General features: G+C 44.5%; 10 protein-coding genes across 28 annotated transcripts; 2 read left to right on the top strand and 8 right to left on the bottom strand.

The window, feature by feature from the left end:
- The first annotated feature begins 53,541 nt into the window (after positions 1-53,541).
- Positions 53,542-124,812, top strand: PAFAH1B1 (platelet activating factor acetylhydrolase 1b regulatory subunit 1). Of its 2 annotated transcripts, XM_058560098.1 has the most exons (12): positions 53,542-53,903; positions 54,457-54,738; positions 87,862-88,082; positions 108,037-108,121; positions 108,384-108,458; positions 109,322-109,528; positions 115,567-115,735; positions 117,327-117,429; positions 118,165-118,393; positions 119,791-119,892; positions 122,438-122,594; positions 123,491-124,812. In XM_058560098.1, the coding sequence occupies exons 3-12, from the start codon at positions 88,051-88,053 to the stop codon at positions 123,562-123,564; spliced, it is 1,233 nt and encodes a 410-aa protein (XP_058416081.1). In that variant the 5' UTR covers positions 53,542-53,903; positions 54,457-54,738; positions 87,862-88,050; the 3' UTR covers positions 123,565-124,812. The 2 variants fall into 2 exon arrangements, with proteins under 2 accessions (XP_058416081.1, XP_058416082.1); XM_058560099.1 differs by lacking the exon at positions 54,457-54,738.
- A 6,549-nt stretch (positions 124,813-131,361) lies between these two features.
- On the bottom strand, positions 131,362-151,643 carry CLUH (clustered mitochondria homolog). 9 transcript variants are annotated; one of them, XM_058560083.1, is made up of 25 exons: positions 151,607-151,643; positions 144,357-144,559; positions 143,383-143,554; positions 142,273-142,416; positions 141,950-142,089; positions 141,702-141,856; positions 141,499-141,624; positions 141,051-141,198; positions 140,739-140,831; positions 139,196-139,890; positions 138,221-138,444; positions 137,697-138,031; positions 137,148-137,300; positions 136,997-137,059; positions 136,651-136,895; positions 136,294-136,378; positions 135,979-136,132; positions 135,759-135,898; positions 134,841-134,921; positions 134,635-134,760; positions 134,431-134,552; positions 134,049-134,142; positions 133,820-133,954; positions 133,665-133,738; positions 131,362-132,893 (listed from the first exon to the last, which is right to left on the bottom strand). In XM_058560083.1, the coding sequence occupies exons 2-25, from the start codon at positions 144,543-144,545 to the stop codon at positions 132,707-132,709; spliced, it is 4,080 nt and encodes a 1,359-aa protein (XP_058416066.1). In that variant the 5' UTR covers positions 144,546-144,559; positions 151,607-151,643; the 3' UTR covers positions 131,362-132,706. The 9 variants fall into 9 exon arrangements, 8 of the variants coding, with proteins under 8 accessions (XP_058416066.1, XP_058416063.1, XP_058416064.1 ...); XM_058560080.1 differs by lacking the exon at positions 151,607-151,643 and adding an exon at positions 151,451-151,600; XM_058560081.1 differs by lacking the exon at positions 151,607-151,643 and adding an exon at positions 151,451-151,600 and having other exon boundaries at positions 141,950-142,074.
- Positions 151,644-160,756: 9,113 nt separating this feature from the next.
- Positions 160,757-178,068, bottom strand: CCDC92B (coiled-coil domain containing 92B). Of its 2 annotated transcripts, XM_058560101.1 has the most exons (4): positions 177,935-178,068; positions 168,290-168,442; positions 164,223-164,270; positions 160,757-161,401 (listed from the first exon to the last, which is right to left on the bottom strand). In XM_058560101.1, exons 2-4 carry the CDS (start codon positions 168,417-168,419, stop codon positions 160,788-160,790), a joined length of 792 nt encoding a protein of 263 aa, XP_058416084.1. In that variant the 5' UTR covers positions 168,420-168,442; positions 177,935-178,068; the 3' UTR covers positions 160,757-160,787. The 2 variants fall into 2 exon arrangements, with proteins under 2 accessions (XP_058416084.1, XP_058416083.1); XM_058560100.1 differs by lacking the exon at positions 177,935-178,068 and having other exon boundaries at positions 168,290-169,412.
- A 9,553-nt stretch (positions 178,069-187,621) lies between these two features.
- RAP1GAP2 (RAP1 GTPase activating protein 2) lies at positions 187,622-406,146 on the top strand. Of its 9 annotated transcripts, none has more exons than XR_009222681.1 (26): positions 187,622-187,673; positions 198,988-199,104; positions 226,125-226,160; positions 303,489-303,573; positions 345,553-345,588; positions 350,130-350,174; positions 350,928-350,960; positions 351,373-351,585; positions 352,930-353,033; positions 363,415-363,493; positions 364,270-364,323; positions 366,858-366,941; positions 372,077-372,177; positions 374,197-374,326; positions 376,564-376,719; positions 381,836-381,907; positions 382,436-382,522; positions 383,099-383,233; positions 391,714-391,851; positions 393,533-393,651; positions 395,887-396,000; positions 396,250-396,367; positions 396,859-396,980; positions 400,397-400,473; positions 400,849-400,887; positions 401,789-406,146. XR_009222681.1 is itself a non-coding variant. In XM_058560067.1 (26 exons), exons 1-25 carry the CDS (start codon positions 187,624-187,626, stop codon positions 400,855-400,857), a joined length of 2,319 nt encoding a protein of 772 aa, XP_058416050.1. In that variant the 5' UTR covers positions 187,622-187,623; the 3' UTR covers positions 400,858-400,887; positions 401,789-406,146. The 9 variants fall into 9 exon arrangements, 8 of the variants coding, with proteins under 8 accessions (XP_058416050.1, XP_058416051.1, XP_058416056.1 ...); XM_058560067.1 differs by having other exon boundaries at positions 396,854-396,980; XM_058560068.1 differs by lacking the exon at positions 350,130-350,174 and having other exon boundaries at positions 396,854-396,980.
- A 6,326-nt stretch (positions 406,147-412,472) lies between these two features.
- On the bottom strand, positions 412,473-427,893 carry LOC131416798 (olfactory receptor 1D2-like). Its single transcript, XM_058559465.1, has 2 exons — positions 426,911-427,893; positions 412,473-412,593 (listed from the first exon to the last, which is right to left on the bottom strand). Exons 1-2 carry the CDS (start codon positions 427,852-427,854, stop codon positions 412,473-412,475), a joined length of 1,065 nt encoding a protein of 354 aa, XP_058415448.1. The 5' UTR covers positions 427,855-427,893.
- Positions 427,894-454,897: 27,004 nt separating this feature from the next.
- On the bottom strand, positions 454,898-455,854 carry LOC131416650 (olfactory receptor 1D2). The gene has a single exon (XM_058559309.1). It carries the CDS (start codon positions 455,837-455,839, stop codon positions 454,898-454,900), a length of 942 nt encoding a protein of 313 aa, XP_058415292.1. The 5' UTR covers positions 455,840-455,854.
- A 26,573-nt stretch (positions 455,855-482,427) lies between these two features.
- LOC131416649 (olfactory receptor 1G1) lies at positions 482,428-483,482 on the bottom strand. Its single transcript, XM_058559308.1, has one exon. The coding sequence runs from the start codon at positions 483,367-483,369 to the stop codon at positions 482,428-482,430; it is 942 nt and encodes a 313-aa protein (XP_058415291.1). The 5' UTR covers positions 483,370-483,482.
- A 24,648-nt stretch (positions 483,483-508,130) lies between these two features.
- LOC131416648 (olfactory receptor 1A1-like) lies at positions 508,131-509,060 on the bottom strand. The gene is given in 1 exon segment (XM_058559307.1): positions 508,131-509,060. A coding segment is annotated over 1 exon segment (930 nt).
- Positions 509,061-521,213: 12,153 nt separating this feature from the next.
- Positions 521,214-522,991, bottom strand: LOC131416797 (olfactory receptor 1A1-like). The gene is made up of 2 exons (XM_058559464.1): positions 522,949-522,991; positions 521,214-522,148 (listed from the first exon to the last, which is right to left on the bottom strand). Exons 1-2 carry the CDS (start codon positions 522,989-522,991, stop codon positions 521,214-521,216), a joined length of 978 nt encoding a protein of 325 aa, XP_058415447.1.
- A 12,605-nt stretch (positions 522,992-535,596) lies between these two features.
- On the bottom strand, positions 535,597-536,526 carry LOC131416647 (olfactory receptor 1A1-like). The gene has a single exon (XM_058559306.1). It carries the CDS (start codon positions 536,524-536,526, stop codon positions 535,597-535,599), a length of 930 nt encoding a protein of 309 aa, XP_058415289.1.
- Positions 536,527-540,915: the final 4,389 nt, after the last annotated feature.

The raw sequence follows: 540,915 nt of genomic DNA, 5'->3' as shown, positions 1-540,915 counted from the left end.
ACACTTTGAGAATCTTTTTTGTTAGTGCCATCAAGTTGATTCTGACTCCTAGCGACCCTGTGTACAGCAGAGCAGAACCCTGCCCGGTCTTTTTGCACCATCCATCCTCTCATTTTTCAGGGCTATGTCAGACAATGGTCTGCTGCTATTCCTAGGAGTTTCACTGCCAATATTTTTGGAAGTGGGTGGCCAGGTCCTTCTTCCTAGTCTTTATTAATCTGTAAGCTCAGCTGAAACCTATCCATCATGGATGACCCTGCTGGTATTTGAAATACCAGCTTTTAACATCACAGCAATATGACAACCAACAGACAGGTGGTGTGGCTCCCTGACCGAGAGACGAACCAAGGCCATGGTGGTGAGAGCCCTGAATCTTTGTGTTTTTTTTTTTGGTGAGGAAGATCAGCCCTGAGCTAACATCTGATGCCAATCCTCCTCTTTTTTGCTGAAGAAGATTGGCCCTGGGCTAACATCCGTGCCCATCTTCCTCTACTTTATATGAGATGCCACCACAGCATAGCTTGACAAGCAGTGTGTGGGTGCACGCCTGGGATCGGAACATGTGAACCCTGGGCTGCCAAAGCGGAGTGTGCGCACTTAACCACTGTGCCACTGGGCCGGCCCCAGAGCCCCGAATCTTAACCGCCAGACCACCAGCGCTGGCTACTTTGAGAAACACCGGCATACATTTTAAACTGTATGCATTTCCTGTATTTCTCATGAACAGAGGCTCCCATTCATCATGGCCCATAATTTCTTGGCTCATTCTGTCCGTGACATCACCCAACATTTACTTACTAGGCAAGAAGAAGGAGACAACTGATGACTAACTCAGTCAGGACAGAGTTAAACAGGGCCTGGAAAATCCTTTTTATCTTCTTCCTTTTCTCTACCCTCTTCAAAGCTCTAAACCATGGATCAAGCCATGCTTAAAATAATACACACATGTACATATTTAAATATATAAATATATAAATTTCATTATAAACAAAATGTGCTCATGGAGGAGAATTAAGAAAAAGTAGAAAGAAGAAAAAAATTACCCACAGCTTTCTCGCCCAAAGACAACCACTTAATATTTTTGTATATTTCCTTCCCAAATTTTATTTCAACTATATTCTTTGAGGCTTTTCTTTTAAACAGTGTTGTAATCAAAAAGGATGTGCTGGGGCTGCCCCGGTGGCATAATGGTTATGTTCGCATGCACTGCTTTGGCGGCCCGGGGCTCACAGGTATGGATCCCGGGTACGGACCTATGCATTGCTTATCAGGCCATGCTGTGGCAGGCGTCCCATGTGTAAAGTGGAGGAAGATGGGCATGGACGTTAGCCCAGGGCCAATATTCCTCAGCAAAAAGAGGAAGATTGGCAACAGACATTAGCTCAGGGCGAATCTTCCTCACCAAAAAAAAAAAAAAAAAAAAGAATGTGCTTTTTTATATCTTGCTTTTTCACTTAACATTATATCATAAACATTTTTACATTACTGAATAGTATTTGCAAATATCAAATGATTGCATAACTCTGCAACTGTTTCCCTCTTGTTGGATGCTCTGGTTTTTTCCAATTTTTCACTACTGTAAAAGGAGGTTCAAATTTCACAGTTGCATGAACTCAGATGTGGAAAAATATAACTTCTTTTCTTTTTCTTTTTTTTTTGTGAGGAAGATCAGCCCTGAGCTAACATGAATGCCAATCCTCCTCTTTTTGCTGAGGAAGACTGGCCCTGAGCTAACATCCGTGCCCATCTTCCTCCACTTTATGTGGGACGCTGCCACAGCATGGCCTGACAAGCGGTGCGTCAGTGCGCCCCTGGGGATCTGAACCCGGGCCGCCAGCAGTAGAGCGCGCACACTTAACCGCTATGCCATGGCGCCGGCCCCCGTTTATTTTTCTATAACTGAACTGAATTTCTTAAGCCCCAGGCCTCTAGAAGCAAAAAACACAATCAAGTCACTTCTAGGTAAACTCAGTAATGATCAGACTCTGCTCTCCCCAGCATTTCACCTTTCTGCTGCTGAGGGAGTTATGCAAATGTCACCAAGGAGTAAATGGGAAGGGGACAACCTCTTCCTGATCTTCATCTGCTTTGTCTCATGGTGGCCTCCTGTTCCAACTAGAGCAAGTGAGCCATCCCTGTCTGGCTCAGACCAGGGCAGGAGAGAGTAGAAAGGTGGCAGTGGTGGTGGTGTGTGAGTGGGAGTTCGGAAAGGTCCTTCCTCTATGCTGACAATCTGCTAATGCATAGCCACATCCTCATCTGTCCATGTGGCATCCTCCTAACCCAGCCAGGAGATTCCTCCCCTCCCCCACTACAGGAGTAGAGTGTAGAAGCTGGGAGAATCTGTTTCTGATGCCAATCCTAAACATGCCAAGCTGTCATTTCTACTCCATAGTATCTGCACCATAATGGTGGGAGATTTGCCTATGAGGCTTTTTGCCTTCCTAGGCCTTGCCCAGGAATCAAGCCCTTTTCAATCCCCAATTAAAGGGGTTTTATTGAACTTTAGTTGGGGCCAGGTGCACAGTTCCCGCTGTTTTGCTTTCTCTTCAAACTCCCCACCTGTCTTCTCTCTCTAATAAGTCTTATCTCCTCTGGAGTGGAGGTGGGGAAAATTGTTTTTGACTATCTTTTTGACATGTGTCTTCCTTCATTGTTCAGTCTTACACTTGAATACATAGCTTGTGAGTTTAAAAGCTGAGATTTTGTTGACCTTCTTCTCTGGTTTTGTACTAGCAACTTCTCTAGGTGGTCTCAAGTCTCACAACCCACAAGGAGAGATGGTGGTCTTGGATTAAAATGGATTTTGAGAAAGGGGAAGAACACACGAGTTATCATCTCAAATTATTATCCTCCCTCATAAATAATACTGCAAAAATACTTGGGCACATGTTACCAGCGACTTTTGACAGACAGCGTGGGGCAGACAACTGTGTATGAGCCAAAGCCTGATGTCATTGAGGAAAGTAAGGGGAGGTTCTGGAGGCTGAGGGTAGAGAGAGTGGTATAAGCAGGTGGTCCACCCTTCAAACAACAGCAGCACCATCCAAGGAACTAGAAGTAATCACCTGTCCCTCCTCTCTCAGAGAACAAGGATGAGGAGAAGGCTCTGACACAATTAAGAGTGCCCTTTACAATCCACAGGAGCAAGGATGATTGTCCAAAGCAATTGGCGTACCCAGACTGTCCCCACCGCCCAAAAATCTATCACCTATCTATCTACCTTTCAGCATAAATCCATTATATGTATATAATTTAGGTATTTTCTTTAAACATTTACCCAGAAGTGCAATTACTGAGTCCAAGGATAAAACTTGTATAATTTTGATGTTAAAGAAGAGATTAAGACCAGCCATGGTCTTAATACAAAAAGTGCCAAAGCTGTTAACTCATGGGTGATCAAGCATCAGACACTGGTGGTAGAGACTAAATTGGTTAATCTCAATGCAGGAATACTTGTCAGTATATCAACATGTATAACACACTTTGACCCAGCACTTTCACTTTTGGGAATTTATCTGAAGGAAATAATTGGGCGGATGTGCAAGGATGTATGTGCCAAGAGGTTCAAACAAGCATGTTTATAATAGTTAAAATAGACATGATTTAAATATCTAGTAATACAGGATTATTAAAGAAAAAATAGTATATACATATAATCAAATATCATGCAGTCATTAAAAATGATGACGAGAATCAATATTGACTGAGAAGAAAAAATATTCATGATAGAGTGCTCAGTGAAAACAGCAGGTTAGAAAAAAGCATATATAGTATTATCCCTTTCAAAATTATATTTTGTACATACACATAAAATAAAAGACCAGAAGGAGACACACCAACGTATTAATAGTGGTTATCACTAGGTGGTGGGATTATGGCCAATTTCTCTTTTCTTTTTTTTTTTCCTAAGGAAGATTCGCCCTGAGCTAACATCCGTGCCAATCTTCCTCTATTTTGTATATGGGTCACCACCACAGCATGGCTGACAAGTGGTGTAGGTCCACGCCTGGGATCCAAACCCACGAACCTGGCCCACTGAGGTGGAGCACACTGAACTTAACCACTACGCCACAGGGCCGGCCCTGATTTCTTTTTTCTTAGTTATTTTTTTCCATATTTTTTTAATCTTATATGACATTACTTTAAAAATCAGGACAAAAACACTAAAAGTTAGCATATGTAATTAGGCTACTTGGAATGTTATTTTATACATTTTAATCTATTATTCACATAAAGATCAACCTGCATTGAAATACATTTCTTAGACTCCATGCCTCTTTTCACTTCACCCAGCTTGAGCCCTGCTCTTCCTTTTTGGGTACCTCTGGAACTCCCTAGTCTCATTCTTGTGCCCCTCATTGCCTCTGCTTCCTCCCACAGCCCTTATTCTATTCCCACCTAAGTGGATTCCTTAGTCCATGTTATTTTCAAAAGTGGGCCTTGCCCCTTGTGACACCTCTCTGAAGTGGCTCAGCCTGGAAAATCTCCAAGGACAGTTGCCCTTTTCTGACCTTCACTGCAGCCAGACTTGGAGGTCACAAGTCCCCTGCAGCGTGGGGTCTTGCAGGGACGAGGGTTCTAGCCAAAGTGGCACTTCTGAGGCACTTAATAGATCAACCAAAGTCCACTGCTAAGTAGTCACCTGGGCTGGGCTGTTAGTGGGCCCTGATAAGCTGCTGGGAAGGTCTGGTCTTCAGTCCTTGGACTCCAGCCATGGGAGGACTCAGCAGAACTCAAGGTTCTGCTTCTTTAGCCAGCTTTGGGCCTCGGACGTGCCAGCTTTGCCCTTAAACCTGGACATTGGGACTGAGGCGGGAACAAATAGCAGGGAAGACTCCCATGAATGCAGGAGGTCATCAGACCTCTCAGGTGCAGCCCATTCACCTGCTCAGGGCATTCACTTTCCCTTCTGATTTACTTCCTCAGGAAAACATTAGGGCTGACACCTTCCTGGTGACTGTGGATCATGGGCTCATATAGGACCTCGGAGCTGGAAATGCCATTGGACATCATCTGCTCCGAGCCTCTCCCTTTATAGCACAGAGAAGCTGAGCAACTTGCCCAATGACACTCAGTTTAGGATGCAGCAAGTACCAGAGTCCAGGTTTCCTGACTCCTAGCTCAGAGCTCTTGCTTTAATATAATACTGTTTGTCTTCTTCACAAATGGGTATTTCTAAAGCAAAGTGTCTTGTGCCTGTGTCATCTTATCCTCAAGTCAACACTGACTTAATATATGACTGTAAACCATCAAAACTAGAAGACAAATGGGTCTAACCTATTTATTTTATAAATGAGAAACTGAGGCTTAGAGAGATTACCCAGTGTCACTTGGCTAAGTTCGGAGCCAGACCTTTGGTCTCGTTCACAGATGTTTCCATTGCCAACTAGTGAGGTCCTCAGCAAAACAGGACTGAACACCATGGAAAGCAGGTTTGTGTCTTCAGGTACACACAGTCACCAGGAACTTTATTAAGCAGATAACTATTCTCTGCCTCTCTTTCCTCTTTCTTTTAGTTGAGTGTTCTTGTGTTCAATTCCTGGAAAGATGAGTGACCCAGCTTCTGTGGATGTTGGTGCTGAGAAATAGAGATCCCACCCTAGGAAGAATAGAGTAAGAGAAAGTGAGAGGAAGAGCTAGAATATGTGTGTGTGTGTGTGTGCGCGCGTGTGTGTGTGTGTGTGTGTGTGTGTTGGGGGGAAAGGTTAGGCTGAATGTAAAGGTATTATGGGGACCCTATTTTCCAAACAAAATATTAAGGCTGTGGCCTAATGCTTCATTTAATTAAAGGGCAGAATATTTGAAATCAGGATTGTCTTCTTTGTAGTAGAGTTTGAAATTCTGAAAGGTATCTGTGGATGAGTTGCTCATCTGCATCATCCATGCCAGACAATTGCCAAATCTTAGAGCAGAAAGTGACAATGAATCATTTTCTGTCCCGGCTTCTAGGTTGGTAAATGTCTCAGCAGTCCAAGATATATGGCTATCCCTTCTCTTCCTGATGTCTCCAGGAACATGATATCACATCCCTTCATATTCTCCAAGGGATTACACACTGAACAAGAGCAGAGATGGAGTACATTAGTTGCCTAGGGCTAGGACATGTGCCCTCCCCTGGGACTGGGGTCTAGTGTCAGCTTCTTCCAACCACATGGATTGCAAATGGGAGAGGTGGTTCTCCAAAGGAAAACCAGGGGACTATTATTAGAAGATGGGGACGTGGATAAGCAGGGAGGGCAAAAATAGCTCTGCCCATAATAGGGACCATGATGATTTCCTACAGGTGACATTCTAGAATCTCTGTGCTGGATATGGTTGATGGACCCTCAGCATTTACTCCAGTGGTCCTTTCTGTGCTACAGAGGCTGGAAAGATAAAGCTACACTTACCAGATTGCATGCAGCTAGGATTACGGGTGCAAATTAGGTCCTGCCACTTAGATGCATTTCTACGAGATCTGAAAAGTGGAAGTGAGGTGGAGGTCATGCCATATTCTTGTTGTTTTGGGCTATTCTCTTCCGGCAAGCAAAGCTATGACATGCCAATGTCCTGTCTCCAGGTCCAAGGATGTTGAGAGGAAATTGTGAAGGAAGCGGTGGCAGAATTCCACATTCCAGTGTCCAGGCTGGGGTGGTGGCAGCAGTCTCCTGGTCTTAGATTTCTGGTACCTGGATTGTAGCTGGAACAGTATGTCCTGGACCTCAACCTCCCGGAGGGTGATAGAGGAAATGGCTCCCCTGGGAGGGTTCTGGGAGTCATTCGTGAAAGCAAGCCTTGCTCCTCCCGCCCTTCCAGGAGTTTGGTCACCACCTAATCTTTGTGTTGAATCCATTCTGGTTTTAAACCCTGGAAGTGATTTCATTTCCTCACCTGATCCCTGACTAATACACCTGTGGCTTGATTCTGATATGACCTCTTCCCTCCTTGAGAATCACTGATGTAAAAGAGGAATGACATGGAAAGATGTTTAGGATACGCTAAGAAGTGAAAGGAAATTACAAAGTTGCACATGGTCTGATTCTTTGCTCCCCCTTCTCAACGTGCACTGGTCTATAACCCAGATGTCTGCCTTGGGAGATTGCCAATATTTTCCAGCCTTAGAGAGTCATGCTTTCCTGATTATTCAAATAGAAGGACTACAACATCTATTCCACATACTCTGGTGCTCGCCCGCAGAAAAGCTCCTAAGATTTTTCAAGGGGCTCATTTTTCCCCTGGACACTGCAAAATTCTCAGTCTTCACTCTGTTTTCACCACCGTTTTTGTTCCTTGCTGGACAATCTCATTGCTTCATTTCACCAAAAATACTGAACCATTAACCTCAAACTCTGTGTGCAGCAGACTTTGCTGAAAATTTGAGGTACAGAATCACAACACTGCAGTCTGGGTTACAGCTTAAAATTGAACATTAGATATCAGTGCCCTAGATAATCACCTGCCACTCTCCCTCCTTAAGGCATTTCTTGATGTCCATGTGGTTGCCACCTCCCAGGAGGTGCCCACTAGTCTACACTGTGCCTTTACACAAATTAGAGAAAGATGCCTGCTTCTTCTGAGCAGGGCTGATGCACTAGCCGCCCAAAAAGAACGTGTGGGCAGCTGGAGAGTTTATTCTCCATCTTAACTGGGCAGCTGCTACTCCGTTCTGGCCAATTGTAGTGTTGCAGGAATGCGAGCCAGGGTGGCCAGGCCTTGCAGAAGGGGGAAAAAAAAAGCCAGAAACCTAGATTTTTATTTCAAAATCCTCAACTTCATTTGTTAATAACTAACAGGCAAATCAAAGTAGTATTTATGAAGTACTTACTATATGTCGGGTACTTTCCTAAGCACTTTATAGTTATTAATTATTTGATCTTTATAACAACCTATACAGTAGTTACTATCATCTCTACTTTACAGATGAGGAAACTGAGGCACAGAAAATGAGTTGTCCAAAGTCATATGGATAGTAAGTGGCAGAGTAGGATTGGAACTCAGGTGTCTGGCTCTAGAGACTACTCTCTTAACCACTACGCTTTACTGCTATGAACTGAATGTGGCCCGTGCGTCACAAGTTTTTGATCTTTGTTAGAGACCAGGGCAATCCAATAGAACTTTCTGCCATGACGGAAATGTTCTGTTCGGAAATGTTCTGTTCTGTGCTGTCCAATATGGTAGGCACTAGCCACAGGTCACTATAGAGTACTTGAAATGTGGCTAGAGCAACTGAGGAACTGAATGTTTAATTATATTAAATTTATTTATTTATTTTTAATTTTATTTATTTACTTTTTCCCCCAAAGCCCCAGTAGATAGTTGTATGTCATAGCTGCACATCCTTCTAGTTGCTGGATGTGGGACGCGGCCTCAGCATGGCCGGAGAAGCGGTGCGTCGGTGCGCGCCCGGGATCCAAACCCGGGCCGCCAGCAGCGGAGCACGCGCACTTAACCGCTAAGCCACGGGGCCGGCCCATAATTATACTAAATTTAAACAGCCTCACGTGCCTAGTGCCTACCATATTGGACAACGTGTCTCTAGACTCTTCTTCTCTCTCAAACTGTCAGTTTTTTCAATGCCTTAGGTTTTTAAATTTAATTTTTTCAATGCGTTAATTCCTACCACTTCCTCCTGGCAGAGCATTTTATTGCTCTTTGTTTTTTCCAAAAACGTTTTCTCTCCTTGTGTTTTTAAACGTTCTACCGGGTTTAATATTTTGATATTCATGGCCTCATGGGGACCAACAAGCTATTTTCCTCCACAGAAGAATCATCGTTCAGATAGGAATCATGCTACTCTCCCACGGGCAGAAATATAAGAGTTGTGGGTTTTGTTTTCTAGATAGCATTTTTCCCTCTTTGATGTATATTGGTATGTGGAAAAAGATTGGAAAGATATGTACCAAAATGTTAATGGTTATGATTAGGTAGAAGAATTATATATGACCTTTCTTTTCTTTCTTGTGCCTTTTTGATTTTTCTACAATGAACAAGTAGGCCTTTTGAAGTCATAAAACATAGTTTTATGTTTTATAGTTATAAAACAATTGTCTTCCGAATTCCCAGGAGGTCAGCAAAGGAAAGCCCTGGGAAAGAGGCCTTGTAGAGGCCAGACAGCAACCTGTCCAGGTGGGGGGAGGGGCTGCAACAGGGAAAAATGGAATTGAGGGATTATCCGACAAGTTTGTGCGGAAAATTGGATTGAGAGGAATTTACAGAGTCCTTGGAGAGTGTGGGAAGACTCCAGAGAGTCAAACAAAGCTGAGCACATGAAAAAAAGGGGAAATTAACTCCAGGGAAAACAAAAGGGAGATGTACTTGACTCTGTCGTCATTGATATTTACATAGTCATAATAATGAAGGCACCAAGTGTGAGTTAACCAAAATTGTGTTAAAAGACATTGAGAAGGGAGGGTAAAAGTAAGAGTTAAATCCTTCAAGTCCATAGTAGGAAGCCCATGGGTAACACCTGAAAATGAAATTTTAAGAATTACCAGTATAAGCTTGTTATTAGAGATATGGGGGTAAATACCAGAAGAAACAGTTAAAAAGCAGTTAAAAGTGGTTGGATCTGAGGAGCTGGACTTGGGGTGGGAGTCGAGGAGCAGAGGGCTGCTGTTTTTCCTTTAAGCCTCTTTGTTCTCTTCAACTTTTTAGCTTTTAAAAAACTCTGTACCCATGTTATTTTATTAGAGATAAAATTTTTAATGGAATTTTAAAAAATCCCCTTCAATGACCAGAAGACAGGTGTGGCACTACCTTGGCTTTCTCTTCTCCCAGTGATGTCAAGTGGATCCCTGCTTCCTGGTCTCTTCCTGGTTGGGCCACATTTTTATCAGGCACAGTGATCAGGATGGGACACCTCGCCCATGCAGGCTGAATGACTAAGAGGGTGGGAAAGGACTCCCCAGCACATCCCTTTGGCTCTGACAGTCTCGTCTTCCTTGGACAGCCACATCGCAGAGATATTTTCCACAAGGAAATTGAATTGTGAGGCTGATGAAAAAGCAGGACAGTCACCCTCGGGAGGAACCCTAAGGCCAGAGGACAGTGCCAGGAGTGCAGAGGTGGGAGAGAGCCCAGGGTGTGGTTATGTTGATTCATTACCCTGGCCCAGCACGTCCCAATGGGGCCCCTACCAGCTGGAGCTGGAGGTCTGGAGGTGGGAGAGGTACAGGAGACAGACAGGACCTGATGCTCACTTGGTCTCCCTGCTAAAGAATTCAGGGACCAGGACAGATTCACAGCGTTCACCCTAGATGATCCAGGCCCTTCTCCCTACCCAACCTCAGAGGCAGACTGCCTAAGGAAGACAGGACAAGGGGCCTGGGCAAATCTCCTCTTCCTTTTTTTTTTTTTTTTTTTTTTTGTGAGTAGATCAGCCCTGTGCTAACATCTGCCAATCCTCTTTTTTTGCTGAGGAAGACTGGCCCTGGGCTAACATCCATGCCCATCTTCCTCCACTTTGTATGGGAGGCCGCCACAGCATGGCTTGCCAAGCAGTGCGTCGGTGCGCTCCCGGGATCTGAACCGGCAAACCCCAGGCCTCCGCAGCAGAGCTTGGGCACTTAACCACTTGCGCCACCAGGCCAGCCCCTCTCCTCTTCCTGCTTCTCCATTTTCTTGCCCTCTAGAAGCCCAGCCCTGGAGTCCCACTGGAAAACACTGATCTTTTTGTACGTGTGTGTGGTAAAATACACATAACAAAATTTACCATTTTAACCATTTTTAAGTGTACAGTTTTGTGGCATTAAGGACATTCACGTTGTTGTGCAACCATCACCACCATCCACCTCCAGAACTTTCATCTTGCAAAACTGAAACTCTGTGCCTATTAAACAATAACTCCTCATTCTCCCCTCCCCCTCAGCTCTTGGAAATCACCATTCTACTTTCTGTTTCTATGAATTTGACTACTCTAGGAATCTCATGTTAGTGGAATCATACAGTATTTGTCCTTCCGTGTCTGACTTATTTCACTTAGCATAATGTCTTCAAGGTTCATTCATGTTGTAGCATGTGTCAGAATTTCCTTCCTTTTTAAGAATATATAATCTCATTATACATATATACCATATTTTGTTTATCCATTCATCTTTTAATGGACACTTGGGTTAATTCCGCCTTTTGGCTATTGTGAATAATGCTGCTAAAAACACGAGTGTACAAATGTCTCTTCCAGTCCTGCTTTCACTTCTTTTGAGTATTTACCCAGAAGTGGAATTGCTGGATCTTATGGCAATTCTATGTTTAATGTTTTTTTTTGGTGAGGAAGATTAGCCCTGAGCTAACATCTGTTGCCAATCCTCCTCTTTTTGCTGAGGAAGATTGGCCCTGGGCTAACATCTGTGCCCATCTTCCCCTACTGTATACGTGGGATGCCTGCCATACCATGGCTTGATAAGCAATGCGTAGGTCTGCGCCTGGGATCTGAACCTGTGAACCCTGGGCCGCTGAAGTGGAGCACCCTGAGCTTAACCACTACGCCACCAGGCTGGCCCCTCTATGTTTAATTTTTTGAGGAATTGCCATATTGTTTTCCACAATGGGTGCATCGTTTTACATTCCCACCAGCAATGCACGAGGGTCCCAATTTCTCCACACCCTTGCCAACACTTGTTACTTCTGTTTTGTTTTGTTTTTTTTTAGCAATAACCATCCTAATGGCTGTGGGCACTGATGTTTTTTTTCCCTCTCCTCTCCTGGTCTTTCTCATTATGGCAGTGGTTTAGTTATAATGGAAGACTGTGGGTTGAATTAGGCTAAGTTGGCCTGAGGTGCTAAGGCTGCATTAGGGGACACTGAGCCAGCCTGGGACTGGTAGGCAGGACTAGGGGAGATGGATTTCACCACCTTTCAGCCTAGTCTTGAAACAGACTTGACTAATGGTTAATGGTACTGAAGTCAGAGCCAGAGCCTGGATCAAGTCCTCACTCTCCCCCTCCCAGCAATGTGACCTTGAACAAGGCATTAGCCTCTTTAAACCAAGCTTCCTCCTCTAAACAAATGGGATAACATTGAAACCTCCCTTCTAGGGCAGTTCTGAGGATTAAGTGACAATGTCTAGTACATAGTAGGCACTCAATAAATATTATCTTTTTTTATTAAGTCTTGCCAAGAAGGGTTATAGCTTTAGGCCCACCCAAATGGCACCAAGTCCCCTACTGTGGTCTGAATGTTTGTGTCTCCCCAAAATTCATATGTTGAATCCTAACCCCCAAGGTTAGGAGGTATTAGGTGTTAGGAGGTAGGGCCTTTGGGAGGTGATTAGGTCATGAGGGTGGAGCCCTCATGAAGGAGATTAGTGCTCTTATAAAAGAGATTCCAAAGCAATCCCTCGCCCTTTCCACCATGTGAGGTTACATTGCGAAGATGGCCATCTGTGAACCAGGAAACAGGCTCTCACCAGACACTGAATCTGCTGGCACCTTAATCTTGGCCTTCCTAACCTCCAAAACCATGAAAAATCAATTCCTATTGTTTAAGTCACCCAGTCTATGGTATTTTGTTATAGCAACCCAAGCTGACTATGACAGACTTCTTTCCATATTTGGTCCACAAATCTTCATGGAATGCCTACTATGCACCAAGCACCATGCTAGGCAATAGAGGATACAGTGATAACCAAAACAGACAAGGGCCAGCTCTCATGGAGCATATAATCCAGTGAGGGAGAAAGACTTTAGTTGAATAATCACGTTAAATGAACAGATGATTACAAAATAAAATAAGTGCTATTGTGGCAGAGATTCTAGTAGTCCCTCAACGCCCATTCTCCCCTTCTTTGTGAGTAATAGAACTTTCCATTTCCAGATGGTTACCTAGAATAAAGACTACATTTACCAGCCTTCTTGCAACTAGATGTGGTCATGTGGTAAACTCTGGCCAATGGGATGTAAGCAGAAGTGGTATGTACAACTTCCAGAAAATATCGTTAAAGGGAGGAAGCTTGCCCTTTCCCCCTCTTTCTTCTTCCTGCTTGTGGGGATGTGGACATGATAGCTGGAGCTCCCACTGCTGTCTTGAACCATGTGCTAAGCTTGGGAATGAAAGCCATGTGTAGCAGAACAACAAGATAGAAGAAGCCTGGGTCCTAGGTACCATGGAGCCCAGGACTTCTGAATGTGAGAGAGAAATGAGCTTTAGTTTTGTGTAAGCCACTGTTATTTGGAGTTTTTCTGTGATTTTTCAGCTATAACAGGAAGATATGTGGTTCTATAAGCATATATTACATGAAATCTGACCCATACTGGAGGGCTTCTCTGAGGAAGTGATGCTTGGATTAAGTTAGCCAAGAATAGAGTGGGATGGAAAAGGTTTTCAAACAAAGGGAAAATCTCATGCAAAGGCCCTGAAGTGGAAAGGAGCTTGGCATGTTGAAAAGAAGAGAAGGAAGGGCAGAGTGGCTGGGACAGAAAAAGCAAGGAGGGAAGTAGCACAAAATGAGGTTGGAAAGATGAGCACATAGGGCCTCACAAGCCTGTTAAGGCTTTTAGTCTTTATCACAAGGGTAACCGGGAGCCATTGAAGGGGTTTCAGTGAGGGGTTATGGGATTAGACTTGCTATCCCTGTGGCTATTCCCATCCACCTGGAGCAGAGTTACCATCCCCCAACCCCAGAATATCCTTGAGGCCGGGACTACATACTGTTTATCTGTGGATAAATTTGGTGTTTTTTTGTTTTTTACTATTTTTTTGTTGTGCTAAAATATATAGCATAAAATTTGCCATTTTAACTATTTTTAAGTGCGCGATTCGGTGGCTTTAATTATATTCACAATGTTGTGCAACCATTACCAATATTTCCAATTTTTTGTGTGGATGAACTTTGTACTTACTAATCATTTAACAACTGTGTGTTGGCTTGAACTGTGTCATTGCAGCACTCATTGTGTGTGAGTTCCTAGAAAGTGGGCTGTGGGCTGTGAGGAGGAGTTGACCAAGTCGGAGACAGCTGAGGCCAGCCTGAGGAATGTCACACCCGGGCCAGCAATCTGTCAGTTGTCACCAGACAGGTCACTTTGTGTGCTTTACTTAAGAGGAAAAATTTATCCTCTGAACTGCAACCAGCGTAGAGACCAGAGTTAACTGATGTTTGATCTCTTCCAAGATCTTAGAAAAACATTCTGGCCTAGTTGATCTACCAGAGAATGCCAGAGACTCAAAGAACTAATTTTGTCTTTGTTTCTCGACCTAGGACAAACAGTTCTCTGGATGTACACAGTGGTGTGCCCAGGACACATGAAGCCCCAGGATAGATATGGGGCATCTTCCTGGAGCATTCATTTGACTTGATGGGAAATAATTTGCATGCTTTTATTTTTAAACAAATATACATGTATTATGAGACAGAAAGTAACTTGATGAAGTTTAAGAGTAACATATGAAGCTTTGAAGAAATTGTACTTGCTGCTTTGGGCCTTACTCTCAGATTTCCAGGAATATTTGTCCCTTTCCCCTGCTGGTGATGGTATTTTGATATAACATAGTGATTATGACTCTCAAGCCAAACAGCCCAGAGTCACCTCTTGCTCTGACATTTCTTAGCTGTGTTATCTTGGGCAAATTATGTCTGCTGGCTGTCTCAGTTTCCTAATCTGTAAAACAAGAAAAATAACTACCTAATTCATAGAGTTAGTTATATAGCAAATGTTTATACAATGCTTAGATGTACCAGGTATTCACCAAGACTTATTGTTATTGGTAGTAGCAGTAGTATCAGATGGAAATGTTTCAGACCTTTGGCTCTCTTTTCAAAGTTTTTAAACTTGTAATACTAGCAGTATTATCTGCTGATTGTAAAATATTCAAACACCATGGAAGTAAATATGGGAAATCATAAAAGTTCCCGCTCCCCTTAAATTCCAGTGACTAACCCAGAGGTAAACACAAATGACTATTAAGTATGTATCCTTCCTTCCAAACATTTAAAAAAAAAGTCAACAATCACTTATTGACCACCAACCATGTACTTTGTACCATTGTTACATTTTCAAGCTCATTCTTCTGTTGTGCTTTAGGGTATTTTGGCTGTGGTGGTGATCGTAGGCTTCTTCTAGAAACTTGTGACGGGTGGCATCTCTGAGAATGAATGGAAAAGATTGTACTCCAGACCGAAGCTGTAAGCAGTAGCCACTCTGTCCACAACCTCCATCTGGGAAAAATCTCTTAGACAAAGGATCTTTTATGGAGAATGTAATCCGATGAGTCTTTGAGAGACTGGGGAGCCTCAGGAAAAATGGCCTTAACATATTTCTTTTGTTCTGCTTGACTTCCGGCTTCCATCTTGATTTCGTGATTCCATGCTTAATGTGTAAAAGGAGGATGGTTGAAGGTTGAAGGCTGATTGAAGTTGCTTCTTTGACTTCATTTCTCAGTGTTCCTCTCTTCCTCCCCCTCCCTCTCTACTCATTGAGAAGGCAAAGTAGAGAGGACCTCAAGACTCCCTTCAGCATCACTTCCTCCAGGCAGCCTTCTGATGTCCTTCACCCAGTGTGAATTATGTGGCCCTCCACCTACTTCCACAGTATCCTCTAAACTTTGTTGTGGCTCCCACTGCACTGTATTGTGATGTTAGTTTAGTTGTCTATGTTCTTCACTAAATCACATCTTCTTCAGGACAGAAAATGTGCCTGTTTTCTCATTATACCTAGGACCAAGCACATGGCACATGACATTTACTAAATAAAAATATATTGAATAGGTGGTAGGAGTTGTCATTTGTTTACAAAGATGGTTGTAATAATTTTTCCCATCCCTATATGTGAGTACATTTGCAGCATGACTTTGAACCTCCCATCAAAGGGAGGGGATTATTCCTTCACTCCTTGAATCTGGGTTTGGCCAATGGGACATTAGCAAATGTGACCCAAGCAGAGGGAGCCTTCGCAAAAGGGCTGACCACCTTTTGGCTGTGGCTGTCACCCTGAGACCAAGATAAGAACTAGCCTGAGCTAGCTCAATAGAGAGGCCATATGCAGGAGGACTAAAGACTCTCAGCCAGCAGCCTGCCTATGTCCAACTGGCCAATTGCCAGACATGTGAGTGAGGCCATCTTAGACCATCCAGCCACAGTTAAGACCCCAGATGAATGCAGACAGGTAAAAGACTCCAGGTAAGACCAGCAGAAGAACCACCCAGGTGACAGAAGCCCGAATTGCTGACCCATAGAATCAAGACCAAGCCAGTAAGGGTAGGGGTGTTTTACAATGCAGCAATAGATAACTGACGTGGATGCTACTTTATAAGTGACAGTTCCTTCATGCAGTTTCTCTTCCTTCCTTTCCTTTAGTGGCCATCTCTTGTGTGGTTTTTTTTTGAGGAAGATTGGCTCTGTACTAACATCTGTTGCCAATCTTCCTCTATTTTTCTTTTTTTCTCCCCAAAGTCCCAGTGCATAGTTGTGTATCATAGTTGTAGAGTTATAGCTCTTCTATGTGGGACACCACCTCAGCGTGGCTTGATGAGCAGTGAGGATGTCCGCACCCAGGATCCAAACCAGCGAACCCCCAGCCACCGAAGCGGAACGTGCCAACTTAACCACTACGCCACTGGCCAGACCTGGCCATCTCTTGTTTTTGCCTGTCTAGACTTTATTCACCGTCTTCTTGTAGTAGCAAATAGATATTTTCAGTAGGAAAAATTCTTAGAAATGAAAATTCTGAATCAAAGAGTAGTAGACAGTATGATTTTTTTTTTCCAGCTTAAAATTTTGATAGGCTTGATAGTGGTAATATTTTCACAGATGTATATAACTGTCAAAACTTATAAAATTTTATACTTTAAATATATACATCTTATCATATGTCAATTATACCTCAGTAAAACTGTTAAAAATTTGATAGGGAAAATAAATATAACCTTGGATTTTCTTTTTTTTTTTAATAATTTTATTTATTTATTCTTTTCCCCCAACTATCTTTTGCCCCATAGATAGTTGTATGTCATAGCTGCACATCCTTCTAGTTGCTGTATGTGGGATGCGGACTCAAAATGGCCGGAGAAGCGGTGCGTCGGTGCGCGCCCAGGATCCGAACCGGGTCGCCAGCAGCAGAACACGCGCACTTAACCACTAAGCCACAGGGCTGGCCCGACCTTGGATTTTCCTAATTCAGGGGCAGTGGTGTGCTGGAATTGACTTGTCCAGCTTGTGAGAGCTGGTGGTTAAATTTTGAGCTAGCCAGTTGTTAAAAGCAGTCATCATTGCGCCAGCCCTGTAGCTTAGTGGTTAAGTGCGTGCACTCCGCTGCTGGCGGCCCGGTTCGGATCCCGGGTGCGCACCAACGTACTGCTTCTCCGGCCATGCTGAGGCTGCGTCCCACATACAGCAGCTGGAAGGATGTGCAGCTATGACATACAACTATCTACTGGGGCTTTGGGGGAAAAAATAAATAAATAAATAAAATTATAAAAAAGCAGTCATCATTCCAGACTAGGGAAACTAAAGAAAAAATAAACAAGTGGGACTTTATCAGATTAAAGAGCTTTTATAAGACAAATGAAACCAGAATCAAGATGAACAAACAACCAACCAGCTGGGAGAGAATATTTGCAAAACACACATCTGACAAGGGGTTGATCTCCATAATATATAAAGAACTCACACAATTGAACAACAAAAAAACAAACAACCCGATCAAAAAATGGGCAGAGGAAATGAACAGACACTTCTCCAAGGAAGATATACAGATGGCCAATAGGCACATGAAAAGATGCTCAACATCACTATCATCAGGGAAATGCAAATCAAAACAACACTAAGATACCACCTCACGCCCGTTAGAATGGCTATAATCACCAAGACAAAAAACAACAAATGTTGGAGAGGATGTGGAGAAACAGGAACCCTCATACACAGCTGGTGGGAATGCAAATTGGTGCAGCCTCTATGGAAAACGGTATGGAGATTCCTCAAAGAATTAAAAATAGAGATGCCCTATGATCCAGCCATCCCACTACTGGGAATCTATCCAACGCACCTGAAATCAACAATCCAAAGAGGCTTATGCACCCCTATGTTCATTGCAGCATTATTCACCATAGCCAAGAAGTGGAAGCAACCTAAGTGTCCCTCGACTGACGATTGGATTAAGAAAATGTGGTATATATATACAATGGAATACTACTCAGCCATAAAAAAAGACAAAATCGTCCCATTTGCAACAACATGGATGGGCCTGGAGCGTATTATGTTAAGTGAAATAAGCCAGAAAGAGAAAGACAAACACTGTATGATCTCACTCATATGTGGAATATAAACCAACACATGGACAGAGAAAACTGGACTGTGGTTACCAGGGAAGTGGGGGTGGGGGGTGGGCACAAGGGGTGAAGGGAGTCATATATGGGGTGATGGACAAACAAAAATGTACAACCCAAAATTTCACAATGTTAGAAACCATTAAAACATCAATAAAAAAAAAAAAAAAAAGCAGTCATCATTGAAGAGTTATTTAGGGGGCCGGCCCAGTGGCGCAAGCGGTTAAGTGCACGCGCTTTGCTGTCCTGGGCGCACACCGACGCACCGCGTGTCAAGCCATGCTGTGACGGCGTCCCATATAAAGTGCAGGAAGATGGGCATGGATGTTAGCTCAGGGCCAGTCTTCCTCAGCAAAAAGAGGAGGATAGGCATTGGATGTTAGCTCAGGGCTGATAGTCCTCACAAGAAAAAAAAAGTAATTTATACACAATTATGATTAAATTAATTATTTATATTATTATTAATTATATTACTTAAAAAGTAATAAATACTCAAAATATTAAACATAGTACACAATCTGCAATTGGTTGAATCCACCAATGCAGAACCCACAGATACGGTGGGCCAACTAAGGGACTTGAGTGTCCACAGATGTTGGTATCCGCAGGGATCCTGGAACAAATCCCCTGCAGATACCGAGGGATGCCTGTGTATATAAAACTAATAATACATCATAATCAAATAGGAATGTAAAGATGATTTGACATCAGAAAACCTAGCAAGGTAATTCATTAACAAACATGAGATTATCGAAATAAATGCAGAAAATAATTTGATAAACTTCAATACCTATTTATCATGCGAATTCCTAGAAAACTTAGAACTTCCATAATTTTGATAATCTATCAAAAATCCATTATGTACAAACATAATATTTAGAGAAACGTTAGATAACATTCCCATTAAGTTCAGGAATAAGACAAGGACACCTACTAATGCCATTAGTGTTCAACATTTATGTCATGGCCAAGAGAAGAGGGCAAATTTAAAAGTTAGAAGTACAGGATTAGAAGGCGAGGTAGACAGAATAATAGCTCCCAAAGATGTCCACATACTAATTTCCAGAATTTGTGAATATGTTACCTTTCCTGGCAAAAGAAACTATGCAGACATGATTAATTCGAGGATTTTGAGATAGGAGATTATCCTGGATTATGTGGGTGGGCCAATGTAATTACAAGGGTACTTAGAAAGAGGGAAAAAGGAGAGTCAGAGTCATAGTGATGCCATGTGAGAAATACTCGACTAGCCATTGCTGATTTTGAAGATGGAAGGAGGTCACCAGCTAAAGAATGCGGGCAACCTCTAGAAGGGGGAAAAGGCAAGAAAATGGATTCTCCCCTAGAGCCTCCAAAAAAGAATGTAGGCCTGCTGGCCCTTTGATTTTAGCCCAGTGAGATTCATTTTGGATTCCTGACCAATTGTAATAAGATAATAAATTTGCATTGCTTTAAGCCACTAAATTTGTGGTAATTTGTTACAGCAGCAATAGTAATTTAATACAGAAGGGAAGAAACAAAATTATCATTATTTATAGATGACATAATTATCTATATATAAACCCCATCAGAATCAACAAATTCTTATAGATAAATAGAATTTAGCATGAGGTCAGATAGAAGATCAACATATGAAACTCAGTAAAAACAAACAGATGAATGGATAAACAAAATGTGATGTATACATACAATGGAATATTATTTAGCCTTAAAAAGGAGTGAAGTTCTGAGACATGCTACAACATGAATGAATCTTGAAAACATTGTGCAAAGTGAAATAAGCCACATAAAAAGACAAATATTGTGTGATTTCACGTATATGAAGTATCTAGAATAGGCAAATTCACAGAGACAGAAAGTAGAATGGTGGTTACCAGGAGCTAGGGGCAGAAGGGGGAATAGGGAGTTGTTTGGGATGATGAAATAGGTTCTAGAAAGGGATAGTGTTGATGGTTGTCCAACATTGTGAATGTACTTAATGCCACTGAATTGTACACTTAAAATGGTTAAAATGGTAAATTTCACGTTATGTGTATTTTACAATTTAAAAAATAGGGGGGCTGGCCCCATGGCATAGCGGTTAAGTGTGCGCGCTCCACTGCTGGCGGCCCGGGTTCAGGTCCCGGGCATGTACCGACGCACCGCTTGTCAGGCCATGCTGTGGTGGCGTCCCACATAAAGTGGAGGAAGATGAGCACAGATGTTGGCCCAGGGCCAGTCTTCCTCAGCAAAAAGAGGAGGATTGGCATGGATGTTAGCTCAGGGCTGATCGTCCTCACAAAAAAAAGAAAAAGGAAAAAACTTCAATAATGAATGTCTGGTTAATCATGTCAATTGAACCTAAATGTTTGTTTGGTCCCTTGTGTTACTCTATTAAAATCACAGTAAAGGACTAAAAATATGGTGAGCCCACAGGTCAAAGAACAGTAGCAGAGAAAACATATAAATGATGTCAACCACATTTTGGAAGATGGAAAGAGGATGGGTTAGTGAGAACTGATTTAGGTTTCAGCTGTCTCTTTTCTGCTAAGTCAGCCAGAGAAATAAGGCCGCAAGAAGGAAGAAGCAGCAGATTCACTTTGAAGAATGGCTGTAGAAAGCCTCAGAAGTCGGAAGCATTAACTACCTCTCAAGATGGGAGTGGAATTGAGCGCTAAACAGAGGAGCATTAGCTGACAGCTTGTGGAAGAAGTAGTTCCCCTTCCCAGCCTGCAAAAGCAGGTAACCTCTTCTCCTAGCAGAAGACGGCACGTTCACTACCTAGAAAGATTGAAGAGGCTCTGGACTAGGCCCATCAGGCATGGTTGAGAGCAGGGCTTAGGTACTTTACTCAAAAGAGGAAAATAGAGTGGAAGTCTGCATACTCAGCACCCAACCTCCTTCCCTCTCTTGGATTCAGGAACGCTGACTGCCAGGATTATTACTACTTCCCACCAACCTCCACTCTGGAATTTGAGGGTTTCTTTCCGGAGAAACTGACCGCATGAGAGAAAAGTTCTACGGATACTGATATGTGTGGGTCATTCAACCAAACGGCTGGGTCCCTCACCCACGGTGAGGCTACCAGATGACAAGCCTTACCCATGCAGAGGTTCTAATTACCTCTTCTCTGCCTCACTCTTAGAAATAAATGGATAGCTAAGGATCAGACATTTGATGGAGCTCAGGTGAAATAGAGACAATGCAGAAAAGATAACTAGAAAACACCAAAAAACAAAAACAAACCAACTATGATCAATATTCCCAGAGTGCTCAGAGAAGCATCACATTTATGAAATAAGAACAAGATACTTTTTAAAAGGAACATTCAGCAAGTAAGAAGTACCTCTTTGAAAAAGAGGAAAAAGGAACATTCAGCAACTAAAAAGTACCTCTTAAAATATGTAAACATAAAAAGTTGGAAGATAAGGCTAAGGAAATCTCCTAAGGTGTGGAATGAGAGAGAGAGAGGAGAAGGGAAAAAGGATTGTTTGTTTAGAGGGTCCAACTACTAAATAATAGTAGTTTCAGGAAATAAGAGAGAAATAATTGGGAGGAACGTATTAAAGCTCAAGATAATTTTCCAGAATTAAAGGATGAGTTTTCAAATGGAAAGGACCTACCAATTGCCCAGCATGATTGTTTTTTTTTTTTTAAAGATTTTATTTATTTATTTTTCCCCCCAAAGCCCCAGTAGATAGTTGTATGTCATAGCTGCACAACCCTCTAGTTGCTGTATGTGGGACACAGCCTCAACGTGGCCAGAGAAGTGGTGCGTCTGTGCACGCCCGGGATCCGAACCCGGGCCGCCAGCAGCGGAGCGCACGCACTTAACCGCTAAGCCACGGGGCTGGCCCAGCATGATTGTTGAGGAAAGACTCACACCAAACCAGTCCTCATGAAATTTCAGAACACTGGAGACAATAGGAATCTTATGAGAAATAAGACAGTTCACATATAGAGTCAGGAATCAGAACGACACTGGATTTCTCATCATAAATGTTGGCAGCTAGAAGATAATGGAGAAATGCCTTCAAAATTCTGAGGAAAAAATGATTTTCAACCCAAAAGTCTAGTCAAACCATAATTCAAATGTGAAGGGATAATAAATACATATTTGAACAAGCACAGTTTCAAAAATTTATTTCTCATGCAAGTAAATTTCTCAGTAAGCTCCACGAGGATGATCTCCACCACAAGGAGGATAACATGGGTCCATGAAATAGGGACTCCAACATAAATTAGAGATCAAGGGTGGACATGTGAGGAAGTCCAGGATAACAGTTCTTCAGCAGGTCTTAGGAGTAACTAATCTATATTGGAGCAGGAGGATGGAAAGCTTCAGAGGCAACGTTACCAAGATAGCTGTGTTTGACTACATTGAGAGCAGCTTTAGTTATTCTGCAGACTTTGAGCATGTGATAGGACATAGAAAACCAACCAACAAACCAACCAAGGTCATTTTTTTTTTAATAATTATTTATTTATTTATTTTTCCCCCAAAGCCCCAGTAGATAGCCATATGTCATAGTTGCACAACCTTCTAGTTGCTGTATGTGGGACGCGGCCTCAGCATGGCCGGAGAAGCGGTGCGACGGTGCGCGCCTGGGATCCGAACCCAGGCCGCCAGCAGCGGAGCACGCGCACTTAACCACTAAGCAACCAAAGTCATTTTTAATGCCATGGAAAACAGAAAGTTGTAACAAAAAGGACATATATTCATGGCATACTATAAGGCTCAGCTATGAACAGTATCACATTGTTATAAGTTAAGCACTGAGTATCGATTTTTAAAAATTGTAATAAAACTATATTGGGAGAATGAAGAAGGATGTGCATGTGAATGTGTATATGTATCTCTATGTCTGCTGTAAAATAGAGCAAAATCCTATTTCTGTAGTAAGGAGTCATTAGATAATATCTAAAATAAGAACATTTAAAAATGGCAATGTCTTGTTGTTTAGAGATATGGAGAGAAATACCAGATGAAAGAGCTAAGAGGGGGCAAGTGGTGGCTTCTGGGGAGTGGGGCTTGAGGTTGGGGAGGGATAGAGCAAGGGGCTGTTGAACTTTATTATAAACCTTATAGTTCTATTTTATTTTAAAATTTACGTGCTTATATTACTTTAAAAAGTCAATTCTCCCAAAATTTATCTATAAATTAAGTGCAATTCCAACCAAAATGCCATCAGGAATTTTTTGAGAAATTGGACAAACTTATTCTTGTTAGAACAACTAAATTAATTTTGGAAACAAAGAACAAGAGGGGACTAGCTCAATCAGATTTTATGATATAATATGAAGCCATAGTCATAAAACCAGAATAGTGATGCTACAGGAATAGATACATAAACCAGAGGAACAGAATAGAGAGCTCAGGAATAGATCCATACATCTACGGGAATTTGGTATAAGATGAAGATGACACCACAAGTCAATATGGAAAGGACGAATTATTTAGTAGATGATGTCAGGAAAACTGTCTCACTATTTGGAGAAAGATAAAGTATGATTCCTATCACCTACTGTACACTAATTTGAACTCCAGAGGAATTAAATATCTGTATGTGAGAGATAAGAGAACACAAAAAAGACAGAAACCCACTAGAAAAATGGGCAAAGTCTATCAACAGGTAGTTCACAGAAGGGGAAATACAAATGACTCATGGGAATAAGAAGAGACGTTCAAACTCACTGATACTCAATGAAATGCAAATTAAAACAATGAGATACCATTTTATACCTATAAGGGGCAAAAATTAGAGAGTTAGAAAATAGCAAGTGATGGTGAGCCTTAGAGAAATGAAAATCCTTTTGTGTTGTTATAGGAGTGCAAACTGGCACAGATGTTCTGGAAATAAATCTGGCACAATTGGGGGCATCAAGAATGCAAACACCCAAAACCCAGGAATCCCAAACTGGGGTATGTACTCCAGAGAGTTCTCAGATCCATAAGGGATCATATATAAGGATTTCACTGCAGCTTTGCTGTGGAAATGAGGAGTTGGGAGCATCCGAGGTGTCCATCACTAGTGGAATATTTGGGTGCATCCTGTGTAATGTTTCTCAGCAGTAGGACCTATGAGCTAGCTGTACATGCAGCAGCGTGAGTAGGTCATAATAAAAGAGTGTTGAATAAAGAAATGAAAGAAACAGAAAAAGATCCTTAGACCAATACTATCTACATAAATTTAAAACAAATGCACGAAACAGAAGTATGTATTTTACAAGAATACATACATATCCAAAGGCGCATTTCAAACATATAACAGTGTGTGTTCATGCAGGAGAGGAAGGAGAATGGAGACCAAGAATAAGAGACAGGTTAAAATAAACGAAGGGCCTTACACAGACCATGTGCACTATAATCTGAGGAATCTGATGAACTCAACTCTCAGCATGTAAGGCATCCCCACACCTCAATATTTTTTTTCAGCAAAAATCTCAATGGAATTTCTTGAGGATTTTGCAACATAATTCTAAAGTTTTTCTGGAAGAATAAATAATGAAGAAAAGATCAGAAAACTTTGAAAAAGAAGAGCATCTAGGGATGACTTGGCCTACCAGATAATAGAAGGTATAAATAATGCAGCAGTCACTGGAACAGTATGTTACTGGCACAGGAATTGACAGAAGAATCAATAGAACAGAAAAGAAAGGGCAAAAATAGACCCAAGAACGTAGCAAAAATTACTAGATGGTAGGAGTGGCATTTCAATGAGTGAGAGAAATGCTGGATTTTACAACAAATGATATTGGAAAAATTGACTAATGGTTTTTGGGAGAAGTTAGAAAATATATACAGCAATAATTAAGACCTCTGGAAGTAGATAAACTTGGAGTTTGAATGCCGGTATTCTTGCTGATTAGCTGTGTAATTGCAGGCAAGATACTTAACCTCCCTAAGCCTCATTTCTCCCCTATTTAAAAACAAGGTAATAAAAGTTACTACTTCATATGATTGTGAGGGTTAAAAGAGATAATGGGTGTTAAAAAATAAAAACATGGTGCCTATCACACAAAATGTGCCTCATAAATGTTAGCTAGTGTTATTTCTACCCTATACCACATGCGAAGTAATGTAGAAAACGAAACCATAAACATTCCAGAAAGAAAATAAATGCATATTATTATAATCTTGGGGAGCAGAAGGACTTTCTAAATATGACCCTAAGGGTAGAAAACATCAAGGAAAAGATAAAAGTTCTGACTACAAAAAAACACACAAAACTTCCTTATGCCAAATCCCACCACATACAAAGTTAAAATACAAATAGCAAACTGGGGAAAATATTTGCAATATATGTAATAGACAAACAGTTAACAGTCTCTTACAAATCAACAAGGAAAAGATGGATACAGCAATAGAAAAATGCACGAAGAACATTAACAAATAAACGAACAAGCAAAAAAGAGATTACAAATACATAAATAGAGGGGAAAATCTTCAGCCTCCCTAATAAAGATGCAAATTAAAATGGAATCCCATTTTTCATATATCAAATTAGCACAATAGGTTTTTATGATAATATTCCCTTTTACTAAGCATATTTTTAAATGCTTGTCCCATTCACCTCCTATTTTCAGGTAATCCACTCCCGTTGGCAGCCCTTGATCAGCAAGCCACCTGATGGGCAGGACCAGAAAATGTGAAAGACTGAAGCTGATTGGTCAACAGATGGACACCTTACTTGAAGGGAGCCAATGCACCGACAGGTCAGCTATTTGCGGTTTTTGTGGCCAAGTTGGGAAAGATGAGCTTGACCTAACATATTCCTCTCTCAGGAAATAATATGCCTTGTCCAATCCAAGGTGGCCAATTGAATGGAAACGCCAAGAAGAATCAAGGCTGGGGCAGGATGTTTGCAGGCCTGTGCAAACCAGAGTCAGGAAGAAATAAGACCCAGAGGAAGACAGTCGTGAGAGAACCAGAAGAAAACTGAGCAGTTGCACCTACAGCAGCAGATAAACCATCACAGAGAGATAGAGAGGGTTGCTGGTCCCAGAATGACTGGCTCCTGCCCTCCGTGAGGCTCCTGGTTTGTTTTTGTTTTTCTCCGATTTCTTTATCTTTATACTAAACCTTCATTTCACTTGCACTATTTCCAGCAGGTTTCTTTTTCTTAGAACCAAAAGAGCTCTGACTAGAACGCAACATTGGTGAGACAGAGGCAAAATGGTTGCTTTCATACATGTGGAGGCCTGTATCAGAACCTTAAAAAGCAGATCCAGTAATTGTACATCTTGTTCTTGATCCTCAGGATAAAATCATAGAACTGGATGGAACATAACACTTTACTGAGTGTTCACTATGTGTACTGAGTGCTTTACATATCAAATCATTTTATCCTCACAACAACCTGAGATTAAAAATTCCTATGCTTATTCTATAGATGAAGACAGTGAGGCACTGAGAAGCATGGCAGAGACAGCATTGCTCATCCAATATTCTACCTGCTCCCCCACATTTCCCAGCCTCTTGCCCTTGAGTGGGGCCAGAAGTGCTGGCAGAGTAAAGCCTGTGTGTGCTTCTCCAGCTCTTCTCTTCCCCTGCATGGTGCCCAGAAGGGCAGTGTCCACATGGGGTGATAGATAGAGCGGAAGAGCCTCTATCGACCTGGTACTTTGAGTGTCTCTTGGAGCAGAGCCCCGGCTTTCTCCACCGGCTTACATTCCATATTGGATATACACTGTAAATAAGACATAAATCTTTATTTGTTGTGCTACCAAGATTTCAGTGTTTGTTTTGTTGTTTTGTTTTAACAGCAACATGACCTGGCTACTCTAACATATCCAAGAGGGTCTGGGTAACTTACCCAAGGGGACACAGCCAGTACACTGCAGAGCCAGGATTTGAACCCAGGTCCACCTGTGTTCTTTTTAAAACACCGTGGTAAAATATACTTAACATAATATTTACCATTTAAACCATTGTTAAGTGTATAATTTAGTGCATTAAGTACATTCAGAATGTTGTGTGACCATCCCCACTTTCCATTTTCAGAATTTTTTCATCCTCTGTATCCATTAAACAATAACTCCCCATTCCTCTCTCCTTCCACCCCTGGTGACCACCATTCTACTTTCTGTCTCTATAAATTTGCCTATTCCAGGTACTTCATATGAGTGGAATCATACAATATTTGTCCTTCTGTGTGTGGCTTATTTCACTTAGCATAACGTTTTCAAGACTCAGACACTTTGTAGCATATGTCAGAATTTCATTCCGTTTTATGGTTGAATGATATTCCGTTATTTGTATATACCACATTTTGTTTAGCCATTCATCTGTTGATGGATATTTGGGCTGTTTCCACCTTTTGGCTATTGTGAATGATGCTGCTATGTCTGTTTGAATTCCTGCCTGCTTTCACTTCTTTTGGGTATATACCTAGGGGTGGAATTTCTGGATCATATACTAATTCTATGTTTAATTTTCTGGGGAATTGCCAAACTCTGTTTTTTTCTCCTTTCTTTTTCTAATAAAGTCATGTTTGTTATGGAATAATTTACATACGTTGAAATTCACTTTTTAGTGTACAGTTCTATGAGTTTTGTCCAACACATGCAGTCACATAACTACCATCACAATCAAGATATACAACAGTTCCATCACCCCAAAAAGTCCTCTTGTGCTCCTTTGTAGTCCATCCCAAACCATTACCCCTAGCCCCTGGCAACCATTGATCTGATTTCTGTCCCTATAGTTTCTACTTTTCCAGAACGTCATACAAATGGAATCGTTGGAGCCTGGCTTCTTTCACTCAGCACAATTTATTCGAGATTCATCCATGTCAGTGTATCAACAACTTGCTCATTTTTATTGCTGAATAGCATTTCATTGTATGGCTGTGCCACGTGTATTTATCAGTTCAGTTGATGGACATTTGGTTTGTTTTCAGTTTGGGGCGATTATGAATAATGCTGCTATAGGCATTTGCATACAGGTCTTTATGCAGACATGTTTTTATTTCTCTGAGTCAATACCTAGGAGTGGGATTTCTGGGTCATATGGTGTTTATTTTAAACTGCCTACCTGTTTTCCAAAGAAGCTGTACCATTTTTGTTTTTCCACCAGCATGCCTGAGAGTTTTAGTTGTTCTGTATCCTCTATAAAATTTGGTTTGCCAATTTGTTTATGTTCATTTTAGCCATTCTAAAAAGTGTGTGATATGGTATCTCAATATGGTTTTAAATTTTCATATCCCTAATGGCTAATGACGTTGAACTTTTTTCTATGTGCTTACTTGCCATCTTTTTTTTGTGTGTGTGTGAGGAAGATCGGCCCTGAGCTAACATCTGCCAATCCTCCTCTTTTTGCTGAGGAAGACTGGCCCTGGGCTAACATCCATGCCGATCTTCCTCCACTTTATATGGGATACCGCCACAGCATGGCTTGACAAGCGGTGTGTTGGTGCGCGCCCGGGATCTGAACCGGCGAACCCCAGGCCACCACAGCGGAACGCGGGCACTTAACTGCTTGCGCCACCAGGCTGGCCCCTGCCATCTTTTTCTCTTACCTGGTGAAGCATCTGTTCAAATCTTTTGCCCATTTTTGAATTGAGTTGTTTTCATATTATTGAGTGCGAGAGTTCTTTATATATTCTGGATACAAATCTTTTATCAGATGTATGTTTTGCAAATATTTTCTTCCAATCTGTGTCTTGCCTCTTCATTTTCTTAACAATGTCTCTTGAAGAGCAGAAGTTTTCATTTCAATAAGTCTAATTTATCAATTTTTTCTTTTATAGTTCATGCTTTTTGTGTCTTATCTATGAAAATTTTGCCTAACTTTTAGTCACAAATATTTTCTCCTATATTTTATTCTAGAAGGTTTATAGTTTTAGGTTTAAATTTAGTCTCTGATTCATTTCATTTTTGTTTATGGATCAAGGTTCTTTCTTTGCGTACTGATGTCCAACTGGCTCAGCACCATTTGTTGAAACCAACCTGTTTTTAACTTAACCGCCATATTATATTGTATATAATAGCTCTTTCTCTCATTTGTTCCAAAGTCTAGTGAGGCTTGGGGATATACAGGTGACACACTTGTACTATTCTTTATAGTTTACAAAGTATTTTTGATTATATAATGTCACTCGACCCACGATCAACCCTGTGAGGTAGGAATAAAAATATTGTTACTCCCACTTTACAGATGAACAGACCCAGAGAAGCTAAGTGCTTGGCCAAGATGACAAAGCGTTTGGTGAGAGCATCTGGACTCAAACTCAAGTCTTCTGCCAATCAGTGCTATTTTCAATACACAGTGATAAACATTTGGGCTGCCTTTTCCAAGATCCAAGTTATTCCCATAAATCTGCCCAGCAAAAGTCAATACTCACTAGTAAATTTTGAGCTTAGTAGTCCTTGAAAACTGGAAAGGCTAAGAGATTTGGTGCAGTGGGACCTGAGAAGAGGGTCATTTGGACTACCCATGAGAAGTGGGCACATGTCTCAACCCTGCTATGTGAACTGGCCAAGGTCATGCAAACTTCGTTCTATAAAAATGTAATCAGAAACCTGTCCTTTGGTGCTATGAAAGCACCTCTCTATCCTTTAAAAATTGCCCCTTCTTTCTTAAGCTAGCTCAAATGGGCTTCTGTTGCTTACAATCAAAGAGTCCTAACTAATATAATAGAGGTAAATTGAGTTATCATGGAGTAGAGAGAGGTGGCCTTGAACTGGCTTATGAGGATTCAGAAAGAGAGCTGACTTTTTAGGCAATGAGTGCTATGACCGGAGGACAGAATTTTCCCCTCTTTTATTCTTTATGAAATAAATCGCATGAAAAGTTAAGGCCAGCTGAGTGAACATAAGCTTGTACAATGAGAACGAGGGAAACTACTATTTATGTTAAAGTATCATTCGTTTCCCACTAGGAAGGAGCAAGGAGGAGAAGTAAGAAAAGAAACTGGAGTAGAAGGGAAGCCAGTGAAGGAATAAGGGAAAAAGCCCGACACAGTGTGTAAATATATTTTTATTTTTATATATTTACATTTAGAGACTCCTTTATCTTTGGATGAAGAATGCTGAACAACTGCCTGGGACTATTTTGTAAATTAGATACTCTCCATGAAATTAGCCTTCTGACACATTTCCAGCCATTTCTCTGAAGCAGCCCCTGTGAAACCCCAACTCTCTCCTTACAAGCAGAATTAAATGCTGTGGTCTTGTGTTCTCCTCCCTCCCCAGAGTCTCAGTTTCTTTGCCATGTTGCTGCCTTTGCCATTAGCTGTGATGAACAGGATGAATGATACACAGAGGCAGGTAGGACAACGGGGCTGATTCATGGCTTGGGAAAACAGGGAATTGTCACAGAGCAAACACAGGCCCTCCTTTTTGCTGGGGACACTGCAATGTTTAGCTGAAAGCATCTTGTTTGGATTCTTCCATCCAGTGGATAAGCTTCTACATGACAGGCACAATATGGGGTTCCCAGGGTCCCCAGGGGTGCTTAAAACAATCCTGAACTACTGCTGGCAGAGCTGTGCTCTTTGTAAACAAACAGAGAGAGGTTATTCAAACAGCTGTTAATTTCATTAAGAAGCCTCATTTTAAGGTCCCAGGATAGGCATTTCCTTTTATGTCAGGATTATCTCCGAGTTTTATATTTGCATCCACTCCTGGTAGCTTAGCTGGCATGTCAGGTGCTAAGCTTACATTTGGATTGGTGTTTTGGCTTGGGCTTCAAAAAGAATTGACCTTTAGGCAGACTAAATTTGACCAAAAATAAATTGGATTGGTAATTTAGAACTGTTTATATACATTTTTATTGGTATCATATTTTACATATTGTTTTGTAATCTTTTTTCACTGAGCACTATAATATGAAAATATTAATTTGTCAACAAATTTTAATCTACAATATCACTTTTAATGAGTGTGTTTCTGTGACTGTATGAATGAAGCATAATTTATTTAACTAGTCCCTTGTTGTTGGACATTTAGGTTGTTTTCAATTTTTCATAGCTATAAACCATGCTTCAGTAAAAATTATTGTAGATAAATTTTTGCACATTTCCTTATTTCCTAGAGAAAAATTCCTGGATTTTGATTGCTGGGTCAGAAGAGATATGGGCCGGCCCCCGTGGCATAGGGGTTAAGTGTGTGCGCTCTGCTGGTGGCGGCCTGGGGTTCGGATCCCAGGCGCGCACGGAGACACCGCTTGTCATGTCGTGCTGTGGCGGCGTCCCACATAAAGTGGAGGAAGATGGGCACGGATGTTAGCCCAGGGCCAGTCTTCCTCAGTGAAAAAAAAGAAGAGGATTGGCATGGGTGTTAGCTCAGGGCCGATCTTCCTCACCAAAAAAAAAAAAAAGAAGAAGAAATGCATATTATATATATATATTTTGTGTGTGTGTGAGGAAGATCAGCCCTGAGCTAACATCTGCCAATCCTCCTCTTTTTTTGCTGAGGAAGACTGGCCCTGCGCTAACATCCGTGCCCATCTTCCTCCACTTTATATAGGACGCCGCACAGCATGGCTTGACAAGTGGTGCGTCGGTGCACGCCTGGGATGGGAACCGGTGAACCCTGGGCCGCCGAATGGGAGTGCATGAACTTAACTGCTACACCACCGGGCCAGCCCCCCATATTTTTAATGTTTTTGACTCATGCTGAGAAATTGCCCTCCAGCCTACAATTTATACTTCCTCCAGATATGAAAGTGCTTTCTTTCACACACACTTTAATTAGTTAATTTTCTTGGTTTTTCCAGGTAAGTGATCATATAATCCACAAATAATGACTTTTATTTTTTTGTTTCACTTATGGATGGGCAAAAGTTGCAGAATTCATAATATTTTTATTGTTGGTGAGAATATGGATAAATGGATGTTCTCAAATCCTATGAGTGTAAGATGGTAAGTATTTTTGAAGAATAATTTGAGAGTATCAGTGAAAACTTTTAAATTGCATATCCTTAGACCTAGCAATTTCAATTCTGAAAGACTGTCCTTCTCAAGTGAACAAAGATAAACGTATAAAGGTATTCATTGAAGCACATTTTTTTAACAGCAAAAAAACTTAAAACAACTTAAAATTCATCAGTAGGGTATGGTTAAATAAATTATGGTACATTTATGCTACGAAATACTGTGCAGCCATTAAAGAGAATAAGATAGATCTCTAGTACCAACCTGGAAATCAGTACATGCTATTTTGTTAAGTTTAGAAAATATGTTGCAGGATAATAATATATTATGATCCCAATTTTATTTTTCAAAATCCAAGTATATACACTCAGGAATATATATGTCTAAATATACATGGAAAAGTGTCTGTTGAAAGTGATTACCTCTGAGTAATGGAATTGATAGACTAATGGGAAATGTTTACTTTTTACTGGACGTATGGTTCCATTGTTTTAATATGTTGATGAGCATTTAACTTTCAAAAAAAGGGAAAATTAATTTGTCTCCTTTTCCCCAATTTTTATACATTTTATTTATTTTTCTTATCTTATTACATTAGCTTAGAATTTTAAGAACAATTGTAACTAAGAGTAGTAATAGATGATATCCTTGTCTTGTTCCTGACTTTTATAGTAATGTCTTTAATATTTTGCAATTAATATTGGCTATTGGTTTCTGACATTCTTTATGATGGTGAGGAAGTACACGGCTATTCTTATTTAATTAGGAGATTTTTATCAGGTAAGTTTGTTGAATTTTATTAAAGGCTTTTTTGTTATCCATCAGGATGATCACATAGTTTTTCTCCTTAGGTCAATTTGTGTGATGAATTCTATTAATACATTTTCAAATGTCAAACAATCCTAATGTCCAAGAAATCATTCTTGGTCATAGTGTTATTATTTTAATGTACTTGCTAGATTTGATATGCTAATATTTTATTTGATATATATATATTTTTTTGATGTGAGGAGATCAGCCCTGTGCTAACATCTGCCAATCCTCCTCTTTTTTTTTTTTTTTTTGCTGAGGAAGACTGGCTCTGGGCTAACATCCGTGCCCATCTTCCTCCACTTTATATGGGACGCTGCCACAGCATGGCTTGCCAAGCAGTGCATCAGTGCGTGCCTGGGATCCAAACCGGCAAACCCCGGGCCGCCGCAGCGGAGTGTGTGCACTTAACTGCTTGCGCCACCGGGCCGGCCCCTTATTTGATATTTTTTATGTGGTAAAAAAACATAAAATTTCCATCTTAGCCATTTTTAAGTACAGTCATGCGTTGCTAAATGATGGACACATTCTGAGAAATGCATTGTTAGGCAATTTCATCATTGTGCGAACATCATAGAGTGTACTTCCACAAGCCAAGATGATATAGTCTACTACACATCTAGGCTACATGGTGTAGCCTATTGCTACTAGGCTACAAACCTGTACAGCATGTTACTGTACTGAATAGTGTAGGCAACTGTAACACAATGGTAAATGTTTGTGTATCTCAACATAGAAAATGTACAGTAAAAATATGATATAAAATATAAAAAATGGAACACCTGTATAGGGCACCATGAATGGAGCTTGCAGGACTGGAAGTTTCTCTGGGTGAGTCAGTTAGTGAGTGGTGAGTGAATGTGAAGGCCTAGGACACTGTACACTACTGTAGACTTTATAAACACTGTACACATAGGCTACACTAAATTTATTTTAAAAATATTTTTCAAGCTGGCCCTGTGGCATAGTTGGTTAAGTTTGTGCGCTCCACTTCGGCAGCCCGGGGTTCACAGGTTTGCGTCCCTGGCGTGGACCTGCACACCGCTCATCAAGTCATGCTGTGGTGGTGCCCATATACAAAATAGAGGAAGATGGGCACAGATGTTAGCTCAGGGCCAATCTTCCTTGTCAAAAAAAAAAAAAAACCCACAAAAACAACAAAAAAAAATTCCTTTCTTCAATAATAAATTAACCTTAGCTTACTGTGGCTTTTTTACCTTATAAACTTTTTAATATTTTTTAACTTTTTGACTCTTTTGTAATAACACTTAGCTTAAACAGAAACGCACTATATAGCTTATATCCTGATTCTATAAGCTTTTTTCTATTTAAAAATTTTTGTATTTTATCTTTTTTAACTTTTTTGTTAAAAACTAAGATGCAATCACACATTAGCCTAGGCCTGCACAGGGTCAGGATCATCATCACTGTCTTCCACCTCCACATCTTGTCCAACTGGAAGGTCTTCAGGGGCAATAACACACATGGAGCTGTCATCTCCTAGGATAACAATGCCTTCTGGAACACCGCCTAAGGACCTGCCTGAGGTTCTTCTTGAGGAAGTGCCACTGTTTTCAGAAATATGTCCATGGTGGTTTTTTCTTTTTTTCATCATATATTTGCTTGTAGGCAGGTAACGTTCCTCTCTATTAATGAAAACCTTTCCGTTTTGGGGGGGGGTGTCCATGTTTTCAAACTGTTTAAGGAGCTTGTTGAGGTCTGCAAAAGCTTCTGTTAAACCCTTCACTGAGAATTTTCTTGGAGGTTCTTCTTTTTCTTTTCATGCAGTTGCCTTTTCTCTGGCCTCTTATTCAGCTATGCATTCCTGTTCCAGTTCCAATAATTCCTCATTAGGAACCACCTAGAGCTCTTCAATATCATCCTCATCCACACCCAGGTTAATGTTGTTTGCCATCTCAACAACAGCCTTGTTGATTTTTGCAACCTCCTCATCCTTGGCAAATCCTTTGAAGTCATGGATGAACCTCTTGAATGTCTTCCTCCAGAAGCCATTCATATACTCCTTGGTGACATCACCCCAAGCCCAAGCAAGGTTCTTGATGCAGTCATGGGTGTTGTAATCCTTCCAGAATTGCATCAGTGTCTTCTTCAGTTGCAGCAATAGCCCGGGCAAAAGTCCTCCTCAGGTACTAGGTCTTAAAAGCTACTATAACTCCTGGATCCATTGGGTGGATTAAAGAGGTGGTATTTGGAGGGAGAAACACTGCTTTGATATTGGGATGAAGATCACCAGTAAAAGGAGGATGTTGAGCAGCATTACCAACAACAAGCAAAATCTTGAAAGGTATGTTATTCTCCAAACAGTACTTCTCATTTCATTGGCATAGTAATTCAGGAGGGCATCTTGGAAGAGGAGCTAGGTCATCTGTGGCTTCTTATTGCTTCTGTAGTATACTGGCAGTGTGTTATACTGGCAGTGTGTTCTGACTGATATGCTTGAACGCCTTGGGAGTCTCACTGTGCCAGTTCACACAGGTTTCAATTTGTAGCCTGCAACATTGCCCCCAAGCAAGACTGTTATCCTGTCCTTAAAACTCTTAAAACCTGGCATTGACTTTGCCTCCTTAGGATGAAAGAACTTTCAGGCATCCATTAACAAAATAGGAAGGTTTCATCCATAGTGAACATTTGCTCTAACAAGTAATTTTCCTCCACAATCAGCTTATCTAGAATTTCCAAAAATTCTTCAGCTGCCTTCACATCAGCACTCGCAGACTCACCACTCACTTTCATATTATGTAATGAATAACAATTTTGAATCATTTAAACCACCCAAAGCTAGCAAATTCAACATCATAGTCGGGTCCAGTCTTTTATTTCAACATCACAAACAAACTTTTTTTTTTTTTTTGTGAGGAAGATCAGCCCTGAGCTAACATCCATGCCAATCCTCCTCTTTTTGCTGAGGAAGACTGGCTCTGAGCTAACATCCATGCCAATCTTCCTCCACTTTATGTGGGATGTCGCCACAGCATGGTCTGACAAGCGGTGCGTCGGTGCGCGCCCAGGATCTGAACTCGGGCCACCAGCAGTGGAACACGTGCACTTAACCGCTACACCACAGGGCCGGCCCCACAAACAATTTTTTTGCTTTGGCCATGATCATCATGGGGCCGAGAGGGAGACATTTCTGTGTCTGATCTTCAACCCAGGTCATTAGAAATTTTCTGTAAGTCTGATATAGGCCCTTCTCAAATTTTTTTAGTCTCATTGCCTTCAAAGAATAGATCCTTCAACAGCTTCCATCACTTTGTTTTTTTTTTTTTGGCAGGTAAGGATTCGTCCTGAGCTAACATCTATTGCCAATCTTCCACTTTTTTTTTTCTCCCCAAAGCCCCCGTGCATGGTTGTATATCCTACTTATAAGTCCTTCTAGTTCTTCTATGTGAGCTGCTGCCACAGCATGGCAACTGACAGATGGGTGGTGTGGTTCCGTGACCAGGAAACAAATCCAGGCCACTGAAGAGGTGATAGCACCGAATTTTAACCACTAGACCATCAGGGCTGGCTCTCCATAACTTTGTTCTTGTTCTTCAAGATTGTAGCTATGGTGGAATGGGACACACCTGACTGGAGAGCATCACTGACATTCTACATTTGTATTCCTTAACCACTTTTAATTTCATTTCTAGGTCAATCACTTGATCTAGCCTCTTACTGGCAACATTAGCAGTGGATTTTCTATGTTTAGGGGCCATGATGACCAAAACAATATGAGATTAAATCAAGCACAAGAGAAAATGATGCAATCAAGAGATGCAGTAAACATGAGATGTAAGAGGTTGCTGCTAGCATAACATGGCATACTGTTTTACAGCAAACTTTTTCTTTTGCTGAGGATGATTTGCCCTGAGCTAACATCTTTTGCCAATCTTCCTCTTTTTTTGCTTGAGGAAGATTCACCATGAGCTAATATCTGTGCCAATCTTCCTCTATTTTACATGTGGGTTGCTGTCATAACATAGCTTGACGAGTGGTGTAGGTACCTGATCATCTCAACAGATGTGGAAAAAAAAACATTGACACATTTCAAAACTACTTATGATTTTAAAAAACCTTAGCAAATTAGAAATGGAAGGGAACTTCTTCAATCTGATACAGGTATCTAAAACAAACCTCAGCTGACATTGTGCTTAATGGTGAACCGTTTCTTCTAATAGTGGAAACAAAGCAAGGATGTCTGTTCTCACCTCTTCTAGTTGACATTGTACTGGAAGTCCTAGCCAGTATAATAAGGCAAGAAAATAAAGGCACAATGATTGGAAAGAAGAAACAAAACTGTTGTTATTTGCAGATGACATGATTGTGTATGTAGAAAACTCTATGGAATCTACCCAAAAAAGCCCTTCTAGAACTAATAAGTGAATTAGCAAGGTCACAAATTGCAAGGTCAATATACACAAATCAGTTGTATTTCTATATACTAGCAATAAGGAATTGCAAACCCAAATAAAAATTGCATTTATAATAGCATCAGAAAACATCATATGGAGGAATAAATCTAATGAAAAACATGTACTATCTTATAACTGAAAACTCCTGAGAGGAATTAAAGAAAATATAAATAAATAGAGAGATATACACCATTTTTTATAAATTGGAAGACTAAAATTAAGATGTTAATTCTTCCAAATGTTATATATACATTTGATGCAATCCCAATCAAAATCCCAGCTAAGATTTATTTTAAATATGAGTCTATTCTATATAATTCTATGCCAAAAAAAATTTGAAAAATCTTGATGAAGAAAGAAAAGTATTATTTATAAAAAAAAATGACTCAAGCAAAAGATGAAAACTTGAAACACCAATGATCACAGCAGAAATTAAGAACACTGTCAAAGAACTATTCAAAAAAGTTCTATGTACAGATAGCTTCATGAAAAAACACCTTCTAACCTTCAAGGAATTGATGATTCCTGTGCTGTATTTTAAATTTTTCAAGTACAAAAATGTACAAAATAGATTGTCTCTTTATTGTTGATTTGTAGAAGTTCTTAAGATATTATGGATATCCGTATATTAAGGTACAACCATGTAGTAGGATGTTTTTCAGCTGCAATGGGTGTGAGCTTAGGTGCTACGCATTGCACTTCTCCAAAAGTTTGGAAGAAGCCAATCTGAGAGAATGGATTGGACGCACAGAAATAAGCACTGACAAGAGGCTGAAAGAGTGAATCCTGGAAAAATTCATGTCTCTGGTTGCAGTCCTTCACTCCTGCCCTTTCTATGGTTGGTTATGTGAGCCAAGAAACTTCTCCTTTTGCCTCTACTATTTCAACTTGTATTTGTCCCTTGCAACCAGAAGAGTATTAGTACAACTATTATTAAGAATGATGCTGTACATCCCCAGCTGACATCTTGACTGCAGCCTTATGAGAGACCCCCAAGCCCGAACTGCCCAGCCAACCTGCTTTGAAATTCCTGATTCACAGAAACTATAAGATAATATATATTTATTTTTTTAAAAAACGATGTTGTAGAAATCTGTCTATTGACATAGAAAAATAATTATGATATGTTGTTGAATTGAAAAAGCAGGTTACGAAACAGTATATGTATACTGTATACGTGATATAATTGAATTTTTGTAAAAGTAAAATACATATGCAAATGTAATTATATAACTACAATAAAATGTTTGTGGGAAGATAGATACCTAGATGGAAAAAGTAGTTGTCCCTGCATGGGAAGATTTGTTTTCATGTTGTTTGTCTTTTTGTTTATTTGTCTGTTTCCTGACTATTTTCTAATGAATAAAAGAAAATCTTTCTTTAGAAAAGAATGATAATGTTCAGTATTGTAAAGGTGACTGAAGGCACTGACATTACCATTCTAACAAGTGACTTTACATGTGCATTAAGAGCCTTAAAAAAAATCTACTTACCTTTTGGTCTAGTAATTCCAATTTTTGGATTAGAATAAGATATTTTCTATCTTAAGGAAATAACTAGTGCAATGCAACAAAGATTTATGTCCAAGAATTTTCATCACATTCTACATAATAATGAAAAATTAGAAATAACCTCAGTGTACAATAAAAGAATAATTGTAATTCAAATCCAGAGCATTTTTGGCTACAAGGACTAAGGAGTATTGCTGGCATTAATGCCCAGGGACCAGGAATGTGACACATCCTTCATAAAAAAGGACTGTCCCGGGGCCAGCCCGGTGGCGCAAGCGGTTAAGTGCGCGCGCTCCGCTGCGGCGGCCCGGGGTTCGCTGGTTCGGATCCCGGGCGCGCACCGACGCACTGCTTGGTAAGCCATGCTGTGGCGGCGTCCCATATAAAGTGGAGGAAGATAGGCACCGATGTTAGCCCAGGGCCGTCTTCCTCAGCAAAAAAGGAGGAGGATTGGCGGATGTTAGCTCAGGGCTGATCTCCTCACAAAAAAAAAAAAAAAAAAAAAAAAAAAAAAGGGACTGTCCCAACTTCCATTTCTGAAAAAATGAAGTAGATGTACCTTTCCCTACTGTTCCTTCTAAGCACAACTAAAAACCCTGAACGTTACAAACAAACATAAGAAACACTTCAGCATTACCCTGATAACAAAGCCAGACAAAGATACTACAATAAATAGGAAACTATAGATCAATATCTCGTATGAATATTGATGTAAAAATCCTCAACAAGATGCTAGAAAATCAAATTCAGCAGCATATTAAAAAGATTATACACCATGACCAAGTGGGATTTATTCCTGGAAGGCAAGGATGGTTCAACATATAAAAATCAGTCAATGTATGAAAGAAATCAATAAGGACATAAAGAAATGGAAAGATATCCCACACACATGGATTGGAAAAATCAAGATGGTTAAAATGTGCATACTACCTAAAGCAATCTACAGATTCAAGGCAATCCCAACCAGAATCCCAATGACTTTCTTCACAGAATAGAACAAAGAATACTAAAATTCATATGGGGCAACAAAAGACCCCAAATAGCTAAAGAAATCCTGAGAAAAAAGAACAAAGCCGGAGGCATCACAATCCCTGGCTTTGAAATATACTACAAAGCTACAATAATTAAAATAGCATGGTACTGGTACAAAAACAGACATTCAGATCAATGGAACAGAGTTGAAAGCCCAGAAATAAACCACATATCTAGGGACAGGTAATCTTCGACAAAGGAGCTAAGAATATACAAGGGAGAAAGGAAAGTCTCTTCAATAAATGGTGCTGGGAAAACTGGATAGCCACATGGAAAAGAATGAAAGTAGACCATCTTCTTTCACCATACACAAAAATTAACTCAAAATGGATCAAAGACTTGAATATAAGACCTGAAACTATAAAACTCATGGAAGAAAATATAGACAGTACACTCTTTGATATCAGTCATAGAGGGATCTTTTTGAATTCCATGTCTACCTGGACAAGAGAAACAAAAGAAAAAATTAACAAGTGGGACTTCATCAGACTAAAGAGCTTCTGCAAGGCAAATGAAACCAAGATCAAAATGAAAAGACAACACAGCAGCTGGGAGAAAATATTTGCAAATCATATATCTGACAAGCAGTTAACCTCCATAATATATAAAGAAGTCACACAACTGAACAACAAAAAAACAAACAACCAGATCAAAAAATGGGCAGAGGATATGAACAGACATTTTTCCAAGGAAGATATACAGATGGCCAATAGGCACATGAAAAGATGTTCAACATCACTAATCAGGGAAATGCAAATCAAAACTACACTAAGCTATCACCTTACACCCACTAGAATGGCTATAATCACCATGTCAAAAAATAACAAATGTTGGAGAAGTTGTGGAGAAAAGGGAACCCTCATTCACTGCTGGTGGGAATGCAAACTGGTGCAGCCTCTATGGAAAGCAGTATGAAGATTCCTCAAAAAATTAAAAATAGAGGGGCCGGCCCCGTAGCGTAGCAGTTAAGTGCTCACACTCCACCGCTGGCAGCCTGGGTTCGGATCCCGGGCATGCACCGATGTACCACTTGTCAGGCCATGTTGTGGTGGCATCCCATATAAAGTGGAGGAAGATGGGCACGGATGTTAGCCCAGGGCCAGTCTTCCTCAGTAAAAAAAAAAAAGGAGGACTGGCATGGATGTTAGCTCAGGACTGATCTTCCTCACACACACACACAAAAAATTAAAAATAGAAATACCATATGATCCAGCTATCCCACTACTGGGTATTTATCCAAAGCACCTGAAATCAACAATCCAAAGAGGCTTATGCACCCGTATGTTCATTGCAGCATTATTCACTATAGCCAAGAAGTGGAAGCAACCCAAGTGTCCCTCGACTGATGATTGGATAAAGAAGATGTGGTATATAAATACAATGGAATACTACTCAGCCATAAAAAAAGACAAAATCATCCCCCATTTGCAACAACATGGATGGACCTGGAGGGCATTATGTTAAGCCAAATAAGCCAGACAAAGACAAACACTGTACGATTTCACTCATATGTGGAAGATAAACTAATACATGGACAGAGAGAACAGTTTGGTGGTTACGAGGGGGAAGGGAGTTGGGAGGTGGGCAGAAGGGGTGAAGGGGTGTATGTATATTGTGACTGACAAACAATAATGTACAACTAAAATTTCACAATGTTATAAACTATTATGACCTCAATTAAAAAAATCAGTCAATGTAATGCATCATTTTTTTTAGAGTGAAGGAAAAACGTACATGATCATCTCAATTGATGCAGAAAAAGCATGTGACAGGGGCCATCCCCATGGCATAGTGGTTAAGTTCGGCACATTCCACTTCGGCAGCCCAGGTCCAGGAGTTCCGATCCCAGGCGTGGACCTACACCATTCATCAGCCATGCTGAGGCAGCAACCCACATATAAAATAGAGGAAGACTGGTACAGATGTTAGCTCAGGGTGAATCTTCCTCACAAAAAAAACAAAAAACAAAACACAAACAAAAAAAAGCATTTGACAAAATTCAATATCTCTACATGATAAAAACACTCAATAAGCTATGAATGGAAGGAAATTTCCTGAACATGATAAAGGCCATAAATGAAAAACCTACAGCTAACATCATACCCAATGGTGAAAGACTGAAAGCTTTTCCCTCAGGAACAAGATAGGGATGCCTGCTTTCACCACTTCTATTTCAACATAGTATCTGAAGTCCTAGCCAGAGCAATTAGACAAGAAAAAGAAATAGAAGGCATCTAAAGTGGAAAGAAAGAAATAATAGTATCTCTGTTTGCAGATGACATGATCTTATACGTAGAAAATTCTAAAGTTTACACACACATACAAACCTGTTAGAGCCAATAAACTCCGCAAAGTTGCAGGATAGAAAATCAACACAAAAATCAGCTGCATTTCTATACGCTAAAAATGAACAATATGAAAAGGAAATAAAGAAAACAACTCCATTTGCAACAGCACCAAAAAGAATAAAGTACTTAGGAACAAATTTAACCAAAGAGTTGAAAGATTTGTATACTGAAAACTACAAAACATTGCTGAAAGAAATTAAAGAAGACCTAAATAAATAGCCATCCACATTTATGGATTGGAAGAGTCATTGTTAAGATGATAATACTACCCAAAGCAATCTACAGATTCAATACAATTCTTATTAAAATTTCAATGGCATTTTTTGCAGAGACAGAAAAACCTATCCTAAAATTCATGTGGAATCTTAAGTGACCCCAAGTAGCCAAAAAAAACACAAAGTTGGAGGACTTGCATTTCCTAATTTCAAAACTTACCACAAAGCTGCAGTAATCAAAACCTTGTGGTATTAGCATAAGGACAGATATATAGACCAATGAAATAGAAGAGAGAGCCCAGAAATAAACCCTTGCGTTTATGGTTAATTGATTTTCAGTGTGGATGCCAAGATCATTCAATGGGGAAAGGACAGTCTTTGCAACAAATGGTGCTGAGAATGCTGGATATTCACAAGCAAAACAATTAAGTTGGACCCTTACCTTACGCCATATAAAAAAATCAACTCAAAATAGATCAAAGACCATTTTAGACTGGGAGTTTTTGAATTATGAATTCAATATCCTTAATAGTTATAGGGCTATTTGAATTATCTACTTCATATTGGGTGAATTGGAGTAATTTGTGTTTTTTGAAGAACTGGTCCATTTCATCTAAGCTGTTAAATTTATGTGTGTAGAGTCTTTTCATAACATTCCCTTATTATCTTTTTGATGTCTTCAGGGTCTGTAGTTATATCCCTTTTTGCATTCCTGATATTGATAAATTTTGTCTTCTCTCTTTTTTATAATTTCAAAACTTCAAAAAATACATTTTCAGGATCAGATGGAAATCAAACATTTAAAAAAAAATTAACACTGGTTTTACATAATCTCTTCCAGGAAATAGAAGAGGAGGGAACACTTTCCAATTCATTTTACGAAGCTTGTATTATCCTGATACCAAAACCAGAAAAGACAGTTCAAAAAAGGAAAACGATAGACCAATATGCTTTATGAATACATACATAAAAATCCTTAACAAAATATTGTTGGATTGTCAAAATCCTTAACAAAATATTATTGGATTGTCCCACTGTCCATTGCAAATAGAATTCAGCAGTATTTAAAAATAATTGTATGTCATGACCAAGTGGGATTTATTCCAGGGACCCCTGGAACCAGCAAGGCTGGTTCAATATGTGAAAATCAGTCAATGTAACCTACCGTATTAACAGGTTAAAAAAGAAAAATGCATGATCATAACAATTGCTGCATAAAAATCATTTGAAAAAATTAAATACTCTTTTATGATAAAAACTCTCATAAAAATAGGAATAGTGGAGAACTTCCTCAACTTGATAAAGAACATCTGCAAAAAGCCTACAGCTAACATTGAAAGCTTGAATGCTTTCCTCCAAAAATTGGGAACAAGTCAAGGATGTCTGCTCTTATCACTCTTGTTCAGCATACTGATGGAAATACAATAGGCAAGAAAAAGAAATAAAAGCTTATAGATCATAAAGGAAAAAATAAAAATGTCCCTGTTTCTGATGACATGATTGTCTACATAGAATCTCCAAAGAAAACCTCCTGGAACTCATCAGTGACTTTAGCAAAGTTTCAGGATAAAAGATAAACATACAAAAACCAATTGCATTTCTATGTACTAGCAATGAACATGTGGTCACCAAAATTAAAAATATAATGCATCTATAATCACTCAAAAAACATGAAATACTTAGATGTAAATATAACAAAATGTATACAGAACTCATATACCAGAAACTACAAACTGCTGATGGAAAAAAGACCTAAAGAAAAGTAGAGACATATGATGTTCTTGAATTGGAAGACTCAATATAGTCAAGATGTCAATTTTCTCCAAACTGATATACAGGCAATTACTTAATGCAATTACTACTAAAATCCCAGCAAGTTGTTTTTGTAGATACAGACAAGATTTTTCTACAATTTATATGGAAAGGCAAAAGAACTAGAAGAACTAAAACAATCTTTAAAAAGTAGAGTAAAGTAGGAAGAATCGCTCTTGTCAATGTTAAGTTTTATCATATAGCTACAGTAATCAAGACTGTGTAGTATTGATATATTGGTGAAGAGATAGACACATAGATCAATGAGACAGAATAAAGAACTCAGAAATAGACTCACACAAATATGTTCAACTGATTTTTGACAAAGGTGTAAAAAAACAATTCAGTAGTGGAAAGAAAGATAGCCTTTTCAACAAACAGTGCTGGAGCAATTGGACATCCATAGTCAAAAAAAACAAAAAAAACGAAACCCTCAACGTAAGTCTCACACTTTACACAAAAATTAACTTGAAATGGATCACAGACTTAAACGTAAAACTACAGTAATTTCAGGAAAAAAATAGGAGAAAATCTTTGAGCTCTAAGGCTAGGCAGAGGTGGTAGGTTGATATCAAATGCACAATCTATAAAAGGGAAAATTGATAAATTGGACTTCATCAAAATTAAAAACTTTCACTCTGTGAAAAACTCTAAGAGCAGGAGAAGACAAGCTACAGACTATGAGATAATATTTGCAAACCACATATCCAACAAAGGACTAGTGTCTAGAATACACAAATACTTAAAACTCAACAGTAAAAAACAAACCAATTAGAAAGTGGGCAAAAGACATGAAGAATCATTTTACTGAAGAGGATATACAGATAAGCAAAGGAAACAATGTTCAGCATCATTAGCAATTAGGAAATTGCAAATTAAAACCACAATGAGATATCACTACAAACTTATAAAAATGGCTAAAATAAAAACTAGTGACACCACCAAATGCTGGCAAGGATTTGGAGAAACTGGATTGCTCCTACATTGCTAGCAGGAATGTAAAATAGTAGAGCCACTCTCGAAAACAGTCTGGCAGTTTTTTTATAAAACTAAGCATGCAACTACCATGTGACCCAGCAATTGCACTCCTGGGCATTTATCCCAGAGAAATGAAAATATGTTCACACAAAAACATGTTCACACAAAAACATGTACACAAATGTTTATAGCAACTTAATTTGTAATCACACCAAACCGGAAACAACCACAGCCCCTTTAACAGGTGAATGGTTAAACTGTTACATGCATACCATGGAGTAGTTCTCAGCGATAAAAAGGAATGAACTATTGAATACACATAACAACCTAGATCAATCTCCAGAGACTTATGCTGAATGAAAAAAAAGCCAATCTCAAAAGGACTGGCTACACACTATTTGATTCCATTTATATAACATTCTTAAATTGATAAAATACTAGAAATGAAGAACAGATTAGTGGTTGTGAAGGTTAAGAAGGGAGTGGGGTGGAAGGGAAGTAGATGTGGTTATAAACGGGCAACATGAGGGATCCTCCTGTTGATGGAAATGTTCTGTATCTTGATTGTATCAATGTTAATATCCTAGTTGTGATGTCATACAATAGTTTTGCAAGATGTTACCACTGGGGTAAGGTATAAGGGTATACGGGATCTCTCTACTATTTCTTACAATTGTATGTCAATCTACAATTATCTCAAAATAAAAAGTTTAATTAAAAATTAAAAAATAATAAAGGATTGTCCCATCCAAAATGCCAATAGTGGCCCTGTGAGAAGCACAAATAGAATGGGCTGTTTAGGGCCGGCCCGGTGGCTTAGTGGTTAAGTGCACGCGCTCCGCTGCTGGCGGCCCGGGGTTCGGATCCCGGGCGTGCACCGATGCACAGCTTCTCCGGCCATGCTGAGGCCGCGTCCCACATACAGCAACTAGAAGGATGTGCAGCTATGACATACAACTATCTGCTGGGGCTTTGGGGGAAAAAATAAATAAATAAAATCTTTAAAAAAAAAAAAAGAATGGGCTGTTTAGCAACCACTAAAAGATCGTGCTTTTGAAGACTACTTAATGACACGTGAAAATATTGATTTTTAACTTTCAGTTAAAAACTATTAAGATTCAAAACTACATTTAAACTAAGATCCTGATTTTATGAAAAATATTTACTTATATATAGGTGAAAAAAAGGAAAAGATACATATAATTTTTTCACTGTGTTTATATCTCAGTTATGAGATTACTTGTAACTTTTACTTCCTTTTTCATACTTTCTGTGTTTTCCAAATTTTTTGCTATGGCATAAGTCATAAATAAATGAAATAAACATATAACTAGTGAGAAGGAAGATGCAGTCTCAGAAATAAGCAGGCTACAGTATGGAGATTCCTCAAAAAACTAAAAATAGAAATACCCTATGAGCCAGCTATCCCACTATGGGGAATCTAGCTAAAGAACTTGAAATCAACAGTCCAAAGAAGCTTATGCACCCCTATGTTCACTGCAGCATTATTCACTATAGCCAAGAAGTGGAAGCAACCTAAGTGTCCCTCAACTGATGATTGGATCAAGAAAATGTGGTATATATATATACAATGGAATACTACTCAGCCATAAAAAAGACAAAATCGTCCCATTGCAACAACGTGGATGGACCTGGAGGGTATTATGTTAAGTGAAATAAGCCAGACAGAGAAAGACAAACACCGCATGATTTCACTCATATGTGGAATATAAACCAACACACAGACAGAGAGAACTGTATGGTGGTTACCAGGGGCAAGGGGGTTGGGGGGTGGGCACAAGGGGTGAAGGGACGCATTTATATGGTGACTGACAAACAATAATGTACAACCAAAATTTCACAATGTTATAAACTATTAAGACATCAATAAAAAAAAAAAGAAAGAAGCAGGCTGTGTTTTGTGGGCACACAGGCCTTCTGTCCTAAAGTATCTCCCATCTTACCTGTCAGAGTGCTCCCACTAACCTGTTTGCAGTCCTAGAAGATGCACAGGTGTTGAAAACAAACCACAGTTTTATAAGGAAGAAGTTCGGAACAAAATTTTACATACTTTTAAATATACATGTATCGGGGCTGGCCCGGTGGTGCAGGCGGTTAAGTGTGAGCTCTCTGCTGTGGCTCCCAGGCGCGCACTGACGCATTGCTTGTAGAGCCATGCTGTGGCAGCATCCCATATAAAGTAGAGAAAGATGGGCATGGATGTTAGCTCAGGGCCAATCTTCCTCAGCAAAAAGAGGAGGATTGGCATCAGATGTTAGCTCAGTGCTGATCTTCACACAAAAAATAAATATACATGTATCAAAAATGATTATAGGGAAAAGAATATTATTTTGTTTATCTAAGTACTGTACACTGGAGTCCAGGAGGAAATCATAAATTATGGATATGCAGCACCTTTACAAAAGGACAGTTAGTGTACTAACTTTTTAAATGAAGAAATGAATCTGGTGTGAGTTATGGATGATGTCCAAGATGCACGGTGAGATGATAGAAATTTCCTCCTGCTAGTGTAGTATTGCGGAGGGGGTGTCAGTTTGTGCCCACAAACCCTGCTTCAAACAGGGAAGTTCTGTTTTTGTTTGTTTTTATACATATGGGCATTCTGTACCCTATTTTGTTTGGAAAAATAAGCTTTGGAAAAAAAGAACATATGAAAACCGTAATTTAAGGTATGTCTTGATATAACTTAGCATTAGTGGTTTTTCCGGACCATCATTTGGAGACCTGGAATTCAGTCCTTCCTTTCTCTGTACAGTCAATAGGGGAAAGAGGGATGGTAGAAATAGAAACTGGGAGGGAAAAAGAGTACACTATCGAAGGGAGTTGGGAAAGTTCTGTTTGGAGGATGAAGGTTATTGGCTTATGGTCTTATACAAAAACAATATAAGCAACCCCATAGCAAACAGGCAGACTAACTATCAGGATATTCAAAACTTTCCAGTCCAAATTATCTTTCCAGTCTTACAGCCCATATATTTCTCCCTTCCTTCCTCTCCAACCCTCCATCTACTTTCCACCCCTCTCTCACATACACAAACTCTCCTTTTCAGCTACACTGGAACCATTTCTTGTTCCCAGAACTTGCCTTCCACATTTACAACTCCATCCTTTGTTCAAGCCATTCTTTCTACCTAGATTGCCAATCTCCCCGAAAGTACCTCTACAGGTACCTGTACTGTCCAGTATGGTAGCCACTGGCCGCAGGGGCTGTTAAGCACTTGAAATGTGGCTAGTGTTGATTGAGATATGCTATAAGTATAAAATATACCCTGGATTTCAGAGTGTACAAAAAAACATAAAATTAATTTCACCTCTTTATACTTTTTAAAATATAGCTACTACAAAATTTAAAACTACATTCATGGTTCATATTATATGTCTATTGGACAGTGCTCCCCTAAACCCAGGAAGTGTTGGCCCCTTTTTCTTTTTGTGTGAGGAAGATCAGCCCTGAGCTAACATCAGACTCCAATCCTCCTCTTTTTTCTGAGGAAGCTTGGCCCTAAGCTAACATCTGTGCCCAGCCTATCTTCCTCTACTTTCTATGGGACGCCGCTACAGCATGGCTCAACAAGCAGTGCGTCGGTGCGAGCCCAGGATCTGAACCGGGAAACCCCGGGCCGCTGCAGCAGCAAAGTGCGCACACTTAATGTCTTGCGCCACTGGGTCGGCCCCCACTTCTGGCCCGTTTTTATTGACCTTAAGGACACATTAGCTCAGCATTTGCGAATCCAAGTGTTCTGATGAGAATTATACCAATTTCAGTGAATTTTTAGGGAAAATGTATTTATCAGAACAAACTCTAATTTAATTATTTGATCAATTCTCTATTTAGCAGAGTTAAACCACTTCCAAGTTTTCTATTTTGATTTTAATTTTAATGAAATTATTTTCATTGGAATCAGTTCTTTCCTCTAATAATTTTACAAAGGGGATTTGACTTATTTATCAAGACTTGCTTGTTAGTCTCTCTTTTATGTTTTCTGTTACAGTGAATATCCTTTTGTGGTCATGATTTTGACCACATGCAATTATCGTGGGTCAAATTTTGCAGATAAAAAATTTGCTGTGTGCAGTTTTAGCCATTGCCACTTATATGCTATGCAAATCATTTCTACTAGTAATATTCATTTTAATTGGATAATCCCAATTGTTTACATTAATTTTTAAATTTATCCATGAGAAAATTCTGGGCAGATCTCAGATAATCCAGGATAGTTCTATTATCCAACATTGCTTAGCCGTATTGCTTGTCCATTTTCTCCATAACTTCTGATCACTCAATGCCTTTGGTGAGACAAAGATCAAAGAGCAGGGTCAAAATATCCTTAAGGTACTACTGTTCTTCTTTTAGGTGTAATAATGGTATTGCGATTATGTTTTTTAAAAGTTTTTTTTTTTTAGAGATACATACTAAACTATTAATGAGTGAAATAATGTTATATCTAGCATGTGCTTAAAAATAATATGAAGGGGGCAATGAGTGGGAGTACAGATGAAACAAGATTAGCCATGAGTTTATAATTGTCAAACCTGGTGATGGGTATATGAGAGTTCATTATATCATTCTGTCTACTTTTGTATATGTTTTTAAATTTCCATATTAAAAAGGTAAAATAATAGCATAATTATTTTTTTAAGTCCTTAAGATCAAAAGGCGGGTCAAAATATGCTTTTTTTTTTTTTTTTGGTCCTTATCTTTATCCATAGCTACAAGAATGAAATCCAAACTCCCTATTGTTCTCAGGGCCCTGCACCATCTGTTTCCTACCTGTCTCTCTGATCTTGTCTCCTGCTAGTTTCTTCTGCTGGGTGATTCAGGGAATAAAATGTGAATGGTGTCCCTGGACAACTGCAGTCGAGAGGCCTCCTTCCTCACCATCACTTCAGTCCATCTGCCTGGACCTTCTTTCATTTCCTGGAACACAGCAAGCATTTTTCTGCCTCAGGACCTTTGTACTTGTTGTTCCTTAATCTGGAACCCCTTGACTACTCAAGTCTCAGCTTAAATGTCACTCACTCTTCAGAAATGTCTTCTCTTACTACCCTCACTAACGTAGTCCTTCCTATTGTTCTCCATCTCAATACTGTTTATTGCTTTTGTAGCTCTGTCACCTTTTTTCTGTGTCTTCTATAAATTCCATGAATTCAGGGATTCTGTTTTGTTCATTGTGTATACTCAGTACCCAGCATAGGATCTGGTACATAGAAAGCACTTAATAAATATTTGTCGAATTAATTAAAATTCTAGTCATCTTTTAAGGTCTGCTTTAAATCAGACCTTCATAAAGACTTCTTTGAGTCCTCTAGGTGAGAATTAATCTTTTACTATACTAGGTGTACAAACGGGCATAAAGGAGAAGAAAGGTTTTTTACCCTTTGCCTGGTCTACTGTGGTGACATCTAGAATGAATTTGATACATCTTTTTGCATTGTTTCTTTATGTTAGCACTTTAAAAATTATTTTTCTACGTATTTTTAAAAAAGTTTCAGCTTATAAAGTACTGCTTCTAAATATTTCTTCTACGTCCAGGTTAAGAGTTTCACCTCTTTTAGTAGTCTTTAATTTGTTTCTATGGCCTCCCAATGTTCATGACACATGAGGATGTCATGATGCTGAGATGAAGAATGGTTTAGTTGGACTTGCCCTTGTTGACATGTCCATGCTTTGGGGAACCACAGGTAAACAAATTAATTAGCTAAAATCTTCTAGAGGGAGTCTCTTGCCACTTGGGTCGTGGTTCTCTTTCAAATGGGAATTTGATTCACATAACGTGTATGCCTGAAAGCTACCTTCTCACCATTTGCTAATTGCTTTCTATCAAATATGCACAGACAACAATGTATGTTCGCCTGTAAACAGAGGACAGTTTAATTCTCAAAATAATGTTTTAACATTTGTGCTCGCTGTAAACAGATTTTTGCTCTGGAGCTACTTTTAGAAGACATTTTGTCCTCTCCCAAATAGCAATATTTTTGGAATGTTTCTTCCAGTCAGCTTATTTGCAGAATTGTTTAAACTAACACTAATTTTATTGCAGCGATGGAAACAAATGTTTCCATTTTGAAAATGTCTCTGGGAAAATAAAGATTTGCGATTCAAATAAATGGGGAGATTGTTAGATTGTGGTAAGTAAAATGGATGATTATACTTAATTTTTTTTCAAGAAACACCTTCCAAAATACTCATTATTAAATGTTTCCTGGATGGATATAGTAGGTTCTGTATAAGTCCTTATGAATTATGATTGATAGCATAATGTCCTAATTCTCCATTCTCAACAGACAAGTGTTTATTAAGATGGATCTATTATCTTAGCAACTGAAAAGAAAGTGCACAGAACCATAACACATCACTCCATAACAAGTTAAGCACATAACACAGTTGTATTTCTGTTCAGAAAAATTATAATCCAAGGAGAAAGTTTTTATACATTCCTCCCAAGGGAGTTTATTGTTTTCTGAAGGATTGCTATAGAAATAAAACCCGATCTCAATTTAGTGCATAATTGCAAAATACAGATTTCAAAGTTTTCTAAATACTTGAGTCTATGAGCTCGAGTTTTATAGGGGTTAGTGCTACCTATTTGTATTAAATCAGTATTTAGCAATGTGACTTGATTTCTTTCTGGGCAATTTTGCTGGCTTTTAGAACCTTCATTTAACAAATAAAGAACCGATTTATTCAGCTGATTAAATATTAAGTAGTGCGATATCAGGCAATAATAAATATTTTAAAAAGTAAAAATGAACCAAAGGTGGATTCTTAGAACAAGAGATGTTAATTTATTTCATGTTTATTGACTGTTACTGGACATGGCACAGACCAAACTTCTGTGCCTCATCTGTTGTCCTTATCTAACTAGAGAATCCCAGAACTATATACCTGGAAAAGACCTTCCAGAGACCATTTGATTTTCTTTCCTGCCTTCCTGAAGGAGAAAACCCAAACCCTCCAGAAAATTCTCTCACGTTCCTCTTAAACACCTCCAGGAATAGAGACTTATAACCTTTCTTGATAAAAAGAAACTTATTTTGGTATCATGCAACAGTAATGGTTACATGAGTTAACCTATGATTCCCCACTAAAGTAATATACTTTACACATACAGCATTTCCTCTCGAATTCTCACAGAAGCCTTACAAGTTGGTTATTCATTAGGTCTATTCCATGGAGAAATTGAGGCCAGAGAGAGTAATTTAGTCAAGGTCATGCTGCTGATAAGTGGCTAATCCAGGATGCATACCCAAGTTATCTCTTTCATTAACCCAGCTGCTTCTCAAAGGCAGTGTATGTATTTACCTACATAAAGGGAAGTAATGAAATCAGTAAACACAAGCCTAAACCTATGTTTCAGGAAAAGAGTTTCCTTGGACAATACAAATTAATGAGATAATCACATTAGATTCCTGTTATTAAAAGAATATCCCATATTGAATGATGCAGAACCTCAAATCTGGCCTCTTTTAAATCAAATGTCTCTGTGTGGAATAAATTGACTACAAATCCCCAAGACTTCTTTGTCATCAGTATTTTAACTCATATTTTAGCAAACACACACACATGCCTTGTCGGGATAAAGTTCTAGGTCTTTCTTTGCGCATCAGTTTCGAGACTTCGAGTCTCAGACGTGTGTGTGACTAAGGAAAAGAATAGCTGAATCACATCTAAAAGCGAATCTTCCCAGTTAAAAATCTATAGGAAAAATGCAGACAATTTGGCACTCCATCGGCCTTTTAACCTCAACAGCTCTTCTCCCCAAGTCAACCCAACCCACTCATCTCCCCTTACCCACCCCCTCAACTGGGAAATAAACCCGAAGGCTGGAGGTAGGAGGGACGACGCCCTGACCCGGGCTCCGCTTTATTCTGAAGCCTATCAGGGCCCGGAATCCACGGGTGCCAACGGGTCCCTGCTGTTTGGCCGGGGGACGCGGGGAAAGTGCCGTTTTCGGGCAAGAGCAGGGAGAGGAGGTGAACAGAGCTGGAGTTCGTGAGGAGCCACAACAGTGAGAGGACGGTCTAGAAAAGGGAGTGGAGAGCCTTTTTCCAAGGTTACAGAGGCAAGCCGAGCGCGAGGAGAGCCTCGTGCGCAAACTCGCCCACCGGCCCCTCGGTACCGCCAAGCCGCACCAGCCACCCGCCCGCTAAGCGGAAGGCAGCGCGGCTCAGGGCCCGGCCCAGGCCGGCGCATGCGCCGCAACCCCTCCTCCGCTCCCGGCCCCCTCCCTTCCCTCTTCCCGGCGGGTTTGGGGCGGCGGCGGCGGCGCGGTGACGTCAGGGCGTTGGGGCAGCTCCTGTGACAGACGGAGCTGGAGCGGCGGGGCGGCGGCGGAGTCCGGCGGCCGAGATAGCGAGTGAGCGAGCGAAGGAGCAGCGACCCCGGGGTCCAGGGAGCGAGAAGGAGAAGGAGGGGAGCGCTCGGGCGCGAGCGAGAGAAACTGCGAGCGCCGGGCTTGGGCTCGAGCCCCGGAACGGCTGAGGAGCCCGCCCGCTCCCCTCCCCTCCCCCTCCCCGGGACCGGGCCCAGGCCCAGCGCGCCATCCTCCCCCTCCCTCCTTCCCTCCCTCCCTCCTTCCTCCCTTCCCTCTCCCTCTCCCCCTCCCCCGCCGGTGGATGGGAGTGAAGGACGGAAGAGGCCCTGCGGAGTCGGCGGTGCAGCGCTCCGGTAAGGCGGCTTGGGTCTGCGCCCTCCCCTCTGTCTCCTCCACCGCGCTCGGGCGGCTGCGGGCCGGGCCCGGCGGCCTGACGATGTGGCTGCGCCGGTCCCCTCCCTCCCATTCTCCCCCTCCCCCTGCCGCCGCCTCCTCCTTCTTCTTCTCTCCTCGCTCTCAAAATGGCGGCCGCGACGGCCGTTGAGTGAGAGACACGGGAGGAGGGGGGACAGGCCCGGGAGGTTGCTGCCCTCGCTCCACTGCTCCGCGGCCCGGGTTCGGGGGGTTCTAGGGCCGCCGCGACTCCGTCCGCGGCCCTCCCCGAGAAGAGATCGCCCTCCTCCCTCGGTGACTTAGCAAGAAAAGTATTCTTGGGTAGGAAGGGCGTGGAGAGCAGGTCGCTCTCTGATCTTGGGGAAAGGGTTCGGCCCTCGTCTCGCCGGCCGCGTAAGGCGAGCTCCGCAGTCCCCACGCCCTCCGCGGTTGGCGGCTCGGGGACCCGGCTCAGCCCCGCGCCGCCTCGGCACCCACAGGCCTTCGGGCGTTCCGTCCCCCACCTGTCCTTAGGATGAGGTTGACCTGAGGAGGATGGCCCACCCCTTCCCTGGCGCCCCTGTGCGGTGGTCCAGCCTCGATATCCGCTAAGGAGGAGCGGCCCGACCCACCGAACCATCTGCAGCATCCACCTACCAAATCAGGCGGGGTTTTCTTTTCTGCCACCGGCTCCTCAAACGGGAGTTGCCTTTTGACGTTGTAACAACTGAGCTTCGAGGCCCTCAGCCATTCCCCTTCATCTAATCTCATCTCCCGACTCCTTTAGGAAAGACAGTGCCTTCTGTAGCCTCCCAGGTGAGAAAATGCCTTTGAGGTGGTGGGCAAATTTTAACTCGACCTCTCGAAACAGAAGAGTAGAAAAGAGGAGGTTTTCAATGTCTGAGATGAGAGAGAGCAAGATGCCTTGGCGTTATTTGTTATTCTGCCTTTCTTCAGTGACTTAGCAAGAAACTCCTTGGAAGGAGGGCAGGAGATTTTCTGTTGGGGTTGGGATTTGGGTCCAATTTATATCAATCCTTTGGTTAAGAAATTGTGCTTTGAAAGAGAAGAACCAGATTTGTGGTCTCGTCCTCAATGGGCGATGTCATGCCAAGGTTCCCCCCTCCCCCTTTCCTTAAGAGGCCATTGAGAGAGAATAAAGATATTACTGTTGTTCTGATCGCTACTTTAACACACAATCCTTGGGATTCGTAACGTTTTAAATGCTAAACAAAAAATTTGTGCGATTTTTGGTAATTCTGTTTTTGTTGGGAGGTGGGTTGTTTTGTGTGAATTTCATTTTCAAGCTAGGGCGGAGGAGACAGTGCTTGGGCCTTTGATACCGGTAATGTCATCCCTCCCCTTTTGCCACAGTAGTATTTGCTTGCTTTTTTTTTTTTTTTTTTGCTGCAGCAAGGCTTGATGGCTGCGGGGTCCAGTCTCTTAATCAGGAAAATTTCCTGCTTGGATATGTCAGTAGTGATATAAAGACGAATATATAAAAAGCCTTTACTTAAATTCTGATTTCGTTCTAAGGCAGTAGCTAGCTTTTAATCTCTCATGGGTATCTTTCAGGACACAGTTTTGCAAAATAATTGGCAGTTGCAAATTGCAGTTTTTATTAAAGCAGAAGAGTAATCTGTATTTAGAGTGGTTTATTCTTTCATGTTCTATTATAAATGATCATTGTTTGAATTGGAAGGAGAGGATCTCCTAAAACAAATTTGAAGCTGTTATTTTTTTATAAATCAGGGAAAGGAACCCAATTTTTCACAAAATATTTCTGTATATATTGATTTTTATGGAGCTAGCCCTATTTTGGTACCTCCCCACCACCACCTTTTTTTTTTTAAATGGGCTAATATTTGTGGATGCTGTGAACAGCCATTCAGCTGAGGAGACTGGGTGGAGTAAGAGAGCAGAAGCTGTGAAATGCTAGATTGCCCTTTCATAACATTTTTCTCCTGCTTATGTTTTGTAAGGTTATTTGATGCTAATTAGTGCTACAACAAAGGCATTTCTCTGTAGTAAATCTTAAAATCTCATGTTTTTAGTTTTCACCTTTTTGCAAGATAGATATTGAATGGTTAGGATAAAAAGCAATGTCCCTTTCCTAAAGCAGACACTTATTGTCTCTGTAAATATACATACACATATATATACACAGCCTTGTTAATGTTTTTTATTGTTTTAGTCAAGTAAGTGTAAATTAATGAATGCCAGAAATATTTGGCAAGAAATAGTAGAAATATTGCAAAAATCTAATAATGCTACAGATGTTTTCTTTTACTTTAGTTTGCATTAAAACAGTAAGTCTGATTTTTTAATAATGAACATCAAAGATGAATAAAAAAGGATAAGATAAATTGTGTTAAAGGCTCTTTATATAGACCTTTTCTCTTGTGTTGTCCCTTGAAAGGGACCTTTTTGTAAGGTTCTACCATAAGAGAGGATAGGTCACTTTAATGTCTTGTAGCAGGCACTCATGTGAACAGACATCTTCAAAAGAATGTCAAAATCATGTGGTAAATGAGCCTTCTGACTTTGTCATGTATGATATAGTTTTACATTTTTATTTTAATGTGATTAGAAAGTAGAAGGGTTCACATGGTGAGGAACGAATAAGATTAGGAATGATCATTCACTATGTTATGTGTGTATCCCCGTCCCTAGTATCTGTAGCTATAAAAGTGCACTAAGGAGCTGTGATTTTTCAGTAGATTATTAGTTGATCAGGTGTTTGAAATAATTTGACTTAAGAGAGCTTTGGTTCCAAATGTGTGTCTGTATCTGTGTATGTTTTTGATACATGTGGCAGAATCTTTTGCTTAATTTGGAGATAGATTTTTAAAATTCTTCGTAATTCTATACTTATAAAACTTTTAATGAGATTGGGATGGATTTCATTTTTTAGTAGAATTACTTGGTATCTGTTTTTCCAGATAAAATAACTCTAGTAGGAAAGAGATTTGGAGATGTTTCTGGAAGGGAAAAAATCAATATCATAATTTTTGGTTTTCTAGCTGTCACATCCATGTTTCATTGTCTGTATTTTTCCAATGTAAATGCTTCCCTCTTATGTACTAAAAATAGATCATGTATATGATCATATATATCATATGTGTGTGTATATATACATACGTGTGTGTGTGTGTGTGTATATATATATATATTTTACTTTACCTTATGGCTCATGTTTTAAGTATCCAGGAAATAGTGGGACCTTACTTTGTCTTTACATATAGTTCATATTATTCACAACTTGTCATGTTAATAAACAAGCCATGGAAACTATGAAAGTTGTCAACATTAGGATGGAGATGTCTTAAAAAACAAACCCAAAGCAAAATCTTAGGGCAATCAGAGTGAATTTTCCAATTCTTCCCATTGAGTTCTAAAGCAGTGAGTCATGCACTCTTTTGCCAAAGGGACTTGAGGCTCATTTGGTTTTAAATCGAGCCAGCCATGTCTGCTGTGGTCCTAAAAGAGATTTTTTTTTTACTTGCCTCTAAGTCTCTGTTGTGAAAATATTTCATTGTGATAGATAACCTGTTTTCATGCATTTTGGAAAGAGAGAAACAGTTAAGTTTGAAATGGGAATTCTTTGCCACTGTTCTTACATCTTCTACAATACAACTGTAATTGTTTTTTTACTTTAAAAGTTGCTCTATTTAAAATAAAACTAGTAGTATATAATATGAGTTCTGAAAAGAAAAAGCAAATTTACTATTCTCCTGAAGATGCTTAGCTATACAGTGAATCCCAGTTGCTGAAGACCAAATGTTTTGAGAAATCTACTCATGAAGAAAGATGCTGTATTATATAAGCCTAATAGTTAAATTCAGTGAAGGCTTTTTGGATTGTTTTAGCTTCATTGCTGATTTAGTATGACACTTTTGCTACTTATTTAAATGGAACCTTAGTTTAACTTCTGCTTTGTATATAATTTTTTATCTTGCCATGGCGGTTATAGATTTTAATTGGTATTTGTGAAATGCTTTATACTCATTGGATGCAGGCACCATGGGTGCTTATTATTTTGATTTATTGTTTTCTCTTTAAAAGATGGTGGCTTTTGGTTGAAACTTAACTTACCTAGTTAGGATTGATCTGTGCGTTTGTCAAGGATACTTCTGGAAAAGTATCGTCTAAAGTTATTGTCATTTAACATTGTCATAGGGCCGGCCCCGTGGCTTAGCGGTTAAGGGCGCGCGCTCCGCTGCTGGGGGCCCGGGTTCGGATCCCGGGCGCTCACCGACGCACCGCTTCTCCGGCCATGCTGAGGCCACGTCCCACATACAGCAACTAGAAGGATGTGCAGCTATGACATACAACTATCTACTGGGGCTTTGGGGGAAAATAAATAAATAAATATAAAAAAACATTGTCATAAACGTTTCCCTAGAACTCTGTAAATATATTGAATGTGGTATTTTATTTGTCCTGTCAGCTACTTTTTGAGGTAGATTGGTATTATGGATGAGAGAACCAAAATTCAGAGAATTTCTTTTCTTAAGGTCACATATTAGGTTAGTAGCTAGAATGAGGTAATATTATAGACACTGAACCACCCATTTGGGTATTGCCTTGCATGATCAAACAAATATTCCGTTTTCTTTTGACAATAATGGACTCGTTTTATAACTTATTCTTATGTTAATTTCTTTTCTAAAATGGTAAAAATCAGTGGCATTTATTGCTTGCATCATTTAAATTAGCGTTTATTAACACATGGTCTTGTATTGTTAACTATTTTGCTTGCATAAGGCATTTGAGTAAGGACTCCCTGAAGTGCCTAATACTGCTTTACAGTACTATCAATAAGTAAATAAATACTTGTTGCATACATGCAAGTAGTATTCATAAGTAAATATTAACAAATTAATATTAAACATTAAACTAATATTTAAATACATATAAGTGGTATTAGTAAGTAAATAAATACTTGTCGCATTTGATTGAATGCAGGGTTATGTAAAAGGAAATGCGCTATCCTATAGTTCTTTGTAATAGCTAACTTCCAGTGATCTCTCAGGAATTAAGGTGAAGGAGAGAAAAGTGTTTATACTTCCTTTACAGAGATTTTATGTTGTCCCTGGGAACAGGGTCACTCTTCTGATATAGTTGTATCAGGGCCACAAAATTCTCACCTATGAGAAGTGAATTAACCCAACTGGACAAATTACGTTTGCATTTTGTAATTATCTGCTCTTTGCGTTTTGATTATCTGCTCTTTGAACTCTTACAGCTTGACAAGAATTATTGACACCTGAGGCTGTTAAATTTTTCTGAGGGACTGTCTTTTGACAACAGTGAAATTAAGAATCTGGGAAGTTTTTATGGAATTTAATTTTTGAAAGTATTGTACAGTTTTATGTTTATTAAGATTTTGCACATTGTTGATTAATCCACTTTTAATCTATGGCAAAGATAAAAAGATATGTTTTATGATACTAGTGTTTTGTATGCATAAGGCATATATTTTATATGTTCATCTTTCCATATTTGTTTTTATTTTATCAAAAATATGCTGACTGTAGGGGCTGGCCCCGTGGCTTAGCGGTTAAATGTGCGCGCTCCGCTGCTGGCGGCCCGGGTTTGGATCCCGGGCGCACACTGACGCACCGCTTCTCTGGCCATGCTGAGGCCGTGTCCCACATACAGCAGCTAGAAGGCTGTGCAGCTATGACGTACAACTATCTACTGGGGCTTTGGGGGAAAAAAATAAATAAAAATTTTAAAAAAATTGCTGACTGAAAGAAGAGAAGGTGAAGATAATGAGTCAATTGTGTTGATTAGTTTTTTTGATTAACATTTTTTAAGGGTGGGAAAAAGCTATACATTTAGTATATCAGAAAATTAACTAAAGCTATTGATTAAAACCATATATGAATATTTTAGATTCCAGTCTTAACTCCGTAATTTGCCAGCTATGTGCCTTGAGCAAGAGCTTCAATTTCCTTATCTATACATGGATAATGTTGATAGTATCTAACTCATAGGGTGGTTGCTAATATTGAATGATAAAAGGCCTCTAAATCCTTCAGTAAATGTCTTTTATTGTTAGGGACTTTTTTTTCCTAAAGAGACTTAACATACAGTTTAATCATATAAATAAGTAGTGATTAATATATTAATATAGTTCTTATAGTTTTTCTTAAGAATTAGCATTTCTTAAGAATTAGTATTGGGGATTCTTTCCCCTTTGCTATCTTATAATTTTTCTTAAGAATTAGCATTTCTTAAGAATTAGTATTGGGGATTCTTTCCCCTTTGCTATCTGTTATGTGTATCTGAAACCAGTGACGGCTTCAGAGTTTCTTAGTAGGCAAGAAGTGCTATGTAAATCAATGCCAAATGGAAAAATTCATTTTTTTTTATTGCAGTAACATTGGTTTATAACATTGTATAAATTTCAGATGTACATCATTATACTTCTCTATCTGCATAGATTACATCATGTTCACCACCCAAAGACTAATTACAGTCCATCACCACGCACGTGTCTAATCATCCCTTTCGCCTTCCCCCCTCCCTCCTCCCTTCCCCTCTGGTAACCACCAGTCCAATCTCTGTCTCTCTGTGTTTGTTTGTTGTTTTATCTTCTGCTTATGAGTGAGATCATAAGGTATTTGACCTTCTCCCTCTGACTTATTTCGCTTAGCATAATACCCTCAATATCCATCCATATTGTCACAAATGGCTGGATTTCATCGTTTCTTATGGCTGAGTAGTATTCCATTGTGTATGTACACCAGATCTTCATCCATTCGTCTCTCGATGGGCACTTAGGTTGCTTCCAAGTCTTGGCTATGGTGAATAAAAAATTCAGTTTTTTAATATAAAATTATATTGCTAATAAACATTTTATTTAAGCTGCTAATTTACATCTTTAACAAGCAGAAAATTTTTGTTTTTACTTTTAAATATTACTAAGTTAAATAACCCCACATTTTTCCTTTTTTTTAAATAAACTTTTTATTTTGGAATAATTTTAGATTTACCGACAAGTTGTAAAGATAGTGCAGAGTTCTTGTATATACCCTTCACCCAGTTTCCTCCATTGTTAACATCTTAACATTTCTGTGCTATGTTTGTCAATCTTGGTATTTATTATTAGCTAAACTCCAGACTTTATTTGGATTTCACTAGTTTTTCCATTAATGTCCTCTTTCTTTTCTAGGTTTAATCCAGGGTACCACATTGTATTTGGTTGTCCTGTCTCCCCAATCTCCTCTGGTTTGTGACAGTTTCTCAGTCTTTCCTTGTTTTTCATGACCTTGAAAGTCTTGAGTAGTATTGGTCAGGTATCCTGTAAAATGTGCCCCAAACTGAGTTTGTCTGGTGTGTTTTGCATGATGAGACTGGGATTATGGGTTTTTGGAAAAAATACCAGAGGTGAAGTGCACTTCTCATCACATCGTCTCAGGGGCTACCTGATACCCACAAAACATGACTGGTGATGTTAACCTTCATCACTTAGTTAATGTAGTGTTTGCCAGTTTTCTCTACTGTAAAGTTATTATTTTTCCTTTCTCCTACTTTATCATTTGGAAGTGAGTCAAATTCCATGTCCTGGAGTGGAGAGCATTCTTCTGTAAAGCAGGTTCATCTCCTTTCCCCCATTTATTAAAACAATTTACATCTTTATTTTAACCTTCAGAAAAGTTGTGTTTAGAATTTTAAATATTAATTTAATAACCCCAAAATTTTTCCAGTTTTTTTAACAATAGTTTGAAGAGTAAATATCAGAGAAAGGCCTTGAAGAAGCTACATTTAAGTGAATTATATATCCCTCTAGAAATTACTCTGAAAGTAAAGTTCAGTGTTGGGACTTTAGAGAGAGCTCCCCGTTTGGGGGCTTGTTTAGAGGGAGACTGCTGTGATCTGAGAAGCAAAACAATAGGGTATCTTATTCATTGGTTCTGTGCTAGTATTTAAATACACCTTCTTCCCATTCCCTCAAAAAAAATTTACTGCAGCAGAAAACAAAAATATTTTTGACTGATTCAACTCTTATTTTAAAAACGGAACCATGTTCAGATCCATGTTCTGAAAGATACTTGTTTTACATTAAGGAGAATTTATAATTTGAAAGCAAGATAATTCTTGAGAATTACAATTCTTGCAGTTTTTATATCTTATTCTTCCTTTATAACTCTTGTGTAGAGAATCTTATTGGGTTTCTACTTAAAATTCTCCAACACCATTACGTATTTTTGTTTCTCTTGTAAATTTCCATCAATTTTTCTGTCCAGCAAACATTTATTTAGATATATACCAAGCATTAGGGATATAAACGTGATTTTCAGCCCTTGCCCTCAAAGACCTTAAAGTTTATAAACGCATTTAATATGTAAAAGCATAATAGTGCTGTAATCAAAATATGTACTTAGTGGGATGAGGGCCCAGAGTTCTCAAGGAAGTCTTCACAAAGATGTTGGTTGAACATTTTTTAAGAAATCTTGTCACATTGTTTGGAGTTCCAGGCAGAGGAAGTAATTTGTGCTCAATCTCGTAAGTACAGCTTGGTTGGTGAGGTAAGTTCCATGTAGTTCAGTATAGCTGGAGTGATGAGTGCGTATAGAGGAGTGAGTACATTTCCCTGATCTGGCCTGTAAAGCAGGGTGGTACCTGGACCATCTTCATCAGATGTAGATTTTTACCTGTTAAAAATGTAAATTTCCAGGCTCCATCTTAGACTTCTGCAATAAAAATTCCATGGAGGGTACCTGGGATATCTGCATTTTCAATAAGCTCCCAAGTTGCTTGTTTTTGAGAACCACTGCTTTTGCCCTTGAGGTGCCAGTGGAGGATTTTAAGTTACAGGAAGTGACATCATTAGATTTCCTTTTCAGAAAGGCAACTGTCAGCATTGTGGAAGATGCAACTGTGGAGTGGATGGAGGCAGATAGACCTGTGAAGAGGCTACTTAAGTGGCAGTGCAGGTTGAAAGAATGGATTTGACAGAGATTCAGTATGTATAAAATTAGTAACCAGTTGGATATGGGAAATGGGGGAGATGAGGAGTGAGGAATTGAGGTGTTTTTTTTGTTGAGTTTGGGCTATCACATGGTTGTGGGTGTTATGAAGGAACAAGAGTTGAGGGAGGACCAAGGTCGGGGAAAGTTTTTTTGGCTATTATTGTTTGTATGTGTTTTAATGGGGTAATTATTAGGTGTATTGGAGACTTGAGTTCTAAAACATTTGGTGTGTTTGTGGTTGTTTTTTTTTTTTTTTCCCCTCTTTTCTCCCCGAAGTCCCAGTAGATAGTTGTATGTCGTAGTTGCACATCCTGCTAGTTGCTGTATGTGGCGCCTCAGCATGGCTGGACAAGCAGTGTGTCGGTGTGTGCCCCGGATCCGAACCCGGGCCGCCAGTAGCCGAGCGCGCGCACTCAACCGCTAAGCCGTGGGGCCCCAATGTGTTTGTGTTTTTATGTCTACCAGTTTAATTAGTAATAGAAAATTTTTGTTTATATATTGCTTACTAACCTTATGAGGCATTAAAAAATTCATTCTTTGTCATCAGCATGTATTCAGTGCACTCTGTTGTGGGAAGTGTGCTGAAGTACTAGAAGGTGCTCCAGATAGAGGACAGCAGGAGTAGGATCATAAAGGTCACAGAGTGGGGAGAGGGAAGGTATATATTACAAGATGCTCGGTGTTAATGGAGTGTGAGCAAAGCAGGGCTTGATTAGAAATGAGACTGGAAATGTGGGCAGGGAGCAGATACTGATCAAAGACCTTATAAAATGCGTTAACGCATGTGGATTTTAGGAAATAGGGAGGCAACATAGTGCAGTGATTCATCCCAACTGTGGAGCCCAGATGCCTGGGTTCAACTTCCAGCTCTGCTGCTTATATAGCTGTATTATATTTTGTATAATCTCATTATGTTGAGATTTGTGATTATAAAGGTATAGCCCCATGGTAAAACTAAAAATTTGTAGTGACTGCTGAATCATTAAAGACATTAAAATTTGTACATACATATATACACATATATATACACACACACATACAATATATAAAGGCTAGTTATTTAAATTCTCATAGGTAGTTGTGAGGAGTAAATGAACACTTGTAAAACATTTAAAGCAGTGACTAGCATATAGTAAGTGTCATATAAATATTTCTTAAATAAGTAAAAAATAGGGAGCCAGTGAAGGGTTGTTTTTAAGTAGAGAGGTGATGTAGTCAGATTGTATTTTAAGTAGATGATTCTGTGGGCTGTGTAGAGGATAGATGTTAACAGGCCAAGACTAGATTTAGGGAGCCCTGTTGAAATTATTCCAGGTGAGAGATGATGGTGTGAACTATGGTAGTAATGGTAAGGATAGACAGAAGGAGAATAATTCAACAAATATTGAAGAGGTAAACTTGGCAGATCAAGGTCATTGATTGGATATAGAAGAAGAAAGAAAAGAGTCAAGGTTGGCTCCACATAAAGTATTATTTCTAACATTTTAAAAGCGATATTCTTTTAAAGTACTTTGGATCTTATTTTATTTTTTTAATTTTATTTATTTATTTTTTTCCCCCAAAGCCCCAGTAGATAGTTGTATGTCATAGCTGCACATCCTTCTAGTTGCTGTATGTGGGACGCGGCCTCAGCATGGCCGGACAAGCGGTGCGTCGGTGCGCGCCTGGGATCCGAACCCGGGCCGCCAGCAGCGAAGCGCACACACTTAACCGCTAAGCCACAGGGCCGGCCCTAGTACTTTGGATCTTAGATGTCCTCCTCTATGCTGGTGATATTTGAGGCTTTACGGGTATATTATGATGCTTTCCAAAAAATGAGAACTAATGGCCTGAAATAGTTTTTAATTTCTCTCAATTTATAGGCCTTTGCTATTTTTCTCAGTAGGTGGAGATAAATTTCACTTTCAGGATATACTCTTATCAGAAAATGCTCATTTAACCAGAGGGCAAAGAGCCAGACAGCTTGAATAATGATTTTATGTTGTGTTTATGTTATATCTTTATGTTGAGATTTGTGATTATAAAGATATAGCACCATGGTAATACTGTAAAAATCTGAAGTGACTGCTGAATCATGAAAGACGTTAAAATTTGTTAATTCTATTATATCCAGTTTTTTTCATTGTTTATTCATATATGATAAATAAACTTTGATAGCCAGAGTATTTCATCACCTCTTCATTCTTTGGATAAATCCTGATTCTCTTCCTTGTTTCTAGATTTGTCAAATTTTAAGAATATTTTTTCTTGCCATTCAGTTTTATAAAAAGGGGGAAAAACTTGATTGAAATGAGAACTTTCTTGAATTTGAATCTTCTCTGGATTCTTAGTGAAATAATTAAATGGATAGAAAATTTAGTGTTCTTGTATAGTACTTTAAATCTGGGTCCTGGATTGTAATGGTGTACATTGTATATGATATCTGTCACTTAGGCTATTGCAAGGCCCATCAATCTCCCCACTAAAGACAGTTGAGATGGTATTTAAACTGAATCTTGAATGAATCATTGGAGTGGACATGGGAGAAGGTCATTTTAGGTAGAGGGAACAGCAACATACATAGGTACAAAAGCATGAAAAACTATTATGTATATGCTGGAAAGTAATTTGGCAGAGAGGATTGTAGGGTACATAGGGATGTGAAGCTGGAAAGGTACATATGAGCCAGATTGATAGAATCTGTAAATTATTCTGTATAGTTTGTAGGTAATTGGAAGTCAACAATTTCAAGCAAAGGTGAGCATTATGATCAGATGTGTATTTTAGATAGTTTGTGTGGATAGCGGTGAGAAATATAGATTGGAGTTTATAGGTCACTTAGGCTTTTCAGGAAAGAATGATTAATGCTTGAAATAAGATAGTGACAGTGAAGTTTGTTGACTGGAGAAAGGTTTAGGAGGTAGAATTGTGAATGAGTGTGTGATGGGGAGAGAGAAGTAGTATTAGAGGACATCTCAGATTTGTAGCTTGGGTAGAATTGAGAAACTGGGTATCATCAGCCATGGTAGAGAATAAGAGGAGGAATTATGTGGGGTATTACATAAAGCAGCCAGATTAATTTTCCTGAACCACAGTTCTCAAGTCACTTTCTTGCCAAAATCCCACCGCCAGCTTTTCACTATCTTTAGTGAGCTCTGTATATGAAAATGCAAAGGGTACATTGCTAGAAACATGGTATTTAGTAGATGTTAGTTTGATCCTAAATAGGCACTAAAGGACTTTTCTTATGTGTCCTGGCTCACCTTTTCATACTGTTATTGTCTGCCTTGTATCCTGTGATTCACCCTTTGTAAGGTACTTTCTGTTCCTTATGGTGTTTTCACTCTTTACTACTCCTTCCCTTCTTTTTTCCTCTCTGTATCCTCTGACCTGTTTATCCTTCATATCTATCTACCAGATTCTCTTTTTCCAGGCAACCTTCCCTGTTTTTTTTCACCTGAAAGAAATTTTCTTTTTCTCCGAATTCATAATCTTATGGTATCTATTACTTCTTCTTCTTCTTTTTTTTTTTTTTTATGAGGAACATCAGCCCTGAGCTAACATCCATGTCAATCCTCCTCTTTTTGCTGAGGAAGACTGGCCCTGACCTAACATCCATGCTGATCTTCCTCCACTTTATGTGGGACGCTGCCACAGCATGGCCTGAGAAGCGGTGCGTCGGTGCACACCCGGGATCCGAACCCGAGGCCGCCAGCAGCAGAGGCCGGCACTTAACCGCTACGCCACAGGGCCAACCCTCTATTACTTCTCTTCTTACAGCTTGTATAAAATTTTATCTGATGTTATCAAATGAGTTAATGCATTTAAAGAGCCTAGAACAGTACCTAGCACATAATAAGTACTCCATAAATGTTGGTTGTTGTTAGTATGATGACGATGATGATTAAGATGAATTGATGATAATAGTAATAGGGCAGTCTACCTTTACTTTCTGCCTTCTTGTCATGGCAAAACTGATCTGTTCTCTTCTTCTTGGACACTAGGAAAGCGGTGTCTCTTTTACTTTGTTTATGTATGTAAGAGTGCAAAAGGTACTGTGCCATGTCATCTTTGAAGTGAAATTCTTATCTTTGTATGTCTTTACTATTCTAGAACTCTGTTGAGGAAAGTAAAATGGTAGACAAGTCCTTAACACTGATTATTTCCGTAAGTTTCACCACAATTGTTTGAGGTAGGTGGTAGTATTAGCTCCTTTTATAAATGGACGGATAGGCTTAGGAAGTTTGAAAATTTGCCCAAGGTCACATAGTTTGTAAGTGGCCAAGTTGATATTTGAACCTCCAATATTTGATTCCAAAATTCTACACAGTAGGATCTCAAAAGTGTAGGATTTATTCCTTCATTGCTTTCATATCATTTATATATTCAACTTGCTGTCAGAGGGCCTGTCGTGGGACCTATACTCAGAAAAGTGCTTTTGGTTTTTTTTTTTTAATTTTATTTTACATATTTATGGTTAAATATGTTATTTATTTTTATTATGGAATATGTCAAACATGCAGGAAAAGTACCTGTAGTAATATAACAAAATATCCGCATAGCCGCATAACTACTACCAGAATCAACAGATTTTAACATTTTATCATATTTGCTTTAGAGTTTTTTTAAGAAATAAGGCATTATTACAGTTACAGTTGGTGTCCCTCTGGTACCTCTTTCCAGTCCCATTCCCCTCCTTTCCTCTTCTCAGTGGTAAAGTTCTTCCTAAAATTTGTGTATATCCTTTTGTTCTGTTTTTATTTTTACTATATATGTATGTATCCATAAACAATGTATGATAATGCTTAGAATTTACATGAATGTTATACTGTATATTATTCTATAACTTGGTTTTTCCACCTAACAAAATGCTTTCTAGATGTATTATTGCTATATGTAGGTCTAGTTTAGTGTTGTATAATTTGTTATATATGATTATACTATAGTTTCTTTTTATAAAGTGCTACAGAAATGGGCCTTCGGGTTGTTCCCAGATTTTCACTATTATAGACAATGCTGCAGTAAACATGAGGAAAGTGTCTGCAGATAAGATGATAAAATTTGTTTGTTTTTGCATTGCAGAATTCATCCTCAGGTTAATTAAATATTTATTGTTTAGTAATTTTTATGCTTTGAATTGAATAAAGAGAATAGATAATATTGTTGGCATCGATTTTAGACCGTAAATTCCTAAACTTGGTTCTTCTTTCTTCAGTCTCTTCAGCTATTCAAAAACCTGTATTTATTCATTACTGAGCCAGGGATTGCACACTGGCAGCCTGTAGGCCAAACTAAGTCTGTGAGTGCATTTCTCTTGGCCTTGCATAGTTAAAAATTCTTTTGGAGTCAGCGTTTAAAAATTAGCTATTTTGCATAAAGTCTCCATTTTTGGATTATCCTGAAAAATTAGCAGCTCTGGCCCCTGTGGGGCCCACATTTTCCCATGGCAGTGGTTGGCCCAAGCTGAGTCACAGCTGCCTTCCTTTAGATGGGCATAAGGTCTCCAGTGAAACAAGTTCTGACCACTCCCTGTTACTGTTTATTATTGCTCTTGGACTGTTGTTCACAGTGAAGAAATACTCCTATTGATGTTTCTATAAAAAATGGAAAAAAGTATAGCTAGACAGTTGGAATATTCAAGAAAAGTAGAACAAAGCATATTTCTCCAGAAGTAAAGAATATTGTAAAATGATTAATATGCGAACAAAATAAGTCTTTTTTTTTTGTGAGGAAGTTCAGCCCTGTGCTAATATCTGCCAATCCTCCTCTGTTTTTTGCTGAGGAAGACTGGCCCTGGGCTAACATCAGTGCCCATCTTCCTCCACTTTATATGGGACACCACCACAGCATGGCTTGCCAAGCGGTGCTTTGGTGTGCGCCCGGGATCTGAACCGGCGAAGCCCGGGCCCCGGCAACAGAGCACGCGCACTTAACTGCGCCACCGGCCACCCCCGAACAAAATAAGACTTGTATGGAAAGATTGCTCTTTGCCTGCTTCACGCGTTTGTGTTACCTGCACTATTCTCTGTAGACATGAGTTTGTGATTTCTGCATTTTTGTGTAAGTAGCTCTGAAGGTTGCTGCACAGTGTGGTTGAAGATCAAATAGATATGAAGACACAGTTTGTAAATCATGAAGTTTTGTGCAAATGCAAGATATTTACCTGTTCTTTTAGCTGCTGTGTACACCCTTGTTCCAGAAAGGTTTTAAGCAGAGGGTTTGAAACTGGTTTGATGTCAACCATCCTGTACCTTTCAGTGCTGTATTTATTAAGTATGTTATCCAGAGGCTACATATGGATGGTCCAGGATTCGGAATGCAAATGTGTTTTGTCTGCTCAGTGATTTTGGTTTTTTTTGTGAGGAAGATCAGCCCTGAGCTAACGTCCAATGTCAGTCCTCCTCTTTTTGCTGAGGAAGATCAGCCCATCTTCCTCCACTTTATGTGGGACGCCACCACAGCATGGCCTGACAAGTGGTACATGGGTGCGTGCCCGGGATCCGAGCCTGGGTCGCCAGCAGCGGAGCGTGCACACTTAACCGCTAGGGCACAAGGCCGGCCCCCCATACGTAGGATTTAAGTACTTTTTGTGAAGTCTAGTTTTACCCAAATGTAGTTTGTGGGAGTGCTTGTAGGTTAAGATTCTTCTTAGGAAATAATTTTGGATCTGCTGCATGCCTGTCTTTTTTCTTTTTTGAAGGTGGACAGAGCAGTGTTCTTCCAGAGTATCCAAAAATGGTAAAATCATTAAGGAATAGATTTAAAGAAAAAAGAGGCCAGTACACAACCCTGTTTTATGCTGCTGGAAATTAATTGCTTCAGCAGAAGACCATTGCTATGGATCAGGACTCACGGTGGTTTTCAGCATAGATTAAATGTAAGGAGGTATTGTTTTTATTTATGTCTGTAATAGATCTCTACCCTCAAGAAACATATTAATATGTGGCTCTGCCCCTTCTTTCTTCACACCTACTTGACTCCCCTTATTTAAAAACAAGTAGGGTTTTTTTCTTCAACCCTACTAGAACTACAGTTCTTTATCTTATTACCTTCACTGCTGAATGTCTTGAGTCAGGGTTGAAACCACTCTGTTTTCTTACTGATGACTACCCTTTGTATTTCTTAGTCTGCCATCTTTAGCCTCAACTTTTCAGCAGTACTGTATTTTGTAACTGCTTAAATTAGTTTTGCATTTGGATATTTTGTTGTCATGTTACGTTCAACATACTATTTTCCCTTCCTCCAAAACCCGTCTCAAAAAATCATCAGTCATTTCCATCTTCTTTAGTCTTTCAGTTTATAAAGCTGACTTGTTCAGTCCTCAGCTCATGTTATATTCTCTTTATCACTTTCTTGCGTTCCCCCCCATCCTCACCCTAACTAGATTGTACATTCCCTTAGGGGTGGATTACATTTTATTCATCTTTATTTATCGTAAAATCTCATAGCACAGAACCTAGCAGAGTAGATAATGAATGAATGAATGAATGAATGAATGAAAGGATATGTAGAGCTCACCTCTTCAACTATATCGTAAGTTTCTTAATGGACAAGGACTATCACTTAACATTGCTTTTATGTCACGTGTAGCTTTCTGTAGATGAGGCACATAGGTTAACTGTGTGCTGAGCTACATGGAACACAGGTATGTGTTGTTTGGTTTGAATACTGGATACCTGGTAGATCCTCAGTAAGTAAATTGAATAATTGACATTGAGAATATAGCTATTATTTCTCAGTTATTTGTTTCAGTGGAGACAAACATTGGTGTAGATAATAGTAAACTAGAAATCAGTTCAGTTGAGAGACACTGCAGGTTTTCTAGTTGGGTCATCATAACACCTGGGCAGTTATCCTTGAATGTAAACAGGAGATCTCTGCCTTTAGGACCAAGATCAAACCCTAGAGAAGGCCATCTTCAAGACCAAGAGCAAGTAGTGGACCATGTCAAAAAAAAAACATTTTCCGCTTTTGCATAATTGCAGTTTGACCATAAAGCTCTTTTTTTCAAATTGTTCCCATCGCTTCCATTCTAGTCCAGGCCTCTGTCATCTTCTGTTTCTAGCCTTCCCTTGCTTTAATATTTCCTGTACATTAGCTCCAAAACAACCACCGTGAAACAACAGTTTTAGAACATTGCTCCCTTGCTTAAGAATGGCAGTGATTTCTGCATTGTCATAATTCCTTTGGGCTATCTGCATTAGTATTCACCATACCTTGTGCTTAAAAAAAAAAACACACAGAACAGTATGTCTTCCATTATTGTTTGTATGCTTGGAAGTATTAGCGAGCTTTTTTCTTCTTGTTTTAAGGCAATGGATTTTTTTGTGACTTTGTTTTAACTTAAAAAAAAACCAGATTTACAGGACTGTTGTAGCTATGTTTGTGTAATTAACACTTGAAAATGTAGCATTTGTAAGCAGAAACCAGAATAATAATATGCAAGTAAAAAGGGCTTTATTTTTTAAAGTTTTAGTAAAGTTGAGACAGCCAATTGATTTTCTATGAGATTTTAAAATTAGTATACTTTCTCTGATACGTATTAATTAGTGTTCAGTCTTTAAAAAGAAAAACAAATACACTGAAACCAGCCTCAAGCAGGTCAACTTTGATATATCTTATTGTCCATATTTCAGAATTTGATTTTTTTGAATTTTAAAAAAGAATAATGAAAATAAAGTGATAAGTGCATCTTTAGTTCTGAGAACATAGTAAATTTTTATCTCAGTTTTTCTGTGATGCCTGTAGTAGTCATTTAGAAACACTTACTAGATACCTACTGTGTGTTAATTATCATGATATTTGGTAGACATGCAATGAGGAATATGTCAGGTTTGCAGCTTTGGAGGAGCCTTGTTGAGGAGACAACATCAAGGCAGATAATTACAGTGTAGTGTGAGAAGTGTTAAATATATGTATGTACAGAGAACTATGAAATCACAGAGGAGGGAGTTACTCTGTTTGCTTCATTTTTTTGTCAAAACCTTGTAAATAATTCCCTCAAGTTCGGCTATTTGTGCTAGCTGCTGAGACCTCTGCTCATGCTGTTTAGATACCATTGATAAGTATTAGGTTTGAACCTGTGTAGTTGCCATTATTGGCAATTTTATATGGTTTAACCGTAATAGTATTTCGGTATGGCAATTAAAGCAAAATAAAACATAGTTAATATCTTTTGCCAATACTGTTTGACGGTTGTTTATGGATATTTTATTAAAATAAAGCTTTGAATGTTGAATAAATGTGCCGTTTTTGGAAAACATTTTTAAAAGTTCAACTTGGTTTCTCTTTTTAAGAAGAAAATGTATATGAAAGAATTTTATTAACTATAAATTGCTATACAGTTATAAATTACTTCATAATTGCCTGTAACCGTGAAAATATAGTTTTTTAATTTGGAAAATCTTGTTTTCAAAGCTTGATTCCCTACAAACATTTGCTGAGTGCCAGATACTGTGCCTGGTACTAGAGAGGCAAAGAAATTCAGTTCAGTGTTTGCCCCTGAGGATTCTGTCTGGTGCTAGAGACAGCATGTATGTATATAGTTACAAAGAATGTGGGAGGCAGCACAGGGTAGAATCAGTGATTTTTCAAATTTATCTTAACAGTGGAAACTTTTCCCCAAAAAACTCATATGCAGAAACCCAGTATATTAACAGATAAAAACAGAAGCCTGCCCACTTGACCTCCTCTCTGTCCTCATTCCTGCTGTTTGAAACCATTGGTGTAGGAATAAAAAACAAACCTGGTTTGAATCCTGGCCCTGCCACTGTATAGCTGTTGGACCTTGGATATATGATCTAACCTTGGTGAACTTGTTTCCTCATCTGTTAAATGAGGATATTGGTTTCTTTGCTGGGTGTTGTAAGAATAAGAATTAAATGTGGTAGGAAAGAGGCCTACCATGTGAAGTCAGTCAGTAAATGGTAGCTATTATGATTATATGCGCGACACAGTGAGACTAGAGAAAAGGGTACCTACCTCTGCCAAGGGGAGTGGGCTAGCCAGGGAGGGCTTCACAGAGGCTGAATCCTGAAGGGGATTGGAAAATTGCAAAGACATATGGGTAAAGGGCATGTATGCCAAATAAAACATTTTAATAATGAAGACTTGGGCATGTGGAATGCTGCCTCATTATACCTTTCTGGAGATAAATGGCCTCATCTGCATTCCAGGTAGCTTTTTCTTACGTTCTTTGACTCACACTTCATTATTAGGCTGGGGCAGGCCAGAATGAGAGTCACTAACTTTCTTTGACTAATTAAATTCACTACTTAACTAAAGGAAAAAGTACTCTAAACATGAATTTGTAAGCCATGTTTTGGTTATAGTGTAATGACACATTTATAGACAACTCCGTCCTAAATGCAGTTGCATTAGTGTATTGAAAATAGGATCTTTATGTCCTCCTCTGAGGTCTTAGTAAGTAGTTACCTTAGTAGATAAGTTTTGTTTGTTTGTTTGTTTGTTTTGCCTGATGAATTCAAGTTAATGGGACTGCTGCTGTGGATAAATTGCAGGTGGATATATTTACTTTGGATTTTTGAGAAAGAGCTAGAAAATTAATTTCCAGGAAAAGCTGATAAATCGTAATTGGATACTTTTTCTACCTCAACAGTGAGGGAATCTTTCTTTTTTATAACAGTCAGATTTTAGGCAAGGTATTTCAATGTGATAGGCTAACACAATGGAGGGATAGTAAACAGTGCGTGTGTGTGTGTGTGTGTGTGTGTGTGTGTGTGTATAAAATATATATAGCACTTAGTATGTACCAGGCATTGTTGTAAGCACTTTACATGTATCAGCTCATTTATTCTGCCTGACAACTCTGTGAAATAGATACTACTAATCTGCCTGACAACTCTGGAATAGATACTAGTATTATTAAAAGTAGCCTGTATCAGACAACTTCATTTGTCTAGGTAAGGGGGTTTGCAAACTATGGCTGGCAAGCCATATCCTGCCTGCTGCTTGTGTTTTGTACAGCCTTTGAGCTAAGAATGATTTTTACAATTTTTTGTGGCTGAAAAAAGCAAAGGAAGAATAATATTTTTCTAAAAACTTTTGAAAAATTTATTTTTGTAAAATAATTTATAAATTTAATTTTATAAATTAATAATAATTTGTAAAAAATTACATAAAATTCAAATTTCAATGTCCATAAAGTTCTTTTGGAACAGAGACCTTTTCCTTTATATATTGTTTATTGTTACTTTTTTGCTACAGAAACTGTTAGGTTGGCAAAACTTAAAATATTTATAATCTGGCCCTTTATAGAAAGTTTGCTAACCCCTGGTCTAGATATAAAGGGGAGAAGATACAATCAAGATGAAAAGCAACAAAATTAATGTAGTTACAAAAGAATGTGTCTTTATTAGAACATACCAGAGAGACTAGATAGTTATATAATGAACAAGCCAGCTGTATTTTCTTCTTGAAGGATTTTTTTTTAAATGTTTAATAAAAGCTTACCTATAATGAAAAGTGCTGACTTATTTCAAAATGTTGGGTTGATGTCTTTTTTCTGTTAATATAAAATATCTCTTCAAGATATATCTGAGGGGCTTTGTAAATATTTTTTTGAATTTGAGTGACAGTTGTTGCAATTACCATTGAAATCTGAGTACCTTAACCTCCCAGTTTGATTTTTGCCCTTGGAGCCCAGATAACATTTTTCTGACACTGATGATTTCTCCTTCTTTGTAATTTTGCTTTTGACCCTTTAGGACTGGCTGTAGTTTGTATTGTTGAATGTATGGTTCTCTACTGAGGATGTGCATCAGAAGCATCTAGAGAAATTTTAAAAATTCACACGCCGCCTCAGAATCTCTGAGGATAAGGCCTAGCCATGACTATTTTCAGGAAGTTCCTCAGGTGGTTCTAATGTTCTCTCCTGGTTACTTCCTTCTTCAACTATTTTAGTAAATCCATTTTGAAAAAAAATACGTATGTGCACTTATTGTCCTGTTTCTCAGAGGTGTTTTTCAACCTAAAGAATCATTGCCTATATTTATGTAAACTCACAGAGGTCAGCAGCATCAGTTTGGTGAATTCATTTTCTCTTTTGATGTCAATTAATAGAATAATAGAATCCAAGTTGGAAGTTACATTAGAGAGCAAGTAGTATAATTTGGTATTCTTCATTTTTATCGGATATTTATTTGGCATCATAGAATCCCAGTGAATCTTGAAATAATGGATTAATAAGGTAGAACATAATTGATAGAAAACCTGACATTTTTAGGAGAAATAGTTTACATTTCAGAACCATTTTGTTTTGTCATTGTTCCTTTCAGACTGTGTGTCTATAAAATAACTACATAAATAGTAGATCTTTTCCTCTTCTCATTTAAGTATATTTTGACACCAGAGTAAATTTAAAAGAAAAAAGTGACCTACAATCTATAAAATCATATAAAACAAAAAATGTTTGTCTTTTTTGACATTCTCTTCCACTGTTTATAGTGTGTATAGGCATACACAGTTGTATCATACAGAATAGCTGGTTTGAGATAAAAAGCACTAGAAAGCCAAGTCAGAATTCAACTTCTTTGGAACCTTCAGGTGTTCCAAACGGCTTCATGCCATAAGTCAAAGAAGAGGTGGAAACTTTTTGTTTTTTTGCTGAGAAAGATTAGCCCTGAGCTAACATCTGTGCCAGTCTTCCTCTACTTTTTATATGTGGGTCGCCGTCACAGTGTGGCTGACAAGTGGCATATGTTTGTGCCGGGATCTGAACCCGCGAACCTGGGCCGCCGAAGTGGAGCGCACCCAACTTAACCACTATGCCACGGGGCCAGCCCCTGAAACTTTTTTTTTAATCAATGAAGAAGCAGTCTTTGAGCACCCATCAATAAGTGAACACTGCTGGGATGATGATTATATCTAGTATGTGTTTGATGGGTATGCCATGGGAATGAGGAGGCATCCTGATTAATGTTTGTAAAGGGAAAGCCAAGAAGTGATAAGGTAGACAGGGCAAGAAAGAGGCAACAAGGAGAGAAAAGGAAAGAGAGGAGAGATCAGCAGTAGTGAGATGGTGCTTATAAGTTGTAATGGCAATAAATATCAAAAATTCTTAGTGGAGAGACTGGTGAAGAAACAGGATAGGATGAGTTCTCAGTTACTTGCTTTGCACTTCAGTAGCCCTCGCTCAGGACATCTCCCTTGTTGTAGGTGGGAAGCAGTTTTTTTACGTTTGATTACCCTTGAAAACATTATTTGCCTGGAGGGTATCCAGGGAGTAGAGTTTAAGGAGTATGAGGAGTGAAGAATATTCATTCCAGTTGAGTTTAGTGACAGGCTAAGCCTGTAATAGTAAAGGCTGCTATGTTAGTATAACAGAACTCGGGGTATGGGGGTTATTAGGGTTCTCCAGAGGAAAAAAATCAATAGGGTTTATGTATATATTTAAAAAAAAAAAATGACCCTCAATCAATCTCTCTCTCTCTGTCTCTCTCTCTCCGGAGGGACGGAGGAAGAGATTTTAAGAAATTGGCTCACATGATTGTGAAAGTTGGCAAGTCCAAACTTTGCGGAGTAGGCTGGCTGCCTGGAGACCCAGGGAAGAGTTGATGTTGCAGCTCCAGTCCAAAGGCAGTCTGCTGGCAAAATTCCCTCTTCCTGGGGGAATATGTAAGTCTTTTCTCTTAAGGCCTTCAACTGATTGAATGAAGCCCACCCACATTATGGAGGGTAATCAGCTTTACTCAAAGTCTATTGATTTGAATGTTAATCTCATCTAAAAAATACCTTCATAGCAACATCTAAACTAGTGTTTGACCAAAATCTGGGTACTGAGGCCTAGCCAAGTTGACACATAAAGTTAACCATCACAGGGAGTATAATAGAAACTATCTCATAATATGATTCCAGTCTTCTGGTGAAAGGTACAAGGCTGAGGCAAAAATGACTCATCTTAAAAAATGGACATCTAAATGGATAAAGAAGACGTGGTATGTGTATACAATAGAATACTTAGCCATAAAAAAAAGACAAAATCATCCCATTTGCAACAACATGGATGGGCCTTGAGGGTATTATGTTAAGTGAAATAAGCCAGAGAAAGACAAACACCATATGATTTCACTCATATGTGGAAGATAAACAAAAACACATGGATAAAGGGAACAGATTAGTGGTTACCGGGGGAAAGGGGTTGGGGATCAGCATAAGGGGTAAAGGGGCACATATGTATGGTGACAGATAAAAACTAGACTATTGGTGGTGAGCACGATGCAGTCTATACAGAAACTGATATATAATATTGTACACCTGAAATTACACAATGTTGTAAACCACTATGACCTCAATTAAAAGAAAATTTAAAAAACTCTCCCCCCGCCCAAAAGTGGACAACTAGATATGACTTACATTGTGTTACTTAAATTTAAGTCTGTTTGATTTCAAAGCCCAAAAACTATTTCTACTTGATTTCTTCAGTTAATAGTCTAAAACTATAGAGCAGATACTCTATTTGCAACACTTGCCTTTAGTATTAGAGTTACTGGACTTGAGAGTGGTAGGAATAATTCTCAGTGAAAAAGTGATATCTTAATCTTTGGCCCAAGGCTAATTGAAAAATGCAAAATATTTTTATATGTAAATTTTGGATGAGTGACTTAAATCTTGTAAAATGAGATATGGTAGTTAGCTGTAACAGATAGGAAAGTGAGAAAATAGTGTGGCTGTTAGAAGAATTTTACTTTTTCAGTGAACTGTGCCTGAGCTCAGTCCATCCCTCAATGGTAAACCAACCTGGTCTTTTGTTTTTGTTATTGTCTGTCAACGGCAGATCCCAATGAATCATGGGCCTCCAAGCTGAAGCAGAATAAGAACAAGTAGACGTTAAAGCCTAGGTATTTGGTTAAAAACTTGCAGTGATCTAACATTTTCAAATTGTGAGGATGGGAAAAATCTAACTTTTCTCATATTTAATTATTCACACAGAACCCAAGATACTGCAGAACAGTTGATATTTTGGTTTATTTTGCCATCTTTATTTTTATTAGAAAACAATCTCAGAACTTGAGAAGCTTATCTCTGTAGATGGGAAAGTGAGGAAATCATAAAGAATGATTTAAGGAAATGAAGTCATTTTTGGGTACTTTGTTGTCATATGTAATCTCACAGATTTAAACTGTAGACTGGGGTATTTTTCAGAATATGCAGTGCATTGACTTCCTAGGTAAATTTACGTATTTTTTTCATTATTTGACTGCATTGCAGTATAGCATTAATGATGCAGTTTTAAACAGTTTTTTACCTAGAATAATAGTCCAAGTCAAATGTTGAGAACTTAGAGAAACCTATAACCTGGTATCATGTGTGCCGTGATAAGGAGCATCATCTGATGAAGTGATGAAGAATTTGCAGGCACACTCAAAATACCCACCATTATTTATTTAAATGATGAGAGCTGTTCCTTCTTTTACCCCCATATCATGAGGACTGCAACTCAAAACACGTGTGTATGTTCTGTGGCGTTAGTTATACAGAAATCAGAATGATTTGGGTGGTGCAAACAAATTAGGGATGGTGAGGGGAAGAGAAGACAGCAGAAGTGAAAAAACATTGCTTTTCCGAAGGGCAAGACGACCATGTTTTGGGAGATGATTGCTTCAGTTTTCGTTTCTTAAAATTTGCAAAACATCAGTCATGTTATACTACCCAGGAGATCTACACATTCTTCACTAAACTTTATGAAAAAAGTGTCAAAAATTAAGCCAATTTCAGGGACTTTTATAAGAAGGCATGTCCCAGGTTCATTGCTGGCGTTCATTGTTCTTTAGCTGGGATTTTGAAGATATATTTAAAGTTCAAAACTGATGGCAGTAGCTAACATATATGGTACTCCTTAGTATATAGAATTTGTTTACATTATTATCTTATTCAATCCTCACTAAACCCTATGAGGTAAATTTCACATTTAAGTCCATTTTATAGTTGAGAAAACTCAGGCTTAATGAGGAAACTGAGGTTTAAGCTATGAGAACAGAGCTTTTGAGTTATAGAACTGGAATCCTGAATTTTGCCCCCATCTCCTATTTTCATAAATATTACTTGATAAATTCCACCTGATTTTTAGTACATTAAAAAGAAAGTAATTTTCTGTTTTGATTAAATTTTATTCGTTATAGCTTGAAATTTTAGGTGAGGTTCACCAAGCATTTGCTGAGTTGATTGTCTAACTAAGCCTAAAGTATCATAGTGTTGTACCTTGCTTGCGTTCAGAATATTCTTGGAACTGTAACATTCACTTTAGAATGGAAATGTACAGATTTTTCATAAATATAAAAAATTTCTATCTAATTCTCTTTAACTTTTTTGTGACTTGACTATATTCTACCTCAGTATTCTCTTATATATTTCAGTTTGATTCTTTTTTGATTATCCAAAAAACAGATTATTAGGTAGGAACATTATAATGTGATGTAAATAAATTTTATGTCTCTTTTTTGTTGGATGCTGGTTATCTGTCCTCTTTAAGCCTTGGTCCGATTCTTTTAAAACATCTTGTATAGGCAGCATAACTAAGAAAGTAGCTTTTAGTTCTCTAACTCAAATTGAAATCTAAATTCATTAAATTATAGGCAAATATTTTTTCGTTCTTTTTTACCACCTTTTTAAAAAGATTAACTTTTTTCTTTAGTGGATTATTGTGTACAAAACCTATATAAAGATACCTGGATTGGGCCGGCCCCATTCACGCGTTCTGCTTCAGCAGCCTGGGGTTCGCCGGTTTGGATCCTGAGCGCGGACCTACTCACTGCTTATTAAGCCATGCTGAGGTGGTGTCCCACACAGAAGAACTAGAAGGACCTACAACTAGGATATACAAGTATGTAGTGGGGCTTTGGGGAGAAAAAAGAAAAAGAAGAAGATTGTCAACAGATGTTAGCTCAGGGCCAATCTTCCTCAAAAAAAAAAAAAGATAATTGGATAAAATGGTAAAACTAGTTGGAAACATCAAGAAGGGTTTATCTGTAATATGAATAGTCATACAGATTAATAAAATATCTTATGTCCCATTAGTGACTTTGAGAAAAATTCTGTTTTTTTGGAACTATTATTCTAAAAACCTGATGATTTGTAGAGTATCATGAAGTATACGATTTACTGGGAAAAAACAGATTTTACATAACTCTTAAAAACTAACTGGTCTCTTGGGGCCTGCCCCGTGGCGTAGTGGTTAAGTGCGTGCGCTCTGCTGCTGGTGGCCCGGGTTGGGATCCCGGGCACACACCGATGCACTGCTTGTCAGGCCATGCTGTGGCGGCGTCCCATATAAAGTAGAGGAAGATGGGCATGGATGTTAGCCCAGGGCCAGTCTTCCTCAGCAAAAAGAGGAGGGTTGGCATGGATGTTAGCTCAGAGCTCATCTTCCTTACACACACACACAAAAAAACAACTAACTGGTCTCAAAGGTTCTCAATAATTCTTGATTGACGATAGCTTCTGCCTTGCCTCATTGCTGTATCTGGAAAATATTATGTGGATTAGGCTTATGAGCTATATAATATGTGCTGTTCAACAAGGTGGATAATCTGCTGACCCTCTTTAAATCACTGTTGAGTGACAGTTTCATGAGAGCAGGAACTGTTGGTAATCAATTACTATATAAGTTTTTAGTGGCTCTCTTAAACTCTTTCTTCTACATCTAATAAATAAATCTGATGATTTCCACTTTTTATGTTAAACTCTGCTACTGTTAGCATATAATTAGTTTATGTTTTCCCTCACACATTCTTTGTTTTCTGTATTATTTACCCGTTTCATAAACTCCTAGTTGGCAAGGACCAGTGTAGGAAATAGATTATTAATGAAATAATATTTTATAAAGGTTGTTTTGATAAGTGTGAAACCTATGTTAACACACTGAAACTTAAAATGAGAAGAATTTATTTTATTTACTTATTTTTTTTCCCCCAAAGCCCCAGTAGATAGTTGTATGTCATAGCTGCACATCCTTCTAGTTGCTGTACGTGGGACCCGGCCTCAGCATGGCCAGAGAAGCGGTGCGTCGGTGCGCGCCCGGGATCCGAACCTGGGCCGCTAGTAGCGGAGCGTGCGCACTTAACTGCTAAGCCACGGGGCCGGCCCGAGAAGAATTTAAATTAATAATTTACTCATCGTTCTGATTTATAAGAGTATTTTTTAATGCTCTGTTATTTCCTTTTTGTTTTCTTTTTTACTTTTCCCTTTTCTCTTTCTATGGTGAGGTACTTACCCAAGTATTAGACATTGTTGTCTAGGAGAGCTGCATTGGTGTAGCAGATAAGTGTATATAATATTAGAATATAGAAAGCTTAAGAATTCTTTGTTCCAAAAAGCATACTGAAGCCTGTCTCTAGTGCTTAGACAAGAAAATCTGATCTCTAAGAACATCTAGATATTGACATGCAAATCAATAAATCAGACCCTTATATGAAATATGTTTGTAATATATACAAGTAGCTTAGGAGAGATTCTTGAAGTACTGCCAAAATACATTTCAAAAATAAGTCTTCTCATTCATTATGTTGACTTGGGAAGGATTTGTGAACCCCCTGAAAATGCATGTAATATTTTGTTTATCTTCATATGTGCTTCTTTGAGGGAAGAGATCTTGGCTTTCATTACATTCTCAAAGGAATCTAGTGACCCTCACAAAAGGTTAAGAACTCCTCTACCAGGTGGTATGAAAATATTGCCTGATTTATTTGTACTGTTGGTTATGAGTATAGATTGTTCATTGCAAAATACTCTATCTCTTTTCCTCCGTTTGAGAACCATTTATTTCTGTTGTCAGGGGATATTTTACAATTATATGTTTAAATATTAGGCTAAAAGCTAACTGGAAAGGTAACTCTGAGAAATACTGTACATTCTCTATATTATATTTTTAAGTATGATAGCTCAATCACATACTTGTGCTTTCTAATAGCAAAAAAATATATGTTAAAGGTAGGAAGACTTAAAAGTAAGAAATTGATAGAGGATGAAGTAATTTCAGTTAAAAGGAGCCTTAGATGTTATTACTTTCCAGAAAAGTTAGATGATTTACTTAGGGTTGTATAGTTGATGACAGACTTGAACCCACATCTTCTTTCTTAATCTGCATCTAGTGCTCATCATATCCATTGTCTCTCTTTACCATGTATCAATACTTAGCTAGTTGTAAGAAAGGCATTATTAACATATAGTTAATAATAATATAAAGTTAATAATAGTTAACAAATTGGGAAGTCTTTAATTATCCCACTCTCTGACTACAACCTTTCAAGTATTCTCCCAGGACATAAAGTCCTTTGCTTTCTGTTTTTTTTTTTTTTTTTTGTGAGGAAGATCAGCCCTGAGCTAACATCCATGCTAATCCTCCTCTTTTTGCTGAGGTTTAGACCGGTTCTGAGCTAACATCTATTGCCAATCCTCCTCCTTTTTTTTTTTTTCCCCCCAAAGCCCCAGTAGATAGTTGTGTATCAGTTGCACATTCTTCTGGTTACTGTATGTGGGACGCGGCCTCAACATGGCCAGAGAAGCGGTGCGTCGGTGCGCACCCGGGATCCGAACCCGGGCCGCCAGTAGCGAAGCGCGCGCACTTAACCGCTAAGCCACGGGGCTGGCCCAAGACCTCTGCTTTCTTGAGCCCTCTCCTCTCTATTTGCCTTTGCTGTTTTTGCTTTCTGCACAATGCATTTTAGGCTCTTTAATCCATTATTTCATCTCTCCTCATCATGCATTCATCACACATACCTTGCAAGCCCTCAGCCCCATCCTAGATCTCTAAATGTATGACTTTTCTGTGTCTGCAGCCACAGTGGACATACTTGCTGAAGAAAAATCACATCTTTGTAGATTGACACCACTAAAAATTCAGTCTCTGGGGCCGGCCCAGCAGCATAGTCGTTAAGTTTGTCTGCTCCGCTTCGGCGGCCCCAGGGTTAGCAGTTGGGATGACAGGCGTGGACCTACACACTGCTCATCAAGCCATGCTGTCGTGGTGTCCCACATACAAAATGGAGGAGGACTGGCACAGAAGGTAGCTCAGGGACAATCTTCCTCACACACACACACACACACAAAAATTCAGTCTCCAATCTAAAAAATGTCCTTTCTGTGTCCTTTCTTTGTTCTCACTCTTCATAGCAGCTATTTTAAACCTCTTAATGCTTTCTTCCTTACTCCCCCTACTCAGCAAATGACCTCACTTCCCATTTTCCCAAAATATAAAAACATATTTGCATCTTTTTCTCCTTTCTTTCTAACACAGTGGAAGGGGTGACCCATCTTTTTGTGTAAGACTTCTACATGTGGTTTTCATTCCTTTCTCTTCCTCCTCCCTTAGGTCTTTGTTCCATTGAGTAATTCCCTCTTCTGATTTTTAAAAAAGACTTTGCTGTGGAAAATATCAGACCCATAAACAAAATTAGAGAATAGTGTGATGACCCCTCATGTACCCATTACCCAGCTTCAACAGTTATCAACCCAAGGCTAATCTTGTTTCATATGTCTCTCCCCATCCACTCTTTCCACCCTACGTTTTTTTGTGTGTGTGTGTGAGGAAGATCAGTCCTGAGCTAACATCCGATGCCAATCTTCTTCTTTTTGCTGAGGAAGATTGGCCCTGGGCTAACATCCGGGCCTATCTTCCTCTACTTTATATGGGATGCTGCCACAGCATGGCTTGACAAGTGGTGCCTGGGTGCACACCTGGGATCCGAACCTGCGAACCCCAGGCCGCCGCAGCAGAGCGTGCGCACTTAACTGCTAAGCCACCAGGCCGGCCCTTCCACCCTAAGTTTTTTGAAGCAAATCCCAGAGATGATATTTTACTGGTAAGATTTTCATTGTATATTTCTAAAAGACTTTAAAAAATAACCACAGTAGTGTTATCACTCTTGAAAAATTCACAATTATTCTTTAATATCATCAGACATCCAGTCGTTCATATTTCCCCAAATGTTTATTCATTGGTTTATTTTACAAACAATTGTTTATTTTACAATTTTTTTGAATCTAGATCTAAATAACAAATATGGTCTGTAAATTGTCATCAATTGATTTGTTACTTGTCTCTCAATCTATAGGTTTCGCTTTCCAACTCTTTCTTTCTTTAGAATTTATTTGAAGAAATTGGGTCATTTATTTTATAGTGCTTTTCACAGTCTGGATTTTGCTAGTTATATCCCCATGGTGTCTTGAACATATTTCACTGCCCTCTATACTTCTTGCAAATTGATAATTGGAGCCAGAGACTTGAACAGATTTAGATTTGATTTTGTGGCAAGAATACTTTATAGGTGGTATAGTGTTATTCTCTCAAGAGATATGTCATGTCTGGTTGTTTCTTGTTTGTTTGCTTTTGGTTAATTAGGGGATGAAAATGGTGATATTAAAATTCTTTGTTGCTTTATTTCTCCTGTGTCTTTTCTTTCTCCACCATTAACGTTTAAACATCTCACTTCATTGAGAAAGACAACAATCAAGAAAACTGCTTTTCAACATTTCCATCCATTTTTAATATATTTATTTATGATATCATCTTTACTTCATCTCCTTGCACTCATCAGCCCATTTAAATATGGTTTCCACCATGTGAAACCATGTCCTTACCATTTTATCGAAACCATTCTCATCAAGGTTATCAGTGAGGTCTGTACTGAATGGAACAGACCCATTTCAGACCTTATTTTGCTTGATAGGTGGATAACTTTGGATACTGTAGATTGCCTCTTCTTGAAATACTCCCTTGGCCTCTGTGACATACTCTCTCCTGTTTTTACTTTTACGTCTTTAACTGCTTCCTCTCAGCCTTAATTGTAGACTTCTAAGTGTTGGTGTTGCTCTGCCTGGCTCTAGCCTAGGCTCTCTGCTCATCTTGCTCTACACACCCTCCATAGATCATCTGGTCCATTGTCATGGCTTCAATTATACCATCTCTAAGCTGATAAGGGCCAAACCTTTTTTTTTTTTTTTTGGTAGGTTTGTTCTCTTCAGAGCTGATTTGTTTGTACAGTTTCCTGCTAGAAATCTCACAGGCATCTTGGAATCAATGTATCTAAAATGGAGTGGATCATACTTACTGCCTTCCTGTTCCACTTGGTTCTAAGCCAGAAATCTCTGGAAGTTGTCCAGACTCCTTAACTGACCTTTCTCTCTCACCTTCTTGCTGCCTACATCTGTTCACCAACCCTGTAAAATTTGCCTGGTAAATAGCTTAAATCCATCCACTTCTCTTCATTTACTGCTGCTATGCTAGTGAGGATCCTCATCATCTATCACCTTCATTACTGCAAGCCTCCTATCTGATATCTTCCTTTCCAGTCTTTCTGCACTATAAAAGTGAGAGTGATTTTTCTAAAAAACTTATCTAATGGCTCTCCATTGCCCCTAGGATAAATTGTAAAGACCTGAGCTTATTTTGTGTTCTAGCCCCTGCTTACCTCCTCAGCTTCATCCTGAGTCATCTCATCCACTATGTGGTAATACTTGTCACACTTTTCATAGTGTTTTAATTTTCTCTTGCTTGGCTGACTCTTCCAGTAGACTGTAACTTCTTGAGTGTAAAGACCATGTCTTTTCCCTCATTAAACCTGGCGCCTATCACATAGTAAGTGTTTTGTATGTGTTTATTGAATGAATAATTTGTGTAGTACATCATTATACAGTCAATGATTTGTTTATGTCTTGGTTTTATCATTATTCTAGTACTATTGTAATTCTTGCACATTGGTTTGCTTTTTTTGGCTAGAGGCAGTCTCTCTATAATTAAATTGGACCTGATAATGTATATAATATAGTGGAGTTTTTTCCTGATTTAAACAGGGATTTTTGCCATGTCCCTTTTTCACTTTGATTTATATAGTTAATTCTCTGTCAGTGGATTACCATCGTCCCAGATAATAGAAACCTGTAGACAGTTCAGATAGTCACCACTGTCAGATAATCCTTACTTACCGTACTGTGACCTTTGTCAGAGTGTGAGTACCTACATGCTTTGGCTTGGTGACAAGTAAGACTTAGACAAGTGAGGCTTAAATAATTAGGAGTTGTTAAATACCAAAGAGGGATGGTTTTCTGGGTTCTCCATTGTGTTTGGTTCTAAATCCGCTGGTATTTATTACTGACATTAGTTATATTTCTCTGGATTTAGACGTAGTGGAATGATGGCTTTCAGCTATCATTTTGAGCTAGCTGGGCTCCAGGTCGGAAGAATTAAAGATGATAAAATAAATCCGTGATTATATTTACTGGAATTGCTCAATGGAAAAGGATCTCCATTGAAGTCTGCAGCTGCCATTGGTAACACCTGAGTGCTCACTTTTTGACTCAGAGCTCGTATTTAAAACCAGAGTGTACTCTCTCATTTTTCCTCCTTGACTGGCTTATTCACCACTGTATCCCCAGTGCCTGGAATAGTGCCTGGCATGGCATGAAAAGGGTACTCAAGAAATGGCCCTTGTTTCCTCTGTCCATGATCTATCTCTTGATAGGTGGTCCCCTGGACCCCTTAGTAGATGTTAATTTCATTTCATTTGGAGGATGATTTCCTATTTCTTTTGAAGTTTCCCTTCCAAGTGAATTTTGTATGTACCACTAGTCTGCGTTTTAAGCAAGACTATCTCAGATATATTTTTCTAAATACAGTGGAAATTCTATCTAGCTATTTTTGTACAATGTGATAAGACAAACTAAACTTAAAATTATTTTGTAAAATAGGAAATTTAAAGAATAATTCTTGGGCCGGCCCCGTGGCTTAGCGGTTAGGTGCGCACGCTCCACTGCTGGCGGCCAGGGTTCGGATCCCCGGCGCGCACTGACGCACCGCTTCTCCAGCCATGCTGAGGCTGCATCCCACATACAGCAACTAGAAGGTGCAACTATGACATACAACTATCTACTGGGGCTTTGGGGGGGGGGGGGAATTAAAGAATAATTCTTTAAGAAAATTCTGATTTTTTTTTTTTTTTTTTTTTTTTTTACTTTTACCTACATTTACTCTTATTGAGCTGGTCGCAATACTTTTTAGATATCGTATAGAAGTTGATTTTATAGTATTACAAGTATATGGGCCGGCCCCGTGGCTTAGCGGTTAAGTGCGTGCGCTCCACTGCTGGCGGCCCGGGTTCGTGTCCCGGGCACGCACCCACGCACCGCTTCTCTGGCCATGCTGAGGCTGCATCCCACATACAGCAACTAGAAGGATGTGTAGCTATGACATACAACTATCTACTGGGTCTTTGGCGGGGGAAATAAATAAATAAATAAAATTATATAGTATTACAAGTATAAAGGGCTCTGAAATATTAATATTATCCGAAAACTAGGTTAGAAAATTAGATTACTGTGTGATCACATAGAATTTAGGGTAGTCCTTTCAGTTTTTTATTTTTTTTTAAAACACATGCTTCTAAAGGATACAAAATAAATTGAAATAATATTGTTTCTTGATTAAATGTATTTATTAGGAGGGCATGAGATTGCTAAATGGTTTACATTGTAAGTAATATCAGCTATTCTAAGATTATTGGTCACTAATATTCAATCTTGAAGGGTACTTCAGTTATGGTTGACACCTTTTGGCTTGTGGACAGTTTATGAAAGACAGTTTAACGGTCTTACTTTTTCAGATTATACCTTTTTTTTGTAAATTAGAAAATTTTATTTTTTGTCTTTAAACAAGAAAATTATATAGTCTTCTGGAGAGGTTATATGTTAGTATTTAAAATTTAATAAAATTGGTTTCAATGTATCTGGCAGGTGACATGGTTGTGAGTGGGTAAATTTAAAAATAGTGCTGTTTGGGCTCAGTAAACTATTAAAGATAATTTAAAATATGTAAAATACTATATATTTTGGCATTGATTTTCACTAATATTCATATTAGCATCACAGTAAACCTCATCTTTGAAAGTCTAAACTGCATATAATAATTTAGAAATAATTTAAATTCTAAGTGAAAGAAATAATCTTTTTTCTCTCTCTTTCTCCTTAGGTGGAATGAACCTTACTTGTTGAATATCTCCTGGTTACTGGTTGGATTCACTTGTAAAAGAATCATTTTCCCCTGCCTGGAAGCCACTTAGTGACATATTTAATTATAAATCCAGGGATCGCAAAGCTTTTTGATTTCCCAGAGGAGGGGCATACCACTGTATCAAATAAGCTTGATATTACAGCCAAAATGGTGCTGTCCCAGAGACAACGAGATGAACTGTAAGTTTCTCTGTTTTGTGTTTTTAAAAAAACCTTCTCATAAAGGACAAACTAGTAAATTAAAATACAGCTTTGGGAGATGTATTCTAAGATTAAAACGATTGTTATGAGTGTTCAGATATTGGTTTGGGCAGTTTGTTCTGACTTTAGAACTGGGTCTTCGGGCGGGCCCGTGGCATAGCAGTTAAGTGTGCGCACTCTGCTGCTGGCAGCCCAGGTTCGGATCCCGGGTGCGCACCAACACCGCTTGTGAGGCCATGCTGTGGTGGCATCCCATATAAAGTAGAGGAAGATGGGCATGGATGTTAGCTCAGGCTCGTCTTCCTCAGCAAAAAGAGGAGGATTGGCGTGGATGTTAGCTCAGGGCTGATCTTCCTCACCAAAAAAAAAAAAACTGGGTCTTACCTTGACATAGCGTTATTTACCCTTGTGACTTTATCGTATGTAAGTTTAAAGCAGAACAAACAAGTAAGTTAGTTGGGATAAGTTTTATCCTAAGCTTGTCTTAAATATATTATAGTCAATAGGAAGATAGGTGCTTCAAAGCTCTTCTAAATTTTTTAGTCTGAAATCCATGTATTAGAAAAATGAAAACTTTTTTCTTGTTGTTACTGCTAATGCCTTTCCTTTGCCTTACCGTATTTTTTATCTTTTGCCATCCAATGGCTGTTATAGGATTTGAACTTCGTGAGATGGCTAACATATTAGTTAATGCAAATGCATTAATGAGAGAAGCATGAAATGATTTGACCACTGCTATTTTATAGTATCTTATAACATCCCATGTTTTATAGCATTCTATTTTTGTAGGTGAAGAATGTAGGGGAAAAAAATTAACTTCGTGTTCTAGATTTTTTTTTTGTAATTTCCTGTGGCTTTTTAAAAACTATTTATTTGGAAACAATTTTAAATTTATAGAAAAGTTGTAAGATTAGTACAAAGAATACTTATATACATTTTATTTAAATTCACCTATTGTTAACATTTTCTACCATTTGCACGCCGTAGCTGTGTGTGCGTGTGTGTGTGTACACGTGTACACAACACGGTATTTTTTTCCTAAACCATTTGAGAGTAAGTTGCATACATCAAGGACCTTTTCCCCCAGATACTTTAGTATGCAGTTCCTAAGAATAAGGATATTATTCTATAAAACGGCAGTACAGTGAGCAATTTCAGTAAATTTAACATTGACACAATACTTTTTTTTTTAATCTGCCTTCCATATTCCAATTTTGTCAGTCGAACCAATAATGTCCTTTATAGCATTTTTTTTTTTTCTCTTTGATATACCATGTAGTTTAAGATTAGGTATTATATTTAGTTGTCATGTCTTTTTAGTCTCATTTAATCTGGAACATTTCTTCAACCTTTCTTTGTCTTTTATGATATTAATATTTTTGAAGGATAGTCCTTTTTTTTTTTAGTAACAGAGTGTTCCTCATTTTGCATTTGTCCAGTGTTTCCTCATGATTAGATTCAAGTTATGCATTCTTCGCCAGAATACCATATAAGTAATTTTGTATTTTTCTCAGGATGTCATATCTAGAGACGTACAATATCCACCTGCCCCTCAATGATGATGTTCATTTTGATCTCTCAGTCAAGATGCCTGATTTCTCCACTGTATAGTTACTGTTATTTCCTTTTCAACAAATAAGTGAGGAGACACTTTGACCATGCAAACATTCCTTTTTTTTTTTTTTTTTTGAGGAAGATCAGCCCTGAGCTAACATCCGTGCTAATCCTCCTCTTTTTACTGAGGAAGATCGGCTCTGAGCTAACATCTATTGCCAATCCTCCTCCTCTTTTTTCCCCCAAAGCCCCAGTAGATAGTTGTATATCATAGTTGCACATCCTTCTAGTTGCTGTATGTGGAACGCAGCCTCAGCATGGCTGGAGAAGCGGTGCGTTGGTGCATGCCCGGGATCCGAACCCCGGCCGCCAGTAGCGGAGCACACGCACTTAACCGCTAAGCCACGGGGCTGGCCCATGGGAACATTCTTGTTTCCCATTAATATTTCTCCTCTAGATTCCCCCCCGCCCCCCAAAGCCCCAGTAGATAGTTGTACGTCATAGCTGCACATCCTTCTAGTTGCTGTATGTGGGAAGCGGCCTCAGCATGGCCAGAGAAGTGGTGCGTCGGTGCGCGCCCGGGATCCGAACCCAGGCCACCAGCAGCGGAGCGCGTGTGCACTTACCCGCTAAGCCACGGGGCCGGCCCTCTCCTCTAGATTTAATATCCATTGATGGTTCTTGCCTGAACCAACTTTACTACAGTGGTTGCAAAGTGATGATCTTCTAACACCACCACTCATTCTACATTTATTAGTCAGCATTTACCATTTTACTGTAATTAAGGGATCTTTTTTCCTCCTTTTTATTTACTTGTGTTTTCATCATTGATATGAACTCATGGGTTTTCATACTTTCAATGGTTTATCATTCATTGTTGTTACTGTTCAGTTGTTTGAATTATCGCAGATTGTCCCATAGGAGCCTCTTCAGTTAACTCTTAAATATCCCCCTATCATTATTGGTGAGCACTTCTTTACTTTCTAGCATAACAAGATATTCCAGGCTTATTATGTCCCTGTCCTTCCTTAACCCTGGAATCAGCCATTACTCCAAGAAGCCCTGGTTCCTCTTAGTGGGGAATGATATTAGAGACCATGATATGGGGACTAAGTGTACTCATTGCTACTCGAGTCCTTGCTCTTAGGCCCTTTAAGTAGACAGAACTAGGAAATACATGTATGCATAAACACATATACCGATACCCTCGTACACATACTTATAAGGTTTCTCAGCTCTTGGCACTATTGACAATTTGGGCCAAATAATTCTTTGCTGTGGGGGCTGTCCTGTACACTGCTGGTTATGTAGCAACATCTGTGGCCTCTACCCACTAGAGGGTACAACCAAAAATGTCTCCAGACATTGCCACTGTCCTCTTGAGGAAGCAAAATCTCCCCAAGTTGAGAACCACTGATATGTGCATATACATGTCCACACACTTATTTTAGAAATCGTTAAGCTACACGTATACTTCTAATTCCAGTCTATTCTAACAAGGTTCTGTCTTGTCTTCCCTGATAACATTTTTGTGTCTCCCTTCTTCTATTGTGAGAACTCTGACTCTCAACAATATCAACACATTAACTCATTTGCTCAATCCTATAATACTTCTAAAAGTTTCAAAACTGTTATACTCACAGCACTCCAAAAAAGAAACCTCCTGGAAAGAGTTCAGAATTTGTATGCAGTTCTCCCCTTGTCTACCATGCGCAAGACTGAGAGTATATAATCAAATCCTATGTTTGTAAGTTACTTGGATTAGTTTTGTTTTGTTTCTCACCCTCTTTGTGTGGTTATATTATTCATTTGAAATACAGTTGGGTTCATCTATTTCAGTTTTTCAGTTTTCTGTGTTTTGTTCCCCCTTCCTTGTTAATTTAATATTGTGAATATGTAGAACAGCTGTACAAAAATGTATATCCAGAAGTGTTATTCTCTTCTCAATCCTTTCTACTAAGTTATCCCCCCTTACCCCTTGTAAGAACCAACCTCATTGTTTTATTAAGATACAAGAGATATATGTATGTTTTCTTGTTTCTCCTTTCTTAAATAAAAGGTAGCATCCTATATGTGCTCTTTTGCACTTTGCTTTTTTTTACTTAACAATATCTCCTGATACTCACTACATATCAGTTCATAGAAATCCTCATTTTTTTTTAAAACAGCTGGGTAGTACTCCACTCTGTATATACCATAGTTTCTTCAACCATTCTCCCATATTTGAACATTTAGGTAGTTTCCACTATTTTGTAATTACAAATAACATTGTAATTAATACCTCTGTGTAGGCACTTTTGGTTTTTTTCTTTCTTTCTTTTTTTTTTTTTTTTTGTGAGGAAGATGAGCCCTGAGCTAACATCCATGCTAATCCTTCTCTTTTTTTTTTTGCTGAGGAAGACCGGCCCTGAGCCAACATCTATTGCCAATCCTCCTCCTTTTTGTTCCCCAAAGCCCCAGTAGATAGTTATATGTCATAGTTGCACATCCTTCTAGTTGCTGTGTGTGGGACGCGGCCTCAGCATGGCCGGAGAAGGGGTGCGTTGGTGCGCGCCCGGGATCCGAACCCCAGGCCACCAGTAGCGGAGTGCGCGCACCCAACTGCTAAGCCACGGGGCTGGCACAAGCACTTCTGTGTTATTGAAGGTATATCTGATTTTTAATCATTCTTGCTTCTAAGTCAGTTGAGATCTTTTTTATTCTAGATGCCCTGTGTGAACTCACTGCAAGTCCTGCTTATACCTCATAATCAGGATGAATATTTAAACATTATAGCTAAAAATAGAGTTTTTAATTTGGATAAAAATCATTTGAGGGCCGGCTGATTAGCAGGATTAGCATGGATGTTAGCTCAAGGCTGATCTTCCGCACACAAAAAAAATAAATCAGTTGAGAATGGAAGGACCTAATTTCAGGTGGCTAAATTTGTAGAGAATTTGAGATGAGAATTGACTTAAAAGTATTCATCAAGTAAAGAAAATTTGTCTTATATAAATTTGGGAAATAGATATAGTATCTTCCAGTTTTTCGTAAGGAAATAAAATGAAGGTTTTCACTTTTTCTCCTATTATTGAAAATACTATGAATATATATTTCTTCCTATGATAGGAAGAAACAAATGTTTATGTACCTCTTACGAGTACGATAAGCTTTGGCACCTCAGTTGGCCTGTGTAACATTTTAGCATTTCTAATTGGTTGGATAGCAGTTAGCCTGTAAAATTTCTTTGAGGTATTTTTGGGGTAGAAATAAAATGAGTTTTGACATACTTGAAATAGGTAATTTGAGCAATAGAGATAAATGTGTTTCAACTCAGCAAATGTGTATTGCATGCCTTCTATGTTCTTACTGCTGTGGGGCATACAAACATGAATAATAACAAAACATTTGTGTGGATATGACAGATATTTATTTATAGATGAATGGAGGATGGGAGAAATTAAAATCCAGTTTCATGACTATTAGAGGCAGAAACCAGTTGTCTAATTTTAAGTTCATTATTCATTAAACAAAATTATATTACTAGAATTAATATACCTCAAAATGTGTAAACATAACCCCCCCTCAGTTTCTCAGTCCGACTTTCCAGAGGTGACTACTGTCACCTATATAAATTATAATCTTTTCAGATATTTCCCATATATTTACAAAAATTACCTGCACATCTTTTTTTTTCTTAAGATTTATAAAATAGAATTGTACTTTACAACCTGTTTTTAATATTTTTTTTCACCCTTTCTCGTGAATTTGGAAATGCTTATCTGTTGTTAGTTCATCTAGTAGCTCCTTTTAACAGAATAAACTTAGACCTCTATTTCTTTATCAAATTTTACTCATTTATCTTTCCTTATGAAAGATAAAGTAAGTCTGTTATTTTTATGTTGTCCTGGTTGATAATATTTGCACTCTCTTGGTCATTCACCCCTAATTCTTTTGTGTCACAACTTTCCCCTTGTATTTTTTTAACAGCTGTGTGGAAGTGTAATTGATATACAGAGACCTGCACATATTTAATGTGTACAATTTGATCAGTACGATAGCATTCTTGTATTCTAATTTTGATTACTCTGTTAGTTGGGTGGATTTTTGTCATTATGTACCTTTTTCAAGATGGGCTCATAGGGGCCAGCCCCATGGTCTAGTGGTTAGGTTTGGCATGCTCCTCTTCAGCGGCCCAGGTTCAGCTCCCAGGCACGGACCTACACTACTTGTCGGTGGCCATGCTGTGGCGGCAACCGACATACAAAATAGAGGAAGATTGGCACAGATGTTAGCTCAGGGCCAGTCTTCCTCAGCAAAAAAAGAGGAGGGTTGGCATCAGATGTTAGCTCAGGGCTGGTCTTCCTCACCAAAAAAAAAAAATGAAATGAAATGAACATTCAATTCAAGAATAAGAAAAACAAAATAAGCCCAAAGGAAGCAAAGGGAGGGAAAAACCATAAGATAGACAAAACTGATTAATAAAGAGAAAAGACGCAAATGAACAATATAGTAATGAGAGAGACAACATAAAATGAACTCAGAAAGTGATTTTCAAAATTACGAGCATGTTCTCTCCTATTAATTTTGAAAAGCTAAATGAGTTGAGATATTTTCTAGGAAAATATATATGATAAAATTGGTTCAGGAGTAGAAAACTTGAATAGATCATTACAGTTACAGACTTCAAGTCCACATTGTTTTCAAGCCTAGACTCTAATTCTCTCAAGTCTTTAAGGACCAGTAACTTCCCAGATTATATTGTCTCTTCCAGAGCATAGAAAAAGGTAGAAAACTTAGAAACTCTTTTTATTTTATTTGTATTTATTTGTTTATTGCTGAGGAAGACCAGCTCTGAGCTAACATCTATTACCAAACCTCCTCCTTTTTTTTTCCCCCCCAAAGCCCCAGTAGATAGTTCTATGTCATAGCTGCACACCCTTCTAGTTGCTGTATGTGGGACGTGGCCTCAGCATGGCCGGAGAAGCGGTGTGTGGGTGCGCGCCCGGGATCCAAACCCCGGGCCGCCAGTAGCGGAGCGCGCGCACTTAACCGCTAAGCCATGGGGCCGGCCCTAGAAACTCTTTTTATGAGGCTAGAATAACCCTGATAGCAACACTAGAGAAGAGGAAAATAATAGAGAAAGAATATTACAAGCTAATTTTTTATATGGACTCAGATACAAAGATACGAAATAATAAATATAACAGTTGAATCCATTAGCATATGAAAAAAGTTATTCATAGCCAAGTATGATTTATCCCAAGAATGCAAAGATTTTTCAACATTAAGAAACCTATTGGCCTGGCCCCGTGGCTTAGCGGTTAAGTGCGTGTGCTCCGCTGCTGGTGGCCTGGGTTCGGATCCCCGGCGCGCACCGACGCACCGCTTCTCCCGCCATGCTGAGGCCCTGTCCCACATACAGCAACTAGAAGGATGTGCAGCTATGACATACAACTATCTACTGGGGCTTTGGGGGAAAAAAATAAATAAATAAAATCTTTAACAAAAAAGAAACTTATCAATGTAATTACTATGTTAATAAGTAGAGAAACCATATGATCAATTGAGAAGATACGAGATAGTATTTTTAATAATTGTTCCTGATTGTTAAAAGTTTTTTAGAAAATAAGGAATAGGATATTTTCTTAACTTGATTAAGGCTGTCTGCCAGAAATTTACAGTAAATGATAGAAATATCAGGTGCATTCCCATTAAAGTCAAGAGCGACTTCAGGGTTTCCGTGTTTCTGCTACCACTTAAACGTATTTTTGAGATTCTAGCCAATGCAGTAAGGCAACAGAAAGAATTAAATAGAACTATTGGAAAGGAAAAGACCAAACTTATGTGTAGGTGATAACATCTACATAGAAGATCTAACAGAATCAACAGTTAGAATTACTGGATTTAGTATGGTGGCCAGAAACAAGATAGCATACAAAAATAGATTGTTTTTGTTACTGGATAATGTAGTAGAAAAGATTTCTTTGCCTTGTTTCTGGTGAAAAAAATGAACAATGGGAAGATGTCAGAACTCCTAAATTATTAATAAAATTAAATACAATCCCACTCAAAATCCAAACAATTTTTCATGAATTTGACCAGCTTGATTCTAAAATTCATCTGGAAGAGAAAGATACAGAAAAATAGTTAAGAAAAATTTTTAAAAGATAAATGAGAGGGGTGGGCCGGCCCCGTGGCTTAGTGGTTAAGTAAGCGCGCTCCGCTGCTGGAGACCCGGGTTCGGATCCCGGGCTCGCACCGACGCGCTGCTTCTCTGGCCATGCTGAGGCCGCGTTCCACATACAGCAACTGGAAGGATGTGCAGCTATGACACACAACTATCTACTGGGGCTTTGGGGGGAAAAAAATAAATAAATAAAATCTTTAAAAAAAAAAAAAAAAGATAAATGAGAGGGGAACTAATTGTACCAGTTTCCAAATGTTACTATGAAAGTAGTAAGTAAAGTATTTGTGGAATAAGCAAATAGGTTAGGGGAAAAGATAAAGTTCAGAGACAGGCCCATTTGTCTATGGAAATGTAGCGTATGATAAAGGTGACATTTCACATCAATAGGGAAATGATGTACTGCTCAGCAAACAGCGTTAGTACAGCGGGTGTGCTAAAATAAAATAAACTTGAATCCACATGAAGTAAAAGCCCACACATACAAAATAATAATGTAGATGTGGTAGAAGAAAATATAGCTTTTTGGTAGGAAAGGACTTCCTAAAGATAGCAAATGTGGAAACCAAAAGAAAAAGTGGTAAATTTGACTATATCAAAATATAAAATTTCTGTATGAAGAAAGACCTCGAACAAAATTAAAATACAGGTGACCAGCTGGGGAAAATATTTGCAACATGTAACAAAGGAATGGCATCTAGAATGTATAAAGACGTCCTCAAAATTGATGAAAATTATCACAAACAACCAGTAGAAAAATGAGAAAAAGGTAATACTAAGGCCATTCACAAACAAAACAAAAAGTTGGCCAATAAACATTTGCAATAATGTTTAACATCTGTAAACAAAGCAAGATGCAGTTTGTTCTCCAAGTGATTGTCCGGAATGAAAAAATACTGATGATAGTCTTTGCTAGCAAGGGTGTGGGTAGCAAGGGTGTGGGGAAATTAGTTCTTTCAGATGCTGGTGGTGGGAGTATATACATTGTTATAATTTCTTTTTTTTTTTTTTAATTTTTATTTATTTTTTTCCCCCAAAGCCCCAGTAGATAGTTATATGTCATAGCTGCACATCCTTCTAGTTGCTGTATGTGGGACGCGGCCTCAGCATGGCCGAGAAGCAGTGCGTTGTTGCGTGCCCGGGATCCGAACGGGCCACCAGCAGCGGAGCGCGAGCACTTAACTGCTAAGCCACAGGGCCGGCCCTCTTTACCCTTTCTTAAATTGTCCGTCCCTCCATGTCTCTGAACCCCTAGCAATCACTGATCTTTTTACTGTCTCAGTAGCTTTGCCATTTCCAGAAAGTTGGAATCATATGGTATATAGCCTTTTCAGAATGACTTCATTCACTTAGCAATATGTATTTAGGGTTCCTCCCTGTCTTTTCATGACTATAATATGTTTTTAAGCTGTGTTTTACTTTAAAAAAACTAACTTCTGTGGTTAGTTGAGATGTTCAAGTTTCTCTTGTGCATATGTTTGAACGTTGTATATACTTAGCATTGATTAGATAGTGGTTCTGTCCTGGCCTTTAAAACAAAGTAAAGATCTGCACTACCCTACACATTTAAAATTTTACGTAAGAACACACGACAGCAGCACATGTTCATGGAGTTGAGTTATATGCCAGACAAGGCTCTGGTACATATGCACATTGTCATCATGTGAATAGTTGTAAAGGCAAGAGGAGGCACAATACCTTGCATTGTGGCAGTATCCTATTACAAACAGTTGTAGAGCTTGAAGTTTTGGACACTTCTTGTCTGGCTTTAGGATCTATAATAAAGAAGGAGAGCAGTGTTTAGATCTTGCTAGTGATTCAGCTTTCAAACAGGTTATTTCCCACTCCTTTTTAAATCTGGCTCAGTTTAATTGAAGAATATTTTGAGACTGTGAGTTGAGCTGTTGAAATCTGGTTACTGTTTGCACTACTTACCTATGTGAATTACAGTTTTCTTAATACTGGGCAACAATAGCAAAGTACATGAATGAATTAGATGCTGGGAGTGAAATGAGAGTGTAACTGTAATTCATATCTCAGTTTCAAATTTTTGTATTTATAAAAAACAGCTACATAATTTCATTGACTATAAAATTAAATATATATTTAAACGTAAACTTCTTAATATATTGCTTTTATCCAGCTTATTTTTTGAAGTTCTGCTGCTTTTTAAACTTTTAACATGTTGATAATCATGGAACCTATAAACATATTGCCTATATTATCACTTCCCATACAATGATTATTAATGTTTCTAATTATTGCCTTGAGGTAAAAGATTATAAAAGGTCTTCTGAGTCTTCAGTGGAAGAATAAAGTATTCTCAGTTTGTGTTATGTTTAATCTCTCTATTCTTTGAAAAATTTTTAATTGAAATATTTCATTCAGTAGAATACATCATATTCTGATTATTCCAGATAACAAATAATGACATTCTATACTGTAGGAATACTGATATTTTCTCCTGCTGTTAGTGTTAATTTGTCAAAACAAAAACACACACTTCATTTGTCAATTTGAACCAAAATTATGAAATTGCTGATTGTTTCAAAAAATATATTTCAAAATTTGTTGACAAGAATGAAATGTAGGCATCTCTAAAGGTACTCAAGATATGGTCATCAACGTTAAAATTGTTGACTTTCTGTAGAAGTCATACAAAGCCCTTTTATTGTGCCATATCACATTTCATTTCACTGAAAGATTTGAATCGTGTTCTAGAGGATTATAGTAGAGAGAAGAAAAAACATATTGTAGAAGAGAGGAAGGCAGTGCCACAAATACCAGTAAGGAAGTTGAGAAAGTTATATGCTGAGTAGCTCCTACTTTTTGTGTGAGATTGGAGGTCAAACAATTAGGTATTTGAGAGTGAGGAAAGGGGGCCAGGGACAAGTAAATGATTCATCAGGCAGCACTGGAGTGACAACCATATATTATGACTTGACCCTACCAATTCTAAAAATATAAATCCATTATTAGCAGTATTGTAGATTATTGACTATCCTGTTGTTCAATGTGGGGTAAAAACTCTGCTCTATCAACAAATGGAACCGGTATTTAGCCTGGTAATTCTGGGGATGCTTATTATTAATATGACCTAATTTTAAGGAATCGTCACTTTTATTCTTTAGGGCTTCACTTACTGTACGGTGATATTCCTTTATTTAGTTACTCTCCCATCCAGTCTGCCTGTATACTTCTCATAAATACGTCTTTTTAAAATACCACTTTTATTAAACTTTTTCTTGCTTGCATGTCCTTCATAATCTCTTTCATCCTGTCAGCCGTTTCTCTCATTATCATAATCCCTTTTCCAATATTTATATCTATTATTTAGATGGATTGCTTTTGGAACAATTTTAAATAATAGTGATTATAGGCATCCTTGTCTTGTTCTTGACTTTAATGCAAATATTTTGAGTGTTTTACCATTAATTATTACATTTATTGGTTGAAAGTTTGAGAAATTTCTTTTTAAAATATTAACAGATATCTTTTTTTAATGTTAATGAAGACCTTTTCATTGTTAAGGAATGTTTTATTTATTTATTTATTTAATTTATTTATTTTTGTGAGGAAGATCAGCCCTGAGCTAACATCCATGCCAATCTTTCTTTTTTTTTTCTGCTGAGGAAGACCGGCCCAGAGCTAACATCTATTGCCAATCCTCCCCCTTTTTTTCCTTTTTTCTCCCCAAAGCCCCAGTAGATAGTTGTATGTGGTAGTTGCACATCCTGCTAGTTGCTGTATGTGGGACGCCGCCTCAGCGTGGCCAGACAAGCAGTGAGTTGGTGTGTGCCCAGGATCTGAACCCCAGGCTACCAGTAGCAGAGGGTGTGCACTTAACCGCTAAGCCACGGGGGCTGGCCCCTAAGGAATGTTTTAAAGTCAAGAACGTTGAAGAATTTGATCAGATATACATTGAGATCTCCATCATGTACCATTCTCATTCCCAGTCTCTTTCTCGCCCTCAGTCCCCTGCCTCTAATGCCTACTTTTTCTTTTTGCTTTAAGGTCCAACTCACATTTTGCATTTATAAAAAGATTTTTCCATTCATTCTCATTTCTCTCTTATTTGAATTGGGTTTCACACACTTTGGTAACTTTGGTTTTGCTCCTCAGATAGATTTACAAGTTCCTGGAATGTAAGGGACCATAACCTAATCTTTTATATCCCCAGGTATGAAGCTGGGGATATACCAGATACTCATCCCTTCCCCCACCCCCGCTTTTTTCTCACCTTCCTTGTTTTATAGTGAAAATTTGCTTTATGTTTAAAAAATGTAAATGTTTCAAACTTTTCAGTACGTGACACTTATATTGGCTGTCCTTCTTATTGTCCAACTTGACTTTTCCTTATAGGTTTCTTCAGTATGCAAAATAATTTTTTTACAGGAATGTATTCTTTTTGTTTATTTTTTATTTTATTGCGGTCACATTGGTTTATAACATTGTATAAATTTCCAGTTGTACATCATTATACTTCTGTTTCTGCATAGATTATATCATGTTCACCACCCAAATACTAATTACAGGAATATATTCTGAATGAATCTCACAGTTAAATAAAATAAATGTCTTACAATTTCTGTGGACTTATATTAAAATTAGAGGAAAAGGGAGAAAATGTTTTAAAAGGTGTAAGTTGTACTGAGAAACTGAGGCAAAATCTCTCTCTCTCTCTCTCTGGAGACATCGCTGACCTCAGACTTATACTAGGCCATGCAACTTCTTTTTAAAAGTCAGTAGTACATGTGTGTATCATTAACTTGAAACAATATAATTGGGAGTTTAGCTTGGTTAGTGTAAAATCATATTATAATTATAATCTTCATTTACCTTAGTTTTCAGTAAAGTTATTTTTCTTAATAGGTTTAAAGGGTAAAGAAGAAAATATAAATAAGAAGGGGGAGAAAAAACTGAACTGTTCAGTGGTGCCCTCTGCCTTGTGGTTCCATTATTCAAATAATTTCGTCTGAGTATGAGAATGAACAGCAATAATGCATATTTTTGTGTTCATTATTTTGGTTTTGCTTTTTAAAAAAAATCCAATGTGGTATACTTATTTGTAGATATAGTTTTGTTGCTGCTGTCGTGTGGAGAGTGAGGAGTCGATGTTACCTCCCACCCAGATCTCTGCTGAAGAGAAATAGTAACTGGCGGGCTAGTATACCAGGCACATACTCTTTTATTTAATGGTGAAAATGAAGATCCACTTGCCCAAATTTCTTTCTCCTTTACTTCGTCACTGCCATGGATATGGTCTCATTGTAACCTCTTCCTGGGCTTGTACTTGTCCCAAGACTGGTAGTAGTTGAATCCTAGACTACTACCCTTTTGAAGTAGGTATTTTCAAGTGTGATGGTGAAGGATGATCATTGTAACCCTTTGTCAGGGCATGTGTGGTTGGAGAGGTGTAAGACTTATGGCCAGGAACTCTTTACATTTGTGCTGCCCTTTCCCCAAAGACTCTGTGGGCAATTGTAGCATATTTAAGAAGTCTTGTTACCTGTCTGAGACTTGGTTGATATCCTGTGGTGGCAGCAGCATGTGGAATTACCCTCTATAGTGTCTCTGCACTTGAAATGAACTTGGTTCACATCTTCCCTCGGGACTATGTAGTTCATCTTGGTGTTTGTCTAAGATGGTGCTGCCTGAGGTGTGGTGTAAGGGATGTCTTCTGGAGTAGGGCATTAAAGATGACAATGTGCTCTTGGTGATATGAACTTGCATACTTGATCCTGCCTGGTGTCCTCTGTTATCTTAATGGTGTGCCCTCGTAACCCTACGGATATCCTAGAATCATTGGACCACTGCAGCCTTTTTGAACAATGCACATTAACTCCATTGCTTTCCTAATTCCTGAATATGTGAGATCAGCCTTTTCAGTGTATCTCTTTTAATGGACCTGGTAAGAAAACATCTCACTTTGTCAGCTTTTGACTTAACCATGTTTTTCCTCATATAAACAGTGAAATTAAAATAAAATACTTATAGAATTCCCAGAACATTTTTACGCAACATTGAGTGCTAGAGTGCACAGTTTGAAAAATACTGTTGCCATCATTTTGGCTTCAGAAGACCCAAGTTTGATTCCCAGCTCCCCCACTTGCTAGCCAAAAAGTCACTTGAGCTCGATGAGGCTCAGTTTCTTTACCTGTGAAAAATAGCTTCCACCTCAGTCTCTAATGCATGCTCTGTAATTCTCTCTGCTCTGATTTAAATTTGTAAGAGATGCTGGGAACCCTGAAGTATTCTGCTTTTATTCTTGGTGGTATCCAATCTTTTTAGTTGTTATTGTTTAACTAGCAGTTCACAGCATTCAGAGTAACTTTAAAAAAATCTTATTTCCCTTTATAAGAGTGTGAGTGTATGTATGGCTTGATAGTACTGGAGTGTTATGATTGATATTACAGCTACAAAAATTATCCCAGGGGATAAAAGAACAATGATGAAAGTGTAGGAGGTCGGCGAAAATGCTAAAAATCTAATCCTGGCTTTTTAATAAACTTGGAATAGTTTAGAAAACAAACACAATCTCATTTATTATTGTAATAGTTTTAAAGGACAGCAACAGAATATTTCCAGTGTGGTGCTATTCCATATACAAGCCTAAGCCCTATCTAGCCAGTTCTTTATTCATGGATAAAAGTCCTTAATCAGATAAACAAACACATAGATAAGGAGAACAAATTGGTGGTTACCAGAAGGGAATAGAGTGAGGGGAGGGCGAAAGGGGTAAAGGGGCACATATATATGGTGACGGATAAAAACTACACTATTGGTGGTGAACACGATGCAGTCTATACAGAAGCTGAAATATAATAATGTATACTTCAGATTTACACAATGTTACAAGCCAGTATGACCTCAATGAAGCAATTTAAAAAAATAGTCCTTCATCTCAGTTCTTTCTTTTGGTTTTAACCACCTTTTCTAATTCTATATAAAGTTACTGGTGTTGGTCTACTCAGACTGACCTGTTACACTTCTGCATGAATTTTTCTTTGATTCTAGTGATTGGTTGCTTTTCTTCATCTTTTGAGGCTTAATAGATTACTTTAAATCATGTGTATGACATTTCTTTGAGAGATTATTATAAGCTTGTGCCTTGATGTCCACTTGTTTCAAAAGAGATAAGTTTTCCATCCTTGATAAAACTGATGAAAATCAACTCTAGGTCAACAACTGAAATTAGTAGCAAACCCTAGAAGCACGCTTTAGGCTGTTAGAACTAAGAGATTCTTCAGTCTTACTCTTACTTTAAGTGACAGTAGTATACCTTGCCTGAGTTAGAGGTTTCTCATTCACTGGATCAGATAGTTGGCTTAGATACTGAGTAGTGAGGCGATGGGGATGATGGTACCAGAATTACCTGGCCATGAGAACCCCACTTCTATTTCTTGACTCTGTCAACATTGTTTACCTGATGTGGCTAGAAGTGTGACTGACTAAATTATATCTGATAGGGAAATAGAATTGACTAGACTCTTCTGGGACTGGGTTGTAGACTTTGTACATCATCAGTATGTTATACAGCTATCCCTAATGGTATCAGACTCACTTAAATTTCAGTTCTAATTTATTCGCGGTATTTTTATACATGTATCTTGCTCTTTGGTGGTTCGGTATTATGATATTAATGCCATGTGATCTCTTTCTTTTTCAAAACTCTCACGTGTCATAGTGTTATTAACTAAATATTTTACCTTCATTAGATAGAAAGACAACCTATCCCTGATATTCTCAAAACTCACTGCTCCTCCCCAACTCCAATATTTTACAGTGCTCATTTGAAACTTTGTTGTGGAATGGAATACTGAGGCTGCTTTTAAGTTCCCAAACTGCACTTGCTAAAGTCAATAGGGACCTCTTTGTAGTCAGATTGCTTGGACACTTTTTAGACTTACTTTATTTGACCTCCCTCAGGTCTTTGTCACTGTTTTCCATTTCTATTTCTTTGAAGCTCTCTTCTCCATTGCTTTGCTGACATCTGTTATTTTCTTTTTTTTTTTTAAGATTTTATTTATTTATTTTTCCCCCCAAAGCCCCAGTAGATAGTTGTATGTCATAGCTGCACATTCTTCCAGTTGAGGCATGTGGGACACGGCCTCAGCATGGCCGGAGAAGCGGTACGTCGGTGCGCGCCTGGGATCCGAACCCGGGCCGCCAGCAGTGGAGCGCGCGCACTTAACTGCTAAGCCACGGGGCCAGCCCTCTGTTATTTTCTTACTAGGTTCCTTCATTCTCTGATAGCTTTTTAAATATTGCTATCTGTTACGGTTCCCTCATTTACATTCTAGTCTCCTTTTTACTTCCCATTATATCCCTTCTTCCTAAGTGTCTTTCAACACTTAATGTGATTTGAATCACTGTTATCTTTTTGCTAATTTTCCCAAATCTTTTTCTCACGTCAGATCTATCTCTAGCTTCTGACCTGTATCTCTAGCATCTGACCTGTATATCCAGTTACCTCCTATGTCATATATCTTTATTTAAATATCTTATAGCTACTTGAAGTGAAAAAGTTTAAAACTGAACGTATAATATTCCTACCTCTTTTTCTTCGTTCTCTTTGCCTTGTTTCCTGTCCAAGTAAATATTACTACCATCTACTAGAAACTTGTGAATCAACTATTTTCTCCCATCTCCCACATCTAGTCAGTTACCAAAACAAAAGCCTAGTGGTTAAAAATGTGAGTCAGACTTGGCTTCAAGGATTTGTGTGTAGGGCTTTTTTAAGAGCAGTATAAATCCATTTTTAAAACATTTTTGGAGAAATACAATATATGGAAATATATAAAAATGGAACAACTCTAGTTAAAGGAGGGGGGTGCAAAGCTCCACTTGCTGAGCCAGTTTTTTCCCCACCCACTCAGTAAATGTTGATTGGAATTATTATCTTAAATTATTTCACTACTTGGTAGTTTTGTGACCTTAGATAAATCAGCCTGCCAATATATGATGTAGGAGTAATACACCTTTCTACGTATTTAATAGGATAGTTTTAAGATCAGAAGAGACAGTGAAAGTTGTTTTTTAAATTGGATTTAACATTTTATAAAAAGTGTAAATGTAATGTACAGCTATTTTGAGGTGCTGCTTTATGCACATTTGGAATTACCTACATCTTTCTAATTATTTGCATTTGCTACACAGCATCTTTTTAAAATATAGGTGTTAGGTTAAGCCACACAGAATTTGGAAATATTGCAGAAGTTTAAAAAATTTAACGTCTAGACCATTTTCATAAAGTTATATAAGCAAAATTAAAGGGTGTCAACTTTTTTTTTTAAGTAGGTAAATGCTAATCGCATGTTTGACAAGTAAAGATGGTAAAGGGCTGACATTCATAGCTACTGGTAGGAGTGTACATTGATACAACTATGAGGAGCAGTTTGACAATAGCTATCAAAATGTACTAAAAATGTATATATCTTTTTTCTTAGTCTGTTCGGGCTGCTATAACAAAATACCATAAAGTGGTTGGCTTATAAACAATAGGTTTATTTCTTACAGTTCTAGAGGCTGAAAAGTCCAAGATAAAGGCACTGGCAGATTCAGTGTCTGATGAGGTCTTGCTTCTTGGTACATCTTTTATAAGAGTGTTAATCCCGTTTGTGAGAACTCTGCTCTCATGACCTAATCACCTTTGAAAGGCCCCACCTCCAAATACCATCACATTGGGGAATTAGGTTTCAACATAAGAATTTTGGGGGACACAAACAGTCTATAGCATCTTATGACTCCAATGTAAAGATGTGAAAAAGGTTTTATCCACGTGGATGTTTATTCGCAACATTGTTTTAAATGATGAAAAATTGGAAACAACAACCTGAAAATCTAGCAGTAGATGATTGCTTAAATAAAATTTGGTACATCTATATAATGAAATATTGTTAGAATATTAATAACTATGATGTCATAAATGAATACTGACAAGAAAAGATTTTCACACGTTGAATGAAACTAGCAGATTGTTACTTGACTAAAAGCCATATGTATGTGTACATGGTGATGTGAACGTATGGGCGAAGAACATGGTATGAGAAGACTGCTGAAAGGTTAGCAGTGGTAATCTCCAAGTGTTGGGATTTTTTTTTTTTAAATAAGGAAAAAGAAATAGTCATTTTGCATTTTTCTCCTTTTAATATTCTTACCTGGAAAAGTATCACCAATTATCTTTCCTTTACCAAAAAAAGTCTATTAAGATCATAATTGTTATAATTTATGCATATATTATATATACATATTATCTGTTATGTGAGCTTCAGAGTTGTAAGCTGTGTGCAGTGTGTTCAGACAAAGTTTCAGGCATTAGGGCTTGACCCTGAGGTAGAAGTGAGAAGTGAGCTAGGTTAGGAACATTAAATATTTACAAGTACTATACATGATTTTTGTTTACCCTTGACATTTTTTCCTTTATTTGCTTGCTGTTGGTTTTTTAGATTAAAAGAAGAAGAAAATAAAGCTAAGAAATAGATGTCTTTTAACTTGTTTGTTTCCCTTGTTATTTGGAATATTCTAACCAAAGAGAAATTTGTTTTTGTTGAAAGTTTGTAATACATGCTTTGACAACACAATATTTGATGGAATATTTTGAGAGAGTCTTTGCCTTCCTATTTTGTCTTGTTTCGGAAGGCCCAAGTAGAACTACTTGGTGGAAGTTAAAAAGAAGTAGATTTCACCTCCACGTAAAGAAGACACTTCTTAAGGAATCGAGTTATCCATTAGTAGAACAGGCCAGAAGGTACAGGCTGTGATATGAGCAGCACAAAGATAGTGTCTCACAATAATAGTAAGAATTTACCTTTCCTCAACCCCCATGTCCACAATTGTGGTGTGTTGACCCTGTCTCCCACTAGTTATTACATTTTAATGTTTGGTGTGCTAATCATTACCTGGAACATAAATGTTTGCTCTAATTCCCTATTATCTTTCTCCACTTTTTTTGTTTTGTTTTTAACATGCCATTGAATTAAAACTTAATCCCACTGATTGTGTAGTACCACTAGAGTGTTCTTATTTCCTAGAGCATTAGGTGGGCAGTGGTATTGACATTTATACAGAGATAATCATAGCAGCATTGTTTGTAGAAGTAAAAGCATGTCTCTATATTGGAATACAGGATATTAAAAAAGAGGCCGATTTACATCTGCTGATAAAGAATGATTGCTAAGATTAAGTGAGTTTATGGGACATTGTATGTAAGACATTCTATGTAGTATACTTAAGTTTATTTTAAAAATAAGTGTTGATTATCTCTAGAAGACTGTGCAGGGGTGTGTGTTTATAGGTAGATTATCTCTGAAAGAATACACAAACCCCTGGTAAACTGGTTGTTTCTGGGAAGGAATATTGGGGGTCAGTGGTGGAAAGGACACTTTATTGTGTACTTATTGATTTAAAATTTATTTAATCTTGTGTATATATTAACTTTTAAGTTATCTAAATTAATTTAAAATGTTTTAAAGGAAATCCCAAGCAAACAACTGTTTTTATCACGGTGGGACTTAAGGCTCAGAAAAAAAATTGAGAGACATTGGAATAGGTTGCCTTAGGAAGGAAGAGGGTGGTAGCTGATTTTCTCTTTGAAAGAATATAAGGAGAGAGTGAAAAGGCATCTGCTAATTCATCTTCTCTAACCTTTGAGTTCTTTCTAATTTCTAAATGAATGTCTCGTTCTATGATACGTATTAAGTTTACAGCTTGTGCCTTTTTTTCACCCACTCTCATGGTTTAAAATTATCTCTAATATTAAATACTTATTAATTATAGTTTTATCGGAACATTTCTCTTTGCAAAACTTTTCAAGTACTAGTCCTTGAGTATCTATTAGCATAACAGGTAGTAAGGGAAAGCTAAATGTAAACATGAACAAAATTGGTGATTGCTGTCACAAATTGATATCTGATTTTATAAGCCATATCTTGATCTATAGAGTGCCCACAGCTTGTAAGGTAAGCGACACATTAGAAACTTATAACTGAAAGCTCAAGGATAATATAATATTGTGGATGTACTATGGCAGGGCTAAATGTTTGAGAGGGTTTTTTTGGGAGAGGTTCCTTTTTTTGTGAAATACTTGTATGATTTGGAAGGGAATTCTCTTAAAAGAATGTCTTAAGATTTATGAGATTTTAAATAAAATATTATTTCTTAAAGATAGCAATGAGATTTTGTTAGGAATCATTTGAATTTGTTTTCTTTCAGAAATCGAGCTATAGCAGATTATCTTCGTTCAAATGGCTATGAAGAGGCATATTCAGTTTTTAAAAAGGAAGCTGAATTAGATATGGTATGTTTGACTTTTTACAGTTATTCATAGTATAGTTAATGAGTAGAATTACTCAAGTGTCGGTAGTTAACAGTCACCTTAGATATTCATAAATCTTAACATTTGTTATAGTGGTTTAGTTGACACTAAACTTGGTTTTCACCCCCTTTTTTTTGTAGAATCAGATTTTTAGTAACATTTGGGCTTAAAGATGAATGGTCTTTATGGCTTGAACTACCATAGGTTGAGCCATTTTTTAAAAGGTTCTCATTTTTTTCCCTAGAATGAAGAATTAGATAAGAAATATGCTGGTCTTTTGGAAAAAAAATGGACATCTGTTATTAGATTACAAAAGAAGGTAACTAAGTCTTTTCTTTGAAGTTAGTTGTATTTCGAGTGTTCTCAGATAAACTTTCTGAAAATATTAACATAAATTATTCTTTTGCATTAATAATTATATTTAATCTTGAAAAGGCAAATAAAAATACATTTCTATGCATTAGAAAAAACTTTGACCTAGACAGATCATTGCTGATACGTGCTAGCTCATGCAACCCAAGTACTGGCTGGGTTGAATCTGCACAACTCTGGCTTCAAGGAATTGATACTGAAAGAACTCATTTGTGCACTTAGATGAGAAGAACGCATGGAGCCGATATGATGCTGGGAAAACAGCACTAAAGTGTACTCTTAGATAAGTCGTTTTCACCTCTGGTCTTCTGTAAACTGAAGGCAATAAATAATATTCTGGTCCTAGAATTTATACTTTTAGTAGGCAAAGTTAGAATAAATAAATAACATTGTTATGAGTTAATCCATAAAGAGCTCTTAGAAAAGTGCCTAGCTCATAGATGCTCAATAAATGTTAGCTTTTATTATGAATATTATTATTAGCATGTATAAGGTAAACTGTGGTTTAGAAAGACTTTACTAAGAGTAGCAGACTTACAGGGACCAAGATAGGCGCACTGCTCTTGCTCTACTTAGTAGATATAAATTGAAATTTTTCTTTGCTTTAAGTAGTTAAAAGACACAATTGTACTGAATTTTTCTCAATTTTCAATTTTGTCATACCGTTAAAATTTTGGTGGTATATAATATAGATCATTTTCAATTAAATTTGACAAATGCATTGTAAATTACTGTGAATTGTTCAAAAATATCACATATGCTATTTTTATTGGAATCTATCTATACATAAAACCGTGTGTTCTTCTCAAGGTTATGGAATTAGAATCAAAGCTAAATGAAGCAAAAGAAGAATTTACGTCGGGTGGACCGCTTGGTCAGAAACGAGACCCAAAAGAATGGATTCCCCGTCCACCAGAAAAATATGCATTGAGTGGTCATAGGAGTCCAGTCACTCGAGTCATTTTCCATCCTGTCTTCAGTGTTATGGTCTCTGCTTCAGAGGATGCTACAATTAAGGTAGTTTTTCAAAATTGCAAGATATGTAATAGGATAATTGTTTAAAGCAGATTTAAAATTAATTGAGTGAAAGAAAGAAAAAGACCTTGAAAATGAGGGCCTAAGGAGAGGGCCTTTTTCATTCTTTGGAACTGTGTGATTGGTTCTAATCCTTTAAAGATGGAATTACAATAAAATTTCATTGTAGCTCCTGAGAGGCAAGCTGCCAAATAAATTCACTGATGAATTTGAGAAAATTGGATGTCACTGATTTAGTCTTGAGCAATAGGTCACCTGGTACTTGAATAATTTTTGTTATTGGAGAATGAAGATAAAAATGTGTGCCTTACTTTTAAGCAGAGGTGATAGATGAAAATATAGAATACGAAACTAGTAATTCAGGGGGTGAATGTATTCTGCAAAAGAATTCAATAGAGGATTTTTTAAATTAGACTCTCCTGGATGTATTTAATATTGGCTTTGATTCCAAACTAAACAGTGGTTTTCTCCAGGGGTGTGGGAATGTAGGAGCTTTCACTTTATAAGTTATACATTTCTCTTATTTTTGTATTTTTCATAATAAGTGTATACATTTCAATGTTTATCTTTTAATCAGAAAAAAGGTTGTTTTTATAATTCCCTTTGATCCAGACACAGTACAAGGTTGTATAAATCACCTGCAGAAAGATAAATAAAATATAGTTAAAAGGTTTAGGTAGGTTTCTCTATTCTAAGGCTTATTTCAAATTAACTTGTAGATTTTGAGTTTTATTTGTAGAGGTATAACTAAGAAAATGTGAATAGATTGTTAAGATAGTATATATTGCATAGCAGCAGTCCAGCATAAAATGCAGAAATACTTAAATGTGACTATATTTAACCTGTTCTTCAAAGTGAACATTGTTTTTTATGTTTTCCTTATGTGGTTTCTTTAGTTTCTAAATCAGTGGCTTCCTTCCATCCTATGGGCTGGTGATCCATGGGGCAGGCTGTAGAGTAATTGGAAGAGAGTCTTAAATTCATATGTGCATCACATATTGCTGTAGGCTGAGATAATAACATGCATAATACATTAGTATATTGCTATTTTTAAAATGTATTTAGACATGTATTTAAATTACTGATTTCATGGTATTCTTGAATACTAAAAAATTGCACCACTATCGTGAGACATAGGAGTAAAGGGTGGGCATTCTGGAATAGATTGAAAACCTGGAATTATTGATTTTGCAGCAGTAGTATTAAAGCATAAAAAAACTAAATGTGCCATCTTAAAATGTATCTATTGAGTCAACTTTGAAATATTACAAGTGGAAGTTTAAAAAATTTTATCTATAATCATACCACATACCTTAGCAACTAGTTACCGTTCTCCCTTCCATTTAGTCTTTATTTAATGTGCACACGTTTGTTTCATTAATGAAAAGCATTTGTATTTAGTTTTGTTTTCTTTTTGATTAAACTTATTTTAAAAATACCTTTCTTTGTTTCTAGTGAATCATCATTTTTAATGATTTTAAACTGATTGTTTTATTTATACATGGGGGCTTTATAGGGTAGTTAATGGTTAGGAGTACAGGCTCTGGGTTCAAGTCCTGACCCTGCCACTTAACAATTTATGTGAACATGGGCACGTTAACTTTTTGTGCTTTTCTTTCCTCATCTGTAAAATGAAATTAATACCTGTCTCATAGGGCTTTGGGGAGGACTAAATGAGTTAATACATGGAAACTATTTAAAACAGTGCTGGCCAGATACTAAAGGAACACTCAGTGTCAACACTATTGCGGCACCAGTAACAAACCTTCCTTTGGACTTTTTAAGTTATTTCCAGTCATCTGCTATCATAAGTGTTTTCTATCCATTTTTATACATAAATCCTTTTTTCTCATAAATACTTCCTTGGATATTTTATGGAATGAAAAAAACTATTTTTGCTCCTCTTCCATGGTTTTCTTTCTTCAGTTGTGGTAAAGCTAGGTGATTTCTAAATGATGATTGTGATAGAACTACTTTCGAAAAAACTCAAAGGAGAACACAAAGAATTTTTTGTAATTTTATGACTATCTTGGGCAAAGTGCTTGATATGTTTAAGGCTCAATTTTCTCATTTGTTGGGAAGGGGGATTAAAAATATCTATGTCAGGGGCCGGCCCAGTGGCATAGTGGTTGAGTTCACGTGCTCCACCTCAGCGGCCCGGGATTCACAGGTTTGGATCCCGGGCGTGGACCTACACACCACTCATCAAATTATGCTGTGGCAGTGACCCACATACAGCATGGAGGCAGATTGGCAACAGATGTTAGCTCGGCCAGTCTTCCTCACCAAAAAAAAAAAAAAAAATGTCTATGTTATAAGATTCTTTTGCTTAAAATAATGTATACCTAATTTATGTAACAACATAGTAAGGGCTTAATAAACTGTAGTTAATGTTATAGTTATCAATAACAAAATTAAAATTTTTATTATATTAAATAATTTCTCTTGTGTATCTGGTAAATAGAACAGGTTTGTTCCTTTTAGAGCCATTCGTTTACATCATCAACATTTGAACTATAGTAATTTAGGAAAAATCATAGAGGATAGGTATTTGGAATAGTTCATGACAGTTTTTAATTGCTTTAATTTAATTAAAATTGATTTAATTTAACCATTTAAATTTTTGAAATGTTATTTATGGTTGTCATTTAGAAATAATTCTTAAATATTAGAAAAATGAACAGCAAACAAAACTGAAAAATATGTTAAACTAAGAAGGCAGGTGAAGGATTGCTGACTTTAATATATAAAGAGTTCAAACAGATATGAAACACATCTTAATAGAAAAATGGACTGTAGGACATGAACAGACAGTTCATAGAAGAAAAAATGTCTAATCAACAATAACAGAAATTTTGGCCTCATTACTAATAGTAGAAGAAATGCAAATTAAAATCACAATTTATATCAAATCTGCCAAGGTATTTTACTTTTTAAATGAGAAGTCCCAGTGGTGATAAGAATTTGATGAAGCAGGCATTCTCATTACATTTGATAGAGTTTTGTTTTTTTTTTTGTGAGGAAGATCAGCCCTGAGCTGACATCTGTTGCCGTTCCTCCTCTTTTTGCTGAGGACGACTGGCCCTGGGCTAACATCCATGCCCATCTTCCTCTCCTTTATATGGGATGCCGCCACAGCATGACCTGACAAGCAGTGCATCAGTGTGCACCCGGGATCCGAACCGGCGAACTCTGGGCTGCTGCAGCAGAGCGCGCGCACTTAACTGCTTGTGCCACCGGGCTGGCCCACAAATTTTTTTTTTTTTTTTTTTTTTTGAGGAAGATCAGCCCTGTGCTAATATCTGCCAGTCCTCTTTTTTTGCTGAGGAAGACTGGCCCTGGGCTAATATCCATGCCCATCTTCCTCCGCTTTATATGGGATGCTGCCACAGCATGGCTTGCCAAGCGGTGCGTCGGTGCGTGCCCGGGATCCAAACCAGTGAACCCCGGGCCGCTGCAGCAGAGCGCGCGCACTTAACCCCTTACGCCACCGGGCCGGCCTTGATAGAGTCTTATGGGAGAAGAATTTAGCAGAATATATGAAAGGCTGAAAGTTTATACTTTTTGACCCAAAATTTTTTTCACTGTCACTGTGTGACCTAAGTATTGCAAAATGAAGACAGATATTTTTCAATATTCAAAGATTTTCACTATGATTTTTTCTATAATTACGAAAAATTTTAGCTGACAATAGGGATTCCTTTCTAAAGAATGTTTGCTAAGTTTTTAATGGCATGGAAAAATCCTTATGGTAAGAAGCAAAGGGAAAACGGGATGATGAAGTATACACAGTCACTATACTTAAAAAAAAAGCATAGAAAAAAATGGAAAAACCATGCCATTGGTAGGATAATGGGTATTTTTTATTGCCTCTATATCAGTACACTATAGATTTTTTTATCGTGAGCATTTATTGCTTTTATAATTGTACAAAAGGCAAATAAAATATCAAGAAAAAAATGAAATTCATATTCATTCTTGACATTTATAAACTAACACTAAAGTGCCCTGTTCGCTCACCATTTATAGAGAGAGACAATTCGTTTTCTAGGTATATTTATTTTAGAGAAAATACTTTAGTGTTTTTTAATGAATGCATGGGAAGAAAGTTAACTGAAACTGAAGTGAACTGCATGATGACACCTTATTTGTTTTCAGTATGTAAAATATTCATCTGAACTCTTGTTAAAATTAAACATTTAAATACCAAAATAAGACAAAAATATTACAAAAAGAAAACTGTAGACCAACATAATACCATTCATGAACACAGATGAAAAATCTTTAACAAATTATAAGCAAATTGAAGTCAGCAATTCATAAAAAGCATAATTAATACGTCACAACCAAATAGTGTTTATCCCAGAATGCAAGATTGGTTCCACATTTGAAAATCAATCAGTATATTATACCATATCAACAAAAAACCATAATAGTGGTTCAGAAAGAGCATTTGACAAAATTCTAACATCCCTCATGATAAAAACTCTAAACAAGCTAGGAAGGGAGCCTCCTTAACCTGATAAAGGTATTCAAAAAACCTGCAGTGGACATAATACTTAATGGTGGAAAACTGAATGCTTTCCCCCGGAGATAAGGAACTGAGGCCAGGATGTCTGGTGTCGACTACTTAGGTTCACCTTTGTACTGGAGTGCCTAGCCAGTGCAGTAAGAAAGAAGAAGAAATAAAAGGCATACAAATTGGAAAGGAAGAAATGAAACTTTCATTATTTGCAGACAACGTGATCTTCTATGTAGAAATCCCAAAGAATCTGCAAAAAAGCTACTAGAACTGTGACTGAATTTAACAAAATCACAGGATGCAAGGTCCATATACAAAGAGTAATTGTATTTCTATAAACTAGCAATGAATAATTGAAAATTGAAATTTTAAAATGCCACTTAAAGTAGCATCAGAAAACTGCAAAATACTTAAGGATAAATCTAACAAAATTAAACATATAGTAATCACTTTCATGTAGAAGTACTTGAACATTTAAATGGTAAAAATTTTACTTGTTTATATTGGGAAGGGTACATAAGTTTTCTATAAAAGAAATGTTTTTAGAAGATACTTTATTTTTTAGGTGTTTTTTTTAATGTAATTCTGATTACATATGTATAATTTTGTGTTCTTTTTTACATAGCATTATTGTATATGTTCCATAAATTCCTTATAGTTGCAGATTTTATATCTACTTAGCCACTCCCCTAATGTTGGATGCTTAGATTATTTCCAAGTTTTCAAGGTGCGTTTTCTAAATTTCTCTAAATTGGTTGAAATAGATAGTAGTTGCTGTATGTGGGACGCGGCCTCAGCATGGCCGGAAAAGTGGTGCGTCGGTGCGCGCCTGGGATCCAAACCCGGGCCGCCAGTAGCGGAGCATGCGCACCTAACTGCTAAGCTACGGGGCCGACCCTGTTTATTCTTGATAGCTCATTATTTCTATTATCTCAGAAAAATTATCTTTAAAAAATACGACTGTGACTTCATTTACATCAAAATGACATATGCTTTTGTTAATCTGTTATTTGTGTACAGTTACATCTTGTGAAGTCTTTCTTTGGCCTCTTAGATGTCTGAGCTCTGCTTGTCTAGTAGAATTAAGTACTACTTTATCGTTCCCCTAATATTCTACATGCAAATGCCTGTCATATCCCCCCGAAACTTTTTTTTTTCCACTTACGTTTACTTATTTACATGTCTGTTGGCTGCTGTCAGACTGGGGAGGGACTTTGTCTTGTGGCTTTATGTATCTAATCACTAGTATAATTAGGTATATGGCGAATGCTTAATAAATGTGGTACTAGAGATCTGTTTTAATAATTGCAATGTCAGTTTTCTCTATAGAGAGAAGATCGGTTTATACTTGAAGATGTGCTGTTTCCAAGAGAGTTACCCTTTGTTGGTTGCTCAGTTAATTAGGTCAATAAGGTGTCAGAGTGGCCTGCAAAGTGCAAATGTGAAACAAGAAAGGAGTGATGGGTTGATGTTAACCAATTTTCTGTTCACTTGTCAGGTGTGGGATTATGAGACTGGAGATTTTGAACGAACTCTTAAGGGGCATACAGACTCTGTACAGGATATTTCATTTGACCACACTGGCAAGCTTCTGGCGTCCTGTTCTGCAGATATGACCATTAAACTATGGGATTTTCAGGGCTTTGAATGCATCAGAACCATGCATGGTAAGGGGCAGAGGACAGTATTTTGTTATTGATTTCTAATATGGCGTTCCAGAGAGAAGAAGAATATTGTTTGCTAACAATGTGCAGGTTCCCTACATTCAGTTCTTAATTGTGTATATCGGTGGAGGAGCACGTGATGTAGGTAGTCCCATGATAAGCCACAGTAGTTGAGAGTTGTGTTAGGAGATTTTAAGTATCTCTTAGTGGTTTAAATAAAATATTTAATTTGTTTTCACAAATATTTTTTGATAAGAAAAACTGCTAGAACATATATATATCCTTGAGTAAAAGAGCAAATGAAGTTATTGGGTTTTTTCATTTTTTCTCAGTTGAGAAACTCAAGTCCAGAGAGAGTAGGTATGATAAAAGCTGGAACCCAGATTCCCTTGCTCACTTTTTAATGTTCCACGTATAGTGTAGTCTCATTGTTAAGTTGTTTTTCCAAGTCTTGTTGTGGAGACTATTCCCTGAGGCAATTTAGCTTTGTGGAAAGAGCATGGGTTTTGGAATCAGATATCTGGGTTCAGATTCCTACTTGTTTACTTATGGCATTAGGAAATTTTAAGCTCTTTCATCTGCAAGGTAGAGGTAATAATATCTAAGTTGAAGGGTTGTTGTGAGGATAAAATGAGATCGTATACTTAAATCATCTTGGTTTAGTACCTGGCACATAAAAGGTGCTCACTAAATAAGGATTTTTGTTGTTTCTTTAAACATGATGAAATTTGAATGTTTGCATCTTATATAAGGAACACATACTGTGTTAGTAATAAAATTTTTTTAAAATAGACTATCCAGAGATCTTAGCACGTGAGTAAGCTATGATTACATAGAGGGTATAATTTGAAGGGTGTGTTTTTTTCCCTCACATTAAATGCATTTGGGGAGCTTAAAGGAATTCTGTTGACTCCTTTTGTAAAATTCTATTGACTCCTTTTGTATTTATGTTTCTTTAAGTAGCCTGTATCTTGTAGCTCTAACTTAAAGAAGAAAAGAGTTCTTTCTAACAATTGTATATTCCTTAAAATAATATGATATTTATGAGGACTCTGGGGCTTTTTCCTCAAAGGATAGCTAACTAGGTAGGTGAATAATGTATATGGAATAATGCATTTTTTTACCCCCATGGACATCAAGAACAAAAAGAGATAATTTTCAACCACTATTTAAAATAAAGAACCAAATTCCCGTTTTTCTTGTCCATTCTGTTCAGCTTTGTAAATCTTATTTCCATCTTAGACGATCAACCATGGAAAATTTTGTGTTTTTCTAGTGTTCAAATGTAAATATTCAGCATGTTAATATATTCAGATACTGATAATACTAATGTCTTATGATTTTGAGACAATTGTCCAGGTTGAAATTTAATCGTAAATGAGTTGGCTACTTATTTCATTGTGGATTATTTTATTAAGTTACTAATTCCTTAACTTTTTTGTGTAAATCCAAGTTTATTATCAAATTTATATAAAGCCCAATATATTTAAAATTGTTCTGATATTTGAAATGCCATGGTGAAATCTCATGGTAAACTAGGGTTTAATTGTTCTTGGTGGTATATCACTTACTACGTTGCTGTGTTATGTTTTAGGCCATGACCACAACGTTTCTTCAGTAGCCATCATGCCCAATGGAGATCATATAGTGTCTGCCTCAAGGGATAAAACTATAAAAATGTGGGAAGTACAAACTGGGTAAGTAGATTTAGTTGAAAAGGGATCAGCAAAAGAGATATTAAACAAAAAAAAAACCAAAATTGTGTTCTGAATGTTCCAGTTATTTTGGCTTTAACCCAGAATGATCACCATGACCTTTGTATTACATACTTTAAATCTAAGTTTTGATCTCTGAATGTCTCCCAAAAAGGAACAGAGAAATTATAAAAGAAACTCTATGTCCTTGAGAGCCATTTCTATGCCATGGCTTATTTTCTCTGTGGTCTTCTTTTAGGTGATCTCTCTGTGGGTTGAAATAAAATGTAAATAACATTTGTGCAGGTATGCTTCTATTAGGCTTAATTTGGTTATGCTTAGAATTACACGATTGTTATAATAAAATCTTAACCTACTGGTTTTAACCAGATTAGTAGAGCATGCCTTTTTCCCAACATGGCTAGAAATATTTTGGTTAGGTTTATTGTATTTAGTTTTGAAAGATTTTATTTCTCTGTATGTTTTATCTTGTAGATTGTGTTGATTTGGTTAGCTCTTTAATGATACTTCCATTAGCTTATTTTAACTAATGTTGATTTTCCAGCCTGTCCCCATCTTTTATTAACCAGGAATGTATATTTATTTTGTTGACTTGCATATAGTTTCTCTAACTTGGTGCCATTCTCTTTATTCCAGTGCATAGCTAGTTTTGTATCGCTTCTGGGAAGTATCCCATTGATTGCCATTCACAATGTAAATTATTACTTATTTTGACAGCTACTGTGTGAAGACATTCACAGGACACAGAGAATGGGTACGCATGGTGCGGCCAAATCAGGATGGCACTCTGATAGCCAGTTGTTCCAATGACCAGACTGTGCGCGTATGGGTCGTAGCAACAAAAGAATGCAAGGCTGAGCTTCGAGAACATGAGCATGTGGTAGAATGCATTTCCTGGGCTCCAGAAAGCTCATATTCTTCCATCTCTGAAGCAACAGGATCTGAGGTACTATGTGATTTACGTGTCATTTCATGATTTTATTGCTGATATCTCAGAACCTTAGACAACTTTTCTGATTTTCAATTTCAGGGCCATTAATGCATTACAAATCTGTATCCCAGCATTCTGAATCTTTAAACTCTTTACTGTTTCCAACTTGCAGATGTATTTATATTTTTTAACCAGTGATTATTATTGCTGTCAGCTAATGGGTGATGTGGAAGGGGATTCTCCTGAAGAGTGAAAGTAGTCATTTAAATTTATCAGAAAAACCATTGTTATCAGTGCAAAAATGCAAAATAAAACTTACAGGAGATGTTAAAGTTATCTTTTAGAAGAATAGCCTTCTTTAATGAACATAATTATTTTATTTATAAATTTATGGTGAAATGCAGTTCAGTATTTAAATATTTGTTTTAAATGAAGAATATTTCTTATGAAGGCCTCTGATACCCTTGATCATTAGAAGCATTAGCTGAGTCTGGAGTTTTATTATGTTTCTTCATGATTCTTAATTTATGCTTTTCATGATTTTATTCTTTGAGTAATACCTTAAAAATAAATTATAGAATATTATTTCTGTCAATAAGTTATGTGAGGCAGAAATGACCACATTTCTTTTTCATAGAGACAGTCCTATCATGAGTTTTTTTGAATTACATTTTAATAAATGAAGGAGGAGAATCTTCCCCTCCCCCCTCTAAATTATTTCATTTAGAATAATTTTTCTAAATGAAATTCTATTTGTTATCTCTTATTTTGGCTGGCTCATTGCATTTTCAGTTATTTTTTTCCTGCCCTCTGGTTGTGGTTGCTTACTAATATGTCATAAATTTGATTCTGGCTGGGCTTTTGTAGAGGCTGAATTAAATAGTTTTTAATTTGATTGCAGAAGTCTTAAGCAGTAAATTTATCATCCATTGGTGTTGTAGAACCTGAATATTAACCTAAGTAGTGATTTTCTGTTTTTATATTTATTATCTGGGTCCTTCTGTGTAGCCTAGGTTTGTCAGAACACTTGTGTATTTCAATAGGGAAAAACAAGGTGAATAAGTCCTGGAGCTCTAATGTACTGCATGGTGGCTGTAGTTAACAATGCTGTATTGTATACTCGAAATTTGGTAAGAGGGTAGATCTTAAGTGTTCTCACCACCAAGAAAGTGGGGGGGTGGGTTAGTTATGTGAGGTGATGGATATGTTAATTAGCTTGATTGTGGTGACCCTTTTACAATGTATACATATCTCAAAACATCAAGTTCTATGCCTTATATATATATATAATTTTTGTCAAAAAAATGCATTTTTACAAAATTGGAAATAAAGATCATTGCTAGATAGAAGTCATTTGTAGTCCTTACCTAACTTCTTGCATGGGAAACTTAATTTTTATATGTTCTCTATAGACTAAGAAAAGTGGCAAGCCTGGGCCATTCTTACTGTCTGGATCCAGAGACAAAACTATTAAGATGTGGGACGTCAGTACTGGCATGTGCCTTATGACCCTTGTAAGTTTGCATAATCTCACTGCTTCTTTTACATCTTCACTGTGCTTATATACTATGTATATACAGAATATATTTTGGGGTTAAATACCTTGTGACATCTTATTAAATAATTTGAATTATTTTAGGCTTTAAAATAACTTCTTTATAAAGACACTTTTTCTTGAACTTTTGTAGTTCCATTGTTATAGTGATATGACAGTTATTCCTATAGAATATCATGTTATATAAAGGATCTACAAAGCCACAGTACTGGGAGGGAGATCCTAGCTTACTGTATCTTAAAAATTGTATAATATCTGCTGTGGAGAGGAAACAGTATTATTATAGACCCATTCATTTTTGAAGCTGTTTGCTTCTCTATTTCACTGTTTGATTTTAATATGAATGCTTTTAACTGTTACCTATTTGTTCACATGGTCCAGTTTATTTGGTTTATTTTACCGTTCTGAAATTAATGGTGCTATCTTTATGACTTGGAAATGCTTATTTCCTTTTTGGAGCACCTAGATTTCGGTGTGAGAATATATAAATGATAATTCGGGGTTATGGACATTCTTGTTTGCCTAAGGGAGTTTCAAGGGGGTCTTTGGACATTAATCCAGTACCAGTTTTTGTGATTTGGTATCCATGTTTGTTTTAGAGATTTTTTAGGTGCCCACCATACCTTTAAGTGATTATCTCTCTGTAGGATGTGATAGACAGATACATGTGAAAGTATCATCAAGAATTGATTAGAAAATTAAACTCTTCCTCTAGTATTAGTCTGAGCTGAGTTCAGATACACTCATCTTGCTGTTAGAAGAGATCATCTACATTTAAAATCAGAAAGGATGTGTTCTCCTTTTCTGTAACAACACAGGTCACCATTAATTTCCCTGGAGTTTTCTGGCTCCTGCTTTTCAGTTGAAGGAGAGTACTTTTTTCTGCTTTATTTTGATGTGGCCACAAGAAATGCAATTTGACTTTTGTTGAGGCTTCTACCTCTAATGATGGTGACTTTTGTAGGTCACTATAATAGAACAAAGTGTTTTAAATAAGGGCAAAGGCAAAGTAAACCAAGGCAAAGGATATGTCATCTTGGTTGTCTGTCTTTTTAAAATTAAAATAGCTCTCTCTTTTAGTTCTTTTAAAAAAGCAATATAGTTATTTATGTTGTAGAAAAATTTAGAAATTTTTCTAAATTTTCTACAGAAAAGCTAACAGAAAAAAATAAAAGTCACCCTTAGATCACTCTAGCATATCTAATACCTACCAAGTATATTTTTCTAAACTAGAGCCTGTCCAGTAGAACTTTCTTCAACAGTGTTCTGTATTATTATCCAGTATGGTAGTTACAAGCCACGTGCAGCTGTTGAGCTCTTGAAATGTGGCTAGTGAGACGGAAGAACTGAATTGTTGATTGTATTTAATTTTAGTTTATATTTAAATAGTCACATGTGACTAACGGCTACCCTGTAGGACTGTGCAGTTCTAAACAAATCTTTTTCTTAAATTACTATGTAGATGAATATGGTGTTTTGTTAATAAAAATGGTATCATACTGTACTTACTGCTTTGCAGCACACTTTTAATTTAGAAAGTATGTGACACTTGCTCATGTCGTTAGGTACTCTTCTTCACTGATTACATACAGTGCTTTGATGAATATCTTTGTTAACTAAATCTTTGGGCACATTCTTAATTATTTCTTAGGATAAATTGGAAGAAATGGAATTGCTGGGACAGGGGATATAGATAGATAGATGGAGATGAATAGATATGCAGTAAATACCTGTATATCTTTCACCTAGAGTTGCCTATTGTTAACATTTCCTTTCTGTGTGTGTGTATTTTGCTGAACAATTTGCGAGTTACTTATAGACATCATGGCTCTTTTTTTTTTTTTGTTTTTTGGAGGAAGATTGGCCTTGAGCTAACATCTCTTGCCAATCTTACTCCTTTTTTCTCCCCAAAGCCCCAGTAGGTAGTTGTATGTCATAGTTGTACATCCTTCTAGTTGCTCTATGTGGGTCGCCGCCTCAGCATGGCTTGATGAGCCGAGCATAGGTCCACGCCCAGGATCCAAACCAGCAAACCCTGGGCCGCCAAAGCGGAGCATGCAAACTTAACCGCTACGCCACCGGGCCAGCCTCTAGACATCATGACTCTTGTCCCCAAATATTTTAACATGTATCTGCTAAGAACAAGGGTATTCTGGATAACCACAATAAAATTTCACACTCAAGAAATTTAACATCAATACACTACAAACTCAGATTTTCTCCAGTTATCCCAATAGTGTCTTTTATAGCTTTATTTTAGCTTCTATCCAGGAGCCAGTCAAGCGTCACACATTGCATTTACTGATCATGTCTTATAGTTTCCAGTTTCCTTTAATCTAGAAGAATTCCCTAGACTTTTGTGTTTTCTCTTTTTGTCTTTTTTGGCATTGACATTTTTGGTGCATGTAGTGTCAGTGTGCTTTGAGTAATTACTTAACTATTTTCATAGATGCTATTTAGACAATTTATCCCTTTACTAAGTCATATACTTTTTTGTTTTTAAGGTGGGTCATGATAACTGGGTACGTGGAGTTCTGTTCCATTCTGGAGGGAAGTTTATTTTGAGTTGTGCTGATGACAAGACCCTACGCGTATGGGATTACAAGAACAAGCGATGCATGAAGACCCTCAATGCGCATGAACACTTTGTTACCTCCTTGGGTATGTATCATTTATGAGGTTTCTGAGCAATTAGATTTTGGAGTGCCAGACATAACAAAGTTTTATGTAACCACATGGACTTTTCCAGGTAAGAAATGATGACGTGGTTTCAGGACAGAATAGAGAAGACAGGTTAAAACTGTGGATTCCTACCATTGTTTTAAATTCTCCTTTCCTTAACTCTCTTTCTCCATCATCAGCCTTATAATAAAAAAAATTACTTTCTCCATTGCACAACATTGGTTTTGGAAACTAGAATTTTGAAGATGATGCTTACTGATCACTCTGATGGGTAATTTTGCTCCCCTACTAGTATGTAAGTTTCTCAAAGGAAATCTTACTCAACCTTTTTCCTCTGGCAGGTATATACTATTGTGTACTGGGAACTCAGGGAATTGTATTTAAGTTTAATGAACATCCTCAGTATCAACTGGACCTGAATCTAGAATTTAAGATAGTGAATACAGTAAAATATAATACACTGGGTATGATGGATCTAATGCTAAACATAAAGCCTCAGTAGAACAGGGCTAATGCCTACCTCATATTAAACGTGAATATAAAGCATTAGTACTGAGCCTGGCACATAGTAAGTGTTGAGTAAATGGATACATTGAGGCTGTCCTTGTTGTTAGATTTGAGTGTTTATTCAGCCTTAGTTGGGTAGTGAGGGTAAGTATTTTTATTGAGTTGTTAATATAGGAGTGCATCATTAAGTCTCAGCTTCCCTAATCCAGTTGGTAAGCTTGATTTTGTATCTTCTGGGGGTAGATGTGTGGGTGTGTATAGGGAAAAAATGGGTATTCCTGGCACTTTGACTTGCTTGTTTTGTGGCTTATTAAAAATTGTATCTGGCTCAATCTGATTTTAAAATAAGCCTTTTCTTTTTCTTTCAGATTTCCATAAGACGGCCCCATATGTGGTTACTGGCAGTGTAGATCAAACAGTAAAGGTGTGGGAGTGCCGTTGATTGAGTCTCATTTGGCCCCTCCTCCCTTTTTTCCTCTGGATGCACTCTGATGATACCATGGTTACCCCATTGAGCTCTGTTTAAATAAATATTGTCCTTTCATGTAAATTATTCTGGATGTAGATTGAGCTTATTAAATGTTACACACAAAGTATTCATGCATGGTGAATCCAAATTGTATACTGTAAATTTACATATGTTGTCTAGAAGTACCATAGGGTTTAAAAACCTGGGCTGGCATTGGTCACACCAGGCCTAAGAAGGCAGAAGTTGAATAAATTGAACTAGGGCACTAAACTGAATAGTTGACAGTGTCATTTTATGTTGGATTATTAATTCCTGTTTTTCTTTCTGCTATCTGTTGGTGCCTGACTTGATGGCCTCATTTGGGGAAAAGTGGTGGTTGTTAGGGCTTTTTCTGAAATGTGTATCTATGTAACATCACTTAAGTGTGCTTAATAAATCTTCTTTAAGGATGTTAGATAATAAGGCAACAATTCAAAATCTTCTGAACCATCTATGTAATTAATGGGGATTACACATTGGAATTTTTGTCATGACACATTTGCCAAATCAATAGGATACATTTGTTTTGGCAGTCTATCAAGCAAAGGCTAGTGGTATATTTATGTAAGAAAATGACTGTAAATCTCAAATAAGAAAAATCTCAGCAGCTAATAGCAAATCATTTATTTCATTTGGGTCTTAATGCTTTGTAAACAGGTTAAAAAACACTGTAATACTCTAAGCTTCTATTTTCCACACTAGACACACTTCTAGCTGTATTCTCCATACTCTTAGACTGTATAGTGATGTGACTTCCAAGTAGAATTTAAGCTTCCATTGAGTGTGTCATGGTACAAATCACTATTTGTTTTTTGATGTTTTTTAGGGATGTGCAATGTGCATTATTACATAATGACAGAGAAATATGGAAAAGGTTATGTTTGCCCATTTTTAAGGGAGTGGGAGAAATACAAGTTTGTTCAACATGAAATCCGATATCAATTTGAACTGTGTTTAACTTACAAGTTAAAAAAAAGACAGGGTTTAATGGAATGTGCATAACAATGTACTGTGTTTTCACCTTTTGTTTATATATAAATGTTTATAAGTATATGGGCCTATCTGTAAGTGGATAAGTCTGTATATGTATATCACACACATCCAACCTCTATGTCCTTGGGTCCTGGGTTTTGAAGAAGTGCTAAAACATACAAGTAGAATAAATCTTGCTGTGGAATACCATGCTTTAGGACAAACCCTTTTTGTTCCTAACGCTTCTGAAAACTAGGTCTGACTCTGGGAATTCTTCCCAGCTAAAGGAAATCACTTGCATTATGCGCCCGCCCCCCCCCCCCCCCCCACACACACACACTGCAGTTTGGCTGTTCAGCATTTTACACATCCCTGATATATTGTATATTGTGATCCAAAGTTTCTACTAGTAGGTTTAAGAGAATTTTTATCTGTGACTTTGGAAACAATATTCCATCGAAGATTATTAATAAATAATTCCATTGCTTAGCTAACATTTTTTTAAGGTCATGTGAAAAGTTAACAGAACAATGAAATAACAGTTTAACAAAGACACTTATTCTGAATTGCATTTTATTCATTTGTGTAATATGTGATTTTTTAAACGTCCATTTTAGTATTTAATGGAAATTTGGTTCCTGAAAAAGACAAAGGGTTAGAGTTAACGTCCTGTAGATACACACACAGAGAATAGGCTGTATATTTACTAGAAGCAGCTGTATGTCTAGCTTGTGTCTTTTTGTTTGTTTACTTGTTTATTTTTAATAATTCCTGAGAGGTCTCTGGAAGGGAAAGTGTTTTGAGAACTAATGGCTATTTTTTGAGGACAAAAATTACAATTTAAGCTAATTCCTTAAATACAGTAGAATAACTTTCAGGACAATATTGCCTCACAACCCTGCTCACATTGAGAAGTTTTTTTTTTGTTTCCCCTTAGCTGTTCTGACTGGATTTTTCTAAAAAAGCTATGGAAAATATCTTTGTTCTCATTTGCTGCTATTTCCTGTCCTGTTTTAAGAAATACAAATACATAGAAATGGTGCATCTTAACATTTGTTTGTACATGTATAAATGTCTTGTATTTTAATTCATTTTTAGCATGTAGCAACACCCGAATTGTTTAAGGGTAAGCCACAACATCTAGAAATCACTCATAGATATGAACAATAAAAGAAAAAATGGTACCAATTTAGGAGGAAACAAAGCTGCTGTCCGGTGGGTTTTTTTCCCTGCAGCATACAGTGACTTTGGTTGACAAAGGAGGAGAAACGATATTATTCTGTAAACAAAGTTATCCTTACTTGGGAGATTGCCACAGCCTGCTGCTTAGTTGAGTTACCAGACATCCTCCTTTTAAGAAGCAGCGAACGTTGAATCTCAGGGATGGTCCTCAACTGGATCCAAATGTAATGAGCCCTGTTTGAATATTGAAGGGGGTGGGGGAGAGTGATCCATCCATGATCCGGACTCAGATTTGCAGAGGTTTCCTGCACTGTTGTTTGACACTGCCCTGTCGATGCCCTTTCTTCCTGTTTCCTTCGCTTTCTCTGTCTGCTGTCTAACCCTGTGCCTTGCCTGGGATAAGTACAATGATGAGGTTACTGGTTTGGATTGTAAGTAGAGGAATTTATTAATTGGTTTAGAGGTTCACTGCTGCTTTGTCACTTTCTCAATCAAATTGGCCACTTATTTAAGAAATAAAAAGCTGGTAGAATTGCATCCTCAGATGACTTGACTTTTTGTGTGTGAAAACAGACATTCCAGTGCCACCCTGATGTAACGTGCCCAAGAAGTCCTAGCTGCACTCTTGAAAGTGCAAGCCATGGAAACTGTGGTTTAGACATCGCTTGGAGAATAGTTGCTTTTTGACATGGCATCTTGCACTTTAGGAGACTAAGACCGTCCTGTTTTGTCTATGTGTGGTGTGACCAATGGTGTGCCCAGAGCACTGCTCTAAAAATCACTAGTGTTAGCAAGTTGTCCGGGCTGTGGAGCGCTCGCTGTAGCCTTTGGAAGCTTTGGCTCTAGATCACCAAGCCCAGTCTCCTTACTGTCAGTGCCCTGCTCTCCTCTTGGCCTCTTTCTGTTTCTATGTGAACTTCCAGGTAATATCACTCATTAAATAGTTTTTTTTTAATAAATTTTTAATAAATTAAAAAAAACTATTTAAAAGTAAAGGATATTTGTTTTGTTGACAGTGGTGGCTTGATAATCCTTAAGCAACTGAAGTTAAAATTGTTGAATTTGGAGGAAAAGGCACTTAAAATGGTTACTCTTTCTGTCCAGCTGTATATAAGTCCAATGTGTTAATTAATCTAGATGATGCAAAGAAGAATCTCCTGGTAGAGGAGCGACAGACAAAATTGGTGAAAAAGGTTTTGGGTTTTTTTCAGTGGGGTGAGGGGAGGGCAAGCTGGATTTACAAGTCACGACTGGACTGAACTGGCCTTTTTATCTTTCCACTATATCATGTAAGTAGCTGCTTTCTTGTCCTGCCTATCCTTCAGGCATCCCTAAAGCTCACTCTGAAGATGATAGAAACAAACAAAATCTTCGAGTTAGAAGTTGATCTGACACTGACATGAAGGCAAGCGTTGATTTCATATGAACGTTGCAGAGGTGGTGATTGGAGAAGACAGTTCCCCAGATTGTAAGAGTTAACTGAAGATATTGACACAATTTTAAAAAATCAGTAAAGGAATGTATATAATATTGCTCTTGTGTTTTACAGTAAGATTTGTTGCTCTCAGACTGTGTAAAACAAAATTTATTCATGTTTTCTGCATATTAAAAAATCTTATTGTACCAATTGGTAAACTATTAAATGCCTATAAAACTAGATGTGATTTTTTTTTTTTTTTTTTTTTGGTCTCCTTGTGCACAGATTTAAAACCTTTCAAGTTGAGTCCTATTAGTGGGACTGTGTTCAGCACCAGTCATAGAGTAAAATGCAAATTGGTGACAGGGTGGCAGGGCCTTAATGGAAGGCTTTTCTTTGGGGCAGTGCCAGCACTGCCTTTGCTGTCTGCTTCCTTCAACCTATTTGGAGGAAGGAGCTAGGAGAAGCAGCCATAGGAGCTCTTGGTGGTAGTGGGCTTACAGAGAGCCCACTAGGTCATGCAGCTCCAGACTCCTCCAGCAGCCCTTTTGGACAGTGACTCTACAGCTGGGAATGACCAATTATAGACTCCCTGACAAAGACCCACCGCTCTTGTGGTCAGAGGCTAGAGATAAGGGTTCCTACCCACTTTGTTCTAATGAATGAGCCTCTTGATCTGCCCGGTGGTCTTAGGTTGAAGTGTACCAAAAGAGTCTTCACCCTTACCCCGGAAGTCGTAAGGCTTTTTCTCTGTGCTTTACACGTTGGCTATGTTAAAGGACGTATTGAATGATGTGGTGGCTCTTTTCTTACAGCCCAGTTGTTTTCCTGATCCTATTGGGAGTAGCCTCTCCCCCCAAATAAAGCTGAGCGAAGAGCACCAAAAGTAATTTGCTTGAAGTTACAATTCCCTGCGATTTGCAGCTTTTCCATTTCCTTGCAGGGCTCCTTTTTTCTTCCAGGCTGAGATCCAGGTGGTGAGTCTGACCACTTTCTAGGGGTAGAGTTCTAGCCTTAGTATTGCTGTCCTGAAATACAGTTAGCTGTTCAAAACCTGCCGAGTAACTCACTGTGGTGTCACACGCATCAAGCTTCCTTCCAAGGTTCACAATTGCGTCTGTCCCTGATGGAGATGCGGAGTAGGAGTAGGCAAGTGGAAGACTTGGTGGAGAAATGGTGCTGCATCCTGGATGTGGCAGCTCTGTTCCTGTTGCGTCTTGGGTGAAATTCGACTTGCATGTAGACTCACAATTCTCAACTGCTGACATGCCAGAATCCTCTAGGAAAGTGATTCCCAGTGTTCTCCGGGCCAGCAGCAGCAGCACCTGGGAACTCATTAGAAATGCAAGTTCTGGTGCCGGCCCGGTGGCGCAGCGGTTAAGTGAGCGCGCTCTGCTGTGGCGGCCCGGGGTTCACAGGTTCAGATCCCGGGTGCGCACCGATGCACCGTTTGTGGAGCCATGCTGTGGTGGCGTCGTCGCATATAAAGTGGAGGAAGATGGGCACGGATGTTAGCCCAGGGCCAGTCTTCCTCAGCAAAAAGAGGAGGATTGCCATTGGATGTTAGCTCAGGGCTGATCTTCCTCACAAAAAAAAAAAGCAAGTTCTTGGGCTCCAGCTCAGACCTACTGTATCTGAAACAGGGTGGGACCCAGCATGTCTAGTTTAGATTTGCCATCCAGATAACTAGTGGAGGCTCAAGTTGGAGACCCACTGATCTAAAGGATCCAACTAACTTCTCATCGAAGAAATTTGGACAAAAGTTACTGGTCCCTGGGCCCCACAGCTGGAGTTTAAACTCAGCTCTCTTTCCTCTTTCCCCCTCACTTTCACACATGGAGTTTGTTCCATAGTGAATATTTTGTGTGGTCATTCCTGCTTGGTTACCAGCCCTCTTTCAATAAAAGTGGAGGTGGAGGGACTAGGGGAGGGAGAATAACTGACTGACAGCCTGTTAGGTGCCAACACTTACTTACCTTTATTCTCAACACACAACTTTATTGTCACATACCCCCCCTGCTGGTGGATTTTAGTGTATTTTTATGGACAAGAAAACAGGCTCACTTGAGGTCACATGCCAACAGCATTAACCTAAATTAAAGGGTGAGCTGGGACTTGAACTCAAATGCATTTGCTCTTTACTTTTTCTGGTTCTGCCTGTATAAAGCATCCTATTAGCTATTTAAGCGTAAGGAAGACCTTCTGACATCTTTTAAACCATTTTTAAACTTTGTCATGCAGGAAAGGCCCTCATCCCATCCCTGAGCACTTATCACATTATACCCATTGCTAACTCCATTGTGGGATGGCCATTAAAAGGGGTGGAGGCCGGGAATGGATAAGCAAGAATTATGTTACCCACGCTTGAAACTCAGGAAGGCTCCTCAGTCATTCTATATGAAATGACTTTATTCTCAAGGTAATTGTGTCCTGGTCTGCATTTCAGTGTCTGGTTTATTATTGATGGCTTTGCCTGCTTAATAAGGGTATTTCACTTTCCATGTGAGGAGGGCCACCTGTCCTCTGTAGGTGTCCTGATTATGTATGCCTTATTTGATTTGGTAGTTTAGACTCTGGAAGTAGGTGTGAGGAAATACTTGGGCCACATCAGGATACCTTATTCCCAGCTTCAGGATATATAGGAATTCCTCAATGAAGTCTAACAGTTCTCTCAATACTTAACAACAACAGTTTGAGGGCAGGGTTGGAGACAGATGATTGATACAACCTTAAAAGTTTAATTTGGTTATAATAGTTCTTTAAAAAAGTAATAGGCATGGTGAAAGAAATTCAAATTTGGAAGAAGACTGGCAAGTAAAAGACCAGCGTGGGGAACATGAAGACAGAGGTGGGTGTGGCTTACACACCTTAGACTTAATTTCCATCTGGAAGAGTTGCCCATCCACACAGACCATGACCTAACACGTGCTGGTTCTCACACTGACCCTTCCTGTATACCACTATTCACACTTTTAAAAAAATTGAAATCTGTCAACTAAGAGAAGGGAAAGAGAAAGGGTGGCTGTCACATCCAGAGCCTCTCGTTTCCTTTATAAAACAACAGCCCCTTGTTATCTGGGTTGTCAAACCATATCTGACGACACTAATACACTTAAGAGATTAACCATGAAAACCCGGCCTCTCAGGTGACTAGTAGGTACAATTAGGTAATTAAACCTGATCCATTCTCAGCTTTACAAGATAATGTCCCCATTTCTAGAAGTGCTATGAAACATGTGACCAGTGTTCATAGGCTAAAGGCCATCGGAAGGCATGTTCAGAACACAAGCGTGAAGACTAAAGCAAACGTGTGGGGAGCATGCGTCAAGGCACCGTAAAGGCACCGATGGCAACTGAAACCCTCAAGGTCAGGGAAGTCTTTTTTCCAGTTGGTTCAGGAAAACTAACGGACATTAGGGTTGCAGGTTTTTTTTTGGAATGTCAAAGACACAAAGAACTCTCCACGTATTCAGAAAGGCATTCTAATGTAATGAGGCTGAGGGCCTGCCTGCTCAGGAAAGGGATGGCTGAGCAGCCACCAGTGGTAATGAGAACTCCCCTCTTCTTAGACACAGGCCCTCTGCGCACCGCCCCTCGCACTTCACAGGCCTTGCCCCTCAAGCCCACCTAGGTGGGCTCCCTTTCCTCCCTCTCTCTAGATCTCCAAGAGAGCCTCGCTAGCCCTGAAACCTATGCTAGGATGGCAGACTTCAGACCCCTCCATTCTCCTAGCACTCCTAGTCTTTGGGAGGTGCTGCCCAATCCTCCTGACTCAACCAAAGGGACAAAGGCAGACACCTGGAGTTAGGTGTTCAGTCCAGGGCCTGGGTCCCCACACTGTAGCACCCCTCAGTCCTACTGGCCTTCGCTCCAGGATGCACCACAGAGGAGGATTCTCAGCCTTTTCTCCTCCTGTGAACAACAAGAGGTGGCATTCACCTGCATGCCACTCCCACGGGCCTAGGGACTGGCCAACTGGTAAACCCAAGCTGGGTGCCTGCGACTCCACCCTCTTTCTTCCCACCTAAATGACATTATAAGCATAACCTTGAATTTGACCTAATCTATACACATTCATGTGCTTTAAACCCTCACTAGTACCATTTCTGGCACCTCACAATCAAATGTGACTGGTACAGAACACACAAGAGACTGGGACAGCAGGTTTCAAAAACTCACTTTATTCCAATGTGAAATGAAGACGTGATGGTTTAAAAACAAGAAAAAGTTCTTGATCAGCTGTGGGGATGCTTTGCTTGCTAGCTCACACCCACTCCCTTTGAAACAAGGTATTTGGACAGACCATACCCATAAGCAGCTCTCCGCAAAGCCCCCAGGCAGAGGCCCGTTCCTGGGAACAGCTCCCTCAAGCTCACAAGGGTGGCGATCTCCCCCTACCCGTTGGGGCTCCAACAGCAGGCACAGAGAAGCAGCACAGGCAGGCAGGAGAGGGAGTAGCTGGGGCCTGTGGGGGCCATCACCTTCCACGCAGCCCCCCCCCTGCCACTCCCAGAGCTACTCCCTATAGAAGGTGCTTGTGTAGCAAGGACCAGGTAGGGAGCTGGACTCCACAAACAGTGACAATCACTCCTGTATCTGGTAACATCCCCCCAGGATCCATGATTCAGCCCAGGTTCCCCTACCCCTCACTCCCCCCACCCCCACTGTGCGTTAGGCAGCTCAGGTTAAATGGGGAGAAGGATACATTCAGACTGTAGCCCCCAAGGTGAACCCCAACTGGGGTGCAGGGGGTGGGGAGGCAGCGCCTCCTGCTGAGGCCCAAGGGCAGACAGGTCGCGGCTGGGCACAGGGATGTCTGGGGAACCACCGTGGCCACGCACCCCTTTCCCCCACCCTCAGCACAGCCAGGCCAGGCCCATCCGGATCAGTAAAGCCGCTGCTGCAGCTCCCACCTTGCCACAAAGCTAAAGTGCACCCCAACCCTCCAGCCCTGCCATGGAGCTCTGGCTCCCCATCCCAGGACACAGGAAAGCTCCCCTCTTTTTGGCTTCAAACCTGGACTCTAAGCCAGGCTGGACCCAGGGGTAGTGGCAGCAAAAGCAGCAGCCATAATGTCAAACATACAAATGACCTGAGAAATCTCATCTGCACGTCACCCACTCAGAACTGACTCGGGGCTATGTACAAGTTAGGAAGGACGGGCCGAGACATTCACGGGCATGGACACACTCGCACGCACTGCTCGAGGATGGGGGGCCTGAGGGGACACCTGCCCCCCAGCTGGGAACTGATGCCCACACACTCCATTCACATGTCTTCAATTAGGCCTCTGCATTGTATATTCATTGAACCAGTGCAAAAACATCTTTCGGGGGACAGGCAGGCCAGGCCGGGGTCCCAGGAGGATGCTGGGGGTAGGGCTGGGGTCGGAAACGTGGAAGAGGGACTTGTTTCCTCTCCTGATCTGCAGGGCATGCCCCCCTTCTCCTGGAGTCTGGATCACTGGGTAACGGGGCAGCTGACTGTCCGTCTGTCTCTCCCTCTCTACCCCTGAAAGCTTGAGGAAGAAGGGTCCTTGGCAGCCTGGGGCTGGGAGGCCACGTCCTCTGGGGCCCCCGCTGGCTCAGGCTCGGTGGCCATGGGCTCCTCAGCTTTATCCCTGTTTTTGCTGGCCTCCTGGAGCTGGTGCCGCCGCGCCACCTCGGCTTTCAGATTCTCCAAGTCTTTTTGGCTGAGTAGAAGGATGGGGGTGTCAGAGTGGGACTGGTCCCCCGTTACCTGACTGGCTTTGCTTAAATTTGGGACAAGATCAGGCTCTGTGCTTTGTTCAGTGAGAGATGTGTGTGGAACAAGTGCTTCCCTCCCCAGGCAGAGAGGCCCAGAAGTGCTAAAAAGTAAGAACTCGTGCACTCAACACACCCTCCAGGTAAGGCCAGGCTCCCACTCAGCCTTTACGTCTAGTTCCCACCCGCTGCACCGCATGGTCTCTCCTACAGCAGGTCACACACAGGAAACGAGTAGGGCAGGGTGCCCTCCCAGCAGGTAGTGGCAAATGCCCTAACCCCTGGTTGCCCAAACCCACGTCCCACACTGGGGGGAGGGAGACAGGATCAGGGGCCCACGAAGGCAGCACTTTTTTAAGAGCCACACTGAAACTCTCAGGGCCTGGTTGTAAGGCACATCTCTACAGCGGAATAGCAGGAGGTCAGAGAAAGGAAGCCACTCTTTATGTACTGATGTGGAAAGGCTGCCAAGATACATTAACTGTAGGAAAAAAAATACCTGTGTGCATGGCTTGCTACCATTTTGTGCCAAAAAAAAAAAAGAGGGAAAAAAGATTACAGCTATATGTTTGCTCAATTACACATGGAGTATTTCCAAAATTCACAAGGAACTTTTCACCACTGGCTGTACTTTCCAATTTTGAGCCATGTCAACGTATTATATATTATAAAAAACAAAAAACTAAAGGCCAACTTCCAAGTGGGGGAGGGGGCCTCACCTGAGAGGAATGAAGAGGATGCCGTTGATGACATTGAGCTGTTCCAAGACACTGGCCATGCTGGGGGCTGTGAACTGAGGGTGGCAGGGAAGATGAGCCAACACGCGGGCGCGGGGAGGCTGGGGTGGCCCACCCAGCTCCACCTGGGGACGTACCTTGAGGGGCGGGATGTTGGCACTGGAGCCGTTGCGGTAGATCTCGTTCATGGTGCGCTGCAGGGCCACGGCCTGCTGGGTCAGGCACTTGAGGTACTCGGAGCTCTCCTTGGTCTTCTCGTGGTCCTCACCCAGCTATGGGGCGAGAGGCAGCACAGGCAGGAAGAGATCAGGGCTGCCTACAGCCCACAGGCCCAGCTCCACCCCCTCAGCCCCTGCCGCGGCCCACCTGGGTCTTGTAGATGGTGTAGCCTTCCTTCTCGTGCTGCAGGGCTGACCGGAACTCGGCTTTGCTCTCATAGACCCGGGCGACAAGGTGGTGGCTGCAAGGAGACACGGCATGGGGGGTGAAGGAGGATCATGAGTGGGCCAGGGAAGTGGGGGCCTGAAGGGGGGATGTGCACACTACTCTGGGTTCTGCTATGCAACCTACCCACAAACAAGTCCAGGACTCAGAGAAGAGATGAAAGTTGAGAGAAATTTTCTTAAGAGTCAGTGAGAGACAGAGCACTGGATCCCGTGCCCACCTCAATCCAAGTGCTTCCTGGCACCCTGTCCCTGTGGCCTTGGTATCTGGGTCTGGGGACCCCCCTAACCCAGCACAGCCTCACCTGAGGGCCACCTTGAGGGATTTGGGCCCGTGGTACTTGGTGCTGACGGCCAGCGCATTCTCCAGGAAGCGCAGCGACAGGTCACACTCCATCACTCCGTGCAGCACCAGCCCGATGTTGTTCTGGGGGCAGTCGGGAGGGCCCTAGTCAGCTCCCGCTCCCCTGGGGATGAGGCTAGTCCCGCTGCCGCTCCCCAGCACTCACATCCAGCAGTGCCATCTCCGGGTGGTCTTCCCCGAACACGAGCAGTGTGAGGTAGCGGGCGCGGTACAGCAAGTTCAGGGCCGTAGACAGCTGGCTGCTGGCAAAGCAGTACAGGGCCAGGTGCATCTGCGGGGGCAGCTGCGTCAGGCCAGGGCGGCCAGAGGCCCCGCCCACCTGCCCAGACCCCGCCCCCGATGGCTACTCACATATTCCTGGATGGTGTTGGGGTGCTCAATGCCCATCACTCGCTCGCTCATGAGCACTGCCTTCTGTTGGTTACTCAGGGCCTGGGAGGAAGGGGGGTCATCATCCCAGGGTGGGCACTGCCCCACACCGACTCTGCCTGGCCTGTGAGCAGCTCAGCCTCATCCCCTCTGGCTGCACCTCCTATTTTTACTTTGTACAAAGCCAGCAGAGAAGGGACCGAAATTCAGCTGTTGGGACCATGGAAGTCTATGCCCCACTCTGAGAGTGTTTTACTATTTAAAAAAACTTGTCTTAAGCCTTTTTTCCCCCTTAACAAAGTTGATGCAAATACATATACACAAATCTAAGATTGCACTAAAAATAAAGTATTTAAAAAAAAATAGGCTTCTGTAGACAAAAGACGACACAAGAAAACAAAAGAAAAGAGTTGCTGTGGGTGAAGGGTGAGTGGGGAGCCTACAGTGAGTCTGCCTCTGGAAGCCTCGGGGGCTGACAAGGCAGGTTCGCACCCCCAGGCCACATGATGGGTAAAGACAACAGCAGAGACACACCTAGCAGCTTCACATGGCACTTACGAGGTACCAGGTACCGTGAGTCTCAAAATTTACCCTTCCCAACGTCCCTGCCATCACTCCCACTTTGTCCACAGGCACGGCAGAGACAAGGGGAGGAAGCCCAGGCAGAAAAAGTGACTCGCCAGGTCCCCCTGATATCTGTCTGCCCCTCCCTGGGGGATCCAGAAGTGGGCAGCATCCTAGGCCCCTTAGACGCGGCTCCAGTTCCGCAGGCCTGGACTCCCACTTCCTTTTGCCGCCAGGGAGGGAACACAGCCCCAGGCCCCTCACTCGCCATCCCCCAATGCCAGGCCAGGCCCCAAGGCCTCTGCTGACACAGCCCAGAGGGTGCTCAAGGCTCACCTCGGCGTAGTCACCCATAATATAGTGGAGACGGGCCAGGAGGCGCAAGCAGGCGCAGATCTCCACATGCATGGCTCCATACACGTTGTTAAACAGGTTCAGGGCCTCATTGATGAGCTCGCAGCCCTCCTTCAGGAAGCCTGCAGGGCACCCCCAAGGGTACCAAGGTCAGGGCCGGGCCAGGGGACCCCCCTCCCCCCAGCTGCACCTGGCCACGCACCCTGCTGTACTTTGGCCTGCCCGCTCTGGAAGAAGTGGAAGGCGTCCGAGGCCTTCGGGTTGACGTGCTTGACCACAGGGAAGATGTTGAGCACATCTTCCTCGGTGAATGCGGGTTTGTGGCGGCTGTCGAAGCTGTACTCCTTCAGCAGGATCTAGAGGACACAGCCCAACATCCACAGGCAGCCTCAGCTCCAGGCTCAAATGGCCAGCACCTCCCAACCCACCACCCTGTGTCGAGAGAAAGCCACCTCCTGCCATGGCCCTGGGGCCCCGCAGGAACTGGGGAACAGGAGGGACGATGAACCGTGCCCACCTGGATTCCGGTTTTCAGGGAGATCTCCCGTAGCAGCGTTATCTTCTGCAGGCCGTATGTCTCCACAGCCTGGTCCACGGTCTCACTGGGGAGAAGCGGCAGGTGGGCCAAGCAGCCCACACTCTGCCCCTTTCCCAATGGCTGCCCAATCACCTGAGAACCAGGCCTGGGCACCCCTCCCAGCCACTCTCGCCCTCCAGCCAAGACTCGGACTTATAGTTCCCATCCCCACTTCCCAAAACGAGTCCCACACAGCTCCCTCCTTTCTCCTCTCCCCGTCCACTGCCCCATGCTGTCAGAGGACCTCGACGCTGGTGGGGGCCCAGCACCCCTGTGCCTGCCACGCTACCCACGCACCACTCGAGGCTGAAGTCGAAATAGTTCTTGGCCTCCTGGCAGATGTTTTTCCAAAGCTCCTGGGGGGTCATGACAGCCCAGGCCGTGTTATCTGCTGCCCCTGGGGGCCGGTTTCTCCTCCTCCTGTTCCTCTTCTTGGAGACCAGCTCGTCGGCGGGCAGGTGGGCCACGGGGTTGGGGTAAGAGCTCAGGAAGCAGTTTAGGAAGTGGCTGATGGCAGCCGAGAGGCCTGAGAGCTCAACTCCCTGCGAGGGAGGTTTGGATCAGTCATGAGGGCCCTCAGGCCTCAGCCCAGGGCTCGTCCCGATAGGCTGCATGACCCGGGCTGGGGAGGGAGCCACGGTACCTGTAAGTATGTCTTGAAGATGTGCTTGGCAGAGCGGGTGATGAGCTCTCCAATGCCAATTTTCTGCAAGGGTTTAAAGAGGGAAGTCGGTCGGGCCCCAGGCCTCCATCTCGGCCCCACTGTCATATGGCCCACCCTAAGCACCACTCACATAGATGTGGTCCAGCTGGTCTCGAGCCGGGCTCCGGAGCACCAGGTCCAGCACCTTGCCCAGGTAGCGCATGTTGATGCCACGCTGGCGCATCACCTCAGCCAGTGTGGCCCCGTCCATGGGCAGCACCGCATGGTCTGCACAGTCCTTCACCTGTGGGCTGCAACAGGTCAGGCTCCCCAGCCCACCTTGTGAGGGTGAAGAGGACAGGGCCCCCCAAACCTTTTCTCCCAGATGCCCCCGACCCCTCTGTCAGCCATCCTGTCACACAGGGGCTCAGGGGACCAGACCCCCAGCTGCCAGCCCACATGGAGGACACTGTAGAGCAGAGCCTGCGCCTGATGCCTCCCCTCGGCCTCTCTGGGTCAGCGGCCCCATTTGTACAACAGGGATGAGCACTCTGCCCCGCCTGCCTTGCAGGTCAGCAACTCTAAGGAAGTCACTCCTGTGAAGGTTCCACAAGCTTCCAAGGTCGGAGATGGATGAGACCCCAGGGCCTGTAACCGCACCCTCCATGCAGCCCCTCCACCCTTGTGGCACCCCCCTCACCAAGCCGGGGATCTGGCAGGAGAGCAGGAAGGCAGCGGCATCTTTCAGCAGCTGCTTCTGGTCCCGAACTTCCTCCTGGCAGGACTCGGGGAAGCGAACCCCTGCGGGAGGAAGAGCAGAGGCTTGAGCCAGGCAGAAGGGAAGCAGAGGAAGATGCCAGCGCTCAGGTGGATGGACAGGGCCCCAAGATGACCCCCACAGCACTGTGCCTGCCCTGTCCCACCGCTTGCCTGGCGAGAAGATGTCAGGGTTGAAGCGAACGTCGAAGGCCGTGCTGCTGATGGAGCCGACTGCCTTGCACGCGTTGCGGATCACCTCCCGGCTCCGAGGGTCTGCTGTGGAGACACGGCCTGGTGGGAGGCAGCCCACTCCACCATCGGTGGGGCCAGGCTGCCCCGAGCCTCCCCCATCTGCTCGAAGAAATGTCTGCCTGCCTCTCTCGGGGCTGGGTCATGAGCCACCCCTGGCAAACACAAACTGCCAGGACAGGCCTGGGGCTCCCCCGGCATCCACAGTAGCCCCACCTGTCCCGTCATCCGAGGCGATGGTCTCTGCCAGTTCCTTCACCTTGGCCAGGCCACTAGCACTGCTGCCCTCCTCCTCACTTCCCGCCTCCGGTCCCGGAGGGTCTTTAGGCTTGGACTCCGGGGAGGGGAGACTGCCGTTTTCCAGCGAGGTGGGACTCTCCAATTTGCTGGCTTTCTGCTGCATCAGCTGCAGGGCAGCCAGCTTCATGAAGAGGAGGTACCTAAAGTGCAGCAGATGGGGCAGAGCAGGGGATAGGAAAGGGGAATCTAGAAGCCCGGCTGGCCTGGCAGCTTCCTGCAGGCTGTGGGGAGCAGAGACAGGCCCAAGGCTTCTGGCCTGCTGGGGTTAAGGAAGGTTGGGGCTGGACACCCTGGGACATGTCCTGCCCAGTGTGTAAGAGTCAATGCATGCATGCAGGTGCCAGCCCAGCAACTCTAGCAGGTGGCAGCAGGGCACAGCACAATCCAAGATCTTCCCAGACAGGAAGAGGACAGCTGGGGGATGGGTGGGGGAGTGGCTCACCATGCAGGCCGGGGCTCTCAAGAGTGACAGGAACCCCACTGGCATTTTGAGAGGAAGCATTATTCGTGGTGTGGGACATCTGATGTGGCTGACTCCTAAGCACTAAATGGCTGCAGCAGGAACACCCCTGCCCCTCCTCCTGGCCCCTGGCACTGGGACATTCAAACTCACCCTAGCAGACTTCCACATGCTCCTTAGGGAACAGCATGGCTTTGGTTGAGAGCCACTGGTCTAGCTGCTCACTAGTTTTCGACCAAAACTAAAGCTCTGGATGTCTGTGTTGGGGACCCTGATGTCAGAGTGGGTGGGGCTGTGGCTAGGGCTATAATGACTGCAGCCAGAGCTAGCTCTTCTTCACTTTCCAAAGCCCCTCCCGTCAAGGATCAGGCCCCAGAACCACCTACCGGCTGGGTGCAGCCCAGCCCGGCCTCCCAGGCCTTGCTCCTTACCTGTGCTCCACGAAGGCATCCACCAGCTCCTGGCGCAGGCAGCAGAGCTTGTGCCGATGGGCACGGGGGAAGCCAGCGCGGGTGCACTCCTCAGGCAGCCCCTCACCAGGCACGGGCAGGAAGTTGAGGTCAGGGGGAAAGGTGCGCAACAGGTCGAGGATGTAGTGGCGCCCATCGTTGCCGATGATGCCCTTGCACTCCACGGAGGAGCAGAGCTCCACTTCCTCGTCGCGGTCGTTGAGCACCCGGTGCCGCAGGATCTTGAGGGGCCGGCTCGTGCGTTCCAGCAGCTCCAGGTATCGCGGGTGCGACACCACTGTCTTGCCAAAGTCAATGGAGCCATAGATGACGCTTTGCTCCTGGTCCCGCTCCAGGATGCCAGGGATGATGGACTGGGCCGTAACACGGTAGCCACGGTAATCCACCACCACCGTGCCCAGCGTGTAGAGCCCCTCCACGTCCACTGCGTTATACGTGCGCACGCCGTTCAGGTCGTTGGTGGGTGCCACGTAGGCTGCCACGTCCCCGCCAAAGTCCTTGTAGTGGTCACGGACATCAAAGCCCAGGCTGAAGAAGATGTTGTTCCAGATGAACATCTGCATCTTCGTCTCCTCACTGGGGTTGATGGCCATCACGTTGCCATCGATGACCGCCATGGCACCGCGCGTGGCTGCTGCAGTAAAGTCACTGTGCACCTGGCGGGGGGGGGGGGGGGGGGGGGCGGTTGCAAGGGTGAGAGGCTCCAACCACAAGAGCCTCAGCTTTTGTCCCCCTGGCCAAGCTCACCCAGATGGTGGGGGCAAGAGGGCCACTGTGGGGGCCGAGGGACTCGAGCCTCCATTTCCTGACAATTGGAAAAGGGCAAGAAACCCATTTTTTGAAAAAACTTAACACATATTCAGACAGCAGAGCTCAGTGACTAAGAGAGAGCAGAAGGACTGGAGCGGGTTTGGGATCTGCCGATCATGTGCCAGGTGAACTTGGACAGGTCACCTCTAGACCCGTTTTCTCATCTATAAAATGGTAACAATAAAAGCACCAACCTTTACAAGGTGTCTGGAAAACTACAAGAGATGATGCCTACAGAGCACCCGGCACAGCCCCCGGCAAAGTGAGTACCCAGAACACTTAGATCTTATTTTTACCATTATCATCTCCAGGCAGTAAGATTAGAGGAGATTTTAAATTTAACTTTTTTTTTTTGAAAGCACTATTTTTTCCTAATCTCTCTACCTCAGTAAAAGCACTAATAACATCACAGTAGGGCACATGACCCCAGGCGAGGGCCCCATGGCGGTCAGCGGAGGGTGAAAGGCTGGAATGGACCCTGTCACTCATCCCACATTGGAGGCAGGTCCTTCTTTGCCTATGGACTCGAAGTTCCAGAGAGGCCAGAACAAGGAGCTGGGGTGGTCCGCCAGGAGGCAGAAGGCAACAGAACACCCTGCAGGGTATCCCAGCTTTCCTCCTGTCCACAAGAAACCAGCTGGCAGGTGGCAGGTGGGCCAGGGGCTGCTAGTCAGGCAGGAGGGGCTACAGGCACCTTGAATATGGCTCTCTCTCGCAGCAGCCGCTCGGGCAGGTTCTTACGGGGCAGTTCCCTTGTTGTCTGCAGCTCCTCATTCCAGTCCCGGGTCTGCAAAGGGCCCAAGGAGGGAGACACCAGCTCAGTCTGTGCCCCACAACCTGCTCTGGTCAGTCCCTTCCTCCACCTCCCCATGGACAGTCCTACAGGCTCCCAAGTGAACAAGACAAGCAGATGGAGCCTCCAGGGAGGCACACAGAACCCGGCCTGGCACCCACCAAGGGTGGGGGAGGGAGGTGCCCAGGGAAGGCAGGGCTGGGCCGCAGGCACCTGTCCGGGAATGTGCTCCTCGTAGCCCAGCCTCGAGGTGTAGGCATCCTCCGCGCGCACGCAGTCCATGGCATGCTCTGCCTGGGGGGCCGTCCAGCTGTACACCTGGAACGGCGTGGCGATCCTCTCGAACGGGTGGCGCTGGACCCTGCGGCAGGCAGAGGAGGGGAGATGGGGCAGCCCACCAAGCTCAGAGCCCTGCCCTGGGCCCCCACCAGCTCCAGTGTCTCCTTGTCCTGAGACTCCATCCCTGGAGAATCCCACAGAAGCAGATGGGTGCCTCTCCTACTGATGCTGTCTCAGGGCCTGGCTGACAGCTCCCTAAAAGGAGCTGAGGGGCTGGGGGCTGAGCTTCTTAGGGCAGAAGTGCCGCAGTGCAGGCTGGCCTGTTCACCCCAGCCCCTTGTGGTACAGCAGACAAGGGGCAGGGACAGAGCAAAGGCACTACCTTTTCTTCTGCAGCACGGCAAAGTTTTTTTTGAAGGTCGGGCTGATCTGGTTGAGCAGCTCCACCAGGGAATGGCTGAGGAAGCGAGGGCTGGCAGGCTTGGGGTTGAAGTGATACGCTGTGGACCTACAGGGAGAGGGTGGTCACGGAGGGCACCCCAAGTGGCTGTGCACAGACCGGAACAGGCTCGCACAGGGACTCACTGGTTCAGGTAAAAGCCCCGTGTGGACGCTGTGATGCTGACTTGCCGGTCCTCGGCCGTGATCACAAACAGGTACATGAGGTCCCCATGCATCTTACGGTTCCCAGGGGGCGGGTTCCAGCCGCTCATGGTGAGCACTTTCAGGCACTGCAGGGGCTGCAGGAATGGCCAAGCATGAGTGGCCAGGCCTCCCCGTGTGGTGGCCCCCGCCCTACCAGAGACCTCTTGGCTCTGCTCTGGGAGTCCCACCTTCCAGTCACGGTTCTGGGGCTGCAGGGGACACAACGGCCGCTCCCGGCTCCCTGGAAGGATGTACTCGGGTGGCGTACAGTCGATGGGGTCCATCTCCAAGCCCTTCTTCCGCTTCCCGCTGTCTGAGGGACCCGAGCCTGGTGGTCAGCACAATGCCACCCAGGAACCAACCATCTCCCAGCCTAAAATGGGCCCGGTCTGGGTGCCTCCAGCCCCACCCTCTCTGGGTGGGAAGGCCTGGCTCTCAGCCCCTTTGTCAGCCTCTGGCCAACTTGCTCCCAGCCCCTCTGCCCAACCCCTGGCCCCAATGCCTCCCGCACCTCCCAGGTCGCCATCGGTAAAGACACTCAAGAAGGACAAGGAGTTGCAGTCAACCCCGTTGAAGGCATCGGATGGGTCCAGGCTCTTGAGCAGGTCTCGGACATGGCGCACGTGGATGCGGGCCTCACGCACCGTGTATGGCTCTGTTGGGAGGGGGAGGGGGAGGGTGTTACCTGCAACATCCTGCCCAGCATAGAGATGTTGGCCCTAGTGCTACCATAGGTGGTCTTGATTTTCAATTCTAGGCTTCCATTTACAAATTCCATTATGAACACCTAAGTTGGAGTTCTGGTTTCACCACAGACACCTGCCTGCGCGTGGGCAGGGATCTCTGATTGCAAAGAACCTTCTGCCAAAGGGCACACAGGCCTCAGAGAGCCACAAAAGCCCCCTGCTCTGTCCATGGGCAGCACAGTGGGCAGGCGTGCAGAGCTGCTGGGCCCCTGTGGCCTTGATCGTGTCTCCCAGGACAGCCCTCGCTCAGGGCTGGCCTGAGGACTTACCAGGACCCCGAACTACAACACTGTCCCCCAATATGTGTTTCGTGAAATTTTAATGGGGGCTCTTTGTGGGGAGGAGAGAGGTTTGTGATCAAATTAAGTTTGGGCACAGCTGGGTTACATTTTTTCCACATTCGCTGTTAACAGGCTAACGTGCCCAGAACCTCTGAGCCACTTCTCCCCAGGGGACTCAAGTTCACAGGAACTTTTATTTTACAAGCAAACCAGCCTCACCACACCAGCTGATTACTCCACACCGGGCCTGACTTCCCTACTAGAGAGCTGTGAAACTTGTTTCCTTAGAAGATTTAACGTTTATCTCTATACAATTTGATTGGGCTGATTTCAAGCCCTTGCTTGGTACTGTCTGTTTTTTGTTTTTTTTTTAATCACGACCCTGATATTTAACCCACGAAGTTGGAGGGTGCGCATGTGTGATGGCCTGAGAAGCAGACCTGTGCTCCAATTCCACCTCCACAAGTTCGATTCTGCTCTGAGCCTCCATGCGCTCATCTGTGACACAAAGATACTAGCTGGGATGGGTGGAGTACTGCCTGTCCCTGTCTCCATGTGCCCTCCCTTGGCAGGCCACCCGACTGCCGGACAAACCTTCTACCACACGTAGCACAGAGCCCTCCTGCAGCCCCTCCACACTGCGCAGCTCTGAGAAGTGGTCCAGCATGTTGCCATCCAGGTGCAGTGAGAAGCAGGTGCGGTGACATGTGTCTTCACGATCCATGAGTACCTGGTGGATTTCCTGTACCATCTCCTGGGGGGACACCTGCCAGGGAGAAGGCCCCGACCACCCTGGTGAGGACAAACCACTTTCCCCAGCCCAAAGTACCTGGGTCCCTAGAATCAATGCCCTCAATACTCAATTTCCCGCTTTTTGGCTATTAAATTCCAGGCCCTGTTCATAAATACCATGCCCATCTGCACCTGTGTGTGTGTGTGTGTGTGCAGGACAGAGCCTGGCCCTGTCACCCTCAGGTCTACTATTCCTGTAGACCAAGAGCAAGCCCTGAGCAGAGGAGCAGGAGATATAAGATTAGGGAAAAGAAATTAGCAGTCTTGCCTCCGCCCTTGCCCAATGCCAAGGCCCCCAAGGCAAATGGCCTCCCCTTTCCAAGAAGGGATGCTCTGGGGCCCAAGCTTGCGGGGTACAAAAGACATAAAAGCACAGTGCCTGGTTCCCCAATGAGTTACCAGTTTGCAAGACCTCTGGGTTGGCTTTTCTCTCAGGCAGACGGTAAAACCAAAGCCAGAGAGGTGACTTACCTGAGGGCACAGAGCAAGAGACTGAGGAGCCCTGGGACCCCAACACCACCCAGCCACTACCATACCTTTCCCCAAACAGGGCTGGCAGTCCCAGCTGGGAGCTGTCCTCTAGCAATGGGGCAATGACTTGAACCTGGACTCCCACATCCACCATGCTAGCTGAATGACCTTGGGCAAGGCACAGGACCCTCAATTTCCTACCTATAACATAGGTACAGGACGAGCAAAGGCAAGGCTTGGCTTTCCGGCTTCATCCTCCCTAACAGGCTCTGGCCCTGGTCCCCAGCACCCCTCCCCCATCTCACCTGCAGGGAGAAAGGCTCAATCCCAGGGGCCAGGATCTTCACAGAAAAGCCTGTGTCCTGAATGACAATGACTTCCTGTCCAGTGGTCTCCTCTCCCGCCTCGGCCTCATCCAGCCCATTTTCCCGGGGTGGTTCAGTGGCCCCCTCTTCCCTCTTCAGGCTCTCTGGACAGTCCCCATTCAACAGCATGACTGACGGCAGCTCTGCAGGTGACAAGAAAGGAGTTGAGTCAGATGGCCCTAGTTAGTCAGATGGGGCCATCCACTTCACCCACTAGGCTGCGCACGTGCCCTATAGAATGGCTTCTCCACGTCCTCCCGAGACTCCACAGTCTCACCTCACACTGGGCAACAACTTCCCCTAGCCCTGGCCACCTGCAGGCCAGGGCCTTCTCCATGCCACACCCCAGGCCCCCCCTTCCATCCACTCCTCAGTCCACCAGTCCAGCTTACATCTGAGCATGCCATCCAAACCACTCTCCCTAGAGTCACCAACGCCACCCTGAGGGCCACACCTCAGGGTCTTCTCTGGCCTTAATGTGTCTGTGTTCTCATCAGCCACCCTCTCACTGCTCACTTCCTCCTCTTCTTCCCTGACAGATGCTGATACTCTTGTTCCTCCCTCTCCAGCCCCATCCTCTTCTAGCAGTCCGAGCCATGGGTGTCCCTGGGCCCCAGCCTCTGCTCATTCTCATCTCACCCTCTCCCATGGCTTCAAATGCCCTCCCGCCTTGCAGCTCACATGGCCAATCCAGGCCTTGCTCAAGCTTTTCAATATGCGGCCATCCTTAGGCATCATCAAAGACTCATCTTGTCAGCATGGAATTCATCTTCCTCCACAAACCAGCCCCTTCTCTGCGAATGCTCCCCCAACTCCTATCTAGTCACCCTATCTAATCTCCAAATTGGTCATGGGACCCAGCCTCTGCAGCCATGGCCCTGGTGCAGGCCATTTCTCCGATTTCAAAAGCACCACTTACAACCTTCTAATACTCCCCACTGCTCACCAGAGCCAAGCTTCTTAAGCCAACATTCTCAGGCACCAGTCTGAAGGCCATCTCAGCTCCTGCCAGCTCTCCCTGTGGCGGTATGGCCACACCAAACCACCTGCAGCCTGAGAACAGGCCACACATCTTCCCTTCCACCTGTGCTTTTGTTTATGCTGTCCCCGATAAACCATTCCATGGGGCAAATTCCTACTCACCCAGACAGGCCTGGGTGAAATAAACCCTCTTCTCTAAAGCCTGCCCAAATGACCTGACAGCAGAATTATTGCCTCCTCACTGTCCTCAGAGACTTGGTTACCACCTGCCAGGGCACTTGTTCTACTGCATTCTGGGTGGCTGGCTGTTCACACCAGCAGCTCTATCTTCCTCCTCTGTCTTGCCCGCACTCAACAGAAAGGGTACTGAAGTAATGAATTAATTACTGTAAACGTGTAGTTAAGTCCAATATTTGTGAACAGTACCGAACTCACACGCTGTGGAGAGAGGGGGAGAGCAGGTGACAAAACCTTCCATTTCTGCCCAGGCACCAAGGGAAACAAAGGAGAGCCCCCTCCCTGCTCTGGGGAGCAAGAGGAGCCTCTCCAGCAAAAGATAGGCCTGCCTAGATCCCCATTTGGGGATCCACTGGGCCTTCCCACCCAGGGTCCACCTGGCAGCTAAACTGGCCCCTTGCTCCTCTGGGACTTCCAGACAGGGCAGCTCGCCCAGCTCTGCTCTGGACCCTAGCCCATCCCGTCCAGAACGCACCTCCTCTTCCCCACCTAGCTGTTACGAGTGGGGATGAGGTGTATTTCCCCAGAGCTGTGTAGGCCCTACCCAGACCCCCCAGAAATGTGGAGCAGGGGCCTCAGGAAAGGAGATAAGCCCAGCACACAAGGGCACGCCAGGGGGACGTGGAGAGAAGCCACTCCCTCGTCTCGGTGTCCCCTCCACTCAGTGATAAACAGGAGCTCAGATATAGTCCCCTCCTCCTTCCCCCAAATAAGGACGTCTGAGACCCAGAAAAGTTCAGTCTTGCCCAAGGTTAAGAGTGGACCCCAGATTCCCCATCAAGAGACCACACCACCACGTGGCTGCACTGCCCTCAATCCTGGCCACTGTGGACCTTCAATGACTGTCATCACCCCTGTCCTACTCCCAGTATACCTCTCCAAACCTGAAGTGAAACTCCGGAGAACCACAAGGACCCCTCCTCCCAGTGAGCCCACAACCCCAGGCAGGGTGACCCCAAGCCCCTAGAAAGTGAGCAGCTGGCCCCAAAGGGAGAACTTGGCCAACTCTATGACAAAGCAGACAGGGACAGGAGGGCGGGGAAAAGGGCGGTGGTTGGTCAGCTTTCAAAAGACAGCAAGAGAGATGGCAGATATAAGGAGGCACTTCCCCCAACAGTCCTTGAGAAAGGCTTTGCTGGCTGGCCATCCCCCAGGATGAGGGGAGATGCAGTAAGGGGCCCCCATCCAATATGGAACAGTAGCTTTGAGGTCTGAGACCCCAAAAGTGGGATGTCAAAGACCCAGACAGGTAGCCTGTGCTCCCTGAGTTCAGACCAGGGAAGATGGGGAGGAGGGCAGGGAAGACAAGGCAAGAGTAGCCACAGCTCCAAATCCCCCTTCCTCAGCCCAGGGAGCCTGCTCAGAAGGCACCTAGGCACCAGGTTCCTGCCCCAGGGGGCACTCAAGCCCCTATCAGATTTCAAAGGAATGTGGCTGGTTCCCAGGGGCCTCCTTTCCCCCAGGACAGCCCGCCCTGCCCCTCCTCCTTCCTCCAAAGGACCCTGAAGGTCTCCCTATCACTGGATTAAGACCAAGTGATCTCCCCACAAGAGGCCAGCCACCTGGCTCACTGGCCCCACAGCCCACCTGGTGCAGTCGGCGGCTGCCCTCTCCTGGGCTCTGGAGTCTCAGGACCGCCATGGCAGCGAGGCAGCCAGCTCTCCAGTTCAGGCCCGGCAAAGCCTGTGTCCCCTGGTCTGGCCTCTGCTACTACCCTTGCCCCCATGCAGCTGGTCGGCCCAGGGCTGGAGCTCCGGCTGGCTTCGGGTTTCACTGGGACCAGGCCTGCCGGGACGGCCCTGGGAAGGGCACACTCCCCCTGCCTCGCATCCTGCTCAAGGTCGGCCAGAAGGACAGTTGTGGGCCAGGAGGCCCCGGTGGCTCCAGGACTCCAGGTGGAGCTGCTACCAGTGCTCAGGCCCAATTTCCTGATCCCTCCAGAAAGGGGGTCACTGCTGCTGAAGCTGCTAGAGGGGCAGGAAAATCCTGCGTTTGGGGTACCTGGGCCCCTCTGGATCAAGGGCCCCGGGGACTGGCTGGCAGGGGCAGGGCCCAGCAAGGGGGTCCTCTCCTCACCCCCAACCCCAGGGGGAGTGCGCAGGACCGCTTCAGCCAGCTGCCAGCAACAACTGGCACAGACCTGGGCCCAGGCCATGAGGTGGCCGCCCCCTGTCCACCAGGCGCACACACTGAGCACCCTGCCTGCCTCCTGGGTCAAGTGACTGGCCAGGGCCTCTGGCTCATGCTGCCCCCTGCAGGTGATCTGGCAGCTCTCCCCTTCCTGAGAGTCACTGGTTCTGGTGGGAGGGGGATGGGCCCCCAGTCTCCCAGAGGACAACTGCACCCGTGCCCCAGGCCTCCAGCTCCACCAAGAAGCTGGCAGGCTCCATCTTCCCTTCCCAGCAGCCCCTGCGCTGCCAGGAGAAAACCAAGTCTCCCCCCCGGGGAAAACAGAGCTGGCAACAAGAGGCCGAAGGCCGTTCGGCTGTGGAGAAGGAACATGCCCAGCCTCGCCAGGGCGCCTTCCCAGGGCCTCTGACTTGTTGCCAGGGCCCAGTCAGGGCTGTTCTGGCATCCATACTAACCAGGGTAGGGGCGGGGAGCCAGGCTCGCTCCAGCCACCACCCCCCGCACCCCCCACGTCCAGTCTGATCCCAGGCAGCCCTGAGGCACCAGCACCCAGCACACCCTCAGCCTTTCCACAGCCCCCACAGATAGTTCTGGCCCACATACACTGACCCTGGTGTGTGTGGTACAAAAGGCCAGGCCCAGGCAGAGCCCCTCTTATCCCACCCTCTCCCCAAACATACCCTAACCTTCTGGAGAAGGGAGTGGGACAGAGCGGCCTGGAGATGACCCCCTGAGTGGTGGTGCCAGCCACCTCCACTCTGGTTACCACACAGCCATTGCTCACTCTAGGCCCAGGCCGCAACAGGTCCCTCAATCAGCTCAACCAGCCCATCTCACTTGAGGAAACTGAGGCTCCAGAAAGCTAGTAAGCAAGCAAGCTACCCAAGGTCGCAGAGGCAACAGGAAGCAAAGCCAGGTCAGGAAAAAACCAGGCCCATCAGATGCTCAAGCCCATGGTCCTGAGTGCTACTCACCCAGGCTACAGCACCAACCAGGTACAGTCCTCCCTTCCCCCTCCAGGCCTCAGGCCCAGGATGCAGGTCTATCTTCGGCTACAGGATTCCCTCCTCAAGCTCTACAGCCCTGGGCCGGCACCCCTCCTCCCATATCCCAGGGGCCACCCCTGAGGGTCTGGGCTTCAGGGAAAAGGTGGTTCTCTGCAGAATGGGGAGGGGCTGCCCAAAGAGCACTGCACACACACACCCTCAGTCTTCACTGGCCACATCAGAGTGAAGAGATAAAGTGTACCCCTGCCCTGGCCTGGGAGCACGGGGACCCCATGGGCAGCAGAAAGGAGTTTAGAAAAGAAACTTGGGCCATATGGCGTGGCCTCTGTGTGCCTTCCCCAGCTTGGCATGGCCTCCCTCAGTAGACTGTGCCAGGGCCAGGCCCCGCCCCAGCCAAGACCTCAGCAGATGAGGTTCCTGCAGGAAGCAAGGCCACAGAAGACACATCACCCCATCCCAGGAACCCACGGCTTCAAGGGAAAGGGGTGGGGACAAGCAGGCAGCCAAGGAGGTGGGCACCTCTTTTGCCTCATTCCTGTCCCCTCAGGTCAGAAGCAGGTCTGCAGGGTGTGGAGTTAGTCCAGTGTTCCTCGAGCTGCTCTCCTCAGACCTACCCAAGAGAAGAGCTTTGGTATCCTGTCAGGGACCTCCCCTAAGCCCTTAAGTCCCTCCGCAGTCTGCCAGCCCCCTTCTCCACTCTGGGCCTCAACTCCAAGGAGCCCTCCCCTAGACAGAAGGAACTTGACACACCACTGTTAACTTGAAAAACCTGCCTGTTCTCTTAACCCCTAAAAGCAGCTTTATTCCCAAGAAGGTAACTGACCCTTGCTCCTCCCAACAAAAGGCCTTAATCACCTCCTCAAGGGACTGTAGAGCCTTCCAGAGCTGGATCCTGAGGTCAGAAGCCTGAGTAAGAGCCTGCTGAGGGACTCCAATAAAGCCCCCTCCTTCTTTAAGTAGATTCAGGCTGGCTGTAATTCGAGTCCTAGCTATCTACACCAGCTTCCCAAAGATGTAAGAAGCCTGCTGGTATGCTCCCAGTTTCCCCAAAATGAACAGCTGTGCCCTTCCCCCAGCCCAGGGTGCCCCAGACAGAGCCTCTCAGCACACAGCTGAGAAGGGGCTTCACTCAGGCCCTCAGAGAAATCCTCCAACAGACTCTCCCTTCCTCAGCCCCCACATTCTCAGCATATGATCCCAATATGCCTGTCCCAGCTTCCTCTGGGGCAGGCCAGAACAGCCTTGGCACGTTGGCTGTGAGCCGGAAATCCAAATGCTCCCCCCAACAGCTAATTCGTCGTGTGACCTTGGGCAAGTCGCTTCATCTCTTCAGGTCTCTTTGCTAGAGGGAAAATCAGCCAGCCCAACCTCCTCTTATCTAGCCTGCCCCACTGATTCAGAGCCACATCAGGGCAAAGCCTGGCAGGTTGGAGTCACCAGCATTTGTGGTTCTGCTCAAACCCTGGCCTTGTCTAGGCAATTAGCAAAGCTGCCACAGTACCTACTCCCCATCACAAGGTAACCCTGCTGTGACAGGGTACAGGGTCAGAGAGTCTACCTAACATTGCTCCCCTCCTGACTCACTGTAGCTGGGAAGGGAGATGAAGATGACATGGCCCTGTTGAGCAGACTGGGGAGCGTGGGAGACAGGAGTAGTTCTGCACATCCACTGCCGCCCAGGGGAGAGAGGGACCACAGGCCAGCCCTGGGCTCTGAGGAAGATTTGGAGATGACAACTGAGGAGCTGGGAAGGGGCTTCCACCCTTAAGGCTGGATTCTAAGACATGATGGAAAAAACAGAGCAGGCTCAGGAGAAATGGACAGAAGCAGGCCCCACCTGAGAAAAGCTGCAGCCACTCCCAAAGCCACTGCCACACAGCCCCCAAGGGGGGAGAGCTGGAAGCTGGACTGCACACCGACGACCTTTGCCTTAAAAACAGCAACTCTGGGCTGACCCACTTTTCGCAATAAGACGGGTTAATGATCAAGTTCTGGCACAAACACCTCCTCCTGCCAAGGAGTTTGGCTTTGCCCGCATACACAAGGAGACCCCTAGGTCTGCCAACCAGGCCAACACCTAACAGGGCAGAGATCAGAACCTGAAGACCTGGGGTTAAAGCCTTGCCTCTGGGAATGAACCAGAGAAGCCCCCTCAAAATACACACACCCAACTCGCGCTCTTTCCTCAGACCAAGCCTGGTAAGTCCCAAGCTGAGCCTCATTGGCAGGGCTGCAGCCCTGAGCACAGGGAATACTTGGGATCCTGACGCGGAGGAGTGCCTGACGAAGCAAGTGTCAGTGACCCCAGCCCAGAAGGCTCCCCATTCCCGGGCGCGGAGGGGGTGGGTCCGCCGATTCAATCTGTCTGCGGCGGCGGCGGCACACCCCGAAACCGCGTGTGCGTGCACGTGTCCCCACGATCTAGCGCGCGTGTGCCCGCCGCCGGTGCCCGCCACTGCTGCCCTCCCCGGGACCCCACGTGCGAAGCCGGGGCCGCAGCCGGGGGCGACAGTGAAGGTGACCTTCAGGGCGGGGGCCGCCCGGTGGAGGGGCCAGCGAGATGCTACCTGGCCTGGCGCGGAGGGAAGGCGGCGGTCCCCGCGCAACCCCGAACCCGCCCGGCCGCTCGGCCCGGTCCAGCCGCCCACCCGGCTGCCCGCCGGCCCCCGCCCCGCTCACCGGCCGCGCCCGGCCGCCCCTTGCCACCGGCTTGCGAGCTGGGCTCCCGGGTGCTGTCGGCCGGGGCGGCCGCCGGCAACTCGTCCGTTTTGATGACCATGGCGGCGGGAGCGGGCGTCCGGCTAGGCTGTCCGAGCCGCCCGCCGCGCCACTAACCCAAGTGCCCTGCGCGCCGCGGCCGCTGCGGGAAGGACGGAGTCACCGGCCCACGTGGTGCGCGCTGTAGCCTTTGACCCCACCACCGCTCCCCTGCCCCGCCCTCGCGCCCGGCCCAGCCCACGGAGGCCCGCGAGGGACAAAAAGCGCAGCGCCTCGTTGGCCGTTTACCAACGCGGTGACTTTCCCGAACGCCTTAAAGGGAACGTACCCTGACTCAGGCGAGAAAGAGGCTTCCGGCCCCCTCGAGGGGCGGGGCTGAGGAGAGACGTCCTTGCGATTCCCTGCCCGTCGGGCGGGCGTCTTGACCTTGGGTGGAGACTCTTCCAGGACTGCCATTGCTATCCGTCCCCTCCCCCAATGGCCCACTGCTTCCTATTGCAAATCTGCCAAATGACCACGCGGTCTCTAATCTGAGGTGTTAGTGTGAACCTCAGCGCCCTCCTCACCAAGCTGCCCTTTGCGCCGAAGGTGTGGAGCTGGGGTGTGTCCGGCTTTTTGAACAGGGGGTGGAGGGCAGCCTAGGACATGGTCACTAGAGGTGAGGGTGACAGGTGGCTAATGGAGATAAGTGTCAGATATAGACCCACCAAACTGTCCTGAGCCACAACGGGCTCCTCCCTACCAGCGGCCTCGACCCCCTCCACCAGATGGGTCCGCACTTCCAGGCTGGTACGTTATCCCCATTGTGCAGTGGAGGAAGCTGAGACCAAGGTCACAGAGAGCTGGGTCAGGCGAAATGTGCAGCCTGGACACTTTACGGTAGTTCATATTTTCAGGTGTTTGGGGCTGGTGAGGACTGAGAAGTGAGGTCAGAGAACGCTCCCCCAGGCGACATTTTACCAGGTCTTGCCAGTGAGCTTAAGTTCTCCAGGCTGGCAGAGTGGGGAGGGTCTTCCGTGCAGAGGCCCAGGAAGCCGTTGGGAAGCACCTAAGGCATGTTCCTGACGTTTGGCAGGATCTAATCGCGATTGAGAAACTGAAGCTGCAGAGGTGCACTGGGACGGGCACTAGGGCCTCGTAAAAATTGCAAAGGAAAGTGAACTTTGTCCTGGAGTACACGTGGTGGAAAGGGGAGCTAGTGAAAGGCTTTAAGCATTTAAGCAGGAGGAAGGGAGGTGAGAAATGCTCTGGCTGCTGTGTAGAGGATAAGGAGGACTGAGCCTGACTTGGGGGAGATGAATTAGGACTATTGCACAAGAAGGCTGGAAACAAAAGCAAGACCTGACTACTGTGTGTACAGGGAAGGCAGGCAGCCAGAGTAGTACATGAACCTAACATTGGGTTGTCCTGGATTGGAAATCTGCATCCTGCCACCTCTACCTTGTCTCTTCTTGTAACCTGGAGCAAGTCACTTGACTTTCACCCCACTGAGTCTCAGGTGCTTCCTCTGTCAAATAAAAATGGCCGTCTGTCTAGCCTCACTTAGCTGTCAGGAGATGGTGGTTGTCAAAGCACTTTAGATATGTAAAACACTCAGTGATTTACTCAGTCTTTCTAGCACAGCTTGCAAGAGCTCAGTGCTGCAGAAAGATCAGAGATGAACCAGACCCAGTCCCTGCCAGGAGAAGTTTCAATCTGGTGGATGAAGTGACAGGCTCACAGTAACTTCAAGTCTAAGGCTTCAGAATAAAGGCGTTTAAAGAAGGCTGTTTTGAGCGTGCAGCGGAGGTAGTCAGGGAGGGCTTCTGGAAAGAGGCTGCTCTGAACTGAGCTTTGAAAGTTAAGGAGGATTTTAATGAACAAGGCAGAGGAATCATACGGGTAGATACAGAAGGAGAGACTCTGGGAATTTATTCACTCATTTAGTTATTTATTTTTAAAAAACATTTTAATAGTATTTAGAATTTTGAATAGGTAATAGATTCACATGGTTCAGACTTCAAAAAGTACAAAAGGATATACAGTGAAATTTCCCACCTGCCCCAGCCACCTAGTTGCCCTCCCCAGACCACCAAGGTTACCAGTTCTTTTATATTCTTCTAGAGACAGTCTTTGCATATAAAAGTATATATATATATATTTATATGTCAATTATACCTCAATTAAAAAAAAATATATATATATCTTTTCCCTTGAGTTACACAAATGGTAACACTGTACCTGCTTTTCTTTACCCTGGTTTTTTTACTTAATAATATATTCTGGAGATTGTTCCATATGAGTACACAAAGAGCTTTCTCATTCTATTTTATGGCTGGATAATATTCTGTTGTGTGGTTGTACCATAATTCTTTTAAACAGTCTCCAGACTGATGGGTACTTAGTTTGTACTCATGAAACTCAAAGAATTTGGAGAATTGTACCTAGTCCAGGGTAGCTGAAGTTGGAAGCCCCCTCATGTTGGTAACACTACTCATAAGCAGAAGCATAACTCAGTTTTGACACTGGCCAGCAAGCCTGGGGACGGGGAAACCAATACACACAAAAAGCATCGTCCTCTGACCACATTCTCGATAGTCTGGTGGTCTGACCTCCCATCATATATTGAGCAGACTTTTCTTGCTTTCAAGCTGCCTCCACCAATGTCTTTTCATCATGGTCTTAACAGCAACTACTCCCACCGCTTTCCTCAACTATTTCCACCATTGCCTATACATTGTGCTGTGGGTAAGGTGTGTGGTGTGTGTGGTACGTGCCATCAAGTTGGCTCTGACGCCTGGAGACCCTGTGGATGAATGATATACACAACGTCCCGTCCTCAACAGCCCTGCTCAGCTTCTGTAGACTCACGCCTATGGCCTTCTTTACGGAGTCAATCCATCCTCATATTTGGTCTTCCCCTTTTCCTGCTGCCTTCTACTTCTCCCAGCCTTATCGTCTTTTCCAAAGAATCCTGCCTTCTCATGATGTGCCCAAAGTTGGACAGCCTCCAGTTTTATCATTTTTGCCTCCAGCGATAGTTCAGGTTTTATTTGCTCTAGGAGCCACTTGTTTGTCTTTCTGGCGGTCCAGGGTATCCCTAGATCTCTCCTCCAACATCATATTTCAAATTAATCCAGTTTTTTCCTGTCCTTCACCGCCCAGCTTTCACACCTGTACATAGTAATTGGGAACACGAGGGTGTGGATAGTCTTGGCCTTAGTCTCTAATGACACTTCCTTACACTTGATGATCTTTCCTAATTCTTTCATTGCTGCCCTTTGGAGTCTCTGTCTTCTCTTGATTTCTTGCCTGCAGTCTCATTTAAATTGATGACTGAACCAAGGTAAACAAAATCTTTAGCAATTTCACTGTCTTCATTGTCTATGTTAAAGTCGTGTAGTTCTTCCGTAGCTATGATTTTTGTCTTCTCGATGTTCAAATGCAGTCCTGCTTTGGCACTTTCTTCTTTCACTTTCATCAGAAGTCGTTTCAAGTCATTGCTGCTTTCAGCCAGTAAGATGGTGTCATCTGTGTATCTTAGATTGTTGATATTTCTTCCACCAGTTTTCACTCCTCCTTCATCTGAGTCTAGCCCAGTTTTTCGTATGATATGTTCTGCATACAGATTAAACAGATGGGGATGGTTAAGGTGACATTATAACTTATCATTCAAACCAGGACTCTTTTGAGAGTAAAGGTGGACACTATTAATAATAACATTGGAGAGCAGACATACATCAGTACTGTCTTGGCCAAACTGGAATGTCTGGTTCTCAGGTGGAGTCCACTGCTAGACTGGGGGACTTCTTAAAGGCAAGGACCATACCTTATTTATCTGGGTATCCCCAGCATCTTCCCAGAGGCTGATGCATAGTAGGTGCTTAATGTACATTTGTTGGTTGAATGGATGACCCAGGAGTAGGGGGGTGCCAAGCAGTCCTTTTGAGAGCTCCACAGGATGCTGAGGGGGGAGCGTTGCTGGCAGCCCGGTGTTTCACCTTTGACCCCCATCATTATTTATAACATCTGGGCTTTCCTTGCAGATATCACTTTTGTGTACTGTATGCTTTGACCTTTGTATCCAGAGCTTCAGAGCATTTCCACAATGCCCGGCTGAGACCCACCGGTTTGAGCCCTAGAGAGGCACCAGTCTGCACCATGCCCTGGCCTTCCTTCCCTGTCCTCCTCACGGTCAGGGGCTGAGTGCCTCGTGGTCAGCATGGGTGCTGGTGATCGTTCTGTCCATGTGTCTCGTGACTAACTGGTTCCAGCAGCTTTAGAACCTGCAACTTGGCTTCTGTGGATCCCCTTCCGCTTTCCCTAGCAGGCTCCTGTTACACAATCCCCACCCTCAGGGCAGCCTGGGTGGCATTCTTGAGCACCTCAGTTTCCCTATCTTTAGGGCCCCTGGGTAAAGATGCTAAGTAAGTATGAAGGGAGGTTTATCGAGGCTGAGACCGAGCCTACATAATTAGCCTGCTTAAAGCCTCCCACCTCCCTAATTATTGTTATGATGGAAGCACCCAGTCGGCTGGGCATGCCTGTTTCCCCTCGCCTTCTTAGAGTTCCCAAGGGGTTGGAGAGGTGAGCAGGAACTCAAACCCCCTGGATTGCTGGAGGGAGTCTCCTACCTCACAGGCTTGACTCTAGGGACCCATGAGAGAGGAAATGCCCCACCTCCCTCAACCCCAAACCTGTGTGGGCAGAACTCCCAGGAGGGAAGGGACGACAGCGAGACACCCTGGGCCTCAGTCTCCCCATCTGTAAAATGAGGGGGTTGCACAGCTGACCTCTGAGTTATCTGGTGCTGACATTGCACATCTCCACCCTGTACTGTGACTGAGCTGGGCTCAGCCGAGCACCCCAAGGGATCTGTGGGAGGACCCGAAGGCCAATCCCTTCTCTTCCTTCCCCTTCTCTCCTTTTCTCGAATTGAACATGGGACCCCAGAGTCCTGGGCAAATGTTTATCCGGCGCTGGGTGTTCCCTCCCCTAGCTGCCCTGGGAGATAAGAGGCCCGGGACAAGCAGAGGCCTGGGCCGTACTTCCCAGGCTTGCTGCAGGTGTAGTCCAGCCTGCTGGACTTCCAGGCTGATGTTCTGCCATTTTAGCCACCCTAGAGTGTCCTTCTCAATAGTCCTGTTTTCTTCCCTGTTGTATCCTAGCACTTAACTTGGTGTGTTGAATGAATGGTTCCAGTAAAAGTCCTGAGATTGACTCTCATTGGCTCAGACTGAGTCCAGTACCCATCTCCAACCCAATCAGTGTCACAGCCCCCCCACAACACATGGACTGAGATGGGAGAAGGGCAGTTGCCCGAAAAGGAGGTGATGGGTCCTGTTATCAGAAGAGAGGTTGCAGGCAAAAGCAATATGTCCCCTGCATCCTTAGAATGCAGAGCTGCTGCTTTTTCTCCTAGAGCCAGCCACAACATAGACTTACACCGAAAATGTACAGGCTCCAATTCTTGTGGGTGCTGGGTGTGCTGAGCTCCCAAGCTGCAGTCCCAGGATAACCCTCATTAGTGGAGGATAAGAATAGGGCTCTTCTCTGGGATGCAGCTGGATCAGGTGGGGGTGGGTGTCAGGGAAGGGGAACCAGCATGGCCAAAGATGCCAGAACCCCAGGATTCCTTCTGGACCAGGACAACAGGCAATTCCAGGCATGGAGCTCTTGCAATTTATCCCTCCCAATTCTAGCCAAGAGCCTGTGATCTAAGGCCTTGTTTGTTCATTTGGTTTGGGGTGGCATGGAGAGGAGGACAGGGCTAGCCTGAGCGTCGGGTCATCTCAGATGAGTACCTTACACCTTATGTGAGGAATATCTGAGGGGACTCCAGAGTCTCAGCTCCCAGTCTCACCTAACCCACTGGCTGACTCCCGAACTGCTCTCTATCTCCTCCACATCCTCTCTCCACACTTGTGGGGATGGGGGTGAGGTGAGGCAGAGTGCCCACAGAGAAGAGGTCTGACTTGCGTGTTTTTCAGATATTTTATTAAGAATAAGGCATATGACAGTCACCCCTAAAGCCCAGGGCTCTATTTCTGTGGGTGAGTGAATATACTCTGAAAAGCATAGGATTAAAAAGCGCAGCCAACAGAGAATTTGGAGCAGGATTCCTCTGCCCCACCCATAGGGCTCCTGCCAGGTGGTTCTGAAGCCCTCATGTCCCCCATTCAAGGCTGGCACCTCAGTGACAGGGTGCTTAGGCATGCCCCACTCTCCGCACTGAGGAGATGCTGCTCCACACCCTCTTGGCCTCCTTCTTCTCTACCAAGGAGGCCTCTATTCTGCTGCTTATTTGGGGAAGGGCTACCCCGTTTCAGCCCCGGACTGGTCCCTAAACTGCAGGCCACTGTGGGTGGGATATGGGAGGCAGGGGTAGAGAGCCTCATGCTGCATTGCCCACTGGTCCCTGGCTGGCTTCCAGAACAGGGAGGGGTCCCCACCTGCACTCTCCTTCCTGGGTCTGTCCACACTTGGAGCGTGGCTGGAGCTCCGACTAGGGCCCCTGAGTGTCCCTGTCAACATGCCCCTCCCCCAGTGGGGATTCATGCAGCAGAGAAGAGGGGGAAGAAACAATCCTTTCCCTTCTACTTACCCAGATGTTCCAGGGGCTTGTGGGAAGGGGTCTTTCCTTTGGCAGGGTGGGTCCCCCAGGCTAGGGGAGGGGGAAGGCCAGAAGCTGAGGGCAGGGCCTCTCCCAACCCTGAGGGTGAGGCCAAGGGCAGGACACTGACTCCCAGTCCCATTGTGCTGCACCGAGGGTTCTGTTCCAAATCCAGGGGGCAGGTGGGTGGAGGAAAGTCTCTAGTTTTTTATTTCCAGGAGAGGGATGGGGAAGGGGAATTTCTGTTAAAATTGGAACCCTGTATCTGCCTCAGCTCCTCCTCCAGCTTACTAGTGGAGCGGGGAGGGTTGCCTTATTTCCTTTCCAAGCACCCCCAACACCTCAGCTGAGAGTCAGCTGCCCCAGGACTCAGGACTTTCATCTGGGGGATCTCCAAGCACCCCACAAACAAATATCATTATGTCAGGTTGCTGGAAGAGGGACAGGAGTTGGGAGGTGCTGATGGGGTCACTTGGGGAGAGACAGGCAGGCCACTGGAGGATCCCTGGGGTGGGGGTGGGGTGGGGGCCCCCCAGCCAGACATCTTGGGTACCCAGGAGGGAAGGGGGAGGAGGGCTATTGCTATAGAGCTGGGGGGAGGCCAGGCGGGCATCGCTATGGCTTTTAGTAGGTGGGTGGGTGGATTAAGTACTTCACCATCTCTGTAGAAGAGTCAGTGTAACAAAGTCACCCTGTTCACTCCAAAAGTGTCGTTGTGGAAGATGAGGATCTGGGTGGATGCCTCCCGAAAGACACCCTTTCCCTCCTTCCCACATCCTCTGGGCTCCTTCAAGTGAGTGCAGCCAAGAGAGAAGAGAGGCTTCCTCACACAGACCCGTTCTGAAAGGGAGGGCAACAGAACGAGGGGTACAGGGTCACGCACACTTGAGGGGAGACACAGAAGGCAGAGGCACTACCATAGAGACTGGGATGGGAGGCAGAGCAAGGACCCTGGGCCACTACTGTGGCCCAAGTTAGACTGGAGAGCACTGTCTGTCTCAAGGATGCCCACACCTCGGCCGTGTGATTCCAGCGGCTGGACACCCAGACCAGGCCTGGTTATTGCTCAGTGGTCTCAGCAATCCTGAGTGTTGCCAGCTGGGAGGGGGCTGCACGTTGGTGTGGGCTGGAAGTGTGCTCACTGGGTTTGCTTCTTGCTGATTTCCTGCTCGCTCTAACTTGACAGAGTGAAAGAGGGTATGATTGGGGATATCCCCCCTCTTCTTCATGGGGGCTGTGATGGGAGGAGGGTTCATCACCCCCAGAGATAACTCTGCTCACCTCCCGGATCCCTGGGTGACACAGAATGTGTGGTCTCAGCCAGGGTCAAGACCTGCCAGGATGGGGTGTTTGTGAGGGAGGGAAAGGCCTCTCTCTGCCCCACGTCCTCCCTCGGCAGCCCCTGGAAGACCTCACAGGCACTTAGGACTCAATGCAGGACCAACAGAGGAATGGCATGGAGGGGCTCTAGGGGTTTGTCTTTCTTTCTAGGCTGGGCTTGGGGTGGGGGCAACCAGCTGGACTGGAACTGCACTTCCTGCCTTTGGTGGGGAGAGGGGAACAACGCAGCTAAGAGGTGGGGCGCGGTCCGCTTTCCGGTTCGCCATTCCTCAACCTAGACAGAAGGGCACCAAGCATCTCACCACCTGACAGGATTGGGGACCTCCCTGGAGGGGGCCAGGCTGAGGACTAACCTGTGCTCTCTCCTTCCCACCCCAGCAAACTAAAACCTCTACCAACTGCCACTTTCAAGCAGCCAGGCCCCTTTCCCGCCTCTGGGTGCAGCCAGCTAATTAGGAAGCTGGGCAACATGAGCACCAATAAACAGGACTAGGACAGCTCCCAGGGCAGCCTTCAGGTTCCCAGCCACCTCCTGAAAGCGGCTGTTGCCCTTCCATATTCTGGCAGGGCAGCCCCACTCCGGAGTGTTCCCCCTCAGTCCCCAGCACAGCTCCTAGTCTAAACACTGAGGTTGGCATCCTGGGGAAGCACTGAGCTGCCCAGGTTCTGCCACCAAACCCACTCTGTAATCCTAAGGGTCTATGGCTGCTACTTTGCAGAAGGTCAAACTTCCATTAGGCCACACTTTCTCCCCAGGAGCTCTGGGAGGAGGTTCTCCTAAAGTGTTCGGTGCTCACCTGTAAGGACCTATCAGCGGGCGAGGGGTAGGAAACGCGGCTTCCGAGGGAAAGGTCCAGCCTCTAGCCCTCAGCCAGAGCCTCTCCTCAGAGGAAGGCTCGGTGGGAAGGGCAGCCGTGCAGGGCTGGGGGAGGCCACAGGGAGGAGCTGGAAGGCGTAAGAGTGCTAAGTGCCACTCTGGGTCCTTTCCGGAGGCCAGCCCGGCCTTCCCCCTCCCGCCAAACGATTGTCAGCTTGCCTGGGGCAGGGCGTGACCCTTGCCCCCTCCCCTCCCAATGGCTGGGTGGGGACCAGATAAGGATGGGCACTGCAAGTACGCTCGCTGAGCCCCGCGGAGGAGCTCCCTCGCGGGAGGGGAGAGCTCGAAGCTTCGGAAACATCGGGAAATACAAAAGGCGGGGGCGGTTGGAAGGGGTGGGGGAGCGGGGGACGCCTCCGCCCGCCCCCTGGAGGAGGGACCAGCTCCCTCGGCCTCTGGGACCTGCCAGCGCCGCCCGAGCTGCGTCCCCAGCCGGGGCCCGGGCTCGGGCCGGCCTTCCCCCACTCCCCACCCCGCCAGCCCCGCGCCTACTCCGGGTCCCCGGGCGCACTGGGCGGGCTGGGCGCGCCCGGCGGGCTCCGGCAGGGCCCGGCCTGCAGGCCGGCTTGGTCCGGGGGCTCCTGGCGAGGCGGCTGGCGCGGGCTGCGGCCGCTGGGCCGCGGGGGCCTCCGGGCGCAGAGGAAGAGCGCGGGGTCGGGCATGGGGTCCACGTCGTCCAGGGCGCTGGCCGCGCGGTCCCAGGCGGCCCAGTCCCGGCCGGGGCCCTTGGCGACGGCCTCGGCGGCGGCGGGCAAGCGGCGGGCCCGCTGTGCGCGCCGGCGGGGCCGGGGCTCGGCGGTGGCCCCGGGGCCCGGGCGCGGAGTCTGCAGTCTCTGGCGCGCCGCGTGCAGCTGGCAGGAGAGGTAGGCGGCCGCCTCGGTGTGCTTCTGCAGCTCGGTGCCCAGCACGGTGGCGCGGTGGCTGCGGCGCCGCAGCTCCTCCAAGAAGCGGCGCTCCTCGGCGCGCAGGCTGCAGCGCAGCGCCGACACCAGCGCCTCGCGCTGCGCCACCTCCCGCCGCAGCTCCGCGTTGGCCGCCGCCCGCGCCGCCAGCTGGGACTCCAGCGCGCGGCACTTGCTCTCCAGCTCCCGGGACGCCGCCTCTGCAAAGAGGAGATAGAGGGCAGAGGTGACGGTTCCCCCCGGCCGAACCTGCACAGCCCACCGATGCGCGTAACAGAGCCCCGCACCTCCCCAGCTACGTGTCCTGCCGCTCTCCGTCACTCCCCACACACCGGCTACACTGGCCTGCCTTCCTCAGGGCCCTCGCACCTTCCTGCCTTCTGCTTGGCCTCTCCTCTAATTCTTCAGGTTTCAGCTTAAATGCAAAACCCTCCCTGACCATTTATTCACCCCAGAAATATTTGTTGAGCCCTAACTATGTGCACTGTGTTAGGCACTGGGGATATGGTGGATAATAAAACAGTCCTCATGCAGCTTACAGCACTACAGCATAGTAGGGGACGTATAGTACAGAATCACAAATGAATGTGAGGTTGCCTCTGTGACATGTGCCAATGCCGTGACTGTAACAGGAGAATGTGACCTAATCAAGGCAGGCTTCTCAGCAGAAGAGCTGCTTGGGCTTGGCTCTGAAGGATGAATAGGTGTTCAGTAGTGAAGAGGGGAGAGAAGGGTGCTTCGGACAGAGGGAACAACTTGTGCAAAAGCCCTGTGGCAGGAGAGACAAGCAAGAGCAAGGGACTGAAAGAACTGGGAGCGTGGGCAGGAGAGGGGAGTCAGTGTGCCCGAACTTTGTTTCCTTCACAGAGAGAGCAATTTACTGCACTTTGTAATTTTTAAATTTGTTTGTCTGCCTTTGCCACTGCAGTGGCAGTTGCCTTTGCCACTGGATATATATTGGAACCACCTAGAGAGCTTTATTTTTATTTTTTTATTTTATCTTTTTTGTGAGGAGGACCAGTCCTGTGCTAAGATCTGCCAATCCTCCTCTTTTTTTTGCTGAGGAAGACTGGCCCGGGCTAACATCCGTGCCCATCTGCCTCCACTTTATATGGGACGCCGCCACAGCATGGCTGGCCAAGCGGTGCGTTGGTGCGCGCCCGGGATCCGAACCAGTGAACCCCGGGCCGCCACAGGGGAGCGCGCACACTTAAGCGCTTGTGCCACCGGGCCGGCCCCACCTAGAGAGCTTTAAAAAAATAGTTTCCCAGGTCCAACTAAAGACCAATTGAATCAGAATCTGAGATTGAACCTGGGAACTGGTACTTCTCAAATCTTCCCAGGTGATTCTAATGTACACCCAGAGTTGAGGGCCCCTGCCTCCTGGATCACAAGCTCCATTTCAGCAGGGACAGTATCCTGGGGTAGCATATGTGAGTGAGTGTAGGGACATAAGTAGCGGATAGGTGACAAAAGGTAGGCAAAAGATGGAACTGGAAGGGATATGAAAATCACTCCGTGATTTTCACAGAAGAAAAGGACAAAAAAAGAAAGCTCTCAAGGCCACTGAGAAAGAATGTAAAAACCAGAACACTGTGGCAGTGCCTTGAGCCCAGATGACCCCAAAAGCCCTTTCAGAGGAAGGACAGTAGGGAGAGTGGAAACTGCTGTTGCCACAGAACTGTCCTTACCTGGTGTCTGGGATGTGTGCCCCCTTCCTCCAAGCACCTAGGCACCAAGAGGTCGCCACTTAAAGAAGTGGGCAGAATTCGTTCAAGTCCATAAGTGTTTAGATCCTTATGCACAAATATACAAAGCAATTTGTAGGGCTTCTAACATTTTGCCTTAAACTTCCAGCCTTCCCTATCCCTAACTCTTGGTCATGCAGCTCTTGCTCTATAAGCAGCACATTAATCTGGCAGGGAGTCCATTCTTAAATCTCTCCCGGCTAAAAAAAGGCTATTTTTGTGATTCTTCTTCTTTTTTTTTTTTTGCTGAGGAAGATTGGCCCTGGGCTAACATACGTGCCCATCTTCCTCTACTTTATACGTGGGATGCCTGTCACAGCATGGCTTGATAAGCAGTGCATAGGTCTGCACCTGGGATCCGAACCTGCAAACCGGGCTGGCCCCTGTGATTAATTTTTAATTAAACATTTATGGAGTCCCTCTCCATGCCAGGTAATGTGTCTTGTACTTGGAGACAATGGGTCACACCCAGTCTAGTTCTTAGACATCAGATAATCTGGTGGTTAAGATCTCAACAATGCAACCCCTCCCATTTAAAAAAAGTTTTAATTGTCATAAAAAAAGAACTTAAAATTTACCATCTTAACAATTTTTAAGTGTAGTTCAGTAGTTTAAGTATACTCACATTGTTGTGCCACAGATCTCTAGAACTTTTTCATCTTGCATAACTGAAACCCTATACCTACTGAACACCATCTCTGCCCCATGCCCCATTTTATGGGGGAACTAATAATCTGTAAACAAATCTTTTAGTGGAATTGCTACATTGGCAAGAAGTCATGCTTTTGCAAAATGAAGGATTTGCTAATGTGTGTGTCTCTTTTCCCCTCATCTAGAGTTAAGTTCCTTGAAGTCAAGGACCCCATATTGCCATTGTGTTGCATCTTGACACTCAGCATCTTGGAGGGCGTGGACACTGACCATGGGAATCGTTTGTGCAAGGATGGGAGGGATTGGGGAAGTGGGTCACAGAAAGGAATGAATTCGGCCAGGTAGACTTCCTGGGCACCATCTCCTTCCTGCATTCATTCTGGTGCTTTGGACAGAGACATGGATACAGGGCACTACGTATGGTGGTGCAGGTTGTTCACTGCACAAGGTCACCCAGCTGAGTGGGCAAGTGGGGCTGACATCCCGCATCTGCTTAACAAGCTGAGGAGTGGAGTCCCCAAGTCTGGACTGGGGATGGAGAAGGCTTGGGTCCTACTAAGTGGTGGGGAAAAGGTGACCTGTTGGCCCCGTGGCACTTCCCCACCAGTCATTCTTCTCTTACCTTGTTGGTGAGACTGGGCCTCTCTCATCTCCAGGTCATGGGTCAGTTCTGGGGGAGAGAAAAGAAAAGGCAGTCTCGTGTGTGTGTGTGTGTGTGTGTGTGTGTGTGTGTGTGTGTGTGTGTGTGTGTAAGAGAGAGAGAATGTGTGTGAGAGAGATCAGGGAATCACAGCCCAGTAAAAGTGGCAATAAGGATCCTTAGAAACGCCCCCATACCTCTTTGACCACAGCCCAGTGAGCGGAACAGATGAAGAGAGGTGCCAAGGCACAGCTTAGTTTCTAAGCCCAGAGATCTTTCCAGCGCAAGCTCTGTGGCCTGGATTTGGGGGTTAGTTCAACCCTTGTGGAACTGAGGAGCCTGGCTTGCTTTTGGGGCTGGAGAAGTATGTGCCCCTTCCCAAGGGTGACACGCAAATACTGAACATGCCAACCAATCAGGGTTCTTGAGGACCCCCTGCTGCGCAGGGGCTGGACCCTTTAGTGTTTAGTTGGTAGATCTGGGAAGGCTTGAGTGTCCCGGGCTGCTTGGGACCACTGGACGGGGACTCAGGGCAGTGGCGATTTACCAATAGGACACATGCGTTTCACTATTTTCACAGCCGGTACCGCTGTGCCTCTGTTATTTTCTGAACATCAGCCTGCCCCTTTCCAAGCCTTGGTTCCGCCATATTCCGCACGGCGGGAGGGGGCTTCAAGGAGGACAGCGCCACCTGGCGAGGCAAAGCCTGCATGGCACTTGGCTTGGTGCTGAGGGGGCGGGGCGGGGCAGCCAAGGAGCCCGCCATGGGCGCCGGTGCAGGAGCAGTTTCCTCCTGGGCACTGGCAGCCTAGCCACCATCCCTCTGCCTGCCTGACTTCCCAGTCCCCATTCCTTAGAGCCCAGAATGCCCCACCCCTCAGCCAGCAGAGTTGGATCATTTCTCCAGCCCCGCCCCCATTCCGGCAACTCCACCAGGGCTCATGAGCTGGCAAGGGGCAGGAGGGAGCGGGGGAGCTGCAGCTGCCTGTGACAGAGGGCACCTACTCAGGAGCACCTGTGTGCGCCTGCAGGGAGGTGTGTGAACCTGGGGGTTGGGGAAGGTAGCAGGTCTCTGGGACCACTGCCCAGCAGCACCTACAGAGACTAGCCTCGTGGGCTCTCTGCCTGCCCCTCCTCACTACCCCATCGGCTCTTCTGGAGACCAGGGGCTTCGCTGGAGGTGCCTTCCCTGGGGAGGCCAACTATTGCTAGGAGACAGAGAGCTTGGGGTGCCTGGGCTTTCTGCTGTGACCAGAGCCTGAACCTCCTCCCTGGGGCCCCTGGGAGGACTCTGATGCCTCCACCCCTCAGGGCTTCCTGGGGCCAACTTGGCCCTCCTCCAAGGCCCTGCCATGTAGCCCAAGGAAGCCTGGACTAGGTTCAGGAACATAGCCCAAGGATTTTAGCTCTGCCATTAACTCCCTGTGGGCTGGTTTCTCCTCAGCCCTTAATCACCGGAGCTGAGGGAGGGGAGACAGAATTCCAGCTGGGCTCTGCTCCCCCATCCATCCAATCTCCCTGCCCATCTTCTGAGCAGAGTCCCCAAGGTTTAGATGAGTATGCTGTGAGGCCACATACATTGTGTGACCTTGGGCCTGTGACAGCACCTCTCTGAGCCTCAGTTTTCTCATCTGCACAATGGGGACAGAATCACACCTACCTCACCAGGGGCTGTTGCTGGGATTAAGTGAGAGAAAATAAACAGAGGGTTCAGCCCATGGCTGAGTCAGTGCTGAGTACACGGGGGCAGTTCTTGTCATCCAGGCTGCCCGCCACCCAGAACACACCCACCCACCTCTCAAGCCCCTCCATTCTGAGTTGTCACCCCTTTCTGGCAGGCTCTCCTGCAGCTCTGCCCCCATAGCTCCTACACCAGCCCTTCTCCTCTCCCATCCCCTTCCCAGCCTCTGGGTCCCTTTATAATCTCTTTTTTTTTAATCTTCTCCTTTGCTCTACTCTTTTCTCTTCCTCACTCTCCCACCCCTTGGAGGGAGGGCCTTATTCAGTCATATCAGCCCCAAGGGTGGCTGTTCCAGGCCAGAGTTATTTTTATCTCCTTAATCAATAACCAAGAGGCTGCAGGTCCACACCAGCCTGAGAAGGGTGGGAGGGGCGGGACGAAGGCCCTCTGTTCCTGCTATTACATCTTCTTGGGATCCTGGTCTGTGTTCTGAGTGGAAGGACCAAGGTCTCCAGGATTAGGGCAAAGCAAAAAGAAATCAGAGGAAGAGCTGTGGGGTTTTAGGGTTTTCTCATCTCAGTTTTCCTTTAGTGTTGTCATTGCAATGAGAAAGTGGCACCAGGCAGGAGTGAGTTGGCCTGGGCCATCCCTGCCCCCTGGGCCAGCCTCTCTTGTCATCCAGGCTTTGTGCGAGACTGCAGGGAGCCTGGCCTTGGGATGTGACAGGTGCTGGAGGAGGCTGTAGGGGCTGAGAGTCAGGACTGCTGGCTCCTCGTGCCACAGAGTGAGAAGCCAGGCAGGTCATCACACCCTCTGGGGGATGGGGGGCCTCCCATGAGCAGAACCTGGAAGGGAGGTAGAAATCTGAGCGTCTTGGGGAGAGAATGTGCAGAAGGCTGCAGAGGCATGCATGACTGGGAGTCTGGAGCCCTGGGTTCTAGTCCTGGCTCTGCCACTAACATATTGTGACTCTCCCTGGGCCTCAGTTTACCTACCTGTACAATGAAGAGGTTGGGCCGTTCCAGCTGAGACATTCAAGGAGTCATTGGCTCTAAAGTCTGCACTTGGAGACTCAGCCTGGATGAGCACTTGGCCCAGGACCAAGCCTCTGAGAGGCCCAGGCAGCCAAGGCCTGAGGGCCAGGAGTGGAGGTCAGGCCTGGGATTTAGTTCATCCTTGGCACCTCCCTCTGTTCTGCTCACAAATCCAATCAGTGGCCAAGTCCTTTCCTTCAATCTGCCTCCCACTGGTCCTCCCCTTTCCATCCTCCTTCATCTCTCCCCTGTCACTAGTCTCTCTGCCTCCTCTCCCACCAATTCATCTTCCATACAACTGCCAGATTGAGTTTCTTTTCTTTTTTTTTTTGTGAGGAAGATCAGCCCTGTGCTGACATCTGCCAATCCTCCTCTTTTTTTGCTGAGGAAGACCAGCCCTGGGCTAACATCCGTGCCCATCTTCCTCCACTTTATATGGGACGCCGCCACAGCATGGCTTGCCAAGCAGTGCATCGGTGTGCGCCCAGGATCCGAACTGGGGAACCCCAGGCCGCCGCAGCGGATCGCGCGCACTTAACCGCTTGCACCACCGGGCCGGCCCCCAGATTGAGTTTCTTAAGGCAGCATGATGCTGCTCAAAAACGTTGAGTGGCTCCCCACTACCCAGGAGGACAGGCCAAACTTCTTAGCTGTCCTGATATCTGTCAAGGTCTTCCGTGATCTGGCTCCAGCTGGATTTTTCATCAGCTTTAAGCATAGCTTTATCCAGTCAAATAGAACTTTTCAGGAGCTTTTGGTTTCCTACTTTCTGGACTTTGCCATGCTGTTCCTGTCATTTGGAATGCTTTCTCCACCCTCATTCCCCCGTAATATCTCAGCGTGTCTAAATCTTGCTCAGCCTTCAGGAAGTGGAAACGCTTCCTCCTCTGGGGAGCCTGGGATGCCTGGTCCCCTCCTCCATCACCCACGCCTCAAGCTGGACATGATCCTGCCCATGAACTCCCGCCGGCTTTCTTTATTTTCTCTATATCTTAATATAACCTGTTGGTTTGTGTGTCTCCCCACCTAGACTAAGGGATCCTTAAGGCTGGGAGGTGCTTGATGGACATTTAGTAGAAAAGGACAGGAATCCCCAGGAATGTCCCCAGGTTTCCCTCTGCTACCAAACCAGAGCCCTGTGCCCTGAAACTCGTATCTCACCTCCCCAAGACTCAGTTTCCTCATCTGGAAAACGGGTGATGAACACCCACCCTGCAGGATTGTTGTGAAGCTTAAAGAGGCTCATGGTGGGCACCCTATCAGAGATAGTGCTTATGATGAGGACAGTCGCCCCCGCCCCGAACCCCTCACCCAGCTGTCCCTCCTGGCCTCACCTGAGCAGCGTTTCTGCAGCCTCAGGATTTCCAGGTGCAGGTCTCGCAGCAGGGCCATCTGCTCTTTTTTCAGGAAGCTGATGTGTCGTTGCACGCTCTGGATCTGATGCTCCAGGGACACGGTATCCATGGCAATCCAGGCCTGGGCCCCACCTGGGGAGGATGACAAGGTGATCCCACATCTTCTGGGCCCATCTGCCCTGCTCATACTCAAATCCCACACAGTCTCCTCCAATCTGGGTTCCTGCTGCCACCAGGTAGAAAATTCTGCCACCACAGTCGTTGCCCCTGTATTTACTCACTGAAGCTTCATGAACAGGTGGGTGTGTTGGTAGGGAAGATTCCCATTTAACAGATGAAGAACCAGAGGCTCAGAGGGAAATGGCTTCACTCCCCTGCACCCATGTAACTTTAGCCTCTTCTACTTCTCGGAAAAGAAAACAAACGGAGCAGCAAAGTCAGCAAAGAGAGACAGAGACTTGGGCTCTATCCTGCTTCTTACCCAGCTGGGTGACTTTGGGCAAGCCCTCTCCCTCTCTGGGCTCTTGGTTTTCTCATGCATAAAATGAGGGAATTGTGGAGTGGATGAATCCTGAAGTCTCTTCCAGCACTGCCATTCTGCAAGCATCCTAGCTCAAGGGTGACTGTCAACTGGCAGGGCAGCATGATGGTTAGAGCACATCCCTCTCCCAGTTCAACTCCATTTCTCTGACTTAACCTCAACCCAGGACTCTGGGTTCTTCCAGATCACAGAGGAGGAAGATCTGATGAATGTTTTACTAACACTGACTCTGGGCTGAAGGCAGGTGGTGGAGTTCCTTTTTAAAAGAGGAATGGAGGAGGGTGATATGGAGACACAAGCAGTGAATCCATGGTGGAAACTTAAGACACTGTGATGGGAGGGGGAGGTTTGCATCACTGAATCCTGATGATGGCCTGGTTTTCAGCTCTTTTCTGGCCCCACCCCTTTCCCAGTGAGTCTCTTCTGTGATGAACAGCGTCCTGGAAAAGCAGAGGCAGAGGGCAACAACAGGAGGCAGAGGGCAGTGGAGGCCCAGACCTTCGGAGCCCAGCACTCAGAGCTCATGCCTTTTCTGCCAGGGATTCCCTAAGCTTTGAAGGACCCGCCTCCACCTGCCCCAGGAATTCCCTGGGCAGTGGAGAGGGAGGCCAGTGGATGGACGGTTCTGTTCAGCAAATGGTCCCCTCCTGACTGGCTTCCATGTCAGTCTCTGCAAATCGAGATTTTCATTTGTAGGGTCACATCAAGCAGGTCCACTGGAGAACCTCACATTCACAGGTTCCTCTCTTCGAGCCCCCTCCCCTTGTACCCCCAAGCTCCCTCACCCAACCAAACAGGGCTTTCATTTCAGCAGGGGCTGGCCCTTTGGCCTGTGGGAATCAGTGGCTACATTTGCTGACTATCTGCTATGTTTAGGGAACTTTATACACGTTATCTTACTTCTGCCAACCACTCTTCAGGAGGTAGTACCACCTACATTTCACAGACAAAGAAGCTGAGACTCAGAGCAGAAGTGACTTGTGCCAGTTCACATGGGCAGTAAGTGGTGGCAGACCCAATTCTCCAACCAAGTCTTTTTTTTTTTTTTGTGAGGAAGATTAGCCCTGAGCTAACATCCATGCTAATCCTCCTGTTTTTTTTTGCTGAGGAAGACCAGCTCTGAGCTAACATCTATTGCCAATCCTCCTCCTTTTTTTTCCCCCAAAGCCCCAGTAGATAGTTGTATGCCATAGTTGCACATCCTTCTAGTTGCTGTATGTGGGACGCAGCCTCAGCATGGCCAGAGAAGCGGTGCGTCGTTGCGCACCCAGGATCCGAACCCGGGCCGCCAGTAGCGGAGCACACGCACTTAACCGCTAAGCCACGGGGCTGGCCCTCCAACCAAGTCTTGAATCCAAAGAAAGTTCCCAATGTTTGCACCGAGAACAGTCCTGGGTTTGAATCCTATGTCTTTCAGTTACCTGCTGTGTGACTTTGGGCAAGAAGGTTAACCTGGTTTCCCTCTCTGTAAAATGAGGCTACTAACAGGGACAGCCCTAGGATAGCTGTGAGGATGAAATGAGATTAAAGGGTGTAGAGCACTTAGCACAGGACCTGGCTCAATCAATGCTGCATCCCTTCTCTTCTCTGCCTTTTTGTTGTGTGAGCAGGTTAATCCCTGTCTTTTATTTTGGTGAGGAAGATTCGCCCTGAGCTAACATCAGTTGCCAATCTTCCTCTTTTTCTTTTTTGCTTGAGGAAGATTAGCCTCCACCAACATCCATGCCAATCTTCCTCTATTTTCTATGTGGGACGCCTGCCACAGCATGGCTGACAGAGTGGTATAGGTCCGCGTCTGGAATCTGAACCTGCAAACCCCGGGCCACCGAAGCGGAGCACGCTGAACTTAGCCACTATGCCATGGGGCCAGTCCCATCCCTGTCTTGATTTGCTCGTTTGTTCATCATTCATTCATTTAATGATTTACTATTGCCAACCACTGTGCTGAGTATGGGGGAAGCAGTGAGAAAACAAAATTCTTGCTCTCATGGAGCTCAAGGGGTGAGGAGGAGTGAATCAAACAAATAAATACATGCATCAAACAGACAAATAATAATACAAATAAGTATACAATTGCAATCTGTGATAAGTGCCATGAAAGAAACTTACAGGGTAATGTGAGAGAATATAAAGTGGGACCTATTTTAGCTTTAGGGTCAGGGAAGGGCTCTCTGAGGAAGTGATTTTAGGCTGAAACCTTCAGGCAGGCAGAATTCCAAGATGGTGTCCAAGATTCCCAGCCCTGGTGTGCACGGCCTCCTGTACCATTCCCCCTCCTTGAGTGTGGGTGGGACTCTACTATGATGGATTTCACTCCTGTGGTTAGGTTATATGACAAAGATGGGGCCTGCCCCGTGGCTTAGTGGTTAAGTGTGTGCGCTCCGCTACTGGCGGCCCGGGTTCGGGTCCCGGGCGCGCACCAACGCGCCGCTTCTCCTGCCATGCTGAGGCTGTGTCCCACATACAGCAACTGGAGGGATGTGCAACTATGACATACAACTATCTACTGGGGCTTTGGGGGAAAAAATATAAATATGACAAAGGTGAAGGGATTTTTCAGATGTAATTAAGGTCTCCAATCAGTTGACTTGCAATTAATCAAAAGCGAGATTGTTGTGGGCAGGCCAGTTCAAAGGGCCCTTACTGAAGGAAGAGATCTGAAGCCTGAGAGAGATTCTGCTGCTGGCCTTGAAGGGGTAATCTGCCACACTGTGAGCGAGCCTATGGAGGAAGCCACAGGCAAGGACCTGAGAGAGGCCGCTAGTATTGAGAATGGTCCCTGGCTGACAGCTGGCAAGACAAAGGGAACTTCAGTCTTACAACCGCAAAGAAGTACATTCTACTAACAACCTAAGGGATCTTGGAAGTGGATCTTTCCCCAGTTGAGCCTTCAGATGCAGCCTGCCTTGATTTCAGCCCTGTGAGACCCTGAGTGGAGGACCCAAGTAAAACATGCCAGACTCTTGATCCTGGGAAACTGTGAGACAATAAATTTATGTTAAGCCACTTAGTTTGTGGTAATTTGTTATGCAGCAATAGAAAACTAATACAGACTTGAAGGGGGTGGGGTAGGAGTTAGAAGAGTAAAGGGAAGAGCATCCCAAACAGGGAACAGCATCTGTGGAGGCCCAGAGGGAGGGTAATAATGATAGCTTACATTTATTGAGTGCCTACTATGTGCCAAGCCCTGTGCTAAGTGCTTCGCATGGTCTTTTTGAGGAACAGAGATATTGCTACCGCTGGAGAAGCCTGAAGTGGAAGGTATTGGGGGAGGGTCTCAGGAAGTGAGGTTAGCAAGAGAAGGATCACACAGGGTCTTGTCAACTATGTCAAGAATTTTGGGTTAATAGTAAGCGAATTGGGAAGTTAAAGGATTTTAAGCAGGAGACGGGTGTGATATGATTTGCATTTTTAAAACAGCATTGGCTGCTCTGGGGAGGGTGGATTAGGGGGGTGGGGAGGTCAGCTGGGAGAATGTAGCAGTGGTCAAGGTGAGAGATGATGGAGGCCTGGACCAGATGATGGAGGTGAGATGGGGAGAAGTTCCAGGTGTATGTTGGGGGTAGAATTGGCAGGATGTGGGGATGGATTGGATTAGGTCATGATGATGCGGAGAGCAGTTCTCCAGCTTTGCCAACTCAAGTATGAAGGCACATTTGCTGGATCGTTCCCCACTTCCTCATCTTTCACATTAGACCTCTTCTCTATCTAATCACCCCTCAAGTGATCTCGTCCAATCCCATGGCTGTAAATACGATCTATATGTTGACCCCTAGACCAACTCTCCCCTGCACACTAGACTGATTCCCTAATATGTCCATTTGGATGTCTAATAGGTCCTTCACAAGTCCGAGGACTGAACTCCTGTGATCTCTCCTACAAACCTCCTCTTGCCCACAGTTCACCGTCTTGATAAACAGCACTGCTATTTACCTGTTCTGTCAGTTGGTCAGGCCCCAAACTTAGGAGTCATCTTTGATTCCTCTCTTTTTCGTAGTCCACAGCCAATCCATGTGCAAATCCTGTTGGCTCTACCTTCGAAAAAATGTCTTAAGGGGGCTGGCCCAGTGGTGTAGGGTTAAGTTCACGCCTTCTGCTTCGGTGGCCTGGGGTTCGCCAGTTCAGATCCTGGGCGCAGACCTACTCACCACTCATCAAGCCATGCTGAGGCGGCGTCCCACACAGAAGAGCTACAACTCTACAACTATGATATACAACTATGTACTGGGGCTTTGGGGAGAATAAAGAAAAAGAGGAAGATTGGCAACAGATGTTAGCCCATGGCCAGTCTTCCTCAAAAAAAGTGTCCTAAATCCAATCAGTTCTCGCTATCTCCATTGCTGTCTCCCTAGTCCCAGCCATTGCCATCCCCCTGGTACCACTGCAGTGGCCTCCTACCTGACTTCTCCCTTCCACTCTTGCCCTTGTTTTTCACACAGCAGCCAGAGTCCCTTTAGCAAATCTGATCATGTCTCCCCACTCCCCACTCAAAACCCTCCATTGGCTTCCCATCACACTTAACACCAAATCCAAGGTTCTTACCAGACCCTGCACAATCGCCCCAGCTTTGTCTGCTCTCACCTCCTACTGCTGTCCCACTGCTGGCTCCACCCCAGCCACTCTGGCCTCCTGGCTGTTCCTGAACGTGCTAACCACACTCTCGCTTCAGGGACTTTGTATGTGCTGTCCCCTTTGCCAGGAATGCCCTTCGCCAAGACGCCCTCATGGCCCAGACCCTCCCTTCATTTGGGACTCTCTTCAAATGTCACCTCCTCAGGGCCCTTCTCTGATTGCCTGATTTAAAACAGAACCCTCTGTCACTCTCCATTCCCTTAATCTGCATTGTTTTTCTTCCATGAACTTATTACCACATGCATATATTACATTTTTGTTTATTGTCTGTTTCCCCTGCCAGATTGTTGGCAACACAGGATGAAGGACTCTGTTTTGCTTCCTCCTGTTTCCTAGTACCTAGCACAGAATCTGGCAAACAGAAGGTACTTGGTAAATATGTGTAGAATGCATGAGTGAGTGAATTTGTGGAGCTGGGGCAGACTGATGGAGGAGCAGATTTACAGAGAAGGGAAAATCAAGCCTGAGACATGTTAGATTTGACATACTCAAGAGACCTCCAACAAGGAGAAATAGATGTCAAGCAGGTAGTCGAATAGACATACCGGTGCATAACTCAGAAGAAACAGGTGAGCTATGTCTGTCTACTGTCTATCTATGTTGGGATGTGTGTGCCTATGTATCTGTACATGTACCTGAGCCTGTGTGTGTGCCTCGAAGAGTGCAGGTATGTATACATACATGCATGTGTGTGTGGGGGGGGGGGTTCTTGCTTCTCTTGCATCTATGTGTCTGCTGTGTGTGTACTTGGAGGATGAGGGTGTGTGGGTCTGTGCTTACAATGAAAAGAGAAAATGTCTGTTCCCAACCGCTGAAATGCAAATGTTTCTAAAGAGTAAAAGCCCCTTCCACACAGCCCTGGAGACTGTACTCTGGCCACAGTGAGAGGCTGAGCCAACCAGTTGTTTCTGCGCCTTCCCAGGAGGACTTGAGTGTTTGCTTCTAACTAGGCAGGCTGCTTTCCTCAGGGCAGAAATTTGGGTCACAAATGACCTTGGCAAATATTCTTTCTTAGATGTTATTTAGTTTGTTTGGGGAGGGCGGGAGATGCAGTGGCGAAGGGGGCACCAGGCACAACTCAGATCTCCCTGTGTGGCTAGGGAGTCGCACGCACTTCAGAAGGCCCAACCCAGGAAAATGTCAGGGTTTTGCATAGAAATGCAGTACTGGAACCTCCTGGCTTTATTTTATTTTATTTTTCATAATTTTATTTATTTATTTTCCCCCAAAGCCCCAGTAGATAGTTGTATGTCATAGTTGCACATCCTTCTAGTTGCTGTATGTGGGACGCGGCCTCAGCATGGCCGGAGAAGCGGCGCGTCGGTGCGCGCCCGGGATCCGAACCCAGAGCCGCCAGCAGCGGAGCACGAGCACTTAACTGCTAAGCCACGGGGCCGGCCCATGGAACTGCCTGGCTTTAGAAGAAGCTTATGCCTGAGGACTTGGTCCAGGCCAGTGGCAGCAGCTGAAGAGTTAGAGCTATCAGCTCCATCTTCCCCGACATCCAGCCCAAAATGCCCAGCCTCACAGGTTAAAGTGAGAAAGGTCCCTCACCTCTGACCCCTGTCTTGACCACCTCAGGGCCTGCATTGTTTCTTCTGCCCACCTTTTCCCTGTGCTCCTAGATCTTCTTTGTTTTAAATTTCTAGTTTGATAAAAAATGTTCATTCTTAAAAATTGTCATCAAGAATAAAAAAGGGCCTGTAACACAGGGTTCACAATTTGTAGAGTTAATCCCAAGTGCTTTTGATATGCCTCTCATCTGTTTGAAAATTACAGATATTTTTCCCCTTGGGGAAGTTGGTGGGAGAAGCCTTCTGTGCTCAGGTCCCCAACTACAGACAAAGTGTCAGGCTCGGGAATCCTCTGACCCTGGCACAATTTTGACCCTCTAAGGCCTGGGCGGCTGGTCTCTGAAAACGATCTCACCGGGGCCGGCCCGGTGGCATAGCGGTTAAGTGCACACGCTCTGCTGCAGTGGTCTGGGGTTCATCGGATCCCAGGCGCACACCGACACACCGCTTGTCAAGCCATGCTGTGGCGGAGTCCCATATAAAGTGGAGGAAGATGGGCACGGATGTTAGCCCAGGGCCAGTCTTCCTCAGCAAAAAAGAGGAGGATTGGCAGATGTTAGCTTAGGGCTGATCTTCCTCAGAAAACAAAAAACAAAAAACAATCTCGCCTCCTGCTTCTCTTTGGAGCTTCTAGGTACCCACTTTCCTTCCCAGCTATCTGACTATAACTGACTTGGCAAGTAGGAAATTGTAGTTCTCTCCCCTCTCCAGTTTTTATAGTTCTTTGGGTTGGAAGAGCCACAGAAAGTACAGAATCATAGCACTCAGGGCTCAGAGGGCCTTCCAAATCATCCGAATCAGTGGTTTTCAAATTTTGCTCTATAGGCCCCAGAGTTCTGCAGATGTTGCCAAAAGGGTTGGAGGCAAAGGGCAGAGCTTGAGGCTTTGCTAATTTTATCTCTCTTTTAGAAGATGGGCTTGGACATACAAATTCATTGGAGAAAAGGCTTCTGCTAACCAAAAGTTTGAAAACCACTTTTACAGTCCAATCTTTCCTTAAGTGGCTAACCACTCCCCCTCCCTTGGTCTCCTCAGTGTCCCCTGGCCGCTGCTGCCCCCATCTCTTCCTCAGGCAGACCAAGTCCCTGGGAGAGGAACCAGAACTGAAGCCTCTTGCTTTCTGCTTGCGTGGAGTTTGCGTTGTCTGCCACCCCTCACCCCCCGACCGCGTCTCTTGTCCCAGTTTCAATTTCATTCTTAATGTTTCTTTTCTCTTTGGGACTGAAAATATTTATTGAGTCAACAAATACCCTTGCACTGTTCTGAACACTCAATACCCACAGTTTGTTAAAATTCTTTAAGAATGCCTTCTTGTTTTAAGGAGCATGTTAAACTTATTTTTATTATTCTTATAGCCAGGACAGGTATTTTAGATAGGACAGGCATGGTAATAAAAGAATAAATAAATGAATTAATATGTTTTTTTACTTTTCTTAGTTGTTATTCCTCTTTACTACCTGAGTCTGAGGCCCAGGGTAGGGGGGAGAGCAGGAACTCAAGAATTGTCTTTCTCAGATATGGATGCACAGGTAATAATACTTACGATAATAATAATAAGTGGCTGGCACTGTTCTTAGCATTTTTCATATATTTACTCATTTACCTTTACAACCTTCATTGAAGGGTCTATTAGTATATCCACTCCATAGATGAGGAAACAGAGGCTCACAGAGGTTAAGTAACTTGCCCAGTATACACAACTACAATGCCTGGCAAGTAGGAGCACCCCAGTGGGTGCTCACTCTGGCATTTAAGGCCCTTCACAATCTAAACGCAGTCCACGTTTGCAGTCTGATCTCCTCCTCTTTCAGATTCTACCTCTTGCTGCTCTCACAACAAACTCTTCCCATACCCGTGGACATCCCCTCACTGATTATCCTCTGCCTCCTGAAACCTGACCCATTATTCAAGGTCCTGCTCAGATGCCATCTTTCCCATGAAGCCTTCCCGACCCCCGCCAAGCTGTAATGACTCCTGCGTCTGTGTTTCCCAGGCATTCTGCCATGTATCACACTTCATTCTGTGTGTGTGTGTGTGTGTGTGTGCACGCGTAGGGGTGTGTGTGTGCACCTGCCTTCTGCTCTAAGCCATAAGCTTCCTGAGGGCAGGGCTTTGTCTCTGGGAATCCCGTGCATTGAACAGGCATGCAACGAATGTTGGTGAGACAGGGAGAATAGGTTGAGTGTTATTAGGAATCACCAGGCCAAGTAAGTACATGCACAAAAAAATAATTACTCCCCCCTCAAGTCCTTGGATCTCCTGGGGACTTGAGTTTGGAACTAGAAGTCAGCCCTTGACAAATGTCTGGGACTCTTTGCAAAGTGGGGTCACTTGGCCAGTGATGGAGCCACGTTCTTTAGGGGTCTTGTGGTCCTCTCCACTCCAGAGCCCCTCCTCCCCCAATACCCCTAGGCTATGGATCCCCTCCTCCACTGAAGATTTCAGGACCCCCAACCTCAGCAAAGCTGAGGATCCAGCGACACGGGAGTGGGATGTATAGGAAAACCGGAGCCCCTACCCCCTTCAGTCTTGATGTTCTGCCCTGATTATGCCTCGAATATTACTCCCAGAGAAGGTAGGGGGGGATGTGGAGACTGAGGAGGACGGGGAAGAGAGGTACCAGGGAGGACAGGGAAAGGGAGGCAGAAAGAAAGATGTGTGTGGTGGGAGGTGGCAGGAGGTAGCGATGGCTTGACCTCGGGCAGCTCTGGACTCTCCACCAGGGCCAGGAAGGGCCCGAGTCTGGACAGCAGAGGACAACTTCTGCCAGCAGCCCGCGGGTCCTGTCCGCCTCCCGCGCGCCGCGGTGCCCAGCCCGGCGCCAGCCCTCCCGGGGGAATCCCGGCGCCCACCCCCCACGCCCACCGGCATCCTCACCTTCGGGACCTGGGGGAGCGACGGGCCAGCGGAGCCCTGGGTCCGGGCTTGGCCGGGTTGGGGGAGGCGCTCTTCCTCCCCGCGCTAGCTGCGCCCGGGGATCCGCAGCGCCCGCCCCGGCTGCGGCGCCATCAGCTGCTGCGAGGCTGCGGGGCGTTCGGGCCGGGGCTCCGGGGGGCTCCGGGGCGCTGGGGGGGGGCGCCTGGGGCGGGCTCCAGGCGTAAACACCCAGCAACGTGACCGGAACTGGCGAACGAGCCGTAGGGGGGAGCGGGGGGGCGGGAGAGATAAGGGGGGAAGGGAGGGACCTGGGACTGGCGGGGAGGGGCCGTGGGCGGGGCGGGGGGAGGGGAGGCTGGCGGCGCGCGGTCGGGGGAGGGGGAACCCCGGAAGTCCCGGGAGCCAGGCCTAGGGCCCCCGGCGGGCCGCCGAACTCTCGGAGCTGGCTTTGGCTGGGAGCTGGAAGGGAAACCCGGGGAACCCGCCGGCCGCTTGGAGAGCAAGGGCGCGGCGAGCGGATCAGCACCGCGGACAGCGCCCAGGCCGCCAGGCCGCGATCCGCTCCGCCCCTCCGCCCACCCCCTGGTGTAGGAACAACAGACAGTGCCCCCACTGGCCCAGGGAAGGGTTGGGGTGGAGGGCGAGCTGACCAGGGGTCAGGAAACCTACGCTGTGCCTAGATGGTAGCAAAGCTGCCCCAGACTTCTCTCTAGCTGTGTGACCTTGCGTGAGTCACATCACCTCTCTGGGCTCCAGTTGATAAGACACCCTCTTTCCCTCTATGTGAGGGTCCCAAGAGCCAAGAGACAATCCCTTATAAACTCTAAAGTCCAGGACATTGGTGTTGATCCGTTTTCACTGCACGTGAGAGGCTTCTGGAGCAGGCCTGCTTAGCTTCTAATTCTGGCTCTACCCATACCTTCCTCTTCCCTGGGCCTCAGTCTCATCTGTAAAATGGGACAAGGATGGTCCATGCAGCTCATAAGATCTTTGGGTTTTTGTGAAGACTGAATGAATTAACACAGGTAAAGTGCTTAAAACAGTGCTGAGTGCTCATTAGGCACTCATGCTCATGATGGCAAGGGACCAGGTGGCATTGTGTGAGTGGCAGGTGTCTCAGAGACCTGAGCAAGTCATTTCCATCCCTGCCTTCAGGGACCAGAGGAAGGGACTGAGGGGATTCAGACTAAAGGGCTGGTCTGGCTTTTCCCACTCCATTGCCAGCCAAATTCTCACTGCTCTGCCCTCCTGGGCCAACTATCCAGAGAGGTCCTCTGCCTTTGTCTCCAGAACTGGGAGACCCGGCATGAGGGCCTGGGGGAGGGTCCCTGCAGCCCACTGACCTCAAGGGCTCCCTGCCTTCTCCCTATGGATTCCTTTCCTCCCTACCCTCCCCAGTCATCTTTTAAGCCTTAACTGGTCTTGGGTGTCGATGGATAAAAGCTTTAGCCACTCCTGGCAGATTCTAAACTTTAAAAAAGTTGAAGAAATGACTCTCTTAGGTGGCTTGACAGGTGGTGGGGTTTGTATTTTGTTCAAAGGCAACTCAAATCCTACCCTGTAGGAACTCCAGCTTCTAGCTGTGCTGTGGATGGCCCCTCTTCACCTTGTCTTCCTTAAGGAAACTCCTGGGAAAGGAGCAAAAGGCCAGTCCTGCTTCTTAGTCCCTTACTGTCCTTCCTAGGACAGTATTCCTGGGCCATGCACTGTGTGTGTCTCCAGCATGGCTATGGGTTCTGATAAACCATCAATTCTGAGGAACCAATCCCTCAATTTCATGAGATACCGGTAAGAAGGGTGAAAGGTATGTTTTGTATCCCTGAAAGGCACGTGGTATGAAGGAGCCTGAAAATCTGGGCTCTGATGCCAGCTCTGTCACTTACTAGCTGGGTAATTCTGAGCAAGTCTTAACCTCTCTGAACCCCAGTTCCTCCTCAGCAAAATGGGAACATCTACTCTGCCAACAGGATCATTGTGAGGGTGTCATGAGATGAGAGTGAAAGGGTTGTGTAAAGTGCAGGCAGATAGGATGCTTATGAACAAACCCCAAATGTTTTTCTCTGTATCAAGATGGATCCTGGGACTCTGGCTTTTCACCAGCTAAAGCAAACAGTCCTGGATGTCTGTCCGAGGGGTGGCCCTGCCTGTTCATGGGGGGCTCCAACCTTGCCACAAGAAGTGCTTCTTGCAGAGTCCTCCACTGGGCCAGGCTGCCCGCTGGGCATAAAAGGCCTGGCCTCTAAGGCTGTCCTCAGTACACTTGCAACATCTTTGGCTGGAAAAATATCCACATATGGAGTAATAAAAGATGTGCACAAAGAGCCCAGGGAGCAACTGAAAGTGACAGAGCCAGCAGAGCTGAGAGATTGCCACGCAAAGGTAGAGCTAGGGCCTGGACTTGGGGACCAGGGGACTTAGGGGCATCTCCTTGGAGGAGGTTAATAATCAGTCATTCAACATACAGAGTAATATTGAAGAAAGCTGACTGCATGGTACTCTACCTGAAGTTGTGGGGAGACCCAGAGACATATTATGAAATACGGAGGTGATGACATTGGAGATGAAGATGTTGATAATAACAATAATTAACATTTATTAAGCACTTTCTATGTGCCAGGCAATCTACTAAATACTGTTAAAAAATCTTTTTTCTGTTTTCAAAATTAAGCTTGTAACAAGGTAAAAAAACTTTGGGTATAAAAAAACTTTGTATATCAAACTAAAGTGTATAAAAAGTATACATCTTGCCTCAGAAGTAACCGTTATTTTGAGCTGAGCACTTTACCCATGTAATCACATTGAAACTTCAGAGAAATCCTATTGGAAATTTAACACCATCCAGCTTGTGAGCAGCAGAGCCAGGATTGAAACTCCAGCCTAGTCAAGGCCAGAGGTGAGCTTCATCACGCCTCTCAGTGAGGAGATGAATCCAGCTGTGGCAGAAGGCACCCACAGTGGTCATGGGCTTTAGGGGAAGGTAAGAGCCTTGAATGCCAAATCGGAGAGTGAGGTGTGGGTGGTAGAGAAGGCCTAGAGGTTCCCTCCATCTCTTCATGACAACTTGGAATATTGACTTTCTGAGTTCTGTTTGGGTAACAACTGCATCGCTCAGCATCCTGGCAGGGAACACAGTTTACATTTAAAATGGATCATTTGAAAAGAGTTAAGAGACTATTAACAAAGCTGTGAGCAGAGTTTAAGGACAAGGGATAGGGCAGAGCTGTTACCATCCCTGGGCCTGGAGGGACAAGAGAAGAAGGCAGGTATGGGAACTCAGAAAGGATAGATATGGGGAGAGGGCTGCCTGGCAGGAGCTGTGGCTTTGCTTAAAGGGAAGTAACTGACCACAGTGACCGGGAGGGAGGGAGCTGAGGAATAAATACCCCAACCTCACTTTCCTCCTGCCTCCCAATGCCCTGCTGGTGCCTCCTCCAGTCAACCCAACCAGAAGCCAGAAGTTATGGGGGTCTGTTGACATTGCCTGTACAGCTCAACTTCCCAGGGTGCAAGCAGAGTGAAGAAAGAGGGGGAAAGCTTCTGGAGGGATGAGATATGTGTCACGACCTTCCTCACCAGCTTGGGCCACCGTTCCTTCCCGGCTGCTGCCCACTGAGTGCTCCAGCATTGGTGGGCACCAAGACCTCCTCCCCACACAACAAGGAGGTAGGTGACAGTATGATAGGGGTAGCCTCTTTTCTTCGAAGACTCTGGCCATGCTGTCCTGGCCTCCTCAATTCAGCTTGGGGCCCCAAAAGACCACCCAATCTGGGTTCCTTGGGATTCTGTGGCTAGAGGGATTATGTATTGGGAGCTCTGGGGCTGGAGAGCCAACCAGAGGTTTCTGCAGATAAGCCTCTTAGCCAGCTCACCTTCTGAATGAAAGATTAAACTGGGGCAAGGCTGCACTCTCCTTAGTGGTGAAATGCCTGATTTGCACAAAATGATCCCTAAAATCTCGGCTCTGACTTTCAGAGTCTCTGATCATTCTGAAACCACTGGCATGACAACAGGAATGAGGTGTGTGTGTGTGTGTGTGTGTGTGTGTGTGTGTGGTGTCTCAGACATATCCCCTCTGCCTCAACCCTGCCCACATCTTCCTCCATCTGGGGCAGAGAGCTCAGAAGCTCACCTAATAGGCATCGTTGAAGGGAATCTGAGAGGTTCCACTGCCTATGCCTGAAATCCTTCCGTTTCAGACCACTTTCCATGATCTTGGGCAACTAGCTCCCAAAATCTTTGGTGATCTGGGTATAATGGTGGCCCCTTTTTTTCTTTATTTTTCCCTAGCTTTATATTAGTTTTGTCACACATGATGCTCCACATTTTGCCTTAAATGTACCACTCCCTACAGCCAGTTCTTTTTAACATTGTGTTTCGTTAGAGGAGTATTAGAATTACACTTCAGAATGGTTGGGAACAAAAATGGTTGGTAGCAAAAATGTCCCTGTACTCGTACTGCTGTAATGCAACTAGTATTATTTTTGTGAATTATCTTCTAGTATTTTCATACACACGATGATTTACATAGTTTTTTTCATGGCATAACTATCTGATTTTTTTCACCCACATTGTATCATAATTTTTTTTTCATGTTTCTATATAGACTTCACAATTCTTGCAACCTCTTAAAGATAATTGGCTATTTGTGGTTGGGTTTTGTCTTTTATTTGTTTGAAAAACATTGTTATTTTAAGATGATGTAAAATTTTCTAATTAAGAAAATAAAGAGTCCATAATCTCATCAACCAGGTAATATAAAATTATATACATGTTATCTAGACTATTCTTAAAAATACTTTAAAAAGGGCCAGCCCCGTGGCTCAGCGGTTAAGTGCGTGCGCTCCGCTGCTGCCGGCCCGGGTTCGGATCCCGGGCACGCACCAACGCACCGCTTCTCTGGCCATGCTGAGGCCGTGTCCCACATACAGCAACTAGAAGGATGTGCAACTATGACAGACAGCTATCTACTGGGGCTTTGGGGGAAAAAAATAAATAAATAAAATTAAAAAAAAAATACTTTAAAAAATTGGACATGCTGATGCTAAAAAAAGTAAAAACCTCCCCACCCTCCATCTTCAACTTCTCTGCCCAAATTTTTCCACCATTAACACATTCTATGCATACACACACACAAACACACACACACACACAAACACACACACACACACAAACACACACACACACATATAGTTTTTTATTTTTAAGACTGACAGGATTACACAACATCACAACCTGTTCCACATTGAAGTTTTTCACTTGTATTTTGGAGATCTCCTAAAGATCATTAAACATTTTCATTTGCTAATCAATGCCTATGTATTAAAATGTAAAAAAATTTTTCTCATTAATTGTAGAAAAATTAGGAATTCTAGATAAGCAAAGATATGAAACAAAAGTGCCCGTTTATACCTCCCAGTCACGTCTCCTAACATCTGGCATTTTTTTTTTTTTAAAGATTTTATTTATTTATTTTCCCCCCAAAGCCCCAGTAGATAGTTGTCTGTCATAGCTGCACATCCTTCTAGTTGCTGTATGTGGGGCACGGCCTCAGCATGGCAGGAGAAGCGGTACGTCGGTGCGCTCCCAGGATCCGAATCCGGGCCACCAGTAGCGGAGCGCGCTCACTTAACCGCTAAGCCACGAGGCCGGCCCACATTTGGCATTTTTAAAAAAAATTTTTTTCCTTGCATATATAAACCTTATACATAGTTTTAACATCTTATTTTGCAGTCTGCTATTTAACTCAGTAATACAGCATGAATGTTTTTCTCCTGCTGCAGAGTGTTGCCCCATTGGATGGATGAACTATAGTATATAGTATCTATCCATTTTCTTATTGTTTGATAATTAGATTGTTTCTACTTTTTAGTGTTACATATAGTCATGTGATGAACATCCTGGTAGCTTAATCATTTGAAAAGTAACTTTTATTGTATTTTTCTTATTGCATATGTTTATTTAGAAAAATTAGAACATATGGATAAGAAAAAGAATAAAATAAAAATCACTATAACTTTACCCACCCAGAGATAAATCACTTTTTTATATGTTCCTGTAGTTCTGCCAGATTTTTCTATAAATATATTAATATACTAGTTCTATTTAGTAACATATTTTTCATTTCAAAATATATCTTTTTTAATTGAGATATAATTGACATAACATTATTTCAAGTGTACAACATAATGATTCAATATTTGTATATACTGCGAAATGATCACCACAGTAAGTCTAGTTAACATTCATCACCATACATAGTTACAAAATTTTTTTTCCTTGTGATGAGAACTTTTAAGATTTACTCTCTTAGCGACTTTCAAATATGCAATACAGTATTATAAACTATAGTCACCATGCTGTACGACAAAATATATCTTGATTTTTTTCATGTCAGTAAAAGCCTGTCTTAGTAGCTGTATAATGTCCCATCATATGAACAGGCTTCTTTATTTAACCAATCTCCTGTTAGACTTTTGTGTTGTTTCCAGTTTTACTCTATTGTAAACAATGCTGCAATGGACATTCTTCTACAGAGACCTTTTTTTCACATTGCTAATTATCTCCTTAGGATGAATTCCAAGAAGAGAAATTACTGAGTCAAGAGACATGCACATTTGATGGCTTTTGCTCATATTGTCAAATTGCCATGCACAGTGGTTGGACAAATCTCTACTCCAACCTCAGTCATGATTAGGAGTGCCCACTTCCTTTCTCCACATAAACCCTGTGTGGGATAATTAAAAACAGCAATAACCAACTGTTCCAAATTTGACAAGTAAAAAAATGGTATTATATTTAAATTTTCAAGTACTTAATTTCTAGTAGGATTGAATTTTTAAAATGTGTCCGTTAGCCATTTATATATTTTTTGTGACTTGTTTGTTCATGTCCACTCATTTCTCTATTGCAGTGTTTATCATTTCTTATTCCTTTATAATAAAAACTTTCAATATTTAAATTTTTATAGTAAAATACACATAACATAAAATTTACTATCTTAACTATTTTTAACTGTACAGTTCAGTGGCATAAGTACATTTACATTCTTGTGCAGCCATCACCACTATCCATCTCCAGAATTCTTTTCATCTTGCAAAACTGAAACTGCTCATTAAACAATAACTCTCCATTCTCTCCCCTTCCCCGCCCCACCCTCAGACACTGGCAACCATCATTCTACTTTCTGTCTCTATAAATTTGACTACTCCAGGTACCTCACATGCATAGAATCATACAGTATTTGTCCTTTTGTGTCTGGCTTATTTCACTTAGCATAATGTCCTCAAGGTTCATCCATGTTGTAACATGTGTCAGAATTTCCTTCCTTTCTCAGGCTGAATAATATTCCATGGTACATATATGCTGCAATTTGTTTACATGTTCATCTGTCTGTGGACACATAGGTTGCTTCCACCCCTCAGCTATTGTGAATAATGCTGCTATGAACATGGATGTACAAATACAGGCATACATTTTTTAAACAAGTTTGACATTTGCCATTTAATTTTGCTTATTGTGTTTTTGTTATGTGCTAAGTTTAAATATTTTTATTTTAATCAGATCCGTTAATCTCTTCCTGGGCCGGCCCCGTTGCTTAGTGGTTAAGTGTGCGCATTCTGCTACTGGCGGCCTGGGGTTCGGATCCCGGGCGTGCACCGACGCACCACTTCTCGGGCCATGCTGAGGCTGCGTCCCACATACAGCAACTAGAAGGATGTGCAACTATGACATACGACTATCTACTGGGGCTTTGGGGACAAAAAAAGGAGGAGGATTGGCAATAGATGTTAGCTCAGAGCCGGTCTTCCTCAGCAAAAAGAGGAGGATTAGCACGGATGATGGATGTTAGCTCAGGGCTGATCTTCCTCACACACACACACAAAAAAACCCTCTTCCTTTATGGCTTCTGCCATTGATGTCAAGCTTGAAAAATCCATCCTCACTTTAATATAATGACAATACTTGCCTATATATTTTTCCTAGTCATTTATATATATTTATGCACTTATATTTATAATTCATCTGAAATATATTTTGTGATGTGAGATAGAGACCTTGCTTTTTTTTCCCCGTAAATAGTTAATTAATTGTTCCATCATCATTTCCCCTACTAATTTGAAATACATGTATCACACACATACACACACACACATACACACACACACACACCTTTCAGGATGTTTCTGGACCTTCTATTCTGTTTTCCTGGTCTCCATGTTAATTATGTTGTGGAAGCTTAAAGAAAGGATGCTTAAAGGCAATTGCTAGCCTCATGCTAGACACTTATAGGTCAAAGGCAAGCTGCCAACCCACCTTGTCTGTCTCCTTCCCAGTCTTCTTTTACATGATGTCTCTGTGTTGGTTACATTTTTTATCTCCTGTTGTTTCCTGTCATTTTTTTAGTTGAGACAGTGAAAAGCACAGGTGAGGATTCTTAGGATTTATGTAGTGTTGATTTTTTTTGGAACACTGGGGAGGGCACCTATGGATATAATGACAAATGTCAGTAGCATTTGGATTTCCTTGGAAACTTTTCCTGTGCTCCTGGGAATGGCCTGCAGTTCTCAAGAGGACGGTAAGCTCCCAGGATCTCCACACTAGGGCCGGGTTTTCTCCTCTTTGCATAAGTTTCCCTCCTGCAAAGGATGTGAGTTATCCTGATATGAGAGGCAGGTGAATTGAGAGGGCACTGTGCAATGGGCAGACAATATCTCTATTTATAAATATTTCTAAAACTCGCTCCTTCACACCAGGCTTGAGATGCACGCTCCCGTGACGCTGTGGGCCAGGCTGGTCTCTGCTCAACTCCAGGAATGAACAGATCCTGGAGTGAAGTAGGTTAAAGGCCTGGGTGGAGCTGGTCCTACGGTCGGGCAGTGTACTGGACCAATGCTATACTGTTTTAATTACTGTCACCTTAAAATATTTTAATCTAAAATATTTAATAATCATGGGCCGGCCCCATGGCTTAGCGGTTAAGTGCGCGTGCTCCGCTGCTGGCGTCCCGGGTTCGGATCCCGTGCGCGCACGGAGGCACCACTTTTCCGGCCATGCTGAGGCTGTGTCCCACATACAGCACCTAGAAGGATGTGCAGCTATGACATACAACTATCTACTGGGGCTTTGGGGGGAAAAATAAATAAATAAAAATTAAAATATTTAATAATCAGAGTTTATTTTAGGCATTTAGAGTAGTTTAATTTTTTTATGCATAACTTTCTGGGTGGGTAGAACAGGTGTCATAGGGAAGTAAGGCACAGATGGATTAAGTGGATCGCCTCCAGTCTCTCAGCATGTCAGATTTCCCTCACAGCAGAACTTGGAGAACCTGACTCCTCGCCCAGTGCTGCTAAGAACCCGGCTCTTCTGCGTGGCTCTGCAGGCGGGGCGGGGGAGAAGGCAGTGAGGGGACAGGCTGTGGTCTCCACCGCAGAGGCGGAGGAGCGCAGTGACCCAGCCCCCGCTGGCTCCAGGGGCGGGGTCGGCGGCAGTACTCCGGGAATGAGCGCGACGCTGTCCGCATCGCCTGGGCTCCGGCCCGAGTTGCCTCGTGCCCGCCCCGCCCGCCGGGCCCCGCGCCGCACCCGGCTACGGCGAGCGCGCCCTCGGCACTGGCCCTGCGGCAGCCGGAGCAGCCTCCGCCGTGCGGCCCGCGGCGGGCAGGGAGTGGGCGGCCGGCCGGGCGAGGCATGGCGAGCCGCCGGGCGCCGGGGGAGAAGCGCTGGCAGCTGGTGCGCTGGTGAGTGGGCACCGGGGGGCGCGGGGCCTGGTGCCGGCGGGAACCCGCGCGCACTGCGCCTCAAGGCCGGGCTGGGCGCGGGAAGGAGCGGGGGCGCTGGCCCAAAGTTTCTTCTCGAGCCGAGGTTGCGGGGCCGGGTTTACAGAGGCGCTGGGCTGCCTGGTCATAACCATCCCGCGGCCCCGCGCCTGGTCTCTGCGGATCTCCAGAGAGATCCGCGCTGGGACGCGGAACCCTTTCCCTGACATCAGGTTTGGAAGGGACCCCGGTCCTCCTTCTACAAGCTCGTGGCAGGGTTTCCCTCCTTCGCTGCACCCCCCACTCCGCCCTCCTCAGCTTTCCTATTTGTGCGATGGGGGTCCCCTGCCTACCTCCATTCCTTCTGCTCCGGGTAGGCATGAATTTGGGGCCCAGAGAGGGCACAACCCACAACCCCTCAGCTCCCCTGTTGAGGGAGATGCCCGGTCCACCTACAAAGGGACCCCTGGGGCACTTTGGGGACGGGGGCTTAGAGACGAGGACCTAGGAGGTGAGGGAAGAAGTCCCTGTGTCGGTGGGTGGTTGCCCCTGCCCCCAGTCCTTCCCAGGCTGGGAAATCAGAGCCTGCCGGTGTCAGGTTACCGGGCTGCAGGCTGAGAGGGTTTTAGACGCATCGCAGCCAAGTCACCTGGGTTGGGCTCGTGTCCCCGGTGTCCGAATGTTGAGGGCTGCTTCAGCCAGGGGCCTGACCTCTGCTTGGTGGGACTTAGAATGCAGGGCAGCCTGCTCAGTCCACCCCAACCCTGGGAGGACTCTAAGAATCAAAGGAGAATGTTTCGCTGGACCCCTCCCCATCCCACATAATCCCTCCCACACCGGGGCCAGAGAGCATCTCTGAAGTAGCATCTCGCCAGGTACCTTCTATAGCCTGAATACAAATAACAACAATAATATTATCATCAACAATAGCAAGCTGGGCTTCCTGAGCACTTCCTACTGGCTCCATCATACTCAGCATCCAGGCACTGACTCAGTTACTCTTCACAGTGATACTCAGAGGAAGATATTAGCACCCTCACTTTACAGATGAGGAAACCGAGGCTCAGAGAAGGAAAGTGGTTAGTCCAGGTCACCCAGCAAGCAAGTGGCGGAGTCAGGGTTTGAACCCGGGTCGTGCCCAGGGACTTAACTGCTCCTCTGTTTTGCTTATTTTCTGAATCATCCCACCCAGCCTGGCCGCACATCCAAGTTCGTGTTGTCAGAAAATCCCAGCATGTCAGAGCAGGAGGGGTCATTGGGTTTCCAGCCTGCTCAGCCCACTCCCGCCCTGGGACGATTCCAAGAATCAAAGTCCAAATAATCAAAATTATTATTTAGCAGTGGAACCACTTTTCAAATGAAAGCCCAATACATAAATCAGGTAACAGTAGAGTTCATCTCTTTGAAGAGCTGGTGGGAAGCTGGCATTTAGTGCCCTCTCCCTGGAAAGGAGGCACCACCCTAGGACCTTTCAGGTCAGTTTGCTTTTAATTTTTTCCCTCATTTCACGGAGGCGGAAATAGGAAGAGTTGTAAGGGGGCAGAACTCGGATTCCTGCTCTGACTCTCTTTTTCTGCTCTGGCCTTGCCTGGCTGCGGTGGATCTTCGGCTGGACCTGAGGATGCATGAATCATTGTTAGTGCCCTCATTAGGTTTTGGGTCACCTTTCACCCCCAGGTAAAAGCCCATTTCTTTGAGAAGGTCCTGAAGATGTGACTTCAGTGGTCAGGCAGGGAGTGCTCTTGAGGGCGAGACACACTCTGAACCCTGTGGTGTGCTCCGAACATGGTCAGCCTTGGCCCCTAGTTACAGGAGTTCAGATGTGGTCAGTTTGTTCAACTCAAACCGGCTTAAGAGAAAAAGGGAATGTGTTGGCTCACAGAACCGAAAGCTCCAGGAACTCTGCGTGTTTTAGGCACAACTGCATTCAGGTGCTCAAATAATGTCAGCAATTGATGCTCTACTCTTTTTGTCCCTCTGCTTTCCTCTGTTCTGCTTTTATTCTCTTGTGGAGGCAAGGCGGCTATTGGCAGCTGCAGGCAGACCTCCACGTTAGAAACCCTCATGGAGAGAGAGCTCCCCTTTCTCAGTGGTTCCAGCCAAAGTCTTAGGATGTCATCTCATTGGCCTGACTTGGGTCACATAGCCGTGCCTGAACCAATCACTGTGGTTGGCCAGGCTCAGTCATGTGCCCACCCATGGAGCTGGGGCTGGGGTTAACTCCGCCCAAACCACAGAACTTTGAGTGGGAGAGAGGGTGATGAATGGTGAGTTATCGGGCAAAAAAGACAACTCATGCAAACCCACAATAAAGTTTAAAAGCAGACTAGAAACTGGATAACAGTATTTTCACATAACAGGGTAAATGTTAATTTGCTAAATGTAAGAAGCATTCTTATTAAAGAAATACCACAGACTAGGTGGTTTAAACAACAGAAATTTATTTTCTGACAGCTCTGCAGGCTGGAAGTCCAAGATCAGGGCGCCAGCACGGTGAGGTTCTGATGAGAGCTCTCTTCCTGGCTTGCAGACAGCCACCTTCTCGCTGTGTCTGTCCTCACATGATGAAGAGAGAGCACACAAGCTCTCTGGTGATGCTTCTTACAAGGACATGAATCCTATTGGATCAGGACGCTACCTAACCTTAGTTACTTCCACAAACGCCCTATCTCCAAATATAATCGTATTGGGAGTTAGTATGAATTTGGGGCGAGGGGGCACAAACATTCAGTCCATAGTGCTTACCAAGAAAAACATGGGAGTCTAGGTGGTGAATGATTCAGGCTCAACACCTGACAGCTGGTGGCTGCTGCTCAGGTCTCATTTGGAGGAATAATGTCTGAACGTAAACCAAGGGCGCCAACTTTGGAGTCCAAATGTGGGACACCACTGCAGACACAGCAGATATGGAAGAGCGGGGACCTCCCCATGTCGGTTTACCTGTCCATGGGGCTGTGCAGGACTGATGTTCAACAGTGCCACCTTGTGGTGCAGAGAGGCAAGAGCAATAGAGGGCTGTTAACCCCCCAGTTTTCTCTGCATGTGGTATTTCAGAAGCAGCACTAAGTAAGGCTCTGGGGTTTTGGAAAAACTCAAAAGCAAGATATCAAACCTTTGAGTTTGAGATAGAGGGAGGATTCAAGCAATCAATTAGAAAAAAAGAGTTATGACCCTAAGCTATTGGTATAGGTCATACTAATTCCACAGGAAATGAGTAACATCTACATAGCTGTTAAGCTTCTCAGTAATAAAAGTTTTTCAGCTGTTCAGATTGGCTAAACTTTTTTTTTTTTTTTGTGAGGAAGATCAGCCCTGAGCTAACATCCATGCCAATCCTCCTCCTTTTGCTAAGGAAGACCGGCCCTAAGCTAACATCTATTGCCAATTCTCCTCCTTTTTCTCCCCAAAGCCCCAGCAGATAGTTGTATGTCATAGTTGCACATCCTTCTAGTTGCTGTGTGTGGGATGCCGCCTCAGCATGGCCGGACAAGCGGTGCGTCTGCGCGTGCCCAGGATCCGAACTCGGGCCACCAGTAGCAGAGTGTGTGCCCTTAACTGCTAAGCAACGGGGCTGGCCCCCTGGCTAACCTTTTAATATATTCATGGTACATAAGAGCATAGGCACACCTAAATAGCCACATAATATGGGGCAAGACTTTAGTGGTTCTCTTTTTTTTTTGTGAGGAAGATCATCCCTGAGCTAACATCCAATGCTGATTCTGCTCTTTTTGCTGAGGAAGATTGGCCCTGGGCTAACATCCATGCCCACCTTCCTCTAGTTTATATGGGACGCAGCCACAGCACGGCTTCACAAGCCGTGCATCGGTGTGCACCCAAGGTCCAAATCTGCAAACCCTGGGACGCCCAAGCGGAGCGCGCGCACTTAACTGCTGCGTCACTGGGCCGGCCCCTTTAGTGGTTCTCTTATAAAATAAAATGCTTCAAATGCTTTTTAAAAGTGAAAAGCCGAGGCAGAACCATTGTTTAAGGTCTAACTGTGGTGAATTACCATGTTTGGACTTGTGGGAGAATTGGGATCTTTTAAAAACTGTATCAATAATCTGTTGAAATGTATGCTTTTAAAAAAATGTAATGGTTTAAAACGACAATGAGATACACACCTGTTAGAATGGCCAAATTCTGAACACTAATGACATCAGATGCTGGCGAGGATGTGGAGCAACAGGAACTCTCAATCATTGCTGGTGGGATTGCAAAATGGTGTGGCTACTTTGGAAGATAGTTTGGTGGTTCCTTACAAAACTAAGCATGCTCTTACCATACAGTCCAGCAATCATGCTCCTTAGTATTTACCCAAAGGAGCTGAAAACTTATGTCCACACAAAAACTGCACATGGATGTTTATAGCATCTTTATTCATAATTGCCAAAACTTGGAAGCAGCCAAGCATCCTTCAGTAGGTCAATGGATAAATAAACTGTGGTACATCCAGACAATGGAATATCATTCAGCGCTAAAAAGAAATGAGCTATCAAGCCATGAAAAGACACGGAGGAAACTTAAATGCATATTACTAAGTGAAAGAAGCCAATCTGAAAAAGCTACATGCTGTATGATTCCAACTATATGATGTTCTGGAAAAGGCAAAACTAGGGAGATAGTAAAAAGACCAGTGGTTGCCAGGTTGCCAGGGGTTTTGTGTGTGTGTGTGTGTGTGTGTGTGTGTGTGTGTGTGTGTGTCGGTGGGGGAGATGAATAGCAGAGCACAGAGGATTTTTAGGGCAGTGAAAATACTCTGTGTGATATTATAATGATGGATGTATGGTAAAAAAAAAAAAAACCAAAAACAACGCATGTCCACTTACTCTTTCAGAATAGTCCTCTTCCTTTGGACTCCTTCTCCAAATTCTCCATAAAATACCAAAAATTAAATCAGAATTTGATTGGGTTCATCTGCTCAAGGTGTTAAATATGTATGTTTTTTCAGCATTCCTGTTATCTCTGAGGGCCTGTGCTGGGCCCTGCTCGGTTTCTGATGGTGGGGCCTGAAAGTCTGGGAGAGGGGGCTGACAAAAGCTAGAGGCCAAGGCTGTGTGAGTGGTTGAAAACGGAGCAGAGTGCTCTGGCAACGTTCTTTCTACTGGCTGCAGAGTATTCCATTGTAAGTTGGACCATAATTTCTTCACCTAGCCTCTATTGATGACCTTTTAGGATATTTTGAATATTTTGTTATTATGAACATTGCTGCAATGAACATCTTTGAACCTATTCCATGCAAACATGTGCAAAGATAATGGTTCGATATATTCTTCAAAGTGAAATTTCAGAGTAAAGGCACATGCACATTGTGAAAGATACCCCCAACCTGAGCTCCAAAGAAATCGTACCATTTTATATTCTCTCCAGGGTTGTACGAGATGCCACTTTCCCCACAACTTTGCTCACACTGGGAATTAACAAACTTTTAAATCTTGGCCAATCTCACCAGTGAAAAATGGTCTTTCGTTGTTTTAATTTTCATTTCTTTACTTAAAGTTGCATTTTATTCATGTTTATTGGTCATTTGTGTTTCTGTTTTTGTAAACTACTCATTCATTTCCTTTGCCCTTTTTTTCCCTCTTGGTTTGCCCATTACGTATATTTTCATATCGATCTGTAAAAGCTCTTTCTTTATCATGGGAATTAGTCTTTTTAAAATTTTTTAGTAAATTTTCTATTTTAGAACAGTTTTCGATTTACAGAAAAATTGAGAAGATAGTATAGAGAATTCCCACATGCTATACACTCAGTTTCCCCTATTATTAGCATCTTACATTAGTATGGTACATTTGTTACAATAGTGAACCGATATTGATGTATTATTATTAACTAAAGTCCATGGGTTATTCAGATTTCCTTAGTTTTTCCCTAATGTCCTTTTGCTGTTCTAGGGTCCCATCTGGATACTGCAGTACATTTAGTTGTCATGCCTCCTTGGGCTCCTCTTGGCTGTGGCATTTTCTCGGACTTTCCTTGTTTTTGGTGACCTTGATAGTTTTGAGGAGTACTGCTCATATTTTGTCAAATGTCCTTCAAATGAGATTTGTCTGATGTTTTTTCTCGCGATTAGACTGGGGTTATGAGTTTTTGGGAGGAAGACCACAGAGGTAGACTGCCATTTTCATCACATCATATCAAGGGTACATACTCTGAACATGACTTATCACTGTCGATGTTGACCTCGATGACCTGGCTGAGGTGTGTTTGTTAGGCTCCTCCACTGCGGTTGCTTCCCCCTGCCCCTTTCCAGAGTTACTCTCTGGGAGGAAGTTACTACGTGGAGCCCACGCTTAAGTCGAGTGAAGCTGTGAGCCACTTCCTTGAGGGTAGAGTATTTGTGTATATTGTTTGGAATTCTTCAGCATGGGAGATTTGTCTCTCCCCCCATTTGTTTATTTATTCAGTCATTTATTTATATCAGTAGGTACTCATGGATATTTATTCTTTTTTATAACAGCTTTATTGAAATGGAATTCACATACCGTACAACTCACCCATTTAAAGTGTAAAATTCAGGCCCCGTGGCTTAGCGGTTAAGTGCGCGCTCTCCGCTGCTGGCGGCCCGGGTTCGGATCCCGGGCGCGCACTGATGCACCGCTTCTCCGGCCATGCTGAGGCCACATCCCACATCCAGCAACTAGAAGGATGTGCGGCTATGACATACGACTATCTACTGGGGCTTTGAGGGAAAAAAAAAATAAATAAAATTTAAAAAAAATTAAAAAAATAAAAATAAAAATAAAGTGTAAAATTCAGTGGTTTTTAGTATATTCACAGAGTTGTGCAACCATCACCACAATCAACTTTAGAACATTTTCATCACCCTCAAAAGAAACCCCGCAACCGTTAGCAGTTGTCCTCCCCCATTTCCTCCCCATCCCCCACCCCCTAGCCTTAAGCAACCACGAATCTACTTTCTGTCTCTATGGATTTGCCTATTCTGGACATTTCATATAAATGGAATCATACAGTACGTGGTCTTTTGTGTCTGGCTTCTTTTGCTTAGCATCATGTTTTCAAGGTTCAAGTTTCATTGCCTGCCTGACCTACCCCAGTGTTCAACTGAAAAAGTAGGTGTAACCTGTAAAGTGCCAGACCCTTCTCTCTTTTGGTGACGGGTTGCATCCTCCTGGAGGTGTCACCTCACTCCCACAAACTGGGCCCTGTTTCTATGAGCAGTTCCTACCCTTCCTCTTCTCTTCTCATTCCCTTCAAAATGTCCCTGACGATGCCTGGGTCCCTTGACTCCTACTCTCCCACGGATAATCTGAGAAGCTGGTTCTTGCTCAAGTTTTAACGGCTGATAGTGACTTACAAGGTTGACCCTCTGTAGTATTTAATCTCCTTTGGTATACTGTTCAATGGAATTTCAGGTACATAGCAGGTTAATAGGGAAGATATTTGGGGATGGGTGGTGTTCTGTTTTTCCTTTTATTCAGTGTGGTCCAATTCAGCAAATACACTCGCTAAGTTAATAAATTGGATCCATTAATGGAGATAATCTGTGTCACAGCATTCTGTGAGAGAAGCTTCCTGAAGATGTCGTGGGTTGATCAATGTTGCTGCTGTGATTTTCACGGTGCCGGCTCAGTCGACCAGAGGGCTGTGTGAGGATGTTGAAGGATTTCAGAGATGATCAGACACGGTCTTTACACTCTAGCGGGAGACAGACAAGCACATAAATAACTCACGTACAGGTGGGCAGAGAGCAACACTGTGATCAAGGTTAAGCAAAGCATCCCAGGAACCTTGGAGCTGCCTTGGATTCTGGCTGGGGGTTGGGGACAGATTTTTAAAGGCAGTGTGGTTTGAGCAATGGGGGCAGGGTAGGCAGGTGTGGGGTAAAGATGGAGGGAGGGCAGGTCAGGTCAGAGCACGGCATGAGCAAATTCTCCGAGGTAAGAAAAGGCAGAGCAAGTTTGGAGAAGGACACACAGATCAGTAGTGCTGGGGTCTGTGCTTGTGAATGTGGAGGGGCTGGCATGTCATGGTGGGAAAGGCTGGGAGGGAACAAAGTGGGGAGGGATTGGATGTCTCCAGTGAGCAGTTTGGACAATATTTGATATGTAGTGGGAAGCCACTAACTTTTTGGGTAGAGGAGGAGCTGACAAGATCTGTGTTGGGAAATGGGGGGTGGTGATATGGAGGAGGGAGATGGTGTGTGTGTGTGTGTGTAGGGACTGGTTAGGAGCAAACTGGATGCCACGGGCTGAAGGTGCAAGGATGGTCTGGCCTCTGCTGCTTCCTGCATGTGCTACCTTGGACTAGTTCACTTCCCTCCCCTGAGCCTCTTCTTCCTAATCTCTAAAATGGGCTTGACCGGTTCCAAGGGGTTTGACGTGAGGCTTAGAGGGGACAATGCAGGGCATGAGTTTGTCTGTCATCGGTGAAGCCTGTAAGGCCATGACTGGTGAAGGCTGATGAGGATGGCTGGGAGGGAAGGTGATAATGATGACCACATGGCATGAGCTTCCCTCATGCAGCAACCCTTCAAAGTGGTATTATTATTACAGTTGGCCCTCCGTATCCATGTGTTCCATATCCGCGGATATGGAGGGCCCACTAAGGGACTTGAGCATCCGCAGATTTTGGTGTCCACATGGGGGTCCTGGAATCCGTCCCTCTCAGATAGTGAGGGGCAACTGTACTCCCATTTTACAGATGAGGAATCTGGGACTCCCAGGGGAAAATCACTCACCTCCTGTTGGTAAGTGGAATAATCCAGGTCAGGCTGCCTGCAAAGAGTGGAGGACAGTCCCTTCTACCTTCTTCTGGGAGATGAGGGGGAGGGGAGAGGTGGCTGGGGCAAGGAGATGGAGATGGTGCTTGCGGCTGAGGTGGTATGCATTCCACACAGTGGCAGGGGTGAGCGGTGGGTGAGAAGAGGATTCGAGTGGGGATAGTTCCTGAGTGGGCCTACTCCTCCTTCAGGAGGAGTAGGGGGCCTGTGTGTGTCCGGTGGGATCAGAGACAGCCCTGTGTGTGGTCTATTAGCCTGGGAGTGAGGGGACATCACGACCAGGCTTTGGCTCTGCCAGCATCTTCGGTCAAGCCCTGTGCCTGCTCTGGACCTCATGTCCTCATCTGGAAAATAAAGCTGTCAGACAAAATGAGTGACTTCTTGGGTTTTTTTTATGTTGTTGTTCTGATGACCTAAGACTTCATGATTAGCAGAGTTCTGAAATATAAACAAAAAGATACTTTTTGAAAACATAGGTTATTCATATGGTTCAAATTCAAAAAGAACTAAAGTTCCAATGCTCCCCAGCCACTCTGCCCCTCTCTGGAGGCAACTAGTGATATCAGTTTCTCCCACAGAGATGGCAAGAGTGTGTCATTCAGGACGGGGGAGCCCCAGGAGGGAGATGGGATTAATCAGGGTGGGCTTTCTGGAGGAGTCAAGTTTTGACCCAGGTTTTACAGGAGGGGAATCATCCTGGGGCAGGAAGCAGGTCACAGAGGAGGGTCATGTCCCAAACTGAAGTCATGATCTTCCCTCCCAAACCCGTCCTGTACAGCGCAAATGGCACCAGAGCCAGCCGCTTGCACAAACCAGGAACTGGGAAACCACTTTGCTGTCTGTCTCCTCCTCACCCATGTCCAACCCATCACCGACTCCAGCCAGCACTACCTCCTTAGCTCACTGGAGAGTCCTCCCATTTCAGTCCATCTCCAGCACTGTCCCCCTACAAGCCACCACAGTCCCACCTGGACCCTTGCAAGAGCATCTAACCTGGCTGCCCTGCCATTTTCCACCCAGCAGCCTAGATGATCTTCGCCAAATGCCTATCACATCGTGTCCAGGAGAGTGAAGGGAGACAGGCCAGATACTCTGGTCTTGGAGGCCACAGGAGCAATGAAAGCCCTCTGCTCTCCAGCAGCCCTGCCTTCTGGGAAATTCCCTCCTCCAGCAAATAGCCTGTGCCCCATCGGGCAGTGCCAGAGCAGCTGCACAGTTTTTATCATAGCACTTTACGCAGTTTGTAATTACACACACACACACACACACACACTATTTAGAATAGGTAATACCTCTCCCAAATGAAAAGATACATTGGTAAAAGTCACTTCCCCATGCCGCATTCACCCAGTTCCCTCTTCCTCTCACCCAGGTAACTACTTTTATCAGCTTTTCTGTCTCCGGAGTTTCTATATGTACAGATAAGCAAACATGAATTCATACTTTATTCCCTCCCCCCATTTAATGTAAATTACACATATTGCTTTTTCTGCACTTGATTTTTTTTCTCTTAACAATGTATCTTGGAGATCTTTGCATGATGGCACACAGACAACACCCTCCTTTAAACACTTTCAGTGGCTGCACACTGTTCTATTATACGGATGTACCATAATTTCTTTAACCAGTCCCCTACTGAAGGATGCTTGAGTCGCTCCCAGTCTTTTGCTGTTATAAGCAGTGCCACAGATAACCTTGTCCACATGCTGGGATCTGTAGATAAAGTCCCTGAAATGGAATTGTTGGGCTACAGGGAGCTGCACTTGTAATTTAGATGGATGTTGTTGGGTTGTCCTGCAGAGAGGTTGTATCAATTGACACTCCCGTTGGTAATGTGTGAGAGGGCCTTTTCGTAATGATGTATTTGTTCATGTGATTACTTGATGGTTTCTCTCCCCACAGACTGTACAGCCAGGAGGGCAGGGATTAAGTCTATTTTGCTCATTGTCGTAGGCACTCAATAAATGCTGAATTAATGAATGGATTCATGGGTCTGGCCAGAGTAGGAGGGATCCTTTTGTGTTCCCCTTGCCCAGCCCAGTTTTCCCCATCCTTACTCTGGGCTGATTGTCCATCTGGAGGGTGGCTGGGACCCTATGAGAGACACTTGAGGTGCTGGAAGACCTAATCCTGACAGCTGACTCATGACCTTCACTCCAGAGCAGCCCTTCTCCTGCTGTGAAATCAAGAAGTCCAGAGTCTCAGTCCTATAAGAGGCTTGAAGAATGGACCCTTGTCTAAGGCTTGAATCCCCTGCTTAGCCTCTGCTTACATACCTCCAGTGACAGGGAACTCACCCCTTCCAAGTGACTCCTTTCAACTTCAGACAGCTAACTTTTAGAAAGCATTTCCATCTGTTGAGTTGAAACCTGCTCCCTGTAGCTGTCTCCTCTTCAGGGAACTTTAATTGTGGCCCTTTCTGGCAGATGAACAGGGGGGATATTTAGGGACAAGTACCCCTCATCTGTCTTTTCCAGCAAGCAGGGCCAACTCCCCAAAGGAGCTCTGCAGAGCCCTGCCTGCCCACCTCCTCACTCTCTCCTGTCCTGCCTGCAGGTACGTGCAGGAAGGGCGGTTCCGAATCGAGGAGAGGACATTGACAGCCTTCCAGTGGCTCTACAGCCCGCAGCAACATCGCATCCTCAGCCGCGCCGACCTTGAGTCTCCTTCCAGGTAAAGGGACCCACAGCTCTTACTCTCATTCTTTGGCTGGGGTCCAGGCCCCCCAGGTGGTACTTTTGCAGCCAGCCCCACACTGGTCCATAAACCAGTGCATGGTGGGGAACCATTGCTGTCAGTGGTGAAGAGGCCTCCCAGGTTCTGGAAAGAGTTTGTCAGCCTGGGTGCTTGTCCAGCCTAGAACGCATTGAGTGATTTGAGGCAACTCACTGCCTCTGCTTTCTCCTCTGTAAAATGGGTATGATGATATGTTCTCTGCCTTCTATCAGGAAGATCATGACTCTCAAGTGAAATGATGCCTACAGAGATTTCTGAGGCCTGGAGATCAGCTGGTTCCTCTTTAAGAGAGAGTGGCTGGCAAATTTGCTGGGCAGACCCTACTTTGACCTGGGTGGACCCAGCCCTGATTTCCTTGTCTCCTCCTCCCCCACGCCAGAGAATCCAGCTGGGATCCTGAGTCTGGGTGAAGGGTGGGAGATGAGGGCTTTTCCTGACCCAGATTCCTGCCCCCAGGCTCCTGCGCACTCTTCCTCCACACCGTGGACAGGGGTGACCAGTGTTAGCAGTCCCGACAGAGATGTCCCGGGGAGCCCGGCTGCTGCCACATCCTCCCCAAGGCTTCTGCTAGACCTTAACCTGATCTTTCTCCCTCCTCTCTATCCAAACCTCTTTGCACCAGCTTCTAAATTAGCAAGACTCTTGAAGCCAAGAATGAACAGGTCTCTCCTCCCAGGGGTGATTGAATGAGAGAGGAATGGAAGTGACATCATTTGGGGGGTACACCAGGGGCTGGCCAGCAAGAGAACAGTGATGATGTTCTTACTGCAGCGCCCCAGGAATAAGGCCCCAGGAATAAGGTTTAGATGTGATGGGAGACTTCACCTCCCCAGACATCTGCCAGGAATCCTGTTTAGCTAAGAGCAGGGCATCTGCTCCCTCTTGTCTCGTTGACGATTTCAGAAGATACAGGAGGCAGTGAGGTGGACGGGTACTCTGAATCCGGTTCTGCCCAAAGGGGAAGAATTAATGGGATGATGATGTGGAAGTGACAGGAACCCTGGGAAAGGTGACTCAGGCCACCTGGGAACTCTCGGTATTCAGGGAATGGGCCATCAGACAGGTGCCCTGGACTCCAGACGGTGGATTTCAAACCATGTAGAGAAAAGACAGAAAAGCCCATAGAGCTTGAGGCAGGAGTATGGGGAAGGGTGCACAATGAAATTCTGAGTGTACAGTTGTGAATGCTTGCAGGGGAAGAGAAAGACCGGTGTGGCTGCCCTGGGAGCACACTAGTGACACACAGACATGAAGGACACACGGTCGGATTCTGTGTCAGGCAACATGCAAAGCCCTAGTGCGTGCCCAATGCCATCTGACGTGAAGCAGCTTCTCCCTCTCCTTCTTTCTTTGCCTTCAGTGCTCTCACCACGACCTGACATTATCTTATTTGTCTATTTGTCCATTGCCCGTGGCCCTCTGGAATGTGAGCTCTATGAGGGCAGAGGCTTTTCCATCTTGTTCTCTGCTCTATCCCGCGGTCCTAGCTCAGAGAAGGAGCTCATTAAACCGGCACCGGGTGAATGACAGATGAACACAATGCAGGCTCAGAACCTGTAGGAAGGCTGCTAAGGAGGCTAGCCACAAGACTGAGGTGGGCCAGCTTCACTTGCCCAAGATAATAGCAAGGGAAGATGAGGAGCATGAGACCTCCTCAGGTGGCCTGAGGCTAATGAAGTTGCTCTGTTTTCTGAGCAAAAGAACAAGAACACTCTTCAGAGTCACGGGCAGAGCCGAGTCCAAGGAGGAGGGAAGCAATCATAAGACAGGGTGGAGCCATTTGAAATAACTTCAGCTGTCATACATCACAGGGGACTTGAAAAGGAGGCTGCCGTAGCTTCGTGGCTCTACTAATTTTTGTGATAGAATATTAATAGTTAAGTTTTGAGTGCTTATTATGTGTCATGTTGTCAATACTTTGCAGGAATAAATTGATTTAACCTTCATAACAATGCTATGACCTAGGTACTATTGTTCTCCCCAGTTTTCAGATGATAAAACTGAGGCACAGAGTAAGTGGCAGTACTCACAACCACTATGCACGCTGCCTTTCAGAGAATAAGGCGTATGCTCAAAGGTGGGAGATGGGGAAGGTAATTTTTTTATTTTTATTTTATTTATTTTAATTTATTTATTTATTTTTTTATTGATGTTTTAATAGTTTTTAACATTGTGAAATTTTGGGTTGTACATTTTTGTTTGTCCATCACCATATATAGGACTCCCTTCACCCCTTGTGCCCACCCCCCACCCCCATTGCCCCTGGTAACCACAATACAGTTTTCTCTGTCCATGTGTTGGTTTATATTCCACATATGAGTGAGATCATACAGTGTTTGTCTTTCTCCTTCTGGCTTACTTCACTTAACATAATACCTTCCAGGCCCATCCATGTTGTTGCAAATGGGACAATTTTGTCTTTTTTACGGCTGAGTAGTATTCCATTGTGTATATATATACCACATTTTCTTGATCCAATCGTCAGTTGAGGGACACTTAGGTTGCTTCCACTTCTTGGCTATGGTGAATAATGCTGCAATGAACACAGAGGTGCATAAGCCTCTTTGGATTGTTGATTTCAGGTTCGTTGGATAGATTCCCAGTAGTGGGATGGCTGGATCATAGGGCATCTCTATTTTTAATTCTTTGAGGAATCTCCATACCGTTTTCCATAGAGGTTGCACCAGTTTGCATTCCCACCAGCTGTGTATGAGGGTTCCTGTTTCTCCACATCCTCTCCAACACTTGTTGTTTTTTGTCTTGGTGATTATAGCCATTCTAACGGGCGTGAGGTGATATCTTAGTGTTGTTTTGATTTGCATTTCCCTGATGATTAATGATGTTGAACATCTTTTCATGTGCCTATTGGCCATCTGTATATCTTCTTTGGAGAAGTGTCTGTTCATTTCCTCTGCCCATTTTTTGATCAGGTTGTTTGTTTTTTTGTTGTTCAGTTGTGTGAGTTCTTTATATATTATGGAGATCAACCCCTTGTCAGATATATGTTTTGCTAATATTCTCTCCCAGCTGGTGGGTTGTCTGTTCATCTCGATTCTGGTTTCATTTGTCTTGTAGAAGCTCTTTAATCTGATAAAGTCCCACTTGTTTATTTTTTCTTTAGTTTCTCTAGTTTGGGTAGGCATGTCATCTGAAAAGATTCCTTTATGACCAATGTCAAATAGTGTGGTCGCCTATATTTTCTTCTATGAGTTTTATAGTTTCAGGTCTCACCTTCAGGTCTTGGATCCATTTTGAGTTAATTTTTGTGAATGGCGATAGCAGATGGTCCACTTTCATTCTTTTGCATGTGGCTGTCCAGTTTTCACAACACCATTTGTTGAAGAGACTTTCCTTTCTCCATTGTATGTTCTTGGCTCCTTTGTCGAAAATTAGCTGTCCGTATATGTGTGGTTTTATTTCTGGGCTTTCAATTCTGTTCCATTGATCTGTGTGTCTGTTTTTGTACCAGTACCATGCTGTTTTGATTACTATTGCTTTGTAATATGTTTTGAAGTCAGGGATTGTGATGCCTCCTGCTTTGTTCTTTTTTCTTAGGATTGCTTTAGCTATTTGGGGTCTTTTGTTGCCCCATATAAATTTTAGTATTCTTTTTTCTATTTCTGTGAAGAATGTCATTGGGATTCTGATTGGGATTGCATTGAATCTGTAGATTGCTTTAGGTAATATAGGCATTTTAACTATGTTTATTCTTCCAATCCATGTGCATGGGATATCTTTCCATTTCTTTATGTCATCATCGATTTCTTTCAATAATGTCTTGTAGTTCTCATTGTATAGGTCATTCACCTCCTTGGTAAGATTTATTCCTAGGTATTTTATTCTTTTTGATGCAATTGTAAATGGTATTATCTTTTTGAGCTCTCTTTCTGTTAGTTCATTATTAGCATACAGAAATGCAACTGATTTTTGTAGATTGATTTTGTACCCTGCAACTTTGCTATAGTTGTTGATTATTTCTAATAGTTTTCCAACGGATTCTTTAGGGTTTTCTATATATAAAATCATGTCATCTGCAAATAGTGAGAGTTTCATGTCTTCATTACCTATTTGGATTCCTTTTATTCCTTTTTCTTGCCTAATTGCTCTGGCCAAAACCTCCAGTACTATGTTGAACAGGAGTGGTGAGAGTGGACAGCCCTGCCTCATTCCTGTTCTCAGAGGAATGGCTTTCAGTCTTTCCTGAGTATGATGTTGGCTGTGGGTTTGTCATAAATAGCCTTTATTATGTTGAGGTACTTTCCTTCTATTCCCATTTTGTTGAGAGTTTTTATCATAAATGGATGTTGTATCTTGTCAAATGCCTTCTCTGTGTCTATTGAGATGACCATGTGGTTTTTATTCTTTGTTTTGTTGATGTGATGTATCACGTTGATTGATTTGTGGATGTTGAACCATCCCTGCGTCCCTGGTATAAATCCCACTTGATCATGGTGTATGATCTTTTTAATGTATTGCTGTATTCGGTTTGCCAATATTTTGTTGAGGATTTTTGTGGGGAAGGTAATTTTTATCTTTACAAAGAGGAAATAAATCCACAAACCATAAATAAATGAACTTAGCATCTGTCCTGGTCAAGTTTCAGAGTCTGTTATTAAGGACGTGGTTTGGAGGCACTTAGAAAAGGAAGAGATGGGTGATCAGCAGCAGTGAGTGAATTCCCTGAGAACCCATCCTGCTGGGGAAGCTTATTTGCTTTTTCTGATTAGTTTTATAGACTAGAAAGTAGGTTGGGGGTGGTGGAGCAGGAGACAGGGGTTCTGAGTTTCAGCAAGAAATTGTTCTTTTCTTCCCATCGAAGCCTTGCAGGTGACACAGAGGAATGTGGGCGGGGGATGGCACAGCTAAGGAGGTTGATGAGTGGGCTGCCATTGGCTGAGTCCTGCTCACCATGTTTATCAGTGACTTGGTGATGTAGACAGCATGCCAGTGACATTGCTGATGGCAGGAACCTGGACAGCATCCCAACAGGTGAGATGGCAGAATTGGGACCCAAAGTGCCCTAAAGACTGGAGTCCAGTAGGTACACTTTTAACAGGGATAATGGAGAAATCTATTTTGGCCTCCAATCCTGTTTGCATTTGGGCAGCTGGACAAAGGAATCTGCTGTCTGAGGGGTTCCAATTGACTAGAAGCTTGGGTACAGCGCCACGTTTTAGGTTTTAAGAAAACACTCACATCTTGGGACTGCAAGAGGTCAGGCAGAGTCCAAAGCGGGGGAGGGAAGGTCCTGCTGTTCTGAGTCTTGGATGTTCTGTCATTCGTTCATTTACTTGGTGGACAGAGATTGAGCACCTTCCTCTGCTAGACACTGTGCCAGATGTTACCCTCGTATGGTTGAGCAGGTTGCATTTCGGGGTGATGGACCTGGCTGCTGAAGGGACTCAGACCATGGGCTGGCCACCTCTGCCTTCCTTTCTTCCTTCCACCCTGCTCTGCGTCAGGCCCTGAGGTTACAGTGCCTTGTCTCAAGGCAGACAAGGGTCCTGCCTCCATGGGGCACATATTCTAGTGCAGGGGACAGACAATAGGCACAGAGACAAGAGAATTTCCCAAGATGATCAGAGTGCTGAAGAAACTAAAACAGGGCATTGAGATAAAGAGTGACCAGTGGGTGTGTAGGGACTTTGGAAGAGGTGGAAGGCTTCTCTGAGAAGGTGACATTTGAGCTGAGTCCCGAAGAACACAAGCTGAGGGGTGAGGGGTATTGGATAGATGGGGGGAGCATAGGAGATGGGGTGGAAGAGTATGCCTGCAGGGGGGAAAACAAGTATAAGGCCCTAGGTATGTTCTAGAAGCAGAAGGTCACTGTAGCCAGAGCAGAGTGAGGCCATGGCCAACAGACAGAAGCGAGGCAGATTTCCGAGCAATTAAAGGAAGGGCTTTCTAGCACTTAGAGCTGCCAGAGGACGGCGTGGGCTGCCCCTGAGGGAGTGAGCTTCCCATCACTGACGTGTGCAAGCCATATTCAGAGGCCGGCCTCCGTGGAGGTTACCGAGGAAGAGAAGCATCCCAACGGCTGCCTAGAGGACCCTTCATGCCTCATCAAGTTCAGGAGCATCCTTGGTTTGGCAGAAGCTGGGAGGATGTCTGTGGAGTGAATGAATAAAAGCTCCAGGCAAAGCTCCAGGCTGCCAGGTCCAAGACAGGGGCGGTTTCAGGGGTTCTGGCAGCCCTTGAGGGCTCCCACTACCAAGTCCAGATAGCACTGCGTCCCCTCCTCATTCCCCCCTACGCAGAGCTGGAGAGAGCCCCGAAGTATCTTCCTCAATACACTAGGAACCCGTGGATCTTTCCACTCCTCTGTTCCCCACCGCCCCAGGGCCTCATCCTCCAGGAACTTCTGTGGACAGGTGAGCTGTTCCCTCCTTCTCTCCCCCGGGTCCCTGGGGCGCGCCTGCCCCACCCCGTGCCTTTGTTCCCGAGGAGTCGCCTCGGGCAGTCCGCTGGCGGCGGCGGGGGCGACGCGAGCGTCCCAACGGCGGGCCCAGCCCTCAGGCCCCGCAGTACCCCCCCCCTCCCCCCGCAACCCCTGCGCCCTCCGCCGCCCCCGGTGCCCGCCTCCCTGGTCCCCGCCCGCCCACCCCTCGCCGGCAGCTGCGCGGCGGCTGCGCTAGGCGGGCCGGGTGGGCACCGCCAGGACCAGGGCGCGGACGCGGGCGGCGTTGCCGTGGGCGGGAGAGCGAGGTGGGCGCGGCGCGCAGCAGGCGCTGGCGCCGGAGATCCCCCGCCTCCCCGGGCGCGGGCCTGCCGGCTGCGTGTGCGCGACCCCGGCGGCTGGGGCGCGCCCGCCAGGTGTGCGGGCGGCTGCGGGCGGGCGGAGGGCGCAGCTTTGTGCGTTCCGAGCCGCCCGCCGGCTGTGCGCGTGTGCGCGCCGCGGTGACGGTGCACGCGACTGGGCGGGCTGCGAGGGAAGCCCGCCGCCGGGGAGGAGGGGGCTCGGGTCCGGATCGAGACCGGTGGACGCCGCCGCTGCGGGCGCACAGGCGGGGTGAGCCGCCGCGACTGACTGTTGACATTCGGTCCGCGTTGGGGAGTGAGTCCTGGGCGCTGGGCGCCGGCGTCACAGAAGGTCAGTGGGTCCCGGGCTGGGTGGGAATTCCGTAGTCAGGCTAGATCAGGACTTGAGTTCTGGGTGTGACTGAACGTGGAATTGGGGTGTATGTTGTAACCGTAAATGCATGTGTTTGCAAAGAGAAATCCAGCCCGTATGGACGTGTGTGAGCTCCGTGCTGCGATTCCACAGAGCAATTCAGCGTAACGGGTTGTGTTTGGGAGGTGGGGTGACTGTCCTCAGAAATCCGTGCGGGTGGGGCATTGCGCACAGACATCATGTATGGGTTGTGTGTGCGTGAGTGAGGTGTTGCTCAGCCCCTGTCAGAGTCTCTGGCTAGAGAAGCTGACTGAGGTGGAGGTCAGAGGTGGGGTGTTTACAGGTGGTGGCAGAAGGAAAAAGCCAGAAACCCCAAGAGGACCCTGTAGCTGGACTGGGTTGGTTTGTTTTTCTCCCCTGAAAGGGCATAAACCCCACCCCATCCTGACTCCAGCCTGTGCCTGTGGCAGGGAGGGGAACTAGCGTGGTGGGGTGCTGGCTGGCAGGCCTTCAGGGACCTTTGGGGCAGGGCCAGCCTCCAGCCTGAGGCACAGTTGTGGAGGCATTGGGTGCGTGTGTGTGCGCCAGCCCTGGGTGGGGATCCAGGGCACCTCAGGACTGCGTAGGCTCCACTTGGCTTTGCCACCACCAGACGCTGTGTGACTGGACCTGGGAGCTGGTTGGGGGGACATCCTTCTTTCCCCTCATCTGTTTTCTCTGGTTCCTTTACACTCTTCCTAACAAACCAAAGAGCATTTACATGCAAGTGGGGTTTGGGCTCTGAATGCCATGGTCTGCCTCTGTTGAGTGGCCCCCATCAGAGCAGCCTCCAGAGGGAATAATAGGGTTGTCCTGGGCTGGGGGCCAGGGCTCTCTGGTTGTTTTCATGCTTTGTGACCCTGGGGCTGTCCCTTAAACCCCAGCACCCCAGGGGTCTCCGTTTCCCATGGAGAGGGGAGAAGGCACCCCCCTCCCCCGTTCTTCCTGCTGCTGGGTGAGGAGTAGACAGAGAGCTCGCCCAGCTGTCTGGGGCTGGGAGGCTGGGAGTGACTCAGGGCGTGTGAGGTCCTGAGCAGTGATTCCCCCAGGAAGGTCCCAGCACATCCTTGCAGCTTAGACGGGAGTTGGGGGAGGCTCTGCCCTCACCTCCAAGCAGATGTGTTGGGTTTTCTGAGTCCAGGGGTGGGGCAGGGTGGGTGTCTGCTAGATCTGGCTGCTCAGGCTTCAAGAAGCTACCTTAGGTCCCCTCTCCCTTCTAAGATGTTGAGGAGTGGGGGTGGGGCAGGGCATGGGGGGATGGGTTGGGGGACTGGAGCTGAAGAGCCGCAGAAGTTTCTGGGCAGACGCAGATGCTAAACTTGGGTAGGGCCAGGGCACATCTAGCTGGGACTCCCGCTCAGCCCAGGGTGTTGAGGCAACTTGGTGGGAGGTGGCCTCAGTTCCAGAGAAGACGACCCTTCTGCTGCAGACACCCTTACACCCTCCCCTCTGTCTTTTCCATTACCCTGTCTGAATCAAGTGTGGCTGAGCCACCGTGGTTCAGAATGACTTGAACCTTGAGGGAAATGGACCCTGGCATGGATGGTGGTGGCAGCAGCATAGCACAGTGGTTAAGCCTAAAGGCTCTGTTGTCACTCAGACCTGGGTTTGAATCCCAGCTCCGCCAGCCACTAGCTGTGTCTCCACCTGCATTCACCCAAAGCAAAACCTGAGAGATTTACTTGGGAAGTGGTCTCAAGGAACAAGGGTGGGGCTGGGGTATGAGGGAGAGAAAGGGAAAGCAGCACAAGGATGCGTTATTTTTATCATGACCACCGCTCTGTCCTGGGTGGTCTCCTGAGGAGCTCTGTGCAACGCATTTCAGAACTGCCCTGTTGGGGAGGGAAACACGGAGGCGTTCATCCATCAGCTCTGTCCCATCCATGGACATTACCTCCCGCAAGCTTCCAGGCTGCACATGTGTGAGGCCTAAGTGGGTTCCCGTGGGTGTCCCACGCTGCAGCTTCAGAGAAGGCCCCCCTCAGCCCCAGATAAAGCTTTGCCACATGGCACTGGAAGCTGCCGCTCGAAGCCTGCAGGGAACCGGTTGTTGCAGAAGTGGCTGGAGTACGAAGTGGGGCCGAGAGGGTTTGAAGTGGCACCCTGAGGTGTCTGACACACTGCGTGACCTTGAGCAAATTCCCTGACTTCTCTGAGCCTCAGTTTCCTTCTCTGGGGGTTGTGAGTGTTAAATAAGATATTTATTAAGTTTTTGAACATGGTAATTGGTCCATAGCAAGTGCTCCACAAGTGAAGTATTTTTGTATATTTGGGAAGACAGCACATTCTAGGTTAGATAGTCATTCACTTAAGTGGAGGAGGAGGCTACATTAGGAGACCTCTAAAGACCTCCCTCCTGCTTGTAGAATCTGGGGCTCAAGCGTCAGATGCCTCCCCCTGGAGCCATGGCCCAGTCTCCTAGACCCCCTGAATGGTTCGGTTTGGCACCTCCTGAATGGTTCTGTTTCGCAGTCTATGAATTGCGGCTGACACTGCCCTGCCCCTGGGCCGGCTGCTCAGACGTGCCTCTCACAGGAGGACATGGGAGCTCGGCGGTGGGCAGAGGGGGTGAGGAGAGCAGGCAGCTTGGAAGCGGGTGCTTGAAGGAGGAGAGGCGGGAGAGCGGATACTAGCTTTTGGAGCTGGCAGATGGTCGTGGGCATTGGTCTGGGCTGCAGTCAGCGGGGAGGACAGGGCAGGAGGGCGGGGGAGGGTGAGAGAAAACAGAGAGCAGGAAGGGAGGGGAGAGCGGGTTGGCAGAGGGTGGCCAAGAATGATGGAGGAGCCAGGGCTGTGGGTTGAGGTGGGCAGCCTTGGTGCCTGGGGGTTAGGGGTGTCTGGGGTGGCGGGGACAGGCTGGCCTGTGGGAGAGTGATGGGGTGCTATGAGAGAAGGGGGGGCGGTGGTTGAGTGTTAGTTGAGGGGTCTTGGGGCATAAGCTGGGGCAGGCCGTCTATTTCAGGGTACAGCACCTACAAGCCTCCTCATTCTCCATTTTCCCAATGTGTCTACTTGCCCCTCCGGGGCCACCACCCCGTTTGGCAGGGGAGGTGCTGTCTGCAAACACTTGGGTCCTGTTGTGAGCGGCAGTTGGAGAAGGTGCCGACTTACCTCTGCCGAGGCCTGTTGCCATGGTACCATGGTGGCCCTCGTCTCCGTACCCTCTCTTATCTCTGAGCAACGTGCCCCCCCCTCAGGGAGAGGTCCCACAGTGGGGAAGGTGGCCAGCAGCCTCTTGCTCCTGCGTGGGCAGCTCAGGCTGGCAATACAAAGGTCACTGTGTCCCTCCCTCTGCCTTCAGGCCAGGTCACACCCAGTCTAGGCTGTGGAGGTGCAGCCACCACTGTCTTCATTTACAGCCATTTAAAGACTCCTCTGACCTCTGCAATTTGGAACTCCTTTTGTTTTTAATAAGTTTAGTTAAAAAAATTAAATAAAATCAGTAATGCCAGCCTATCCATCTCCTCTCCTTTTAAAGAGTGCATCTTTATGGAGCCAGATGACACTCTCTTCTTGCCTACACCTCTGTCAATGCTGTGGTGCTTCTCTAGTGGGAAGTTCTGCATCATATCTGATCTCAGTCTGCCATGCTGCACTGTTTTTTTTTTTTTCCTCTGTTTGCCACAACCCCTCACGGCTTCCAAATACTTGTAAGGAGATTCCTCTCCACCTGCTCAAGATGTGAAGTGGCCATAGGGGCTCCCTGGGCGGGTGGGACACCATGGCAAGGATTGTGTTCTGGGGAACCTGGCCTGAGACTGAGGCTGTGCTGAGCCCGCAGCCCTGGGCATGCTGGGGTTCTGGACTTGAGCTTGCTCTCAGGGCCAGCTACTATCCCAGCCCTTCATTGGTTCACATCCAGGACTGTCAGACTCCTTCCTGGGTCATGCTGGGTGTGCTGGCTGGGCCCTGGCAGGTCTGGGTCAGCAGATGGCATCAAGCGTGGGCACCTGGGGGCCCCTGCTGATTAGATGACTGGTAGTGAGCGAGAGCTGGAGGGGAGGGACAGGCAGTCAGGCACATGAGGTACGTACGCCTGTATGTGTGCACACATCTGTGCACGTGTGTCCCTGGAGGGCGTGTTGCTGAATCGCCGTATCTGCACATCTCTGTGTGTGGTTACCTGTGGGTCCTCTGAGCATGTCTGTGTGTGTGCGTTGTTGTGTGCTCTGGCTTGTGTTTGTTCTTTTCTCTGGGTATGTGTGTTGGCTGCCCATCGGGCGCTCTCCAGGGTCCTCGAGGGTGTGCCTTTCGGATGGCAGATGATACTTCACCCCAGCAGGACTTCCTGGCCCCCTGGGGCTCCTGAGTCTTCTGCCGTGCTCACCTCTGCCCTCTCTCTGGGATTCCTGTCGCTGTCCCTTCCTCTGTCTTGAGGAAGTTGCTTCTCCCCCACTGGCTGTGTGGGTGCCCACTGGTCTTGGGGCGGGGCCTGGGGAGGGACACCCAGTCCAATCTCCAGCCCCATCCTTCAAGCTCTGCGTGGAGGGTGATGGGTGGGTGAGCCCAGGGTTGAGGAGATGAGTCAGGGATGCTGCAGGGGGTGGGGGAAGCTGGGCTGTATGTAAGCATGCTTCAGGGAAGTGTGTGCACCCCCATGCACTTGTCCCATCCTCAGTGGCTTGGGCACCAGTGCAGCAGTGGGAAGGCTCCCCTACCCCCACTATCCTTATTCTCTCTTCTCTTCCTTGGTAGCTGTAGCTGGCACAGTGTCTTTTTTTTTTTTTTTTGGTGAGGGAGATTGGCCATGAGCTAACATCCGTTGCCAATCTTCCTCTTTTTTTGCTGAGGAAGATTGGCCCTGAGCTAACATCTGGCACAGTTTCTGACAAGGAGCAGAGAGGTCTCTGGGGCTTCGGGCATCCTACTGGGGACTATGGCCACAGCATAATTCCTGTCACCACAATCATTTAAATTTCCTACACCAGGCCCTGGACTGTACACTATACGTGTATTAGTTCGTTGGCTTCTCAGAAGAATCCTATGAGGTGGGTCCTGAAAGCATCCCCGTCTTATGAGGAAGTGGAGGCTCAGAGAGGCTGGGACACTTGCACAAGGTCACACAGCTAGTAAATAATGGAGCTGGGGTGTGAACCTGGGTCTGTTCCTGACACTTGCTGCTGTTCCCTCCACTCTTCACAAAGCTGGGTCCATCTCATCCTTGCATCTCCCCTTCAGAGAGGCTGTCCCAGGTCATCCGCTCTAAGCAGGGCTCCCCACCCACCCAGTCCCCTTTGGATCTTATCACCCTATTGTAAATACCTGTGTAAAGTTATCCCTCTTTTATCCTCTGCCTCCCCATCCCCCAAACCTCCAGGGCAGGGATTGATGGGTCTTGTTCACCAAAATATCCTCAGCACTAGCTGGAACACGGTAGGATGCAATAAACATTTGATGAATGAATGAATGAATATATGAAGATACATCTGACTCCAGACCCCAGCTCTAAACTCCTGCTCTGTACTGTCTCTCACGCAACAGGGACCAGGTGACAGAGTGGCCAGGAGGGCAGGCTCTGGAGCCGGCTTGCTTGGTTCCCATTCTGGCTCTGCCACTGTTCTGATTATCTAATGCTGCGTAATGAACCACCTGGAAGCTTATGGCCTAAAACAATGGTGACGTTTATTTTGCTCAGGAGTCTACACTTTGGGCAGGGCTTGGCGGAGATACTTGTGTCTGTCCTGCCATCGTCAGCCGGAGTGGCTCAAAGTCTAGGGGCTGGAATTATCTGAAGGCTTAGTTGCTTACATGTCTAGCATTTGATGCTGGCTGTTTGCCTGAGGTCTCAGCTCCTGGCCACACGGGCCTCTCCATGCGCCACTCTCTGTCTGTGCTAGTTTGGGCTTCCCCCAGCATGGTGGCTGGGTTAAGGGGCAAGAATCCCGAGAAAGAGCCAGGCAGAAGCTGTTTCACCTTTTCTTACCTAGCCTTAGAAATGATGCAGCATTGCTTCTGCCATAGTCACAGATCCACACGGATCCACGGGGCGGGAACATGGACCCCACCTCTTAATGGAAGGGCGTTAATGTCACGTGGGAAGAAGAGCATGTGGGATGGGGGATATATTGTGGGATTGTTACCCGTGCATTGGGTTCTTGTTGTCCCCCAGGACAGAAATCAAGAGAGACAAGAAACGGGAGTAGAAAAGTAAAAGTTTATTAGCTTGTGCACAAGGGAGGCACAAGGGAGCTGGTGCAGAAAGGAAAGGGGCAGGTGACCAACTCGTTAGGGAGCAGGGTTGTGGGGCTTTTATTAGGCAAAGGCTGGGGAGGAGTGCCTTGTCATGGCATGTAGAGGCAGGGTTGTGCTTACGCTTGTGCTATTGTTTGACATGCCACCACATGTGTTGCATGTATCTTTAACATCCTAGCTCTCCACCCTTGGGGGTGATTTTTACTATGGTAATGGGGCTAGGGTCACTTTCAGTCAACTCCTGAGTGCTAGGGCGCATGTGTAAGCCTGGGAAAGTCTCGAGGCTGTGGAATGTGGATCTTGGTGGCCTCTATCTGATTCTCCTAGCTTATCAACTGGTTAGGGGCCTTGTCTTGTTAGGCCAGGGGCCTTGCAGACGACCTTATCCCGTTAGGCCGGTTCCTGTCTCAGGATGATGTGACCATCTTTGGAAAATACAATCTGCCACAGCTATTTACTAGGAGTGTGACCTTGAGCAAATTACTTAGTCTCTCTGGGCCCCAATTTCCCCATCTGTAAAATGGGACACCATCAGAAGGGACCTCATTGGGTTATTCCTTTAGTAGTGACAACACTTCCACCCATGGATTCCCCTGGTCACAGGGGAAGCTCTGGTCCAGATTTTCACTGAACTACAGGATCCAGCCCCAATTCCCCACACACTCTAATGTAATACAGGAGGCTCCTTACAGTGCAGAGCCCTTCTGAGGGTGGGGACAGTAATGGGGAGAGAAGAGGGGACTGTGAGTGGAGACGGCCTTTTCTATCTTGGTTTATTAGATCATTCTAAGTCAGCCCTGCTCCCTCCAAAGGGGCAAGGGGCAGGGGTTGATGGAGATGCCATGAGGCTGGGGCTCCAGCAGAATTCCTCTGGGCCTGGGGGTAGGACAGACCCCACTAGGACCCCCGTCTTTATCCAGGGAAATCAGGATAAATGAATCATGAACATGCTGTGTTTGAGCTGCAGGCCTTCTACAAAATTGTCCGAGGGAGCTCCTGGCCTCTCCTCTGTCCCCTCGCCTGCCTCAGCCTGAGTCACTGTTCATCTGGAGAAGTACGACTCCTCAGCCCAGATTGCTAGGCCTCGGGGAGGAATCTCAGGGCTTGCTCGTCCTGGCCCAGGTTGGGGCTGCTCCTCAGCTGGGCATTGGCAGGGGGCCCAGGAAGGATCGATCTCGGGGTTACCAGAGCCCATCCTGGTGGTATCACACATCTGGCGCTGCCCTCATTTGGGGCCTGCTCTGCAGTGAGCCTTCCTGATAGGAATAGAGGATGGCTAAAAGCAGGGATTCTCTTTTTTTTTTTATAAATACTTTTTAAAAAAATTTTATTATTATTATTTTTTTTTGTGAGGAGATCAGCCCTGTGCTAACATCTGCCAATCCTCCTCTTTTTTTGCTGAGGAAGACTGGCCCTGGGCTAACATCCATGCCCATCTTCTTCCACTTTATATGGGATGCCGCCACAGCATGGCTTGCCAAGCAGTGCGTCGGTGCACGCCCAGGATCCGAACCGGCGAACCCCGGGCCGCCGCAGCGGAGCGCGTGCACTTAACCGCTTGCACCACTGGGCCAGCCCCAAAAAGCAGGGATTCTGGGTTTGAATTCTGCCGCCACCACCTACCAGCCCTGTGACCTTAGGCAAGTCCTTTAACCTCTCTGAGGTTCCACGTCCTCACCAGGAGAAAGGACATGGTGTGGTAAGGAGTAAATGAAATAAAAAGCATGGCACATCTGGTTCGTGGGAGATTCTCAAGAAATGGCTGCAGTTATTTTTTGCAGACAAAAAAACTGTGGCGGAGGGAGTTTAAGTGGTTTCCCCACAGCTACATTTAATGTCAGAACCAGGGCTGGTGTTCTGACACCAGGCAGTTGCTTATCTCCTGCAACACAGAGAATTCCCCCATCCCTCCATCCCTTTTGCCAGAGGGCAGTATGGCTGCTATCCTAGAAACACAAGCAAGAAGATGCCCTCTCTTCCTCCTTGCACTACTCAAACTTGCCTGTAGAGGGTGCCAATACCCACATCTGGCCCATCCTGGTGAGGGAAGTACCCAGGTGAGGCTCTGCCGTAGGAGGAGAGGGTTGGGAGGGACCCAGCTGGATGTAGGGAGAGCGAAGAGCTGACTTTGTGATCTCCTTTAGTGAGAATCTGCTTCAGATGGCTTCTAGTGCCCAGGCCTTCCTGCAAATAACTCCAAGGCCACCAAAGATAGTGGGAGTATTGTAGTGGATTTCATCCAGTGTTTCTCACAGGATCAGAATCATCTGGGGAGTTTGCTAAAGATGCAGATTCCCTGGTCCTACCCCAGAATGATGGAATCAGAATTTTAGCAGTTGCATTAACTAACACGTGAATAGGTCTGTGCCAGTCCCTGCTCTGAAGGCTTAACACGTATTAACTCATTTACCCCTCCCAACAGCCATATGAGGTAGGTACTATTAGTCTCCTGATTTTATAGACGGGAGTCTGGTCTGAGGCACAGAGAGGTTGAGGAACTTGCCCAAGGTCATACTGCTGGCAAGCAGCAGGGCTGGGGTTTGAACCCGTGCTTTTCAAACCCCTGGGGGTTCTCATGCCCAGTACATTTGAGAATCGCTCTTCTATAACACTATTTTATAATGCTTTCTTGTCTCCTTTTGCTTCCTTTTATTTGTCATTATTTTAAATAGCATTTATTGTGTTTTTTCAATTATAAAAGTAAGAATTGCTTATTTCAGAAAATTTAGAACAACACAAAGAAGAAAAAAATCATGATCCTTCATCTTGCACCCTGAGCAATATGGCCCTGAGCAGATTATTTAGCCTGTTTCCTTCCATTTAGAAATTTACGGTGACTGTCTTCCCATGTCATTACATACACTTCCACACCCACTTTGTATTGGCTGAAATGTAATGTGTTGTTGGGAGGTATTTCTTTCTTTAACCTACCCTGTTGGAAATTTAGGTTGTTCCCAGTCTTTCATAGTTATGACCACAATGTGCTGGAGACCCTCAAAAGTACAACTTGGCACACAGCTCTGAATTTTTCCCCTTGGGATGGCATGGAATTGGGAATGGAATTGCCGGGTCAAAAGGCATGTGTATTAAAATAACCCCCTTTTGGGGCCGGCCCTGTGGCTTAGCAGTTAAGTGCGTGCGCCGCGCTACTGGTGGCCCGGGTTCAGATCCGGGCGCGCACCGACGCACCGCTTCTCCGGCCATGCTGAGGCCGTGTTCCACATCAGCAACTAGAAGGATGTGCAGCTATGACATACAACGATCTACTGGGGCTTTGGGGAAAAAAAGGAGGAGGATTGGCAATAGATGTTAGCTCAGAGCTGGTCTTCCTCAGCAAAAAGAGGAGGATTAGCACGGATGTTAGCTCAGGGCTGATCTTCCTCACACACACACACGCACAAATAACCCCCTTTTTATTGAAGCACGGTATACATATAGAGAAGTGCACAGATTTTAAGTGTACAGGTTGATAAATTTCCACAAACTTGCCACACCCATGTAAAACCAACACCCAGATCCAAAAACAGGCCATGATCTGTGTTCTAGAAGCCTCCTTGGCATGCATGTAAGGATTCTGATTTGTTATGTCAAATTTCCTCCAGCAAAGTTGTATATTGATCTCCTCTGAGTTTTCTTAAGATTGAAGCACAAACTCTTTGCTTAAAAGCAGAGTGGATGGAAGAACCTTCTGGAGTCAGGCAGTGAGAGAAAGACCCTGGTCCTCCCTTTCTGGGGCAAGACGGACTTCACTCCAGGGTAGAAGAGGTGGTCCCAGGACTGGGATCAGTGGTCGGTTTGAGCTCCAAATAGTTTAAGAAGGTTTTAAAGAAATGAGGCTTTGTAGCTGCTGCTGCTGCTTCTTTAAGAGCAAACCATCCACATGTTTAACGTTTTTTCTTTAAATGATAAAATGTTGGTGGTAAAAAAAACATCAAGCAGCACAAAAGGACATAAAGAGAAAATTCCCTCCTCCCAGGTTTCCAATCCCAGTCCCATTCTTCAGAGGTAATCAGCTTTGGACCATTGCTTATGTTTCCTTCTAGAAATTGTCTAGGCATATATAAGAATTTATGTATTTCTTTAAACTAACAGGATCCTACTATATGAGCTGCTCTGTGTCTCTTTTTTTTTTCTTGAGTTTTGTTTTTTCTTTTTTTTGTGTGTGATGAAGATCAGCCCTGAGCTAACATCCGTTGCCAATCCTCCTCTTTTTGCTGAGGAAGACTGGCCCTGGGCTAACATCCGTGTCCATCTTGCTCTACTTTATATGGGAGGCCACCACAGTGTGGCTTGACAAGCGGTGTGTCAGTCCGCACCCGGGATCCGAAACTGCGAAGCCCAGGCTGCTGAAGCGGAGCGTGCAAACTTAACCACTACGCCACTGGGCTGGCCCTTACTTGAATTTTTAGGATTATCTTTATGTAGTAACACATATAAATTGTGCCTCCTCCTTTTCAGTGGCTACATAGTATTGCGTTGTATGCTTGTTCTACAGTGTAGTTAAAAGATGGTCATTTAGGTTATTTTTTGCATTTACTATTACAAACAGTGATATAATTAACATCTGTGTGCATAGATCTTGTCAACTTGATGAGCGTACCTGTGGAATAAATGTCTAAAAACAAAATTGTCGGCACAAAGGTAATGTGCATTTAAAATTTGATAGATATTGCCAAATATCTACACACGAATGGTGGGGGTGCCTGTTTCCTTATATCTTCACACTGACTTTATGGTTTTTTTTGTTAACCTTTACTATCTGATGGGTAAAAGTGATACTTTATTATTGTTTAAAAATTTCTTCAATTCTGCTACATTTTGTAGCTTCTGGAGTCCACAGCCATGTATTGCTAGCAGTTTTCTTGCTAGGCGGGCATTACTGAACAGATCAGAATAAATTGTGCAATCATATGTCAGAGTCCTGCTCTTGGAACCCAGTTCTCACGAGCACGCCTCTTGCAATTTGTTTTGTCATTGTCTGGCTTTCAGAACTTGTGCAATGGCACATTCAGTCTATCCCCGGACATAGTGGTGTGGGGAAGTGATCAGTGCTGTAAATCACAACGCAAGTGTTAGATATCATTTTATCTCCATCCCAACGCATGGATTCCTAACCGATGTGGGTTTGCTGGCTCTGAATGGCATCGCACCCTATTTTCCTGTAGATCAGAGTGTCCTTCTCTGCCATTGTCCTTTGTCCTCACCTGGCTTATAAAGGAAACAGGTGCTAATCTAGCCTCCCCTTTGCAGAAAGCTCACCTGAAGCCTGAAAAGAGTACGTGACCTGGTCAAGGTGATTCAGTGGTGGAGCCGGGAGGATGGCCAAGCCCCATGGGGTCAGCGCTGGTGCCAGCTCATGCTGTCTGGAGTGGGGGAAGGATCCAGGCCGAGGGATCTGGTGCCTGCTTCTCGAGGGGCATCTGTTTCCTGAGCTTCCTGTAACTGCCTCATCTCCGTGCCTGGGAGAGGAGCATGTCTCATCTTTCAGCTCCCACTGGTGGCTGTGAGGACAGAGCTGCCCAAGCAGAGGAAACCATACTGTCTTTCTCTTCCTCCTGCCCCCATGGGCCTGCAGACATGATGGAGGGGCTGCTGGCAGGGCCTGGGCTGCCTCCTCCTCTGATCCCAGCCAGCTTTCTTGGTTCCACGTCCCTCTAAAGCTCTGCCCTGGGGTTGGGGCTCTGGCTGGGACTTGCCCCCTCAGCTGGATCAGGAACACCCACAGGCCTCCACCAGGGAGGGCAGGGCCTTGTGACTTGGTGACCCAAAGTGGGCTCTGGGGAAGGGGCGAGGAGTAACCTCGGGAGAGAAGGAGCCTGTCTGGCCAGGTGTTGGGAAGACTTGGGCCCTTGCTCTTTCCCACATCATCCTTGTTCTCTCCCGACTGTTGAGATGAGCTTTGCTTTCAGGGCCTTAGTTTCCCCATCAGTAAAAAGGGCACTGCATGAATTGTGGATTTCTGTAGGTTCCGGAGACAGTGGGGCAGGTTTGATCTGGTCATTGGTGCCTCCCGACGCAGATCATCGTACAGAATAGTGGCTGAGAACCTAGGCTCTGGAGCCAGACCTCGCTCTGCCGCCATCGAGCTGGGTAAATTTTGTCAAGTTCCTTAACCTCTCTGAGCCTCAGTTTCCCCATTTGTAAAGTGGGGATATCAGTGGTGCCATCTCAGAGGTGGTTGTGAGATTGACACAAGCTAAGCGGTGAGGTCAGCGCTGGCCCATAGTAAACTCGCAGACACAGGCACTGCCCCTGGCTCCCCTGTCCCCATAGCTTGTCCCTCATCTCCATTCTGACGCCTGGCAAGCTGAGTCAGCCAAGGTCTGGGAGGAAGCTGGGCCGTGCTTGGTGAGGGCTGGAGGGCTGGCCCTGGCTCACAGAGTGCTTCTCTTTTCTCTTGACTCGTGGTCCTTCCCAGAGACCCCGTGGACCCCTTGCTGTCCACACGCACAGAGAAGAGGAACCCAGGGGACAGAGCAGGGGCTACAGGAAGCTGAGCAGGACCAAGGGAGGCGCGGAATCGTAATAATAATTATAACAGCTCCTGTAACACTGCAGGAGCCCTGTGCTGAGTGTGTACGTGCATCTATAATCTTGTGAGGTTGGTGGCAGCCACCCCATGTTGTAGAGGAGGAAGCTGAGGTTGGAGAGGTTGAGTAACTTGCTGGAAGTCACACGGCTCCGAAGCTTGGGAGGCTGAGTGCCGAGGAGAGGAGAGTGGGAGAGGCTCTGGAATGGCTCTCACCTCCCTCCAGAGCTTACGGAGTAAAGTAAAAGCCATCTGGGGACCTCCCTTCTCTCTCTCCAGGCCCTCACTCTGGGGGGTGAGGAGCTGCAAAACTCCTTCTGGACTCTCCAAGGTTCCCGGACCCCAGTGCTTCGAGGAAGCCCAGGATGCTGTGAGTTCTGCGCCCTCCCTGCTGATGCAGATGGGCCATTGTCGCTCCCTGACCAGGTGTCTGAGTCCTGTGACTCTGTGTCTTTTGTTGCTTCCATGCAAGGGACCAGAACCCCAGGTGAGAGAATCCAGCCTCCGGGTGGCAGCAGCTGAAATGCTTGCAACGTTCCTCCCTGCCTGGTCCCGGGGCCGCCCTGCTGACCTTCAGATGCTTGGGTCTGGGCCTGCGTGCCTCCTGGGTCTACAGGCACTTGGCCTAGGTGGCCCTCTACCTGGCTGTTTCCCTTTGTAGACTGTGAGGGCCTGCATAGGAGCGTGTCTCAGCTGTGTCTTCCCCAGAATATGTTGATGGACAACGTGCACACATGGTCACATGCGTGGACAGATAAGAATAGATAAGATGAGTGGTCGGAAGTGCCCCAGCTTGGAGTGACTGTGACCCCACATCTTTCTCTCCCACATGAGAGCAGTCAAATGATGTGTTCCAGTGGTGGGCTTGCCATGAACTCCCTCTAACTGATAAAAAAGTAAGTAATTTGTGAATGGAATTTTGTTATTAGTAACCCACATGACAGCTGGGCCGAGGCCGAGAGCTGCATCTGGCTCACCCTGGTGCTCTCGGCGCCCAGCGTGGGGCTGGCCGGGAGTAGGTGTTGGCATCAGTGAGGCAGCAGGCTGAGTGGCTGATGGGCTGTTTCTCCCTTCACTCTTTTGCTTCTCAAGCCCTTTATCTTAGTCGGGACTTCCTCAATGGAGAGAGAGAAATTCAGCTCATACTGGCTTTAGGACTCAAGGGATGTCTTACTGGCTCTTATATACCCAGGGGTGGATCTGGCTTCCAGCACAGCTGGATCCAGGAGCTCAGATCACGTCCTTAAAACTGGATCTTTGTCTTGTTCCCTGTCTCCGTCAATTCTCCCCACTGCCTTCCTCTGGGTTGGCTACGTTTTCCCGTTCTCTCCACAGCCCCAGGCTTCCATCCTGTGGTTTAGTGACCCTAGGGAGAAGAGGGGGCAAGTGTTTTGGGAGTGAGTCTTATTGGGTCGGCTTAGGTCTCCTGTCACTGCGGCCAGGAGGGTGGATGCCTAGGTGCTCCCCCTAGGGATGGATGGAGCACAGAGCTGTTTTGTTCAGAAAGAGGCTAAATGGCTGCAGGACAGGCAGGACCCGAAGTGTCCACAGTACCTGTTCAGCATCTCCTGGCTGTGTGGTGCGAGCAGCGGGGTGAGAGGTCTGGGTGTGGAGTGGACGTCCAGTGGGAAGCCAGCGGTCAGACACAACCCCAGAGGGTGAACCACATGATCCTTCCTTTCCTGGTGAAGCCGGGGGTGGAGGGTGCAGCCTGAACCGAGGACCACCAGGCTCCTGCTGAGAGCCAGCTGCCTTGGAGGAAAGGACCCCACGCTCTCCACTCCCCAGCTCTGAACTGCTGAAGACCCTGAAGCTGCTCCTGCAGCCCATCCAGAGTCCTGCCTGAGGCCCCTGGAGTATTCCCTGCTGCAGAGGAGTCAAGAAAATGGAAATGCCTGCATCCCTTGTCCACAACCTGGGGGTGGCCCTCCAACACCACAGCACAGATCTGACTCTCGGGGTGGCAGCAGGCCCCAAACAGGAAGCTGCAGGGAGGGTGGGCCAGCGAGGGAGGCCAATGGTGGCAGCCACACAGCGTTATTTCCCCTTCTCCACTGCTTGGGGGCAGGGCAGGGGCGTGGCACCCCATCTGTGCCTCCCTACCCTAGTCTGTTGTAGTGTATGTGTCGCACCCCTCTAAGGTCTGTCATTAGTGAGCACCTGCTGTGTACCTGGCATGGTCAGCACTCGTGCATGTCAGAGATGAGGGCTAGCCTTTAGTTCCAGCTGGAAAGACAAACACATGAGCACAAGGTGCCCCCTCCCACCTCCACCACTGCCCCGTGACACTGCTGACCTCTGTCTGGACACTGAGAAGTATAGATCTGTGCCTATGCCTGTGTACATATGAATGCACCTTGTAGGCATGTGTGCAACCTGTGTGTGTGCCTGGGTGTATGTTGATGTGTGTGTGAGCACGTGTGTCTGCATCCAAGTGTGAGCATGTGTCTGTATGGGAGTTGTAGGTATATGAGATGTACATGCAGGTGTCTCTGTTAATGTCTATATGAACCTGCACGTGAGTGTGCAGTACCTGTGTGCATGTGTTTGTGTGTGTCTAATGACATGTATGTGAGCATGCATGTACCTATGTGTACCTGTGGATCCTGTGCCACATGTGTGCAAGTGTCATTACGTGTGTGGGCTGCTTTATCAGGCATGTGCTGAGCTGAGCCATGGTGGAGCAGAAGGCAAAGGTTTCGTCTTGGACAGCCCCAGGAAGTGGGTGTGAGGGGCGTCAGTCTGCAGGGCTCCCTGAGTCTTCTAGCCAGGTCTCTCTCTCTCTTCCCCAGGCACAGTTGTGGGAATCCTTGGGCCTCCTTTGGGTTCTGGGAAGCCAGGGCTGTGTGTGGCTGTGCTGCCAACTCGGGCTGTGGTGCAATCTGCCAGCCAACCCCCTTCCGGAGCTGCGGGTTCCTCTGGGCGTGGGGAAGCTGCCCTTTGCAACCTCTCCTGCCCGTCTTGGTGCCTCCTGGAGGGCAGGACACACCTCCCACCCCACCTCTTCTCACCCACAGGAAGCGTGGGTTGGGGGGCAGGCAATGGGGGAGGTGCCACGCTGGGTGCTCCGCCCTACGCTGGTGGCCCGCTGACCCTGCTGCACCACGGCCCTCTCGCCAACAGCCCTGAGAACATCGCTGGGACCAGGGGCCCTGCAGCTACCATCATGTTTGGCAGGAAGCGCAGCGTCTCCTTTGGGGGATTCGGATGGTGGGTGACAGGTGGGAGGGTGGTTGAAGGGATGGGAGCGAAACTAGCCGTGAAGTCTTGTTGAGCATTGTGGCTGCCTGTGGGAACAGAGGGCTCAGGTTGTGCCGAGACCTGGGTCAGTAGGGGGACAGTGATACTTGGGCTGGATGGAGATGCAGGATCCTGGCGGGGGCATCAGACACTAAGCTTTTCCTCACTGTCCTTCGGTATAATCTTCTAGGGAATCCAGAAGGTTGAGCTGGAGCCAGTATGAATGTGATGGTGTGACTGTGGTTGAATGTGTGTGTCTCTGTCATGTGTTCCCGTATATGTGTATGTGCATCTATGATGATCATGAATGTGTGTGTGCGTGTCTGCCAGTCTGTGTGGCTGTGTGTGAGGCAGGGTGGATGTGCCTGTGCATGTGACCACATGTGTACCGTGCATTTGTGAGCAGGTGCCATTCTGCACCTCTGGTCTGTACCTGAGTGTGCTCTTCTCTGTGCCTGTGTGTTATGCTCCTGTCTGTGTCATCTTTGTGACTTTGTGGCAGGGGGAGTCTGTGGCCCGCTGGACCTTGGGGCTGCCCCCTCCCTGCAGGGGTGAGCTGTGAGAGAAGGGAGCAGACCTGTCTCGAGAGGTGCCCCCCACCCCGGGCAGCCAATCCAGCTTTATCCCTACCTGAGCAGCTGGGCCTGCACTCCAGCCTCTTGCCTGACCCTCTGGGCCACCTTTTGCCACTAAGCTTCTGTCTGGGACAAGGGAGAGGCTCTTTCCTCCTCAGGGGCCAGAAAGTGGGGAGACTGAGGTCAAAGGCTTGTCTCTGATTACCAGCTGCTGGCAGCTTTGCCTCAGCTGGAGAACGGGGTCTAGTGGTTTTCATTATCGGTTTCCTTTCAGCTTCTGGGCCTGGGGTGTTGTCACCGAAAAGGTTCCCACTGCTGGGAGGAGGGTGGCAGGGGGGTGTCCTGGTGTGGAAGCTGGTGGGCTAATGGGGGGCACAAGAGTTGAGGGGAAGAGGAGGAGGCACTGGGGGCTGGCGAGAGATGGGCTCTGTTCCTCTGGCTGATTATTTGCCCCCATATATATGTAGCTTCTGATTTCTCTTTTCCTCCTCTTTGAAAGCTCTTTGCCATCCATCCTCTGGCAGGAAGGGGTTATGGGTGCTCCATGTTGGGCAGATGGGGACACTGAAGATGAGATGATACCAGGGGTGGCACAGTGTGTCCTAGTGCCTGCTAGTGGGCCCTCCGTGACGCCCGGGGCCAAGGGGCTGCTGTCCTGAGTGTGGGGTCTGGGTTTGAATCAGATAGTCTGCTTCCTGGTCAGGGATGGGTTTGCGAGGCTGGGCTGGGATTCCTGCAGGGCAGGGCCCAGGCAGTGGGATGCTGTCCTCCGAGGCTCACCTTTCTCTGGGAGGTGTGGAGTAGACAGAGGACCCGTGCTTGGTACATTGTACATGCTCTGTAGATGCTTATGGAATGATTAAATGAAGTGTTTTGCCCATGACAGGCATTTGGTTGGGGGCCCACTGAGTTTGAGGGGATGGTAGGGCTTCCTAGTGGGGTTGGAGGGTTAGGGTAGGCATCATCTGGGGATGCTGTCAGCTGGGCGGGGACATCACAGGTGATTGAGGGTTAAATTACAGATTCCTAGAGCCCTGGTCCACTCGAGACAGTGAACGGAATCTCAGGGGGTGGTATCTTAAAAGGTCCATTGGATGCCAGAGTGGGTCTCCACTAGCATCTGGGTGGACAAGGTGATGAGAGCGAAGGGGATGGGGCAGGGGAGGGAGGAGAGAGAAAGCACCAAGGAGAACTTGGGGAAAAGCCCAGGGTCACAGCCACTGCCCTATCTACTGTCTCAGCCCTGCCAAGGCCACAGGCCCTGCCCTCCTGGGGCCACACCCCAGCGTGGGAACACTGCAGACAGACTGTAGGTGTGGATGTGGGTGCTGGGACAGAGGCTGCTGTGACCCAGAGTGCCAGCGGGTGGCGTGGTGGTTGGGTTGAGAGGGAGCCACACCAGGAGTCTGGGTTCTGGCCCTGGCTCCACCTTGACTTATTGAGGAACTCAGATGGGCCACTTCCCCTCTCTGGGTCTCAGTTTCCCCATGTGTAAGTGAGGGATTTCTGCCTCACCCACAACACAGGGATGTTGTAAGAATTAAAAAAGTTTTCTTGAGAAAATACAAAATGTAAGGGCTTGTTGTTAGGGATTACAGTTGGGTTGCTCTGGGTTACAAATATTACAGCAGAATGTGGGGATCTGACTCCTGGGTCCAACCTCCCCCATCTGGTGGATTGAATGGGAGAGGAGGAGGGTCTGTGTTCCAGAGGGGGTTCAGGGCCCAATGAGACCCCTGGGGACCAGTTGTGGAAGCCCCAAGGAAGGGGCCCAGGAGGTGTGTGGGGGAGAAGCTGGGAGGGACCTGGGCCAGGAGCCTCAGGTGTGGCTGTTTTGCTGTTGGGAACTGAGATCAGAAGGTGCTGGGAGTTTACTCAGAGTGAAAGGATCCCACCCCCGGCTCGAGGGCTTGACGCTGACCTGTGATTGCTGGGGCAACTCCGCATCATCACCATGTGGCCCCTGACACCACTCCCCTCCCCCTGCTGGCACCAGTAGTCGTGTGTATGGGAAGCTTGTGGCACAGCTGAGCTGGCTGGACAGGGGTGACCGAAAGAACTTTCCAGGGTTTCAAGCATCCTGGAGGTGGTGGTGATTTTGGTGGCACTGATGGTGATGATGACAAGGGGGTGGGTGGTGGCGAAACTGATCATGATGGTGATACTAAGGGTGATGGTGACACAGGGGGTGGTGGTGACACTGATGCTGATGCCCGTGGTGATGGTGGCAATGATGGTAGTAACGTTGATGGTGATGCTGACACTGGTAGTGATGGTGATATTGGTGGTGATAGTGACCCTGATGGTGGTGGCGACCCTGATGGTGATGGTGACAGTGGTTTTGGTGGTGACGTTGATGGTAGTGACACTGAGCAATGGTGACACGGGTGGTGATCGTGACACTGGTGGTGATAACGATACTGGTGGTGATGGTGACACATGCTGATGGTGACACTGGTAGTGACACTAGTGGTTGTGACCCCTAAACAAGAGGAGACACCAACAGTGGGAATCTTGTCCACCTTTCCCTCTCTAGAGAGAGGAAGGGGCCTCTTTTACCAGCCATAAGGGCTGGCATATGCGGCGGGTAAAAATAGAAGCTTAGCAGCACTGCCTTGTCTTCCAGTGAGGGCGGGCGCAGGCTGGGGCGGAGGAGCTGGCTGCCGGGACAGTCTGCCGCAAACGTGATCTTCCCTGCTCTGAGCTCCCATGCCTGACAGATCCCACTGCCCGCGCACCCTGGAGCCTGCTGTCGAGGTCTGTCCCAGGAGTGGAGTGTACCTCCTTGCATGGACTGGCAGCTCCCAGAACAGGAGGGTCCTTGGTGCTGGGGGTGCTGGCATCTTTCCGAAACTAAAGCCCAGGAGATATCGATGTGTTGAATGTCCAGCTGCCAGTGATCGATGAAGCTGGGTTACAGAGTCCTCTTGTGGAGGGCGGGTAATGAAGGGAGAGGCTACATACAAAGTGCTTAAGATTCCTGGATCTGGAGTCAGATGCCTGGATTCAGATTGGGCCAGTGATTTTACCCTTCTGAGCCTCAGTTTCCTCATCTCTAAAATGGGGGAGGATAACAGTACCCATGTCACAGGGTTATGTGTGGCTCCAGCCCTCACAGAGCTGGAGGAGAACTTCCCCTTGTGGCAGCTGTCCCCTGCAGAATCCTGCCGGTCTGGTGGTCTGGACAGGCCCAGGGACCTCTCCCCTGCAGATGCCAGGTGGGAGCCCTCAGCCCCAGCACTGACTGAAGCCCTTGCTTTTCTCTTGGCAGGATCGACAAGACCATGCTGGCGAGCCTGAAGGTCAAGTGAGTAGCTACTTCCTGTTATGTAGAGGTCAGAGGTAATGGCAGCTGGAGCTCCTCTGGGGCCCTCGTTCCCTCTAAGTTGTGGGAAACATGAGTGGGGCCGTTGCATTTTTCAGATTCTCCATCTCCACCGGGGAGGGGCTTCTGGATTGGAGGAGGCTGGACCCGGCTTTTGATTCCTGGGTTATCTGGGGAAAGGCAGATGCCGGAATGGAAGCAGCAGGCACCGGAATGGTGGGAATGTATATAGCGGTGTGACTTTTAAGCTACTACTTAGGGGTGTAAGAAAGATAATTATATTTTCTATCACCTTAATTTTCATGTGAAGCCCTAGTCCCATCAGGCTGTCTTTCTGACATTCTCACCTATGTGAAAAATTGTGCCACATCGTTCTAGGACCTCATAAAACACCCCAGTGTGTGTGTGTGTGTGTGTGTGTGTGTGTGTGTGGGGTCAGTTGGTCATTGAGTCACCAGTTACCAGATCTGTCATCCTGAGCAGTCTGGCCCTGGAGCTCTCTGAGGCTTTCAGCACCAGAGTTGGAGTCTGGGGAATTGTGTGCCTCGGTTTACCGCATGTCCGCTTGTCTGTCTAGGGAGCCCTGAGCAGGCACACCTCTGTCCTAGACCCTCCAACTGCTCTTCCTTCACCACCTTCGTTCCTTTACCCTCCATGTTTCTGGCTGAACCATTTTGTCTGCATCCTGATCTTTCCCCCTTGAGACTTAACAAAAGTCAACTTCCACCTGCATCCCTCCCTTGGCCAATGGGTACTGACCAACCACCTGCTCCAACTGAGTGAATCGGAAAGGAGGGAAATTCTAGGAGGAGACATAGCATTGGTCACTAGCTCAGAATATTATCCTGCCACATGGGAATTAGCTTGTGCATGAAAAATTCCTCCTTTGGAGGCAGCTCCTCCTGGTGCAACTCCCCCATCTCAGCTGAAAGGTTTTCCAGGCCAGCCTCTCTTTGCTGTGCCGTTCAGGTGCCAGCACTGACTGTGCATCCTCTGGGTACAGGTCCCTGGGCAAAGCACAGCCAGTCTTGAGAGTTGGCATATAAAAGGGTCAAAATAAGAGGCTTCTCACTCTGGTTTGTTTTGCTCAGAAGGGTGAGAGTGGGCAGTTAGCAGGGCTAGGATGGACAACAAACTGCCCTTGCCCTCCGAGAGCTTCCAGTCTCTCTGTAGAGTTGTCTACAGCGGTGCAGTGGGAGCAGTCCTGGAAGACTGCCAGGAGGAGATAGCTTCTAAAGCAGCTCTTAAAAATGGGGCAGGACAGTGGGCCTGCCTGTGCTGGTTGGCATAGGGTGTGCATCAGCCACAGCGTTCAGGGCAAGTCGCTCTTGGGCAAGACACTTAACTTCTCTGAATTTCATTTTCTGTATCTTTTGTCCAATGGACACAACAATGCCTGGCCTTCCTAGAGCTTCCCAGAGCTCATCTGCACTTTTTTTGTGTGTGTGTGTGAGGAAGATCGGCCCTGAGCTAACATCTGCCAATCCTCCTCTTTTTGCTGAGGAAGACTGGCTCTGGGCTAACATCCATACCCATCTTCCTCCACTTTATATGGGATGCCACCACAGCATGGCTTGCCAAGCGGTGCGTCGGTACGTGCCCAGGATCCGAACCGGCGAACCCTGGGCTGCTGCAGTGGAGCGCGGGCACTGGACCGCTTGCACCACTGGGCCAGCCCCTCATCTGCATTTGAATGAGATGCTAGGCATGGAGCAGAGTTACTACAGGGTGTGGAGTGGTAGGAGTGTTTCTTTTGGTGCTATCTTGGGACATCTAGTTCAATTTCACAAGCATTTATTGAAGGCCTGTTTGTTTTAACAGGTAAAGATGACCTCTATATAACTTGGAAGGGAAGTAGTTACAAGGTGGAGTGAAGGGTTGGGGGCATGGGCCAGTGTTGAGATTGGGCCCAAGTGGGGTCTCTGGGTATCTGGGGGACAGTCCGAGGGCTGAGGCACTGGGGAGGGGTGTTGAGATGGTCATTTGGGACAGTGTGTAGGACCGTGTTCCTACTTGTACTTGGTTAAGATTCTTTTGATTGCAAGAAACCAAAACCCAGTGTAATCTGGTTAAGCAAAAGATGGAATTTATGGAAAAAATCCCAGGGAGCCTCAGGGAACCCCGGGGAGGAGGTAGAGGTGGAGCTCAGGAGAGGTTGAATAGGAACTGGAACCCACCCCAGCAAAATCCAGGGGGCTTCTTTGCAGAAATTGATAGGCTGACCCTAACATTCATATGGAAATTCAAGGATAGTCTTGAAAAAGAAGGACAATGTTGGAGGACTGTACTTCCCGATTTCAAAATTTACTACAAAGCTACAGTAATCAGGACAGTGTGGTATTGGCATAAGGATAGACACACAGATCAATGGAAGGGAATTCAGAGTCCAGAAATAAACCCTCACGTTTATGGTCAACTGATTCTCAACAAATGTGTCATGACACTTCAGTGGAGAAAAATAATCTTTCAGTGAATAGGGCTGGGACAACTCATATGCACATGCAAGAGAATGAAATGGAACTCCTCTCGCAGCATATACCAAGATTAACTCAGAATGGATCAAAGACCTAAATGTAAGAGCTAAAACTATACAACTCATAGAAGAAAACATACATGTAAATCTTTGTAACCTTGGAGAAGGCAATGGTTTCTTAGATATAACACCAAAAGCACAAGCAACAACAAATTGATAAATTGAACTCCATTAAAATTAAAAACTTTTGTGCTACAAAGGACACCATCAAGAAAATGAAAAGACAACCCACAGAATGGGAGAAAATATTTGCAAGTCATATATCTGATAAGGGACTCATCTCTAAAATATATAAAGAACTCTTACAACTCAATATACAAAGACACAATAATAACACAATGCATAATAACACAGTAATAACACAGTTAAAAATGGGCAAGGGCAGACAGAGAAATACAAACACTGTATGATTTCACTCATATGTGGAAGATAAACAAACACGTGGATAAAGGTTACCAGAGGGGAAGGGGGTCAGGTGGTGGGCAAAAGGAGTAAAGGGGCACATATGTATGGTGATGGATAAAAATTAAACTATTGGTGGTAAGCATGATGCAGTCTACAGAAATGATATATAATAATGTATTCCTGAAATTACACAATGTTATAAACCAATATGACCTCAATAAAATAACTGAAAAAAAAATGGGCAAAGGATCTGAATAGACATTTCTCCAAAGAAGATACACAAATGGACAATAAACACATGAAAATATGTTCAGCATCATTAGCCATCAGAGAAATGCAAATCAAAACCACAATGAGATTCCACTTCACACTCACTAGAATGACTATAATCAAAAAGACAGATAATAACAAGTGTTGATGAGGATGTGGAGAAATTAGAGCCCTCGTACACTGCTACTGAGAAAGTAAAATGGAGCAGCTGCTTTGGAAAACAATCTGGCAGTTTCTCAAAAGGTTAAACATAGAGTTACCATAAGACCAGCAACTCCTTTCTTAAGTATATACCAAGAGAAATGAAAATATATGTCCATATAGAAACTGGTACACAAGGGTTCATAGCAGCATTATTAATAATAGCTCAAAGGGAAACAACGCAAATGTCCATGAACTGATGAATGGATAAACAAAGTGTGACATATCCATATAATGGTGTATTGGCCTTCAAAGGAAGGAAGTACTGATACATGTTACAACATAGATGAACCTTGAAAACATTATGCTAAATGAAAGTCAGTCACAAAAAACCACATACTGTGTGATTCTGTTTATGTGAAATGTCTAGAATAAGCAAATCCATAGAGACAGGAAATAGATTTGTGGTTTCCTAGGGCTTGGGAGGTTGTTAGGGGGAGTAAGGGGAGTGAATGCTAAAGGATACAGGCTTCTTTTTGGGGTGATGAAAATGTTTTGGAACTAGATAGTGGTAATGGTGGCACAACCCTGTGAATATACTAAAATCCATTGAATTGTACACTTTAAAATGGTGAATTGTATGGTAAATGAATTACATCTCAATAAAGCTGTTAAAAAAGAGAGAGAGAATCTCATTGGCCCAGCTTGTGTCGGTTGTGTACCCCTGGTCCAATCTGTTTAGCTGGAGAGATGGGGTTTTATGGATCAGATACAGCTGCTGCAGCCACCTCTCTGTGTGGGAGGTATTAGTTCTCAGAGAAGAAAGATGGATTGTGGGCTGGGCAGACATCCTAAGAGGTTTTCTCTAGCCTTGGGACTAAAAGGGAGATTAGTACCTGTCCCCCACCTCCACTGACAGTACCTAATATGGAATTCTGCCTGGATGCCCAGGACATGGCTCTGCTCACTGACAGGTCCGTTAGGCACCCAACTGCACATGCTAGGGCTGTCCCAGGCACCAGGATGCCACCTTCCTTCTGCCTCTGCTGGGTGAGACATCTCTCTACTTGTGCAGCCCATTGACTTCTCCACGGGGCACAGGCTGTGGCCTGTGCTCCCAATTGCTTCGGCTGCTTCCCTAGGGACCTGGTGTCCTTGACATGAAGAAAATCGGCTGTGCAACTCCTGGAGGTGTCTCTGAGCCATCCAGCTCTGCAGATGGGGGTTCTGGTCCCACATCATCGAGCACTTACTATGTGCTCAATTTTCAGTGCACAGTTCCCCTGAGGTTTCACAACCGCCTCGTGAAGCAGCTACCATTGCTCTCTGCATTTTACAGATGAGAAAATGGAGGCTCAGAGAGGTTAGGAAACTTGGTCAAGGTCATCAGCAAGTAAGTCATGGAGGTGGGATTTGAATCCAGGTCTGTACGTCATGGCTGGTTCAGTCCAGGCTGGAGCTGAGTAGTTCTCAGCACCTACCCTGCCCTACTTTCTCACTCTCTTTTCCCGATGTGCGTGGGGGCCTCGTACATAGAGAGTCTGCATGCCTTGGCCACAGAGTGCCCCTCTGTCTCCACAGTGGGTGGGTGAGAGGGCCCATCCCCCTGCTGGAGGTCCATATTGAGTGGCATCTGTGGTACCTGAATGATGAGGATCCTCAGAATCAAGGGGCACAGGGGGCATGGAGCCACACAGGAACACTGGAGGAGGGGGTGACAGTACACGCAGAAGAGAGTTGGGAGGCCAGATTATAGCCCTAGGCTAACAAATGGGCAAATCGTTAACCTCTCTGAGCCTCATTTTCCTTATCTCTAAAGTGGGAAAGTTGGGCTACTGTCTAACCTGCTGTCTTCTAGCTTTGACATTTTAGGAGTTTACTTTCATGACTTTTGTCTTTTTGTATTTCTCTTAGGACCTTGATGATGGTAGGTGCTCATTGTATTTTTTTTTAATTTTTAAAAAATTTTTTAAATTTTTAAGTGTTTCTTTTTTCTTTCTTTTCTTTTTTTTTTATAATTTTATTTATTTATTTTTCCCCCAAGCCCCAGTAGATAGTTGTACATCATAGTTGCACATCCTTCTAGTTGCTGTATGTGGGACGCGGCCTCAGCATGGCCAGAGGAGCGGTGCATCGGTGCGCGCCCGGGATCTGAACCCGGGCCGCCAGCAGCAGAGCGCGCGCACTTAACCGCTAAGCCACGGGGCCGTCCCAGGTGTTCATTGTTGAATAAGTAAATGCACGCATGAATGAATGAATGCCTTTGAGAGCAGGGGCTCTGCACACTTCATCTCTGGCTCCCTAGGTTCTAACACTGTTCCTGGTACATAGCAGGTTCTCAGTCTGTATTTGCTGAACGAATCAATTATGGGTCACCACGCAGGTGGAGGGATGGACAGAGAGGCAGGTTCAGCAGGTGGGGCTCCCCCTTCTCCAGCCTGCTCTGGGGCCAGCTTGGGATAAGATCCCTTTCTGCACTAGTTGATCCATAGCCAGACCAGATTCCCCAGAGGAGAGCTCAGGTTGGCAGGGCCAGGTGTCTCGGGTTTGCTCAGGGATGTCCTTGAAGCAGCATCCAGAGGGTGAGGACCTGAGCTGGGAGCCTTAGATGCTTTCCTCCACTCCTTTTTGCTGCCCCCTGCCCTCCCTCTCAGAGATCCCTGCTTCTTTGCTAAAGAAAGAGGTGTGTGTGTGTGTGTGTGTGTGTGTGTGTCTGGTGCACAGGCTAGTAAGCCATCCTCCAGCCATCTGAGATGCCTGTCCTACATGGGGATGGGCCACAGTGGGACTGGGTGAGCACAGGATGGTTCAGTGCAGCCTGTCTCCACTGCTGGGGGCCCAGTATCAGGCATACTTCTGATTATGGAGAAATCTAGAACTCCCTGTCTTGTAGGAAAAAGAATCCAACTTTTTAACTGATGGTCCCAGCTCTTGGTCGCTAGAAATGGCATCTCTGAATAGAGAGAAAGTATGTGATGGAGCCTAGAGGTGACTGTGTCCTCTTAGTTCTTCCTCAGGAGAAGGAGGGAGAGGGAGGGCCTGGAGGAGTTGTCTGCCTGGCAGCGTGTCCTGTGGTTTGGCCAGAAGACACCCCACAGCCACCTCTATTCTAGGTTTCAGTTTCACCAGCTAAGAATTCAAAATCCTGTTGGAAGTGAGGGACCACACAGGGCAGGAGCAGACAGTGCGTCTCAGTGAGCTTCCCTTGGCCCCTGGGGTCCCTGGTGGCAGCTGCTGGAGCCCTTGTCCATGAAGGATGGGGGCTTGCTGCATCCAGAAAGCTCAACTTCTTGCTATATCACAGCCCTTTTAAATTCAGGGCTTCCATCCCCATTCTATGAGAATTGTGCACCAAATCTAGATGATTACCTTCACAGACATCTGCTTCTCCTGGGTCTCTTGGTGTTGTTGGCAAGGCCACATGCTAATCTCGGGGGGAGAGAGCAGAGTCAGGGCCTAGGTGTCAGGGCGTCAAGTCTCTCCTTCCAGCTTTCCAGCCTTCCTTCCAGAAAGCCCATCCCTCCACGGTCCACTCCTTGATTCCAGTTTAATGGCTTTTTTCATGCATTGGTTGAGGGCCATGATTGCCAGTTCATTTCCCCATCTTCCACCAGGTCTTCGTTTACTGTGGATTACAAGAATCCTTCAGGTACCACAAAGATGTTTTAGAACTTTCTGGGGCTGCCCCATCTTAGTCAACTCCTCTCTTACATACCTAGGGCATCTGCTGAGAGTTTGCTGGGGTTGTCAAGGATGGAGGAGGTTGATGTTTTGGGGTGTTAGAAGGCTGAATCAATTCAGCTCGGATTTACTGGGCACCTACATTCCAAGCCCAGTGCTAGGCCCTGGGGTTGGTGGGGAAGCAGAAGTGAAAAAGACACAGACTCTGCTCATGAACGCTTATAGCCCCGCAGGGAGACAGACATATAGACAGCCAATTGCAATGGAATGTGACAAGTGCTAACAGAGGTCCTCAGAGTGGATGGAGGAGGGCTTCCTGGAGACTTGGTCATGCCTAAGCCGTTTCCAAGGGTGAGTAAGGTCAGCCCGGAGGAGAGAGAGGCACTCCAGGCAGCCCCAGAGCACAGGCAGGGAGGCGAGAAACAGCACAGGGTGGGAGGGACCTGGGTGCCGTTATTATTACCAGATAGAAAACAGGAGTGGTAGTGCTAGGGCAGGCTGGACCATGTCTAAGAGTATAGGACAGCTGTGTGGAGGGCTGGGCGTGCTTTTCTGGGTGACCAGGAGCCATCGAAGGGTTTTAAGCTGGGGCTGGAGAGTAATGTGGCTGGATTTGAGTCTGAAGGCCTCCTGGCTGCCCTCTGCCAACTCATTGGAGAAGTTAGAGGCTGGGGCAGGGGCATTGGGGTTGGAGAGAGTGGACAGATTGGAGAGCTGTCGAGGAGGTGGACTCCCTAGACTGGAGCTGGTTTGGATGTGGGAGGTGAGGGCAAGGGAGAGGTCAAGTGAAGACTCAAGTTTCCAGGTGAGCCCTTGGGTGGATGTTGGTCCGACTTACGGAGACGAGGGAGGGAGTCAGGCTCTGAATATACAATCTTCACTCTCCGTTTTCCCTCTCTCCTCCCGTGAGGCTGGCTTAGATCTTGACTCTTATACCTACTCTCCATAGAAGGGGACAGAGGAGGGGAGCAGCATGTCGAGGGGCGCAAGAGCTGGTCAGTGACCAGGAAGCAGGCAGAGCTGGTGGTGGTCCTGGTTCTGGCCCCCACCGTGCTCAGCTCCTGGGGTGCCTTTGGCAGGTGAGCTCCAGATGAGCACTGGCTGCTGCTGCTGCCCTTGTAACTGACAGCTAGCCTGGCCGGGAACGCGGGGAGCCCACTTTCAGACACATTCCAGGTGGGGCCGAGGGGAATGTCCCTGTTTCTGTCTCAAGGCCCTAGTTCATTGATTTCTTTAGGATGGGCCCTGAGCTTGAGAACCGTGTTGGCGTGTGTAGGTGTTTGTGGGTGTTCATAGGCGTGTGTGTATGCTTGCCCGTGCAGGTGGACTTGAGCTTGGAGGGCCCATGTGGGTGACTGTGTGGTGCCTTTTTTGGCTTTAGCGAGTTCCTATGGTAACCACGAACATGTCTGTTTTGGGATCTGGAGTCTCGGGGCGTGAGTGGCTACAGGGAGAAGCAAGGCAGGCGGGTGCTTAGCCCGCAATTGGGCTGTGGCCTGATTTCATTGCCAGGCACTGGCGATGCACCTGGAGGTGCCATTTGCCAGGCAGCAGGGTCTGCACACTCCAGGGATCTGTGAGCTCCTGGCCCTCATCCCGGCCGGTCCCTGCCATGCCCAGGAAGACCTGGTGAGTCCCTGTTCTGATTTCTTCATGGACATACAGGTCCTTGGGTCTTGACCAGGTCTGAGGGGTACCTGCTGATGGGCGAGCAGGGGGATGGGTGGCAGCTCTGGCCAGTAGGTACTGGGCATTGGGGCTCTTCTGAGATGGGTGTGGGATTGCGAGCAGAATGGGCTCTGCTTATTCCTGGGGTCATGTGAGGGTGTTTTCTGTGTGGCTGGTGAGATGACTGGTCCTTGGTCCCGTGGGATATGGCTAACTGTGTTACCGTGGGGGACAAGGGCGGGGATGCAGAGAGCAGAATGCAGATGGGGCAGGCTGTGGCCCATGGGCCCGGGCCCAGCGATCCCTGGGGGGCCCTTCCTTTCCCCATTCAGCTCCCTGAAAGAGTCCTTGTGGATCCCCAGGTCTCTGGCCATGCACTTGAGCTTCTTCTCAGGTGTCTCCAGGCCCAGAGGCCTGCTGGCCTGTCCTGGATGGGAAGGCTCCAGGTCCCATGAAGAGGAGGCCAAGGGGTCTACCCAGCTTACTGGGAGCAGGATTTGGCCAGGGCTGGGGAAGGATTGCTTCCGGTGGGCTTTGGAGAGAGTCTCTGACTCCCTAGATTGTGCATCCCTTGTGCTTCCTGCACACACACTGTGGATCCCTGGGTGTGTCAGGATCCCCATGCCCTCCCTTGGAGAGGCTCCTGATGGACAGGGCCCAGGAAGCACTCAGAGGTGTCAGGGAGTGGGGGGCATGCTTGCTTCTATCCCCTTCCTCTTGCTGGCTCCTCTGGGCTGGGAGCAGGAGTGGGGACAGGAGTGTAAGGAGGGGATGTAGATGACCCCTCCCCTGGGAGCTATCTGCTCTCTCTGCCTCTGAGGGGGCCCTGGGTGAGGCTATGCTGGGACGGGGGCCAGGTGGCAGGAGTTGCTGGGTCTGGCTGTGGGGTTGTGGTCCTGGTGAAGGGCAAGGGGAGCAAGGAAGTGGACGTTCTATGCTTTTTCCAGACCATCTAGACTGTCTCTCTCTGGATGGCAGTCTGAGCCTAATCCTTGACAGCTTTCCCTGGGAGCATTGCAAGAGGGAGAAAAGAGCTTTTAGGAGAGATCTCCAGATCTCTGGAGTTGTTGAATCTTAGGCCTTGAAATAAAGTCAAATTAGCTACTATGTGAATCCCTTGTGCCCCTAAAACTAGTCACCCAGCCTGAGCTTGGTTACCTCCAGTGATGGGGAACTCATTACCTTGTAAGGATGTCTAGTCTATTGCAATACAGCTCTGATTCTTCAAAGCTGACCATTATTTTCATCCGGAATCTCACTAACTGCCATTTCTTGGTGTGCCCCACTGCCCCCTGAAACAAGGCTAATCTCTCTTTCTTCTGAGACCTCTTTAGACTTTGGAAGGTGGCTCTTGTTCCCTGAGTCTTCTCTTCCCCTGGCTGGTCATCCCTGAACCGTTCGGCTGTGTTTGAGATTTCTCACTGACTGGGCTGATCTTTGTTGGAAGGGTTCAGGTTTTCCAGGCTTTATCTCAAAGCCTGGCCAGAGGGGTTGGCCTGGGTAGCTGCGGGAGCCCTGTGGACATGAGCATGGACAATTAGAGGTCATGGGCTTCAACCTCCTTATTTACAGATCAATATGTACACTGAGACCCCAAGCGGGGATGTTCCTAGCTTGAGATGGCACAGCTCGAAGGCGGTGGGTGCAGGACCAGCCACGAGAGGTCAGCTCTCTGTCTCTGTGCGGTGCCTGGATCCTTTCCTCCTTCTCCATCAACTGCTCCATCATTGCTGTTTTCTGACTTAGGACCTCATCTCTTCTTTCTGAGGACAGACCTGATGCCTGCGGGGATCCGGCAGGGCCAAATACAACCACGGGAGGGGCTGGGGGCGCACGTCGGTGCTCTGCAGGAACACCACCTGTCTCACCAGATCTTCCACTTTACAAGAGAAGCTAGAAATCTGGAATTTTAGGCAAAATCTTGACAACTAACTCAAGAATTAAAAAAACAAAGCCATATGTGACTTCTCCTGCAGGCCAGATTCAGCCCACGGGGCCACCGTGTGCCGCCTCTGTTTTGGGCGTGTCATCCTTTTCAAGTCTCAGCTCCTGTCTCCCAGTGGCCCCTCCCTGGTCCCTCTCCCCAGGTCACCTGTCCCTGGTGCCCTGTCTCCATCTCCAGCTGCTGACTGATCATTTCCTGCTCTGTCTCCAGACTCGACTCGCTCTCAATTAACCTTTTCTCTCTTCCAAATCCAGTTTTTTCTCTGTCACCAGGTTGTGAAGCCCCTGAGTCACGGGGTCCACTTCCGCCCTCCTCTTGGTTCAGGCCCATTATCTCCTGCCCAGATGGTAACAAAGGCTGTCTAATTAACCTCCTCCTTAAGCCTCTGCCAGCTCTAATTCATCATCCCCAAAGCCGTCTCTAGCTCTGGCCCCCTGCTCCAAGGAGGCCTCAATCCACTGTGCCGATGGCAGACCTTGTTAGTGCTGATTCCACACAGGATTGTCTCTGGGACCTGGTATGAAGACGTCTGGTGGAGGGCTGGGCAGTTTTCGGTTGTGTTTATTCTCTGATGACTTCTCTTTGGCCTTAGCATCCACTGACTGTCTTTGGTCCTCAGCAGATAGTTTGATCCTCCTGCTCCCCCACCAAGCACTGGTTCCCAAACTTTTCTGCACTTTCTATCACCTGGGAGGCTTTAAAAACTTCTCGTGCCCAGGTTGCACCCAATTCCAGAACTGGAAATCAGGATGTCTGGGATGGGACCCAGTGTCAATACTTTTGAAAGATCCCCAGGTGATTCCAATGAGCAGCAAAATTTGGGAACCTCTGTGCCAGTGGATAAAATGAGTGTGATGGCTGTCAGTGGTTCAGGTCGGGCTGAATGTTAACATGGGCTCCAGCTGGGGGAGTCACTCTAGGCCAGGGCTTCTATTGACATTGGGGCTGGGTAGCTCTTTGTTGTGGGGGCTGTCCTGTGCAGTGTAGGATGTGGAGCAGTATCTCTAGCCTCTGTCCATGAGATGCCAACAGCCTACCCCCCAGTAGAGACAATCAAGAATGTCTCTAGGCATGGTTGAGTTTCTGGAGTGGGGGTATAAAAGCTCCCCCACCCTGTCGAGAACCACCGCTGCAGACCCAGCCAGCTTCACCTCTACAGCGTTCTAAAATATGTGCAGAAGAAAAGGCTGCCACCTGGTGAATCCCGTCTTAGTGGTCCATTCTTGGGCTTTGGAGTCAGGCAGCTTATGTGTAAATCCTGACTCCACCAGCTCGGTGACCTTGGGCAAGATACTTAACCTCTCTGTGCCTAGGTACGTTTCTAGGGTTTTTTTCTTCTTTTCTTGCAGCTGTGCCTCCTCCTGACCTTTAGCTCCAGCTAGATGGTGTGACTTGCTGTTTTCTGGCACTTTTCAGCCGTGATGTCTTTGCTTATGCTGTTTCTCCCACCCCGCATGCAATGCCTTGACTTCTTCCTCCCCTGTCAGCATCATGCTGCCCATCCTTCCAGGACCAGCTAGGATGCTGCTTCCTCTGTGAACACCTACCTCCTTCCTGTGAGAATGAAGCGTTCCCTTCTTCATGCTCCTGGAGCAGCTAGAACCTCAAAGGTCACATTTAGCTAGTCACATCTAATCACGTTCAGCTCCTCCTGCCCTGTGGCGGTCCGGTGGTTTCTGCCTGTGGCTCTCTCCCACGAGGGCTGAGGCTGTGGGAGCCTCCACTGGGCTCCGTCACTGTTTGTTGTTCAAGTGAGGGGGCTGACCCCTCCCCGCCTTGGGCTGAGCTGTGAACCAGCAGTTTACCACAGTGTCACCCCCCACCCCACGCACAGCTCATTCTGAGAGGGTGGAGTGTGCGGAAATCCGTGCTTGGCAGGCCACAAAGCCACATAACTGACTTGGGAGCCCTGCCCTGGGGTGTGTGTGTGACGGCAACCATTGCCACTTTCTTGGTTACCTTGCCACTAGCAGACACTATCTGGACCTGAGGGGCTTTGAGCTACAGACTTTCCTGGGACCATTTCTGGGCCCAGGAGTAGCCCCTGTCCCCACCCTGCCATGCCCTGTCCAACCCTGTCAGCCAGCTCAGCCCAGGCTGGACCCATGGTTGCCCACCCTGGCTGCAGTGCAGACCCACCCTGGGGATTCTGCTTCCTCAGGCCTGGGTGGGGCCCAGGAAACCTGTGTGTTCTCGGGGCCAGAGGTGACGCTTCTGAGGCCGCTGGGTTTGCAGCTGTTTGGGAACCAGTGACATTTAAAGCTCTTTCTCCCCACAATACAGCTTCAGTGGTTAGGTTCCTGTGTTCTGGGTGACCTTAGGCAAGTGACACAACCTTTCTGTGCCTCACTTTCTTTATCTGGGAATAATAATAGTACCTACATGCAAGTACTATTGTTGTGAAGTTTAAAGGAGGTAATCCAGATGAAGCATGGAGCACAGTGCCTGGTACATAGTTAACGGTTGGTGAATGTTCCCTGCCTTCATATTTCTGATATTAGTAATAGTAGTCCTGGGCTGCATGGACACACGTTACCATGTGACATACCCACACGGGCAAACGGGAGCGGTGTGCACGCAGACCCAAGCCTGAGGACAGACCTGTGCAGGTGGCGGTCCCTGCAGGCTCACGCGTGAACACACAGTCACTCGATAAACGTATCAGAAGGGCAGACGTGTGTGTAGACGAGGCCTGGACGATTGGGGCTTTTATTTTATTCACACTCTGACGTTATTCCTGGAGTTAGCAGCACCTGGGCTGAGCTCTGGAGCCCAAGGTGCCCCTTGTTTCCATAGCAACCACAATGCAGTAAAAATAGGAGGAGGAGGGAAGAGATGGAAAAGGCCTGAGCCAGCTGCCAGGGGCGTCCTGCCTGCCGTGGGCCTGGTGTCTACATCCTCGGCCGTACTGAGCCTCTGGTTTTGTTTATTTGTTTTTTAGAATAATGACATGGCAAACCTCTGAGTACTCATGACCCAGAATTGACAGTTGTTAACATTTTGTTGCGTCAAACCTTTTTTTTTTATTGTGGTAAAATATATGTGACATAAATTTACTGTTTTAACCATTTTTAAGTGTACCATTCAGTGGCATTAAGCAAATTTATAATGTTGCACAGCTATAACCACTCTCCATTTCTAGAACTTTTTCATCATCTCAAACTGAAACTCCGTACCCATTAAACACTAACTCCCCATTCCCCACTCCCCCCATCTGCTGGCAACTACCGTTCTGCTTTCTGTTTCGATGAATTTGACTATCCTAGGTACCTCATATAAGGATTTGTCCTTTCGTGTCCGACTTATTTCACTTAGCATAATGTCTACAAGGCTCATCCATGCTGTAGCATGTGTCAGAATTTCCTTCATTGTAAGGCTGAATAATATCCCATTGTATGTATATGCCACATTTTCTTTATCCGGTCATCTGTCTGCAGACACTTGGGTTGTTTCCACCTTTTGTCTGTTGTGAATAGTGCTGCTGTGGACATGAGTGTACAAATATCTGTTTGAGTCCCTGCTGTCAGTTCTTTTGGGTTATACCCAGAAGCTACATTGCTGGATCATATGGCAATTCTATATTTAACTTTTTGAGCTTTTTTTTTAAATAAAAGAAATAAAACATCATAAAGTTAAATTCTCATAATCACTCCTTCTTGGCCTCATTATCCTGTCTCCCCCATCCATAGAGGGGAGCTCTATTAGGAATTTGGTGTGTTTTTCTCAGCCCACGTTTTTAATACTTTCACATCCATAAATAGGTATCTAGAAACACTACATAGTTTTTTGTGTGGATTAAAAATTCACATACGTGACGTCCTTTTGAATTTACGTGAGGGTCCCGGTGGTGTTCTGGCATCAGACTGCCAGGGTTCAGCTCTTGGCTCTGCTGCTTACCAGCTGTGAGACCTCAGGCAGGTAACTTCACTTCTCTGTGCCTCTGTTTAGTTGTCTGCGAAGTAGGAATAATAGTAAAACCTGAAAAAGGGTTATTTTGGGGGTCACGTAAACGTAAGTGCTTAGAACAGCGTGGCGAGGCAGAGTGCACTGCTGAGTGAGTTGCTACCATGACACTTTGTGCCCCTCCGCATGGGTTTTGAAGTCTCTCTGTGATGTCATAGATCTAGTTCCTTCTTTTTAATTGCTGTGTGGTATTTATGTGCAAACATAGCACCCCCATCGTATCTCCTATTGATGGACTCTTAGGTTGTTTCCGTTTTCTTCTTTTGCAAACGATGCTGTAGTGACTGTCCCCTCATGTGGCCCTCTGTGCATTTGTGTGCATGGGTGGGGTTGGGGGGAGGTCCTGGAGGTGGGGCTGTTGGATTCCAGCTCTGCCAGATGTAGCCAGATCGCCCTCCAGAGAGGTTTCATCATTTACACTCCTCCCAGGGGCGTGTGAGAATTCTACTGGAGTCCTCTTCCCCACGTCCTCACTGATATTTAACTTTTACGTTGGTTTGACTGACCACAGCACATTTTATTTTATTCTTTAATATACAAATATGAATGTAACTCTGAATAAGCGAATGAAAACCCTCCTTGAATCTCTCTCCGCAGGCCTGTGTGGATGTGCTTCTGTTCTTTTTTCTGTGTTGTATCGCAAGCATGTCCCTACATTGGTACAGTCTTTTTTTCCCCCTTTTAAAAATAGCATTTTTTACTGGTTATAAAAATAGTACATGCTCACTGTAGAAGATTTAGAAAGTAAGTACAAATATTGAGATGAAAAAAACCCATCACCCAACATCCTAAATGTTATCATTTAAAAAAAATTCTTTTATTGAGATCTATCATGGTTTATAACATTGTGTAATTTCTGGTGTACCAGACCAATAGTCTAATTTTTATCCGTCACCATACATATGTGCCCCTTTACCCCTTTCTCCTGCCGCCCCCCCCAGCCCCTTCCTCTCTGGAAACCACTAATCTGTTCTCTCTCTTTTTTTAAAATTTTATTTATTTATTTATTTTCCCCCCAAAGCCCCAGTAGATAGTTGTGTGTCATAGATGCACATCCTTCTAGTTGCGTATGTGGGACGTGGCCTCAGCATGGCCGGAGAAGCGGTATGTCGATGCGCTCCCGGGATCCGAACCCGGGCTGCCAGCAGCGGAGCGCGCGCACTTAACCGCTAAGCCATGGGGCCGGCCCTAATCTGTTCTCTTTATCCATGTGTTTGTTTATCTTCCACATATGAGTGAAATCATATATGGTGTTTTTCTTTCTCTATCTGGCTTATTTCGCTTAACATAATACCCTCAAGGTCCATCCATGTTGTTGCAAATGGGATGATTTTGTCTTTTTTTATGGCTGAGTAGTATTCCTTTGTATATATATACCTCATCTTTATCCATTCATGGGCACTTCGGTGGCTTCCACGTCTTGGCTATTGTGAATAATGCTGCAATGAACATAGGAGTGCATAAATCTCTTTGTATTGTTGATTTCATCTTCTTTGGATAAATACCCAGTAGTGGGATAGTTGGATCATATGGTAGTTCTATTTTTAATTTTTTGAGAGATCTCCATACTGTTTTCCGTAGTGGCTGTATCAGTTTGCATTCCCACCAGCAGTGTATGAGGGTTCCCTTTTTTCCATATCCTCTCTAACATTTGTTATTTTTTGTCTTGTTAATTATAGCCATTCTGACAGGTGTGAGGTGATATCTCATTGTAGTTTTGATTTGCATTTCCCTAATACTTAGTGATGTTAAATGTCTTTTCATATGCCTGTTGGCCATCTGTATATCTTCTTTTGAAAAATGTCTGTTTGTATTCTCTGTCCATTTTTTAATCAGGTTTTTTTTTTTCCTTGTTGTTGAGTTGTATGAGTTCTTTATATATTTTGGAAACTAGCACCATGTCGGATATATGATTTGCAAATATTTTCTCCTACTTGGTAGGTTGTCTTTTCCTTTTGTTCATGGTTTCCTTTGCCTTGCAAAAGCTTTTTACTCTGATGTAGTCCCATTTGTTTATTTTTTCTTTTATTTCCCATGCCTGAGTGGACATGGTATTCGAAAAGATGCTGCTAAGACTGATGTCAAAGAGTGTACTGCCTGTATTTTCTTCTAGAAGTTTTATGGTTTCAAGTCTTACATTCAAATCTTTAATCCATTTTGAGTTAATTTTTGTGGATGGTGTAAGATAATGGTCTACTTTCACTCTTTTGCATGTGGCTGTCCGGATTTCCCAACACCATTTATTGAAGAGACTTTCCTTTCTCCGTTGTATATGCTTAGCTCGTTTGTCGAAGATTAGCTGTCTGTAGATGTGTGGTTTTATTTCTGGGCTTTCACTTCTGTTCCATTGATCTATGTGTCTGTTTCTGTACAATTACCATGCTGTTTTGATTACTATAGCTTTGTAGTATATTTTGAAGTCAAGGATTGTGATGCCTCCAACTTTGTTCTTTTTTCTCAGGATTGCTTTAGCTACTCGGGGTCTTTTGTTGTTCCATATAAATTTTAGTATTCATTGTTCTATTTCCGTGAAGAATGTCATTGGGATTCTGATTGGGATTGCATTGAATCTGTAGATTGCTTTAGGTAGTATGGACATTTTAACTATGTTTATTCTTCCAATCCATGAGCATGGACTATCTTTCCATTTCTTTATGTCTTCTTTGATTTCTTTCAATAATGTCTTATAGTTTTCAGTGTATAGGTCTTTCACCTCCTTCCTTAAATTTATTCCTAGATATTTTATTCTTTTTGTTGTGGTTGTAAATGGGATTGTATACTTGAGTTGTCTTTCTGCTAGTTCATTATTAAATGTGTATAGAAATGCAACTGACTTTTTAAAAATGTTTATTTATTTATTTTCGTGAGGAAGATTGGGCCAGAGCTAATATCCGTTGCCAATCACCCTGAGCTAACATCTGTGCCCATCTTCCTCTATTTTGTCTGTGGGACACTGCCACAGCTTGGCTTCATGAGTGGTGCATAGGTCCATGCCTGGGATCCGAACCTGTGAACCCCAGGCCACCGAAGCAGAGCATGCGAACCCAACCACTAAGCCACCGCGCTGGCCCAAAATGCAACTGATTTTTGTAGGTTGATTTTGTGCCCCACATCTTTGCTGTGGTTGTTGATTATTTCTAATAGTTTTCTGGTGGATTTTTTAGGGTTTTCTAAATACAGAATCATGTCATCTGCAAACACTGAGAGTTTTACTTCTTCCTTTACAATTTAGATATCTTTTATTTCTTTTTATTGCCTAATGGCTCTGGCCAAAACCTCCAGTACTGTATTGAATAGGAGTGGCAAGAGTGGGCACCCTTGTCTTGTTCCTGTTCTCAGAGGGATGGCTTTTAGTTTTTCACTGGTAAGTATGATGTTGGCTATGGGTTTATCATATATGGCATTTATTATGTTGAGGTACTTTCCTTAGTCTATACCCATTTTATTGAGGGTTTTTATCATAAATGGATGTGGGATTTTGTCAAATGCGTTCTCTGCATCTATTGAGATGATCATGTGATTTTTACTCCTCATTTTGTTAATATGGTGTATCACATTGATTGATTTGCGGATGTTGAACCATCCCTGCATTCCTGGTATAAATCGCACTTGGTCATGGTGTATGATCCTTTTAATGTATTGCTGTATTTGATTTACCGATATTTTGTTGAGGATTTTTGCATCTATGTTTGTCAGAGATATTGGCCTGTAATTTTCCTTCTTTGTGTTGTCCTTGTCTGGTTTTAGTATCAGGGTGATGTTGGCCTCGTAGAATGAGTTAGAGAGCATTCCGTCTTCTTCAATTTTTGGAATAGTTTGAGAACCATCCAGAAAGTTGATGGTTCCCTATATATATGTATTTTTTAACAGTTTTATTTTCTTTTCACATTTAACTCTTTTTTTTTTAAAGATTTATTTATTTGTTTATTTATTTTCCCCCCAAAGCCCCAGTAGATTGTTGTATGTCATAGCTGCACATCCTTCTAGTTGCTGTATGTGGGATGCGGCCTCAGCATGGCCCGAGAAGCGGTGCATCGGTGCGTGCCCGGGATCCGAACCTGGGCCGCCAGCAGTGGAGCACGCACACTTAACCGCTAAGCCCCGGGGCCGGCCCCACATTTAACTCTTTAGTACATTTGGAATTTAAGTTGGGGTAAGATGTGAGAAGAAATTATAATTTTATTTTTTCCAAATAGTCAGTCGTTCTGGCACTACACTTTAATTTTCCATTTCCACAACTAAATTCTTACATATCCAAAGGTATATGTCTGGGTATCTCTTTGATCCCATTGACCTGTCTGTTGAATCTTGTAGAGGCTCAGAGGTGAAAAAGAGCAAGATTTGCTCAAGTGACGGGTAAGGCTGGGTCTTGGAAGAGTGGAGATTCAGGTCCTAGGTTGTGGTGGTGGGCTTTGAAGGTCAGACTTTAGAGTGTGTTTAATTTATTGAGTGATGGGGAGATAGTTGGAGGTTTTGAGTAAAGGTATGGAGGGACTCCACCAGAGCTTTGTAGGAAGGTCCCTTTGACTGCTAGGGTAGACCGAACGGGACCCTACTGAAGCGGGTGGACATGGACCACCAATGGCTCAAGAGAGAGATGAAGGCAGCTTCAAGTGTGGTGTGGAAACAGACAGATGGCTGCAAGATGCTACAGGATAGAATCTGCAAAATGTGGAGGCTGGCTGGACTTGGGTTGGGCAGAAATGGGAGAGCTAAGGCGTATGCCCTGGCGTGCCATCTGAGATAATTATTCTATAATCAGGTTTTTTTCAGGTTGTAAAAACTTATATGATGGTTTAATATAAAGCTATATAGTACCAATAATAATTTTAGCAAACATTGCGTGCTCATTCTCTGCCACTGTGCTGTGTGAAATGCTTTTACATATGCATTATCTTCATCTTCACCCAATCCCAATGAGATATGTGTTCTGATTCCTATTTCACAGATGACAAAAATTAGCCTCAGAGAGGTTGTCACTTGCTTAAGGTCACACAGCTGGTAATCTGGGAACTGAACTAGGTTTAACTGTCTTTAAACCCATGCTTGTGTCTGCAGTAAGGAGGCACAGAAAGGCCCTGGATAGCTCTTCAGTCACGTGGGATCCAGCTCTTCCAGGATGGGATATGCAGCATCCCAGAAGCATGGAGCACTGCCTGGGACCCACTAGTGCCTCCAGAGGCCTGGTTCCTCTTGTCTTTCAGTAGCAGATGTCCACTGCTTCCTACTGCCTTCTTTGAGTGTTTTGTATTCATATTCAGCTGGTCATTATCAGATTGGTCAGGACTCTTTGTGGAAGTGGCCAGAACCCAGGTCAAACCAGCCTACATGAAAAGGGAGTGTCTTGGTTCTTATAACTGGGAGGTCTGGGGAGTCGGTCTATCTGACTTGAGGCATAGCTGGACCCCAGGGCTCAAGCAATCCTCCAGACCAGTGATGTCCAATATGGTCATGTGTGGCAATTTAAATTTAAATTAATTAAAATTAAGTATAAATAAAAATTCAGTTCACCAGTCACACTAGCCACATTTCAAGTGCTCAACAGTACGTATGGCTAGTGGCTACTGTATTGGACAGCACAGACACAGAACATTTCCATCATCACGGGAAGTTCTGTTGGACAGTGCTGGTCGAGACCGAAGGCCAGACTCCCCTGGAGGTCTTCCAAGGGCCGGACAAGCCCAGAGATTCCGCCCAGTCTGTGACCTGTCACATGCTGTAGAGACACTCAGACCTCCAGGCCAGAAGCTGAATGATCTGCACAAATCCAGTGCCACTAGGTGGCGCTGAGGAGGCAGCCACGAGCTGGTGTCTTTGGCAGCTGGGAGCTCACGCACAGCTCCTGTCTCCTTGGGCCTGCCAAGAGGAGCAGAGAGAACCGTTTGACATCCACTTCAAGTGTAATTATAAGTCATGGGCCCTGGCTTCTCCTGCATTCACACTCAGATGCCCACACACAGGAACATGCATTCTACATATGACCACACACACTCAGGGTCACACACACTCTCAGAAACACAGTCCCTGAAAGGCACAAGCATGGTCGATGCCACATTCCATTATAAGAGCAACAAAAATAGCTGCCCGTTCTCAAGCACCAGCTCTGTAACCTCATTCTGTCCTCACCACTGTCCTGTGAAGTGGCTCCTGCTCCTCTTCCCAATTTACAGTGGAAGAAACCAAGGCTCAGGGTGAGATGCAGCTGGGATTCAGCCAGGGTGGCCTGACTCTGTAGGCGTCATCCTTCTATTCTCTTGATCACACTGAATTCTGAGCACAGGGCCAAAGGCTGACCTGATGATCACACTCAGACACACAGGTTCAGGCGTGGAAGGATGGAATTGTGCTCCACACTTGCACAAACACACACATCGATGCTGCTGCTCCCACTGAGGCTAGAGGGGCACATGAAATAATGGAGGGAGTTAGAATGGGGGGAGTGACGGTTGTTGCTTCCCAGGGGAGCGAGCCCCAGGCATGTGGAAAATCTTGTGGTAAACTGTAAAAGGCTGTAAACAGGGGTGGTTGTGCCTGGGTCCAGAGTATTTGGGCATTATGGGGCTGGGGCTGCGGCTGGCCTCCTGGTACCTGACCTCTGGCACTTTCTCTGTTTACACTTGAACCAGGACTTCCAGGTGCTGTTGTGGAAGCCCTGTCAGCCGGAGAGTTGGACGCACTCCCTCCTTCCCTTGAGACCATGTTAGTTTCCAGTCGTGTGGGTCTGGGACGGCTGTGTTCAGAGAAGACAAGACACCTGTGTCTTCTGTGGTTGTGGTCTCCCACCCTGGGGCCTAAGTTCCTTGGGGTGAACGGGGACCCAGGTTTGTCAGAGGAGCCCCAGCAACATCTGCATGTCCTGCCTCCCAAATGGTGTGGGTTTAAGAATTTGTAAGTGTCTGAGAAAGAAAAACTGTTAGGATTCTAATTCAGTTAGACAACCATTTTTGGCTTTATCTTTTTCTTGGTGTCTCACAATCTATTCTTAGTCAAGTGCAAGTATTGAGTAGGTACCATTGTGTCTGCTGGGAGGGGCCTTGAGCATATGGAATAATGTGGGCTGACTGCAGCTTCCCGAGGAGCTGTGCATGGCACATTCCCCTCGGGTTAGCTGTCCAGAACTCCTCGAGTCAAGGTCAGAAGAGGGACCATGTTCCTGAGTGGCCATGTAACAAATAAGGCAGCTGGAAAGACTGCAGAACCATACCAGAGCAATTACTGATTGAACAGAGTGGGGAAATGACAAAATTGAATAGGAAATAGTGTGTCGATCACCAATTCTGTTGACTGAGCAGAAGTAAGGAGGCTTGGCTAGAGATGAGGGGGAGGAGGCAAGTAGAGATGGCTGTGGCGATTCTGAAGGGGAAGACCTGACATCTTTGAGGGATGCCTCTGTACAGTGTCTAATTTCCCCAAAAGACTTACCACGCCCCCCCTTTAAACATAGGCGCGTCACTACCCTTTCTCTCACCTGTCATGGAAAAGTCATTTCTTGCTCACAGTTTGGACAGGAGGAGGGAGAGGAAGAGAGGAGGAAAAACTTCGCTGATGTAACTGGGTCAGAATTGGAATAGAAAGCAAGAACACAGGGTGTTCATGCCTTTGAGCTGTGAACACCAAGGTCCCATGCAGGAGAAATGAAGGCGTTTGTTTATCTGATAAATATTCGTTGGGCACCTACCTCGTGCCAGGCACTGTTCTAGGTGCTGGGAATCCTGGCTTTGCCACCCACTAAGGAGATTACTTGGACAAACCCCTGAACCTCTCTGAGCTTCAGTTTCCCCATCTGGAAGGTGAGGATGATGAGGGTCCTGACCTCCTAAGGATGTTTGAGGATTAAATGAGCTCACACATGAAAGCACTTAGTACAGTTCTTAGTGCTTAGGACTGTGGCCATTACTAAGACACTGAGAGTGGTTAGGTGATTCCGGGCCTGATTTCTGCACGCAAGGAACTCGCAATCTGTGAGGGAGATAGACACTTAACAGCCAATTGCAAAGTGCAAAGTGTGAGGCAATGCTGGTAGACATGGGAGGAGCAGTGAATTCTTCCTGGTGGAATCAGGGAAGGCTTCCTGAAGGAGGTGGCGTTTGAAGGTTAAAAGGAATCCCTTAGGAAGGGAGGGTTGCAGGGGGCATTTCAGACTGAGGGAACAGCAAGGGCAAAGCACAGGATGGGGAAGTATATGGAGCTGTTTGAGCAACACTGGCAGGAACCAGCACTGAGGCAAGTGTGAGGTCTGCTCAGGGAGGGTCTTGAATGTGCTCCTGAGGAGGTGATATATGTCCTGGAAGAGTGGGGTGGGGAGCCCTCTGTTTCTTTGGTGACTTGGGAAGGCAGCTTTGGGAATCCTGGGGAAGGATTAGGGAGGCAAGGAAACTGTTGCGCTTGAAGAACTTGGAGGTGGACTGGGGCTGGAAGGAAGGGGCCGGTCCAGGCCCCGGTCCAGTGTGAAGGTGGAATCTTCAGACGAGGAATGTGAGAGGAGGAGTCCGGTAGAAACTGGAGTTCCACCCCAGAGGATTTGTAGTCATGTGGGTCACTGAGCCAGGAGTGCAGGAGGGAAGCCCAGTTTGCGGGGGAAGATAATGACTTTGACCTTGAACAGGGTGACTGAGGAGCTTGTGGGTCATCCCTGTGGAGTTTGAAGTTGGGTTCTTGAGCTCAGCTGAATGAATATGGAACCCTTCATTCAACAATGCTCATTGCCGAGGCCTGTTCTGAGTGCAAATCACAAGAAAGTTGGACCATGAAGATCCGGTTGGGCCTTTTGGTACTTTCTAATAGGGGAGACAGACAGGAACGGAATAAAGAACCCAAGTGGTTTCAAATAATGCCCAGTCCCTGAAGGAAACAGGACAGTGAGGTGATGGGGGGCGGGCATAGGGGCTACTTTAGGTGGGTATTCAGGAACAGCCTCTCCATAAGAGTGACATTTGGGTGTAGACCTGAAGGAAGAGAAGGAGCCAGCCATGAGGATATCTGGGAGAAGACATTCCAGGCAGTGGGAACAGCACGTACACGCCTTGAAGCAGGAACAGGCTTGGCAGGTGTGAAGATGAGGAAGAAGGAGGGGTGGGGGATGGGATGGGAGGTGGCTGGCTTGTCCCTGGGTGGTGGGCAAGATGGGAACATAGACAGTTCTCCCCTGTGCCAGAAGGTGGCGCTGTTAGCCCAGGACCACCTGCTCTGGGGTGTGGCCAGGCTGGCAGGTGGGAGAGCAGGGGCCTTGACCTCGGGTTTGTAACTTTCAGTGTGCACTCTCACCCTCTGGGGAGATAAGGTCGACCCACGTGGGAGTCCCGGCCAGGGCCGGAAGACCAGCTGACGATTTCCTGACTGTTCTGCTCCCTCTGCTGTGTCGTTTTTAGTATTTCTTTGCTCATCTCTCCAGTGGTGACTGTTCCCTCCCCGTTTCTGGGTTCTGTGCCTTTCCTCTCTCTTTGCTTCCCTGTCTTGCTCTCTGTCTCTGCTCCTCCCCTCTCCCACTACTCCTGGTGCCTCTGGTTCCTGTCTCAAAGATTAACTACTTGCTTTGCTGACGTAGCTCAGATGGAGGGCCTGGGGAGTAGGGTCAAGGAGATACTGCTTCTTATCTCTGTGCCTACTCCTCCTTCCCGGGGCTTCAGTTCTGCATGAAAGGAAAGGCCAGGGCTTGGGTAGTGACCCCCATCAGCAGAGAATGTTTCTGGGACTCCTTGCTCCAGGAACCCTCAGGCCCACCTCCCAGTGCTGTGCCCGCCTCACCTCCAGCAACTCATCCTTGCCAGTGGGAACCAGGGCTTGCGCTGAGATGGGAGAACTGGACAGCAAAACAGATGGTGTGAGACAGCAGAAGAGCTCACCACTGGGACTGTTATGAAAGAGTCATTTTAGTGGACAAAGATAAAGCGTCTACCCTACCCCACCTTTAGGATGTGCCCTTTGAGTGATTTCTCGGTGGAGACTGAACTGGCCGCAGCCTGGTGTTGACCTTTGGCTGTCATCCATCAAGCTTCAGGCTGTTGGGTGAGCACAGTGGTTCAGAGCCTGGTCTCTTACAGCCTCCTGCCAGGCGGGAAGTCCAGCTCTGCACGTTACCGCGGACCCTGGGCAATGCTCACCTTTCTGTCTCTCGGCTTCTACATCTGTCAAGTGGGAGTGATAGTAGTAATACCATGTGGGTTGTTGAGAGGATTAGTTGAGTCAATATGTGTCAAGTGCTTCCAATAGGATGCATGATAAACGTAGTGAAATTGCTTGCTGTAATAATAATATATTATTTATTAATAATAATGTGTTTATACTTATATTATTAATTAATTGCTGTTAATATAATCACAGCAGTAGAATGGTAATGTATTATCAGTATAATATATAGAGCTTCCTGGTCTGCCCAGAAAACAGGACTGAGACGTGTGCTTCCAGCAGAACTCACCTTCCCGCGTTTCTGCTTATATACAAAATCATTATCCCTGTGTGCAGGTCTGTGTCTTTACTGGAAAGATAACGTCACACAATGTTAAAGAAAATATAAGAAAAGTGAACCAAAAAGCTCCTGTAATTGTCCTCTCTCCCTAACACAGAAATTATTTACAAGTTTGCACTGAGGTAGGCCAGCAGTTCTCAAAGTGGACCACCTGGGGTACTTGTTAAAATTCAGATTCCTGGGCTGAATTTTACCCCCTGACCAGCTGAACTGGAATTTGGAGGGTGGAGCTGGGGAATCTGCAGCTTTCACGGTGGCCAGTGACTCTGCTTAGGTGCATCGAGCGTGAGGCTCACGGCGGGGAACCCCAAGCCTCGGTGGATTTCACCTGTGCCCTCACCATTCCAGTCACCTGAAGGTTGGCCGCCTGCACTAACTTGTCATTGTCCTGAGACCCATGTCTGACCCCTGCGTGGGAGGGACTGGTGTGGAGGAGCATTTCCAGTGAAAAGCAGCCTTGTCTCCAGGGCAGAAATAAAGGAACTGATCATCTCTGGGTGGGCATTTAGGTTGCTTCAAATTCTCCACTACCAGAAATACCACTAGAACAACCATTTTGGTGTGTGTAGTTTCTTGCGTGTGCAGAATTTATTTCCTTAGCATATAATCCCAAGAAAGGAATAACTGTCCCAAAGGACTTCTGTATTTATGACTATTGCTGAGTGTTTCCATGATGCTATCTAAAGTGTTGTGGTTATCCTGACTAGTGCTACTTATTTATAATTTATTTTGGATAGTAGATGTATTTAGTTCAAAACCCAAAATGATATAAAAATAAATATGGTGAGAAGATTTGTTCTTACTCCAATCCACCCTGTCACCTCCTTAAATTCACCTATGAGGTTCTTTGGCGTGCTTCTGTGTTCCTATATAATATAAACATACATTGTTTTTTATCTCCATTTCTTACATAAAAGGTAATATCCTACACAACGCTGTTTTATATCTTGCTTTTCTCCCTGGAGAATATATCTTGTAGCTCTTTCCATTTCCATCCATTGGAAGCCTCTTATCCCTCCTCCTCCTCCTTTTTTTTTATGACTGTGTAGTAGTTCACTATGTGGATTTACTTTTAGAAATTGATGATTCTTTTAAGAAGCTTAATTTTATATTACACAAGTAATATAAGAATACATTTAAAAAAACCTAGAACATTACAGGTAGAGTCTCCTGGGGCCAGCAGTGCCACTCTCTTCTTCTCCTCCCTAGAGTAGCCACTGTTCAGAGTTTGGTACATATTTTTCTAGATAATTAAAAAATATTTCTACATGCGTCTTAAGTAACCATGAATGTCCATGCATGTAGACTTAGCTCATTCCTTCTAACCAGAGTCTCTAGCTTATGAATATATCACATCTTACTTGTCGATTTCCCCTCTAAATGGTTGTTTCTGGTGTTTTTTTGCTCTTACAGAAAATGCTGCAATGAACATCCTCATACATGTCTCTATACACACATGCGAGCGTTTCTCTAGACTTGAGTAAATCTTAGAGATGATGTTGCTGGGTGATAGGGTCCGTGACTTTATTTTGATAATACTGCTCAATTTCCCTCTAGTTTCTACACCCACCACTAGTAGGCGTGTACATTTTGTCAGTCTGTTTGGTGAAACATCCTCTTTGTTGTGCTTGCGTTTCTCTGATTTCTCGTCCTTTGAGTTTCTCCAGCTGTGTGTTGTCCGCCACCCCTTGGCCTGACCAGCACAGTCCTCCGTAAGTCAGTGGACTGTCACCCTCTGAAGTTCCTGCACCTGCCTGGGATCTTTGCAGGATGGTCTTTTGCTGAGAATATCCTCAACCTCTCCCTTTTCAGAAGCCCCAGGAATCCAGAGAGCTTTATTGACCCGAGGTGACCAGCACATTGACTGTGAGACTGAATGCGCTGACTTCCTCGGCCAAGTTCAGAGGGGCTGGCTTTGGCTTTTCATCCTTTCGCAGTTATTAAGGCACGGGTTCTGCCCTGAGGGTCCCTTGGGTAAGCCACAGCTTTAGAGCCCAAATGCATTTCCTTTGCTGATTGAACTGAGAGGCTAATTCTCATTGGGCTAGCCTAGGGGTGTTGCCTGCCAATCTCAAACCCAAGGTCAAGTTCTAAGGCCTGGGTCCCCTGAGAACTGGGCAATTGTGGGGGAAGAGGGTGACCTTGGAGATAGTTTCTGTCACCTACATGCCCCTCCGTAGAAAGGATCTTAAGATAGAAAGGACCAGCTCATCTAGGCCTATGTCTGCAGTTCTCAACCCCTAAGAACTATGCTACTCCATCCACCTCAGTGCTCATCCTGCATCTTGTGCGTGTATATAGAAGCTTCAGCCCTCATTTTACAGCTGAGAAAACAGACTGGGAAAGGGATGTACAGATAATGAGAGGACAGATCTGCTCCAGAAGCTGGTTCTGCTGACTCTGGCCAGTGCTCTTTGCACACCAGTCTGCTGTGTTGAAGAATGCATGCATGCGTGTGTGTGTACGCATGGTTGCTGCACAAGTGCACAGATGTATGTGCAGATTTGAGGGCAGGTATAGGCAAGGGTGCTGTGGTTTTTTTTCAACTTTTTGTTCTGAAAGTGACCAACCTGTGCAAAAATGAGAATAGTACAATGAGCACCTGTATTCACCCAGCTCCACCACTTATTAACGTTTACCACAGTTGTTCTCTGTCCTTCTCTGTATAATGATAGTAAAATAAAGTAAGTGGCAGACAGCATGATACTTTATACCTAAATGCTTCAGCATGTGTCTCCCCAAAATAATGTCATTTTCGGACATATCCATAATACTATTATCACATATAAGAAAATTAATATTAATTTACTAACATAACTTAATATACAGTCCATATCCAAATGTTTCCCAAGTTTAAATATGGGTTGTATATTAGATTATATTATTGACTTATTATTAATGGTTGCTCATTGCACTGGGCTGTCATATCTCTGTAGTCTCTTTAAATATAGAACAGCAGACATGGCAAAGTTGTTTTGTAGAATGTCCTACATTTTGGATGTATCTGAGTGTTCCTTTTTTTCCAAGGTTTTCCTTGAATAGTCCTTGATTTTACTGAAGAAAGATGAAATAAGTGACCTGCATGCTGACAGCAAAGAGGAAGGGAGAAATTCCTGTTTTACTTGCGGGGTCAGATTTGTGTCACCCTGCCTTCCCCTTGAGTAGAGCCAGGAGAACTGTCCCCAAGCCTGTCACTCATGGGGTGGATTGGTGCATCTGGGTCTGTCTGGTGTTGAGGAAGCAGCTCCAGGGGCTCCTCCTGGGAAGGCTTCTCCGTGGCCCGCTTTGGGGGACGCTCCCCTCGAATGAAGGAGTGATGCGGCCTTCTTACTTGTCTAAAGCTGTTATTTTGCTCCTTCATGTGTTTCATTGCCCATTGGGTAGAGATCTGCTATGTTAATTAACTGGGCTACTACTGACAGAAAGCTAACTCAAACTGGCTTAAGAGAAAAAAGGACACCAAAAGGAGAAACAAATCTAAGAAAACTCTTATAATTGATATGTTTAAGAAAACTGACTTCAGGAATAGCTGGATCCAGGTGGGTCAGAAAATGTCATCAGACAATCTGTCCCTGTATCTTGGCTCTGCTTTCCTCTGCATTCACTTCATTCACAGGCAGCTCTCCTCTCATAAGACAGCCACCAACTTTGGAAACCCTAAGGGGTAGTAAGCTCCTTTTTTCTATGGTGCCAGCAAAAACTCAGGTGTTCACCCTATTTGGACCAACTAGGTTTATATGCCCCTCCCTGAAGCAATCACTGTGGCCTGGTGAATAGAATGCATGGATTGGCCAGGCCTGGACCATGTACCCGCCCTAGAGCTCAGGGTAAGTATGTTGAGAAAGGGACAGCCCCACCTGAACCGCAAAAACCAACAGTGGTGTCACGGTACTCCCCAAGGGAAAATCAAGGTCTGTTAACCAGAAGAAGGGGCCTGGGTACCCAGCAGGCAGAAAAGCAGACTGCACTTCATCTGATGACAGCCATGGTGAGCCTCTGATTGGTCGAGTCATCTCCTAATCTCCTGGGGTCTCCAATCCTCTTCGTTTTGGATTTTGTTGGAGTCAGTGTCCATGGAGACTATTTGCGTCTGGGTCCCAGCTCTGTTCTTAGTAGCTGTGTGATCCTGGACAGAAGAGTTAACTTCCCTGGGTCTCAGTTTACTCATCTAGCAAGTGGGGATGATATTAATATTCCTTCCTGGGGCTGCCCCCGTGGCTTAGCGGTTAAGTATGTGTGCTCCACTACTGGCAGCCCAGGTTCGGATCCCGGGCGCGCACCAATGCACCGCTTGTCCGGCCATGCTGCGGCGGCGTCCCACATACAGCAACTAGAAGGATGTGCAACTATGACATACAAGTATCTGCTGGGGCTTTGGGGAGAAAAAGGGGGAAAAAAAAAGAGGAAGATTGGCATGGATGTTAGCTCAGGGCTGATCTTCATCACCAAAAAAAAAAAAAAAAAATTCCGTCCTTACAGAGCTGTGAGTATCCAGTGGAGTAATCGGTGTGAAAGTGCTTGCAACTGTCAAGTGCTGCACCAAGGGAGGGGTGTTTAGTTCCCTCTGAGGTGATTCTCCTGCCCAAGGGTGGCAGGGCTGCTGTTGGAGCTGCTTCTCGGACAGTTGGGATGGTGACCTACATCGGGCCATGGACCCCGCATGATGGGTGGGGTAATTTCTCCACAGGTGACCATAGAATGGGGCAGAGCACTGTCCCACAAGGGGGCCCTCTGAGCTCTCTGCTCATTCTCTGAGCTCCAGAGGAGGAAGGGAAGATACACGGCTGGCACGGTGATTCCTGCATTGGAACTGGGAAAGGTGACACATTGCCTGACACTGATCACCAGGGAGAAGGCCATTCCCTTTTCAGTTCTCTTTCAGTACTTCTCACAACCTCAAGGAGAAAATCTCAGTTAGGTGCTAATATGTCTTTAACACGTCTGTACATTTGCTAATCTCCCTTATTAATACAGAGAGTGGGTCTCAGGCTCAGGGCCTCGGGCAGGCAACAGTGTCTAGCTAGCTAGAAAGTAATAACATTAATTTTCGTTATACTTACTTTTTAAAAAGTAGACTTTTTTTTACGACGGTTTTAGATTTACAGAAAAATTGAGAAGATGGTACAGAGAGTTCCCATATGCCTCATAACCCAGTTTCCCCTATTGTTAACATCTTGGATTAGTATGGTACATTTGCTATAATTAATGAATCAATATTGATATATTATTATTACCTGAAGTCCATAGCTTATTTGGATTTTCTTAAATTTTCTCTAATGTCCTTTTCTGTTCTAGGATCCTGTCTGGATCCCACATTACGTTCAGTTGTCCTGTCTCCTTAGGTTCTTCCTGACTGGGGTAGTTTCTCAGACTCGGCTTGGTTTTCATGGCCTTGACAGTTTTGAGGAGTACTGGTCAGGTGGATGATAGGATGCCCTCAACTGGGATTTGTTTGATGTTTTTCTCATGATTAGGCTGAGATTTTGGGTTTTTGGGAGGAAGACCACAGAGGCAATGTGCCATTTTCTTTCTTTCTTTTTTTTTTTTTTGGTGAGGAAGATCAGCACTGTGCTAACATCTGCCAATCCTCCTCTTTTTTTTTTTTTTTTTTGCTGAGGAAGACTGGCCCTGGACTAACATCCGTGCCCATCTTCCTCCACTTTATATGGGACGCCGCCACAGCATGGCTTGCCAAGAGGTGCGTTGGTGCGCACCTGGGATCCGAACCTGCAAACCTCGGGCCACCACAGTGGAGCACGTGCACTTACCCGCTTGTGCCACTGGCAGGCCCCTTCTTTCTTTTTTTAAATTGAAGTACAATTGACATACAATATTATATTAGTTTCAGGTGTACAACATAGTGATTCTATATTTTTATACATTGTGCAGTGATCACCGTGATATGTCTAGTTACCATCTGTCACCATACAAAGTTTTGCGATATTATTGACTGTATTCCCTATACTGTACAGTACATCCTGTTAAAATGCCATTTTCATCGCATCATATCAAAGGTGCATGTTATCAACACGACTTACTGCTGTTATGTTGGCCTTGATCACCTGGCTAAGGCAGTATTTGTCTTGTTTCTCCACTGCAAAGTTACTCTTTGTTCCTCCGTCCATACTGTGCCCTGTGGAAGGAGGTCACTGTGCACAGCCCACACCCAAGGAGTAGGGTGTTCTATTTACTTTTATGATTACCTTCTATTTATGGGGTTAATATCAAGTGTTTCAAAAACATTTATTTAATTTAAAAAAGTAAGTTTATTTAAAGAAAAGTATCAAGTAGATAAATAGTACAAGAGGTATGTGGACATTTCAAAAATCACAAGAGCCATCCTTGAGTGATAGATGTTAGAGAAACTCTGGACGCAGGAAGATATGGAGAATATGGGCTGGGAAAACGCGTGGGCCTCAGGCTCACGTCCTGGCCTGGTCTCCAAGTCCTTTTAAGACAGAGAATAGGAAGCAGGGGTATATGCATGGGCGGTGACAGCTGTGGCCCCCGAGAAGCCCCAGACACAGCCCAGAAGAGCTGTGGCCACCGCAGGGATGGGCGTGATGCCTCCCTGGGGCACGGCAGTTGCCGTCTCCCTTCTCTCCTGGTCCTCCTGACCCCGCAGCACCTCTAACGGCCCAAGGAGACTTGGGTGGGGGGAGCCTGTGGCAGCGCCGTGGGCAGAAGCCGGGGCAAGTCTCAAACCTCTCTACCACTCGAGGTCAGACAGTCCCTTCCACGAACATTTACTCCACAACCTGGGGTGGTATTAGTATCCTTCTCATGTTTGTAGATGGGAGGAGGGACATGTCTGGTCACCAGCTGGTCAGGGCCAACCCTGAAATCTCAGTGTGGCTCTGGGGCCCACGCTTGGTAAATTCCAGGTAGGGAACTGGACACCCAACCTTGGGTGTGAAACAAGTTACACTCCTTTATTTTTCTAAAAATACTTAAAAAAATCCCTCTAGGGTTGGCAGGACATACAGTATTTTTGGAGCCCTCCCCTCCCTAGGGTTGTCTAAGAGCTGGGGGGACTTCTGGGTGCCCTGAAAGAGACCTTGGCTACTTCGGAGTTTCTCCTTGCCAGATCACAAGGCCACATCCACTGGGTGTGGGGCTTCTAAGTTGGCATCCTTTTAGCCACTCCATCTGAGTTTTCGCACCTGTGAGGGGGTGAGGGTGGCTCTCCATCCCTGGGACCTCCATGCTCTGCCCTCCCCTCCGGCCAACCCAATTCCATCAAGTCCAAAGCCTGAAAGATTTTCTGGGGCCAAAAAGGCTCAGACTCCAGGATATATGATCCTCCTGGAGAGGTGCCCGCCTTTACTTTCTTCTTTTCCTCTCCTTTTGCCCCTCCTATCCTCCTTTCTTCCTTCCATCAATATTTATTGAGGGCTAGAGTGCGTCAGATGCCGTCCTGGGCGCGGGGTGGGGTAGGGGGACATGATGGTGACACCTAAGACATACATGGTGTCTGCCCCCATGTTTACATTCCACTGGGACAAAGAGACCACAAAACAAGCAGACACATCAATAAAAAACAAACACCCCCCACCCCCGCATGAAGCTAGAATAATTGCCACCGAGGAAACAAACCAGGGGCTAGGTGCAGAATAACCAAGAGGGACGTACTTCAGTTGAGTGGTCAGGGAGGGCCTCTCTGGGGAGGGGACATTCTTTTGGGACAGGTCAGCAGCTGAGAAAGCAGCTCCGTTAATTTCCCACTGGGATCGTTCGGTTCCATTACGCTGTCAGTTAATCGCCTGCACTTGCTCCAAGCAGCCCATTGCTTTGCGGGGTGGGGGGAGTTGAGACTGTTTCCACCCTAGGTTCTCCAGGAAATGCAGGACCCTTGCTTGCCCAGGATCACGAAGACAGCACTTCTGATAGCTGACACAGGGCCACACGAAGGGCACTGCTGGCCTTGCCTGGAGACGCTCTTATGTCCCCTGTCACGACAGGTTGATGGATGCACTTCTCACAACGCTGGCCCCTGAGCCGGCTCTCTATAACCTTGAAGCTGCTCTAATGTATTAAGAAGAAGGAAATAATGGGGAAATTTTGGTCCTATAGTTATTAGCTGTGACCCATCATTTGTGACCTACGCAGCCCCTGATCCTGCCTTGTGACTCTGAGCGAGGGGGGCTGGGGCAGGGGACAAATGGGTAGAAGCAAAGAGTTTGGAGCCTGGGGGTGAAAGGAAACCGGCCGGTGCAGTTTCTGCAGCTGCTTTGGGACTTGGGGGAGGTTAAGATAGTGGGGATGACATGGGGTTTTCCCTAAGGGTGGAGGGGAGTTGCTCACCAGGGGAGCTTAGATTACAACAGGAGCAATGCAGGCTAGAGAGCTGGAAGAACCTTCCTGATGGAGAGGGCGGAAAGGCCCCAGAAAACAGGCCTGGTAGAAAGCTTGCAAATTGCAGCCACAGCTGCTCGGCAGGAGGCTCAGAGCTCAGGGGAGTCTGTGTCAACAAGGGAGATAAGCTTTGTGTTTGTCTTTAAGGCTAAAAGGACTTAATGTCTGGGTGGGAAAAAGTTATTAACACATCAATAAGTTAGAGTCCAGAGTCCATCGTGAAGGAAACTCCGTTTCAGGCTGGGTGGGAAGGGTCTGATTACACCCACCAATCAGGGCAATTTCCCTCTGGAAAGGAGTATCTGACCCAGAGCTCTTCAGAGACCCATAGAAGCAAGAAATTAGTTCAGAGGACAGAAAAAAATGTTAGAATTTATCCGGAATCAGATAGATGGGGCCCCAACCTATGAATTTTGTTGACCAGGCATGTGAGTGATCTGCAGTCCACACGGTGAACTTCGTGTTATTGAATCAAAGGTGAAGTCAGGGCCCCCCCTCCATCTGGTCCCGCCTTGCACACTCTGCTTCGTACCCCGTGCGCGCTCACGCACACACACACACACGTACACATACACACGCACGCACGCACGCACACACACACTGGTGGAGTGTGCCAGGAATGCAAACCCATTGCGCTGGCCACCGAAATCCTAGATGGGACGGCGGGTGTCTGTGTGTCTGTGTGAGTAACCACCCGCCCGCTCATACATAGCGGCACCTCAGTCTTTCTGAAAGCTCTTGCATGCAGTAAATATATACAAATCAGAAGGAAAAAAGGGGAGCCAGAGAGAGGTTCTCAAATTCGAGTCGGAAACTCCCCAGATGCTCGCTCTCATTCTTGTCAAGCTCGGTTATTTGATTTCCCAGTGAGCGGTCACTGTGAGTGAGGACTCAGAACAGCACAACGAGACCGAGACCGGCCACTTGAAGAGCACTTGCCAGGTGCTTCACCAGCATTCTCGTTTAATTAAGGATAATATCCGCTCACTTCTTACTTATTTACAAAATTAATATGGAGTCCTTATAAATGTGTAAATAGAAGAAAAAATACAAAGACAACATAAAAGTTGTCATAGTTCCAGAGATAATCACTCTTTTTTTTGGTGAGGAAGATCAGCCCTGAGCTAACGTCCGTGCTAATCCTCCTCTTTTTGCTGAGGAAGACCGGCTCTGAGCTAACATCTATTGCCAATCCTCCTCCTTTTTGTCCCCCAAAGCCCCAATAGATAGTTGTACGTCATAGTTGCACATCCTTCTAGTTGCTGTACGTGGGACGCGGCCTCACTGAGGCCGGAGAAGCCGTGCGACGGTGCACGCCGAGATCCGAACCCGGGCCGCCAGTATTGGAGTGTGCGCACTTAACCGCTAAGCCATGGGGCAAGCCCCAGAGATAATCACTCTTAACCTTTTTTCCCAATATGAACTTTTTCTTTTACTTTTTATCATGGAAAATGTCAAGCATATACAAAGTAAATAGAATAGTATAATGACCCCCCTCACACACAATTATCAACATTCTGCCTTTCTTGTTTCATCTGTGCCTCTACTGGTTCCACACCCTATTCTATTATTAGCACTATTATTATTAATTTCAGTTCCTTTTTGAGGTAAAATTTACATATGTTGAAATGCACAAATCTTAATTATGCATTTTGGACAAATGGATGCCACCACCCTATCCTGATATAGAACATTTACATCGCTCCAGAAAATCCCCCACCCCCAGAGGCAACCACTGTTCTAATTTTTTGTACCTTAGATTGTCTGTTTTAGAACTTTGTATAAATGGAATCATACAGCATTTTTTTGGGGGGGGGAGTATTTACATTTTTTTTATGTATGTGTGAGCAAGATTGGCTCTGAGCTAACATCTGTGCCAGTCTCCTCTATTGCATATGGGTCACCACCACAGCATGGCTTGATGAGTGCTGTAGGTCTGCACCCAGGATCTGAAACTGTGCACCCCGGGCCACTGAAGCGGAGCACATGAACTTAACCACTACGCCACCGGGCTGGCCCCCATGTGGTATTTTTTGTATCCAGCTTCTTTCACTCAGTGTAATGTCTTTGAAATTCAGCCATGTTGTTGCGTGTGTTAGTATTTTGTTCCTTTTTATTGCTGAGTGGCTTTCCACATGTGGATATACCACAGTTTGTTGATGGACTATTTTGAATAAAGCTACTATGAACACTTTTCACACAAGTCTTTATGTGGACCATGCATGCTCCTTGTAAGAACCCTAGGAGGATGGCACTGTGGTTATCCCCATTTTACAGATGATGAAACTGAGGCTCTGAGAAATTAAATTTCTAGCCCAAAGCCACACAGATAGTAAAAACTGGAGATGGCATTCTAGTCCAGGTGTGTCTGCAGGGTCTTTTAGTTTTTCTTCCCTCATGGTAGTATCTTTGCACCACAGTTGATTGAGGTCATTAAGTATAGGGACAAATGTGTCCTCACCTCAATGGCCTATTAGTTCATAACTGAGTGTTAGCTCAGTGCAGTAGGTGGTATTGATAATAATGGCTCTGAGTCACCAAGAAAAGGTTCCATTAAACCTGTCTTCAAAAAGGACAAAAATATGTAAGACATTTTAGAGAATTTTTCTAGCCAAAGTCATTACAATAAAAGCAAGCCAACAAACAAAAGTTTTGCTACTCAAAGCTCTGTTGACTGGAAGTCTCAGGTGTAAAACGTCATCTCCCGAGGAAGCCGGGCACAGAAGGCCTCCCTGGGTATATAAAATATATATAAATAATACATGTATAAGAAACCACTCTGTTCTCTGTAGAGCCAAACAGAATGGGTTTTTGGAGAGTCTGCCTGTTCTTGCTTTGAAAGATGTTGCTAAGCAATGTTGCTAATATTATGGAAAGACAGCTTCCCTCCCCAGTTTTCCACTCAGTCCCAGAAACCCTGGAGTTGGAAGTGGCTTCATTGGTAGCAGGAGTTGGGAGGTTTGATAATCAGTGAAGGGGGGGCCGTGACCCTGGGGGTGAGAGGACCGTGCTGCAGGCCACCCAGCCCTCGGCCTCACCAGCTCCTAATGCTCTGGAGTGACCCCTGGGCAACCTCCTTGCAAAATTCACTTCTTCGTGGTCATCAGAAGTTGCACACACGGAAGAATCCTTTTGAATGTTTCTACTGTGGGAAAAATTATAGTCATGCCGCTTAAATTCATGGATTCAAAATTCTATAAATGAACCAAAAAGAAGTATTTTTAAATACCTTCAGTGACCCAAGAAATAGATGAAGAACTCCTTTTTTCCTCCTCCTCCCCGCTTTTTGTAACCCCCGAACAGGGAGTCAACACAGTTCTGATCGACACCATGCATTGCAGGCTCTGGGTACCAAATGATGTGCAGCCCAAGGGCTGGATGCCTGCCACTGAGTGGGATCTGTGGGTTTCCTCAGGCATGGTTTCCTTTCCCTGGAGCTCGGAAATGCCACACAAGTCACCGAGATCCGTTTCCAAAATCTGAGCCAGTTTCTCTGCAGATCCTCTGTTCAGGATGATATGAGTGGCTCCAGGAAAGTACGGCTGAGCTGTGGTTCCCAAGGCTTGTCTTGAGGTCTCCCAGCCCTGTCTCGGGCATGGCCTGTTGCTGTTGCTGAAGGACCCTGTTGTGGTGGGATGGACCCCTTCAGGGGTGGTCGAGGACTCTGAGAGAGGAGGTTAGGAGCCGGGAGGGGAGTCAACATGTTGGCAAAGACTCCTCCTGCGTCTGTCTCCCTTTTCAAAATAGAAACTGCTTCCCCACCTCAGATGACTTTCCCAGTCTTTCCCTCCACACCCCCCCCCTTCTTTTCTCTCCCTCCCTCCCTCCATCTTTTCCTCCCTGCACTCCCTCTCTCTCTCCCTCTCCCTCTCCCTTTTCCTTTTCCTCACTTGGTGGTATCCCAGAGACGCAACTGTACTGTGGCCCAGCAGGGGGCGCTGATGCACCTTCCAAGAATGAATGTTAGTCCGTTTCCTTAGGAGCACAGGCGTGAGTGCTCTGCAGAGTGAGATGTGATGGGGGCTTCTGAGTGATTTTTCTGAGCTGGTGTGTTTTATGGGTGTGCCCCCAAAGGCATAAGAGAGTGGGAGTGCTGGCCTGTCCTGAGCAGATCTTAAGTTGTCTATTTATAACTCTTGAATTGCTCCAAAGGTGGTGTGATCCACGGGATGGCTGGGGACGCTGTCCCCGGCAGAAGGGGAGGGGCAAGGCATCTGAAGATACCTGGTTTTTGTAAACGGCCCCATCTTGTGGATCCATAGCCCCTCTTGCCCCTATCTACTCCCAATCCTGGCCAAGAAGCGTTGCAGTCATTTTGCAGAGCAGTGGAGGCACTGGCAGTCGGAGGTGGGGTGGGGGTGGGGGAAGCGCTTGCTCCGGGCTCTCTCTGAGACCTGGATGCTGGCAGATTCCTGGTTTCACACGGAGTGTCTCCTGAAGCGGGTTCCCAGGCACAGAAGGCCCTTTTCTTCAGGACCAAGCATGCATGTCTGTCTGTCTCACCCCACTGGCCCCTTAGGAACGGGCTGTGCAGCTGTCTGCCCTCTGTTCATGATTAACTTCCCTGTGCCCTCCTCCCCTCCCCTCTGGCCCCCTCAGCCTTTGGGTTTCCCTGGATTGGGGCAGAGACCCAGGCTGGCAGCTGCCTGGCACTTTGTTCTCAGGCTCCTTGGCTGGGGAAGGTGTGGCTAGAACAGGCCTTTGAGGTCCTGTGAGCTGGGACGCTGCTGGGGATAAGCTGCTGCTCTGGATATGTCCAGCCTTCTCGGTCCACCCCAAAGTGCCCCGTGGGTGTGGCCTTAGAAGACCTTCCAGTCACTAGTGTGAAAATGTTCCCTTTCGGTTCTCTTTCAAACTTCGTGATTTCTTCAAGGATAGTGTCTTCCTTTGGTGCGTGTTGCTAACACCTACACCTGTCTGTTGTTCTCTGTTAATGAAGGTGCTTCAGGCTCAGAGCCTTCGTCAGGCCACAGTATTGAACTGAAATTTAATAAATTTGTATTTGTTTTCATGGTATAAAGGACAAGTAACAATAGCTTTTCATTTAAGATGGTAATGTTTTATTTTAAAATTAGGTAAAAAAGTGAATTGATTTAATTAAAGCAAAATAAGAAGTCAATAACTGAGTAGTAAGATTTTAAGACAAAAAATTGTGACGGTGGTATGCGAATGGCCTAATTTTGGGGAACAGTGGCTGGGTCACACTGCACAAGGTAGCCCAGCATGGGATGGTCTTGTGGTTTCCTAGGTGTTAGCCCTGTTTGTTCTGGGCGAGGATGGTCTTCGATTTCTCTCTTACCCTAGTCTCTTGCACAGAGCTGAATGCATCCTGAGTGATTAATAAACTTTGGTGGGATGGGCAAGTCTAGCATAGATGGCCACTATATTCTCTGCCATGGATGGGCTTCCTTAGGCCTTGGTGTTTCCTGTGTGGGGTGTGGGCAGAAGGAAGGGCTCCCCCACCTCTAGGAAAGGTCTACCTCTTAGGGCCCCAGGAATCAGATCATGTATGGTCTTTGGGGGACAACCTTGTGTTTTCTGCCACACTGGGGCTGGAAACATCATGGCTGTAGAGGAGCTGAGAGGGCCTGGAACCCCAGAACAACAGTGAATAAATAAAGTTACCTGCTTGGTGGAAAGATTTTTTTACCTTCATCCCAATGCCCCCGTTGCCCACTGATGCTCTTAACCTAAAATATCTCCCAGGCAGTTGTGGATGGGTGGGAGCCACCCACACTCACCTACTTGGGAGGCGGTCAGGCCTTGCACAGAGATGCAGCTACCCCTGTGTGTGCATGAAATACACCCCATGCAGGGCTACACCCAGCACCTGCCCTGCCATCTAGCTGAAGAAGTCCATCAGCTAACCCATTGGTTCTGTGTACTGCCAGAGGCCAGAGAAGCCGTGGGCTGCGTGTGCTGGGGCTCTGCCCTCTTCCACACCCAGGACACTCATTTCCCCACTCTTTTTCCAGACTGATTCTCAGGTCACTACTGATGTAGTCCTTGCAGCCAGCCTAGCTGCAATCCCAGGGGTGGGGCCTGGGTCACTCACTCTGGCTATAAATAGATGTCCATGGCTAAATCTGTGGTACCCCACCACCCAGGCAGGCTCAGGGGGGCTGAGGCCATTGCTAATGGATGCTTCATAAATAAACCAGGCATACTTTGGCACCACGCTGGTTCTCCCTCCCCTCCACCCCAACTCCAGTGCCAGCAAGAAATTGTGCCCACTGGAGAGGTCGGGTTGAGGCCTCAGGCCCTTGATTTCATTTGCATCCCGACCCCTCTCCAGCAAGGTCCCCTTCCCTGTCCGGATTTTCTGTGCTTGCTTGAACACTAGACTGTATCAAAAACAAAGCAAATTGCCTCAGGGACCTCTTTGGCCCCAACAGGGCTGTTTCCAAAGATGGACTAATTGGCTTGTTTTAATTCCCTCCAGCCCTCTGCCCAATTCCCTTCCCTGGGGGAATGGACGGAGAAGCAAAGCCAGTAGTTACTCGGGTAGTGGGGGTGGTGAGAGGGGGCTAGGCTTTCCGGCAGCAAATGGAAGTGAATAAGTGGGGCTTAGGAGCACCCCGCGCCCATAGTAGGGACCAGGCCAGGGTCCTTTTTCCACGAGCTGGCGTGACCTTCCGTCTTTGCGTTCTGAAGTGAGGATGAAGCTTGCACGCGGTGTGCAGGAGGAGAGGAAGAACGAACGCAGGGTGTGTGCGGCGGCCAGCGCTGGAGCCCCGGGTCTCGTGGACTGGGGTGCCTCCCCCCGCGTCTACTTGGCAACCCGGGACGCGGGGTGAAGGTGTAGCAGCCATGAAATTGATCATTGACCCTATGTTTTGTCCAACTTCCAGGGCCCAGAAAACAAATGTTAACTCGGGGGCTGACCCCAGCCCACGCAGGCGCCGACGCTGGAGGGAACCCCTCCACCCCCACAACAGTCCCTTCCCGGACTTGGGGAGAGGTGGAAGGTAGCTTGCGGCTGAGTCAAAACGCCAGGGAGCCTGGGGCCGGAGGGCGGGCGCCGGGAGCTTGGCGCGGGTGCCCCTCTGACCGCCTGGCAGCCTGGCCCTGGGGCGGGGAAGGCCCGCGGCAGTGCCCGCGCTCGAAGGCAGTTTCGCTTGGCCTGAGGACGCGCGTTTCCTCTCGGTGCATGTTTTTTCTCCCTCTGTTTTAAAGACAGTGACAGCATCGGAGAAGCATCCCGGCGGGCCGGGCTGGGAAAGCGCGGCAGCCGCCTTTGCCCAGGGAGGGAGCCCGGGGCCCGGCCGGCGGGGGCGGGGGACCCGGGAGAGCAGAGGAGCGGACGGAGAGGGAGAAGCGAGACAAGGGCGGGGGCCCGGCCGCCCGGCCAGACAGGAGAAAGCCTGGGCGCGGGGCAGAGGGCGAACGCGGGCGCCGAGCCCCCGGGAGCGCTGAGCGCGAGCCGGCCGCCTCCCTCCGCCAGCGGCCGGGCGCCTAAACTGCGCGCAGCCGGGGCGCCCCGGGCCGCGGCACGGGAGGCGGGGCCGGGGCGGGGTCCCGGGCGCGGGGGCGCGTCTGAGCCAGAGCCAGAGCCCCGGAGCCGCCCGTCCGGGCCGCGCCCCGAGTGAGCTTTGGAAATGCCCGCGCTAGGGGAGCGGGCGCCGGCGGGCCCGGAGGAGACGCTGAAGGTCGCCGGGAAGTGAGCGCCCAGTCACCTGACCCCCGGGGCGCACCTAGGCGGGGCGGGGCCCATGCGAGGCGAGCGGCCGGGGGCCGGGGCGCGGGCGCAGGGGCCGGGAGCGGGCGGCGCGGAGCGCGCGGAGCCGGGCCGGCGGGGGCGCGCGGCGGGCCGGCGGGGGCGAGGGCGAGGGCGCGGCCGGGCACCGCCGGCGGCCTCGCCATGTCCCAGCCGGCGGGGAGGATGCATTGCCGAAAGGCGGGGATCCGCGCCGCCGTGGTGCTCATCGGACTCCTGCACAAATCCCGAAAACAGAATAAAGAGAAAAGGTAAAGCCTGGCAGCGCCACCTCCCCTTCTCTCCGCTCTCGTGCTCAATTCCCGTTTTCTTTGGGATGGACTTTTCCAAAAGGGCGTTTGGCTCCGCGTTGGATGGGGAAAAAACCCTTCTCCTCCAGGCGCCGTCGGGGGAGCGAGTTCGGAGCTTCGCCCCAGACACTGGTTGTTATGAGAAAGCCCAGGCAGGGCATTGGCTGGGGTTGAGGGCGGCTGGGAGGGCCCTTCAGGCTTCATCCTCAACAGAGGGGCACCAAGTCCTTCGCCCCCACTCCTGGCATTTGCCGATCGTGGCGCCCTTCCCGTAGCCTGCAGCGCGGGTAGCATTGATCCGACCCGGGCGACAGTTCCTGGCTCAGCCGGAGTGGCCCAGTGCGCTGGTGGTGCCATTTGCTTCTCTGCAACTTGGCTGAGCCCGCGAGGTGCCCGCCAGGCCGGGATCTGCTTGCTTTGCGCATGGTGCCGGCAGGCGAGGAGCAAGTTTGGAGGTTGTGTTCCACTCCTTCCCTCTCCTCCTCCCGCCTCCGTGTCTCTCTGTCTTTGGGTTTTTCTGTCTTTGACTCTTCGCCTTTCTTGGGTTTGCTCTCCTAATTGTTTGCTCCTGGGTGTTGAAAATCGTTCTCTCGGGCTATTTCAGAGATACCGTGGATGACCTATGGTGTGAGAGCTGTAGGGTTTGGGGTGGGCAAAAGAGCTTCTGTGGCAACTTCCTGGGCTCCAGCACCCAGCTGCAGGCTTGATCCACAAGACTCCAGGAGCTGCCCACACAGGCTGGCACAGCCTCCCTTCTCTGCTAGGGGACAGAGCCCAAAGCTTCCCAGCAGCTGGGGTCATTGGAGCTGACTGTCCACAGAGATGTTGTGGGGACTTGGGGTGACCTGCGGTGGCCCTGCTCTGGAGCAATCCTCATTTCCAGAGGCGTTTTGGAGTGGTTAGTGCTGCACTGTGCATTAGACAAGGGCTAGCACAAGGGCAGCAGAGCGGGAGACACCTGGGTGGTGACTGGTGGCCCCTGGGCTTGCCTGGAAGCTGGGCGTGCCTGGGGGAGGTGGTGGGCAATGAACTGGAGCACTTTGAGAAGGTGGCATGGGTTCCCCCTGTGTGGTTGTCTCCCATCTCTCCTGTCCCCCTTCCTATAATGTAGTCTAATTCCATGTTCCTTACAGCGCAGGATGACTCTCCAGTGAAATGACTTAAGGTGGTTAAATATGAAATCATGTTGAGTCACCTAGTGAGAAAGGTCTTCCCTTTTCAGTTCTCTACTAGTCCTTGTGATTTCTTCAAGGGGAAAGTTTCACGTTGGTGCTAGTCTGGCTTTAACACCTTTTTGACACTTGCTAATCTCCCTTTTATAACAGAGAGAGCAGACCTCTGGCTCAGGGCAAATGGGGATTGGTGCCTGCCTATAACGTAGGTTGTTTTTGTACTATTTAATTTTAGGATTGTTTCCTAGTTATGGCCAGTGGTACTGATTTTTCGCTTTGTGATGGTGATATAAAGCATCACTTTAAATTAAATGCATTAAGTCAGAGGAATAAGACTATTTAATAGAAATAATGGTAATAGTACAAATAGTATAGGTTATGGCAGAAATCCTGCAGGTGAGCTAGGAATGGCTGCTGTTGGGGACACACTTGTTTAGCAGGAAAAGCTGCCAGCAGGACTCCGGAGCCTAGAGCTCCAGGTCTGGGCTCAATTCTCCCCTAGACATTAATTCTCTTCCCTTCCTTGCCCTTCAGCATTTTACCTGTGGAGGGGCGATGAACAAGCCAACCCTCTAAAGTCAGAAGGCTATGAGGTGGCTGTTCTGAGACAACCTGGGCCTGTTTTGAGGAATGAGAAGAAAGAGGTGCTGGATAGAAAGGCAGATGCGTCAGACCAGTTCCTCTCTCTGAGTTCCTCTCTGAGTTCCTCTCTCTTGCTCCCTGTCCAGGGAGCAAGAAGTTCTAGTCCTGGCTCATCTGTGATGTGATAGTATAGATTCAGTCGCCTTGAGCCTCAGTTTCTTTATCCACACACAGGGCTTGTGAGGCTCAAGTGAGATAATGTGGGTGAAGGTGCACCTGAAAGGTGGGAAGTGCTGCATGAGGATGGAAGGGTTTGATCAGAACTGCTCCCGTTCTCCTCTCTCTGGGCCTGTGCCCCCAGAAACCAAAATAAGATGTCTGGTGGTGACAGCCCCACCGGTCTAGACCAGCCATGCATGGGCCGAGGAGGGAGCCACGCAGGCATGGGCCTGGGCAGAGGTGGTCTGCGGGGGTTTGCAGTGAGGCACAGGGAAGGACCTGGACAGGGGACAGGAAGGGATTGTCTGGAGCAGGGATGCCCCAGGCTCATGGCTTTTTGTCCTTCCTGGTGGATGCACTGTGCTCTTCCCTGCAATGCCGGCAGATAGTGGTGACCCTCTCAGCCCCTGCCTTCTTCCCATTCTGCTGTTGCTCCTGGCATCCAGATGGCTTTGGCCATGGACTTAACCTACCTGAGGAGAAAGAGGGATTGATTTCAGTTGGTGCTAAATGACCTTTGCTTCCTTTACTGTAATCTGGAGTTTCTTTGTCTTTGAGCGTATGAAATCAGTGCAGTGTACACTATTGACCCTTGCTCTGCAGGCACTGGCCACGGGGGCCCTGGAGCAGGCTGCAGCTGCCAACATCTCTTAAGCACTCCTCAAACTCCATGCTGGGTGTTAAATTTGCTGAGTTCCTCTTTCCTCCCCTCTCTCATCACAGGGTCAGGTCAGACTCAGGCCCCTTCTTCATCCTTCCCAGAAGGCTTGATTCATCCATTGATCTTCCCAGCGCCTCTAATTGACAGGCTTGTGCAGATAACACTCCTGGCAGTTGGCCATAAGAGAGGAAATGGTCCTGTGTGGCTTGCAGTGATGGCCCAGTGGTCCTTGTCATCTTCCTGCCCTCCCCAGACCACTTGGAAATATTGCATATTGGGGGCAGGTAGGTGTGCCAGGAAGGATGGTAATGACACAGGTATCCCATATGGTCCAGAACCAGGAGACTCCCGGGCACTCTTGGTAGGTCCTGAGAACTGTGCTCAAAGCTCCAGCCTCAGTTTGCCTCCTGGAGAAATGGGTGTAGTGCTCATCACCCTTGACTTGACGACTCTCTACGGGCGTTGTGGAACAACCTGGAGGTTCTGCTGCTTTCTGGCCGTCTTCCAGGGATTCCATCACCTGTGATCTTGCAGAAGCAGTGGTGTGTTTGAGAAGGGATCAGATCTGAGCATGGTTCCAAGGAGGCACCTGAATGAAGCCTTCCTTGGAGACGGCAGTTGGGAAACCACTGTCATTGAGAGCTCCTTTTAAGCACTTTGATTTTCAGAGCCTGCTTTCTTATAGATGTGGAAGATCAGGGTAGGTTCCAGAACACCACCTCAGTAACGATAGAAGTGGGTGGTGGGGGAGCGGTGCCCTCTGAGGGGAAACAGGTGCCTGTGGTGGGAAGGACCAAGGCAGAGGAATGCAGTCAAGATATGTACGTTCTGGGGCCGGGGCCGTGGTGTAGTGGTTAAGTTGGCGCGCTCTGCTTTGGCAGCCTGGGGTCGTGGGTTCGGATCCCGGGCACAACCTACACCACTCGTCAGCCATGCTGTGGTGGCGTCCCACATACAAAATAGAGGAAGATTGGCACAGATGTTAGCTCAGGGCTAATGTTTCTCAAGCGAAAAAAGAGGAAGATTGGCAACAGATGTTGGCTCAAAGCAAATCTTCCTCACCAAAAAAAAACCTCAAAAAACAAATAAAACAAGACATGTACCTTCTGAAAGTTGTGGATAAAGTTGGTGTGGACTCAGGTATGACATTCTGCGCTGCAGAGAGTCAATTAGCACAAATGAAAAAGAAATCCACTTCTTCCAGGGGGGAGTTATTTTGGAACTACTCCCACCATAGGGTTTCCCTCTCCATCAGGAAGAAAATATGAATTCACTCATCATTCAGCAAATCACTTGTGGCCGGCTCTGGGGGGTAGAACAGTGAATCTGATAAATCTGATCCCTCCATTGTGGGGTATAATGTCTAGTGGGTTATTCCTTTGTAGGTTATTAGAAAAAGCCCATCTCTAGCTTTTTTTTAAAAAAACTTTTTATTGCAGAAATTTTCAAGCATGTACTAAAGTAGAATAGTGTAATACAGTACTCAGTTTCAGCCATTATCAACCCATGGCCAATCTTGTTTCATTTATTTACCAACCTACTCCCCCACAAGATTATTTTGAAGTAAATTCCAGACGTTGTATCATTTCATTCTTAAATATTTCAGTCTACATCTTCAAGATAAGAATTTTCCTAAAAAACATAACACTACCATTATCAACCCCCCTCAGTTAACAGTAATTTCTTAATATCGTATTTAATCAGTGTTGACATTTCCCCAGTTGTCTCATGAAAGTTTTTCAAAAGTTTTTTTGAGTCAGGATTCAAAATATCTAGTGTGATTGGTGATGTGTCTCTTTATCTATGTTTTTTCTTCCCCATGCGATTTCTTTATTGAAGAAACTGGATTGTTTGTCATAGGGAATTTCCCACAGTCGGGATTTCGTGGGTGGTGTCTCCTGGTGTCAGTTAACATGTTCTGCTGTCCCCTGTGTTACCGTAAGTTGGTATTTAGTTTTAGGGACTTGATCAGAATCAGGTGTGATTTTTTTTTTTTTTTGGTGAGACTGGGCCATTGGAGGTTGTCTCACTTGTCTGTTTTTGTGATGCTGGCAGCTCTCGATTGATTTGTCTTTGGGTTTGAAGGCTGGTGTCATGGAGGACACTTGTGTTCTGCCATGGGAGAGCCAGTGACAGCCCTGCGAGCTGACTGGAGATGGTGTCTGAGCCTGTGGAGTGTCCAGAAGTCCTGGCCTTGGCGTCGCAGAGTCCCAGGGCTGGAAGGGGCACAAGGCGGGAGCTGATCCGCTCTCTGGCCCCAGAACAGATGGCTGCTTGTTCTCTTCTGAGGAGGTGGCTTGGTCCTGCCCTGTGTGGAAGGGCCTGTTACTTGCCCTCTCTTGTCTGATGTTTGAATGTCACCCAGTTGGCTGTTGTTGCTTTAAAGAACAAACATCTCCCTTTAACCAGCTTCCCATTTTTAACCTCACCGAGAGTCTGAGGAGTTAGACTCTTAGACTTAGGGGACAGAATTCGAAGCATAAATGAGTTTAGTTGATTCCTTTTGTGCCACTCTTTTTATCTCCTACTTGGTCTCCTTACTTCTTGTCCCCCTTATCCATTCTCCATGTGGTGGCTAGAGTGGAGTTTAAAAAAGTCAAATAAAATGGAGTCTGTCTACTGGAGAAAGCTCTCCATAGGCTTTCCATTATACTTTAAATGAAATCCAAACTCCGAAGCTGGGCCTACATTCCCTGGCTGGTTCTCTGACCTTGCCTCCTACCCCTTCCCCCTCACTCACTGTGATGGCTGTACTTGTGAAGCTGCAAAGGCCTTCTTTCTGTTTCTGGGACTTGCCAAGCTTGTTCCTGCCCCTGGCCCTTTACACGTGCTGTTTATGGTGACTTAATTGACTGGGGCTTCCTCATCGTTGGGCTCACAACTCAAATGTCACCTCCTTCGAAAGGACTCCCCTGACCATCCAATCTAAGCAGCTCACTCAAGCCATTACTTTACCCTCATTTATTTCCTCCATGGCACTTATTAACTGGTATTCTCAGCTTATGTAATAAACAATCTAATGACTGTTCCCTCCCCTGGAATGTGAGCGGTCTGAGAGCAGGGACTCAGCCTTTTTCACCTCCAGGTCCCCCTTGCCCAGAATAGGAGGTGCTCGGTAAATATTTGCTAAATGAATGAATGCAACCTCGCGGGACTCACTGACTCCCCAGGCGAAATGTACGCATTGCCTGTGACCCCGAGGTCCTCTTAATACTGCAGCGCCCTCCGACACAGATTTCAAGGTGCCCTTTTCTTGTCTGAGATTGGGGAATTTTTCCAATCCTCTCCTTCCTTCCCTTCTGGAAGAAATATAGGAGAGAAATGCAGCTGATCAGTTGCACAGGTGTTGTTCCATTGTTATTCCTCTAACTCCTTCCCTGCTGCTGTGTGGTTTGGGGATCCAGAGATGTGAGCGTCCAGGCTCAGTTCTGACCATCCTGAAGCTGGGGCCGGGCACCAGGGCTGTCCTGACTCAGGGTTCCTAGATCTCGGGTCCTGGAGCTGCTGTCTTGTAGGCAGAGGTGGGCTCCCTTCATTCATGCCAAAGAGGGGCCGGTGGGCGTCTGAATTAGTGAACAGTTGCCATTGGCCAATATATATTTTTTCTAAATGCAGCTTTATCTCTTTGGAGCCCGCATGGTGCACAGATGGCTGGTTACCAGGATGTTGCCAAATAGAGGGCTTGCCAGGCCTGCTCAGTTAAACCAACGAAAATCACTTCTGTGCAAACGGGGGCTGCCGAAGGGCTCAGGAAGTTTTTCAGTCATTTTAAGCAGATGAGGCCCCCCGCCCCCCCACGCCCACCCCGCAAACAGTCTCCTTGCCTTCCGAGTCCATAAAAAGTAAATGAGGCAGGCAAAATGATTTCAGGTGGACAAGTGCTTTTTATTTTAATAGCTGTTTTAAAAAATGAATTCTGGCAAGTGAGGCTGGTTTTCCATGTACGATAGTTACATAACATTTTTAAAAAGTAAATTTGTTTAAGTGAGAAAATCGCAAGTCATTTCAAAGGAAAGTGTTAAGAAAAGTAATAGTCAGGGCCGGCCCCGTGGCTTAGCGGTTAAGTGCGTGCGCTCCACTGCTGGCGGCCCGGGTTCGGATCCCGGGTTCGCACCGACGCACCGCTTCTCCGGCCATGCTGAGACCGCGTCCCACAAACAGCAACTAGAAGAATGTGCAACTATGACATACAACTATCTACTGGGGCTTTGGGGGAAAAATAAATAAATAATTAAAAAAAAATTGTAAAGAAAAAAAAGAAAAGTAATAGGTGGTACATGGATTTTGGAAAAATTGGGGAGATGGTGTGGCAATGCCTGTGGTTTAGGGAGCACCATTGGAAGAAAGGGGGTGCATTTCTCATATGTTTAAGTGGACTCTATAGCACCAGTGTCCTGGGGTTGTTGAGGGTTGAATGGTTGTAACAAGCCAACACCTTTTGAAGCTTGCTCTGTGCTGGGCCCAGTGCTAGGGGCTTGCATGCATATCTGTCTTAATTCTGCCAGTTGTTATTTTTGTTTTCCACCCGAGGGACAGAGTCTCAGAGGTTGAGGAATGTGCTGGGGGCAGAATCAGAGGTGGAGGAGCGGGGATTTTAACCTGGGTCTGTTGAGGTCCAGAGGCTGTGTTTTTAACGATTAAATTATTTGGAACCCATGCTAAGCACTGACTCAGTGCGTGGCTTCTGAGCAGTGCTTCGTGCCTGTTGCTGCTGCTGCTCTTATGAATGTACTGAACTGGAACAGTCGTAGAATAAGTGCACAAATCGTAGGGTACAGCTCATTGAATTTCCACATATGCATCCTCCTGTGTAGACACCACCCAGATCAAGATACAGAACTTTCTGGCACTTGTGGCTGGTTGGTACCTGGAGTAGCCTTGACCCCCATAATAAAGGGAAGAGCATGTCTGGGATTTTGTGAGTTGGGATTTCTGGGAGTCCTGGTTCGACCCTGAAGAGGATGGTGTCAGAGAATCCACATGGATTTCTAGGGGCGAGCTAGCTTGGTTCACCTTCCACTCTCCTTCCAGACACGCTCAGTGGGAACCTGGAGCCGATGCTGTGTTTATTCACTGCCCTTGGAGCAAGGGTGGGTTGAAAAATTGTCACTTGCTTTTAAGCTTATCGGTTCTGAACACTCTGTTTCATGGAGCCTGGAGCTGCAGCCAAGTCCTTCCCGGAGTCCTCTGGGGATGGGCTGACCCTGCCAGGCCTCACCATCGGGCCACTTCTCCAAAGGCAGGAGGGAGCAGGCCCATTGATTGCAGCCGCCCCCTCCTCTGTCCTTCCCCTCTCCCCACTTTTTCTGTTTCTTTGCTGTAAAGATCTTTACCAACCACATTGACTGCCTTGTGGTAGAATCAGGACCCTGTGATGATTCCTATTGTCCTAAGTGCTTACAACTCTAACAGCCCCCGAGCAAGGCACAGCTCTCACCTGCTTTACAGGACAGACCCCTAGTAAGAGTGGAGGCTGGACCCCCCTCATTTTTCACTGTCATGTGCTACAATACCACGCTGTCCTGTCTACAGAGAGTGGGGACAGCTCACTCTGGCACCTGAATTTGCAATCTGAGGCAGAGGTCAGAAACTGGCCCCTGCAGATTCCTCAGATCTTTAAGAAGCCTCTCCTCTGTGCCAGACACTGTTCTAGGTGCTGGGGACGCAGCAGGGAACAGCACAGGAACAAAACCCTGCCCATTCTTGAGGGGCGTTGTTAGGCCCACATATTTTTTTCCTTTTAAGCTGATATTTTAAAATTGGAAGGTTCCATGTTATGAATCTGTATTTCAGTCTTTTCTTGAGAAATCAGAAGCTCTGGCAACATCGGCTAGGCCTGCCTTCCTGTATCGCACCTAAACTGCCAGCTGCCGGCTCAGTACAGGGGCAGTGCCCCCCTGCTCGCCACAGCACCCATACCTGGCCACACCTGTTCCACCTGCCCCGCCCTTGGGGGATTGGATATACAGTGTGAAAAGCAGGAGGCTCGAGGTTGGGGAGCTGTACTTGAACTCACTGAAGGCGGAGGCTGGGGGTCGGGTCCCAGCCCCGCGTGCCCTCTGGTCTTCCTTGGTTTTGTGCAGGTCCATTGTGATTGGAAATGAGGGGTCCTGGCAGCCTGACTGGGCTCCCTGCAGGAGCTGGGCTGCAGAATGGCCAGTGTTAATTTGCTGTTAGATGTTCCTGCTCCCTCCCTCTCCCTAATTACTCCCCAATAAAATCACAGAAATTATGGGAGGCTGTGTCTTACAACACAGAACCTCAGGAATCTCAGAGAAGGGACAGGGATGGAGGCTTGTATTTCTCTCCACTCTGGGCATGGCCTTGGGCTGGCACTTACACCTCTCTTAGCTCATTTCAGTCTCTGCACGATGCTTATTATCATCCTCTCATTTTTCATAGAGGAGAAAGCTGAGGTTCAAAAGGGGTGACATATGCAGTGTCACTCAGCTTGTACAGCAGAGCTGGGAGTCAAACCCAGATGTGTCTGATGCCAAATTCTATGCCTTTTTTTCCCTCGCCAGTTACATGGTGACTCTGGCTGAATTACTTGACCTCTCTGCCCTTGACTTTCACCATCTGCGAAGTGGACAGTAATGCAGCTCAAGTGTATGAAGTGCATACCAGGTGCATGAAGAGACTTCAAAACATTAAGAAGTGTGGCACCTTGGCACATTCTCGTTATTTTTTAAGGATGGGACTGGACGGGTCTCTGGGGCAGCTGGGCTTCTTTTGAATTGGGGGTATGGTGGAGCCTAGGGTGGGGGAAGGGTCTGGTCTGTCAGGCTTCAGATAAGCTGAAAGGTCTCCTGGCTGCTGTCCTCACTAATTAGAGCAGAAATTCTTGCTTCTCTATGAGAAGGGGAAGGTCTGGGCTGGAGCCCGGGTTACCGGGCTCTTAATATATCTGTATTCTAAGAGAACATTTATTTTAATAAGATATTTAATCTGAGATGCAAAGGCAGAAACAGTGTGTAAATCAAGAGGAAACTGAAACAGGCTGTCTGAAAACTAGATCTACAAGTGTGCCAGGAGGGCTTCTGAGTGTGACATCAGCGAGGGCCAGTTACTGATAGCCGAGAAGTTCCCCCAAAGGCACAGCCATCGGGACGCAGGACACAGGCATTGGTGCAAGTGACGGGAACAGGGACACCTGGCTTCCATATCTCAGTTCCTCTGACGTCCCCCGCTTCTGGGAAGTGCTGCCACCCCCCTCTGCGGCATTGCCCTCTTGCTCCTCCGTAAATGCAAATGCAGGCAGCAGTCCTGCTTATCAAAGGGTTGTGTTCCAAGTGTTCATTTGTGCTGTTTCAATTCACTTCCATCAATATTTGTGGAATGCCAGATGTGTACCAGGCACTGGACAGCAGGGTCCCGGAGGAGAATAAGACACTCTCCCTGCCTCACACAGTCTACGCTCCAGGAAGAGAGACCAGGCATGTAATGCAAACCCAAGACAGAAGATGGTGGTGCTGGAAAAGAGGTGGCAGGTGCCCTGGAGATCAAAAGAAAGGATGGACTACCCAAGGCCCCCTTTTCCCTGACTCTATCTTGAACATTGAGGACCTCGTCTGGGAGGACAGCCTGGCCTCGCTTAGGGTTGGCCCTCAGCTCTGGGGTTGAATACTGCTTCCCCACCCTCTTCTGCTAGTGTGCGGTGTGGCCCAGCTGCCCTTTAACCCAGAGAGTCTGGATGCCTTGCATACAGATTGCCACTCCCTCCGGCCAGCTAGCCAATAGATGCTCTTGGTCACAAGGCCCTAGCTGAGAGTGGGGCTGGCTGTCTGTGACCCATGCCTCTGCTGGAGGTCCAGGCCCAGCAGAGGTCTCAGGGTATGAGAGGTAGGGACCCCTAGATAGCAAGAACATAACTGCAGAAGGGCAGAGGGGCAGCCTGAAGCCTCATGGAAAAACCCAGGGAAGCAGCACCATATGTGATCCTGAACATAGATGGTGTTCAAACTGTGGCTCTCAGTTTCTCTATCTGTAAAATGGGATCAGGACTAATGAATGATTTGCGCCTGTTCTTTAATGGAATTATTTGTGTAAACAAAAATATTATTCAACAGTTCCGCTCCTAAGTATATACCTAAAAGAATTGAAAGCAGGGACTCAAAACAGATGTTTGTACACCCATGTTTATAGCAACATTATTCAGAATAGCCCAAAGCGGAAGCAACCCAAGTGTCCTTCAGCAGGTGAATGAAGAAACAAAATGTGGTATATCCATTCAATGAAATATTACTCAGTCAAGAAAAATGGAATAGAATCTGATATGACATGGATGAACCATGAAAACATTACGCTAAGTGAAATAAGCCAGACACAAAAGGACAGATATTGTGTGATTCCACTTATCCACTAATATGAGGTATCTAAAATAGGTAAATTTACAGAGACAGAAAGTAGAATAGAGGTTACCAGGGGTTCGGGGGGAGGAGAGTTATTGTTTAATGGATACAGAGTTTCTGTCTGGGATGATGAAAAAGTTCTGGAAATGGATAGTGGGGATGGTTGTACAACACTGAATGCTACTGAATTGCATACTTAAAAATGGCTAAAGTGGTAAAAGAAAAAAGAATCTTATTCATAACCTTAATATGTAAAACAGATAAAAGAGAGTGTTTCCCTGGTTGGAGATGGGGTGGGCGGGTGGGGGTGGCTCTAGCCTGGGCTCTGTGAAAACTGAGCTGGGTTTGGAGCCAGGAGTGCCTTGGGGACTCCAGGGAAGCGACAGCCCTCCCTTCCCTAATAGACCATATTCTGAAGTTAAAGGTGCCCAAGGCCTCTGTCCTGCCCAAGTGTGGACACCCACCCCTGAGCGTCTTGTGTTGCTGGGGAAGGTCAGCCCAAGGGGCAGGCCCTGGAGGCCCTGGGCTGCCTCCTGGGCTCCTCTTTTATCCTTTCCTGCAGTTGCAGGCTCATAGACAGGCGTTTGCCAGTGCCTTGTGGGGCTCTCCTTGGAGGCCAAAGGGACTGCTGGTGGTTGTTGGTGGTGGGGACTTCCAGGGCTCAGCCTGGGTTCCAGAAGTGTGGAGAGAAAGTCTTGGCTCTGTGCTGACCTCTGGGCACAGACCAGAGACCGTGACCACACAGTGGAGGGCTTGGGTTTAGTGACCACAATGTGGATGCCCTCAGTGACCTGCCAGCTGGCCCTGAGATGGGCAGCAGCCACCCCAGGGTGCGCTGACCGTGCAGAGCAGGGTTCTACTGCCCCTGACCGCTGCACAGGCTCAGAACCATCCTCCGAGTGCTCTCTGGGCTGCTTCTTGCCAATCTGATTTTTTTTAAAGAAATGTTTATTATATTTTTAAAATCCATGTTCCTTGCAGAAAATTTGGAAACCGCAGAAAAGTACAAAGACTAAAATAAAAATCATCTGCAATCCCAGATGGGGGATTACAGAGATAGCCACTATTAACATTTAATATATTTTCTTCTGGTCTTTTTTTCTGTCCAAACACGTACCCTCCCACACAATATACTTACATCTGCATCTACATCTGTTTCGCTATAACAAAATTGGGATTATACTTGATATATAGTGTCTTAGTCAGGACTCTTGGGGGCAAATGACAGAGGCCTAGGTTGAATTAGCCAAACAGAATAGGGGGATCTGTTGGCTGGCATAACCCATCTGTGAAAAGTGCTGGCCTCAGGAACAGCTGGATCCAGGACTATAAGCAGTCTCTCTTTCTCTCTGTCTCTTGTATCTATGTCTGTCTTTGTGTTGGCTTGATTCTCTTGGGCCATCTCTCCCCATGATGTTGGAACTATGGTTGCAGACCACTGTGTGCTTAACATTTCAACCCCTTTTTCTCCAGAGAGGGAAAAAACACTCCTTTCCACCAGCTCCAGTTAGACACATCCCAAGGAGGAGTTCTGATTGGCCTGGATCACGTGTCCATCTCTATATCAATCTCTGCACTGAGGTGGGGGTGGCGAACAATGATTGGCCCAGCCTGAGTGAGAGGCTCATTCCTGTGGCCAGTGTTGGTCTTGTGATTACAAGAGTCCTTTCCTGTGGGAGAGGAGCACTTCCCTAAAGTAAAGGTGGGGAATTTTGTTAGCAGAGGAGGGGTGAAGTGAATTGGGTAAGCAAAAGCCACAGACAAAAGCTGCTTTGGCGTTGCTTCCAGCCATGGGGGGCTAGCAGGGTGTGTTGGGTGAGCATGTGGGCCCTCATTCTCATACCAGTTTAATGGGAGATCAATTGGTACCATCCCATAAGCAGTATAATTTGGCAACCTGTCACCATTATTCATGCGTGTCTGCTTTGACTCAGTGAACCACTTTTGGGACCTTATCCAGCGTGTATATTTCCACGCATGTGAAATGATGTAGGTCAGCGTCCTTCACTGCAATATTATTTGAAAAAGCAAAACATTGGAAACATCCAAATGTCTATCAATAGAGACCTGGTTATGTAGATTAATTCACATTCATGCCGTGGACTACTACGTTACTTAAAAAAGAATGGTGAAACTTTCTGTGGACTGATAGAAAGTTTTCCCAAGATATTTTGAGTAAGAAAGCAAGGTGCAGAATGGAATGTAATTTTGTGTAAAAAAAGGGGAAAATAGGACTCCATCTTTGTATTGGCTTATGTTTGCATAAAGAAGCTACAGAAGTACATGTAAAAACCATTTCACAGGCTAGGTGGGCACCGGACAGATTGGGATGAGGATAAGACCAAGCTTTTCGCTATATACCTTCTAATAATTTTTGGCTGTTGAACTACACTAATGTATTACTCATTCAAAAGTCAACAGACCAGTTTCCTTTTGGGGTGATGAAAAAGTTCTGGAACTAGAACTGTTGTGGTGGTGATGATTGCACAACATTGAGAATGCAAAAGCCACTGAATTGTATACTTTAAAATGGTCAAGATGGTAAATTTTATGTTATGTCTGTTGTACCACACTAAAAAGAAAGTGAAATAAAGTTAACAGACCGAAAAAAAAAAGTGGAAGAAACTGAAAAAAAAAAAAAACAACCCTACTGCCTGTGAGCCCTGGAGTCAGACAGCCTGGGTTCAAATTCTGGCTTTGCCCCTTTCTAGCTCTGTGACCGGGGATAAATTACTTAATTTCTGGGAGAATCAGTTTGTTCCTTTGTGAAGTGTGGATAATAAAAGAATCTGTAATCTGATGATTGAATGAGGTAAAAGATTTGTGTCTGGGGAATAGTTGGCCTCCCTGTGGGTTAGCTAGTGGGAAGATGAGGATTACTGTGGCTACCCAAGTCGGGCTCCCTCCCCTCTGGCTAGCTGGGACATTTGCATTTTAATGGAGAGTCTTGAAGACTAAAACCTAGGAGGGAGGAATGGTTGGAATTTCAAAAAACTTTATAGCTGCTACTTGGGGAAAATAAGGTCTTGTCTTTTCCTGAGGAGAGTTCAACTTTTACTTTCTCCTCACCTGGGGCCCCAGGTGGTTGAGTTGGAAGCTTAAGAATGAATGACCTGCTAATGGGAAGGAGGGTGGACTAGAAGGAGTGAGAAGGGAGAGCAGAGGATCAAACCCAAGACTGACCAAGCCCGAACCAGCTGAGAGGTCAAAGCCTGAAGGTTTGAATCTGGAGAAAATGAGAAGAAGAGCCGTCAACCAACCAAGAAAACGCCACCCCCCCCAACCTCCCTGAACCCAGTAGCCACCTCCAGCTAGTGCTCTCTTTATTCTCCTTTACAGCAGAACTTCTAGAAGAATGCCTCCAGCTTTGCTCTCCACCACGCCATAGTGCCATAGTGGCTGCTCTGGTTACCGAATCCAGTGGTTACCTTTCTGCCCTCAGTTTAGAGTCATTTGACGCAGCTCGGAAAACTCGCCCCCCTGCTCTCCCTCCATCTCCTGGCCAGTCCGTCTCAGTCTCCTCCTCCTTCTCTGACTTTGACAGCTTGTGCCTGGGCTGCTTCCTCTTCTGTCTCCCTCAGTGATCTCCATTTGGATGTCTCAAAGGCATTCCAAACTGAACATGTCCAGAGTGGAATTCCTGGTCTCTATCCCACCCTCCCCCTCCCAGCTCGCCAAACTCATCCCCCCTGGAGCCTTGCCCATCTCAATTTTGGCCTTTGCTTAGGCCACAATTCTTGGAATCATCCTTGACTTCTCTGTGTTGTTCTTATGCCCCACATCCAATCTGTCGGCGAATCCTATTGGCTCTCCCTTCATATTGCATCTGGAATTGGACCACTTCCTACTATCTCCATGACTGTCAGTCTAGTCCAATCCATCATCAGCTCTCACCTGGTTATTGAGGTAACCTTTTTTTTGAGGAAGATCAGCCCTGAGCTAACATCTGTGCCTATCCTCCTCTTTTTGCTGAGGAAGACCGGCTCTGAGCTAACATCTATTGCCAATCCTCCTCCTTTTTCTCCCTAAAGCCCCAGTAGATAGTTGTATGTCATAGTTGCACATCCTTCTAGTTGCTGTATGTGGGATGCCACCTCAGCATGGCCGGAGAAGCGGCGCATCGGTGCGCACCCGGGATCCGAACCCGGGCCACCAGTAGCGGAGCGCGCGCGCTTAACCGCTAAGCCACTGGGCCAGCCCTGAGGTAACCTTTTAACTGGTCTCCCTGCTGCCCCTCTTTGCCCCGTTACAGTCTGTTCCCAACACTGCAGCCAGAAAGACCCTCTGAATCTATGAGTCAGATCACATCTCTCTTCTGCTTACAACCCTCCCTCCCATGGCTTCCTGTTTCCCTGTAGTAAGAGCAAAGCTCTTACCACGGCCACAGGCGCTACATGATCTGCCCCCTGTGATTCCTCTGCCCTCAGCTCCTGTTCTTTACTCTTTGCTCACTCTGCACCAGCCACACTGGCCTCTTTGCTGTTCTTTGACCAACTAAGATATGTTCCTACCTCAGGACCTTTGCTGTTCCTTCTCCCTGGAATGCTTTTGTCCCAGACACCCTCATCACTTGCTTCCTCACTGCCTTCAGGCCTTGCCTCAAATGTCACCTTCTCGTTGAGGTCTTCTCTGATGACCCTATTTAAATTGCAGACTCTTCTCTGCTTTATTTTTCTTCATAGCATTTGGCACTACTTGATATACCTCATATTTAAAGTTTTCACATTATTAGGTGTTTATTCTCTCTTCTCCCCACTGGAATGTAAGCTCCATGAGGGCAGGGGTTTTGTCTCTTTTTTTTCACTCTTCCCTCTCCAGTGCCTGGAGCAGTGCCTTGCACATAGAAGATGCTCAGTAAAAATGTTGTGAATGCACGCATGGAATTTGGTCTTCATAGTGAGTGTAACGGGATGCCATCTCAAGACCTTGTGTAGGGGGCTTCCATGATCAGATTTCCATTTCAAAGGGTCAGTCTGACTCCTGGGGGACCACAGTGGGACAAGAGTGGGTTTGTGAGGATTGGTTGGGAAGACGTCAGTGGCTTGGAGATGATAGTGGAGGGGAGTGGAGGGACGTGGATGGACCTGAGAGAAATGTAGGAGGCAGGAAGAGAGGATTGTTAATTACTAGAGCTGGGCTTCTCATACTTGAGTGTGCACAGAAGTCACCTGGGCATTTTGTCAAAATGCAGCTTCCCATTGGTGGGTGTGGGTTGGGCCTGAGAGTCCGCGTTTTAAATGACCTTCCAGGTGATGCCCCTGCTGCCGGTCCAGAGACACCTTGGGGTCCTTTGGTTGCATGTCAGGCTAAGGCAGGAGGAAGAGTCAGGAGTGCTCGGTGCCTTTAACTGAGAGAGAGAACCCAGGAGGAACAGGTTGGGGGAAACGATAAGGTCACTTTTGGACATGTTGAGTTTGAGGTGCCGTGAGATCCCAAGTGGAGATGGCCAGCTGGCGGAAGAGGGGCCTCTCAGCAAACGCAGCCCCATCGTGGGTGAGACTGAGTGTGGAGAGGGTGCATCGAGGGGACCCCCTTCCGCTCCGGAAGCTGTATTACTGCCATGAAAGATCACTGTGAAGGCAAGGGCATTGGTTATGACAGCCGGCGGGATGTGGGGCGGGTGCTTCCTTCACTAGGCTCATTCAGTACCGCTCTGACCTTGCTGGTTTAACAGCCTCACAAAGAAACTGAGTGGGAGCCTCTTCCCTGAAGCCGGCTGCCACCTGGGGCTTGTGAGGGAAGCCAGACAGCTCTGGTTCTCAAGGAGTGGGTGGACACTCTCCAGTTTTGGTGCAGCCAACCGGGTGGGCTGTCCTGGAGCGTTTGGGTGTCCCTGCTGTCCAGGATCCCCATTGTGGACTCAGGCGAACCTGGGTGCAGATCCCACTTAGCCACTTGGTAGCTGGCTGACCTTGGGCAAGGCACGGCACCTCTCTGGACCTCAGTTTTCTCATCTGTGTGATGGGGTAATAATAGTGGTTGTGAAGGTCAATGAGATGGTGTGTATAACACGCTGAGCCCAGAGGCTGGCGCTGGCCAGTGCTCAGCAAGGTTCTGATAATTATCTCCAGAGGGTGTGGCATAGTCAGGATGGGCGCTGGCCTTGCCCACTCCCTCCCTCCCTGCCTCCTGCCTGCACCTGACTTGGCCCCACCTTCAAGCCCTTCTCACATCAAAGATCCCGCTTCCTCCTTGGTCCCTCTCCTTGACTTGAACCCTCTCCCATACAGATCAGGCCCCACAATTTATTTTGCTCTGAATTTTGCTGGCACCCATGCATTCAAGCTGGTCTCTTATTCATTCATTTTTCCCTTCTGAGCCTGACTCTAAGCTCCCTGGGGGCAGTGTAATTGTCCATCTGTCCATCCATGTCTCCCATTATACTTTGGTCCTTGAGGCTGGGGAGGTGCTGAGGATCCAGCAGGGATGAGGCAGGCCTGATCCTTGCCCTCGTGGAGCTCATAGTCCAGCTGGAAAGACAGGCATCAAATAGGTCATTGCAGTTGAGGGCTGGGTGCTGTGACAGAAGATGGGGTGCCATGGTGCAGAGAGTACAGGGGCCCTGATCCAGGAGGGGCACTGGGGCCCTCAAGGAAGGGCCATTGTGGCAGAGATCTCGGGGGTGAATAGGACACAGGTAGACAAAGTCTGGAGAGGGCATGTGGGCGAGGAGAAGAATCTAGACGGTGGGCAAGGAGAAGAGTCTCTGACGTGAGTGAGCGGGTGGCTCAGTGGAGGAACTGACAAGTTTTGTGGACTGGTGGGTACAGGTGAGGAGGGGAAGTGGGAGAGGCGAGATGAGGCTGGCCTGGACAAGGGGCCCTTGAGGACATGTTAAAGAGCTGGGTGTGATCCTGGGTCATGGAGAGCCACTCAAAGGAGGGTGTCACCATCCACTTTGCATTTATTTTTCACCTTTGTTTTTTTTGGTTGTGGTAAAATACACATAACATAAGACTTACCATTTTAACCATTTTAAAGTGTGCAATTCAGTGGCATTAAGTACATTTGCAATGTTGTGCAACCATCACCCCCATTCTTCTCCAGAACTTTTTCATCACCAAACAGAAACACGGTACCCATTAGCAGTCACTCCCCTTCCTCCGCCTGACCGCCCTAAGCAACCATCAGTCTACTTTCTGTCTCTATGCATTTGCCTATTCTGGATATTTCATTTACATAGAATTACACAGTATGTGATTTGTTGTGTCTGGCTTCTTTCTCTTGCCATAATGCTTTCAACGTTCATCTATGTTGTAGCATGTAACATTATTCTTTTTAAAGGCTGAATAATATTTGTGTGAATATGCCATATTTTATTTATCTATTCATTTGTTGATGGATATTTGGGTTGTTTCCACCTTTTGGCTATTGTGAATAATGTTGCTATGAACTTTCAGGTACAAGTTTTTGTTTTAACACCTGTTTTCTGTTCTCTTGGGTACATTCCTAGGAGTGGAATTGGTGGGTCATATGGTAATTCTATGTTTAACTTTTTGAGGAACCGCCAACTGTTTTCCAAAGAGGGGACGCCATTTTACATTCCCACCAGCAACGTACAATGGTTCCAGTTTCTCCACATCCTCGCCAACACTTGTTATTTTTTAAAAATTGTGGTCATCCTAGTGTTTGTGATCAGCTTTTCACTTTAGAAAGATCCCTATGTCTGCTCCCTGGAGAATAGATTGAGGTGTGCAATGGATGGAGTTGGGTTAGGATGGGGGTGTCGTTGTCCAGGTGAGAGATTGAGAGGTGATGGGGTGACAGTGACAGTGGGTTGGAGAGAACGGAGCCTATCTGGGAAGTGAGCACTTAGTGATGCACTGGAGTCCTTGTGTGAGGAGAGCAGGGGCTCAGGCATGGCTTATTCACATCATATCCCCAGTGGCTTGCGCTGTGCTGGCACAGAGTGGGTGCTTTATAAATACTCACTGAATGGACGCCAGATTCCTGAGGAGGAGAAATGGGGACTTTGAAGCTCTTTGTGCTCTTACTGAGGGCCCCCCCCCCCATGACTGCTTCCTGATAGCGTCCTCGGTCTTGGAGTGGTGGGGTAAGGAGACCTCTCAGCCCCTCTTCTGAGGGGGCTGTGGGGTTACCTGGGGAAGGAAGCAGAGCAGCTTCCCTTCTGGACCACCTCCATCCTTTCTTCATTTCAAGGTCTCCAGACCCAGGAGACCATGTGGGTGGGGCTGGGGAGCTGGAGAGAATGGCCTTTTGGGTGAAGGTCTGAACTGGTGGGGGCAGTCGAAGGCTGAACTGGCAGCTCTGGGGGCGGGAAAGCCTGTTCTGAGCTCCCCAGGCGTAGGGTGAAAGCATTTCCTGTGTGCAGATGTGCCTGGGACGCCACATATGACACCTGGCACAACCCCCCCTGCTCCTCCAGGGGACGCCTGGGGAGCCCTCAGAGGTTTCCTCCACTCTCGACGCTTCTGTTGGGGTTCCGGGAGGACCCAGAAGGACCTGGCCCAGCCCTTTGTGTGGTTCCATTGATGTCCTGCCGCAGGCCTCGATGCGGCTTCTCCAGCTCTGCGGCCTTTTAACTGATGGATTTTGGCCTCGATGGGGAGGGAAGTGTCTTTGATCTAAAAGCTTCCAAAAGGTTCCATTTTCTCCTTTCCTCCTCTCTCTACCCTGTCTGTCTTTCCTCTCTTTTCTCTCTCCTTTTTTGCTCTCTGCCCGTTTTCTCCCCACCACCCCTGTTCTGTAAATCTGTAAAACAAACACATTTTTAAAAATCTCATTTACGTATTCCATCTGCAGCTTGGAGCAGGATGAAGCTGCTGCCTCCCTTGGGAATTGGCTTTTGAGCTTTGGGCATTAGTCAGCTCTCTTCCTGCGGCCTGGGGCCATTGGCAGAGAGTCCCAGGGCGCTGCCATGTGGCCTGGGGCCTTGTCAACCAGGTCCCAGAGGCTCTGACCCAGATAGACAGGTGGGTGGTCCTTTCTCTCTACTCCCTGCCCACCTTCTGGTCTGGAGAGGGACCCAGAAAGGACAGGCAGGGGACTGGGAGATGCCAGCCTTTGAGCAGTAGCAAAGCTAGATGGGCTACTGCAGTCTCCTCTGTCTGTGTGGCCCGTGGGCTCTTTGGCAGACTTGACCTCTGCCTCCTGTCTTCTCTCCAGGGAGGGTGAGGGACCGCAGGGAGGATTTGCTGGGGGCCGTCTCCACCTGATGGCCTGTTGTGTTCCTCGCCTGAGCACACCCAGGTGAACCGGGCAGTGGCACCACGTGCTGTCCCAACAAGGACATGGCTGTGTCCTTTGCTCGGCTGGACAGGAATTTACCGTTCAGCACTGTTGGGGGTGTGGGGGGATGTAAGGACCACCGGGTCCTTAGATGCTTGGAATTTGCACTGCAAGTGAGCACCATGCTCACATGGGGGGACCCTGGTGGAGCAGGGAAAACTAAGGGCAACTAAATTCCATGCTTTGCTATGGGGCTGAGAGAATGCATACTGTGGGAAGGCAGAGGTAGGAGAGAGCAGAGGGGCTGCAGCCAGCCTTCCATTCATTCTTTCCTCCTTCGTCCACTCCTTCACTCCACACATACACGGGATAGCTCAGACCACAGATCTTGCGGTCAGAATTCTTGAGTGTGAGTTCTGGTTCCTCCACTAACTACCTGTGTTTCCTTTAGCAAATCACCTTGCTGACTCATCTACATATAAGATGAAAGCATCACCCCTTGTCTTTATCAGAGAAGGTGCTGATAAACGTCATGAGTGCACATTGTTATATGGATGTAAGGTCTTAGTAAGTCTTCACAGACATTTTTGAGGGCCTACGGCATACAAATGCTGCCCTGGGCCCTGTGGGCTATACAGAGGTGGCTAAGACAGTCCCTGCCCCCAGAGCGCTTACAGCCTGGCCTGCAATTAGACACTTTTCTTGGAGGGTCTGGCTTTCTACTGGGGCACTGACTCAGCACAGCCCTCAAGCTCTTCAGTTCTTTCAACAAATAGTTAGCGAGTGCCCCCAGGAGCCAGGACCTGTGTGGTGTCACGCTGGAGGCCAGCAAAGGGCCCAGGTGTCCCGCTGGGTCTTGAAGCTGTGCCTGCTTCTCCAGCGGAAAGAGGCTCCGTGTCCTCACCCGTGGTTTCTCCTCCTGTCCCATCACCTGCACTAAGTTCTGAGTCCAGGGGCTTGGGCAGCCCCTACTTATTGGATGGTTTTCTGGCTGGCCCAGGGGTGGCCTCTTTCTGTCACTGTGTGGTCTGGCCACCTGGGGCAGGGAGTAGATCTGGGAGGGGATGATAGAGGCTCTGGGCAGGGACCCTTAATTCTCAGTGGCCCCAGCTGCCTGTCGAGGCTGACTTCACGCCTCCTGGGGAGAACAATGCTGTGTCCGTGGACAGGCCCTTCCAGCATTATTGGTGTTGATGCATCATCTTGTCACTTAAGTGACCAGGGCAGCTGGAAGTGATTCAGCAGGAAGGCAGAAACAGTAGCCTTTCCTCAGCCCTCATTCCCTGTGGCAGGTGCTGGGTCTTCTCCCTGGGGCCTCATGTGCTCTGGTTTGATGGGTTGCATCAGCAGAACAGAAGGCAGATGTGGCAAGCTTCTCCCTACAGCCCGGCCACTCTGTTAGATGCCTCTGGATTCTCTGGATTTTTTCCCCAATGAATATGTATTGATATTTACAATAAAAATGTAAAAATCAGAAATAGAAGGATGATCTCTCACTTAGTGGTGTTCTTTGAAACAATCCATAATGGATTATCTGTACTTAAAAGGATATTTTTGCAGGCATTTAGCAAATGAAAAATAACTTTCTCTTCAAAAAAAAGAGTCATCTCAGGCCCTTTTCCCAAGCAGCGTTGCTTTTGGACCTCGGGTTGCCGTAGGAGGGAACCCCCAAGCCCTTGAACTACCCTTTCCCTAAGAGAGGGTGTAATGAATGATCCCAGTGCCTCAGCCGCCAGCTCTCAGAGGCCAGGGCTGGTGGGGTGGGAAGCCAGATCGATGCCGAGGTCTCCAAAGCAGGAGTGCGACAGAGGGGAGCCATCCAGACCTTGCCTTCCGGGGTCCCTTAGAATGCCAGCTTTGTCACTTACTTGCTGTGGGACCTTCCCCAAGTCATGTAACCTCTGTGAGTCTCAGTTGCTTCATCTGTAAAATGGGAGAGTAATTCTGTCTACCTCATATGGTTGTGGAGGAGATTAAATGAAATAATGCATGTAAAGAGCTTCTCACAGTGCTAAATAATTAGCTGGTATTATGATGAGGATGAGGATGATGAAGGATACTTTTGTTATTTCTACTATCATGACCAGAGGCGTACTGCAAGGTCAGGAGCAGAATCAGTTCCCAGGAGATGACATGAACTTAGTGACAGATCAAATTGATGGGGAAGGGGTTACCTCTGTCTCAGACTCTTGAGCAGGGAGTTGAGGTCAGTCAAAGCAACAACAGAGAATAGACCAAATTGCAGTGGAGATGGCAGCAGGCTGTTCTGTGCTGCTCTAACTTAGCCCTGTAGCTCCAAGAGTTTGTGAGCCCCTCATTTGCTTATTCATTCTTCAGTTCATTAAATGCCAGCCACTATGCTGGGGACTGGGCCGGCAGGCAGGTGCACTGTTAGAGACCAGAGAAGGGGCCAGATGGGTGGCTCATCAAGGCTTTCTTTTCTTACTGAGTTGGTGGTGGGCCTGGCCAAGGGAGTGGGTATCTGCTTGTCACTTGAAGATCTTGGTTATCCAGTGGTGCTCCAGGCTGCCAAGCCCTTTTTCTGAACCTTCCATCCATAGAATACCGGAAGGGTCATGCCCAGATTCCACTATGCCCCTGGAGGCTCTCACAGTAATCCTATCCTTCCTTTACTAATGTCCGCAAGAAAGAAGCCAGTGCTGGGAGGAGGCGAGAGGTTTGATGTCATGGGGTTTGGTTCATATGCATTGGGTTCTGTGGGTTGGGTTAGAGTGTGGTGTTGGTGAGATGAGATCGCAGCCCTGGTCCCTGTGGGCTGAGTCAGCTATGCTTGGTTGCTTGGCCACAGGTGGACCCTCTTGCCCTAGACTTTCATCTCCCAGTGATGCAAGAATGACGATGGGCCATGTGCCCTGTCTCAGTACTGGAAACCACCTCCAAGGATTTCTCTGTCTGTTGAGTGAAACTTTCACAGATAGGAATAACATTATTAATTGAAAAAGACCAGATGTATTTACCTTGAAATACTATGGTCTGTCCCTACTGAGACTGTCATTTAGTTTGAACCAAAGATGAAAATCCCTAATCTGATATGTCACTGAGTAATAACTTACTCAGAAGAGTTCAGAGTTAAGAGGCAGAGTCTTGGAGTGGGGTGGAGTGATGGCTTAGCTGGGAGGCCGGTCTGCTCTGTGATAGGGTGACTCCGAATGCCAACAGACTGTGAGGTGGTTTCTTTGCGTGGATGGTTTCACACACCCTGTGCTGGGCACTAGGAGGTGGGGAGCCTTCTCTCCTAGGGTTTACTAGGAATTCAGCCAAGACCTGGGATCGCTTAGTAAGCTGTGTGTCCTCCCAGTAGCACCATTTTTGGTTCAATTCAATAGTTAATGTTTACTTATTATGACTGTGTAAGTACTGTTTATTGTTGAGCCAAGAAGGGTGCTATAATTATGTTTCCTTCCTTGTATAACCTTTTATTTTTCCTGGAATTAATGGTTAACTCATGTTTCCCCCATTAGTGTAGTTTTCTATGTACCTATCTTTATTTTTCTATTTTACTATTTTTATTTATTCTATCATAATTCCTTGAATAGTTTTTTTTTCCCTCACCAAAAGCTTGCACCTATTAGATATTCTGTCAATTCCATTCTTTCCACCAGGAGACCTCACTTCTAGAGCCCTCTATTCTCTAATAGACTGTTATTTTTTAATAGTAGCCTCCCAAGAAAGGGTGCAAGGGAGTAAATTTTTTTGAGCCCTTACATATTTCAGAATGTCCTTATTTTGCTCTCACACTTGGTTAATAGTTTGCCTGGGAATAAAATGTTAGGTTGAAAACAATTTTCCTTCAGATTTTTGAAGGTATGACCTAATTGCCTACTAGAGTCTAGAGTTGCTGTTGAAAGTCTGATTATGGGCTGATTTACATTCATTTGTATATGGTGTGTATTTATATTTTCTCTCTGGAGTCGTTGAAGATTTTTCATTTCCCAGGTGTTCTGGAATTTCCTGACAATGTTTAGGGTGGATCTTTTGTCATTCACTCTGCTGGGTACTCAGTGGACCCAGAGAGCCAGGTCCTTCCTTCAGTTCTAGGAAGTGTTCTTGTGCTGATTCTCTGATGATTTGCTGCTGTTATGGTGAAACAGTAGCCATTTTATTATGCTCAAATTCTGTGGGTTAGGATTTCAGGTAGGGTACATTGGAGATGGATGGCTTATCTCTGCTTCACAATGTCTGAGACCTCATCTTGGGTGGTTCAGCTGGGGCTATATGTCTGGGGCCTTGGCTCTGGCTTGGTTCCTAGATTCTTCTCATGGCATCTGCTGGGCTGAAGTGTCCAAGATGGTTTCTTCACTTGCACGGACTGGGATGTTTGGAACATCTGAGAGTTGGCTAGGTATCTCTCTCCATGTGGTAGCCATAGCGTAGGAATCTCAGGAGAGTCAGACTTCTTACATGCTGGCTTGCTTTCCCTAGAGAAAATCTTCCTAGAGACCGAGGTGGAAGCTTCAAGGGTTCCTATGACTCAGCCTTGGAAGTTAAATGATGTTACTCTGTCCCATTCTATTGGTCAAAACTGAGTCATAGGGCCAGTCCAGGTTCAAAGCAAGGGAGGGGTACAAGGGCATCGATACCAAGAGATAGGTTCATTGGGAAGCCAACTTTGGAGACTAGCTACCACAACTCCCCATTCTCTTCTCTATTACCTCTTTCTGGAATGTTCGTTGCTCAGATATTGGATCCTCTGATGGTTCTTTCTTTTCTCTTTCATTTTCCACGTCTTTGTCTTTTTGTTCTACTTTTTGGGAGACTTCCTCAACTTAGTCTTCCGATCATATTTCTGTTTTCTAAGATCTCTTTCTTTCCTGATCATTCCATTTTTTAAAAAATTTTATTTATTTTTTTCCCCCAAAGCCCCAGTAGATAATTGTATGTCACAGCTGCACATCCTTCTAGTTGCTGTATGTGGGATGCGGCCTCAGCATGGCCCGAGAAGCGGTGCGTCAGTGCGCACCTGGGATCTGAACCCGGGCCGCCAGCAGCGGAGCGCGCGCACTTAACCGCTAAGCCACGGGGCCGGCCCCTGATCATTCCATTTTTATAGCATTCTCTCCTTGTGTCATGGATACAAAATCTTGTCTTATCTCTCTGAGGATATTACTTTACGGTATTTTTTGAAGTCTCTGTTGGTTCTTCACATTGTCTGTTTCCTTCAGGTTCCTCTTGATTATTTTGACATCTCTCCATTATGTTGGAGGCTTTCTTTAAACGTCTGGCCATCCTTGTCTTTCTCCCTGTACCCAAGAGCAAGGTACTAGGAAGCGGATTGGGAGCTCTGTGTGCTTGGGCTGGCATGCCACCTGGGAGCTTCTATGTAGGGTGATGATCGGGTAGCAACTTGCCCTTTCCATTGGAGGAACCAAGATGTTGTCTTTTCTCAGGGATTGTTCAGTTTCTCATGGTGGTGGGGGTTGGAGGTCATCTGGCTGGTGAGGAAGTGACCTGAGGTTGGTTGGGGCGGTCCAGAGGCTCAGTGTCTGAAGTATCAAACACTCCCCCAGGTCATCCTTCCCTGGTCCATCTTCCAGGCACCTATAATCCCTTGGAGGCTGAGTTTTCATCTTCCATTACATTTGTTCTTGTCAGTTCACTCTTTTTTAAAACTATTATTTTAAGGGGCTTCAGAAGAAGCAAAATAAATGCAGGTAATCAGTCTGATAGGTTCATCATGAAAGTCTCAGTGGCTTTACAACTATATCTGTTTCTGTCTCTATCTCTACATCCGTATCCGTATCCATATCTATCTCTCCCCAAGGAAGTCAGAGAGAACTACATAAAAATTATTTTTTATTGTGATATGTGTGATATATCCAAACTGAATCATAAAATAAGCACCCAGGTACTTGCCATCCAGGTCAAGAAATACTAACAGGCTGGGAAAAGGCTGGTATTCTGTGCCTTTGTGACTCCATGGTTTTGTGATTTGGATTCTGAAGCTGTCTAAGGCCATGACCTTGTGAGCTGGCTGCCTTTGCCGTGACCGTGATGTAGCTCCCTCAACTGAGGCCAGGCAGTGCCAAGCAGAACCGCTGACCACGTGAGGGAAGCTGCTCGCTCAGCAGTTTCCAAGTGATGCAGTGCGTCAGGGGTGGTGACACACGCACATAGGTTATTTCCTCAGTGCTCAGGAAACGGAGCCTCTAGCGCAGTGGGGTGACTTGCCCACCACCGCGTCCTTGGCACTTGCCCCTCCCTCGGCTTCCATGCTCCACTCTATCCTGCGTGTCCTCCCTCTCACCTCTCCTTTCCTGCCCAGCTGAGGGCTCCTGTTCCTTTTTGCTTTTTCAGCTCTACTTGTTCTCTCTGGGGACCACTCCTCCTGTGGCCTCAGCCTCACTCTGTTCTTCTTACACCTGTCTCTCTGTTTAGGCTTCAGTTCTTTTCTGATCCCACCTGGGTATCCCAGTGGCTCCTGACTTGCAGCGTGTCCAGAATGAATGCTTCATCATCTGCCTCTTGCAAACCCATTCTCCTCCTTCGTCTGTGTTATGGTTGAAGCGTCAGTCATTCAGCTTTCTGAAACCCAAGTCTTTTCACGTTTTTAGCTCTCTCTTCTTCCTTTACTCTGTCACCAAGCGCTCTTAATTTTGCCTCTGAAATGCCTATGGATTGGACTCTTTCCTTTCATTTCTATGGCCATAAGCAGAGTGGAGCCCCTCCCATGTCGTCCTCTTCCCTTCCAGTGACTCTGTGCAAAGCCCTGTGGGTCAGCCACGCCCTGCCTTTGAAATCTGCCGCTCCCCTTTGCCCCGGAGATAGAGTTCAGATTGCTCACTGCCTGTTTTCCAAACTTCAGCTGTCTGCAGACCACCTTCACTGTTTCTGTCATATGTGTGTGCCACCTGTGTTAGTTACTTAAGAGTTTCCTTTAACTGGCTCAGTTTTTAAAACTTGAATGAACTCGTTTTAGAAGGCAACGTTATGTCACTACCATAAAAGGAGAGTCAGAGTGGCCTGCCACAAATAGAAGGTCACTGTAAAACATCAATAAATACCTGTTACAATAAAGACCACCGCAGATCACGTCAGGTGCCAGCAGGGAGGCGTGCACCTGGCTCCGGGAAAGTGTGATGTGGACACTCTTCTTGAGTGGCTCCTGTTCCTCCCCATGGTGCAGCCCAGTGGTTAACATCGTGGACTGTGGAGCCAGACTGCCTGGGTCCAAGCTTTGCTCTGCTCCTTTCCCACTGCGGGAACTTGGGCAAGTAACATAACCTCTCTAAGTCTCAGTTTCCTCATCTGTAAAGTGGGATTAGTGATATTTCCTGTAGAGGGTTGTTGTGAGTATGAATGAGATAGGATATGTGGATCCCTTCAGGCAGGACCTAGTACCTGATCAGCCCGGAGGACTGTTGGCTAATTTCACTTTCCCTTTTTGAGGGCCTGTGAAATGCCAAGGATGTGTTTCCTCCAGGTCTAGCTCAGCTGTCACCTCCTCTGTGACACCTTAGCTGATCTCCCAAGGAGACCTGGCCCTTCCTTCCTTGTGTCCCCATGGTACTTTATTTTGTATCTGTTTTAACCCATAGCCCACCATTAACATTTGGCAGATGGGTCTTTCCTGTGGGTGTGCTGGGCCTGCAGGAGGGTTTTTGCATTTCCACTTCTGCCACCTGGATTGTCTTCTCAGATGCTTGTGAATAATGCACGGTCGCCGCCCATGCTGAGACACGCAGCCCACCCTTGGTCTCGCGGAGCTCAAGCTTAAAGGACGTGAGAAGGTGCTGGCCAGCGTCCTCTCTTCATATCCTGCTGTGGCGCTCAGGCCAGGCGGAGCTGGCTTTCTCACTGTGATGGGAAAGAGCCGTGGAATTGGAGTCGGAGATCTCGGGGTTGAGGCCCCACTCTTGAATTTTCTGACTCCGTGACCCTCAGGCCCACACTGAACCCCTCAGAGTCTCCTCTTACTCAGGTGTGAACCACACAGCATCAGTCAGTGCTAAAAGATGTCTGTTTGGCAAAGGCTTATTTCCCAGGGGTATGGAGAGTTGCTGTGTGGGTAGGTTGGTCCATCCTGAGATGTTATGCAGGAGGAGGCTCAGTCGTCCCCAACCAGGGGCTGCAGCTGGACCTCCATGGCTGGACCTCCACGCTGGTTTGCACTGTCATGTCCTGCTCCCCTTGGCTCCTGCCCTTTCTCCTGCCGCTAGCCCAGTTTCGGGGGTCAGGGTCCTCCTGGGAAGTGTCATCCTCACCCAACACACCAGAGAGAAGCCAGTGTGTCCTTTGAGGCTGCAGGGACGGAGAATCGCCCAGGCCTCCTCTTGTCCCACTTGCAGCCTCGTCTCGCTGCCCAGGGTGTGGCCTGTGGCAGAGATGTACTGGTGCACCACCAGGGCAGCCCTGGCCTCTGCCGTCCTTAAGAGGGATGTGTAGACCCCTGGGGCCCCCTGCCCCTTTTCTCCCCTCACACAGGGCCCTGGCACTCATGCTTTCTAAATGTCAGTCCGTAAACCAGTTGTGCTTCCTGACGGTTCTTCCTGAGACGGGCCCTGCTCACTTCCTGTGTGCTGTGCTGGGGTGATTTGGGCACTGCGCCTCTTCTCTGGAGAACAGGAGAGAGGCTTGCTGTGGGGTTTGGGCAACACCCTCTGCCTCTCTGGGCCTTGGTGCCCTTGTCTGTGTGATTAGGCTGTTGGATGGCATCTAATGGTTTCTCCCAGGGCTGCTGGTCTCTGTCCATGAACCCTGGGATTGGGTGTGCACAGTGGGGGTGAGGTTGCTGTTTTGCATTCCCTGGGGAGTTTTGAATCATCAAAGGTCCAGAGTTGTGCTCTGAATCTCCGGGATCCTCTTAGAGTGTGCACGGGGCTGGGATGTGACACCAAAGTCAACCCTGCCAGGTGCTGACAGGTGACCAACACCTGTTCCTTCCCAAGAGGCTCTCCAAGGGGGCATTGGATGCCCTCCCTCCACCTATTGGAGCCTCTCATTCCTGATTCCTGTGCCCCTCTTCCTTCCCTTCATCCCCACTGCCGGCTCTGCTGGTCTCATGTCCTCCCCTTCCACATCAGCCCCAGTATAGGAGGGACATTAATGCCCTCACCTCCATGTCTGTCCCCTGGGAGTTGGGAATCAAGCCATGTGTACGTACCCAGGACCTGGTGGCTCACACACAGTGGCTAGACTCTCCTGTCCCTGCCTCCCAGGGTTAGGGTCCAAAGTACGTGACCACCCGAGTTCCCCCAGATTTGAGGACGTCCCTGCTTCCCACCCTCCTCCCCCCTGCCTTCTGATTGGCTTTCTGCTTTGGCCCTCCCACCCTATGCCCATTCCTTCCAGTTCATTGGACTGCAGCTTTGGCAACAACAATGGTGACCAGGTACTGCATTTTTGCGGGGTGCCAGGCACTGTGACAAGTGCTTTACAGGCCTTATTCAAACCACCTAGTGAGGTGAGCATTATTGTACCATTTTATAGACGAGGAAGCTGAGGCTCAGAGAGGTGAGGTAACCTGACCAGGGTCACACAGCTAATCAGGTGGCGCTGGAATTCAAATCTAGGCTTGTTGGACCATAAAGCCAGTGCTTTTGATCCACTGTATACATGGCCCACCCACCTCCCTCGAGGCTGGAGCCTGGCCCTCTTCTCCAGCCTGCTGCCCGGCTGTCCTGCCATGCATGGATGGAACTTCTCTGCTGGCTGCTGGAATGAGGGCTGTATGATTGTGCCGCTGGCCTTGGGTCTCTGGAGACAGCGAGATGGACTCCTCTGGGCGTGGATGGACCCTCAGCCCCCACCCGGCCTGGTCCCTGCCAGACCCTCCCCCGGCCTGGCTTGCCCAGTGACCACATATTCTTTGCTACCGTGAAAACTGTCTAAGACTCTAGTCATATTGAGGAGTTGAGCACAATTTCCCGAGTCCTGTGCGGGAAGCAGGAGTTGAGCGTTAGCCTGCCCACTCTGCAGAAGGGAAAGCAGAGGTACGAAGACTCTGAGGATCTAGCTTGTCAGGGATAGAGCCGGCTAGAGTGAGTCCTGGCTTCTAGTGTCCTTTTCCTCACGTTGTGTCTGCTTTTTATGATGACTTCTCTTGAATCTTTTTATTTTATCTTATTTTTGTTTTGTTATGTTATTTTCTATCATTTATGGTCTAGTTGGTTACATAAGATATGAAAATATGAAAAGTTAGAACTCTAAAAATCTCTCCAAATGAATGACTATGCTGTGAGCACTTACGTGTGCTGGGAGGCGGGTAGAAAGGGGTTGCTTTCTTTTTGTTAATTTTTAATTTTATTTATTTTATCGAGATATAATTGACATATAAGCTGTTGCTTTGAGTAGGTGGGAGTAGTAAGGATACGCTACTCAGCATTTTAAGCATTGACACAAGCAAGAACTTACACACAGCTCGGTGCCCTGGGGGCACCAAAAGGCAGCCAGAGAAGAAATTAAGCAGCAGGAATGACAGAAATGGGGCCCTTTCAGCCTCTTCTTTCTTGTTACTTTTAAACAATTGAGAGAGAATTTACATACCATAAAATTCACCCTTTTAAAGTGTATAATTCAGTGGTTTTTAGTATATTCCAAAGTTGTACACATCACCACTGTGTGGTTCCAGAACGTTTTTATCACCTCCAAAAGAAAGCCTGTACCCATGAGCAGTTGCTCCCTCTCCCCTCCTCCCCCAGCCCCTGGAAACAACTAATTTACTTTCTGTCTCTGTATTTGCATTTGCCTGTTCTGGACATTTCATATAAATGGAATCATACAATATGTGGCCTTTTGTGTCTGGCTTCTTTCACTTAGCATGGTGTTTTCAAGGTTTATCCATGTTGTGGCATGTATCAGTCCTCCATTCCTTTTTAGGGCTGAATAATATTCTGTGTGGATAGACCACACTTGGTTCATCCAGTCATCCAATGATGGACACTTGTGCTGTCCCCACCTTTTGGCTGTTGTCTATAGTGTTTCTCATTCCTTTTGGTTTGGTTTTCCTGGGAAGCTCTCCGCAGGGGCCAGCTGTCTGCATTTCCCTAGCTTGGCTACTTGGAAAGCAAGAGAAAGTAGTGGGGTGGCTGGGGAGCTGGTGGTGGGAGAAGCAGAAAAGGGGAGTTTGAAGGTCTGGGAGAACTCTGCCAGAGGGAGGCCTTAACCTAGCCCCAGAGCCACCTGCTGATAGGTGGGTATTTTTCCTGTCGTTGATTATTAACCGATGGTTATGGTCCTGAGAGTAGATCCCTGGGGCTAGAACTGGTGCTTATTTGAGATGCCAGAAATGTTTTCAATGACATTTAAAGAGCCCTGGACCCTTGCTTCTCTCTCTCCGCTTGGAGATCAAATCACCATTTTATAAGTTAAAATAATAATAAAGATGATTATAATAATAATAATAATGGTCTCCATTTACATAGGACTTTATGTTTTATTTCACAACTGTTATGTTTAATTCCTTGGAACAGTACTGCCCCCACTTTTGCAGATGAAGGAACTGGGACACGGAGAGGTGAGGTAACTTAACCAAGGTCACTCAGCAGGGTAACAGGTAGAGCCAAACTGGAACCCAGGGATCTCTTGATTCCTAGTATAGGGCACTTTCATATAAATGGGTGAGAGATGATGGCTGCACTGACCTCAAATGAGGCAGAGACATCTGAGGCTGGAGGTGAGGACCCTGGAGGCCTGGGTGCTATATGGGGGCCCTCCCTTGGGGTCTGTCTGGTTCCCTTTGAACAGCCCCATCTGGGTGAATCATCCCCTCTGGTTTCTCAGCTTCCATTCTAGGCTCTTTGATCATTTTCTCCTGAGAGCTGCATTTGGCTAAAGCCTGTTAGGACCTCTCCTGGCATCCCTGAGACCTCCCCGCTGCCCTGTGCTTCTGGGGTAAGAATCCCAGAGCAGAGAACCTCAGCCCTGCGCAGCTCTGGCGCAGTAGGGATGCCAAGTGGGCGGCGCCTTCAGGAAGCCCAGAGGCTAGAGGGGGCTCTCCTGACCTGCCCGTTCATGCCTGCTCTTACCACCCTTCTCTTTTAGCTGAGCATATGATCTTCCTCTTCCCCTCCTCGGCCTTCTCTCCATCCTCCTTGTCCCCTCCTCTGCCCCCATCACCAACCCCTTCTCCTGTGTGTCCCTGTGTGGATCTGGGAACCCACGTCCTTAGAGCTGTGTGTGAGCATTTGGCTGCCTTGGCTGGAGGGGCAGTTTTTAATTTCAATGCCATGACGCGTGTCAAGATCACTGTGGGTTTCCAGAAAGTTGTTACAAAGAATAGTAAGGGTGCCACCTTTGCTAATAATTGACCATTTGCTGAAAATGAATTAGAGCAGATTCAAGGTTATTCCTTGATGGAATCACGTCACTTTCACCTACTCGTGTGTGACATGTTTGTCTGAGAAAGGGCTGGAATTGCACTGAGCACCGTAGTTCCTACTCTGTCTTATCTCCGCACCAGCCGGTGGCTAGGCCGGGCTTGACTGTCCTTGGGAGGGTGACTCACAAGCGAATGTCATTGGTTGTGAGGCTGGGGCAGGACGAGGTTAAGACCCGCTGACCATAGGGGTGGTGGTGAGGCTGAAGCAGGAATTTCATCCTCCTTGTTTTTGGTCCTCCAATTACAAAGTCAAGGCCAGACCCTGGGACTGGGCAGTGTATTCATTTCCTGGGGCTGCCGTAACCAAGTACCATAAACCAGGTGGCTTAAAACAACAGACGTTTATTGTCTCAGTTCTGGAGGCTAGAAGTCCAAAATCCAGGTGTCAGCAGGGCTGTGCTCCTTCTGAAGGCTCAGGGAAGCATCCTCCTTGCCTCTTCTAGCTTCTGTAGTGGCCAGCAATCCTTGATGTTCGTTCCCTGGCGTTCCAGCTGCATCACTCCAATCTCTGCCTCCATTGTCACATGGCATTCTCCCTGTGTGTCTGTGTCTTCACATGACCACCTTCTCGTCTTGTAAGGACACCAGGCATATTGAATTAAAGGGCTATGCTAATGACCTCATCGTAACTTGATTATATCTGCAAAGACCCTGTTTCCAAATCAAGTCACATTCATAGCTACTGGAGGTTAAGAATTCAATGTATTTTTTGGGGGGACACGATTTGACCCATAACAGGCAGTTAGCTCTTAAGTAAGTACCTTTGGCTTCTAGGAGGGAGGGCTGGAGTCGAGAGGAGGGATGGTGCAGTGTGGCCCACCTTTCTCATAGGTGCCACTCCAAGCCATCTGTATACCAGTGCAGGGTAGGTTCTAATTTGTGGCCGAGGGCCTGTGTGTGCTCTGGGTTCTGATCTTTTTGAGGGCAGTAGTCATGCCTTCTGCCCACTCTGGCATCTCCTCTAGATTCTTGGACAGAGCGCTGGAGCTCGCATGAGGCTGATAGCCACTGGTGCTCGTTCCTGCTACAGCACCTTCCAGGCTCCAAGCATCATTTGGGAAATCCTTCTGGCAGAAGATGCCCTGTGCTCCCACTTGATAGTCCTCACCACTCCCTGGAGACTGGTCCCGAGAGCTTATTCTTGCATCCAGGGAAAACAGGCTGGCGCGGGGGAGAGGGGCTCAGCCCAGGGAGGGTTGGGTACAGGGGCCCTTTGCCTGGGACTCAGGGACCTTGGACAATAATCACCTCTGCTCTGGCCCCATCGGAGTGGACATCTTGTGCCCTATGGAGAGAACGGGACAGCATGACTGTGTATATAAGCATCCCTTGACCTGCCAGCACTGCCCTCCTCTAGAGTTTCTGTTCCTGGAAAGCCAGGGCAGCTTTGGTCAAGTTTGCCCACAAGCCAACTCCAGGGAGGTAGGTTAGAGGTCCTCAGCTAACCCACAGCAGTCCTATGGACTCTGGGTTGGGGGGCCTGCCTCCCCTCCCCTCCCTGCATGCTTTTCCCTACCAGGCTCCCAGCCCCACCAGGGAGCTGCCTTGTCCTTCCTCACCTCAGGGGACCTGAAGGTGGTGCTCCCCATCCTTGATCATCTTCCTCCCTTCCCTTTCCCCCATCATGACTCTCAGGGGCGCAGGCCCATTGAGGAGGAGCAGTGGCTGTTTGGGAGAGGGCAGAGTGGTGGGAGAGGGTGAGCCTGTGCTGGATCCAGCTCTGTCGGGTCCACAGGCAGGTGAGGGCCAGAGCAGCCGGGCTGGACCCCACAGTGGTAGTGTCCGAGGCCATAAATGGAAGGGGAGGTTGGTGGTTTTGGCTGAGAGGTAGAAGGAGCTGCAGTCATTCCTTTGTGTGTGAGTGTGTGCGTGCATACGCACACGTGCCGAGTCTTGGCCCTTTGGTTCTTGTACCAGTTACAGTCTGGATTGGGAGGGAGAGGACCCCCCACTCCAGCCATCAGAGTAGGACTCAGTCCAGGAGAAAGGAGGAGGGAGGCAGTTGGAGGAGCAGAAAGGGGAGACTGGCAGGGTTGAGGTTAATGGGGTCATATGGATCCTCTGCTAAGCCAGATGTTCACGCAGACTCCTTACCTGGCTGCCTAGTGGACAGTGAGGCGTGGCTGGCTGCAGGGCCAGGCTAGACAGGGCCCTGCGGCGCCCAGCATGGTTTTTTTTACACCGAGTCTGCCTGGGCTGAGGGGAGCCAAGATGGGATGGTGTCCGGGCCCCAGGGCAAGGGCTTCCTCTGGAAAGGTGGAGGGTTAGGCTCTGTTGGGAGGATGGGCTTCTCTCGTGAAGGAGGCTTGGAGTTGGAGCTGTCACCCCCACTGGCAGGACATGGGCTGGAAAGAAGTACAGAAGCATTATCTCAAGGTGGCTGTGGGAGTCCGTTGGTCATTTAAGTGGGACCAGGTGTCGGGCTGCCTCTCATGGCTGCTTCAGGCTGGGACTCTGGGGAAGGAGACAGTTGCAAAGTTGGGGCTTTGATTGCTCAGCTTGGTCTTCTTAGGCTCTTAATACCATTATCCTTGCCTTCCCTCTTGTCCCAGGATATAGCCAGGACATGTCTAGGACACCAGAGTCCCTTGTCTGGGGACTCGCCGAGGTTCTACCCAGCTGGCCCTGTTGTGTAACTGTTGCTCTGATGGCTTACCCCACTGCAAACAATCTGCCTGGTGATCGGACTGCAAACCAGCACTCCTCGGTCACCAGCAAGGGCCAGATGGAAAGTGGGGAGTGTGTGAGAGCAGCGAACTTGTCTCAATCATGTTGTCATGGTGACATGACTCTGTTTATAGCTGCCTCTCCATGGTCCTAGCCCACATGGACTAAAATAGTTTTACCTGCATTTTACACAGCAGGCAGCCCCGTTCTCCTAAGGTCAGCTCTCTGGCCAGGGCCTGCCTGAGTGTGTGTGTGCACACATGTGTGTATGTGTGTGTACGTGTGTGTATGTGTGTGTGTGTGCGCATAGGGACAGAGGGGCCCCAGGGAGGATGAGTCACACTTGTTTACTCCTGTCCTCTTCTCTCACCCCAGCCTCAGTCCCATGTCTCCTTAGACTGGCTCTCAGACTTCTGCGTGCTTCAGAATCACCTGCAGAGACTGTAAAAACACAGATTCCTGGGCCCCATCACCGGGGAGTCTGGGATGCACCTGAGAATGATGCTGCTGGTGCAGGGGGCACACTTGGAGGAGCCCTGCTTTAGACCTGAGCACATCCCAAAAAAGAAATGCACGCCACTCTAGTTTTCCGCAGTGTGTGTGAGACTGTGCCCTCAAGCCCAGCCACTCTTAGAGGAGAGAGGGGAAGGCGCGGGCAGGCCCTCACTCACCTCTTCTGTTTCTGTGGCCTCCTCACAGGAAGCAGGAGCTGGCCAACAGCTCGGATGTGACCCTCCCAGACCGGCCGCTGTCCCCTCCTCTCACTGCGCCTCCCGCCATGAAGGTAAGAGGCTTAGAGTTGGTAAGCGGGGAGGGGCAGCTGGTGGGGAAAGTCTCAGGGCCTTGCTATAGCTGTTGCTTTGGCTCCAGGCCAGCTGCTTCCATCCCAGTGGGGGCCATGGAGTGCCCGACACCTCTAGAGGCAGCGTTGCACTTAAGCTCACCCGTGCGGGTAGGAAAGTGTGACTCAGAGGTGTTGGGGCGGTGAGGAAATAGACTTGGGCCGAGTGTGGTTGGCAGGACGCTTGGTAATTAGAGAGAGGCCTGGTGGAGCTGTGGGGTTCTGGAACAAGGGGCCCAGGCAGGAGTAGGTGGGAAGACTTAGAATGCAACTGGGTGCCTTAAGGGGCTACTGCCCAGAAGGGCTGCCTGGGGCTGGGGAAGAAGGGGTCCTGTGTGCTGGCACTCACATGCTGGTCTACCTGCCTCTGATTGGCCCTCCTGGGCTGGCCCTGTCACCCCAATCCCTGTTAGAGAGTTGCCCTGGACCTTCTGGGGGCCAGTAGTTCTTTTCCTATTAGCACTTCTTTCACAAATCTCTTTCTGGAAGACCACATCCCAGGCCCAGGCCCCTCTCATTCCTGGGGAACTGAGGAGGCAGCACCCTCCCTGCACCATGCCCTTCCACCTTCACCTTCCAGTCCCCTCCTGGCAGGATGGCCACACACGCCTGAGCTGGCTCTCAGGAAGGACTTTGGTTCAGCCAGTCTTCCTGCCTGGGCAGCAAAGGACCTCCCTCTGTCCCTTCCTCCCTCCTTGCTTCCCTTCCTCCTTCCCTCACACTTTGCTGGGTGAGGACTGAGCTCTGAAGAAGTCACCTGCATCCTGAGTCATCTGAGGGGACATCTAGGCTAGTCCCCGTATCTGTCTTGTGGCTCTGCTATGAGGTGACTCACAAGGAAATAATTTGGGCTCCTCCCTGTTGCTCTCTTTTGCACCCCCTCTTCCCTGACCTAATCTGTTGCAAAGTGATACCCACAAAGGAAGGAGATAAGGGCCAACTTCCCATTATCATCCCATATTGAATGCCCAGCATGCAGAGAGCTGTGTGGTATGCGCAGAGGGGGAATATCACAGAATGGTGGCCAGAGCCTGCCTGGTTGGATTAGGAGTTCAGGAGTAGGCGGGGTGCAGGGCACACTGAGGACAGCTCTGCTCTCCTCCTGGTGGGGTACCTAGGGGCACTGAAAGCCATACCACCGTCATCAGCCTAGTCACAGTAGTGGCATCTGAGCCAGGTGCTGGGGCGGCTTGTTTGCACGGGGTAATGCTGAGAAGCATGTCACCATTCTGAGTTTCACCCCCTTGGTCTGCAAAGTTGGGTGTAGGATGCTTGTCTCTGTGCTCCTGGATGGCAGGAGTTTGCAGGGAGAACTCTGAAAGTCTCCTAGGAGGAGTCACTGAGTTCTCTTGGCAGACTTTGCTTACATACTCATTTCATTCAATACCCAATATTTATTTGAATGTTGTATTAGCAAGACTCTTGGTTGCAAGTGATGGAAACATAACTCACTTTGGCTTAAGCATAAAAGGGAATTTATTACCTTTGTAATGGCGAGTGCATCCACTCTAGGCATGGCTGCATCCATGAAATCTGTCTCTTTCCAGCTCTCTTCTGTGTTGGTTTCATTCTTGCTCAAGCTCTGTCTCTGTGATGGCAGGATGGTGACAGCAGCTCCTACTTACTAAATAACTCCAGTGGAAAGAAGGGTCTGTCTTCCTCCCTAGTTTTAACAGAAGTCCCAGGGAGCAAGCTCATTGGCCTGGCTTCAGTCACATGTCTATCTCTGAACCAATCATTGCAACCAGAGAGATGGAAGGCTCTGATTGGCCAGACCTGGGTCTCATGCCCACCACCTAAACTGGAACAACGGAGAGGGGAAGGGTGGCTCCTCAAAGGAAAATGGAGGTGCTACTCTGAGAAGAAGGGGGAATGGATGCAGGGCAGGCAAAGTCAACAGCTTTCTACTGCAAGTGCTGACCATGTGCCAGGCCCAGTGCCGAGCGCTAAGTACCTGGTAGTGACCAAGACGTTACGGTCCCTCCTCTCCTGGAGCTTGTAGGCTAGCTAGGGAGACAAAAGTTGAAAAAATAATTTCAAGAATGAGGGGTAGACAGGTAGATGTGATGAATGTTCTAAAGGAAAAGCACAGCGTAGCTTGGGGGCAGTATAAGGTGTGTGTAGGGGGGAATCTAACCTAATGTTGGAGAGGGTCAGGTAGGGCTTCTTTGAGGAAATGATGTTTAAGCTGAACCCTGAGAGTTGAGTAGGACTTCGGCAAAGGTGCAGTCAGAGTGGAGGAGAGTGTTCTAGATGCTTGCTCCTTGAAGTGAGGCCAAGGGAGCAGCAACACTTGCAACATTTGGGGGTTCCTTAGAAATGCAGAATCTCAGGCCCCACTCCAGACTACTGAATCAGAATCTGCATTTTACCAACATTCCCAAGTGATTCGTATGCACGTTACAGCTGGAGACCAGGCTCCGTAAAGCAGGAGAGAGAAGGTTTCTCTGGAGGAACTGGAAGAAGACCAGAATGGCCAGAGCATCCACAGTTCGGGACAGAGAGGCAGACCCTTGGAAGTTTTGTTAAAGATTTTGAGCTTTATCCTAACTAAGGGCATTGAAGTCGCTGGAGATGTTAGGGGAGTAAGATGATGGGACTTTTGAAAAATCACTCTGGCTGTTGTGTGGAGAATGCGTAGGAGGAAGCAGAGTGGAAAGTGGGAGAGGAGTTGGGAGGCTTCCACGGGAGTCCCGTGGGGAGAGCATGGTGGCTTGACTCCGAGGGGCCTGTGAGGTTATTGGGAAGTGGTCAGATCTCACATTTCTTAGGAGGTAGATTGATGAGAGGTGAGGATTTGGGGAGAGGTAGGAGGCAAGAATGGCTCTGGGTTTGGAGCAACTGGCTAAATGTTACAGCCATTCTTTGAGATGGAGTGACCCCGGAGGGAGGACGAGGGCTTGAGTTCTACATGCTGAGCTGGACAAGCCTCAGACATGAATGGGGATGTCGGTGAACAGCAGGGTCTTTGGGAGCCAGGCTCAGAAGAAGAGTCTGGACTGGAGGTAAAAATCTGGAGTCATTTTTATAGAGATGGGAATTGAAGCTTAGGGCAGGGGGCAGTGAGCTCTCCAGGGAGAGAGTGGAGTGAGAAGAGAGATTCCTGGAATGGCACCTTGAGGGACTCCCCCAGGTAAAGTCCAGTGGTGCGGAGAGGGCTGAGGACACAGTGGGAGGAGAGTTTCACAGAGGAGGGATGGGCAGCTTTGTCAGCTGCTGTGGAGAGGCCAAGTACGATGTGGAGCACACAGGGCCTCTGGGTTAGTGGCCTGGTGGCTGCTGTTGATGTAACTGAGAACAGTTCTGGGAGGGATGAGGGTGGACAGTAGATGGGGGTGTGTCAAGGAGTTGAGTGGAGATGATGTGAGAGTCAGAGGGTGTAGGTGACGCTCATGAGTTAGGAAGACTTGAGTGTGTGGAAATGCTGAAAGGAGGAACCCAGGAGGGTACACAGAGATAGAGGAGACAGGGGCTGATCAGGAACCTGGAGCACAAGTGAGGCATTATTAGTTACCATATTGCTTCCTGCAAAAAATTATTTATGAACATCCACTGGGTGCCTGACCCTACTCTGCTCTGGTCAGCACAGGGGCCAGCGGGCTGTCACGGGGTAAGGCTGGCCCGAGTGGGACCCCAGGCAGGCTCAGAGCAGAGCAGCAACCTGCAGGGAAATCTTAGTGACCTGCAGTCAGAAGACAGCCCCACCCCCAAATGCACTGTCCTTCTCCTGTTTGGACTCAGCTCAGGAATTTCCCAGCCTGTGACTTTACTGTCCACAGCCCCAAGGCCGAAGTCGGAGCTGGGAACTCAGAGGAAGATGCGACGGGTCGCCCTCGGGACTTACACTGGGGTTGGGACCCTTCTGTGGTTGGTGTTGGGGGTCTGTGTGTGTGGTGTCCCTGGACTTAGGGGTCTCTTTGTGACTGTCATGTGGGGTTATTCTGTGCCTAAGACGTAGCCTGTGGCCGTGGTTAGGAGGCTTTGTGTGGCTATGACATTTTCTTTCCTTTGTGCAAAGCTAACTGACCCATGTGGGACTTCAAACCACAATTGTCAGTTATGTCACCCCAGCCTGCTCCCCACAGAGGGAGCATCCCTTTTGCGACTGCACTTATCAAGTCGTATTGCTGGTCGTCAGACGCTTCCCTGCATTGAGTTCCTTGAGGGCAGCGCCTGTGTCCTGTTCTGTGGGTCCCCAGTCCTGGCTTGGGTGGATGCCTGGCAGGTGTTCATGGTTTGTTGACTATATGGGAATCCAGGTCAGAGGAGCTTCTACTCCTTCAGTCTTGCTTGAATCTTATATCCCAGCAGAGCCTTGATCTCCAGGTCATACTTTTCTAAATAAAGCCCGTAGACATGTGTTCTTCAAGATGTGACTGAAGCCTGCTCCTGTTCTGTCAGTCTCATGTGGGGTCACCTGCGCAGACCTGGGCTCCTTGCTGCGATGTCCTCTCCAGGGTGGGATCAGGCCTCTGCTTTGCTGACACCTCCGGGCTCCCCAGGTTGTTATTGCACACTGACGGCTGCGATGCCCGGCAGGGAAGCTGAACTCTCTCCAGAGTCTCTGTTCCTGGGGTTCCCGCAGCCCCCCTGCTGAGCATTTGGGCAGCGGGGGAGGGTCTCACCGGGTTCCCTTGGCAGTGCAGGCTTGGGGCAGGGGTGGCACGGACACTCCTTTGATATTGATTAGCTTGGGAGTCACAAAATGTCAGGGGTGGGCGATCCATTTCCTTTATAGATACATTGGATGGGAAGTGACTCACCCAAGGTCCCACTGAAGGTAGTTGTGTTCCTCCTATAGTGGGCAGAGTAAGTTAAATTCTAAGGCCCAAACCATTTTTGGTAAAGTGCTCCTCTCCTCCCACCCGACACGGCCTGGGACCGCCTCTCCTCTAGCTGCATCTCCCATCTGGAAGGTACTGCGGGAGCAAAAGCTGCCCTCCAGCCGAGAATCCCCCCAGGCCCTGCCCCACTGGGGTGCCTGCTGTAACTGGTCTTTACTCACCCTCCCCCACCTCTTTGCTGTTTGTGTTTTTCAAGGGTTTTTTTTTTTTTTGCTAACATGTAACTGAGAAAAAGCACCCAGAGATGCTGAGCAGATGGGCTGAATGAGAGCCCAGTACCCAGCCAGAACTCAAACTGTGGATGGCACAGGGTGGGCTGGGAGAGAGGTTTGGGGCTGTCTCCTTGGGAATGCTCTGGATTGTTTCCAGGCCCACGTTTTTTATGATCTGGTTTTCATGTCCAAATGGATCAACAGGCATCAGGGAGGGCCAACTGTGTGTGCCCAGCATTGCACTGGGCTGCGTGGGGTCAAACTGAGGCTGCAGTCCTGGCCGCTCAAAGAACCTGCTGTCTACAGGGGGCCTTAACTGAGCAGAAGAAACCATATGGCTCAGCATGTGACAAGCTCAAATGTGTCATGTGGCTCCTCAGTGGGGTGGAGAGGAGTGAGGACAGCTTCGTGGGGTGGCAGGGTGGAGGAGTCGGAGGGGCCCTAATGGCAAGCATGGGGGTTGGGCAATGCCCTGGGACCTGAGATGACCACCTTTCTGGGCTTCGTGAAGTGAAGGGGCTGGGATTGGCCCTCCTGATTCTCTCCCACCTCACAGTAAGTGCACAGGGCGTTCTGTTGAAGGTGGTGATACTGGGACTTGATGTGACCTTGATCTGAACTGTCACACTTGTCTGGCTGGGTCAGCTGGGAGGTGACCCTTGCTCAGCCTTCTCCATCTCTCTTTGTGCAAGTCTGAGGGCACCCCCCCCCCCATCAGACCTCCTTTCCAGAAGAAGATAATGGAGGCCTGGGGTTCCCGCTGTGGGGATGAGCAGAAAGTTCTACTATGCCACTTGGGTACTTTGCCCTCCACGACTCACTAATGCCCCTGAAATCCTCAGAGGTAGGTCAGGCATGTGTGTAAGTCTCTAGGTGCTGGGGAAGAAAATGGAGATCAGAGGAGCCTTCTCCTCTGCGCCCTCTTCATTCCCTTTGGCCAGAGCTGTGCGGGGTTTCTTCCTCCCGCCCTCCCATGCTCACCAGTTGCCCACCAGCTACTCTCTCTCTGTAGGGGTGGGCTTGGGTTTCCTTTCCAGCTTGTAGCACGGCACCAGGTCTGATGTCATCTCTTCACTCTGCCCTGGTTCCTACCCGCTCTCTTTTGTCCACGCTGGGAAGGGAGACCACTCGTCTCGGTCAGGGTCGAGTGAGGGAGTGTCAGCTCCCCTCAGATCTACCAAGTTTGTGTGGACAAGGTGAGGAGGCATTTGTGGGAAGGATGTTGGGAGCCTCCTTTGGTGGGGGCAGGAAGGGCTCAGGGGCATCAGCGAGGAGGTTTGGTTTCCCCTCTTCAAGAAAGCGCTGGAGGGGGACGTGAGGGTTAGGGATATTTATTCCCCCATTACCACCGCTGCAGGAGGTTCAGCCGGTTTTCTTGTCGATGTTCTGTGGGTCCTGGGAGAGCCATCTCTGGTCTCCACACAGACCCCATTTATGTCGCCTGTCTAGATGCCATCTCCTCGGGAGCCACTTCCCAGGAGATCTTTGATTTCATAGAGGCCAGTGGACAGGGGAGCCAAGGGCAGTGAGACATGGGGAAGGGCTCACCTGGATCTGCGTCTGTGGGTTGCGCTTGGAGGCCTTAAGACCACGAGATGTCTACATGTGCACCAGCTGTGTGAATGCGCCCCTCAAGTGCACACATCTGCACATATGTGTATTGTCCCTGATGTCGTTCATGTTTTAAGGCCAACTAGCTTACACTTCTGGCAAATCACTTTAGGTGTAACCAGATTTTTAAAAATTTACATACATTGAAATGCATAAATCTTAGCTGTGTACTTTTACTAGTGGATACATCCATGTGACCCATACTCTGATTCAGATATAGGACATTTCTATCCCCCTAGAATGTTCTACTATGGCCCTTCCTAGTCAATCCCAACAGAAGCAGCAGAAGCACCCAGTGCTCTGATTTTTTCACTGGAAGTTAGTTTGCCTGTTCTAGAACTTAATTGACAAGGAATCATGTAGTGTGTACTCCTTTGTGTCCAGCTCAGCATAATATCTGTGGAAATGATTTGCCCCTGCTGTTGAGTGTGTTAGTAATTTGTTCCTTTTTATCGCCATTGTATGAATACTCCACAGTTTATTCATTCTCCTGTTGACGGACATTTGGGTTGTTTCCAGTTTGGGGCTGTAATGAATAGCCAAATGTGGTGAACATTCTAATATATAAGTTTTATTGTGTTTTTGTGTTTTCGGAACGTGTGTTTTCATTTCTCTTAGGTAAATATCTAGACTGAAATGGCTGTGTCAAAGGGTAGGTGAATGTTTAACTTTATATGAAACCGCCAAATTTTTTGCCAAATGGTTGTACCATTTTGGTACATGGGCAATGTCACGAGAATTCTGACTGCTCCACATCCTCACCAACATTTGCCATTGTCAGTCTGTTTCATTTTAGCCACTTGAGTGGGCGTGTAGGGGTATTTCATTGTGGTTTTCATTTGCATTTTTCTGATAACTAATGATGATGAAGACTTTTTGATAGGCTTGTTGACCATTCTTATAGTTCCTTTTGTCCCTCCTCCCCCTTTAAAATTGGATTGTTTGTCTCCTTGTGGACATTCTTTACATATTCTGGATACAAGTTCATTCCTTTTCTTAACAGCGTCTTTGACAAGCAGAAGTTTTAATTTTGATGATGTCTAATTTAGGGATTTTTTTCATTTTATGTCTTTAGCTTTCTGTGTCCCAAGAAGTCTTTGCTTACGTCATATCATAAAGAGTTTTTTCCATGTTTTCTTCTGGAAGCTTTGTAGTTTTAGGTATGTGTCTAAGATCCATCTCAATTTAATTGTGTATGGCATGATATAGGGGTCTAGGTCCATTTATTCCCCTATGGAGATCTGGTCATTGAAAAGACTTTGAGTTGCTTTGGTGCCTTAGTCAAAAATCTGCCAGCTGTATAAGTGCACCCATGTATTTGTGTGGTTGTCTCTACAAGCCATATGTTTCTCTAGATCAGAGATGGCAAATATGTGACACTTGTGCCATGCCCACACCCTTCTGCCCCTATGGCAGATATTAGTAGTTGATCATGGCACTCTTTCTCATGAGTTTAGGCGTGGTGTCAGTATCCTCTCACAAAGCACTGCAGGCAGCCACCGCCTGTCGTTTAGACTTGACATTTGAGATGAATTACTTCTGGCATCTGTGATTGAAATTGTTGGAAGAGGTTAAGTTATTTGTTCAAGGTCCCGCAGCTGGTGAGTACAGAGCCAGGATGTGGACCCAGGGCTGTCTGTGCAACTCCAAAGCCTGTGCAGTCTTACCCACTACTCCACACTGCTTGGCGTGAATCATTTGAGCACATTACTTAATCTCCCTGACCTCCCTGACGTTGTCCCTGACCTGTAGAATAGGGACAGTGGGCCCTTGGAGTAATGAGGTAATCTATGAAATAGCTAGTGGAGTGCTTGGCATGCAGTAGGTGCTCAATAATTGGTTGTGATAATGATGATGATAATTTTGATGATGACAATCATGGTGATGATGTTGTGGTTCTTGCCCTCGAGAAGCATACAATCAGAGATTCTCTCTAAGGAACTGGGAGCCACCAGCATGTGAGAGAGCACCCTTGTCTGTGCCCATGTAGCCTTGGGCCCTTGGTCTTCTGAGCTGGAGGCCCCAGAGGGAAGCCCTGCTTCCTAGAAGTTGCTAACAGGCCTTGGCCTAGACATCCAGGCCACTTGGGCCTTGTTCCTTCTCTCCCTTGTTGGAGGGAACAGGCCAGCTGGGCTTCCAGAATGCTGTCTCTGGGAATGCTTTTCCCCTCTTCTTTGATTCTGCAGCCTAACTCCCTTTCCTTCTGACAGGCCACGTGGTCTTCCCTGCCATGGAGGCTAATCCAGTTCCTTTGACCTGGACTGGATCCCTTCGAGGTTCTTTCTCAAAAAGGTGGTGCAATATCAAGTAATAGTTAGGAACACAGTTTCTGGAGCCAGTCTGTTTGGGCTTAAGGTTTTACCACCTCCTAGCTGTGTAACTTCTCTGTGCCTCAGTTTCCTCATTTGTGGAATAGGGGTATGAGTGCCTGCCTTGTGTGGTTGTAATGGGGATTCATTGAGATGATATATGTTTATCACTTGGAACACAGGCACATAGCATGTGCTGTAGAAATGTTAGTCATCATTATTCCTCCAGAGAATGGCAGTGCTTAGAGGGAAAGTCTGGAAGGAAGTACACTGATTTTTCTGTTAATCTAGTTTCTCCTCAGGACTCCCTGATTTCCTGCCTTGCCTGGTACCCCCAGCTGAGGTGCCTCTCCATGTCCAATGAACAAAAATTGAAATTGCATTTTGTGTGATTGGCCCCACCTGAGCCCTGTGCATCAGACCCAAGACCCTGCCTGGTAAATGTGGATGACAATGAGGGTATTGGAAAAAGGCCAAAAACAAGAATCCTGCCCAGCAAACTCAATGCTGAGGGAGGGTCTTCAGGGAGGGAGCATCCCTCTGGATCACGTTCCCAACTCTTGTAGTCAGGCTGCCCTGAGCCAATCAGGAGTCACAGGCCATGCGGTCCCCATGGTGATAGGAAGAACCTGCAAGGCGAGCATCCTCATAAAGGATTTGGGGGTTGGACTGAGTGGACATCTGGATAATTCAGGGCTATAAAGAGTCCCAAGGTTGGCCTTGGAATGCATTTTATGATGTTTGTCCCCATCAGGAGTTTCCTTCCTAATTCCTTTTGCCTGTGGCTAAGATTAAAATGAGCCTATATTTCTAGACAAACACTGACCTTGTGCCCTGATAGAGCACTTGGTCTTCAGGGCGTTTCCCTGGGGACTTTTCCTACGCTGCCCTAGCTCTAGTCATGCCACCTGCCTTTGAAGTCCTGACCAGCTATCCTGGTCCTGGTTCTACAACATGCCAGGTTGTTTTGGGTCCTGTCTCCCCTGATGAGTGTGTGATATAGAGCCCTGGGCCTGCTCCTGGGATTTAGTAACCAACTCTGTGACATTGTGCAGTTCAGGAATCTAGAAACCTTCAGTTCCTTCATTTGTAGAACTGACCCCTCCCTCTAGGGTTGCTGTGAGGGTTACAGGAGGAAGCAGTGGGTGAGGGCTTCATAAAGTGCCAGGCACACACAGGTATATATACTGGTATGTAGTGGATACAAGTGGTCATTATTGTGGGCAATGAGCTAAATGTCTGTGGGGTGGTTTCATTGATATTCCCACTCTTCTCTTCCAGCTGCCATAGACGCTTCACTGAGACCGGCTCAACAGTGGGGTCCTGCCAGATTCTGTGCTCCGCCTCCCACCCCCATCCCCATGCACGCGTGTCGTTTATCTGATACTCGAGTCCTGTGTGTCTGGTGCTTTGGGGAGCGGTGGATGGTGGGTTCTGTGTTTGTTCCTGAAGGGACATCACCCCCACAGTTCTGAGCCCCAGCAAGTACCTCCTGCATGTCCCCCTCCCATTGGCTTTTTTCCCTGGACTCCTGGCAGATTCCTGCTCTTGGCTGAGTGTGGAGATAGAGTTTCAGGCCGTGGGGTGTATAGTCATGTCCTGGGGCAGCTGTAACAAATTACCACAAACTTAGTGGCTTAAAACAACAGAAATTTATTCTCTCGCAGTTCTGGAGGTCAGAAGTCCGAAATCAGGGTGTGGGCAGGGCTGTGCTTCCTCCAAAGGCACTGCAGGAGGAGGATCCTTGCTTGCTTCCTCCAGCTTCTGGTGGCTCCAGGCGTTCCTTTGGCTTAGGGCTGCATGACCCCACTCTCTGCCTCTGTCTTCACGTGACTTCTCTTCTCCCTGGGTGTCTCTGCTCTGTGGGTCTCTTATCAAGACATTGGATTATCTTATAAGGACACTCATCATTGGATTTAGAGCCCACCTGGGTAATCCAGGATGATGTCATCTTGAGATCCTTCACCTGATTCCATCTGCAAAAATCCTTTTTCCAAATCAGGTCACATTCACAGGTTCCTGGACACGGACATATTTTTTTCAGGGCTACTATTGAACCTGCTATAGGGTGTGTGTTGCCCTCTCCCGGAAGCTCCTGATGGGAGCTTGGGGAGGCCCAGAAGCTCTGCCAGCACCTGCTCACCTCGTGTAGTTGGATGTCATTCAAGTGTGACTGCAGGTGTGTGTATGTGTGTGATGGGGCAGGGTGTTGCAGGGGCAGGGCTGGGAGGAACTGGCCCAGTGTAGCTCCAGCTCCATGTCTTGAGGGGCAGGGCGTGTTCCTCCCATCCTTGCTGCCACAGGGCCTGGTACAGAGGGGCCCACAGTAGGGGCTTCGTAAACACTTAGTGGTCGGTGCTCAATACATACTCATGATAGGTGATTATGAATCCTCATTGGTTGATCTGGCCTTGAGAATGTGGCATTGAACAAAAATGCCCAATATTTTCTTGGAGAATTTCCATAAGACTTCTTTGCAAGTAAACAGCAAAATAAAATACTATTTTTAATAAAATGATATGTGCTTATTGTAAAAAATTTAAGCAGTTGTGATGTACGAAGGGAGTAAAAAAAAAAAAAAACCTGATAATCATCCTATCCTGCAGAGGTATTTATTTTTACCATTTGCTAAGCGTCCAGACATCTTGGCATCATACAGACAGAGACATAAATAAATGAGATTGCTCTGTTTGTGCTCCTTTGTAATAAAAAGAATTAAATTCAATTTTATTTGCATTTAACCAGTGAAGAGAAAATCAGGCAGCTCAGAAGGAATCACTGAAGTTTAGGGAAATGTTTCGTGTCTGTAAGAGGTATTAATTCCTATAAGAGTCTCTAAAGATGAGGTAAAAGATTTAAAAAAACAACAAACCTTTGAGGGTGGAGACATTAATTTCTTTTTTTTTTTGCTAAATTATTTCAACTTTATACATAGTGGTTGGCTCCCTGCTTTGAACTATGAGAACCAGCTGAGTTTGGAGGGGAGGTGGGTGTGGTCTGTGAACTCCGCCCCCAGACTGCCTGACACACTCCTTTTTTTTTTTTTTTTTTTTGGTGAGGAAGATCGGCGCTGAGCTAACATCTGCCAATCCTCCTCCTTTTTTGCTGAGGAAGACTGGCCCTGGGCTAACATCCGTGCCTGTCTTCCTCCACTTTATATGGGACGCCGCCACAGCATGGCTTGCACACTTAACCACTTGCGCCACCTGGCTGGCCCCCACACTCCTTTTGAGGGGAACTGCTGTGCCCTTACCAGGAGGCTGGGCTGGCAGATTCTACACCTCCGGCTACGTGGAGGGAGCATCCAGAGCCCCAGTTCAGTTACAGGTGGAAATCGAGCTGAGCCCCTTGTGGGAGTGAATTGGGTTTGTTAGCAAATGACACGGGCTGAGCTGATTTGATTTGGCAGCAGGACCGAGAAATTTCTGAAATGTGAGATATTAATATGACGGCTGGTTGGCTCTAAATGGGAGGCCAGAAGTGAGGAGTGGATGGCCAGTGGCATCGTCTGCTGTGGAAGGGGAAAAGAGGAGGAATTGCGGGGAGGGAAATAGGAGGTGGGGAGGGGAGAGGAGGCAAGGAGAGGGAAGGAGGGAAGGAAGGTGGAAGGACAGGAAGGGATGAGAGAGGTGAGGTGGAGGAGTTGGGTTGCTTCATGGAGGATCACTAGCTGACAGGCCTGGGCCCAGTTTGTCCCCAGATATGCTTTGTTGGACCAATGTGATGTTAAAAAATTCATCTCAGTACTATTGGGAGGGATGTGCTCTCCCCAACTCTCATATCCTCCCTGTCTCCTGAAGGCGTCTGGGTTTAAGACCTTTGCTGGATCCCCTGCCGCCATTTCTAGAGCTCTCCGTTCCCAGGGGCTGGTCCTGGCGAGTGGCCCAGGCTCAGAGGAGGCCAGAATTGCATCTCACACCAGAGGTACGGTGGGGGTCAGGATGGTTCTGAAAATCCATTGGATCCCCTCATGGCACCCTGGCCTACCCCCACCTCGTGGATGTCCAGATGGGGTTCAGGACGACATTCGACTCTTCCTTCGGAGTGGTCATTCTGTGGTCAGGGGAGCTGGGCCATGGGAGACGGGAGGCAGTTGCTGCAGCTTGTGTATCTTTTTAAAAAAAAAATTTTTTTTATTGATGTCATAATAGTTTATACCATTGTGAAATTCCAGTTGCACATTATTATTTGTCAGTCACCGTATAAATGAGCCCCTTCCCCCCTTGTGCCCACCCCCCAACTCCCTTCCCCCTGGTAACCACCAAACTGTTCTCTCTGTCCGTGTGTTAGTTCATATTCCACATATGAGTGAAGTCATACAGTGTTTGTCTTTCTCTGTCTGGCTTATTTCACTTAACATAATAGCCTCCAGGTCCGTCCATATTGTTGCAAATGGGACAATTTTGTCTTTTTTTATGGCTGAGTAGTATTCCGTTGTGTATATATATATCCCACATCTTCTTGATCCAGTCGTCTGCTGATGGGCACTTGGGTTGCTTCCGCTTCTTGGCTGTGGTGAATACTGTGCAGCTTGTTTGTCTTTGTCTGCTTATGCTTGGTGACTCTTTGTTGAACCGGGAAGATATGATGTCTACTCTTTGAGGGTATGATGGCTGTGAGGAGGCAAAGCCCCAGACACCACCTCTGAGAGTGACCCAAGATGGGACGTGACCTCTAGTGAGGGGTCCGGTGGTCCTTGCTTGGGTATGGAGGCAAGGTGGCCTGGGTATGCACAAAATCCTTGGACGATGCTGTCCTTGTCACTTCCCCATGAGGGGATGGATCTCGGGGTCTGGGGTCCCCAGAGTGAGTCCCTCACACACCACAATAGTGAAGCAGAAAGCAGATCAGGAACCATGCTCAGGTCTGAGGAGCAGGAAGGTGCCCCTTCAAAGCCTGGGAGGGTCCACTAAGGGTCAGGGCTGGGCCTTGTCACCTGGAAAGCAAGCTGGGGATCCAGAGCCTGGGGGTGACTGAGGTTAGTACTGGCAGCAGAGGTGGGAACCAGGAGGCCCAGGCCTCCCAGGTCGTTGGTCCAGCCTGAGTCATTATGGACCGGCAGTTCATGGCATGGCCCTTTATCACCCCGGTGGGCAGCCGTTCTCCTTGCTGCATGAGTCCAGGGCCTAGTGGAGGTCAGGAGTCCACACCTGGTTTCTTGAAGATCAGCTCAGAACTTCAAGGCAGTTATCAAAATATCAAAATAAAGTTCACCCCAGACTGTGAATATGTGCCACAGAGCATTTCAGTTTTGAGGAGGAGGGAAAGGTTACCCAATCAGAGGCATGGTGCTAGAGTGTCAAGAGTTCTTCCCGCCTCACAAAGTCTTACTGGGCTTGTACCTGTCAGGAGGTCTGTATTAGATTCTTATGGCTGCTGAGACAAATAACCACAAACTCAGTGGCGTAAGACAACACAGATTTATCATCTTATAGTTCTGAAGGTGAAAAGTCTGAAATGGGTCTCACTGGGTTAAAATCGAGATATTGACAGGGCTGCATTCCTTCTGGAGGCTCTAGTGGAGAATCCATTTCCTGGCCTTTTCCAGCTTCTAGAAGGCCACCTGCATTCCTTGGCTTCTGGCCCCATCCCTCCATCTTCAAAGGCAGCAACATTGGGCAAAGTCCTCATACTGCCATCCCTCTGGTTCTCTCCCTTCTGCCTCCTCCTAATTATAAAGACCCTTTTGATTACATTGGGCCCACCTGGATAATCCAGGCTTTTCTCATCTCAGAGTCTGTAGATTAGCAACATTAAGTCCATCTGCAGCCTTAAGTTCCTCTTTGCCGATATGTAACCTCACGTATGCATAGATTCTGAGTATTAGGACAAGAGCATCTTTTGGACGGGGGCATTATTCAGCCTATGACAAGGTCAGGCCACCTTCATTATTCAGGAGGAGAGGCTGGGCTTTGTCAGAACTGGGTTCCTCGTCTGTAAAATGGAGAATTTTACCCACTTCCTAGTGGAAACTCCTGAGGCCCAGCACACAGTAGGTCTTCCTTCTCTGGGATTCCATGGTCTGCGACTGATTCTCTACCTGCTTGATTTCTTGCTTTGTGAGACCATGGCCGATTATATGACTTCAGACGTCCTCCCCCGACCATGGGCTTTGAAGAATAGGCATGTGGCATGTCGCTAAGTTTTCCACAGAGAAGAGAAGGCCACACACACTCACACTGTCAGTCTAGAGCTGAGATGTGGCCTTGATTTTGTTACCTTCAGTCAGCAACGTGCTGATCCCCCATTTCTGGCGGAAAGATAACCCCTCATGAGGCAAAAACAACGGCATACGCGAGCTTTGCCTGGCCCTGATTTGGAGTTGTCCAATCTTTTCTTGAAAGGAGGTGCCATTGCCTGCCTCTAATCACACATTGTCATCTTCCTCCCATCTAACCTGGATCTTTCTTGCTGCAGTTTCAGCCTGCTGGCTCTCAGTTTGTCTGGCAGGGAAACAGCATAGCTGCCCACCAGGTCGATGATGACACCTAATCCTGGTGATCTGCTTCTGTCCCATTCTTTTTTTGTGTGTGTGAGAAGATCAGCCCTGTGCTAACATCTGCCAATCCTCCTCTCTTTTTGCTAAGGAAGACTGGCCCTGGGCTAACATCCGTGCCCATCTTCCTCCACTTTATATGGGACGCCGCCACAGCATGGCTTGACAAGCAGTGCATCGGTGCGCGCCCGGGATCCGAACCGGCGAACCCGGGGCCGCTGCAGTGGAGTGCGCGCGCTTAACTGCTTGCGCCACCAGGCCGGCCTCGCTTCTGTCCCATTCTAACAATGCCACCACTTCCATCCCCAGGACCACCCTCTGCTTCTTCCCGGCAGAGTGGACTGTCTGTCCTGGAGAGCCTGTGGGTCTGGGGTGATCTGGGGGTGAGGGAGGGAAGGCCTGTGGGAGGGGAGAGAGGCACTTCGTTATGCTGACACTGGCCATGCTTAGATAACCCTCTCCAGGTGACCTGCCTGGCATGGAAAGTCCCCCTCCGGGTCCCCCAAGTCAGATAGCGTTGCCTGGCTACGGGGCAGCCAGCAAGGCTCTGGCAGGGAGAGTAAACAGGCGCACATGTTTAAAATTCAGTATCACTGGATAGCCAAACACCCTGGCAGGGTGTTCTAGCCCACTGATAATCTTTAGTTCTCCTTGCTCTGTGAGTGAGGGGGCTCTGCATCAAGACCCAGATGGTCTCTTCTGGGAATTGGCCATCAGCTCTTGTGAGGGCCAGGGAGGGCGTGGGTGAGTTACAGCCTCAGCCCCATGGGGACTATCACCCTGGTCACCTGGGCAAGACTCCCGAGAGACCCTGTGGCTGGCCTGGTCTCCACAGCTGGATGGGGCTTCCAGGACAAGGGGCCCTGGGGCGGCTCATCCAGATCCTGCCTTGGACTGCAAAGGGATCGCTGTGGTGGTGTGCACTGCATGGGGACCCAGCACAGGGGACGAGTCGGGGCTGAAAGCGGCAATCTGCTGGCCAACCAGGTGTCCTCTGAGGGCTGCATCTGATCAGAGGAAGGGACACCTTTTCCAGTTGGTCCACCAGGAGGAGTGTCCTTTTCTAATTCACGCTTTATATCCTAGCCTCCGTCCTGCTAAAGGGAAACTAGTTAAGTTGGTTACATGTAGACCTGAAGACCACATGTGGGATGCCGAACATCATGTGGCTTGTTCCCAGGCAGCCTCCTTGCCTCCTGGGGTGGAGCAGGGGTCCTAGCAGCTGTGGGGAGACCCATTCCCTCTCTATGGGGTGGGAAAGTTGGCCGGCCTCCTCTTAGCGGGAGGTGCACAAAGGGCTGCTTGGGACATCTCCTGGGGCACTTGGTGCGGGAGACCATGGGCTGGTGTCCTAGGAAGGTCGTTCCTAGCAGGGATCATTTGACAGCAACATGGGTGGTCTAGAGCCAGCAAGCTTGGTTATTTTCCCTGCATGTGCTTCGTGCTTGCTCCTCTTCTGTTGCTCAGGCTTCTTCCTCTCCCATCACCCCTTAGCTTCCCTCCTTCTTTCCAAATCTGCTCACTCAAAGGCACAGCTTGGATGCCACCTCCCCCATGAAGCCTTCCCTGCACTCTAGCAGGAGTTAGTATTGCTTGCTCTCCTGAATGAGAACACCTTACACATGGAAGTGCCAGTGAAATCCCTTCAAGCACTTTGCAAATATTTACTGAACGCCTGCCACGGATTAGGGAGTGCTTTAGGGCTGGGGATACAGCAATGAACATGGCAGACACGATTCCTGCCCTCATGGAGCTTACCTGCCAGGGCGGGAGATGGACTGTGGATGAGAAAGTGGTCAGACTACGGCAGCTTCTGATCGGTGCTCTGAAAGAGAGACACACATGGTGTTTGGGTGGTCAGCATTTCAAGGTTCCTCTTCGAGAATATTGGTGTCTGCGGGAGGTAGAAACGGCTGTCCATGGGGGCTCAAGGAAGGCTTCTGGGGGAGGTCACATTTAAGCTGAGCCCTGGAAGATGAGAAGGATTGGCCGTGTGAAGAGTTGGAGTGTGTCTGGACAACAAGTGCAAAGGCCCTGAGGCAGGGAAGAGTCTGTACTTTTGAGGAACAGGAAGGAGGCCTGTGTGGCTGGTGTAGAGTGAACCAGGGGAGGTTGCAGAGAGGCAGAGCATGCCAGGCCTGTGGGCCTCGGGAAGGATTTGGATCCTAATCAGCAGAGTGAGGTGATTTATGTCTGGCTGCCATATGGAGAGTGGATTACAGATCAGCAACAGTGGAAGGAGGGAGACCAAAATTACAAATGCATCTTTCTTCTCCAGTAGACTTGACCTGTGCTGTGGGCCAAAAGTGGAGGGGGCTTGAACCTGGGTTGGGGGTTTGGCGGTGGAGATGGAGAGAAATGAATGGATTCGAGTTATGTTGAGGAGGTCGAGACAAGAGGATGTACTGATGGATTAGATGTGGGAGGTGAGGGGAAGGGAGGAATGTAGACGTCTGGTCATCCCACATGGGACTTGAGCAGTGGGTGGGTTTTGGTCCCATTTTTCTGAGATGGAGAAGCCTCAGAAGGTTCAGGGAGAGATCAGGCGCTCTATTTTGGACACACTGAGATTGAGATACTCATGAGACAGTGAAGTGGAAAAACCAAATATGCATTTGGAGATGCTGATTTGGAGGTCCAAGGAGAGGTCAAGGTTGGAGCTATTCATTTAGGGGAATCAGCATAGAGATGGTGTTAAATCCAGGGAGATGGATGTAGCTTGGGAGGACAGTGGAGACAGAGATGAGAGGAGGGCCCTGGAGATCTTCCTGGAGGAGGTCCTCCTTCTCCGGAGGATCCTGCAAGGAGGGCTGAGGGAAGCACAGAGGAGGGAATGCTGCAAGGAGGAGGGAGTGGTGCTCAGAGAAGAAGAAGCAGGCAAAAGTTCTTCTTGGATTTGGCAACATGGAGATCACTGGTGACCTTGAGAAGAGCAGCTTCAGGAGAGCTGTGGGGCCAGGTTGATCAGCTGATGGAGGCAGGAAGACTGTCACTTAAGGTGTGCAGAATTCTACAGAGCTGACCAGAGTGGCCAAGCAGAGGAAGACCGAGGCTCCATCTGCTCCAGCTGGAGGTGGGGTCTCCTTTGTGCACGGCCACGCTATCCTCTTGGTGGCTAAGACCCCATGACTGCCCTGCCCCGTGAAGGCAGTGATCTCCTTTCTCAATCTGGGCACGCTTTCCCAGGGAAGAACAGATCCAGGCTGCCTGAGGTTCTAGGAGAGGATGGTGATGAGGGTGAGTTCCCAGCCTGAGCCGTGTGGGGTTCAGCCAAAATCATGATGCACCTTCCTTCTCCAGGAGACGTGTCCTGTCCTTTAGGCCTGGGAGAGCAGGGTCATGATTTCACCTCCTGGTGGCCCTTTCAGACTGGTCACTCCCAGGGCTCTAGTTTATCCTTCCTCCTGGACAGCTGTGTGGCCCAAGGAATTCCCAATTTAGTGACAGTGGGGCTATGCCCTGGGGCCAGGGCATATCACCTGCCATTTGGGGAGCCTAAAGGGTCCTGGAGGAGTGTAAGAGGCCAGACCTCTCTTTAGATAGATCTGCTTTGCAATTACCTATCTCGGCCCTATCCATCCACATCGCAGGGAGATGGCTTGGAGCCCCAGCTGTGGGTCTGGACCTTCCATATGGCTCACCAGGCCCCCTTGTGGCCCATACCATCAACACCAGACGGTAGGCTGAGGGAGACTGGCGAGTGGTGACAAGCCTGCCAGCTGCCCGCTAAGTCGGCTGGGCAGACCCAGGGGCTCAGGCTGCCAGGAGTTGGGGCCCTACCACTGTGTCCATTGCTGATGTCAACACTCAGGTGCCCCTGGAGACCTCCTCAGGGGTGACCAGGCTTAAGTGGAGGCTGCGGCAGCCTCCTCAGTCAGGATGAGCACTTCTGCTATTGTGTCCTGGCAGGCTCATCTGCTGTTCCAGTCCCGCCCAGCCTTCGTCTTCAGCATGAGGTCTGGAAGGTGGCACCAGCCCTCTGAGCCAGATGCCAGCACTGCATAAAACACATCCACTGGATGCACGGATCTCTTTTAGTAGAAAAGGAATTGGATTGTGAGAGAAAGGCTGAGGTCTCTAACTTCATCCTCCTTCACTTTGTGCACCTCCTTTGTTGTCTGTCTGCTTTGGAGGAGGGGACCATTGGGCAGGCAAATTGCAAACAGCAACAGATGATAACTGTTTATAGCAGGAGGGCGTGTACAGCTGGCTAATGGTCCTGCCTTGGGGGCCCATAAACCTAACTGAGGACTAGGCATGTGTTTGCATGAGTGAGTGTTTATTATGTGTGTGGGGTGAATGTGAATGTTTGGGTAACTCTTTGTTGCACTATTCATGTATTTTGGGTGTCTGGGGGTGGGTGCTGTGGAACTCTGCGTTGGTGTGAATGTATTTGCAGCCGTATGCTTCCCCCAGCCTGGACAGCTGAGACTGGGATGGGCAGCCCGACGGCCCTGCCCCAAACCTTGTGAGGGCCTGCATCTGCCCCTGAACCCCATTCGTCAGCCCCAGCTGGCAAAAGGGGGCGGGGCGATTGTGTTATTTGACATATGGTTTACCGGGAAGAGAGCTGTTCAGCGTCAAAGTCCCCACGCGGTTGTATATCTATAATTAGGCTGTTGGAGCTCAGAGACTGACTGTTAGAATCACTCGGGACCAAAGCATTTATTTAGATAATCATTAACTAGAAGGTGGGGAAGGATAAGAACATGCGATTTGCAGACGGCCCCTTCCTGCAGGTGAGCCTGAAGTGAAACTCCCAGCAGCCTTCCTCCTGCCATCCCCCTCTGGGGAGGGCAAGGCTGGGCTCTGGTAGGGGCTGGCAGGGCTGAGGTGGGATGACTCGGATGGCATCTCTCAGGTCCACCAGGAGCACGAGCCCCCACTCACCAGTTTCCCGTGACTTCTTTTCTGATATTGCCCTTCCCTCAGCCAAGCCCAGGGGCACAAAAACGTGTATTGACTGATTCAGTTCTCAGTCTGGTACATCTGATGAGAACCCACTATGTGCTCAGCAAGGGACTGGCTCCGGTAAAAACCCAGTAATCTCTTGTCCTGGGTGGAGGGGTGTTAACAGAAAGAGCCCAGATAATTGAAATTTTGGCTTAGATCATCGCTAAATCTTACTTTTGCCCCTTCGTGACAGTGCTGATGTGGGTGTGGGGAGTGGGACCTCTGTTTTCCTTCTTCTTAGAGCAGAGGTCGTGCAGCTAGGGGCATCCCCTAGGCAGGAGGGCGCTGGAAGCAGCCAGGTGCCGGGCAGTCAACACTGCTGCTGGTGAGAGGGCGCCCAGGGGTCTCTCTGGGGCAACAGCACGGCCTAGGTGGAGAGGAAGGGAGAGCCGCCACCTGCGTACCCCATATTGAGTGTGGAAACTGAGGCACAGAGACAGGAGAGGCCTGTGGAGAGGGTTTGTTGGTATATGGTATATGTCTTGGTATGTGGTGCCTCCTACTTTAGAAGTGGTGTGAGGTTGCGTCCTTCTACTCACTCACGTTTCTCCCCGAACAACCCTGGGGGTGAGTTGTGTGGTGAAAATAGGATGAATTTGGGAGATGAGTGAACTGAGTGCCAGTCACAGCCAAGTGACTGACAGGACGAGGACACCCTCCCCAGTGGAAGTGGTATGTTCACGGTTCCCTGAGATGATGCTAGACCCTGCCAGGAGGGCAGTGGCACAGGAGGGCAGCGGGGAGATGGAGAGGGAGCCTCGGGCAGGGGTCAGCTTCTGAGATAAAGGAAGGAGAGCGGAGTCTGCTGGGGAAGGTGCAGTTTCCCCATCTGCTCTGTGATGAGTTCTCTCCGAATGGGCAAACCCAGCAGGAGCTTCAGCCTCTCTTCTCTCCCAGGCACAAGTCAAGGCCAGGCCTGGGGAGGAGGCTAATTGGTTCCAGGGTCCACAGTGCCTGGTATTAAAACTCACTTGGTGGAGGGAGTGGGGAGAGGCGGTGGCAGGGCCCAGAAGGCTTCTGCTGCCCTCGGCAGCAAACCCAGAGTCCAGGTGTGCTGGGCAGCCTGGCTGCAGTTTCCACTCTCAAAGAGCTGGCAGAAAAGTGGGAAGGCGGGAGGGGAAGAGAGAAGGGAGAGGGGAAGGAGGTGTCATGTCAAAAGGTAAGTTGGAAGGTGCCCTGGTTTATGCAGAAACCTCTCCTGGGGAACAGAGACCACTGAGGAGTGATGGAGGGAGGGAGGGAGCCGTGCCTCTGACACTCAGCCAGACACCCCTCCACCAGCGCCAGTTAGGAGAGAGTACAGCAATGGAGCACGTGACACTTTGCATTTCGGGGACACGGAGGCCTGGAGGGAAGCAGAGATTTTTTGGGAGGCCAACACTGCCCTTTGCTCCTATCCTCTCCGCCTCGGGTCACTTCATTTCCTCTTCCTCAGGGATAGAGACAGCAGGGGGACCTGGGCTTCTTGCCTGGGCCACAGTATGGCCACCGGTGAGATCAAAGCCGTATTAACCCCCCTCAGTTTCCTGCCTCCAAGCCTGTTTAGGCTGTTGCCTCTCCTCAGGTGCCTAACCCTGCAATTCACCCTGTTGCAGGCCTAGCAGGGTTTATCTCAAATAACCTGATGAGATTTACAGAGCTATTTTTCCGGTGCCCCCACTGTGAGGCTTAGCCCTGAGCCGAGCCCAACTTTGCTGGGAAGGCTGGAGGTTTCAGGCCACAGACTGGATCAGAACCAGGAGCTCTGGCAACTGGCACCCCGAAGCCTGGCTTGGAGAGCCTCCACGGTGTAGACACCACGATTCCTTAACCAGCGCTGGACTGGGAACAAGTTGTTCCAAGGTAGGGACAACTTGGAAGCAGGAAACCCAGTGGTTTCCTAGAACATGGGGCTGCATTGCTCCAGGGCAGCCATGCTCTTACAGCGCCCCTTGAAAACACCAACAGGGTCTCCCAACTTCGCTCATAACCACTGATGGTGAACATCGTCCACTCGTCATCTGCATCCCGTTTATGCTTTAGGTTGGTACAGTGCTTTACAGCTTACAAAACACTTTCTTGAACTCTTCTGGTTCTTACAACCACCCTAGAAGAGAAGAATTATCTTCCCCACTTTATAGATGAGAAAATTGAGTCTTGGAGAGAGAAATGCAGCGCTTTCCTTAGCCAGCTGGTAAGACACACACTTGAGGCTTGTGATGTCAAGTTCATCCTTTCTACTACCCCAAGAAATAATTACTGAGTACAAATAATTACTGAGTATCTACTACTGTGTTCTGTCACTTCTAAGACACACTTTTTCACCCTCTCATTTAACAACTCGAAATCAGGCTGCATCTATCTCGCTAGCGATAGCATGCCATCGTTTGTAATTGGCGGTGTTTTTGCTTCATTAGTGGTACATAAAATAATGTGGATCTTATAACGGATGTCATTTAGATTTGATGAAATCTGGTGTGTGTATGACTCTGGTGTGTGTAGACATAGCTTCTGCCTGCCAGGAGTTTTCAGTTTAGAGGAAAGATCAGGCAGTCCCACCATTAATATAGAACAGACTATGATATGTACCCAAACCAAGTCAAGTGCTATGGGAATTCTGGGTGAGGGGTTTTAGAAAGACTTTAGAAAGGTAGTATTTGGACCCTGAGCATCCTGCTTCTTGCATATTAACCAGCTGGTCTAAATAGGGTCAGTGTGTGGCTTAAAACCTTGGACACTGGGGGCTGTGTTTGCATCGCTGATGCCGCCTGTTGACCTAGTTAAGTCTCAGCCTCAGTTTCCACAACTGTAGAGTGAGGATAGTAAGAGTGACTGCCTTCGACATGGGCATGAGGATCAGATACAAGAACGCAGGTGAAGACCTGAGACAAGGGCCTGGCACATACGGTGAGAACCAAATAAATGGCAGCTGCTCCCATCACAAAATCAATTCTGCAAATTCGACAGATTTAGAGTGGGCAGACATTTGTTCATTAGCTGCTGTCGTTGTGTCAGGTGCAGTCCCATTCGTCATCTAATTTCATCTTCAGAAGCACTGGGAAGGTGGGATCATGATTCTGCCTTTACAAATGAAGAGAATGGGGCCCGAGGTCACACAACTGGCCAGAGGCCGGGCTAGGATTTGGATGCTGGTCTGTCTGACTCTCAGTCCGGTGCTATTTTTATTGGAGCACAGCTGCCGGTGAAAAATGGTAGACGAGGAAGGCAACCCTGCTGATCCCAGGGGACTCGCGTCAGGCAGGGTATTTTATAATCAAATCGTGACTGCTGGGTGTTCTTAAAAGTGGGTTTTCTGGTGTAGAAGGAAGAGAGATCTCATTCAGAGGCACAGGAGGCTAATTGGACAGAGGGGACATTTGCTCAGACCTTCACCTCCCCTCCCCATCTCCACCGCCCGTGGAGAGTGGACAGTGGCAGTTTTGCCCCACCGGAATGGCTGTTTGTCTCCCTGGCCCTTGTTCCTTCCTCTGTGCTTGGCTGTCCTCGGGGCTCACTCTCCTGACCTGTGGGTCCTCCCTGCCCGACTGCTCATGACCCTGCTGGGGCTGCGGCCTCCTCACCCGGAGTCTCCTTCCTGCTCTCTGAGTTTAGCACAGGCAAACATGCTTATCTTTCCTCTCTACCCTTTCCCCTCTTTCTCTCCATTCTCTCCACCTCATCCCCTCTTTCACCTGGAACACTTGGCTCTGCTACTAACAGGCTGTGTGACCTGAGGCAGGTCAGATAACCTCTTGAGCTTCACTTCCCACCTCTTTCTGAACTAGATTATCTCAAGGGTCCAATGGGTGGTAGTGGGAATGAATCCTGGGCCTGGACGTTGACTCCTGCTCTCCCAGGGTGGATCTTTAGATGCAGGACTTGATTTCCTGTACCTCCGTGGCCTTATTGGCAAAATGGGGACAATAGCCCCTTCTGGAAAGTTCTTCCTTTACAGCACAGCCAATGGCCACTCCTGCCTGTGTCCATGCAGGCGTTGGTTTACCCCCATTACTGCTCCCCTTTTATTGAGTTCTAATTATATACTTCTGTGATTGTCTTAGTTACTAGATGGAAGGCAGTTCCTTTATTCAGTTCTTCATTCAGCAAGTATTTCTTGAGCACCTATGTGCCAGCTGCTAAGGTTACAGATGAAGTGGGGGAAACAGAAAAACAAGAAATTACAGTACAGAGAGATGACTGATTCGATAGGGCACATGCAGGATGCTATGGGAGTACCATCTGGGGGAGGGGTGGATGCCAGGAAGGCTTCCTGGAGGAGGTGATCTCCAAGCTAAAGCCTAAAAGACAAGTAGGAGTTAACGAAATAAAGGGGAGTAGGTAGGAGGAGATTGACTGAGGCTGAACTTCTCTGGGTCCCCAGCCCCGAGCCAGTGTCTGGCCCAGAGGGCATCAGTAAGTTAATTCTTTGTCTCTCGCCTTCCTTGATGCCACTGAATGCATTCCTGTGCAGAGGCAGGGGGCTTGGACCACATGGCTTCCCGGGCCCTGGGGTGCTGTGGCCCAGGGGGTTGCAGAAGTATTCTGGATATGGCGTGTCCTGGGGAGCTGGGCTGCAGGATAGGGTGGGGGTGGGGGCTCTGCTATATGACTCATTGCCTCTGAGCGGGAATGCAGATGAGCCAGCAGCAGGTGTGGGAGGGACAGGGAGGATGTTGAGGAGGACGTAGGAGCCTTATCCTGGGTCCCTTTCTCCAGGGAGAGGAGAGAAGGGTTCATTACGGGCAGCCCAGTCTGGCCTCTTTAGGGGCAGGGAGGCTGGTGAGCTTGACCACATCCCTTCTCCTAACATGGTCTTTTATATCAAAATTGTAAGAATTGGATAGGACATTGCCAGCCTTCTCTGCAGCCGGGGTTCCCTCTAGCATATGACTCCTCCAGATGTGAGAGATGGCCCAGCTCACATCCTAGAACTCTACCCCTCTCCTCTGTCTATCCCTTCTGACCTCCAGTGTCACTTCGGGCCCCCAGGGACGGACCCATGCCAAGGCCTTCTCTGACCTCGACTGAGCTGTGCCCTCCTCCTGGGGGCATTTCCTGGCCTCTCTGTTCTCCCGTGGATGCTGTAGGGGTTTCTGGAGCTCCAGCAAGCGCAGGATGGGGCTGAGCTGGAGAGAGGAGACGGGATGTGTGTCTGGCAGCAGGCTGAACCGGAGGAGAGAAAGATGGGCTTCCTGGGTGGGGCTGAGCAGGTGGTGGGGTACTTTTCACACTGTCTTGGGGGCCAGGGCGTGAAGAGTGAGCACGGAGCCAGAGCTGGGAGGAAGGGATGATGATCATCATAGTTGCTATTTACTGATGGTATTTGTGCCTCACCCTCCCTGGACACATTATATGCACCACATCCTATTCTACATCTGCCTTGCAAAGTGGGTCAGATCTCTCCATTTTACAGATATGGAAACTAAGGCTCAGAGGCTGAGTGACCAGCTCTCACAGCTTGTAAGCAGCAGAGCCACGAGTTAAAATCTTGTCTGCTGTACAAGTCTGAGGCTCTTTCTACCACACCACACTGCCTTTTTTTTGAGGGATTTAAAAATTCATTCCTTTTCTTCTGAGCTGAGGACATTGCCTTCCTCCCAAAGCTGGAACGAGACTGAGGGTCGTGGATGGATATTAAATGTGATGTGTGTATGAGTGTTGGAAAGTGATGCTGACAACCAGGTGAGCCCTGGGCTGCGCTCCGGGGCCTGTCTCCTCACTCCCCAAAGCTGTGCTCTTGTTAACAGCACACGAGCGCCTCTGGACCCCAGTGGTAGATGTGCTTTGAGTCTCCACAAGCCATTTGCTTTATTTATTTTTAATTTTTCTTGTGGGGTAGCCACAGGGCATGAGGACTGCTCTCTTTTTTAAAGCACGTTAAAATTTTTTTTGAACCCAAGTAATACAGGCAGTGATTAAAAAAAAAATCCAGACTGTTCATGAAAGAAAGCAGTTCACTCTGCCTCTGCCCACTCCTACGGCTCCACCTGCAAAGGACCCACTTCTTACTCTTCTAGCTGTTTCTTCAAACCTTTGAGTGGGACGATTTAGGCTCTGTGAGGTCCATGGGAACGCCTTTAATGAGGCAGGCACCTGCTTTTTTCTTTTACTTTGTTTTTGTTCTCCTTACGCATAGGGCTTCCCAATTCACAGTTGGGAAAATTGAGGTCCCAGCCAAGTGGGGCCTGCTGTGAGTCCCACAACATATCAGACACCGGGTCTTCTTCAGGCCTTCACTGTCGCTGGCATCTCGTGCCCCCGTCCTGCCTTCCATCACCAGCAGCATTGAGAACTCATTCAAGATAAGGATGGAAGGGCAGGAATGCTTCCTGCGCCCTGACTCTCCTCGGCCCTAAGTGGGTCTCCTCTTGCACCCTGCTGGCATGGTGCCTCTGCCCTGGGAGAGACCCCTTGCCCTTATGACATGTGACGTGTGGCAGCTCCCCCAGCCCCGGGCTCCCCAGAAAAATAGCAATGGCAAAGGAGGGGTCAAAGGTCGGGGCTGGTCGGTATGGAATAACAGCTCCGGGCGGACACCCAAATCCTGCAGTTCCTTGTTTGATCTTAAGGAAGTTGTCCAGCGTCAGCAGCAGCAGCAGCTGGGGTGGTAGCAACCACAGCTACAGTGGTGATCAGACAGAGAGACAGACAGGGCCCCCCAACCTGCAGGGGAAGGCACTGGTGGAAGATGATGGATTTCCTAAAGAACCTTTTGGTGAGTGTCCCGGGGCTGTGGAGGAATGCCTGGAGCAGGTGGATGGGAGAGGAGCCAGAGCCCCTCCTGCTGGCACCTGGCAGGGAGCCCCTGGTGGCTATTGGCCTATCATGGGGCATGGAAGCCACCTGTCACTCAGGGGAAGGCGGAACAGAGATCAGGGACAGAGGGGACTGTGTGTGGAGGGGGCCGTAGGAGGCCATGGGACAGTCAGAGACCAGGGCCTCTCCTCCCTGGCCTGGAGACTGGGCAGAGCTCGCCTCTGTGCCAGGGCCTGAGGGGACCCACAGCCAGCTGCAGGCTGTGCTGCAGGTCGGGGGGCAGCTAGGGCGAGAGAGGGAGGGACTCTGGGGCTGGGCTTCTGCCTGCCTGCAGACACTTGGAGCTGGCCTGCCAGTCCTGTGGGACGGCCCCTCTCCCCTTTGTGCTGTGATGCCTGGGATGGCCCTGGCAGGGGATTCCGCGTCCTGTCACAGAGCCTCAGAGCTGTGCAGTCAGTGTGACGCTTGGCAGTGGTATGTGTGACGTTCCTGGCTGGTCTAGAGAGTCAAGGTCCTTTCGTGCCAAGCCAGATTGTCCCTGGAGGCTCTGTGGGTCCCCTGTTTCAGCTCCGCCAGGCTCTCTGTGCCCCTCCTGCTGAACATGGGGGCCCAGGCTGACTGGGCCATGTCGGGACCACTGGGCTTGTCCTCGTTCACAGACCTGCCTCCTGCAGGTGGGGGGGGCGGGCTGTGTTATCCTCCTTTCCCTAGGGGAGCTGAGGGTGACGGTTTAGAGATGAGTGTGGGGAGTGACAGGACACTTGTTTGGGGGTTGGGCCAAAGAGTCCCCCAATCTCTGGCTGTGCCACCACTGGCTGCAGGACAGGGGTGAGCCTGGTGAGCCTGTTACAAACAGAAATGGCCTGAGCCCCCTGGACCTTGGCAGGGGTGTGGAGTGGTGCATCGGAGGGTGTTAAGCTGGGGACCGTTGTCATCTGATTTATCTTTCAGAAAGACCATGTGGCTCTTGTATGGGGAGGTGATTAGGGAGGCGCTAGGGTAGAGACCGGGAGCCCGGGGAGGAGGCTGCTGCGTGGTCCTGGTGAGGGACAATGAGAGATGGTGGAGGCAGGGGAGCTGCTGAGAAGGGCTCGGACCTGGGATATCTTTTGACAGTAGCCTTGCAGGTGGATAGAGTGTGAGGAATGAGGGAAGAAGAAATCAATGATGACCCTTGGGGTTTTGTCCCGAGTGTCAGGGTGGGTGGAGGATGGGGAGACTGGCTGGGGTAGAGGAGGGTTTTTGAGGAAAAAAGTTAATGAGTGTTCTGTTGGGCCTTGTTAAGTCTGAGATGCCTATCAGACATACATGTGAGATGTGGAGGTGGCAAACCCAGATAGATCTGGACTTGAATCTGGCTTCTGCCTTTGCTAAGTGTGTTCACTTTGGGAAAGTTGCTTAACCACTCTGACCCTCCCACCCTCTAACCTTCCTCCCTGGGTACTTGTGAGGCTTATGGGGTAGCATTTGTGAAGTGCCTAATCCAGTGCCCAGTGCCAGGCACACTACGGGTACCCAACAGAGGATACCTTGGGGCTTCCTAAAACTTTGCTTATATCATCCCATTTTCCAGCTCAGGAGCATTCAGTGGCTCCCTATTATATAGAGCAGACCTTGAAACTTGTGTCTTGTGGGCTAATTTGGCTCATAGATGTATTTTGTTTGGTCCACATTGAGATTTTTAAAAATTTGAATTGGTGATCAGTGTATAAGAATTGTGAGAGTCCACATACAAATTTTGATTTCTGGCTTATCTTGAGGAGTTGAAACCTCTGGTACTACTGAGCTTGTGTTTCTGCTCGCAGCCTGGCTAGAGGTAAGCAGCAGCTGCCCCTTTTGGAAGGGGCGTGGGCTCTTCAGTTTACCATTGTTTTGCTTCCCTACTCTTTTTTTTTGTTGTTGTTGAGGTGAAATGTATATAACATAAAATTAATCATTTTTAAGTGAACAATTCAGTGGCATTTAGTACATTCACAATGTTGTGCAACCACCACCTCTATCTAGTTCTAAAATATTTTCATTACTCTCAAATAAGACCCCATTAAGCAGTTACTTTTCATTCTCCCTTCCTTCCAGCCTCTGGAAACCACTAATCTGCTTTCTGTCTCTATGGATTTACCTATTTTGGATGTTTCACAGAAATGGAAACATACTATATGGAACCTTTGTATCTGGTATCTTTCATTGAAGCATAATGTTTTCGCGGTTCATTCATACTGTAGCATGTATCAGAACTTCATGCCTTTTTATGGCTGAATGATATTCCATTGTATGGATATAGCACAATTTGTTTATCCATCCATCTGTTGATGGACATTTGGGTTGTTTTCACCTTTTGGTAATAGTACTGCTCTTCAGTGTACAAGTGAACAACATTCGTGCACAAGTATTTGTTTGAGTCCTTGTTTTCAGCTCTTTTGGGTCTCTACCTAGGAGTGGAATTGCTGGGTCATATGGTGACTCTATGTTTGACTTATTGAAGAACTGCCAAATTGTTTTCCACAGAAGCTGCACCATTTTACATTCCCACCAGCAATGTATGAGGGTTCCAATTTTTTCACAGGTTCACCACCACCTGTTGTTTTCTGTTTTTTGATTATAGCCATTCTAGTGGGAATGAAGTGGTATCTCATGGAGTTTTAACTTGCATTTCCCAACGACTAATGATGTTGAACATCTTTTCATGTGTTTATTTTCTGTTTGTATATCTTCTTTGGAGTAATGTCTATTCAAGTCTTTTACCATTTTAAAATTGTGTCGTTTGTCTTTTTGTTATAAGAGTTCTTTATATATTCTGGATACTAGACTCTTATCAGATGTATGATTTGCAAATATTTTTTCCCATTCTTGTGGTTGTCTTTTTTCTTTCTTTATAATGTCCATTGAAGCACAGAAGTTTAAAATTTTGATGAAGTCCAATTTGTCTATGTTTCCTTTTGTTTCTTATGGTGTCGTATCTAAGAGTCTATTGCCAATTCTGGGGTCATAAAGATTTACCCCATGTTGTCATCTAAGAGTTTTACAGTTTTAGCTCTTAGGTGTGGGTTGTTGCTTCATTTTAAGTTAGTTTTTGTATATGTGTGAGGTGTAGGGGTCCAACTTCGTTCTTTTGCATGTGGGTATCCAGTTTTTCCAGCACCATTTGTTGAAAAGACTATTCTTTCCCCATTGATTGGTCTTGACACCCTTGTCAAAAAGTAGTTGGCCATAAATGTATGGATTTATCTCTGGACTCTAAAATTATATTCTATTGGTCTATATGTCTATTCTTATGCCAGTACCACACTATTTTGATCACTGTAGCTTTGTACTAAGTTTTGAAATTGAGAACTGTGAGTTCTTTTTCAAGAATGTTTTGGCTATTCTGGGTCCCTTGAGTTTCCATATCAACTTTAGGATTAGCTTTTCAATTTCTACAAAGAACCCAGCTGGGATTCTGATAGGGATTGCGGTGAATCTGTAGATTTCTTTGGGTAGTATTGCTGTCTTAACAACAATAAATCTTCCAACGCATGGACAAGGGATGTCATACCATTTATTTAGGTCTTCTTTAATTTCTTTTATCACTGTTTTGTAGTTTTCAGTGTACAAGTCTTTCACTTCCTTGGTTAAATTATTCTCGTTTTTTTTTTTTTTTGATGCTATTGCAAATGTAATTCTTTTTTTTTTGAATTGTTTTCTTGTACTCTGCAATTTGCTGACTTCCTTTATTAGCTCTAGTAGTTTCTTTGTGGATTCTTTGGGGTTTTCTATATTGGATCATAAAATCTGCAAATAGAGAGAGTTTTACTTCTTCCTTTCCAATTTGGATGCCTTTTATTTCTTTCTCTTGCCTAATTGCTCTGCCTAGAACTTTCAGTACACTGAACAGTGGTGGTGAAGGTGGAGATCCTTGTTTTCTTCCTGGTCTTAGGGGGAAAGCTTTCAGTATGCTTTCAGTATCATTGAGCGTGATGTTAGCTGTGGATTTTTTTTAAAAAAGCACTTCATCCTGTTGAGGAAATTCCTATTCCTAGTTTTCTGAGTGTTTTTATCATGAAAGGGTACTGGATTTTGTCGAGTGCTTTTTCTGCATCAGTTGAGGTGATCATATAGGTTTTTTTGGTTCTATTAATGTGATATATTACATTGGTTGATTTTCTTATGTTGAACCAACCTTGCATTCCTGGGATAAATCCCACCTGGCCATGGTGTATAACATGCTGTTGGATTCAGTGTGCTGATATTTTGTTGAGGATTTTTGCATCTATATCCATCAGGGATATTGGTCTGTAGTTTTCTTTCCTTCTAGTTTCTTTGTATGGTTTTTGTAATGCTGGCCTTGTAGAATGAGTTAGGAAGTGTTCCCTCCTCTTCTGTTTTTCTGGAAGAGTTTATGAAGGATTGATGCTAATTCTTCCTTAAATGTTTGGTAGACTTTATCACGAAGCCATCTGGTCCTGGACTTTGTTGGGAGGTTTCTGATTACTGAATCAATGTCTTTACTTGCTATCGCTTCATGCTTTTATATGACTTGCCTGGTATCTGTAGTCATTTGCATTTTCAAATCCTGCCTTAGAGATTTAAATAAGTCTGCCTAACTTTTAAGATGTCCTATAAAAACGTAGCCATCCTCCCATTCTTCCTCATGCTGCCCCGTCTCTGCTCTGGCCAGATTGGTCCCTTTCACACACCACCTGCACTAAACATAATTATTGCCATAGGTCAGTGGTTCTCAAAGTGTGGTCCCTGGACCAGGAGTATCAGTATCACCTGGGAGCTTGTTAGAAGTGGAGATTCTCTGGCCAAGAATCAGAAACTCTAGGGGTGGGGCCAGAAACCTGTGTTTTAACAAGCTCTCCAGGTGATTCTGTTGTATTACCATTGCCATAGGTAATAGGGAGCCTTGCAGGCTCCTGGCCCAAGTTGATACGGGTGAAGCAGTGCCTCTGAAGGATTCTAGCAGCAGAGTAGCTGTGCTCAGTGTGAGTTGGTGGATGGGGGACCAAAGAAGGGAAAGAGGAGCATGAACATCTTTGGTTGGAACAGGACCTGTGTCTGGATGCAGCTTATCGTTGGAGCACCCATTGGGGATAGAGTTGGCTGTCCAGGGTGAGGGGTACAGTCTGTGGCCAGAGAACAGGCAGTGCTTACTAGTAGCGATACAGGCCTGTCTGGCCCTGATTCCCAGGCCTAGGACTCAACCTCCACTGCCTGCTTCATTCTTATCTTGCTGGGCAGAGTATTCAGTCTTTCATTCAGCAAACATTTCTTGAGCATCTCCTACGTGCCAGGCAGTTCTAGGCCCAGGGATACAGCAGTGAACAGTGAAAATAAAGAGCCCTGCCCTCAAGGACCTTCTATTCTAGTGAACCAGCCTTTGCCCTCTTGCAGGGAACAGTCCTGTGTTTTCCACAGGCCTCAGCAGCCAGGCTGGCAGCCAGCTGGCCCTCATCCTGACCACCCTGCAGATGGGGGCCTCTGAGCCAGTGGCAGAGCCAGGGCAGTGCGGCACGTGCTGGGATAAGGCAGCTGTGGGACACATCCCATCTGGCTCCCATCGGGGTGTGTGATCTGGGTTCCCAGCTCCCCCACTTTCCAAAATCTCTTTAGAAAACTCTCCAGAAATTACTTTCTTTCGTGATGCTTCCTTCCCTGTGGGAACTTGCTCTGACCCCCATTTTCCTCCTCCCCCCCAGCACTGCCCAGCCCACATCCCATTTTCCTGGGATCCGTGTAGGTTGGAAACCCTTGTCCTCCATCCTTATTGTGCTTTGATGTTTCTCATTGCTGTTGACATGTCTTTGCCCCATCGTGTGTGTCCTGGACTGAGGTGGGCAGGGATAAGGAGGCAGTCGTTACTGTGCATGAGCGTGTTCTGTGTGGGATGCTGTGCCAGTCTCTGCAGACCGGCTCACGTTATCCCACCACAGCCCTGTGAGTCCGCGCTGCTATTAGCCCGCAAGATGCAGGGGCTCAGACGTCGGCCTGGGCTGTGAGCAGTGGGTGTGGGGGGCCTCCTGGACAAGGGGTATAGGCAGGCTGCTCACACATAAACACACGCCGCCTCCAGGAGGGGAGGAGAGGAGCCCAGAGCTAGGGCAGGTCATCCAGCAGGGACCCGGTGGGCAGCAGGTGGGTGTCACTTCTCCAACTAGGGTCAGAGAGGAGGAAAGGGAAGAGGGGAGAGTGCTGGTGGGGGCCTCCCTAGTTGCGATGCCACAAGGAGGAAAGAACAGGCGGCCGCCTGTCTGTAGGGACAGGCCACATCCGTGTGTGGAGCTGCTGTGGACCAGAGGGAGGCAGGCTGGCCGCTCTTGCCCACGGGAAGGGCACAGGGTGGTGAGATGGGCAGCATCTCCTATATAGTGGCCCTCCTATACTCACACATCCTCTGGGCACCACACGGATGCTGTATTCCTTCCATTGTTTCTACCTCTTCACTGCTGGGCAGGGGCTGGACCTAGAGCGAGCAAGTAGAGGCATTGGGAAGGTTTCTCAAGACTGGCCTTGCGATTGCTGTTCACTCCTGCTCCTGCTCCCTCAGACCTCCTCCCGCCTTCTCCCCCAAGGACTCGCTTTGCCCTTCTGAAGGAAGACCAGGCCATTTCTATATTGGGAGGTGAGGACAACAGGGATTGAACCCCAGCGAAACCCTGGGCCCAACCTGTGATTTCCTTGGCTGAGCGCTGGCGCTGGGTGATGATTTCACAGCCTGCTCGGCTGGCTGTTAAAGCAGAGCCCAAGGGGAAATGCTGGCTGCTGCTCTGATTTGGGTGGCAACGGCTGCTGCTAATAATAAATTAGACAGCTGCGTGGACGCTGCTATTGATGGGGAGGCTAAATTACATTTCTGTGAAAACCCAGTGCCTGGCTTCCTGGTGGAGGAGGGATCCCCTTCCTAGGCATGCCCCGGGCAGGACTTCACTCTGTCCTAAAGGGCCTGAGGGACAGTGCCGGTGAGTCAGTGAGCATTTATTGAGTGCCTGCTGTTGCTCTTGGGTGTGTGAAGCAGTCTCAGGGGGTGTGGACGAGGGTGGGTCTGAGTGGCCGGAGCTGCTGTTCCAGGCTGGCCTGAGTCACCCTGCTTCTGGGTGGAAAAGGAGACTTGCTCTTTGCCAAGGCTGGAACTGTCCCATTGGAAAGTTCAGCGAGTCACTGAGAAGTGGGGCCAGCCCAGCTGAGGCCCAGTTGCCACTGGCTGCTTTCTGCTCCTGGGCACTGTCCACGCAGGAATCGTCCACCCACTGCGTTACTCAGGGCTGAGGCTGCGTCACGGCCCCTTCATTTCACCACCTGTGCCAGACCCGAGGCCAGAGAGCATCTTCATTCAGGAAATACAGACCCATTTTTAACAGTAATCTAAACACACCACCCCTGGGAAGACCAATAAAATCAAGAAAAGCTAAGTGTCCTAAATCAGAAAAAGCAAAATACTGTCCTAAAGCTACTAGACTGTCTCCAAACAGGACAAAGCTTGTTCCAGAGAGAGCTTTCTAACACTTCCTTCTAGTAGTCGCTGTTTACTGAGCTCTCACTGTGGCCCAGGCCCTGGCTGGGCACTTGTCCACGTTCGCACTGCATCCTCCTGTGAACCCCGAAAGGCAGGGGTTGATTCCATTTGCAGGTGAGGGAATAAAGAGAGATTGGGTAATATGCCTCATGCCACACAGCTGGGCAGTAACAGGTCAGCCACACCCAAGACCTGGCTTTGACCACTGAACTCGACCACCTTCTGTATCTCTGCTATACCCAAACCTCAGTTGCTCTCTGCTGCCTTCCAGATTAAGCCTGAATTCCTGGCATTTGGAGCCTCTCAGGTCTAGACCCCAGCCCTCCTTTCCAGGCTGATCTTCAGGATATTGGCCCAGAGGCCTCAGTCTGCCAGGTTGGTCCACTCACAGTTCATGGAGTACACATCTTGCTTCTCCACCTTTGCACCTTTGCCCATACAGTTACACCTGCCTGTATTGCCCCTTTCACCCCTCTATCAAGTGATTTCTGTTTATCCTTTGAGGTCTGGCTGGGATCCCACCTCTTGTGAGAAGCCTTCCTTGATGCAGCAGTTTTAAAATATGTCCACAAATTCTTTGATTCTTCTCTCCTTGAGAGGTGGAACCTAATTCCCCACCCCTTGAGTGTGGGCTGGTCTTGGACACTTGCTTCTAATGAATAGGATAAAGGGGAAGTGATAGTGTATGATTTTAGAGACTAGGTCATAGAAGGTACTGTAGCTTCCTCCGTGCTCAGTTGTGCACACTCGCGAACGCTGTCTCTCACTCACTCCCGGCTGGCTCACTCTGGAAGAGTCAGTTGCCGTGTTTTGAGGACACTCAAGCAGCCTATGGAGAGGCCCGTCTGAGGAGGGGCTGAGGCCTCCTGCCAGCAGCCTTGTGAGGGAGCCATCTTGGAAGCTGATCCTCCAGCCCCAGTCAAGCCTTCTGATGATATGGCCCCTGCTGACATCCTGACTGCAGCCACCAGAGAAACCCTGAGCTAGAACTGCACAACTAAGCTGCTTCTAATTCTGACCCACAGAAATTGTCGAGTCACTACGTTTTGGAGTAATTAGTTACACAGCAATAGAGAACTAATACATTTGACCTCCCAGCGAGAAGTGCTTCATGCCTGCTCTGAACCACTGTGGCACCGGTCATCTGAAACGTAACCCTGGACAGCTTTGTCTCATAATGAAGATCAAGTACCCTGGAAATTGGACCCTTGCCTGGTACATCCCGTGTTCAGTCTATGCCTTATGGGTGCTTAATCACTTGGGTTAATTGATTAACCAATATAAGGGCATTGTCTAAGAACACACCTGAAGTATTTTTTGTTTGCCAGTTTGTATGGATAACAGAGAGTGAGCTGGATATGGAGGTGATTCAGGGGACCCTCTTAGCCTATAACACACAGAGCCAAGGTTACCCCTGGAAATGGCCTGAATCCAGGGGCTTTCTGTGGGCACCGAAGGCCCTGTACCGTGTCCCTGAATACACCCTGTTACGAAGGTGGGGGAAGGGCCTAGAGCAGGGGTTGGGGGAAGCAAAGAAAGGAATGCCAGAGCCTCCACTTATGTGTTGAAGTCTTAAAAACATTCATTAATTTCAAAAATAATTTATAATTGTTGAAAATTTAAAAAATATTGAAAATCGAAAAGGAAAAATTTATTCTTAACCTATAACTCATTTTGGCATGTATCCTTCAAGGTATATTTCTCTGGATGGGTGATGTGTATATGCATGTGCAAATATATATCTATATCTATATACACATGCCTACATACCCAAACAGGTTTTTTACATTTAGTTGAAAAAAATGGGATCATCTCGTTCTAAACCCTGTTTTTCTCACTTAGCAATGCATTGTGAATCTTCCCGCTAGCATAAGTAACACAGATCTCCTCTCATAGTATTTATTGTATGGGCATACTCCCATGCATGATTCACCCTTCCCTCACTGGTACTTCGGCTATTTCCACTTTTTTGCCTGTAAACAATGTTGCAACAAATATCCTTGTATACATATCCCTGTGTAGTTGCCCATATATTGCTTTAGAGTAAATTCCCCAGAGTGGGTTTACTGGACCAAAATATGTGAACATTTGTAAAGCTTTGGACACGTGGTACCAAATTGCCCTTCAGGAAGGTCGTACCAGGTACACACACATTCACAGTTCCTGAGTCCTTAACTCCATACCCTTTGCCAACATTGGGTTTTCTTTTTAGTCTTGGCCAATCTGATTGATGAAAGATGTTATCTTCTTATTTTAATTTCTTTAATAACTAGGGAGGTGGGCATGTTCCACGTGTTCATTGGTCATTTTATATTTTTCCTTTAGCAAATTGTTTGTTCATGTCCTTTGCACATTTTTCTGTTTCCCTTACAAAACTTATTTATTTATTTGAAATGTAACTATGCAAGTAATGTAGATCTACATGCTCGTGAAGTAGGCCGTATATAAAGCAAAACCCCTCACCACTGTCACTCCTCCTTCTCCACATAATCACTTTTTGACAGTATGAGCTATATTCTTCCATATTATTTTCTGTGCATTCATATACAAACATACAGGTAATTTTAGGTTTTGTTTTTCTCCTCCCCTTACACATACTTAATATACCTTGGAGAACATCTTATGTAAGGGATGTAGATCTATTGCTTTCTTTTTGAATGGCTGCATAGTTTTTTTTTTTTGAAAAGCTTTATTGAGATATAATTCACATACCACAAAGCCACCCATTTAAAGTGTATAATTCTATGGTTTTAAGTATATTCACAGAATTGTGTAAGCATTACCACAATCAATTTTAGAACATTTTTACCACCTCAGAAAGAAATACTGTATCCTTTAGCTGTCACCCTCCAAATCACCCATTTCCCTCAGTCGCCCACAAGTCTACTTTCTGTCTCTATAGATTTTCTTATTCTGGACATTTTATATAAATAGAATCATATAATGTGTAGCCTTTTGTGTCTGGCTTCTTTCACTGAGCATAATGTTTTCCAAGTTTATCCATGTTATAGCATGGATCAGTACTTCATTCTTTTTTATTGCTACCCATTGTATGGATATATCATAATTTGTTTATCTGTTCATCAGTTGATGGATATTTAGGTTGTTCCCACTTTTGGGATATTATGAATATTGCTGCTATGAATATCAGTGTACAACTTTTTGTGTGGACATATGTTTTTATTTCTCTTGGTGTATATACCTAGGAGTCGCATTGCTGGGTCAAATGATAACTCTATGTTTAACTTTTTGAGGAAGACCAAACTGTTTCTACAGTGGCTGCACCATTTTACATTCCTACCAGCAGTGTATGAGGGTTCCAATTTCTCCATATCCTTGTCAGCACTTATTATTTGTCTTTTTTTTGGTATGAAGTGGTCTCTTGTTGTGATTTTGATTTACATTTCCCACTAATTATGTTGAGCATCTTTACGTGTGCTTATTGTCCATGAGTATATCACCTTGGAGAAATGTCTATTCAAATCCTTTGCTCATTTTTAAAATGAGTTATCTTTTTATTATTGAGTCATAAGAGTTCTTTATATATTCTAGATACAAATTTCATATCAGGTATATGATTTGCAAATATTTTCTCCTGTGAGTTGTCTTTTCGCTTTCTGGATAGTATCCATTGAAGCATAAAAGTTTTAAATTTTGGTGAAGTCCAATTTATTGATTTTTTTCTTTTCTTGTGCTTTAGGTGTCATATCTAAGAATCCATTGCCAAAACCAAGGTCACAAAGATTTACTCCTATGTTTTCTTCTAAGAGTTTTATAGTTTCAGCTCTTACATTTAGGTTGTTAATCCATTTTCAGTTAATTTTTGTATGTGGTGGGAGATAAGGGTCCAATCTCATTTTTTTCCATGCACCTATCTGGTTTTCCCAGCACAATTTGTTGAAAAGACCCCGTTGAATGGTCTTGGCACCCTTGTTGAAAGTCAATTGCCATAGATATTTGGATTTATTCCTGAACTCAAACTTCTATTCCATTGATCTACGTGTCTGTCCTTGTGTCACTACCACACTATCTTGATTACTTTTGCTTTGTAGTAAGTTTTGAAATGGGGAAGTGTGACCCAACCTTGTTTTTTTTTAAGAATGTTTTAGCTATTCTGAGCCCCTGAGTGTCCATACCAATTTTAGGATCAGCTTTTCAATTTCTACAAAGAATTCAGCTTGGATTTTTGATAGGGATTGCATTGAATCTGTAGAATGATTTGGAGAGCATTGCAGTCTTAATCATTGACTCTTCCAGTTGTGATCATGGGATTTATTTCCATTTATTTATAAACTTTAAAAATTTCTTTCATAAATGTTTTGTACTCTTTTTTTTTTTTTGTGAGGAAGATCAGCCCTGAGCTAACATCTGCCAATCCTCCTCTTTTTGCTGAGGAAGACTGGCCCTGGGCTAACATCCATGCCTGTCTTCCTACACTTTATATGGGACGCCGCCACAGCATGGCTTGCCAAGCAGTGTGTCAGTGCGCACCCGGGATCCGAACCGGCGAACCCCGGGCCGCTGCAGCGGAGCGCGCGCACTTAACTGCTTGCACCACCGGGCTGGCCCCTGTTGTGTACTCTTCAGAGTGTAAGTTTTGCACTTCTTTTGTTAAATTTATACCTAAGTATTTTATTCTTTTTGGTGCTATCGTAATTGGAATTGTTTTCTTATTTTTATTTTTGGATTGTTCATTGATAGTATATACAATTGATTTTTGTATATTGATCTTGTATCTTGCAACCCTGCTGAACTCATTTATTATGTTCTAATAGTTTTTTAGTGAATTTCTTGGGGTTTTCTATATACAAGATCATGTTATCTGTGAATGAGCTAGTTTCACTTCTTCCTCTCCAATTTGAATGCCTTTTATATAGTTTTCTTGCCTAATTGCTCTGGCTAGAACCTCCAGTACAATTTTAAATAGAAGTGGTGAGAGTGGATAGTCTTGTCTTGTTCCTTATCTTATGGACAAAGTATCCGTTCTTTCAATATGAAGTATGATATTAGCTGTGGTTTTTTTGTAGATGCCCTTTATCATGTTGAGGAGCTTCCCTTCTATTCCTAGTTTGTTGAGTGTGTATGTGTGTGTGTGTTTTTTTTTTAAATCAAAATGGGTATTGGCCTTTGTCAAATGCTTTTTATATGATAATGTGGTTTTTGTTTTTTATTCTATTTATGTGGTATATTACATTCATTGATTTTTGGATATTAAACCAACCTTGCATTCTTGGGATAAATCTCACCTAGTCATGATATATAATTCTTTTTATATGTTGCTGGATTCAGTTTGCTAGTATTTTGTTGAAAATTTTTGCAACTATATTCATAAGCTATATTGGTCTGTAGTTTTTTTTTCTTTGATGATGTCTTTGGTTTTGGTGTCAGGGTAGTACTAGCCTCATAGAATAAGTTGGGAAATGTTCCCTATTCTATTTTTGGAAGAGTTTGTGAGGAATTAGTATCAATTCCTTAAATTTTTGGTAGAATTCACAAGTAAAGCCATCTGAAGAAAAGCCCGGGCTTTTCTTTATGGGTAGTTTTTGATTTACTAATTTAATCTCTGTTTATTATAGGTCTTTTTAGATTTTCAACTTCTTCCTAAGTCAGTTTTGATAGTTTGTGCATTTCTAGGAATTGTCCATTTAATCTAAGTTATCTAATTTATTGACACACAGTTGTTCGTTATTTGTATTTTATTCTGTGAATGTAGCTTGCTCTAACTCGTTTGTTTCTACTTTTTGCTGTTACAGACAATGCTGCAATGAACATTTTATTGTATCTATCTTTGTGTACATGTGTAAGTGTGTTTATAGTATAGATTCCTAGAAGAGGAATTGCTGGGTCAGAGGTCTGGGTATTAAAATGTTGATTGGTTCTGTCTCTTTGTCCTCTTTCTGCTCATCCTTCCAGCCTTATTGATTTGTGTAAGTCCCTTATGTGTCGTAATCTTGGTCTCCTGGAGACTGGAGTTGGTAAGAGTGCACAGAGCAAGTGGGAAGGACAGGTTTGGGAGCTGGGGGTTTGGTGGCTGCTTTCTGGTTAAGGGTGCTCGATGTGGGTGCCCCAAGCTTGTCCTCAACTCTATACATTCACATGTGGGATTTCCAGACCCTGGAACCTGAACTGCTGGGAGGTCAGAGACTCTTTGCCTCTGACAGGCCAGCTTTGGACTGGTAGAGGTTTTTGGAGTCTGCAGCAGGGCTGGGTCTCCCTGGGTAACTCCACAAAGGTCCTTCCCTTGGAGGTTCTCACCTGAAAATTCTGGGGGCAGCAGGGGCTCCAGGAAGTTCTGGTGCATTGGTGCCTGCAGAGGAAGGGAGAGTGGATGCTCTACCTCTGCATGAAGAAGTGACAAGGACATATGTGTTCCTCCTTATCACTGCTTTCTTTTCTCTCCTATTCATCTGGGGACTGTCTCTTCTGGACATTTATTAACTCATGGGTTGCCAGTGCTCAGATGTAGGCAGTGATCTTTCGACAAATGTAGCTGTTGTTGTGGAATGGGAAGTGGGGAAAATTCTGAGGGACCCCTGCATGTGTTTTGTTAGAGTAGAGCTTCCAGCCCCTCACCTCTCCATTCCACTGCCCTTTTCTCCTTTTTGTCTTTACCTGGAGTTTACAAAGGTGGCACCAAACCAGGTTAAAGGTTTGGACTTACATAGTTCAAGATTTTTAAAATAACCCATCCAGGCCCCTGGGAGCTGTAGTTCAGTGGTTTTCAGGCTTTGCTTCACAAGCTGTAGGGTCCCAAAGAGGTGCCTTGGAGGCAGGGGACAGGGGCAGGCAGAGGAAGCACATCAGAGGCTCAAGCCCCCGTGGCTGCTCTGACAGAGCGGCTCTGCCTTTACTGGTTTTATATATTGGAGTTCTAAGTGAGATTTTGTATGAGACAGAAGGGCTGTGTTGCCACAAAAGTTGGAAAACTCCTCGTGTTGGCCATTTTGGCCCCACTGCTGGGTTGAAAACATCCCAAACACGACTCCTGCTGGAGGCCAATCCAGGGCCAAGAGGCATCTGGGGAACCCGGCTCTCCCCAGGGCCATTTGCCAGCCCAGGCACATTTTATTTTTGCTTTTGTTGTATGGGGTGTTCTGGCCCTCCAGCCCTGCAGAGGCAAAATCAAATTATCTTCTCTCTTGATCCAAATGAATTTTGTCCCTGGGGAAGCCCTGGGCTAAGCTTCCAGAGAGTTGGTGTGGAGGCTTTCTTAGCAGACCTCCTGGCTGACGCCCCGCCTTTCTTTCCCCACCCTCTTTGTGTCTTTCAGTCGGCGGAGTTCTTTGAGATGCTGGAGAAAATGCAGGTGAGCATCCCCAAACTGGAGAAGCTGAGCCCCAGTGGGGGGTGCCGCAGTGACCTCCGGGACACAGTGCCAGGCAGAACCTGCAGGCAGAACTCGGGGGCCTTGGAGGGAGGGGCAGATGAGAGAGAACTCACAGCCCAATGGCCCGGACAACCTGAGGCCACTTCCATGTTGAGCTGCGCAGGGGACTCTGGGGAGGCTCCTGCCTGAAGGACAGGGAGGAGATAAAAACAGAATCTCCCAGCAGAGCAGACGGGGATGCCGTGAACCCCACAGATGTGGGGAGCATTTGAAAGGGTCCGTTGTTCCTGGAATGGGTTTCTGCAAAAGAAAGCTCCTTCTCAGGGGAGTCATCTCGTGTCTGGGAGGCAGAGCAGCGGGTGGAAGACAGACCTGAGTTCAAATCCTGCATCTAATCCTGCATCTAACACTTGCTAGCCCAAGTTGCTTCCCTTTTCTAAGCCTCTCGCTCCTGTTTTCTGTCTACTCACAGCGCTATTCTCACCTCACTCTGACACCAAATGTGTAGTGTGGTAGTTTTCCCACACCAAAAAATTCTGCGACACCAGCTGGGTGTCCTGCAATTTAACTCAATTCTGACACTGTCTACCTGGACATAGTGTTAGTCCTGCAGGTAAAGGGTTCAGTCCCACAAGACTACCCTCCTCCCCCCACCTCAGACACCAATCGAAGACCAGGTTGTCACCTGTGCTTCTGACGAACTAGATATAAATTGGAGGTTCCCATGACCTCTTCCTCAGATTTGATTAATTTGGTAGAGTGGCTCACAGACTCAGGAAAACAGTTTACTTACTAGATTATCAGTTTATTATAAAAGGATCTAACTCAGGAACAGCCAGATGAAGAGATGCATAGGGCAAGGTATGTGGGAAGGGGCACAGAGCTTCCGTGCCCTCTTTGGGCACACGATGTATTCACCAACCAGGAAGTGCTCCAAACCCCGTCCCTTTGGGTTTTTATGGAGGCTTGTTTACATAAGCACAGTTGATTAAATCATTGGCCATTGATGATTGATTCAACCTACAGCCCCTCTCTCCTCGGAGGTTGGGGAGGGGTCGACTGAAAGTTCCAACCCTCTAATCAGGGTTTGTTCCCCTGGCAACCAGCCCCCATCCTTAGGGGCTTTCCAAAAGTCAGCTCATTAACATAAACTCATTAATGTAAACTTATGAATAACAAGATACTCCTTTCACTTATGGCTCTGCAGCTGTTTCAGGAGCCAAGGACAAAAGGCCAAATACTATAACAAAGGATGCTCCCATTGCTCTTACTAAGGAAATCCCAAGGGTTTTAGGAGCTCTGTGCCTGGAACTGGATGAAAACCGAACATGTATTTCGTATTATAAATCACAATATCACAGCTTTTATAAATAAGAATACAGATATGTAAATACTTGGTAGACACGGCATAAAAGTCAGTGTTCAATTGGATTACTCCTCACCAAGGGCTCAGGGCTCACAGGTAAGAACCACTGCCTTAGGGAATATGGGGAGAGGTCCAGAAGGCTGAAGTGATACAGGTAGAAAGAGTGGGAAGAAGAAGCGGATAATAGCCTACATATGCCAAGCACTTGTCTGGGCTCGGAGATTGACAGGTGTTATCTCATCCTGACAAGGCACGCAGGAAGCAAGTGTATTATTATCATCCCCATTTCACAAGGGCGAAAACAGGCACAGAGAGATTCAATAAAGCACTCAAGGGCTCATGGCTAGTAAGTAACTTCAGAGCCAGAAGGCTTAGCTATTATATTATGATGCTTTTTACCCTAAGTAGATGCTATAGGCTTCAGGAAGGAAGATTCTGTAGTAATGGTCTGGAAGCTCTAGGAGGAGAGGCGAATAGTGCCCACCACAGTCCTGAGATAGGGCAGCTGCAAGCGAGTGTGGTCCTCATGGGAAAGCCAGTCTCTCGAAGGGTGGGGAAGGGGAGGGACGGTTTGAGGGAAAAAGATTGTTAGTGTTAGTGTCATTATCACGAGCAAGTTATTAAGATCCCTCTCTATGCCCAGCAGTGTGTGGACTACAAAGTAATTTTATATGCATTTAGGGAATTTATACTCAAGATGCGGAAACAGGACGGCACGTGCCTTGACAGCCAGTGGTGGGCGACAGTGTACAATTAAGTGCTTAGTTGCTTGGAGTAAAGCTGGAATTTTCACCTCAAGCCCATGGAAGCCCGGCACTCTGGCAAGCTGGCAGGGAATTTGTGGTTCACCCATCCTCGCTCTCCCTTCTCACTGGTTGCTACCGCAGTCCACCCACCCCACACCCCCAGCTGGAGCCTCCCGCCTCCCCCACAAAGGGCTTCTCTGAGCACATAATTCAGCCCCACTTAACCGGCCTCAAGCTGCTGGGCTTGACTTCTCAACTAGACTGGGAGCCTCTCAAGGGCAGGGGTCTGGTTTTTATGCTCCCTCTGTATCTCCACGGCAGCTGACACCCATCCATGGTTTGCCGATTCCACCCCAGTTTGAGATTGCAGGGGGCTGAAACCGACCTTCCCAGTGTTTAGGTCCCTACTATGTGTCCCCTGGGCCCCAGCCTCTGAGGGGTCCACAGTTTCCAACTTCTCTCTATGTGCAAAACTCACGTATGGGGAACCGGTGGGGACGACGTGGGCCTCATGGGGTGGCCAGATCTGTCCTTGAGTGTGGATGCCGTCTCTCCCTATCCTGCATTGGTGGAGACTGAGGCGCAGAGCAGTCAAGTGTCCAGGGGGCTCTGTGGGTTGGGAAGAGCCGAAACTAAGCTCTGGGACTCCTGACCCTCAGCCGGAGAGTCTGGGGATTTGAAGAAGGGCAGTCCTGTGAAGCAGCAGGCGCCAAGTGCACAAGCTTTGGGTCCCTTCGGTCCTGGGTTCAAGTTCTAACCCTGACGCTCTGTAGCTGAGTATCCTTGGTCAAGTCACTCTACCTCTCTGAGCCTCAGTTTCTTCGTGGCAGGGGAAGGGGGGAGTAATGATAATACCTATTGTAAGGGATAGGGAGGCGAGGCGAGGGCGGGGAGAGGGCCCAGTGCTGGGCGGTGGCTCTGTCATGGGGGAGGGGATTGGAGGAGGTTTGCTCTCCTGCCCCAGGAGCTGCTCCCAGGCAGGATGACTAACGCAGGACAAGCGAACCAAACTCCTGACATCACCCCTCTCCCCATGCGCCCAGTTTGCCTCCCTGGTCAGGGTCTGCAGGCCACCCGGGTGGTTTTCTCCCTGTGCGGGGAGGGGAGCACCTGTCTGGTGGGAGGGGCCCTCCCACGCCCTCCTGAACAATGCTGCCGGGTGACTCAGCCCAGAGAAGTCCGGAGAAGCTGAAGTCTAAATCCACCCAGTTAGCAGGAGCCCTGGTCTCCAAGGGCTGCGGGACATGATCATGCTCTTGGTGGACAGATGGCCCAGCTTCAAATCCAGGCCTTGCCACTCACGAGCAGTGTGACATTAGGCAATGAACCTCTTCCCTGGGCCTCAGTTTCCTTGTTGGTGAAATGGTGCTGTGGGCTTCAAAGGAGATGACTGAGGGAGCGCGCTCCTGAAGGTTAACATCTGGATGCATGATATGATGAGGCAGCGCTGCTTTGGGAGTTTTCTCTCCAGAGGGGACCTGTTTCTCCTAGTTTGTCCCACTGTCTCATGCCCTCGTTGGATTTATTCAAACAATGCTGGGCACACCACGTGCTCCCCTCCTGCAAAACCCAGTTAAGTCAGAACTTGACCATAGGACCACTGGACAAGGCGATGCTCTCCAGAAGTGAACATTCCAGGTACCTGCAGGTGTACTCCTTAGTCCACTCTTGGTATCTGATCCTTGCATTGATGCCTCTGTGAGGTGGCAGGGCAGATGAATCCCTACCCTTCATTTCACAGATGAAGCCATGGAGGCTGCAAGAGGCTCGACTTTGTCCAGGGTCACCAGTAGTAAGATAGCAAAGGACAGGCCCAGGCCCCGCCTGTCACCACAGGGTCTTCCTACCAGGGAGGAAGTGGAGCTGGTGTGGCGTGAGGTCCAGAGTGCTGGTTCTGACACCCACAGATGCAGGTCCCCATCCTCTCCCCTCACCTACTGGCTCTGAGAGCCTGGCAGAGATATTTAAGCACTAGGATGATAATACCGCCTACCTCATGATAATAATAACTCTTAGCTTTTACTATACCAATCACTGTTCCAAGGGCCTAACACGTTATCAACATCTAATCTTTACCACAATAGTAGGTACTATTATCATTCCCATTTTATGGATGGGAACATTGAGCCACAGAGAGGTTTTGTGACTTGGCTTGAAGTCTTAATGTCATAAGTGGCAGTGTTGGGATTTAAACCCCAGTGATCTGGCTCGAGTCCCTGCTCTTAACCCCCTGGCCTGCTGCCTTGCCTGGGGCTGCTGTGAGGACTGAGCGTGAAAAGCCTTTATAGCTGTCACTGTTATTATTACTAACCCCTGGCAAGGCAGGTGCTCCCAACAGACTCCTACATTTGGCCCCTTTTTTGTGACCTTTGCTTTTTCCATGGATCCTCTTTTCCTTGTTTCTGCAGGGGATCAAGCTTGAAGAGCAGAAGCCGGGACCCCAGAAGAACAAGGTGGGCTGGGCGGGTGAGGTATCAGCCAGGTGGTCCCGGCGAGGGGCCCTGGTGAGAGGAAGGCAGGGGAGCAGCCGTGTGCTGGGGTCTGCTATCTTACACCATCTAACTTGGATTTTCACCGGGAGCCGCTTAGGTGGCTGTGCCTCTTTGACTGGTTTACGGTGGGAACTAGGGCGGCCCTGGCTTGATGCCTTTAGGGCAGCTTCAGGGCAAGTTGGGGGGGTACCTAAGGCTTGCAGCTGGGCCTGATTCCTCTGTACCCCCTCCTGCAAACGAACTGCACACAGCTTTTCCGGATATCATGCTGTGGGCTCCAGCAGGTGTCCTTCTCAGCTTCAGGTTCCATTTCCAAGGCCCAAGGGTGCAGCTCATCACTTGGAGGTCAGCCCCCTTGCCTGGAGGGGGCTGGGTGGGACCAGGGTCGTCTTCCTGTTACAACATCCTAGGGTGAGAAGCTAGTCTCACTAACAGTGTGAAATTCAGCGCCTCTGTGTACTGCATCTTCAGCTAGCAGGGTTTGCACTCAGGTTCTGTGAGTTTGGAGAACTCAAGAGAAGCCAGATCATAGAGCTGCCTCTAGGCTGTTCTTCTGTCTGGTGTTCTTCCCGCTGGTGCTCCCAAAGCCCTGGTGCAGCCTGCCAGGCCCCCCAATGCCCCCGCTCCCCAGACCTGGGAGTGGTGAATGGAAACAGTGATCGAACTCTCTGGGCACTGCTGGGACTAATGGTGGCATGTCTGTTTGTCTTGCAGGATGACTATATCCCGTACCCCAGCATTGACGAGGTAGGAGCCCCCCTTGGTTGCACTGCAGCCCGCTCTGGGTCCTGTCTCTAGGGCAGAGCTGGCGGAGCTGATGGTGATGATGGTGATGGTCCCTACCCAGCCCCACGTGAGAGAGAACCTTGGGCCTGGGACTTGAGGGCCTGAGGCTTCTTCCCATCTTTCCCTTTGTGACCTCAGCTTCTCCGTGTTTAAATTGGGGGTGCCCATCCAGGCCTTGCACTTCTGGGGCTACATGGTCGGTGAAGCTGGAGATGTTGTGGGGCTTAGAGGAAGGGTTCCTGCCTTCCTCAAATATGGGGGTCCCCTCCTTGGAGCATTTCAGAGGTGGGTGGGGACACCACCACTGGCGCCCCTCCCCACCCCCTGCAGACCCAGGGCAGGCTGCAGTGCAAGACCCTCCCTCTGCCTCCAGGTTGTGGAGAAGGGAGGCCCATACCCCATGATCGTCCTGCCCCAGTTTGGGGGCTATTGGATCGAGGACCCGGAGAACTTGGGCACGCCGACCTCCCTGGGCAGCAGCATCTGTGAGGAGGAGGAAGAGGACAGCCTCAGCCCCAGCACTTTCGGCTACAAGCTCGAGTGCAGGGGAGAAGCAAGGGCCTACCGCAGGCACTTCCTAGGGAAGGTGAGGCCAGGGGCCCTGGGCAACGGTAGCTGGGGAGGGGAATGCACCAGGGAACCCCGCGTTGCTCTCCAGTGCCCCTTTCTCGCCGTTTCTTCTCCTCCCTGGTCCTGCCCCTTCCTTGCTGCCTGCCTGGTTGGAGAAGTCTGACTGGCTCTGCTCCTGGGCGGGGGGACAGGGGTGTGCAGAATTCAGGAAGGCTGAGTATGATGAATCCTTGTGGGGACCACCCCCAGGAGATGTTTTAGGAAGTGATGGAATGGGTAGTTTGGGGTGAAGGAGGGTGGAAGAAAAAATATTTTCTCACACCTTGCAAGTCCTTGTTTCCGTCTAAATTGTACAAATCTCTCATGTCCTCATTCAAGCAGGTCCCCCGGGTACTTGTACTGGATGATGTGCTGTGAGCCTCTGATTGCTTAAAAGTGACAAAGTTACATTTCTTTAAATATATTCTGCCCTTCAGACTTGCCAGGTTCCAGAAGTCTCGAGGGCAGGTTCCGGAAGTTTCCAGCCTAAGGCAGCTTTGCAGTCTCTCTTGGAGGAGCTGCATCAGAACCTCCCAGGGAACTTGTTAAAATGAAGATCCCAGGGCCCCATTGTGTTACGGCAGGTCTGGGGTGGGCTCCCTGAGCCAGGGAGAGACCCACCATCCAGAGGACCTCCAGCTCCCCTTGGGTGGAGGTGCCAGGGTTCCTCCTAGCTTTCTTCCCACAAGTAGTCTGAATTGGCAGGGGTGGCCCCCAGGAAGCAAGAAAGTGGGCTCGGTATCTTGTGGTGAAGAACTTGAGCTTCTGTCAAGACAGACGGGTTTGAACCCTGGATCTGTCACTTACTAGTTGTGTGACCCTGGACAGTTACTTAACCTCCCTGAACATCGGTTTTCCCATCTGTGAAGTGGAGATGATGATATCTCCCCTGTAAAGCTGGGGTCAGGATTAAAGGAGATAATGGGTGTTAAGCCCTTAACCCAGTGTCTGGCACATCCTGAGGACTGGCAGTTGGAACCTGTTACTGTGATCCTCCTCCCCCTCTCCCCAGTCCTCTTCCCCCCAGTCCTCCCCCCCATTCCCTTTTCCCCCTTTCCCTCTCTCCTCCCCCCCTCCTCCTCCCCATTCTTTCCTCCCCTTTCTCTTTCCTCTCCTTCTCCTTCTACCCCTCCCCCTACTCTCCCTCCCCCTTCTCCTTTCTCCTCCTCCCCTTCCTCTTCATCGTCAATTGCAGCCACAGCAGTAGCATCCTTCTCTTCCTTGTTTCTGTGGGGCTTCTCACTCCTGGTGAAGGAGGTGATTTTGGGGGCCGTGTCTGGAAGGTCCCCTCCTCCCCGTAACACCTGATTTCTGTTTCTAGGATCATCTGAACTTCTACTGTACCGGCAGCAGTTTGGGGAACCTGCTTCTGTCCATCAAGTGCGAGGAGGCCGAGGGCATTGAGTACCTTCGGATCATTCTCAGGTGGGACTGCTGCACTGTTGGAGGCCACGCCTCTGGTGGCAGGGACCCAGAGACACCAGTCTGACCAGTCTGGTCTGGTGTGCTGGGGGGAACAGACCGGCTGGAATCCTGGGGCTGTGTCCAGTTGCCAGGCCAGGAGACCAGTGTTTATGCCAGCTGGCTGATTGCGGAAGTCAAAGTGGTGTCCTGGTCTCAAAGTCACTTAGACCATATCCTCACCTGCCTCTCTCTCTCTTCCGGGGACCGTGGCTCTGAGGAGGATGGGAAGGAAAAGTAGGGATGGCTCATCCTGCTGAGACACAGCTCCAAACCGCCCTGGGAGAGGGTTTGCCAGAACACTGCCTGTGGTGTGCATCCAGTCAGGGAAGATAGATCCCGAGGCATCTGTGTATGTGCTGCCTTCCCTGAGATGGAATGACGGTCACAGCGGGAGCACTGATTTACAGCTAAGCCAGGGCACCTCTCTCTGGATTATGACCTCCTCATGGGCAGGAACTGGAACTGGTTTCAGTTTTGTTGGACTGACATGTTCTGTAAAACCTCCTTTGCATGGGGAAGGGTGATGGTGCTGGGGATGCAATGATGACTGAGTCGTGGTCCCTGCTCTCTAAAGGCTTACGGTCTAGTGGGAGAGAAAGACAGAGGAGTTTCATATGTGTCACAGGCATTGTTTTAGCAACATGCACAGGATGTCTGGAAGCACAGAGAGTCTGTGTCTTATTTATCTCTGTCCCTGGTGGGCTGGTGGAGAAGCCAGGAAGGCCGAGGATGAAGGCCAGGTGCTGGTGCTCAGCTGAGTGCTGTGAACCTGTCAAGCTCCCCGTCCATATTTGTTGAATCTAATTGGAAGTCTTGGAAGGTATTTGGAAAAGAGCAATAACATTTTTTTTTCTGCCCAAATTTTGAGCTAAATATGAGAGGGAACAGGGACACGTAGCCCTGCTGTGGGAGAGGTGGGGGAGGGGATGGGACGAGAAAGTTGTCAGCACCCATCGGATCTTGGTTTGCTTTTTTTTTGTGTGTGTGAGGAAGATCAGCCCTGAGCTAACATCCATGCTAATCCTCCTCTTTTTGCTGAGGAAGGCCGGCTCTGAGCTAACATCTATTGCCAATCCTCCTCCTTTTTTTTCCCCAACGCCCCAGTAGACAGTTGTATGTCATAGTTGCACATCCTTCTAGTTGCTGTATGTGGGACGCGGCCTCAGCATGGCCAGAGAAGCAGTGCGTGGGTGCGCGCCCGGGATCCAAACCCGGGCCGCCAGTAGCGGAGCGCGAACACTTAACTGCTAAACCACGGGGCTGGCCCTTGGTTTGCTTTTTATTAAGAAAGGAAGCAATTTTCTTTACTGAGGTTCACCTGGCTAGAAATCATATTAGCAAGGCAAGGAAGAGTCGGTTAAATTGCTAGAGCCAATTTTCTGAGGGAGTAATACCTGGATCCCCATCTCCAAATAGGATTTCGAGCTAGGTGAACCTCTGTAAAGAAAATGACTTCCTTTCTTAGTAAAAATCAGACCTCGATCGGGTAGGATTTCTGAGTAAGATGACAAATGAACCCAAGCATCTAACCCCTTTTTCTAATATTCTAGTCTGAGATGCTGCAGCAGGACTGAAAACTAGGGAAAGATGCCAGAAACACAACACACATTTTGATGATATATATTTTTTTGTAATGTACGGGGCAGTTAGGACTATAATGTGGGTGATACTGAGAGTTGAACCCCAATTCCCCTTCCTTAGAAAGCAACGTAGTGTGGGAACATAAAATCGGAGATTCTGGGGGAAGCCAGTACTCTTTTTTCTTTTTCTTTTTGCTGGGAAAGATTTGCCCTGAGCTAACATCTGTTCCCAATCTTTCTCTCTCACTCGCCTTGCTCTCTCGCTCGCTCGCTCTCTCTTTTTTTCCCTCTCCAAAGCCCCAGTACATAGTTGTATATTCTAGTTCTTCTACATGAGCTGCTGCCACAGCATGGCTACTGACAGACGAGTGGTGTGCTTCCGCGCCCGAGAACCCGAACCTGGGCCGCTGAAGCGGAGCATGCCGAACTTGAACCACTAGGCCGTCAGGGCTGGCTCAGGAATCCTGTACTCTTTAGAAGTGAGGGTAAGCCCTGGAACAGTCAGGGGTCTTTCTACATGGAACCATTTTTGTTGTTTTGAGTCAACAGCATTTGAAATCAATGCCCAGGGGAGCCCAAGGGCAAGTTCAATGTGGCTCTCCCAAATAGAAAGCCAGTGAGTGGGATGGCGGAGGGGAGCCATACACCAGCTAGGAAGTTGGACAATCACATCATGTAGGTGGAGTGATGGCCAGGCCAAATCGAAAACCAGACATAAAAAAATTGGCCCCACGGCTTAGCGTCTTTACCAGACACAAAGAAGAACTTATGCAGAGACGAAATCCTCTTGCTGGCAGTGACTCCTGTCCCAGCTTCTTCCTCATTCCCCGTAGGCTTCTGGATGATTTAATTGATACAATCAGCTCTCCAGTCTAAAGTCTGAGAAGAGTATTCTAACAGCCTCTGTGTGTGTCATGAGAGTAGCCAAGAAGACTGTACCCACAATTTGCAAACAAATAACAAGCCTGAGTACATTTCTTCTTTTTCAAGTTTAGATATAAGGAAGAAGAAGGAAAAAAAACCCTTACAGGTCAGTGAAAGAAAAGATTCTGCATCTAAAAAAGCATAACCTAGCATTTAGAAGGTAGGGAAATAGCTGAGTTTTGAAAAGGATTTACTATAGAAAGCCAAGTAAAATTTAGATATTAATTAACTCTGTTTTCAGCATATTTCAGTATTTCAAATGTTTCAGTATTTTCAGCAAACTATAGAAAAAATAAATTCTATGAAAGAAAAGACAAAAGATAAAAGGAGACGACAGAATGAGATGAAAAATTTGCTGGTTTAAGTTAAGGAAATTATATAAGAAAACTAAAAATGGCCACAAAGAATTTTAAATGGTATTAAAAGCAGTAAAAAGGAGAATCTACCTTGTAGCAAACTCAGTTAGTAATATTGAGGACAAGCTTAAGAAGCTCTCACGGGGCTGGCCCCGTGGCTTAGCGCTTAAGTGCACGTGCCTCTGCTACTGGCAGCCCGGGTTCGGATCCCGGGCGCGCACCGCTTCTCCAGCCATGCTGAGGCGGTGTCCCACATACAGCAACTAGAAGGATGTGCAACTATGACATACAACTATCTACTGGGACTTTGGGGAAAACAAAGGAGGAGGATTGGCAATAGATGTTAACTCAGAGCCGGTCTTCCTCAGCAAAAAGAGGAGGATTAGCATGGATGTTAGCTCAGGGCTGATCTTCACACACACACACACACACACACACACACACACACACGAAGCTCTCACGTAATCAAAGGAAAACATGACAACTTTAAAATGATGAGCAAAATTATAATGAATATGGAGGATAGTAAGCAGGAATTAAATGTGGATAATTGATGTTCTTAAATTGATTAAATACTTAAATCTACAGATCAAAATGACTCACCCAGTATCAGACAAAATCAAGGAAAGGAAATTAATAGCTGGACATAATTTGATGAAAATTTAATATTCTGTGCATATAAAATCACTGGTAGAATGAAAATATTCCAAATAATAAAGGAACACAAAGAAAACATACACAAATAGAAAAAGATAGGAAATAAAAGAATCATAAATATGATAATAGAAGTAAGTCTGAGTATGTAGATGATGTATGATAAATGTAAATAAGTTAAATTCCACTATTAAATAGCAAAGATTCTCAGTTTAGGTCACCCTTCCAAAAAAACCCAAAACCAAAACCAAAACCCCACCTATCTATCTATATTTTATTGAAGAAAGTAACTCAGTATATTTAAAAAGACAAGTGTTGAGAAAAAGTTATAACAATCAAATACAAAAAGGAAGCAGAATTGGCAATAGTAATATGGAAAAGTAGAATTCAAGGCAAAAAAGCAATCAGTGTGACAAAGAGGGCTATTGTCTGTCCATGGAAGATAGGATCTACAATGAAGATATCTTATGAACCTTTTTATTATCAATAGTATATATTATAACATAGTGTATATATATGTAATGATTAAAGTATGGGGAGAAATTCACGGAATACAATGGTAGTGGTAGATTTTAACACACTTTTTATCACCTAACAGATCAACTAGGGTAGGACATGAGAGGATATGGATAATCTCATTAATATTATTTATGTCAATTATATATATTGATCTTTATCTGTATCTAAATGTAGCTATCAAACTTTGATCATCTAACAGAGATTTCTGCTTCTTTTCAAGTGCCTATAGAATATTTACACAAATTGTAAGGTTGATCAGTGATGGATCTGCTACAACAGAATCATCTTGGAGCTGTAAAGCAAAGCAAAACAAAGCAAAAAACAAAACCCAGACTTTAGGCTCCAACTGTTTAAAAAACAATAAAAATTAAAACATACACATACATAGATATTTGAATATAAATATGTAAGATATATAAAGTCACAAATAATAATATATATTCCTATTTCCTCCTTATTTCCATAACAGTCTATAGAACATATTGTTCTGTAACTTGCTTCTCTCTTAACAATATATCTAGAGTTCTTTCCATTTTAATACATAAAGAGCTTCTTAATGCTTTTTACTGCTGCGTGGTATTCCATTATATGAATGTGAAATAATTTATTTCATAGATCCCCTGTTAATAGCCATTGTCAGTCTTTTGGTGTCACAAATAATGCTGCAGTGACTAACCTTATACGAATGTCAATTTGTATGGATTAAAGTAATTTCTCAGAAGTGCGATAGCTGGGTCAAAACATAAATGCATTTGTATCTTAATAGATATTGCCACATTGCCTTCTGTAGGAGCTGTATAAATCTGAATTTTCACGAGTAATGTATTAAAGTGCCCGTTTTCCCAGAGCCTCTCCAACAGAATGTTTTATCAAACACTTGGATTTTTACCAATCCGATAGGCGAGAGCGGTATTTTAGTGTAGTTTAAATTTGCGATGATTTTATTGGATGATGTTGGGCGTCTCTTTATACAAGGACCATGTGCATTTATTTTCTGTGAACGGTCTGTTCATAAGCTTTACTCCTTTTTTAAAAAATTAGATTGTTAGTCCAAATTTCTACTTTTAAAAATCTTACAGATAATTTTTGATGTCGGGTAGGTTTAGGAACCAGTCTTTTGAGCCACAAAGTAAATCCAAATAAATGTCAAATAGCAGACACTTTGCTGGATGTATTTGCCTACAATTTGACAATAAAACCAGAAATTAATAACAAAATAATGTTAAAAAAACCCCACTTAACCACTTAGAAATAAACAATGTCAACACTTTCCTAAATAACTATTGGGCTAAAGAGGAAATCAAAGCTGAAGTTAAAGAATATTTATGAACTAATGACATTTATAATATTATGTATAACGACTTATGGGTTGTGGTCTGAGCTGTACTTAGAAGAAAATAATTGCCTTAAATAGTTTCTTATTAAAAAAGAAAGAATAACATTTGCCAGTTGTTGTTGTTAGTAATCTCTGTGTGCCTCGGTTTCTTCATCTGTGAAATGGTAGATGGCAGTATCTACCTTAAAATTATTGAAAGCTTATTCTGTGCCAGAGCCTGATACACTGTAGCTACTCAACAATGGTAGCTGCCGTTTTTATCAATATTGTTACCTAAAGAAAGTAAGAAGAAGGAATTAACAAAGACGAAAGCTGAAACAAATGAGAAAAAGAACACAAGACTTGACAAATAAATCTAGGCTACTTCTTTTGGGGAACAAAACAATAACAAAATAGGTAACTAGCTAGTCAAATATAGATAAAAAGAGAAAAATACACAAAATTAGGCAATAAAACAGATATATAACCACAGATGTGAAGAAGATTAAACAATTACTAATAGATGTTAGTAGATGTTATGTTCAACCCACGCTATTATATTGGAAATTTTATTTGAAACGGATGCCTTTTGTGGGGAGGGAGGAGGGCAAAAGGAGTGACTGGGCACATGTGTATGGTGATGGATGGTAATTAGATTTTGGGTGGTGAACATGATGTCTACACAGAAATCAAAATATAATGGTGTACACCTGAAATTTATGTAATGTTATAAACCAATGTTACCTCAATTAAAAAAAAATAATAAAACAAGCTTTCTTTCAAAGAATCTCAACAGACATACAAAAGCTTAATCATGGTAAAAAAGAAAAGAGAAAAAGATGCCTTTCTAGGAAAGTATATATTACCAAATCTAATGTGCGATAAAAAACCTTACCAGATCAATAACTGGAATAAATTGAAAAAGTTCTCAAAGAATTATCTCCAGAAGTTTCTAAATCTAGATAGTGTGCAGGTAGTTATTTTAAACTTGTAACAGATTTCATGCTATTTATACTGTTCAAGAGAAAAGAAAAATATGGAAAGCTTCCCAATTAATTTAACAATGCTTAAAAGATTCTCCTGAAAAAATCAGACCAATGAAATGCCAAAAAAAAAAAAAAGGCGGGGAAAAAAAAAAATAGGAGCCAATGTTCTTAATGAATATAGAAGTAAAGATTGCAAACAAAATACCAGTCCCAGCAACTCAAATCCAAGCAGTCTGTTAACAGAATAATTCACTATAGCCGAGAAAGAGTTACTTTAGGAATGCAAAAGTGGTTAATATTAGGAAATTCATTTATTCATTCAGTGTTTAACAAAGGCTTAATATGTGCCAGACTTTCTCTAGGGGCAGAGATAATGTGAGCAGTAAGCTCTTATCTTGTTACCTGGCTATAGAAAGCCTTCAATGTGTGTTAGATATTCTTATTCCTGTTTTCATTCTTACTCATCTTCTTCTTATGGACATGGATTATTATAGTCTAGTGAGGGTGATCCAGGATAGATGATATGGGAGAACTGAAAGCAGTTCAAAAGACCTTGAATGTGGAATGTGTGTCTGAATGTGTATAAGGGTGAGTATGTGTAAGGTTGAGAGATCATGCTGGAGAGGTAAGAAAAGGCTAAATCATGTATGGACTGTGTCTAGGAGCTTGGATTTTATCCTATGAGCAATAGGAGAGCTCCTGAAGGAAAAGTGTCATGATCAGATTTGCACTGTAGAATGATCACTGGCTAGAGTAAGGAGCATGGCTTGGAGGGAAGGCAAGGCCAGAAACAGGAAGATAAGTCACAAGGCTGCTTCGATGAGTCAGGTGATTATCACAGGTGATTTTCCAGACCACCAGGTTGCACAATGTGAAGGCTGCCCCCATAGCTGTGCAAACCAACAGCCCTGTTGGGAGCTGAACCAGGGTGCCTTGCACTGAGGATAGAGAAAAATGAATGGAAAGTTCCAAAACACCCAGGGAAAACTGACGTTAAGAAAGCCAGCCAAAAACATTAACAATGAGCTGGATTTACTGTTGATGAAATGCAGATAGTGGTACACTTTCAAAATAACTTAAAATAAATATATTTAGGATCTTAAAAAGATAAAGAATGAATAGCATCTATAAAAGGAATAATAAATTATGATACAATGAATGAATAGAAATGAATGCTCCCCTGTACTATAAAGTCCCACCTGAACAGACCCCACGAGAGGAGCCTTGTCCCTGCCCACCACTGCCTGTGACTGGGTGGCTAATTCTGGGGTTTAATTAGAAGATCCATTTCATCTTCACGCTAAGCTGTGTGCTTCCTCTTGGCCTTTATCAGTAACAAAGGAGTTATTTGAACTCCCAACTGCCTTACTCTTGACTTTTTTGTTTTGCTTCTGAATTTGTTCATAACCTGGGCAGGGAAAGATGCCCTTTACTAGAGACCTCAGCCTACATGCTGATAAAGAGAACAGTCCACCCAGAAGATCTAATGGTCGTGAACTTGTACTTAGTAACATAGTCTTGAATTTAAAAAGGCAAAAATTGACAGGAATATAAAGAGAAGTAGAAAAATCCTCAGTTATGGTGGAAGATTTCAATAACATCTCTCGGATACCGATGGACCAAGCACACAAAAAATTGTGAGGAAATAGAAGATTTGAACAATACAATTAACAAATTTGATCTTATAACATACATTCCTGAACTCAACAAAAGAAAAAAAAATAGATTCTTTTCAAGCCCACATGGAACATGAAAAAATAAGTCCATGTATTGTCAACAAATTTCAAATAATATCATACAGATTATGTTCCCTGAATATAAAAAAATTAAACTAGAAATCAGCAATTAAAATACTGAAGGAAGAAGCTCATACATTTGGAAAGTTAAAAAATAAAAGTGAATCTTTTTAAATAACTCATGGACTAAAGGGAAAGTCACAAAAGAGCTGACAAAATATTTAGAACTAAATGACAATGAAAATACTAAGTGGTGCTTAGAGAAAGATGTATAGTTTTAAATGCCTTCGGAAAAAAGATGAAAGATTAAATGAGCAAGCATGCAGGTCAGGGAGTTAGAAAAAGAATAGTAGAAAAAACCCAAAGAAAATAGAAAGAGGGAAATAAAAATGATAGGAGCAAGTTAGTGAAGTAGAAAGCAAAAATAAAAACAATAGAGATGATTAACAAAACCAAAGGCTATCTCTTTGAAAAAATTAATAGAATAGATAAACCTCCAATTAAGACTGATTCAGGAAAATAGAGAAAATATATAAACAGTATTACAGCCATGAAGGCAGAGGCACAACTACAAAGAGAGACGAAGTTCCAAGAGAATACTCCAAACAACTCGATATCATGCATTTGATGGATAATTTTATAGAAAAACATAAATTACCAAAATTGACTCAATAAGGGGTAGAAAACTTAAACTTTTACCATTAAAGAACTGAATTGATAGCCAAAGGTTTCCTCCCACAAAAAATCCGCAGGCCCAGAGATTTCACGCATGAGTTTTAGCAAACTTTTAAGGGACAGAAAATCCCTATGTTATACAAACAAATTGCTCCCAGCAGTTTTATGAGATTAGAATAATATCTGATACCAAAACCTGACAAGGGAAGTACAAGAAAATTTTTTTTAAAATAGGCAAGTGTTGCTGTTGAACATAGATGTGAAACTCTGAATAACAAATTCAATTCATCAGGATATGAAAAAATACATCATGAGCACATGAGTTTTACCCATCGTATGAAAAGATGGCTCATCAGATTAAAAACCATATGATTATCTCAGCAGATGCAGAAAAGCATTCAGTAAAATTCAATGCTTTCATAATGTGTTAAATGAATCAGGAGAATAGGCTAATTTAGTCTTAGGGTGAATCCCTTTATAAAGCAACTTTCATCGCATTTATATTTTGAGTAAATCCAGATTTTCAAATATTAGATTTTCTTTTCATAAAGGTTTAATTGCATGTGAGAACCCAAATATATTCAGAAGCTGTGCTCAGTTCTTCGGAAAAACAAAAAACCCGCAGACAAACCAAAAAATAATGGTGAACTTGAAGATGACTGTTTGCATTTCCCATATTTCAGCTGCAGACCTCTTTACCAGGCAGGTTCTTTAAGTACAGTAGTCTCCCCTTATCTGCAGTTTCTCTTTCCAAGGTTTCAGTTACCCGTGGTCAACCAAGGTCTGAAAATATTAAATGGAAAATTCCAGAAATAAAGAGTTCATAAGTTTTAAATAGCATGCCATTCTGAGTAGTGTGATGAAATCTCGTGCTATCCTGCTCTGTCCCTCCCGGGACGTCAGTCATCCTTTTGTCTAGCTTATCCATGCTGTACGTGCTACCTGCCTGTTAGTCATGTAGTAGCCATCTGGGTTATCAGATGGACGGTCGTGGTATTGCAGTGCTTGTGTTCAAGTCACCCTTATTTTACTTAATAATGGCCCCGAAAAACAAGAGCAGTGATGCTGGCAATTCGGAAATGCCAAAGAGAAGCCGTAAAATGCTTCCTTTAAGTGAAGAGGTGAAAGTTCTCCAGTTAATAAGGAAAGAAAAAAATTATATGCTAAGGTTGCTAAGATCTTTAGTAACTTTTGTTACAATATATTGTTATAATTGTTCTATTTTATTATTAGTTGTTGTTAATCTCTTACTGTGCCTAACTTATAGAAAACTTTATCATAGGTAGGTATATATAGGAAAAAACATAGTATATATGGGGTTCAGTTCTATGTGAGGTTTCAGGCATCCACTGGGGGTCTTGGAACGTATCCCCTCAGATAAGGGGGATGACTGTATCCACCTCCCATGGGGTGCCTAAGTAGGATTCCATTTTCCCACCGTTTGAGTGTGGTGCCCAACACATGGATTGAGTGAAATGAGACGGATCTGATCCAGGGGAGACATGAAGCAAGTGTGTCTGCCTTGTGGTCTGGTGTGTTCTCAGCCACCTTCGTCATTGACTCCATTTTTTGTGGACATTCTTTTCTCCTTTTGCAGGTCCAAAGTGAAGACAGTGCATGAACGGATCCCCTTGGCTGGACTGAGCAAGTTGCCCAGTGTCCCTCAGATTGCAAAGGTAAAAACCAATCCCTGAGAGAAGGTGACTTCCTCTTTTAGCCCAGGACTGGCCTCTGGGGTGAGGGAGCAGGCTTGTCCTGGGTGGGCTCTGCCCTTGGGGAGGGGAAGGCCACTATGCTCTTTGGCCCTTTATGGCTTGGATGGGTTTGGGGAGGGCTGTTGGCAAACACCTCCTGACACCCTCCCCATCTCATCCTGGCTGCTGAGGCTGCTCAGTATAATCCGTGGTGTCTGCCCCCAAGGTCACAGCTAGTTCAGGAGACAAGAGACATGGAGACAGGGCTGGGTATGGAGAGTAGGACTTCAGAGGAGGAAGGGAAGGGGGTGGCCGAGGAGGCTTCACAGCAGAGAAGAGTTGGGCTGAAGGATGGCCAGGCTGTTGATCCACACGGAGGACCTCGTCGGGTGAGGAGCCATCAGCTGGTGGAGAGGCCCATGTCCCTCCTCTGGGGTACTGGGAACTTGGCAACTGAGGCAGCAAAGTGGGGTGAGAAGGATGATCAGCTGGATTGGGTTGCACCTGCATTCTGGGAGCAGGAATGCCGGATAGAATTGTGTTGAAAACTTCGTTGGCCTCCCTTCATCAGGAAACCGCAAGAGGGTTAGTTGACTTTTCTGACCACACGTTAGTGAGCAGCAGAGCCAGGATTTGACCCCAGGACTCATGAGCCTGCAGGTCTTGGCCTCCCATGCTCTTTCTCTCAGTGGGCAGAGGAGCCCACATGCTCTCCATGGATGTGGCCCTTGAACTGTGTGTTTCTTTCTCTTGCTTAGGCTTTCTGTGATGATGCAGTGGGGCTGAAATTCAACCCCGTCCTGTACCCCAAGGTGAGGACCTTCACGCTTCCCCTTACCCAGGGCTCTGCAGCTTGGCACGGATTTGCACACCTGTGGCTCTGTGAGAAGTTCTCTGCCTCTTGGTGGGGTTTTGTGGGGTCTCTGTGATAAACCTCCATGTCTCCCCCTCTCCCTGCCCACCCCTTCACAAGCTGTTCCATTGAGAACCTGTCTTTGGCCATGCCTGGGTCTCTGGCCCACCTGAATTGATCCCCAGCTGTTGTGGATGCAGCAGAGGTGTAGCAATGTTGTGGCTTCTCCACCTCCCTCTGGTTGTACCTCCCAGAGGCCAGTGCTGGGGTGGGGAGTGATTCTGTTTCTAGCTGGGGAGCAAATGCACATCTGGTCAACCATCATGAAGGGGTGAGGGGGCAGAAGGCAGAACCCCACTAAGAAAAGGCCAAACCATGGCTCCTCACGGCCAATGTTACCACAGCTCTCAGGCCTTACAAGCCCCTTCCCGGCCCTAGTTAATAAACTGGCTAGTTCTCTGTTATCGGTTTCCTTAGGATTGGCCTGATCTTGACACCAGTTCTGAAGTGGGAGTGTGGGTAGGGATAGGAGCAGTAATAACAAAACAAACCAACAAACCCACTCAAGAACTGTTACAATGTGACAGGACTTAAATCACCTGTGGACAGTGAATTGCTTTAAATGGGACACAGGAAGAGACCCAGTACACCGACTGCTTCTGCATAAGCCAACAGGGTCTGGAGAGAGAAAAGGGAAGCAGGGCTGTGATTCTCTTCCACTGGGGGCCAACACTGTGGCAGCTGAGTCTTGCTGGGCCTGGTTCAATCCATCCCCTGAGTCCCAATTCTGATAACCAGGAACCATGTGGTGAAATGTTTGGTGGGGCGGAGAGGCTCTGTCCTGGCTGGGACCTCCAGAACCCCCTGGAACAAACGCTTTAAATGTTCACGATTGGGCATGAACCTCTGCTTATCCCTAAACAGTGGCTGAGCTAATGGCAGGGTCCTTTCCTGCACAGAGAATGTGCCCGAGTCCTCCTCCTCTCAGACACGTCTTTTTAGCCCTTTGAGCATCTGTAGGCACTTACCAGTAATATGCTGCACTCCACTGAACATTTTCTATTCTTCAGACTGCCCTCCCCTTTATAATGAAAGCTGAATTAGTGAGGTTTAACCAAACATTGAAACCCCATCATAAAGGCCTAACTTAACTATAAGTTTGGCAATTTTTGTTGTCAAATCATATCCACTGAGAGAACCCAATGATGCTTATTTGCATAGTTCTCTCTATAACTTGGAAAGCCGCTGGCTTTGGTAATAATGGAAGAACAGCTGTATTTTCATGTTTTCTATATTTGAAGGACTACTTAGTCCGGCTGGGATGTTCATCTGGCTGGGGTGTGTGTGTGTGTTTTTAAAATTCACAGAGTTGATAAGGTCTTTGGAGGGTCTCCACGGCTGGGTGCCTCCTCCCTGGCAGGGCAGCCACTCCTTGCCTTTGACTCATCATGGGCGGGAGTGGGGGGCTCCCTCTGGGTCAGGCAGCAGCTCTCTTCCAGGGGGTGCTGAGAAGTGTCCACTTCCTCAGGCAGCTGAGAGCCTCACAGAGATGTGTAATGGGTGACAACCTAACATGGGCCATGTATGCCGGCCAACAAGTCGTGCCTGCTTTGTTCTTCCTGTAGCATAACATGTGCCTCGAATGCCTCCTTTTAATTGCAGAGAATATCCCACTAGCACCCAAATCTTTTGTAACAAGCACCTCAGCTCTGATCTTTCCGGAGGGTTCCATAGACGATGATGATGATAGCTGCTCTGTGCTCAGCACTTTATGTGCCTGCTCTCACTGAATCTTCACAACCACACATCTCCATTTAACAGATGAGGAAACTGAGGCCCAGAGAGGTTAAGTGGCTCACTCAAAGCTACACGGGTAAAAGCAGCAGATTCAAAATTAGAGTTTAGTGTTTCGGATCCCTGGACACCAACTCTTGGAAGCACAATAGAAAATTAGATAGAACCAGTAGTCAGGGTTTCACCCCCCCAACCCTTTGCATATTGTATTTGGGTATGTCCTCCTTAGAGACCCCTCATTTTATGGATGAGGGGGATTGAGGTCTGGGCAGGGGCAGTGCCTTGCTCAAAATCATACCGCTGATTAGAGGTGGAAGTAGAAAGTAGAGCCAGTGTCATCCTCGCTGACCAGTTTTGGAGTCCTGGCTTCCCTTTTTACACCACAGATAAAACACTGGGGTAAAGTCAGTTCTCTGAGTTCTGCTGGACTCTCTGTGTGCCCACACCTTGGCGTATCTGGATGGGAATGGAACGGGTGATCCAGAGGTTTGGCTACTCCTGGGAGAAGCCCAGGTGCTGGGAACCAGCTGAGACCTTTGGAGTTGCATCCTGACCGTCTACTTCTGACTTCACCCTCTCTCTTCTTCCACATGTGTGAATGTCACGTATCAGGGGGGCCCGTTCTCCACCAGAATTTGCTTCCTCTCTTGCCGCCAGGTTAATAAACCATCTGATCTTTTTTCTCCCTGTGTTTTCCAGGCCTCCCAAATGATTGTGTCCTATGATGAGCATGATGTCAACAACACATTCAAATTTGGGGTCGTTTATCAAAAAGCCAGGCAGGTAAGCACCACGGATCCACACTATGTTCTGTGGTTTCTCACTGGGGATTCTTTTTTCCCCTCCCCCACGCACAGGAGCCCTGCACTCTGTTCTTAACATTCTGAATACGATGATCACATTGCAAATATGAATTTGGCTGGGGGTGGCAGAATCTTCAAGGTGGGCTACTCCTCCAAAAGGCCTGCAAGTGGCAGGCCCGGTGGCGCAAGCGGTTGAGTGCGCGCGCTCCGCTGCGGCGGCCCAGGGTTCGCCGGTTTGAATCCCGGGTGCGCAATGACACACCGCTTGGCAAGCCATGCTGTGGCGGCATCCCATATAAAGTGAAGGAAGATGGGCACAGATGTTAGCCTGGGGCTAGTCTTCCTCAGCAAAAAAAAAAAAAAAAGAGGAGGATTGGCAGATGTTAGCACAGGGCTGATCATCCACACACACACACACACACACACACACACACACAAAACGGCCTGCAAATCCTTTTAATGGTAATGTAGTTTTTCATACAGTAAATTCTAATTCTTCCTGGCTACCTCACCTTATATTTAACTATGGGCTGTTGGTCATAAGAGAAGTCAGACTGGGTGGACGGAATGGATTAGCACAAGCTGCTGTCTCCTTGCCCACCATTTTCCCAGCTGGGAATTAGCTTTTTCTCCCTAAACTTCAGTCGTGTGCTGGAGCCAATTGTGTGCATCTCTTCCCAGCTCTGTGTTCAGTGACATCACGTTGGCAGCTTGAAATCAGCCACAGTGGAAGTGTTTACACCATGGGAATTGGCAAACACCAGGGCTCCTATTTTCCCTCTTTGAGAGCTTGTTGTTAAAAAATTTATCAGTACACCACTGCTCACCCTCCTCTGTCTCTTGTAGCACATGCTCCTTTGGAGTTAGTTGACCGGAGTAATGTTTCTCAAAGTGTGTTCCATGAGACACTAATCTGGTGAGGTACTCTGTGAACATGACTAGGGGTGGGAAGGGGTGGTCAGTTGTGTGGAAACATTTTAAAGGCTCTCAGAACCCCTAAGGTAAAGAACTCCTTATGACTTTGTTGAACTCAGTGTTTCCCTTACTTATTTGACCACAAACTTCCCATGTTTCCTACTGTGAACATTTATTAACATCCTGAGAAGTGGTCTGCTGAACTCACTGTTTCCTCACCTAGGTTGTATGAAAGAAGGTTCCACACCCATGTCATCTTTGTATCATCCAGGAGCCTAGCATGGTGACTTTATATAAATACACTCATAATTTTTCCTTATGTGAATTAATGAATAAAAGTTTTGACTCTGCTGATGGTAGGTCGATAGTATCTTCCACTATTATCTGTGTTTTTCGTGACAGTCGTTTTTGGCTAGATGATAGCTGACTTCCTTGTCTGAAGATATTAGACCACAAGAGACATGTGTTCACTTAAAAACACTCTAATTAAGTGAAGAGTTTAGGAGCTGAAAGACCAACACAGATGAATCTTATAATTTAAGGGAGATTATTCAGGTAGCTGCTCTAATTAGTTTCACATATTGCATTTTTATTTTGTACAGCTCTGCTAATATAACCTGCCTAATTAAAGTTCTTGGCTTGTGAAATTTACCAAGGCAGATCTCATAAGGTGATTACAATCCAATGTTCCAGCAAAGTTATAATTACTGAACATTAGCCATCCACCTCTGAGAAGGAGTCTGAGTGTTGTTTACATACCTGATGCTGCTGAGGCGAGGTGGGGGCGTGCAGGGAGAGAAAAGTCTTTTTTTAAAAAACTCGGCAGATTATTGTTTTGCAAACCTATATCCGGGGGGCAATTAATATGAACATTTGTTGCATGAAAGCTCTATGCTGGGCTTAGGCTATAAATAAGCCCCGTCTAACTCTCCTGTTTGTCAGGCACTGAGCTAAGCACTCTAGGGGACACAGTAATGACTAAGACCCCCTCCCTGCGTGCGTGGTCAAGCTTAAGGCCAGTATAAAAATAAGACGATGCTAATACCCGGCTGGGTGTAAATCCTGGAGAGAGGTACACACCCCAAAGCATAAGCTGGATCGTTTTCCCAGTAGAAGATGTATGTTGCCTGGAAGCAGCTGTTCTCCTGCATTCTGGCCTCATGACCTGGGGCAAATGACATGCTGGGCTAGAGTTGCCGTGCCTTCGGGGGCATGTATTCAGGGACCAGCAAACTTTTTCTGTAAAGGGCCAGATAGTAAATATTTTAGACTTCACAGGCCATACTGTCTCTGTCGCAACTATTCAACCCTGCCTTTGTAGAGCAAAAGCAGCCATGGACAATACTAGATGAATTGGCCTGGCTGTGTTCCAATAAAACTTGATTTATAGAAACAGGCAGCAGGCCAGACTTGGCCCACGGTTTGCTGACCCCTGTTAGAGAGCAGTGTTTCCCAAACTTCAGACATTCGTAAACCACATCCAAGATCCTATCATTTGTTCCATTCTATGCCACCATTATATTTTTTATCACACCTATACTATTAACTGCTTAACATTGTCTTTAAAGTGTTTTTCTCACCTTAAATGCATTTTTAGAGGAAATTTTAAATCACTACTCTAATTGGAAAATCAGGATCATTTACATGAAATGAAGGTAATTCTGAAAAGAAATATTATAAAAAACAAAGTTATTGAAATCTAGCTAGGTTCTGTTGCCTACTGAAGACTTAGAACCCGAGATCTGCTTTTTTGTTATAAAGCAGGCATGAAGGAGGTGTTAAAGAATCACTTATTGAAGACTTTCTCTGTGAAGTGTGCACAGACTGGAGTGTCTTTGTGTCATCTGCAGTTTCGTTGCCATCTGTGGATGTTTGCAGAGCCTTCAGCTGTTTGCAGATCCTGCCACTGTGGGCAGAGCCTACTGCTCAGGCAGGGCCACTCAGTATTTTAAGACTGTCACAGCTGCAGAGCTTATGACTGTTTGCAGTTTTGCTTTCTATTTTTTAAAATTATTTAACTTTTTATTGTTAGATATTTGTAGATTTACATGCAGTCATAAGAAATAACACAGAGAGATCTTGTGTATCCTTTACCCAGCTTCCTCAAAGGTAATGTCTTATAAAACTGTAACACAATGTCACAGCCAGGGTACTAACACTGATACAATCCACAGATCCTATTCAGATTGCCCCAGTTTTACATGTACTCTATTTTTAGGGGCTGTATTTTGTTGTATATAATTTTATCTCGCGTGTAGGTTCTACAGTCAAGATACAGAAGAATCCCACCATCACAAGGATCCCTTGTGTTGCCTTTTTTTAACTATGCCAATCTCCCTCCCACCTCCATGCTCTCTTCTCTCTCCAGTCCCTGGCAACCACTCATCTGTTCACAATTTCTAAAACTTTGTCATTTCAAAAATGTTATGCAAATGGAATCATACAGTATATAACCTTTGGGGATTGGCTTTTTTCCACTCAGTGAGATTCACCCAAATTCTTTGAGTGTATCAATAGTTCATTCCTTTTTATTGCTGAGTAATATTCTATGGCGTGGATATACCACAGTGTGTTTAAACAGTCACCCATTGAGGGACATCTGGGATGTTTCCAGTTTCTGGCTGTTATGAATGAAGCTGCTATGACATTTGTATACAGGTTTTTGTGTGAACATAAGTTTTCATTTCTCTGGGATAAATGCTTAGGAGTACAATTGCTGGGTTATCTGGTAATTAATTACATGTTTAGTTTTGTAAGAAGCTGCCAAACTGTTTTCTAGAGTTGTTGTTCCATTTTACATTCCTACCAGCAATGCGTATGAGAGACCCATTTTTTCCACATCCTTGCTAGCATTTGGTGGTGTTACTATTTTTATTTTAGTCATTTTGATAGATGTGTAGTGATATCTCATTCTGGTTTCAATTTGCATTTCTCTAACAGTTAATGATGTTGGACATCTTTTCCAGTGCTTACTTGCTGTCTGTATGTTTTCTTGGCTGAAATGACTGTTCATGTCTTGTGACCATTTTCTAATTGGATTTTTTTTTTTTTTTTTTTTACTATTAAGTGTAAACATTTTTCTAACAACTTTATTGAGGTATAACTCAGATACCATACAATTCACCATGGTATGTGAATTATATCTTAATATAATTAAGTAAACAATTCAGTGGCTTGTAGTACATTCACAGAGTTGTGCAACTATCATCACTAACTCCAGAAAATCTTCATCATCCCCAAAAGAAACTCCATACCCATTAGCAGTCAATCCCCATCACCACTCTCTCTAGCTCCTGTCAACCACAAATCTTTCTGTCTCTATGGATTTGCCTGTTCTGGACATTTCATATAAATGGACTTCGTTCACTTAGCATAATGTTTTCAAGGTTCATTCATGTTGTAGCATGTATCAGTACTGCATTCTTTTTATGGCGGAATTATATTCCATTGTATGGATATACCACATTTTGTTTATCCATTTGTCAGTTGATGGACATTTTGGTTGTTTCCATTTTTGGGCTATTATGAATAATGCTGCTATTAATATTCATGTACAAGTTTTGTGTAGACTTACGTTTTCATTTCTCTTGGGTATATTCTTAGAAGTGGAATTGCTGGGTCATATGGTAACTCTGTGCTTAGCCTTTTGATGAATTGCCAGATTGTTTTCCAAAGAGACAGCACCATTTTAAGTCCCACCAGCAGTGAATGAAGGTTCTGATTTTTCCACATCCTCACCAATACTTCTTGTCTTTTTTTTTTTTTTTTTTTGATTGTAGCCGTCCCAGAGGGTGTAAAGTGGTATCTCGTTGTGGTTTTGATTACTATTGAGTTTTGAGAGTTCTTTACATATTCTAGATATTAGTGCTTTGTCAGAAGTCCAGCTATTAATTTTTCACTTACAGATTGTGTTTTTGGTAGCCAGTGTAAGAACTCTTTGCTTCAGCTTTGCTTTTTGTACTGATCAGCAGCCTTTGTTCTGATAGAAAGTCCTCATTAACCAGCCCTGAAAACCCAGCTCTGCTGAGTGAGCCTCTATCGATCCTTCCTCCAGTTGAGGACAGAGCCACTGGGTGGCGAATGTGTTGGGGGCTGGGGAGAAAGGAAGAAAGGGACCCGGTATCTGGACAACCACATTGCTTCCCTTGGCACCGAGAAGGCTTTTCCTAACTCCTGCCCCTGTTCCTGTTTCTCTTTCAGACCCTGGAGGAGGAGCTGTTTGGGAACAATGAGGAGAGCCCAGCCTTCAAGGAGTTCTTGGACTTACTGGGGGACACGGTCACGCTGCAGGACTTCAAAGGGTGGGTTTTTAGCCAAGTGATGGCTCCGGCCCCATTGATGAGGCCCTAGAGGAAGGGCGAGGGGTGACAGCTGAGCTTCAGGGAGGGCGTGTGAAAGTTAAAAACACACACGAGGAACATGGGATTGTTTTTCAGCAAATGATCAACACCCACGTCCCTGCATTCCTAAGGCAGCGGTGGGCCAGGGGATGATCCAGAGTGGCAGATTATCTGAAAGGCATTGACACTGGTCTTAGGGTGCATGATGAAATTGCTCCACCTTGGATTTGCCTTCTTAATTCCATTTGGCTCAGACTGAGAGTGAAATGAATCCATTTTCTCCATCACTCACATGCCAGGCATTCAGGAAAGAGGGCCCTGTGCAGTTTGGGAGGAAATGACCCATTTTAGATAATACACAAAGAGAATGGATAATTAAGAGATGGTGGAAATCTATGCAGGAATCTATGCAACAGTCTATGGTTCTCTAGGTGGACAGAAAGAATATCGGGGCGATTACTTGGAAAACTCTGGCCCTTGATTTTCCTTGACAAAGGCAACATTTGGGAAGGGCCTTCCAACCTGGCCCACCTGTTCTGTGCTTCCTGACTGGCACACTGCTGAGCCCTGGAATTCCCGACTACAGCAGCTGAATTAGCAGGATCTCCTAACCCGTGCGGAAGCACCCAGCTCCGTGCCCGGCATGTAGCGGGCATCCATAGTCACTTTCTCCTCTGCTCCCTTCTCGCCTCTCCTTCCTTCTTTTTCTTCCCCCCTCTTCCTCCCCTTCAAGGTCATCACTGCTGTCGGCAGTCAATCACACATGGATTAAAATCCCACCTCCACCACTTATTAGCTCTCTGACTTTGAACAAGTGACTTGACCTCTGATGTAAAAAGGGAGATAAGATTCCCCCACTAGGTTGTTGGGGAGTAACGTGGATAACGCACATGAAGCCCTTGAGCTAGTGCCGCACGCAGAGTGAGCACTGGTAGTCACTACTGTTCTTGTTATACGACCTTCCATCAACTGTGAGGTGCTATTGTTATAAGACGCATCCTGATTTCAGAGATGTTAAAATGTGAAAAAATGCATGTCTTAGAATAGATGAAATAAAGTATATTAAAACCAGGAAGGACCCCAGAGATCATGTATTCCTAGCCCTTTATTTTGTAGAGAGAGGACACAGGCCTGGAGGGATTAAGTGGTATGCCCAAGGTCACCTGCTGACTTTGTGGCAGAAGCAGGTCCAGAACCTGGAGCACCTGACTCCCGGCCTAGTGTGCTTCCCGCCATGCCTGGCTGAGCACATTTTCTGGCCTGTATTATGGTGCTTGTGGGGACTGATGTCCAGGGTCTATTTTATTTCATTTTCTTAAAGGAACCTGCATCTTCCTTCCCTTGCTGAAGAATATGATCCACAGCTAGCAGCTATGTTTCTATAAAGGAAGAAGGGGCTCCAGGAAGCCCACTCAGTTCCTTAGTACTTTTCTTTCCTGCCTGTTTGAAGATAGCCACAGAAGGGGCCTCCTTGGATACCTCCAAGCTGGGTGCTGCCGTGGTTGAGTCTCACATCAGGGTCTGGCTGAGTAGAAGTCAAGCACCTGTTGCCTCTTCTGGCTGACTCCAGATGCTCCCATGGGGCTCACCACCATCCAACAGGATGGCCGGTTGCCCTGACTCTGGGCTGAGGGCTTGGACATGGCCTTGCAGAGAGCAAAGGCTTATGCCCAGCCCTGGGGGCAACTGGCACTGGGGACGGCATTTGTCTGAGATTATGGATGGATGACCTCCCTTCCCACACGACCGTATGGTGTGGAGAGGACACAGCCAAGGCTTGAAATGGAGGTTCTGCCTTTGTCTTTTAAATAATGGATTTATGGTTGGAATGCCAGTTTGTGCATCATAGTCTCTCGGCCTCAACGCTCCCATCTTCTCCTTCATTCTCCTACCCCCATATCCTTAGGGGAGGTTGCACCAAGTTGCCCACTTGCCCTCACTCTCTTTCTTTCCCTGGCACCCACCTTGTTTTACTGACAGTTTCCGAGGAGGCCTGGATGTGACCCACGGACAGACGGGGGTGGAATCAGTGTACACAATATTCCGGGATAGGGAGATCATGTTTCATGTCTCCACAAAGCTGCCGTTCACTGAAGGAGATGCCCAGCAGGTAACCTGATTCGGGAGGGCTTTGGGAGTCCAGGGTGTGTGAGGTGAAAGCCTGCTTCTGGTCTGATCTACCTGAGTGCCTGCCGCGCCCCTCCTTCCCCATTTTCATAATCAAGAGGCCAGTCTGTCCAGCTACGTTCTTCTCGTCAAAGGCTGTTCTATTGTGTTATCTCACTGAGGCCGCAGTTGGCAGCCCTGTGCGGGTGGCAAGATGGGGCTCATGGTTATTCCACTTTGACCGATGGGGGAACTGCAGCTCAGGGTGGTTAAAAGACTGTTTTCCAGATTAGGGGCAGAGCTGGGAGCAGAGCCTGGGTGCCCTGGTCACGTAAGGTGGTGGTGAAGAGTACATGACAGGGTCCGCAGATGGTAGCTTGAAGCCAGCTCTGCCACTTAGGGATGTGTGACTCTGGGCAAGCTGGGTAACCTTGTGGCCTCATTTTCCTCACCTGTAAAATGGGAATAACACCACGTATGTCAGAGAGTTATCGTGGGGATTATGGAAGGTTCTGAATGCAGGGCTCAGTACGATGCCTGGCTTGTGGGAGGCTTTCTCCCTACCAGCTGGTCACTATCCAGGCCACTGGGCTTTTTGCCTGCCTTCCTGCCCCAGCGATGTACAGCTGGTTATTGCCTGAGACATTCCCTCCCCCTCCCAGCTGTGCTGGTCTCAGCCTCATCTCTCACCACACCTGCCATGGGCAGAAATTCAGCCTTTACCTCAGCCAGGGAGCCCTGGATGAGGCCTCTGCTTCCAGTGTTTTCTTGGCCCCCCCCCCGCCCCCATTTGCTGCCTCTGACAGCTGCTTCTCCCCAGGGAGGGCCTGGCCTTTTTTCTCATTGAGCGCTGAAGCCGGAGCTGGTCCTGGCTGCCGCACTGTTTGCCCTGTCCCACAGTCTCTAAGAAAATAAGAAAGGAAGGTGGGCTTTCCACCAGACTCTGACCGTTCCTTTCTGCACAGGGAGCTAGGGAGGGAGCACAGATGTGACTTTGTAAACATCGTGCCTGACTTCTTAGGGAAAAAGGAAATTGGCAAATGAGACTGTGATTTGGCTCTAAAATCACTACTGAATGTTCCAGAAGCAAATGGGAGCAAGATTCCGTTTGTATCTGAAGTAGGTTTTCTCTCAGCGTTTCACCTTCAGTCTCTGTTCCGTCACAGCCACCCTCACCCCTGCGCCAGCCCGAGGCTGAGGGCTGTTCTCTGCCCGGCTCTCTTCCGGTCTCACATATGTTCACTGGGAGGTGTGCAGAGCTTGGCTCTCAGCCAGGACTGAATAAATATTAATTTTCTTTTCCCAAGAAATGGGATGATGTGTGTGGAATAAGGGAGGCAATCTGTGTGAAAGTGCCCAGCACGTGGCTCAGCATATAGCAGGTGCTCAGTAAATGAGAAACTCAAGTGAAACATAGGGCCTGCATGCAGTAGGTGCTTAGTAAAGAACAAATGTGTAGGTAAGCACCTAGCCAGGACTTGGTGTACGGGAGGGCCTTAACATTTGAAATCAGGCGTGTGAACAGCCCAGCATAGTTCCTGACACACAGTAGGTGCTTGGTGATTGAGATAGCCTGTGGGCACCTGGCACAGTTTGGGATACTGAATCGGGGTTGGATCTCTGTCTCCCCCATGACCTCGGCCAAGCCGGGCGGCCCGCGTTTCCCTAAGCGTGGCTCTTCTCCCCTCTGGTATAGAGTGATCCCCGCCTCGACCCTGCTCTTCCACATTTCCATCAAGTGCCTGCCCATCTCCTCTTCCAGGAAGCCTTCTCAGATTACCATCAGGCCTCTGATTTTGCCCTCTTCTCTGCCCCCATAGTTCAGGCACTTTGTGTGCAGCAGCTGATTTAGCGCTTACTGGCTGGTGGCTTTGTTAGTGTTCTCAGGTGGCTTCACCTGTGTTTGCATCTCTCCTGGATCACTTACAGGCTCTACCAGGGCAAAACCGACCTTTACCTGTTAACTATTCTCCCTGAGTCCTGAGTCCTGAGTCAGGGCTCTGTACGCTGTAGAGCTCAGTAAGATGCTTGCTAGCCTCCCTAACCATTTCAGCATCTTCCCCATTTTTTTTCTCTTTGATGGCTTCTATAGATTGGAACAAAAAGCTCCCTGGAGAGCTAGGTCTCAGAGTGCGAAAGTTTATGTATAAAGATAGAATAATGAGGAATTTCTTGTATAGATCTGTTCTGCTTTCAGGATGTTCCTAACTGGCTTATAACAGTGGAATACTCTTTGTTTAGCTCCAGAGAAAGAGACACATTGGGAATGACATTGTGGCCATCATCTTCCAAGAAGAAAATACACCGTTTGTTCCAGATATGATTGCCTCCAACTTCTTACATGCCTACATTGTTGTGCAGGCTGAGAACGCGGGCACAGAGACCCCATCCTACAAGGTAAGGAGAAAGTCTCGTTGGAGGAAGTGGTGGGCCCGTCCACCTCACCACACATGATGGATTCAGTGATATTGAGGAACACCAGTTCTCAGTAGCTCCTCAGGCCATTCTCCAGGATGGTGCTCCTAGCTTTGGTGTGATCGATTTTCCCCAAGTTCTCGGGTTTCTGGGATTTGGGAGCTAGACTCTTGGTGGAGGGCTCCTTCTGAGGTCATCTCATCCATCTGGCTGCCTCTGGGCTCGACAGCATCTACCTCAAGGGTTGAGAAGCCCCGGTACCCTTGCTTGGAGTCTGGTAAGGCCATTTGCTAGAGTTTGGAGTAAGGCAGAGCCAGAGGAGAGAAAAAAGAGAAAGTGGAGAGATTGTCAGGAAAGGAGAGGAAGGAGGGTGGTAACAAAGATAAAGGAGAAATGTTTCTGGTGAGAAGGGTGGAGAGCAGGGGGCCTGCTCTACCCTGGCCACTGGGTGGGCCCCTCTGGTTTAGCTGTTCTGGAATAAGTGATAGACCTTCATTTGAAGACTCCCAGGGGGACGGGGTCACAGGCACCTGAGTCTAAGCCCCCTGACCAATACGTGTTCTTTCCGATGGGCTCCCAGTCCTCACGGATGCAGAGGAGCCTCTGCAGCCCTCACCCTGCCCGCTCCTGCTGGCTGTATTGCTAACTCTCCCCTTCTCTTCTCCACGAAGGGCAATCCCAACTTCTCAGGCAGCAGTTTCTCTATATCACAGTGGTGTTGGGGGCATGGGACCCAGGGGAGACAGACTGAGGCAGGGTTTTTAAGGTGTATGTTAGTCTTTGAACTCCCTGCAGATATGTGCAAAAGGTTGAGTTTATGTGCTGCTTTGCGTTTTCTGGGGGAGAGAGGCCGTAGCTCACATTCTCAGAGGTCTCCCTGCTCCCCATGGTGTTAGGAACCACTGTGGTCAGGGAGAGGGAAAATGAGCCTGTCATTGCTAATGGGAAACCAGGAGGCCTGGAAGTATTTCCTGTAGAATAACTTAGGCCGGTGCTGGTGTCTGGGGTGAGTGAAGCCATAGTGTATCATGGCCATCTTCATGACGTATCAGTTTTGCCGGAAGATTTTGGGAAAAGAAAGTGATGTCATATAATTGTTACATCAGGACAAACCCAGATATATTAAGTGCAAAATTCACATCAACTTTAAAACCAAATATGAGATTTCAAAAAACAAAACACAACTCTTGGTATTGAGGAGAGCTGATTCTTTTACATGCATGTTCATACTCCTCTGTCATTGAGCAGTTTTAGCTAAAAAGTTGGAGAAGCCATGGTTTGGGCATTTCCTTGAATGCTACGGGATTATCTGTTTTGACCGAAATGAGCATTCACTTTGATGTGTCGATGGAAGCAAGTTGATTTGTTCGGTGCCCACTGTGTGCTAGGCACCATGCTAGGGGTGGGGCATGTGAAAATGACATACAGAACCAGCCTTCAGGGAAGGGACAGGAAAGCCAGTGAGTGCAGTTCAATCAATGGGCCACTTGAACAGCCAACTGGCTCTTTTAAAAGCCAGTCGAGGCGGAGGGCTAGGATCCCCCAAGTAACGCTGTGGGATAGAAGGTCTCCCAGACCCTGCAGTCATGTATGTATGTGTGGCTTGTCTGCTGAGCCTCTGCTGGCAGGATGGGGCCTCCTGTGGATGTTTAGTATTTGCTTTTAGTTCCTGATAGGAAATGGAGCTCAGCTAACTGCTTCTCCACTTTCCCACGAGCTCAGCAGAGTGGGTAAAATACAGAGAAAAATCAGAGATCCAACAAAGCACCACCCCACCTCCAGCTCTGATGCTAGAGGTCTTGACCAAGCCTTCCCAGCCTCAGTCTGTGGTCCAGGGAGAAGCACCGTCCTCAGAGGGTAGTGAGAAGGAGTGAGGCAGGACCCACGGGAAGAGCCAGGCTGTTGCCGGGATGTGGGACCTTGTGCTCCACCTGCCGGGCAATCATCGAGGCTGGAAGACAAGACCTGTGAATGGGAGTTAGTGGGGGCAGAGAGCAGGGGGGGAGACCAGCCTTCCAAGGTGCTCCCCAAAGCTCTGTCCGTCCATGCCCGCAGCAGCACCCCAGGTGACGAGCAGAGTGAGGAGGGCCTGGTTAGATCCCTCAGAGGGTCCAGGGTGAAATGGGACCTTAGCTGGCTTGGGGCTGCAGGCTTAGGGGCTATGGCAAAGGAGGGTGAGGTTTCCCCAGGAGGCCTCCACTGGGGAGGATGAACAACAAGGAAGAAGAGGAAAGGGAGGGAAGGACGGGTGGGAATGGGCCCCAGACCGAGGGGCTCGGGAGCCTGGGGTTCTGTCCTGGCCCTACCTCTGACTACTGTGACCTTGGGCCAGTTCCTTCCTTCTCTGGGCCTCTATTTCCATCTGTGTGAAATGAGGAAGTTGGGCTAGACAAGCTCTGAGATCCTTCCAGCCCTGACATGCTGTGGGAGGGGAAGGAGGGGGAGTTGAGAAAGAGGGGTGTGCGTGTGTGTGTGATTAGGAAGTGGTTTGGAGGAATGCTGTAGTATTTCAGGTGTCCTTTATTAGGCGCAGGTCAGCAGGGAAAGTAAAAAAGAAAAAAAAGCACGAGGTAACAATGGTTACCCCTTACTGGGTGCTTGCTGCATACCAGGCACTGTGCTAGGCCCTTAGAAGCACGGTCTTCTTGAATCCTCACAAGCCCCTGGTCAGGCAGGGCCTCTCGTTAGCACTGTTGTACAGGGAGGAAATTGAGAGCTTAAGTCACCTAAGGCCCGAAGCCACAGGGCCTGGGAGCAGTGGAGCTGGAACCCCTGTCCAGGTCTGCCTGTGGTCTTCACCACTGAGCCATTGGGGCAGGTGGAAACTTGGCTCCAAAACTCGGTTGTGCATGAAACATCACATCGGATTATTTTTTAGACATGAATTTTGTCCCCATCCTGCCAGCTTGGAAGGAAAGTCCCGCTGAGCCATCACTAGAACTCTCTCCTCTCCCTGTCTGAGGTCACCCTGCCCCCGACTCCTGAAGTCCCGCAAAGGTCTAGGAATCCTATGTGAAGCAGACCACTGGGGAGGACTCCTGTTTGTGGACCCCCCTTCCTCTCACTACTGATCTGTTTGAGCAACCTCTGCCATCCTCTAAGGCTTCCAGGCCACACTTGGACAGATGTGGGGATCTTGTCCAGTCTGGAGCCCTCGAAGGTCCCCACCTCCTGGTGCATCCTTATTACTCACGTGCCCCAACCTCCTTCCGCTTTCCAGCCTTGAAGCTTCTCCTCCCCGGAGTCACCTGCTGCCTCTCTCCTCAGCCCCACTCCGCCCTGCTGGGCGGCCCTCACTGAATTTAGAAAACAGGAAGGTGGGGTTGTGTTCTGGCAGCTTCTGCTTTCAGCTCAGCAACCCAGCTGTCCTCAGAAGGAGGGAACAACAAAGGCCCGGCACTTTGCTGGAGAGGGGTCAGGAGAGGGGACACAGTGGGGATGGAAGATGAGTGGCTGTCACCAGGAAGCATCCTGTCTCCTGCCTTTCTGACACGGCTGCTGTGGTGGGCTTGTCTGGCTGGGAGACTCAGCGGATTTAAGAGCGTGTCTGAAGCCACTTACCTAGTCAGCATAGACCGCTTGAAAGCAAGCCTGAGAAGGAGGGGGTGCCGGGGTGGGAGGAGGGGAGAGCTGGGCCTGGCCTCTGGCCTTGTCCCAGTCAGCAGCCTCTCAGTGGCCTTCCCCCCACCCCCTCCCCAGATTCTGGCTCTGTGGTAGAATCCTTGACTTGTGCTATGGGTGCACGGTGGGTGGTGGAGGGGGCCTGTGTTTGGCAGCTGGAATCAGCCAGAAATGACGTCAGCCAAACATGCCCCATTTCCTGACTCTGGGCACTGCAATTTGGGCCGTACAGACAGCCTTGAGCTTGGGAAGAGAAGGCTGTATTGATCAGCTCTCTCCCACTCCCTTCCCCTGCAGACCCTGGGAAGGCCTTCCCTTGGCCTGGCTCCGAGCTGCCTGCTTACCCAGTCTGGCAGACTCTCTGCATCTGCCCTACTTCACAGGCCAGGGAGGCTGGCGGCGTGCCAGGACCAGGCTCACGTCAGCGGCTGCCCAGGGAAGGGAGAGGGCAGAGTCTCCAGAGAGGTCTATAGCCTCGTGGGCTGAGAGCAGGTGACACCAGGGCACCTCCATGCAGAGAGGGGAGATGGAGGTAAGGGGCCTCTCCCAAGCCTGGGAGACCCCCTGCAGAACACCTGGGTGTTCTCACTCCATTAGTTCCTGCCTCACCCAGACTGGCCAGAGGTGTGCACCCCACCCAGAGCCTGGGACACCCCTGCACAAGCACCTTGATGTTACCCCCCACCCCAATTCCCAGCCTGGGCCCTGGCACTCTGTTCGTTCAAGCCTCACCCAGACTGACTGGTCCTGCATGTGGGGCCAGGGCTCTCAGACACTAGTCCACCGACCGCACAGAAGCTCTCAGGAGCTTTTAACAGTGCAGATTCCTGGCTTCACCCCAGAGCTTCTGATTCAGTGGGTTTGTGGAGGAGCCCATGCAATCACTACTAACACTTGAAGTGATTCTGATGTATGGCTATGTGTGGGAGTTGGTGTTGTGGGAAAACAACCCCAGAGCAGGGTCAGGAGGTCTGGATTCTCTGTTCCACTCTGTGGCTGGTCTCCAGTGTGCCTTTGGGGGTATCGCTCCATGTCTCTGGGCATCTGTTTCCTCATCAGTGAAACAGGGCTTATAGTTCTCACTGTGCTTTCTCCCAGGATTAGCATCCCAATTGAATGAGGTAATGAGATAAGCCTCATGGGCACTTTTACTGCATTAGAATTAGGGTCCCACGCTGCTCCTCAGCCTTGGCCAGTAATCTTGTCAAACTTTCTTCTGGCCTCCAGGAATGCAGATGGGAGCACACGATGGCTCTGCGCCGTCCAGCCCCGTTTGTAGGAACAGTGACTCAGGTGGTGCTGGCAGTGGCTCACAGGGGCATTTTATTTGTGTTCTGGCAAGGGGAGGAGGGGGAAGGGGGGTAGATCTGCTGTGGGGTGGGGCTCCCCTAGGGCCAGGGCACAGAAAGTGGAATGTGTTATCATCCTCTGCTTGGGTCTCTTCCCTCCTGGCCCACACCGAGATGCTGTGTTTCAGGTCTCAGTCACTGCGCGGGAAGACGTGCCCTCCTTCGGCCCACCTCTGCCCAGCCCCCCTGTTTTCCAGAAGGTAAGAAACTCTCCTTTCTGCTCCTCTCATGTCTAAGACTCCAGGGGCCGTGGAGTGGGTCTGGAGTGGCCGTGGTTGGGGTGGGGTCGAATTGGGCTTGGAACATCAGGAGGACCTTTTGCAGAGTTTGGGGGAATCTCCTCATGTAGGGTCCCTCTCCACCTCTCCTCCTGCTACCTGCCCAGCCTCGCACCAGGCATCTTGTAAGGGTGTTTGACACTGGGTTGCCTTTCTGCTAAAAGATGGGTGTTTATACCATGCACCAGTCCCAGGAGCCTTGGACAAAAATGGCTCCCAGTCCTGGAAATGCCACTGTGGGTGTGGAGCGTGGACTTCCCAGGACCAGGGAAGCTGGTTTCCACATTGGTGGCTTAGCAGGTGGGCTTGGCCTGGGCTAGAAATGTTCACGTGTCAGGGGACCTTTCGGGGGCTCTCCTCAGACCCCGCTCTGCCTACCCATTACTGGGGCTGAAGCCCCTTTGGCAACAGCTGAGGCTGGGAGAGTCCTGGGCGTCTTATCTGTTGCAGGGCCCGGAGTTCAGGGAGTTCCTGCTCACCAAACTCACCAACGCAGAGAACGCTTGCTGCAAGTCGGACAAGTTTGCGAAGCTGGAGGTGAGAGCGTGGCTTCTGGAGGCTTTCCTCCTGCCTCTCTCTGGGGACTTTACTCCTGTATATAAGGGTGGAGGGGAGTGTAATTGTACAATGGCGCTTGGGCTCTTTGCTGACATGGGGACCCCTGGGAGATGAGTTCTGTCAAGACCTGCTGCTCTGGAGGTGCCTGCAAAGGCTGGGTTGCTGACAGGGCTAGTCCTGGTCTGTGTGAATGGCGCCACCTGGAGGCAGTGTGCATGGGCCTGGACCAACATCTGGATGGAGAGGAGCAGTGGGCAGTTGGGTACATGGGTGTGGAGATGGGGGCAGAGATCTGGGCTGGGAGTCTGTAGTATAGAGCTGTGGGATAGTCCATGGAAAGGGGCAGAGGAAAGAGCAGAGGGCTGGGCACGGAGCTGTAGTGTTAACTTCAGCCTTTGCGAGCCTAGAGCCCAGCCTGGCCTTGGGTCCACACTGTTGCTGAGATGCAGTTGGCCAGAATAGCAGCCCTCAGGCCAGGTGTCTGGAGCCCCCAGGGAGAGGGCATGTTTCTGCCCTCAGTGCCAGCTCCACAACCCTCACCCTCTTCCCTTCCAGGACCGAACGAGGGCTGCCCTCCTAGACAACCTTCACGATGAGCTCCATGCCCACACACAGGCCATGCTGGGACTGGGCCCAGAAGAGGACAAGTTTGAGAATGGGGGCCACGGGGGATTCCTGGAATCTTTTAAGGTACTACAGGCACAAGAGTGGCTGGGGATCGCTATGGCAGGGAGGGGGTGGGACGAACAGGGGAAGAGGTCCAAGGTCCACATGATCCTGGCCCCAGGTCCCAAGTGCCAGCCAGAGGTGGAAGACCAGCAGGGGCATCACAGGTGTTTGCAGAGGGCAGGGCATCGGGAAATGTGAGTGGTTGGAGCAGCCAACAGTGTCTGCGGTGTCCTCCACATCCTTCATCTGGATCATCTCTTCCTGACCTGGGAGTCTGATAAGCAGGGACAGGGAGAGAGTTAGCAGCAGGAGAGGGGCCAGTACAAACCAAGGACATTATTGGTTCTGTCTGCCTCCTCCTGTGGTCAAGGAGCCCAGGGCAGGATGGCAGGAGCAAGGACACAAGCCTTCGGGGTCTTCAGCCGCCAGTGTGGGGTACTGCAAGGATTCTTCCCAGCTAGCAGAGCATTGGAGGACCTGGCCAGGGCTGGTGGGATGGAGTTACAGGCAAGTCCCTGTGGACTTTGCAAAGGGAAGAACTTTCTAACCAGAATGAGCTGCTAAAAGAAGGCCCTGGAAATATTCAGGTGGAGCTTGGACGGCCACTTACCTGATGTGGGGTGAAGAAGGTTCATCATCGTGTGCTTGCTGAGTGCTTGTTGGTCCACATGGCACTTGCATCTAGCGTCTGATTGAGCCTGTGTGGTTGGCAGAAAGAGTCTTGTGATTTCCACTCACACATGAGGGCACAGGCTAAGAGAGGCCGCAGGACTGCTCGAAACCTTACACCTGCTTAGAGGTAGAGCCTTGTTTCAAACCCAGGTTTTCTGGTTCCTAAGTCAATGTTCTGCTAGACTGCCCCTTGCAGAATGATTTGTAAAGCTGCTATTTTGGGGGCATTGTGTGGGGTTAGGGTTAGATCTGCCTATATTAGAATCCCAGCTGTGTGTAACCCTGGACACCCTCTTTACAGTCTCTGAGCTATACTCTTCTCATCAACAACACGCAGGATGATAAATAGGACCTCTGTTATGATGCCGTTGTGGTGAGAATTCATTGAAATAATGTCTGGAAAAGTTCACATGGCCTGGAATACAGTAAATGCGCAGTAAAAGTGTTAGCTGTTATTGTTGTGTAAAGTGAAAGCTTAACACACATGATCCCATCTGAAACCTCACACCTGCCCTCTGTGCCCCGTGAGGAAGGCTATTATTATGGGTATAATGATTTTGGTATAATAATTCATACCCAATTTTAATAATTATGGGTGTAATTTTACATGTGAGGAAACCAAGACTCAAAGAAACACAGTAATTTGTCCCAAGTTACCCAGCAGATGCAGGAGCTGGATCCAGGTCTGCCGGATTCTAAAGCCTGTGTTCTTAACAGCTATGTGACACCGCCTCCTTGTTCCCGATCAGTTAAGATTCCACCCACACTAGCCCGGCCTGGGCAAGCCTGGGGTCCATCCCTCGCTGCCAGCTGGACCGCAGAGAGCAGGGCAGGGTTCTGCTGGCCCTAGTTGGGGCCAGCTGCCCAGATTCCTCACGAGGGTGGGGGTCGGAGCCCAGCTGCTTGTTCAGGCTGGTGAGAGATTCCTGGGGCATCTGGCTCAGTCCTAATGGGCAGTGGCAGCCAGGGTGAAATAGCAGAAACTCTTAAGAGGGAGATCAGGAGGAAAGCAGGACGAGTGAGAAGAGGAACAGGGGAGGAAAGGGGGAGCCAGGTTGGCCGGCCAGGCCGAGAGAGGGGTGAAGGTGAGACTCTGTGAATAGGGACCTTTGTAGGCTCTGGCCCACGTCGTATCAAGCACATCAAATGACTCACATCCCACAGTAAATGTGGTTTATATATGACTTGGGCTGCGGTTGCCTAGTTAACATGATGTTATATTTTGCAGACATTTAATGCAATATTTGTTGCTTTCAGTTTTGCAGGTTTCCTTCTGTAGTTTGGACTTAATTGTTTTTTAGGTTTCAAATATCTTTATCACCTGGAAAAGCTTGTAGGCCGTGGACACTCTGCCCATGGTGCCCAATGGATAAATGGCCCAGCAGCTGCATGCACGTTGCAGGTCTAAGGGAGAGCAGCCTGAGGCCGCTGGTCCAGTCCCCCGCCTCTGGCAGGAGTAACAGCTGATCTCTCTTTGACTCTAGTGGTCTGACTAAAGGGGTTTCCAAGAGAGGAGATGCTTCAAGACTTGATCATTACTTGTCTTTGATCCAGTAATCGAGGGAATTCTTCTTTTCAACCCTAAGTCCTTCCAGTTGAAAGCCTGAAAGGCTGGAAACAGACCTGCTTCTGCGTTCTGCTTCCTTGCGTGTCTCTAGGGTAGTACTTTGGGGTGAGGAGGGGACTGTCACGGTCAGTAAGCCTTCAGAGATTTTTTTCTCCTCCCGGCCGAGGAACTCGAGCTCTTTTGCCCTGAACCTTCGTTCATTGCCCTCACGTCTCCCGAGCAGCGGGGAGCAGGCCAGGCTCAGCAGCACGGCGCCCCGTGGCCTGGGGGATTCTGATGTTTGCGCCCTGCCTGTGGCCGGGCCTGCAGTCTCACCCAGCTCAGGAAACCGTCTCTCGTTTTGGTGTTTCTTCATGGGCCCCTTGGGTGGTGCTGTGGTGTCAGAATTATTGGCATCCCTCATGCATTTCCTCACCCAGACCTGCATGGAATCCCTCTTGAAAGAAGTAGTGCAGGAAATGGTGCCAGGACGAGATGTTGCGTGTTTTGTCTCCTTCCTGTCAAAGTTCTCATCTCACAGGTGCGTGGAAGCGTAACTGAGAATTTCCAGGGCTAAAAGCCATCTCAACCAGCCATCCCCTGCCTCTTGTGACTGTCCCTTCCTCCCAAAGGGACCCTTTGTCCCTCTCCTAAGAAGCAGACCCATCACTGCCCTAGACTGTGCTGGCTGGCGCCTCCCACCGCTTGAAATAGCCCTCCTTCACATCTTGCTGCAGTTCTACTGGCTGTGTTTTAAGCTTTTCTTCCTTGAGACACAGAACAATTGGTTTATGGACATCTAGATCTGCTTCTCAAACTGAGAGGCTTGGAGATAGTCTCAGGAATCTACCAGTTCTACAAATACTGTTAAATTTTGCATTTTCACTTAGCTGATAACATAAAAAAATATATTTCCAATTATAAAGGCTAAACTTTTGCAGTGAATCTCATGATTAAAACACATTTCTATGGAATAAGTAGGTATATTGCAAATGCAGTCCATGGGACCGCTGGTGTTGTGGGGGGGAGATCTGTGGACATATTCTTGGAGTCTTGCGAGAATATTTTTCTTTATAAAGGAGCTGTATATACTCACCTTTTAAAAACATTGCTCTCTAGACTGTTGTTCTGAAATGCTATTCTTAGCCACTGCCAACTGTCGATGAAGTTTTTATTGGTCCGTAATGAAATGAAAAGAAAAAGTGACAATACTTGATGTGTCTACATGATATGTACATAAAGCTTGTGTGAGCTGCATTTTGAGAAGCACTGAGCCAGCCCAACCCTCCGTTGACTTCGTCATGCAGGAGGGAGTGGAGGGCCAGGGAGGAGAAGGCCCCCCAGAGGCACCAGAACTGGGACCACAGCAAGCAGGGAGTTGCTAGATGAATTCTCCCAGCCTTTAAGTGACTGTGGTAGTTAATGCACTGGTCTGATGTGACCCCTAGTGGCAGGAGAGGAGCACCAGGCTGCACATATCCCCAGCAAAGTACCGGCAGGCTGGGGCAGCTCATAGATGAGAGCTCTGGTCCATTGGAGTGGAGATACATTTCCTTCTCCCATCAGCCTCCGTCCTTTATTTGAGCCACTAGAGGGACAGAAGACCCCATTCTGGACCTCAGAGTATTTCTTGGTTAGGAACCATCTCAGCAGACAAACAGTTAGCATCTTTCTCTCCAAGGGTGCCTGCCTCTGTTGCTTGCCTGGATAGGCACATCCCCGTTAGTGGTCATCCCTGTGCATTGTGTCCCTTAAGTTGAGTTTGTTAAGTTGAAAAAACTCACAAAACCCATTTGTAGGGAAGCGAGGTTTGTGGTTGGCCTGGAAGAGACGCGCTCCCTTCATGACACTAACGGGTGTTCAAACCCCTAGCTGAAATGAAGTGACATAAGCAGATAATGCGAAAGTGACGCCATCTCTCTTGTCTCACTTGCCCAAAGTAGAACTTGGTCAAAGGTAAGCTGTGAGGTGTGCTGAGGGCTGGGAAACCATGGTGACTGAGGATGGGTGTTGGGACCAGAGATAATTAGCTGGGAGGAGAGCAGACTCTGAGGACAGCTAGGGACAGTTGTGTGAAATATGGAATACACTGGTCTAAGACCCCAAGGTCTATAAATGGTAGAATTTCAGCTTGGTGCACAGAAGACCTTTCCAAAGGTCAGGCTGTCCACCACTGCAACAGGCAGCCTTGAAAGCAGTGAGCAGCCCATGCCTAGGAAGATGCAAGCAGACGAGAGATGAGCTGTGGTCCAGATGTACAAGGGGCTGAGTGGGAGAGGGTCCAGATGGTCCCTGGAGACTTCTGATGCAAAGCCTTCATGTGCCTGTCCTTTTCTCTCCTGCCTTTGTCTTTTCACATCTCTGTCCTCCTTTCTCTTCTTCATCTTTTACCTGACTCTTCTGCCCAGTTTGAGAAGGCTAGTGCTTCCAGCTCTACATCATATTGAAACGTGAAATACTTTAGACTGTGTCACTGGGTGATTTTGTCCGAATATAACTTTTAAGTTTTCGAGTTAGCCGTCATCTCTCTCTCCATGCATCCCTAAGAGTAGGAGAGGAGGGGCCGGCCTGATGGCACAGCGGTTAAGTGCAGGCACTCAGCTTTGGCAGCCCGGGGTTCGCAGGTTCTAGTCCCGCATGCACACCATGCACTGCTTGTCAAGCCATGCTGTGGCAGGCATCCCACATATAAAGTAGAAGAAGATGGGCACGGATGTTAGCCCAGGGCCAATCTTCCTCAGCAAAAAGAGGAGGATTGGCATCGGATGTTAGCTCAGGGCTGGTCTTCCTCAGAAAAAAAATAAACAAAAAAAGAATGGAGAGTAGAGCTGACCCTGAGTTGAGTGGGTATCACACCAGATGTTTGGCATACACTGCTCATGTCATCCTCACGCAGGGACCATCACCATGTTGTATAGATGAGGAGACGGTCTCAGAGAGGTTCATACATTCTGCCGGGAAGAACAGGATTCAAACTCCTCCCTGTTTGCTTCGACAGCAGATGGCCACCCTGCACATCCCTGGAATTTCCTGTCAGCCCATTATCTCCTCAAACTTATCTCACTGACTCAGACAGCAGCACCAAGGGCATTTGAGGAGGAGATGTCCTCTCTGCCACCAGCCATGGAGATTCTTTCTTGAGGGGAGGCTGAGGGCCCCTAATCACCCCTAGTCCATCAACCAGCTGAGTTATATGTCCAATCTGGACCACTTTTTGGGATACTGGGACCTTTTCATCTGGAGCCCAGGGTCCTGGCAATGTCATGTCTTCAGTGTGACCTCGGGCAATCATTTACCTTTCGGGGATCTTTTCTATCAAATGTCCTCTGTGCATTTCAGAGTTGTAGAGATTCAATCAAATCATGTGTGTGAAGCTCAGCAGATGCCATCACACAGGGCTTATTATCCACATCAAATCGTTTTTGGAAAGAGACAGTGAAGAGTGCATCAGAACATAGATGATTAATTGACATGTCGTTGTTGATGGCGGTAGTGGTGGTGGCGGCACACGCAGGGCACCAACGGAATGTAATGATGCTGAGATTGATGGAGCGCTTGACTCACTTAGGGAACCTCAGTGTGGTGCCACACCTTTCCTGCCCTCAGTTTTCCAAAGGGTATGTGACTTAATGATCTTCGGGTGATGGACTGAATAGAATGTGCCGGCTGTTTTAACCATGTTGCAAAAAACTGTTGCTAGGCGACTATTCTGTGGTCTAGAAAGGGAGAGAGAGATGTCCCTCAAGGGGCATCTTGGAGAGGCTAGATTACGTCAGGTACGAGGCTGGTGGGCTGTGTGCCTCATTCGCAAGAGTAGCTTGTCTCTAGGGCAGTCATATTTACAAATGGTCCTCCTTCCTGAGTCAGCTTCCCTCGTCAGGATAGAAAGGCAGGCCATGTGGTCCTTCGCCATTCCAAGCTTGGAGAATCCTGACCTTGGGGGAGGTTCCAGGGAGATCTGCTGTTTGGTTAGGAGCAGTGTTCATGCTGATTTCTTGGGACCACCTTGCCATAGACTGAGCTCTTCCCTCGATGCTTGAAGGGAGGGAAGGGGGTTCATTCTTCCACATGAGAACATCTGTAGGATGGCACATGGGGCACGTAAGCCCACACATTTGTATGTGTGTGGGTATGAACCCAGTGAAGAAGGAAGCTAGTGTCCACATGTTCGTTCTTCTGCGTCAGTTTTCTGAAAGTTCTGAGAACCTCAACCGGCTCACACAATAAGGAAAGTCCATTAGCTCACTTAATAAGAAGGCTGAAGTGACTCATGGCTCAGCATGGTCATTGGCATCCAGCTTCTTTCCCTTTCCCTTCTGCCATCCCCAGCTTGTCAGCTTCGTCCCACAGGCTTGATCCCTTGTGGCCCCAAGGTGGCTGTGGTTTCAGGGGCAGACATGTCACATCTCTTTTGGGAATCACTGGGGAAGCCTTTCCCTGAAGCCCCCAGCATTTGTCCCCTCATGTTCCACTGGCAATGGATGGGTTATGTAACCGCCTTAGACTGATCCTGATTTACTCCTTTGTTCCATGGAGGAAGAGGGGCCGGCCAGCAAGGAGCGTGGCGGGGATAACACTTTTATGTGAGCAACTAACAACTCCATTCATGAGTCTTTGCGTGTAGCTCTTAGGCCCTGGGGACCCTGGACAGCTAATTAACGCAAAGGGAGCATCCCACGGGCCCTGGGTCTTGCAGTATGCCCCAATTTTAGAAATGTGTCTTGTTTCCCCAGATGAGTTGTACACTCCTTGGAGGCAGGGGCCAGGTCTTGCACTTCTTTGACTGCCCTCCTACAGTTCTCCCAGTTCCTGGCACAGTGCCGGGCACATGGGAAGCATGCAATGAATGCTTATAGAGTAGCTATGTCTATTGGGTACTTATGGTGTGCCGGGCTTTCTGCTAAGAGCCTTGTATGTATTCTCCCAACAACCCCGTAGTATAGATATCCTCCATCCCATGTCACAGGTAAGTCTCAGAGAAGCTAAGTAACCTGACCAGGGGCACCCAGCTAATGGGCGGTGGAATAGAGAGCCCAGATATAAATCCTGGCAGTCGGACCCTGACACTTGCATGCTTTTAACCACTAAGTTGTGTTGCCACCTGGCTGTATTATTGAGTGACTGAAGGAATAATCAAAGGGGAGTGTGGTGAGGTTTTGGGGCTTACTGGAGAGAAACTTCCCTTCCTAGAATGCCCATGTCATCTTTGTAGGCCTCCAGAACCAGAGAGCATCATCCATGTGGTATCTTCTAGGACTTCCCTTGTCAGGAAATCCTCCCTGGATTGAGCTGAGATCTGCCTCACTATAACCACTCCTCTGGGTCTGGTTCCAGATTAGGCCTGCAGAGCAGTCTGAGGGAGTGCTCTTCACCTCCCAGGTCCATCTCTGCCATGGGCTTGGCAATCTTGATTTTAGCTGTTCTTCTCATCCATGCATGCACTGTGACAAGCCTCTGACCATCCCAATTGCTCCCTCCTGGAGTCTTCACTGTTTGCTGATATGCCCTTTGCTCTTTGGTGGCCCTAAGTGGGCACAGGGCTCTGGGTGGCCTGAGCAGCCCTGTGCCCCCTGAGGCCTTGTGTCTCACCCAGTCTGAGCGTGCATCTCTCTTTCACTGGCTGTGTCAGGCTGTGGGCTTGTACTGACGATGTCTTAAGCCCCTGCAAGTGAGCGTTGGCTCAATGCACGGACTCATAAGAGCTCCCAGAGACGAATGTATTCCAGGTTGGGATCCACTTTGGGATGACAGCCGAAGGGATATCCAGTGTTTAAATATAGAAGGATGCTTAGTTTTCTGGGAAAAAAGAGTCAAATTGGGGTCAGGCACATGGCTGTGTTTAATTCCCACCATGATCCTGTGTGGAACATATCATTCCTAGTTTACAGATGAGGAAGCTGTAGCTTAGAGAGGTTGCTAACCAGACCAGGGTCCCATGGGTTCGATGAGCTGTCCAAGCCTTGGTTTGCTTACCTGTAAGATGGGGATAACAACCTTTGTCCACTACCGGGGAGCTGGAGCACTGACCCCTCAGACTCTCCCTGGCTGGTGCCCTCCTTCGCCTCTGCCTACTGAGTCACTCACACCCAGAGCACGGGACAGAATATGTGAAAATTTTCTGAAAACCATAGTGATTATAGTGTGAGCCACTGAGAGAGAGCGAGTGTTCGAGTGTGTGTGCACACACTAAGAGCTGGGTCTGCAGACCCCTACCAAGAGGGCAGGGTCATCTGGTGGGGGCCAGGCTCCAGCTCTCAGGTCCTGTCCCCTGCTCTCCCCACAGCGGGCCATCCGTGTGCGCAGCCACTCCATGGAGACCATGGTGAGCAGCCAGAAGAAGCAGCACAGTGGGGGCATCCCCGGCAGCCTCAGCGGGGGCATCTCCCACAACAGCATGGACGTCACCAAGACCACCTTCTCAGTGAGTGCCGCAGGCCCTGGGGCAGCACAGGGGTCCCTGGGAGGGTCCTCCGGGCCTGTGGAGGAGGGGTGCATTCACCCAGGCTTGGGCCATGAGACGAGAGCAGGGATGACAGAGGGAAACTGAGGCTGTTTGGGGCAACCCCAGGCCCTGCTGTTTCAAATGGAGCCTCCATCCCAGATAGCACCTGGCTTGGCCAGGCTAGAAGCCCTCCTGTTGTCCTGTTCTCTGAGTTTCCTGGACAACTGGGCCTTCTCCTCAGGGCCAACCCTGCAAAATGGTCCTGGGGCACGTTTCTCTGCCCAGGGGCTTGGGACCCATGAGGGGTGTCCTTGCTTTGTTATCATTAATGATAACAGTAACTGCCCAGCTTGCTGTGCACCAGGCACTGAGCTCAGTAACTCATGGACATGATCTCATCTGAGCCCCGTAGCAGCTGTCTGAGGTAGGTCCTGATGTGTTCTCCGTTTCACATTTGAGGAAAAGGTGGCCCAGAGGGGTTAAGTAACTTGCTACAGATCACATAGTTAAGCTGAAGAGCTGGGATTTGAATGGAGGTCTCCCTGAGCCAAAGTCTTCTTTTCTAATCACTGTATATACAGTTCCCAAGGAAGGAGAGCCTGGAAGTTTTGTGGGTTTGGGTCTGGTCTGCGTGCACCAGGGGCTGGCCGGGGGAAGGAACCACCACGTGGTCTGTCCTTTTAAAAAGCAAAGTGACTTTGGATTTGTATAGACTAGGGTTTTCTTTTCTTTTTTAATAGCATAACAGACTCACCATAATAGTAACGATTAGTATTATAAATGGTCTCGCATGATTCATGTAATTTACCAGGTATTTTCCTAGCTATTATCTTGTCCTCCCAGAAGGTCTGTGAAATGAGCAGGGCAGGGCAATTATCTCCATTCTGTGGATCAGGAGACTGAGGCCCAGAGAGTCTTGCCTCTCACCCAAGGTTGCACAGCATGTAAATAGCAGAAGTTGGGGCCTGACAGGCTCTAAAGATTGGCTCCAGGCCTGCGCCTCCCCGTTCTCAATCTCCCACCCTTCCGTTGTCCCCCAACATGTGGCTGAAGCAGAGCCACATTCTTGGCAGGTCCCTCTGCCTTTGGGGGCTTGTGGACCTGGCTCTGCTGCTCTCATTCTGTCTTGTTGCTGTGACACCCAGCTTGGACCCTTTTGTTTGTGAGCAGTGGGTGGCGAGTCAGGGGCCCTGGGTTCTCGTGCTCATCCTGCCAGTGATTCGCTGTATGCCCTTGGCCACATCTCCTTGCCTTCCTCATTGGTAAAGTGAGAGGTTGGCGCAGGTCGTTCCCAGGGCTCTTGCAGCTTTGTAGTTCTCACTCGGTGACCGTCTGAATCATCCTATCCAACTCATGTGCGAGGCTCTCCTTAGGGTGGCCCTGACCCCGTGTTAGTCCAGTTCTGGTCTTTGGTGGATTGTGCCTGGGGCCACAGGGCCGACTTAAGAACACAGGAAAACAGACTGCAAGTGGCTTGAGCCTCAGGGTCTCGGCTCCTGTTACACAGATCCCAACCTTCCTAGCTGTCTTACTATTTTCTGAAATCTCCTCCAGCCTAGTTAGGGGGTTGCAAGAGCTATTTGTAGACCAGAAAGGAGGATGAGGGGAAGGAGATCTGGGCTTGGGCTGTGAGCGCTCATTTTGGTGCTTTCACTGGCAGCCTCCAGTGGCAGTGGCAACGGCGAAGAACCAGTCGAGGAGCCCCATCAAGCGGCGGTCAGGGCTCTTCCCGCGTCTGCACACGGGATCTGAAGGCCAAGGGGACAGCCGGACACGAAGGTAACTGCCAGGGGCCCCCCACTCCAGTCCGACTCTGGGGTCTGTCAGCTCTCTCCACAGCTGTCAGATGTCTAATCTTGGGGAGGGCTTTGCGCAGCTTTGGGAGATGGTTTCCGTCTAACTGTGGTCCCCACTTCAGGCACCTGCACATCCTCTGTCACTCATGCAGCTCTTTATCCACCAAGGCAGAGTTAACTAGTCTCTGCACAGGACTTTCCAAAGTTGTTCGTGTCACGTTTTGGCCCACACGAGAAACGTTGCTTGGATTCTTTTCTTTCTTTGCCTCCTTTTTGAGTGCTCACTCAAATGTCCGCTCTTATGGATACCTCCTCTGATTCTGCCAGGCATAGTTAATTGAAACTTCCTTTGGGCTTCTAGAATGTTCTATTCTTTTTTTTTTTTTTTAAACTCATATTGCTTCATACTTAACCTGTTCTTGCTAATTGTCTTTCTGATCCTTTAATTGGTGAACCCATTATTATTTAATTCAGTGAGCAGCGTTTCTTGAGTGCCTGCTGTGTGCTGGACTCAGTGCTCAGATAACAGCTATAGAGGAAACAGCCTGCCCTCCAGAAGACTACAGCCTTGTCAGGGAAAGGGAGGCATTTAGGTTGACTTCCAGGTTTCCAAGTTGTCTGCCAGGAGCCCTAGATGGTGGTACTAGCCCCTGAGCTTGGTCATGCAGGAAGAGGGGCAGGTTTGTGGAGGAGGATGAAAAGCTCTGTTTGGAGCCTGTGCATGTGAGTGAGTCCTTGTGGGCCACCCAGCAGAGAAGTGCAGGGAGTGGTTATAATTGCGGGTTATGAGCTCAGGAGAGAGACCTTGACTGGAGAAGGAGAGTTAAGAGTCACTGGGGTAGAGGTGATGTTTAAAGACAGATCAATGGATGTGATCACCTGGAGCGTGGTGTTGAATGCCTCAGGAATACCAGCATTTAAGGGGAAGTGGAGAAAGGAGAGCCAGTGAAGACGATGGGAGGAACGGTGAGAGAGGAGGAGGAGAGCCTGGAGAGGCTGCAATCTCAGAGACCAGGAGAGAAGTTCCAGGAGGGAGGGTCAGCAGTGTCAGGCGTGCAGAGAAGTCCAGCACAGTGACTCAAACCCCTGCTTGGACTGACCATTAGGAGTCATTAGCGACCTCATTAAAAGTGTGTTGAGGCACTTCACACCTCTAGGATGGCTAGAATCAAAAACACAAATATTGGGGCCGGCCCCGTGGCTTAGCGGTTAAGTGCACACGCTCCGCTACTGGAGGCCTAGGTTCAGATTCCGGGCACGCACTGATGCACCGCTTGTCCGGCCATGCTGAGGCACCGTCTCACATACAGCAACTAGCAGGATGTGCAACTATGACATACAGCTATCTACTGGGGCTTTGGGGAGAAAAAGGAGGAGGGTTGGCAATAGACGTTAGCTCAGGGCTGGTCTTCCTCAGCAAAAAGAGGAGGATTGGCATGGATGTTAGCTCAGGGCTGATCTTCCTCACAAAAAAACCAAAAAAACAACAACACGAATATTAACAAGTGTTGGCAAGGATGTGGAGAAACTCATTCATTGCTGATGGGAATGTAAACTAGTGCAACTGCTGTGGGAAACAGTCTGGCAGCTCCTCAGAGGGTTAAACATAGAGTTATCATATGACCCAGTAGTTCCACTCCTAGGTATAGGCCCGAGAGAAAGTATACACATGTCTACATAAAAACTAGCACATAGATGTTCGTAGCAACATTATTCATAATAGCCCAAAGTGGAAATAATCCAAATGTCCATCACTCAATGAATGGATAAATAAAATGTGGTAAATCCATAAAATGGTATGTTATTTTGCAATAAAAAAGAGTAAAGTACAGATCCATGCTACAACATAGATGAGCTTTGAAAACATTATGCTAAGTGAAGGAAGCCACTCACAAAAAGACCACGCCATATTGTATGCCTCCATTTACCAGATGTCCAGAATAGGCAAATTCATAGAGACAGAAGGTAGATTAGTGGTGGCCAGGGGCCAGGGGGAGGGAGGGATGGGGACATCTCTGTTGCCTGCCCTCCATAGTCTCTGAGAGGGGCTCGGGTGGGAACGGAGGTCCTCGTGGCTGTGCTCTGGCAGGGGGCTCTGACCCCACAGGCCCCATTTTGGTGCTGAGAGCCGGTTGGGGCTCTGTCTCAGGCCTGGGGGTGGGGTAGGGGTTGGGGGCTGGCTCCGTGGCCTCACTGCTCTTCTTCCTCGTTTCCTCAGTGACAGTGCATCCAGCAACCCCAAGACGCCAGATGGTGCACACTCTTCTCAGGAGATAAAGTCTGAGACCTCATCCAATCCCAGCTCTCCAGAAATCTGCCCCAACAAGGAGAAGTAAGAGTGAGGGTGGTGGAGGCTGGCTTTAGCCACTTGGAGCCCTGGAACATGTTCTCTGTTCCAGGCAAGCTGAGAGGAAGCATCTCTCGCCTTGAGAACTCTCCGGAACACAAAAGCCAACAGGCAGGGGCGTGGGGAGCCGCTGGTGGGCAAGCTCAGATCTCTGCTAGGCCTGCCCTCAGTCCCAGGGAGGGCCTGGGGGTTCAGTGTATGACCAGGGCCTGCCTTGCCTCCTGTTTCCTGCAGGCCCTTCATCAAGTTGAAGGAGAATGGCCGAGCCAACATCTCCCGCTCCTCCTCCAGCACCAGCAGCTTCAGCAGCACGGCGGGGGAGGGCGAGGCCATGGAAGAGTGTGACAGCGGGGTAGGTGTGGCCCTGGCCAACCTTGGGGAGCAGGGAGGGGTTCCCTAGGGCCCAGCCAGACACCTGCTCTGTGCATTAAAATAGCTACTGTGGGCTGAGCCCCACTCCAGGCTCTGAGGATAAAAGGGGAAGTGTGGAAACAGGAGGTGGCTCAGTCAGCCATCTCTGCCCTCTGGGAGCAGTGATTCAGGGAGGTCTTCCTCTGAGTGACATGGGAGCAGCAGCAGAGGGTCAGCGGCCAGACTAAATGGTGTTCCTGCCATGGGATTCCTGGCTGGAGAAGAGAGGGGTCATCAGCACTTTCTGGGGGTCGGGAGCGGGGGAGGTTGGAGGCAGCAGAAGGAAAGAGCAGGTCCAAGTGGGGAGTAGGGGGCAGTGGCTGCCCTGGGCTTGTTGGGGGCCTGTCTTAGGCCTACTGAGGCGTGGGCCACCCTGTGGGGCTGCTGTGGGTGGGGCTGGCCTCACTCACCCGGCCTCTCTCCCCAGAGCAGCCAGCCGTCCACAACCTCGCCCTTCAAGCAGGAGGCGTTTGTCTACAGCCAGTCCCCAAGCAGCGAGAGCCCCAGCCTGGGGGCAGCCGCCACCCCCATCATCATCAGCCGGAGTCCTACGGGTCAGTGGCGTCTGGTGGTGTGTGTGATGTGGCCTGGGGTGAGGCTGTGCCGTGACCACTGTTCGTGGGGCGTGCGCCCCAGGCACGCTGAACGGGACAGTTTCCATTCCCACCCCAAAGTGTTAGGGCCTTCAGCTCTGCTAGCTCACTGCATCTGTTCATCAACCCTATCCTCTCCTTACTGATGGGGAAACTGAGGCTCAGAGAGTTCAGTGATTTGCTGGAGGAGTTGGGATTGTGTGATTTGAAAGCGAGGGCTGTTTCCCCTGACCTCTTGCCCGACCCCATCACCGACCCAGGGCCCCTCTGTCAGAGCAATGGTCCTGATAATGCAAGAATAGGAGGTGGGAAGAGTGTTGCCGGCAGAGGGAACAGCATATGGAAAGGCCTGGAGGGAATCGAGAGATTGTGATCTGGAACCGCATGTGGTCCAGTGCAGCTGGAGGGGATGGGTAAGAGAGGAGACAGCGATTAAAGCAACAGGCTGGGGCCGCCATGGGACCCTGGTGAGGATTTTGGTGTTATCCTGCCGGCAGTGGAAGCCATTGGAGGGTCTTGAAGTTTCTTAAGTAGAGAAGCGCCATCTGGAGTGGAGAAAGATCGCTTTGGAGGCTGCAGCTGGCTGAGTAGAAAGGATTGGTGGGGAGCAGACGTGGAAAGGGAGATCGGTGAGGGGTCACAATGGGCAGTGAGGGGTGATGGGGCCATGCATCTGGGAGGCATCTGGGGCAATGGGAGAAGGATGCAAATGCAAGGAGAAAAAATCTTCTGGGCTCAGTAGTGGGGGTTCAGGGAGAGCAAGGAGTCTGGGCCTTTTGGGGTTCTTGATCCCTGCAGTTGGGCAGAGTAGGAGGAGCCAGCTCTGGGGAGAAGGTGGAGGGTTGGAGCCTGAGGGACTTCCCCATTTGTGGATGTGTGCGGTAGGCACTGCTGGGTGCTGCGGGTGCCCAGGTGTCAGAGCCTTGTCCCGCCCTCGAGGAGGGCAGCACCGTGTGGGGACAGGACTCTGGAGCCTGGGTCCAGTTCCTTTATCTTCCACTTACTAGCGAGGTGACATTGGGCAAGTTACTGAGTCTTTCTGTGCCTCAGTTTCCCCAGGCAAAAAATGGAGAGAGGAGAATAGTTTCTACCTCATGTGGTTGGTTGTGTGAAGAGTAAATGAAGTTACGGTTCTAGGAGACTTAGAACTGTTAACCTAAGTGTTTATAACAGGAATAAAACAATAGTGTAATCAGTGGTTCTCAGCTAGGGGTGATCTTGCTCCTTAGGGCACGTTTGGCAATGTCTGGAGACATTTTGGTTTTCATGATTGTGGATGGGGGGTGCTACTGGCCTCTGGTGGGCAGAGGTCAGGGATGCTGGGAAACAGCCTACTGTGTACAAGGCAGCAAAGAATTGTCCGGCCCCAAATGTCGATAGGCTGAGGCTGAGAAACTCTTGTCTAGATGATGGAGACACAGAAAAGACCAGTTCACATGTCTCCTGTCACTCCACCCCCTCTGGCTGGGCAGCTGTGGAGCTGGCTTCTGATTCTGGCTGTGGCACTGACAGGCCCACTCTCTGAGCCTCAGTTTCCTCATCTATAAAGTGGGGTAGTTGGGGCCAGCCCGGTGGTGCAAGCGGTTAAGTGCGTGCGCTCTGCTGCGGTGGCCCAGGTTTCGCCGGTTCGGATCCTGGGCATGCACCGATGCACCGCTTGTCAAGCCATGCTGTGGCGGCGTCCCATATAAAGTAGAGGAAGATGGGCACAGATGTTAGCTCAGGGCCAGTCTTCCTCAGCAAAAAAAGAGGAGGATTGGCGGACGTTAGCTCAGGGCCGATCTTCCTCACAAAAAAATAAAAAAATAAAGTGGGTAGTAATACAAATCCCCTGATGTTTTAAAAAATAAGGCTTAATTAAATATTGAAGGAATGAGTGGAAGAATCTGTAACCAATCCTGGCTCCTACTTGGTGTTAAATAAATATCAAAATAAATAAGGTTTTGAGTAAAGGAGGTTTAGAGAGTGTCTGTGACTTGCTGAAGGTCACCCAGGGCAGAAGTGGACCAGAAATGGGCCTAGTAACTCCTGCCCAGTGCTTATTGCCCCCCACCCTCAGGTAGTATTTAACCCTGAGGGGCCGCCCCTCACCCTCACCCCCACAGAAGTTGTACTGGGTACCTGCAGGACCAGAGTGGGCTTGTGGAGATCTGGAAAGCTGTTTTAGACTGTTCAGCTGCATCTGGGGAGAGACAGGGCTGAGGGGAGGGAGGTGACCTGGGAGGGCCTGACATCCAGTCTTCCATAATCTCAGGTGCCCTGACCATTGGTCCTTTCACACCTCGGCTCCCTGGGCCCTGAGAGGGGATTGGCGGGTCACATTGAGAGGTCACATACTCATAGCGCCGAGCAGAACCCCTTGATTTGAAGCAGCAGGAGTAATTCAGCAGCCTCCAGGTAGAGTGTACTCAGCTGTAGATTCTCTCAGCCAGAGGAAAACCAGAAAGCCAAGGGGCACGCCCCACCAGTGGTGTGCTGGTAAAAGTTTAACAACTGGCTCTCCCACCACACACACATACACACACACACCCCCACATATATCTTCACTGTAAATTTTACTGATATAAAGAATCTGAAACGTACAATTTATAAAAAATGGTAAAATATCCAATGTTCTTTACTATAAATTTCATTTAGTCAATTGACTCACAAAATACTTTTATTGCTATTTGACTAACTTTTGCGTCTGTAGATGACTTAAGATGGCAGATGACGTACAAGTGTAATTCTGACATGAATGGGGATTGATATTATTTTGTCAGTGACGTGAGCAACTTCTTTGCTGAAGCAGAGAGTAGTTTTCAAACACTGGGAGAGGATTCAGTCAGTTTTTGTGCTGTTCACAATGCAATGGCTATAGACACAACGCATTTTCAAGTTTAATCTACATTATTAATATTTCTCCATTAATTTCTTAAGTCTAGACAACAAACAATAAATCAAGCTCTGATTTGTAGCGTTTGCTGATTTCTGTGGTGTGAATAATCCTGCCAGGCTGACCTCAATGTGACCTGGAGTTGGGAAGAGCTGCCAGACAGATACAATAGATGGAAATAACCTTAAGAGAATAGATAACAGTAAAATGTAGTGAAATAACTAGGAAGTGATGACTTTTGAGTATTTATTACTTTTGATGAATATAATTTATTTAATTGTAAGCCGATATAATTTAATTTTTTTAAATGACTGTTTAACAACCAGCTCACAACATTTCTAAAAAGTTAAGTTGGCTCTTGTGAATCAGTGCACGTCAGCTAGGGTGCCCAGTGGAGAGGAGGAGGCCTCCTCTCCTGGCCTCCCTATCCAGTGTCCCACCCTCAGCCCCAGTGACCGCTACAGTCCCACCCTCTTTTCATGGGCATTCTTCGTTTTCCTAGATGTCAAAAGCAGAAACTCCCCGAGGTCAAACCTGAAATTCCGCTTTGATAAGCTCAGCCATGCCAGCTCCAGTGCGGTAAGGATCTGGGGGTGTAGGGAAGCGGGGGGAGCCTCCCATATTCCAGCCTCCTCCAAAAGCCAGCCTTCCTTCCTGGGGGTGCATCACATGGGGGGAGGGAAAGCTCTGGTCAGATCTTGGGGTGATGCTGTTGGTCCCCACATGGTGCAGACATCAGCCTAGGGGTCACCAGCCACCTCAGCCACATGCCCTGTGTTAGAGCCACACCCTTGGACACACACAGGTGTGAGCTGTGAACTGTTGGCTCCTGGGGCCTCCTGTCCCTTCCTAAGCTCACTGGAGCGTTGAGAGCTGAGCGCACAGAAGCTGCAGTTGGTGGGGATTATGTCGTCTAGTTATTTAAAACTCTTGTATGGATTTTTCTTGAAACAGGGTCACTAATGTGAAAGAGGAGTCCTTCGCCTGTCAAAGGTGGGTCAAGGGTTTGTTCTGCTGTGGCCACGAGGGAAGATGTGTCCCTTGAAGATCCGAGTACTAGTGGCCTGATAACCTGAGAATGGCCAGGGAGATCCTGACAGCTGGGGAGGGCCAGTGGCCTCTTCCCTGAAGCCTCTACGATGGGGCCCAGTCTGGATGGGGAAGAGAGTAGATGGCCTTGGGTGCAGATGGGAAGGGTTGCCCGATAGGATTGGGACAGGCTCACTGAGTCAGTCCCCCTCCCGCAGAGGAGCCTGGTTCCTGCAGGCAGAGGGGCAGTAGCCCAGAGCCCACCTTGCACCCTGGAGTGGGGATTCCTCAGTTTGTCTCCTTTGCCTCCCTGCTCTCGGCAGCCTCTCCCTGCTGTGTCTTTGGCCAGGGCTCGGGGCTGAAGTGTGTCCTCCGTGTGTGTCCAGAGATGCCCCCTAAACATTGTGCAGGACAACCCCAGGAAGGAGCTCTGCTTCCAGCCTCGGCCGAGGAAGTGTGTGGTTTTCCGCAGAGCAGGGCAGGGGTCCAGCTTGCCACCAAGGCCTGAACTACTGCTAGGGAAGTTGCTAGAGACTCATCTGAATTCCCAGCCCTGCTGTGGGGCTCGCAGCTGTATGAGTCACAGTTGGAACCAAGAGGAGGGGGACAGCTGAGTCCACTTTACGTAAACCTGATCTATGAAGGTGGGAATGCTGGCACTCACCTCCAGCTCCCATCACGTACTTCAGAGGCCTCCATCTGAAGTTCTCCAACTTCCGGGGCTGTGTGAAGTCTGGCCCCCTTGTATTTGGCCCCCTCCTGTCCTGGGCATATTCAGTGGACTATAGCCATGGGCACCTGTGTTCGCCCTCCCTTCCTTTACCCAGTGTTTGGTCTTCACCTCTCTTCTCCTTGTCTCCTCCAGGGAAGCCCCAGTTCTGTCCTGGAGAAGACTCCTGTTGCAGCAGTTTGGGGGGTGCCGTCCACTACTCTGACCATCACAGGCCTGCTGCTCCACCGGCCTCCTGCCCACTGGACCAGCTGTCTGTCCCAGTGTCCTGACCCAGCCACAGCCCTCCTGCCTGCCCCTTCACCAAGACACCTTGCAAGCACCTCCCCATCTCTGGACAAGGCCTCGTTCCTCTAGGCTCCCCCTACTCCTGCCCACCCAATGTGATGTGTGTCTGGGTTATCTGTCATCTTGTTTTGTCTGCAGAGGCAGGAGTTGGGCAAAGGGGGATCTGGGTACCGGGGACTCAGTCAGAGACCAGAGAGGCGGAGAGAGTGGCGAAGGAGGGGAGCAGAGGCCGACAGCAGGACTGTGCCCAGGGAGGGGCAGCACTGTGTCCTGCACATGGCAGGCACGGCAGATGCATTTAGTGGTGGTGGACGGAGCACTTTTCCAGGAGCAAAATTTGTAGTCCTCGAAGATGTCCTGATAGAAATCAGCTCTATTGCTCCCACATCTGTGGAGCTCCCCAACATCTGTTTGCTTCTGTGCCAGTAACTTCTCACCCTCTGCTGACATCAGGCCCAGGGCTGCCTCTGTCCCTGCTCCCTGTATCTTGAGCGGCCGGTGGAAGCTGAGGCGCAGCCTGGCGTGTGTGGGAGCGGGCGCTGCGCTGCTCCTTGACAGCGGCTGGCACTTTCGTCCCACCTGATTTCACTCAGGCTCCTGATTGCGGTTGCTGTGGGAGAAGCCCTGTGTCAGTCCCTCCCTTTTGAGCAGATGTTTTCCCATGAAGGGTGGGCAGCCAGCAGTGAGAAGGAATTCAGGGAGGGGAGCCCGTGAGTGCTGGGGCTCTGGCCGAGGAAAACCTCAGATCCGAGGACCAGGCTGGGATCAGGTCTCTACTGGGTGTGGAAGTTCGTGGAGGAGTTACGTCAACCCACCACTTAGAGGAGAGCTGCGGTGGCCAGGTGGGGACAACACGTCAGGTTTGGTCAGGCTGGTGTGTGGGCGTGGGACTTAGAGCCGTGTCCTTCTGCACTTTATATTCCTGGCGTCTGTGGGGGACCCAGTGCTGCCCGAGGGACTCTTTCCAGCTACTTGCCCTTCTGCCGTGTCGGGGTTTGATCCCCCTAATCCTCCTCTTCCCCTCTCCAACTGCGGGTCTGTGGGCAGTTGTCACATCTGTGGGATTCCTGCAACCTGGGCCCTGGCTGGGTGCAGTTCATATACATCCTGCCACCTGCACCCTCAGCCAGAGCCCCCTTCGCTGGGTGAGCCAGCTCGCTCTCAGAGGAGCAGCCCCCTCTCGCTTCTCAGCCCTCCGAGTCTGCAGTGCGAGAGGTCGTTTCTGCTGACCAGCTCGGGTGGGGTTTAAGGTGGGGTGTCCTCCAGGTAGAACATAGAGTCTGAAGAGCAGACCCTTGGAGGTGCTGCAGCTTCAGTGCATGTGGGGCCTCTGTGACACAGGGCTGCTGGGGTGACGCTGGCTGGGCTCTTGCTTTAACTAGCAGATGACAAGGATTTCCAACCAGATGCTTAATTTGCATTGAGATCTGGGCCTGTTCCCAAGTCCAGGCCTATAAATGTTACACTTGTTTTTGACCCATGTGACAATTTCCCCATTGCTTTGGCCGTTAGAGCAAAACCATGATCGTCTGTCCCCCTACTCGCTTGGACATTATGGGGTCCCGTTTGCAGGCTGGGCAGACCTCTCCCCTCACACTATTTGGGAAATGTGTTTACTTAAAGTACTAGTCTGGTAAGATTTATTCTAGTTAGAAGGTCACCAAATATCTGTTTAGCTTTTATTAAAAGTCACTGGAGCGGCACCCACTGCTGGAACGAGGCCCGCGGATTCTGGCAGCGCTCTGCTGGCTGAGTTTCTGAAGGAACTTGAAAGGTCAAACTGCATTTCTTTAAAAACTATTCCAGGGTTCTGGCTCACTTCCCTGGGTAGCTGGTATTTACAGCTGCTGGGTGGTTGTGCTGTGCTGTGTTGTGTTATGGTCTGGGGGTCCTCTGGGGTTTTCAGGTTGTCCTCACTCTTTCCTACTTGGGAACCTCATACTCACCTTCCCCTGCTGCTCTGGCTGCACCTCCCCACTGCAGCCCTCACCTCCTGCAAGGGCTTTACCCCTGCCTCTGAGCCAGTGGCCAGGATGGCTGGGTGTGTCCAGAGTAATAGAGGCACAGGCGTGCCACCTAAAAAGCACAGACCTGAGAAGTGTTGTCTACCTTCTGTGTGCTAATGGGGGCGCTCTGGGAAGGATCTGAACTGTGCCTGGGTCCTGCATCACCATCTCTAGAAACTACATCCCCCGGCTTCCAGAGTGCACACGACCAGCCCCACTGAGGTCCCAGGGCTGAGGGGGAGGAGGAGAACGAGGACCGGGGAGTCTCCCCTCACCCTTCTGGACCGTGGGGCAGGCAGCTCGGGTTCTTGGAGGCTGCTTCTCTCACACTCCCCTTGTGTCTGCTGTGGTCCAAAATGTCTTTCTTTTTATTGCTGCGCCCTGTCTTAGGGCTCAAAGATTTGCTCAAGCCTCATTGGTCCTTGTGACTAGACTCATCCTGATGGTACTCATGCTGGTATTTGAGGCCTTCAGCTTGTGATCTCCGGGACACAGGAGAAGTGTTTCCTGGACATGTCTCTGGCTCTGGGAACTGCCTGCCTCACAAAAGAAACTATACTTGTCAGGTTCTGTAGGGCACCCATAGGCCTCTGCTCAGTCGATGCTTAAAAGCAGATGCAGAAAGAGCTTGAGTTAGAAGGTCTTAGCTAGAGTTTCTGTCTATGCTAATGAGTAGAAAATGGTGTTTCTTGAAAAATACTCTGTTTCAGCTTGGTCAGCATCATCTCAATGTCCAAGTCTTCTGGGCCCCTTTTAGCATCTAATCCAACCATGTTGTCATCCAGGTGAGAAACTTCAGCCCCAGTGAGGGGAAATAACTTGCTTGAGGTCACACAGCCAGCTAGGGTTAGAAGCCATAACCCAGGGCCCTTTGGCACCACCTACATGGTTAGTTGAATAAGTGGCTGCATTTCCTGGGGCCCTGAGTTTTGGAGAAGCCGGTTAGCTGGTGCCTCGGCACTGGCTGGGAGGTGTCAGCAGTCAAGGGTGCTGGTGGGACCTCAGTCTTTGCTCTTTTCATCAGGAGGGATATTCTCTTGGATTTTTCAGTGAGGGTCCTGGGGTTTTGGATGCAGCTTAAGCAAAGAAGGGAAAGAGATTCCAGTGGGTTTTTCCTTGAGGGCAAAGACACAGTTAACCAACCCTCAGTTTCCCCTTTTTAAGTTAAGAAGAGAAGTGGTAAAAAAAAAAAAAAGTCTTTGATTCTCCCCAATCCTCATCAAAGGTGGTGAATAAAAATGTAGGCTCAAGTGACGAGGCGGGACAAGAGCCCATTTCACTTTCTTCACCCTGACCGTTTAAGGTGCCAACGCAAACACTACCTTCTTCATTCAGTTCTGAGTCAGGAGAGGCAGGTCTGTTGTGGGGGAATGGTCGGGTTCCAGGAGATCTTATGGCTCTAGGTGGCCGGCAGGGACCTGGCCAGTCAGCCATGCTTGCGACCCTGCGGCTCTTCCCTCAGCCTCTAGCTGCCCCTCTCAAAGGCGAGGGTGGGTGAGTGGCGTTTGCCGAGGCTGCCCCTGCGCCCTCTGGGGGCTGGGTGGGGCATTCTTCTACAAGCTCTGATACCTGTTTTACCACTAGCCTCTTCCCCACCCCAACCCCACATCTCCCTCCTTTCAGCTGGGCCATGTTCCTCTTTGGGAGGAAGGAGACGTGCCCTGCCAGGGCCAAGGACAGCAGAGCCCTGCCTGGTGAGAGGCTGTAGGGGCCGCGGCTCTGTCTGTGCCTTACCAGCCCTGGGGACAGGGTATTTGTCTGGAAGACTGGAATTTAAATGCCATTGTCTTTGATTTTGTGACATTTCTGCTTGGAAGGGTCAATCCCCCCTTCTTGCTCCTTAGCATGTGTGCCAACTCCCCCCTGTCCTGGGCATTACCCTTCCACCCTCCAGCCAGGGGAGCATTGATGTTTAAGTGTGAAGAGATTCCTCTATGTGATAGAACCTAAGAAGTGTAGCTTGGAAATGATGATCCACGTGATGATTACCTTTCCTTTCTTTCCTCTTTGCGAGGAGGTGATTCGTAGACCCTGACTGCCTATGTAATGTAAATAGTGTACATTTAATTTATTGCTATGGTAGCACATTGTATTTGTTAATGTATAAAACAAATTCTAAAAGGTCGACAAATGTATATTTTGTTGCTTAAATGTGTCTTTGCAGAAATTGACAATAAATAACATATTTTGTGTCCATCAGCGTTCAGACTCCTTTGCTTGGGGCCCCAGTCCTGAGCATCGCCTTTCAGTTCACAGGGGTTGAATTCTGGCAGCCCACGGGCCACATCTGCCCTGTGGATGTGTTACTTTGGCCTGAAAAGTATTTTAAAATTTTTGAATTAGTTGCCAATGTTTTAAAACTGACCACAACTAAAATAAAAAACTCCTCCCAAACCTAGAAATTTCACATAAAATCTGAACTTTCTGTTTCTCTTAAAAGTCAGATGCTAGGTCCACTCCTTAGGAGTAGCAGTAATTGGTCAGAGCTCACTAGAGGCTGCTCCTCTGGTGGGACCACAGTCCCCACCATGCCCTATTCTTTACACCTGGAGCATTTCACTGATTCCTATTATTTGCTTGGCCCCTGTAGGCATCTGAGTTTGAGATCCCTGCTATTCACTAATTTGTCTCCATCCTGCAGTTTTCTTCCTTCTGCCCACTTTCTTTCCAAACTATCGGTTCACTTCTTCAAGTATTCTTTCATGATTAAATGCCCTCTATCCTTTCCCCCGTGATTCCCGAATGGCCATGCTCCTATGTGTACTTTGCTTTACAATGTTTGGATGTAGGCTTAGAAGTAATATCTATTTTTTTCCCTTAAGAAATTTGAAGGCAAGGAACAGGCCTTTATCTGCTGGGGCTTGGTTGTGTGATTTTGGGCAAATTACTGAACTTCCCTGGATTTACATTTTCTTTTATGTAGAATTGAAAAAATAATCCACACACAAAGCATGAAGATAAAAGTGAGTTCATAATTGGGAAAGAGCTTTGAAAACAATGTTATTCAAGCACCAGAGGTTCAATAATAATTGTCATTGTCATAATAATAATAGTGGCTGACATGTATTGAATGCTTACCATGTGTTGAGTCTTTACATATGCAGTCAGTTCTGTGGGAACACAACATACTAGTTCCTAAAAGTTACAACACTGCAAAATTGTGCAACCGCAGGGCTTATGGAAAAAATAGGGCTAGGGACATAAACTTAAAAACTTAGTGACACACAAAAATAAAAAGATAAGAACTCAATGAAAATGATAGTTTTAGACATGTTAAGAAATGTTACACATGATTAAGAAATACATAAGTACCACAGTAAATATAGCATTTTACTTTGAAACAGACCTGGAGTTGGACTGTGGAAGTGGATGTTGGAAGGGCTGCCACTTGTGAGTTATTGTGAAGAGGTGGAATGAAGGGTTTTCTGAAATCGGACGGACAGTAGTAATACCAGGTGTGGGTGGGTGTGGCTTGTAAAACATGGTGTGCCGAGGTAGCTGACAGATGTCTGAGGTGTGTGCATGTGGGTTTTGTGTGTTCCTCTGCAGTTCGATTCAACTGGGTGTGGTTTTCTGCGTTCACCCAGTATTTCTCATGGGCGAGTTGCATCATTAAATGTACAATTTGCGTTATACTCAAATTTTCCTTTAATATATCAATTGCGTTGGACCAAATTCCCGTTTTCAAAACAAGTGTTACAGCAGAACTGTCTGTCTTATCTCATTTAATCATCCCAACAACCCATTAAGGCATGTGTTATTATTATCCCCGTTTCACTTAAAGAATCAGAATCAAATTTCAGTTTGGAGTCCAAATTTGATGCAGGTTTGCATAGACACGCTGGCCTCAATATGGTCAGTTTTGGACCGTGGGGTTCTAGAAGCACAGAGATGTACCTGGAAAGTGCATTCCAGCTCTCTTCCGTTCCCTGCCCAGTTTGGGGCTGCTGTTCTGGAACCCCTGTCTGCAGCATCCTGGGCTGCTGTCATCACACCCATGCTCTGTGGTGCCTCATCTGATCCTGTGGTTTTAGGCTTCCTATTTCTCAGAGTTTCATATTCCATCTGTTGGGTCCCCATGACGGCAAAGCTGCATCTTTCACACAACACCCCAGGCCTGTCTGTACCTCATGATTTGGCTCCTTCGTGGGTTCAAGTCTTTTTCCCAGAAGTTCGGAGAGCACTGATCCCTGAAGCCGTTGTGGACGTCGAACATTTCCTGTCTGTGGGAAAGTGTGGTAGGAGGCATGGGTGACATTCAGGTGGGCCAGTGACTCAGACTCTCCTAGGGCCCTGCAAGCTCACCTTCAGTCTAAGTTCTGTGCTCAGGTAGGTGTGCCCCCCACTAGATGGGGCACTCCTCCAGGCTAGGGGCTCATTCTTAGGATTCTTGAAACCGATTTCTCCCACCTCAGCATCCTGCAGCTCATAGCAGTCATTGGACATCTTGGGGGCCCTTTCTGCCTGCCACATGGAGAAAGGCTTTCCTGAGGAGCCTGCTCAGGCTGTGCTCAAGTTTTCCTTCAATCTTGTTTTCTGAGTGCCTGCTGTGTCCATTGGTGCTACCAGCTCTGCTCTGACCAACCCTAAAACTTTGCGGAAGCTATCAGTTGATGAAACAGTCTCATTTCAGATCAGGCTCAGTTGTGTTGGTTTTAAACTTCAATTCACATTCAATTCAAAGACCCTCTGGGGCAGGCTGGCCTGGTGGGTCCACTGTCTTGGAGTAGGGTGTGACAAGCTTCCTTCCTTCACCAAATCTTAGGCTCCTCTGATCTCTCTTTTCAACTAGATAATCCTTGCCCTGTCTTTAGCCTGCCCAGCCTAGTTTTAGCAAAGAATTCTGCTAAACCAGTTTATCAAGAATCCCCCTCACCCCCCATATCCAGCCAAGGGCTCTTAGTAATTTTCCATCCAGTCTGTCACCCTGCCCACTGGCTATAAATCCCCACTTGCCCCTGTTGTATTTGGAGTTGAGTTCAGTCTCCCCTCTGTTGCAATAGTTTTGAATAAAGCCTTTCTTACCTGTTGAACTCCATCTGGTGCAAGTTTTCTTTGACAGGTGGCTCATCTGCCCTCACGCCTCCTTCTCCTCTGCACTTCCATACCAGTGTTGGGGATGGGGTGGGGAGAGAGGCAGAGGAGACCTTGCATTTTGAGACCACCCCTGAAAGAGCACTGAGTTAGTCTGGGTACTCTGAGAAGCTGACACCGAGACAGGAATAAGAAATTTATTAGAGGAAAGGCCTGTGAGAGAGAGTGGGGAGGGAGTGGGAGAGGGCTGAAGAGCCGTCAGACTGGGACGCAGGTCTGACTCCAGTGAAGGAGAAATGGGAGGATGGGAGGTGGGGTGGAGGCATCTTTGATGTTGGTCCGGTTCTAAGAAAAATTCAGCAAGGCTGTAGGGGAGTCCCCTAGTCAAAATCGCCCACCAGAGGAGTCCTGCATATTACAAGAATGAGCCTAAAATTACTATCCCTACCTCACCCAGTCATAGTGTGGGAGCAGCCTGTGCGAAGCCTGGCTTTGGCGCTAGCCATGGAACGCAGTGACGGATTTCGGAGTGCAGCAACTGAAGCCATTGCTTAATTTATGCCCCCTGCAGTTGGAGACCTGAGAGGCACCTTCTCACAGCTGCCATATGAACTTGCCCCAGTTTTGGTTGGTTACAATTTACCCCCATTTGTGGATAGGCCCACATAATGCAGGGGGAGATTGAAGTCCCCTTTCTCTTGGTTCTCTCTGCTTTTCTGTCTAATACCAACCCTGCATTGGTTCCTTTGCTTGGCAGGCATTCAAATGCTGCTGTTTTGTCACAAGTCCCCTGCCATGAGAGATGGCTTCAGGCTGGACCCATTTCTACCCCTTCCTCAGCTCCTGCTCCAAGAAGCCTTCCTTGCAAGCTTTGGTTAATGGTATAAGAACTTCAAGCCCAGCCACCTCCTTGGTGTCCACTCAACTCTCAGGATGTTCCCTTATCCTCATCACCTCGGCGGGTAGCAATGTCTGCTGCCTGTGCCATACCCTAGACCTCCTTCTGTTCGCTCTGCATTTACCTTCTCCTTTCTCCAGACCCTAGCAGCCACAGGTGGTCTTGGCCACGTTAAGGCAAGAGACAATCACCATACCATGACCCACTGGGGGATGTGTTTGGAGGACCCTCAACCTTGCAAGAATAGACAGGACAGGTCAGACACTCTCCCTTCTTCATGGAGCTAGTCCTCCTCTTACATTGCCCGGGAATGAGGTGGGGTGTTTGTTCTAACGCTGCTTCTGATGAAATGGTGCCTCTCTGCCAGCCCGGTGGGACTCTGTAGCTGGCTCCTGTGACTCCAATAGTTCTCTGAATTTGAAATGTGAATTTGGTGGGTCACTGCCGTGGCCCATTCAAACATCTGCCCTCAGACATGTAACGGTGCACCTTGTGCTCCCATGGCGGACACTATTTGTGGCAACCAGGGTTAAGTTCCAGAGAGGAAGTCTGAGACACAGTTATGACACCTAAGGGCAGTGATGCTTGGAAGGGGACCCTCACTCTTCATTTCTTCAGGCAGAGATGATACCTGCTGGAAGCATCAGGGTCTGGAAAAACTTTGTAGAACGTTGTCCCCAGCTTCAGACCAACCCCCTCCCCCCCCAAACAGGATACTGCTCCCATCTGGGGAGGCCTTCTTTTCTAGCAGTTCAGCTTCAGTGTGCAAAAAAATCACCTGGAGAGATTGTTAAAATGCAGATTTCAGACACCATTCCAGAGATTAGAATTCTACTGGGCTGGGTAGGACCAGGAATCTGCATTTTTTCACAAGCATATGAAAGATTCTGATATGGTCTTTCTCTTTGGGAACTGCTGATCCAGTGTGCAGTCTCTATATAAGTCTCTCTCCTAGTACAGTAGTCCAGGCCCGGGGAGCAAAAGGTGGGGAACAATGAGGGTGCAGGGAGGTTGAAAGATGCCGGTACCCCACCTAAGGGGATTGTCATCATCATGATCACAAGTGTGGGAGAAATGTCTGTCCCAGAAAGACACAAGATCTTGCAGAAAATGAAAGGAAATCACTAGAGAGAACAGAGTAGAGAAATATACATAAAATATGAAGGTTGTAAGGAGTAGTTTAAGATGAAAAGGGATTATGGCTGAGTGAACAAGGGCATCCTATAATAAGAAACACTGGGAGAAGAGATGAGCATCATGCATGAAACAGAGAAGGAATTTGGTGAAAAGAAAAATCAGACACTGAGAATTGAAAACTAAAATTAAAAATTAAAATATAGCTAGAGCCTCTTTCTCCAAATCAAAACAAATTATCAGCTGAAAGATGTGATGTGAGACTGTGGAAACCTACCAGCAACCCAGGAACAAAACAGAGCTGCTGGAAAGAGCTGAGGATCACACGGAGGGGTGAAATGTTCTCTGTCACTAATGATGTTAAAGGCAAAATAATCCAGTAACTACCGCAGGTAAAGAATGTCATTGATGAATTGACTCCATCAAGTGGAACAGTAACATGAAACAGCCCATAGAAAAGAACTAATAAGAACACGCTGCAACATAAACAGCTCCACATGAAAATACGACACAAATGAGTGATGAGACGGAAGCAGGTGAGACTGTATTATGGAAAGGTGCAGACACTTTATGAGAAAGATGGTAGAAAACTTGCTCAAATTAATGGATCAGATGAGTTTACTAATCCCCTGCAAGACATTACATTAAAAGAATTTAAATATAAGACTAACAAAGAAGTCTATAGCCTTGCTCTAAAATATCAATTGGTAGGTTTTACAAGAACTTATCAACTACTAAGGAATCCGAAGAAAAATCCAGGGAAAGTGGACAATGAGGCCAAGATGAAATCCAGCGAGGCCACTTAGAGTGTAATAGTAAATATAATGGAAAAGAATTTCAACTTTTTTCATTATAGAACCTTCCACGAGGGAAGACAGTTCCCCAAAACTGGAAAGGATAAAATTCCAGCAGATCCAAGCAACTGTCACCTATTACAAGGACTCAGCAATGATAGGATTATTGTGTAAAATTTTAATTCAGTGATTTATTATTGCCGGCCTGTATTGATTAGGGTGACTTTGTCACAGAGCTTGAAGCCAGCTCAAGCTAGTTCAAGCTGATGAAGAGGAGGCATTTACTCAAAAGAGACAGGAGTGTCCCCTAGAACCCAAGGGCGGGATGCAGCTGGGCCGCAGGAAGGACGGCAAAGATCACGAGGCCTCTTCCCTCTCTCTTGCTTCTGCTGTTCTCTGTGGGTCTCTGTATTTCTTTTCTTTCCATTGCATTGTTGGTCTTTTCCTTATGGGTTTGTGAAGGCTTTTGTTTAGCCTTATTCTCTCCCTGAAGACCAGCTGAGCTGGTCTCAGCACCCAGTTTTGCTTCACTGCCTAGACTGTGAAGTGGACCTGGGGCCTTTAAATGTTCCCTTTGCCAGCTGGCACGATGAGAAGCTTTGTCGGTAGAGGGTGCAAGAGAGCCACTGCAAGAGGAAAAGGGTTGCTTGGCAAACTCTTCAGGCTCACTTGGCAAACTCTTGGAGCACAAGCGCATGCGTGGTCTTCAGGTCTGGCTCCTGCAGCGCGGGCAGCTCTTCCAGCACCAGATTCCCACAGTGCCACAGCTTCCGCAGTGCCCAGCTCCTGCAGGGCATGACAGCCAGCACCCAGGGGCCAGTCCTTCTCCTGGCAAAAACCTCTTCTTGCACCCTGTTGGTCTGTAACCTCGGGAGTTTCCTGGGTGAAATCTGAAACTGGCCCCAGAACATGGAGGGCAAGGAAAGACCAAAGAAAGAGGCAGGCCACTCCAGATTGGTAGGTGGCAGGTTTAATAAGCAAAGGAACTTAAGAGGCTTGTCTTGGGTGGCTGCAAGACAAGTGGATCTCTGCATCTGTCCCCCAGAATCTTAAAAGTTTATACAGAAGCCTTAACTGGGTTCAGTCATGTATATGGTCCAGGTGGTCTCAACAACACATTCCTGTCTCAAGGCTGTGTCCTTGAGGCAGCTTCTAGTGTGGGGAAGGCAGGTGGAAGGCACATTCCAAGGACAGAGGAGACGAGGAGCCTCTGATTGCCTTGGTCTAGCTTGAGGGTCAACTAGCGGTCCCGTCCTCTCAATGACCTCCTCCAACACCTGCCCTCACCCAGTGTCCAAGTGGTTTTATAGCATTGTGCCTCCAGTGAGACACCTCTCCGAGAATGGAGGGTGGATTTCCAGCAAGTTCCGCTGGTGTGGAACCACAGTGACTTCTTTTCTTTTTCCAACCAGTGACCCGAAGCCAACAAGTTCTGGATCTTAGACCCAGGAGGAGCCTCTTCCTCGGGCACTATATCTCAGCCCTAGGGGTGGTGGCTGCTCTTTATTTCTGCTATTCTTGTATTCTTTAGAGTTCTCTTCACTTCTTAGTAGCCAAACGCTCATTACTCTAATCCCCTGTTATAGTTAATAATTCTCTTTATTAAACCTTCCCTGTTCAAGTTACTATGAGGATTCTCTCTCCTGATTGGACCCAGACTGATGGGCCAGCTATCTCAGCTTCTCTGGTAAAAAGCCTTTCCAGAACACACAAGCCCACATCTCTCAAATTGTATATATTTAAGGTATACAAGTTGATGTTTTAATATATGTATATGTTGTGAAGTGATCACCACAATCAAGCTAATTAATGTGTCCATCACCTCAGAGACTTACCATTTTCTCCTCCTCCTCCTTTTTGGTGAGAATACTTAAGATTCACTCTCTTAGAAAATTTCAAATATACAATATAGGATTGTTAACCATCTCACTATGCTGTACATTAGATCTCTAGAACTGATTCATCTTGCATAACTGAAACTTTGTACCCTTTGACCAATATCACCCCATTAAACCTCTCTCCACCCCTTTGCAATCACCCTTCTATCTCTGCTTCTATGAGTCTGACTGTTTTAGATTTCACATGTAAGTGAGACCATGCAGTATTTGTCTTTCTGTGTCTGGCTTACTTCCTTTAGCATAATGTCTTTCAGGTTCATCCATGTTGTTGCAAATGGCAGGATTTCCTACATTATTTTTTTTTTTTTTTTTTTTTTTTTTTTTTTTTGTGAGGAGATCAGCCCTGAGCTAACATCCGCCAATTCTCCTCTTTTTTTTTGCGCAGGAAGACGGCCCTGGGCCAACATCCGTGCCCATCTTCCTCCACTCCACATGGGACGCCGCCACAGCATGGCCTACCAAGCAGTGCGTCGGTGCGCGCCCGGGATCCGAACCAGCGAACCCCGGGCCGCCGCAGCGGAGCGCGCGCACCCAACCGCTTGCGCCACCGGGCCGGCCCCTCCTACATTTTTAAGGCTTAATAATATTCCGTTGTATATACACCACATTCTCTTTATCCATTCATCTGTCAATGGACATTTAGGTTGTTTCCAAATCTTGGCTATTGTCAATAATGCTGCAATGAACATGGGAGTACAGATACCTTTTTGAGATTCTGATTTCAGTTCCTTTGGATATATACCCAGAAGTGGGATTGCTGGATCATATGGTAGTTCTATTTTTAATTTTTTGAGGAAGCGCCATACTGTTTTCCATAATGGCTGCATCAATTTACATTCCTAACAACCGTGAATGAAATTGGACCCTTATTTCAAACCATATAAAAAAACAACTCAAAATGGATTAGACTTAAATATAAGACCTAAAATCTTAAAACTCCTAGAAGAAAACATAGAGAAAAAGCTTCTTGATATTGGCCTTGGCAATGATTTTTTGGATATTACACCAAAAGCACGGACAACAAAAGTAAAAATAAACAAATGGGATTACATCAAACTAAAAAGCTTCTGCACAGCAAAGGAAACAATCAACAGAGTGAACAGGGAACCTATGGAATGGGAGACAATATTTACAAATCACATATCTGATATGAGGGTTAATATCGGAAATATATAAGGAACTCATACAACTCAGTAGCAAAAAAATAAATAAGCCGATTAAAAAATAGCCAAATTACGTTATCCTCTTATTGTTTCTACTAGTTTTCAGTTGACTCTCTTTATGTTTCCAAGTATACAATCATATCATCTCTATATAACAAAATTTGTGCCTTCTCTCTTTTAGTGAGAGAGATCTCCTTTCATCCCCATCTTTTATGTCTTTGATGCTAGCATATAGGAAAGCTATAGTCTTCTTTCTTTTTATTTTTTTCTCTCTTTCTTTTGGTATACCCACACACGACACATTCTACACACAAATATATCTTTGTTCCAGATGCTTTACTGAATTCTATAGTTTTTAGCGAATTTTTCTGGATTTTCAAGTACAAATCATTTCACCTGAAATAATGATATTTTGTCTTTTTTTTTTACTTTCCAATTTTAACCAGCCCCTCTAAGGTCTCCTAGCTTGGTCAGGATCTCCAAAATATTAAGTGAAATCCGTGCGAGTAGGGGTATTTGCATCTGTCTTGACTTTAATAGGAATGCTTCTAGTGTTTCACATATTGTGAGATTCACTGTGGTTTTCTGAGTCTTTATTAAGGTTTCTTTGAATCCCTAGTTTATTGGGAATTTCATTTTTTTTTTTTGTGAGGAAGATCAGCCCTGAGCTAACATCCATGCTAATCCTCCTCCTTTTTTTTTTTTTTTGCTGAGGAAGACCGGCTCTGAGCTAACATCTATTGCCAATCCTCCTCCTTTTTTCCCCCAAAGCCCTAGTAGATAGTCATACGTCATAGTTGCACATCCTTCTAGTTGCTGTATGTGGGACCGGGCCTCAGCACGGCGGGACAATCGGTGTGTCAGTGCGCGCTGGGGATCCGAACCCCGTGCTGCCAGTAGTGGAGGGCGTGCATTTAACCGCTAAGCCACGGGGCTGACCCTCATTTTTGTTTTTAAACTCAGTAATGGATGTTAAATTTTATCAAATCCTTTGCTCGCCTAACGATCTGATTGAGCATTGTCATTGTGCATTGTCTTTATAGTGTAAACCTGGACTTCATCTGCTAGTATTTCATTTAGAATCCTGGCATCAAATGCCTGCCCATGTGAGAGCCCGGGCAGTGCCGGGAGCGGGCGCCTGGGGGTCGCGGGAGAGAATCACTTAGTTTTAAGTAAGGGTAGGAGGGCCCCGGACTGTTTTGCTCCCCGGTGGGCGGGGAAGGTCGTAGGTTCATCCTTTCTTCTGAACTTTGGGAACTTTAGGAAGGTGAGAACAGCCGGATTTTAATTGTAAGTTTCTAATAACGAAGCTTTAGAGCTCTGACAGACCGCCACTAGATGGCGCGCGCAACCCACGGAACCAGCGGGCGACGGTCAGCGGCGGTCGGGGAAGGGTAATTACAGCACCGACCTCCGCAGCTGGTTCTGCGGGAGTCCCGCCTTTTCGGCCTCCCCATTGGCTGTCGGCCCAGGACTAGTGTGCGTCTTTGGTCTGCCCCTCCAGGGAGCGGGAAATGGGTGTTGGACAGACTGAGAGGCCCGGCTTTACGAGGACCGATCACCAAGGCCTTCCATTGGTCGATCAAACAGGAGGCCCACCCCTCAGGCTTCCCATTGGCTGCTGCCCCGCGCCCGCCGCTCTCACTTTGGGGGTCGGGGAGCGTTCTACGTGGTTGTGGACGTGGCTCCTATCCCTCATTACGGCTGTCTGTCTTAGACCCCAGCAAACAGGGCTGGACGAGCTTCAGGAGGCAGCTGGTCCTGGGGTGGAGTTGGGGGCTCAGCCGTGCGGTCCCCAGCGGGAAACGGCAGGAGCGGGGGGAGCCGAGACTGGCCTTGGGCTAGAGGTCTGGGTGCTCTGCCGGGCCGAGCGGGGGGCTGGGGTCCTGAGTGGGGAGGGAGAAGACCCCTGTGGGCAGCACCTCCCCTTCTCCCGGGGCTGGGCGGGCGGGAGCCCACAGCTCTTAGGTGCCCAGTGTTGGCGGCCTAGCCCCACGTAAAATCAGACACATTAAAATGCACCTCCTCCCCACAGTAAACGGAACTGGTGGGGAGGTGACTCTGGAAGACTTGAGTGGCTGTTGACAAGTTGATGTTAGTTTTTATAGACCTTGAAATAAATATTTAGTGATTTTAAGCTGACAGTTATACTATTTTGGAAGCAATAATACAATTTTTTTTCGTCTCAAGCATTTTATTAATCCTTGGAAATTGTAGACCCAAGGCATGGGTGCCTACTATAGTGCCTAGTGGGTAAAACTATAGGGCTCCCCCGCCCCCCTCCAACGCACACACGCTCCGGGTTTTCAGAAGTTTCTGAGAACTGGGCAGTGGTTGCTCACACACGGGGAGAGGTTGATGCAGCCTCCCTGCAGAGGCCCGGAGCTGGGTCCTGTTGAATACACATATATAGATAAAAGGTTGAAGGGACACGCATTGGAATGGGAACTGTGGGGGGATCCTTGCTAAACAGTGAAATCGAACACAAAATGCCCTGTAAGGCAGCCTGGGACTGGTACCGGGTACAGAGGCAGTCAGTGGGCTTGGGTGGTGAGGCAAGGTACTAGTTGCAGTGGTCACTGCCAGGTTGGCAGTCTGGCAAAAGTCCCTTCTGCAGCATTGCTCACTATGCCTCTGAGTCACGGTTCTGTCACTCTGAACTGTGAACCACAAAGATAACACAGAGCCTTATTGCTATGTCTAGGTAACTGTAAGTAGTTTATTCCATAATCTCATATGTAAACATAGACTTACTGTTGGGGCAGAAAAATCTATGGAGGAGAAGGAAGAATATCTGAAAGGATGCATATAAAAACTATTAACAGTGGATTACTCTTGGTATATCAAAGCGGATATGGGGGGTTGGAGGGAGCAGACATTTTTTATTTTAATTTGACTATATTTTTAAAGTAATACATATATATGGAAAAAATATTAGCTGCACAAATGAGTAATTAGTGAAACGTAGGTCTCTCTCCTACTCTGATGTCCCTGTTCCCATATCCAGGGAGAAGTTCTAGGTTTCTTGAGTATCCTTCCCAACAGTTTATGCAAATAGGCATTTATGTATACAGACTCCTTTTAATTTTATGCACATTTACATTGTTTGCTTTTGGAAGCGAACCAATTAAAAAGCTGATTAAAAAACAAGTCAATGGGGACTTAATACATGATATTATGAGTTAGGATGGAATTATGCTTTTTATTTTCCAATCAAATGGCATCTTAGGTACTTGGCCTAGGGTGCTCAGAATATGCACTTCTAGTCGTTCTCTTGAGAGCTGAGGTCTGAAATCTATTTGTGTGTGTGTGTGTGTGATTCTTAGGCCAAAAGGATGGTTTTGGCCCAGAGGTAAGTGGGTAGCATGCCTGATGGCGGAGGGATTGCAGTCTGGGGAGTGTGGCCAATAGTCTTGGAATGAAAGAAAAAGGCCTGTGCTCCATTTAAAATTACAAGTTGTTTTATTCCACTGGATCTGCTGCATGAGAGGGTTCATGTCCGTTCATTTTTCAGCTGCTGTTAAACCAAAACTAGGTTGTGCTACTGTGTCAGCCATCTCATTGTTCTGAATTTCACCTTGGGTGGTTGTGTGAATGTGTAGACTCCAATTTGATAAGGTTTCTGAAGATTTACGTGACCAGGAAGTAGCAGTCCACATCTTGTGTCAGTTGACTGGGGTCTTGGTCCTCTCACACATCGATTCATTTGATAAATATCTACTATGTTTGAGGCAGTGCCCTAGATTCTGGGGAAACTGGTGAACAAAAGCAGACGGATGCCTTTAATCTGCTGAACGCAGGCTGGTAAGGAGCGAGGGTAGATGCTGAGAGGTTCTGCTTTTGAATATTTGATACCTGACTTACCTTCCAAAAGTACACAGTCTTGGCTTGGCTCCCTGCGAGTTTAACCTTCTAAATTCTTCTCTGATCCAGCCACTCCTGTATACTTCTGTTAATCCCTTGTACAGGTCCTTCCTCTCACTGGGGACAATTTGGTAGTCTCCTAATGGGTCTCTGTGTTCACTTTTCACCCCCAGTTTCATATCCATTATTCAGACTGTCACTTAACACAAAACTGGGCATGTCATTCCCATGCTTGAAACTTTTCATGGGCTCTTCATTGCCCATGGGATAAAGTCTGAGCTCTCTAAGTAGCTATAGGGGACCCTTGATGACATTGACTCAACGTGTCTGTGAAAAAAATGGAGATACACTGCCCAGATCCCCCTTCAAGGACAGACTTGCTGTCCAGCTGTGGGGAGTGCAGCAGTCAGCAGAGAGCCTCCAGCTGTCAGTTCCTTGAGGATTTGCCTCAGCTGCACAGAGAATCCTTGCCTGAGGACACACATCTTTCCCGGGGTAGTCCACACCTGGTATAAAGACTGTCCATTATGGGCTGATGTGGGACTACTCTGATGGTCAATATTCACCTCAGATCTCCCTGCTGGGTTGGCCAATGCTTTGTTGCACTTGCTTGCAATTTGACTTCCTCCTCTGCCCAATAAAGCTTCTTCCCTTGTTCTTTCACAGGTGTTGATCCCTAATAAACACCTTGTACCCCAAACTCCATCTCAGCGCCTGGAGATCCCAACCTGTGACATTGCCTTGATAGCTTCATCACCTGCCACTCTAATTATTCCAAACTGCCTATAACTCTCTGCACATGCCCTGCTGTTTAAAGGTCCTGTGCGTTTATTTATGCCATTCCCTTTGCCTCAATTTTCCTTCTTACTTTCTTTTTATGGACGTAACTCCTTTTTCCTGTCCTCCCAGACCCATCTCAGGGGATATCTCCTCCCTGGCCCCTGCTCCTTGGCTTGGTTTGCTTCTCTGTGCTCTCCCACCTCCCTGTGTTTACAGAATACTGCTGTACTTGGTGGGTGCATTATGAAGTGTGTTTTTCACTCAGAAGTGGTGGACTCTAGAGCAAGAAGGGACCCAGGACCACCTGACATGGTAATTAATTGTTGTTCTGCAGTGGGAGCAGCAACAGCACAATCCCTTGGGTCAGGTAGCAGTGAAGGGGTTATTTGCCTGCAGGTGGGAGGGAGAGAGTATGGAAGGTTGATTTGGAGACAGAGAAGGGCCCTGAGTAGCTAGTGAAATCTGGAGAAAACAGGAAACACTCATGCCCAGGAGACCAGCTGCTGAGGTCCCTCATCCTGGCTAAAATTCTTATCCAGACTCAGCTCTTACTGAGAACAGTGCAGAATGCGAGCCTCCATTTTAACTTCCCCCCTTATCTGAGCAGGTGACACACAAAGAGACAAAGGACAGTTACAAAGGGAATCTCAGCTACAAACCTGAGTACGTACATCAGGAATCACCAGCCATTTCAAAAGCACAAGATTCATAGAAGTGTGATGATGAGCAACAGACAAACAAAAAGCATCCAGGGAAACAGACCTAACTGAACACAAGAACAGTGCTTTTAAATAAGTATAATATTATCTTCAGAGAAATACTCAGGATGGCACATCCACGAAATAAGGACAGTGGTTCTGTAAAAGAACAGATTAGAGATCTTGCAAACGGAAAATATAATTGTTAAAATAAAAAAATTGTCCAAGTGTCAGAATGGACCCTGCTGAAGAGTGAAGTAGTGAGGTGAGAGGTCAAACTGATGGCTCTTCCTAAGACATGACACATCGGGATGAAGAGAGATGAAATACGAAAGGTTTGAGGGCAGGTGGTTCACTTCTGGCTACGACTCTGGGTCAGAGGGCGGAAACTTTCCAGGCTTTATTCGTGAATGAGACAGAGCTTTCTCAGCTCTTTTATTTTTCGTGTACAGGAAGTCCAGTTCTAGATTCTGTGGGAGTCCTGTGACTTCAGCTCCTGGCTCTATGGGAGTTAAAATTCCATTCCCTAAAGTTCCCAGTAGTTCCAGAGGGCAGCGATTCAACTCCTTACTGCTAAGGGTTCTTTTTCCCTTCTGGCATCTGGTGATTTTTCCTCTTAGGCTTTCAAGCTTGGCTATTTTATTTTATTTTTTTGTGAGCAAGATCAGCCCTGAGCTAACATCCATGCCAATCCTCCTCTTTTTGCTGAGGAAGACTGGCCCTGGGCTAACATCTGTGCCCATCTTCCTCTACTTTATAGGGCACGCTGCCACAGCATGGCCTAACAAGCGGTGCATTGGTGCGCGCCCGGGATCCAAACCTGGGCCACCAGCAGCCGAGCGCGCGCACTTAACCGCTACACCACAGGGCCAGCCCCCAAGCTTGGCTATTTTTTTAGCTTAAAATATATTATCCGGCAGGCCCCATGGCGTAGCGGGTAAGTGCACACGCTCCGCTACTGGCGGCCTGGGTTCGGATCCGGACGCGCACCAATGCACCGCTTCTCCGCCCATGCTGAGGCTGCGTCCCACACGCGGCAACTAGAAGGATGTGCAACTATGACATACAACTATCTACTGGGGCTTTGGGGGAAAAAAAAGGAGGAGGATTGGCAATAGATGTTAGCTCAGAGCCAGTCTTCCTCAGCAAAAAGAGGAGGATTAGCATGGATGTTAGCTCAGGGCTGATCTCCCTCACTAAAAAAAAAAAAAAAAAAAAAAGTATATTATCCAGGGGCTGCCCGGTGGCACAGCGGTTAAGTGCGCATTCCGCTTCAGCAGCGCGGGGTTCACGGGTTGGGATCCTGGCGCAGACCAACGCACTGCTTGTCAGGCCATGCTGCGGCGGTGTCCCATATAAAGTAGAGGAAGATGGGCACGGATGTTAGCCCAGGGCCAATCTTCCTCAGCAAAACAGGGCAGGATTGGCAATAGATGTTAGCTCAGGGCTAATCTTCCTCACACACACACAAAAAAGTCTATTATCCAGATTTTGTATGTGTTTGGAGGGGAAAGAAGTGTGTTTCCCACATCTGATCAAAGCCAATGGCAAATAAAGGTTTCAGATCATTTAAAGATTAAAAAAATTAATTGTGGATAATTTCAAACATACAATAAAATATGGGAAATAATTTTAGATACAGATGTACTCCCTAAAAAAATTAAAGGATATTTGTTACCTTATTGTGTCCCTTTTCTCTCAAAAAAACATTTAAAATGTTATAAATACCACTAAAGCATTATTCCAATTCATTTTCCCCATTCTGTCCTCTTTCTCAAAGGAAGCATTTTCCTGAATTTGATGTGAATAGTTTTCAAGTATGTTTGTATTTTAGGAGAACCGTTCTCAAACTTTTGGTCTTAGGATACATTTATATTCTTAAACATTTTGAGGACCCCAAAGATCTTTTGTTTTTGTGGGTTATATCTATCAATATTACTGTATTAGAAGGACATTTAAAAATATTTGTTTATTACTTTATTTAAAGGACAATAATGTGCCCATTTCATGTTATCAAAAGTAGGATTTTTAATGAAAAGTAATATGTTTTTCAAAACAAAATTTAGTGAGAAGAATGGCATTATTTTACATCTTTTTCAAAGCCTTTTACTATCTGGCTCAGTAGAAGATAGCTGGATATTCATATGTGCTTCTGCATTTATTCTGTAGTGATATGTTATTTTGGTTGAAGTATATGAAGAAAATCCAGTCTTATAAAAATACGTGCAGGTTTCCCCCAATATCCGAAAGTAGAGCATTTCTATGAAACCTTTCTTAAGCAGAAGCAGCATAAAGCGAAGAAGCAATTACCATTAATTTATCTGGGAAAAGTTTTTGAGTGTTCTCAGACCCCCAAAATAACCTACCAAAATGAATCGAGATAAAGCATAGATGCTCACTGACAGTTCAAAGCTATGGTGGCTCAATGCTGAGTATAGTTCCCAGGGAAGGAGCTTGGTGGCGTCACTCTCAGGGCTTCCAGGGTGCGCTGCCTCTATAATGGCTTGCTGCAAAACAAACACTGTAGGCTATTTTTGCTTTTTGTCTTTTTTTGGTAAAAGCGAAAATCCTCTTTGGATTTCCTTTGTTTAGCAAAAGCAAGTACTAGTGTAGGTCTTTCATAAACGCAAAGTGGCATAAAGCAAACTTTTGGATAGCAGGGGAAACCTGTAATTGGAAAAGGGAGGAGTATTTTAATAGCTTTTTCAGTTAATTGAGGATGTTCTTTGATACTACATCAAAACTTGACAAATCGTAGTTTCTTAAAGGTCAGCGGCAACGTGGAATTTGATACCATATCAGTGAACTTTTTATCGCCTATGACATTAAAATCCATTGGCTTATCTTGCCATTTTGAATTGATCTTTTACCCATATGTGATTTGTTATATAATGCACTGATTATTTGGAAAATATCAGCTCACTGAGTTAAATGAGTCATGCATATCTTCCAAATGGCAAATTTTCCAAAATTCCATATTTGCATGGGAGCTCAAACATTGTTACTGGAAAGAACACTGTCAGTTGTTTTCCTTACGGGGATAGGCTCACTTCATTTGTTTTTGAGACAATATCTGCCAAATACTCAAGTCTGAATAACCATTGTTTATCCGTCAATTGTTCTTTCAAATAAAAATGGCGCTCCACGCAGTGGCTAGTTCAGCTCAGACTCAATCCTACAGGGACTTCCTCTCAAGATGACCACTGAACTCAGGATGCAGAAGAGCTGCATGTGAGCTTCCCACTTCACTCAGAATAGTAAAAAAAATATATGTCAAGACCTGAGATTTAGTAAAATAATGTTACTGCTTTGTATCAGAGATATTCTTTTGTTTAGAATTTTATCTAACGCTTTCTCTGCATCTATGGAGATGATAATTTTTTTCTTTTAACCTGTCAATATAGCGAATAACATTTATGGATTTAAAAAATGTCAAATTATCTTTACATACCTGTGATAAATCCAAACTAGTCATTTATCATTATTATTATTTTAAAAATACACTGTTGTATTCAATTTACTAATATTTTGTTTAGAACTCCTGTATCTATATTTATAAGGGAAATTAGCCCCTGCAGTTTTTCTTTCTTGTGCTTTCTTCTGCCTTTGGTATTAGGTGATGCTGTCCTGATCTCATAGAATGAGCTGGGAAGTTTCACTTTCTTTCCATTTTCTGGAAGGATTTGTAAAAAATATTGGGTCATCCAGAACTTGCTAAAACTTGCCTGACAAAGTGTTGGGATCTGATATTTTCTTGGTGGAGATATCTTTAACCATTTTTTCAGTTCTTCTAATGGTTATAGTACTTTCTATTTTTCCATTTTTTTTTTCTGAGTCAGCTCTGGCAAGTCACATTTTTCCAGAGATTCATTTGATTTGTCCAAATGCTCAAAATTGTTGGCATATAGATGTCAATAATACTCTTTTAACCAATCTAATCTCAATTTTATCTTTAGTTTTATCTCTCTTTTTTTCCATTGTGGTGTTTGTTTTTCCCTTTTTCCCTTGGTTAATCTCCCAGAAGTTTGTCCACTTCATTATTTTTTTAAAGAACCATACTTTTCTGATTCCATTATATTGTTTTATTGATTTCTACTCCCAATTTCTTTTTTTTTAAATTTTTTGTTTATTGCAGTAACATTGGTTTATAACATTGTATAAATTTCAGGTGTACATCATTATACTTCTATTTCTGCATAGATTACATCATGTTCACCACCCAAATACTAATTACAACCCATCACCACACACATGTGCCGAATTATCCCTTTCGCCCTCCTCTCTCCCCTCTTCCCCTCTGGTAACCAGCGTTATTCACAATAGCCAAGACTTGGAAGCAACCTAAGTGCCCATCAAGGGACGAATGGATAAAGAACATGTGGTATATATCTACTCCCAATTTCTTTATCTTCTTCCTTCTATGTCCCCTGTGCTCATTCCATTGTTTATTTGTTCCAGAATCCTAAGAGGACATGTAGTTCAAAAACATGAAGCTCTCCTTCTTCCTGATATAGATGTTTAAGAATGTAATTTCCCCTCAAAGCACCATGTTTGCTGTGTCCTACAAGTTTTGACATGCAATGTCTTTATTACCATTCCGTGCTAGATATTTTCAAGTTTCCATTTGGATTTCCTTTCTAACCTTGAGTTAGCTAGCAGTGTGTCTCCCAATGTCCAGAAATTTGGGACTCTCTGTTTACCTTTCTGTCCTTAACATCCAAACCAATTGGGTTGTGATCAGAGGCTGTGCTTGGCCTATCTATTCCTTGAAATTTATTGAGGCTCTTTTTTTGTGTGTGGCCCAGTACATGATTGATTACTGCAAATGTTCCGTGTGTGACCATGAAAGCATTCTCTTTCTAATCATTGCATGTCAACTCTGCATGAGTCCAGATCATGCACATCAACCATGCTATTCAGATTCTCCACATTTTCACCATTCCTCTGTCTATCGGGGCCACTAATAATAAAGAGTGGCCTGCCAAAATTTCCTTTCATGATGGTGATCCTATAAATTTCTCTCTGTGATTATATCAGATTTACTTCATATATTTTGAGAGGATTTTTTTAGGAGCATACATACTTAAAATTACTTTATCTTAGTAACTTAAGAAGGGGCAAAGCAGATACATACAAGATTTTTGGGGACTGAAGTTATACACTTTAGGGTCCTGTATAGGAAAAATAATACAAATCATAAATTAAAAATTAGATAGGGGCCTTGGATAGGGTCCCTGCAAGAGAGGGATGAAGGAGTTTAAAGAGCTTAAACTTTATTTGCTTCACGGAGTGTCATGATATATTTCCAATTTGCCTTGGGTAGTGACAATCTCCCTCCATAATAATGCTTTTTGCTTTGAAGTCTCTTTTATCTGATGTTAATATAGCTATATTCAGCTTTCTTTTGATCAGTGTTTTCCAAATATGCCTGTTTTTATTCTGTTACTTTCAAGTTTTATGTTCTCTTACGTTTTCAATATGTCTCTTTTAAATACATATACCTGTATTTGATTTTTAAATCAATCTGTTAAACATTGCCTTTTAACTGATGAGTTTGGTCCATTTACATTTTCTGTAATTCTGTCTACTTTTCTTGGTAGACTGTGACTCCTTATCATGATTGGAATCCAGTTTGAGGCCTGTAATGGACATTCAGCAATTATCAATTGAATGAATTAATGAATGACTGAATGAACATAAAATCAACTCAACTCTACCTGTCTAGTCTAGGTTAAATGCTGTCTCTGCTGATTCATCTGTAAAGGATTGCTCCTTCTTTCAAATCACCACAAACCAGTGACTAACCTTCTCATTAGCTACTATTCACTTTCTATTCATTGCATTTTCACAAAGCAGGTTGAACCTAGTAGAGCTTGGATCTTACAATTACCTCCCCTGCCCACCCTCCCCCGTCTATGGCATCCCCCTCTACTGCTGTTCACGAGTGCGTGTTGATATGTTTGAGAGTTTTATTTAGAGGGAATGATGGAGTGTTGCATGAAGCAGAGATGGGAGGTGACGAGCCATGGAAGTACACGACAAGATGGACTTCCCAAGGAAGAGGTCTGACTTATTTCAAAGAAAAGGAATGCAGGAAAAAGGCAAGAGAGGCACTATTGCTTTGGAGCCCAAGGGATAAAAATAAACCCAGAGCAAAAGAGAGTAATCTTCTTGCCATTTCTGCCTGGACTGCAGGGGCTGTGTCCAGAAGGACTGTGGGTCAGTATTGAAGCAGGGGTCTCCACCTGGGAGTGCCTCAGGTAGGGGGTGGCTGCACTCAGGACACCTGCAGTGGGGTTAACACAAGATGTCTCTATAAATGTCCTACAGGCAGCAGACTCCTTAGAGAAGGCCAGAGCTCAGGAACATGAGTGGATGTGTGTTAGAGAGCATGAATGACCTCCCTAGGCTATAACTGGATATATCTGGATAAGGCTGGGACTGTGGTCCTGTGGTCAGGCGAGTGGAAGGATTTGATTCTGAAAACTTCTAGTATTAGTGTTAATGCGACCTTATTTATTGCTAAAGCTGGCAAGGTCTGGGGGACATTGGGTTACACATACATTTCTTTTCTTTACCACAAATCAGTAAACTCATTCTGATCTGTGTCCTAATCACTCCTATGTCACCCCTAGGATAATGCCTTGCACATGGTAGAGGAAATTCCCAGTCTCCACTTTAATGCCCTTTCCAAAATTACCCTCGCGTTGACCTTTGGAAGGCTTTCCCTAGGAGAAGTCTTCTCAGTGCCCTGTGCATGTCTTTGTTCCTCAGGCTGTAGATGAAAGGGTTCATCATGGGGGTCACCACAGCATACATCACTGTGGCTACTGAGTCCTTCATGGAGTAGGTTTGGAGGGGCTGCAGATATACCATACCAAGTGTCCCATAGAAAAGGGAGACCACCGCCAAATGGGAGGCACAGGTGGAGAAGGCTTTGTATTTGCTAGAAGCTGAGGGTATTTGGAGGATGGCTCTGACAATCCAGACATAGGACATGATCATTATCCCTAAGGGGGTGAAGAAGATGAAGGATCCAGTGGCAGTCAGCACTGTGTGGTTGACTTGGGTGTTGGAACATGCGAGCCTCAGCAGGACATACATCTCACAGAAGATGTAGTGAATCTTTCTGGACCCACAGAAGGTCACCTTGGTCATAAGGAGGGTGTGGATGAGGCCGTAGAGGATAGAAAACACCCAACACAAGGTGAGCAGCAAAATACAGAGCCCAGGGCTCATGGCCGTGGTGTAGTGGAGGGGGCGGCAGATGGCCACATAGCGGTCATATGCCATCGTGGCCAGGATGAGGTTGTCCAGGGCCACCAAGGAGACCAGGAAGTAGAGCTGTGTCAGACACCCTGCATAGGAGATGGCTTTGTTCTGGGACTGAATGTTCACCAGCATCTTGGGGATTGTGTTGGTGACAAAGAAGAGGTCGGTGAAGGAGAGGTTGGCCAGGAAGAAGTACATGGGAGTGTGCAGGCATAGGTCAGAACGTATGGCCAGGATGATGAGCACATTTCCCACCACTGTGACCAGATACATGGACAGGAACATCCAAAACAGGCCCTGCTGCTGCTCAGGACTCTCTGAGAGCCCCAGGAGCAGGAACTCGGAGACTCCACTCTGGTTGCCTCCAAGCATTTCCCCAACCACCTGCAATATTGGCACCAACAAACATTTATTAAGTGTAAGGAAAATCAGGTAAGCAAAATCAACTATTTTCTCAGCATTAAAATATCTTAGATTAAATTTTATAATTTTAAAAATATAAGCAACAACGTAACAACAGAAAAAGGCATAATATGGAAAATCTTTATGCAACCCAATCATTCCTGCAACTTGTAATCTGGCATACTCTATAGTATAGAAATAATGTCAATATCTTATTTTAAATCCTGTCTTCTTATAACACTTTGAAGTGCTTAAAGATTAGCATGTTATATTTTGATATTGCATAGATTTTAAAATGGTATTTAAAACAGGTGTAGGCATTATAGTAGATAGATGTTGTACAATTGGACAAAGGGAGGAAAAGTAAAAATACTGGAAGGGAAAAAAATTATCATTATTTGCTGATAGAATGGTCTATCTGGGAGATCTAAGAGAACTGAAATGCCATTAGAAATAAAAAGGAATTTCAATAAAGTGGCCTATCACACAATGAATAGACCCAAAACTGATGGTGCTCTCATAAGTCACATAGTGCAGTGATTAAGATGCTGCTGTCAGAGCACTGGAATTCAAGTCTGAGTGCTGCCATATTCTAGCTGTGAAACTCAAGGCAAGTTTCCTGAGCTCTTTAAGATCCCATTTCTTTATCTGAAAAATCGGTCAAGTGTGGATAAAATTAAATAGTAAACTTAGTTTAGTATTAAACTAATAGTAACAAGATCTTGCGTGCGGTGAGTACTCAACAAATATTGCCTATTATTATTATATGTAAACAATAATCAGGAATAATAATGTTAAAATATAATGTGAAACAATCCCACCCACATTATCAACAAACAAATATATGCATATATGTTAACAAGAATCAGGCAGGACCTTCAAATTCCCCAGAGAGGCATAAAGTAAAAATTTAATGAATGGATAGACATACCATGTTTCCCAATAGAAAGCAGAGATATTGCAAAGGTGCAAATTCTACTATTAACCTATTCAAAGTCAAAGTTCTAACAGAGTTTTTAAGAAACAAAAGCTAATCTAAATTTCATCTAAAAATAAGGTAGGAAAATGTTGAAAAAGAGAATAACAAGGAGGCACTTCCTCTGCCAAATATTGAGGACTCTAAAACAGTGTGGTGCTGGTGCTGGAATGAAGAGATCAATGGAACTGCGAGATTCAGTGGATTATTATGCTAACAGCAGGTAAAGGTTGTGTTATGCAATGAATGGCTGGGGATGACTGTCTAATTCTCTTGGGGAAAAGTTAGATCAACGTTTTGTATCTTATCACATTTCAAATTTATTAAAGATTAAAATAACTTATCGTGGTGTATACTTTAAATATCTTACAATTTTACATGTCAATTTTACCTCAATAAAGCTGAAATACAAAAGTAAATAGATAAAATAACTTACTGTGTCTTTTCCTTTTGAAAACTTAATATATATGTAATAAAAATTTTAAAAATCCCCAAAAAGGAGATATAGGTAAATTATATCAAATTCTACCATGTAGAGGTAGATAACCACTGCTCACATTTTGGTGTCTTTTTAGTTGAGACTTGAAAGACAAAAAAGCCAATCTTGTCAAGCTCTGGTCAAGGAGCATTGCAGAAAGACAGCTGTATATGCAAAGGCCCTGGAGTGGGAAAGATCTTGTGTTTAAGGAACTAAATGTGGGCCAGGGTGGCTGGAGTGAAGGGGATGTCAGTGAGATATGAGGTTGCACAGCAAGCAGTGACAAGATCATGCAAACCTTGTGAAGAGTTTTAAATTTTTATTCTATGTGCAGTAAAGAGCTTTAAGCAGCATGGCCAATGTAAACAGATTTAAGCAGAAGTGGATGTATATGTTTAGCAACTATCTTTCTCTTTGTATTTTACCAACAGTATTTCAAAAAACAGGTATGGCTATTGCATTTTTAATCAAACCCTTTTCAGTGCTTATCAAGATATACCATGTTAATAGATTTCCTAGTGTTGAAACATACTAACATTCCCAGTATAAACTACTGAAATTGATTTTCTCATATTTTATTTAGACTTTTGTAGTCATATTTATAAATGAGGTTTATCTATAATCCTTTTTTGAATGTATCACCCTTATCATCTTTTTGGCATGATCAGGTTTACATTAGATTCTATATTAAACTTGTGTTCATTTATTGTCAGTTTCTAATATTTGGAATTTGTTGGAATTTCTTCAATAGCTTAAGATATAAATTTTAAGAGATATTCCATAGAAATGTTTTTCCAAATAAAAACAGCTTTTTAAAAAACTGTACTGCAATCTATTGACTAAAAACAAAAATTTTCCAGTGTGAATAATTTAAGAAATACAGAAAAATTAAAATTTAGTTTAGCCAAGGCAATTAGTCAAGAAAAATAAGGAAAGGCATTCAGATTGGAAAGGAGGAAGTAAAACCATCTCTATTCACAGGTGGCATAATCTGGTGTATAGAAAATCATACTAAAATATCTTACTAAAAAACTAATAAAACTAATAAATGAAGTCAGAAAGGTTGCAGGATACAAGATCAATAAAAAATCAATTGTATTTCTTTATATTTGCCACAAACGATTTGGAAATGAAATTAAGAAAACAATTCCATTTACAATAGCATCAAAAAGAAAAAGATCCCTGGAAATAAATTAGCAAAAGAAAAGAAAAATTTATACTCTGATAAGTACAAACATTCTTAAAAGAAATTAAAGATCTAAATAAACAGAAAACAACCCTATGCTCATGGATTGGAAGACTTAATATGGTTAAGATGACAATAGTCCCCAAATAGAGTTACAGATTCACTGCAATCCCTATCAGAATCCCAGCTGACTTCCTGGTAGAACTTGACACAAATTGATGCTAAAATCCATGTGGAATTGCAAGAGACCCAGAATGGCTAAAACAATCTTGAAAAACAAAAACATATTTGGAAGACTTCCCTTGCAAATTTCAAAAGTTACTGCAAAGCAACAGTAATGAAGAACAGAAATGTGGTACTGGCACAAGGATAGACATATAGATCAGTGGAAAAGAATTGAGAGTCCAGGAATAAACCTACGTGTCTGTGGTCAACTGATTTTTGACCAAGATGTCAAGATCATTCGGTGGGAAAAAAGATATTTTCAACAAACAGTGCTGGGACACCAGGATAGCCACATGCCAAAGAGGTGGGCGCTTACCTGTATACAAAATTTAACTCAAAATGCATCAATGACCTAAATGTAAGAGCTGAAACTATGAAACTCTGAGAAGAAAACATGGGCAAATCCTCATGATCTTGGATTTGGCAAAGGGTTCTTAGATATGACACCAAAAGCATGAGCAACAAAAGAAAAAAATAGATAAATTGTACTTAAAATTAAAAACACTTGCGTTTCAAATGACACCATTAAGAAACTGAAAAGAAATTGCACAAAATGGTAAAAAATATTTGCAAATCATATCTATGATAAGAGACTTGCATGGAGAATATATAAAAAACTCATAACTCAACGAAAAAGAAAAATAACCCAATTAAAAATGCGCAAAGATTCTGAAGACATTTCTCCAAGGAAGATGTGTAAATGGCCAATAAGCACACAAAAAGTTGCTCGACCTCATTGGTCATCAGGGAAATGCAAATAAAGGCCACAATTAGATACCACTTCACACCCTCTAGCATGGATAACATAAACAATTCAAATAAGTACAAGTGTTTATAAGGATGTAGAGAAATCAGAACTCTCATATATTACTAGCAGGAATGTAAAATTGTGCAGTCATTTTGGAAACAGTCTGGCAGTTTCTCAAAGGGCTAAACATAGAGTTATGACCCAGCAGTTCCACTTAGAGGTACCTTCCAAGAGAAATGAAAATATATGTCTACACAGAAACTTGTACATAAATATTTATTGCAGTGTTATAATATCCAAAAGGTGGAAACAACCCATATGTCTATCTCCTAGGCATGGATAAACAAAATGTGGTATATCCATACAATGGAATATTATTCAGCCATAAAAAGGAATGAAGTAGTGGTACATGCTACCACATGGATGACCTGTGAAAGCATCAAAATCAGTGAAAGAAGCCAGTCACAAACACCACATATATGATTCAATTCATGTGAGAGACCAGAATAGGGAAATCTATAGAGACAGAAAGTCCATTAGTGGTTGTTTAAGCCTGAGAGAAGGGCGGTGGGTAAGAGGTGACAGCTGAAGAGTACAGGTTTTCTTTTTGAGGTGAGGGAAATGTTCTAAAATTGACTGAGGTGATAGTTGCACATATCTGTGAATATACTGGAAACCAATGAAGTGTACACTTTAGTATGTGAATTGGATGATATGTGATTTATATCTCAATAAATTGTCAAAAAAGAAATCAACCAGGAAAAAAGTGTACATGTTGGAGTAGTGAAGAGTAGTTTGAATACTGAAGAAGACAGAATCTATTATTAGGAATATCAGTTTAAAAAGTCCCCACAACACAAAAGAAAAGAATAGCGAGGTAAAGATGATGAGTGACAAGACAAACAATGAGATATCAATTAGGAGAAACCGGGAGACCAGGCAGTGGGAATCCCATTCCTTTACCAGCAGTTCTTTCCTCTCCTCTCAGCGAGTGCTGATGCTGCTTGAAGGTCTCCTGGCCAAGACAACTGCTCTCTGTCAGGGCCATCCTTTTCCTCAGTCCTCGTTGTCTTCATAACAGGGAACCATGGGATGAAAGCTACAGCCAGTTCCTCCTTGCTCTGAGCCCTGGGGCAGTTCCTGGTGTATTTCAAGTTGCCCTTCTCCCTGGTCCTCCGACTGCTCTTGTTCCCAGTCCCTGCTGTTCCTCACCTGCTGATTTTCTAGGACCCTGCTGAAAACAATCACCTACCCATTTTCTCCCCTGCAGTCCCTGGGGGGACTTTGTGGTGGATCCACTGGCTCTTTTGGCACCTTACAGCTTGTTCCTCAATCCAACCCACTGCTCCCTGTCCTGCAGTAATTCCTCTAAGTTCCTGACCTATGATGTCACCCGTTTCCCAGAGTTGTCTTCATATTTTTAAATTACTTTTTACTTTTCTTTGGTCATTTTGACATGGGATATTTGCAAAGGAGGGAAGTAAATATCACTTATATTTTCTTCTATTACATTGTTTCATTTTAAAAAAAACGATGTGAGGACACTCTTTACAAGAATGGCATTGAAGACAGAAAACACAATGAAAAATTATGCCATATTTTACTTCATAAAAGTAAAATACTTGCCTCATCAAAACAACATAATATGACAATAAAATACAAATAAAGAAAATGCCAGAAAGGAAAATACTTGCCGTGTATGTGATAGACAAAGACTTAATATGCCAAATAGAGAAAGACCTACTATAAGCCAATAATAAAATTACCAACACCCTGTAGGAAAATAGTAACAGACACAAACATGAAATTCACAAAAGAAGAAATTCAGTCAATAAACACATGAACAAACATGTAGCTTCACTACTTATCAAAAGATGAGATGAACAGGCAATTTTACATTCGATGAAAGGAAATAGTTACAGCTGTCTAGAGGGCAACTTGACATTCAATATCATAAGCTCTTAAATAGGATATCTCTTTGAGCAATCCCTGTTTCAGGGATTTATCTTAAAATATAATTGATAGAAACATAGATATGTAGGTATAGGATGTTTATCAGGGCCTCGTTAAAAAGAGTAGAAACAGTTAAAGAAAGTACACAATCCATGCAATTAAAGGCACACAATGAAGCCATTATAAATGGGTATGTACTCCACATCTATATGTTTTCATGATAATTATTGAATTAAGAATGTAATTTATTCTTACCTAGTAAGATAGAGGGAGCTGGACATGGGGAGGTCCAGCACTACCAAATGAGTGGAATCGTCATCTCAATGAACAGAGTCGAATTCCCAGATCTTCAGCGTTGGTGGTACAGCGGAAGGAAATTTTGAGTCAGAATTTTGAGTCCATTTTCCAGCTTAACACATACAAGTGTTTTTGAGCAAACTACTACTCTATACGGGGTACTTGGTTAGACAATGTGTTAAGTGCTTTATATATATTAAGATGCTATATTTATTCCACAAAACAGCACTATTCGTTTATATTTTTCCACATTATTGTTGAGATGACCAAGACTTAGAAGGTTAATGACTTTCCCAAAGTTGCTCAACCAGTAACTCATGGAGCTGGGATTTGACCCCTGTTTTCTGCCTCCTAATGCCATGCCTTAATGGCTGTGCTACACATTAGACTATTAGACTATGGTACCTAGCTCACTGTGGGTTTAGAGAAGAGCTGAAATGCTGGATGTGGAAGCACTTTTCCAACCTTAAACTGATGTGTTAATTGAAGGTGCTGTTACAGCGATCACAAAGAGAGTTCTATTCTTTACCATTTTCCTGGGCTTCTGACTGTCTCCCAATCCTCTCCTGTAGGAAACCCTGCTCTCAGGACAAAGAGGCATCAGAGGCCAAAGTCTTGCCTCCATTGTGGGCCTGGCTCTGCCTACCACACGGACAGGGGCAGCCTCAGCCCACCTGTGTCTGCAGGGAATGAACCGGGATGTCCTAGGGAAGATTTGTTTGTGACTGGCCCTTGGTGCTGTCTACATGGGAGAGAGAGAGAAAGGAAATGTATCATTATGGACTTCCCATATAAAGGGATATGAATTAGCCAGGTCAGGAGCTAGAAAATAAAAGAGATACAGAAAGATGAGCCTGGCTATGTCCCAGAAGACTTAAGTGCTGTGCCAATGAATGGGGTTGGTGGGGGAAATGAATTCTCCATCACAGAAGGCATTTCAACAGGCTGCATGATATAGCGGGCTGAGTGATCTTTTCAGAGCTAATTCAAGCTTCTGGTGGAGGTAGGTGTTGGTTAAAGTCTCTTTTAACCCTGAGATTCCAAATTATAGATTAATCATGTGGTGGTCCTTTGACATTTGAATAAAAATAGGAGTGACTCTTAGCACAGGCTCCAGAGACTTTTGTACGTACAATTTCACACATCTGATACTTGTTACCATATAATTCACCTATGGTTCTACTCCATGAATGAGGTCATTTATTCTCCCAACACTTAAGGGAAGGTTTTAGCTGAAGAGATCTGCCCAAGTTCACCGAGTGATTTGGTGGCAGTGATGAGGTTTTGACCAGGGGTTCCAAGCTATGTGTTTGCTTTATGTTAGCCTAGATCTGTGAGGACATAGAAAACCTGGAACCAAGAGGTCAGCAAAGGGTAGGATGCTTGTCACTTAGGAAAGCGAAGAGTTTCAATGAGAATGGGAACTGATGGGCTCATCCCAGAGACCACTCCAAGACCCCCAAAATGACCAGAAGTTGAAAAAGAGCACCATGGTGACTCTCTGAGTGACCCCAACCCTGAGCACACTTGGCCACCACCTCTGTTTCTGTCATGGAGACAAAGGTCTTCCACCTCCTTAGACCTCATCAGAAATGACTTCCTTACATACCTTGTTGCCTGGATTTAGGACCCTTTGGGACATGTGCCTGACAAGGTATGAGGCAGGTAAGAGGCCTGGGAATAGTCAGAGGATGCCAGAGGAATCGATACCTCATGCTTTCTTGCGCTCAAGGTAGGCGTCTCCCGCACTTGAGTGTGCATCAGAGTCATCTGTGATGCTTTGAAACAAAAAGCTGTTTTTTTTTTGGCCTTGCCACTGAAATACTGGTTCTGTTCTGAGAACCAAGTTCTTTTCAGCAAGCACTCAGTGATTCTGATCGTATGCTTTGGGAAACCCTGCTCTGAGTCTGTAAGAGTCAATGGGTTCTGAAGACTTGTGTGGTCAGATGGCTTTGGAGACACAAACCCCTGTGCAGTGTGGCAGGGTAGAAGGAGAGAATGTGGGGGTGGTATGACAAAGGGCTCCATACTTGACATTGGAAAACTGGCCTCCTCTCCTCTGTTCCTCCCTAGCTACATGCACGTGAGCCTCCTCATCTCACCAGGAAGCCTTTCTTGCAGGTTTCAGAGTCATGCTCAACAGGGTGTGTGACAGCACTTTGAAAACTGCAGAGCGCTAAAAAGATGAGAGGAACTGTGATATTACCTTTAAATACTAAGGAGTTAGAGTATATGAAGACTTACATATGAGTGAGTATTTTTGTGAGAGGGAGTAAATGGAGAAGAGAGAAGACAAGAAAGAGAGAAAAGAGAGAGCATGAGCCAGGAATGTCCAGACCTTACCCACTGCTCTGTGCTGGTCTCAGAGTTCCTGGTCCTGCTGCCTCTACTTTTATCCTATATAGGATGAAGTTTCAGTCAGGGTATAAATGACCCTAAAACATTGTTTTCTGAATAGGACTTGACGACTCATCCTTTTCCCTAAAGGAAAGCAGAGAAGCAGGGCATTTGGCACCTGGATAAATAGTCCCTGCAAAAGAGGAGACAGAAGGTAAGGGTTTTTATGCCTTGAAGAGGATGTGGGATCTGAGAATTGATGGTTGGATCCTAAGCTCATAAATAAAGGGGACCAAATCAGGCCTATTTATCAGTTTGGGAGAGGCCTTAGGGAGGCAATCCCTAGATAGCTTGTTGAGATGAACCTGGATAATTGCTCCAATGTTGGCATCTGTAAGCGAAGGTCTTGGGAAATAAGTCGGTTTACAAGGAGTAAAGCAACTCCACACTGGGCAGTGTTCCTAAAAGGTGCCCTAGGAGTTAGATTAAGCCAGAAATAAAGAGGACTTCACACATAGTACAGCCTGGCTTTGAGTCATCAGACGTCTGGAAAACCTCAAGCATTAAACTTGGATTAGGATGATGCCAGATTGCTAGTAACTCCAAGTACTAGCAGTAAAAAAGCAATAAAAAATCATATTTCGAGGAAAATAACATCACTTAGACCTCAAATATTTCTCCTAATCGTATTTTCAAACACAATTTCAAGCACAAAACGAAAGATAAGCAGACACACAAGGAAATAAGATTCCAAAAGCAAGAACCAACGACTGAGACTTACAGGGACTCCAGATAATATAAAAGTTAGACAGAATGAAAAATAATGATGGTTATTTACAGAATGAAGTGTGGAAATTTGGCAGGACTTATTACAAACTGAACAAATGTGAGTAACTAGTGGTCAGATAAAAATACATTACTATCTCTGCAGAAATCCTGTCGTGTTCTCCTCTAGTCACTATTCCTGCAAGGGCAATCATTTCCCTGACTCCTCATAGCATAAATTTGTTTTACCCATATTTGTACTTTATTGAAATGGAAGTATACCTTTTGTACTCTCTTTTTTTTTCGGCTGATTCTTTCACTCAACATTTTATATGTGAGGTTCCACAGTGTTGTATGTAGTTGTAGATTGTTCATTTTCATTGCTGTATAGAGTTCTGTTGTGTGAATATATCATTAAAAATCCAGTCTACCATTGAAGGGCAATTGTAGTTTCTAGTTTGTGGCTGTTACGAATAATTCAGGTACATGTTCGTCTTGGGCATCCATTTGTGGGTGGAATTTCTAGATGATAGGACAGGTGTTTGTTTAGTTTAAAGATAGTGCCAAACAGTTTTCCATCATACTTGTAACAATTACCCTCCTTCTAGCAGTGTATGAGAGTTCCAATTGCCCCATATTCTTAACATGATCTGGTATTTTTCCATCCTTGTCATTTGAGCTTTGTGATGAGTATATAGTGGCGTCTCATTGTGGTTTTAATTTTCATTTCCCTGCTGACTAATGAAGTTAAGCACCTTTTCATATGGTTATTCTCCATAGGTATATCCTCTTGCATAGATTATCTATTCAAGACTTGTGCCCATTTTTCTATTAGGTTATCTGTCTCTTTCCTATTGATTTCAAATGTATTCTGGTTATGAATCCCTTGTCAGATGTATATAGTAACATCTTCTTAAACTTTGTGATTGAATTTCATTCAATTAATGGTGGGTATTGAGAAACAGAAGATCTTAATGTTAAAATAGTCCAACTTATCAATTTTCATTTTATAATTAGTGCTTTTTGTATCTGTTTAAGAATCTTTGCTAAATCTTGCCAACACTCTTCTATATTTTCCTCTAAAGGATTTCTTGTTTTACTTTTCACATTTAGATCTGCTATCAGTCTAGAATTGATTTTCGTATCAGGTGAGGGAGAGGATCAAGATACATTTTTTCTCTACAAGTGTGGATATCCGGTGGTCCAGTTCCAATTATTGAAAAGACCCTCCTTTCCCTGCTGCATTGCAGTGGAAATCTTTATCATTAGTCAGGTGACTGTATAAGTGTGAATCTGTTTCTGGACTCTCCACTCCATTTGTCAGTTTGTCTATTTTTGCATCAATACTATATCTTCTAATAGGATGGATATATGGTTTAAATCCTTTATTCTTTTCTTTATTATTTCATCAGCTATTCTTGACTCTGAATTTCCATATAAATTTTAGAGTAGGCTTATCAGTTTCCTAAAAAAAGTCCTGCTGGGATTTTAATTTGTATTGCATTGAAATTAAATTAATTTGGGCATCTTTACAATATAGAGTCTTCTAATTCACAAATGTGGTATATTTCTCAGTTTTTTGGTTTTCTTTAATTTATCTCATTAGAGTAGTGTAGTCTTCAGTAGAGTTCTTCTCAATCTTTTTTAAATTTTTTAAAAATTTTATGTTTATTGCAGTAACATTGGTTTATAACAGTGTATAAATTTAAGGTGTACATCATTATACTTCTATTTCTGCATAGATTACATCATGTTCACCACCCAAATACTAATTACAACCCATCACCACACACATTTGCTGAATTATCCCTTTCTCCCTCCTCCCTCCCCCCTTCCCCTCTGGTAACCACCAATCCAATCTCTGTCTCTATGTGTTTGTTTATTGTTGTTATTATCTACTACTTAATGAAGGAAATCATATGGTATTTGACCTTCTCCCTCTGACTTATTTCACTTTGCATAATACCCTCAATGTCCATCCATGTTGTCACAAATGGCTGGATTTCATCGTTACTTATGGCTAAGTGACCATCAAGGGAGGAATGGATAAAGAAGATGTGGTATATATACACAATGGAATACTACTCTTCCCAGGCTTTTGATTGAGCCATGATAAGTGTTGGTCTCCTCAGCTCTAAAAAGTAGTGGGGGATTCTCTTCAGAGGTTTTTTGTTTAGCTCTTCAGCCTCTTCCTCCATGAAACTTCAAAATTTGACAAATAATCTTGAGGAAAAGACCAAACATGTGTTTGAAGGCTTCTTCCCTTGATGAGTCTTTGGTTCTCAATCCTGAAACACTACAGGACATTTTGCTCTGCCTTTTAGAAGACTAAGCCTAGCTCCCCAGAATTCCACTAGATTCAGCAAATGTCCCATGAGAAAAACACTTTATGTATTTGTGTCCCCCTAAGTTTTCAGTTGGGTACCCCAGCCCTGAACAACTGCCACAACCTTTGATGCTTTCTCTTTCCCCAGAAGAGATCCTCTGTCTCAGTCTGTATCCAAGTCCAGCAAATAGCCCCCAACAAAAAAATATGCAGTTGTACTCACTTTATGTAAAAACAATTCTTTCTCTGAAACTTTAGTTTGTGTAGCTTCTGCAACTCTCTGATGCCTTTAAAATATGATTTAAAAATATCTGTTTCTTAAAAAAATAATTGTTTTAGCAAGAGCTTTGTTTCCTGTAACCCACTACATTCTATATGGAAGCAGATGTTTGTCTCTTTTATTTCTAAAGCGACTGATGTTAAGAAATCTTAGTTTGATTACATCATTTATTGGCTATTTATAGGTAACCACATTCCTCAAATATATCCACTTTTAAACCATGTTGCCACTACCTATATTCAGGTCACCATCATCTCTCACCTTGGGGTACTGAAGTAGCCTTCTAAATGATTTCTCTGCCTTTCTTATTTTCAATGCTAGTGCGCTCTCCTCATCTGAAATACAGTCCTAAAAATTAAATCTGAACACATAATTGCCCTTAAAACCATTTAGAGACTTTTTGCTTAGGATGAAGATGGCACCACATCTTACATGGCCTTGCATGACCAGGCCTCTGCCTGACTCTCTCGCCCCATCCCTTGCATTCTCTCCCTCATACAATACACTACAGCCATGCTGAACTTCCTTTAGTTTCTTTGGTATGCCATATTAACTCTTAAATCTTTGTGTGTGTTGTTTACTTAACTCAAAACACCATTTTCTTTCCATTTATCCTTTTCATCTAGTTATTTCATAGAGATCCAAGATAGAGTTGTCAAATCTGGCTGGGAGAGATTAGGAAAGTCAGTCTGAAGGAGGTAGCAATTGTGCTGTGTTTAAAGACTGGGATGGGGGGGCCAGCCTGGTGGCGCAAGCAGTTAAGTGTGCGCGCTCCGCTGCGGCGGCGGCCCGGGGTTTACCGGTTTGGATCCCGGCGCGCACCAATGCACTGCTTGGCAAGCCATGCTGTGGCGGCGTCCCATATAAAGTGGAGGAAGATAGGCACGGAGGTTAGCCCAGGGTCAGTCTTCCTCAGCAAAAAGAGGAGGCTTGGCAGATGTTAGCTCAGGGCTGATCTTCCTCACACACACACACACAAAAACTGGGATAGGATTTCAACATTAAGTGATGAGGGATGTGTGGAAAAAACTCACAGTTACTTTTCCTAAATGTAGCAGGGATAAATTATGCGACTAAATGGTTGAATAAGTTTCTTTCTCAGTTTTCTGGATAATATTCCTGAAGCAATAATTGGGCTACACAGAACAATTTGCTGTCACTCTTATGCACCTCAGAAGCCAAATAATTCTGGAGTGAAAGTAATGAAGAAGTCAGAGAAGGAAGAGATCTTCTGGGCTGTGGTACCAGGGCAGCATTCCTGGTGGGACCAGGGCATGAGCTTACTTCCTCTCCTGCCTGTTTCCCTACCCAAAAGATGGATAGTAACTAAGAAGTCCCTGCTCTAGACCTCCTAGGGGATTTGTCGCAGGAAGGCAATGGAATTTATTTTATTATTAATGAGTTTTTCCAAGACCTAGGTTCCATTGGCTGCCACTGTCCCTCAGGCCCAGGAAGGCAGAATGAGAGAAGTGAGAAGGGATGGTGTAGACTCAGGTAATGATTACAGAGGCTGTGTCTCCATGTGTCTATAGTGAATAAAGGAGTGAAGGATCCCGGCGAAAGCCCTGAAGACACCTTCAGATACATTCGGTCAATTAGGCTGGAGAGTACGTGCCTTAGGATTCTTCCAATCTTAGAGTCCTGATTACTGGGGTTGTATGATGTTACTCCATGGGACTGTTCTTAAGGCAGTCTAAAAGAAAAAAAACTGCTCAGCATTCTAAAAATATCTCAATTAGTGTCTACCAGATTTAATCTATTCATTTAAAGTAGTTTCATAAATATTTCATAATAGAGTCCTCTATACTTTGCAAAGAATTCTCAAAAGAGATTTCAAATTTACAGTAGCTTTGAGAGGTAGTCAGGGACAAGTCAGTATTGTCATTTTAGAGGTGAAGAAAATAAGATGTGGAGAAACGAAAGGAATAGGTAAAGCTCTTATGTCTCCTCAATAGCAGCATTTTTAAGCGATGTCTGACTGACTTGGGCTCCCTAATCAGGCATTTTACACAATTTATGGATCCCACCTGGTTCCCAGGAAGGGAGATTCCTGAGGAGTCAGTGATACATCCCTCTCCCCACTAATACATAACAACACATCTTTCTTTCCTCTAAGTGGGAAAACACATTCATTTGTCTGGTTTAAACCTCACGATCTTGGTGAATATCCTGCAGTGAAGGTGCTGTTCTGTCTCTTCAGGGTTAGGAGACATTTCCCTCATCCTGAAATGCTTCTCCTAATGTTTTTCTGTCAATTCTGAGTCTCACTTTGGGAAGGGTACTAGGAGAAGACCAGGAATTAGATCTACAAGACTGGAAATTATCCTTATTCTTCTTACTTTTCCAACGATCTATAAACTTCCACATCGGTCTCATTTCTTCCCATATCAATACGACATTGTGTGGGCTGAATTTTAAGGAAAAAATGGCAGCATTGTTGCTTGGGTAGATTAGCATTAAGCCACACAGCAGTGTAGCTTGAGATGGGGTAGTATTCTGACCTCGGGAGAGAAATTCTGGCCAGTCCACAGTGTGGTATCTGGAAATAAATACAAAGGATTTAGATAAGAGACATCTTGAATCAGAAAGGTTCAGTGTCAATAGATGTTTCAGCCTCCAATATTTTTGATGACTGTTGGAACAGTTCAGTAATCTCTTAGGTAGTATAATTTGTTTTTGCACCACACGTTGTTCTAGGATGTTGGAGTTCAGCAGGGAACAAGACAGAACATTTCCCTATCCTTAAAGTCTAAGAAAGAGCAAATAATCCATATTTAATCATCTGGAGGATGAGTTCCTGCAAGAAGGAATGGAGTAGGGTGGAGACAGCCCATTCCAGGTAATGGAAGCATGATGTGATATGGTGAGTGAGAGCTGGATGCGTTTGAGAAAATGAGAGATACCTAGTACGCCTGGAGTAGAGAGAGGGTTAGGCAAGAGCAAATACATCTGATGAAATAAATGTCTTGTGGGACATGTTAACCATTTTGGACTTTATCTTAATGGGAAGGGGAAACTTTTCATTAGAATAGTGACATGAACAGGTTTGAGTTATAAAAAGAATGATTCTGGATAAAGTTAATGGGTTGGAGGGGACAAAAAGAGGATGCAGGGAGAGCAAATCTGTAGCAAATGTTCAGCTGGGAAAAGTAGGTGACCTGAATTGTGGCTGTGGGATATAGAAAAGGGCATATATGAGAGATATTCACAAAACGAAATTGATAAGATACAGGAAATTGAATGAGGAGAATGAAGTGAGGGAGGAGTCAGGGATGTTTTCAGGGTTCTGGCTTGAGTATCTTGTAGACAGTACTGTCAATCACTGAGCTAGAAAATACTGGCTGTGGAGCACATATGGGGCAGGGAAGACAATAAACTAAAAATCAGAAATATTGGTTTTGAGTGACAGTGAAACGTGCAAGTAAGATGGTCATCAGGGAGTTGAACACCCAGGTTTGTAGCTCAGGTGAGTGGTGTGGGCGGAAGAAATACATTTAGGATTCACTGGCATATTTAGGGAAAATATAAAAGGACAGTACTCTGAGGAACACCGATATTCAATTGACTGGACAGGAGGAGCTTTCTGAGGACGGTGGGGAGGCATTGCAAGGGAGGCGAGAAAAAACAGGAAGGTGAGGTGTCACCACGACCAAGAGATGGGAGAGTTTGATGAAGAAAGAAGTGGTCATTAGCATTAAATGCAGTATGTTATTGGATTTAGATATGTGGACGCCATTGGTAACTTCGATGGAGTAGTTCTAATAGAGCCACCTGCCATCTGTGCCTAAATTGTCTCTCACCCACCATTTGACAATAGGACATTTGCAATAGACAGACGTACTTATTTCTTATATGTGGATTTTAAGATCCCTTATTTTCTTCATAATAATTGATTCACAGAATAAGAAAGAGGAACCCAGCTGTCTTCTCAGAGTTTCTCCTCCTGGACCTGCCTATCGAGCCAGGACAGTGGAATCTGTTCTATGTCCTGTCCCTGGCCGTGTGTCTCACCACTGTCCTGGGGAATCTCCTCTTCCTCCTCCTTATTCAGCTGGACTCCCACCTCCACATGCCCATTTATTTGTTTTTCAGCAATTTGTCCTTCTATGACCTCTACTTCTCCTCTGTCAAAATGCCCAAATTGCTGCGAACATGCAGAGCCAAGTCCCGTCCATCCCCTATGCAGGCTGCCTGGCCCAGATATGTTTTTGCCTGTTTTTTTTTTAAGTTCTTAGGGCTTCCTCCTTGTGGTTGTGGCCTGTGATCATTTTGTGGCCATCAGCTTTCCCCCCACTACAGCTCCCTCAGGAGCCCCAAGCTCTGTCTCTCCCTGGTGGTGCTGTCCTGGGTGCTGAACGCCATCCACACCATGTTGCACACCCTGCTCACGGCCAGCCTGTCCTTCTGTGCTAACAATATGATTCCTCACCTTTTCTGTGACACATCTACTTTGTTAAAGCTGTCCTTCTCTGACACTTGAGTCAACGGATTGGTGATATTTTTCAAAGGAGGACTCATTCTTCTCATCTCGTTCCTACTCATCATCATGTCCTGTGCACAATTTGTGTTCTCCATCCTCAAGTTTCCTTCTGCTGGAGGTATCTGCAAGGCCTTCTCTACCTGTGGCTCCCACCTCCCTGTGGTGTCTCTCTTCTGTGGGACAGTTATTAGTCTCTACTTGTGCCCATCAACTAATAATTCTATTGTTAATGAGACTGTCATGGCTATGATATACACTATGGTAACCCCCATGCTGAGCCCCTTCATCTATAGCCTGAGGAACAGAAACACAAAGGGAGCCCTGGGAAGCGTCTTTTGGAAAAAGAAAATATCTTTCTGTAATGGTAAAAATTGGGATTTTTACATTACTTAATTCAGTGGGTGTAGTAATGTTGATAATGGAATATTACTCTAAATCAGTGGCTTTTTTTTTCAATTTTAAAACCATCAAACTTTTTGTTCAAACAAAGCCCCATGCTAAAGGCTGATATGAAAATGTTGACCACAAAGCTGTGTTTAAGGTAGAGTTGGGGGCAGGAAAGCAGTCTGCTCATCATCCTTATTTCCCCCTTCCCAGGTGGACTTGAAGTTTGAAAATAAGATTTAAATATCTTTCTGCCAACATCTATTTTCCATATCAAATCAGGAATTATCTCCTTAAAAATCACTGCAATCATTCCTTTTTTCCTGCTCAAGAATCCTCAGTGACGCTCTCAAAAGAAGAAAGAATAAAATTCAACCTTTTCTGTCTCACAGATCACAGAGACTCCTGGGGTTCTCTACTTCCCATATACCTAAATCTTTACTGTTGAATAAAAGCATCCCCTATTTCCTTCTCTCCATATATATCCTCAGATCATTCTATCCTTTAATTTTTATTTTACTTTTTGGGCCCAGGTCAGAACAATTTTTCTTTAAAAGAGATAATAAATAGTAAACACTTGTTGGGTCCCTTTTTTATGTGTCAGGCACTTTTTCAATTTACTACTCTACCACCTCTGTGATGTTGGTTCTGTTACTATTCCAACTGTGTGGATAGAGTGATAGAAAGGTTGATTGACTGTCCAACATCACATAAGAAGTAAGTGGTGTAGTTAAGATGTGAATCCACATAGTTTGGCTTTACAGTCCAAGATCCTCATGACTACACAGTACTGCATCTTGAGACTCTAGAATCTTACTCCCTACTATTATAATGGTGCATTCTGTTCAGTTCCAATCACTTGTCAGTGAATCATGCTAATTTTTTTCATATATTCTTTGTATTTCTCATTGTGGTCTTGAATTAAGATTTTCTTCATATGAAATCTGAGAGTATAGAACAGGAGTTGAGGGGCTGGCCCCGTGGCTTAGCGGTTAAGTGCGCGCGCTCCGCTGCTGGCGGCCCGGGTTCGGATCCCGGGCGCGCACCGACGCACCGCTTCTCCGGCCACGCTGAGGCCGCGTCCCACATACAGCAACTAGAAGGATGTGCAGCTGTGACCTACAACTATCTGCTGGGGCTTTGGGGGAAAAAATAAATAAATAAAATTAAAATTAAAAAAAAAAAAAAAAAAGAACAGGAGTTGTAAACCTATATTCCCAGGGGGCCAAGCAGGTGATGTAGATGAGTGTAAAGTGCACCAGATTTAAGAAAAATCAACTGTATAAATATGATTGATGATATTTTCTTTTATTAATTTATGGAGTATGCCTCTATGATAACTCAAAAATGTATGCTACTGGAGATAACATTTTAACTTTGATATTGAATAAATTCTAATTGAAAAATAGAAATACTTAATCGTTAAGTATATTATTGTATTTTGTTACTCTTTTGATTTGGAAGCAAAACCTGGCAACTTTTCTTCTAACCAAGATGTCAGCGTGATTTCTTTTGCTTTTTCTTGAATTATTTAGCAGAGAATTCACGCTTGGGTCCAATAACTGGGAGTGCTATTTAGATTTTTTTTCTGTTTTTTTGCTGTTAATAGACAAGAGCTGTTCATAAACGCCTGCACTTTGAATATGGATCAAATCTTTGCACAAACATTTTTGTATTTAGGATCACTTTTCTGGAGATATAAGTAGAATTCTGATGTTCCAAAGCTGTCATAATATTTTTCAGTGTTATATTGCACTGTATTTCATTAAGTTTAATTTTTTCTCTTCATTTACACCACCAATATTAATAGAGAAGGGTGAACTAAAATGTTGAAATAACATATAATGTTGTTTTATTGTCAAAAATCAGAAATAAATGAACCATTTAAAAGAATTCATCCTTCAACTGCATAATTTTATGTATGTAGACAGGTGATTATTTTCATTTCTGTAAATGTATTTTAGCTAGAGTGAGTCTTTTGCATTATTCTTTGCCAAATTAAGCTTTCAAAGGAACAGTTTTTTTTTTTTTTTTTTTGTGAGGAGATCAGCCCTGAGCTAACATCCGCCAATCCTCCTCCTTTTTTGCTGAGGAAGACGGCCCTGGGCTAACATCTGTGCCCATCCTCCTCCACTTTATATGGGACGCCGCCACAGCATGGCTTACCAAGCAGTGCGTCGGTGCGCGCCCGGGATCCGAACCAGCGAACCCCGGGCCGCCGCAGCGGAGCGCGCGCACTTAACCGCTTGCGCCACCGGGCCGGCCCCGGAACAGTTTTTTTTAATAAAAGGAATCAGTCAATTGAATGATGTGTATTTGTGCAATTATTTGTGACTACTTTTGCAGAGAAATATTGAGTGTTTACATGATTTCCAATGTCAAACCAAGGCCATGTATTTAATCAAATCTTCACAAATGATATGAGGTTTTTTTTTTTTTAAAGTTATTGAGTGACATGAGTAGCTCACTTTCTTTAAACATTTCCAAAGCCTTTTTGGCCCCATGCCCCACCTCCATGTAGTACCAAAGGCTACCATCTTGTATATTTAAGTTATTAAGCAGAGCACTGGACAACTGGTTCAATTTTTGGGAGCACAATCAGTTCATGATATTAATCACTATTTTATGATGCACTTTATTTTTGACTTTTTAGCATTGAAAAAAATAGTGCAATAAATGAGCTTACTCAGCATCGTGCAAAATATTGCCACTTTGGGTTTAATTTTTTGAAGCAAGTTTGACGTTATTACCAATATGACTGGCATGCAGTTTGTAGTCAGACTTACTAATTTTGACCAGCTAACATTCAAATTTTGAAGGTATTTTTTCCCCAACAAAAATATAACTAATTTTTTGATTTTATGTCTGTTAGGAGAATCTTATCCAAAATTCCTTTGAAGGATCAAAATTTTCATCAACATCACAACAAATATGGTGAATTGAGTAGTATTAGTTATGTCTATATTCTCATGTGGCAACAGACATATGAATGCTTGTTTCTCTTTGAAGCACATAATTTTGCTAAACCCAGAGACCCTCATTTATATAATCAAAATCTCTAAAAGGTTTGATGCTGAGTCAATTATTTCACTTAATACAATAGCATTCACAATATCACTTTTCATTTTATAATCATGTTGAAAAACAAGTTTTGGAAAAATTTCAGTCTTATTTTCTGCTTGTTAAATTTTTTATGTCATAACTTTTTAATACACTGATCATTGTAAGATTTGTTTATTGTAAAATAATTTTGACACGGGTACACTTCGCTCGCTTGTTAAACATATTGGAATACTGTATATTTCCAGAAAGAAACATATTTTCTTACTTTTTCCTGAAAAACATAATTTCTTTGTTTATTTTGCCATTTTTGGTATCTACATGAATCCACTAAATGTTACTTTCCTTTGAGAAAAACAGTTCCAAGAGGGCAATGATAAATGCGGGCGACTATGGTGAACTGGAGAGATTTTGCCCTGTCTAAAAAAGACAAGTTGATACTCAGCTATAGAAGGCTGCTCCCATGTGGAAATGCAGGCCCAGGATCACAATCTCTCTCAGATATTTGGCCCCATGTCTGACTTCTATTAGCACAGATGGCCACCTTCTTGTGTATTTAATTTGTTAAGCAAAGCATTGGACAACTGGTCCAATTCTTGGGAGTATATTTGGTTAAACTATATATTTTGATTAAACTATAATAATAATTATTATTTTTCGTGAGAAAGATCAGCCCTGAGCTAACATCCATGCCAATCCTCCTCTTTTTGCTGAGGAAGACTGGCCCTGGGCTAACATCCATGCCCATCTTCCTCTACTTTATATGGGATGCCGCCACAGCATGGCTTGACAAGCAGTGCGTTGGTGTGCACCTGGGATCCGAACCGGCGAACCCCGGGCCACCACAGCAGAGCGCGCGCACTTAACCGCTTGTGCCACCTGGCCGGCCCTAAACTATAATTATTAAACTATAAACTATACATTTGGATTTTTATAACAACATTGCCATTTCTGGTATCGGCAACGGTTAATATAAAAGTTAATACTCTTCAGGTCAAATAAACACGTCTGGCCTCTGGATCCAGCCTTTAACAGAACTGCCCTTTATCCTGGGCAAGAAGTGTCCTTCCTCTGAGCCACGTGCTACACTTCGGCCCTGTTGACACTTTGGGCTGGATAATTCTTTGTTGTGGGACGCTGTCTTGTGTACTGCAGGATGTTTAGCAACATCCCTGGCCTCAACCCATTTGTGCCAGTAGCATTACTCCCTCCTACCAGCTGTGACAACCAAAAGTGTCTTCAGACATTGCAAAATGGCCTCAGGTGGGGGTGGGGTGCATAATCACCCCCAGCTGAGAACCACTCCTTCAGAGAGCTGTTATAGATCACAAACACACATCAGTGCCTCCTTCACTGGGGATCTGGAGCTCAGCTCTGGCACAATATGATCCATAACCAGAAACACCACTCTTGCAACTGCATTCAGGAAAGACCTGATCACTTGGCTTGCCCAAGGTCTTGCAAACAAAAGGTGACTATGTCTTAATGTTGTGAAGTCTAGTGGGCTGTACTTCTGCTGATGTCGGTGATGGACAGTGCTTCAGGGTGTGGGGAGGGTTGGAGCAGTGGAGGCTCTTAGGTAAGAGAAAAGACAACTTGTCAAATTCTCCGTTTCATATTGCATGCGTACAATAGATTCTTTCATGATTGAAGTATTGTTTCTTAAAGTGCTGGGCATCCTTGTTTCTCCCAGTTCAGTATCCATAACGGTTGCATGTGGCCATTGAGAAACATTTTGAAATAGTAATATAATATAATATTTATACATGTAGGCCAATGTAACATGTATGAAATATAATTCTGACAGTTTACATTGGCAACTAGGTAAACCTTGAATGCTAAATTTCAAGAGAGTTTATTTTCATAATAATACATGATAAAGTTTAATTAAAATTTTAAGAGATCAAAAAACATCAGCTTTCTTTAATTTCAGTAAAAATTTTGTACTCATTTTTATCATCTCCTTTTGCTTTTAAAACATAATTTTAATATTAAAAAAACATTTTGCAATTATATGAAAAATAATTGTAACTTTTCAATGTTTCCATTTACTTTAATTTACATTTTAATAAAATTTCATACTTAAACACAGTTACATTTTATTTTATTTTTAAAAGCCACTTTATTGAGATATGTTTGATGGGTAAGAAGCTGTACATATTTAACGTATACAATTTGATGAGTTTGGGAATAAGTATACACTCATGAGACCATCACCACTATAGACATATCCCTAGGCAAGGATACTACCATAGAGAAGGCCACCGACATATCCATCACCTCCCAGTTTCCTCCTGCCCCCATTATTATTGTTATTATTTATTTTGTGGTAAGAATGTTTAACATAAAATCTTCCTCTTAGAAAATGTTAAATATCTACAGGCAGTATGCTGTATAGTAGATCTCTAGAACTTATTTATTTTGCATAACTGAAACTTTGTACCCTTTCAACATCACTCACTCCCCCCATCCACTGGTAACCACTGTTCTACTCTCTGCTTCTATGAGTCTGACTATTTTAGGTTCCACATATAAGTGAGATCATAGAGTATATGTCTTTGTGCATTTGGCTTATTTCACTTAGCATAATATCCTCCAGGTCCATCTATGTTGTTGTAAATGGCAGGATTTCATTTTTTTTTTTTTTGCCTGAGGAAGATTTGCCCTGAGCTAACATCCATTGCCAATCTTCCTCTTTTTGCTTGAGGAAGATTCGCCTTGAGCTAACACTGTGCCAGTCTCCCTCTATTTTGTATGCGGGTTGCCACCACAGCATGGCCGCTGACGAGTGGTGTAGGTCAGCGTCTGGGAACTGAACCCAGTCTGCCAAAGCAGAGCACGCTGAACTTAACCACCAGACCAAGAGGCCTGCCCCAGGATTTCCTTCTGTTTTAAGGGTGAATAATATTCCATTGTATGGCTGTATCATATTTTCTTTATCCATTCATCTTTGGATGGACATCTAGGTTGTTTCCATATCTTGGATATCGTGAATAATGCTGCAATGAACATAGGAGTGCAGGCATCACTTCAAGATCCTGATTTCAATTTCTTTGGTTGTGTACCCAGAAATGAGATTGCTGAAACATAAGGTAGTTCTATTTTTAATTTTTTGAGGAAACTCCATACTGTTTCCTATAATGGCCTTACCAATTTTTATTCTCATCAACAGTGTAAAAGTGTTTCCTTTTCTCCACATCCTTGCCAACACTTGTTATCTTTGATTTTTGATAATAGCCATCCTAAGAGGTGTGTGGTGATAGCCTGTTGTGGTTTTTAATTGTATTTTCCTGATAATTAGTGATGTTGAGCATCTTTTCATGTACCTGTTAGCCATTTGTATGTTTTCTTTGGAGAAATGCCTATTCAGATCCTTTCCCCAGTTTTTAATTGGATTACTTTTTTTTTTGCTATTGAGTTGTAGGAATTCCTTTTATATTTTGGATATTGATCCTTAATCAGATTCATGGTTTACAAATATTTTCTGCCATTCTGTAGGTTGCCTTTTCATTTTGTTGATGGTTTCCCTTGTTGTGCAGAAGCTTTCTGGTTGAATGTAATCCCACTTGCTTATTTTTTCTTGTGCTTTTGGTGTCATAGCCAAGAAATCATTGCCAAAATCAATGTCAAGGAAATTTTCCCCTGTTTTCTTGGAATTTTGTGGTTTCAGATCTTATATTTGAATCTTCATTCATTTTTAGTTAATTTTTGTGTATGGGTACAATTTCATTTTTTTATATGTGGATATCCAGTTTGTCCTAATATCAAAAATTTAAGAGACTATTTTTTTCCCCATTTTGTATTCTTGGTGTCTTTGTTGAAGAGTAGTTGATCATATATGTGAGGGTTTATTTCTATGCTCTCTATTCTGTTCTGTTGGTCTATGCTCCTGTTTTTATGACAGTGTTATATTGTTTTGATTACTGTAGCTTTGTAATATAATTTTAAATGACGAAGTGTGATGCTTCCAGCTTTGTTCTTCTTGCTCAAGATTGCTTTAGCTATTCAGAGTCTTTGTGGTTCCATACGAACTTTAGAATTGCTTTTTCTATTTCTGTGAAAAATCTATTGGAATTTTAAAAAATCAAGACTTTATTATTTTTTTGAGCAGGTTTAGGTTTACAGCAAAATTAGGGGAAGGTACAGAGATTTTCCACATACCCCTGGACCCTACACATGAATAGCATCCTCCATTATCAACATCTGCAACTGGAGTGATGTATTTGTTACAATTGATGAACCTACATTGACACATCATTATCACCCCAAGTCCATAGTTTACATTACAGTTTACTATTGGTGGTGTACATTCTGTGGGTTTAGACAGATGTATAATGACATGTATGCATCATTATGGTATCATGCAGAGTATTTTCACTGCTCTAAAACTCCTCTGTGCCCTGCTTATTCCTCCTTACCCTCCTTCCAACTCCTGGCAACCACTGATATTTTTACTGTCTCCATATTTTGGCTTTTCCAGAATGTTATGTAGTTGGAATCATATAGTATATAGGCATTTCAGATTGGTTTCTTGCAGTTAATAATATGCATTTAAGGTTCCTCCATGTCTTTTCATGATTGATAGCTCATTTATTTTTGGTGATGAATAATATTCCATTGTCTGGATGTACCACAATTTATTTATCCATTCACCTAGTGAAGGACATTTTGGTTGCTTCCATGTTTGGCAATTACGAGCATAGCTGCTATAAATATCCGTTTGCAGGTTTTTGTGTGGACACAAGTTTTCAACTCCTTTGGGTAAATACAAAGGAGCATGATTACTGGATCATATGGTAAGAATATGTTAGTTTTGTACAAAACCACCAAACTGTCTTCCAAAGTGGTTGTACCATTTTGCGTTCTCACCAGCAGTGAATAAAAGTTCCTGTTGTTCCATGTCCTTGCTAGCATTTGGTGTTGTCGGTGTTCTAGGTTTTGGCCATTCTAATAGGTGTGTAGTGGTATCTCATTGTTGTTTTAATTTGCATTTCCCTGATGACATATTATGTGGAGCATCTTTTCATATGCTTTTTTGCCATCTGTATATCTTCTTTGGTGAGATATCTGTTACGATCGGTTTGTTTGTTTTCTTATTGTTGAGTTTTAAGTGCTATTTGTATACTTTGGATAATTATGTTTTATCAGATATGTCTTTTACAAATATTTTCCCCCAGTCTGGCTTGTTTTCTCATTATTTTGACATTGCCTTTGGAAGAGCAGAAGTTTTTAATTTAAATGAAGTCTGGCTTATGAATTATTTCTTTTGTGGATCATGTCTTTGGTGTTGTATCTAAAAAATTATCACCATATCCAAGGTCATCTAGGTTTTCTCCTATGTTATCTTCTAGGTGTTTTATAGTTTTGAACTTTACATTTAGGTCTGTGATACATTTTTAATTAATTTTCATGAAATATGTATAGTCCATGTGTAGATTCACTTTTTTTTGCATGTGGATGTCCAGTTGTTCCAGCACCATTTGTTGAAAAACTATCTTTGCTCCACTGTATTGTCTTTGCTTCTTTGTTAAAGATCAGTTGACTATATTTATGTGGGTCTATTCCTGGGCTGTATGTTCTATTCCTTTAATTTATTTGTCTATTCTTTCTCCAGTACCACAGTCTTGTATACTGAAGCTTTATAGTTAAGTCTTGAAGTTGCATAGTGTCAGTCCTCCAACTTTTTCTTCTACTTCAATATTGTGTTGACTCTTTTGAACCTTTTGCCTCCCCATACAAACTTTAGAACCCATTTGGTGACATCGACAAAATAAATTGCTAGGATTTTCATTGGAATTGCATTGAATTTATAGATCAAATTGGGAAGAACTAACATCTTGACAATATTGAGCCTTTCTATCCATTAACATGGCTGTGATATTGTGATTTATGATAAATATATATTTGGTCTTTCTGTTTCTAGCATAGGGCTCCTAAAACCTCTGGAATTTCATAAGTGGTAAGAGTGATAAAGGAGTCTTGATATTCCTAACGAAACCCTTTCAATTACACCTGAGTTTATGTTAATGAGGTGACTTTTGGAAAGTAAGGTTGGGGCTCATTGCCAGGGGAAGCAATCATGTGATTGGAGGGTTGAAACTTTCAGTCTCACCACCCTCCCCAACCTCTGGAGAGGGGTGAGGGGCTGAAAGTTCAATCAATAGCCAATGGCCAAATTTAATCAATCATGCATATGTAATTAAGCCTGTATAAAAACCCAAAAGGATGGGGGTCAGAGAGCTTCTGGGTCAGTGACATATGGAGATTTTGGGAGAGTGATGCATCCAGAGAGGACATAGAAACTCCATGCCCCTTCCCACATACCTTGCCCTATGCATCTCTTCCATCTGGCTGTTCTTGAGTTATATCTTTTACAATAAACTGGTAGTCTAGTAAGTAAAATGTTTCTCTGAGTTCTGTGAACCACTTCTAACAAATTAATTGAACCCAAAGAGGAATTTTTAGAACCTCTGATCTATAACTGGTCTGTCAGAAGCACAGGTGCCTGGACTTGCGATTGGTGTCTGAAGTTTGGGGTGGGAGCAGTCTTGTAGGACTGAGCCCTTAACCTGTGGGATCTGATGCTATCTCCAGGTAGAGAGCATCAGAATTGAGTTGAATTGTAGGACACTCAATTGGTGTTGGAGAATTTCTTGGTGGTGTGGAAAAAACACACACATTGGAATCAGAATTATACAACCTAAGTGGAGGTTGGGTCTCACAATGACCTCCTACTTGTCTACTGCCTCCACCCCCACTTCTGTTCATGAGCGTGTGTTGATGGAGACTTTTATTTCGAGGGAATGAAGAAAAGATGGGAGGTGAAGAGCCATAGAAATAAAGGACAGGGTGGACTTCCCAAAAAGAAAGTCTGACTTCTCTCAGAAAAAATGAATACAGGAAAAAGGCAAGAGAGGTAGTATTGCTTTGAGACCCACAAAAAGAACAAAAATCTCCCCAGAGCAAAAGAGAGGAATCTCTTGCCATTTATGCCTGAACATCAGGTGCTGTGTCCAGAGGGACTGTGGGTCAGATTGTAGCAGTGGGCGCTGTGCTTGCAGAACATCAGGAAAGGGGCAGCCTCACCCAGGGTACGTGCAGTGGGGGTAGTGCAAGATGTCTTCTACAAATGGCTTATAGGCAGCAAGCTCCTTAGAGAAGTTCAGTGTTCAGGAATATGAGTGGGTTTGTGCTAGAGAATATCAGAGACCCCATTAGGCTATAGCTGGGTATATCTGGATAGGGCTAGGACTGTAGTCTTGTGTCAGGCAAGTTGAAGGATTTGATTCTGAAAACTTCTAGTATTTAGTGTTAGTGTGACCTTAATTATTGCCAAGGCTGGTGAGGTCTGGTGGACACCGGGTTACACATACATGTCTTTTCTTTACCACAAACCAATAAACTCATTCTGACCTGAATCTATGTCCTATTGACTCCTGTATCCCCCACAGGATAATGCCTTGCACATGATGAAAGAAATTCCCAGTCTCCACTTCAATGTCCTTTCCAAAATTACCCTCATGTCGACCTCTGGAAGGCTTTCCCTAGGAGAAGTCTTCCTAGTGCCCCATGCATGTCTTTGTTCCTCAGCCTATAGATGAAAGGGTTCATCATGGGGGTCACCACAGCATATATCACTGTGGCTACTGAGTCCTTCATGGAGTAGGTGTGGAGGGGCTGCAGATATACCATACAGAGTGTCCCATAGAAGAAAGAGACCACAGCCAAATGGGAGGCACAAGTGGAGAAAGCTTTGTACTTGCTAGAGGCTGATGGTATTTGGAGAATGGCTCTGACAATCCAGACATAGGACATGATCATGAACCCTAAGGGAGTGAGGAAGATGAAGGATCCAGTGGCAGTCAACACTGTGTGGTTGACTTGGGTGTTGGAACATGCGAGCCTCAGCAGGACATACATCTCACAGAAGATGTAGTGAATCTTTCTGGATCCACAGAAGGTCACCTTGGTCATAAGGAGGGTGTGGATGAGGCCATAGAGGATAGAAAACACCCAACACAAGGTGAGCAGCAAAATACAGAGCCCAGGGCTCATGGCCGTGGTGTAGTGGAGGGGGCGGCAGATGGCCACATAGCGGTCATATGCCATCGTGGCCAGGATGAGGTTGTCCAGGGCCACCAAGGAGACCAGGAAGTAGAGCTGTGTCAGACACCCTGCATAGGAGATGGCTTTGTTCTGGGACTGAATGTTCACCAGCATCTTGGGGATTGTGTTGGTGACAAAGAAGAGGTCGGTGAAGGAGAGGTTGGCCAGGAAGAAGTACATGGGAGTGTGCAGGCGTGAGTCAGAGCCAATGGCCAGGATGATGAGCACATTTCCCACCACTGTGACCAGGTACATGGACAGGAACATCCAAAACAGGACCCGTTGCTCTTCAGGACTCTCTGAGAGCCCCAGGAGCAGGAACTCGGAGACTCCACTCTGATTGCTTCCATCCATTTCCCCCACTTTCTGCAGTATCAGCACCAACAAACATTTACAAAAGGCCCTTAACTGTAGAACGACTTTCAAATAAGCAAAATCAACTCTTTTCTTAGCAATAAAAATATCTTAGGCTAAATTTTATAATTTTTTTTTGCAAGAACCAGTGTAATAACAGACAGAAAAACAGAACATGCAAAATTTCTCTGCAATTTAGTCATTCCAGCAACATCTAATCTGGCATACTCAGTATTATAGAAATAATGTCTATGTCTCATTTTAAATCATATCATCTTATAATTCCCTTGAAGTGCTTAAAGATTAGTATGTTATATTATATTATTGTATAGATTTAAATGATATTTAAAATGAGAGTATGCAGTATAAGAACTTGATGTTATATAATTTGACAAAGGGGAAAAGTAATAAAACTGGAAAGAAAATGGAAAAATTACCATTATTTGCTGATAGGATGATCTATCTGGGAAACATAAAACAATCAACTGAAATGCCGTTAGAAATAAAAAGAGATTTCAAAACACTTGAAGTCATGTCTGAGCTCTGACACTTTCTAGTTGCGAAACCTAAGGCCAGTTACTTGAGCTCTTTAGGACTCCATTTATTCAAGTGAAAAATGGGTTGGGGTGAGAATAAAATTAAGTAATAAAGTGCTTAACACAAAGAGCTTGCTTTCAGTGAGTACTCAAGAAATATTCTTTATAATTCTTATGTGTAAAAAATAATCAGGAATAATAAGATTAAAATATAACGTGAAACAATCTTATTCACATTATCAACAAACAAATCTGTGCATTAAAACGCTAACAAAAATCAGGTGGGTCTTCAAATTCTCCAGAGAGGCATAAAGTAAAACCTTAATGAATGGATAGACATACCAAGCTTCTAAAGGTGCATATTATCCTGAATAAATCTAAAATTTAACCTATTCGAAGTAAAAATCTAACAGAGTTTTTAAGAAAGAAATCTCATCTAAATTTAATCTAAAAATAAGTGTGAAAATAAGCTATGAAAATGTTGAAAAAGAGAGAACAAGGGGACACTTCTTCTGCCAACTATAAAGGACTCGCAAACAGAGTGTTACAGGTGCTGGAATGAACAGGTCAGTACAATTGGATAGACACTTCAGATACAGAGCAAAGAACATATAGGATTTAGTCAACTTTTATGGTAGCCCTTTTATCTGGAGATAAATTTTGTATTATTCAATAAATGGCATTGAGACAACCGTCTAATTATTTTTGGGGATATGTTGAGATCAATATTTTGTTTCTTTCCAAACACATTTTAAGCACACCAAAGATTAAAATAACTTAGTATATCTTTTTTCCTTTTGAAGACCTAGTATATAAGAAATAAAAATTTTAAAAATTCAAAAAAAACGGGCATATAAATAAGTTCCATTGAATTCTACTATGTGGTAGATATATTGATATATATCTACTATAGACAACAACTGTTCACTTTTTGATGTTTTTATTATTTGTGATGTGAAGGATGAAAAAAGCCAGTCTATGAAGTCTTGATCAAAGAGTGTTGCAGAAAGAGAGCTGCATGTGCAAAGGACCCAAGCTGGTTGTATTTAAGGAATTAAACTTGGGTCAGTATGGCTGGAGTGAAGAGGAGAGTGGTGAGATATGGGATTGTGCAGGCAAGAAGGGGTCAGGTCATGCAGAGCCTTGCTAAAATTTTCAAATTTTATTCTAAGAGCAGTAAAGATCCTTAAATAATTCAAGCAGAAGAGGATATATATATTTAGCAACTATCCTTCTATATTTATTTTATCAATAATATTTTAATAATTAGCTATGACTTTTCATTTTTAATCAAATGCTTTTTCAGTGCCTATTACATTAAAAGCTTTGATAATATTGAACCACACTTGCATTCCCAGTATCAAATTCTGAAATTGATTTGCAATTGCTTTATTTAGACTTTTATAGTCGTATTTATAAATGAGGTTTATCTATACTTTCTTTATTTTATATGCCATCCTTATTACATTTTAAGATGATTTGTTTGCATTATCTTCCATCTTAAACTTGTATTCACTTATTGTCAATTCCTACTATTTGGAATTTGTTGAAATTTCTTCAATAAATTAAGATGTAAATTTTTAAAGAAATCCCATGGAATTCATTTTCCCAAATAGCTTTTAATACATCTCAATCTATTGATTATAAACAAAAAAAATTCCAGTGTGAATAATTCAACCAATAAAGAAAAATTCAAATTGAAAGAAAGTAAATGTTACCCCAAATTCTGCCATGCAACCACTGTTAACATTTTGGTGAACATACTTTCAGTTTTTTTCTTTCAGTCATCTTTATTCACGCAACAATGTAACAGGAAACTTTCTCTAAGTCAATATTGTCATTTGTTACTTATTTTTTCTTCTTGATTAACCTTATATTTCTGCCTGCATGATTTTTTTTTAACCTTAAAATTAAAATTTACCAAGTTCTATTCAGGAGCTACATTGAATTCCACTATGTGGAGACAGATAACAACTGTTCACATTTCGGTGTGAAGAATGTTTCTCCTTCATTGAGTTGTCTGACTTACAATGTCTTTTCCAATCTAAAAATTATGTCTCCCCTCATTTATGAGGATCTTCTTTCATTCTTTATTTTTTCTGTAAACATTTCTTGGAATTTATACTATAACTATATTGGATATAAATTAGCCTTTCATTTTGGTGACTGCATTCCATCTCCCCTAAAAAAAACTTGTAGTAAATGCCAACCTGCCTCTTTGAAAATGAACAGACAGATTAAAATGGTGTTTTGAAGAGACTGAATAGTCTAAAAGAAGGGGAGCATTCCAAGTATTCAGGTGAATAATCCTTTTATGCAAAGACTTTCTTTGTGAAAAAAGAAAAAACTTAAAAAAAGTTAATTTGTGTTATCAATGGCAGGAGGATATTGCATCTGTCAAAAGAGAGTGCTCCTCTATCAAGAAATTTTGCTTTTGGGTGAAAATTAAGATCATGAAGTTAAAAAATATAATGGATTATGTGATTGACTTTTGGCAGGACAGTGTGAGGAGCTCCATTGACCCAGTACCCAGTGACACTGGTGAAAATATAAAAATATAAGGATTTAAAACCTGTGGAAATGGTCCTAAAGGCAAAGAGCAGATGAAGAAATATCTATTCAAGAACGTCTTTGAAAATTCAGTAAGAAATGTTGAAAGTAAAAGAATGGGAAAATATATATCATGCAAACAGCAACCACTGAAAAACTAGAGTGGCCATACATTAGTCTGATATACAAAAGTAGATTTTAGAGATTAAAAATAGGCTTTAATTAAAAAATGTTACTAGAGATAAAGGGGGACATTTTATAATGATAAAAGGATAAATCAATCAGTATGCTATAACAATTATAAACACATATGCACCAAAATGTATAATGCAAAAATAAACAAATGAAAGGAGAAATTGATAATTCAAAAAGAATAGGTAGAGAATTCAATATCACACTTTCAATATTGGATAGAAGAAGTAGGCAGAAGATCAACAAGGAAATAGAAGACTTGAACAACACTATAAATCAATTATACCTGACAGATATCTATGGAATGCTCTGCCCAACAACAACAGGACAAGATTTTTTTCAAGTGCCACTGGAACATTCTCCATGGTACACAATATGCTAGGCCATAAAACAAACCTCAATACATTTAAAAAGATAAAAATAATACAGAGTATGTTCTCCAAGTGCAATGGAATGAAATTAGAAATAAATAGCTAGAAAAAATTGGGAAAATTCACGTATTTGTGGAAATTAAAGAACACACCCCCAAATAGCCAATAGATCAAAGAAAAAATAAGAACAAAATTAGAAGATACTTTGATATGAATGCAAGTGAACATACAACATACCAAAACTTATGAGATGAAGCTAAAGCAGCTTAGAAGAAATGGTTTTGTTATAAATGTCTATATTATGAAAGAAGGAAGATTTCAAATCAATAACCTAGCCCTACTCCTTAAGATACTGTAAGAAGAGCAAACCAAACCTAAAGTAACCTAAAAGGAAGGAAATAATAAAGATTAGAGCAGAAATCAAAGAAATAAAGAACATAAAATCAATAGAGATTATCAATAGAACAGAGAGTATCAATGGACCCAAAAGTTGGTTCTATGAAAAGATCAACAAAATAGGCAAACCATTTGCTAAATTGACCAAGAAAAAAGGAGAAGACTCACATGACTAGAATCAGAAATGAAAGAGACATTACTACCTACCTTACAGAAATAGATAGGATTATAAAGCAACACAATGAAGCATCATATGACAAGAAATGAGATACCTTAGATGAAATGAATAAATTGCTAGAAAGACGTTAACTACTGAAACTGACTCAAGAAGAACCAAACAAAGTGAGTAGACCTACAATAAATGAAGAGAATGAATTAGTAGGGGAAAAAAATGACACACAAAGAAAAACCCAGACCTAAATGGCATCATCACTGAATTCTACCAAGCATTTAAAGAATGGATCAATTTTTCAAACTCTTCCAAAACAAAGAGAAGAGAAAGGAACACTTCCCAACTCGTTTCATGAGGCCAATATTACCCTGATGCCTAAACCAGACAAAGACATCACAAGAAAACTACACGCTAACATATCTTATGAATGTGGACTCAAAAATTGTCAACAAAATACTAGCAACTGTACAACTAAATCTAGCAACATATAAAAAGAATCATATACTGTGACCAAGTGGGATTTATCCAAAAAATGTAAGGTTAGTTCAACATCCAGATATCAATTAATGTAATAGATCATATCAATACAATAAAAAACAAAAATCATACAATCACTTCAATAGAAACAGAAGAAGCAACTGATAAAATCTAACACTTTCATGGTAAAAACACCTAACAAACTAGGAATAGAAGGAAATTCCTCATTCTGGAAAAGGGTATCTATAATAAACTCACAGATAACATCATATTTAATGGTGAAAGACTGGATACGTTCCCCTTGAGATCAGGAATAATACAAGGATGTCTACTGTCACCACTTTGATTCAATATTGTACTGGATGTTCCAGCCAGGGCAATTAGTCAAGAAAAATAAATAAAAGGCATCCAGACTGGAAAGGAAAAAGTAAAACTATCTCTATTCACAGACGACATGATCTTGCATATAGAAAATCCTAAGGAGTCCACTAAAAAACTACTACAACTAATAAATGAGGTCAGCAAGGTTGCAAGATACAGATAAATATGAAAAAATCAATTGTATTTCTTTACACTTGCAATAAACAATTTGAAAATGAAGTTAAGAAAACAATTCCATTCACAATAGCATCAAATTAATAAAATTCTTAGGAACAAATTTAACAAAAGAAACGCAAAATTTTTACTCTGAACACTACAAACATTGTTAAAAGAAATTAAAGATCTAAATAAATGGAAAACAATCCCATGCTTGTGGATTGGAAGACCTAATATGGTTAAGATGGCAATAGTCCCCAAGTAGATCAACAGATTCAATGCTATCCCTATCAGAATCCCAGCTGACTTCTTTGTAGAAACTGATACAAATTGATCCTAAAATTCATATGGAATTGCAAGAGACCCAGAATAGCCAAAATAGCCCTGAAAAATAAGAACAAATTTGGAGAACTCACATTTCCCAATTTCAAAACTTACTACAAAGCAATAGTAATGAAGACAAGGTAGTACTGGCACGAGAATAGACATATAGATGAATGGAATAGAACTGAGAGTCCAGAAATAAACTTTTGTGACTATAGTCAACTGATTTTCACACAAAGGTGCCAAGATCATTCAGTGGGGAAAAGATATGTTCAACAAATAGTGCTGGATGGGACAACAGGATAGCAACATACCAAAGGTAGAGCCTTATCTCACACCATATATAAAAATTAATTCCAAATGGATCAAAGACATAAATGTAAGAGCCAAAATTATAAAACTCTTAGAAGCAAACATAGGGAAATCTTCATGATCTTGGATTTGGTAAAGGGTTCTCAGATATGGCACCAAAGCAGGAGCAACAAAAGAAAAAATATACATTCACAAGAATGGCATTGATAGCAGAAAATACAATAATACAAAAATTTTGCCATGTTTTACTTCATAAAAGGAAAACACTTCCCACACTGAAACACCATAATACAACAACAAAATACAAACAAAAAATGCCGAAAAAGGAAAAATATTTGCCATATATGTGATAGAGAAGGTTTAATATGCTCAGTAGAGAAAGAACTATTGGAAGCCGATGATAAAATTACCAACCCCACACTGGAAAACAGCAACAGACATGAAGATGCAATTCACAGAAGAAGAAATTCAAGTCAACAATCACATGAACACACATATAGTTTCACTACTTATCAAAAGATGAGATGAACAGGCAGTTTTATATCTGATGAAAGGAAATAAATGGGTACAACTTTCTAGATGGAAACTTGACAGTCCACGTCATAAACTCTTAAAAAGGATATCCCTTTGAGTAATCCCAGTTTTAGAAATGTATCTTAAAATATAATCAGACAGAAACATAGATATGTATGTATAAGACGTTTATCAGGACCTTGTTAAAAATAGTAAAAAAGAAAAAAGAAACAATTTAAACTCCCACCATTAGAGATATGGTTAAAGAAAGCATACAATTAAAGGCATACAATGAAGCCATTTTAGATATGTATTCCACATATATGTGTGTTCATGATAATTGTTAAATTAAAAATGTAATTTATTCTTACCTTGTAAAATAGAAAAATTAACGATTATGCTTATGTAATGCTAGTAGGATCCACCCCTGGTGTCATTGTGAGGAGGAAACAAGGAAATGCAGGTCAAGTGCTCTGCACTGGCTAAGCACTCTCCCTGCTGCCCAGTGTGTGCATTCTAAATTACAGATAGTGTCACACGTCTTCCCTATAGTAGCTGAGCTCCCCTTTCCTCTAGAAAAGCACATGTTTGTGGCAAGGTGGTCAAAGCCTCAGGATGCCTCATCCCCAGTGGATCTACTGCTCTCTCTACTCCAACAATGCCTTGCGACTTCTACTTTTTTAGCATGCACAATTCTTTGCCTTGGTCCTTCATACCAGCTCTTCTTTTTCACAGAATTTTCAATGAATGCATTCTCTACTCCGCTATTCCATTGTTGGGCAGGCAAGGCCCATTATAGCGCAGCTCAAGCATCTCCTGCTGAAGGCATCTCCTCTTGCCACAGAGGTACCACTCCGAGCTCTGTATTATTTCTTGGTCTTTACATTCTTTTAGGATGCCCCATCCCAAATTTTGCTTAATTGTCTTTTCTTCCAGGAGCCTGCGAGAGCCTCAAGAGCAGGGAAAATATCATTTTTATTCCTGTATCCTCAGGACCTCTCACAGAGCCAGGCACAGCACAGGGATCAAGAAATGAGGGCTGAACTGAGCTGTATAGACTATTAGGCATTCCATGTATTTGAGCTGAGTGAGTAAATAAGAGTCATAAGCCCAAGAGCCTAAATGAATAAGCGACAGTACAGATAAAAATATAGCTGTTTGGGGCCGGCCCCCTGGCTTAGTGGTTAAGTGCGCGTGCTCCGCTACTGGCGGCCCGGTTCGGATCCCGGGCGCGCACCGACGCACCACTTCTCCGGCCATGCTGAGGCCGCATCCCACATACAGCAACTAGAAGGATGTGCAACTATGACATACAACTATCTACTGGGGCTTTGGGGGAAAAAAAGGAGGAGGATTGGCAATAGATGTTAGCTCAGAGCCGGTCTTCCTCAGCAAAAAGAGGAGGATTAGCACGGATGTTAGCTCAGGGCTGATCTTCCTCACACACACACACACACACAAATATAGCTGTTTGGACAATCAGCCAGTGTGCCAGGAAAGTGCGGAGTCTGTTATGCAAATTCAATCTGAACATGGTAAATTTGAAGTAGCAGGATAAGAAGCAAGTGTGATGTGGGAACTGTGAGTAACCTAGGAGATTAAAGTAATTTGGAGCTCCAGATTGGAAGTGGGTGATATGGGGAGGCCCAGCACTGAGCAATTGAGAAGATTCATTATCTTAATGAACAGAGTTGAATTCCTGGATATTCAGTGTTGGTGATATAGTGGAAGGAGATTTTTAAGCCAGAAGTTTAGGTCCAAACCCTGGTTTAACACATACAACTGTTTTTTAAACAAATCACTGCCCTTTACTGGGTATTTGGCCAGACAATGTGTTAAATGACATCTCTCTCTCTCTTTCTTTCTATCTATGTCTCTATCTATCATCTACCTCTTCTATTTAGTCCACACAACAGCGCTATTTGTTTCTATTATCCCATTTTATAGATGAAGTGACTGAGACTTAGAAAGTTAATGAATTTCCCAAATTCCTCAACTAGCAACTGATGGAGCTGGGATTTGACTCCCCTTTTGTGTCTCTAAAATCCACACCCTAACCGCTCTGCCACACATTAAACAAGAGTAATGATGCCTACCTCACTGTGGATTTAAAGAGCTGAAATGCTGGATGTGGAAGCACTTCTCCAAACTTAAAGACCTGTGAAATGGGAGGTGCTGTTATGGGCATCTCAAAAGGAGTTCAATTCTTTACCAGTTCCCTATGCTTCTGACTATCTCCCACCTCTGCTCCAGTAGGAAACCCTGCTCTTAGAACCAAGAGGGATCAGCGGCCTCAGTCTTGCATCCATCCTGGACATGGCTCTTCTCCCCACTCAGGAGCAGCCTCAGCCCACCTGTGCCTGCAGGGAATGACCTAGGATATCCTAGGGAAGACTTGTTTGTGACTGGCCCCTTGATGCTATCTACATGAAGGAAAGAAGAGTGAGAGAATGTATTACTATGGCCGTCACATGCAAAGGGCTGTGGATTGTCCGGGTCAGGAGCTAGAAAATAAAAGAGAGACAGAAAGATGAGCCAGGCTATCTCTCAGAAGACTCAAGTGCTGTGCCTACAAACGGGGCTGGTGGGGGAAGTGATTTCCCATCACAGGAGGCATTTGAAGAAGCAGTATGATATAGTGGGCTGAGTGATCCTTTCAGAGCTGATTCAAGCATTTTGTGGAGGTAGGTGGTGGTTAATTTCTCTTTGAACATTAAGATCCCAAATTATAGAGTAGTCACGTGGTGGTCTTTCGGCATTTGAGTTAAAATGGGAGTAACTCTTAGCACAGGCTCTAGAGACTTTTTGTATGTACAGCTTCCCATATCTGTTACTTGTCACTTATATGGTGCTCCTGTGGTTCTCCTCCATGAATGAGCTAATTTATTTCTCTTAGTACATGAGTGAGGTTTTGAGTTGAAGAAGCTGCTTGCCTTTTAGAAAAGCAAAGAGTTTCAATGAGAAAGAGGAAGTGATGGCCTCATTCCAGAGACCACTCCAAGACCCCCAGTGACCAGAGGATGAAAAAGAGCACCATGGCAATGGCCTTAGTGACCCCAACCCTGAGCACCCCTGGCCACCACCTCTGTTTCTGCCGTAGAGATGAAGGTCTTCCACCTCCTTAGGCTTCATCAGAAACGACCTCCTTCCATAGTCTATTGCTTGGAGTTGAGGGCCCTCTAGGACATGTGCCTGACACAGGGGAGGGTAGGAGGCAGGTAAGAGGGCTGGGAAAAGTCAGAGGACACCCAGAGGAATCTATACCTCTGCTTTCTCGCCCTCAAGGCAGGTGTCTCCTGTGATGCTTTAGTGTGCATCAGAGTCACCTGTGATGCTTTAAAACAAAAGCTGTTTTTTTGGCCCCCACCGTTGAAATACAGGTTCTGTTCTGAGAACCAAGTCCTTTTCGAAATCACCTGGTGATTCTGATTGTACACTTTGGGAAACACTGTTCTGAGTCTCCAAGAGTCAGCAGGTTCTGAACATTTGTGTGGTTAGTTGGCTTTAGAGACACAATGCTTTCTGCAGTGTGAATGGGTGGAAGGGAGAGAGTGTGGGGCTGTATGGAAAAGGACTCCAAACTCAGCAGTAGAAAACTGTTCTTTCGTAACTCCTGTGTTGCTCCCTTGCTGCAGGGCCTTGAGGAGGGCATGCAACCTCCCTGGGCCTCCTCATCTCACCTTTGAAGCCTGTCTTGCAGGTTTAAGGGTCATGTGCAACACGGTGTGTGACAGCATTTTGAAAACTGTGGAGCACTAAAAAGATAAGAGAGATCGTTATATTACCTGTAAGTACTAAGGAGTTAGATTATATGAAGACTTTAAAAGTATGTGAGTATGTCTGTGAAAGAGAGAAAATGGAGAAGATAAGATAAGAAAGGAATGTGTGTGCGTGTGTGAGAGAGAGAGGAAGAGATAGAGAGAATATGTCTGAGATGTCCAGACCTTACCCACTGTTCTGTGCTGGTCTCAGAGTTGCTTAGTTCTGCTGCTTCCACTTTCCTTTTGTACAGGATGAAAATTCAGTAAGGATGTAAAGGACCATAAGGCATTGTTTCTGAATAGGACTTGGTGATTCATCCTATTGGCTGAAGTTGGGAAGGAAGAGAATTTGTTCCTGGATCTTCAGTGCCTCCAAGAAAGGAGAAGAATGTCAGGCTGTGGATGCTCTGATGAACTTGGGGAATCTGATAACTGACCCCTGGATTCCAGGATCATGAAGAAAGGACCTAAATGGAGCCACATCAGGCCTATTTGTCAATTTTGGAGAGGCCTTAGGGAGGCAATCCCAAGACAGCTTGTTGAGATAAACCTGGATAATTGCTCCAATGTTAGTATCTATAAGCAAGGGACTTGGGAAATAAACTAGTTTACAAGGAGTAAACCAACTCCACCTTGGGCAGAAACGCTAAAAGGTGCCCTAGGAGAAAGAGCAAACCATAATTAAAGAAGACTTCACACACATGCTCCTGCCTGGCTTTGCGTCATCAGGGGCCCAGAAGATCTCAAGAACTAAGCTTGGATTAGGATGATCCCAGATTGTTAGTGACCCCAAGTGCTAAGTAAAAGCAATAGAAAAACATCGTATTTGGAGGAAAATAATGTCATCTTAGACTTCAAATTATTTGTCTTAATAATTTTTTTAAACACAATGTCTGGCACAAACCCAAAGATAAGCAGACACATGGGGAACTAAGATTCCGAAAGCAAGAACCAACAGCTGAAAGCATACAGGGACTCCAGACAGTATAATAATCAGACATAGATGGAAAAACAATGATGTTTACAATGTTTTTGGGTATAGAACCAAAGCTGAAAAATTTGGCAGGACTTTTTACAAACTGAACAAACAGGAGTAACCAGCAGTCAGATAAAAAACACACTACTATCTCTGCAGACATGCTGTCATGTTCTCTTCTGGTCACATTTCCTGCAAGGGCATTCACTCTCCTGACTCATAGCATAAATTAGTTTTACCTATTTTTGTCCTGATTTAAGTGAAAGTTTAACTTTTGTACTCTTTTTTCATTCAAAATTATATATGTAAGATTCATCCACATTGTTGTTAGTGGTTGTGGATTGTTCATTTTCATTGCTGTATAGAATTCTATTACGTGAATATACCATTAAAAAATCCATTCTACTGTTGATGGGCATTTGTACTTTCCAGTTTTTGGCTGTTATGAATAGTGCAGGTATGCATTCCTATTGGGCATCCATATGTAGTAGTGGAATTTCTGGGTGATAGGGCCGGCCTATGTGTAATTGTAGTAGATAGTGCTAAATAAATTTCCATAATACTTGTACCTATTTACCCTGCCTCTAGCAGTGTACAAGAATTCCAGATGCTCTAAATTCCTAACATGATTTGGTATTTTTCCATCCTTTTAATTTGAGCTTTATGGTGGGTGTGTAGTGGTATCTCATTTTAATTTTCATTTCCATGATGACTAATGAAGTTAAGCATATTTTCATGTGGTTGTTATCCATACATAGATCCTTTTGTGTAATATATCTATTAAGTCTTTTGCCCAGTTTTCTATTGGGTTATCTGTCTTTTTTAAGTAGATTTGTAGGAGTTCTTTGTCAGATGAATGTAGTAAGAAGATCTTCTCCAACTTTGTATGTTTACCTTCATTCAATTAATGGTGGGTATTGAGAAACAGAAGACTTTAAAAACACCTATGTTGTTTTGATGATTGTGTGTAGGCTGTATCTTATCCCATCCTCTGATCTTTCTGAGTCCTTATATTTAATATGTGTCTTTTGTAAGCAGCATATTGTTGGGTTTTGATTTTTTAATTCTGTTTGAAAAATTTAATCTTTTATTTGGAGTATTTAAACTCTTAAGTTTTATGTAATTATGAATAAATTTGGATTTATATCTATACTATCTTGTGGTTTGTGTTTTATATTTTTGGCCTATCTGTTTTATATGTCTTTATATCTCCTTTTTTATCTTTTTTTGAATTAGTAAAATATTTTTTATTATCTACCTATTTCTTATGTATACTTGTTAGTTATATATTGTTTTACTCTGCTTTTAGTGATTACCCTAGAGATTACAAAATGTATCCTTGACTTGTTATAGCTGAATACAAGTGATTATTTTTACCATTTCCATGATTCTCCTACAACCATTTTAACACCATTAACCACCATCTCACCTTCACATTATTATTGTCATGAAATTAATTTATACACATATTTTAAACTTCATAAGACCTTACAATTTTTGTTTTTTTGACTCAACATTCATTTATGTTTATTCATAGGCGTCCTATCCGGTATTCTACATTCCATCCTATATTTCCAGGTTTCTGTCTGGGATCATTTTCATCTTGCCTGCAGAACCCCATTACAGGTATATCTCAGAGATATTGTGAGTTCAGTTCCAGACTACTGCAATAAAGTGAATATCACAGCAAACCAAGTCACAACAATTCTTTGGTTTCCCAGTGTGTATAAAAGTTATGTTTACACTATCCTGTAGTCTATTAAGTGTGCTAGAATTATGTCTAAAAAAAGTACATATCTTAATTTATAAATAATTGCTAAAAAATGCTAACCACCATTTTAGCCTTCAGTGAGTCATAGTCTTTTTGCTGGTATGGGGTCTTGTCTCAATGTTGATGGCTGCTGACTGGTCAGGATGGTGGTTGCTGAAGGCTGGGATGGCTGTGGCAATTTCTTAAAATAAGACAACAATGAAGTTTGCTGCATCGATTTACTCTTCCTTTCATGAACACTTTCTCTGTAGCATGCAATGTCATTTGATAGCATTTTACCTACAGTAGAACTTCTTTCAAAATTGAAGTCAGTCCTCTCCAATGCTGCCACTGCTTTATCAACTAAGTTTATGTAATATTCTAAATCCTTTGTCGTCATTTCAACAGTCTTCACAGCATCTTCACCAGGAGTAGATTCCATCTCATAAACCACTTTCTTTGCTCGTCCGTAAAAAACAACACTTCATCTGCTGAAGTTTTATCGAGATTGTAGCAATTCAGTCATCTTTAGGCTCCACTTCTAGTTCTAGTTCTCTTGCTATTTCCACCACATCTGTGGTTATTTCCTCCACTGAACTCTTGAACCCCTCCAAGTCACCCATAAGGGTTGGAACAACTTCCAACCTCCTGTTATTGTCGATATTTTGACCTCTTCTCATGAATCGTGAATATACTTAACGGCATCTAGAATGGTGAATCCTTTCAAGAAGGATTTACCCAGATTCATCAGAGGAATCAACATTATTCTATGGCAGCTGTAACCTTATGAAATGTGTTTCTTAAATAATAGGACTTGAAAGTCAGAATTACTCCTTGATCCATGGGCTGTAGAATGGATGTTGTGTTAGCAGACATGAAAACAGCGTTAATCTTGTTGTACATCTCCATCAGAGCTCTTGGGTTACCAAGGGCATTGTCAATGAGCAGTAACCTTTTGAAAGGAATCTTTTTTTTTCTGAGCAGTAGGCCTCAACAGTGGGCTTAAAATATTTAGTAGACCATGCTGTAAACAAAAGGCTTTGTTGTTTCATTTATAGAGCACAGGCAGAGTAGATTTAGCATAATTCTTAAAGCCCTAGGATTTTTGGAATGGTAAATGAGCATTGGCTTCAACTTAAAGTCACCAGCTGCATTAGTCCCTAACAAGAGAGTCAGCCTGTCCTTTGAAGCTTTGAAGCCAGGCATTGACTTCTCTCTATCTATGAAAGTCCTAGATGGCATCTTCTTCCAATATAAGACTGTTTCATCTATATTGAAAATTTGTTGTTTAGTTTAGCAACCTTCATTAATTATCTTAGCTAGGTCTTCCGGCAGATTCTACATCAGCACTTGCTGCTTCATCTTGCACTTTTATGTTATGGAGATGGCTTCTTTCCTTAAACTTCATAACCAACTTCTGCCTGCTTCAAACTTTTCTTCTGCAACTTCTTCACCTCTCTTGGCCTTCACAGAATTGAAGAGAGTTAGGCCCTTGCTCTGGATTAGCCTTTGGTTTAAGGGAATGTTGTGGCTGGTTTGATCTTCTATCTAAATCACTAAAACTTTCTCCGTACCAGCAATAAGGCTGTGTTTGCTTTCTGTGTTTGCTCATCTGTTCACTGGAGAAGCACCGTTAATTTTCTTCATGAACTTTTTGTTTACATTCACAATTTGGCTAACTGTTTGGTGCAAAAGGTCTAGCTTTTGGCCTAGCTTGGCTTTCAACATGCCTTCCTCACCAAGCTTAATCATTACTAGATTTTGATTTAAAGTCAGAGATGTGCTCCTTTTCCTTTTATTTCAACACTTAGAGACCACTGTAGGGTTATTAATTGGCTTAATTTCAATATTGTTGTGTCTCAGGGAATAGGGAGGCCCCGGTAGAGGGAGAGAGATGGAGGAATGGCCAGTCAGTGGAACAGTCAGAATGCACAGAACATTTATTGATTGAGTTTACCATCTTATATGGGCACAGTTCATGGTGCCCCAAAACAATGGCAATAGTAACATCAAAGATCACTGATTACAAATCATCATAACAAATATAATTATAATGGAAAAGTTTGAAATAGTGTGAGAATTACCAAAATGTGACACATAGACATGAAGTGAGCAAACGCTGTTGAAAAAATGGCACTGATAGACTTGCTTGATGCAGGGTTGTGACAAACCTTCAATTTGTAAAAAATGCAATGTCTGTGAAGTGCAATAAAGTGACACACAATAAAATGAGGTATGCCTGTAGGTTTGAGGTATAATTTGAAGCCGGGAAGTGTGATGTCTCCATCTTTGTTTTTTTTTCTGAAGATCGATTTGACTATTCATTGTCTTTTGTGGTTCTATATAAATTTTAGAGTTGTTTTTCTATTCTGTTTTTAACTGCCGTTGGAATTTTGACAGGGATTGCATTAAAACTATAGATGGCTTTGAGTAGTATGGGCATACAAACAATATTAAGTCTTCCAATTCATAAACACGGAATATCTTTCCATTTATTTGTGTCGTCTTCAACTTCTTTCATCAATATTTTATAATTTTCAGTGTACAGATCCTTCAGCCTCTTGGTTAAACTTATTCCTAAGTATTTTATTCTTTTTGATGCCATCATAAATGGGATTGTTTTCTTTATTTCCTTTCAGATAGATCTTTGTTGGTGTAAAGAAATACTACTGATTATTGTGTGTTGATTTTCTATCCTGAAACTACTTGTTTATTAGTTTCGACAGGTTTTTATATATATATATATATTTTTTTTTTATTGATGTTTTAATGGTTTCTAACATTGTGAAATTTTGGGTTGTACATTTTTGTTTGTTCATCACCATATATATGACTCCCTTCACCCCTTGTGCCCACCCCCCACCCTCCTCCCCCCACCCCCCTCCCCCCACCCCCACTGCCCCTGGTAACCACAGTCCAGTTTTCTCTGTCCATGTGTTGGTTTATATTCCACATATGAGTGAGATCATACAGTGTTCGTCTTTCTCTTTCTGGCTTATTTCACTTAACATAATACGCTCCAGGCCCATCCATGTTGTTGCAAATGGGACGATTTTGTCTTTTCTTATGGCTGAGTAGTATTCCATTGTATATACATACCACATTTTCTTAATCCAATCGTCAGTCGAGGGACACTTAGGTTGCTTCCACTTCTTGGCTATGGTGAATAATGCTGCAATGAACATAGGGGTGCATAAGCCTCTTTGGATTGTTGATTTCAGGTGCGTTGGATAGATTCCCAGTAGTGGGATGGCTGGATCATAGGGCATCTCTATTTTTAATTCTTTGAGGAATCTCCATACCATTTTCCATAGAGGCTGCACCAATTTGCATTCCCACCAGCTGTGTATGAGGGTTCCTGTTTCTCCACATCCTCTCCAACATTTGTTGTTTTTTGTCTTGGTGATTATAGCCATTCTAACGGGCGTGAGGTGGTATCTTAATGTTGTTTTGATTTGCATTTCCCTGATGATTAGTGATGTTGAGCATCTTTTCATGTGCCTATTGGCCATCTGTATATCTTCCTTGGAGAAGTGTCTGTTCATTTCCTCTGCCCATTTTTTGATCGGGTTGTTTGTTTTCTTGTTGTTCAGTTGTGTGAGTTCTTTATATATTATGGAGATCAACCCCTTGTCAGATGTATGTTTTGCAAATATTCTCTCCCAGCTGGTTGGTTGTCTGTTCATCTTGATTCTGGTTTCATTTGTCTTATAAAAGCTCTTTAATCTGATAAAGTCCCACTTGTATATTTTTTCTTTAGTTTCCCTAGTCTGGGTAGGCACGTCATCCGAAAAGATTCCTTTAAAACCAATGTCAAATAGTGTGTTGCCTACATTTTCTTCTCTGAGTTTTATAGTTTCAGGTCTCACCTTCAGGTCTTTGATCCATTTTGAGTTAATTTTTGTGAATGGCCATAGCACATGGTCCACTTTCATTCTTTTGCATGTGGCTGTCCAGTTTTCCCAACACCATTTATTGAAGAGACTTTCCTTTCTCCATTGCATGTTCTTAGCACCTTTGTCAAAAATTAGCTGTCCGTATATGTGTGGTTTTATTTCTGGGCTTTCAATTCTGTTCCATTGATCTGTGTGTCTGTTTTTGTACCAGTACCATGCTGTTTTGATTACTATTGCTTTGTAGTATGTTTTGAAGTCAGGGATTGTGATGCCTCCTGCTTTGTTCTTTTTTTTTAGGATTTCTTTAGCTATTCGGGGTCTATTGTTGCCCCATATAAATTTTAGTATTCTTTTTTCTATTTCTGTGAAGAATGTCATTGGGATTCTGATTGGGATTGCATTGAATCTGTAGATTGCTTTAGGTAATATAGACATTTTAACTATGTTTTTTCTTCCAATCCACGTGCATGGGATATCTTTCCATTTCTTTATGTCATCATCGATTCCTTTCAATAATGTCTTGTAGTTCTCATTGTGTAGGTCCTTCACCTCCTTGGTAAGATTTATTCCTAGGTATTTTATTCTTTTTGATGCAATTGTAAATGGTATTATCTTTTTGAGCTCTCTTTCTGTTAGTTCATTATTAGCATATAGAAATGCAACTGATTTTTGTAGATTGATTTTGTACCTTGCAACTTTGCTGTAGTTGTTGATTGTTTCTAATAGTTTTCCAACAGATTCTTTAGGGTTTTCTATATATACAATCATGTCATCTGCAAATAGTGAGAGTTTCACTTCTTCGTTACTTATTTGGATTCCTTTTATTCCCTTTTCTTGCCTAATTGCTCTGGCCAAAACCTCCAGTACTATGTTGAACAGGAGTGGTGAGAGTGGCAGCCCTGCCTCGTTCCTGTTCTCAGAGGAATGGCTTTCAGTCTTTCCCCGTTGAGTGTGATGTTGGCTGTGGGTTTGTCGTATATGGCCTTTATTATGTTGAGGTACTTTCCTTCTATTCCCATTTTATTGAGAGTTTTTTTTATCATAAATGGATGTTGTATCTTGTCAAATGCCTTCTCTGTGTCTATTGAGATGATCATGTGGTTTTTATTCTTTGTTTTGTTGATGTGATGTATCACGTTGATTGATTTGCGGATGTTGAACCATCCCTGCATCCCTGGTATAAATCCCACTTGATCATGGTGTATGATCTTTTGAATGTATTGTTGTATTCGGTTTGCCAATATTTTGTCGAGGATTTTTGCATCAATGTTCATCAGCAATATTGGCCTGTAATTTTCTTTCTTTGTATTGTCTTCGTCTGGTTTTGGTATCAGGGTGATGTTGGCCTCATAGAATGATTTAGGAAGTGTTCCATTTTCCTCTATTTTTTGGAATAGTTTGAGAAGGATGGGTATTAAATCTTCTTTGAATGTTTGGTAAAATTCACGGGAGAAGCCATCTGGTCCTGGACTTTTATTTTTTGGGAGGTTTTTGATTACTATTTCAATCTCTTTACTTGTTATTGGTCTATTCAGATTCTCCATTTCTTCTTGGTTCAATTTTGGGAGGTTGTATAAGTCTAAGAATTTATCCATTTCTTCTAGATTGTCCAATTTGTTGGCATATAATTTCTCATAGTATTCTCTTATAATCCTCTGTATTTCCATGGTATCTGTTGTAATTTCTCCTCTTTCATTTCTAATTTTATTTACTTGAGCCTTTTCTCTTTTTTTCTTAGTAAGCCTGGCTAAGGGTTTGTCGATTTTGTTTATCTTCTTGAAGAGCCAACTCTTTGTTTCATTAATCCTTTCTACTGTTTTTTTGGTCTCAATTTCATTTATTTCTGCTCTGATTTTTATTATTTCTCTCCTTCTGCTGGCTTTGGGCTTTGTTTGTTCTTCTTTTTCTAGTTCTGTTAGGTGTAATTTAAGGTTGCTTATTAGGGCTTTTTCTTGTTTGTTAAGGTGGGCTTGTATCACTATGAGTTTCCCTCTCAGGACTGCTTTTGCTGCATCCCATATGGTTTGATATGGCATATTATCATTTTCGTTTGTTTCCAGATAGTTTTTGATTTCTCCTTTAATTTCATCAATGATCCATTGGTTGTTCAGTAGCATGTTGTTTAATCTCCACATTTTTGTCACTTTCCCAGTTTTTTTTTCATGGTTCATTTCCAGTTTCATAGCCTTATGGTCTGAAAAGATGCTTGTTATGATTTCAATCTTCTTAAATATATTGAGGCTTGCTTTGTTTCCCAACATATGGTCTATCCTAGAGAATGTTCCATGTGTGCTTGAGAAGAATGTGTAGTCAGCTGTTTTTGGATGGAGTGCTCTGTATATGTCTACTAGGTCCATCTCATCCAGTTTTTCATTTAAGTCTACTATTTATTTATTGACTTTTTGTCTGGATGATCTATCCATTGCTGTAAATGGGGTGTTAAGATCCCCTACTATTATTGTGTTGTTGTTGATTTCTCCTTTTAGGTTTGTTCGACAGGTTTTCTTTTAAATAGAGTGTTTAGGATTTTCTCCATATAGGATCATGTCACCTGCAAACAGATGATTTTACTTCTTCCTTTCTGATTTAAATGCCTTTTCTTTCTTTCTTTCTTTCTTTCTTTCTTTCTTTCTTTCTTTCTTTCTTTCTTTCTTTCTTTCTTTCTTTCTTTCTTTCTTTCTTTCTTTCTTTCTTTCTCTCTCTCTCTCTCTCTCTCTCTCTCTCTCTCTCTCTCTCTTCCTTCCTTCCTTCCTTCCCTCCCTCCCTCCCTCCCTCCCTCCCTCCCTCCCTCCCTCCCTTCTTCCTTCCTTCCTTCCTTCCTTCCTTCCTTCCTTCCTTCCTTCCTTCCTTCCTTCCTTCCTTCCTTCCTTCCTTCCTTCCTTCCTTCCTTCTTTCTTTCTTTCTTCTTTCTTTCTTTCTTTCTTTCTTTCTTTCTTTCTTTCTTTCTTTCTTTCTTTCTCTCTTTCTCTCTTTCTCTCCTCTCTCTTCTCTCTTTCTCTCTTTCTCTCTTTCTCTCTTTCTCTCTTCTCTCTTTCCTCTCTTTCTCTCTCTTCTCTCTTTCTCTCTTCTCTCTCTCTTTCTTTCTTTCTTTCCTTTTGTCTTATTGCTCTTGCTAGTACTTCCAGTACTATTTTGAACACAAGTGGCGAGTGTGGGCATCCTTACCTTAGACTGGATATTAGAGAAAAGAATTCAATTTCCTCCCAGTAATTATGATGTTAGCTGTGGCCTTTTCATAAATGACCTTTATTGGGTTAAGTTCCTTCTATGCCTATTTTGTTGAGATATTTTAATGATGAACGGATGTTGAACATTGTTAAATGCTTTCTGTGCATCTATTGAGATTGCTTCTTATCTTTCATTCTGTTAATGTGGTGTGTCACATTGATTGATTTGTGTATGTTAAACCAACTTTGCACACAACAGATGAATCCTACTTGGTCGTGCTGTATAATATTTTGATGTGGTGTTGAATTTGGTTTGCTATTGTTTTGTTGAGGATTTTTGCATCTATGCACATCAGAGATATTAACCTGTAGTTTTCTTTTATTGTCCTTTTATGACTTTGGTATCATGGTGGTGATGGCCTCATAAAATGAGTTTGGAAATATTCTCTCTACTTCTATTTTTTCAAGAGTTTAGGAAGGATTGGTATTAATTCTTCTTTGAGTGTTTGATAGAATTCACCATCTGGTCTAGATGAAGCCATCTGGTTCTGGGGTTTTCTTCGTTGGGAGGTTTTTGATTACTGATTCAATTTCCTTTTTTGTTATTGGTCTGTTCAGGCTATCTATTTCATCTTGGTTTAGTCTTTGTAGGTTGTATGCTTCTAGGAATTTATTTATTTTCTCTAGGTTATCCAATCTGTTTGCATAAAATTGTTCATAATAATCTCTTATGATCTTTTTATTTCTGAAGCATCCTTTATAATATGTCTTCTTTCATTTCTGATTCTATTTATTTGAATCTTCTTTCTTTTTTTCTTAGTTAGTCTTGCTAAAGTTTCTTGATTTTTATCTTTCAAAAAAACAACTCTTATTTCTGCTGACTTTTTCTGTGTTTTTCTATTCTCTGTTTGATTTATTTCTGCTCTGATTTTTATTATGTTCTTCCTTCTGCTAACTTTGGGCTTAGAATGTTCTTGTTATTCTAGTTCTTTGAGTTGTAAAGTTACATTGCTTATTTGAGTTCTCTCTTCTTTTTCAATGTAGGCATTTATCATTATTAGCCTCCCTCTTACTACTGCTTTTGCTGCATCCCATAAGTTTTGGTATGTGACATTTTCATTTTCATTTGCTTAAAGATCTTTTTAAAGACTCTTTTTCATTTCCTCTTTGACCCAGTGGTTTCAAGATTGTGCTATTTAGTCCATATTTATGTGAATTTTTCTATTTGCTTGCTGTTATTGATTTCTAGTTTCATTCCATTGTGTTTGGAAATGATAACTGATATGATTTTGATCTTAAATTTGTTGACTTGATTTGTGACCTGAAATGTAATGTGTCCTAGAGAATGTTCCATGTGCCCTTGAGAAGGATGTATATTCTTCTACTGTCGGGTGGAAAATTCTGTATATGTCTGTTAGGTCTATTTGGTCTATGGTGTTCAACTCTGGTGTTTCTTTATTGATTTCCTATGTGGATATTCTAACCATTATTGAATGTGGAGTATTGAATTCTCTTATTATTGTATTGCCATCGTATCTCCCTTCAAATCTGTCATTATTTGCTTTCTCTACTTAGGTGTTCTGTTGTTGCATGCATATATGTTTACAATTGTTATATCTTCCTGTTGAATTGACCCTGTTATCATTATGTAACGACTTTCTTTGTCTTTAGAGACAATTTTTTGACTTAAAATCTACTTTGTTTGATAAAAGTATATACAATCTTGCTTTCTTCTGGCTACCATTTGCACGGAATCCCTTTTCCCATCCCTTCACTTTCAGCCTATGTGTGTACTTGATTGTAAAGTGAGTTTCTTGGGTGACTTCAGCAAAATGGCCAAATAAAACATCTTCCACTCATATCCCCCCTCAACAACAACAATTGGACATCCATCTCCAAGGACAAAAGTGCCTTTGTGGGAGCTGTGGGATCTAGCACTATACACCAGTGCCTATCCTTGCATCAGGTAATAGGCATACAGACCTTGGTCTCAGTTGCACACCATGCAGGGGCCCGTGAACCAGCTCCAGCCCCTTTCAGCCATAGTCTGGGAGCCCTTGGAGAACACTGTCTTGGACAATCACCCACAGATGAAAGATTCTTCTTGAAAGTCTAGGTTTCCAGTGGAGAAGTTCTAGCACACTCTTGGAGGGAAAAAAAACCCGAATTTGCATGTATTAGAGAGGGTAAGAGGAACAGTTTAACTTTACCCACATTACCCCTCCCACAAAGGCAGCACAGCTCTGTGCCAAGGGAGACCTTCTTGGCCCATGATTTCTCCCAGGGGTTGTGGGGAGTGAGAGTGTATGAATGATTGGCCAGCTTCTCCAGCTGTTTGGGATGCTGCCAAAGAGGGTTGTTTCTCTCTCACACCATCCAGAGTACTGAGTAATGAGTTGCATGGCTGGGGGATGGAAAGAGGCTGGAAGAGCAGCAGGTAGGACTCTTGGAAGTGTAGGGGAGGAAGATAAATCATCTACCCTCTAGGGTCTTCTGGCTGGGCTATGAATTATATTGACATGAGACAGAATAACAGGAGAAAATCAAACAGAGCTTTATAAAATGTATCCATGGGAGAGACTCAGGAAAACTGAGCAACTCACCAAAACGGAAGAGGTTCTCATCTTAAATACCATCTTCAGCTAAAGACAAATGAGGGTTTTGGGGGTAGTTGTTTGGGACTTCAAAGGGGAGGAAGGCAATTCACATGGAAATGGAAAAGCAAATGCGTGGTAAACAGAACTTTGATAAGAATGGGCCGAGCAAGGATCCTCCCAGTCTATTGATACCCAGAGTTATCTATGGTGATGTCCTGTCCTTGGGACAGGCCTTCTATCTTAAATTTCTTTTAGACAGTTAGTGAAGGGGAAGTCAAAGTTTCTTTCAGAGTCTTTTGTTCTTGAAAATAATCAAGGCAAAGAGAAACATTTTGAGGTGGCCAGTTCTGATCCCCCACAGAGGGCATTGAAGTGATTTGGATCCTACTAACTGTGTTGCAAACTCCATCAAGAAGCCTGTCTATGAACCACTGGGAAAGCCTCATCCAATAGCAAAAAATAAACAACCCGATTAAAAAATAGGTAAAAGATCTAAATAGCTGTTTTTCCAAGGAAGACATACAAACAGCAAATAGGTATACGAAAAGCTACTCAACATCACTAATCAATGCAAATGCAATTTGCATTGCAAAATGCAAACAGAAACCACAATGAGATATCCCTCACACATGTTAAGATGGTTATTATAAAAAAGATAAGAGATAAGAAGTGTTGGCAAGGATGTGGAGAAAAGAGAACCCTTGTACACTGTTGGTGGGAATGTAAGTTGCTAAAGCCATTATGGAAAACCGTATGGAGTTTCCTCAAAAAATTAAAAATAGAACTACTATATGTTCCAGCAATCCTTCTTCTGGGTATATATCCAAAGGAAATGAAATCGGTACCTTGAGAGATATCTACCCTCCCATGTTGATTACAGCATTGTTCACAATAGCCAATCTGTAGAAGCCACCTAACTGTCTGTCGATGGATGAATGGATAAAGAAATTGTAGTATATATGTACAATAGAATATCACTCAGCCTTAAAAAAGAAGGAAATCCTGCCATTTGTGACAACATGGATGAATCTGGAGGATATTATGCTAAATGAAATAAGCCAGACCCAGAAGGAAAAATGCTTCATGATCTTATTTATATGTGGAACCTAAAAAAGTCAAATTCATAGAAGCAGAGAGTAGAATGGTGGTTACCAGGGACAGGGAAATGAGGGAAATGGAGAGATGCTGATCAAAGGTTTCAAAATCCCCCTTATGTAGCATGAATAAGTTCTAGAGATCTAATGTACAGCATGATGACTGTAGTTAATAATACTGTATTGGATACTGGTAATTTTCTGAAAGTAGATTTCACATGATCTCATCAGAAAAAAAAAGATAACCAATTGAGGAGATGGATACGTTAATTAGCTAATAATCAACTAATTATTAGCTAGTAATAATTTTACTTTGTGTATATATATCAAATGATCATGTTTTACATCTTAAATATATACAATTTTTATAAAAAATAAAAGAAAAAATAAAGAAAAAAGGAATGTGTCTTCAAATTTGTTCTGAGGGCACCATTCATTTACAAATGTCCCTGTTTTTAAATGCTCTGGTGGGTAAGTAGTAAGGGTATAGGAACTTTGCTGTAACTCTAGATGATAGAAGTAATTTTCAGTTTTCAATACTTATGGAAAAATGATCTTTCTTACCAATAATTATATTATGTTATTATGTATTTAGTAAGCTTGTAAAATGAATAATAGTGAAGCAATATTGGTGAGGCCTTGGGGAAATAATTACATTTTGATAGCAATTTGGCAGAACATGAGCTTGAAACTATTTGTAAGTGTATGTGGATGTATTTATTTTTAAGAATGCAGGCTAGGAGAATAAATCACATGAAAAAGTAATGCTTGTTGAAATGATATTTTTTAATATTCAAAAAATTGAATTAATTTTTAAAGAGTACAGTCAGGCAGTCTTTGACAAAACTATGGTGTAAGGGTATATTGGCACACCTCAAAAGGTATAATTAAGACAAACATGTAAAGTGTGTTGTTATATGGACACTCATACACAAAATAAAAATATGAAAGTGTAACACACAAAATAAGTTAAAAGGTAGAACTAAAAATATTGGTGAATATTAATTTAAACAGTGAAAGATGCATGTCTGTCAATGAATTAGGAGGGAATATGGGATGGTGCAAACCTGTGTATTTTGAATGAAGTAGATAAATTTTTACTTTAAATTTAAGTACCCAGTAAACATGGTTTCAAAGGTAGAATGAAATCTTCCTGGAATACGAATTCCAGTAGGTAGGCAATCCTACATTAAACCCCACAATGTTCTCCGAAAGAATGATTTAAGCACAGGATCACTTCTACACAAAGTGCAGGCTGTAGGCAACTCCATCAACAGTTCTTGAGAGTGAATTCACATCATCTGCAGCTGCTTAGCTTTAATTTTAACAAGGACTACCACCACAATGGCTAAAGTTTATTAAAAACATGCTATAGACTAGGAATTAACCCTTTACATGCTTACATGCATATCTCATTTAATTATGGCAATGTTTTACATATATTATCATATTCAAACTTCCTGACAACACAATGAGGTAGGTTATACTTGCTTTGAAAGATTAAGTAATTTCCCGGGGTCACACGGCTTACAGGTGCCAAAGTCAATATTTGAACTTACATCAGTCTAACTCTAGAGCCAATGCTGTCTACCACTTTGCTGTACTACTTTTTATTGTGAGAAGATAGTGTGCAAGCTTACTGTAAGGTAAATAGGGAGCAGGTGAGCTGGCTATCAATATGTGACTTCCACTGGAGAAGATACTATTTATAGTCATCACAACCTATGTCACTGCCTCATGCAACCAGATACCTAAAGGGAAACAGACAAGAATGAAAACCAGCACCCAGGAATAGCTTTTTATTTTGCTATAGAATCTAATTGGTCATGATGTACTTTACTGTACTTACATTTGCCACAATTTTTACTGGCTTAACTTTCCAAGTTCTTTTTGGTAACCAACAATAATAATCACTGATTTGGCCTGAGTTGATCTCATATTGGCCTGAGTTGATCATGGGAGAAGTACAGAATAGTGTGGTCTAACTGTGGATCATACAAGTTATGAACTGGTGATGGTGTCCTTGAATGCTAGGATAAATAGTTTGAACTTTATTCTGTAGGCCGTATAAAACCACTGGAGATTTCTGATAGGTTAATGGTGATCTTCATTTTCTATGAAGATTAATATGATTGTGGTGTGCAGAATGGATGGGGTGGGGAGAGACAGAGGACTGAAGATCATCTAGGAGGGAGTTTCAATCACTCAGGTAGGAGATTATGAAGTGTCCATAAAATCATTCTTTCCTGGCCCCTAACTTATGATTGCAACCGTGCCAGTAAGATTTAGCACATGTTAGCAGTGCCAGGCATTATGCCAAGTGGAACTATTGGGGCCACAAAGATGAAACTGACTTGGAAAAATTTGCCCCAAAGATAAAAATGAAGTTTTCATATGAAATTTAAGGCGGTAGGAGGAATGGAGGCCTTGGATGCCTGGTTAAATACTGCAGTACGTCTGTGTAAAGACTCCACTCTCATCAAACCCTTTCCAGTCCTGGTTTCTATTCTTTCAACACGGCGGCTTCACAGACATGGGGAGTCCCAGTGTCAAAAACACTGTTGGTAGAGATCCAGGTCACCAAGGTCACAGCAATGGTGGGCAAAGTTATCTTTCCTGGAGTTTATTCTTGGCCACATACAACAGCACAATCAGATATTCCCTTATTTTGGGAATGAGCTGTCTCATGTTGTTTCAAAAGTATTCAAGCACATGCTTTATTATATGATAAATCTGAATGGCTATGATTTTAGAATATTAATATTGTAAGAACTTAAGCTAATGATATTGACCTGATGATGGGTTTGTTCTGATGTAGTCTTGAAGCTTAGACATGAATATTTCAAGTTCAGATCACAGGTCCTGGAAGAGAGGTCTCCACTTTCTCTCCCTCTCTCATTCTTCACTACTTAATGTGATGAATGCAATTAGTTGGAGACCCCCATACTGGATGTGAAGTCACTACCACTAATACAAATGAATTTTCTTAACCCAAATTAGCTTTGTCAGGGAAGACTTGATGTCTCTATTCCTCAAACTATAGATAAAAGGATTTAGCATCGGGGTTACCACTGTGTACATCACTGATGCAACTGTGTCCATCTGTGCTGAGCGGGTGGAGGGTGGACTGAAATAAACACAAAAAGAAGTTCCAAAGAATAGAGAGACCACAGAGAGATGAGAGCTGCAGGTGGAAAAGGCTTTCCGCTTTCCCTGAGCTGATGGGATCTTTAGGATGGTCAAGAAAATGTATGCATAAAAGATAATCAGGCAAAGCACACAAACTAGGCCTGCAAGACCCCCAGTGGTGAAGATCACCAGCTCATTGATGAAGGGGTCTGCGCAGGACAGACTCAGAAGGGGGTTGATGTCACAGAAGAAGTGTGGGATCTTGTGGTCTTCACAGAAGGACAGGCTGTTCATAAGGAGCGTGTGTAGGAGAGAGTGGAGGGCGTTCATGATCCAGGATGTAGACACTAGGAGGACACAGAGCTCAGGGCTCATGACCATGATGTAATGGAGTGGGTGGCATATGGCCACATAGCGGTCGTAGGCCATGACGGCCAAGAGGAATGCCTCCAGCATCACAAACAGCATGAAAAAATACAGTTGTGATAGACACCCTGCATACGAGATGACCTGATTCTGGGTCCATATGTTTGCCAGCATCTTGGGGACAGTGGTAGACACAAAGCAGGTGTCAGCAAGGGAGAGGTTGGCCAGGAAGAAGTACATGGGAGTGTGGAGGTGAGCATCAGCGATGATGGCCAGAATGATGAGGAGGTTGCCCACCACCGTGACCAGGTACACGGACAGGAACAGCCCAAAGAGGACCTCTTGCTGCTCTGGCTGTTCGGAGAGCCCCAGGAGGAAAAATTCCGAGATGTCGGTTAGGTTTTCCCATCCCATTTTCTGTAATCAGAATGTTGGGTTAATTGAATCAAGTTGATAAGCCCTGGACTGTGAGCTCTGAAAACTGTACAACACTCCAATGTTGATCTTCTACTGTGAGGTTGAATCATATGAAATATCCAATATTTAATTGCTTGGGACCTACAAAAATGGCAGTCTCATATAGTTTAACTTAATATCTGCAAATGCCTGTGCCTGGTGCTGTGGGAAACCAAGGAGTTGTCTGCAATGGGAGAAGAGGTTCTTTTTTCTTTTCTTTTTTTTTTTTTTTTTACTTTATTATATAAGCGTTAATCCAATACATATATTTTTGGGCTAGGCTGGAGGTGTTTGTTGGTCTAATTCTTGTGGTGTTCATGTGGACATTATGACATGAATCCATCCTAAGACTTCACAGTTCAAAAAGTCTTTAGCATGTTTTCCTAATACTTCAAAAAGCATAGCTATTGGAAAAGGGGTTTCAGAATTGGCATTTATTAAAAAGCATATTTAATGCTGAAATCATTATCACCACTAGCAACACAGCTGGTCTGGCCAGAAACCTGGGTGTCATTATTGACCCGTTTTTCTTCCTCCCTGTCTGTATCCAAATACCACCAGATCCTGGCAATTTTACTTTCTCAATATAGCTAAAATTTACCCATTTCTCTCTATTTACTCACTGCCTTCAGTCCCAGCTGCCACCACCATTGTTCTGGGCACTATCATTTATCACTTAAATTTGGGCAATTGTTCTCCTTGCCTCCAGGTATAACCACCTGCCATCTGGTCTCCTCACCCACAGAGTGGATGAGCTTTCTAAAAATCATACCTGATTTTGTCAATCCACCTGAAAAATCCTTCAGGGGCTCCTCGTCACTCTCAGAATAAACTCTAAACTGCTTAATATGGCCTGAAGGCCCTTGATCATACTGGCATTTATCATAGACATTTCTAATTCCTCTCGGAGTTCCCTTATCCACTCCACACCCTATGCACCAATTATACTTTCAATTATTTAAGAGATCCAGATATTTTCTAACCTTTGGGCTTTTGCCCATCTTATTTTCTTGGCCTGGAATAGTCTTCCCTCTCTCATTCATCAGATGAGCCAAACTTAAGATCTCAGCTTAAGTGTCACTTCTTCTAGGAAGCCTCTCCTGACTTACCCTCTTACACGAAACTCAGATTCATGCCCCTCCTGCCCCTGTGCCTCTCACATCACAGCATGTGTCATTCTGGATTGTGACCATTTATTTACTTGTCTGTGTCCTCCATTCGACTGTGAGCATGATTGAGAGTAGACAGAGAAGGTTCCTATCTTTTTCATCTTTGAAATCTAGCGTTAGCTCTGAGCCTGATACAACATAGTGCTCAGTAAATAAGACCCACAGAATAGAAAGAATGGAAAGGAAGATTGGATAGAGGTAATATCAGGCAGAGGGAACAGCCTGAACCTTTTTGTTAGTAGTTTCACACATAGCTTTCAGTTAATAAAGTCCTGGCCACAGGACTATGTAGGAAACGTGGTTACAGAGACATAAAGATGTCAAACAAAGCAAACGCACTCTTTCCAGGTGAAATTCTGGGAATGAAACAGTGTTTCAGCTGAGGAATTAACCCACAGAGTTGGTTTTCCACCATTCAACTTTTTTCCCTCCAAAGTTAAGCACATCCTATGAATCTGTCGGCCCTGGTTGTACCCGCTGGAATGACTACTCACCAAGCAATAGTGGCATCTTGTGTCTTATTCTCTCAATGACCATGGATATTTCCCACCAAGCTATCTTTCTCTTGTATGTAGATACCCCAGGACTTGTGGCATGCTGCTCCCCTTCCTCATTAAAAAGCCATCAAAGGAAAAAATAGAAAGCCCAGAGACAGAGCACAATATACTTTAGATTTTGGCCGCTAAAGGTGGCATTGCCAACTGGTAGCAAAGGGAAGAGAGACTGAACAAATGGTGCTGGGACATGCTGGTTAACTCTTTGAGGTAAATTAATTTAGATTCATACCTCACAGTGTTTACTGTGTAAATTTCATGTGGCATTATATCTACAGATATAAGTATAAAGCAACCAGAAGAAAACATAGCACAAAAGTTATTTGAACTCAGGACAAGGATGGTCTTTCTAAGTAAAAAACAATGGAAGCAAAAATAAAGGAAAAGAAAATTAGTTGAATCAAATTAAATTTTAAAATTCTCCTTTTAAAGAAAAAGAACACACACAAAGTAAACAGGCAAGCAAAAAAGCAGGAAGGTATTTTCAACACATATTATAAAAAGAATTAATATTCTTAAAAGAGTAGTTAATAATTTTAATTAATGAGTAAAGGACACCCCCCAATAGAAAAATGAATAAATAATCACTAACCTTTAAGTCACATCCCGCAAAGGCAGAACCTGGATCTAGCCTCAACTGTTGAATTCCAACACCGTGCTCTTTCCACCCCAACATGGTTTCCTTAAATCACTGAATTTTGCTAGCACCTGAAATTTCCAAGGTCGCCTGCTTGCGTGCAATTGGCCAAAATGTAATCATAATAGATGATGTTTCTGCAACTGTCTCAAAAGTCCCCACACTACTCAGGGCCTGTGTTATTAGACTCTGTATTTCCCATACCGTGTAGACAGGGCTCTTGGTGTAGTGAGTGGGTGAGCTCTTGGTGTAGTGGATGGGTGAGTGGGGCTCAGTGTGTATTCGTACATAGCTGCAGTGGTTGACCTCTCCCGATGCCCCTTCTGAGCACACTCATTTCCGTGGCTCCCTGGTTTCAACAGCTGTTGCCTTTTCCCCTGCCCAAAGCTGACCCTCACCTCTCCCTCACTCAGCACAGAGAACTCTCGTTGATTTAAGGCAGATAGAAAAGGCCTCAGAATCTCCACTCTCCTCAACCTGGTCTCTTGACTATTTCGGGCTCGGCAGAGGCAGAAACCTCAGTCCAAATTCTGCAGCCAGTTTTCCTCTTAGCTCCCCAAGCCATATACCAGAGACCTTACTTCCTCTTTTCTTTCCCTGTTTGCTATAGTTTAGTCCCAACTTTTAGTCCATCTCTTGTCATACAAATATCCAGAACTTCATCCAAACATAAAACTCATTCAATGCACTGTCATTCCTTTTCACATGGGGTCAGTGGGCATTTTTCCAGGCTTGTGATAAAATATAACTCCTACCACTCAAAATGAATTCTTTCTTATATTAGCTGTGTGCTGTTTTAACACATAAATTTTCTGTGGTTGAGTGGTTATAATTTTTGGCGAACTTAACTTGGATGCCCTCTGGACTCAGGTTCAAATTTGAAAACAAAAATGAAATTTAGAGAACCCATATTCCCCACTGATGAGGAAATAAATATTCAGGGATGAAAAGAAGTAAAAGTTATAAGGTTAAAAACAGAGGGAGTAAGGTAGTGGTGGGGGACTGAGTGATCAGGACATATCTCAAACTCCTATTCCCATATTGGTCCCAAGTATAAACATTTTAACCCCACCTCCCCAAATAAGATGTATTTTGTTGGTTAATATGCTCGTTAAAGATCTCTGGGAGAATAAACAGGAAACCAGTAACAGTGATTACTTGTTGGAGGTAAGGGAATTGGGTGGATCAGGCACAGGAGAGGGAGAGAGATTTTCATGTGTACCTTTTAGCACATTTTGAAGTTTGAACCATGTGAATATACTACTTATAGAAAAATAAATTAATAAAGGAAACCATTCCCCAAAATGAAACCATGGGCTCATAAAATGTATAAAATGGAAGACAGTGCAGTATAACGCAGCTCTCTTTGCTGGAGATTCCGTAAACATCAGGGAACCTTGTTTGGTTGGAGTCACATCCTTTTAATGCCTTAATGCAGTACGTGGGCATGCATGTGTGTGTTTGTGCATATGTGTGGGTGTGTGAGTGCATGTGTGTCTCCTGCAGAGGCTGGAGGTTGAGTGAAAAGGATCATCATGGAATTATTTGGAGAAAAGTCACTGTTGGTTCCTGTGCTCTCTTCTCCTTATAGCGCAATGACTTGCATTGTCTGTAAGATTTTAAAGACCTGGGTCTCTGTGTCTTTTGGGCCCTAAAGCAGCACAGTATCATCATTGTCGTTACAGGACTGTTTGTGAGAGATAGGCTTCCAACTGACCACAGGGTGGGATGGGAAGAGGAGAAAAGGGAGAAAAAAGAAGCAAAATGGAGCCATGTATCTTCCTCTCTTAGGTCTTACCTGGATGCTCTTGCCAATCACTGATGATGTTACCGGCAGACTTCTGTCTGCTTCACATACATCCCTCCTCTTGTGGGTAGTTAGAAGAAGGTGACAGAAACTCCCTTAAAATGCACCAAAAGGAAATTTGCTTCATGCTCTGGATATGCTGAATAATGATTCTTGCCATCACTGGATCTCCTCAGATTTCTCCTTTTGTCTCGCAGTATTAGGGAACTTTTTGTTTTTGTCCATTCTGACAAAAACGGGCAAGAGCTCCAGATTAAGATTATGATCATGCCAGTATATGTCATCCTGGGAAGCTGCATTCACAGATCACCACATAGAGCCTAATAACAACCACATAGCATCCCTTTCCTATTTATTTCAGAATTTGCTGCTAGTGTCTGTCCCTTTTAGTTGTTCACAGAACCCACGAAAAACTTGTTTTTGTAATTTCATCAGCACCCTTGGAATTAAGGGTATGCTCTTCTTGGCTGTTGGTTGGATCAATTTCAAGATCTGTTAAATTGAAGATAATTAATTCAGTGAAGTACCCAAAACCCAAGAGGATTAGATAATTCAGTGCTGTGTCCCTGCTGTGAGCTGGTCCAGGAGAGGCCAAGGCATTAGGGACCTGTTCATGACACCTCTGTGGTTTCAGCAGGATCCTAGCATTCCAGTCACTAGCAAGATAGCTAAGTAAGCTTTGGTTGCTTCATTTAGCCTTGTAATTTTTTTCTGGGACTTTTCAGGGAAGTGTAGATAGAGGCCTTTATCTTCAAGAGAAAGGTCAGATGAGGTGAACCACTGTTGGCTCAGAGAGTACCTTGCTATGTTGTCTTCTTCTAGATATGATAATTCTAGTCCAGGTTAAGGTTATGTTGGTGCAGTCCAGCTTGAACTACTTATACCTCCTTGGGGCTGGGGAGACCAGAGATAAGAAACTGGGCATTACTTATCAGGGCATGTGCCAGCAACCTGATTCCTATCCTTGGAGATGTTGCATGAACAGATCAACGGGGCAGGTGGAAACTGAAATGACATACAGCAAATGGAATCTCTTCTTTCTCCTGTAGAAACGGTCACATAATAGCCCCTGTTCACTAAGTTCATCTAATCAGGGACAGAGACTAAGGAAGCACAGATTATGAGTGACCTGGGAATATGGGTTATTCTTGGAGTCTCTTTGGAACAGTGGCCAATCTCTCTTGTGTTATAGAAGTGCTGGTAAGATATACCCTTAAATCAGTAATCTAGTGGTTTAAATACATTATTCCATTTTATTGAACAAAATTATTAACAACATAATTCCATGTGGAAAAAAGTGTAGTTAAATTTTTATTTTTTTTTTTTTACCATGGGCAAAAGGAAAAGAGTGAACTGGTCCTTTAAGCAGGGTGCTCAGAATCCATTGACCGAAGAGGAATGGCAACTGACACAGCTGAATTGATAGAAATGGGGAAGAGAGCAGTGCAGGTGTTGGAGCTAGAAAAATGATCTGTGCTGAGTCCATCTTCCTGTACCACTTCCTCTTTTCTTAGACTGGAGAGGTAGAACATAAAGAGAACCCAAATCGAACACACGGTTCTTCAGTTTGACCAGATTAACACCTCCAAAGGCCCGTTTATCTTTCTTTCTCAGTCCTGTACCTAGAGAGGCATAACGTGGTCACAAAAGACTGCAAGTTCTGGAGTCAGATAGCCTGGGACTTAATTCTAGCCCTGTGAACCTGGAAAAGTTTCTCGAGTTCTCAAAGCCCCAGTTTATTCATCTTAATGACCTCTGAATCACTCACGCATGGGACAGGTTCCAGCTAAGGATAACAGAATTGAGTTGAGATTTGAGCTTCTGCCCAAGAGAAAGGATTTTTAGTTCGTTTTCAGCCAAGTTATGTTCCTGCTGAAACAAACAAGGAATCAAACAAACCCCAACATTTTTGGAAAAATATAACATAATCCAAAGTCTCCGTAATATAATATTCACAATGTCCAGTAATTAAAAATTACTAGACATATGACGAAACTCAAAAACAGGAGCCATTCTCAAGAGAAAAGACATTCAATGGAGACCAAACATAAGATGACTCAGATGTTATAATTACCAGATAAAGATTTTAAAGCAGCTATTATAACTATGCTCCATGAGGTAAAGGAAAATATGCAACCAATGAATAAAATTATAGAAAATCTCAGCAGAAAAATTAAAACTTTAAAAAAATAACCAAATAGAAATGCTAGAACTGAAAATTACAATTATTTGAAATAAAAATACATTGACTGGCCTTAACAGCACAGATGAGATGACAAAGGGAGTCAGTGAACTTGAAGATTGATAAATATAAAGTATGTAATCTGAAACTAGAGGGGAAAATTATTGAACAAAAATTAACAAAGCCTTAGGAGCACATGTGACAGTATGTAAAGTTATAATATATGTGTAATTAGAGTCTAGGAAGGAGAGAGTGGAGATATATATTTTTTTTGATGAGGAAGATTAGCCCTGAGCTAACATCCATTGCCAATCCTCCTCTTTTTGCTGAGGAAGATTGGCCCTGGGCTAACATCTGTGCCCATATTCCTCTGCTTTGTATGTGGGACACTGCCACAGCTTGGCTTAATAAGCAGTGCATAGGTCCGTGCCTGGGATCCAAACCTGCGAACCCCTTGCAGCCAAAGCAGAGTGCACGAACTTAACCACTACACCACTGAGCCGACCCTGAGAATGGAGGTTTTTAAGGATAAAAAATATTTGAAGAAATAACCAACATTTCCCCAAGTATATAGAGATGTAATTTACAGATTCAAGAAGATCATTGAACCCAAAACAGGATGAATAAGAAGAAAAGTACACACAGGCACATCATAGTCAAACTGCTGATAAATAAATATTCTGAAAGCAGCCAGAGAAAATGAGAGTTTACATACAGGAGAATAGTGATTTAAATTACTGTTGACTTCTCATCAAAAATGATGGAGACCTGGAGCTGGCCCGATGGCATAGTGGTTAAGTTCGGGTGCTTTGCTTCAGCGGCCCGGGGTCTGTGAGTTCGGATTCTGGGTGCGGGCCTACACACCACTCATCAAGCCATGCTGTGGAGGCATTCAACATACAAAATAGAGGAAGATGGGCATGGATGTTAGCTCAGGGCCAATCTTCCTCATCAAAAAAAAAAATTAAATTAAATTAAAAAAAAAGGGGACCAGAAAACAGTGGAAAATATCTTTAAGTCCCAAAAGATAAACAAACAAAACCCAAACCAACTATCAACCCAAAATTCTATATCCAGTGAAAATATCCTTCTGGAATGAAGGATGAATGAAGATAAATTTAAGATAAAGAAAACTGAGAGAATTATTTGCCAGCACACTTGAACTATAAGAAATACTTAAAGAAAATTCTTCAGGCTTAAGGGAAGTAATATCATATAAAAACTTGGATTTTTAGGAAGGAATGAGGAGTGTCATAAATAGTAAATATCTAGGCAAATATAAAATACTATATCTTCTTCTTAATTTCTTTAAAGTACATGTGACAATTTAAAGAAATATTATAACACTGATTTAGGTAGTTTGTAATGTATGGAGATGTTATATGTACGACAACTATAGCAAATGGCAGGTGGTGGAGAGGTAAATGGAACTACGCAAATGCAAGACTTCTACATTTTACACGAAGTGGTATGATATTAAATGTCAATGGACTGCAAAAAAGATAAGGATGTATACTATTGAAATCCCAGAGCAACAACAACAACAACAACAAAAAAGTCAAAGAGGAATAACTAAGAAGGCAATAGATAAACTAAATAGGAATTACAAAAAAGATTCAAGTGATGAAAAATTAGAAAAGGGAGGCACAGAGGAACTAAAAACAAAGAGGGCAAACAAAACAAATAAATAAAAGGGAGACCAAAATTCAACTATAATAATAATTAGTATAGATAATGATGGACCAAACAATTAAATAATGAATAAAAAGCAAGACCCAATTATATGCTGCCTACAAGAGAAATATTTTAATGAAAAGAAGGAGATATAGGTTGAAAATAAATGAATGGAAAAAGATATATCATGCAAACTATATACACAAGAAAGCTCAAATGGTTCTGTTAATATCAGATAGACTTCAAGACAAAAATATTACCAGATTATAGATAGTGACTTTTCATAATGATAAAATAGTCAATTCATCAGGAAGTCATAACAAACAAATGTGAACGGGTCTAATAAAAAAAACCTCATAGCACGTTAAGTGAAAAGGGACTGAAGTAAAGGAAGAAATGGAAAAATCCACATGGAGGTTTTTACAGATCACCTCCACAGAAATTTATAGGACCACTAAAGCAAAGAACAAAAACAGTGAAGATACAGATATGATTTACAATAATACCAACCTGCTTGATGTTTATATAACACTATGGCCAACAAGTGCACAATATACGTTCTTTTAAAGTGCAAATGGAATGCTAACAGAGATAGAGCATACAGTGAGCCATAAAATATATATCAATAAATTTAAAAGAAGTGAAATTAGAGAGTGATATCAGTATCACGGTGGAGTGAGCTGTTCCCTTTGTCTCTTCCCTCTAAGTTACAACCAGTTGTACATCCATTGACCAACAAAGAACTCCCTGCACAGCACACCAGAATGTCTGAGAGATCCATGCGCCTATACATCTGACTGTGGGTAGACTGGACCTCCAGGGGTATTGGAACTAGGGAAGCAATCCTCCCCACCCCGGCAGCAGTGATCAAAAATGTGGATCCTCACACCAGTGCACGCCAGCAAACAGGGCAGGGATGGCACTCACAGCTTAGCCCCTGCCCCCTCCTGTGGTGGTGGGTGGCACACACATGTCCTAAGGCTTCAGGATACAGATCAGTGCCAGAAACCCAGACTCCTCCCTCTCCCCTGGTGGTGGCGCCAGTCTTTCCAGCAGGAAAGACAACGTCCAAAAGGTGGATCACCTCAGCAGGGGTGGGGTGCCCTGATCTGAAGTTTTAAAAAGCATGATGGCACACACCAGGGACCAGAGGCTGCAGGACCAGCAACAACACTCATGGCGCAGCCCCTGCCCCTCCTGAAGCAGTGGCAGGTGGCACCTGTGACCTGAGGCTTCAGGAGCCACAGTGGAACCTGTGATGCAGCCCCCAGTGGCAGCACCCCTGACACTGCTTTACCAGCAGTGGGGGCTGCATACCCCCGGCAGTGGCAGTGACACCCATGAACCCAGTGCCCCTCAAAGCAGTGCCGCCAGCAACCCCAGATAATCTTGGAGCAGCAGCATAGGTGGTGCAAGGGGCAGCAGCACCTGAGCCTATAGAGAACCCATGGAGAGCCAGTGGAGATCCAGTAGGGGAATATGAGACCCAGGCTGCCCCAGAAGCAGCAGAAATGCTTGCAGCCTGGTGACCCCTGTGGCAATGCCTGAGACTGTAGTGACATTGGAAGCAGCAAGGCACCAGCACTCAAGGCACAAGCAGCACAAAGAGGGCACTGATGATGCCTCTGGCAGATGCATTGGAGGGTGGAAAGTGCAGGCTCTCAAATACAGCCAGAAGCAGCTCAGAACCAAAGTAACCAGCCTTACCCAAACATGAAAGATGTTTACCACCACAAATGTGCCAGCAGAGGATCAAGTCTTCAAGTACCATCAAGAACTACAGTAACATGGCAGAACAGTAAGAAAATGACAACTCTCCAGAAATCAGACTTGAAATCACAGAAAATTACAATCTAACTGACAGAGAGTTCAAAATATCTTTCATGAAGAAATTCAACAAGTTACAAGAAAACTCAGAGGACAGTTCAATGAACTCAGGAATAAAATTAATGAACAGAAGGAGTACCTCACTGAAGAGATTGAAACTCCAAGAAAACACCAAACAGAAATTCTGGAGATGAAGGACACAATTAATGAGATGAAGAATAAAGTAGAAAACATTGAAAATAGAGTAGACCATATGGAAGAGGGAGTTAGTGAGCTTGAAGTTAGAAACGATTCAGGTGGAAGAGGAGAGAGAACTAAGATTAAAAAAAAAATGAAGAAATTCTATGAGACATATCTGACTCAGTTATGAAAAGCAACATAAGGATAATAGGTATCCCAGAAGGAGAAGAGAAGGAGAAAGGAGCAGAGAGCTTATTCAAAGAAACAATAGCTGAGAACTTCCCAACATGGGGAAGGAACTGGATATACAAGTACACGAAGCTAATAGAATGCCTAATTATCTCAATGCAAAAAGACCTCTTCAAGGCATATTGTATTAAAGCTGTCAAAAGTCAATGACAAAGAACGAATGTTAAGCATGGCCAGAGAGAAGAAAATAACTTAAAAAGGAACCCCCATCATGCTATCAGTGGATTTCTCAGCAGAAACCTGAGGCTAAGAGAGAGTGGAATGATATATTCAAAATACTGAAAGACAAAAACTATCAGCCAAGAATACTCTATCCAGCAAAGTTATCCTTCAGATATAAAGGAGAAATAAAGGCTTTCCCAGACAAACAAAAGCTGAGAGAGTTCATCGCCACTAGACTTGTCTTAGAAGAAACGTTGAAAGGAGCCCTCCTACCTGAAACAAAAAGGCAGAGGTTTACAGAGCTTTGAGCAAGGTGAAAAATAGACAGACAGAATCAGAAAATTGCAATGCTATATCAGAATAGGTTAGTAAACACTTAATTATAACACAAAGGCTAAAGGGAAAGAAAGCATCAAAAATAACTATAACCACTTCAATTTGGTCTCAAGCTCACAACACAAAAATGGATAATATGTGGCAAGAAAAACATAGAGGGGCAAGAGGAAAAGGATGGAACCTGCCTAGGCTAATGGATATAAGATGCTACCAGCAGAAAAAGGCCTATCTCCTCTATGAGATATTTTATACAAACCTCATGGTAACCACAAAACAAAAAATCAGAACAGAGTCACAAATCATAAATAAAGAGAAAACTGAGAAAACTGTCACAGAAAATCACCAAACTGAAATGGTAGACAGAAATACAAGGAAAAATAAACAAAGGAAATATAGAACAAGCAGAAAACAAAAGATAAAAGGGCAGTAATAAGCCCTCATATATCAGTAATCACTCTAAATGTAAATGGATTGAATTCATCAACCAAAAGACACAGAGTAGGGGCTGGCCCAGTGGCATAGTGGTTCAGTTTGTGTGCTCTGCTTTGGTGACGTGGGGTTCACAGGTTCAAATCCTGGGCACAGACTTATGCACCACTCATCAAGCCATGCTGTGGTGGTGACCCACATACAAAAATGGAGGAAGATGGGCACAGATGTTAGCTCACGGCCAATCCTTCTCAGCAAAAAGAGGAGGATTGGCAACAGATGTTAGTTCAGGGCCATTCTTCTTCACACACACACACACAAAGACACAGAGTGGTGGGATGGGTTAAAAACCAAGACCCAACAATATGCTGCCTCCAGGAGACACATCTTAGCTTTAAAGAAACACATAAGCTCAGAGTGAAGTGATGGAAGATACTACTCAAAGCAAATGGCAACCAAAAGAAAGCAGGTGTAGCTATACTTAGATCACACAAAATATACTCAAGACAAAAAAGGTAAAAAGAGACAAAGATAAACATTATATAGAGATAAAAGGGACATTCCACCAAGAAAATGTAATACTTGTTAACACATATGCACCTAACATAGGCGCACCAAAGTATGTAAAGCAACTATTAACAGACCTAAAGGGAGAGATTGACAGCAACGCAATAATAGTAGGGGACTTTAGCATCCCACTTACATCAACGGATAGATCATGCAGACAAAAAGTCAACAAAGAAAAAAACGAAACTCTAGACCAGATGAACTTAATAGATATATATAGAACATTCCATCTAAAAGCAGTAGAATACACATTCTTCTCAATGCACATGGAATACTCTCAAAGATAGACCACACTTTAGGAAACAAAAAAAGTCTTAATAAATTTAAGAAGACTGAAATCATATCAAGCATCTTGTCTGACCACAATGGTATGAAATTAGAAATTGACTACAAGAAGAAAGCTGGAAAAGTCATAAATATTGGAGACTAAACAACATGCTACTGAACAACTATTGGATCAATGAAGAAATCAAAGGATAAATAAAAAAATACCTGGAGACAAACGAAAATGAAAACACAACATACCAAAACCTATGGGATGTAGCAAAAGCAGTACTAAGTGGGAAGTTTATTGTAATATAGGCCTACCTCAAAAAACAAGAAAAATTTCAAATGAACAATCTTGCACTATATGTAAAAGAAGTGGAAAAAGAAGAACAAATAAAGCCTAAAGTCAGTAGAATGAAGGAAATAATAAAAATCAGAACAGAAATAAATGAAATAGAGACCAAAAAAAAAAAAAAAACAATAAAAAGGATCAATGAAACTAAGAGCTGGTTCTTTGAAAGGATAAAAAAAATTAACAAACCCTTAGCCAGGCGCACTTAGAAAAAAAGACAGAAGACTCAAATAAATAAAATCAGAAATGAAAAAGGAAAAATTATAATAGATACCACAGAAATACAAAGTATTATAAGAGAATACTATAAAAAGCTATACGCCAACAAATTGGATAACCTAGAAGAAATGGACAAATTCTTAGAATCATACAACCTCTCAAGACTGCATCAAGAAGAAATAGAGAATCTGAATAGACCAACCACAAGTAAAGAGATTGAAACTGTAATAAAAAACCTCCCAAAAAAGAAAAGTCCAAGACCAGACGGCTTCACTGGTGAATTCTACCAAACATTCAAAGAAGATTTAATACCTATCCTTCTCAAACTCTTCCAAAAAATTGAAGAGGATGGATGCTTTCTAACTCATTCTATGAGGCCACATTACCCTGATACCAAAACCAGACAAGGACAATATAAAAAAAGAAAACTACAGGCCAATATTGCCAGTGAACATAGATGCAAAAATCCTCAACAAAATATTAGCAAATTGAATACAAAAATACGTTAAAAGGATTATATGCCATGATCAAGTGGGGATTTATTCCAGGGATGCAGGGGTGGTTCAACATCTGCAAATCAATCAAGTGATACACTACATTAACAAAATGAAGACTAAAAATCACATGATCATCCCAATAGAGGCAGAGAAAGCATTTGACAAGATTCAACATCCATTTATGATAAAAATTCTCAACCAAATGGGTATAGAAGGAAAGTACCTCAACATAATAAAGGCCATATATAACAAACTCACAGCCAACAGCATACTCAGTGGTGAAAAACCGAAGACCATTCCTCTGAGAACAGGAACAAGACAAGGGTGTCCACTTTCACCGCTTTTATTTAACATAGTACTGGAAGTTTGAACCAGAGCAAATAGGCAAGAAAAAGAAATGAAATGGATCCACATTGGAAAGGAGTAAGTAAAACTGTCACTATTTGTGGATGATATGATTCTATATAGAAAACCCTAAAGAATCCAACAGAAAATTATTAGAAATAATTAACGAATACAGAAAAGTTGCAAGGTACAAAATCAGCATACAAAAATCAGTTGCATTTCTATACACTAACAATGAAGTAGCAGAAAGAGAAATCAAGGGTACAGTCCCAGTTACAATTACCACAAAGAGAATAAAATACTTAGGAATAAATTTAACCAAGGAGATGAAAGCCCTATACATTGAAAACTATAAGATATTAATGAAAGAAATCAAAGAAGACATAAAGAAATGAAAAGATATTCTGTGCTCATGGACTGGAAGAATAAACATAGTTAAAATGTCCATATTGCCTAAAGCAATCTACAGATTCAATGCAATCCCAATCATAATCCCAATGACGTTTTTCATGGAAATAGAACAAAGAATCCTAAAATTTATATGGAACAACAAAAGACCCCAAATATCCAAAGCAATCCTGAGAAAAAAGAACAAAGCTGGAGGTATCACACTCCTTGATTTCAAAATATACTACAAAGCTATAGTAATCAAAACAGCATGGTACAGACAGAAAAAAAGATACACAGATCACTGGAATAGAACTGAGAGCCCAGAAATAAAACCACACATCTATGGACAGCTAATCTTCGACAAAGGAGCCAAGAACATACAATGGAGAAAGGAAAGTCTCTTCAATAAATGGTGTTGGGAAAACTGGACAGCCACATGCAGAAGAATGAAAGTGGATCATTATCTTATACCCTACACAAAAATTGACTCAAAATGGATTAAAGACTTGAATGTAAGATCTGAAACCATAAAACTTCTAGAGGAAAACATAAGCAGTACACTCTTTGACATTGTTCTTAGCAGTATCATTTCGAATACCATGTCTCTTCAGGCAAGGGAAACAAAAGAAAAAATAAACAAATGGGACTACACTGAACTAAAAAACTTCTGCCCAGCAAAGGAAACCATCAAAAAAATGAAAAGGCAACCCACCAATTGGGAGAAAATATTTGCAAACCATATATCTGACAAGGAGTTAATTTCCAAAATGTATAAAGAACTCATACAACTCAACAGCAAAAAAACAAACAGCCCAATCGAAAAATGGGCAGAGGATATAAACAGAATTTTTCCAAAGAATATATAGAGCTGGCCAACAGGCACACGAAAAGTGTGCAACATCACTAATTATTAGGGAAATGCAAATCAAAACTGCAATGAGATATCACCTTGCACCCGTCAGAATGGCTATTATTAAAAAGACAAGAAATAACGAGTGTCAGAGAGGATGTGGAGAAAAGAGAACCCTCATACACTGCTGGTGGGAATGCCAACTGGTGCAGCCACTGTGAGAAAACAGTATGGAGATTTTTCGAAAAATTAAAAATAGAACTGCCATACAATCCAGCTACTCCTCTTCTTGTATCCAAAGAACATGAAAACACTGATTCAAAAACATATATGCACCCTTATTTTCATTGCAGCATGATTCACAAAAGCCAAGACTTGGAAGCAACCTAAGTGCCCATCAACAGATGAATGGATAAAAAAAGATGTGGTATATATATACAATGGACTACTACTCAGCCATTAAGATGAAATTGTGCCATTTGTGACAACATGGATGGACCTTGAGGATATTATGCTAAGTGAAATAAGTCAGACGGAGAAAGACAAATACCATATGATTTCACTCATATGTGGAAGATAAATAAACAAACATATAGATAAGGAGAAGAGATTGGTGATTACCCAGAGGAGAAGTGGGTGGGGGGAGGGTGAAAGGGGTAAAGGAACACGTATGTCTGGTGACAGATGGAAACTAGACACGTTGTGGTGAACACTATGCAATCTATAGAGAAGCTGAAATATAATGTTGTATACCTGAAATTTACACAGTTATAAACCAATGTGACCTCAATAAAATAATAAAAAAAGAAAAGAAAAAAAAAAGAAATGAAATTATATAGGTATATTCTCTGACAACAATGAAGTAAATTAGGAATCAAGAATCATATATTGGGTAAACACCCAAAAGATTTGGAAAGTAACACACTGCTAAATACTGCATGGATCTAAGAAGAAATAGAAAACAGCTGGATTCTCATAACTTCTTCTACATTCAGTCTGCTGCATTATCTTGGATTGGTTAAAAAACGTGAAGACAATCTGGCCTTATATATTATTGGAAATAGGTATTTTAATAGTCTTTTCAAATAATTGTGGATATTCTTTTTCAGTATTACACTAAAGTTTGATAAATCATAATTTCTTAAAGGTTAAGTGCAATGTGGAATCTGACACCGTGTCAATAAACTTTTCATCCAATTTTACATTAAAATCCACTGGTATATCTTGCACTTTGCATGCTTTTGTCACTTAGAAAATATTGTTTCACCGAATTATGCAGATCTTCCAAACGTTCGCACATTTCATTATATAATATAAAGAAATCACATTTGTTAAAACCATCTCCAATCTCATCACAAAAGTCTTTATTTATTGGGAAGCTGTCAAGCTTACATGCCAGATATAAGTTTTCAAAAATCTTATTTTCTTGAAAGCTTGAATTTCATTATTGGCAACAAATATTGTCAGTTATTTTCTGTGAAGTGACAGGCTCACTTCATTCATTTTAATAAATATCTGTCAAATATCCAAATCTAAATAGCTGTAGTACATGAATTGTTTCTTTAACTAAAATAGTATTCCAGGAAAAACAGTGGCTCGTTTGTCTCTCAGCTCACTCTCACATGTGCTTTTCCTTGAGACAACCGTTGAACTTCAGCACGCAGCAGAAGAGCTTTACGTGAACTTCACATTAAGTATACATATTTAAAAAGATGTGTACTTAAGAGGTAATGAAAGTAATAATTTTTACTGCTTCATCAAGGACCTTTTTAGGTGACACTAGTCTTTAAAAATTAAAAAAAGATTTTTACTGAAAGTGTGTGATGGTGAAGAATGCAATGGCAACCACTATGGTTTGGTGCCACTGCCTTGCTGCGTGGAAAGACACCAGCAGTCTTACCCACCATTGCTTTTGCACCATCGGTGCAAATATAACACACTGAAAAAAGCAAATAATGTCTTAGTATTACTTGGAAAATAATATTGACCTCAGAGGACCCTGATATATGTGGGAACTACACGTGGAACACTGTGGCTAGAGAGCATGATTGATGGTATGAAAATGAAGCCCCCAACAATGTGTAGTCAGGGGTGACTTTCTGCAGAAGATGATGCCCAGACTGAATTATGGAGGACAAATTATTTGGGGGGAGATGGGAGAGAGAAAAGAGACAAAAAGGGAATGCTAAGGAGTAGAGGGTAAGCTGGACAAAGGCCCAGGGTCAGTAAGAGCATTGCCTGATCAGAGAACTGCAATTCATTCAATTCGGCTGGGCAGAAAGAGCAGAATTCTGCAGACCATGGAGGAGACCTTGATGGAATTTAAGCAGGAGAGAGACAGGAGCGGGTATGCATTTTGGAAAGGTTACACTGGGACCACGTGGCTGATGAACTGATGTATGTGTTGAGGGCCCGAAGGAAGGCTGCAGCTATGGGGATGGAGAAGAGAGGAAGATACCAAAATGATAAAGGTGGTTCATCCACAGAAATTGGTGACTTATTGGATAGGGATGGGTGAGGGAGAGCAAGGAGTGTCAAGAAGGATGCCTAAAATCTGAGAGTAATTTTATTGGTTGTTTTGGAAGACCACCGCTTTTTCCTTGAATTTATAATACTTATTTAAACTTATTATACAATATTTCAAACATATATAAAAATAGAAAGCTACATTGAAACTCTTTTTTAATTTATACTTTTATATTGCATACGCATATATCATATATTAATATACATAATTTATATTGTATACTTTATATATTAAAGTTATATATTGGTTATATAAGGTTATATATTTATTCAAATATGTACTAGAAAAAACCCTAATACTAGCACATCAGACCCATGATTTCATGGGTATCCTTAGGTACAAAAAAGTGAGCCAAAGTGAAGTCAATCTAAATATCCATCATCCCTTCCAACAATCAATGACTCTTGACCAAACTTGCTTGTTTTATCTATAATCCCTACCACATCCAACCCACACATCCTTTTGGGTTGCTTTGAAGCAAATCGCAGACATCATATTATTTCATTGGTAAATATTTCTGTGTATCCGTAAAAACAGAGACTTAAAAAAAAAATAACCACCAGACGATTATATCACCTAAAAAATAACATCCATTTTTTCATATAATCAAATATCCAGTTATGGTTCACATTTCTCCATTTGCCTTATACACTTAAAAATAACTTATTGTTTGAATCAGATCTAAATAAGAGTCATACATTGCAATTGGTTAAAGGAAGAACTGGGAGCTGAATACAGGGTTTGGCCTCCTTGGGGCAGAGCTATTTTCTCCCCCTTTTTGTAGGGTTACAGAAGCAAAATCCCAGAGTTGAGGTAGATGCAGATGTCACCTAGAATAGTGCTTCTCTAACTGTCAATGGACACACAAATCACCCGGAGATCCTGTGGAAATGCAGATTCTGGTTCAGCAGGTCTGGGGTGGGGCCTGAGATTCTGCATTTCCAACAAGCTCCTAGGTGATGGGGTGCTGATGAACAGTGAGGCACACTTTATTTATTTTTGTGAGGAAGATCAGCCCTGTGCTAACATCTGCCAATCCTTCTCTTTTTTTGCTGAGGAAGACTGGCCCTGGGCTAACATCCACGCCCATCTTCCTCCACTTTATATGGGATGCCGCCACAGCATGGCTTGCCAAGCGGTGCGTCGGTGTGCGCCCGGGATCCGAACCGGCGAACCTCAGGCTGCCACAGCGGAGCATGCACACTTAACCACTTGCGCCACTGGGCCAGCCCTGAGGCACACTTTAAATAGCAAGAATCTAGAACACTTTCCTGCCTGGAGAAAATATTCTCTTGTGACATCCCTGCCTGGTGAGTTTGCTGCTCGATGAGGTAGCCTATTCTTTTACAATACATTTATAATTAGAAGCCAAGAAATAGCCTAGACCTGGGAGCCAAGGTCTATGCTATTTTAATTTCCTTTGCTTGGTGCTCTCCTGGATGAAAACTCCATAGCACAGCATAGTACCTAATATTAGGTAAACAAATATTAAGTAAATAAATATTAGGCAAACAAATATTAGTTGAGGTGGAATTAGTCATAAACCTGCCCTCTGGAGCTACACAGAATAAACATAATCTCTCTAATCTTGGACAGATTCTAAATACTCAAAAATCACAACCATCACATATTTCTGTGCTTGTTGCTTTTAAACACTAAACATAGGAGGAGCAGTGGATACGTATGTCTCAAAGAACCTATTGCCCCTTCTACCACTCAGATCTAACTCATTCTTTGTGTCTATTTGAGATACTTGTTCCAAAGATCTGGCTCTGATGCCTCCACTTACACCTGCAGATGTAAATGGGAAATGAACAGCCAGAAGTTGATAAAGGATCCCAGAACCGTTCCCTTTCAGTCGGGAAGAGGGCTAGAGAGGCAGCAAACCATAATGGTGGAGAGCATAAAGCCTGGAGTCAGACCACCTGAGTTTGAATCACAGCATCACCACTTACTACCTGTGTGGCCGTGGATAGGCTATTTAACTTCTCTAGGTCTGAGGTTCCGCATGTAAAATCAGGATAACAGTAATACCTAACTCACAAGGGAAGCTAACATTTGTCAAGTGCTTGGCACCCAGCTCAATGTTATACGTGTTTTTGTTAAATACATAAGTTCCAGGTTTGGAAAAGTTTGGGATCACTCAGGAACAGGAGCCTATATCATAGCTCCTGGGAACAGGGAAGGGCTGGGGGTTGAGGCAACATGTGAAGGTCTTGCAAGGCTTGCTGGGACCATCTGAGAGTCCACCCCACTGCTCCTCCTTAACTCTAGACAATGAGCAACCATCCTCAGAGGACACTGGTTCTCATTACACCTTTCTTCAGGAATAGGGAAGGCATAATTTTAGAGAAGGAATATGTTTTCTGCTTTGATTTTTGCCTAAACCCATGGCCCCATGCCACATATTTTAAATTTTCCCATGACTTCTTGGAAAGCCAGAAGGAACAATGGAGTACGACATCTGTGATTTATGTTATTGCCACGTGTTACTTGTGGAATTCTTTGGCATCTCCTTCAGTCTGCACTGGATAAATCTGGATTGACTGATTGAAGATGGTGAGGATGGAAACAATGAAGGATCCTCTCTGTCCTCTTCTTCAAAGTTTAATAACTTCTATATGAGTCCATGTTTCCCTTCTCTGCCCTGTAGCTCATGCTCTACAGAGGATGGAGTGTTCTCTCTGCTGTCAAAGTTCTAGCCATGTCTCCTGCTGGTGCACACATCCTGACTTACTTATATATCCCTCAGTATTTTATATCTCCTCTGTGGGTCAGCTGTGGAATAGAGGGAAGAGCATTAGTCGTGAGGAAACTGGGCTCAAATCCTAGATCTGCATTTTACTAATTGAAAGCTATTGAATAAGCCACTTCACCTTTCAGAGATATGGCTTTCTTATCTGTAGAAGAGGGCTATTTCCATCTATGCCACAGGGCTATTTTGAAAATTAAAAGAGACAAGAATATGTGCAATATAGTAAACACACATGACCACACACACATGTATATTTGATACTTGATGAAATATCTATTTTCTCTAAACATACAGGGCATGTTTTGAATTTCCTTTGTAGCACTTATTATTTTCTTCCTTGTGTTAGCTATTGTTTCATTTTTTTTCAATTGAGTGCTCACTCAAAATTACTGTGATGATACACTGTGTGATGCGCTTTGGCTGATAGAAAAACGAGAGAAACACGTAGCTTGACATTAAGTCTAGATTGTACAAGTGTCTTACTTCCCCCACTAGAATCCTCATGCTGCGTCATGGCCCCCTTTCTCGAAATGTAGTCACTCTTGTATACAGGAGTCTCAGGCTTGGGTCTCAGTCTCATATTCTTAAATGATTTCATCTATTTCTGTAACTTTACTTATCAGTTCCACGGTGATCCATGCTCTGTTAATTTTACTTCAAAGTTTCATATCTTCCTTCTACCATTTAATTGAATACCTCCATGAAAATGTCCCACAGGAACACTTGCAAACATGCTAAAAAAGGAACTAATATTTCTTTTTTATAATTTTATTTATTTATTTTTCCCCCAAAGCCCCAGTAGCTAGTTGTATGTCATAGTTGCACATCCTTCTAGTTGCTGTATGTGGGACACGGCCTCAGCATGGCCTGAAAAGCGGTGCGTTGGTGCGTGCCCGGGATCCGAACCCGGGCCGCCAGCGGCGGAGTGCGCGCACTTAACCGCTAAGCCACGGGGCTGGCCCGAAACTAATATTTCTTAAATTACCCTCTTGTTCGCTATTTTCATTAAGGGCATCACTTTCCTTTTAGTGGCTCAACCTCAAAACCTTGAAGACAACTCCTTACTTACTACTTTCATATTCTATTGTTTCTGTTTCCACATTACCTTTGCATCACTATCCTTTATATCTTTGCTGTTTCTTTAGATTTCTCTAAGAGCTGCCGAATTAAACTCATGGTCTCACCACTCCTCCCCGCTCCCTTACTTCTCTTTATCTAATCTTAATTCAAGACAAACTCTCATCACTACTTCATGCAGAGATTTTATTGTCGATCTATCTATCTATCTACCTACCTATCTATCTATCAATCAATCATCATCTATCATGATTCTATCTGGATAATGTTGTAAACACCCTTAGACCCACCATGCAACCTGAAAGATCGTTAGTCATAACTTGCATCTGGCTATATGATGCCCTCAGTTATACTCTCCTGACTCTCCCCTCTAGAATTTCCTCTCATCCTGAATCCTGTGTTCATCTTTGCCTTGCTTTCATTTTTAATGCACTTTTAATGCATATATACCTATTCCCAGAAAGTTAATTTTTTTTGGTTGCTTTAGCTGTTTACAACCTTAATAAAGGGTATCAATAATAGTCTTTTGGGATTGCATTTTTGAATATTACTATTATGTTGTTAAGATTCAGTCAAATTGTAGCAGGTCTCTGGGGCCATTCAGAAAAAGAGAGATTTCCGTATTGGCTGGAATGACTGACTCAATTACCAAGGACACTGTTTTGCTGCTGCACAATGGGGGGCAAGAAGGACCCTGTCTATAACTATGTCTGGGATGCCTTTTGTATTTCCACGCCCAATAGCAGAGATTAATAGCAACTACAGCAACAACAACAACCCAGTACTATCAAGGACTCAGAACCCTCAAGAATGAAAGTTTGAGTCAACACAGCAGGTGAAGACCCAGTGGCAGCTGTTCGGCGGCTCACCTCAGGATATGAGTATCAGATGTGTGTTCATCCCTCTTCTGAGCTCCTAGGCTCTGGTAACACAACCTTTCCCTTTTGTAACTAGGGGAAGTAACTTCCTGCAGTTAATAATCTCTGGTTACTTAGGCATTCATCTTTTTTCTCCTTCAGTCTCCTTCCAGACACACTTATGTATCTGCTTCCCTGTATTAATTCTTCTTTGTTTAAAAATACCAGATGTCATTTCTGTTTCCTGAATGGACCCTAACTGACCCAAACTGACATATCAACTAGATAGTCTTTTCTAGACTTAGTCTAGAAAAGTAAAGTAATGAAGTAATTTAAATTATAGTGTTAAAATGACTCCAGGACAGCATGTTTGACAGAATCAAAGGGAGATGGCTGAGACAACAACGTGACATATAGTTGCAATGATTTTTATTTGCATTTAAAGTTATAAACTTACATATAGATTCTTATGATTATTGTAGGAAATACAATAGAGGAAGTCAACTTCCTTTCTCTAAGTTAAAGCAGAGGAATAATGTGAGACTGACAGAGCAGTTAAGTGGTATGGAGTTCTACCTCCTCAGCTCTTCTTTTATACTATGCTCTTTGGCACTTACTATTTCGCTATGGGAAATATTTTAAATATCTCATACCATTTGGCCTTCTTGAGTTTACCCATAACAGCAAAATTAACCTTGTTGCATTCCTTATTTAAACATAATATTGAAGGATACATTTATTCATTTAATACAAATTTATTAAGTATTTACTATATGTCAGGATTGTCTAAGGGCTGACAATATAGCAGAGAACAAAATAGATGCCAAATCTTCACATTCTCGTGGGGAGAAACAGACAATAAATCTATACAGCATTTTCATTAGCCAAACTTGAAAATTCCCTAAATGAAATATCTTCCTTCTCTCCATGATTTGGTCATTCATTCACACCGATTCATATGCATTTGTAATGAAATCACTTTGGGTCAAAATTTTGATAGTTCTCATCCTTGGTGTTTTAGAGACCCAGAAAGCATTAAAAGGTGAATAATGTCATCTTCCAACATCCATGGACAAATTCTTGGCAATGTGAATTTTCTATAGAAGATAATTTTATTTTATTATTTTTTTTTGTGAGGAAGATCAGCCCTGTGCTAACATCTGCCAATCCTCGTCTTTTATTTTGCTGAGGAAGACTGGCCCTGGGCTAACATCCATGCCCATCTTCCTCCACTTTATAATTTTATTTATTTATTTTTTCCCCCAAAGCCCCAGTAGATAGTTGTACGTCATAGCTGCACATCCTTCTAGTTGCTGTACGTGGGACGCAGCCTCAGCATGGCCGGAGAAGCGGTGCATTGGTGCGCGCCTGGGATCTGAACCCCGGGCCGCCAGCAGCGGAGCGCGAGCACTTAACCGCTAAGCCATGGCACCGGCTCTTCTTCCACTTTATATGGGACACTGTCACAGCATGGCTTGCCAAGCGGTGCATCAGTGTGCGCCCGGGATCCGAACCGGTGAACCCCGGGCTGCCGCAGCAGAACGCGTACACTTAACCACTTGTGCCACCGGCTCTGCCCCTGTAGAAGATAATTTTATATTTTTACTGGCAGTTAAAAATAGTAGATAATAGAACCACTTGCACACTGTTCTAAGATACATTCAATCCACCTCTTCCAAACATTATCCTGTTTGGAAATACAATATTTAAGGGCAATCACTTATATATTACGATATTTTGTAAACATTTTATGATTTTCTCATGAACAGAACCAAATCATAGTTAGTGGAGTTCCTTAGTGGGTATTTAGTGACCTGTCGGATTAACTGTCTCTATTTTGGGGAATATCACCTATATAATCAGGGTTGGTCACTCAGAATCAAAGCTTCATCTTCCCGGGGCCACGTTGGAGAAACATGGCCACATCATTTTCAATGCTGCTCTTTTTTCTTCATTTATCATTTGGCACTCCATTTTTTTGTCATTGTAGCATTATTTCAGTTATAATTAATTAAATCAGCAATTTATTATATTAAGTGAATCAGAATATTTATTACTTTAAAATTCAATAACTGTTGATGAGTGTCATTTTAGTAATATTTCAGAGAGAATCTTGTGCTCTTTAGAAACAGTCTAGCTTAATCAACAACACAGTAAGAACAAAAATATCTCCCCAGGTCAGTTCCTTTAAAGATTTTAATGGATGTGTAAATAATATCTCGTCTGCTTATGTCTGATCATTATCAGATTACAATTAGATACTGATCTTTTCATTTGTTCATTTCACTTTCCACCAAGAATTATTGGATACACTTCATATGACCAAGATTGTGAAAGGTACAGTGAGGTGTTAGGACAGCTCCTGCCCTAGGAGGTTTGCAAGCATAGTAGGGGTGATTAAGCATAATAGTTCAATAAAAATTGACATTTGAATAGTGATTTATAGCCTTAAAATCATGGACTATTGTGACCCTCACACCCTGTGACAGTGTTGGGGCAGATATTAGTGTTCCTAATACGTAGATGTAGAAACTGAGCTTCAGACCTTCTCAACTTTACTCTGCTAGTCAGTAGCTTAGCTGAGAAATGAACCCATTATTCCTGTGCTACCACTCTGCCAAAAGGACAATAAAGTGTACAAAGTGATAATTTCAGTAAGATGTATCATAAACTGTTACAAATTTCTGAGAAGAAGAATTTCTAACTGGAAAGATAAAAGGCGGCTTCTTGGAGAAGAAGGATGCTGGGACAGGACTTTCAAGTGCATCCTAACTGGTGACTGCAGTCTCCAGTGTATGACCTCACATTGGTTATGAGGAGATTCTCTTGCTGAAGAGTTTCCCCAGGGCAGCTTTCATGTCTTGGTTTCTCAGACTATAGATGAAGGGATTTAACATTGGGGTCACTGCGATGTACATCACAGTTACCACAGCATCCTTTAGGCTGTAACTAGTCAGAGGGCGGAAATACATGCCCATGACTGTCCCATAATACAAAGAAACAACTGTGAGGTGGGATCCACAGGTGGAGAAGGCTTTGCGCACACCTTTGCTGGATGGAACCTGTAAGACTGTGGAAAAGACCTGAACATAGGAGATGATGATGCATAGTAATGGCATGGAGAAAACAGCAACTCCTAGGTACATCATCTTCACATTGAAGTGGATGTCAGAACAGGACAGCTTGAGTAAAGGAGTAATGTCACAGTAGAAGTTGGCTATTTCCTGGTTTCCACAGAAGGACAGCTTAGCTGTGAGCAGAGTGTGTGGGAGGGCATTGGCATTTCCAACAACTCAATACCAGACAACTAGCAGGACACAAGACCGTGGGCTCATAATTGCTGTGTAATGAAGCGGGCGGCTGATGGCCACAGCACGATCATATGCCATTGCTGCCAAGATATAGCTATCTGTGTTACCCAAGGCAATCATGAAATACATCTGTGTTAGGCATCCCCCAAAGAAGATGGCTTTGGTGACCAACAGATGGTTGGCCAGCATCTTAGGGGTTGTTACAGAGGAGAGGAAGATGTCAACAAAAGAGAGGTTGGCAAGTAAAAAATACATGGGTTTGTGAAGGCGAATGTCAGAGTGAATGGCCAAGATGATGAGCAGGTTTCCAATCAATGTGATGGGGTAAATGAATAGGAAGAGGATGAAGAAGAAATCTTCCTGTTCCTGCCGACCGGTAACTCCCAGGAGGATGAAATCCAGGGTGGAGGATTGGTTTTCTCCCCTCATGGCTCCTTTGTTAAGAAAGGGGAGAAGAAACCAGAATTATTAGTGAAGTCACTGTGTGTAACAATCTTTCTTATCCACCAGTTTTGACGCAAGTGATCAGCCATCTCTACTTGAGTTTACTAAATCAGAGATAGCCAATATTTTGGGAAAATATCCTCGTTGATCAGTGTGACTAGTCAACAGTTAGCCCTGGACACTCATGTCTAAGAAGTGAGAAATCTATGCATCAGAAGTGCCCATCCTCCCCCATCCCTTCACCACAACCTGAACACCTAGGATTTAATCAATTTACAAATATTAATATTCATATTGCATGTGCTAGATACTTTGTGAGGCTTGTGGAAAAATCACAAATTGTGGAAAATACAATTTATTAATCCACTTATCCAACATGTAAGACACAGTCTCTGCTTTCAGGGACTTTACAACTTAATGGAGAAGCCAGAATCACACACTAATTTTATCACACTTGATAAAGAAAGGACAGCATTTTGGAGCCTTTTACAAAACACTCCAGTGCAGAGTGTGTTAGTACAAGAACCAGCCTGAACTAGGAATTGTTCCAATGACCAAACTCATAGTGATCCCAGAGCCCAGGAAGTAACGCTGACATTGGAAGGTTGTAAATCACAATGACCAGTGGTTTTAGGTCCTAGCATAAACAAGCCTAGTGAATTTCCTCCCCAAGTGTCCGTCCCATTTTCAAAGAAGATTTTCACCACCTCCTTTGATAGGCTTTACCTCTTCACTTGATCTTAGCCAAAAGGCCAAGAAGTGATAGGCTTTATCTCTTTGGAAAACTCTCTAATATACATAATATATAGATAATAAGCTTTTCTCTTTGATCTTCTCTTCTCTTTCTTTATTATTTCTTTTGGTGGCTCATCCAACTCCATAGCCACTTTAACTACTGCTTAGTAAACTCTCAGATCTAAAGCTTTAGGCTTGATCTCTCTTTCTCATATTTCTGTGTTCAGCCATCCTGCCAACATATCTGTCCAAACCCCATACTCTGCACATCCAACCTAAGTAGTTTACAAGCTTTTTTGAGGATGAAAACCATACTTTGCTTATTTTTATCACTCCCAGAAAGATCACTGTGGAATATTTGTCATTGTATGAACCAGTAAGTTTGCACTCAATATTTCTTGGGTTAAATCAAGGTTTATTTCTTGGATTTCTCACATGTGGGATGCTTACAGGCACACTCACCCAGTTTATCCTTCACTTCTGCATCTAATCTTGTTGATTCTTCATTTAAAATAATTCTTACATAACTCAACTTTTCTACTTATTGTCTCAGAACTTCAGCTTAGATCATCTTCATCTTCTACTTGAAATATTGTAATGCTCCCTTAACTGCTTGACCACAGATCCTCTCCTCTTTGATCCACTTGCACTCTGAGGCACACTACTTAAGGCAAAGACTACTAGCTGCTCATCAAATTTATGTTGTTCTCTTCTTCCTGGACACACAATTAGACATTTCCCAGATGCCCTAGCACCGAGATATGGTCATGTGACTGAGTTCTAGCCAATCCATCTATGTGTTCCAGTTCTGGGCTTTCTCCACACTCTTTCCACCCTTGTGCCAGCTGGATGGAAATGGCCAGGAGGCTGTATGGGATGGTAGAGTTACATGGTAGAATGAGCCTGTGTCCCTAGTTCTCCACATCCAGGAAGACTACCATCCACCAAGAAGACACCCACTGGGACTGTTATATAAGAGAGAAATAAACTTTCATTCCGTTTAAACCATTACACATTTTGTCATCTTTGTTACTGTAGTCCAGGGTATCCTAAGTAATTCACTAACTTTTCTAAAGATAATTGTACTTAATTAATTCAATCTATAATTAATTCAGTCACCGATTCTCAACGTCTCCTATAGTAGACTTGTGAATTATATGCTAGGCACATGGATTCAGTTATAATTATATTTCACCCAAATATGATGTGCTTTTTCATCTCTGTTCTTAAAGAAATTTGGTTTTCTCTCACGAAATGTCTTACCCTATCTGCACACAGAATCACAATATCTCAGGGTTGGGAGGGTTCAATAAAGCTAAAGCGCTCAGAGACTACAGTTAGTTCATATGTTATGGGAGTGTAATATTTTAGAGGTGGGGTTCTCTCAACATGGTGGATTAAGCTAATGTCGACAGGTCCCATTCCAATTAATACACATAGAAATTTTAGTTAAATTTAAAAATTAATACAAAATACACACAGACAAATCTAAAAGAAAGAAATGGGAATATGTAGGTATGAGAAACAAAAAGAAAACTCAGAGCAAGAGTTGTAAGCCATAGTTGATGCTGTTGTGCCCCCTTGGGGTTTCCAACCAAAAATAAAGCCCTAAGCCTGGGGTCTGGTGTGCTAATTCCCCTTTGGTACAGGAGATGTGCCACAGATCTGTATGAATTAGAGAGCTAATTTGAGTTCCCCACATGAAACACTTGAAGTGTTGTCCTATGTCTGAAATAACACTAGAAATTCTTTTTTTTGATATATTAGAACTAGAAGAGAAAGAACAAAAGGATAACATTCACAGAAAATATGATGGTCTACAAAAAGAACCCAAGGGATTCTCTGGATCAATCAGGGATTCCCAAGGGAATCTCTAGAGATATCAGCAAGTTTCTTTGATATAAACCAATATTAAAAACAATCAACACTGTTTTTAGACTTAAATAATAATAAAATAGAAAATATGATAAAAAGATTCCTCATTCACAATAGCAATAGAAAATATTAGGGCATTTGGAAATAATTCTAACAAAAGAGGTCCAAATGGTTTCAAAAATTGGCTGAAGGACAAAAAAAGAATATCCAAAAAAATGGAGAGATAAGCAACGTGAATGGCAAGAATCAATGTGGTAAAATGGTCAATTCTTCTCCAGGTAATCTATGAATTCAATGCAATCCCAATGGAAATACCAGAGGTTTCTTGTAAGCGGCACTTAGCATGCAGAAGAATAATGAGCCATAAAGAGCTAAGAGAATTTGAGGATAGAGAATAAGGAGGAAGGAATGCCCCATCCGGTATCAAAATGACTTACTATGGTAATTCAAACAGTGGAATAGTATTGGTTTAGGGATTGAAAAAGAGACCTATGTAATAGACTAGACAGTCAGACACAGATCAAGTATTTATTAGAAGTTGGTATATAACATGGGTTGCTTTAGAAATGCAGAGGAAAAGGGTGGACTGACCATTCTGAAGAGTGCTGGAAAAACGGGATACCCGTATATGAAAAATAATACAGAAAAATGATTCTTAAAGGATTAATTGTGAAAAACAAAACTTCAAAATTTTAGAGGAATATATAAGCGCATCAAATCAACACACTGTACTCCTTAAACTTATACAATGTTATACGGAATTATATCTCGATAAAGCTGGAAAAAATTTAGAGAAAAATATGTTTGTGATATCAGGGAAAGAAGTAACTTCTTAAACCAGGCACAAAACACACAAAACACAAGAAAAAATATGTTATATTTAGACTACTTTAAATTTAAAACATTTGTATGAAAAAGACACTAAAAAGAAATGGGAAGGCAAGTCACGCACTAGAAAGAGGCATCTGCTACACACATATCAATTAAGGGTTAGTATTCAGAACACACAAGAGTCCTACACACTAGTAAGAAAGAGACCAAAAACCCAGTAGGAAATAATGGGCAGCAGGCTTGAACAGGAAATTCGTAGAAGGGGAAGCTGGTGTGGCCAATAAACAAAAGGAAAGATGTTCAACTAAATTAAAACAAAATTTAATATATCATTCTTTATCTTGGAGCATGTAAAAGTATAAAAGTCTGAAAATTTCAAGTATTGGGGAGAGATGGAAAAATTAGTATGGCCATTTGAAGAACAATTAGCCCATCTGTAGGATAGCTGGACTTCATCCAGTTGTGACCAAGCAATTCCACTTCTAGATTAGACCCTAGAGAAAATCTGGCTTACGTGTTCATGAAGACATTCACAGGGATGTGTATCGTCATATAAGAAACTTGGCAATGGCCTACCCACGGAGGAATGGAGAGGTAAATTGTGCCAATTTCTTATTAACGAATGCTGTACAACAGTAAAAGTGAATGAATTCATGTGGAAAAATTTTTAAAAAATAATAGGATGGAAAAAAGCAAGTTACTGGAAGATATATGCTGTATCACACAATATATGCACATTTTAGTACATAAAGTAATACATGTGTATGCAGTAAAAGTATAAATCTTGACCGGGAGTATATTACCAACTCTAGCAAATTGGTTATTTCTGGAGAAAGAGGGGGGGAAAATAAGATTTTCAATGGGAACAAAGAGAGTTTCAAGTGTATCTGTAAAATTTATTTGTTTAAAAAGTTTGGAGCAAATATCACGAAATATCACATTTGTCAAATCTAGGTGATGAGTTTTTGTTATGTCTGTCATTCTCATATTTTAATAAGGTCATAATAAACAAATTTAATTAAAACGAAGATTTCAAAGGTTTAGTGGTAACTGGGTCCAGAGTGTGGCCATGGAGCTGGCTGGCTCGAGTGCATTTTCACTGAATGTAGGAGACAGAGTGTTGCTTGTGAACAGGTTGAGAATAAACAGGAGTTTACACCAGGAAGAAGGATCCAGGGGCCATATGTCATGCTAAAGTGAAGGTTGCAGCGAAAACAGATTCAGGTTAGAGAAAGCCAAGTAGATGCAAGTAGGGATGGATTTTAACACTATTTTGCTATGTTATTTCATTGTCCGATGCTACTCTTCCCTGCTCATTTGTTTTGTATACACCTGCTCTTTGAGCCAATGGTGATTTCCAGCCTCTTAACCTCTATATGGTAGCAAGCCCAGTTCTGGCACTTTCATCTATAACCAGCATGCACCCCATGGTCATGCACCCTTCCAAAAAACTTCAACCCCAAGATAACATGTGTACACTTTTACTTCCTTCTTCCTGGGTAGCCAAGGAATAGTGGAGAAATCACACAAATGTGGGGAATCAGCCTGGAAAAGGAGTTTGGGGTTATATTGTGGAGAATTTTGAACCAACATAAGGCCTTTATACTTTATTCATTACACAACAAAAATTAATATAGTTGATGTGGATTGCACTACCCTTTCTGGCAGTAGAGATATGAAACCTTTTATTTAACACAAACACAGGTATTTGAGCATATAAAATGACTGATGAAAAAGGCAACACATTGAATGGTAAATCTCGTGCAAAGACAATGACAAGTTGATAAAAAAATAAAAAAGAGGTGAAGAATGTAAGAAAAAGCTGCACCAGAAAAGAAGTGATTGGTATAATCAATGTGAGAACTAAAGACACAGGGAACCAGAGGAGAGAAGTCTCTGAGCACAGGGACTTCAGGATCCATAGTGTTAGATGTTAAGGTGTCATCACAGGGAGAGATGATTTCTGCTGAAACTTTGAAGAGATAGGTATAAGAACCATATGCCCCCAGGGAGGGCAGTCAGGAGATACATCAGCATGGATGCTAGGGATGATTAAGCCAGAGTTCTAGGCAATGCTGGGCTGCTGAAATCCATTTTCCTGGAAAGTGTTTGTGCTCTGAGATATCCATCACATAAATGTGACAGTGCTGAGGACAGTTTTTCAGGGACACAGGAGGACAAATGCTTCCTCTTGGCATCAGGGACAGAAGATAAAGCCAAAGAAATATCCTCTAAGTGCTTTGACAATGAAATAACGTAATTTTCTGAAGAAGCCTGTTAGTATGCACCATTGAATGTGGGAGTACAAGGTGGGTTTGTAGCACCTCTCTAAGTCAACAGGCTTATGCGAGTGCACACACACACACACTCACACACACATGCAATATTACTTAGGGAGGCAGAGAGCTCACGACTGAGATACCCAAAACTACCCCGTCATCATCCTGTTTTCATGGTTAAGGGCCCAAAGATAACTGTTGTCAGAAGGGGAGCGTTCTCTCTCTGTCTCTCTCTCTGTCTCTCTGTCTCTCTCTCTCTGTTTTGTCCATCCAATCTTGAGACCTTGAGTTCTGGATTCAGACCAAGGTGTGAGTCCTAGTTTTGCTACTACCTCTCTGTGTGACTATAGGAAATTCAATTCACCATTTTTTTTCACCTGATAAAGTGACAAAATAACTCTACTTACCTCTTGGGAGTTTTGTGAGGGTCAAAGGAGATAATGCAGGTAGTGCACTTGCTGGCTGTCTATCCCCTGATGTCACTGTCACAAAGACTCTGTCTTCACATCCACAGCCCCTACCTGGAGAGTCAGCTCGGATGATGTCAGAAAGGATCCTGGTCTTGTGGCCTTCACTCCTCTTCCACAAATGGGAAGTTTAAAGCCAGCTGGTCTAGCACCTGTTAGCATCCTTTTTGGAGGCAGGCATGTCAGAGAAAGTGCCAGGAGTAGTCCTGGAGAGTGAGTCTCTGGTCCTGTGTTCCTGAGGCAGAGGAGACAGGACTGGGATGGTTTGGAAAGAGAAGTCGTGAGTTTTCCAACCGAGGAGCAGAAGGTGTGGAAGGAGCTGTCCTGGATGGAGCCTGAAGATGAGGATTCTAGTTTCCTCTTCAAAGAAGCAGGTTGGGTCATAAGATAGAGAAAATTGTGAATTATTCACCAGGTTATAAAGTCTCTTGAAACAAGACTCCCCCATGTCTTCATTCCGACCATAGAGCAATTGTTGAGACTCATTACATACTCCTACAGTGTGCCCTGAGAGGACACAGTGGTTCTCAAGAGTAATAGTTCCCAGAGTTCTTTTCTGGAAGGAAGGGTGGGCAACAGGGTTTCCCAGAGAAGTGTCTTCAGGGTCCAAGCTCGGGGTTGACCTATTGTAGTCTCTTTGTTGGAATGTGGACCCCTCTCCTCTGTTGTTCAGCACAAACTGGAACCACTCCATGGGATACAAGGACTGTGCTACAACTGAGCTCCTGGTCTTTATTCTAGGCTATGCTGAAGCCTTTTTGGTGTCAAATGTCCAAAGAATTATATTTCATCTTTTGTCTATGATTTTTCTTGAGGAGGGTTATGGTGGAAGTTAAACTTTCTTTTTTTCTAGTATTTTGATAGTAAGTCTCCAAATTTTTTAGATTCTTAGAGAAGGATAGGGACTAGATGTTACCTAGTCCGCTTCATGTATGTGTCACCTTTATAACAGTCCTGATTAATGGTCATTATACCATGATTCAGCCCCTCCTGTGGCAGAGAGGTCACCACCTTTCTGTAGAAGATCATGGAGGAGACTATGAGCTCTGGCTCGGTTTCAGTCCAGGTTCTCCCTCTGACTGGCTGTAACTGACCTTGAACAGCTATTTAATGTACCCACTCATCTCTGTAATTGGAATAACAACAGCAACAATCACAACATCCCCATAAAGTTGTTATGAGGATCAAATGAATTAATATCTGAAAAGTTCTTACATCAAGCCTGAGACATAATTAGCACTTAGTCATCATTAACTGTTATTTTGCTACCTCTATACTACTACCTTTATTACCTATAATAGTACCTATTAACTACTTATTTTACTACTAGTCATGTAATTGTTGGACAATACTCCGAATCTTGAATTACATTTTCCTCTAGACTTACTTCAGATTATCCATCCTATTTGCTCTGTTGTTACTTTCCCTGTGATCAGATTGTGCTCCTGTGTCCAGGACATGGGCTCTCAGACATGGATAAGATGATATCCCATGGTAATATTTTCTTCTTGGTAATAACATTTTGTTATTGGTGTTCTTCTCAGAATCTCTTACTACATCCAAGTTTTATTTACTGAGTAGGCATTAGGGGAAAGGAATTGTGCAATGATATATAAGAAAACTATGAAGAAGATGATACTTTAACGTTCAAACATTTGCAAATATTCTCCATGGAAAGTGACTGCAGATTTCTTAACTTATCAAAAGAATCTCTGACCTTACTCTCCCTTCCAAAAGAGAAAAACTTCTTTGGTGAAAGGAACTAAGTTTAATTGTCTGTTGGCAAATTCCAGGCTTGGTAAATACCTCTCATTTAAAGGTGTTTTTGAAATCTATGAAGTATATTGGCAGAGTAAGAGAAGAGGAGTAACATCTTAAGTACTTGGAGGAAAAACTTACACTTGAAAGAAATTTAAGAAAGAGAAGAGAAAAATGTTTTAGAAAAATTTTTCTTATCTTAAGACATCAAAAAAAGCATAAAATGGAAACAAATTTAGATGAAAATGAAGTTGATCTTGAAATAATGGACAGAAATGAATAAAGAGTATAAAAATATTTTAATTGACATTTTAGGCAAAATTGACATCAGAAAAATAAATTATTAAGAAAAGTGAGGAAAAAATTTCTCTCATAAAAGGGAACTCCCCAAAATGCTATCAGAAGATTTCTCAGCACAGACCTTGCAGACCAGGAGAGAATAGGGTGATATATTCAAAGTGCTTAAAGAAGGAAACTGCCAATCAAGAATACCCAGCAAAATTGTCCTTCAGAAATGAATGTGAGATAAAGACTTCCCCTAACAAACAGAAGCTGAGGGAGTCCATCACCACTAGACATGCTTTATAAGAAATGCTGAAAGGAGTTCCTCAATCGAAATGAAAGGTCATTTATTAATAACATAAAAACATGAAAATACACAACATATGAGTAAAGATAAGCATATAGCCAGATCCAGAATACTCTGTAATGTGGCAGTGGTAACCACTTAACTATAGTTAAAGGACAAGAGTATTAAGAATATCTATAGGTAAAATAATTGGTTAGTGGATACATAATACAAAAAGAGGTAAATTGTGACATTCAAAACATAAAGGGGGCAGTAAAAAAGTAAAGTTTTTGTATGGTAAGTTAGATTGTTATCAGCATAAAACAAACAGTTATATAGATAAGATCTTTCACGTAAGCCTCATGGCAACCACAAGTAAAAATCTGCAATATATTCACAAAAGATAAAGTGAAGACAATAAAAGCATGCCGCAGCAGAAAATCACCAATTGACAAGAAAAGGCAGCAAGAGAGGAAGAAAGGAACAAGGGACCTACAAAACAGCCAGAAAACAATAAATAAGATGTCATTAGTAAGTCCTTACCTATTAAAATTACTCTAAATGTAAATGGATTGCATTCTCCAATCAAAAGAAACAGAGCTGCTGGACGGATAAAAAAACAAGACCCAACTATATGATGCCTACAGAGACTCACTTCAGCTTTAAGAACACATGTCCTTTCAAAGAGAAGGGATTCAAAAGATATTCCATCAAGTGGGAACAAAAGAGAGTAGAGGTAGCTATGCTTATGCAGAGAAGTAGACTTTAGGCCAAAATTGGTAACAAAAGACAAGATCATTATATAATTATGAGGAAGTCAATTCATGAAGAAGATACAGCAATCGTAAATATATATTCACCCAACATTGGAGCATCTAAATATATTACAAAAAGACTAACAGATACGAAGGGAGAAATAGACAACAATATGGTAATGGTAAGGAAAGTTAACACCACACTTTAGACAATGGGTAGGTCATCCAGACAAAAAACCAACAAAGAAACTTTGGACTTGAATCGTACTTTAGACCAAGTAGACCTAACAGACCTATCAGAACATTTGATCCAACTGCAGCAGAATACACATCTTCTCAAGTGCACTTGGAAAATTCTCCAGAATAGATCATATGACTTGTCACAAAACAAGCTTGGAAAATTTTAAAAGATTGAAATCATACTAAGTATCTTTTCTGACCACAATGGCATGAAAGTAGAAATGAATAACAGGAGAAAAAAGCTAGAAAATTCACAAATAAGTGGAAGGTAAACAACATACTCCTGAACAACTGATGGGTCAAATAAGAAATCAAAAGGAAAATTAAAAAAAAAAATTGAAACAAATGAAAATGGAAACACAATATACCAAAACCTACGGGATGCTGCAAAAGCAGTTCTAAGAGAAAAATTCAAAGCAATAAACACCTACCTTAAAAAAAAAATAAAGATGTCAAATAATAACCTAATTTTATACCTCATGAAACTAAAAAGAGAGAACAAGCTAGCCCAAAGTTAGCAGAAGGAAGGAAATAACAAAGATCACAGCAGAAATAAATGAAATAGAGACCAAAAAAAAAACAAAAAACAAAAAACAAAAAAACCCCAATAGAAAAGACTAATGAAATAAGAGTTAGTGTTTTGAAAAGATGAACAATAAGGCTGGGGAAGAAAAGGAAAAAGAAACAAGTGAAAATCATTTTAATGTTGTAGTTAATTTAACCCAATATTCCAAATTATTATCATTTCAACATGCAATCAGTATTTTATAGCAGTACTGAGTTATTTTATAATATTTAAAATCCAGAGAGTAATTTACACTTACAACACATTTCAATTTGAACTAGCACATTTCGAGAGTTCTATTGCCACACATGGTTACTGGCTAAATATTTGGGGTAGCTTAGGGTTCAGTACCTGACACTGATTGAACAGCGATAAAAGCCCCTATATTTAAGTTTTTACTGACACACGGGCAGTGGCCAATGGCCTAGCCATATGGTCAGGCAGTAGGACAACGGAAACCTGGCCTACTAAAGGGATGCCCATATGGGGCACAGCCCTATGGAAATCACTGCGGGAATTTCAGGGATGCATTAAATTAGGACATGTTGATGCCCATCAGAAGAACTCCTTTCTAGGTTTGAAAGGTGGTTGGAATTACAAGCAGACATGCCCATGTGCTCACTTGAGGTGCCCACTTGTATTCATGAAATGAGTGGACATGGGGTATTGTAGCAATGCAGAAATGGACTGAATCTGAACATAATCCTTTTGCAGCCCCTGGGGCACAAAATGCCAATAAGAGCTCTTCTGTCTGCCAGCTAAAGAGACAGAGACTGCAGATGGCTATGTGGCAGATTCTCTGGGTGGAAGGCCTTAAGCATACCTGGCAAGTGGGACGTATGCTGGTAGCCCTAGGGGGCTACAAATGGTTCTTGACAGGAATAGACACTGACTCTGGACTGGGCTTTGCTTATCTGGTGGTAGATGCAAATGCTAAGTGCTATAAAAGAGTGGAAGAGAAGCTATTGCACCATTTTGGATATCTGACTGCTGTTCCTTCAGACCAAGGAACACACTTTACAGACCACAATGTCCAACAATGGGCAGAGAGATATCCTCCTCAGAGTACTAGTTTGATAGAGAATTGGAATGGGCAATTAAAACATTAGTTATCTAAAATGGGGGGAGATAAAGACATGAAGGGCTGGCTTACAATCCCTCATGACTGTGTGCTCACACTCAGTATGAACATGAATGGGGCTAAAGGAGTGTCCCTGCTGGATAGGTTTCTGTTTTTCTGGTGAGTCTGGGGAACAGGAGGTGGGGAAGCATCCTGCTAATTCTTGCCAAGGGAGGAGTACACCCCTCTGGTATAATGTACACTGGTATAATGACTATACTTCTTTCTTTCTTTCTCACATTAGCTTGGTTTCTCCCCCCCCCCCCCCCACACTTGATGCAGTGGTCACAGAACCAGGGCTGCAACTACAAGTCCTGGATGCAGGGATAATTCCTATGCAAGAAACTGTAACTACGTTCTAAATATTATGTCAGAATTCCTAAGGGCCTAATAGGGTGGATTGTACTTTGATCCCATCTGGCAAAGTTGGTTGCCTAGTGGTCAGGATAGCCCACTAGTTCTGTATCTATGTAACCTTACCTTATCTGAATAGAAGTGGACTTGGAGGGAGAGACTTGCTAGATTAATATTGCTGCCTGCAATCTAGACCAGCACAGTGGCTTAACCTAATGTCTCTTCCAAAGGTGGAAAAGTTAGAGTATAATGGAGAGCAGGTGGAATAGTGGCTGAGGGTAAGGGAATGAATAAATGGGTTATGAAATAAAGGAAATATTCTATTACATTAACACCTTGAAAGAGGCTCAGAGCAAGAGATGATATTCTCTCTTAGCTCAATTACACCAGATGCCTGAAAGGGTGAAGCCGTATGTTGCCAACACTGTTCCTGCTTTCGGACCTGACAGGAACAAATGGAAGCCTGTAGACCTGAGTGGCCTTATCCTGGGAGATCAAAGGTGGTTTCTTGGAGGGAGAGGACATTGGGGCTGGATTTTCAAGTGCATCCTAATTGGTGACTGAAGTCTCCAATGTACGACCTCACCTGGGTTATGAGGAGATTATCCTGCTGAAGAGTTTCCCCAGGGCAGCCTTCATGTCTTGGTTTCTCAGACTATAAATGAAAGGATTTAACATTGGGGTCACTGCGATGTACATCACAGTTACCACTGCATCCTTTAGGCTGTAACTAGATGGAGGGCGGAAATACATGCCCATGGCTGTCCCATAATACAAAGAAACAACTGTGAGGTGAGATCCACAGGTGGAGAAGGCTTTGCGCACACCTTTGCTGGATGGGACCTGAAAGACTGTGGAAAAGACCTGAACATAGGAGATGATGATGCATAGTAATGGCATGGAGAAAACAGCAACTCCTAGGTACATCATCTTCACATTGAAATGGATGTCAGAACAGGACAACTTGAGCAAAGAGACCATGTCACAGTAGAAGTTGGCCACTTCCTGGTTTCCACAGAAGGACAGCTTAGCTGTGAGCAGAGTGTGTGGGAGGGCATTGGCATTTCCAACAACCCAAGACATGACAACTAGCAGGACACAAGACTGTGGGCTCATAATTGCTGTGTAATGAAGCGGGCGGCTGATGGCCACAGCACGATCATATGCCATTGCTGCCAAGATATAGCTATTTGTGTTAGCCATGCCAATCATAAAGTACACCTGTGTTAGGCATCCTCCAAAGGAGATGGCTTTGGTGCCCAACAGATGGTTGGTCAGCATCTTAGGAATGGTTACAGAGGAGAAGAAGATGTCAACTAAGGAGAGGTTGGCAAGGAGAAAATACATAGGTCTGTGAAGTAGAATGTCAGAGCAAATGGCCAAGATGATGAGCAGGTTTCCAGTCAAGGTGATGGGATAAATGAATAGGAAGAGGATGAAGAAGAAGTCTTCCCATTCCTGCTGACCAGTAACTCCCAGGAGGATGAAATTCAGGGTGGAAGATTGGTTGTCTTCACACGTGGACCCTTCAGCAAGAAAGGGGAGAGGAATACAGAATTATTAGTGAAGAGCTGTATGTAATCTTCCTTAAATACCACTTTTGACCCCCGTGGTGGCTGTGTCTGTGTCTGTGTTTACTAAATCCAGAAATAGCCAATACACTGGGGAAAAATCCCTGTTGGTCGCTGGGACTATTTGATAATTAGCCCTGGACACTCATGTCAAGAAGTGAGTAACCTTGAATCAGAGGTGCCCCTCCTCCCCAACCCCAGCATCATCATCACCCAAACTTCTAGGATTTAATAATTTATCATATAACTAAAGTTCATATTCAATGTGCTAGAAACGTTGTTAGAACTCATGGAAAAATCATAAACACATGAAAAATGTGGTTTATTCATCCATTTATTCATATATGACATAGTCTCTGCTCTCAAGGACCTACAACTTAACGGAGAAAGCTGAATCATATACTAATTTTATTACACACAAAAAGGAAAGGACAGTGTTTTGGGGTCTTTGAAAAAACACTCCAGAGCAAAGGACAGTCAGTACAATGATACCCTGGACAATTAGAAACAGCTCTACTGGCCAAACCCAGAATAAGCCCAGAGCCAGGAGGTAACAAGTGTCTACACTGGCATCAGAAGATTGTAAATCACAAAGACCATTGGGGTTAGGTTGTAGCAAAACAAAATTGGTGTTTATTCCCCAGGCATCCCATTTTTAAAGTAGACATTCACCACTTCCTTGGATAGATTTCGCCTCTATTCAAAACCCTTAAATATATATAACCATAATGTTTTTCTCTTCAACCTTCCCTTACCTTTCTTTATTATTTCCTTTGGTGACTCATCCAACTCCATCATGGCTTCAACTGCTGCTTAGTAGACTCTTGGGTTTCTATCTTGTAGTCTTGATCTCATTTCTTATATTTCCATGTCCAGTCATCTCGCCAACGTCTGGCCTCACACTCTGCACATCCAACCTAGGAAGACTGCAAGCTTTTTAGAGGAAGAGAACCGTATCTTGATTATTCTTATCTTCCTTACAGATTATTTGGAATATTTCTTATTTTATGCAACAATAAGTTTGCACTCAATAGTTTGAATATATCCATGTTTATTTCATGGGTTCCCCACATGTGAGATGCTCACAGGATTTATCACTCAGGTTATCCCCCACCTCTACATCTGACCTTGTTGATTCTTCATTTTAAATAATTCATACATAGATTTTATACTTATTGTCTCAGTGCTTTAGCTTTGACCACTATCATTTTCTACCTGAAATATTGTAAAACTCCCTCAATTGCTTTGCTATGGGTTCCTTCCTTTCCTTCACCTTGACTCTGAGGCATACTAACTGTGGCAGAGACTACTAGCATCTCACCCAAATCCACTTTGTTCTCTTCTTCCTTGATGCTCAGCTAGACTACATTTTGCAGGCTCCCTTGTATTGAGGTATGGTCATGTGACTGAGTTCTAGCCAATCCACCCATGTGTTCCAGTTCTGGGCTTCCTTCAAATTCTCTTTCCCCTTGGGCAAGCTGGGTGCAGATGGCCAGGAGTCTGAATGGGATGGTGGAATCACATGGTGGAAAGAGCCTGTATTCCTACTTCTCTACAACCAGGAAGGCCACCCACCACCAATGGCACCCACTAGGACCTTTACATAAGAGAGAAATAAACTTGATTTTGTTTAACTACATCATTACATATTTTACATGTATTTGTTACTGTAGTCCAGGGTATCCTAAGTTATTCACTAATTTTTCTAAAGAGACTTCTACTCAATATTAATTCAATCTGTAATTAATTTAACCACTAATTTTCAGTGTCTCCTATAGTACAGATGGGAATTATATGCTAGCACAGGGGAAGCAGATAAACTTATCTTTCCCTTAAATATGATATGCTTTTTCATCTCCGCACCTAAACGAATTTGGTTTTCTCACTTGAAATGCCCTTTCTCATATTATATATGCACAGGATCATAGTATTTCAGAGTTGAGAAGTGTCAGTAAAACTGGAGGGCTCACAGACTGTGGTTAGCTCATGTGGTAGAGAAGCATACTTTAGACGTGGGGCTCTTGGCAACATGGAAGACTTAGCTGATATTAATAGGTCCCATTCCTATTAAAACACAGATATTCTATATAAATTATTAAAGAAAAAGAAAAAACACACAGCTAAACCTAAAAGTTAGAAACAGAATAACATAGATGTGAGAAAGAAAAAGAAAACTCAAGAGCAAGTGGTGTAAGCCAGAGCTGATGCTATGGTGGTCCTAGGAGATGTGACCACAGATCCATATGAAGCAGGGAGTATATAGTGAGCCTTCTGCACAAAGCACTTGAAATGTTGTCCTATCTGTGAAAAGAGCACTAGAAGAAATTTTTGCCATATAATAATTGAAAAAGAAAAATCAAAATGCATAGAATTCACAGGAAATAAGACTGTCTTCAATGGAAATCCAAGGGACTCTCTAGATGAAGTAAAAGGTTTCAGCAAGTTTGATATAAATCAATGTTAAAAAAATCAATATTGTTGTTACATTTAAGTAAAAAGAAATAGAAAAATATAATATTAGAAAGACTTTCTATTCCCAACAGCCACAGAAATTTAAGAAATCTAGAAATAATTCTAACAATAATGTCCAAGACTGTTTTTAAAAAATTACAAAACTTTACTGAATGACAAAAAGAACACCTAAAAAAATGTGGAGATAAGAAATGGTAATGGAGACTCAATGTTGTAAAAATGTCAATTCTCCTCCAATTAATCTATGAATTTGTTGCCATCCCAATAAAAGCACAATATGTTTCTTCTAAACATGGAACTTAGTCAACTGATCCAAAAATTCATATAGGAGAAGAAAGAGCCAAAAGAGCTAAGATAATTTGTGGAAAAAGATAAGGAGGGAGGAATTGCCCCACCAAGTATGAAAATTGATTTACTCTGGAACTTCTTACAATGGCTTAGTGCTGGCACAGGGACTGACAAACACATCTATGTAACAGACTAGAGACCCTAGAAACAGGTCAAATATTTATTAGAAATTGGTACATGACGGGTTGGTTTAGTAACAGGCAGGGAACAGTTGGACTGACTATTTGGTGAAGAGTGCTGGGACAGGTGGATACCCATACATAAAAAGTGATACAGAAAAAGGATTCCTGATGACTTCATAGTGAAAAGCAAAAATTCAAAAACTTTAGAACAAAATGTGTTTATAATGTTAGAGTAGGAAGTGATTTCTTAATCTAGGCGCAAATGCACAACACAAAAGAGAAAATGTAAAACTTGACTACTTGAAAAATAAGACATTTGTATGAAACACACACCATAAAGGAAGGAGAAAGACAAGTCATGGACTAGAAGAGGTATGTGCTGTGCACATAATCAATAAAGGTTTAGTATTCAGAATACAGAAGAGTCCTACACACTAATAAGAAAAGGACCAAAAACCCAGTAGGAAATAGTGGGTAGCAGGTTTGAATACACAAGGCATAGAAGAAGAAACTGGTGTGGCTGATAATCAAAAGAAAAGAATCTCAACCAAATTAAAACAAAATTCAATTTAACACCCTTTGTCTTGGAGCAAGTGCAAAGTCTGACAATTTCAAGTGTAGGGAAGAAATGGAAAAATTAGTATGATCATTTGGAGAACAATTACCCATATCTAGGAAAGCTGAAAATTCTTTCACCTCCTGCTGACTCAGCAATTCCACTTCTTGATTGGACCCTAGAGAAACTCTAACATATGTGTTCCAGAGGACATGCAACTCTAATACATGTGTTACAGAAGACATCAAAGGCTATATATTGTCATGTAGAAAACTTAGAAATGGTTATTTGTGACATTTTCTTGTTTTGACTTCTGCAAAACAGTTAAAATGAATGTATTCAGATGGAATCATTTTTAAAAATTCTAATGCAATGGAAAAAAACAAGTTGCTGTAAGATGTATGGCATAGCACAGAATATATGTAAGTTTTAACACATAAAATAATGCATGCATGTGTGGTAAAAGTACACATCATGCATGAGAGTATATTACTCATTCTAGAAGAGCAGTTATCTCTGGGATGAGAGGGATAGTATTTCCTCAATATTCTTTCCCACATATCATACCATTCACCTACTTCCATCTTGTCTTTTTTTCCCAAAAGACTCAGAGGAAAAGTGTCCATGCGTCCAATATTCTGCCATCTTTGTTCTTTTCTGTTTCTTCAGCTATATTGCTCCACCATTCTGTCAGCTGCAGTATTTTCTCTCTCCAATATCTACCTCAATACCAGCACTTTCCCATTAACTGGCAAACATATTTTAGCCCCTTTAGTCATTCAATGAATGTTCCTCAATCTTGTAACTCTTTCTAGCTACCACCCAATTTCTTATATACGTTCTTCCTTTCTTAGGCAGGCGTCTTTACATCTGTTTACTGGACCCAAAAGTATATTTATAATATAATTGATTTTGTGTACTCTTTAAAATAACTCACTGTCTACCCATCAGGTAACAGATGAAGTCCAAATTCCTTATCATGAAGAAAATCTCAAAGACAAAATATTTGTACATTTGAAGAATATTTCAGGCAAAAATGACTTATATATCTTTACTTGGAGGGCAGGATAAAACTAGGAAGAAATCAGTCTGAAAAAAATTTGAGTTAATATTGTGGAGGATTATGAAGCAACGCAAGAACTTGGTTCTGTCTTCATTAGGAACTAAGAATCAGCATGGTGGATGTGAGTTGCACTAACTCTTTCTGGTATAGACATATGCAATCTTCTGTTTAACGCAGATATAGATATTTGGACTTATAAATAAAGTGACTGATCAATAGAGCAACGTTTTGGAGTGACAATCTGGTACATACACAACTATATGGTGGTAAAATAAAAAAGTTACAGAATGTAAGAAAAGTAGCACCAGAAAGATAAGAGGTTGGTATAATCATTGCAGGAACTAAAGAAACAAAGAACCAGGGGAGAGAGGTTTCTAAACCCAGAGACTTGAGGATAGAGATGATCCATACTACGAGATGTAGGGGTCATCACGGGGAGAGAGGATTTCTGCAGAAACCCTGGAGAAAGAGGTGAAAGAAACTTGTACTCCCAGGAAGAGGAGCAGGAGGTGCATCACTGCGAATGCTAGACGCAGAGTGAGAGCCTCGAGTCCACTGGAAAGATGCCAGGAGTTCAGGCCATACTGCCCACTAAAACACTCTTCCTGGGAAGCGTTTGTGCTCTGAGAATGCCAGCACATGAGTGTGATGGTGCTGAGGACAAGTTTTCAGGGACAGGAATTTGGCCTCCCAAATTCCTCCCCTTGGCATCGGGGTAGCAGACAAGGCCAAAAAATGTCCTCTAAGTGCTTTGAGTCTCCCCAGTAGTTCAGCCCATCAGTGCTCTGAAAATGAGATAACAGAATTTCCTGAAGGGACCTGTTGGTCCCCAAGGGTATGCACCCTTGAATGTGGGAGTACAGGTGGGTTTGCTGGTCATCTCTAAGAGAATGGGCTCACGTGAGTGCATACACACACCACACACACACACCTACACACTCACTAAACTTCAAGAGTTAGAGAGAGCTCAGACATGAAAACCAAGTCAGAACTACCCCTTCCTGATCCCCGCTTCATGGACAAGAACACAAGGATAGCCATTTGTCAGAAGGGGAGGACTCTCTGTCTCTCTGTCTCTTTTTTCTACTTGATTTTGAAACCTTGGGTTCTGGATTCAGGCCAGTTTGTGAGTCCTAGTTTTGCCACTGCTTCTCTGTGTGACTTTAGGCAATTCAATTCACCATTTTTTCAGCTGATAAAATGAAGAAATAATGGTACTTGCCTCTTGGGAGTTTTGTGAGGGTCAAAAGAGATAATAAAGGTAGTGCAGTTCTGGCTGTCTATCTGTTAATGTCATTGTCATAAGGACTCTCTTCTCCAACATACACAACGCTTACGTGGGGAGTCAGCTCAGATGATGTCAAAAAGGGTCCTGGTCCTGGGGCCTTCACTCCTCTTTCACAAATGGGATGTTTACAGCCAGCTGGTCTAGCCCCCGTTAGCATCCCTTTTTGGAGGCATGCTGGAGAAAGTGCCAGGAGTAGTCCTGGAGAGTGGGTCTCTGGTCCTCTGCTCCTGAGGCAGAGGAGATAGAGCTTGGATGGTTTGGAAGGGGGAGTCTCGAGTTTCCCAACGTGGAGCAGAAGAGGTGGAATGAGCTCTCCTGGATGGAGCCTGAAGATGAAAACTTTAGTTTCTTTCTCAAGGGAGTAGGATGGGTTACAGGATAGAGAAAATTATGAATTATTCACCAGGTTATAAAGTCTCTTGAAACATGACTCCCTCAGGTCTTTATCCCACTATAGTCCGAGTAATTGTTGAGACTCATTACATACTCCCACAGCTGTGCCCTGACGGGACACAGTGGTTCTCAAGAGTAATCTTTCCCAGAGTTCTTCCAGATGTATGGATGAGCGAGAGGGTTACTGAGAGGGTATGTCTCTAGGGCCCAAGTTCTCAGCTGACCTATTCTAGCCTCTTTGTGGAATGTGGGCCCCTGTCCTCTGTTGTTCGGCACAAACTTGGATCCACTCTTGGGATACAAGGACTGTGCTACAATTGAGCTCCTGGTCTTGATTCTAGGCTATGACGAAGCTTTTCTGGTGTTAAATGTGCAAAGAAGAATTATATTTCACTTTTTGTCTATGATTTGTCTTGAGGAGGGTTATGGTGGAAGTTAAACTTTCTTTTTTCTAGTATTTTGATCGTAAGACTCCAAAGTTTTTAGATTCTTAGAGAAGGAAAGGGCCTAGATGTTATCTAGTCCACTCCATGTATGTGTCACATTATAACAGCCCTGATTAATGGTCATTATGCCATGACTTATCCCCTCCTGTGGCAGAGAGGTCACTACCTTCTGTAGAGGACCATGGTGAAGACTATGAGCTCTGGCTGCGTTTCAGTCCAGGTTCTGCCACTATGTAACTGACTTTGAATAGTTATTTAACAAATTTCTCATCTCTATAATTGGAATAAGAACAGCAAAAATCACAACAACATCCCCACAAAGTTGTCATGAGGATCAAATGAATTAATATCTGCAAAGTTCTTAAACCAGAGCCTGGCACATAGTTAGTACTTAGTAAATGTTGTCTCTTATTTTACTACCTCTGTACTACTAGAATACTACCTATTAACTAACTACTTATTTTACTATTAGTCATGTAATTGTTGGACAACTCTCCAAAATCTTCTTCAGATTCTGCACATGGTAGATGTTGAAACATTTGTTGAATTACGTTTTCCTCTAGACACATTTCAGGTTGCACCATCCTATTTGCTCTATTGTTACCTGCCCTGTGATCAGCTCATGCCCCAGTATCCAGGATATGGACTCTCAGACATGGATAAGATGACATCTCATGATCAATATTTTTTCTCTAGTAATCTTATTTCCTTCTTTATGTCCTTCTCAGAATTTCTTACTACTTCCATATTTCATTTTCTGGGTACCCATTATAGGCCAGGAATTGTGCAACGTCATTGAAGAGAACTACAAAGAAAATGAGGTCTTAACCTCAAACATTGCAAATATTTCTGTGTATAGCGGCTACAACTTTCAGTGGTTTATGAAAGGACTCTCTTACCTTCCTTGCTCTAAAGAGAAAATCCTGTAGTTGTTGAGAGAGGCTAAATTTAATTGTCTGTTAGAAAATTCCAGGCTTTTAAAAATCCCTTCTGTTTAAAGATATTTTAAAAAGAATGAACTATGAAATATATTTGCAGAGTCAAAGAAAGAAGAGTAACATCTTAAGTACTTGGAAGAAAAACTTATATTTGAATGCAATTTAAAGAAGGGAACAGAAAATTTTTTAAAAATTGTTTTTTCATATTCTTTTCTTCTTCTATAATTCTTCTATTATTATTTCATATTTTTAAGACAATTTAAATGTCTTAAGACATTAAAATAAGAGAGTATCATACAGAAACGAATTTAGATGAAAATGAAATTGACATAGGAACAGCAGACAGAAATGAGTAAGGAACAGAAAAATGATTTTAATTGGCATTTTAGGCAGAACTGACATTTCAGAAAATAAATTAATAACGTTCAGGACAGAATCCAGAAGTTGTCTTGGTCTGTTCGGGCTGCTATAACAAAATACCACAGACTGGGTAGTTTATGTACAACAAAAATGTATTTTTCACAGTTCTGGATACTTGAGAAGTCCAGGATCATGGTGCTGGAAAGTTTGGTGTTTGGTGAGGTCTTCCTGGTTGATAGAAGGCCTCTTTTCCTTGTGCCCTCACATTGCAGAAGGGACAAGGCAGCTCTGTGGGGTCTCCTTTATAAGGACACTAATCCCTTTCCTGAGGGCTCCACCCTCATGAACTAAACACCTCCCAAATGCCCCACCTCCTGATACCATCACCTTGGGCATTATGATTCCAACGTATGAATTTTGGTGGACACAAACATTCAGACCACAATCATTCTCAAGGGATCGAAAGGACAAAAATTTAAAACAATAAAGGAGAAGAGAAAGGTAGGATATTGGAGAGAACATCGTTCTCTAATTTTAAGAATAATGGTAGTTCCACCCAAAACAAGAACAAATAGAATAAAAGCAACAATTAAAGTTGCAAAAAAAAAAGGTAATATTATAGATAATCAAAAATCAGAGCACAATCAAAAGCCTCACTATCTTCTGGATGACATTAATGAAAATATCCTTAGATGTATCTTAGTGATATTTTATTATAGGAATAACATTTTTATGAATAAAAATGTCAATAACAGAGAATACATTTTTTTGAATAAATTTTTTATGAATAAAAATGTCAATAACAAAGAATAACAGATTACATAAAAAGAGATAGATGTTCAAACTAGCTTCTGGCTTTTCTCAACAAAACACCAATGCCAGAAAGCATTGAAGAAGTATCAAAGTTTTAAGGAGACAATTTCACAATTCCAAATTCTGTGCTCAGCTAGGTTATTTCTGTTGTAAATACCATTACAAAATTAAGTGAAAATATTTCTTTAAAAATAACATTTAATTGTTACAAATTTAAGTATTGTGAATAATCTATATTTCAAATTTCCGAATAACGTAATGAAGACCATGAATTGAAGACTGGGAAAGAATGCACGGAGCAAAACACATTCTAAATCTTGTGATAGGTAAAGGGGACTAAAGATTATTGTTCTGTTCTTGACTTTATTACACAGAAAGAAGAGTATAAGTACATCAATTCTACTATTAACTAGATATTCATTATTAGAATTTTTAAAAATGGAAGTCACTGTATCAGATCAAATCAACTGTGGTCTATATGATGTAATAGAAAGAGATAAAGACTCTCATATTTTTAGTTTAAAAGAAGTCTACTGGAGTCAGATATCCATTTTACCTTTAAGTAGAAAGGTAAAAGATCTAAATTCCAAGGGTCTTAGAATTATCAAAGAAAGTAGGCACTACTGATAGCTCCAGAAATTGGAGGTGCAAATTTGCAATCATTATTCAAGTAAATCATTAATTAATAAATGAGGCCATTTAGTTTAACATGCAAGAAAGACCCTCAAGAGATTAAAGATTGTGGAATACTACTCAGCCATAAGAAATGATGAAATCCAGCCATTTGTGTCAACATGGATGGACATTGAGGGTATAATGCAAAGTGAAATAAGTCAGAGGGAGAAGGTCAAATACCGTATGATTTCCTTCATTAAGTAGTAGATAATAACAAAAATACACAAACACATAGAGACAGAGATTGGATTGGTGGTTACCAGAGGGGAAGGGGGGTGGGAGGAGGGCGAAAGGGATAATTGGACACATGTGTGTGGTGATGGGTTGTAATTAGTATTTGGGTGGTGAACATGATGTAATCTATGCAGAAATAGAAGTATAATGATGTACACCTGAAATTTATACAATGTTATAAACCAATGTTACTGCAATAAACAAAAAATTAAACAAAAAAAGATTGTGTTTCATAGGCTATAAAAATACTCTCTGAAATTCAAGTATCTTGACAAAACTTGTTTTCAGGGACATTTTTATATTTAACTGACAACACAACAGGATGGTTATATTTAAATCTTTTAACTGAGTTTTCTACATTATTTATAGCTGAATACTAATCCATTCTATGTTTACACCAGTTTCTTTTTCCATTCATCTGTTGATGGACAATTAGGTTGTTGTCATCTCTTGGCTCTTGTGAATAATGCTGCAATGAACATGGGACTGTGAATATCTGTTTGACATGCTGAGTTCAACTCTTTTGATAAATACCCAGAAATGGGTTTGCTGGATCATATGGTAGTTATGTTTTTAATGTTTTTGAGAAAACTCCATACTGTTTTTCATAGAGGCTGTACCATTTTACATTCCCAAAACCGTGCACAGGGGTTCAATATCTCTGCATCCTAACAGATGTGAGGTAATATCTCATTGTGGTTTTGATTTGCATTTCTCTGATGATTAGTGATGTTGAGCATCTTTTCATAAACGTGTTGAGCATTTGCATGTCTTCTTTGGAGAAATGTCTATTCAATTCCTCATCCCATTTTTAAATTGAGCTATTAGGGTTTTTTTTTTTGCTACCGAGTTGTAGGATTTCCTTATATATTTTGAAATTAACCCTTTATCAGATATATGCTTTAAAAATGTTTTCTCCCATTCTGTAGATTGCCTTTTCACTCTGTTGATTGTTTGCTTTGCTGTGCAGAAACCTTATAGTTTTATGTAGTCCCACATGTCTATTTTTGCTTTCGTTGCCTGTGCTTTTGGTGTCATATTCATGAAATCATTGTAAAGTTAATGTCGTGAAGCTTTTCCCCTATCTTTTATTCTAGGAGTTTTAGTCTCATATCTTATGTTTAAGTCCTTAATCCATACTGAGTTGATTTTTTGTGTATTGTGTAAGATAAGGGTCAATTTCATTCTTTTGCATGTGGATACCTAGTTTTCCCAATACCATTTGTTGAAGACAGTATCCTTTCCCTTTTGTATATTCTTGGCACTTTTGTCAAAGATCAGTTGACTGTATATGTGCAGATTTATTTCTGGGCCCTCTATTCTTTTCCATTGGTCTATAGATCTGTCTTTATGCCAGTATCATACTATTTTTTTTTTGGTGAGGAAGATTAGCCCTGAGCTAACATCTGTTGCCAATCCTCCTCTTTTTGCTGAGGAAGATTAGCCCTGAGCTAAAATCTGTGCCTATCTTCCTCTACTTTTATATGTGGGTCGCTTGCCACAGCATGGCCTGATGAGTGGTGGGTAGGTCCATGCCTGGGATCCAAACTTGTGAACTCTAGGCCCCCAAAGCAGAGCATGTGAACTTAACCACTACATTGCTGGGCTGGCACCTGGTCTTGTTTTTTTTTTTTAATTTATCTATTATTTTTTATTGGGAGGAAGATCAGCCTGAACTAACATCCATGCCAATACACCTCTTTTTGCTGAGGAAGACTGGCCCTGGGCTAAGATCTGTGCCCATCTTCCTCCACTTTATATGGGACGCTGCCACACCATGGCCTGACAAGCGGTGCATCGGTGCGTGCCCGGATCCGAACCTGGGCTGCCAGCAGCGGAGCACGCGCACTTAACCGCTATGCCACAGGGCCGGCCCAGTACTATTTTTTAATATTGTAGCTTTGTAATGTACTTTGAAATGAGGATGTGTGGTGCTTCCAGCTTTCTTCTTTCTCAAGATTGTTTTGGCTGTTTGTGGTCTTTTTAGTTTCCATATACATTGCAGAATTTTTTTTCTTTTTATGTAAAAATTGTCCTTGGAATTTTGATAGGGATTTCATTGAATCTGTAGATCCCTTTGAGTCATATGGACATTTTCACAATATTAAGTCTTCCAAGTCATGAATACAGAATGTCTTTCCATTTATTTGTGTCTTCTTTAATTTCTTTCATCAATATTTTGTAGCTTTCAGTGTACATGTCTTTCACCTTCTTAGTTAAGTTTTTTCCTAAGTATTTTATTCTTTTTAATGCTTTTGTAAATGGATTTTTTCTTAATTTCTCTTTCTGATAGTTTATTGTAAATTACAGAAACACAATTGACTTTTCTATATTAATTTTGTATACTGTAACTTTACTGAATTTGTTTATTAACAGGTTTTTAAAAAATATATAATCGCTAGGTTTTTTGTATATAAGACTTTATCATCTGCAAACAGAGAGAGTTTTATTTCTTCTTTTCCAATTTTGATGCCTTTTATTTCTTCATCTTGCCAAGTGTCTCTGGTTAGGACTTCCAGTACCATGTTGAATAGAAGTGGAAAGAGTGGCCATCTTATATTTCTAGGAATATAGCTGTTTCTTCTAGGTCTAGAGGGTGAAACTTCCTTCTGAAGTCTCTGGGTTACCTCAGCATCTGTCTCTTTCTTTTTATCTTTATTCTCCTTCAGCATGCACCTGTGTTTCTAATTCCCTGTATTAAATATTCTTGTTTTTTTTTTTGTTGTGAGGAAGATCAGCCCCGAGCTAACATCCATGCTAATCCTCCTCTTTTTGCTGAGGAAGACCGGCTCTGAGCTAACATCTATTGCCAATCCTCCTCCTTTTTTTTTTTTCCCCAAAGCCCCAGTAGATAGTTGTACGTCATAGTTGCACATCCTTCTAGTTGCTGTATGTGGGACGCGGCCTCAGCATGGCCAGAGAAGCGGTGCGTCGGTGCGGGCCCGGGATCTGAATGCCGGGCCGCCGGTAGTGGAGCGCGCGCACTTAACCGCTAAGCCACGGGCCGGCCCTAAATATTCTTGACTTAAACATATCTGGTGTGGGTTCTGTTTCCAGAATGGATCCTAATGGATGTGCCAGGTATATAATGGATGGGTTATGTCCAGTATGATTATGTCTGATCATTATCAGATTACATTTCAAAGACTAATATTTTCATACATTCATTCTGCTTTCCACCAATATTCATTCGATACACTTTATATGACCATGGCTGTGAAAGGTACAGTGAAATGTTAAGACAGCTCCTGTGTTAAGAGGGTTGTATGTGTAGCAGGGGTGACTAAACATAATAGCTCAATAAAAATGATATTTGAATAGTGATTTACAACCTTCAAAGCATGAACTATTGTGATAGTCACACTTTATGACAGTAGCTGGGCAGATATTACTATTCCTAATATGTAGATGTAGAAGCTGAGCCTCATTCTTTCCCAACTTTACTCTGATAGTCAGTACAATAGTTGGGACATGAACCCAATATTTTGTGCTGCCACTCTGCCGAAAGGAGCATAAATGTGTACAAAGGGGTAATTTCAATAACATGTATCATAAATTGTAACAAGTTTTTGAGAAGAAGAATTTCTAGCTGGAGAGATCAAAGACAGCTTCTTGGAGGGGGAGGACATTGGGGATGGATTTCCAAGTGCATCCTAATTGGTGACTGAAGTCTCCAGTGTATGACCTCACATTGGTTATGAGGAGATTCTCCTGCTGAAGAGTTTCCCCAGGGCAACCTTCATGTCCTGATTTCTCAGACTATAGATGAAAGGATTTAACGTTGGGGTCACTGCGATGTACATCACAGTTATCACAGCATCCTTTAGGCTATAACTAGTCAGAGGGCGGAAATACATGCCCATGACTGTCCCATAATACAAAGAAACAACCATGAGGTGGGAACCACAGGTGGAGAAGGCTTTACGCACACCTTTGGTGGATGGAACCTGTAAGACTGTGGAAAAGACCCAAACACAGGAGATGGTGATCCATAGTAATGGCACAGAGAACACACCAACCCCTAGGTACATCATCTTCACATTAAATTGGATGTCAGAACAGGACAGCTTGAGCAAAGGGACAATGTCACAGTAGAAGTTGGCCACTTTCTGGTTTCCACAGAAGGACAGCTTAGCTGCGAGCAGAGTGTGAGGGAGGGCATTAGCACTTCCAACCACCCAAGACCCAAAAACTAACAAGACACAAGACCGTAGGCTCATAATTGTTGTGTAATGGAGCGGGTGGCTGATGGCCACAGCACGATCATATGCCATTGCTGCCAAGATATAGCTATCTGTGTTACCCAAGGCAATCATGAAGTACATCTGTGTCAGGCATCCCCCAAAGGAGATGGCTTTGCTGTGCAAGAGGTAGTTCACCAGTGTCTTAGGGATTGTTACAGAGGAGAAGAAGATATCAACAAAGGAGAGGTTGGCAAGGAGAAAATACATGGGGTTATGAAGGCTAATGTCAGAGTGAATAGCCAAGATGATGAGCAGGTTACCAATCAACATGATGGGGTAAACGAATAAGAAGAGGATGAAGAAGAATTCTTCCTGTTTCTGCTGGCTGGTAACTCCCAGGAGGATGAAATCCAGGGTAGAGGATTGGTTTTCTTCTCTCATGGCTCTTAGGTTCTAACAGGGGAGTGGAAAGAAGAAAGGGGAGAGAATCCCAGAATTATTAGTGAACTTACTGTGTAATATCTTCTTTATCTACCACATTTGATTACCTGTGTTTATACCTAGCTGTACTAAACCGAGAGATAGCCCATATTTGGGGGAAAATAATCCCTGTTCATCAGTTTGACTAATTGTCAGATAGTGATTGATAGTTATGTCTGAAAAGTGAGCAGTATGAGTCAGAGGTACCCATCCTTCCGATCACAGCACTATCACCCAAACACCAAGGATTTAATAACTTATCAAATAATTACATTTCAATTTACATGTGCTAGATACTCTGTGAGATCTCATGGAAAAATCACGAACTTGTGATAAACACAGTTTTTTAATCCATTCATTCAACATATATGACAGTCTCTGCTCTCAGGGACCTTATAACTTAATGGAGAAACAAGATTTGCACACTAATTTCACTACACATGATAAAGAAAGGACAGCATTTTGGAGTATTTGAAGTCCAGCACAGAATATGTTGTACAAGGAAGATCCTGGGCAGTTAGAAATTGTCCCACTGAATAATGTCAGAGTGATCCCAGAGCCCAGGTGGTATCAGGTGTCTATACTTGTCTTAGAAGATTGTAAATCAGAGTGACAACTGGGAATGGGTCCCAACAAGCAAATCCAGTGAAATTCCTCCCCAGGTGTTCCATTTTCAAAGTACACTTTTACTATCTCTTTTCCAAAGCTTTAAGTATATATAAGCACAATGCTTATCTCTTCAGTTTTCCCTTCCTCTGCTTCATTATTTATTTTGGTGACTCACGCAACTCCATAGTGGCTTCAGCTACTGCTCAGTAGACTCTCAGGTGTGCCTCTGTAGGCTTGGTCTCTTTCCTATATTTCCACATTTTTCATACTGTAACATGTCTAAGCAAACCCGGTATGCTGCATATCCAACCTAAGTAGTTTGCAAGTTTTTTTTGAGGAGGAAAACCATATCTTGTTTATTTTTATCTCCTCCAGAGAGATTATTGTGGAATATTGTTCATTTTATGCACCAATAAGTTTGCACTCAAAATTTATTTAATTGTTTCCAGGTTTATTTTATGGGTTCCCCACATGTGGGGTGCTCATGGGTGCACTCATCCAGTTTATCCCTCACCTCCACATCTGATCTTGTTGCTTCTTCATTTAAAATAATTCTTACATAACTTTTCTACTTATTGTCTCAGCGCTTTAGTTTTGACCACCATCATTTTCTGCCTGAAACATTGTAATGCTCCCTTAACTGCTTGACCACTGGTTCCCTCCTCTTTGGTCCGTCTTGCACTTTGTGACCATACTTGTGGCAGAGGCTACCAGCTGCTCACTCAAATCCACATTCCTTTCTTCGTGGGCACCTAGCTCGACTACATTTCCCAGGCTCCCTTGCACTCAGATGTTATCATGTGACTGAGTTCTAGGCAAATGTCCACGTGTTCCAGTTCTGGGCTGCCTCCACACTCTCTTTCCCCGTGGGCCAACTGAATGCAAATGGCCAGGAGACTAAATGGAATGGTGGAGTCGTATGTTGGAAGGAGCCTGTGTCCCTAGTTCTCCACATCCAGGAGAGCCACCATCCACCAAGAAGTCACCTACTGGGATTGTTACATAGGAGAGAAATAAACTTTTATTCTGTTTACACCATTACACATTTTGTGATCTATTTGTTACTGTAGTCTGGGATATCCTAAGTAATTGACTAATTTTTCTAAAGAACTTCTATGCAACAGTTAATTCAATTTATAATTAGTTCAATCACCAATTCTCAGTGTCCCGTATAGTATACATGTGAATTATATGCTAGGACTGGGGATGCAGATCTAATTAACTTTCCCCCAAATGTGATGTGTTTGCTCATCTCTGCACCTAAAGGGATTTAGTATTCTCTCTTGAAATGCCTTTTCTTAGCTTCACACAGACTCATAATATGTCAGGGTTAGAAGAGTTCAGTAAAGTTGGAGGGCTTAGAGACTATGGTTAGTTGAGATGGTATGGAAGTGTAAGATTTCAGAGGGCAGCTCTTGACAACATGGCAGTTTAAGCCGAAGTTGACAGGTCCTGTTGCTATTAAAACACATAGAAATTCTAGATAAAATATGAGTATAAAACAAAACAAAACAAAAGAAAACACATGTAGCCAAGCTTAAAATAAGGAAATGAAATACCTAGGCATGAGAAACAATTAAAACTCAGAGCAAGGATTGTAAATGATAACTGTTGCTTTGGTTACCCTTTGGAGTTTTCAACCAGGAATTAGACCCTAAGGGCTGGAGTCTGGGGCGTTAACGCCTCTTTGGTACAAGAGATGTAGCCACGGGTCCGCATGAAGTAGGAAGCTTAACGTGAGTCCTCTGTGTAAAGTAGTTGAAGTGTTGGCCTCTTCATGAAAAGAGCACTACAAAAAAATTCTGGCATATAAGAATTGGAAAGGAAAGAGCAAAATGGAGCAAATTCACAGAAATTATGGTTGTCTACAATGAACACCCAAGGGAATCTATAGATAAACTAATATATTTTGGGAAGTTTATTGAATATAAATCAAATTAAAAACAATCAATATTGTTCCTGTACTTAAGGAATAAATAATAAAAGTAATAAATTAGAAATTACATGTTTTTTAAAAAAACACCCCGTTCACAATAGCAAGAGAAATTTTAGATAATCTAAAGTAATTCCAACAAAGACCTTCAAAGACTGGTATCAAATATTACAAAAGTTTACTTAAGGAAAAAAATACCTAAAATAATGTGGAGATAAGCACTGTTAATGGAAAGACTCAATGTGGTAAAAACGTCAATTCTCCCCCAATTAATCTATGAATTTGGTGCAATCCAATCAAAATACTACAGTTTTCTTTTAAACATGGAGCTTAGGAACTAATCCTGAAATTCATGTAGAAGAATGAGGAGCCAACAATTGCTAAGTCAATTTCAGAAAAAAAGAATAAGGAGAAAGGAATTACCTCATCATGTATCAAAATGATTTATTATGGTAATTTGAACAGTGGAGTCATACTGGCATAGGGACTAAAAAATAGATCCATGTAACAGACTAGAGAGCCCAGGACAGACCAAGCATCGATTAGACATTGTTGTATAACAGAGGTTGGTTTAGTTCTAGGCAGGAAAGGGATAGACTGAGTCTCTAGTAAAGAATGATGGGGTAATTGGATACCTATTTATAAAAAGTAATACTGAAAAATAACATCTAAAGGATTAATTGAAAGAACAAAACTTAAAAATCTTAGAAGGAAAAAAAGGAAAATATGTTTACAATATAAAGGTAGGAATTAATTTCTTAAACCAGGCACAAAACACACAAAACATAGAGAAAATATTGTAAAACTTAATCACATTAAAATTGAAAACATTTGTATGAAAACATACCGTAAAAGAGGGAGAAAGACAAGCCATGAATTGAAAGAGGTATTTGCTCCACACATATCTATTAAGCATTATTATTCAGAATACACAAGAGTCCTACACACTAGTAGGAAAGAGACCAAAAACCCAGTAGGACATAATGGGCAGCAGGCTAGAATAGGCAAGTCATAGAAGGCGAAGCTGGTCTGGCCAATAAACAAAAGAAAAGATGTTCAACTACATTAAAACAAAATTAATTTACTGTTCTTCATCTTGGAGCATGTAAAAGTATAAAAGTCTGACAGTTTCAAGTGTTGGGAAGAAACAGAAAAATTAGTATTGCCATTTGAAAAACACTTAGCTCATCTCTAGGAAAGCTGGAATTCATCCACCTGTGACCCAGCAATCACACTTCCAGATTAGACCCTAGAGAAACTGTGATCATGAAGACATTCACAGGGATGTGTATTGTCATAAAGGAAACTTGGAAATGGCCTACCGACGGAGGAATGGATAAGTAAATTGTGCCAATTTCTTATTAATGAATGCTGTACAACAGTAAAAGTGAATGAGTTCACGTGGACAAATTTAAAAAATAAGATGGAAAAAAGCAAGTTATTGGAAGATGTATTCGATATCACGCAATATATACACATTTTAATACAAAAAATAATACATATGTATGTAGTAAAAGTATAAATCTTGACTGGGAGTATACTATCAACTCTAAAATTACAGTTATCTCTGGAGTGAGAGGGAGAAAATTGACATTTAAATGGGAAGAAAGAGTTTCAAATATATCTGTAATATTTTTTCTTTAAAAACTTGGGAGCAAATATGACCAAATGTTACATTTGTTACATCTGGATGATGAGTTTTTATGTTGTTCTCTTTGTCATTCTGATGTTTTAACAAATTTAATTTAACATAAAAATTTCGCATGCTGGATGATAATTGGGTCTAGAGTGTGTCCACAGAGCTGGTT

Source organism: Diceros bicornis, chromosome 18 (genome assembly GCF_020826845.1).
Source record: "Diceros bicornis minor isolate mBicDic1 chromosome 18, mDicBic1.mat.cur, whole genome shotgun sequence".
Taxonomy (NCBI): Eukaryota; Metazoa; Chordata; class Mammalia; order Perissodactyla; family Rhinocerotidae; genus Diceros; species Diceros bicornis.
The sequence above is the reverse complement of the archived record's forward strand: the minus strand, read 5'-3'. Positions and strand labels throughout refer to the sequence as shown.

Bases quoted from the DNA above. Each gene is read 5' to 3' on its own strand.
- LOC131416647 (XM_058559306.1), bottom strand. From the start codon at position 536,526: ATGAGAGAAGAAAACCAATCCTCTACCCTGGATTTCATCCTCCTGGGA.
- CLUH (XM_058560075.1), bottom strand. From the start codon at position 147,789: ATGGCCTGGGCCCAGGTCTGTGCCAGTTGTTGCTGGCAGCTGGCTGAA. The intron at 144,560-147,221 runs GTGGGCTGTGGG...TGTCACCTGCAG, and splicing joins GCAGCCGCCGACTGCACCAG to AGCTGCCGTCAGTCATGCTG. The intron at 141,625-141,701 runs GTGAGTCCCTGT...CTCTCCCTGTAG, and splicing joins CGGGGCTTTTACCTGAACCA to GTCCACAGCGTATCACTTCA.
- PAFAH1B1 (XM_058560099.1), top strand. From the start codon at position 88,051: ATGGTGCTGTCCCAGAGACAACGAGATGAACT. The intron at 109,529-115,566 runs GTAGTTTTTCAA...TTCACTTGTCAG, and splicing joins CAGAGGATGCTACAATTAAG to GTGTGGGATTATGAGACTGG. The intron at 117,430-118,164 runs GTAAGTAGATTT...TTATTTTGACAG, and splicing joins ATGTGGGAAGTACAAACTGG to CTACTGTGTGAAGACATTCA.
- LOC131416650 (XM_058559309.1), bottom strand. From the start codon at position 455,839: ATGGATGGAAGCAATCAGAGTGGAGTCTCCGAGTTCCTGCTCCTGGGG.
- LOC131416798 (XM_058559465.1), bottom strand. From the start codon at position 427,854: ATGCTTGGAGGCAACCAGAGTGGAGTCTCCGAGTTCCTGCTCCTGGGG. The intron at 412,594-426,910 runs GTAATTTTGGAA...CATGCCCTGCAG, and splicing joins TTCCAAAGGTCAACGCGAGG to GAGCTGGGCACTGCGGAAGC.
- CCDC92B (XM_058560100.1), bottom strand. From the start codon at position 168,497: ATGAGCAGGGCAGATGGGCCCAGAAGATGTGGGATCACCTTGTCATCC. The intron at 164,271-168,289 runs GTGAGGCCAGGA...TCTCTCCCCCAG, and splicing joins GCTGCAGAAACGCTGCTCAG to AACTGACCCATGACCTGGAG. The intron at 161,402-164,222 runs GTAAGAGAAGAA...TCCTCTTTGCAG, and splicing joins GGCCCAGTCTCACCAACAAG to AGGCGGCGTCCCGGGAGCTG.
- LOC131416797 (XM_058559464.1), bottom strand. From the start codon at position 522,991: ATGATGGAGTTGGATGAGTCACCAAAGGAAATAATAAAGAAAG. The intron at 522,149-522,948 runs GTAAGGGAAGGT...TTCTTGCTGAAG, and splicing joins AAAGGAAATAATAAAGAAAG to GGTCCACGTGTGAAGACAAC.
- LOC131416649 (XM_058559308.1), bottom strand. From the start codon at position 483,369: ATGGGATGGGAAAACCTAACCGACATCTCGGAATTTTTCCTCCTGGGG.
- RAP1GAP2 (XM_058560067.1), top strand. From the start codon at position 187,624: ATGGCGAGCCGCCGGGCGCCGGGGGAGAAGCGCTGGCAGCTGGTGCGC. The intron at 199,105-226,124 runs GTAAAGGGACCC...TTCTCTTGGCAG, and splicing joins GACCTTGAGTCTCCTTCCAG to GATCGACAAGACCATGCTGG. The intron at 363,494-364,269 runs GTAAAAACCAAT...TCTCTTGCTTAG, and splicing joins GTGTCCCTCAGATTGCAAAG to GCTTTCTGTGATGATGCAGT.